This window comes from Bubalus bubalis, chromosome 13 (genome assembly GCF_019923935.1).
Source record: "Bubalus bubalis isolate 160015118507 breed Murrah chromosome 13, NDDB_SH_1, whole genome shotgun sequence".
In the NCBI taxonomy this organism is placed as follows: domain Eukaryota; kingdom Metazoa; phylum Chordata; class Mammalia; order Artiodactyla; family Bovidae; genus Bubalus; species Bubalus bubalis.
The window spans coordinates 9284000-9860715 of record NC_059169.1 but is presented as its reverse complement, the minus strand read 5'-3'; the positions used below and the strand labels follow the sequence as shown (position 1 = coordinate 9860715).

The 576716-nt window shown below is 42.9% G+C and overlaps 1 protein-coding gene and 3 long non-coding RNA genes across 9 annotated transcripts; 2 read left to right on the top strand and 2 right to left on the bottom strand.

The window, feature by feature from the left end:
• The first annotated feature begins 8031 nt into the window (after positions 1-8031).
• On the top strand, positions 8032-38766 carry LOC102410360. The gene is made up of 4 exons (XR_006543984.1): positions 8032-8929; positions 27568-27633; positions 38345-38460; positions 38563-38766. It is a non-coding gene; the product is annotated as an uncharacterized LOC102410360 (long non-coding RNA).
• Positions 38767-251230: 212464 nt separating this feature from the next.
• Positions 251231-261338, bottom strand: LOC123328897. Its single transcript, XR_006543898.2, has 2 exons — positions 261182-261338; positions 251231-251545 (listed from the first exon to the last, which is right to left on the bottom strand). It is a non-coding gene; the product is annotated as an uncharacterized LOC123328897 (long non-coding RNA).
• A 6487-nt stretch (positions 261339-267825) lies between these two features.
• NALCN (sodium leak channel, non-selective) lies at positions 267826-570876 on the bottom strand. 6 transcript variants are annotated; one of them, XM_045162542.1, is made up of 45 exons: positions 570766-570876; positions 549569-549715; positions 545310-545492; positions 534947-535030; positions 533563-533702; positions 533350-533478; positions 526468-526622; positions 481742-481884; positions 481511-481615; positions 472971-473057; positions 455250-455381; positions 437770-437937; positions 429425-429616; positions 401468-401605; positions 400306-400428; positions 385871-385945; positions 363183-363319; positions 361726-361867; positions 343990-344063; positions 326053-326154; positions 325561-325630; positions 320744-320835; positions 320517-320639; positions 317550-317606; positions 317201-317321; positions 316973-317104; positions 315696-315863; positions 313855-313959; positions 309739-309845; positions 300345-300465; positions 300159-300257; positions 295977-296070; positions 295354-295460; positions 295075-295149; positions 293497-293616; positions 289453-289521; positions 287944-288092; positions 286784-286877; positions 284602-284734; positions 283812-283927; positions 281492-281649; positions 277410-277560; positions 273114-273263; positions 271333-271450; positions 267826-269645 (listed from the first exon to the last, which is right to left on the bottom strand). In XM_045162542.1, the coding sequence occupies exons 2-45, from the start codon at positions 549674-549676 to the stop codon at positions 269452-269454; spliced, it is 5340 nt and encodes a 1779-aa protein (XP_045018477.1). In that variant the 5' UTR covers positions 549677-549715; positions 570766-570876; the 3' UTR covers positions 267826-269451. The 6 variants fall into 6 exon arrangements, 5 of the variants coding, with proteins under 5 accessions (XP_045018477.1, XP_045018476.1, XP_045018479.1 ...); XM_045162541.1 differs by lacking the exon at positions 570766-570876 and adding an exon at positions 560662-560797; XM_045162544.1 differs by lacking the exons at positions 533350-533478; positions 570766-570876 and adding an exon at positions 560662-560797.
• Positions 403834-407559, top strand: LOC123328954. The gene is made up of 3 exons (XR_006543983.1): positions 403834-403890; positions 406052-406123; positions 407424-407559. It is a non-coding gene; the product is annotated as an uncharacterized LOC123328954 (long non-coding RNA).
• Positions 570877-576716: the final 5840 nt, after the last annotated feature.

Here is a 576716-nt window from a genome sequence, read left to right as displayed (position 1 = left end):
GGAATGTGTGCAGGGAAGAAGCATAGCTCACTTTAACTGCAGAGAAGAAAGGTGAGTCAGGACCATGTTACAGATGGCTTTGAATGCCAGGCAAAGCAGGAAGGAGGCTGGAGGCAATAAGCTGGCTCCAAGGCTATTTTAATAATCCCGAGTTACTGAAGGCTTCAAATAATTTGTAGGGTGTGGCAGCAGGCGGTGAGGGACGGGGTGCACGTGAGGGGTTCCAGAAGCTGGATTGGTTGATATGGAAACCGACTCCCAGGATGAGAGAGAAGAAGGCATCAAAACTGATGCCAAGTCCTGAGTCTTAGCGTCTCTGGAGAGACGAGGCGCCAGGCACAGTGATGGGAAATGCAGAGAGAAGGGCTGATGTAGAAGGACATGGTGAATTCAGTCTCTGATTATGGCCTGCCACACTGAAGTCCCACATTTTAACCCGGAATTAATATTTCCTTCCCCTGCATGTTCTCAATTTATCTTTCAGGCGCAGACAGTCCTTTCCAGGTCATCATCTTTCCTAATTCTTAGATTGCTATGACTTAATTGGTGTTTGATTGTTTTTAGCCCTGGCTCTTCAACATCAAGGGAGAGTTTACAGGGGGAAAAAGAAAAGAAAGATCTCATTGCAGTGACAGTAAGTTAACACAGAGCTGTGCATTGCCTTCTTTTCTAGGTTCTTCAGTGGCAGGCACTGCGTTCAGATAACATGTAATGTCAATCCAGCAGTCCATTGCAGAGAATTGAGCTCTTGCGGCTGCTGCTGCTGCTAAGTCACTTCAGTCGTGTCCGACTCTGTGTGACCCCATAGACGGCAGCCCACCAGGCTCCCCTGTCCCTGGGATTCTCCAGGCAAGAACACTGGAGTGGGTTGCCATTTCCTGCTCCAATGCATGAAAGTGAAAGTGAAGTCACTCAGTCGTGTCTGACTCTTAGCGGCCCCATGGACTGCAGCCTACCAGGTTCCTCCATCCATGGGATTTTCCAGGCAAGAGTACTAGAGTGGGGTGCCATTGCCTCCTCCGACTGAGCTCTTAGATGGCTACATTTAACACTGGGGCTGAGTTTCCTGCATATTTAAAAGATGAACTGTGTCCTTCTTCATGCTCCTAGGAGACACTCATCAGTTTGCAGAAGCAGAATGGGTGAACTTGTAGACCCAGAAATTCTGATCGGTAACGATGCAATATAACCAGTGTACCACTGAAATCATTTTTCTCAGACACGATATTGTGCTTTAGTGTCAGTGTTAATCTCAGACTGTATTTTGCTTGGGATAATGAGGCCTGGAACTATGAAATGGGAAATACTCAACGGTGCTCACTTCCAACCTCCACACCAGTTAAGGGGGGACCATCCTAAACTGCAGGCATCACCATCGTTTTCAGGGCACCTGGGGTTTCTTTCTCTCCAAACGTACTTGTTCCTCCTGTGGGATGATAGTGCTAATGTCCTAGCAGCAGCTCTCTGACTCTCTTGTTTTAGAAAAGAAGGACAACACCGCAGAAGGAATGGATGCCTTAATTAAATTATTCATAAATTGATTTAAACTCGCTGACCCTTATGCGCTAGACACAGTGCTAAATGCTAAACACTCAGGTTACACAGATGAAGTGTGGCCCCCACTCAAGGGGAATTGTAGGCTAATCGAGGTTTCAGATGTGAAATAAATGATTTCAGTCCAGCTTGGTCTGGTACCTGGAGGTCTCACTCGGCTGCAAAGAGGAGGGAGCCCTCGGGGGGTTACTGGAAAGCCCATTCTAGGTCTCTCTTCCCACCTGTGTGTTTCAATCAGATTGAGCACACCTTACATTAGTCCCTTTTGAGAGAAGATTCACTAAAAAATCTGGATATAGTATAAGTCTATGATCCAGCAATTGCACTCCTAGATGTACATCAAAGAGAAATGAAAATGTGTTCACACAGAAACTTATTGCAACATCATTCATAAAAGCTAGAAGGTGGAACCAGCACAAATGCCTGTCACCTGATGAGTGCACTCGCGGATGTGGTCTATCCGTAAAGTGAGATCCGTAAAGTGAATAGGACTCAGCCAGACAAAGGAATGAAGCATGGACACAGGCAAGAATGTAGATGGATGAACCTTGAAAGCTTGAGGCTAAGGGGAGGAAACCAGGAGCAAGGGGCACGGATGGTATGCTTCCATTGATATGAAACATCCAGAATAGATAAATCCAAAGAGACAGAAGGTCGATTGTGGTTGCCTGGGACTGGGGAGCGGGGAATGGAGAGTGTCTGCTTTTTAAGGTACAGCATTGCCTTTTGGGGTCATGAAAACGTCTTGGGACAGGACAGAAGTGATGGTGAACACAAGTGCATTAAATGCCACTGAACTGTACTCTTCAAGATGGTGAATTTTAGGTACGTGAATTTTAGTTCAAATATGTATAGAGAGGGGCTTCCCTGGTGGCTCAGTGGTGAAGAATCCGCTTGCACTGTAGAAGCTGCAGGAGACACGGGTTTGATTCCTGGGTCAGGAGGATCCCCTGGAGGAGGGCATGGCAACCCACTCCAGTATTCTTGCCCGGAGAATTTCATGGACAGAGGAGCCTGGCAGGCTAAGCCCGTGAGATCACAAAGAGTTGGACACAACTGAAGCGAGTTAGCACACAGGCACATACTATGCTTGGTTTAATGCTCTCTTGCTGCTGTCTTGAAATTCGGAATCATGTTTAAACAAGCAACATTATATCTTAATTTTGTGCAGGGCCCTAGAAATTATGTAGCTGGTCCTGGGTGGAAGAATTTACAGTACAGAAACTGACAAATACCACGAATCAGGGGTTTCCCCTCTAGGAAAGGTGGAGTTTCCAAGGTGTGATTGGACGTGGAAGGGAAAGTTAAGGGTCAGAGGAAAAGGTCTTTTGAGTTTCTGGCCTAGATGATAGAATGACAGTGAGCCATGGATCCATTTATTACTGAATCAAAGAAATATGTGATGACTGCCTCTCCTGCCTCAGGGACTTTGCAAAGACTAGGAACTAAAAAACACACAGAACACAGACGTGGGGAAAGGGATTCAGGAAGACTAGTCATGAATCTGAACTATGAAGTTAAATAGAAGAGCTGGGCAAAGGCAAGTAAGCAAGAGACTCTGGGTCTTTTGTGGTGGTCTCCAACCTTTTTGCACCCGGGCCGGTTTCATGGAAGAAAAATTTCCCACAGACTGGGGGTGGGAGGGATGGTTTTGGGCGTATTACACTTATTGTGCACTTTGTTATTATTACATCAGCTCCTCCTCAGATCATCAGGCATTAGATCCCAGAAGCTGAGGACCCCTGTTTTAGAGAATAGCACTCAGTCCCATTGTGGCTGAAGTTGGGTGCTTCTGGGGGTGTGGAGAAGAGACCAAAGAGGTGGTGCTGGGTGGGTGCCAATCACCAAGATCATGGCTAAAATTTTGGTTTATTTGGCAAGCAGTGGGGAACCATTATAGGCTATAGGCAGAGTAATGCTATGCCTAGATTTTCATTGTAGAAAAATCCTCTTTGCGAGGGTGGGAAGTAGACTGGAGTCAGGGGACCAACCAGCATGCATTTAGGATAAATCTAGGATGGGGATTATTTAACTTATATGCAGAGTACATCATGAGAAATGCTGGGCTGGAAGAAGCACAAGCTGGAATCAAGATTGCCAGGAGAAATATCAATAACCTCAGATATGCAGATGACACCACCCTTATGGCAGAAAGTGAAGAGGAACTCAAAAGCCTCTTGATGAAAGTGAAAGAGGAGAGAGAAAAAGTTGGCTTAAAGCTCAACATTCAGAAAACGAAGATCATGGCATCTGGTCCCATCACTTCATGGGAAATAGATGGGGAAACAGTGGAAACAGTGTCAGACTTTATTTTTTGGGGCTCCAAAATCACTGCAGATGGTGACTGCAGCCATGAAATTAAAAGATGCTTACTCCTTGGAAGGAAAGTTATGACCAACCTAGATAGCATATTCAAAAGCAGAGACTCCGTCTAGTCAAGGCTATGGTTTTGCCAGTGGTCATGTATGGATGTGAGAGTTGGACCGTGAAGAAAGCTGAGCGCCGAAGAATTGATGCTTTTGAACTGTGGTGTTGGAGAAGACTCTTGAGAGTCCCTTGGACTGCAAGGAGATCCAACCAGTCCATCCTAAAGGAGATCAGTCCTGGGTGTTCATTGGAAGGACTGATGCTAAAGCTGAAATTCCAGTACTTTGGCCACCTCATACAAAGAGTTGACTCATTGGAAAGGACTCTGATGCTGGGAGGGATTGGGGGCAGGAGGAGAAGGGGACGACAGAGGATGAGATGGCTGAATGGCATCACTGACTTGATGGACGTGAGTCTGAGTGAACTCCGGGAGATGGTGATGGACAGGGAGGCCTGGTGTGCTGCAATTCATGGGGTCGCAAAGAGTCGGACATGACTGAGCGACTGAACTGAAGTGAACTGAACTGAGGATGGGGCTGAGGGTGGCTTGCCATGCTAATGTGGTGGCAGTGGAGAGAAAAAGAAGGAAACTGAAATATTTCGGTAAAAATGGCAGAATTTGATGCCTGGATGTGGGAAATGAGGGAGAGAGTCAAGGAGAGTCAGGTTTCTGGTATGGATATCTACATAGAAAAATACAGAGAAAAACAGTTCAAGCATCACTGAAACATCTCTTTTGTCCCTGAAACTGTCTTATCTTATTTTGCTTAGAGAGCGTGTGAAAGTCTCACATAGGCAATCAAAATCAAGACACAAAAATGTATAATTCAATGAAAATATGCTCCAGGAAAAAATTATACCCAGAAAATGTTGGTTCACTACAAGTGCATCTTGTTTTTAAGCCATTGTGGGAAATGTAGACAAAATTCAACTTCCTAACGACAATAAAATATGGATGGACAAACCCAACGTCTCATGGCCTGTTGCCTTAGGTTGGACATAACTCAGGCCTGGGAAGATATAGGAAGATGATGGAAGGACAGAGATGTAATTGAGGGCAGATTGGTCATAAGTGAAATTTGGAGGTTTAGCATGTGGAGGGGAGCCTTGCTTTAAATGGAAGTTTGTGTGATATCATCCATTTAGAATTTTGTGCTAAAGGGAAAAATAAACCCAATGACTGTACTAGGGAACATGAAGTGTATTCAGTTCACTTCCACAAATAGCTATGGATTCAATTTTATTTTTAAAATATGTTTGTCTTAGACCCTGTACATTGAAATACAAAGAGTTAGTGTCTGCCCTCAAGGAGCTTATTGTCATGAACTTAAACAGCCAGCTCCAGTACATGAGAGACAGTATACAAATGAACATTAGCCAGACCTATGGTGTAAAATTTACAAAAATAACATTCTGATCCCAAATCTTCAGCAATCAGCCCAGGAAACCTATCCACTATTTACAGTAACCAGTTCAGAAAGTCAGCCTGCTCTCTGTAAGTTAGACTTGTCCAAAGTAAGAAGGCTATTTCTAGGAACCAGTCCAGGAAGCCAGACAATAACAGCTATACAGAACAGCCCCAAATGGCCAGGACTTGATTCATACCTGACAGTTTTCTTTTCTTTTCTTTTTTTTTTTTTGGCTTCTACTTCCACCTTCTCACCAATCAGTTCAGTTCAGTCGCTCAGTAGTGTCCGACTCTTTGCAACCCCATGAATCGTAGCACACCAGGCCTCCCTGTCCATCACCAACTCATAGAGTTCACTCAAACTCTTGTCCATCGAGTTGGTGATGTCATCCAGCCATCTCATCCTCTGTCGTCCCCTTCTCCTCCTGCCCCCAATCCCTCCCAACATCAGGGTCTTTTCCAATGAGTCAACTCTTCACATGAGGTGGCCAAAGTACTGGAGTTTCAGCTTCAGCATCAGTCCTTCCAAAGAACATCCAGGACTGATTTCCTTTAGAATGGACTGGTTGGATCTCCTTACAGTCCAAGGGACTCTCAAGAGTCTTCTCCAACACCACAGTTCAAAAGCATCAACTCTTCGGTGCTCAGCCTTCTTCAAAGTCCAACTTTCACATCCATACATGACCACTGGAAAAACCATAGCCTTGACTAGATGGACCTTTGTTGGCAAAGTTATGTCTCTGCTTTTGAATATGCTGTCTAGGTTGGTCATAACTTTCCTTCCAAGGAGTAAGCGTCTTAATTTCATGGCTGCAGTCACCATCTGCAGTGATTTTGGAGCCCCAAAAAATAAAGTGTGACACTGTTTCCACTGTTTCCCCATCTATTTGCCATGAAGTGATGGGACCAGATGCCATGATCTTCGTTTTCAGAACGTTGAGCTTTAAGCCAACTTACCAATCAGAGAAAGCCAAATAGACACCCTAACCAATCACATGGGAACCCTGTTCCTCGTTGGCCCGCCCCCAGGTTCCCAGGCCAACAGCCTCCAATTAGGGAGGAGCCCTCCCTGTTCTCTCTGAGGCTCTCCCAGCCCCTGGCTGCTCTGAGTTTCTGCCAGAGGCAAGTGGTGGTGGCTGATTTTCTTGCTACAACAAGCACTGGATAAACAGTCTTTGCCTGTTCTCCTTTGGATGATCTTCATTTATTTCCCCAGAGAGAAGGCAGAATAAAGTCAGTGCCAAAAATACCTAAAAATTTCACACTATGGGGGAATAAAAGAAAGAGTAATTCACTGTGTTGGAGAAAACTGGGAATGGCAGAGTTGCAGCAATCAGCTAAAAAACACCCATACGCTCCTAAGTAACTTCTTCTTTTACGTTCTGGGACATTAATGCTAAAGTAAAGTGAAGTCGCTCAGTCGTGTCTGACTCTTTGCAACCACATGGACAATAGCCTGCCAGGCTCCTCTGTCTGTGGGATTTTCCAGGCAAGGATACTGGAATGGGTTGCCATTTCCTTCTCCAAATGCTAAAGTAACTTGTAGACTTTTCACGAAGGGCGAGACAACCTCTGAAGGGAAAGAGTAATCCTGGCACATACGGTTTAGATCTGCCCTCCTGTTCAGGACTCAAAGACAAACTTGAATCACGGCAACCGACGGGAGTTCATCTAAACTTCAGGGAGTCTGTTGGATGTGAGCATAAACTATGGTTTGGGTGAGAAAGGCTGTGTGTTTTTGTTACTATTGGCTAAACGCCATTTTGAGATATTTATGGGTTTTCAGCCCAGTTTCTCCCCTTTATTCTCCTTATTCAGACAGGCAGCAGAGGCTAATATTCCTTGTTCAGAGAAAGCTTGTGACCTACTGATTTGTTTCCAAAACATAAACCCATTGGGACTTCCCTGGTGGCTCAGATGGTACAGCATCTGCCTACAATGTGGGAGACCCAAGTTCGATTCCTGGGTTGGGAAGATCCCCTGGAGAAGGAAATGGCAACCAACTCCAGTACTCTTGCCTGGAAAATCCCATGGACGAAGGAGCATTGTAGGCTACAGTCCATGGGGTCACAAAGAGTCAGACACGACTAAGCAACTTCACTCACTCACTCAAACCCATTGAGGAGATAAGGCTGTCAATCCCTGAGGGGAACTTCCAATAAGAGGATTCTGCTTGAAGATCTGGTGAATCAGGCGAGAGAGGTGCGATAGAGGTCCCCCTGATCACCTGAGCCACTTCATACCATGGATTAGAAAGAGTTTGGTAAGAAGAGAGGAGAAGCTGGGGGTCTTTGAGGAGAGGGTCTTGCTTATGGCTTCCTGGAGGCACTGGAGGACCCCAGGTGGGAGTGGCAGTGGCCTCACAGCTCATGTGGGCAGGTGGAACCCTACATGTGGATGGCAGCAGCAGAGCTCCATGGCCATTCTGACATTGCAAAGAGAAGAGGCTGTCTCAGCCATAATCTGGGTGAACCACCTCTACCCGCCCCCACCAATGCTTGTCCAGAGGGCCAGTCGCAGAACCATGGAAAACCTCCATAGCTTTTCTGTTTTGTTTTTTTTTTTTAATTTAAATTTATTTATTTGGCCATGCTGGGTCTTAGTTGCAGCACGTGAGATCTTTAGTTGTGGCTTGTGAACTCTTAGTTGCAGCATGTGGCCCTAGTTCCCTGACTAGGGATCGAACTGTGACCCCACCCCCACCCCCTGCATTGGGAGCATGGAATCTTAGTCATTGGACCACCAGGGCAGTCCCTCCATAACCTTTCGATAGCTCCAGGGAACTGTCTGGAAACTCTGAAAGTGGTTGAGTTTACATTTTGCTACCAGCCTTACATCATTGGCATTGGAATCAGAAATCAGGCTGATTTATATAGAGATGGGGTGTTTCTTGCACCTGAGTCTGTGGACTGTAGCTCACGTATAAATGTGATACTTACAGGAAGTTAAGAAAAATGGAGAGACCTGAGAATCAATGCCTACAAGTAACCTCACGTTGTGTGTGTACAGGTTCAGGGTGGTCTGTGTGTATGGAAACACTCATATCTTGGGGAGAGAAAACCAAGCCGGGGAGATGGTTCTATTATCTAGCCACCCAGCTACTAGGTGATGTCCCGAAGCATGTCTGTTTCCGGTTGTGTGCCGATTTCTTTGCTCTTTTTGTCCCTCTTTCTTCTGACAGATTCTGCAGCTGCTCTTTGTGTCAGGATTCCATTTGTGAATTGGATAAGAAGTCAGACTCCCTTAGGGAAATGCACTGAGTAGGAGTTGAAAGCAGAGTAGGAATGACAAGGAGGTTGGGAAACATTAAATCTTTGTTACAGGAATTCTTGTGTTTCTGTTACCTGGGCTTAGAGAGAAAAGGGCTAGAACATATTTCTTTTGGGAGTCAAATGTTTTGAAACAAGCAAGATTTCAGGGAGCATATCTGCTATATCTATAAACAATGAAATGGGATTTCTTGAAAAATAACTAGACTGAATTTCAAACAGGAAAACTAACAGGTCCTAATTTGTGCCTTTACATAGGTGACCCCTGGGCCCTTCCGGTCACTGTCTGCTCCACCTCAAGGAACTGCTATCCTAACTTCTCATGCCACTGGTCAGTTTGTTTATTTCTGAATGTTTTACGAATGGAATATATAGTTTGGTTCCTTTTATTCAAAATCAGTTTTTGAGGCTCAGTGGTATCAACGTTTTAAGGCAAACCTATTAATCACACTTCAGAATGTTTCAATGGAACCTAAATGTCATATAATGATTTGATAAACACCATCATCCTTTACAAACACATACACACATCTTCCTTAAACATTGGGAAAACCCTTATTTTCTCTTTCTCCTCGACTTGCATTTCCATTTCATTTTCACACTGAATTTTCTCCTAATGTAATACAATTTTATGCTTTAGAATCTTTATTGTTCACCCTATTATACATGTTTGTAATAAAATTATGGGGCTTTCCAGGTGGCTCAGTGATAAAGAATCCACCTGCCAATACAGGAGATGTGGGTTCCATCCCTGGGTAAGGAAGGTCCCCTGGAGAAAAAAATGGCAACCCACTCCCGTATTCTTGCCTGGGAAATCCCATGGACAGAGGATCTTGCTGGGCTATAGTCCATGGGGTCTCAAAAGAGCTGACACACGACTTAGTGACTAAATAGCAACATCAACAAATAAAATTATGCCTACTGATTGAAAATCTTTTTCCTATGACTCTCAGGCTCTTAGGGATAAGAAGTTTATTCTATATTTAGTTATAATTTAAATGAGAATGTAATTGAGCAAAGCAATAGTATACTGCACATTTTGATAAATAATTGTTAATCATAAAAGTCCATTTTGTTGGGGTAGTTTTTTAGTACATGGATTGGCAGAATACTGGCTACCCATCAATGGCCACTCTTAATCTCCAGAACCTATGTGTATGCTAGGTTACATGGTGAAGGGGAGTTAAGGTTTCAGAAGGAATTAAATTTGTAATTGCCTGATTTTGAGATGATCCTGAATTATCCTGGTGGGTCGTGTAATCACAAAGCTTGTTATAAGTGGAAGGGGGGCAGAAGAGAGAGAAACCAGAGAGATGGCAGCCTCAGGACTCTACCCGATAATGCTGGCTTTGCAGATAAATGATTGGGCCGTGAGTCAAAGCACATGAACAGTCCTTAGAAGCTGAAATAGGCAAGGAAACCCATTCTTCCCCTAGAGCTACCAGAAGGAACTCAGTTCTGACGACACCTAGATTTTAATGCTGTGAGACCCGTTTTGGACTTCAGCACAAGATGATAAAGGGGCTTTCCAGATGGCGCTAGTGGTAAAGAACCCGGCTTCCCTGGTGACTCAGACGGTAAAGAGGGAGACCTGGGTTCGATCCCTGGGTTGGGAAGATCCCCTGGAGAAGGGAAAGGCTACCCACTCCAGTATTGTCTGGAGAATCACATGGACAGAGGAGCCTGGTGGGCTACAGTCCATGGGGTCCCAAAGAGCCAGACAGGACTGAAGCGACTTAGCACACATACACTCTAGATGATACAGATGATAAGATGATCAACCTGCCCTGTTTTAAGCCACTAAATTTATGTAAACTTGTTACAGCAGCAATAGGAAGTGAATCCGATAGTTGAAGATGTTGGCTAAATGAGACTGGGTGCAGCATCAATTTCATTGTTATTTCTTTTAATAGGAACTAGAGAACTTTAAAGAAAACTTCAACTATAAACTAGTCTGAGGCATGACTATAGTTGGAATAAAAATTTTGTAGTATGATTTCATGAAATTCTGTAACTGCCTCGATCTGCAAGAAATAATGTAAAACTTCATTTGTGAGTTTTGTCAGAAACATGCTGAAAAAAATGTATTTTCAGAAGAAATTCAGTTGCATAAAAAAAATCACAGCACTTGCAGTTTTCACTATTTGAATGTTTTTCTTTCTAGCTACTGGAATATCCTAGGGTACAACTATTGAGAGCAGCTGGAAAGAATTGCTTATACTTAAAAATAAGGAGAAAAAGCCCCCCCTTTTTTTGCATTCAATATTTCGTACAAAAGCTCTGCTTTGCTCTCCTGAGAACTCTTCTTCAAGACAATATATGCTTTGACAATGGTCTGGGGTATTAGAGGCAGCAGAGATAAGAAATGTTTTAGTCTCACTGTGCCTTTCCACTCCAGGTCTAAATTCAGTGTCTCAACAGGGCTCAAAATTCTTACTTTCTTACAAGAAAACAGTTAACAGAAGTGTGTACAATGCAGGAAAGCCAGGGAGCCCTATGGGACGTGTGTGTGTGTGTGTGTGTGTGTGTGTGTTCCTCTTTGATCTTTAGAGAAGTCTCTTCCATTTGGTACATGGAGGGTTTTTTACTTGGATACCCACTCACACGAGCAGCTACCATCAGCAGTTCCGCAGGGAAGGGAGGAGGCCTGAGAACCAACACTCACAGTAGGGGTGGATGCACCAGCCGGAAACGGACGTGGGTGGGTCCCCTTGGCGTCCATAGCCATTTCTTTTGTAAGCTGCAGACAGTTGATTATATGCTTGTCTGTATGTGTTTTAACACAAAACGGAATGCTCCTTGTCATATGCCCTGACCCTCCCCTCTTCAGTAGATTCTATCAGCAAGTCCTCTCGTCTTTCGCCTTCACCACCTCCACCCATACTTGCCATTGCTTCCACAAAACCCACGCTAATCGGGCTCCCGCCACATACTGCCTGGACCCATGAAGTGGCCTCCAAGGTGACCAACTTACATCACTCTCCAGTCCTCTACTCTGACTTACTTCCTTTTAAAATAGCACCTGTATCTGAGGTTATATTACATACATATTGGTTTACGGTTTGTTTCTTTAGTGGGACATAAGCTTCCGATCCCTGGGTTGGGAAGATCCCCTGGAGGAGGGCATGGCAACCCACTCCAGTATTCTTGCCTGGAGAATCCCATCCACAGGGGGGCCTGGTGGGCTACAGACCATAGGGTCACACAGAGTCAGACCCGACTGAAGCGGCTTAGCACGCATGCTTCAAGCTTCGTGAGAGCTGCTAATTGTGTTTCTAGAGTCTCTAGTAATGCCAGCACAAAGCATGCAGGTAATCAACAGGAAATTGAGCTAAAAGTAACTGAATCATAACCATTGATTTCACTGATATGTTTGAGGTTAGTCCTACTGTCTTAATTTGTGTGCCCTTAACTGAGCTAATTGATATATATATATTTTTCATTTTCCCCTTCTGTAAGTTTGTAAGTAGTAAGAGGTAAGTTCACCTTACCTCTAATCTTCTAATACTTACCCATTAGTATTTAACATTGCTTAAAATGAATAATCATCTATAAATAATCTAGAATGAATAAACTTTTTCTGGAATTATCTTTATCCTCAGGCCTCCTCACTCCCACCAAAAATGAAAGAACTTTATTGCCCTTTTTAGTTCTCCTACTTCCAATCTCCCCTGCCTCCATGGATTTCAACACTGTATGGACATTTTATTTAAAACTTTTACTTATTTAATACTATTTTTTTTTTCTTCTTTTCTTTTTCTGGCCTTGTTGCAAGGCATGTGGGATCTTAGTTCTCCAATTCAGTTCAGCTCAGTTCAGTCGCTCAGTCGTGTCCGACTCTTTTCGACCCCATGAATTGCCAGGCCTCCCTGTCCATCTGATAGATAGAGTGCCTGATGAACTATGGACGGAGGTTTGTGACATTGTACAGGAGACAGGGATCAAGAACATCCCCATGGAAAAGAACTGCAAAAAAGCAAAATGGCTGTCTGGGGAGGCCTTACAAATAGCTGTGAAAAGAAGAGAAGCAAAAAGCAAAGGAGAAAAGGAAAGATATAAGCATCTGAATGCAGAGTTCCAAAGAATAGCAAGAAGAGATAAGAAAGCCTTCCTCAGTGATCAGTGCAAAGAAATAGAGGAAAACAACAGAATGGGAAAGACTAGACATCTCTTCAAGAAAATTAGAGATACCAAGGGAACATTTCATGCAAAGACGGGCTCGATAAAGGACAGAAATGGTATGGACCTAACAGAAGCAGAAGATATTAATAAGAGGTGGCAGGAATACACAGAAGAGCTGTACATAGTTCCCCAACCGGGGATCAAATCCTTACGGAGTCCTAATCACTGGACTGCCGGAGAATTCCCAGTTATTTAATACTTTTTAAATGTAACAGTACATTTTACTTCTGTGTTTGATTTGTTTCTTTATAAATCTCACCTATTTCTCCTGGAGCCTCCCTCTCCCCACACCCCTAATTTTCATAATTCTTCCCAAAAAGGTCATTGGGTAGCAAACTTTGAGATCTTATACCTGTAAATGTCTTTATGCTAAAGAAGGTGTCAGCACTCTTTTTTTTTTTTAATGGTCCAAATAAGTGTTTTAAGTTTGCATAAGTTTTCAGTTACAACTACTCAACGCTGTCACTTTACGCAAAAGCAGGCCCCGACTGGTTTTGTATATAAACAGTCTTTCTATGCTTTGTCCTTATATGTCTATGTATATAAAGACAACGCATAACTGAATAGGTATGCCCATGTTCCAATAAAATTTTATTAATGAAAACAGGTGGCTGGTCCATTGGCCATTGTCTGCTGACCTCGGTTTTAAAGGATATAGAATCTGGATATAGAATTTTAGGTTCCAAGTTATTTTCCTTTACAAATTGGAGAGAACTGCTCCAGTGTCTCCCGGTGCCACTGCCGCGGTCATGAAGCCTGAGGTCACCCACATTCTTTTTCCTTGCAGAGGACCAGGGTACGCCTCTGTAGACGGTCTTAGGGTTCTCTTTTCATTTTAATGGTTTCCTCATGGATTTGCAACTGCCCCCTTGCTCCCCCAAATTGTCTATTGCAAGCAAGTTTTTGATAAAGCAGAGGTGTTTATTAAACTTATGCAGGGACCATTGGTTAAGACGCCATGCTTCCAAAGCAGGGGGCGTGGGTTTGATCTCTGGTTGGGGAGCTGGTGAGTGGTGTGGCCACAAAAACAAAACAAATTGAAAACAAACAAACAAAAAACCCTACAGCAGTAAGAGATCATCACTTTGAGAAGATTTTAGCAATGTCTCAGAAGGAGAAAATTTGGGCAAGATATTTACAGGATTTGTTGGGTGGGTGGGGGGGTGGTCAGGGCTCATGTGATTTAGGAATTTAGGACAGCTCTTTCAAGACCAGGGAACTGACTGGGACTGGGTGAAGCGCCTAACTAGTTGCTTAAGTTTAGTGGACACACCGACACGCAAAGCCAAAACTGATATGTAAACTGTCTGATAAATGAGCTGTTTGCTCAGGTGTAGACACGATTATCCGGAGAGGAAAATTGTTTGCCCAGACGTACAAACCGTTTGCCCAGACAATTTGGTTGTCAGGAACTTCCTGAGGTAAGCAACAATTATCTGCTGATTTACTGTCTTATCTTTCTGGGCAAGGATTTCCTGGAAAAAATAAATCCTGTTAGAACAGGTGGTCTTAATTCTTGGTCCCAGTAGTTAAGCTACATGGGTACAATGAACCTGTCTCTATTCTTAGTTGTGTCTGATTAATTAAAAATTTATCCTGCTGCGTAGTGAGTAGTTTTTTTTTTTTTTCCAGAGACCCCATGTCTTACTTTAGTTCTGTAAATTTCTAATTAATTATTTCTTTAAATTTTATTTTCTCTTGTTGTTGTTCAGTCTCTGGGCTCTTGTAATCCCTATTATATGGATGCTGGAACTAGATTTATTCCATTATTAAGCCTCTTAATTTTGTCTTTTGAGCAAATTCTGTGGCTCCATTTCCCAAATGATTTGCTCCTTAGCTGTGCCTGTTCTGTTTTTTCTTTTTTACCCGTCATATTAAGTTTTCAGCTCAATAACTATAATTTTAATGCCTCGTAGCTTTTATTGGTTCTGTCTCTTCATTCGCCCACATTGTTTCCTTAAAGCTTTGATATAGTTGTCTTTAAAAAAAAAAACATCCTTCTGTGATCACACTATTTAATCTGCTTGTTTAGTTTTCCTTGTTTCCTCCACATCCTATGATGTGGGCTCTCCCCAGATATTTGATTCTTAATTATGTTCCCTAATATTAAGATTCCTTGTTACAGCATCTGTAACAAATGATGCTTCCCTGGTGGCTCAGATGGTAAAGAATCTGCCTGCAATGTGGGAGACCCGGGTTTGATCCCTGGGTCAGGAAGATCCCCCTGGAGAAGGAAATGGCAACCAACTCCAGTATTCTTGCCTGGAGAAGCCCATGGATAGAGGAGCCTGGTGGGTTAGAGTCCATGGGGTCACAAAGAGTTGGACATGACCAAGCGACTAAAACAGATATATGACAAATTATGCAGACTGGCCAAGCAGTATGGGGACTGCCACTAAGGCTTGTACTTACTGTTGTTAGCAAGGGTGGCAGGGGCTTCTGTGATGTGTCAGGATAAGGTGGTCTTTAAGGCACCCCAGGACACTGCACATTTCTCGCTCCCAGAGTTCCTGTGCCCACTGCCTTGTGGGAAGTGGGGACCACACCACGGCTGCTGGCTCCCACACCCAGGGAGGAGGCCGGATGCTCGGACACCCAGCCAGCTCATCTCACCTTTCTGGTTCTGAGCTGCCCTCTCCTCCTGCTGGATTCCACCCCGTCTCAGTCTGGGGGACCCTCAGGCTTTTTAGCAGAACTCTCCAACCTTCATCCTGGGCTTTACTTTTTCCTCTTCAATCTATTCTTGCCTAAACTTTCTAACTTGAAGAAATTCTTCACAGTTTCTTGTTGATCCAGAGCTTCCTTTTTCTATCATCCCTGTGTATTTATTTGTTTACTTTTCAAGGTCTAATTTCCATGAATTTCACATTGGAAGTATTGACAATCTGCCACAAAACAAGTTCCTTATACCAAATTAAACTTAAAGCCCACCACCCTATCAGGTAGGCAAAAAAAACTCAGTCATGTTGGGGTACCTTAATTATAGAGCAATATATATATTGTCCTGGGGGTCTCATGTACAAAGATAGGTGTCCTGGGAGCTGATCTTTGGTCGGTCCCGGTCCCCTGAGAAGCCCATTCTTCCTTCTGCTACTTCATATGGCTGTGCATAGAGGTCTCATCAATGCTGTGCTCTGCGCCTGGGGTCCCATCTCTCCATGCACGGCATTGGCCTCCCTTATCGAGGTCTGACCCCTTCCGTGGCCATGAGGGGGTGCTTGGTGCTGGGCTGTAAGTTCTCACCTCTGCCCCTGCTCTAGTTTGCTAGTTTGGGGACTCTTAACTTTTTTCCATTCCTTCTACAAAACCACCTCCCCCACCCCAGACACTCTTTTTCCTTCCTTTCCATCCTTGGCATCTAATCTGCAAAAGAGTGATAGGGTTCTAGAAAAGTCTACTTCTATGAAAGGAGACACAGAGGCTTCCCTGGAGTGGGCAAGGGAAAATCCAGAGAATGAAATTTGTTGTTGTTGTTCAGACCCTAAGTCGTATGTGACTCTTTTTCGACCCCATGCACACCAGGCTCTCCTTTGTCTCCTGCTCAAACTCTTGTCCATTGAGTCAGTGATGCCATCCAACCATCTCATCCTGTGTCATCCCCTTTTCCTCCTGCCTTCAATCTTTCTCAGCATCAGGGGCTTTTCCCACGAGTCAGCTCTTTGCATCAGGTGGCCTAAGTATTGGAGCTTCAGCTTCAGCATCAGTCCTTCCAATGAATAGTCAGGGTTGATTTCCTTTAGGATTGACTGGTTTGATCTCTTTGCAGTCCAAAGGACTCTCAAGAGTCTCTTCCAGTGCCACAGTTCAAAAGCATCAGTTCCTCAGTGCTCAGCCTTCTTTATGGTCCAACTTTCACATCTGTATATGACTACTGGAGAAACCTCAGCTTTGACTATATGGACCTTTGTCAGCAAGGTGATGTCTCTGCTTTTTAATATGCCATCTAAGTTTGTCATAGCTTTCCTTCCAAGGAGCAAGCATGGACAGTATGAAGAGAGAATGGTTGCAATCTTATCTGTTTCAGTTACTATTGCCTTGTAACAAACCACAACACTCAGTGGTATAAAACAACCTTTCTATAGTGTTCACAAGTTCTGAGGGTCAGGAATTTGGACAGGAAAAACAGGGATGGCCTGTCTTTGCTGCATGATGTCTAGATGCTCAGCTGAGAAGATTGGAGGCTATAGAAAAGGTAACCTAAGGCCAGGGAACTGTTGTTTAATGGATACAGAATTTCAGTTTTGCAGGATGGAAAAGTTCTGGAAATTGGTTGCATAACTATATAAATATACTTTACTGAACTGTACACTTTGAATGGTTAAAGTGGTAATTTTATGTTTTATATATATATATATATGTATATACACACACACACACACACATATGTGTGTGTGTGTGTGTGCATGTGTGTGCTTAGTTGCTCAGTCATGTCTGATTCTTTGCAAACCCATGGACTGTAGCCCACCAGGCTCCTCTGTTCTTGAGATTCTCCAGGCAATAATACTGGAGCAGATTGCAATTTCCTCCTCAGGGGATCTTCCCAATCCAGGGATGGAACCCATGTCTCTTTGTATCTCCTACATTGGCAGGCAGATTCTTTACCACTGTACCACTTGGGAAGCTCTCTCACACACACACAATTAAATTAAAAATGTTTTTAATGTACTTCATTTCAAAACAAAAGGAGAGTGCTCCATGGTTATTACATCATGTTTAGAAAATCTAGGCATTATGTTTGTTTTTAGATTTACAGCACACAAGGCCCCTGAAAAGTCTCAAGAAAAACCCCAAATTTCTTCCCTGTAAAACCATTTTCCGGAATGAACTGACCAAGGAGAACACAGTTTTAGATGGAAGTGAAGCTATAATCTCAAGAGTCTGCTGCATTTCTACATCCCGATTCTTTCCTAAGTATGAAGAGTCCACCCCAGACACTATTCTTTCTGACATTTATTTGCCGCCTTTTCCTAAACTCAGAGACTGTCTCTGCTTCAGATGTGTCTGGACAGTGACAGATGGGACAGACTCTTCTTCAGTGACCAGATCTGTCTTGACAGCCTTGGGAGCCCCAAGTCAGCGGGCTCTATTTCCTTGGACTCCAAGTATCAGGTTAGGGGGTGGTTCCTCAAAATATTTGAGGATTGCTTGAATACATTTTGTGTGTGAATGGTTTTCAGTTGCTTTCTTTAATAATACTAATGTGGATCAAAACCCAGGGAAACATATTCCAAAGAACTGTTCAAATTCCCTGTGAAATTTTAGTGTGTTTATGGTATTTTGTTGGAATGTTCTATGGACTAGAGAATTTTTACAAGGGAGTTTTTTTTTTTTCCTTTGTAATGAGGTTTATTTACTATACCAGGAATCTGACTTGTGGTACTCTGATACAGACCTTGTACAGCCAAATTGTACATGAAAATTAGTCTTCCTAGATGTCCTTTAAAAAGTAATTATCTCATAATCAGGAAGAATCAGGTGGCGCTAGTGGTAAAGAACCCGCCTGCCAATGACGGAGATCTTTTGTTCGATCCCTGGGTTGGGAAGATCCCCTGGAGGAGGATATGGCAACCCACTCCAGTATTCTTGCCTGGAGAATCCCATGGACAGAGGAGCCCAGCAGGCTACAGCCCATAGGGTTGCACGGAGTCAAACACGACTGAACCGACTTAGCATGCGTGCATCATGAAATCATCTGTATTAAGAAGTTCATTGCTTCCTACCTATTTGACTACCTAACGCTTGTGATTACTGACATCTATTGGGTTTATATTATGCAATAATAGTATATGATCCCATCTACTGTGCTTCTCCTCCCATATCCGTGTTCTGTGTCTCTTTCATAGCTTTGAATCTGCCATGGAACTTGACAACTGCTACAAGTTAGGGCTTGACTTATTGGTTTAATGACTGTCTAGACTTGAGATGGGGAAAATATTAATAATGCAGAGTAAAACTTAAAATTGTCACATCCACGGCCATCACATTATGAATAGCACAAAAATTTGAGGAAATACTCTTCCAGCATTAGAAAATTATCTGATTCAGCAAAGAAGTTGATCGTGCTGATAATCAGGTGGCCCTTTGAGATACATCTTCATTGTTTCACCTGACTGGCGTAGACAAAAATATCAACCAATATTCTTTTCAAAACTACATCATGTTTTAGCTGCAAGCATGGATTGACTAGAGATGTGAGAATTTGGAAAAAGATCAGGGAAAGAGTTCTGAGAATCAGTTGAGTAAATGGAATTCACAGTGAAGAAAACTGTATACTTTATCATTTGTAAATTGTATATTACACATCTTTTTTTTTGCCATCTTATTTCACATTTTTACTTCCTGCTACCATTGACTTTTGTGAGTAGATCTATTTAAAAAAATTTTTTTATTGGAGGACCATCACTCTACAACACTGTGCTGGTCTCTGCCATCCATCAGCATGAATCAGCCACAGGTACACTAGGTCCCCTCCCTCCTGGACCTCCCTCCCATGTCCCACCCCATCCCACCCCTCTAGGTTGTCACAGAGCCCTGGGTTAAACTTCCTGTGTCACACAGCAAATCCCCACTGGCGATCTATTTTACACATGGCATTGTATATGTTTCCAGGCTCCTCTCTCAAGTTGTCCCACCCTTTCCTCCCCCCACTGTGCCCACAAGTCTGTTCCCTATGTCTGCATCTCCATTGCTGCCCTGCAGATAAGTTCATCAGTACCATCTCTTAAAACAAATACATTTTAGAGAGACAGTAAAGTTTAGTATATATATATTTGCATGTTTTTGGAGAGTAGTTGGACATTCACCAACATACAACTAGTTGAGTAGGATCAAAGGGGAAGTAAGGTAAGAAAACAAGAACCAGGGTGACTTCCAGACAGCCCAGCCCGAATCAGTTTGTAGGAGTGTTCTAGAATCCTTGTTCTTAGAAGCCCATACATGAAACCAGACTTTGACTCTAGCTGTGTGAGCAACTGTCCAGCCTGATCAGAGAAGTTAATCTTAACCCTGCTGATTTCTGAACACACCTAGATTGTCCCTCACGGGAAGAACTATGGAAACTAAGAGTCAGATAATTTTGATAGAGCATGTGATTTGGGTCATGGACCCGTCCATGACCCCAGTCAGTCAGAGCTGGTGACATGCTACAAGAGGCCTTTCTGACACTGAGAGTGTGGTGTGTCTTGCTGGCCATGCCCCAGCGTATAGTGGGCTCTCCCCCTCCCAGAGCAGCTAGCCTGTTGGGGATCAGAAAGTAAAGCAAAGCATAAAACAAAAACACATCGAGACGTCAAAAGATGTTCTGGGATTTCCTGGGTCAGATTCTTCTTTATGAACTGAGGTCTTCATTGACATGTTTTATCCATGTAATTATTTCTTTTTCCTTCCCCTTAAAGAAAAAAAGATGGAATGAACAAACTGTGATCACAAGGTTCTGTATGCCCTTCCTTGAAAAATAGCTATCTTGGCAAAGGAAGAATGTGTAATATCTGTGAAATTCCTTAGATGGATTTCTTCTTTGCTCAATAGTTTTGGTGACTGATGGCGAATAAAGCCATTGGAGAAGGGCTGTCCATTAGACCTTGTCAGGTGAGGTCAGAGAGGGTTGACCGGATTTACCAGGGCTCAGGTTACCACCATGGGGGGACACAAAGAGGTCTGACAACTTCCTAATGTGAAAGTGAAAAGTGAAGTCACTCAGTCATGACGGACTTTTTGCAACCCCACGGACTGTAGCCTACCAGGCTCCTCCATCCATGGGATTTTCCAGGCAAGAGTACTGGAGTGGGTTGCCAGTTCCTTCTCCATCCTTATGTGAAGCAGCTCCATAGAATCCTAGGGGAGGCCTTTTACTTGTCTGCCAAAGCTTCTTATTCCATTACCAACAGGAGCCCAGGCCTACTTGGATGTTTCCGAAAAGAGAAACGTATCTCACCAGCAGAGGGCTGAAACCAATGTGGATAATTTGTGAATGTTGCTATCATTGTCTTAGGTGGAGAATTTTTAAAAAGTATAATAATTGTTGGGGCTTCCCTCATAGCTCAGTCGGTAAAGAATCTGCCTGCAATGCAGGAAACCCAGGTTCAATTCCTGGGTCGGGAAGATCCCCTGGAGGAGGGCAGGGCAACCCACACTGCAGTATTCTTGCCTGGAGAATCCCATGGACAGAGGAGCCTGGCGGGCTACAGTCCATGGGGTCGCAAGAGTTGGACAAGACTTAGCAACTAAACAAACAAACCAACGTCATTGACTATTTTTAAATTTTTGGTGTATTGAAACTTTCATCTCATAACCTTTTGCCCTCCTCCCTATCATTTAATTAAAAAATCCTCTGTCTTTATTACAATTACCATGAATAAAGCATATTAATTGAATTTAGTCCTTCTTTATTACTGTAATATTTATTTCATATGTACCTAAGAAATTAAATATACTCCTTTATGACTGACATTAGAAACTCCTAGTTCAAAAAATAATTTTGGCTTATAGTGTTAGTACTAAGAGGATTCTCATCAGTGAAGTGTGTAAAATTGAAGGAGATGTGTCCTTTGGGACAATGTGAGTATACTTAGACCTGATCAAATGAAACATTTTGAGGTTAGAAACCTAGTAATAACCTTTCTCTCTTTTTTTCTAACTGGATCTTCACCCCTCAAAAATAAAAATTAAACCACACATTCGACATCAAAACTTGTGGTGGTTACAACTCAATTTTAAAAATATTAAGCAAAGGATTTAAGTGGACGTTTGTTGTTTATTGTGGGCCGAGTTGTACCCCCACATATTAATCTTCACCATTAATATATTGACGTGCTAACTCCCAGGACCTCAGACTGTGACAGTATTTGGATTTTTAAAGAGGTGATTAAGGTTAAATGAGGTCATAAGGTGCGCCCCAAAGCAATAGACTCGTGTCCTTGTAAGAAGAGAGGACTAGGACCCAGGCCTGCACAGAAGAACGACCACATGCAGGGGGTTGTCTACAAGCCACAGGGAGAGACCCCAGGAAAACCAAACCTGCTGACACCTTGACCTTGGACTTCTAGCCTTCAGAACTGTGACAGATAAAGTTCTATTGTTTGAGCCACCCTGTCTGTGCACTTGGTTATGGTTACGGCTGTCCTAGCAAACTAATACCACATTCTCCAAAAAAGCTATACAAATGGCCAATAAATACACAAAAAGATGGTCAACATCGCCATTCAGTTCAATTCAGTTCAGTTCAGTAGATCAGTCGTGTCTGACTCTTTGCGACCCCATGAATCGCAGCACGCCAGGCCTCCCTGTCCATCACCAACTCCGGGAGTTCACTCAGACTCACAGCCATCGAGTCAGTGATGCCATCCAGCCATCTCATCCTCTGTCGTCCCCTTCTCCTCCTGCCCCCAATCCCTCCCAGCATCAGAGTCTTTTCCAATGAGTGAACTCTTCGCATGAGGTGGCCAAAGTACTGGAGTTTCAGCTTTAGCATCATTCCTTCCAAAGAAATCCCAGGGCTGATCTCCTTCAGAATGGATTGGTTGGATCTCCTTGCAGTCCAAGGGACTCTCAAGAGTCTTCTCCAGCACCACAGTTCAAAAGCATCAATTCTTTGGCGCTCAGCCTTCTTCACAGTCCAACTTTCACATGCATACATGACCACTGGAAAAACCATAGCCTTGACTAAACGGACCTTTGTTGGCAAAGTAATGTCTCTGCTTTTGAATATGCTATCTAGGTTGGTCATAACTTTCCTTTCAAGGAGTAAGCATCTTTTAATTTCATGGCTGCAGTCACCATCTGCAGTGATTTTGGAGCCCCCAAAAATAAAGTCTGACACTGTTTCCCCATCTATTTCCCATGAACTGATGGGACCAGATGCCATGATCTTCGTTTTCTGAATGTTGAGTTTTAAGCCAACTTTTTCACTCTCCTCTTTCACTTTCATCAAGAGGCTTTTTAGTTCGTCTTCACTTTCTGCCATAAGAATGGTGTCATCTGTATATCTGAGGTTATTGATATTTCTCCCGGCAATCTTGATTCCAGCTTGTGCTTCTTGCAGCCCAGCGTTTCTCATGATGTACTCTGCATATAAGTTAAGCAAGCAGGGTGACAATATACAGCCTTGACGTACTCCTTTTCCTATTTGGAACCAGTCTGTTGTTCCATGTCCAGTTCTAACTGTTGCTTCCTGACCTGCATACAGATTTCTCAAGAGGCAGGTCAGGTGGTCTGGTATTTCCATCTCTTTCAGAATTTTCGACAGTTTATTGTGAGCCACACAGTCAAAGGCTTTGGCATAGTCAATAAGTCATTCAGATCAGATCAGATCAGTTGCTCAGTCGTGTCCGACTCTTTCCGACCCCATGAATCGCAGCACGCCAGGCCTCCCTATCCCTCACCAACTCCCGGAGTTCACTCAGACTCACGTCCATCGAGTCAGTGATGCCATCCAGCTGTCTCATCCTCTGTCGTCCCCTTCTCCTCCTGCCCCCAATCCCTCCCAGCATCAGAGTCTTTTCTAATGAGTCAACTCTTTGCATAAGGTGGCCAAAGTACTGGAGTTTCAGCTTTAGCATCATTCCTTCCAAAGAAATCCCAGGGCTGATCTCCTTCAGAATGGACTGGTTGGATCTCCTTGCAGTCCAAGGGACTCTCAAGAGTCTTCTCCAACACCACAGTTCAAAAGCATCAATTCTTTGGTGCTCAGCGTTCTTCACAGTCCAACTCTCACATCCATATATGACCATAGGAAAACCATAGCCTTGACTAGACGAACCTTTGTTGGCAAAGTAATGTCTGTGCTTTTGAATATGCTATCTAGGTTGGTCATAACTTTCCTTCCAAGGAGTAAGCATCTTTTAATTTCATGGCTGCAGTCACCAAACCACAAGAAATCACTTTATATCTACTGGGATAGCTATAATTAAAAAAAAAAACAACCCAGAAAATAAGAAGTGTATGGGAACCCTCATTCATGGCTGGTGGAAATGTAAAATGGTAGAGCTGCTATGGAGAAGAGATTGGTGGTTCCAGTGGTTAAGAATCTGCCTTGCAACGCAAGGGACACAGGTTCGATCCCTGGTCCAGGAAGATCCCACGTGCCAAGGAGCAACTAAGCTGGCGCACCACAGCTACTCAGCCAGTGCTCTAGAGCTCACAAGCCACAACCGCCCATGTGCCCTAGCGCCTGTGCTCCACAACAAAAGAAGCCAGTACAGCGAGAAGCCCGAGCATCGCAGTGGAGAGCAGAGCTTGCTCGCCGCAACTAGAGCAAGGCCACGTGCAGCAGTGGAGGCCCAGTGCAGCCAAAAATAAATCAATACAGCACCTCTGTTTTTTTTTTTTTTTTAAAAAAAAGCTAAACTAACATATGACCCATCAATACCACTTTTAGGTATATATCCAAAAGAACTCATAAGTGACTTGAATAGATACTCGCAGGGCAGTGTTCCTAGCAGCAATATTCATAGTAGGTAAAAGGTGGAAATAACGGAAGGATTCATCAACAAGTGAATGAATAGACAAAATGTAATACATACATATTTGGAATATTATTCAACCATAAAGAAGGATGGATTAAAAAAAATGAAATATAATTGATTTACACTGTTGTGTTAGCATACAGCAAAGTGATTTGGACACACACAGACACACATATATCCTTTTCCAGATTCTTTTCCATTATAGGTTATTACGAGATCTTGAATATAGTTCCTGGTGCTATGGAGTAGGTCCTTGTTGTCTATCTATTATATATGTATATAACATATATATATAAAAAAACCAAACACATATATATAACATATATATATATAAAACACACATATATAACATATATATATGTTACTCCCAAATTACTAATGTATTCCTCTCTCCCCCACCTTTCTCCTTTCGTGACCATATGTTTTCAATCCCTGTGAGTCTGTTCCTGTTTTGCAAATAAGTTCATTTGTATCATATTTTTTTAGATCCCTCATATAAGTGATATCATATGACATTTGTCTCTGTTTGACTTACTTCACCTAGTATGATAATCTCTAAGTCCATCTATGTTGCTGCAAATAGCATTTATTAGGAATGAAACTTTATTGATAATTCCTGCTATTAATACAGCATGGCAAACCTTGAAGATGTTATGCTAAGTCAAACAAGCAGACACAGAGGGACAAAGAGTGTCTGACCCCACTCACATGAAACTGCTAGACTAGGCTAATTCATAGAGACAGAAAATAGATTTGAGGTTTCTAGGGGCTAAGGGGAAATGGGGAGAATGTGGAGTTATTGCTGAACGAGTAGAGACTTTATGCCTTGGGTAATGAAAAGTTCTGGAGGCAGATGGTGGTGATAGTTAAACAATTTGAATGTACTTAATGACAGAACTGTACCCTTGAAAATGCTTAAAACAGCAAATTTTATGTATATTTTACCACAATAAAAATTATTCTACCCCAAATGATTAAGATGGCAGATTTTGTTGTATGTACATATTACAAATTTTACAAGGAAATGGCAGCCCGCTCCAGTATTCTTGCCTGGAGAATCCCATGGACAAAGGAGCATGGCAAGCTATAGTCCATGAGGTGCCAAAGAGTTGGACATAAGATTGAGTGACTGAGCACGCACTGGTGAAATATCATAAACCAAAAATGCATTCAATTACACACTTTAAATGAGTGAGTTGTCTGGGATGTGATTTATGTCACAATAAAGCTATTGGGAAAAAAAACCCTAAATCCATATAGTGGTTGAGAAATAGAAAGCAATAAACAGCAGACTAAATTGAGGAATTTTCCTGGAATTTTCCTCACTTTTTCTCCGAGATGCTCTAAGACCAGGAGGTGAGCTGACGCCATTAAACAGGCTTTCCTCTGCTCTGGCCCTTCTTGTGGAAGTCTGAACAATTTCGAGATTAGAAAGCTGCATGTCCAGGGCAGATCTTTCCGGGCTGATCTGAGAATGGCTCATCCACGTGTCTGAATCAGCCTCACGGATGGCCAGGTGGCACCTGCTTTATGTCGCCGCCACCCACTCTGCTAGACTCTATAAATATGGACTGAATATCAATAAAGAGCCCAGCTTAGTGCCCTCTGAGTGGGATCTGTATTTACTGTTATGTATGACAATTCTGCACCGCCAGCCTCGCCCCCCACTGCGCCGCCGCTCCCCCCCACTCCCCCGCCTCCCTGGGGCAGGAGGGCTGTAGATGCTTTGGGGCCCTGATTGAAAGGTAGTTCTTCATGATCACAAAAACCAGTTGAAACCATCTCCTGTGATCCAGCCTGCGGCTACCAGCTGCACTCTGCGCTTTTATATTATGCATGATTCTTGACTGCTCCTGCGGTAGAAAAAAGATGCACAGTTCCATTAGCGCTTCCCAGCGTCAGGCTCAGCATTTCCAGGCTACTGCTGCTAATTCATGCTAATATAGAACTGCTCACATATTTATGTCCTGATATGTGCGTCGTGAAGGTGGCTCAATGGTCCTCTCCTTGGGCGCTGACCAAGCCAATTTAGAGCTGGTTGGAAAGCTGCAAGATAGGCTATGCCATGAACAGCCTTGGAAGTGCAATTTCACGTGATGAAACAGGAGAGCACCCATGGAGGTGACTTTCTCTGCCAGGGTTTCTGCTGCATGCACACATGCGCCCAGGCTATTTTGCCCTGCTTCTGCCCTGTTCCTGCCCGATGGCTCAATGGCAAAGAATCTGCCTGTGACGCAGGAGACACAGGAGTCATGGGTTCAATCCCTGGGTCAGGAAGATCCCCTGGAGGAAGAAATGGCAACCCACTCCAGTATTCTTGCCTGAAGGATCCCTTGGACAGAGAAGCCCAGCAGATTACAGTCCGCGGGGTCACAAACTGAGCATGCCTGTACACACATCCCTCTTGCCACATTTACAGCATTTGATAACCAGTGTGGGTCTGGTACCTGCATCCATTTGTCCCACGATCTGTGTGACAAGCTTCACTCTGAATCATGCACATAATGGCAACAGACAGTGATGTCTCTCGTCCTTTGTCTTTCCAGCTTCCCTTTGTTCTGCCTTTCCTTCTGCTTAGAAGGTGCTCTCTCCTCTCTGTCTAAACCTGTTCATTTTTCAAAGTCAGAGAGTAGAAATGAGGGGCCAGGGAGAGAGAAAGAGGAAGGAGGAAAAGCCAGTAGGAGAGAGGCTTGTGGGAGTCGTCGCCGCTGTGGGCGACTGTATGAAGTCCCACTGGCCCTTCCGAGGAGCTGGAGCAGAATCTCTTCTGTGGCTCTTGTCCTGAGATGCCCTGATGTGTGTGTGTGTGCATGCGCATGTGTGCTCATGCTCAGTTGCTCAGTTGTGTCAACTCTTCTCGACCCCCCAGACTGTATGTAGCCCACCAGGCTCCTCTGTCCATGGGATTTTGCAGGGAAGAATACTGGAGTGGGTTAGCATGGCCTCCTGCGGGGGATCTTCCCACCCAGGGATTGAACTTGCATATCTTGCATTGGCAGGTAGGTTCTTGACCACTAGCGCCACTTGGAAAGCCCCCATAAGGAGATCATTAAGGTTAGATGAGGACATAAAAGAAGAACCCTGAAATGATTGGCCTGGCACCCTTATAAGAAAAGAAAGGGACTCCTCCGAGTTTGCTCTCTGCCAAGTGAGGACACAGGAGAAGGTGGCGATCTACACACCGGGGGAGGGCTCCCACCAGGAACCTTGATCTTGGACTTCTCACAGAACCATGGGAAGTAAATGCTTGTTGTGTAAGCCCCGGCACCTGTGGTATTGTGTTACAGCAGCTGGAGCAGACCAAGACACTACTGTTCTCTTGCAGGTCATCATGAGGGGCTGGGTGTCAGGGATCTGAATGGCTGAAGTTCCCCAGGTGACTCCAGCGCAGGTAAGTCGTGAGCCTGCCTTGTAAGTACAGACAGTTCAGCCCTCTCATTTGGCAGCTGAGAAAACTGATGTCACTTAGTCAAAGCTCTTGCATCATGACCGCCTTCCCTGTGGTCCTGCCCTCAATCCATTTGCCATGCCTCGACCACACAGATGTTTAAAAACCTAAACACTCCCTTAGTTAAACTCCATCAAGGGCCTGCCATTATACCTAGGAGGAAATTTAAAGCTTAACATTTTTTTCAATTTATTTTTTAACTTTTCATTTTGAAATAATTTCAGACTTTAGAAAATCATTGCAAAAATAGTACAAATAATTCCTATAAGCTCCCCTCCCAGCTCCCCTAAAGGTTAACATCTTACAAAACCATGGTCCAATGATCAAAACCAGAAAGTTAACATCAATGTAGTAGGATTCTCAAAGATGTAGACCTTTGTTAATCCTCAGCAATTGTCCCAACTTCATTTTTGGGGTCTAAGATCACACATTTAGTCACCTTGTCTCATTAATTTCCTTTCATCTAGAAATGATCTTCAATTTCTGTCTTTTGTGACCTTGACTGTTTTGGAAATTATGAGCCGCTTGTCTTGTAGAATGCTCTTCATTTTGAGTTTTCCTGATGTTTCTTCATAACTAATGCTGATTATGCAGGTTTTGGCAAGGAGACCAGAGAAATGACATTATGCCCTTCTCAGTGCATCTTACCAGGAGGCGTGGAATGACTCTTTATGCCACTGCTGGTGTTAACTTTTATTATTTGGTCAACATGGTATCTGCCCGATTTTTTTCACTGTGAAGCTACTATTTTCAAAATACACAAGTGGTGCCATGATAAACGTACACATCGCATAACGGACCTTATGCGATCTGGCCTCTGTCTACCTGCATCTCTATCTCCTTGTGTGCTTCCTTTCTCACAGTTCCTCAGATTCTCCAATCTCCTTCCTACCCCATGGCCTTTGCTCACGCTGTGCCCTCTGCCAGGACTTCCTGCCCTCTTTGGTTGGCTGGCTCCTAATTTTGGCCTCAGCCTTTCTGGGCCCCACAATCTAAATAAAGTCCTTCTACAACTCTTTCTCAAAGTGTCCTGCACTTTTTCATCACATTTATCCACATTAAAAAAATTTTTCTTACTACATCTAAAAATTTTGTTTTATTGAAGTATAGTTGAAATAGAATGTTGTGTTAGTTTCAGATGCACAGCACAGTAATTCAGCTTTTTAATATATATATGTTCTTTTTAAGATTCTTTTTATGCTGTTACAAAATATTGATTATAGCTCCCTGTGCTATACAGTAGGTCCTTGTTGTTTATTTTATATATAGTAATGTGTATATGTTAATCCCAAACTCCTAATTTATCCCTCCCTCTCCCTTTTCCCTTTGGAAACCATAAATTTGTTTTCTATGTCTGTGGGTCTATTTCTGTTTTGCAAATAAGTTCATCTGCATCTTAAAAACATTTTTTTTTGATTCCACATACAAGTGATATCATATATTTCTCTGTCTCTGTCTCCTTTCTTTCACTGCTCCTTTATTCTGGCTCCTGGTGTGCACAAGATTTGGTCTGTGCCCTCCAAGAGTCTGTTTCCCCAGTCCTGTGGAAGTTCTGTAATCAAGTCCCACTGGCCTCTATAGTCAAATTCCCTGGGCATTCTTGTCTGCTCAAGAATTAATGCCCTTGAGCTGTGATGTTGTAGAAGACTCTTGAGAGTCCCTTGGACAGCAAGGAGGTCAAACCAGTCAATCCTGAAGGAAATCAGTCCTGAGTATTCAATAGAAGGACTGATGCTGAAGCTGAAGCTCCAATACTTTGGCCACCTGATGCGAAGAGCTGACTCACTGGAAAAGATCCTGATGCTGGGAAAGATTAAGGCAGGAGGAGAAGGGGACGACAGAGGATGAGATGGTTGGATGGCATCACCGACTCAATGGACATGAGTTTGAGCAAGCTCTGGAAGTTAATGATGGACTGGGAAGCCTGGTGTGCTGCAGTCCATGGGGTCGCAGAGTCTGACATGACTGAGCAATTGAACTGAACTTTCTCTGTCTGGCTATCCACATTTAAATTCCATATTCATTTATATAATGTGTTTTTCCCCAGCTACATTCCAGGCTGCATGAGGGGAGGTGCCGGGGTCCAGCCCCGGCTGATCCAGGGTATTCGAAGCGGGGACGGCGTCGGCGACTTATTTAATTATTTATTCATCAAAGATATAAAGAGTAATAGAATAAGGATAGCTCAGTGAGGAAATTCAGTGGAGAAAAGAAGCTGAGTGGCTTGGTTTACGCGGAAAATCAATATAACCCGTGACACCAGGTTAGCTCTGACCACGGAGGCCGCAGGCGCCCTCTCGAATAGCGGAAGGTGCCCCACCTTAGACACCTTCTCGAGTGGGTCTTAGAAGCCCAGGCAAATAAATGGTCGCAGAGGACATCCGCGCTCCAGATGGACACTCAGCTGGAATTTGGGAGAGAGAGTGACATGGGGAGACCAAGTTTCAGTGAACAAGGCCCGCACTTTATTTTCCAAAGTAGTTTTTATACCTTAAGTTATGCATAGAGGATAATGGGGGAAGGGGTAGAGTCATGCAGCAAGCCAGGCTTTTTTCCTGTAAACTTATCATATGCAAAAGTTCAGGTGATAGACATCATCTTCTGGCCAGGAGGCCTGTTAACATTTTAAGAAACTTATCTTTCTCTAAAGGTGATTATTCCAAAGTCAGGCGCCAGCCTTCCAAAAAGCATTGGACAAAGCTGCATTTTACATTTCTATACACCCATTATATCAATCAATACACTGCCAAGGACACAGTAGGTAAGGAGTATGGAGACTTAGCAGCAAACATTGGCCCAACAAGTGAAAAACCCTTCACCAATACAATTTCTAATCAATCTTTTAACTACTCAAAGGAATCTGTGTTTAGGCAGTTTAGAACATCTCCTGCCTCTCACAGTTGGGAGGCTCTGAACAATCACATGTGGCCAGAAAAACCCATTCAGGCAGGCTAGAGGATTTCCAAAGGAGTTTGTAGGTTGAAACACTGTCACATCCAAGAATTATTAACTGGAGCTGTAAGCTAACTCTTTTTTCAGAGAGAGGTAGTGGGAGACAGCCCCCCGTAAAGTCAGAGGTGTAGGTGAAAGCACAAAGCAGAAAGTAGGCAGACTCTGGTTTTGGGGGTAGATGTTCGAGAATTTCCAGGGGGACTCCTGAGGCTCGATCCCGCCTTTGCGTATGCCGAGCCTCCTTCCTCATGACCTTTGTCATGGGCGGAGTGCCTCACGCTGGCTCCTGGCAGTGATAGAATTCCAGTTGAGCTATTACAGATCCTCACTCAATATGCAATATGCCGGCTCCCGGCAGGGAGGCACTTGGTTGCTCTTGTTTGCTATTGTGTATCTAGAACCTAGCACAGTGCAGAGTATAAATTTGAGAACCTTTCTAAACTTAAGCGAACAGACTATGTGAGGACCAGGAGTTTGGATTAATCACCCAATTTTTACAGTGGTTATGAATTGACCTGTGTACTTTATTAGGTTTATGCTTGTTTTTCTTAACAAAGTGCTGCCAGGGACTGAGTGGGCTGGGGTGGGAGCCAAGGGGTGCAATAGTCCTCATAGGTCACTGTCAATGACTTGATCAGATTGACCAGATCAAGGTAACAAAGCTTCCCTGGTGGCTCAGACAGTAAAGAATCTGCCTGCCAACGCAGTAGACCTAGGTTCAATCTCTGGGTTCAGAAGATCCCCTGGAGGAGGGCATGACAACCCACTCCAGGACTTTTGTCTCGAGAATCCCATGGACAGAGGAGCCTGATGTGCTACAGTCCATGGGGTTGCATTACTGAAGTGACTAAGCAGCAGATAACAAAGCTGCTGGCATTTCACAATGATGAAAGCAAGAAAATCACCTAAATGTGAACAATGATTCCTTTCTACCTGTGCAAAGAATATTTGAAAATTATCTTATTTAACACAAATAACATCCTGCCCCCGCTTACCTCCAGGGTACACATCCCCCCCACCCCCTGCCTCACCCCTGCCTGCACACACGCATATACACACACTCACACACAGCTGCCCAAAGACAGCCATCATGGTGGTTTGATTTCAGATCAGTGTGTTTCTCCTTCCCTGCCTCAGGCTCTTTGCTTTGAACAGAGATTTAGAAAACTTTTTTTTTTTTTTTTTTAAAGGCAAATCCTTTCTTCTGCTACTTTTTCAACTGTGAATCAACCATTCCTACTGGGTTTTGATGCAAAGGAGCAAGTCTGCAGTCCTCCACGTGAGCTTCCAGGCAGCTCCCCAGCTGAAACTTGGGCAAAAATAAATGACACCTACCATATTTTCTTCCTGGCCTTTGGCTCCCATAGTCCTGCCGCATCACCCGTCTCCCCTTTACGAACTGTCTGGAGGTCTAGAAAGGTGGGGTGCCCCCTCTTTTCAGCCTCCACCCCTCTCTCTGTTCTCCCCCTCCCACCCATCACCCGGGAACCCCCGGGAGCCCCACCCAACCTTCCGGGGTGTAGGGTGGGGGGCGCAGGGCTGCAGGGAAAGACTCTGATGACCTTCTGAGCACACCCAGCCCATATGACTTCTTCCAGAGCTTCCTCTGAAGGCTGCGAGGAGCTTGGACTGCCTCCAAGAGAGCGGACAGAGGTAGTGGACTGAGGTCAGAGAAACATCGTTTCTCGTTTTCCTCCAAGGTGCTTCCTGTCAGCACTGTGCCCTTTGCCTGCTCACTGGGTGCGCATCTCTTTGCTGCCTTTGCTGAGGCTCTCGAGCTGTAGTGGTCGCAGAACCTTTCACCAGGTGGCATGGGGGCCACATCTGTGTCCACCGAAAGGGGGTTGCCGGGCAGTGAGGCTGATGCTGCGGCTGGACTGCAGCTGTTCACAAGGCTGGTGGAAGCCCTGTAAAGGGACAGGACATGTGTCCCTCTGCCCTGGAGCCCCCCAGAGACCCCCAAAGGCAGTGGGGCTTCTTCACTTAGCAGAATGATGTGCCCTGAAGCCTGAGTATCTGCAGAACCTCCTCCAAAAAGACCCTGCCCCAGGCAGAAGTGTCCCCATGCCAGCCCATGACGGAGGAGGAAGGGGCTGGCAAATGGCAGGTCCCTGAAATTAGGGGCATGTGAAACAGGTGTGGACCGAGGACCACAAGCTCTTGTAACATCCATGACAGCTGCTGGCTGCTCTCCAGTACTGCAGGCTCCCGGCAGCAGCGGAGTTGACTGGTATGTGGAGAGAGGATGCCCTTTGCATTGCAATGGACTTGAATCTTTAGTGAGGTCACACATTGCTGATTGGATGGCATGGAAGTGAGCAACATGGAATAGAGAGTTAAGGACCTTGTTCACATTGTTCAACTCACAGAAGACACCTTGGTCTAGCCAAAGTGAAGTCACTCGGTCGTGTCCAACTCAAAGTGAAGTTGCTCAGTCGGGTCGCTCAGTCATGACCCCGTGGACTGTAGCCTACCAGGCTCCTCCCTCCATGGGATTTTCCAGGCAAGAATACTGGAGTGGGTTGCCATTCCCTTCTCCAGGGGATCTTCCCGATCCAGGGATTGAACCTGGGCTCCTGCGTTGGAGGCAGACACTTTAACCTCTGAGCCACCAGGGAAGCCCAATTGGTCTAGTCAGGGGGATATTAATTTACATCCTGTGATACAGGATGTGCACAAAGGGGCTTCTACTGGGGGAGGCGGGGCCAGGTCTGTACTAGTTGGAAGGAACCAGCAAGTGGTCAGAACATGGCTTCCCTGATGATCTCAGCTGGTAAAGAATCCTCCTGTGATGCAGGGGACCCTGGTTCGATTCCTGAGTTGGGAAGATTCGCTGGAGAAGGGATAGGCTACCCACTCCAGTATTCTTGGGCTTCCCTCATGGCTTAGATGGTAAAGAATCTGCCTGCATTGCAGGAGACCTGGGTTTGATCCCTGGTTTGGGAAGATCCCCTGGAGAAGGGAATGGCAACCCACTCCATTATTCTGGCCTGGAGAATTCCATGTACAGTCTATGGGGTCGCAAAGAGTTGGACACAACTGAGAGACTTCCACTTTCAAAGTATGTTGGTGGAGGGGAAAAGCAGGGGCTAAAATTCAGAGAGAAGAGTGGCTTTTGTAATTTATTCACTCAGAGGGTGCCGTTTTGTAGTTCTCACAAAAGTGACACCACGTTAGCAGTGACTCATAGCTGCAGCCTTGGAGAGAATTAGGTCATTGACCTACACTTCCTTCTGTAGAGCACACGGCAGTATGTAGGCAGAGTTACAGGATGAGATTTATGACCTGTTTGGGGGGGGCAGTCATGGACAAAGAGAAGGACGATAACCTTTGAGAAGGTAGCCTCTTGCCTTTGGCCAAGGCTGTAAGGCTTAATCAACACACCTAAAGAGTCTGATGCAAAGAGCTGACTCTTTGGAAAGGATCCTGATGCTGGGAAAGATTGAAGGCAAAATGAGAAAGGGGCGGCAGAGGATGAGATGGTTAGATAGCATCACCTATTCGGATAACCCCTTCCTTCCCCCTCCACATGAATTTGAGCAAACTCCCGGAGACAGTGAAGGACAGGGAAGCCTGGTGTGCTGCAGTTCACGGGGTCACAGAGAGTCAGACACAACTTAGTCACTGAACAACAACAAAAGTCCTAGTGTACAGATGACAATTATACTAGGTGCTTAGGTAACTCTTGAGAGTCCCTTGGACTGCAAGGAGATCCAAGCCGTCCATCCTAAGGAACTCCGTCCCGAATATTTACTGGAAGGATTGATGTTGAAGCTGAAACTCCAATACTTTGGCCACCTGATGTGAAGAGCTGACTCATTTGAAAAAACCCTGATGCTGGGAAAGATTGAAGTCAGGAGGAGAAGGGGATGACAGAGGATGAGATGGTTGGATGGCATTACCGCCTCAATGGACATGAGTTTGAGTAAACTCCTGGAGTTGGGGATGGACAGGGAGGCCTGGCGTGCTGTGGTCCCTGGGGTTGCAAAGAGTCGGACATGACTGAGCGACTAAACTGAGCTGAACTGAACTAGGTAACACTTATCAAATGCACACATGCACAAAGACATAAACGAGTGCCCCAAACATTCTGGGCTCTTTTTCTCTGGATTATTCAACTTGCTCTTGTCACCACTCACTCTTTTCACCTCATCTCAACTCCAAAGTGAAGTTATAGTGTCACTTCTCCCCTTGTGGTAGGCATCCAGGTAGTCCGGAAGACAAGAGCTGTGCTTAACAAGAGGACTCTGTTACAACAGTGGGCCATATGACTTTCATTACTGGGGGAGAATGGAAAATGTAAAATTCCCACTTTTGGTTAGGGATGAAAGGGTTAGACATTCAGTCGTGTCTGACTTTTTGCAACCCTATGGACTGTAGCCCACCAGGCTTCTCTGTCCATGGAATTCTCCAGGCAAGAATACTGGAGTGGGTTGCCATTCCCTTTTCCGGGGAATCTTCTTGACCCAGGGATGGAATCCAGATCTCCTGCACTGCAGGCAGATTCTTTACCTTCTGAGCCACCATTGGTTAGGGATATATATCCTGAATTTTATGTAAATAAATACAGTTTTAAAAAAGATAAATTGTGATTCAAGCGATGCTTCATGTCTTTCTGCAGTTTCCAAATTGTTCTGTAATCGAATTGGAGGAACTGCTGAGAACAGATGCGAATCCATATACCCTACACACGTCCTACAGTGAGAAAAATGACAGACTTCGCTCTACTCGCCCAAAAACCATTTAAATTTTAAATTGCCTTAATTATCACATATTTTTAATGCAATGTAGTGGAAGTTTACAGACAGATCCAATGGAAAACAGTGGGTTTTGTAAAAGGTTTCAGGGCTTTGGTGTGGGATAAACAGTAGTCACACCTATCACAGGTGACTTGTTAACAATGGGAATGTGTTTTGCATCACATTTTTTAATAGAAAAATGTTATCACCTATATGCCTCACTATTATCTACATTCTAATCACCCTCTAGTGATGAGTTCAGAAAGGAAGCATTTTTCATTAGGCGATTTGCCATGGCAACTTGAGTTGGGTGAGGCCCTCTGCTGGTTCCATCACTGGGCCAAGGAACTGAACTACTGGTTTTTTTTTTTTTTTTTTTTTTCCATTATCATTGACCTCCCACTAGGATGTTCATCTTCTGATGAGCTCTTGGTGGCAAATGGCACTAGAAAACTCTACAAATTCTCATTTGGAAAGAAGAAAAAATGGTTTGTCTGTAGTCATTGGAAGTACAATTAAATGTTGATAGACAACTCCAAGGCTGGAAAAAGCTGTAAAAACTTGTTTCATCCAACCCGAGACAGCTAAGTAGAGTATGTCACTGTGGATCCCGTTGAGCTTGCGTTAGCACGGCAATCCTTATTGTCACATTTCTGGATTTTGAAAAGGGTTCTAGGTTTTTAACCGGTTGGCAGGAATAACTGAAATCGTTGGTAAGAAAATCTAGCTTTGGTAAAGTAACTTTGTTGGCCGCTGTTAAAAAAACATGTTTTCAGGAATTACTGGGATTTGTATAACAATACATTTTATATACATTTTGGAGAAAAGACACAACTGTTGAAGAACAAATGAATATTGAAGCAGTTTTTACATGGGTCCAAGGGGTGGAGTGATTCTCTCATTACTCTATACACTCACTCCTTGTTTATTCAAAAGACTGTCTACCATGAACTGGGTTCTAGGGAATCTTAAAATAGGCATCTGTATCTCTGGATTGTAGAATATTTCATCTATTATCTGATATAAAATTTACATTAATCTTAAGATTTTTAATATAATCGAGAAGAGAGGAAAATAACAGAAAAAAATAGGAGAAATATATGCATGAATATATATATATATATATATATATATATATAGGGGCTTTCTTGGTGCCTCAGAGGCAAAGAATCTGCCTGCCAATGCAGTAGATGAGGATTTGATCCCTGGGAAGAGCGTCTGGAGGAGGAAATGGCAACCTACTCCAGTATTCTTGCCTGGGAAATCCCATGGACAGAAAAGCAAAAGAGTTGGACCCAACTCAGTGACTACGCAACAGCAACAACATATACATGTAAACAGTGGTAAAGATATCCAGCTGTCAAAAGCATTATAGAAGTGATGAGAGTGAGCAACGTTAGAAAGGGGCAATCTGATAACATTTCACAGAAGAGGTTGTCTTAGAAAAATTGGTCTTTAGAGATGACAGATGTGTAAATATATATGCAGTTTAAATATCATGAATTAAAGTGAAAATCTCCTGTATAACCATGCCTTACCATAGTGTTGTGCAATAGCCCTGCAACTTTTTGATACATACCTGACTGTCTATTGAAAAAAATTCGTTGCAAAGGTAAGAGCATAGTACACTCAACATTCTGCCATTTGCTATTCACAAAACAAAAATAGTATCGTGAAGTCCTGGAGGGCAATGACTTGCGTCCCTTGGGAGGTAGAAAGTGAAAGAACGTGAAGTCGCTCAGTCGTGTCTGACTCTTTGCGACCCCATGGACTGTAGCCTATCAGGCTGCTCCCTCCATGGGATTTTCCAGGCAAGAGTGCTGGAGTGGATTGCCATTTCCTTCTCCAGGGGATCTTCCCACCCCAGGAATCGAACCCAGGTCTCCTGCATTGCAGGCAGACGCTTTAGGATCAAATGGGTGTGGGGGAAGGAGGGGCGGGAAAGGACCTGTTGACAGGCGCCTGCTTGTTTTGCTAGAACCAGAAGAAATGCAGCAGCCAAAGAAGTAACTGGCTGGAGCTGGGGAAGTGCTTGCTCATTGGCCAGCCTCCATGGTTACTAATATGATAACTTACTAATAGGGCTTTCCTGGTGGTTCAGCAGTAAAGAATCTGCCTGCAATGCAGAAGTTGCAGAAACTACAGGAGACTTGAGTTCAATCCCTGGATTGGGGAGGTCCCCTGAAGGAGGAAATGGCAACCCACTCCAGTATTTCTAACTCGGATATCCCATGGACTAGAGGAGCCTGGCAGGCCACAGTCCATAGGGTCGCAAAGGGTCAGACACGACTGAGTGACTGAGCACATGTGCACTTATTAATAGGAGATCTGAGTTGATTTTGTGGATGGAAAAATTAATCTGTTCATCTAAGAGAGAGAGAGAAGGTTTTATTCGAGCTAAATTGAGGATTGTAACTTTGGAAGCAGCCTCTCAGAAAGCTCTGAGAACTGTTCTACCATTAGAGGTCTAAGCATAGCTACATAAGGTATTGAAACAGAGGGCTGTACACTCATTGATATATTACTGACAATTTGCACAGTATGGGTCTATGTGGTCATCGTGATGCCTTACAAGATTAATAAAACAGGAAAGTTATCTCCTAAGGTGTTATCTTATTGCTGCTAGAAGAATGTTTTTTTTTTCTTTTTTTGGTTGAGCAGGTATTTCTGCCAATGGGGAGGTGTGGTCCATACATAATGCATGAGAGAGGAGGTCAAAGGGCAGCGAAACATTTTTGTGTTCAAATTGTCCTTGACTTGTCTTAGAATACACGTTTTTATTTCATGAATTTACATTTCAAGTTGGTTAAAAAAAAAATCAAACGGTGTTGCAGGAGAATGAGGCATGAGGGAAAATGGGATCTAATAGGTTCTAACCAGTTTTTGTCTTATCTTCAACATCTGCGTCATTCTTGTGTGATTCTTTTAATGCTTGTGCCCTGCCTTCTCTCGCTGACCCCCAGTCTCAATGGGAAGAATTATGGTGTTTGAGGAGTATGGTCCTGTTTACAAACTGAATAACGGAAGAGAACCAGAGGCAGGAAAACTCCGAGATGGACCCCTTATGTACCATTCCAGTGTGAGTAATGAACAAAGAAAGGAACACTTTGTCTGAGCAAATTAAAATCTGGTAAAATTCTTCTTTTTAAACTATTTGCTTTTTGCCATTTCTTTTTCTTAGATTGCTGCGTCCTCCTGAATTCAGAGAAGATGACCCCTGATACACAGAAATGGTTCGGCTCCCTCTGGCACTTCATGTCCCCTCTTTCCTCTCTTGACACAAGCTTTGGGAGATGCAGAGCTCTCCTGGGGCTTCCCAGGTGGTGCTAGTGGTAAATAACCCACCTGCCACTGCAGGAGACATTAGAGACACAGGTTCAATCCCTGGGTCAGGAAGATCCCCTGGAGGAGGGCATGGCAACCCACTCCAATATTCTTGCCTGGAGAATCCCCATGGACAGAGGAGCCTGGTGGGCTACGGTCCATAGGATCGCAAAGAGTCAGACACAATTGAAGAGACTTAGCACCAACACATGAATGAGCTCTCTTTAGGAGCTTGTAGACAAAATCACATTGCAGGTTCGTGCATCCTTTGAAACAAATTCTTGACATACCTTTGCACGTTTTCTGTTGGATTTGTGGAAATGGCTTCTTCATGACACTCAGGCAATCATCCGTAGCCATGCAAAAAGCTTCCCATTCTGTTTTTCGAGCCTGATCCCTGATTCAGTTTTCTGTTTATCTTGATTGCAATTCAAAATGTACAGGCTACAAATATCAGAGGGTCCCGTTCTTAGGCAAACAATAAAAATCCAAGTTGCTTTTGACTTTATTTACATGGGCTCCATAACTGAGTTAGTGAGAGAAGCATTTGTTGAAGGCATCTAAAATAAAACAGGCACTGATAGTAGCATAAGGAAAGGCAATGGAAAATACCACTTGCACCAATTATGCTTGTGACAAGTGATTGAATGCTTGCTGTGGCATATTTGTCATATTTCTTGCAAGATTAACTTTCTTAAGTTTTCAAAGCAAAGGCTACACAATATAAAAAGATATGTATAAGATTTCCATTACTTAAGTACCAACTTGCAGAAGCGTTACCCTCCCAAACTGATCAGTTCCTGACTCTAACACTGTATTTTTTCACTATGGTAAAAAACAAAAAAAGCCCACAAAGTCAGGCCCTGCCGACACCTTGAGTTGGGCCTTGGAGCCTCCAGAACTCTGTGAAGGAATATTTCTATTGTTTTACAGTTTTGTTGTTTTGCAGTTTGGGTTCCTTTGTTACAGCAGCCCTAGAGAACAAACGCAGTCCTTGTGGAAGTTTTCACCAACCTGCCTCAAAGGCAGCTGCTCTGTCTTGTGCTTCTTACAGAGAAGATGGTTTTTGCCTTATGTGTGGTGACAAGTTTGACTTCAGCTGACATGCTAGCTGTAATATGATGAACGCTTGAAGAGTCATCAGTTCAGGCTGCAGCCTGACCATTTCAGGGAACAAAACTGCTCTTCTCTTTTCTTCTCTTCTATTTCCTGTCCTTTTATTTTTCGCTCGAAATTCCCTAATAGCAGAGTCTGATACAGAGGAAGCCGCAATAAGTGATTATTCTTTCTCCCATGCACGTACCGCTCAGTTCATTCACTCTCCTTCTTTCACTGACGCTTTTTTAAAAAAATTATTTTTGTTTTTGGCCATGCTGCGTGGCATGTGGGATCTTAGTTCCTTGACCAGGAATCAAACTTGCATCCTCTGCTTTGGAAGCACAGAGGCCCAACCTGGACCACCAGGGAAGTCCTCACTGGTGCTTTTGACCTTCATCTTCTATGCTCTCAGACACATTGGTTTTCATTGTTAACCACAACCTTCTGCTTTATTTTCTCTCCTAACAATCTTTACCACTTCCTCCCTTTCCTTCCTCCATTCTCTCTTGGTTTCCTGATGGTGATCTTGACTTTGTCACTCTCATGAAGTGAACCTCTCCAAGGTCACAGTGATTTCTTTGCATCTAACCTCACTTCCCTTGCCCTTTGCTCTCTCTACTGCCCTCTTCCATTTAAAATGGGTCTACTTCTGGTTAGTTATTTTCCCTCTTTTGTTTCTAATAAACTTTTTTTTTTTTTGAGGAGTAATATACCTGTCAAAAAGTACACAAATTCTAAGTGTATAACTTGAGGAAGTCTCATGGTGAAATTACCCTTGTAACTACCACCCAAATCAAGAAATTGAACATTCCTAGAACTGAAGTGACTTAGCAGCAGCAGAACTCTAGAAACCCTCTTCTCATCTACTCTCATCCTCTTTTCTAAGCATAATCAAAATCTTAATACCAGTACGACAAATTAGCTTTGCCTGTTTTACAATAAAGTTTTACATAAATGGAATCATACAAAATTATAGTTTTTTTGTATTTGCTTAGGCAACACTTCTATAATTAATTACTTTTTATTGTTAGATTTTAATTTCTCCCAAGGAAAGGAAAGCATTGATCTAAAAATAAAACAAAGTAAAATAACATTTAAAAAGCCACAGGGGCACTTCTCTGGCGGTCCAGTGGTTAAGACTCTGTGCTTCCGATGCCGGGGGCACAGGTTCGATCCTTGCTTGGGGAATTAAGATCCCACGTGCTGCAAGGTGCAACCAAAAAAAAAAAAAAAAGCCACAGGTAAGGACATTTTTCAGAGAAGGCAATGGCACCCCACTCCAGACACGACTGAGCGACTTCACTTTCACTTTTCACTTGCATGCACTGGAGAAGGAAATGGCAACCCACTCCAGTGTTCTTGCCTGGAGAATCCCAGGGACAGGGGAGCCTGGTGGGCTGCCGTCTCTGGGGTCGCACAGAGTCAGACACGACTGAAGCGACTTAGCAGCAGCAAGGACATTTTTCCAATGGAAGTTTAGCCTGCAGATTCCTATGTCTCTGTTTTTATAGCTTTTAATAGTTTTGGCTTTTCCTGGCTGACTGGAGAATCCTGGGACATAGCATAATGTGCATATTTAAGAAATAAAATATTTTTTCTACCTATTGCTGTCAGGATTATTGATGTTGTATTAATCTTTATAATAGAATTCTCCTTGGAAACCTAGGGGGAAAAAAAAGGTTCTTTACAACAGGATGGGAAAACTTTAAATCTTTCACAGACATCTTTGCTTTGGGCTCTCCAGTCAGGTAAATATCTCCATTAGCAGTAAAGGTAGAAATGCGATGCATTTTAGACTCATTCTAGTGAAAGCGAAGATTAAAATGACTGATAGACATGATAAATGCATCTGCATGCATTCGTGCTCAGCCGTGTCCGACTCTGTGTAATCCCATGAACTGTAGCCCGCCAGGCTCCTTTGTTGATGGAGTTTTCTAAGTGAGAATACTGGAGTGGGTTGCCATTTCCTACTCCAGGAATAACTGTGTCTGTTGATTCTCTAATATTGATCTCTATTAATTTTATTCTGAATACACACACTTGGTCTTCTGGATTGGAGAGATTTATTACCGCTCAGTAAATAATACATGTATGGACCCTTGTACCAGTGCTCACTCCTGAGTGACATGTGAAAGCCAATTGGAATTTTTCCTACATGAGTAGTGGGCACGCCTTAGATGAGGGGAGGAACAAATGAGTCATCTCTGCTTATAAGTGGGAAGGAGGCAGCTGTTCCTAATCATAACTCCAGGCTTCTGGGGTGTAAATAAAATCTCTGCTGGAGCCATGCAGCTGCATGTGACTCGACTTTATGCCCAGGAAGATACCACTCTGACCTCCCCCGGCATCTCTGGAGCTAACTCTGGTGCCTATGCCAGGATATCACGGTTTGGCCTTTAGGGCGTTAAGTTTTAGTAACTTTATTGACTAGAGTGGTTAAGTAGACCAGTGGTGGCAGATCCAGCCCTCCTGGTTTGTGGGGTCTCTGGGCCTTTCACAGGAGCGCAGGTTACTTCCGACTGGGTCTAGGATTCCCACTTGTAGAAAAAGCATCAGCCTGGGGATGGGACTGTTTTCTCTAAGTGTAGTGGTGACCACAGAATCACAACTACCAGGATGAGTGAGGAATATACGCTGCCTATTGGTACAGTAGGGGGCATTCCCCCCTCCTCTATGAAGTTGCTCAGTCGTGTTGGACTCTTTGAGACCCTGTGGACTGTAGCCTACCAGGCTCCTCCGTCCATGGGTTCTCCAGGCAAGAATACTGGAGTGGGTTGCCATATAGCAGAAGAGTGTCTTAAAAAAAATTTTTTTTTAATTAAGCTTCCTTTTTTAGAACCATTTCAGGTTCACAGCAAAACTGAACAGGAAGTATAGAGTTCCCATTTATCCCCTGACTCCTCCTTCCAGCCCATGTGCACAGCCTCCCCATTATCAACATTCCCCCAACGTAGTACACTTGTAACAACCAATCTGTTACAATCCCTGGGTGGGGAAGATCCCCTGGAAAAGGAAATGGCAACCCACTCCAGTATTCTTGCCTGGGAAAGCCCATGGAAGAGGAGGTTGGAGGGCTACAATCCATGGGGGTTGCAAAGAGTCCCTGGTATCATGGAAAAGCATCTTTTTTATGTGCACTTTGCCAGCTGTCAGTATGATAAGAACAAATAGGGTCAATGACTAATAATTATTATAAGCACTAGCTCTTATCACTCCTTTCATCTAATCTGTTTAGGTGAACAGCTTCTATTTTCCACTCTGGAAACGTGAATGCCGTAGCAGAGGGAAGTTTTCTTACATCTTTTTTCTATGATAGTCTAGCTCAGGGCTTGACAACCTTTTGTCTTGGCTGTTCATGTATGTTCTCCATCTCATGTTCTTTATTATCTTATAACTGGGGAAAAGCCATGCTTAGCTTGCAGGCTGTGCAAAAACAGACTGTGGTAGGGTTGGCCCTCCTTCCAGGGTTATACTTTGCCTAGAACCTCTTCCCACTGCGGCTGAGTGATCCTATTCAAGGGAAATATTTCTTTGCAATGTTTTCTGGAGGATGTGATTCCAATGCATATTTTATGTCATTCCGTCCTAGTTCACAGTGATGTAATCCTCAGAAGCCTGAAAGCAGGTGCTTTATTCCTCCCTTGTTACTGGATCACCGAAGTGGTAGCATATTCGTGAATATTTATTTCTTTGCAAATGCCATCTGACTGACGTGAAATCTACACAATGTAGCTTTGTATCCAGCTATGCAGACTAGGTAACTTGATATCAGTAGATACTAGAATGAAGGTGAATATCAAAGGCTGGAGTGTGTCTCTCTTTTCTTATCAGAATCCTGAGGAGTAAGATAGATTCAGTTCACTTCAGTCGCTCAGTCGTGTCTGACTCTTTGCGACCCCATGAACCGTAGCACGCCAGGCCTCCCTGTCCATCACCAACTCCCGGAGTTTACCCAAACTCATGTCCACTGAGTCAGTGATGCCATCCAACCATCTCATCCTCTGTTGTCCCCTTCTCCTCTTGCCCTCAATCTTTCCCAGCATCAGGGTCTTTTCCAATGAGTCAGCTCTTCCCATCAGATGGCCAAAGTCTTGGAGTTTCAGCTTCAACATCAGTCCTTCCAATGAACACCCAGGGCTGATCTCCTTTAGGATGGACTGCTTGGATCTCCTTGCAGTCCAAGGGACTCTCAAGAGTCTTCTCCAACACCACAGTTCAAAAGCATCAATTCTTTGGTGCTCTGCTTTCTTCACAGTCCAACTCTCACCTCCATACATGACCACTGGAAAAATCATAGCCTTGATGAGATGGACCTTTGTTGGCAAAGTAATGTCTCTGCTTTTGAATATGCTATCTAGGTTGGACATAACTTTCCTTCCAAGGAGTAAGCGTCTTTTAATTTCATGGCTGCAATCACCATCTGCAGTGATTTGGGAACCCCCCAAAATAAAGTCTGACACTGTTTCCACTGTTTCCCCATCTATTTCCCATGAGGTGATGGGACCGGATGCCATGATCTTCGTTTTCTGAATGTTGAGTTTTAAGCCAACTTTTTCACTCTCCTCTTTCACTTTCATCAAGAGGCTCTTTACTTCTTCTTCACTTTCTGCCATAAGGGTGGTATCATCTGCATATCTGAGGTTACTGATGTTTCTCCTGGCAATCTTGATTCCAGCTTGTGCTTCTTCCAGCCCAGCGATTCTCATGATGTACTCTGCATAGAAGTTAAATAAGCAGGGTAACGATATACAGCCTTGACATACTCCTTTTCCTATTTGGAACCAGTCTGTTGTTCCATGTCCAGTTCTAACTGTTGCTTCCTGACCTGCATATGGGTTTCTCAAGAGGCAGATCAGGTCGTCTGGTATTCCCATCTCTTTCAGAATTTTCGACAGTTTATTGTGATCCACACAGTCAAAGGCTGTGGCATAGTCAATAAAGCAGAAATAGATGTTTTTCTGGAGCTCTCTTGCTTTTGTAATGATCCAGCAGATGTTGGCAATTTGGTCTCTGGTTCCTCTGCCTTTTCTAAAACCAGCTTGAACATCTAGAAGTTCATGGTTCACATATTGCTGAAGCCTGGCTTGGAGAATTTTGAGCATTACTTACTAGCGTGTGAGATGAGTGCAATTGTGTGGTAGTTTGAGCATTCTTGGCATTGCCTTTCTCTGGGATTGGAATGAAAACTGACCTTTTCCAGTCCTGTGGCCACTGCTGAGTTTTCCAAATTTGCTGGCATATTTAGTGCAGCACTTTCACAGCATCATCTTTTAGGATTTAAAATAGCTAAACTGGAATTCCATCACCTCCACTAACTTTGTTCATAATGATGCTTCCTAAGGAGTTTGGGCTCCAAAATCACTGCAGATGGTGATTGCAGCCATGAAATTAAAAGACGCTTACTCCTTGGAAGGAAAGTTATGACCAACCTAGATAGCATATTCAAAAGCAGAGACATTACTTTGCCAACAAAGATCCGTCTAGTCAAGGCTATGCTTTTTCCTGTGGTCATGTACGGATGTGAGAGTTGGACTGTGAAGAACGCTGAGCACTGAAGAATTGATGCTTTTGAACTGTGGTGTTGGAGAAGACTCTTGAGAGTCCCTTGGACTGCAAGGAGATCCAACCAGTCCATTCTGAAGGAGATCAGTCCTGGGTGTTCTTTGGAAGCAATGATGCTAAAGCTGAAACTCCAGTACTTTGGCCACCTCATGCAAAGAATTGACTCATTGGAAAAGACTTTGATGCTGGGAGGGATTGAGGGCAGGAGGAGAAGGGGACGAGAGAGGATGAGATGGCTGGATGGCATCACTGACTCGATGGATGTGAGTCTGAGTGAACTCCGGGAGTTGGTGATGGACAGGGAGGCCTGGCGTGCTGCGATTCACGGAGTCGCAAAGACTCGGACACGACTGAGCGACTGAACTGAACTGAACTGAAGGCCCACTTGACTTCACATTCCAGGATGCGTGGCTCTAGGTGAGTGATCACACCATCGTGATTATCTTGGTTGTGAAGATCTTTTTTGTACAGTTCTTCTGTGTATCTTGCCACCCCTTCTTAATATCTTCTGCTTCTGTTAGGTCCATACCATTTCTGTCTTTTATTAAGCCCATCTTTGCATGAAATGATCCCTTGGTATCTCTAATTTTCTTGAAGAGATCTCTAGTCTTTCCCATTCTATTGTCTTCCTCTATTTCTTTGCACTGATCACTGAGGAAGGCTTTCTTATCTCTCCTGGCTATTCTTTGGAACTCTGCATTCAAATGGGTATATCTTTCCTCTTCTCCTTTGCTTTTCGCTTCTCTTCTTTTCACAGCTATTTTAAGGCCTCCTCAGACAATCATTTTACTTTTTTGCATTTCTTTTTCTTGGGGATGATCTTGATGCCTGTCTCCTGTACAATGTCATGAACCTCTGTCCATAGTTCATCAGGCACTCTGTCTATCAGGTCTAGTCCCTTAAATCTATTTCTAACTTCCACTGTATAATCATAAGGGATTTGATTTACGTCTGATTATTTCACGTTCCCTAGGTTGGGAATTTGCCACATGGGTAATGGAGACAGAGTAGGAAAGATGGAACCAGAGAAAGGCCTAGGGCACTTTTCCTTCCAGGGAGGAGATGAGCCTGAAAACAAATCATGACCCTAGAATAGCAATAACAGCAACAAGTGGCATAGGAAACAGCTGTTTAGGACGGGCTATGGATGCCGGTTATGAACTGGGTGATTTCTGAGCTCCTTTCCACAGCATGATTCTGCAACAAGTCTGTTTGGTTCACAATGTGTCAGAATTTCTGTCTCAACAATTCCCTGTTCAATAACTGGGCCAGGAAAGGTTATCAACAGCAAATAGCCAACGTTCCATCCATTCTCAGTTCTTATTTATTCATTTTCAATTGTAAGGGGTTTGTGTTCCTGTGACATTTCATTTTGGAAAAAAGAGGCCTTCATTCTCCTGCTGGCTTAGATCCATAACCCCTGTGTTGTGAAGGTTGTGGACAGTGCTGCTGGCCCTGAAGAGTAAAGCCCGCTGACATGAACAGAGCCAGTGGCCATTTGAAGGCTGAAGCTCCCCTCAATCAGGACCCAAAACTAAGGACACGGAGATGTCTACACCAGATGGCGCAGAGATAAAGAATCCAGTCTCCACCTGCCAGAGACTCAAGAGACATGGGTTTGATCCTTGGGTCAGAAAGATCCCCTGGAGGAAGAAATGGAAAGCCACTTCAGTATTCTTGCCTGGGAAATTCCTTGGACAGAGGAGCCTGGCAGCCTTCAATCCATGGGGTCACAGAGAGTGGGACATGACTGAGCACAAATGCTGAGGAAAGGGGATCAGGAGACAGAGGGCCAGACTTCTGTCTTGAAAGTTGGACATCATTTTTCTAAATCCTGTGGAAGATCCACAAAGACCTCCATGCTGCACCCACCTGCATTTAACTAAACTGCATCCCCTCAAACACTAGCAGTCAAGATAATTTAAGAATGGTTTCAATTTCCATTTATTTATTTCTTCTTTTGGTGACTGAAATAATCACACAAGCTGTGAATTTTTTAAATTCCAAATGTGTGTATATATGCATCTAGAAACACAGTAATTGAAACACCTTCTATAAGGAACCAGTCAATCCTCAAGGAAATCAACCCTGAATATTCATTAGAAGGACTGATCTTGAAGCTTCAATACTTTGGCCACCTGATGCGAAGAGCCAACTCATTGGAAAAGACCCTGATGCTGTGAAAGATTGAAGGCAGAAGAAGAAGGGGGCAAGAGAGGATGAGATGGTTGGATGGCATCACTGACTCAATGGACATGAGTGTGAGCAAACTCCAGGAAATGGTGAAGGACGGGAAACCTGGTGTGTTATAGTTCATGGGGTAGCAAAGAGTCAGACACAACTGAGCCACTGAACCACAACAGTAAGGAATCTGGGAGCTTGCTAGCGTGGTGGCCTCTTCTGTTGACAAGAGATCCATTCCTCTTAAGAAAGCCCATTCTCTGGCCGAATAATTCCGAAGTTAGAAGGTGCTTCTGTAACCACGTATCTTTCACTTGCGGGTTTACACTAATCCCTGTGAGGAGTTTCAGAAGACTGACTCCCAAAGCTTGAGAACCTAATCTGTTTACCTTTGAGACCTCCCACAGTTGAAAATGCCTTTTGCTGCAGTTTGAAGACTGTAAGCTGGAAATCAGCAACCATCGTAATTAAAGAGACATACCTCTCCCATAAGCATTTAGCAGACAGAACTCTGGCTGCACTCTGAATAAAGCTGGTCCTCAGTCTGTGATCTCAGCAAGGCTGAGTTGCCAAGTGGTGTGTTTGTCAGAGCCCTGGCAAGGGACTGGGAACTGAGGAAAACACACACACACACACACACACACACACAAACACACACACGGCCCCCACTCCCCAGGCCACAACAAGCAACCCCTTTGATCTGTAAACAACCCCAGAGCTGATTCAATAGACCAGCTGGGGCAGGATGAATGCAGAAAGGAGCCAGTCTCCTTCCAGAAGGTACTCGGAGAGACAGGAGCCGGCCTTGAGTGGCTCTGGCTGTCCGCCAGCTGGCAGCCTCCGCTCCTTGGCTCCCAGGCGGTGGTCACATGGTCAATCCAGTGTGGACGCGATAATGTGGCCTGTTACACGTGCAGCCTAGGGCCCCAGGAGAAAACCCTGATGACATGAAAGGAGAGAAATCGAGAGAACCCTCCCAGCATGGACACGTCTGGTGGTGGAAATCGCTGTCCAGAGACCTGCCTGCTGAGCCCAGAATCGGTACAAGCCGAGGAGGAGAATTCTATCATCTGCCTGAGGATTTCTTCCTCCACTTCATTAGAGAGCCACCTTCTTCATGTCCATCAGGCAGTGTTTTCCTTCCTGGGACTGTGTCACATAAATGCTGCCAAATTCTAAGCCCCAGCACACCTTAGGATAACTTTTCTTATGCATTAGAGAAACCTGCCTTTTCAGGGTCCCTCACTTTCCATGTGTCATAGTTGTGATGATACTTTAGTTTACTTTCCTTCCATTTTATGATGGCTACTTCTGGACACCCCATCAGTCAATTTTCTTCCCGTCACACCAGAGGATGGCTTGTTTCTGGGAATGTCCTAGGAGATGCCTAATTCTAGCCCTCATTTGCTGCTTCTAGCAATTTCTCTCTCCATTCTGGAAGAACGATTTAGCTTCCCAGCTTGTAGCATCTAACAATGGCCCACAGTCCTTCTTTCATTACTTGTGTGTGAGGTATGTTTGTATGTGTGTGTTCAGAGCAGAAGAAACATGGTCAGATGCTTATTTCTAACACATTTATTATTTTTACTTCCCTGCACTGATTCTCAAGGTTGAAGATACTTTTAATTTCACTGTGAATTCTTTGCACATGGTATTTATGTCTTCAATATAAAATGTGTTTATTATCATACACGAGTGGCTTAAATATTAAGCCTTTCAAAATAAAGAATCTCTTCCATTTTTAGCATTTGAGAAAACTGTGCTCTTTCTGGGGAATGATTTCTACAATAAATATGATTCATTTTAATTTTTGTAATAAACCATGCTTACAGTAGAGACCTCTGAGAGTAACAATAACAGTTAATTTATTTTTAGCTATTATTTGCAGAGAAGTGTTGTTTGCAAATCATATGTGATCTTAACTGATATTCGCAAAAACCTAACAAGACAGATGCCTTCATTCCTTCATTCTTGTACTCACTCAACAAATGCACATTAAATAACAGCAGGTTCTGGGCACAGTGGGGGGTGCTGTTGGTATAATGGTGAGCCAGGTTGATCTGGTCCTTACCTCGTGGAATTTATAACCAATTATGAAAGTGAATGTGAAAGTCGCTCAGTCCTGTCTGACTCTTTGCAACCTCATGGACTCTACAGTCCATGGAATTCTCCAGGCCAGAATATTGGAGTGGGTAGCCTTTCCCTTCTCCAGGGGATCTTCCCAACCCAGGGATTGAACCCAGGTCTCCCGAATTGCAGGTGGATTCTTTACCAGCTGAGCCACAAGGGAAGCCCAACAATTATGGTCAGGTTTTCCGTCAAACCAGAGTTCAGGTAGATTTGTATTCGTCTGTAACCCAGAGTCTCTGAGTCTCATTCATATCTAACTGCCCGAGGGCTGGAGGGGGAGCAGTACTCAAGAAGCCTCACGGGACATTTGTGGAAGGAGGAGCTGGGAAAGTGCTGGAAGTTGTGTTCAGCCTGTTGGGAAACATTCCTTTCTGGATGTGGATTCTTTATGAAAGGAGTTCAGGATAATTCTGATTTAGTTCTTCGCTGGGCGTCAGACTTTCAAGAATAAAAATTGATGTTCTGTGTATGTGTTTCTTGGTGTGTGTTAAGTTGTTCAGTCGTGTCTGCCTCTGCGACCCCATGGACGGTAGCCCGCCAGACTCCTCTGTCCATGGAATTCTCCAGGCAAGAATACTGGAGTGGGTTGCCATTCCCTTCTCCAAAGGATCCATCCTGATCCAGGGATTGAACCCTGAGTCTGCTACATTGCTGGCAGATTCTTTACTGTCTGAGTCACAAGAGAAGCCCCAGAGAAATCGAATTTCTTCATAACCAGCCCAGTGCTTATTCCACTCAGCTGAGGGGAGGTGAGCTTAGTTTCGGCCTCATGAACCAGGCAGTCCGGGGGCAGCTGGGGTCTCTTGGGGAGGAGACCCGCCTCCCCCAGGGCAGGGAAGGATGGAGGTGCCCATCTGAGGAGGTCCCTGTGATGTTAGTGGTGACGTGGGTGGCTTGGTTACACGAGACAGGATTTTTTTTTAACTGAAGTTTAGTTCCGTCTTTTTTCTTTTTCTTTTCTTTTTGGCTGCACCGAGTCTTCGTTGCTGCCTGTGGGCTTTCTCTAATTGCAGCGAGCGGGGCTATCTTAGTTGGAGTGCCTGGGCTTCTCACTGCAGTGGCGTCTCTTGTTGCGAAGCAAGGGCTTTAGGTGTGCGGGCTTTTTCATCTGTTTCAGCATACGAGCTCAGTAGTTCCCATGTGGGACTCTCGGGCTTCAGGGACTGCAGCTCGAGGGATCCAGAGCGCAGGCGCAATAGTTCCGGCACGCTGGCTTTGCTGCCCTGCGGCAGGTAGAATCTTCCTGGACCAGGGATCAAATCCGTGTCCCCTGCGTTGGAGGTGGATTCTTACCCATTGGACCACCAGGGGATTCCCCCATCTGGCTTTTGAAGTGCACATTAAGTCTGTAAAAAGTCACTGTGGCTGAAGGCACGTGGTCAGAGCAGCCACTGGCTGGATGCAAAATCCGGAGGAGGGAACATCGGGCAGAGAGCCGCTCCCGACCCCTCGCCCCACTCTCCGGGAAAGCTCGTGAGACAGGCGTGGTCAATCCCCTTGGCTCCGTCTCCCCGTGATGATTCTGGGGTGTCCTGATGGAGCTTAGGAAGCAACAGTTAGAACTGGACAAGAAACAACAGACTGGTTCCAAATAGTTAAAGGAGTACATCAAGGCTGTATATTGTCACCCTGCTTATTTAACTTATATGCAGAGCACATCATGAGAAACGCTCGGCTGGAAGAAGCACCAGCTGGAATCAAAATTGCCAGGAGAAATATCAATAACCTCAGATATGCAGATGACACCACCCTTATGGCAGAAAGTGAAGAGGAACTAAAAAGCCTCTTGATGAAGGTGAAAGAGGAGAGTGAAACAGTTGGCTTAAAGCTCAACATTCAGAAAATGAAGATCGTGGCATCTGGTCCCATCACTTCATGGGAAATAGATGGGGAAACAGTGGAAACAGTGTCAGACTTTATTTTTTTGGGCTCTAAAATCACTGCAGATGGTGATTGCAGCCATGAAATTAAAAGATGCTTACTCCTTGGAAGGAAAGTTATGACTAACCTAGATAGCATATTCAAAAGCAGAGACATTACTTTGCCAACAAGGCATAGTCAAGGCTATGGTTTTTCCAGTGGTCATGTATGGATGTGAGAGTTGGACTGTGAAGAAAGCTGAGCACTGAAGAATTGATGCTTTTGAACTGTGGTGGTGGAGAAGACTCTTGAGAGTCCCTTGGACTACAAGGAGATCCAACTAGTCCATTCTGAAGGAGATCAGCCCTGGGTGTTCTTTGGAAGGAATGATGCTAAAGCTGAAACTCCAGTACTTTGGCCACCTCATGCGACGAGTTGACTCATTGGAAAAGACTCTGATGCTGGGAGTGATTGGGGGCAGGAGGAAAAGGGGACGACAGAGAATGAGATGGCTGGATGGCAATACCGACTCAATGGACGTGAGTTTGAGTGAACTCCGGGGGTTGGTGATGGACAGGGAGGCCTGGAGTGCTGCGAGTCTTAGGGTCGCAAAGAGTCGGACACGACTGAGTGACTGAACTGAACTGATGGAGCTTAGGTGACAACTTGGCGTGCAAAACCTCAGTCCACGTCCCATTCGTTTCAGACTTAGGAGTGCAAAAGCATCAGATGTATGACACCAGTTATCTAAGGATTCGGCACCACAGAGGGTGCTCTTTGGAGTTTAAGGGTCCCCTGGATGGGCTTTAATAGCAGCGAAGGTGAGTGGAGGCACCAACAGACGCCTGTCACCCGTCCTGACTTCTTCACTCCCTGCACCAGTTTTTCCTGCCTGGCCCTCTCCCTGCCCCCTTCCCATTTCCTTTCTTTCTCTCCCCAATCTTGGCTCCTTTTCCAGGAAATATCACCTTCCCTTGACTGAGCCCACCTGTCCCTACCACAGAACCAAAGCCAGGCACGGAGGGGTATGGACTTCTGCGTGACCTTCCACGGTCAAGACAGCAGAAATTCCCAAGTGGGGGATTCTGTTGCCAGGGTAACTCAGGTCTCCATCACATAAGCTTGAGGGACACTCGCCAGCACAGTTCCTTGCCAGCTGACTCTCTCCTTGACCAAACTCAAGACAGGCTGCTCTGAGCCCTTTTTGTGACTCTGCCCCGTTGATGGGTGTTATCCTTCAGAGCCCAGATGTAGCAAGCATTTTGCTAAGTCAGTCTAGCGAGAATCCCCCACCCTTCCTACCTGATCACCCCAGGCATCTGACCAAATCTCATCCTCCATCATGCCGCAGGGCTCCTCTGATCACCCAGTCTGCCTACAACGAGTCCTGTTAGGTCTGTTTGACCAGAATCCCTTCTGTCCCTGCTCTTTTCTCAGTAATTTCCCATCTACTGACCCCCAGGTGGCGCTAGTGGTAAAGAACCCACCTACCGATATGCAGGAAAGGGTTGGATCCCTGGTTTGGGAAGATCCCCTGGAGGAGGAAATGACAACCCACTCCAGCATTCTTGCCTGGAGAACCCCATGGACAGAGGAGCCTGGTGGACTACTGTCCATAGGGTCACAAAGACTCCAACACAACTGAAGCGACTTAGCACACACGCATGGCCCCCACCCTGCTCTTTGGATGTAAACTCCCACTTAATCTTTGTCTTATTTGGAATGGAGCAAGTTCCACACTGAGGTCTCGTTCACATTATTGCAATATTTCCTGAGTAAAATCTGTTTTTATTGCTTTCCCATCAAACCTCGGTTTTCTTTAACCATTCCAATAAAGGCTGTGCAAACCATGATTTAGTTGTTATGGATGATGGCTGGGCAGTTACCTGGAACTCTTTTCATTCCTCCCACTCATTAAAAAAAATTGTTTTTCTAAAGAAATATATCCTCCCTCTCCCCAATACAAAATTCCACTCATATACTTTTTTTTTTTTATCACTTAGTCAAGCTTTCAGAGTCACTGGACTCCCAGAATAAAGAGAGAAGGCTATATTTATAGTTGAAATTATTATGTAGCAGTTGACAGCTCTGATTTGATTGAAAGTCTTGTCTCTGACAATAGGAAACAGGATCAGAGTTTATCTCTGTAAGGCTTTAGAATGGCCCTGTGATTCAAGGCTTATCTCAGGGAATGCATGGCTTTTAAAAATGTAAATCTTTCCTGCGCTGTGGTAGCTGCCATATTCTCCTATCAGATGAAGCTAAGCTAAGGATAAGAATGTCAGTTTCTTTTTTTTTTTTCATGTCCTCTTATGAGGACGGCATAAATTTGACCAAATATGTCTGCTCTAGATTTTCTGATGGAAGATCATTAACTTGATGTTTTGTTCTGTCTGGCTGGTTTAACTGACAGAGGTACAAAAAGCAGAGATGGTAGTTACAGTAAGACCTGCTTGTCTTACGCTTGGATGTTACGGTTTGTGAAATAAAATTCATATTTTATGGCCCGAGAAGAAAAATTTAAACATAAAAATTCTTCTCTGCGCTTTGGTCACCTCTCTCACCACACCATGCATTGTTCATCTGCGTTCTGCATCGACCAAAACTCCTCCACCCCTAGCAATACCTGCTCAACCATAAAGAGCAACACTCACCCAACATCAACAAGTGTGTGTGTGAGCTCAGTCGTGTACGACTCTTTGTGCCCTTATGGACGGTAGTCCGCCAGGCTTCTCTGTCCATGGGATTCTCCAGGCAAGAATACTGGAGTGGGTTGCGTCGCCTGCATGGACAACTCCTTGAAAGTAGCGTTCCTTCTTGATCTTGTAAGAGGTCTCAAGACCCACCAGTATGACATTTAGATCTGGATTATGTAAACTGTCAAGAATACATCATTTGATGTACAGCCATTTGTCTCAAAAAACTTATACAACTGTGCCTTCATTTCTAACTGGTAGAGCAGTTCTCAGAGATTTTTCAGGTGCTCTGCTCAGTTATAATGCTCAAATTTGGCTCAAATAAAATTTTCCAATTCTTTCCTACATCAACTGATTAATTTTTTTTTTTTTTAATCAGCAGGTTAAAGAGTCAATTTGTGTCCGTGATTCCTTTACAAAGCTCTTTGAGTCATATTTGTGGACACTTTCATTATGCCAGAAATATTCTGTATTGCTTTTATTGTTCATCGGTTTTCATTCTAAAAACCAAGAATGCCAAGCAGGTTTCTCCTGCAGCAACTGTTTATTTTCTTTCTTTTTCCCATGTGTCTTAGACCAGTGATCCCCAATCTTTCTTGGCATCAGGGACCTGTTTCACGGAAGACAACTTTTCCATGGTGGGGTGGGTGGTTTCAGGATGATTCAAGCCTTCTACATTTATTGTGCACATTATTTCAATTATATTACATCAGCTGTACCTCAGATCATCAGGCATTAGCTCCTCGAGGTTGGGGACTCCTATCTAGACTGTTCAGACTGCTGTAGTGAATACCATGAAAAGTGTGGCTTTAAGTAACAGAAATTTCTCACAGTTTGGAATCTGGGAACTCAACATCAATGTGCCTGCGTATTGGGTGTCTGGTGAGAGCCTGCTTCCTGGTTCATAGACTTATGTCTTCTCACTGTGTCTGCACATGGAGAGGGGAGTAAGGGAGCTCTCTGGGGTCCCTTTAAGAAGGGCACCAATCCTATTCACGAGGGCTCCACCTTCATGATCCAGTCACATCCCAAAGACCCCCACCCACTAACACCATCACACTGGAGATTAGAATTTCCACATATGAACTGGAAGACATAAACACTTCTAGCAGCAGGTTTGCCTGTCCCAGTGTGCCAGGAAGTACACACCTTGACTTCTATTAAGGCTGCTGCTGCTGCTGTTAAGTCACTTCAGTCGTGTCCGACTCTGTGAGACCCCATAGATGGCAGTCCACCGGGCTCCCCCGACCCTGGGATTCTCCAGGCAGGAACATTGGAGTGGGTTGCCATTTCCTTCTCCAGTGCATGAAAGTGAAAAGCGAAAGTGAAGTCGCTCAGTCGTGTCCAACTCTTTGCGACCCCATGGACTGCAGCCTACCAGGCTGCTCCATCCATGGGATTTTCCAGGCAAGAGTACTGGAGTCCATAAATCAGAGAGCAAGCATCAGACATGTTCCCTCAAGTTTTTGTAGGCATCGTTTCTACACGTGAAATAGAGTCCTTGTTCTTTAATAATGGGCCTTTTGTACTCAATTAAATGTGACTTAAATAAGACATTTTTGCAATGGTTATAAATTTGGTTTATATTACATCCTGACAAAGATAGATTTTAATTGAATCTGCGTAAATGACTACCCTGCCATGAGAAGTAAGGGACTCAGTGTAGGTACTCCAGACTCATCATCCTTATTCTCTTGTCAATTTATTAGCCTATAACTTATATAGAAATTTCTCATATAGTATTTCCTCTGAATTCCAAAAAGAGATTGGGAGCCAGGTACCATTCTATGAGTGTTTTCTTGCAGTTTGCATAGTTTGCTAAATACTAGAAAGAAAAGATAGATTGAAATGAAAGGAAAGAGTTTTTTTCCTATGGCTGTGTAAAAAGTTAATAAACAGACTTGTCTTTTAATTAATTAAAAAATTAATTAAACGGACTAGAATCGAGTGGCCAGAAGGGGGAGCTCTGACACCCTGCAAGGATACTGTCCAACCCCTACTCAAAGACAGGGAAGGCTGGCGTGCTGCAGTCCATGGGGTGGCAAAGAGTCGGACACAACTGAGCAACTGAACTGAACTACTCGAAGAAGGTAGACTCCTTTCCCTTGGCAAGATTTCAGCCAATGAAAAGCCAATCTTTGTTGATTACAACACTTCCAACTTCCCTTCCTCTCTATAAAAGTATTCTTCCCTTGCTATGAGGGGCCTTGAACATGGATCTTAGTGGTTGCAGACCCTGAATTGCAATTCTCTGGTGTTGTTGTTTAGTGCTTAAGTCTTGCCAGACTCTTTTGTGACCCCATGGCCTAAGGTCAGTTTTTATTCCAATCCCAAAGAAGGGCAATGCCAAAGAAAGTTCAAACTATTGTACAATTGTGCCCATTTCACATGCTAGCAAGGTAATGCTCAAACTCCTTCAAGCTAAGCTTCAACAATATGTGAACTGAGAACTTCCAGATGTACAAGCTGGATTTAGAAAAGGCTGAGGAACCAGAGATCAAATTACCAACAATCGTTGGATCATAGAGAAAGCAAGAGAATTCCAGAAAAACATGTACTTCTGTTTTATGAACTACATGAAAGCCTTTGACTGTGTGGATCACAATAAACTGAAGAAAATTCTTAAAAAGATGGGAATAACAGACCACCTTACCTGTCTCCTGAGAAAGCTGTATGCAGGTGAAGAAGCAACAGTTAGAACTGGACATGGAACACTAGATGGATTCAAACTTGGGAAAGGAGTATATCAAGGCTGTGTATTGTTACCCTGCTTATTTAACTTCTATGAAGAGTATGTTATGCAAAATGCTGGGCTGGAAAACTCACAGGCTGGAATCAAGATTGCCAGGAGAAATATCAACAACCTCAGATATGCAGATAATACCACTCTAATGGCAAGAAGCAGAGAGGAACTAAAGAGCCTCTTAATAAGGGTGAAAGAGGAGAGTGAAAAAAAAATGGCTTAAAACTCAACATTCAAAAAATGAAGATCACAGCATCTAGTCCTATCACTTCGTGGCAAATAGAAGGAAAAAAGTGGAAACAGTGACAGACTTTATTTTCTTGGGCTCCAAAATCACTGCAGATGGTGACTGCAGCCATGAAATTAAAAGATGCTTGCTTCTTGGATGAAAAACTTTGACAAACCCAGACAGTGTATTAAAAAGCAGAGACATCATTTTGCTGACAAAGGTGCATGTAGTCAAAGCTACGATTTTTTCAGTAGTCATATAGGGATGTGAGAGTTGGACCATAAAGAAGGCTGAGCACTGAAGAATTGATGCTTTCAAATTGTGGGACTAGAGGAGACTCTTAAGAGTCCCTTGGACAGCAAGGAGATCCAACCAGTCAATTCTAAAGGAAATCAACCCTGAATATTCATTGAAAGAACTAATGCTGAAGCAAAGAGCCAACTCATTGGAAAAGACCCAATGAGATGCTGAGAAAGACTGAGGGCAGGAGGAGAAGAGGGCAACAGAGGACGAGATGGTTGGATGGCATCACTGACTCAACAGACATGAGTTTGAGTAAGCTCCAGTAGATAGTGAGGGACAGAGAAGCCTGGCGTGCTGCTGTCCATGGGTTGCAAAGAGTCCGATGTGACCTAGTGACTGAACAACAACAACAAAAACAGCAGTAGCAACATGGCCTGCTGCCCACCAGGCTGTCTGTCTATGGGATTCTCCAGGCAAGAATACTGGAATTGGGTTGCCATTCCCTTCTCCAGAGGATCTTCCCAACCCAGGGATTGAACCCACATCTCCTTCATTGGCAGGCAGATTCTGTATCACTGAACCACCAGGGAAGCCCTGTAATTCTCTGCTGATCCCAAACAAACCCAAGTTTGCTAGAGAAACATCTGGCAGTCTATTTGTTTCTGGTCAATAGCTGTGAGAAAAAGGACATTAACCACAATTAAATTATGCTTTTCAGTTCCAGTTAGTGCTCCACAGTCGATTCCTGTTCTGCTGGGTCTTGGGCTGGCATCTGGCTGTCACAAAGTCACCTGCTACTGGGCTGTAGTTGTCCTGGGGATCCTAGCTCTGTCCCAGGGACAGTCTGCAGGTGATGACATCACCTCAGAGTGATGTCATGGCCTCACGAATGTCTGGAACACTGCTCTCTGGAAGCTATCTTTTGATTTTCTTTTGATTTTTCTGCCAGAAGGTTCAATCCCTGACCTAGAGCTTACACACATGGGAACATGAAGGAAACAGGGAGCCACCTTTTGGTGATAAGATTGAATGATTCTGGTTAATTGATTCTGCCAATGTCAGAGGAAACCAGTGCTGGATGCTGGTGGCAGGGTAGCCTTTATTCAGACGACTGCAGTAGGGAAGTAAGAGTCCGGGATCAATTGAGTTCAACTGCAATTAAGGCAAAGTGGCTGAGGTTTGTCAAGGGAGGAGGAACAAAAGGGAATTGTGGAGAAGTGAAGGCAGGAGAACAAAAGAGGGGCTGGGAGGGACATGGGGAAATGGAAGACTGCAGGCGAGTGAGCGGAAATTTCTGATAATGACTTAGCAAAGTGAGTTGGGACAATGTACATTTCTCAATTTGGCATGTGTGCATGCTCAGTTGCTCAGTCATGTCTGACTCTTTGCGGCCCCATGGATTGTAGCCTGCCAGGCTCCATGGACTATAGCCCGCCAGGCTCCTCTGTCCATGGGATTCTCCAGGAAAGAATACTGGAGTGGGGTGCCATTTTCTTCTCCAGGGGATTTTCCTGATCCAAGGATAGAACCCATGTCTCTTATGTCTCCTGCATTGGCAGGCAGGTTCTTCACCACCAGCGCCACTTGGGAAGCCCCTCAATTTGGTAGCATTGTGTTTTCTTGAAGAAACGTGCAGTGTGGACGGCTGGGGTCACCTGTGGGACACAGCACAGAACGGGTAGAAGCCAGGCTGAAGTTTCGTCGGGTCCCTTAGCACAGGGCTCTGAAAAGTCCTTTGTGCCCTGTGGGAGTTCCCTGTGACCAGCATGATTTTATAATGATTAATTATCCTGAGGGCAAACACATTTACGTCATCAAGGAGACTGACAATTCTCTGGGATTTTCCTATCCAAAGTAAAGAATCTTTTATATTTTTCCTACCTCCTTTCGAAGACAATGGGCTGCTTTTCTGGGTGCCTGATGTCCTCTGCCAGCATTCAGAAGTTGTTTTGTGGATTTTACTCAGTGTTTAAATGTTCTTTTGATGAATTTGTGGGGAAGAAAGTGATCTCCCCGTCCTATTCCTCCGCCATCTTAGGACCGCCAAAGAATCTTTTAAATATAAAGGAATTTTAAATCGAGGTGTGGAGAATCTTAAACATTAATTGGGTAATAGTTAATAGGCCAATCTTTATGTGTCAATTGCTCTGATCCATCTTGACAGGTCTATAGTCATGAAAACGTTCATATTAATAATCTGGGTTTCATTTTACCTGATGATATGGGCAATTGAGTTTCTCTTTTTGAGTCCATATTCCTCATATGATTGACTTGGTAAACGGGTCACCTCTCAAGTGACTGCCAAGGTATTTAAAAATTGGAGGATGCCAACCCTGATTGTTTGGGCATCTTTCCTTAGTCCCAAGGGTCCTGGGGTGGGTGTGGTCTCCTGTAAGTTTCCCTGTAGCCCAGAGAGTTATCAGAATAGGGCTGAAGTATGTAGTTTCCTGGTGGCTCAGATGGTAAAGAATCCGCCTGCAATGCAGGAGACACAGAACCCCTGGGTTGGGAAAATCCCCTGGAGAAGGCTTTAACAACCCACTCCAGTATTTTTGCCTGAAGAATTCCATGGATAGAGGAACCTGGTGGGCTACAGTCCATGGGGTCACAGAGTCGGAACAGACTGAGTGACTAACACTTTAATCTAGTTTCCAAAGATTCCAGCAGCCATGAAATTAAAAGATGCTTACTCCTTGGAAGGAAAGTTATGACCAACCTAGATAGCATATTCAAAAGCAGAGACATCACTTTGCCAACAAAGGTCCGTCTAGTCAAGGCTATGGTTTTTCCTGTGGTCATGTATGGATGTGAGAGTTGGACTGTGAAGAAAGCTGAGCGCTGAAGAATTGATGCTTTTGAACTGTGGTGTTGGAGAAGACTCTTGAGAGTCCCTTGGACTGCAAGGAGATCCAACCAGTCCATTCTAAAGGAGATCAGTCCTTGGTGTTCTTTGGAAGGACTGATGCTAAAGCTGAAACTCCAGTACTTTGGCCACCTCATGCGAAGAATTGACTCATTGGAAAAGACTCTGATGCTGGGAGGGATTGGGGGCAGGAGGAGAAGGGGACGACAGAGGATGAGATGGCTGGATAGCATCACCAACTCAATGGATGTGAGTTTGAGTGAACTCCAGGAGTTGGTGATGGACAGGGAGGCCTGGCATGCTGCAATTCATGGGGTTGCAAAGAGTCGGACACTACTGAGCGACTAAACTGAACTGAACTGAACTGAAAGATTCCAGACCCTTCCTTCTTTCCTGACTCAGTTGTCAACCCCACCCCTTCCCACTTCTCAGGGCCCTACCTTTCCGTTTTCAGGTCAGCTGACCAAACATTTCATCCCTGAGGGGCCATCAGCAAGGGCTTAGATGTTTTGTTGACAATTCTCCCAACTTAGTCCCCAGTAAGGGTCTTCCTACCTTGTGTCACGAGAGCCAACAGAATGAGCCTGAGTTTGGGTCAGAAGCAAAGGGAAACTTCTTTCTCTGATCAGAGAAACGGGAGGTGCGAGCTTGTGTTCTAGAGCAGCGGTCCCCAACCTTTTTGGCACCAGGAACTGATTTCATGGAAGACAATTTTCCACTCATGGGGAGTGGTGATGGTTTCAGGATGGTTCAAGTGCATTACATTTATTGTGCAAAGGCTTCCCTGGTGGCTCAGATGGTAAAGAATCTGCCGAAGTCCTGGGTTCAATCCCTAGGTTGGGAAGATCCCCTGGAGAAGGGAGTGGCTACATACTCCAGTATTCTGGCCTGGAGAAGCCCATGTACAGAGGAGCCTGGTGGACTACAGTCCATGGGGTTGCAAAGAGCCCATGGGGAAATGACTGAGCAAATTTCACTTCACTTTTTTTGATTATTATTATTATATCAATGAAGAAGGAGTGGAACTTTCACTTCATTTATTTCAATTACTATTATATCAGTGAAAGAGGAGAGTGAAAAAGTTGGCTTAAGACTGAAGATTCAGAAAACTAAGATCACGGCATCCAGTTCCATCACTTCATGGCAAATAGATGGGGTAACAATGGAAACAGTGAGAGACTTTATATTTGGGGGCTCTAAAATCACTGCAGTTGCTGACTGCAGCCATGAAATTAAAAGACACTTGCTTCTTAGAAGAAAGGCTATAACCAACCTAGACAGCATATTAAAAAACAGAGCTATTACTTTGCCAACAAAAGTCTGTCTAGTCAAAGCTATGGTTTTTCCAGTAGTCATGTATGGATGTGAGAGTTGGACTACAAAGAAAGCTGAGCACTGAAAAATTGATGATTTTGAACTGTGGTGCTGGAGAAGACTCTGAGAGTCCCTTGGACTGCAAGGAGATCCAACCAGTCCATCCTAAAGGAGGTCAGTCCTGAATATTCATTGGAAGGACTGATGCTAAAGCTGAAACTCCAATACTTTGGCCACCTGATGTGAAGAGCTGACTTGTTTGAAAAGACCCTGATGCTAGGAAAGATTGAAGGCAGGAGGAGAAGGGGCGACAGAGGATGAGATGGTTGGATGGCATCACTGACTCAATGGACATGAGTTTGGGTAAACTCTGGGAGTTGTTGATGGACAGGGAAGCCTGGCATGCTGAAGTCCATGGGGTCACAAAGGGTCAGTCATGACTGAGTGACTGAACCGAACCAAACTGAACTGAGCTTAGAATGGGGGTCAGTGTGCCCATCAGTTTATTTTTAGAATTGTTTGTCATTGTTGTTTAGTTGTTAAGTCGAGTCTGAATCTTTTGTGCCTGCCATGCACGGTAGCCCACCAGGTTCCTCTGTCAGGGGATTTCCCAGGCAAGAATACTGGAGTGGGTTGACATTTCCTTCTCCAGGGGATCTTCCTGACCCCAAGGATTGAACTCTTGGATCGGAAATTGGAAGGGAGACTTTTTAACCACTGAGCTACCATGGGAGATGTATTTTCAGAATTACTGGAAGCATTTGCAGTGTACACTAACTGAAGAGAGTTGTTTGGATTTTATTTTATGTCCTATGCTTATCCTTCACTTATTCCTAACGAGACGTATTTGCTACCGGTCCCCACATCGTTGTCCTGCCCACATTTTCCTTGGCCTCCCGTCCAACCCTAGTTCTTTCCTGAGCGATACTGCCCCATGGGGTGTGCTTCCTCCTCTTGGGTCCTGTAAGGACAACAAGCTGTCTCTTCAACGATACTCAGCTCCTGATCTGTTGGCCTAACCATATCTGGCTCCCTAGGAATTTTAGGATTGCTTGTTCTATTTCTGTGAATTGGTTTTTGCTTAAAAGGGCTTTGCAACCTCTCCACTGGACTCCCAGGTCCTCATAGAGATATATCTCTGGGTGTTTGTCAAAATGGATGTTTCTGTGGTGTATGAGGGTTGGAATCTCCTGTTTTGCTATCTTGCTGATGTCAGACTTCCCAAGTCCCCTCTTCATACTTGTTAGGAATCAGCATTTAACTTGGGGTTGGAGGACACTTGCCTATGTGGCTCTCTAGGTCTGTAAGCTTTATGAGACCCAACTCCTCGGGTCTTATTTTCTGCCCCCCCCCCCCATTTATAAGAATTTTGGATTATATTACCTAATTCCTCTGATTCTATTTCTTTGCATTTTAAAATTTTATCAAATTCTCACCTTTGTCTAATTTGTGAACATAAATAAAACAAATGCCCTATTTCTTTATCTTTGCTGATAGACAGCAATCACAATGACTCTCCAGTTTGACTTTCAGGGCGCTCTTAACTCAAGTGCTTGTTCTTGGCAACTTCTATTTGAATACCTGTTAAAGCAGAGTATTTTTTCTTGATGATTTAATGGGTGGAAATCCTCTTAGTCAATACATTTTCTATTCTCACTGCACATAAACACCTTGGCCCGGAACTTGGTGCCTCTCCTCTCACGCATGTATGCACGTGTGCTCAGTCGCTCAGTCGTGTTCAAGTCTTTGTGATCTCATGGACAGTAGCCAGGCTTCCCTGTCCATGGGATTTCCCAGGCAAGAATATTGGAGTGGGTTGCCGTTCCAGGGGATCTTCCCAACCCAGGGGTCGAACCCTCATCTCCTGCATTGACAGGCAGGTTCTTTACCCCCGAACCACCAGGAACGCCTGGGGAATGGGGACTTACTGTTTAGTGGGGACAGACTTTCAGCTTAGGAAAGTGAAAAATTTGTGAGATGGATGATGGTGAAAGTTGCACAACTATGTGAATGTACTTAGTGCCACTGAACTGTACAGTTAAATATGGTTAAAATAGTATGCTTTGTATTTTGTGACTTTTACCACAATAAAAAAAAAAAAAACATTAAAAAGCAAAGATCCAGATAGTCCTCTAGTCCTTGCTCCCTTTATTCATAGGTGAGTGACTTGGACAATGCTTGCTGTTGTTCAATCGCTAAGTCGTGTTCGATTCTTTGGGACCCCATGGTCTGTAGCATGCCAGGCTTCTCTGTCCTCCACTGTCTCTTGGAGTTTGCTCAGATTCATGTCCATTGAATCAGTGATGCTGTCCAAAGATCTCCTCCTCTGCTTCCCCCTTCTCCTCCCATCCTCACTCTTTCCCAGCATCAGGGTCTTTTCCAATGAGTTGGCTCTTTGCATCAGGTGGCCAAAGTATTGGAGCTTCAGCTTCATCATCAGTCCTTCCAATAAATATTCAGGGTTGATTCCCTTTAGGATGGACTGGTTGGATCTCCTTGCAGTCCAAGGAACTCTCAAGAGTCTTCTCCAGCACCACAGTTTGAAGGCATCAATTCTTCATGGCTCATAGTTTCATTGAGTTATGCAAGCCCCTTCACCATGTCAAAGCTGTGATCCATGAAGGGGTTGGACAATGTACTTAACCTCTTTATGCCTTGGATATGCCGTCTGTAGCACAGGAATGGGAGAAGGCAATGGCACCCCACTCCAGTACTCTTGCCTGGAAAATCCCATGGATGGAGGAGCCTGGTAACCTGCAGTCCTTGGGGTCACTAAGAGTCAGATGCGACTGAGCGACTTCACTTTCACTTTCCACTTTCATGCATTGGAGAAGAAAATGGCAACCCACTCCAGTGTTCTTGCCTGGAGAATCCCATGGATGGAGGAGCCTGGTAGGCTGCCGTCTATGGGGTCACACAGAGTTGGACACGACTGAAGCGACTTAGCAGCAGCAGCACAGGAATGGTCAGTCCCCACTTTGGGTGGTTGTGTACTAGGAGCACTTTGAGTGCCTGCCATATAGAAAGTGCTACAGAGACGTTGTTACAATAATAATCACGTAGCAGGTATGTGTTAGGACTCTTGGGTGCAAATGGCAGAACCAGCTTAGTCAAAAAATGGAACTGGTGAGTACTGTAAGGGCAGGGGATGAGCTAGAATCATGGTCCTTAAAGTTGTCTGAACGTTGGCTTCTCTGGATGCCTTGGGGCCTTTTTATAAAATTTTGTTGCCTGGTGAATGAAATGAGGTCGTTCCCAAATCTTTCTACTCCATCTCGGGCTGTGTCATAAGAACTTTTATCTTCTTCTCTGCACCCGTCTTCCTACTCTGCTAAGGAAAAAGGGTGAGGAGAAAGTGAACATCGCTCGGTTCACAAAAATGTGTACAGTAAAGCTAACTTTAATTATTGAGAGGTTTAACTTGAAGCTCACACAATAGGAAACTTCTGATTTATGTATATGATTCTCATTCCCCATCTGCCTAGTTTTCGCTTTCAGTAACCAATTTTTCGCTATGTTCTGGGGTGTTGTTTTGTCTCTTTTGTCATTCCCGTGGGCTCTGAAGTTGAAATCCAGCGGCTTTTCTGCTCTTGTTTCTTTGTTTACTTTACCACACAGGGCTTCGTTTTGGGTTATTAAAATAATGTATATGGTAGAATGTTTCTACTGGAAAGATGAGAAAAGAGAAACAATGCCAGAACATAATCTGTTTTCAATTTTGCTGTGACCTGTTTGCTTTTTCTCAATGTCATTTCTTGCTCTTGGTGAAAAATGGAGCTCCCAATAAATACAGACTCATGGAATATAATATCACATTATTAAACCCCAACCAGTGGACAGGGCCAACCTCCAGGTCACCATATGGAAGGTATTCTTAGTTTTGGTCTCCATTTCCTTTTGCTTTCACTTTTGGCTATTTTTGGAGGAGATGAAATAACTACTCCATTCTCATTAGTAGACTGGGGAAATTATGTGACTAATATAGCTATTTTGTTTCCTGAGACTATTTCTATGTATACTTGTGGAATAGAAAAATAAACAAAATTCACAGACATGTTCATGAAAGCAGAGACGAGGGAAAGTATAATAAGGAGCACTTTAGTAAGTAGCTTGTGTGTGTGCTTAGTTGCTCAGTCATGTCCGACTCTTTGCGACCCTTTGGACTGCAGCCTGCCAAGCTCCTCTGTCCCTGGAATTTTTCAGGCAAGAATACTAGAGTGGGTTACCATTTCCTCCTCCAGGGGATCTTCCCAACGCAGGGATTGAACCCACATCTTCTGTGTTTCCTGCATTGCAGGCAGATTCCTTACTGCTGAGCCTCTGGGAAACCTGGGGCCATAAAGAAATGATAGCTCTTGTAGCCGTCATTGTTCCTACATCTGCTTTGGAGCTTTGCCATATTAATACACAAAACACCACTGTGCGCATGTTCCTTCTGACAATTCAGGATTCATTCTTACTCTGATGGGATCTTTGGAAGGGCCTCGCTCCTTTTTAATTCTTTGCAGACTAGACCCAGGCCACTGTGAACAGAGACTGGTGGGATTGGTCAGCTGCTGTGTTTGCAGGTCAACAAAAATAATAAGCTTTTAAATCTGATTGTACCCCCCAAATATTGTTGTCGGTAGCAATTTCTGATAGCCTCAGCTCATTCTGTGGTTTAGTCCTCACAATTCACACAGAATAGAAGGAGATTTCTTTGCATAGAGTGGGGGCACTTAGACATCCCTGGCTATCGATGATGTCAAATAAAACACAAGTCTGTACTTAGTAGGGAGAGACATTATTTCAAAGGAGTGCAGGGCTGGGGGACCGTAAGGTCTGTGAGTGCCTCAAGAATTAGGCCAAAAGGGTTTTTCCTCTTGTAGAGAGGAGTTATCAAGACTAGAAGGATCGGGTTATGGGGAAATGATAAGATAAAGGATCACAGAATGTTTGAGCCAGAAGCCAGTCTGTTCTCTCTCACGAGGGATCATCTGCCGTTCAGGCCAAGAGTGGGTCCACATTCAGAGCCTGGAGGAAGGAGTGAAGCTTAACGAAAGTTTGGTTAAAAAGCATTTTTATCACTGGGCACAGGTGGTTCAGCTAGTCTCATGTGAGGCCAACAGGAGGAACTGGAGGGTCTGTGTCTGGCCTTGCCCTAGGTAAACGAGTGTTAGTCGCTCTGTCATGTCCGACTCTTTGCTACCCCATGGATTGTAGCCTACCAGGTTCCTCTGTCCATGGCATTTCCCAGACAAGAATACTGGAGTGGGTTGCTATCTTCTTATCTTCCTGACCCAGGGATCGAACCCGGGCCTCCCGCATTGCAGGCAGATTCTTTACTGTCTGAGCCACCAGGGAAGCCCTAGGTAAGCAAGGGAGGTGTGCATGTCTTATCTAAGCCTGTGAGGAAAGGGAGTGCTTTGCAGTAAGTCAGAGAGTGAGGGAAATTCTTAACCTTCACTGTCTCCCAGGATCTCTGGGCTCAGGTAAAAGGCAGCGTAGCCAGTGGCTGGGCTTCTAAGTGAGCTGGTGGGTTTATAAATGCTCGATTACTACGGCATGCTCTAACTCCCCCAGGAGATGGTGGCTCCCTCTCCGCTGGGGACAAAGTGCTAACATTATCATAAGGAAAGTAAACCACAAGAACGATTACACTCAAGACCGCCTTGTGTTTGCTTTGGAAAGAGAAAAACTCTCCTGAAACCCAACGAAGGAGCCAGCTAGGACCTTCTCTTCTCTGCAAAAGAGAAGCAAAGCTGTGCTCAATAAGACAATTTTAACAGAGACTCACGAGTGGGGCTTAGATGGGCGGGGGCGGGCAGTGATTCCAAAGCTGAGAACGGATATCATGGAAGACAGATTTTATTTGCATTTTCATTTGGGCTGTTTGTATTGCTGTTGATATTGTACAAACTGTTAACATTGCTTATTTGTGAAGCCCATGTCTGGTCTGCATTTGCTTGGATAATTGTAAAAATATACTCATATTTCTTTCACACATACAGTAAATAGAGTGGTCCCATATGTATTTGTTGTTCTGCCCTGGGTTTGATATATCACAGAAACTGGCAATAATTCATCTCACAGCTAACAAAATCAGAGGCCACCCCAGAAGAAGACAAAATCTCTTTTGGGCTTGCCCCATCTCTAACCAGTGACAAGAATAGCAAGTCAAGTGTCTATCAACTTTTATCATCTGTCCTTGGGTTTGAACCTTTAACAGCATAAGCTTCAAGTGATACATAAAACCATAAAGACAACCTGACGAAGTCTTCAATACATGTGTATTGCCTAAATTCTGTTTTATGCAATTAAAGAAGATAGTGATTTTATAAGGAAGTCTTTTAAAACTCCGGTGTGTGTGTTGATTACCAATCTTTCTGTGTCTTTGAGAACAAGCAGTAAAATTGTAACCCATCTTTTATATTTACATGCCACAGAGATCAATTTTAATATGCACGTTTTTGATAAAATTGTACGAGACCTTTATTCTGGAGTCTCCTTCCATGTCGCTATCAAAGCCATTTTCTCCTCTTTTCCTTTCTTTTTGTTTTTTTCCCTGCCTGGAACGTTTAATCTTTCATATCCCCTCAGCTTCAGTGTACATGAATTGATGATTGAATAAATTAAGGATAAGCATACTGTTCTGTTCTTCTAAAACCTGTATTTATTGCTGTGATTTATCTGACAATTTACATAAAGCGCTAGTTAGTGCAGCTGAAATTATTAAGTCTTCAGAGAATGAGATGCTCAACTGTTTCCACAGCCCCAGGCAATTTTTCCACATTGATATGCAGGACTCACACAGACCACAACTTGTTTTTTGAATTAAAAATGCATCATTGATGCTAATTTTAAGGAAGTCTCTCTATTGCACTCCTATTTAACCAAACATCACATTTCCTCATTAAAATATCAGCATCCATAATGAAGTACTTTGCTTTATAATTTAAAATGTCCCACCATGTTGAATGCACATTTGAACATTTAAATGTAATTCTGCTAATGTACTGATTAATTTATGTTATTCTCTTCCACTCACGTGGCAGATTTTAATTGCAATTAGTTAGCTGCTGTGGGGTCTCAGCATGCCGAAGGGCTAGGGGGAAGTCTGATCACTGCGGAACAATTACCGGGTCTCCTGAGCAGGGCTGGTATTAGAGGGAGCAAGAGGAACCATCAAAGTTGTGAATCTTAATTCTCCTGGTAAGAGCTGTGCTTGGGGGGCCAGCATTCACTTGGAGGAAAAAGCCAAACACGTGGGAATTACCCAAGCGCTGTAATACAATTAAGCTGTCACAACAACTTGGGGGATGAGCTTGTGCACTCTTTCCACGTCTGTCCCAGCTGCTGGGGGGTTGATGGGGCAGGGAGCGTGCTCACACCCGCGTCCTGGGCTTTTGATGTGTGTGATGTGATATACGCAGCTGTAACAAGGCATGGGGTACAACACACGCCTTCCACTTGGTGTTGTCAAGCTACGAATCCACGTAATTAATTTTAAAAAGCCATTACTTTGATCTTCATAAATATGCCCCGGAATCCGATGGAAAACCTCGAGGGGCATTTTCTCAGGATGATGATCGGGGCCAAAATGCAATTTCATTAGAGTCTATCGCTTGTTCCTAAATGAGCGCCCACCCCCACCCCCGACTCCCCACCTCCTCCTTTATCTCAGTGCCTGCTATTATCAGCTGCACAGTTGCATTATGCAGAAAATCTGCTTGCTTACCCTGCAAACAAGCGGCCTTGGTTCAATGAGGTCTTTGTAACGCTAGGCTAAGCTTTGTACTACATTGCTGTAATTTGGATTAAAGTACTTTTTAGTCCTTATGCTGGCTATATTGTCTTAACTATAAGGCATTGGTGTTTAGAAACGGGATGAAAACATAGTCTTGGCAGTGCTCCTAACTAGTGAGGTGCAGAGAGGGGAGCCCTTGGGCCCTTGAACTTGAACTTGGGTTCTAGTCCTACTTCTCTTATTTCCCGGTCTCTCTGGACCTCTGTGTTCTCAGATCTTGGATGTGGGTAATAAAAAAAGACCCTGATGCTGGGAAAGATTGAGGGCAAGAGGAGAAGGGGACGACAGAGGATGAGATAGTTGAATGGCATGGCTAACTCGATTGACGTGAGTTTGAGCAAACTCCGGGAGATGGTGAGGACTGGGAAGCCTGGAGTGCTGCAGTCCAGGGGATCACAAAGAGTTGGACCTGACTGAGCGACTGAACAACAGCAATAAGGGATGATTCCTAGCTCAGGGTTGTTTACAGGGAGCACGTTTCGAATGCAAGTAAAGGAGTTTTGTAAATATTACATTGCAAGTAGGTTTAAGCCTTGATGTTAGGGTAGCTTTACTTTTTGTTCTTGGAGGATTTTAAAATGTAACATAAATGCTATCAGAAAGTGTTGAAATAAAAAAACCGCTGTTCTTATTCTTAAATATGTTATTTGTAGTAATCCTAAAACATAGCAGAGTTAAACAGTAAATTTTTTTATGATTTTTTAAAATTGGAAGATAATTGCTTTACAACGCTGTGTTGGTTTCTGCCAAACAACTACACGGATCAGCCATGAGTATACATATGTCCCCTCCCTCTTGAACCCCCACTACCGAAGAGGAAAAGTTGAAATTTTACATAACCTCCTGCTCCTTCCGCCTCTGTAACTCAGCTTGCTCCTTGCGAAGTCTGGATCACGTAGGTCTCAGAAAGTGGGGAATCACAATACTAGGAACTGGAACTTATCTCACTCACCCTTGTCCTGCTCTTTGCAATCGCCCTAGCCCCTGCAAACCTGCAAACCCGCTTAATCATGTCTGTCCGTGTATAAAAACTCTGTAATCCCTTTACTGGGGGCTCAGAGCTTGGAGTGTGAACTCCTCTGGGCCGATCGGTGTAATAAACCGGAGTTCTCCAACTCTCCGAGTGTGGTGCTTGTTTTCTTGAGTACTGGTTTCTGCGACACTACCACCCCCCTGCAACCCTGCTCCTCCAGGCCGTCACAGAGCGCTGGGCTGAGCTCCCTGTGTCACAGGGCAGCTTCCCACCAGCCATCTATTTCACCATGGTGATACACAGGTTTCAATGCTGCCCTTTCAGTTCATTCCACTCTTTTCTTCTCCTGCTACATCTGCAAGCAAACAGTAAGAGTTTTAACTGTGGTTGAGTACTAGAGTTTTTGAGAGGAATCACAGAAGCTAAATCTACCCTGTGTTCAGTAAAATGAAGCACAATTGCAAGCAATCCCCAAATCTCAGTGTCTTAACAAACAGAAGGCTGTTTTTAGCTCCTGCTAACTATCCAGGGAGCTTTGCTGTTTGTCGTCTTACAGGGACCTACCTTGGCTTGTACTGTTTAAAATTGTGGCAAAATATACCTAAGATTGGAGAAGAAATGGCAACCCACACTCCAGTAATCTTGCCTGAAGAATCCTGTGGGCTGCTGTCCATAGGGTTGCACAGAGTTGGAAGCGACTTATCATGCATACATGCATTGGAGAAGGAAATGGCAACCCATTCCAGTATTCTTGCCTGGAGAATCCCAGGGATGGAGGAGCCTGGTGGTTTGCCGTCTATGGGGTCGCACACAGTTGGACACAACTGAAGCGACTTAGCAGCAGCAGCAGCATACCTAAGATGCAATTTATCATCTTAACCATTTAAAAACGTACAGTTCAGTAGCATTAAGTCCATTCACATTGTTGGGCTACCCGGAGACCCTTTCCATTTCTACATGTGTTTTCAAGGCCATCATGGTGGGAAGCAGAGGTATGGGGACATGTGACAGGCCCTTTCATACTTCCTCCTGGAAATGATGCAGGAAGCCTCTGCTCCCATTTCATTGGCCTGTCCACCCATGCGGTCATGCCTGACTTCTAAGAGAGCTGGAAAGTGATCCTCCAGGCCCCCGGAAGGGCACACAGTTAGAAATATTGGTGAGCTGTGTGGATGACCACCACATTCTTCCTCTGTTGAACTTTATTTTAATCATTTTCTGTTTTTGGCTACTTGGCATGTGGGCTCTTAGCTCCCCAACAAGGGATTGAAACTGTGTCCCCTGCAGTGGAAGAGTCTTAACCACTGGACCACCAGGGAAGTCCCCCTCTGCTGAATTAAAAAAAAAAAAATATATATATATATATATATATATATATATATCGGAGAAGGCAATGGCACCCCACTCCAGTACTCTTGCCTGGAAAATCCCATGGATGGAGGAGCTAGTAGGCTGCAGTCCATGGGATTGCAAAGAGTCGGACACAACTGAGCGATTTCACTTTCCCTTTTCACTTTCATGCATTGGAGAAGGAAATGGCAACCCACTCCAGTGTTCTTGCCTGGAGAATCCCAGGGACGGGGGAGCCTGATGGGCTGCCGTCTCTGGGGTCACACAGAGTCGGACACCACTGAAGCAACTTAGCAGTATATATATATATATATATATCTCAGCTGGCTAGCTCTTGACAGCCTGAGAAAGGGCATCAGGGCACAGTGAAAAGCTAGACAGAGAATAAACGTGGGTCCTAGAGCCAGAAGCGTTGAACTTTCACATGCCTCAGTTTTCTTCTCTGTGAAATGGGGATACTAACAGCATGCACCTTCTGGGATTGCTGTGAAGATGAAGATAAGACAGAGAGTGCTACCAGGACACTGGATAGGCAGGAGCTATGTCTGTTAAGAGGGTGGGATGCTGCCTTTGCCCGGTGGAGCCCGGAGCCTGGTGCTTACTGAGAAGTCAGCTGTATTTTCCTCCCCCCTTGTCCACAGGCAGCAGGCTCCTCAACCCCCAGCCTCAGGCAGGTACTGCTTATTCCAGCCTCCCATGGCTGTGGTTTTCAGGAAGACTCAGCTATGGGGTGATATCTGCTGTACCGATGCTTTTAAACTGTGGTGCTGGAGAAGACTCTTGAGAGTCCCTTGGACAGCAAGGAGATCAAACCCGTGAATCCTAAAGGAAATCAACCCTGAATATAAACTGGAATTACTGATGCTGAAGCTGAAACTCCAATACTGGCCAACTGATGCAAAGAGCTGACTCATCGGAAAAGACCCTGATGCTGGGAAAGACTGAGGGCAGGAGGAGAAGGGGACGACAGAGGATGAGATGGCTGGATGGCATCACCGACTCGATGGACATGAGTTTGAGCAAACTGCGGGAGGTGGTGAAGGACAGGGAAGCCTGACATGCTGCGGTCCATGGGGTCACAAAAGTTAGACATGACCCAGTGACTGAACAGCAACTGCTGCAAAGAGGAGGAGATACGTGGCAGTGAGGGGATTCCTCTAGAGAGAGAGGGCTGAGTTTCCATGGCCCCCTCACTCTCCAGCACCATGTGGGCCTGAGCAGTACCCTTCTGTGACCTCCTCAAATGCTCTCTTTTCTCCAAGACCCTAGGGGTCAGGGGATGAGAGAGTCTAATCATAAGTAGGGCAAAATTATCAGTTGCACAGAAGGGGACTCAGAGCCAGCCTTTACTTCATTTAAAGAAAATAGAAGCCAGGCCTTCCCTGGTGGTCCAGTGGTTAAGAATCCACCTTCCAATGGAGGGGATTCAGATTCGATCCCTGGCAGAGAGCCCCCACGTCGCAACTACTGAGGCTGTGTGCTCTAGAGCCCAGGCTCTGCAAGAGAAGCCAGTGCACCGTAATGATGACCCAGCACAGCCTGAAGGAAAATAAAATAGAGGCGGTGTCGCCCTCCACCCACACGGAGATCTGTGCAGCGAGAGTCATGCCGTTTTGCCAGCTAGCACCACCAGCTCTTCACAGATAGCTGGTTGATCAAAGAGATTTCTTTATGGTAGGGGGGTTTGGATGCGAGAAAGAAGGCAGTAATCTGAGCCAGTGGTATCCTTTTCCTTTTTAAACTTTTCCTTAAATTGTAGCCATCCTCAGAGTTCCAAATTTCCCTGCAGTCAGAGAGCAGATGCAGTGGTGGGGGGGCCCTCTGTGTGTACGCATGTGTGTGTGTACGTGTGTTCGTGTGTGTGTACACGTGTGTATTCATTTGTAACAAAGAGCCCCAAACTGGGTGGCTCAAGCCATAGAAAGATGTTGACTCATGGTTCCTGAGGCCAGGAGTCTGAGATCAAGGTGTGGTTTCTTGAGGGTCTGTCTCTGCCCCTCTCATTTACAGGGACACCAGTCACGTAGGATTGGGGCCTGCTCTGATGACCTCACTGTAACTTGGTTACTTCTGTAAAGACCCTAACTCTGAGTTGGGGCCCCTGCTGGGGTATTGGGGGTAAGGACTTCAATGCATGAATCTGGGGGGGGCACAGTTCGACCCACAACAGCATGCGCTCTGTGTGTGTGTGGGCTGGAGGATGGATTTTACTGAACAGTAACCATAATGCTAAAGCTGAAACTCCAGTACTTTGGCCACCTCATGCGAAGAGTTGACTCATTGGAAAAGACTCTGATGCTGGGAGGGATTGGGGGCAAGAGGAGAAGGGGACGACAGAGGATGAGATGGCTGGATGGCATCACTGACTCGATGGACGTGAGTCTGAGTGAACTCCGGGAGTTGGTGATGGACAGGGAGGCCTGGCATGCTGTGATTCATGGGGTCGCAGAGTCGGACATGACTGAGCGACTGATCTGATCTGTTCTGATCTGAACCTCTTCCGGGGCCTCCCAGGCTAGACCAGAGGGGAAGGGGCCAGGCCAGCTGGGCCTCCTGCAGGTAAACCGGGCCCTGCTTTTTCCAAAGGCCTTTAGCCTCTCAGCCACGTACACGGTGGGGACATCTCCTGTGCTCCCCACCTCTCCTGTTTATTTCCAATCCCATTTTATTCAAGTTATGGGGATAAGAGGCAATGCTGGTGTCTCCTGACCACTCAGTGGGTGACGGAAACACCCTGCAGTCTGGCTTTCAGCCTCTGCCTCCTGGCCACTCTTCACCACCTCCATGGCTTCCCAACAGTGGGACTGAGCTTTCAAGCCTCCAGGGCCAGGCAGGTGTACAGGTGGGGCAGGTGGGCCTGGTGTACAGGTGGGGGAGGTGGCCATGTGGGGCAGGTGTACAGGTGGACAGGTGGGGGAGGTGGACAGGTGGGGGAGGTGGGGCAGGTGGACAGATGGACAGGTGGGAAGGTGGACAGGTGGGCAGGTGGGCAGGTGGACAGGTGGGCAGGTGGGCAGGTGGACAGGTGGACAGGTGGGGCAGGTGGACAGGTGGACAGGTAGGCAGGTGGACAGGTGGGCAGGTGGGGCAGGTGGACAGATGGACAGGTGGGAAGGTGGACAGGTGGGCAGGTGGGCAGGTGGACAGGTGGACAGGTGGGGCAGGTGGACAGGTGGACAGGTAGGCAGGTGGGCAGGTGGGCAGGTGGGCAGGTGGACAGGTGGGGCAGGTGGGCAGGTGGAACAGGTGGACAGGTGGGCACCGAGTAAAAGTCTCTATAAAGGGGAGGCTCTGCTCTCCAGCTTGCTCTTGCTTTATGGAATGTGAGCCTGTGTTGACAGCTTTCCTGGAGTTTTACATGAACCATTCCAATTTTTAACTTTGGAAGCTAATGAGAAAAAAACGCCCCACTGTGTGGGCTGAATTGAATAGTACCTGCGACCCGCGGGCCAGTGGTGTGGCTGATAGATGCCGTCTTCCTAACTGGAGGGATGTCCTGATAACACGTACCTGCGCTGTTTGCTTACCTGCTTCCCCTGTATCCCCGGCGACGCACGCTGAGCCTGACCTGCTGGCCTGTCCAGACCTGTCTGAGGAAGAGTCCCTGGCCACTTACTCATGGGCCATTCATGCTCTCCTTCAACTCTCTGCCTCTCTTCCTCCTCCTCTCCTGGGAAGGACCCTTGGGCTTACACTGGGTTCCTCTGGTTAATGGAGGATTATCCAGGTCTGTCCCAAGGTCCTTAATTTGCTCATCCGCAAAGTCCCCTTTGCCATGTGACCCAACACAGCCACAGGCCCTGGGGGTCAGGCCAGGGGTCTTTGGGGATCATTGTTCTGCTCCGCATGAGGACTGACAGTGGGAACGCCTGCTTGGGACTAGAGGCTGCACCACGGCCTTTGTGCGTGTGCCCAGCACCGTGAGGCAGGCCCTGTACTGTCCTCACAGACAAGGGCGTCCAGGCTGAGAAAGGGACCCGCAGAAACAGGCAGTATTTGAACCTGCCCTGCACACTGGAAAGAACACGGGTTTGAAGCAGGACAGGCAAGCATGTGAGCTCAGGTTCACACCCTGCTTAGCTCTGTGACTCTTGGTAACTCTGAGCTTCGATTTCCTTACACATGTGTCTAATTTGCAAAATGGCATATGGCCCTGATTAGGAGAACCATGCTGATTAAACACAATTGAGACCATTCCCAATTTTTTAAAAAAACTGGAAAAATAAGAACAAAGCCCAGACTTTGAATCCCACCCCCCATCCCTCAGTGTACTAGATGCTGAAAAAAAACACAGGATTTGGAGCAAGACTGATTTGGGTTCTGGCAGGAGACCTGAGTTCGATCCCTGGGTTAGGGAGATCTCCTGGAGAAGGGAATGGCTACCCACTCCAGTATTCTTGCCTGGAGAATCCCATGGACTGAGGAGCCAGGTGGGGCTACAGTCCATGGGTTGACAGAGTCAGACAGGACTGAGGGACTAACACTTTCACTTGCTTATCATGGAGCAGGCTCACTGGTGCTGGACCAGTATGTTTCCATTAGCTGATAAATATAAAGTTCCTTTTTCTTCTGTTAGTCTATTAATCACCTATTCAGGAGCAAGCTGGGCCTGGTGCATATAGATATGGGCATGACGTTTGCCCTCATCATTCAGAGGAGTGGGTGCCTGTATTTCCTGCCAAGTCTGCACCCCCTCTGTTGTTTCAGGTTGGAGCGATGGACCAGAAAAGGCTGTGTCAGTCGCTTCCTTCCACTGTCTTCTAGAGCTTTTCGTGCTGCCTCTCATGCATGCTCCGTGTATCCTAGTTTGCAGGATCATTCCTCTCCCCTGCTCCTGGCATCTGGCCCATTTCACCATGCCCGGTCGAGTCTGCCTCCTGAGGGTCTCTTCTGCTTTCTCTCCATGCCTACTATCTGAGGTCATCATCACTTCTTAACTGGGTGTGGATCTTCCTGATGGAGTTTCCTGATTTCAGACTTACCCTCTGTCATCCATGGCTCCTACTTTGTAGACTCCTGAGCTCTCTCTCTCTCTTAATGTTTTTTTATGTTGTGGTGAAAGTCACATCACATAAAACACACTATTTTGGCCATGTTTAACTGTACACTTCAGTGGCACTAGCACATTTGCATTGCTGTGCAATTCTCACCATCATCCATCGCCTGCATTTTTCACCTTCCCAAACTGAAACTCTGTCCCATTAAACACTAACTCCCCATTCCTGCTCCTCACCACCCTACCCCATTGGCTCCTGGCATCTACCACTGCACTTTCTGACTCTATGAACTTGACTATTCTAGGGACCTCGTATAAGTGGAATCAAACAGTATATGTCTGCCCCTATCCCTGGGTCTTTTCATACCATTCCTGAGGTTCTCAAGGCAAGAATGCTGACGTGGTTTGCCATTCCCTTCTCCACCAGATCACCTTTTGTCAGAACTCTCCACCATGACCTGTCCATCTTGGGTGTCCCTACAGGGCATGGCTCATAATTTCATTAAGTAACATGAAACTGTGATCATTTTGGCTGGTTTTCTGTGATTGTGGTTTTCTCTCTGTCCTCTGATGGATGAGGATGAGGCTTGTTCAAGCTTCCTGATGGGAGGGACTGGCTGTGGGGAAAACTGGGTCTTGCACTGGTGGGCGAGGCCACGCTCAGTAAACCTTTAACCCAATGTATGACTCTCTATTTGCCTCACCCCGCCTCCCTCCCTCCCTCTGCCCATGAAGGCAGATGCTTTCTAAAACTTATTATTGTTGTTAATATTTTTACTTGCACGGGGGCTTCACATTAAAGAAGTAAAAGCCCAAAGAAGTAGTTAGACTCAGAAGCTTATATACCATCTTAGCAAAGGGCAATAAACTTTGAAATAACTGTACAAAGAGAGGAGGGATTTGGGCTTCTAGGGAGGGTAAATTGTGTGAAGGTACTTATACAGAGAAACTAATGGAAGACAGGAGTTATTTTAGTGAGGTGTGTGTGTGCAGACTTATCTCAGGGCTGATGTTCCAGTTTCTTTCTGGCAGTAAAAACTCCAGGGACAAGAGACTTATGGCAGTCCTCATTTCTCAGAAAATCCTGCTTTTATTCAGATAAGGGAAGTTCTGAGAAGGCTTCTTTCTACACCAGTTTATTCTCAAATGACTTCAACTCAAGATAATCCCTAGGCCAAAGTGACATATTTTGGGATGGCGTTTTCCAATTTCTTTCAGCTCTCTCATATGGCCAAGGCCACAGTATTTTGCTAATCTGCTTTATCTGTTTCCTCCTCTGGTGGAGGAGCTCATCTAAGTACAGCATAATGAATTATTTATCTTTGTACCCAAATGCTGATCACATCCACAGATCCCGAGGCAATTGGTCAGGGGTATTGCCTGGGCACTGGGGTGTTCAAAAACTGCCCCCATGATTCTAACCTGCAGACTGAGGACAACTGCCTCCAACAATATTTCAGATCCCAGTGTTTTCCCAGCAGTCTCACCAGTGCCTGAGAATTGATGTTGGAGATGGAGGGGCAGATGCTAAAACCAACCTCTGGCTTTGGTTTTGTTGTAAAGTCAGAGTGTATGTGGGGGACGAGGTGGATAAGCTAAATAGAGACCTAAGATCTGAAGGGTGACATATTGGGACCACCATTGCATTTCAGGCCTCACAACTAGAATTAATTTTGGGGTGTTCCCTAGACGTCCGTTCTCTCAGTATGAGGCTGAGAACTTTGGTGGGGGTCTTTCTATTGAAGACCAACTAGATCCTAATTAATACCTACTTTTTGAAGAATTGCTTAGCTTGAAGGATGGAGGGGATTTTTCCTCCTGCCTTCCCCAAAGGAGCAAACGGTGAGAGCCTCTGAGTAGTAAGTTAGCAGGAGGAAAAGGGTCATCAGGGGAGCAATTGCCAACAGCAGCATCTTGGTCTATGAGTGGGTACCAACTGAGGGCCAGCAGCTGGAGGGCAGTTGACCAGAAAACTTGGCATTGATTCATTGGTGATGATATTGTCCCATCAGTAAGTTGTGTCTGATTTTGTGACCCTGTGAAGTGCAGCACGCCAGGCTTCCCTGTCCCTCGCTATCTCTTTGAGTTTGCTCAAACTCATGTCCATTGAGTCAGTGATGCTATCCAACCATCTCACCCTCTGTTATCCGCTTCTCCTCCTGCCTTCAATCTTTCCCATCATCAGGGTCTTTTCCAATGAGTCGGCTCTTGGCATTGGGTGGCCAAGGTATTGGAACTTCATCTTCAGCATCAGTATTTCCAATGCATATTCAGGATTAATTTCCCTTAGGATTGACTGGTTTGATCTCCTTGCTGTCCAAGGGACTCTCAAGAGTCTTCTCCAGCACCACAGTTTGAAAGCATAAATTCTTCAGTGCTCAGCCTTCTTTATGGTCCACCTCTCACATCCATACATGACTACCGGAAAAACCATAGCTTTGACTATACCGACTTTTGTTGGCAAAGTGATATCTCAGCTTTTTAATACACTGTCTAGGTTTGTCATAGCTTTTCTTGTAAGGAGCAAGCGTTTTTTAATTTCATGACTGCAATCACCGTCCACAGTCATTTTGGAGCCCAAGAAAATGAAATCTGACACTGTTTCCACTTTTTTGCCATCTATTTGCCGTGAAGTGATGGGACCAGATGCCATGAGATCCATTTTTTTGAAGGTTGAATTTTAAGCCAGCTTTCTCACTCTTCCCTTTCACCTTCATCAAGAGGATCTTTAGTTCCTTTTCACTTTCTGTCATTAAAGTGGGATCATCTACGTATTGATTCATTGGAGTAGTGTCTATTGGGTAAAACACACAGATTAAGGGCAGTGCAGAGCCAAATCTCACAAGGAAGATCTTGCCGTTGTGCTGGGGGGCTTTGAGCCATGTGCTTTGGGAAGGGATACAATAGCAATATGATGTGGCAGAATTTTGGCTCCAGAGCTAGACTGTCAATTCAGTGTTCATGGATGAAGAAGTGTAGCCCACCCCCTGGCATGGTCAGAGGGCTGCAGGCCAAGCTTTGAGGTTGACTAGGATTGATTGCCTTAAGCACTGAGCTGGTGGCTGGCTTCCATGGTACTCTGCAGGCAGCCAAGTCCTTTTCTAGAATGCCAACTTTCAGAGAATCTGTTTTGGACAAGTTAACCCTTACCAGTCATGGCGAAAGCAATGGGAGACATCAAGAATATTCAAGGAGATTCAGGAAAAAACAAAATAGAACTTCTAGAAATGAAAACTTTAATTGTTGGAAATAAAAAGAAAACTTCAGGGGATACTTCCCTGATAGCTCAGTTGGTAAAGAATCCGCCTGCAATGCGGGAGACCCTGGTTTAATTCCTGGGTTGGAAAGATCCCCTGGAGAAGGGATAGGCTACCCACTCCAGTGTTCTTGGGCTTCACTTGTGGCTCAGTTGGTAAAAAAATCTGCCTGCAATGCTGAAGACTTGGGTACAACCCCTGGATTGGGAAGATTCCCTGGAGAAGGGAAAGGCTACCCACTCCAGTATTCTGGCCTAGAAGCCCATGGACAAGTCCACGGGGTCACAAAGAGTCGGACATGATTGAGGCCACTTTCACTTTCACTTTTTCACGGGATAAAGAAACAGTGAGTTTGACAAAGCTGAAGAGAAAATTACTGGTCGATATGTTTGAAGAAATTACTCAGAATACACAGAGAAAGGAGACAGAAAATATGGCAGGAAATTTAAGAGGATGAATAGAATGACAAGTAATATGACAAGTCTAAGGGATTCTAGGTGAAAGGGAAGCGTGGATAAAGAGAAACAATATTTGAAGAGATTATTGCCAAAAATTTTCCAAAATGCTGAAAGAGATGAAAATATAGATTCCATTTCTACATACAGCACAGTGAAACTTCAGATACTAAGGCCAAAGAGAAGATTTTAAAATTGGCAGAGTAAAGATAGATTACTAATAAAGACAGGCTGTTAGAGAGTAGATGTCACAATGGCCATGATAGAATAAATAGAGTAATATCTTTACGAGAGAAAATACATATCATCTTAGAATTCTTATACCTAGCAAAATTACCTTGTAAAAGTGAGAGAGAAGTAAAGAGATTTTCAGATAAAAAATGCATAAGGTTTACCACCACCAAGTTACCATTAAATAGCCCTCTGAAAAGTATACTTCAGGAAGAAGAAAAATAATTGAAGAATGAAGGTCCGAGAGGTAAACAGGAATTTTCAGCCAGTAAAATGGTAAACAAATACGTTTAAGCAAAGTGTTTCTAGATAAGTGAATAATGATTACTTTTTGTCCTTAAAAAAAACCCAGAAAGAAAGCACTTGTTAACTGTAAGCTTGTTAACAATATTAGGGACCGAACAGTAAATCTGCTCTGAAGTTCTTGTGTTTTTGGTAAAGAGCTTAAGATATAATCTATTACTAGAGTTTGTTAAGTTAAATGTACATAGTATAATTTCAAAAGAATCACTAAAAGAATAGGTTTAGGGTGCTTTACTTTCCAAGCTTGTAAAGGTAATAAATGGAAAAGTAGGATGAACACAAACATATCCTCAGTCAATTCAAAATGAAGACCAAAGGGAAAAAAGCACTGAAAGGTGAGGAAGGAGAATAAATGATGCATGGAAAAGGAGAGGCAAATAAAAATTAAAAAAATAAGATGGTAGAAGCAAGTTCAAGTTAATCTCAAAAACAAGAAATAAGCTAGATTTATAATCTAAAAGCAGAGAAGGCAATGGCACCCCACTCCAGTACTCTTGCCTGGAAAATCCCATGGACGGAGGAGCCTGGTGGGCTGTAGTCCATGGGGTCACTGAGTTGGACACGACTGAGCGACTTCACTTTCACTTTTCACTGTCATGCATTGGAGAAGGAAATGGCACCCCACTCCAGTGTTCTTGCCTGGAGAATCCCAGGGATGGGGGGAGCCTGGTGGGCTGCCATCTCTGGGGTCACACAGAGTCGGACACGACTGAAGCGACTTAGCAGCAGCAGCAGCAGCAGCACAATCTAAAAGAGATTTTCAGAAAAGCAGTCAGACGGGAAAAAATCAAAACAATTTTAGCACTATGATGTTTTCCCAAAACACATTTGTAAGAACAGTAAGGTTGAAAGAGGATAGAAATATACATTCTTGTCAAATACAATTAAAAAGACTGTTGGACAGCCAGATTATTATCAAACAAAAGTAGACTTTGAGACAAACGGCATTATTAGTGATTTATTAGTGTCATCGCTTCTTAATGACAAAGATTTAGTTCACTATAAAGATTTAATATTTTAAATATGCATGCACGTAATAAAATACCTTTCAAATATATAAAGCAAAACTGTTAGAACTAAATTGAAGAACTGACAATGCATCAGCACAGTGGGAGATTTCAACATATCTCTCTGAATTATTGATACATCAAGGAGACTAAAAGATGGTAAACAAGATCTGCATAATATAATTACTGTTCTTGATTTATTGAACACATGTAGAATTCTGTTCCGAGGCACATTCTTTGCAAACAAACGTGGAACATGTACAAAAACTGACCACATGGTAGACCTTCAGCAGATATCAGCCACTTTCAAAGAGTTGATATTATTCAGACCACATTCTCTTTTCTCAGTGTAGTTACGTTAGAAATCAGTAGTAAGAAGATGATGCTTCCCTGGTAGTTCAGACAGTACAGAATCTGCCTGCAATGCAGGAGGCCTGGGTTCAACCCCTGCGTTGGGAAGATCTCCTGGAGAAGGGAATGGCAACCCACTCCAGTATACTTGCCTGGAGAATCCCATGGACTGAGGAGCCTGGTGGATCACAGTCCATGAGGTCACAAAGAGTCGGATGTCACTGAGCACACATAGTAAGAAGACTAAGTTGAAAAAACAATCCCTGTACATTTAGAAATTAAACCACACATCTAAATAGCCCAACGGATCAAGGAAGAAATCATAATGCAAATGACAAAGGCGATCTATAGTTGGGAGTTATCCAACCTAGAGCTGTATGCTCTTGGCCCAGGGAACCTCACGGGAGAGATGACCTTGAGGTTCTGACAGTGGCTCTGGGAAGCTTCCTAGGATTGACACTGAAGCGAAGGAGGCAAAAGCAATGGAATTGCTGAGCTGTGATTTCTGTGTTCTTTATTGATAGGTCAAATGGTTTAAATTCCCTCGCTCGGGTTGCTTCTTCTCTAATTAAGGATAAAACATTTCTGAGTTGAACTGCAGAGCTCTGGGAAAACAGCACATTGAGCAGAACTTGGGGATGTTGGAAGGAGGCCCGACCTGGCTCTGGGCAGGCCTGCTGGCATGGGAACCCTCAGTAGGCATCCATAGCTTGTTTTGTGGCTACTAACATGCAGGCAGGGCCTAGAAGGCGCCACAGGAAAGGACACTTGATGCTGGAGGCCATTTGATGTCTGACTCTTTGCAACCCCGTGGACTAGACAGTCCATGGGATTCTCCAGGCCAGAATGCGGGAGTGGGTAGCCTTTCCCTTCTCCAGGGGATCTTCCCCACCCAGGGATCGAACCCAGGTCTCCCACATTGCAGGCGGGTTCTTTACCAGCTGGACCACAAGGGAAGCCCAATGCTGCAGGCAGCTAGCTGCAATTTAATTATCAAGAAGGTCCTCTCCTGCTCAAGTGCTCAGTCTCACCCATGAAATGACTTTGAACAGGTGAGCTACTGACTGCTATTTAGTCACTAGGTCAAGTCTGATTCTTTGCAACCCCATGGAGGGTATCCTGCCAGGTTCCTCTGTCCATGGGATTTCCCAGGTAAGAATACTGGAGTGGGTTGCATTTTCCTCCTCCAGGGGATCTTCCTGACCCAGGAATCGAACCCACATCTCCTGCTTGGCAGGTGGATTCTTTACAGCTGAGCCACCTGGGAAGCCCTAAGTGAGTATATCCTGGGCTTCTGTTTCTTTCCAGACTCCACATTCCTTCCTCCACTTTTGGCTCCTAGTTACTTTGGAGGAGGCCAGGATAGGAGAACCCCATATTTGTCTTCCTGCCTTAACAGACTGCAAGGAATGAGGAGGGGTGCGTCTGTGCCAAGCACGTGCAACCTGCATCCATGAGCCCCTGTCATTTCAACCCTAATCCTCTAGTCCATCGACTGGAGCCCTATGCTGCTTTCTGCGTCCAAAGGCCCATCTTGCCAAGGTAGGACCCACCAATCCAAGTTCTCTTTCAATGTATTCAAATTAGAACACATCTGAGGATGCTAGAGAATCTTTCCTCTATTCATCATTCACCAAGTCAAATTGCTTCATATCATTAATTGAAAAACTAATCCTAAATGATTAATCCTAAAATTATGATAGGGAGTGGAGTGTTAGTCGCTCAGGTGTGTCCGACTCTTTGCGACCTATGGTCTGGCCATGGGATTCTCTAGGCAGGAATACTGAAGGGGGTTGCCATTCCCTTCTGATCTTCCTGACCCAGGGATCCAACCTGGGTCTCCTGCATTGTAGGCAGATTCTTCACCATCTGAGCTACCAGGGCAGCAGGCAAAAAAAAAAAAAAAAAAAATATATATATATATATATATATACACACACACACATATATATATAAGAGACAATGTCAAAGAGCCCACTTTCCAAGTGCAAATGATTTAATGCACAAATTGCTACATGGGCCCAAATGCTGATTATTTCAACATTTTATGAAAGTTGCATCAATATAAACTCTTTTAAACTGAGTTTTTGTGCAGGTGGAATTGAATCTGTTAAAGAGTAAATCTGTTCTTCAACTGGAAAGCCCTGTTTGGCTTTCTAAATCTGAATTTTGAAGTATAGCCAAATTTCCTGGAAATTTAAGTGGTGCCTTTTCCAGGTGGTTAGTAGCTGATGTTTACTTCTCAAAATGGAATAAACTCACAAATTACATCTCTAACCAAATCCGGCAACCAAGTTAGGGTAAATATTCTCTCATTCTCCATTTTATACACAGTTCAAAATAGGCAGAGAAAAGAAACATCTCCCTGCCTTTAAAAGGCAATTTTCAAAAATGAATTGAGCAGAATAATAATGTGTCTGAATAACGACAGTAAAAAGAATGGTACAGCACATCCGACAAGAAAATGAAGACATAAGATTACTGTGTCTTACTCAAAACATATCTAGGTTCTAGAATAAGAAGGTGGAAAAATACAGATGGATTACTTGAGGCAAGAAAGGAATCCAAATGGAGTGTTCCTTTGTACTCCTGACAAAACTGAAATTATTTCCCTATTTTCCCACTTGCTCCTGGCCAATACTGTCATTAAAAGGCCTCCCTCCAAGGAGCTCAATGTGCTTTGCGGACATGGTCTAATTAATCCTCCTCGCTTAGTCTATAATGTCCACAAGCTCCAGGCCCTCCTCTGTCGAGAGAGGAGGCTGCCCGTTGTAGGTACGTGCGGCAACATCTTGGGACTGGTTTATGTAAAGTGACGGCAGCCGTTGAAAGCAGCCTCTATTTCCCAGGAGCTGTGAGTGCAACTTCTCTTCAGCGCCAGGGCCAGTGTATGCAAACCGAAGGGCCAAAACCCACCAGTTGGCAACTGGTGTAAGTGTTTTGCGAGGAGCAGCATCGACCTTGAGGTGTGCCAGTCACCTTCAACCTTAAAATCCCCAAAGGGCCAAGTGAGCCTGGAAGCATTCCCCAGACAAACAGAGGCTAAAATCCATACCCAGAAGAAAGATATTTTCCTATGGTATTGACTTCATATTGTGTCCGACGTGTCTGTTCTTCGTCATACGGTAAAGTTAGAGTGATTAAGGTTTGGAAATCAACCCATGCTTTTCGGAGAAGTAACTTTAAATCACTTTGCTTGAGGTCACATGAGTCAGATCAGCAAAGTCACAGTCTGAGGCTGCATTTTGCTGCCCAAACTTCACATCCCCCAACCCTGGCCTTGGTCACTGAGGTGCAACCAAGTCTTGAAGGAAAGACTTTTACATTTACACTTTTAATTGTAAAACTGGAAGATTCATTCTTTTGTATAATGCTGTGCTTTCTCTATTGTGGCTGGAGGCAGGCCTGTACCTAGATAGTAAGGTACATCAGAGATTTCCAGCCAATCCATCTTGCTGAATGAATCTTTTTCTGCCTTAGATGTTGCCCTTTTCTGCTTTTTTTCTAGTTTTATCTCTTGTGAGGCGGGACACATCATTACTAGGTTGACTGCATGGATGATGATTATGGGTTCTGTTTTCTGTGCAGTTCTGATCCTGATTGTATTAAACATTCTCTTGGCCATTTCAGTGCCAAAAACACATTGGGCTAACCGGTTCCAGCAGCTGTGTCCACTGCAATGGTAGATTTGCTTCAATCCTGGGTAATTTGAGTCCATCTTAGAACCCCCAGAATATCGTCTGTCTGGTTAACTTTCTCTTGTGTACTTTTTATTTTCCCATCTGTTATTTTCCCCCTCACCTATATCATTGTCTGAAGTCTATGAAGGTAATAAGACGCTGGGACAGGCTTCTAAGGAAGGGTCACTGGGCCAGTTCTTTCTGAAATCCTAAAGAATATTTTCTGGCCATATGTTCTTGTTGTTTAGTCAGTAAGTCGTGTCTGACTTTTTTGCAACCCCACAGACTGTATAGCCTGCCAGGCTCTTCTCTCCATATGATTTCCCAGGCAAGAATACTGGAGTGGGTTGCCATTTCCTTCTCCAGGGGATCTTCCTGACCCAGGGATCGAACCCTTGTCTCCTGCATTAGCAGGCAGATTCTTTACTGTTGAACCACCAGGGAAGCAGAACCAACAGAAAAAAAAAAAGAGCCTATTATATTTGACTCAGTAGTTCTGCTTCTGCAAATATATTTCAGGAAAATTTTCTCAAATAAAATGAATATTCCAGAGCAACGTGACTGTTTGGGTGATTAGTTTTTACTAGTAAGACAGTTGAAATACCCTAATATATTCAACAATTAGGTAATAGTTAAGCAGATAACATACTCTCATCCCTCAACAAAGCTGATGAAAGCATTCAAACATAATGAGCCCGTGGACAATTGCAGAATGTTTTGCTGCCTGACACCCACTTATGTCTACTTTAATCAAAGAGCCTTGCCTTCTGTCTTGCTCCAGGGGGTGGAACAGGGGACACAGATTAAACTAATCGGAGACTGGTTTGGTCTCAGAGACTGGTGATCATAAGACCTAACTCAGTCTAATCATAGTGAATCTCAAGAAATATTCTGGAAATGCTCAGACTAAGATGCACGTATTTCCTGCTGGATGCAGACAGTCATTTGTTATGTTGACAACAGAAGCCTGGCCTAAATCAAATGCAGATGCCAAGGTTAAAACAAGGTTTAACCAGATGCTAGGAATGGCAACATCTTACTGAAGAGTTAACCACAAGAATGTTTTGGAGGCTGTGATGAGACTTGACCTGTCTCTTTGAGGTTATTTTGGGTTGTGAAGAAATGTCAAATCAGCACTTCATTTATGAATTAAATGAGTAAATAGAGAAAAGATGATTTATTGGCGGGGGGTGGGGGTGGGTGGGTGGAAATTCTCCCCTAACTTTAAAATGTAGCTCTCCTATAGAACATACAACATTGAGAGTCTGGAACAAAATAATAACTGAAGGTTCAAAGTTAATCTGATCATCACCCTCCAGAGTAATCTTTGTTAACTGAGATGGAAAAAAGTCACTTTCCCTCCAGACTTGGTTGAGCCTCAGTGACCAAAGCCAGGACTAGGGGATGTGAAGCTTAGGCAGCAAAATGCAGCCTCAGACTGTGGGTCTGTTGATCTGACTTGTGTGACCTTAAAGTGACTCAAAGTTACTTCTAAAAGCATGGGTTGATTTCCAAAGCTTAACCACTCTAAGCTTACCATATGATGAAGAACGGACACGTCTGACACAATATGAAGTGACTATCATAGGAAAAAATATATATGTTTTTTCTGGGTATGGATTTTAGCCTCTATTTGTCTGGGGAATGCTTCCAGACTCATTCGCAGCTGTTTGGGGATTTTAAGGTTGAAGGTGACTGGCACACCTCAAGGTCAATGCTGTTCCTTGCAAAACATAATAAAAGCTTGTAGAAGGCTGAGGGCTGTGTGAGAAAATTAAGTATTGATTGAGGAGGAGATATGATGTTGTGCAATGTAGTTATTAGGCTCAATTCAGTGCTGTTAATTTGAGACCTCACACTTTCTCAGAAGATTACGCCGGTTAACAATACATTATTGAAGTCTGGGGAGCTTTTGTCCTCTGATCGCTGTCTCCTCTTTTCTCGGCTGTGGAAGACTGCTTTGCCAATCAATATGCTTTTATTGAACATGCTTCATAGGAGCACTCCGCTCAGATAGCATCACTTTCAGGAGTTTGTGACACTTGGCAAAGTCAACTCTCCTTCGGAGCACCCTCTTCCTATCAAGAAGTCAGTCATCCCCATTTCCTACTCCTACAAATTATAATGGGACCTCAGCAAAGGAGAAGAAAAAGAAATTCATTCTTTTTTTTTTTTTTTTTTTTTACTGACCCTCTCTCTGCCTAAAACTATTTTTTTTTTTTTAGGGCAGTATCATTTCCAAGGAAGTTGGAATGGACAAGATCCGTGAGCAAGGGGAAGAGATTGGCGGTATCTGTAACTTAGAACAGCACATGGAAACTTATCCTCCATAAAATCTTAGAACTTTCTAGAAAGGGCTTTAGAAACCACCTAGTCCAGTTACTTCATGTTACAGGTAAGTCCATGAGTAAGTCTCAAAGTTGCTGTGAGATGTTCAAACTTCTTAGCTAGTTAGTGGCAGGGCTGGGAAAGTACTCTGAGTGTCTTGACAGATTTTCTTCCTAAACAGTTGCCTTGACTGTGGGCAGGGAGAGGATCAGAGCCAACAATCCCTTTGTGAACATCTATGTTTATAAAAGTCCAAATTTACATTAGCTAACTTTCCTCCAACCTTCTTAACTTTATTTTTTTTTTACAAGTTTTAAAGTATATGTGCCAATGACAGTTATTATAAAATATTGGATATATTCCCCATGTGGTATAATACATCCTTGTAGCCTATCGTACCCTCGATAGTTTGTACCGCCCACTCTGCCACCCCTAAACTTGCCCCTGTCCCACCACTGGTAACCACTAGCTTGTTCTCTGTATCTGTGAGTCTGCTTCTTTTTTGTCATATTCACTAGTTCGTTGTACTTTTCAGATTCCACATGTAAGTGACTTCATACAGTATTCATCTTTGACTTATTTCACTTACTCTAATGACCTCCAACTCCCTTCAGGTTACTGCAAACGGCAACATTTTGTTCATTTCATTGGTTGAGTCATGTTCCATTGTAAACATACACCACGTCTTCTTTGCCCATTCATCTGTTGATGGACACTCAGGTTGCCTTCATTTCTTGGCTCTTGTGAATAGTGCTGCAATGAACATAGGGGTACTTTCCTCTAACCTTTAAATGTCCTATGCAGGTAATATATAGACTTCTGACAAACTTGGGCATGGTTTTATAGCATTTCCTCACAACTGTGTTTCATAGAGAGGTAAGCTTTTAACTGTACTCACTTCACCGAAGACAAAATTGAGAGCCAGAAAATATAAATGGCTGGTCTCAAAAGGCAAATCCATTTATGGTAGGCAGAGTGATGCTCAGGCCTAGGTCTTCATACTCTCAATTCAGTGCTCCTTCTACTGGTCTACGCAGGCTCTGTGCCTTACTCTAAAATCTGTCTTCCTATAAGACTGCAGGCATTTACTTCTCTTATTATTTCTCCTCCTTCCCCTAATCTGTATGCCCTGGCAGAGGCTAACATGTGCTTCATCTTTTAACATGAACTGTGACTTGACGCTCATGTTTAAAATTGAGGTGAGACCCATAATATCGTTCCTGGTGTCTCTGGGCATGGCGAATATTGTGCTGATGACTTTCCTCGGTGTTTGCAATCTGTTTCATTACAGCTAATGTGGACCTGACATACAATATATGAGTCATTTATTAATCCCTCCAAATTTACACTTGCTGAGGCTTCTGCAGCCTGCTCAGTGAACACATCCACTCTCACCTGTGATAGGAACCATGCTACCTTAGAGACAGTGATCCTACCCCCACCCTGGCCATCCTCCGTGACCAGCTTTCTTTCCCAATGAGAATCGCTCCGTTGACAAGGGCATCCAGTGTGGAGCTTCCCTCTGAAGTGATTGCAGTTTATCTTTCCAATCAAAATGGGAACAATTTGTGCTGTCTTAGGACTCCAGAGCTGCCGTAAATTCACGTAATAGATTTTTCAGTGCCTAGTAAGATAATTGCACTGGGGAGAGGACTGACGTGAATGCTGGGAGCTGTGAACGTGGGGCCCCTCTGTCCTCTCGTTCCATGCGGCTTCCAGGGCGACCTAGAAACCGGGGCTGGAGAAAGACAGCTTTGAATTCCTCATGCTAAATTAGTTCTGAGATGCTTCTGGGCAAAGACTGCCGGCTGAACTCTGTTTTGACAGTGGAAATATTTATAATGAAATGTAATGAAGTAAAATTTAAGTCCCAAATTGCCCCAAAACGGAAGCACTAAAATTGCAATTCTGGGTATAGTGACACCTCCAATTACCGAAATGTGAAGTTATTCTCTTTGGAAAATGACTTCACTTTGAAGAAATGAATACTGGCTAAGGGTTATGACACACACACGGGGAGCTTCAAATCCGCTCCCTTGGGTTATTGCTGACCTCAGACGAGCAAATTAGACTCACTGCGTCTCTCTCTCTAGAGGTAGTCACACTTAGCAACAAGCCTTGTTCTGGGGCTTATGCATTGGCTGTGAAACATAGTCAAACATTTCTAAAAATGTGAATACGAATATGTTTAAATTCAATGTAAACCACTGAATGTGGTTTGGGAGTGTTTGAAGCAGGGGTGACAATTAATGGGTTGCAATTTTAAAACCTCTGTGCTATCACCTTTATGTAAGGACACTCATTGCCGTTGTTTCAGAACTAATTCCCAAGAGCAAAGAAAATTTCTAACACAAGTTATTGGTTGATTTGATCTTTAGTGAATGAATTAATTTCTTCCTTTATTCAAAGAATACTTACTGTGTACTCACTGCCATATCAGGTGTCACTCTTGATAAGAAGGCCTCAACTGTGAGTGTGACTAATGTGGTCATTTCCCATCCAGATATTAACAAAATAAGCAGTTCTCAACATTCAGGGCAGTTTTGTTTTATGGTCACTGCCAACAGAGAGTTAGCGAATACTGTGCCCACAGTGCCTAGGGGAAATACAGGGCTAGGTTCCTGTGACCCACAGATAACAACACTTTTGTTAACCGATCAGCCATAACCTTGTTTTATGTGTATTTCTGTTTAAAGACTGTAACTCACACTTGAATGAACGTTGCATGCGTGCATGGTAAGTCGCTTCAGTCCTGTCTGACTGTATGTGACCATGGGCTGCAGCCAGCCAGGCTCCTCTGTCCATGGGATTCTCCAGGCAAGAATACTGCAGTGGGTTGCCATGCCCTCCTCCAGGGGGTCTTCCCGACCCAGAGAGTGAACCCTTGTCTCTTCTGTCTCCTGCACTGGCAGGTGGGTTCTTTACCACTAGTGCCACCTGGGAAGCCCCAGTTCAGTCAGTTCTTTGTGTCCGACTCTTTGAGACCCAATGGACTGCAGCATGTCAGGCTTCCCTGTCTATCACCAACTCCTGGAGCTTGCTCAAACTCATGTCCTTTGAGCTGGTGATGACATCCATCTTATCCTCTGTCATCCCCTTCTCCTGCCTTCAGTATTTCCCAGCATCAGGGTCTTTTCTAAGACTCAACTGAACACATATTTTCTCTGTAGGCAGTAAGTACTTTAGGGCTGGAGTTGGGGCCATTTTAAAGGTGAAGCCACCAAGAAATAACACAAGGGATGTGAAAAACAAGGCTTTGAATATACAGTGACAAGGACACCTGCTTACAGCCTGACCTGAAATAAGAAGGCAGAGCATCACCTTGTTATACCTCAACTGGGAATGTGCATGCCAGGCACCTTGAATTTCTGATGCTCTGAAGCATGTCCACAAATGATCGTGAAAGTGACTTGAGTATTGATTTGGGTCTTATAGATACATTTTAGGGGCTTCCCAGGTAGTGCAGTGATAAAGGAAGTGGGTCTTTAAACCAGGCTCAACTAATGTGATGCCAGCATCCTGTACAGAGATTCTGGGATCACAGAGCTTCCAATGTGGCAGCTTGTCCCAGTAGAAGCAGGATCAGTTTCTAGAGGTCACGATGGCTATATTGCATGTCCTGGGCTGCTTTGTGTTATAGAGGAAATGTGTCCTCTCTGCATTAGTTTTTAGGGAGGGATTTAGCTGTGCTGGCTACTGCCAACCCACCTTGGTTCCTGGTTTTGCAGCTGCATTGTCCAGTGTGATGGATACAAGTCATACAATGGCTGTATAAGTTCATTTAAAAACTCAGCAGTGGCCACAGGACTGGAAAAGGTCAGTTTTCATTCCAATCCCAAAGAAAGGCAATGCCAAAGAATGCTCAAACTATCGCACAATTGCACTCATCTCACATGCTAGTAAAGTAATGCTCAAAATTCTCCAAGCCAGGCTTCAGCAATACGTGAACCATGAACTTCCTGATGTTCAAGCTGGTTTTAGAAAAGGCAGAGGAACCAGAGATCAAATTGTCAACATCCGCTGGATCATGGAAAAAGCAAGACAGGTCCAGAAAAACATCTATTTCTGCTTTACTGACTATGCTAAAGCCTTTGACTGTGTGGATTACAATAAACTGTGGAAAATTCTGAAAGAGATGGAAATCCCAGACCACCTGACCTGCCTCTTGAGAAGCCTGTATGCAGGTCAGGAAGCAACAGTTAGAACTGGACATGGAACAACAGACTGATTCCAAATAGGAAAAGGAGTACGTCAAGGCTGTATATTGTCACCCTGTTTATTTAACTTACATGCAGAGTACATCATGAGAAGCGTTGGGCTGGAAGAAGCACAAGCTGGAATCAAGATTGCTGGGAGAAATATCAATAACCTCGGATATGCAGATGACACCACCCTAATGGCAGAAAGTGAAGAGGAACTAAAAAGCCTCTTGATGAAAGTGAAAGAGGAGAGTGAAAAAGTTGGCTTAAAGCTCAACATTCAGAAAACGAAGATCATGGCAACCGGTGCCATCACTTCATGGGAAACAGATGGGGAAACAGTGGAAACAGTGTCAGACTTTATTTTTCTGGGCTCCAAAATCACTGCAGATGGTGACTGCAGTGAAATTAAAAGACGCTTATTCCTTGGAAGGAAAGTTATGACCAACCTAGATAGTATATTCAAAAGCAGAGACATTACTTTGCCAACAAGGTCCATCTAGTCAAGGCTATGGTTTTTCCTGTGGTCATTATGGATGTGAGAGTTGGACTGTGAAGAAGGCTGAGCACCGAAGAATTGATGCTTTTGAACTGTGGTGTTGGAGAAGACTCTTGAGAGTCCCTTGGACTGCAAGGAGATCCAACCAGTCGATTCTGAAGGAGATCAGCCCTGGGATTTCTTTGGGAGGAATGATGCTAAAGCTGAAACTCCAGTACTTTGGCCACCTCATGTGAAGAGTTGACTCCTTGGAAAAGACTCTGATGCTGGGAGGGATTGGGGGCAGGAGGAGAAGGGGACGACAGAGGATGAGATGGCTGGATGGCATCACTGACTCGATGAACATGAGTCTGGGTGAACTCCGGGAGTTGGTGATGGACAGGGAGGCCTGGCGTGCTGCGATTCATGGGACATGACTGAGCGACTGAACTGAACTGAACTGAACTGAATGTTTGTTTAACGTGCACTAGCCAGACCTCAGGACTTCCCTTGTGACTCAGAAGGTAAAGATCCACCTGCAATGTAAGATACTCAGTTTCAATGCCTGGGTCAGGAAGATCCCCTGGAGAAGGGAATGGCAACCCACTCCAGTATTCTTGCCTGGAGAATTCTATGGACAGAGAAGCCTGGCAGGCTACAGTCCACCGGGTTGCAAAGAGTTGGACAAGACTGAGTGACTAACACACCTCACTTTCACAGCTACACTTTAAGTGCTCAGTTGCTCCATGCATGTTGGACGGTAAAGACAGAAAATATGTCTTATCATTGCAGAAAATTCTATTGGACAATGCCATGCTATAGCCTTCCAGTAATTTTGTGATTTTCTTAGTATTCTTTCAGTCATGATGTTCTTACTTAAATCAGAGATTATTTCTGCAGCAAAAATTTGCCTGCAGCATAATCTTGATTGATGCTGACAATATAGACATTATCAGCAGCAAAGTATTACTATGACTTACTGTTGGGGTAGGAAATCTTTTTAGGGTATGTGGCAAATGTACTTTCAGAGTTGAAATCAGAATGTGATGTGCACTCCTGAGAAATGGTCCCCTAATTTTGAGACTGATAATTTGGAGATGTACATCCAGGGACTTGAACCAATATATCTTATGTTGGAAACAAAATCCTCTCTGTGAAACTCAGATAAAGGTATATATCCATTGACTAGTAAGATGCTGCTTCTTCCAGGCCATTTATCGTTTCAGTGAAACATTTTGAATTGATTACTTGGAAAAAAAAAAAGGGTATGATGCTTTGTAAAGCATTTTATCATCAGTTTTATTAATCACTTTTATATCCATCTCTCTGACATTTAATACAATCAACCCTAACAGTACAATATTTTCAACACACGTTACGAACAAGAAAATGATGTTAAGCCAGTTGATAAAATGAAAACTATAGGGGGATGCGCATTGTTTTGGATCCCTGAAAAGTCAGACAGTGTTACCTAGGAGAATCTGATCTTATCTCCAATCATTTTTTCTTTGTTTTTAAATCACGGAAGCCAAGATTAGTCTTGTCTAGCTGCCAAAAGTCCTAGGTACCTTGACCTTGTTTTGCAAGAATTCAGCTTTGAGTAGAATTTGGATTTATTTGTGCAATATTTAAAGCAACATTTTAGTTTGTTATTCTTAGTAACATGCTCAAAAATATTTTTAAAGGAATGTATCCTAATTCGGCCTTACTATTTGCAAATATTTTCACACGTATTGACAACTGAGCCAAGTGGGTTTTTCATTTAAACTTTTTATTTTCTACTGGGGTATAGCTGATTAACAATGTTGTGATAGTTTTAGGTGGGCAGCAAAGGGACTCAGCTCTACATATGCACGTATCCATTCTCCCCCAAACTCGCCTCCCATCCAGGCTGCCACATGACATGGAGCAGAGTTCCCTGTGCAATACAGAAGTTCCTTGTTGGTGATCCATTTTAAATACAGCAGTGTGTACCTGTCCATCCCACACTCCCTAACTATCCCCTCCTCCCATCCTTCTCCCTGACAACCATAAGTTTGTTCTTTAAGTCTGTGAGTCTCTTTGTGTTTTGTAAATAACGAGCCTGGTGTTTTGATGCTGAGTAGCGTAAACCCATACCTTGCACGTGGTATGAGAAGGACTATATGAAAAGGGGAATACACGGGTACAGGCCATCTTTATTGTGGCTCAAGATATTTTCAAAGTCTAACTCAAGCAGGCATGAAGGATTGAACACTGTGGACTTTTTCTTTTCATATTGCATATCTAGTTTTCCCAAGGAAAGCTATACTTTCAAGTTAATTGTTCTACATGCTCTTTGCCAATGAAATATAAAACGGAACAATTTAGAAATACGTAGATCACCAGAACCACAATATTATGCATAATTCTGGGGGAAAAGCCCTGGTCAATGATGACAAGAGCTGGGGAGAGTGGTCACTATGGAGGTCCCTGGGCGCTGGGCACTAGCGGCTGAGTCAGGTGTGAAGGGAGGCCATGTCCTAGGGAAACACCTGAGCTGTGACCTCTGATAGATTTCTTTGGGGGCCATGACTAACTCTTTGATTCTCGTGCCACATCTCAAGAAAGCTCCTTCTTCCCACCCTTTGCAAATTGGCTGACTGACACTCAATTTCCATCCCACTGTAGCAGCTTATATCTGAATCATATATGATCTGTGTGTGCTGTGCTTAGTTACTTTACCACCCCATGGACTGTAGCCCACAGGCTCCTCTGTCCATGGGATTCTCCAGGCAGGAACACTGGAGTGGGTTGCCATGCCCTCCTCCAGGAGATCTTCCCAATCCAGGGATCGAACCCAGGTCTCCTGCATTACAGGCGGATTCTTTACCGTCTGAGCCACCAGGGAAGCCCAATATATGATCTAGTTTCCTAAATGAAAGATATTCTTTGCTATGCTTTGAATGTTATAAAGCAAAACCATATTACTAGCCTCCTAGTGAATTAAGCAGCCACCTTGGTTTTATATGTTCAGATGATTTTTTTTCGTAATTATAGAATTTATCTGCTATAGCACTTTTCCCTTTTTATCTCCTTTTGGCAGGGAAATAATTAGCCGTTAGTTTTTTATACACCTTTCAGTTACCTTAAGAGGAAAATTTCAGTTTGGTGAGAGTTTTATTGTAGCAAAACAGACACAGCATAAAGCTGTTCATTTTAACCATTTTTAAGTGTACAGTTCAGTGACATTAAGTACATTTGCAATGTTGTACAATCATCACCACTCTTCATTTCCAGAATTTTTATCATCCCCTAATGAAACTCCATACCCCACTAAACAGTCACTCCCCACTCCCTCTCACCCCTTCCACTTCCTGTCTCTATGAACTTAACTATTCTAATTACCTTATGTAAGTGGAGCCAGACGGTATTTATCTTTTTGTGCCTGGTTTATTTCACTTAGCATAATATTTTTAAGGTTCATCTGTATATACACTACTTTTTTTTTAAGGCATGCATATTACACTGTATTTTTTGTTGTTGTTGTTGTTATTCTAATTCTTCTCCAAATTATGAGTCCTTGGAGGGCAGAGATAATGTGTAGTATATCTTGTTTTCCCAACACCTGCGGAGTTGGAGGAAGAAAGGATAAATGGTTTTTATTGATAATTCAACTATATGAGTGTTTGCTCAGTTGTTCAGTCGTGTCCAATTCCTTGCAAGCCCCATGGACTGTAGCCTGCCAAGCTCCTCTGTCCATGAGATTTTCCAGGCAAGAATATTGCAGCGGGTTGCCATTCCCTTCTCCTGGTGATCTTCCCAACCCAGGGGTTGAACCTGGGTCTCTTGAGTCTCCTGCATTGGCAGGTAGATTCTCTACCACTAGCGCCTCCTGGGAAGCCGCAGTTTAGTGATAGGCAAGGCGTTATAGCTCATTCATCACTTGGCGGCACTTGAACTGGATCTATAGTCCTGAAAGGTGAAGCTGCTATTTTCAGCTGGGCCCCAATAGGGCAGCCCTCTGGAGGCCAGAAGTTTGCCTCATCCCTGTGTCTTGGGGGAAGATCAGAGCGTATACAGTTGCCATTGTTGTCTGGGGTTTTGGAGAGCTGAACACGAGGGAGGGGATGGGGGGAGACAGGATTCAGGCAGGGGAGCCTCTGACATACTGCTTTACAGTGTTGGACAGAATGGTAAGTGCAGAAATAGATTCTGAAGCGAAATTTAATTTTTGCCTTATCTTGAATTTTGCAGTACCCTCCTTTAGCTCAGATAATCAGATGTAGCCTTTGGAGCACGTTCAATATTGAATGGAATTAAATAAAAGTTGATTCTGTCGGGAGGAGCCAAGATGGCGGAGGAGTAGGACGGGGAGAACACTTTCTCCCCCACAAATTCATCAAAAGAGCATTTAAACGTCGAGTAAATTCCACAAAACAACTTCTGAATGCTGGCAGAGGACATCAGGCACCCAGAAAAGCAACCCAACTCTTCGAAAGGAGGTAGGAAAAAATATAAAAGACAAAAAAAGAGACAAAAGAGGGAGGGACGGAGTTCCATCCCGGGAAGGGAGTCTTAAAAAGAGAGAAGTTTCCAAACACCAGGAAACCTTCTCACTGCCGAATCTGTGCCGAGCTTTGGAAGCACAGAGGGCAACATAAAAGGGAGAAAAAAAAAAAAAAAAAACCCAATTAAAAATCGCAGATTGTGAGCCCTACGGTAACTCCCCCAGTGGAGAAGCAGCACAGACGCCTGCACACGGCATTAGCAAGCGGGGGCTGGGCAGGGAAGCGCGGCGCGGGCTGTGTCCCTTAGAGTAAGAATCGGCCGAATGTCCTGAGCGCTATCTGAGCGAAATAATTTGGGCTAGCAAACCAGACTGTGGGATATCTACCACGCGAAAAGCCAGCCCTAACCTAAGACACCGCCAGGCCCGCGCACAGAACAAAGGACTGAACAGAGATAGCCGGCTGCAGACCTTCCCCCTCCGGTGACAGGCAGCCAGAGCCGGAAGGGGGCAATCGCAGCCCCAGAGAGACACTATCTATAAAACTGTAAGCAGGCTTCTTTGCTAACTAAAACTTCTTGGGGGTCTGGACGGTCAACATCTGCCTGAGAAGGTGCGCCGGTTTTACACCCAGATAACCGAATGGCGGGGAGGCGATAAGTCGCAGCATTGGCGCCCGCCAAACACATCACCTGAGCTGCTCGGATCTGGGAAGAGCACAAAACGCAGGCCCAACCGAGTCTGCGCCTCTGAGGACTACCCAAGTGCCTGAACCTGAGCGGCTTGGACCTGGGAGCTCAGCCCAGGGCCGGCCTCTGATTGTTCCCGGCGGAACAACCTAGAGCCCGAGCAGTGTGGGCAAGGAGGCTACACGCGCCGTGAGCGGGGGCAGACCCAGTGTGGCTGAGGCACTGCGAGCGCACGCCAGTGTTATCTGTTTGCAGCATCCCTCCCTCCCTCCCCACAGCGCGGCTGAACAAGTGAGCCTAAATTAAAAAAAAAAAAAAAAAATAGTGTCCTCAACCATCCCCTTTGTGTCAGGGCGGGAACCAGACACTGAAGAGACCAGCAAACAGAAGAAGCTATAACAGAGGGAAACGCCTTGGAAGCTACAGGCCATAGATTAAAACCCTGTGGTTACTACGGACTACATAGGATCTTGAGAAATATAAGTCAGACCAAGGAACTAGCCAAAAATGAACTGAACCCACAATACTCACAACAAAACCAGAGAAAGACCTAGATATATTTTTACTATTTTTATGATCAATCTTTCTTTCTTTTTTTTTTAATTTAAAAAAAAATTTTAACTCCTCTATTGTCCTTTAATTTTCACTTTTATAACTATTACTTTGCAAAAAAAAAAAAAAGACTCTATTTTTTTTCTTCTTCAGCAAACTTCATATATATATTTTATAATTTTTTGACCGTGTTTTGTTTTGTTTTGTTTTTCTTTTTCTTCTTTTCTTTAACATTGTATTTTTGAAATTCCAAACTCTACTCTAGATTTTTAATTTTAGCCTTTTGGTATATGTTATCAATTTTGTACCTATAGTTTTTTGCATAATTTCTGTGACTTTTTTTTTTCTCTGTTTCTTTCTCTTCTTCTTTTGTATAACATCGTATATCTGCAATTCCAAACTCTACTCAAGATTTTTAATTTATGCTTTTTGGTATTTGATATCAATTTTGTACCTGTATTTTCTTTATAATTTTTGCGACATTGTTTTTGTTGGTTTGTTTGTTTTCTCTCTTTATTTTTCTTCTTCTTTTTTTTAACATTGTATTTTTGAAATTCCAAACTCTACTCTAGATTTTTAACTTTTGCTTTTTGGTATTAGTTATCAATTTTGTACCTGTAGTTTCTTTATAATTTTCACGACCTTGTTTGTTTTTCTTTGTTCGTTTTTTCTCTCTTTCTTTTCCTTCTTCTTTTCTTTAACATTGTATTTTTGAAATTCCAAACTCTACTCTAGATTTTTAATTTTTGCCTTTTGGTATATGTTATCAATTTTGTACATATAGTTTTTTTTTTTTATAATTTCTGTGACTTTTTTTTTCTTTCTTTCTTTTTTTTCCCCTCTGTTTCTTTCTCTTTTTCTTTTATATAAGATCGTACATCTGCAATTCCAAACTCTACTCAAGATTTTTAATTTATGCTTTTTGGTATTTGATATCAATTTTGTACCTGTATTTTCTTTATAATTTTTGCGACATTGTTTTTGTTGGTTTGTTTGTTTTCTCTCTTTATTTTTCTTCTTCTTTTTTTTTAACATTGCATTTTTGAAATTCCAAACTCTACTCTAGATTTTTAATTTTTGCTTTTTGGTATTAGTTATCAATTTTGTACCTGTAGTTTCTTTATAATTTTCGCAACCTTGTTTGTTTTTCTTTGTTCGTTTTTTCTCTCTTTCTTTTCCTTCTTCTTTTCATTAACATCACATTTTTGAAATTCCAAACTCTACTCTAGATTTTTAATTTTTGCATTTATGTATTTGTTACCAATTTTGTACCTTTAAGAACCCAATCTTCAGGACCCATTTTTCACTAGAGAACGAGATTACTGGCTTGACTGCTCTCTCTCCCTTTGGACTCTCCGTTTTCTCCACCAGGTCGCCTGTATCTCCTCCCTAACCCCTCTCTACTCTACCCAACTCTGTGAATTTCTGTGTGTTCCAGACGGTGGAGAACACTTAGGGAACTGATTACTGGCTGGATCTTTCTCCCTCCTTTTCATTTCCCCCTTTTATCCTTCTGGCCACCTCTGTCTCCTGTCTCCTTCTTCTCTTCTCTGTATAACTCCGTGAACATCTCTGAGCGGTCCAGTTGTGGAGTGCACATAAGGAAGTGACTACTGGCTAGCCCACCCTCTCCACTATTGATTCCACCTCATCTCATTTGGGTCACCTCTAACTCCCTCCTCCCACTTCTCTTCTCCACGTAACGCTGTGAACCTCTCTGAGTGACCCTCACAGTAGAGAAACTTTTCATCTTTAACGTAGATGTTTTATCAATGGTGCTGTATAGAAGGAGAAGTTTTGAAACTACTGTAAAAATAAGACCGATAACTGGAAGTAGGAGGCTTAAGTCCAAACCCTGACTCCGGGGAACTCCTGACTCCAAGGAACATTAATTGACAGGAGCTCATCAAACGCCTCCATACCGACACTGAAACCAAGCACCACACAAGGGCCAACAAGTTCCAGGGAAAGACATAACAAGCAAATTCTCCAGCAACAAAGGAACACAGCCTTGAGCTTCAAGATACAGGCTGCCCAAAGTCACCCCAAAACCATAGACATCTCATAACTCATTACTGGACATTTCATTACACTCCAGAGAGAAGAAATACAGCTCCATCCACCAGAACATCGACACAAGCTTCCCTAACCAGGAAACCTTGACAAGCCACCTGTACAAACCCACACACAGTGAGGAAACGCCACAATAAAGAGAACTCCATAAACTGCCAGAATACAGAAAGGACACCCCAAACTCAGCAATTTAAACAAGATGAAGAGACAGAGGAATAGCCAGCAGATAAAGGAACAGGATAAATGCCCACCAAACCAAACAAAAGAGGAAGAGATAGGGAATCTACCTGATAAAGAATTCCGAATAATGATAGTGAAATTGATCCAAAATCTTGAAATTAAAATGGAATCACAGATAAATAGCCTGGAGACAAGGATTGAGAAGATGCAAGAAAGGTTTAACAAGGACTTAGAAGAAATAAAAAAGAGTCAATATATACTGAATAATGCAATAAGTGAAATTAAAAACACTCTGGAGGCAACAAATAGTAGAATAACAGAGGCAGAAGATAGGATTAGTGAATTAGAAGATAGAATGGTAGAAATAAATGAATCAGAGAGGATAAAAGAAAAACGAATTAAAAGAAATGAGGACAATCTCAGAGACCTCCAGGACAATATTAAATGCTACAACATTCGAATCATAGGGGTCCCAGAAGAAGAAGACAAAAAGAAAGACCATGAGAAAATACTTGAGGAGATAATAGTTGAAAACTTCCCTAAAATGGGGAAGGAAATAATCACCCAAGTCCAAGAAACCCAGAGAGTCCCAAACAGGATAAACCCAAGGCGAAACACCCCAAGACACATATTAATCAAATTAACAAAGATCAAACACAAAGAACAAATATTAAAAGCAGCAAGGGAAAAACAACAAATAACACACAAGGGAATACCCATAAGGATAACAGCTGATCTTTCAATAGAAACTCTTCAAGCCAGGAGGGAATGGCAAGACATACTTAAAATGATGAAAGAAAATAACCTACAGCCCAGATTATTGTACCCAGCAAGGATCTCACTCAAGTATGAAGGAGAAATCAAAAGCTTTTCAGACAAGCAAAAGCTGAGAGAATTCTGCACCACCAAACCAGCTCTCCAACAAATACTAAAGGATATTCTCTAGACAGGAAACACAAAAACGGTGTATAAATTCAAACCCAAAACAATAAAGTAAATGGCAATGGGATCATACTTATCAGTAATTACCTTAAACGTAAATGGGTTGAATGCCCCAACCAAAAGACAAAGACTGGCTGAATGGATACAAAAACAAGACCCCTACATATGTTGTCTACAAGAGACCCACCTCAAAACAGGGGACACATACAGACTGAAAGTCAAGGGCTGGAAAAAGATTTTCCATGCAAATAGGGACCAAAAGAAAGCAGGAGTAGCAATACTCATATCAGATAAAATAGACTTGAAAACAAAGACTGTAAAAGAGACAAAGATGGTCACTACATAATGATCAAAGGATCGATCCAAGAAGAAGATATAACAATTATAAATATATATGCACCCAACACAGGAGCACCGCAGTATGTAAGACAAATGCTAACAAGTATGAAAGGAGAAATTAACAATAACACAATAATAGTGGGAGACTTTAATACCCCACTCACACCTATGGATAGATCAACTAAACAGAAAATTAACAAGGAAACACAAACTTTAAATGATACAATAGACCAGTTAGACTCAATTGACATCTATAGGACATTTCATCCCAAAACAATGAATTTCACCTTTTTCTCAAGCGCACATGGAACCTTCTCCAGGATAGATCACATCCTGGGCCATAAAGCTAGCCTTGGTAAATTCAAAAAAATAGAAATCATTCCAAGCATCTTTTCTGACCACAATGCAGTAAGATTAGATCTCAAATACAAGAGAAAAACTATTAAAAATTCCAACATATGGAGGCTTAACAACACGCTGCTGAATAACCAACAAATCACAGAAGAAATCAAAAAAGAAATCAAAATTTGCATAGAAACGAATGAAAATGAAAACACAACAACCCAAAACCTGTGGGACACGGTAAAAGCAGTCCTAAGGGGAAAGTTCATAGCAATACAGGCACACCTCAAGAAACAAGAAAAAAGTCAAATAAATAACCTAACTCTACACCTAAAGCAACTAGAAAAGGAAGAAATGAAGAACCCCAGGGTTAGTAGAAGGAAAGAAATCTTAAAACTTAGAGCAGAAATAAATGCAAAAGAAACAAAAGAGATCATAGCAAAAATCAACAAAACCAAAAGCTGGTTTTTTGAAAGGATAAATAAAATTGACAAACCATTAGCCAGACTCATCAAGAAACAAAGGGAGAAAAATCAAATCAATAAAATTAGAAATGAAAATGGAGAGATCACAACAGACAACACAGAAATACAAAAGATCATAAGAGAGTACTATCAACAATTATATGCCAATAAAATGGACAACGTGGAAGAAATGGACAAATTCTTAGAAAAGTACAACTTTCCAAAACTCGATCAGGAAGAAATAGAAAATCTTAACAGACCCATCACAAGCACAGAAATTGAAACTGTAATCAAAAATCTTCCAGCAAACAAAAGCCCAGGTCCAGACGGTTTCACAGCTGAATTCTACCAAAAATTTAGAGAAGAGCTAACACCTATCCTGCTCAAACTCTTCCAGAAAATTGCAGAGGATGGTAAACTTCCAAACTCATTCTATGAGGCCACCATCACCCTAATACCAAAACCTGACAAAGATCCCACAAAAAAAGAAAACTACAGGCCAATATCACTGATGAACATAGATGCAAAAATCCTTAACAAAATTCTAGCAATCAGAATCCAACAACACATGAAAAAGATCATACACCATGACCAAGTGGGCTTTATCCCAGGGATGCAAGGATTCTTCAATATCTGCAAATCAATCAATGTAATACACCACATTAACAAATTGAAAAATAAAAACCATATGATTATCTCAATAGATGCAGAGAAAGCCTTTGACAAAATTCAACATCTATTTATGATAAAAACTCTCCAGAAAGCAGGAATAGAAGGAACATACCTCAACATAATAAAAGCTATATATGACAAACCCACAGCAAACATTATCCTCAATGGTGAAAAATTGAAAGCATTTCCTCTAAAGTCAGGAACAAGACAAGGGTACCCACTTTCACCATTACTATTCAACATAGTTTTGGAAGTTTTGGCCACAGCAATCAGAGCAGAAAAAGAAATAAAAGGAATCCAAATTGGAAAAGAAGAAGTAAAGCTCTCACTGTTTGCAGATGACATGATCCTCTACATAGAAAACCCTAAAGACTCCACCAGAAAATTACTAGAACTAATCAATGACTATAGTAAAGTTGCAGGATATAAAATCAACACCCAGAAATCCCTTGCATTCCTATACACTAATAATGAGAAAACAGAAAGAGAAATTAAGGAAACAATTCCATTCACCATTGCAACAGAAAGAATAAAATACTTAGGAATATATCTACCTAAAGAAACTAAAGACCTATATATAGAAAACTATAAAACACTGGTGAAAGAAATCAAAGAGGACACTAACAGATGGAGAAATATACCATGTTCATGGATTGGAAGAATCAATATTGTGAAAATGAGTATACTACCCAAAGCAATCTATAGATTCAATGCAATCCCTGTCAAGCTACCAACAGCATTCTTCACTGAGCTAGAACAAATAATTTCACAATTTGTATGGAAATACAAAAAACCTCGAATAGCCAAAGCGATCTTGAGAAAGAAGAATGGAACTGGAGGAATCAACCTACCTGACTTCAGGCTCTACTACAAAGCCACAGTTATCAAGACAGTATGGTTCTGGCACAAAGACAGAAATATAGATCAATGGAACAAAATAGAAAGCCCAGAGATTAATCCACGCACATATGGACACCTTATCTTTGACAAAGGAGGCAAGAATATACAATGGATTAAAGACAATCTCTTTAACAAGTGGTGCTGGGAAATCTGGTCAACCACTTGTAAAAGAATGAAACTAGAACACTTTCTAACACCATACACAAAAATAAACTCAAAATGGATTAAAGATCTAAACGTAAGACCAGAAACTATAAAACTCCTAGAGGAGAACATAGGCAAAACACTCTCTGACATACACCACAGCAGGATCCTCTATGACCCACCTCCCAGAATACTGGAAATAAAAGCAAAAATAAACAAATGGGACCTAATTAACCTTAAAAGCTTCTGCACATCAAAGGAAACTATTAGCAAGGTGAAAAGACAGCCTTCAGAATGGGAGAAGATAATAGCAAATGAAGCAACTGACAAACAACTAATCTCGAGAATATACAAGCAACTCCTACAGCTCAACTCCAGAAAAATAAATGACCCAATCAAAAAATGGGCCAAAGAACTAAATAGACATTTCTCCAAAGAAGACATACAGATGGCTAACAAACACATGAAAAGATGCTCAACATCACTCATTATCAGAGAAATGCAAATCAAAACCACTATGAGGTACCATTTCACACCAGTCAGAATGGCTGCGATCCAAAAGTCTACAAGTAATAAATGCTGGAGAGGGTGTGGAGAAAAGGGAACCCTCTTACACTGTTGGTGGGAATGCAAACTAGTACAGCCACTATGGAGAACAGTGTGGAGATTCCTTAAAAAACTGGAAATAGAACTGCCTTATGATCCAGCAATCCCACTGCTGGGCATACACACTGAGGAAACCAGAAGGGAAAGAGACACATGTACCCCAATGTTCATTGCAGCACTGTTTATAATAGCCAGGACATGGAAGCAACCTAGATGTCCATCAGCAGATGAATGGATAAGAAAGCTGTGGTACATATACACAATGGAGTATTACTCAGCCATTAAAAAGAATACATTTGAATCAGTTCTAATGAGGTGGATGAAACTGGAGCCTATTATACAGAGTGAAGTAAGCCAGAAAGAAAAACACCAATACAGTATACTAACGCATATATATGGAATTTAGAAAGATGGTAACAATAACCCTGTGTACGAGATGGCAAAAAAGACACTGATGTATAGAACAGTCTTATGGACTCTGAGAGAGAGGGAGAGGGTGGGAAGATTTGGGAGAATGGCATTGAAACATGTAAAATACCATGTATGAAACGAGTTGCCAGTCCAGGTTCGATGCACGATACTGGATGCTTGGGGCTCGTGCACTGGGACGACCCAGAGGGATGGTATGGGGAGGGAGGAGGGAGGAGGGTTCAGGATGGGGAACACATGTATACCTGTGGCGGATTCATTTTGATATTTGGCAAAACTAATACAATTATGTAAAGTTTAAAAAAAAAAAAAAGTTGATTCTGTCAACTTAGTCAAAGACAGCCTAGTAAACGATACACCTCCGACTTTAAAAACAGAAATACAGAAGAAACTACCAATACAGGAATCTCTGAGCTACTGTGCTGTGTGACAGGGGAAGATATTTGCTCTGGTCTTGTAGTTGGGTGGGCTTCCCTTGTGGCTCAACTGGTAGAGAATCTGCGTGCAATGCTGGAGACCTGGGTTCGATCCCTGGCTTGGGAAGATCCCCTGGAAAAGGGATAGGCTACCCACTCCAATATTCTGGCCTGGAGAATTTCATGGGCTGTATAGTCCATGGGGTCGCAGAGAGTCGGACATGACTGAGCGACTTTCACTTTCACTACAGTTGGGTAGCCCTTTTCAACTTTTCCTGTCTGGGGCCCATGTATACATCTATTTCTGGTTTGATGACAGTCAGATACGATTTCATTAGGGCCAAAGAAAGCTCTGATGAAGAGAATTGAAGTGTATGGATGGCAAACCAAGGAAGCATATGAGGGAAAAGAAGCTGTGTTAGTGTCTGGAGGCAGATGGATGTAGGTTTGAACTCCTGCATTTCAGTAGCTGGATGACAAAAGACAAGATTCTTTCCAAGACTGCATTTCCTCCTTACAGGACTGCCTGGAAGGTTGCATGGAAAGAGTGCAGAAAAAGTAATTGCCATCCTGCAGCTTTTACAATTTCTGGCAACAATTATTATCATAGTTTTGGATCTGTACGATGTGGTTTTCTATTGGACTGCTGCTGCTGCTGCTGCTAAGTTGCTTCAGTCGTGTCTGACTCTATTGGACTGCTAAGTCACTTCAGTCATGTCCGACTCTGTGCGACCCCAGAGACGGCAGCCCACCAGGCTCCGCCATCCCTGGGATTCTCCAGGCAAGAATAGTGGAGTGGGTTGCCATCTCCCTCTCCAATGCAGGAAAGTGAAAAGTGAAAGTAAGTGAAGTCACTCAGTCGTGTCCGACTCTTAGCGACCCCATGGACTGCAGCTCACCAGGCTCCTCCATCTATGGAATTTTCCAGGCAAGAGTACTGGAGTGGGGTGCCATTGCCTTCTCCTAGTCAACAGCAAACACTGGAAATTGTGTCTGACCTTTGAAGAGAAGGAATATGGAGCTAAGATACTATCATTCGAAGAGGTTCAGATAGATGCGGTTGCTAGATTAAGCTAATAAAACTTCAGGGCACCCAGCTAAGTATCAATTTCAGATGAACAGCAAACAATTTTTTCTTAATTTAAGTAATTCCATCAAATATTTGAAACATTATTTAGTTGCTATGTCATGTCTGACTCTTGTGACCCCATGGGCTGTAGTCTGCCTGTCCATGGGATTTCCTCCCATAAGGACAGGCTCCTCTGTCCATGGGATTTGCCAGGCAAGAATACTGGAGTGGGTTGCTATTTCCTTCTCCAGGGGATCTCATCAAATATTTGTAACATACCTATACTAAAATTATGTGTTGTTAACCTGCATTCAAATTTAACTCAATGTTTTATATTGCCACCCTATAGGTAGGGTACCTTACCTAAAAGATCTCCTTTAGATTCATTCTTGAGGTTCTTAGAGAGTTTTTTTTTTTTTTTTCAACTTTTCTAGGTCTTTTCTTTATTCACATATTGGTTTGACCTTCATTAAAATAAATGCAAATAATGGCTTTAAATATGCCCAGCTGAGAGCAAGGCAGTGTGGGGATGAGGTCCTAATGAAGTGCTGGGACTGTTGGGGTGTGATGGCTCTGGGACCGGGCCAGGTAATCCTTGGATTGCTTTTAGTTTCCATACCTGATCTTCTTAAAGCAAGACAAATCGCTCATGTTCTCCTATCTGTGCTGGCCAAACTTGCTGAAAGTACCATTAAGACTGTGAAGGATTAAGGATTGTGGTAGGCAGAGTAATGACCCCAGAGATGTCTTCATTCCTCTGTGCGGAACCTGTTCTTCGACAAAGAGGAATTAAGGTTTCAGGTGGGATTAAGTGTGCTCATCAGCTGACCTTAAACTAGGGAGATTATTCTGGATTATTCAGGTGGGCTCAGGGTTTAGTTGTCAAGATTTAGTTGCTCATGGCTGTTGCTGGCGTGGAGGACAGAGCAAGAAGGACAGAAACCAAGGCATGTGGGCAGCTTCTAGAATTCTCACCTAGAGCCACCAGAAAGGGAGACAGCTCCATCAACACCTTGACCTCAGCCCAGTAGAATCCATTTCAACTTCTAAACTACAGAACTGTGAGATAATAAATGCAGTAAGGCACAGGGTGCATGCTAATTTACACCAGCTGTAGGAATCTAATACATGGTCCAGAGCGAGAAAAGACAAAGCGGCCAATGACACGGCTTAAAGAGTAACTGGAGTTGGAAGGCGAGGTGTATGTATGTGGGTGTCTTAGGAAACATAGTTAAGAGCACTGTCTAGACTCCGAAGGATGAGTGATTGAACACACATCCTGCTCACATTGAACCATGAAATAGAGATCAGAGAATGTTGGGGCTGGAGGGAATCCTAGGAATATCTAGGCCAGCCTCTTCATTTCTCATATGATGAGAAAGGAAGGCTCAAAAAGATATAATGGCCAGAGTTCACAGAGCAAAGGAGGGAGTGAGCTAGGATGCAAATTCCGTTCTTCTGACCCTTGCGCCAGCATTCCCTGCCCCATGGCATACTCAAAAAATCATTATTTCACAGGTGGAGAGATTATCTAGTTAAACTTCAAAGAAATCTTGAAGAATATTTTGAGCCCTCCAATGCTAATTAGTTAATTGACTCAGAGCAAGATGCAAGTTCTGCCGTGGGATCCCCTCTCCACTCTTTTATTTGGACCCAGAGCTTTCTGTCCTCAATGTCACCTGCTCAGGGAGGGAGACCATGACATTAAGAGAGCATGTGTAGCGTAGGCACTGGGTTCAGATAGAACTGAGTTCTCATCTTTTTTTTGGCCCTGACATGGTATTTTGTATCCCTTAGAGCAATGTGGGTAATCTCTCGGAGACTCAGTGTCCTTGTCTGTAAAATGGGCATAATAATTGAATTTAATAGGATTCAATAAGACAATTCATATAAAATTCAGCACAGCGTCTGGCATGTAGTGTTCTTATTGAATGGTACCACATGGGGCTGTAATATGTAATTTACTTGACTGTCTCCCTGCTCCAGACTGTAAGTAACACATGGTCAGTAATCATGACTTATGTTTGTACTTTTCAGCACCATGTGTAATACCTGACTCAAAATTTAAACCAAAAAGAAAAAAAAAAAAGAATAACACTGAGTGCTTACCACCTGCCACTGTTATATGTACCCCACATAAAATAATTCACTTTATCATCAGGGTACATCTAAAATAAAAATACTGACACTCCCATTTTATAGATGAAGACACCGAGAGCTCAGGTTTTCCAACCTTTTCTTTGATTTCCTCCTTCCACATTTTCCAAGCATTTGTCAAGTTGTCTTTCTCTTTCAGACACATCATCCTTCTGCTATGAGTTTCTAGAAAGAAATGTGGAGAGGTGGCCACTGAAGCTGGAGGGGCCAACTGCAAATGCTACTTATATGCAGGCATACAGAGGTTTTATTCTAGTTACTTAAAAATGTCTGTTGAATGCATTAATAAATGAAAAATACATATACTGAATAAAAACAAAGCAAACTAATCAGCCAGCCAAACAAAAAGCAAATAGCCTGATGCAGCTCCCTTTAATACTCTGAAAATAGCTCAGTCTTTAATGTGGCCTCATTTAGAATTAAAGCACCAGTGTGAAATCTCCCAGTGTTTCTTGTCTAAATCCTGGTTGGCCTTTCAAGCAGAGCAGACAGGTAATGCTTACTAATTAGTTAGCTATTGATTTTTCTGGTTTAGCTTTCCCAATGTGGGTAAATGACATTCTCAGTGAGGATGGAAAGGGGTGATGCTTGCTTTGATTTCCATAAGCTGTCTACCAAGATCTTCAGGATTCAGTTTTTATACTATAGATGGGTTTCATTAGAAATTCATTATCTTGCTACTACTTATATTCTATGCAGTATTAGATAGTTAGTGTGGAGAGACTTCTGAGAATTCATGACACTTGAGGGGTGTAACTGACAGTTCCTAATAGAATTTGGAGATTGTTATTGCTGCTGAGTTCTATCAGGCATGTACCATAGTCATCCAGGGAAGCTGCTGCTGCTGCTGCTGCTGCTGCTAAGTCGCTTCAGTCATGTCCGACTTTGTGCGACCCCAGAAATGGCAGCCCACCAGGCTCCCCCATCCCTGGGATTCTCCAGGCAAGAACACTGGAGTGGGTTGCCATGTCCTTCTCCAATGCATGAAAGTGAAAAGTGAAAGTGAAGTCGCTCAGTCGTGTCCGACTCAACGACCCCATGGACTGCAGCCTACCAGGCTCCTCCGTCCATGGGATTTACCAGGCAAGGGTACTGGAGTGGGGTGCCATTGCCTTCTCCGCCCAGAGAAGCTAGATATTCACATATTGTAGTTTGATGTGGAATTCTGTTTTCAAGCGAACTCTGAGATTTGGAGAATATACTGATTTTTCACGGACTAGAGAGAGTGAGATTTTTATAGTCTGGGGCATTGCAGAAAATTCTGAAAAGCACCTCCATTTCCAAGGATGAAAATTAGCAGATACCAACTAAGTTCTCTTGAGTTTTCTTTTAGCTGAAGGTTCTAAGGCTGATATATGAGGAGACTTTCAGTGCATCCTCATAGTGGCAGGAGCGGGCTGTTCAAGCTGCTGAACTTGGTTTTATGTGGAAGTACAGTGAGATAACCTCATTTCACTCTCACTATGCGTTTCTGCGCCTTCAGTTCCAGGAACTTCCTGTGAGAGTTTACCATCAGCCAGGAGTAATTAACGTGATGGAAGCCATTTAAAAACATCTGTCTACAAACCTGTGCAGAGAGAAAGTAGCTGGAAAGGGCTCAGAGAAGAGTCACAAAATGATTAAAATCTTGGAAGAGAGGGCATGTTAGTCAGGGTCTCTAATTATTCACAAGACAAGACCAAGAAGACACAACCATTCTCTGGAAGTCTACTGGTTTTGCATACCACATGGGTAAATGGGCAAAGGACAAGCTTATTTTCCTGAAAAGAACTAATGGGTATTCTTTATTAAGAGTCAACATCATGAGTAATAGAAGATGAAAATGAAGAGAAAATGCAGACTTATTTTTCACATACCATGTTGGCAAAGATTGAAAAGACCTGCTCTCAACCGGAAGGCTAGAGTGAGGGGAAGGGTTACCACAGGTTACAGAAGTAGGGGAGAGTCTGTCTTTCAGTCTTCTCAGGCTGACAGAACAAAATTCCATAGCCTGGGGCCTTAAATAGCTGAAATGTATTCTCTCACTGTTCTGGAGTCTGAGAATTCCAAGGTCAAGGTGTCAGCCAATTCACTCCCGTCCGGGCTTGCAAGTGTCTACCTTCCTGCTGTGTCCTCACATGCCAAGTTTTCTCTCTCTCTCTCCTGATAAGGGCATTAATCCCACCAGGCCACTCTCATGACCTAACCCTCTCCAAAGGCTCCACCTTCTAAAACCTTCACCTTGAGGTTGGGGCTTCAACATGTGAATCTTAGGGGGAAATAAACATTCAGTCCATTCAGTCCAACTTAAAGAGGCCAGCTTTTTGGAGAACAATTAGGCAATAAGTGTCAAAACTTTAACAAAGAGCTACTTTGCTCCAGCAATCCTACTAATAGGATTTTACCCTAAGGAAGAACTTGGACCAGTGTTCAAAAGTATACCTACAGGTGATCCACTACAGTGGTGCTTGCCTTAGAGAGATGCAGGACGTGCCAAGCACAGACATCAATCTGGGACGGACTGAGTGAATTATGATACACCTGAACCAGGGCTCAGCACTTTTTCTCAAAGGCCAGATAAAAATGTTTTAGGCTTTGGAGTCAACATTGAGGATATTATATAGGCATTAATATGATAATTTAAACTGTAACCATTTAAAACTATAAAAACCATCTTTGGCTTGTGGGCTGTATGAAAACAGGCAGTGGGCCAAACTTGACTCACTTCGCTCATCTTTTGTCTGTTCAGAAACAGAAGTCTGCCAATCTTTGATCTATACAGTGGGGTACTATGAAGCTATTGAAAATAATGGCATAGATCTATATTTATTGACATGGAAAGATATCCATAGTAAATTATTAAGGGGAAAAATGATATATAATATAACTATGCACGTACTATGTGTCTACATACAAAGCATGTATAACTCATAAAAATCAATTTTACAATGTACAATCAATATACAAAGTAATAAACAAAGTCTGCTGCTGCTGCTAAGTCACTTCAGTCACGTCCGACTCTGTGCGACCCCAGAGACAGCAGACCACCAGGCTCCCCCCGTCCCTGGGACTCTCCAGGCAAGAACACTGGAGTGGGTTGCCATTTCCTTCTCCAATGCATGAAAGTGAAAAGTGAAAGGGAAGTCGCTCAGTCGTGTCCGACTCTTAGCTACCCCATGGACTGCAGCCTACCAGGCTCCTCCGTCCATGGGATTTGCCAGGCAAGAGTACTGGAGTGGGGTGCCATTGCCTTCTCCATACAAAGTCTAAAAGGTTACAAACCAAAAGATTAACTGTGGTTAACTCTGGGTTGTGAGTTTGGGTGATTGTTATTTTCTTTCTTAAAAATTTTGTATTTTCTGATTTTAGGAAGGCCATGGGTTTATATCATTCCTATAAATTTAAGATAACGTAAAACTTAAAAAAAAAAATCCATAAACACCTCCAGGAAATAAACACAAATAAATAAAAAAAGAAAGTGTTATTGTACAGAAGATTGTTAGTTGCTAGTATTATGCCTGAATTTGAGGGGAGCAAACAAAGAGAACTCAATTTATTTATTTTTCAGGTGATAGACTTGGGATAGCATTCTGATACTGAAAGAGTGAGGAGGATATTTCCCCTTTCATTTCCTAGAAAGTTATAAGTGCAAATGTGAAGGCAGGATTAAACCCTCACTACCCTCTTCAAGTGTATACTCATTGCTATTAATTACGTATCAAGTTTTAGAATCCCCACTGTAACAAAAATCTTGTAGGACAACTTTGATGGAGATGGAAAATACATTGATATTTTCTGCCATAAAGAAAATGGAAAAATTTAAGTTTAATCTCAGCTTTCAATTTTTACATGAGAAAATGGCAAAGCTGGTAAAAAATACTGTCATGTAGCCAGAATGAGAATGTGACCAAGGAAAAAAATTTCTGAAACATGTCACTAAGCTATTCAGTGAAAATCAATAAAGAACTTATTTTTCATTTCAAATGAATTAGTTACCCAGGGCTTGTAAAATATTCCTCTTGGATACATTTTGAAAAATTAGCTATTTAAGTTTTCATCACTACTGGGGAAACTCCTATGAGTGGGTTCTCTGAATTGTTAGTTATCCCTAGTGATAGTGGTTCATTTCCTATGGAAAACGCAAGCATGCATGTATGTCCATAAGAATGTGCGGAATAAAGGAACTCCCTGGCAGTTCAGTAGTTAGGACTCCGAGCTTTCAATGCCAGGGCCAAGGGTTGATCCCTGATTGAGGAACTAAGATCCTGCAAGGTGCTAGGTGTGACCACAAAAGAAAAAAATTTCTCAGTTAAATTTTCCAGTAGTCATGTATGGATGTGAGAGTTGGACTATAAAGAAAGCTGAGCACCAAAGAATTGATGCTTTTGAACTGCGGTGTTGGAGAAGACTCTTGAGAGTGCCTTGGACTTCAAGGAGATCCAACCAGTCCATCCTAAAGGAAATCAGTCCTGAATATTCATTGGAAGGACTGATGTTGAAGCTGAAACTCCAATACTTTGGCCGCTTGATGTGAAGAACTGACTCACTGGAAAAGCCCCTGATTCTGGGAAAGATTGAAGGCAGGAGAAGAAGGAGATGACAGAGGATGAGATGGTTGGATGGCATCACCGACTCAATGGGCATGAGTTTGAGTAAACTCTGGGAGTTGGTGATGGACAGGGAGGCCTGGACTGCTGCATTCCATGGGGTCACAAAGAGTCAGACACGAGAGACTGAAATGAACTGAACTGATAATGGTCTTATCTAATAGTCTGTCCTCATCAGTCATTGGTACAGTCATTGGCACAAGTCATTGCCACAATTGATTGGCACAATGTCTTGGTCAGTTTGGGGACTCTATAGAATACCATACTAGACTTTATATAACACCTGCAGACTGCGTGTTAATGGGCTTAAACCACAGACATTTATTCCTCGAGTCTGGAGGCTGGAAGGCTGAGTTCAGGGTCCCAGTATGGTCAGGTGCATGGCGAGAGGGTCCTGGTTGTATCCCCTCCATGGTCTCTTGTTGGCATACTGTCTTTTTATAAGATGGTATTCGTGCCATTGAACTGTGGATAATAATTCACTATCATGGCTTGATCTAAACCTAGTTACTTCCCAAAGGCATCACCTCCAAATGCCATCATATTAGGGTTAGAATTTCAACATAGGAATGGTGGGGGGACACAGGGGTTCTGTCTATAGTGTAATATTAACTTGATTATTGCTACAGAACTGTATCTGAGAGGAATGTTATGAATCTTAGCAAACCATGATGAAACTGTTGCACTCAGAGGAACTCAGTCTTTGTTATCGTAAGACAGCAGCCATGTGAGAGAAATAGGTGAGGGAGATTAAGAGGTATTAATAAAAACTTCCTCTTAGGAAATGAATGAGTCACAGGTGTGGAAAGAAGCTGGCAGCCGTGTGCACTGCCTCAATGAACATTTGCTGTGATCACTCCTGTCCCTTCACAGAAGCCTGCTTCCAGCAGCCTACAGTCCTTGGTCACAGATAGCTGCTCTCAGTTTCTGGCCCTTGATTCCTTCCTGATGCGTGGTAAACGCTCAGCTCTTAGGAACACCCTCCATGCGTGCTAAGTCACTTCAGTCGTCTCTGACTCTTGGCGACCCAGTGGACTGTAGCCCATCAGGCTCCTCTGTCCATGAAATTCTCATGGAGTGCGTTGCCATTCTCTTCTCCAGGGGATCTTTCCGACCCAGGGATCAAATCTGGGTCTCCTGCATTGCAGGCAGATTCTTTACCCTCTGAGCCACCAGGAAAGCCCAAACAAACAATACCCATCTCTCTCCTTTGCACATTGACTCTAAAACACATGCCAATTTTTGCCATTAAATTTTCAAAACCGGAAGTACCATTCATCTCTCCTGTTTCCTTGATGGTTGTTTTCCTTTTACCCAAGGGCAGGATCCATTCGTTCACTTGTATTCATTTACTCCCTTGTTCCTCACTCAACCCCTCACTTCACCATTATTTTCAATATTTGGCACTGAGTAGTTTTGTTCAGTCATTTTGTGACAGTATGCTTGTGTGATATGAGTACCTTCAAAATTCTTTTCTGAAACAGCTACGTTGGCAGTCTTTTTTGTTGAATAAGAATGATGATGATTGCATCTCCAGCTGTTTCGCTTAGGAGGTGGAGCACATGTGGATGGATCGTAATAAGGCTGATGTCCCAGGTCCGATGCAGGGTAGCTGCTGTGTTACAGCCACAGACTCTCTCACAAGGTGCCCAGCTGACGTACAGGGTGAGGAGAGACCAGCAGATGCTCATTGTCACGACCGTGAAAGTCCCCCGAGAAGGATTCGGTGTATTTAGAACAACACCATCAGGTAATACTGTGGTGTAAGTCATCTGAATGCCCTGTAAGCAACTGTAGTGGAAGAAACACTGACAAATGTATCATCAGTGCATTTGCTGGAGAGAAAATTGGAATGATGCCTGTTACAGTTACTAGTAGGCAGCCCTTGGCTTATTATATTTCTCAGCTCATCCAGGTGGCCTGGGCTCCACCAGCGATGAGGAGGGAAGGATTGCCAGGTGGGAGATTAATATCTGTGGGGTTTTCCGTCAGGCAAGAGAGAGGGAAGCAAAACATATTGGGCCACCTTAGGGAAGGAAGAAAATTTATGGGAACAAGATAATTATAGCAACTGGAGGAGAAAATAAAAGAAGGTACAGCAATGAGCAAAGGCTAGATTGAAACTTGCCAAGATGGCTTTTATGGCCCCTGGGACTTACGGTTATATTCTCTGGGTTCCCTGAGTTTTATGAAATTTTACCATATTGGTATTTTCACTTCTATTTATTTGATGACAAGCTGAGCGACCTGCATGACTATCTTTTAATTGGGTACTGCCTAGAAATTGCAGGCTTGCACTTGCTTTCCTACTTACCATCATATTTGTACTAAACATGAGCCAAAAATGTGCTAGGATGCTGGATGAAAAAGTGATTTGGAAGTTGAATTAACACGTGGCTTATAGTTGCTCAACATGAAAGAACCAATATGTTAGAATATTGATTGATGTTGCTCTGATCCCGAATGTGTACATATATCTTTTCAATAATTTATTAGCAACGATTACAGTGTTGAATATGGAATTATGAATTATTTTCTTTAAATGACAATGTGAAAGGTTCCACTAGTATTTTGTTTCTATTTGAAAGTATGTGCTTTCAAACTGTGATGCTGGAGAAGACTCTTGAGAGTCCCTCGGACTGCAAGGAGGTCAAACCAGTCAGTCCTAAAGGAAATCAACCCTAAATATTCATTGGAAGGGCTGATGCTGAAGCTGAAGCTCCAATACTTTGGTCACCTGATGCGAAGAGCTGACTCAGTGGAAAAGCCCCTGATGCTGGGAAAGATTGAGGGCAGGAGGAGAAGGGGCGACAGAGGATGAGATGGCTGGATGGCATCACTGACTCAGGACATGAGTATGAGCAAACTCCAGGAGTGGTGAAGGACAGGGAAGCCTGGCCTGCTGCAGTCCACGGGGTTGCAGAGTCAAATACGACTGAGCAACTGAACGATGACAACAACAGCATTGTCAGACCCGTCAATGAAATGAATTAGGGTTACATTTAAGTTCAGTGCTGGAAAGGAAAAGTAGCGACAGGAGTAACAGTGAAATCTTCAATGAGGATCCATCTTTCTTAAGGTCAAGAGGTTCCAGAATAAGTGAAATCCAGAGGCATGTGTACATCTTTTCTCTATTAACCTCGAAGTTAGTGATTTGCTCTCAGTAAGCATCATCCATCACATTAATGACTTTTGAAAAATATTGGTGTTGTAGTTTTGCTTGTACTTGCTTTGTAAATTTATTTTGGTTGTAGAGTTGTCTCAGAGCTATAAGCACAAGGAGTTTATACTTCATTGTTTTTGTGTTTTAAAACCATTACAGTAAAAAAATTATTATTAATTCTTGGGGAATTACTGAGTTTTCCTGGATTTCTATTATGTATACGTGAGGTATACATGTTAATAAGCTTCAGTCTGCTTTACTCTTATCAATCTTTTCCAAGTGGCCTTCTCAGCCAAGAACTCAGAAGGGCAGAAGGAAAATCATTTCCCCTCCCCTATCGTTCTCATAAACTGTAGCAATATTGCTTTAGATTCTAGAGATAGGAGGAAAGCCCTACTGCTTTTGATGTTGTTGAATGAAATTATTAGCTACCAGTATACATTGAGAAGATTTCCCAGGTGACTCAGTGGTAAAGAATCCACCTGCAATGCATAAAATCTGAGTTCCATTCCCGAGTCGGGGAGAACCCCTGGAGGAGGACATGGCAACCCACTCCAGTATTCTTGCCTGGGAAATCCCATGGACAGAGGAGCCTGATGGGCTACAGTCCAAGCGGTTGCAAAGAGTTGGACATGACTGAACGACTAAACGTATGATGTATGTATACATTGATAACAAACGTTCTGGAACATTCTGGTAAAATTTTTAGACAAGGACAAGACTCTATATCCTGGAAGGTAGTGGCAGACTATTAGTAGAGGCAGATGTGGTATGAATTTAGTGCCCTCCAAGAGATGAGCCTTGTTCTCAAGCCTTTGGGTTGATCAGTTGACTTGGAGGAACTTTCTGCCCAACAGTGACTGGTTATGCGTTCCAGGGATCAAAGGTACAGAATTCTGTAAACAGTCTCTTGAAGCTTACATAGTCACATACACATTCACAACAACAGCCACCGTGTCCTAAGTTACTACACCAAGATGTTAGGCACTATTTCCTGTTTTCCTTCCCAGCAATTCTGCAAAGTCCATGTTATCACTCCCATTTCACAGAACAGGAAACTGAGCCTTGGTTACCAGAAAACTTTTTATGGCACTGGTGCACAGCAGAGCCAAAAGCAGACAGAAATCTGTGGTTCCAAAGCTCACACATCACCAAACTTAACTCTCCTCTCTGTCACTTCACTGGCAGGCACTGTATTTTAGGAGGGACAATTGCCTTCTTGGCTATGTTCATAAGGGAACTCTATTTCCTTCTGGAGATCTCTATCTGCAAGAAAGTTCTCACTCTTTCTGAAACTTAGAACTTCACACATAGAGGTATTTCCCCCAGCATCCTTTAAGTATATAAAACATTTTAAAGCAATCTCAATAGCCAACAGTTAGTGGTGATACAATAACAAAATGGACTGTTGTATAGTTACATAAATTGCATTTATGAAGATTTTAGTGATTTAGAAAATAGTTTTTTTATAACATAAATAAGCTATGATAGAAAATTATTTATTTAGCCCATGTGAATAGTACATAGAGAAAAGACTTGAAGGAACTACACCTTCTTAAAATATTAAGCAAGATTATTTCAGGACTCAGGGTAATTTTTCATTTCTTCTTTTGCTTTTCTATGCTTTCCAAATTTTCTACAATCAATATTAATTCTACTTATAATTTTAAAAGGTAGATGGAAAATATGTTATTTATCCTATAAATAATAGGTACCTACTATTCAACATTCAGAAAACGAAGATCATGGCATCTGGTCCCATCACTTCATGGGAAGTAGATGGGGAAACAGTGGAACAGTGTCAGACTTTATTTTTCTGGGCTCCAAAATCACTGCAGATGGTGACTGCAGCCATGAAATTAAAAGACGCTTACTCCTTGGAAGGAAAGTTATGACCAACCTAGATAGCATATTGAAAAGCAGAGATATTACTTTGCCAACAAAGGTTTGTCTAGTCAAGGCTATGTGCCGGGAGCCGGCATATTGCATATTGAGTGCAGCACTTTCCACAGCATCATCTTTCAGGATCTGGAATAGCTCAACTGGAATTCTTTCACTACCGGGAGCCAGCGTGAGGAACTCTGCCCATGACAAAGGTCATGAGGAAGGAGGCTCGGCATACGCAAAGGCGGGATCGAGCCTCAGGAGTCCCCCTGGAAATTCTCGAGCATCTACCCCCCAAACCAGAGTCTGCCTACTTTCTGCTTTGTGCTTTCACCTACACCTCTGACTTTATGGGGGGCTGTCCCCCACTACCTCTCTCTGAAAAAAGAATTAGCTTACAGCTCCAGTTAATTCCTGGGTGTGACAGTGTTTAACCTACAAACTCCTTTGGAAATCCTCTAGCCTGCCTGAATAGGTTTTTCCGGCCACATGTGATTGTTCAGAGCCTCCCAATTGTGAAAGGCAGGAGATGTTCTAAACTGCCTAAACACAGATTCCTTTGAGTAGTTGAAAGATTGATTAGAAATTGTATTGGTGAAGGGTTTTTCACTTGTTGGGCCAATGTTTGCTGCTAAGTCTCCATACTCCTTACCTACTGTGTCCTTGGCAGTGTATTGATTGATATAATGGGTGTATAGAAATGTAAAATGCAGCTTTGTCCAATGCTTTTTGGGAGGCTGGTGCCTGACTTTGGAATAATCACCTTTAGAGAAAAATAAGTTTCTTAAAATGTTAACAGGCCTCCGGGCCAGAAGATGATGTCAATCACCTGAACTTTTGCATATGATAAGTTTGAAAGCCTGGCTTCGATTAGAACCAGGAACTGCTGTCCTTGCATGACTCCACCCCTTCCCCCATTATCCTCTATGCATAACTTAAGGTATAAAAACTACTTTGGAAAATAAAGTGCGGGCCTTGTTCACTGAAACTTGGTCTCCCCATGTCACTCTCTCTCCCAAATTCTGGCTGAGTCTCCATCTGGAGCGCGGAACCCACCATGCTTGCTAATTATGCCTGGGCTTCTAAGATCCGACCGGGGAGGCCTCAGTGTCTCCTCTCCTTCGGGAGAACGGAAGGACACCTGCGGCCTACGTAAGTGGTGCAAACTTCTTGTCTTGAAGTTTTATTGGTCTCCCGCGTAAACCAAGCTACTCAGCCTCTTTTCTCCACTGAATTTTCCTACTGAGCTATCCTCATTCTATTACTCTTTGTATCCTTAATTAACGTGTAATTAAGCAGTTGTTTCCTGACCCTCGCCTATGCTGTCTCTCCTTCGAATACCCTGGATCAGCTGGGGCTGGACCCCAGCAGCTATGGTTTTTCCTGTGGTCATGTATGGATGTGAGAGTTGGACTGTGAAGAAGGGTGGGCGCCGAAGAATTGATGCCTTTGAACTGTGGTGTTGGAGAAGACTCTTGAGAGTCCCTTGGACTGCAAGGAGATCCAACCAGTCCATTCTGAAGGAGATCAGCCCTGGGATTTCTTTGGAAGGAATGATGCTAAAGCTGAAACTCCAGTACTTTGACCACCTCATGGGAAGAGTTGACTCATTGGAAAAGACTCTGATGCTGGGAGGGATTGAGGGCAGGAGGAGAAGGGGACGACAGAGGATGAGATGGCTGAATGGCACCACTGACTTGATGGACCTGAGTCTGGGTGAACTCTGGGAGTTGGTGATGGACAGGGAGGCCTGCTGTGCTGCGATTCATGGGGTCGCAAAGAGTCAGACATGACTGAGAGACTGAACTGAACTGAACTGATGTGCTAGTCACTATTCTTGGCACTGGCAGTGAGAAAGACCAAGGTCTTGCCCTCGTTTAGCTTATATAATTCTTATTTAATGAAATCTGCTATCATTTTTTATTCATCCATGGCAAGCTAACAGGCACTTTTGGATTCACAGGAAACTAAAACTTTTTTTTTTTCCAAATGAAGTAAGTCATTCTTGTTCCTTAAAAGCAATTTTTTTTTCATTAAATAGGCTCAGTCTCCTGAGATGTTTTTACTCCAGGAGTTTTAATTCTGACAAAGAATATATTAGTTGTCTCTTCCAGTACTGAGACATTTATACATCACACAAGCATATCTCCTCTGACTTTTGTGTTGTTGTTTAGTAGCTAAGTCATGTCTTAGGGATTGAACCCATGTCTCCTGCATTACAAGCAGATTCTTTACCACTGAGCCACCAAAGAATCCACCTGCAATGCAGGTTTGATCCCTAGGTGGGGAAGAACCCTTGGAGAAGGAAATGGCAACCAACTCCAATATTATTGCCTGGAAAATTCCTTGGACAGAGGAGCCTGGGGGGCTACAGTCCTTGGGAGCCTGGTGGACTACAGTCTATGGGGTTGCAAAGTGTCAGACATGACTGAGCACACAGCACAGGCAAGCATATTTTCTCTGACTTTTGTAGGGGAGGAAAAAAATCTCTCCCTCTTAGTTTCTTCAGCTGGGGCCCTCTAAATGAGACTTTCAGAATAAAAAAAGGAAAACCAACAGAGTTTTTTTTGACTTGTGCATGGTGCATGTAACATGGAGTACCCAGAGATGAGTAACTCAAAGGTTTGGTTAGAACTAGAGTTTATATAGCATCTTAGTGTAGGAATAGTAAGTTTTTAAAAATTAATTAATTAATTTTAATTGGAGGCTAATACTTGACAGTATTTTACAGTACAATACTTTACAGTATTGCAGTGGTTTTGTCATACATCGACATGAATCAGCCACGGGCGTGCATGTGTCCCCCCATTCTGAACCCCCCTCCCACCTCCCTCCCCACCCCCTCCATCTGGCTTGTCCCAGAGCACCAGCTATGAGTGCCCTGCTTCATGCATCCAACTTGCACTGGTCATGGAATAGTAAGGTTTTAGAGAAGTGAGAAGACAAAGCAAAAGGACCTTGTGGCCCTCAGGGCTACAGATGGAGGGACGTCAGATGCAGGGGATCACAGGGAACAAGGCCGGTTGGGGGTGTCTATTCTGCAGATTCCTCTAGCGCCATCTCCAGGTCGAGGAGGGTCTGCAGTTGTCTTCAGGGATTAACTCTGGTCCTTTCTGATAGAAAGGAGGCGGGACCCCTTTGCAAATCTATGTCCTATTTTTAGCACACAGGGGAGGGTAGGAAGCTTTTTCTATGAATGCTGCCCCTTAATTGCCTTCAGCTCAAAAATAATTCGTATGTCAGAGGCATAGGTTGGGGTGACATATTCTGGCTTCCTTCCCTTTATTCAGGATGACCCTGCAGGTAACGATAGACTGGTACCAAGCCTGAGGTCAGAGTTCACCTGTAGGTCCCACCTTGGAGTCCCCGGAAGCCCAAGAAAAACTGATGTGACTGTTCAAACAGCTGGTTCATCTTCTGATAACGTCTGCTAGGAAGTCACGAGAGAGTTTTCCCAGAACCTTATTCAGAGTGAGACAAACTTACGGCATGCTGCTGCCAAGCCGTGTTTGTAACTCTCTCAAAGAGGGACTTAAGGGCAGCTGGGCACGCCGTGTTCTGAGAGCCCACATTGCTTCCCAGTGTTTGCTGCTTGTGTGCAAATGATTTTCTACCTACCAACCATCTATTAAGTGGTTTGGTATAGAATTTCCCAGCGAATAACATTAGATTCGCTTTGGGAATTTGCTTTTTTTGTAAATCAGAACCGAATTTTCCCATAACAAAGTCCTTGATGGGATGAACGGAGAACCACAAATACCCTGATAGGTGGTCCTTGAGATGAAAAATAGTCTCTAATCCTGATTAGTCAGAAGACCGTGTGTGCGTGTCTTGGCCTTTTCTCTGTGGTCCTGAAGGCCTTCAGAGAGAGGTGTGCTCTGTTAATTAAACACTCCTCATCTAAAACAAAGCTTGCTGGCACAGGGAGATTTCAGAACCATAAATGTGAATTTTATTTTGCATTTTAAAAGCCATGTTTTATGCAATTGACATGTCGGAGAAAAGATTGATAGGGGAACTTCTTAAGAACACGAGAAGGACTGGTAATTTGCATATTAATTTATGTATCCAAAGTGAACGCAGACAGCCATAAAATGCACTTGTAATAATTATACTACCATTGAACTGTGGGCTTTTAATTAAATGGAATGTTTTTATCTTGTGTTTTGCACGTTAGCCACGTTGCTATGGGTGTCAAGCTGTTGTTGAAAATCAAAGCATCAGAGATGTCTGATTTGGGCTTCCATTGCTCTGCGGCCCGAGGTGGCCTGCATTCCAGGACAGTGGCAGCTGGGTCCGGTGCTCCGGGCAAGCTCTGGGCAGCTTGGCTTTATGCAGGCTTTCAAGAAGGGCACTGGAGACCCAGCTCAGACACACTGGCACGAGACAGGCATGACAAACCCTTTGGAAATGAGAAAGAAAGGATGCTTGCAACCCAAAAGCCTTTTAAATGAATCTGAAAACGAAACCCTGGGTGTTCTTCTTGAGACACTTCTGTGCTATTTGTTTGCCGGCGCTGTTTTGATCTCCATCTGCATTGTGGGCATCTCGGTGTTCAAGCCAGGAGCTGTGTTATACAAATGATCGTTTTCACACTTCTCAATGCGGCCACAAGAATGCTCTTTTCTCTCTCTTTCTTTTTTTTTTTTCCCCTCAAAAAGGCTGTTAAGTGGAGCCACTTGTGACTGATGTAAATGATTGCCTTTGTGTTTTGATGTTCTGGGCTGGACACTGCTGAGCCCCGTGTTTTTTATCTGAGACGCACTGTCTCCACCTATTATCTTAATGGAGATGCGAGTGACTGGGCCCATCCCAGCCAACAACAACCAGGAGGGGCTGGAGGTACTCGGGTTGGGGTTGGAGAATGTCTGTTGATAGAAAGTGAGAGGCAAGCAGGGGAGGTCACAAGGAGGGTGACGTGACACACAGGCAAGGCATTACTGTTGATGATGACGTTTGCTACAACTGACACGCCCAGGGACTTCTTACAACAGCTCTGCGCTGTACTGGTCTCTGGCTTTCAAGCAACAAAGCAACTTAAGTAAAAAAAAAAATAAAAAAGGAATTTATCATAAAGGTGTTAGGGGAAGCACGCTGACTGAAACCATCCACCCTGGCCAGGCACCATCTTAACCATTTGCATGAGTTGTTTTACAACAGGAGGTCCTGGTGAGGAACACGGAACTAATAAGCCACCACCAACCAGAAGAGTTCAGGAAAGGTTAAAAGGAGACACCGCATGTCTGACCACCTCCCAGAATCCTTCTTGCTGGCATCCATCTTGGCTGAACAAGCTGTGCACCACCAGGAAGGACTCTGAGTCAGAATGACTGGCTGAAGACAACCCGGAAACTAATCCCATCACCATGAAACCCGAGACTGTTCTCCTGGGTTCCCGTACCCTACTGCTCTCCACCCGGGCACCCTTTCCCAATAAAATCTCTTGCTTTGTTAGCACATGCATCTCCTTGGACAATTCATTTCCGAGTGTTAGACAAGTGCCCAGTTTTGGGCCCTGGAAGGGGTCCCCCTTCCTGCAACAAGAGCACAGGGTTAAACTAACTAAACAAGGAGGCCATAAGCCTGAGGCGGCTCTAATGCTGTGTGCGGTGGTCTAGTAAGCAAACCAAAATTGACAAAGCCTGTAAACGCCTCAACATTACAAACGCAAAACCTAAGGACAAACCGACATCACTGACTCGATGGACGTGAGTTTGAGCAAGCTCCAGGACTTGGTGATGGACAGGGAACTAAAGCCTAGTGCGCTTTAGTGGGGTGCTGGGACCCCATGGCATCCGGCAGTCCATGGGGTCGCAAAGAGTTGGACACGACTGGGTGACTGAACTGAACAACTGAAGGACAATCAGTCACAGACAGTTGTGTGTGCGTGCTCACGCAGCTCAGTTGTGTTGTCACTCAGTTGTGCCCACTCTTTGTAACCCTGTGGACTGCAGCCTGCCAGGCTCCTCTGTCCATAGGATTCTTCAGGCAAGAATACTGGAGTGGGTTACTGTTTCCTTCTTAGGAGATCTTCCCAACCCAGAGATCGAACCTGCCTCTCCTGTGTCTCCTGCATTGGCAGGCAGGTTCTTTACCACCAAGACACCTGGAAAGCCCCACAGACAGCCAAGTAGACTTTAAACTCCAGCCAATCAGTTATTTCCTTGCTTTGCTGCTGCCCCAGCTCCTGACAAGACCACTGGACCCTCCTAACCAGGTTGGTGCTGCCTGAAATGATTTTTGCTCATATAATCTCTTAAAAAATGTTAATATACATCAGTTTATCTTTTAACCACAGTCAGGGATGTGTCGTAGAACTTAAGGTCAGGGATTGGCTGGGATTCAGAGACGATCATAGCAGGAAGCAGGAATCCTGCTTTAATCCCAGGGGATGTTCTTATCCATCTCTTGGTCTGTGTTTCGCTGTGGTTTGTCTTCATTTTTTCCCCTGGGTTGATTGGCTCTCCCTGCTGCTCTGTCTATGGGGCAAACAGAGCCAAGGCCACTGAAATCTCCCAAGTACAGATCCAGCCTCAAAACTTCTGTCTCTATTGTTCCTTGGCCCCCTCGAATTGGAATTCTCAGAGAGGGGACCCTGGCCCTGCCTACCTGTAGTCCAACCATCTGTGGCCCTGGTTGAGGGGCTGTGAGAATGTATGTGCATGTGTGCCCATCTGTACGTGGGAGCAGGCCAGGCTGACAAGTACCCCCGTGGACCAGTGGGGACAGTTGATGACCCACACCAGGTGCCCTTGTCTCTCTGTTTCTGGCTCTTTTTGGGGTGACTCCACTGGGGATTTTCCTAAGCAGGAAGAGGATCGTGAGAAGCAGGACCATGATGGTGAGGTCTGGGTGACACATATGTTTTTAAAGCAAAGGGAACTCAAACTATTTTTTTCCAAACGAGTCACTTAGAAGGGTGTTAGTGTAACTGGTCTGGTACACAGAGTTGACAAGCTAGCAGGGATCAGAAAAAAGTTGTGATCTGTCAGACTGAGCCCAAGATGCTTCGGAGAGCTAGATCGAAGTCCGTTCAGCATTTCTGCATCTATAGAACAGAAGGATTTGGTCAGAGAGCCCTCTAGAATTAGACCCATCTTAGACTGAGTGGTCCACATAAGGCAGCCTTTATTACAGCAATAATGAAAAATGTGAAGGCAGGGCCACTGATTCTATCTGTGGCTCCTTGCAGTTTCCCAACGTTTAGCTTCTGCTTTGTCCTGTTATTTCAAACTTTCTTCTCCCTCTTTTTCTCCCAGTTTGTTGCAATGAAGCTGCCTGTTTTATGACTTCTGCACCATATTTTCTTGTTGTTCTCCAAAGCTGCAAACATTTTCTTAAAGCTGTGTGATCAAAAGCCGAGGAAGGAAAAAGCTGCAACTGAGAAGTTATAATTATTGCTACTATGACATGGATTATCAGAAAATAATCAAAACACAAATTTCTGTCTCAGCCAAGAAACAAGGTGAAATAAGAAACCACAATGGTGCCAGTGTTCATTTGGGAACATGGAGTTAATGTCATTTTCACTGTTCTAAATCCTGAGTGCCTTTGTCATGGAAGATGCCTAGAGGTTGCCAAGGAAATACAAACAAAAAGGGCCTGGCTGTTCATGGAATTTGGTTTCTGTGTAGATTTCATGTCTGGCTTTCTCTCTCATGTTCCTATAGCACTTTGTCTCTTTAGTGCCACGGTGTATTAAGCATTAAAGCCATGTGTAATCATGTCTTATTTTCCCTAATAGACTGTAAGGTCCTTGAAGGCAGGATATGTGCCAAAGTACACAATTTATGACCATATAATTAGGAGTTGGCTTACTTTTTTCCTCTCCTGTTTCCTCTATTCAGATGCTGTCAGTATCTTTGAGGGAATCTATCACACAACACCCTCTTCTCCATCTAAGTTTTGGATCCATTGGAACATAAGATACAAAGAGTTCCAGTGGGAAAATGGGAGCAGCACCTTCATCACCAAAGGAGGCTGGGATGTCGACTGGAGGGTGTAGGTTACTGTCTGTGCCCAGATGGGCGGGCACCTTCTTTTCCCTCAGTTGAGCCCTTGGACAGCCCTCTTGGGGGGGCAAGTCAGAGCCTTCAGGGTGTCTACACTTGACTAGAGGCTCTTTCTGTGAGCCACGTGGAGAAGAAAGAAGGCAAATCCCCCTCTGTGGGCAGATGTCCTCTGCCCACATCTTTGAGTTTAGCTTTGAGTTCAGCTCCACACAGTGGAGGCTTGAACCAAACCAACCAGGCAAGTCCTTCTGCCTATTCCATAGGGGTTAGTAATAGATTGGGCTTCCCTTGTGACTCAGCTGGTAGAAAATCTGCCTGCAATGTGGGAGACCTGGGTTCGATCCCTGGGTTGGGAAGATCCCCTGGAGAAGGGAAAGGCTACCCATTTCAGTATGCTGGCCTAGAGAATTCTGTGGACAGTATAGTCCCTGGGGTTGCAAAGAGTTGGACACGACTGAGCGGCTTTCACTTTCACTTTAGTAGTAGATGAGGAGGCCTGGAGAGCTTGTGGTTTCCTAGTGGAAAGCAGAGGGGAAAGCACAGTCTCCCCACCAGACTGTGAGCCCCACAAGTACAGTAGCCAAGGCGGCCCAGTCACCCCTGAAACGGAGACGCTTCCTTTGCCCAAGAGAATCCTTCCAAACCTCCGGGAGATGTTAAATCACCTCCTACGGTCTCATCCTGGGAGAATGCAGAGAAGACAATGAAATGCAGCCTGGGTTCAGTTCAAGCTGCCCCTGTCGCTGGTGATGGTGAATGCTCTTCCTATTTGTCCATGATGCTGGCCCTGTATGAGTCAGGAAATCCTGGCTGAGGGTTCCATGATGAGTGTGCTGCTGAGGGGGCAGTTTCTCTGTCTATCTCCTCATACTGGATGTGTTTGAAATAAGCTGCCCTGCGCTGATTTGTGTTCCCTAGAAAGACATGTTGAAGTCCTCATCTCCTGTGCCTCAGAATGGGAACTTCTTTGGAAGTAGCGTCATTGCAAATGTAACTAGCTGCATGAGATGGTGCTGGAGTAGTGTAGTAGTTAGTCAGGTCAGTCACTCAGTCGTGTCCGATTCTTTGTGACCCCGTGGACTGCAGCACTCCAGGCTTCCCTGTCCATCACCAACTCCTGGAGCTTACTCAAACTCATGTGCATCTAGTCGGTGATGCCATCCAACCATCTCATCCTCTGTCATCCCCTTCTCCTCCCGCCTTCAATCTTTCCCAGCCTTAGGGTCTTTTCTAATGAGTCAGTTCTTCACATCAGGTGGCCAAAGTATTGGAGTTTCAGCTTCAACATCAGTCCTTCCAATGAATATTCAGGACTGATTTCCTTTAGGATGGACTGGATGGATCTCCTTGCAGCCCAAGGGACTCTCAAGAGTCTTCTCCAACACCACAGTTCAAAAGCATCAATTCTTCGGCACTCAGCCTTCTTCACAGTCCACCTCTCACATCCATACAGGACTACTGGAAAAACCATGTGTAGTAGTAGCTGGTACTTAATCAGCTATTTAATCTACTTCTTAAACCGGTAGTAGATAGTACTTAATCTAATGCGACTGGTGTTCTTATAAAACGATGGAGTGAAGACACACAGGGAGAAGGCCATGTGATGTTGGAGGCAGAATTTAGAGGGGTACACCTGTGAGCCAGGGAATGCTAAGGGTTAACAGCTCCCATGAGAACCCGGCTGAGGCCAAGAAGGATTCTACCCAGAGCTTCAGAGGGACCTTGCATCTTAGACTTGACACATTGATTTTAGACTTCCAGCCTGTGAGATCATACATCTCTGTTGTTAGCCAATCAGCTTGCGGTACTTCGTTATGGCAGCTGTAGGAAATGAACACAGAAGTGTTCTCTTTTTTGAGATTCTTAAGGTCAACACTCTCCAGAGACTCTTAACGATCCCCTTTCACAAGTCAGGAGACTCAAGAGTCAGAGAGATTCAGTGTTCTTCTCAAGTATATTTGAACCTGAATTCGTCTGAACCACAGCCTGTGTGCCATCCACTCTCCGTGCCCCTGGGGAGCTTGACAACAAGTGGCTTTAGGCTCGCTTTGACAAGCTTCCATGGGGAAGGCAGTGCACACAGCCACAGTGGCTTCTCCTCTCATCCTCTCTTTAGTGGACACCTGAAACCCACGCATGTGTGATGATTTTCTCCCGAGGACGCCATTAGTGGATCCAGCCCTCAAACGTGCTTTTGTAGGGTTATTGTGGCGAGTGATGTCAAGCTATTCACTAGCCAGGCTAGGCATGCTCTGTGCTGCCATCTGCAATGGAGACGGGAGAGGCTGTTGGCAGAAGCCTCAGGCTCTGGGGCTGCTAAGATTTGGCCTTCTGTTCCGGAACTGAACCTACCTTGAAAAGAGCAACTCCATTCTCCACACAGACTTATGACACCAGCTGGGTAGTTACCCAGCACCTCTGGTTCCTGCTCCACAGAGGTGAAGGGGAAGGGTTGGGTTTGGCTGAGACCAGGAGCCCTTCCCTTGGTGCCTGTGGATGTTACAATGATGCTCTGGTGTTCTTGGCAAGGGCCATGCGGGAGAGAAGGCACAATTCCTTACTCAGTTTCTGGCCTTGCAAATCCAGCCAGAGTTGGAATGGAAGGAAAGGCTGGCTGTTTCTCATGTGCTTTTCCCTGTACGAGTTTGCCATGGCCGCGGTAACAAGGTACCACAGACGGGAGCTTCGACAAGGGAGATGTGAAGCCTTACCGTTCTGGAGGTGGGAGGCCTGAGGCCCAGGTGTCAGCAGGATCAGCTTCCTCTCTCCCTCTTCAGCCTGTGTTCTCACGTGGTCTTCCCCCTGGCAAGTCTGTGTCCTAATTTCCTCTTCTTATAAGGACACCTGTCATATTGGATCAGGGCCCAGCCCCATGCCCTCAATTTAATTTAATCACCTCTTTAAAAGCCCTATTTCCAAATAGATTCCGAGGCACTGGGGCTTAGGATTTCAACTTGGGGATTTTAGGGGGACTCAGTTCAGGCCCTAACACCTCCCATGACCTAGGAGAACTCCTTGAGGGCAAGGACTGCATGGCACACCCTGGGATACCTCCAGAGCCTAAGGTAGAGCCTGGTCCCAAGTCAATGCTCAGCCCTTTTGTTGAATGAATGTGCTTTGATTCCTATGTGCTCAGTCATATCCAACTCTTTGCAACCCCCTGGACTGTAGCCCATCAGGCTCCTCTGTCCGTGGGATTTCCCAGGCAAGAATACAGGAGTGGGTTGCCATTCCCTTCTCCATTGATTCCTATAGGGGAAAACAACAAAAAACCAGAAACAAATCTGGTGTTTGCTTCTGCGCTTGGTGTCCACCAGCAGCCCCCGGTCCCAAACTGAAACCTGGATCACGTGTTGAAAATGTACATACGGAAGCGGGGGGTAAACAGGGAAAAGAATCAGACCAGACGGGCCAGATGGGAAAGGTACTCGAGCGCGCATCAACAACAGTAATGGCATATGGCCTGTTGCTGTTCTCAGCCTAGTTCTCTTATCTCTGTGTTGTTGTTAAATGGGAATATGCCTATGGATGTGTGAGGAGTCTTGTTTCATAGTCAAGATCTTGAGGTGGTGGAAAACAAAGAGAGAAAGAAGACATATTCCCCACCTGGGGCTTGCTGTGTGCAAACAGCCCCAGGCGAGCTGAGCCGCTCTAGGCTTTAACTCATCTCTCTTGCTGCTTCTGCTTACCCCCTGGCTGGTTGTTCCAATCCAGCCAGCTCTACAGTGTTTCCAGGCCGACCTGTGGCTATCTCATTTTCAGAACAGCAAACTGCTTGCATGTTTGAATTAATTTTGCCCCAAATAGATTAGAAGTAGTTGCAGATATGTTCAACATTATTTTTGAAAATACACTGATGCCTACAAGAAAGAAAGGAGGCTTCTATTCATTTGAATTTCTTCCTTTATTTATTCATGCATGTATTTGATTTATCGAGAGCCTTATTGTCGTTTTTAGTTGCTCAGTCGTGTCTGACTCTTTGCGACCCCATGGACTGTAGCCCGCCAGGCTCTTCTGTCCATAGGATTCTCCAGGCAAGAATACTGGAGCAGGTTGCCATACCCTCCTCCAGGGGATCTTCCCATCCCAGGGGTTGAACCCAGGTCTCCCGAATTGCAGACAGATTCTTTACCATCGAAGCCTCCAGGGAAGCCCAATCAGAAGCCTACCCTGTGTCTAATACAGAGTTAGGCACCATATGTCTAGAAGATTTTTCCTCCTGGGAACGTGGTGTCCTCCCTTCCTTTCCTTGCTTTCCCTTCTGTCCAGAAGCAGAAGAGTTGACTTTGTAAACTCTAAGTCCGTGCTGCCTATACTTTTCTGTGGATGAGCTTCCCATGGGAGCTTATTACAAATGCAGAGATTCCTGAGACCCTGATTCAGTGGGTGCGGTGTAGCCCCTAGGAACCTGGGTTTCTGACAAATCCTGCAGAGGTTCCCATACAGGTGGTCCCTGTATGAAGCCCTCTGAGCAGCCCTGCTGCCAGGCTGGCAGTGCAGGTTGAGATGCCATCTGCATTGGCACATTGCTCTCCACACTGAAGGTGCAGCCTGGGATACAGTTGTGTTGGGTGGGACCTGCGGGGGGTTCCGGGGGGCTGGGGTGTCTGTGGGTTGGAGAAGGGGGTGGGTGGGGAAAAGGAAAGGAGCCTCCCTCAGCTGGGAGTTAGCTCCCTGTCCGTTTCCTCCCGGAAGCCTCAGGCTGCCAGGGCACAGCCATACATTCCTCTGTCAGCTTTACTTGACTCTAAGCACCTCGCCAGAGTCCAGAATTCCGTGGTTTTCCTTACTGTTGAAATCTGACTTTCAGCTTGTGAAAATATAATCAAACTGCACGGCCCTTTGACTTGGGCCTTAGAGCAGCTTCTTAGCGGTTGATACTAACTCATCGGTGATATGATCCGAGATGCACCTGGAATTCCCACTGAGGGGTTTTCTTCGCTGCTCTGAGAAGCAAGCATTTTCATACCCATTATTTCCAGCTTAATTTAAACTGTTTGTTGTGGAGGGAAACGGCCGTTGCTTATTATGCTGAGAGGTCTTTTGTTGAGATCTGAGGCTTCTGTGTTTATAGAATGAATATTCTAGCTCAGATGGACAGTGATTTTCGTCCTCTTCCTAGATTGAAAACTAAATAGGAAATAAATCCTTGATGACTAATGGGGAACCACACCACCTATGGCAACTCACTTTAGCATATAAATTTGTTTTCTTTTACCTTCGACATAAAAATCCTTTGTAAGTCTCCCTTGGGAGTATCCAAAATTGTGCGTCTGATCTTTTATGCGCCAATCACTCCTGAAAATACCCAAATACCCTGCAATTTCAGTGCTGTCTGGAGCAGTTACTGTCCATATTCTGTGTAAAGGTCTAATGGAGGAAGAGGAATAAATATTATGCCAATTATTTCTATGAGCTTTTATTTTAAGCAGCAAAGCCCAAGATTTCTATGGAGATGCAAATATATCAAACTGTATTTTTTATGGTTACATCTAAACTGGGCAATAAGAACATATCAATAAACTTCAACTACACTCAGGAAAATACTAAAAGGGAAGCTCTCGTGATACTCAATAAAGTCGACGGGCACATTAGAGATGTATAGAGTAGTGACATCCATCTGGTATTTTTCGGTGACTTCTAGTCAATTACTGCATTTCATCATGTGTAATCCTCTTTTATCTCCAGTTCCTGCTGGTGTGGCAATTCTCTCTCTGCTACATCTGTGGCTGTATTGTGAATTTTTATTGCAATTGGAGTCAGAGCATCCCTTCCTGCCCCCTGGATGTTGTTGAACTGTGTGTGTTAGGGATTTAATTGCAAAGTGGTCCAAAATATGTATCATGGGGTCGCAAAGAGTCAGACACGACTGAGCAACTGAACTGAACTGAGGAAATATGTAACGGAGAAGGCAATGGCAACCCACTCCAGTGCTCTTGCCTGGAAAATCCCATGGGCAGAGGAGCCTGGTAGGCTGCAGTCCAAAGAGTCAGACACGACTCAGCAAGTTCACTTTCCCTTTTCACTTTCATGCATTGGAGAAGGAATTGGCAACCCACTCCAGTGTTCTTGCCTGGAGAATCCCAGGCACCGGGGAGCCTGGTGGGCTGCAGTCTATGGGGTCGCACAGAGTCGGATGCGACTGAAGTGATTGAGCAGCAGCAGCAGCAGTAGCAGCAGGAAATATGTAAAATGATTGGCAGCATATTAAAAAAAGTGGGCATGCTTTGAAATAAAAGATTGCATTTCAGGCAAAGTATGAATTTCACCATAGCTTGTTTGCAGTGTTGTTTTTAAAGGGGAAAAAGTAAACATCAGAAAACAACAAAGAAGCAGAAACAACCCTGTCCAATGGTGATCTTTTGGAAAGGAGATTTTATATGTATGTTTTATGTATGTGTGTGAAATGTTTTATGTGTGTAAGAACATGTACATGTGTACAAATATTAAGTGTGTAAGTCCATTTGTATAAATGTGATAAAAGAGTTTATATTTTGGAAAGTTGATTGCATTTTTAACTGTTTTTTAGAGCAGTTTTACATTTACAGCGAAATGGAGAGGAAGATACAGCCTAGGATTCTGCATTGGATTTAATCATCACGTCCCCGAGCCTCCTCCATCTCTGACAATTTCTGACTTTCCTTTGTTTTTTCAGGATCTTGGCAGTTTGAGGGGTACTAGTTAGGTATTCGGAGAAGGCAATGGCACCCCACTCCAGTACTCTTGCCTGGAATATCCCATGGATGGAGGAGCCTGGTAGGCTGCATTCCATGGGGTCACACGGAGTTGGACACGACTGAGCGACTTCACTTTCACTTTTCACTTTCATGCATTGGAGAAGGAAATGGCAACCCACTCCAGTGTTATTGCCTGGAGAATCCCAGGGAAGGAGAAGCCTGGTGGGCTGCCGTCTATGGGGTCACACAGAGTGACTTAGCAGCAGCAGCATTTTGTAGATGGTCCCTCGTGTTGGCTTTGTCTGATGCTTTTTATCTCACAGTATAACTGGGGTTCTTTTGGTTTTGGGGAGGGGGACAGAAGAGGAGTGGTGTCCCTCTCACCACATCAGATCAAGGGGACATGTCACTTGCTACCAATGTGACTTATCACAGCGGGTGTCAACCTTCATCCCCTGGCTCAGGCGGTGTTTGCCAGGATTCTCCCCTGGACTTTCCCCCTCTTGCTTTTCTCTATTTCTTGGAAGCAGGTCGCTCAGTGCAGCCCACACTGAACTTCCTGGAGGGGGGAATATCTATATAAGTTATTTAGGATTCTTCTATGTGGCAAATCTGTCTCTTCTTCCCCATTTATTTAGTCGATTATTTCTATCAGTATGGATTCACGCATATATATTTTATACATGGAGTTGTAATCCAACATGAAATTATTTTTTTTGCTCAAATTCTTCCAGCTTTGGCCATTGGGAGCTCTTTCAGGTTGACTCTGGTGTTCCTTTTACATAAACTCATCTTTATTTATTTATTTATTTATTTTTAGCACTTCTTGACTTCTGGCATTACAAGATGCTCCAAGCTCATCCTACATAATCCCCTAATCAGCCAGTTTTTCAAGAAATCCTGGTTCCTTTCATTGATCGGTGGCATTAGAAGCTAATAGAGCTAATAGGTGTGCTCATTGCTCCTGGCATGTCACTGCTTCCAGGGCTTCCCAGCTGAGAGAGCAATAAAATATATGTGTGTATACTAATCCACGTGGGCTTCCCAGGTAGCTGAGTGCTAAAGAATCTGCCTGCCAGTGCAGGAGATGAGGGCTCCATCCCGAGTCGGGAAGATCCCCTGGAAGAGGAAATGGCAATGCCCTCTGGTATTCTTGCCTGGGAAATCTCCATGGACAGACAACCTTGGCAAGCTATAGTCCATGGGGTCACAAAGAGTGGGACACAACTTAGCAACCAAACAACAGCAACAACAACACTAACCCGTGAATATACATGCATCTAAAAACATTTCCATATGTATCTATCTGTAACTAAATAACCTAAACATGAGGTCATATTGAAATGCTATTTTTAAAAGAAGATTATTATTACAAAATTTTTAAGCACATGAAGTTCAGTTCAGTCGCTCAATCGTGTCTGACTCTTTGCGACCCCATGAATCACAGCATGCCAGGCCTCCCTGTCCATCACCAACTCCCGGAGTTCACTCAAACTCATGTCCATCAAGTCGGTGATGCCATCCAGCCATCTCATCCTCTGTCGTCCCCTTCTCCTCCTGCCCTCAATCCCTCCCAGCATCAGAGTCTTTTCCAATGAGTCAACTCTTCGCATGAGGTGGCCAAAGTATTGGAGTTTCAGCTTTAGCATCAGTCCTTCCAAAGAACATCCAGGACTGATCTCCTTTAGAATGGACTGGTTGGATCTCCTTGCAGTCCAAGGGACTCTTGAGAGTCTTCTCCAGTACCACAGTTCAAAAGCATCAGTTCTTTGGCGCTCAGCTTTCTTCACAGTCCAATTCTCACATCCATACATGACCACAGGAAAAACCATAGCCTTGACTAGACGGACCTTTGTTGGCAAAGTAATGTCTCTGCTTTTCAATATGCTATCTAGGTTGGTCATAACTTTCCTTCCAAGGAGTAAGCATCTTTTAATTTCATGGCTGCAATCACCATCGGCTGTGATTTTGGAGCCCCCCAAAATTAGGTCTGACACTGTTTCCACTGATTCTCCATCTATTTCCCACACAGTGATGGGACCAGATGTCATGATCTTTGTTTTCTGAATGTTTAGCTTTAAGCCAACTTTTTCACTCTCCTCTTTCACTTTCATCAAGAGGATTTTTAGTTCCTCTTCACTTTCTGCCATAAGGGTGGTGTCATCTGCATATCTGAGGTTATTGATATTTCTCCTGGCAATCTTGATTCCAGCTGGTGCTTCTTCTAGCCCAGCATTTCTCATGATGCATTCTGCATATAAGTTAAATAAGCAGGGTGACAATATACAGCCTTGACATACTCCTTTTCCTATTTGGAACCAGTCTTTTGCTCCATGTCCAGTTCTAACTGTTGCTTCCTGACCTGCATATAGGTTTCTCAAGAGGCAGATCAGGTCATCTGGTATTCCCATCTCTTTCAGAATTTTCCACAGTTTATTGTGATCCACACAGTCAAAGGCTTTGGCATAGTCAATAATGCAGAAACAGATGTTTTTCTGGAACTCTCTTGCTTTTTCGATGATACAGCGGATGGTGGCAATTTGATCTCTGATTCCTCTGCCTTTTCTAAAACCAGCTTGAACATCTGGAAGTTCACGGTTCACATATTGCTGAAGCCTGGCTTGGAGAATTTTGAGCATTACTTTACTAGTGTGTGAGATGAGTGCAATTGTGCGGTAGTTTGAGCATTCTTTAGCATTGCCTTTCTTTGGGATTGGAATGAAAACTGACCTTTTCCAGTCCTGTGGCCACTGCTGAGTTTTCCAAATTTGCTGGCATATTTTTCCCTTGGTATCTCTAATTTTCTTGAAGAGATCTCTAGTCTTTCCCATTCTGTTGTTTTCCTCTATTTCTTTGCACTGATCACTGAGGAAGGCTTTCTTATGTCTCCTTGCTATTCTTTGAAACTCTGCATTCAAATGGGTGTATCTTTCCTTTTCTCCTTTGCTTTTTGCTTCTCTTCTTTTCACAGCTATTTGTAAGGCCTCCTCAGACAGCCATTTTGCTTTTTTGCATTTCTTTTTCCTGGGGATGGTCTTGATCCCTGTCTCCTATACAATGTCACGAATGTCCATCTTTCATCAGGCACTCTGTCTATCAGATCTAATCCCTTGAATCTATTTGTCACTTCCACTGTATAATCATAAGGGATTTGATTTAGGTCATACCTGAATGGTCTAGTGGTTTTCCCTACTTTCTTCAATTTAAGTCTGAATTTGGCAATAAGGAGTTTATGATCTGAGCCACAGTCAGCCTGGTCTTGTTTTTGCTGACTGTATAGAGCTTCTCCATCTTTGGCTGAAAAGAATATAATCAATCTGGTTTTGGTGTTGGCCATCTGGTGATGCCCATGTGTAGAGTCTTCTCTTTTGTCATTGGAAGAGGGTGTTTGTTATGACCAGTGCATTCTCTTTGCAAAACTCTATTAGCCTTTGCCCTGCTTCATTCTGTACTCCAAGGCCAAATTTGCCTGTTACTCCAGGTGTTTCTTGACTTCCTACTTTTGCATTCTAGTCCCCTATAATGAAAAGAACATCTTTTTTGGGTGTTAGTTCTAAAAGGTCTTGTAGGTCTTCATAGAACCATTGAACTTCAGCTTCTTCAGCATTACTGGTCGGGGCATAGACTTGGATTACCGTGATATTGAATGGTTTGCCTTGGAAATGAACAGAGATCATTTTGTTGTTTTTGAGATTGCATCCAAGTACTGCATTTAGGACTGTTTTGTTGACTATTGATGGATACTCCATTTCTTTGAAGGGATTCCTGCCCACAGTAGTAGATATAATGGTCATCTGAGTTAAATTCACCCATTCCAGTCCATTTTAGTTCATTGATTCCTAGAATGTCAATGTTCACTCTTGCTATCTCCTGTTTGACCACTTCCAATTTGCCTTGATTCATGGACCTAACATTCCAGGTTCCTATGCAATATTGCTCTTTACAGCATCAGACCTTGCTTCTGTCACCAGTCACATCCACAGCTGGGTATTCTTTTTGCTTTGGCTCCATCCCTTCATTCTTTCTGGAGTTATTTCTCCACTGATCTCCAGTAGCATATTGTTCACCTACTGACTGGGGGAGTTTATCTTTCAGTATCCTATCTTTTTGCCTTTGCATACTGTTCATGGGGTTCTCAAGGCAAGAATACTGAAGTGGTTGTCATTCCCTTCTCTAGTGGACCACATTTTGTCAGAACTCTCCACCATGACCCGCCTGTCTTGGATGGCCCCACACAGCATGGCTTAGTTTCATTGAGTTAGACAAGGCTATGTTCCATGTGATTAGATTGGTTAGTTTTCTGGAATTGTGGTTTCAGTCTGCCTGCCCTCTGATGCCCTCTCTCAGCACTTACTGTCTTACTGGGGTTTCTCTTACCTTGGATGTGGGGTATCTCTTTATGGCTGCTCTAGCAAAGCGTAGCTGTTGCTCCTTGTCTTGGATGTGAGGTATCTCCTCATGGCCATGGCTACTGACCTTGGACATGGGGTATTGAGTGGTGGCTGCTTGGTGCTGATACATTTATCAAGGGTGAGAGCTTTTCACTAAACCAACCTAGCAGAATTCTTGCTAAAGCTAAGCTAAATGAGCCAAGGGCACAGCCCAAGACTGAGGTCTGAGTGTTGAGAGGAATCTGACTAGTTAGGTCACAGAGAGAATCTTTGTCTTCCTCTCTTTCACCCCTATGACAATCTGGTTTTCCAGCAAAGTTTATCTTTGGCCCTTACTTCCAAAATATATCCAGAATCTTTTCACCACTTGTCACCACCTTGGCCACTCCTCTGTTCCAAGCCACCATTATATTTCACCTGATTTTTGCAATAGCTTCCCGTTTCTGGTTTTGCTTTCCTTCATTAGACTTGTAGCTCAGCAGCCAGAGTGACCTTGTGTGAGCCCAAGTCAGAGGGCTTCTCTCCTCTGATCAGGACCCTCCAGTGGTTGTGAAGTCACAAAACGTGAAAGCCAAGGTCCTCACTCTGACCCATGTGGCTGCTTGTGATCTGGCCCCCATCACCTTCCTACTTCACCTCTCACGGCCCTCTTTTTCTCTGGTCTCTCTGCTGGCCTGTCACTACCCACAGACCATTTTATTGTCTGTTCACTCCCACTCAAATGTAAATTCCATGAGATTATTGTCCATGAAATACTTTTCAGAATCTCTCCTTCCAGGACTGTGTAAGCAGGCATTGGATATTTCTTAAATTAAAAGAATTAATATTCAGAAAGCTTTGGAAAATATGCTTCAAGGTACATGTTAAAAAGTTTAAGGTAACTATTTAAAGAGTAAGCAACAGCTGTAGTTTCCAAGTAATTAGAGGAGAAATAGAATAAAGGAAATTTTACCAATAAGAGACAGGAGAAAAATAAAAGTTAAAATGGTGCACACTAAACAGAAAACCAAAACAAGATAGCAGAAAGGGAAAAACAAGCCACATAGACTCTCAGAATTGAATTTTGAAATCACGTCATGAGCTGTTTACAAGTGGTAAATACAAAATCAAATGGTGCAGAAAGTCTGAAAATAAAGGGGAAGAAAATTATATGCCAGGCAAATGTTAATAAAAAAGAAAACAGGAGTAACAATATTAAAATGACAAAATACAACTCAAGGGGAAAAGCGTTGAGAATGAAAAAGGAAAGCTGCATTACATTAATAAAACACCTACCAAGAAAATAGAAGAATCATAAGCAATTTACAATTTTCATTATGGTTTTGAAATACAAATAAGGCAAAGAAATCAAGTGACAATCTAGATTCATAGTGAGAGATTTTAACACCTCTTTCTCAGCACCTGGCAGGTCAAGTAGACACAAATTGAGGGTACAGAGTATTTAAGTACCCCATTACAAGTTTTCTGGGGTACTGGGTAACATTTGTTATAAATATATATGTAGAGAATCATAAGGACTTAAAAAAACAAGGAGACACATGTTGGGCATGATTTTAAAAATCATATGTTGTATATACACAGTCTGGGCATGAGAGCTAAGTAAGTTCAGTCACATTTGACTCTTTGCGACCCCATGGACTGTAGGCCATTAGGCTCCTCCATCCATGGGATTCTCCAGGCAAGAATACTGGAGTGGATTGCCATGCCCTCCTCCAGGGGATCTTCCTGACCCAGGGATTGAACCCACATCTCTTATGTCTCCTGCATGGGCAGGTGGGTTCTTTACAACTACTGGCACTGGGAAGCCCTTATACACTGTCAAAACATATTCAGTTGAGAATCCTAGTCCTTCGTCTAATCTTTCAACACAGGGGGATCTTGACACAACAGGGGTTCTCAAAGTGAGAGGCCTGGTTCTGCACCATCAGCGTTTGTGAGAAATGCAGATTCCTTGCCTTAGCCCCAGAACCTCTGAGTCACCAACTCTGAAGATGAGCCCCAAATTAACACACCTTCTGGGGCTTCTGATGCCAACTCAACTGTGAGACCCACCGGCACACATCTTACCTCCAAAGCCTGCCTGCCCTCCTTGGTTTGAATGTCCTCAAGGCAATAGAAAATAGAAGCTTATACATGGTTCACATTTCTACTCCATTATCTCAGTGACGGTCTGTTTCATAATAAACGTCCAGTCTAAGATCATCCTGACAGTTTCCTGGGTGATTATGGCCTGAATCTTTATAATTGCATTTAAGTAAAAGGCAAAAATAAGTAGCTCTCATCCTGTAAATATATTAAAAAGTGTAAAAAATTTTTAAAAGAAGAATTCGATGGAATAAAATCAATCTGTTATGACAATATGTCATGCCTGAATTTTATGCATTAAGGGCAACATTTTCACCTATATCCACCTGTGGTTTTCCAGTGCTATGTCTATAGTGGTTGTGGTTTAGCCACTAAGTCGTGTCTGACTCTTGTGACCCCAGGGATTGTAGTCCACCAGGCTCCTCTGTCTATACTCACAGGCATACCTAGGAGGAAAGACAGTAAGGATCAGGCAAAACTGCCGATAGAGGGAAATTAATTCCACTGGACCCCTTCTCTTCTCCACTCCTGAGTGGCATTCTTTTTCTGCTTCACTTCAGATGCATTATGCCCAAATGAAATGGCTAAAACTGCTCCCCGAGTGCATTTGCAGCAGTAAGCGGGGCATGTTGTTTGGGGAATATTAGTTTAAAAAAAAGAGCAGTATTGTGTATGCAAATTTAATTTGCAAATGCTTATCCACTGGAGAAGGAAATGGCAATCCACTCTAGTATTCTTGCCCTGAAAATCCCACGGATGGAGGAGCCTGATGGGCTATGGTCCATGAGGTCACAAGAGTTGGACACGACTTAGCGACTAAGCCACCACCACATGGACCAACTGGGGGTTTCCCAGGTGGCTCACTGGTCAAGAATCTACCTGCCAATGCAGGAGACTCGGGTTTGATTCCTGGATCCAGACAATCCCCTGGAGGAGGAAATGGCAATCCGCTCCAGCATTCTTGCCTGAAAAATCCCAGAGGAGCCTGGTGGGCTACAGTCCAAAGGATCTGAAATAACTATTATAATACATCCTGAACAAAGAGGTATGATTAATTAAAAATCTATGTACTGAAGATCCTAAAGGGAAAATAAAAAGTAGTTAATGGATAACCTGGAGTGAATCCCTCCTCTTCTGGTCCTTCAGAGACCCCACCTGAATCTCATATCCTGATTTCACTGATAGGTTATGACCATTCCTGCCTGGAGGAAGCTGAGCCAATCCCCCTGCAAGCCCCAGTTCTCTCTATTTCTCTCTGCTTCTGTTGCCGAAACTCGGCCTCTGTTCACCAGCGCCAAATAGAAACACCGAGACAGAGTTTTGGATGAAGTAGAAAAGAACAGCTTCATTGCTTTGCCAGGTAGAGAGGGCCACAGCGGGCTAGTGCTCTTGGAACTGTGTGTCCTACCCTGGAGGGGATAGTGAGGAGTCTTTATAGTGTCCCAGGAGCAGGGCGTGATCAGCTCATGGATATTCTTCTGATTGGTTGGTGGTGAGGTCATCCAGAGTCAGCATCATCAACCTTCTGCTTCCAACTGGTCTGGGGTCCACGTGCTTGTGGGCAGCACAACAGTGAACGTCTTCCACTTGGTAGGGGTTTCAGTAACTGCAACACCGCTCAGAGGACAAGGGTCAGAATATTATCTATAGTCCTTGAAGAAGAACTAAAGATTCTTGACTTTGTTTAATGGCTTAAGTATTATTATTTTGTCTCACTTGACTGTTTTCCTTCCTTTCTACATTTTCTCACTTTTCTGTTTGAATTTATTCTTTAATTAACGTTTTTCCTAAAGACAAAAGGCAAGCAAACGACACGAATGAGGGTCTTTTCCGGGATGGCCTCATAGGGTCTTGCTCGTTACGTTTCTGCTGGAGGGTATTTTAAAAACCAGATAGAAGATAACTTTCCATCTGTGGTCTGACCTTCACTAGAATGATCTATTTAAGTGCTCGGATGATGAAAGCTAATGCATATCCATCACTGTATTACTGTCTCTCAGAAGATGCATGTTCACCATTGTTCTTACTGTCTCTTGGCAAGCACTCATTCCGCTTTTCTCATCGGAGGCCCTGCGTTTTCAGACATGCAATGTTTCCTGTTCTCTCCTCCTTTTACATCTACTTCTCATGGTGGGTGGACTCCAGAAATTGATTTATCTACTAATTTTGATGGCAGTTCTTGGGGTGATGGCAGTTCTTGGGGAGTTTAAAGTTCTTATTGCCCACTGCAAAACATTTGTATGTAAACACTCAAGTGTGTAGGGAACTTACATGGGCTGGAGAGTCTGAAAGATGAAATTGGATTATTCTTTATTAAAAGCCTAGGTCCACAAGCTGATAAAGTGCGGGGCAGGAAGTTTCTTTTAGAAATAATTCTAGTTTTTGAGAATGGAACTTATACAGGCGTAACTCATTTTATTACACTTTATTGTACTTTGAAGATACTGCATTTTTTGCAAATTGAAGGTTTCTGACAACCTGTGTCAAGCAAGCATGTTGGCACCATTTTCCCAACAGTATTTGCTCACTTGGTCACATTATGGTTATTTCCTGCAGTATTTCAAGCTTTTCCATCATTATATTTGTTATGGTGATTTGTGAGCAGTGATTTTTTATATTACTACTGTGATTCACTGAAGGCTTGGATTACGGCTAGCATTTTTTTTAGTGATAAAGTAATTTTTAGTTAAGGTATGTACATTTTTTAAGACATAATGCTTTTGCATTCTAAATGGGATATAGGATAGTATGAACATAACTTTCATTGGCACTGGGACATCAAAAAATTCAGGTAACTTGCTTTATTGTGACATTTAGTTTATTGCAGTGGTCTGGAACCAAACATGCATTCTCTCTGAGGTATACCTGTATAAATTTAGAGACTAATTATAGGTTGATGTGAGCTATGGGCCTGATACGATTTTAGGCTTGGAAAGGAAAATATAGCCCCGGGTTTGGCATAGGCAGCCATGGATTTGAATCTTAGCTAAGCCGCTTACTAGCTGTTTTACCACAGACTTGGTCCTTAGTCATTTTCAAATTCACTTTTGGCATCTAAAAACCAAGGATATGTCTCTCCATTTTACAGATTTGTTGCAAGAATTAAATGGGATATAAAGAAACTAGCAATGTGTTAGGTGCAGAGTAGGTGCTACGGCAAACCTGATTCTTTCCTCTTTAGTGGAGAGAAATAAGATTTTTACTAGACATAAAGCACAGCTTCCCAGGTGGCTCAGAGATAAAGAATCCACCTGCAGTGCAGGAGACCCAGGAGACTTGGGTTCAATCCCTGGGTTGGAAAGATCCCCTGGAGGAGGAAATAGCAACCCACTGCAATATTCTTGCCTGGGACATCCCATGGACAGAGGAGCCTGGTGGGTTACAGTCCATGAAGTCGCAAAGAGTCGGACATGACTGAGCGACTGAGCCCAAGGGTGGGATTCATGGCATCTTTCCTGCTTTTTCACAATGTGATAGCATTGCTTACAAGGGAAAGTGTGCATAGAAATGATAAAGTCATTGCGAATTGATTTATTTTATGGGAACCTAGCAAGCCTGAGACCTGTTTCCAGTGGTTCTTAAAGTTGTGGACCAGGATCTTTATCTCAGTTATGAAGGTAGGTGAGAGAGAAATGAGTCCCCCTCCTCCTCTCCTTGCTCAGTCCCCCTCCCCTCCCTTCCTTCACAGCATACACTTAGGGGGATCTGTGTTATCATATCTGTTAAAAGGAAGCCAGCCTCAGCATCTCTCACCACTCTGAATTGAGACTCTGAGTGAGTCCCTTAATTCTTTAAAAATGAAGAGTTTGACTTCCCAGGTGGTCCAGTGGTTAGGACTCTGTGCTCCCACTGCAGGGGGATGGGTTCAATCAATGGTCAGGGAACTAAGATTCTACAAGGCACCTGGCCCTGCACCCCACCTCCCCTCAAGAAGAGAGTATATTCTGGAAAATCTCTTAGGTCCCATCTCACTCTAGCATTTTTCAATTCTGCCTTTAAAGAGTAATACCCTCTATTAATCCTGTACCTAAAGACCATTCTTTGATCACGGAAAATGAATGTGCTACTTGGCTTTGCTACTCAGAGTGTGGCCCATGGGCCAGCTGCATTGCCATCACGTAGGAGCTAGTTAGAAAAGCAGAATCTCAAGTCTTACCTGGGCCTCCTGTATCAGAATTTTAACAGAGTCCCCAGGTGATGTGCACCCCCTTAAAGTTTGAGAAGCACTGCTTTAGAGAACCTCAACTCACTTTGGCTTGTTCATATGAAACTCACTGCCTTCACCTTTGAAGTATGTCCCCAGAAACCACATCATATCCCAGAAAATTCCCATGGAGGAAAATCCCATGGATGCTCACATTTTGGCCATGCTTATAAAGGGAGACTGAGTCGGAGAAAACAGAGGGCTTGGTGAGAGACCTGGAATGGTGACTGTCATGAGGGATGTGACCGTAATCATGCAGAGACCGCTGTCACTGCTTCCCAGCTTGCTGTAGTTGATGCTGGGATTTCCACTGGAGACACATCAGACTTTTGATACCTGAGCTAGTTAAACAGTTAGGATATACGTGTGTGTGTGTGCACGTGTGTGCACTCAATCAGTCATGTCCAACTCTTTGCGACCCCATGAATGGTAGCCCACCAGGCTCCTCTGTCCATGAAATTTTTCAGGCAAAAATACTGGAGTGGGTTTCCATTTCCTTCTCTAAGGGATCTTCCTGACCCAGGGATCAAACCTGCATCTCTTGCATCATCTGCATTGGCAGGTTCTTTACCAATGCGCCACCTGGGAAGCCCCGAACAGTCAGGCTACAGGGTATCATTTGCACAAGATGATACTGTTGGAAGCTGTCAAAGTTTCTTTGAGAGCCAAGAGATCGATTTGTCCCCTGGTATTTTTAAGCCTTGATTAATGTCGTTCTGTTTATTTTGGCCACCCCTGGACTTTAATTATAAAATCATGCAGTTTGGAATGAGAATGTTGGTCCCCCATTCTGTGCCAAGTTTAACTGAACACATTTCTTTCTGGTCTTTTGACATGCTGCGGGCTTCAAAGTAAAAAACAAACTGCCTTGCTCCTGACTCTTGACCTTCCCTTCCGTAGTTGGCAGTTATGATTCTTTTGAGCACAAATGCTGATTGCTGATGCTGTGGCCGCCTGCCTATCTATCCGCTTTCAAACAGGCTGCTGTGGAGACTAACTTCACTTGGCTGCGAGGGGAGTGGATGAACTTGACCTGCTTTCACACTGTTGACTCTGAATTTCTATTTTTCTTGGGGTGTGAATTCTCTTTCTATAAAAGGAATTATGGCTAGGCAATAAGAAGTGTATCCTAACTCACCAAGAAATGCATGGGAAAAATAGCAGTTTATGCAGATCTGATGACCAGATCTGGATGAACAGATCCAATACTTTGGCCACCTGATGTGAAGAACTGACTCACTAGAAAAGACCCTGATGCTGAGAAAGATTGAAAGCGGGAGGAGAAGGGGATGATAGAGGATGGGATGGTTGGATGGCATCACTGACTCAATGGACATGAGCTTGAGCAAGCTCTGGAAGTTGGTGATGGACAGGGAAGCCTGGTGTGCTGCAGTCCATGGGGTCAGAAAGAGTCAGACAAGACTGAGCGACTGAACTGAACTGAACTGATGAACAGATTGGGGATGTGATGGAGGTGTTTTCTCTGAAAATCCTTCCCCTTATTCTCCACGTCCTGTGTAGCTTTGCAAGCTGCCTTGTCATCAGTTGGAGCCTCTTAAAACTCAGTTTTAAAAAGGTGTCCCTGGCCCACCGTGCTTCCACTCTTCATTCCGGAGCAAACCAGAACAAGCTCTTGAGTAGAAGTCATGGGAAGTGATGTCGGAACAAAGTCCATTTCAAATGCTTCTGGAACCAGATGGTAGCGTTTAAAGACATATTTCCTAGACATGGTTATGTCAGATTTGGGGGTTTATTTGAAGTTACTATATTTCAGATTTCATCACTTTATTTATTTTTAAAATTTTTGGTTGCACCGCGTCTTCCTTGCTGCTCGGGCTTTCTCTAGTTGCGGTGAGCGGGTGGTTTTCACTGCAGTGGCTTCTCTTGTTGCTGAGCACAGGCTCTAAGCACACGAGCTTCAGCAGTTGTGGGCTCATGGGCTCTACAGTTTGGGCACTGTAGTTGGGCACACCAGCTTAGTTGCTCCGGGCATGTGGGGTTTTTCTGGATCAGTGATCAAACCTGTGTCCCCTGCATTGACAGGCAGACTCTTATCCACTGTATCACCAGGGAAGTCCAGGTTTTTATTAAAAAAAAAAGATAAATGGAGGCCAACTTTAAAATCTTCACTGTCTAGATGGTTTTGGTTTTCCATTCTTAAATTTTCTAAATAAAATTCTAGCATGCTTTTTAACACCTTGTCTCTAGTGAAAATGAAAATGTTGCTTAAAATCACACCATGGCACTTTTGTACAGAATATGAAGCTTTCACACTACTTGATGCTATTATAAATCATTCATATTCAGGGTGTCAAAAATGACTAGGGTTTAGTATCTTAAGAAATAAAATGCTCCCCCCCCCCCACTCTTACCCAGCGAATTCTAATGTAATTTGAAGATCTTGGGCGATGTGTTTATTCTGTGATGATGAACATGTTCTGTATTTGTGTTACTCCATATGGCAGCCACTGGCTGCATGTGGTCACTGAGGACCCGAAATGTGGCTTGAGTGGCTGGAATTGAGAAAAGGAATTTTAAATTGTACTAATTTAAATGTAAATGTCCACTTGTGGTTAGTGGCTACAATATTGGTTTTGACCAGGGGCTGATAAATCATGGCCCATGGGCCATATCCAGCCTCCTGCCTATTTTTGTAAAGAAAGTTATATTAGACTATAACTGCACTCATTTGTAAAATTTCAAAAAAAGAGTGAAGAGAGCGAAAGTACGTTTTCATGCATCAATAAGCATGTGTGCTGTAGAACAAATAATAATAATTTGTAGTGTCCTATCACTTCATGGGAAATAGATGGGGAAACAGTGGAAACTGTGTCAGACTTGATTTTTTTGGGCTCCAAATCACTGCAGATGGTGACTGCGGCCATGAAATTAAAAGACGCTTACTCCTTGGAAGATAAGTTATGACCAAACTAGATAGCATATTCAAAAGCAGAGACATTACTTTGCCAACAAAGGTTCGTCTAGTCAAGGCTATGGTTTTTCCTGTGGTCATTATGGATGTGAGAGTTGGACTGTGAAGAAGGCTGAGCACCGAAGAATTGATGCTTTTGAACTGTGGTGTTGGAGAAGACTCTTGAGAGTCCCTTGGACTGCAAGGAGATCCAACCAGTCCATTCTGAAGGAGATCAGCCCTGAGATTTCTTTGGAAGGAATGATGCTAAAGCTGAAACTCCAGTACTTTGGCCACCTCATGCGAAGAGCTGACTCATTGGAAAAGACTCTGATGCTGGGAGGGATTGGGGGCAGGAGGAGAAGGGGACGACAGAGGATGAGATGGCTGGATGGCATCACTGACTCGATGGATGTGAGTCTGGGTGAACTCCGGGAGTTGGTGATGGACAGGGAGGCCTGGCATGCTGCGATTCATGGGGTCTCAAAGAGTTGTACACGACTGAGCAACTGAACTGAACTGAACAAATTCATGTTACCTCCTTTAAATGGTGTATTTTAACATTTTAGAGACCTCAAACATTAATTTATCCCATGGCCAAGGTAAAAATATCACTTCAATGATCCTCTTTTTTTAAAATTTTTCATACTCTTTAAGTTTTGTAATATTTATGTATAAATGTAGAAATGAGAATTCCAAGCATTTAGTTATGTTTGAAGTCTCAAGTAAAGTTTTATACATGTATATATGTCTACTCCAAATTTCAAGCATAAGAGTTTTGATACTATTTCTTATTAGTAATAGTTAAATATGAGAGAAAATTTATTTTTATTTTTTATTAGAAAAATGTCCTTAATTATCTGGCCCAATGTTACATCTAAACATTTACAATAGCCAAGATGGGCACCTAAGTGCCCATCAAGAGGTAAATGGATAAATAAAATATGGCATATAAATACAATGAAATACTATTAAGCCATAAGAAGCTGAAATCTCGCCATTTGTGACTTCATGGATGGACCTTGCTGGTATTATGCGAGGTGAAATGAGTTGGTTGGACAAAGAGAAAAGTTAAACTTACTATTTACTCCTGCAGATCTCAGAACAAGCAAAGAAAGAAAATGGGCATGTGTGAGAACCTTAGAAAAACCACACAGGCTTCTTTTCCAAATACTGGGGACAGGGTATACTGTATAATAAAGAGATTGATTCAACCAAATTCTTTGGGCACTGACTCAGTGACAGCTATTAGGGCTGTAAGATAAAGGGACAGTATATATAACTTGCTTTGTGGTCTCTCTGGGTAAAATGCAAGACAGTATATAATTAGAACTCATCCAATGTCAAGGATCATCTATTGTTCTTGCTCACTTTAACCTGTGCTCTGACATAAACCTCGGCTAGGCACTTTGATGAGAAGCTCAAGAGCAAGAAATGAGTCCTGCCTCTGGAGTTAATATCCTTTTGGTACACGGGGAAGATGAGAGACCTGGTGAGCACAGTGGAGGATAACATGCAAGGGCAAGGAAGCAGTGAAAGGCTGAATGACAGAAATGCAGAGGAGGGTCAGATAGTAGTTATATAGTAACATATGGAGGCGGGCTTCCCTGGTAGCTCAGCTGGTAAAGAATCCACCTCCAGTGTAGGATGAAAGTAAAAGTGAAGTCGTCGCTCAGTTGTGTCCAACTCTTTGCGTCCCCATGGACACCAGGCTCCTCCATCCATGGGATTTTCTAGGCAAGAGTGTTGGAGTGTGTTGCCATTTCCTTCTCCAGGGAACTTCCCGGCCCAGGGATCGAACCCAGGTCTCCCACATTGTAGACAGATGCTTTACCATCTGAGCCAACAGGGAAGTCCACAGTTCAATTCCTGGGTCAGGAAGATGCTCTGGAGAAGGGATAGGCTACCCACTCCAGTATTCTTGGGCTTCCCTGGTGGCTCAGATGATAAAGAATCTTCCTGCAATGTGGGAGACCTGGGTTTGAACCCTGGCTAGGGAAGATCCCCAGGAGGAGGGCACGGCAACCCACTCCAGTCTTCTTGCCTGGAGAATCCCATGGACAGAGGAGCCTGGTGGGCTACAGTCCATGGAGTTACAAAGAGTCGGACATGACTGAGCAATTAAGCACAGCACAGCAGCAACATATGGAGACCATCCACTGATGGAAACATTGCAGATTTCCATTTTGTCCCGTAGTTATCCTTTGCCAAGAATGAACAATATTGACTTAAACTATATTGGAAGAACCGTCTGAGCTTGTATGAGATGCAACCATTTGGGAGAGGCTAAAGAACCTGCTTATGTGCAGTGTGAAAGCGAAAAGTAAACGTGTTAGTTGCTTGGTTGTGTCTGACTCTTTGCGACCCCATGGACTGTAGCCCATCCATGAACTGGTTTAGAGGGCCCTGGTGACAATTAGTCTGGTGCTTACCTTGTGCCAGAAGGAAGTCGTTTCAGCAAACACTGAAGTTGGTTTGTGAAGGTTGCTGTAAATAACACCTTCCTTTGGCTGGAAATGACTCAGCATTGTCCTTCTCCAATCCCACCGAGACATTAGGAGGTTGTGAAGGAAACGTATTCCAGACTCCCTGGGGACAAGGTGAGCCGGTAATGAGGGAAGAGAATGCCTTTTCTTGGAAACAGGAGGGCCTTATGAGCAAGTATGGGCTGACAATGTGAAGACAGCAGCGTCCTGTGTTTCTGCCTTGGGTGGTGCTGTGTTTTTGGGAAAGAAATAGAGAGCCTTGTTGGAAGCCTAGGCCCTGATTGTATGATCTTGAGGAAGCTATGCAACCTCTTTATAGATCAGTTTCCTCTCATTTCTCTGCCCCACACACCTCACATTCAACAAGAGGAATGAATAATAGTAAAGAATGCTTTAGGAATACAATTTATAAAAATACTGCATCACTAAGTAGTACACCTAAAAGTGAAAGTCACTCAGTCATGCCCAATTCTTTGTGACCTCCATAGACTATACAGTCCATGGAAGTTTCCAGGCCAGAATACTGGAGTGGGTAGCCTTTCCCTTCTCCAGAGGATCTTCCCAACCCAGGAATCGAACCAGGGTCTCAGGCATTGCAGGCAGATTCTTTACCAGCTGAATTACCAGGGAAGCCAGTACACCTGAAACTAACATAATATTGTCATTGGCTGTATTACAGTAAAAATTTAAAAAACCAAATGTTTTGAATAAGTAAAAACAACAACCACCACCACAACAAAAACAACAACAACAAACCTATCCATAGTTGAGAAATCACCATTGCCCTAGAGAGATGTCCAAAGTGGAAGGTCAGATTGATATGACCTCAGGGGAGGAGGGGGAAGGGGTGTCACTTAGGATTCTCATTTCAGATGTGATTTAGATCCTTACTCTGGGAATCACTTTGGGATTAGGATCTATTCCATAGATCCTGCTGTTGTATTGACCCACACACTGGTAGAGTCTACAGAAAGTTCTTTGGGTAAAGCCCCACCCTGGGCTAACTTGAAGAAGTATCATCTTCTTCATGTATCAGTATGAAAGTGTGAAGTGTTTTTGCTATTAGTGATATTCTTTGTGTTTTAAACTGTGAAGGGCAAGCTTGGGTTGATAGCTGTGGACATAAAGGAAGACTAGGCCAATGCCAAAAGCAAAGTCTGTTCAGAGCTTGTTATAGCGAGGGTCAGCCTCTGTCACTTGCACTTGTAGGGACTCAAGGGCTGGCAGGGGAGTGGGAGAGCTTCAGAGAGAAGAGGGCAGGCTCTCCATGTGCCCTGATTGGAGGTTGCTGGCCTGGAAAGCTGGAGGCAGGCCAATAGGAGCAGAGTCCCTATGTGATTGGTTGGGGGCCATGTTTGGCTTTCTCTGATTGGCCCAAGTTGGAAGTTAGGACAAAAATTAGAGAAACTGGCAGTTGCTAAGCAAGTCCTAGCTATTTGGGGCATACTGTTGCAGCAGTTATTCTTTAGTTACCTGGATTGTCACCAGAGATGGCAACCCGGCTTCTGCAAGTCTGACTGACAGCAGGCGGGCTTCCTGCGCTGTCTGTTGTAGACAGGAGTTTGGCTTTCCTGGCAGGCTGCTGCAGGTTGTGGGTCAGAGTTCTTCGTTATATATGATCTGATTATTGTCCATTTTATATTCATTCTGTCATAGTTGAGACTAAACACTAACTTTTCTTGTTTTGCTCCAACTTGTGTGACCTTGAGCAACTCACTCAGTTTCTTATATATAAATAGGATCATAATAACCCGCCCTGTCATGGCTCATAGGGTTGCCGGAAGTTAGATGAGTTAAACAAATCGCCAACATGGTAGCCTGATCTCTATGGTGGTGAATAAATCCTAATGATGGCAATGATGAAGACTAGTATGAAGTGATAGCTGTCCTCACTTTTCCCTTCCCTGCTCTAAAATGTGTGAAACCATATTGTCATTGGTTGGAAAAGGTTATTTAATATTAATTTAGCACCTCTGGCACTCATTGAATTTTGAACTACTTTCTTCATGAAATCTCTGCATTACTAAGTAAATAAGAGAAAATGCACTGTCTCATTATTATTCAACACTGTTGGGATAACAGACCTGTTTGAGAATTTTATGAAAGTTAGATAAGGATCCTCTTCCAGAAAAGTACACATATATCCAAATTTACACAAAACTTCAGAGTGTCCGTGCATGAGCATTCATAAATAAGTCCATTTGTGTGGACTTTTTGAGGTAGAGGTTCTCAATCTGGGTTGCATATTAAAAACATCGGGATAGTTTTAAAAAATCATGTGAATTTTTAAGCAGGCTGACTCTAAGCCAATTAAATCAGAATCACCTGGTATGAGACCCAGACATCAGTCATTTGAAAGTTCCTCAGATTTAAACCGTTGCTCTGAGGCAGTGGTTCTCAAGCTCTAATGAACATACAATAATCTGAATTGTGTGTGTGCTCAGTTGCTCAATCCTCTTTGATTCTTTGTGACCTCATGGGCTGTAGACTGCCAGGATGCTCTGACCATGGAATTTTCCAGGCAAGAATACTGGATTGGGTTGCCATTTCCTACTCCAGGGGATCTTCCCAACCCAAGGATTGAACCCAGGTCTCCTGCATTGGCAGGCAGGTTCTTTACCACTGAGCCACTGGGGAATCCCTGTAATAACCCGGAGAGTTTGTTACACCCAGACTGCCCAGCCTCATCCCCAGAGTTTGTGATTTGGTGGGTCTGGGGTGGGAAGTGGACATTTGCAGATTGAAAAAGCCTCTCAGGTGACTTTGATGCTCATCTCAAAGATTCATAGCCCTGGAGGATGGAAACTGGGGTCCAGCCCAAGACCTGGTATTAGGGTGACTCAGCTTCCCTGAATGGCTCAGACAGTAAAGAATCCACCTTTAAAATGCAGGAGACCTGGGTTTGATCCCTGAATGGGGAAGATCCCTTGGAGGAGGGAATGTCTACCTGCTCCAGTATTCTTACCTGGAGAATTCCATGGACAGAGGAGCCTGGCAGGCTGCAGTCCATGGGGTTGCAAAGAAGCGGACACAATTGAGTGACCAACACTTCACACTTCAGAGGTCAAACTACTGCAGCAAAACACCATTCTTAGCATCTGGGGTACAGGGCAGCAGTGACTGCATAGTCTTTGAGTGAGTAGTCACCAAATGCCTTCTCTCAGGCTCAGCAGCCCAGAGGGGAAATCGGAAGTTAGAAAACATCTCCAGAGCTCAGTCCTAACCATGAATTTGCTAGTACTGTATGCTACCCGGAGTCCTTCCATCCTACATCCTACATGTTGTCTCTCAGGCTGTAGAGAGGGCATCCAGAACTGAACTGTTGGGGAAATAGAATTAAGAACAGAGTCAAAGAAGGAAATGGAGACCCACACCAGTATTCTTGCCAGGGAATCTCATGGACAGAGGAGCCTGGTAGTCACAAAGAATCAGACACAACTTAGCAACTCAACAACAACACACAATCAGGCAGATTGTGATTGGGGGTAACACTTCTTGATGGAATTGTGGCATAAAAATGGAGAGTGAAGTGACCTAGCAATATAGAATATAGAGTTTTGTACGGAATTCTCTTGGACTGCAAGGAGATCCAACCAGTCCATCCTAAAGGAGATCAGTCCTGGGTGTTCATTGGAAGGACTGATGTTGAAGCTGAAACTCTAATACTTTGGCCACCTGATGCGAAGAGCTGACTCATTAGAAAAGACCCTGATGCTGTGAAAGATTGAGGGCAGGAGGAGAAGGGGAACGACAGAGGATGAGTTGGTTGGATGGCATCACCGACTCAATGGACATGGGTTTGGGTGGACTCAATTTGGACACTGGGAGTTGGTGATGGAAAAGGAGGCCTGGTGTGCTGCTCTTCATGGGGTCACAAAGAGTTAGACACGACTGAGGGACTGAACTGAACTGAATATTTGTGTATAGAATAATAGTTGCAAATATTCAAACAATAAACTCCGTGGCTAAAGGAAGAAAGAAGAGTCTTCTACCAGCCCAGAGATCCTCTCCACAAAGGCAGTAGAGAAAGAAACCAGCTTTATTATTGAATAAGGATTAAATCAGATCGTGATGTATGTCATGGACAACCTGCTAAGAGATTGCAAAGCAGAAAGCAATCTCACCTTTCATATAGCCGAGAAGATATAACTCATTACAGACATATTCTGAAGATAAAGAATAACTAGTTCTCAAGTAGGAGGACTTGACAGCAGCATTTGTCTCAAACTTTATCTGGTAATTGGGTAACTATCTGTGTTAGCTGTGGTGCCAGTGGAAAAGAATCCACCTGCCAATGCAGGAGACTCAAGCGATGTGGGTTTGATCCCTGGGTCAGGAAGATCCCCTGGAGTAGGAAATGGCAACATACTCCAGTATTCTTGCCTGGAAAATTCCATGGGCAGAGGTATCTGGCAGGCTATATAGCCTACGGGGTCTCAAACTGCTGGACACGACTGAGAACACGTGCACAGAGGGAAATCAATTTTATTGTTTCTTTATGATCAAAGGTAGCTATACAGCTTGGAGCCAGATGCCCACAGAAAATGGGAGATAGGGGTGCTATCTGTCTTGACATGTTCATTTTTAAAGAGATGGGCCCCAGTCTTTGAGAAAGGCATTTCTGAGTCATAAAGCTGACAAAAGATCTATCTTGTTCTCGAAAGGATTTACCTATGTTTCAAAGAGAGGAGAAATTACTTACAACTTTAGGGTTTCTAAAGTAAATGAAAAAAGAAGGGAGGGCAATCTTTTCCCTTATTTTCTGCAGGGAGAAATATACCTCCTATTTTAAATAAATTCCTTACACTTTTAGTCTGCTTGGGTTGCCTTTACAAAATTCCATAGACTAAGGGGCTTAAACAAGAAACATTTATTTCTCACAATCCCAGAAGCTAGGAACTTCAAGAATCAAGGTGTTGGCAGGTTCAGTGTCTGGTCAGGGTCCATGTATGAGTGATATCATAGATGTTTGTCTTTTCTAGAAGGTTGCAATACTGTTTATTTTGGGGATGGATGGTCCTTCGTTTGAATCCTTCTAACTGGAATTTCAGGAGCTGAGTCAGACTTTGAGCTATGCATCATCCTCTTTATGAATGAATCCTCTTGTCTTCATCCTCTTTAAGATTGCACTTGGAAGTGTCAACTGATAGCAATAGCTGTTGAGTGAAGACACAGCTGCCTTTGGCTTTAGCATGCAAAGGGCTACATGAAAAAGACAGGGTTAGGGTGTTTGGTTTATGAGTCACTGCTCCTTCCAATCTCAAAAGGCTACTTAGAGATTAATTGGATAAAAACATGACATAATCGAGTGGTTGGGAATCGGAGGCAGTGAATCATATTCCTCTGTCCATGGAATTTTCCAGGCAAGAATTCTGGATTGGGTTGCCATTTCCTACTCCAGGGGATCTTCCTGACCCAGGGATTGAACCCAGGTCTCCTCCATCTCCTGCATTGGCAGGCAGATTCTTTACCACTGAGCCACCTGGGAATCCCTGTAATGACCTGGAGAGTTTGTCACACCAAGACTGCCCAACCTCATCCCCAGAGTTTGTGATTTGGTGGGTCTGGGGTGGGAAGTGGACATTTGCAGATTGAAAAAGCCTCTTGGGGGACTCTGATGCTCATCTCAGAGATTTACAGCCATGGAGGAAGGAAACTGGGGTCCAGCCCAAGACCCGGTATTAGGGTGATTCAGCTTCCCTGATGGCTCAGACAGTAAAGAATCCACCTTTCAAAAGCAGGAGACCTGGGTTTGATCCCTGAGTGGGGAAGATCTCTTGGAGAAGGGAATGTCTACCTGCTCCAGTATTCTTACCTGGAGAATTCCATGGACAGAGGAGCCTGGCAGGCTGCAGTCCATGGGATTGCAAAGAAGCAGACACAACTGAGTGACCAACACTTCACACTTCAGAGGCCTTCTATCTGCGTCTTCACAAGGCAGGTAGGAGGGAGGGAAAGAGCATGAGCTGCTGGCAGTTCTTCCTATAAGGACCAGTCAATTCTAAAGGAAATCACTCCTGAAAATTCACTGGAAGGACTGATGCTGAAGCTCCAATACTTTGGCCACCTGATGTGAAGAACTGACTCATTGGAAAAGACCCTGATGCTGGGAAAGATTGAAGATGGGAGGAGAAGGGGAAGACAAAGGATGAGATGGTTGGATGGCATCACTGACTCGATGCACATGAGTTTGAGTAAACTCTGGGTGTTGGTGAAGGACAGGGAAGCCTGGTGTGCTGCAGTCCATGGGGTTGCAAAGAGTTGGATATAACTGAGTGACTGAACTGAATCTTATTGATCAGGGCCCCACCCTTCTGATATCATTGAACATTAATTACCTCCTTGTAGACCCTGTTTCAGTATCATCACACTGGGGAATAGGGCTTCAACATATGAACTTGGGACAGTGTTCAGGCCATAGCACCCATAGTCTGAGGACTGTGCTCAGCACAACGCCCTTGTTTGAAGTGTTTTAGCTCAGTCCCTCTGTGACATCAGCACCACTATGGAGCTGCCAGGCCAGATCAACCCACTGGAATGGTTCTCTCTTGCCTCTCACATCCCTGCTTCCTCCTCCTTAGAGGGTAGCAGTCTTTCCTGTCATTTCTTTTCCTCACCATCCGAGGATTTCCAAGGCCTTATGGGACCTAAGCCAGATATTGACAACCTCCCAGATGCGTTTGGAGAGTTCTTTTCCCTACAGTCTTCTTCCCCAGTTAAAGTACATTTTTTGTGAATTGTGCATGGACTTAGTTCCATCAACCCTACCCTTTGATCTGGTACCCAGGCTCCTTGAATTAAGGAAAAAGACAGACAGACAGAATACTGGGTTCTAAAGCCTCACTGGAAATGTAATATGTTTTGGAAATTGCTCCTTGCTGGAACTTCCCTCAGGGAACTGAGTACTCTCCTGGAGGTAAGACTGAGACACCCAAAGGGCACACCTTAGTCACAAAAGTAGGCTATGAACTTTCTTTAGAAGAGGTGGCTTGGGTTAGCTATGGGGATAATTGCTCTGCTAACCAGGGAGCCACTCACCAGAGCCACTATTCTCCTGCCCTCCCAATGGTGGTCCTCCAGGTAAGTGAAATGAAGTGAAAGTCACTCAGTCATGTCTGACTCTTTGCCACCCCATGGACTGTAGCCCATGGAATTCTCTAGGCCAGAGTACTGGAGTGGGTAGCCTTTCCCTTCTCCAGAGGATCTTCCCAACCCAGGGATCGAATCCAGGTCTCCCGCATTGCAGGTGGACTCTTTACCAGCTGAGTCACAAGGGAAGCCCAAGAATACTGCAGTGGGTAGCCTATCCCTTCTCCAGGGGATCTTCCCAACCCAGGGATCAAACCCAGGTCTTCCTCACTGCAGGCAGATTCTGTACTAGCTGAGCCACAAGGGAAGCCCCAAAATACTGGAGTGAGTAGCCTCTCCTTTCTCCAGGGGACCTTCCCAACCCAGGAATTGAACCGGAGTCTCCTGCATTGCAGGCAGATTCTTTACCAACTGAGATATCAGGGAAGCTCCAGGTAAGTGGTGGACAAATATTTAAAGTGTGCTGCTGGGGCTTCCCTGGTGGCTCAGTGGTAAAGAATCCACCTGCCAGTGCATGAGACATGGGTTTGATCCCTGGTCCTGGAAGATCTCCATGCCTTGGAGCAACTAAGCTTGTGCACCAGAACTGCTGAGACTGTGCTCTAGAGCCCAGGAGCCACAACTGCTGAAGCCCAGGTGCTGGAGCCCGCAGTCCACAACAAGAGAAGCCACTGCAGCGAAAAGCCCAGGTACCACAACTAGAGAGTAGCCGCTGCTTCCCACAACTAGAGAAAAGAGCCCACGTAGCACACCTAGCACAGCCAAACAATAAAATAAAACTAAAGAATAAATCAAGAAGCCAATTGTGCTGGTTTGGAAGCTTCCAAATTATGTTTATTCCAACTTATCCACGTATCTGTCTGGCCCTTGTCTTTAATTACAGTCCCCCTGCCCACACCCCAAGGCACACACTCCCTTCTCCAAGTAGCTATGATCTTCTCGAGTTGATGGAAATCCTGTGTTTTTCATTCAAACTTTTCTAAACTTAACAACAGTATTATCTTTAAGACTACCAAAATCAAGGTAGTTGATTGAGGTATGACATTTGGCAACATTTCCCAAATTACTCTTTGCATTCCTTTAGCAAGAGTCTCTCTTTCTATACTTCTGTTAACCTCTTGGTCATCTGGCTTGGTTCAAATTCCCATCCCAGTGGGACAATCCAGTGAGGCACAATGGTTGGATTAGGGTTTAGGAACTAAATAGTTTTGCATTAAAGATTGATGAGCTCTCAGATTTCAACACCTCTTGGAAAAGTTCTAAAAATTTATTGAATCCATTGTATCAGTTCATTACTGAAAGTATCATATTTAACTTATGAGGCTGTCAGCAGAACTATTCATAATTCATCCAAGATACCTTTAGCTTATGATGACTCATGTTCCTTTGATGTTGAAGAGCTTATAAAGTACAAAGGTTGACATTTTCAGCATCCAGCGAGATTATTTTCTTAATGTCATTGCTGTTTATATTCATGGTCTATCAAGGTCAAAGACTTGTGCAGCAATCAACACTGAGTCACTCTTATTGAACCCTTATCACGTTCCCAGAATCTCATGTGTGATATCTTTTTTAATCCTCACAACATTTTTTGAGCTCGATGTTATTAGCCACATTTCACAGAAGAAGAAACTTGTCTCAAAAAGGTAAAGCACCTTGCCCAAGTTCGACATAGTGAGGTGGTGGTGGTGTAACTCCAACCAAGCTTTGTCTGATTCCCAAAACAAGCTTCTTCCCTGGTGACTCAGACAGTAAAGAATCTGCCAGCAATGCAAGAGACCCAGGTTCAATCCCTGGGTCAGGAAGATCCCCTGGAGAAGGGAATGGCTACCCACTCTGGTATTCTTGCCTGGAGAATTCCAGGGACAGAGGAGCCTGGTGGGCTACATTCCAAAGAGTCGCAAAGAGCTGGACTTGTCTGAATTGACTGAGCACACACATAGTTGATTTACAATGTTATGTTAGTATCAAGTGTACCGCAAAGTGATTCCGTTATACATATGCATATACTCATTCTTTTTAGATTCTTTTCTCATATAGGTTATCACAGAATATTGGACAGAGTTCTTTGTGCTACACAGTAGGTCCTTGTTGGTTATCTTCCTTATATATAGTAGTGTGCATGTGTTCATCCCAAGCTCCTGATTTATCCCTCCTCACCCACCACGTTTTCCCTTTGGTAATCGTAAGTTTATTTTCAGTGTTTCTACGTCTGCTTCTATTTTGTAAATAAGTTTATTTGTATCTTAAAAAAATTAGATCCCATGTATGAATGATATATCATAGGATGTGTGTCTTTTCTAAAAGCTTGCAATAGGATGGTCCTTTGCTTAAATCCTTCTAATTGGAATTTCAGGAGCCGACTCAAACTTCAAGATATGCCTCATTTGTATTCATCCTCTTTAAGGTTGAACTTGGAAGTGTCAACTGATAGCAATAGCTGTCGAGTGAAGACACGGCTGCCTTTGGCTTTAGCATGCAAAGGGCTACATGAAAAAGATAGATTTAGGGTATTTGGTTTATCGGAAGTCACTGCTCCTTCCTGTCTCAAAGGGCTACTTAGAGATTAATTGGATAAAAATTGCAACATAATTGAGTGGTTGGGAATTGGAGGCAGTGACTCATTTTCTTCTCAGTGCATGAGTGCTCAGTCATGTCTGACTCTTTGGGACCCCATGGACTGTATGTAGCCTGCTAGGCTCCTCTGTTCATGGGCTTTTTCTAGGCAAGAATACTGGAGCAGGTTGCCATTTCCTATTCCAGGGGATCTTCCCGACCCAGGGATCACACCTGCGTCTCCTGCTTTGGCAGGCTGATTCTTTACCGCTGTGCCACCTGGGAAGCCCAGTCTTCTCAGTACCTGGCCTACATGATAAATGAAGTCTTGTCCATGGAGGCTTTTGTGTCACTAGCTATGGGGGAGGGGGCACATTTTATATGGATTGAGTTTGAATGGAAAGAATAAAGGATCTGGGACAGGCTTTGGGGTTTGTGTGTGTGAGTGGTGGGGGGGATGTGTTTAAGACAGGCAAGTCAAGGGCACAGAGGTAAAGAATGACCTAAGAGGAACAGCAAGCCTTAGGTGGAGGGAAGAGAACCCATGAAAGCAAGACCAAAGGCCATCTTTTTTGGTCCTTCTCACCTTGGTGGACACAGAAATCTGACTCTAAATCTCTGAGACCAGAGGATGGAGGTCCCAATTGGCTTCTTTCTACACTTTCCTAAGTATGAGACTGAAATATTCTGTGTCCTAGATTCTGTTCTTCCACTGCCTCTTTCCAGTCTCAGATCTTGCACAACCCTGTGACGAGGGGCTCATCTGCATCCATTTAGAAGTGGACACACATCCTAATGGTGCCGTCTCAGCCCTGCCCTGCCCTCTGGACAGGAGTTCTAGGAGTCAAGCTGAGTGCTATGAAGCTGACTTGGTCACACTTCCTGTTGTCAAGACACAAGCACATTGTATCTCTTAAAGATCATTTCATGACTGCAGTTTTTTGTTGGGGACATCATTGGCTTTGTCATCCCAAGGAGATGAAGTACAAGGGGAGGAAAATTCTGTCTTATACCATTTTTTGAGCCTTTGTGCTCTTGTTGTTGTTCAGTCCCTCAGTCATGTCCAACTCTTTGTGACCCCATGGACTGTAGCACACCAGGCCTCCCTGTCCATCACCAACTCCCAGAGTTCACCCAGACTCACGTCCATCGAGTCAGTGATGCCATCCAGCCATCTCATCCTCTGTCATCCCCTTCTCCTCTTGCCCCTAATCCCTCCCAGCATCAGAGTCTTTTCCAATGAGTCAACTCTTTGCATGAGGTGGCCAAAGTACTGGAGTTTCAGCTTTAGCATCATTCTTTCCAAAGAAATCCCAGGGCTGATCTCCTTCAGAATGGACTGGTTGGATCTCCTTGCAGTCTTTGTGCCTCTGTATAATTCTGCTCTTACCTAAGAGTATCAGAGCTGTACTCCTTGTGCTTTGCTGAAACGAAATCTTTGTTTTCTGACCTCTAACTAAGCAGGATGCTTAGGGTGAGATGAGATTTCAGCTTTTCCCTCTGTCATAGTCAGGCTTTTCAGAATGAAGCGTTAATGGATGCAGGCACACTTTAACATGCTTGGAGAACTGTTCTCGTAGGAGGAAGAAATGCAATGTTCCTTGTAGAAATCAGTCTAGTCTTTTGTGTGAAACCCCCCAGCACTGAAATTTCACTCCTTGTAAACACCTACACCTTCCAGTTTGTCCTCTTCTGGAGGGGCTGTCTCTTTGCTGTTCACAGTTTTCTCCTTGTTACAGATGCCCTTGGGCTTATTTTCCTATTTTTTAAAAAATAACATTAACTCCTGAATGGAAACAATGACATCTTTCTAACATATTTGGGTTTGCATTTACTATAGTACCATAGAAACATACAAGTGTCTCAACTGTTTATTCACCTTCATGAAAAAGGATAAAAAGCTGCTGGGAATTGAATTTGAAACTCTGCAGATATATCTTGATCTTGCAAGATAATTTTCCATCAGTCTGCTTTGTGTGTGTGTGTGTGTGTGTGTGTGTGTGAAAGTTTTTCAGTCATGTCTGACTCTTTGTGACCCCATCGACTGTAGCATGCCAGGCTCCTCTGTCTCTGGGATTTTCCCGGGCAAGAATACTGGAGTGGGTTGGCATGCCCTCCTCCAGGGGATCTTCCCAACCTAGGGATTGAACCCAAGTCTCCTGCATTGCAGGCAGATTCTTCTGAGCCACCAGGGAACCCTGTTCCAAGCTCAAGTACTGACTTTGGAAACCCCTTTACCTTGCTGCCTCTCCTTTTTCCTTTCCCTGTGAAATTTACAGGAAGTCACCTTTTCCTGGAATTAAAAGTAAACAGTTCATGTCCTAAAGATTCTAATGGGTTTCAAATATTTTGTAAATAAACATGTGGCAGAAATGACAACTTACCCTCAGCATCATCACAATATTTACAAAGAGACTTAGATTCTCATCTCAAAATCAGCACTTTTGGTCATTGAGAGCTGAGGGGTTGCTGTCCAGGCTAAGGGCCATATCTGTGCCAGAATTGCCCCCAATAAGGCAAAAACATCATGTGAGTTAATCCTCATAACTAGCTGAGACATAGGTAGTCATAATCTTAGTGTAGCTTGAAGGAGAAACCATTCTCAGATGACATAAAGAGTAGAGCCATTTGATTTTTATTGGCTAATGGCTTCTAGAATTTCCTGAAAGTATCTGAGGTTTAAATTGAGTGTATGTCTTATAAGTTGATGACCTCTTTCCCTTATCCTCAGCCAACTCACCTTAACTGGAGGGGAAATATCGGCATGTCCCCATTTTAGCCTTTTTTCTTCATCAAAGGTGTGCAATTATAAATTGTACTACTGATCTAAGTCCATTGATACTCCTTGGAAAAGTCCAACTTGTCTATAAAGTTGGAAGGAAAGATGGAAACCATGGAGAAAGACAATAGATTTTTATGGTATGGTCATGGATAAATGACAAATTTCACAGTTTATCTCACATAATGGAAAGAGACTGTTGAATAGAGAGAGTCTTCGATAGAGTAAATTTTTAACCCCAAATTATGCACAGATAGATAAATGGTACTTCTTTAATGAATAAGAGTAAGGGTAAACTTTAGGGTAATCTTTAACCCATAATGTTATGTTCAGTGCAGTTGATACAGAGGTGAAAACAATGGGCTGAAAAATGCAAAGCTTCCCTTGGAAGAAGTTCTGCCGAATCTGACCAATTTCTTTTGACATGCATCAGGAGTCATATTTCCATGGCAGGCTCAGAATTTCACAGCTTTTGTGGCATGTGACATTCTGATTTATTTGGAGATTAGAAAGGAACGACACACCAGGCCAGAAAAGCGTGATCACGGAGTGAATGTGCCACAGTTGAAATCAAGGATGCCTCTTTCTTTCTGAGGCTCCACAGAAATACCTGTCTTACACATTGTGTTTTTGTCTTGACACCACAGGGCTTCATCAGTGTTTTCCTGATGTGTGTGTGTGTGTGTATGCTAAGTCTCTTCAGTTGTGTCTGACTCTTTGTGACCCTAGGGACTGTAGCCCACCAGGCTCCTGTGTCCATGGGATTCTCCAGGCAAGAATGCAGGAGTGGGTTGCCATGCCCTCCTCCAGGGGATCTTCTTGACCCGAGGAGCAAACCTGTGTCTCCTGCATTGTAGGCGGATTCTTTACTGTCTGAGCTAAGGTACTCAATGTTTGTTAAAGTATTGATTAAACTCTAAGTGCATGAAAATCTGCTCAAATGGAGTCTCCCCAAGGCTGTTTCATGCCAGCTTCTTAAACTCTGCTTTATCCAGTAAGTGAAGGAGGTCTTTCTTCTAAGTTGTGATTTGAGGGGTGTTGGTGACTGCAGCCATGAAATTAAAAGATGCTTACTCCTTGGAAGATAAGTTATGACCAACCTAGATAGCATATTCAAAAGCAGAGACATTACTTTGCCAACAAAGGTCCGTCTAGTCAAGGCTATGGTTTTTCCGGTGGTCATGTATAGATGTAAGTGTTGGACTGTGAAGAAGGCTGAGCTCCAAAGAATTGATGCTTTGAACTGTGGTGTTGGAGAAGACTCTTGAGAGTCCCTTGGACTGCAAGAAGATCCAACCAGTCCATTCTGAAGGAGATCAGCCCTGGGATTTCTTTGGAGGGAATGATGCTGAAGCCGAAACTCCAGTACTTTGGCCACCTCATGCGAAGAGTTGACTCATTGGAAAAGACTCTGATGCTGGGAGGGATTGGGGGCAGGAGGAGAAGGGGGCGACAGAGAATGAGATGGCTGGATGGCATCACTGACTCGATGGACATGAGTCTGGGTGAACTCTGGGAGTTTGTAATGGACAGGGAGGGCTGGCGTGCTGCGATTCACAGGGTGGCAAAGACTCGGACACGACTGAGTGATTGAACTGAACTGAACTGTGGTTGTTAATTTCCTCATCCCCTGTGTCTTCAGTTTTCTTTAGAGGCTTTATTGGCTTGTTTGCGAGTTTGCCCTCTTTCTTCTGGTCTCTCTACAAGTGTCATAAACAGACTGAACCACGGTTCCCCATACTTTAGTGTAAGCAATTTTGGTAGCTTTTTCCTCAGCAGCATAGAACATTTCATGTTTGAGAGTAGGCAGGAGGGCAAGAGAAGAGTGCAGATGCTAAGACTGACTTGATTTGAGGCATGATTTCTTTTGGATGGCCCCACCTAGAAGCATTATTTCTCACTAGTGAAGTACTACACCCATTATTTTTATGGCTTCCATGATAGCTCAGCTGGTAAAGAATCTGCCTGCAATGCAGGAGACCCCAGTATGATTCCTGGGTCAGGAAATCCGCTGGAGAAGGGATAGGCTACCCACTCCAGTATTCTTGGGCTTTCCTTGTGGCTCAGCTGGTAAAGAAACCACCTGCGATGTGGGAGACCTGGGTTTGATCCCTGGGTTGGGAAGATCCTCTGGAGAAGGGAAAGGCTACCCAACTCCAGTATTCTGGCCTGGAGAATTCCATGGGCTGTATAGCCCATGGGGTTGCATAGAATTGGACATGATAAAAGCATTATTTCTCACTAGTAACTTACTACACCCATTATTATTATTATGGGCATCAGTGTTGAAGGATAGGTTTCAAAATGTGTCCTGCAGGGCTTCCTTGGTGGCTCAGTGGTGAAGAATCTGCCTGCCAATGCAGGAGACAAGGGTTCCATCCCTGATCCAGGAAGATCTCACATACTGTGGGGCAACTAAGCCCGGGAGCCACAACTCCTGAGCCTATGTGTTGAAACTACTGAAACCCATGTGCCCTAAAGCCCGTGCTCCATTTCAAGAGAAGCCACCGAAATGAGAAGGTCATGCACTGCAACTAGAGAGTAGCTCCACCTTGTCATAACTAGAGAAAAGCCTGCTCAGCAATGAAGACCCGCCACAGTCCAAAAAACCCCCAAAATGTGTCCTGTGAATTGATGATCCTGCAGCAGCCCCCGCCCCAGTGTGTCCTAACCCTAACCCTAACCCTAACCCAAAGAGTAAAGAGAGAATGGAGGCAAACCTGACCCCCCAAACTCCAGCCTCAGCGTCTTCCCGCAGAATATCTGGGGCCATTGTCTTGATGACGGGAGGCACAGATGTTGCTCTCTGGGGAAGTGGAGGTGAATTCTTGCTTCACTCCACGTGGTCCCTGTAGGATAAGAATTATGTGGGTGGCATTTTGAATGTTCTTGGCTTTAAAGCTGTATATTTTCTAATTTAGAATTTTAGTTGAGATTTCCCCCAACAGTTGGAAACTGGACTCGCAAGAGAACTGAGACCCTCACTCAGGCCAGTCGATGCCAACCTGCTCCTTCCTGAATCAAGGTCAGGTTTTAGAGGCTTGGGGGAAGTGAGACAGCCCTGGGACCAGGGGTGGGGGTGTCTCTGCTGTTCTGGCCATGGTTTCACTAGCCCGTGCTCTACCAGCCCCACCTACTATGCGGATGTGTTTTAAAGGTAAAATCCCTTCCAGCACTGTAGAGGCCATCTGTCTGTGATGGTCTTACTGACTTACAATGATCACAAAGAAGTATATTCATGGTGAATAAAAATAACGTGTGCCGTGGAGACTTAGCCTTCTGTAGAGGTGTTTCTGAGACTTCCATTCTCACTGAGTGGGGGTGGGCAGATGACCTGTGAGTAAGGTCCCAGGCCTCTTACTTCCACCCCAGTCAACCAGGATCCACACCTGGATGCACAACTGCCCCATCTGAGTCGGGAATCCACCATTCCATGTTTTATTCTCTCTTATTTTATAAACGTTTATCTCCTACCTGGGAGAGATGGGCTCTACTTTTCCTTTCAACTATTTGGCACGTAGACTTCACAGCTGATGTCAGCTCAGAGGTAATGGGAAATTCTAAGTCTTAATTCTCATGCCCAGTCCTCCCTATTAGGCTCCTGGTTTTGAAGATCTACAGGAGGGGCCTAATTCTATTCCCTAAGATGATGCTGTTGTTTAGTTGCTAAGTCCTGTCTGACTTTTTGCAACTCCATGGACTGTAGCCCACCAGACTCCTCTGTCCATGGGATTCTCCAGGCAAGAATACTGCAGTGGATTGCCATGCCCTCCTCCAAGGGATCTTCCTGATTCAGGGATCGAACCTGGGTCTCTTATGTCTCCTGCATTGGCAGACGGATTCTTTACCACTAGCACCACCTGGGAAGCCCTCTTTGAAGGCTATTTCACTTGAAAACAGAGTTCTGCTGCTAAAAGGAATTTGGACTCCGCTGGATGGGGAAATTAGTAAACTTGTTTCAGCTAAAAGGTGTCTGTGCTCTTATGAGACAATGACGAAGGGGCAGTTGCATATTTTCCATCATATGGAACATAAACTGTGGCTCACGAAGCACAGAGGGTGGAGCTCTGATGGCTTTGCCTTGGAACAGCAGTCTCTCCTGTTTGGAAAAAGAGGAAACTCAGTCACTTGGGAGTGCATGGTGTGCTCATCAAGGGTGCAGTTTAATGCCAGTATCAGGGCAAACTTCTGCCAGCTGTCTAAACATTTACAGAACCAAATAATAGCATGCAAGATATATGGGTTTCAGATATATGGCATCCTAAAACAAACTTAGTCATTAACTTAATCACAGCTGCTATATGCCAGCCAATGCATTTTGTTTGCAAACAATGTATCTGCTCCAGGCAGCTGACAGGAACTCTGCTGTGTGCTGTATAGCAGGCTGGTTATGCAGGGATGAGCGTCCAGAGCATTTGAAACAAGTGGGCCACATCTCAGATTCAGCCTGTTGATTTAAGTGGGGAAACAAAAACTTGAGATTTAGTCTACGTCAATGCTGCCGTGACAGACTTGATTTTCTTGGCCTCCAAAATCACTGTGGGCAGTGACTGCAGCCATGAAATTAAAAGTTGCTTGCTCCTTGGAAGAAAAGCTATGACCAACCTAGACAGCATATTAAAAAGCAGAGATACCACTTTGCCAACAACGGTCCATTCAGTCAAAACTACGGTTTTTCCAGTAGTCATGTATGGATGTGAGAGTTGGACCATAAAAAAGGCTGAACACCAAAGAAATGATGCTTTCAAATTGTGGTGCTGGAGAAGACTCTTGAGAGTCCCTTGGACAGCAAAAAGTCAAACCAGTAAATCCTCAAGTAAATCAACTCTGAATATTCACTGGAAGAACTGATGCTGAAGCTGAAGCTCCAATGCTTTGGTCACCTGATGCAAAGAACTGACTCATTGGAAAAGACCCTGATGCTGGGAAAGATTGAAGGCAGGAGGAGAAGGGGGTGACAGAGAATGAGATGGTTGGATGGCATCACTGACTCAATGGACAAGAGTTTGAGCCAACTCTGGGAGTGATTGACAGAGAAGCCTGGCGCGCTGCAATCCATGGGGTCACAAGGAGTCGGACACGACTGAGCGACTGAACAACAATGGTGCTGTTAGGATTTTTCTCTCAACAGAACGAGATGTTCAGTCTGGAGAAAGGTCCTGATTGATGGTCCATGGTCCTGTGTTCATTTGAAATGGGACATAGCCCCTAAATAGTTCACTATTTACCCTTTGCTATGGACTGAAGTTTTGTGTCCCCTGCCCAAACTCGCATGATGAGGCCTGAATCACCATGTGACTATACTTGGACACAGGCCCTGTGAGGAGGTGATAAAGGTTAAATGAGGTCACCTGTTTCTCCAGACCTGGTCTCTATTAGCACATGGACAGCTGACCTACAAGAACACCGTCGCGGCTTCCTTGTCCTCTGGCTTCCACTTGGGTTTGGCCAAGAGAGATGTTGGCAGGACATTGGAGGGAGCAGAAGAAAGAGGTCCTTCCTCCCTGTGAAGTCACATCAGGCTGGCTGTGACCGTGGAGCAAAGGTCATTTGACCCTTGATCAAAGGTCCATTGCTCATACCCAGTGGCTTTTCCACAGGTGTCTCATCTTCCCCGTGCAGATGTCTCGCCTTCTTCACTCATCCTTTAGGCCCAGGTGTGGTGCTAGGTCTGTTATCAACCCCAAGCTGCTGTGCTCTTGTGCACTGTGACTCCCTTCTTCCTGGCCCAGGCCTTTGTAAACAGACCTTTTCCCTACAAACCTCCTCAAATTATCTTGTTATGTGTGTGCCATCTTATTAACATTATGCTAGTCTATCACAGTATAAAATTGCATTCTATTATAAACCTGTGTGTTTAAAAAAGATGCAAATACATTCATCGTGGCTAACTTCTGGCATCATTCATTTCCTTTGACCCGTCTCCTATGTACTACCCTGAAATGGAACAACTGGAGGAGAGGCATGTTGATGGAGAATATTCCACACTGAGGAAGGATACAAGCTCTTAGATTTAAGGAATACCCAAGTCCAAAAGGAATGGAAAAATCATCCCAGATGCATCAGAATTAAACTGTGAAGGATCAAGGACAAGAAAGGACATGTTATGCTCTACGTGAGAGGGAAGCCAGGATGAATTAGAGAGACGTGGCACCTGGACCAACAGCTGCTTCCTCAAAGCAACAAGAGGTGCCTGAAGATCGTCTTCGAGAGGTCAGGGGAAGGGGCTTCGTTGTTGGTCCAATGGTCAAGAACCCATCTGCCAATGCGGGGGTCACAGGTTTGATCCCTGGTCTGGGAACTAAGACCCAAATGCCAAGGGGGCAACTAAGCCAGTGAGCTACAACTACCGAAGCCTGCACACCCCAACTACAGGGTAGCCCCTGTTCCCTGAAGCTAGAGAAAAGTCTGTAAGCAGCACAGACTGCTTACATTTATTTTTAAAATAAATATTAATTTTTAAAAAAGAGGTTGGGAGAGAACACGTATCATCCTGATCATCCAAGATCAGGTAAGAGTTAAGGCAAATCGAGACCTGCTCAGATCTACAAAACAAAGTGTATGGCCCCAGGCCTCTACTGAAGGAACAAGAAAGGATTCAACAACAGGGACATTAAAAAAATTCTAAATTATTACAATTGTTTTTTGGCTGCACTGCGTGGCATGCACGGAGAAGGCAATGGCAACCCACTCCAGTACTCTTGCCTGGAAAATCCCATGGATGGAGGAGCCTGATAGGCTCCTAAGAGCCTAAGAGCCATGGGGTCATTAAGAGTCAGACACGACTGAAGTGACTTAGCAGCAGCAGCAGCTTGGCATGCGGGATCTTAGTTCCCTGACCAGAGATCAAACCTGTGCTCCCTGCAGTGGAAGCACAGAGTCTTAACCACTGGACCATCAGGGAAGTCCCTGAAATGTTTTAAAGTACAACCTATCAATGCCTGTGGGTGAGCCGAAGCATTTACTTTTGAAGAAATTGGTGGCCTCATATGCACAAACTAGAAACCAAAAAAAAACTGGAAAAAAAAAAATGTGTCCAAATCAAGAAAATGGACAGAGAAAAACAGAGTAAACCAAAGTAGAAAGGAAAATATAATAAGGATATAATTAGAAATTAGTGAACAAGAAAACAAAATAATAGGGCTGTTTGGCAAAGTTATCTGAAGTTTACATAGCAGTCAAATGATTATTATGCAGAATATCTATCTATATAATCTACGTATTTCTATGTAGGAACTTCCGTGGTGGCTCAGACAGTAAAAAATGTGCCTATAATGTGGGAGACCCAGGTTCAATCCCTGGATTAGGAAGATCCCCTGGAGAAGGGAACAGCTACTGACTCCAGTGTTCTTGCCTGGAGAATTCCATGGACAGAGGAACCTGACAGATTGTATGAATGAATGTATCTATCCTCTCCAGAAATCAATAAAAAAATAATTTAAAGAGCAAATGCATTATGAGCGGACATTTCAAATGAAAAGAAACATGTCAGTCAGTTCAGTCTCTCCGTCGTGTCCGACTCTTCGTGACCCCATGGACTGCAGCACGCCAGGCTTCCCTGTCCATCACCAACTCCCGGAGTTTGCTCAAACTCATGTCCATTGAGTCGGTGATGCCGTCCAACCATCTCATCCTCTGTCGTCTCCTTCTCCTCTTGCCTTCAATCTTTCCCAGCATCAGATCTTTTCCAATGAGTCAGTTCTTCGCCTCACGTGGCCAAAGTATTTGAACTTCAGCATCAGTCCTTCCAATGAATATTCAGGACTGATTTCCTTTAGGATTGACTGGTTTGAGCTCTTAAGAAACATGTAAAATGGTTAATAAACATGAAAAGATGCTCAACTTCACTACTAATTAGGAAAATGGGAATTTTAAAAAATTGACATAACATTTCACACCCATCAGATTGCCAAAAATTAACTGAAAATCTGTCACTGCAAGGAAGGACTTGGGGAAGCAGGAACTCGGATCCAGTGTGGTAGGTTGTAAATTGGTTCAGTGACAACAGAGGCAACCTGGCAGCTCTCTAGTAACACTGAAATTACACCCACCTGCATTTCTTCCAGTGAATCACTCCTGTTCACTCCAACTTTGCTTTTGTTGCAGCAGAAAATTTAAAACCTAAATGTTCATCTATAGAGTTATGGCTAAATAATTGTCTCTAATACACTGGAATACTATATAGTATTTATCATTTTATAGCATAAAATATGTATATGGAACACTATACAATATTTAGCTTCCCTGGTGGCTCAGACAGTAAAGAATCTGCCTGCAATGCGGGAGACCTGGGTGTGACTCCTGGGTCAGGAAGATCCGCTGGAGGAGGACATGGCAACCCACTCCAGTATTCTTACCTGGAGAATCCCATGGACAGAGGAGCCTGGTGGGCTACAGTCCATGGAGTCACAGAGTCGGACATGACTGAGTGACTAAGCACACACATACAATATTTAAGACAAATGAGCTGGATCAGCATGTGTCAATGTGTTGACATAAACAGCATACTGTTGATGTTCAACACAACTAATTATTCAGTTCAGTTCAGTTCAGTTGCTCAGTCGTGTCCGACTCTTTGCCACCCCATGAATCGCAGCACGCCAGGCCCAACTCCCAGAGTTCACTCAGACTCATGTCCATCGAGTTGGTGATGCCATCCAGCCATCTCATCCTCTGTCATCCCCTTCTCCTCCTGCCCCCAATCCCTCCCAGCATCAGAGTCTTTTCCAGTGAGTCAACTCTTCACATGAGGTGGCCAAAGTATTGGAGTTTCAGCTTCAACATCAGTCCTTCCAATGAATACCCAGGACTGATCCCCTTTAGGATGGATTGGTTGGATCTCCTTGCAGTCCAAGGGACTCTCAAGAGTCTTCTCCAACACCACAGTTCAAAAGCATCAATTTTTGGCACTCAGCTTTCTTCACAGTCCAACTCTCACATCCATACATGACCACTGGAAAAACCATAGCCTTGACTAGACAGACCTTTGTTGGCAAAGTAATGTCTCTGTTTTTGAATATGCTATCTAGGTTGGTCATAACTTTCCTTCCAAGGAGTAAGCGTCTTTTAATTTCATGGCTGCAATCACCATCTGCAGTGATTTTGGAGCCCCCCAAAATAAAGTTTGACACTGTTTCCACTGTTTCCCCATCTATTTGCCATGAAGTGATGGGACCAGATGCCATGATCTTCGTTTTCTGAATGTTGAGCTTTAAGCCAACTTTTTCACTCTCCTCTTTCACTTTCATCAAGAGGCTTTTTAGTTCCTCTTCACTTTCTGCCATAAGGGTGGTGTCATCTGCATATCTGAGGTTATTGGTATTTCTCCTGGCAATCTTGATTCCAGCTTGTGCTTCCTCCAGCCCAGCGTTGAGAAATGCAAATCAAAACTACAATGTGATATCACCTCACATGAGCCAGAATGGCTATCATCAAAAGATCCACAAACAGTAAATGCTAGAGAGGATGTGGAGAGAAGGGAACCCTTTTACACTGTTGGTAGGAATGTAAATTGGTACAGCCACTATGAAAAACAGCATGGAGGTTCCTTAAAAAACTAAAAATGGAACTACCATATGACCCTGCAATCCCACTCCTGGGCATATATCTGGAGAAAAGCATGATCTGGAAATATACATGCACCCCAATATTTATTGCAGCACTGTTTATAATAGCCGAGACATGGAAGCAACCTGAACGTCCCTCAACAGAAGAATGGAGAAAGAAGACGTGATACATATGTACAATGGAATACTACTCAACCATTAAAAAGAATGAAATGATGCCATTTGCAGCAACATGGATGGACCTAGAGAGAGCCATACTGAGTGAAGTAAGTCAGACAGAGAAGGAGAAATATTGTATGACATCCTTTATACGTGGAATCTAAAAAGAAATGAATTGGAGAAGGAAATGGCAACCCACTCCAGTGTTCTTGCGTGGAGAATCCCAGGGACCGGGGAGCCTGGTGGGCTGCCGTCTATGGGGTCGCAAAGAGTCGGATACGACTGAAGTGCCTTAGCAGCAGCAGCAGATACTTGTTTTAATCCAATTTCCTGTGTCTGCGTGTTCTTTCCGCTCCTTTTACGTTATACCTCATCAGTTTCATCTCTCTGATTCTCAACAAAACCCCTTCTGTGTATTTATCACCCTTCACATGGCAAGTGCAGGCCCCCACGTCCCTGCACTTCCTGGTTGCGTCACCCAAACAGAAGTCTCTTCCTTAACTTCCTCCCTGTCGATTTACCGCCCCTATCTTCCCCAGCCCTCACTTAAAACCCAGAACTTCCAAGAATTCACTTTTTGGTTAATACACTGCTTTGTAATTGTTCTAATGTACTATTTTGTACTTGTTCTGATGTATTTTTCTTTCCTTCAACTATGCTAACTGCTCTTAAAGACGTTAAGAAGCCTTAATTACCCTCCAGACACGTGACACTGTGCTTTATTTCAAATATTTAGCAAATATTTTTCATTTGACCTGCTTTCTTAATTTATTTTTATCTACAGTGTATGAGGGGAGGGTCAGATTGGATTAAAACATTTATAACCTTATTTCGACTTCATTCCAGTTTTCTAACATTGTTGTCAAAACACTGAATATCTGTTTCAGGTTGCAAATAAAAGTGTCTATCTTCTTTATAAAAGAAAATAAAAAGAAATGATACAAATACCTTTACTTACAAAACAGAGTTCAAGAACAAGCTTGTGGTTCTGGGGGGAAGGATGAAGGAAAGGGATATTAGGGAGTTTGGAATGGACATGTACGCACGGCTGTATTTAAAATGGATAACCAACAGGGCCCTCCTGTAGAGCACAGGGATCTCTGCTCAGTGTTACGTGGCAGCCCGGATGGGAGGGGAGTTTGGGGGGAGAATGGATTACATATCCTTTTTCTGTTTGCCTAAAACTACAACAACATTGTTAATCGGCTATACCCCAATACAAAATAAAAAGCTTAAAAAATACTGTTGAGATAGAAATAAGCAAGGACTTAAGGATAAATACCTGATTCCCCTTACATAGGCTACCTAGAGCAGGCAAATTCATGGAGACAGAAAGTAGAATGGAGGTGGCCAGGGGCTAGGGGGAGGGGAAAATAGTGAATTATTGTTTAGTTAGTACAGGATTTCTCTTTGGGATAACGAAAAAGTTCTGGAAATAGCTAATAGCGATGGTCACAAAACATTGTGATTGTGATTAATGTCACTGCATTGCACAGGTAACATTGATTAAATGGTAAACTGCATGTATGTTTATGACAAAGAATCTAAAAATTATAATGTTGAATGAAGACTATTTGTAGAAAAATAGGTGTATATGTTATTTAAAGACTGGCGAACTTGTTATGATAAACACATGTGTTAAAACTATAACAACACGAATGGACAATTTTGAGATACCAATTTCCTTTGGAGAGGGCGGATACAAAATGAGAGACCCCAATGGTATCTGTGATAATTCTTAAAAAAGCAAAAATTCTGAAGGGAACATAACACGATGTTGACCCTTAATTCTCAGTGGTGATAGGTGTTCATTTGAAATACTGGGTTGGCCAAAAAGGTTTGTCTGAGTTTTCCATAACATCTTACAAAAAACCCTGAATGCACCTTTTGGCCAACCCAATATCAACATTTTAAAAATGCCCCAAGTCAGAGTTTTTGGAGAATGTTCTGATCATTTGAGTTGACTCCAAGATTTACAAAACAGGAGAGCCATGGGATGGAGACGAGGAGAGAAAATGTCAGAGTTCACGCACGATGCATCTCTCAAATTCCTGTTGGCATCTTTCTTACTCCAAAGAATTTAATTGCTAGACATTTCCACGTATTGTGGTGGACCAGGTGCGCCAAGAGTGGTCCCTATGTTTCAATAAGTAAAGGTGAGCCAGTCTTTTGTGGAAGTCCTTCCACACGAGGTCCTCGAGTGAGGAAAATCACTTCGTGCCTTCTGGCTGGCGGCATTGTACACAGATTCTAGCTAACTGTAAATAACCATGAACAAAGAATATCTCAGTAGCCAATATTTTTCTCTGCTGGTATCAAATGAAATTCATTTGGTATCAGCTGGAGTTTTTATCGTGCTAATGGAAGTTATTTTCAGTTATCATGTCAGTCCGTAAGTATACAAAGGCAGCAATTTCACTGGTAATCTGGGGATCAGTTTGTATGCAGGGGGTAAGTTTTAGACTGTGTCTGCAGTGTAAGCTTTTATCTTAAGAAATGTGTGTGTGTTGGGGGGGAATCATAAATAAAGAGGGGATGATGAAATAGAACATCCAACAAGAGCTAGGGTTCAGCTTGGCAACATTTCCTAGCGTGAACATCTGAACTCCAAGAGGTGGTGGCGACCGGGAGGCGCTGGGCGCGATGGGGAGGGTGTCCATCTGAGAACTCATTCCGCCAAGTGCTGGTTAGCTTCCCTCCTGATCCCAGTGACAGCCCTTTAAATACTGACAGCTCTTGCTTCTTGTTTCCTCTCATTCCACGGGGTAGAGGAACGGGAGCCGGAACCATCAATTTTTGCTTTTTTAATAAACTCGTGTAATTTTCCCATCCTCCCACCAGGTACAAGAAAGAGGATGGAGCCCTGTAGATAAAAAGCTGCTCCCTGCAGGATTTTAATTATTTATATTCTTCCAGTAAACGGAGCCCTCATCTGTTTTGTGAGGATAGGGTATGTGGAGACTAGGGGATCAAACTGCAGTTGCTGACACAGTTAGCCTGGTGAAGGGCGATTTAATTGATCCCCTCTGCACATGGACATGGTGAAGGCCTGAGATCGTTGTACCAAAAATCATAACTGGTAGCATGGCAGAAAGCTCATTTTGCAGTAAGAACTCCAGAGCTTAAGGGATTTTTTTTCCTCCAAAGGTCAAAGACAGGGTCATCTGACTCCTATTACCATGGCAAGTGTCAGCTCTTGGTAGAAGACAGCGCTGCTTTTAGAAGGGGTAAGCAAGACCTGGACACCTAAAAATGGTTAAAATGGTAAACGTTATGCTATATATATTTTACACAATAAAAAATATGTAGAAAAACTGAGTAGTCAAGTAAACAGGGGATATAAATGTCAGTTAGGTGTGAGCAGGCTTCCTTGATGGCTTGGATGGTAACGAATCCGCCTGCAATGCAGGAGACCTAGATTCGACCCCTGGGTTGGGAAGATCCCCTGAAGAAGGGAATGGCAAGCCACTCCAGTATTCTTGCCTGCAGAATCCCATGGACGGAGGAGCCTGGCAGGCTACAGTCCATGGAGTTGCAAAGAGTCTTTGGACAAGACTGAGCAACTAATGCTTTCATTTTTTTCTAGATGTGATCACTATGACAGATAGGGGAATAGTCTAGATTCCGTGAGACAGAGATGCTGCCTGGATTCCTTCTTATACCTGCTTTCCATTAGAATCCTTTCCTAACTCTGAGTAGAGTACCTGGCTAACCAGGGGCAGACAAATATTTATTGAATGAAATAAAAGATATACTTTTGATCTTGAAAAACAGGGCAGAAAGGGCACTATTTTATTTTAAAAAAATATTTTAAGAGGAATTATTTATCTATAGATATATATCCTGTGTTTGAGTGTGCCTGGAAGGCACAGGCTGGGTCTTATGTTTGCATTCTCAGCCCTTAGCTAAGTGGACACAACTGGGCCCCCACCTAGACCCCTTTACCAAGGCGGCATACACTTCCTCCAGCTCCTTGGAGACTTGGCATTTGCAGCTCGCCTCTGCCCTTGGCCAACCAAAAGCCACCCCCTAACCCCTTCAGAAGGGCATGATCTTGCCTGGTTCTTTTCTTCTGTCCTAGCTCACTATTCTCATTCTCCTGTGATTTATCATCCAATAGCAGAGCTTCTTGGTGGAAGATCAAGGGGTTTATAGAAGTGGTTTCAACTGGAATACATTTTTCAAGGGGTGTATCAGCCCTGGGATTTCTTTGGAAGGAATGGCGCTAAAGCTGAAACTCCAGTACTTTGGCCACCTCATGCAAAGAGCTGACTCATTGGAAAAGACTCTGATGCTGGGAGGGATTGGGGGCAGGAGGAGAAGGGGACGACAGAGGATGAGATGGCTGGATGGCATCACTGACTCAATGGACATGAGTCTCAGTGAACTCCGGGAGTTGGTGATGGACAGGGAGGCCTGGCTTGCTGCGATTCATGGGGTCGCAAAGAGTTGGACACGACTGAGCAACTGATCTGATCTGATGGCCAGAGAAAATTTTCAGGGAATCCTGAAATTCCATAGGTCCTCTCTGCTGTAACCCACTCTGGGAGAACTTGCCTGAATTTGCAGGAGTCTTTATTCCAGTTGATAAGCCAGAAGCAGGTGGCTCACCCATCCCAAATCTTATTCACGGGTTGAAAATGTGCAAACCTCTCAGGATTCCAACAAAGGGAGGGAAGTCCTCTTTAAAGATTAATCAATGTTCAATAAACTCATAAGGATTCCTGTTTTTCTCCATCCTGATGCTGTTCAGGGTACGGTTCGGTGTTTTAGACCAGGGTGGAATGTTCTGGTTCAGATATAGGAATACGGAGAGTTATGACAATTTGTTTAATGACTTCATTTCTTGCCTTCCTTCCCTTCTGCCAAAGAATGTAAGATTCTGTGAGAGCAGAAGCAGAGTGCACTGCAAGACATAATGAATGCTAAAAATGACCTTTTCCATGTACTTCACTGTAAGCAACTCTTTAGCTATTCTTAGGAATTTACCTTAGTCTGTTTTATTGGCTGGAAAGAAGAGAACTTTGAGCAGCTTGACAGTAAGTTAATGCTTCAGAATCTTTAAATATAAGTGGAATGCTTATAGAACTACCAAAAATTTTATAATACATTATGTGGAGCCCTTGGGTAAAACTTTTATGTCATTTCGTTTAGATTCAGGATGTGTTTTTCAATTAGGTGATTAAAAATCATTTTATCATACCATATTATAAAATATTTATTCTAGGCATAGTTAATGTTACTTCATGTTATAAAATGTTTAATATTTTCAACTTGTTAACATAAAATTATACATGGTAGCTTCTGAATGGATTGATTCAAATAGTATTGCATTAATAGATGGTTTATTTCCAATAAGTTTTTAATAATGATTATTAATTATTTATTCAAGATTTCCCAGGTGGCACTAGTGGTTAGCTAGTGTCTCTGCCAATGCAGGAGACATAAGAGATGTGGGTTTAATCCTTGGGTCAGGAAGATCCCCTGGAGGAGGTCATGGCAACCCACTTCAGTGTTTATTCAAAATTGAAATGCATTTATATATTGATCTGTTGTTCAGTAATAGTAATTTTAATGTAACACTTAGAACATTATAATCATAAGAAATGAAATTTTTAAAATGCAATTTCTGTAAACATATTTCTGTTGAACAAAGAGTGATAATGTGATCAATGAATTCCAAGCATTAAACTTTATTACATTAGGGTATAAATCTTAAGGAAAAGCAATGGAAATATGAATAAAAGAAAGGAAATGTAAATATTTCTGAAAGTTTAAAAAGTTCATTCATGTTCTTTTATTATTACTATTATTATTTTGGTCATGCATGTGGCATGGGGGATCTTTAATTGCTGCATGCAAACTCTGACTTGCAGCACATGGGATCTAGTTCCCTGACCAGGGATCGAACCCAGGACCCCTGCATTGGTCCACTGGACCACCAGGCAAGTCCCTCATTTGTGTACTGTTAAAATGATATGGTTTTTCCAGTGGTCATGTATGGATGTGAGAGTTGGACTGTGAAGAAAGCTGAGTGCCAAAGAATTGATGCTTTTGAACTGTGGTGTTGGAGAAGACTCTTGAGAGTCCCTTGGACTGCAAGGAGATCCAGCCAGTCCATTCTGAAGGAGATCAGCCCTGGGATTTCTTTGGCAGGAATGATGCTAAAGCTGAAACTCTAGTACTTTGGCCACCTCATGCGAAGAGTTGACTCATTGGAAAAGACCCTGATGCTGGGAGGGATTGGGGGCAGGAGGAGAAGGGGACAACAGAGGATGAGGTGGTTGGATGGCATCACCGATTCAATGGATATGAGTTAAGTGAACTCTGGGAGTTGGTGATGGACAGGGAGGCTGGCGTGCTGGGATTCATGGGGTTGCAAAGAGGAGGACATGACTGAGCGACTGAACTGACTGACTGAACTGAAAATGGTAACAGTAGTGTCAAGGGTCATAAAGGGTCGTATTACTTTCCCCACAAACTAGCGAGTCAGCCTGCCACAGCTTCATTCATGGATGCTGGCAGAAGACACAAGACTCCTGGGTTTAGGACAAAAGACTTCATTATTCAGGGCACAGTAGGCAGCATGTGCTCCAAGTCTGGGCTGGCTCCCTGGGCTTGGCAGGGGTTATGGTGTGGATGACTTTGTAAAGGGTCTGCTTGCTTAGGCTGGACTATGTCTCTCCGAATTTTCTTTCCTTTATGTTTCTGGTTAGGGTGGGAGAGTTGCAGGGCCCGAGGGGAGTGGCAGCTATTTTGTGATTCTTGCACGTTGTTCCTGATCTACTGATGCACCCTGTTGGTTTGAGGCCTTTAGGTATTCCAGCTCCCCCAGCACCCTCTCTTAGCTTCTGACTCCTGGGCCAGTTTGTGTGTTCACGTCTTGTGATGAAGGGCCCTGGTTCCTGCAGGATACACTTGTCACCAGGGTCAGAAGCAACAAGAAGAAGCAACTGTTTCCTGACAGGTGGCTTTCAAACTATATTGCAAATTAGATTTCATTACATATATTTAAAAGGAAGCCATAGCTTTAATTTCAAGATTTTAGCATTTACAACCTGTTAGAATTCACATTCTTTACAACTCTTTAAGCTTATGAAGAAAGAAGTATAAATGTCAATATGAAAGTGTGCAGATGGGACACATTCTTTTTCAAATTAATTTTCTGGGGTATTTGAACAATTGAGTTTGAGTCTCTTGGCTTATGGGATGGTCTGTGGGTGCCTGCTAAGTCGCTTCACTCGTGTCCGACTCCTTGGGACCCTATGGACTGCAGCCCTCCAGTCTCCTCTCTCCTTGGGCTTCTCCAGGCAAGAATACTAAGTGGTTGCCATGTCCATCTCCAGGGGATCTTCCCAACCCAGGGACTGAACCCACGTCTCCTGTGGTTCCTGCATTGCAGGCAGACTCTTTGCCTCTGAGTCCCCGGGTAAGCCCAAGATGTAGGACAGTCAAATGTAAGCATGTAGATCTCTTGTGTTTCTTCCCCTTTTTTTAAAAAAAAAATCTACTTACTTGGCAGTGTCAGGTCTTAGCTGCAGTACCTGGGATCTTCCTTGCATCACGTGGGATTTTTCACTGTGGCGCATGGACTCTCTAGTTGAGGCTCGTGGGCTTAGTTGCTGCTTGGCATGTGGGATCTTAATTCCCTGGCCAAGGATCAAACCTGAATCTGCTGCATTGCAAGGTGGATTCTTAGCCACTGGACCATCTGGGAAGTCAGTCCTCATGATCTCGTGTTTCTGATGTCCCAGGTGACATCTGGAATCATGGTAGGCCTGGGGCCATCCATAATCCCACTTCCCCTCTTCAGAAACAGTTCTGTCAGTTAATCCCTAGAGCTTCATTTTGAGAAGGAAGCAATTTAATATAAAGCTTTCTCGTGGGCTTCCCTGATGGTTCAGATGGTAAAGAGTTTACCTGCAATGTGGAAAACTGGGGTTTGATCCCCGGGTTGGGAAGATCCCCTGGAGAAAGAAATAGCAACCCACTCCAGTATTCTTGCCTGGAGAATCCCCTTGGACAGAGGAGCCTGGCGGGCTATAGTCCATGGGGTTGCAAAGAGTCAGACGTGATTGAGTGACTAACACTTCACTTTCTCATTTGAGCAAGGAAAAACACTGTTGATGATGGTGCTGATGGCATAAGTCCCCCGAAAAGGACATTATCAGAAGTAGTGACACAGAGCTTGTTACAGAGTGGTGAAATGTGGACATTCAGGGAGACTGGCATGCCTGGAGAGGGTATGGAAGGCCCATACCCCTTCCCATACCCATTGCCCTAAGCATCTCTTCCCTCTGGCTGTTTCTGAATTCCATTCTTTTATAATAAACCAGTGACAGGTGGTACTAGTGGTAAAGAATCCATCTGCCAATGCAGGAGACTTAAGAGATGCGGGTTCAATCCCTGGGCAGGGAAGATCCCCTGGAGGAGGGCATGGCAACCCATTCCAGTATTTTTGCCTGGAAAGTCCCATGGACAGAGGAGCCTGACAGGCTACATCCCATAGGCTCTCAGAGAGTCAGACATGGCTCAAATGACTTCACACACATCCCCAGTAAGTAAAAAAATAAATAAATAAAAGGTGATATTACAGTAATAGGACCCTAGAATAGTTTAAGAATAGCAGGTAAGCCTGTGCCTACAGAGTTTGCTACAGGCAACTGAATCACATTGGACTCTTTATCAACTTGGACAATGAGAAGCTCTGTCTTAGGAATTTGTATCAGGACATATGAACTGAAAGGCCTGATGTGAGTTACACTTTTTGTGTGGCCACAGGCAAGTCATTTAATTTTTCTGACTTCCTACATCTCTAAAATAGTGGGATTAGTAGAGCTGTTATAAATTAACCAAAAAATGTATGTAAAAATGCTCTGTAAAACAAAAAGTGCTATAGAATTGAATGACTCCTGCTAGCTTCTCACCAAGCCTCTGTTTATGTGCATTCTTATTTAGGATTGTGTTGGAATATGGATTTGTGCATTCAGCCCCTGTATACCCACTGAATACCCTGTATAGAAAAACATCTATGAATATCTATTGGAAGGTAAGTGGTATTGCCTCTTCATTGGGGTTCTCGAGGCAAGAATACTAGAGTGGTTTGCCATTCCTTCCTCCAGTGGACTGCTGATGGCATCACCGACTCTATGGGCATGATTTTGAGCAAAGTCCGGGAGATGGTATAGGACAGGGAAGCCTGGTGTGCTTCAGTCCATGGGGTCGCAAACAGTCTGACTAAGCGACTGAACAGTAAAACAGCAGGGAAAACAGTTTCCTCTCTCCAGTTTCCTGGAGAACTAAGGAAAGAAAGGTGGTTCCCAAGGTTTCCAGAACCCAAGACTCCTGTTTTGAATTTATTTTATTTTTTCAAGTTTTTGCCCATGCTGGGTCTTTTTGCCATTCACGGGCTATCTAGTTGCAGCTTATGGACTAGGCTGCCCTGTGGTGCCTGGGATCTTAGTTCCCCAACCAGGGATCGAACCCACAACCCCTGCACTGGGAGCCAGATTCATAACCATTGGAGCACCAGGGAAGTCCCTCTTGCTTGGATTTGTAAGAAAGCAAAAATGACGGTTAATGCAACGTGTAGGATGCGGATACAAGTTGAAATCTGCTAAGACGAGCTTCCAAGTTCCACACACATTTGTATTCATTTCCTAGGGCTGCCCTAACGAAGTCCCACAAACTGGGTGGCTTAATTACAGAAATTTATTCCCTCTGAAGCCCAGATGTCCGAAATCAACAGGCTTGCTTCCTTGTGGAGGAAGAATTCTGAAGGAGAATCTGTTTCTGCACTTCTCTCCTAGCTTCTGGTGGTGGCTGGCTGCCCCTGGCTGTCCTTGGCTTGTAGATTCCTCATTCAAGTCTCTGCTTCCGTTTCCACATGACCTTTTCCCCAGGTGTCTCTATGTCCGCGTTTCCTTCTCATAAAGACACCTGTCATACTAGATCAAGAGCCCACGTTAGTCAGTATGACCTTATCTTAATTTAACTGATTACACCTTAATTATCCTATTTCCAAATAAGGCCACATTCTGAGATTCCAGAGGTCACGACTTCCACTTGCTGTATCATTCTTGGGGGAGGAGACACAATCAAGCCACAAGAATATCCAAGCGCTGGCGATCCCCCACCTGAAATCCCTCCAAAGAGCCTAAGGTCCTAAGTCAAGTGTTAACTATTTCCAACATACACTTTTATATCCTGAAGTGCTTTCATTTTTGCAATTCCTTTATTGGAAAAAGTTAGGAAAGGATTTCTCAATAAAGATTTAATAACAGGCATTCAATTTGGTCATGGTTTTTACATACAGAAGAGAAAGTACTGATCTTGTAATAAAAGAACTTTTTTTTTTTTAATGGAATGATTTGGGGATTTAAAGCTCAATGATTATAGCCTGAGGAGATATGGTTGTCTCCTGTTAATTCCTTTAAGTTGGTGAGAAATCTCCTATACGACCTTAATTAGAACTTCAATGATTCATTTTACTTTTATTTCCTCTATAGATTATCTCTTAAAAGCAGTTTGAGCTGTGCATTTGCAAGCATCAGATTCTTGGATCTGATGCTGTGACTATTGATCACAATAGATATTTCATTTTCAAGACACATGGTCATTGAACTTTCATATTAGGAGATTGAGTTTCTGGTGAGAAACAATTTAAAGAAATGTTCTTTGTGTTTTTTTGTTAGTTTTCAGTATGAAATAGATGAACATTAACATAACCATTTGGCTATAATTATAAATACATCAAATGTGATGCAGTTTTAATTATACAAGACCAACTGAAAAAGTAAAACATGAATATGTGATTTTAATTAAGATACATGCATAATTACAAGGGTACTTCTCACAGGGAAAAACTTGGGGAAGTTCATTTTCGCTCCTCCTTCCCCCTCTTCCTTTAAATGCTATTCTTGTTCATTAAATCCCCTAATATCCTCAGAAATGTTCTGCTCCAGTTTTCCTTTATCGCTTGTAGACCTTAGGAGTTAAAGCTCAAATCCAGCTAAAAGCCCCTGTGAGAACAAGTCTGAGAGCTTTGTTGTGATTTTAGGAGAACGGCAAAATGGTCCACGCTGTTTCATCTGTACCACCAGCAAGCAAAATCTCAACAAAAACAGATTTTGGGCCCATCCGTTGTTTACTGAAGATATTTATTAAACACACAAATAGAAGGAACTATATTACACTATAAATTTGAGAGAGTTTTATAACATGGTTTAAAGATTAAAGGTTGTCCTTAACGTTTATCTTTTTACTTGTGTACATGGCTGTTCATATCTACTTATGTGCGTGCTAAATTGCTTCAGTCATGCCTGACTCTTTGCAACCCTATGGACTGTAGCCCGCCAGGCTCCTCTTGTTCATGGGATTCTCCAGGCAAGAATACTGGAGTGGGTTGCCATGCCTTTCTCTAGGGGATCTTCCCAACCCAGGGATGGAATCCGAATCTCCTGCATCTCCTGTGTTGGAAGGCAGGTTCTTTAACACTAGTGCCACTGAGAAGCCCATTCATATCTACATCCTTAAATAAACATATGAACTTTGCAGATAGATAGTGAAGAAAGACTTCACAAATGCTCATATACTGATAATACTTTAGAGTCACCTTTACTCCCCTTGAATTGGATATGATTATATAACTGTTTACTTTATTCAGTTCAGTCGCTCAGTCGTGTCCAACTCTTTGTGACCCCATGGACCACAGTACACCAGGCTTCCCTGTCCATCACCAACTCCCAGAGCTTGCTCAGACTCATGTCCATCAAGTCAGTGATGCCTTCCAACCATCTCATTTGTCATGCCCTTCTCCTCCTGCCTTCAATCTTTCCCAGCATCAGGGTCTTTTCCAATGAGTCAGTTCTTCTTATCAGGTGGCCAAAGTATTGGAGTTTCAGCTTCAGCATCAGTCCTTCCAATGAATATTCATCAGTCCTTCTTGAATATTCAGGACCAATTTCCTTTACCATGGACTGGTTTGATCTCCTTGCTGTCCAAGGGACTCTCAAGAGTCTTCTCCAACATCACAGTTCAAAAGCGTCAATTCTTCGGCACTCTGCTTTCTGTATGGTCCAACTCTCACATCCATACATGACTGCTGGAAAAACCATAGCTTTGACTAGATGGACCTTTGTCAGCAAAGTAATGTGTCTGCTTTTTAATATGCTGTCTAGGTTGGTCATAGCTTTTCTTCCAAGGAGCAAGTGTCTTTTAATTTCATGGCTGCGGTCACCATATGCAGTGATTTATAAGATTAACCTATAGCAGCTATATTAAAACCTACAATCCCATGGAATGTTGCCTCCTTCAATGTTCTCCTTGAAAACAGAGGCCAGTGCAATTTCTCAAGCCATGGAGACCCATGATTTGGCCCATGAATCTAGTAGGTCTTTTTGGAAACAGTTCAGAACTTCTTCCTATTCTTTCTGCTCCCAGGCTGATCCCAGAGTTACTTTTATCTGCAGTATTGACATAATGCCAAGTACAATCATTGCCTATGTTTCAGATCACTGATATTTGATTTCCATGCATTATAGCAACAATTATGCTTATCATTAAATATTAGTCAGTGTTGGGATAAGATTTGTTTATTGTTTCAGAAAATTTGGTTCCCATATGATCAGTTCATATATTTTATTGCTCAAGCAAAAACTGTGCTCTACTGAGAAAAACAAATTAAGGGGACACGCTGTCATTGGTCCGCTTGAAACTTGGTTTGAGATGATTCATGGGATTGCCTAGCAACAAACCACTCTCATTTTACAATACTGAGTGCAATTTGACTACTCGACGCACAATGAAAAGAAAATTTTCATATGTCTGCTTAAAGATTTTCCACTGTTGCTGCAAATGTTTAAGTGGATTTCTCGGAAACACGTTGGAATTAAAAACAATCTCCTTTGAATTAGTGCCTTTTTATCTTTTAAAGTGTTACAGGAGGGCGGTTTTGTTATTCAACACCATTTTAGCCAATAACACAATGATCACTATGAGGATTATTTACCAAAGCACTTATTAAAAGCTTTTTCCTGGATTGAAGAGGTCTGTCACCATGGAAAGGAAGTGCTTCATTACAGAGCAGCTTAACAATACGAAAGCATTTCTCCAACCTTCCTTGTTGCTTTCCCAAGGGTTTGGGGAGTCATTTTGACAAGCAATCAGCAGGAATTGGGGCAAGTGAAAAGTGGTTTGTAGTTTAAGTACCACCAAACTCGATTTCCCAACATCTACTTAATCATTAGCGTCTAAGATGATTCTCTTTCTTTGTTGGTTTGCCGTATGGAAGTTCCAGGTGTCTGACTGTGGGTGTGCATTGGCTACAGTCTATAGGGTCGCAAAGAGTTGGACTCAACTGAAGCAACTTTGCACGCATGCACGCATCGACTCAGAGAAGGGGACGAGGTGAACCACAGCAGCGCCCTCAGAGGACGGGTTTCTGGGGCATTTGAGAAGTCTGGCTTGTCACTGAATGCTTCGGCCCAGAGATGTCCCCACGCACCTGCTCTGATTACTGGTGTGAGATCCCGAGAGATACACCCTTTTTTTTTTTTTGGCAGCTCTGGGTTCTTAGTTGTGGCATATGGTTTCTTAGTGCAGCATGTGGGATCTAGTTCCCTGACCAGGGATTGAACCCTGACCCCTGCATTGGGAGCTTGGAGTCCTAGCCACTGAACCACCAGAGAAGTCCCAAGATACAAATTTTTAACCCGAATGTAACCTGAGCTTGTGTGAGTAGTAAGGATGGGGAGTGAGCAATCTGCTTAATCAATTTTTTTTTTCATTCACCCACCGAATATTACCGTAATTCAGACCTTGCCTTGTGTGCATGCTAAGTCACTTTAGTCGTGTCCAACTCTTTATGACCCATAGATGGCAGCCCACCAGACTCCTTCTGTCCATGGGATTCTCCAGGCAAGAAGACTGGAGTGGGTTGCCATACCCTCCTCCAGGGGATCATCCCAACCCAGGGATTGAACCTGGGTCTCCTGCATTGCAGACAGATTCTTTACCATCTGAGCCAACAGGGAAGCCCCGGCATTGACAGGCAGGGGATGCCACCTGGGAAGCCCCAAACCTTGCCTTCCTACCTGTCAATCACTAATTTTTCAAACAACTAGATAAACACTTTTCATATTGAAATGAAGTGGGCATCATTAGGGTCTGATCTCAAATCTTGCCTTCAGAAAAAGCCTTCCTGACTTTCCTGTGCAAAGTCACGCCCCTCTCCAGTTCCAGTCATGCTCTGTTTCCAGACCAGGCCGATGATAGGATGGCACGTGTGTGGGAGAAAAGGTGGACCTGTGATACGAGGGCCTTGGGTGTTGTTGAATCCTCACCTTACCACCTCATTCATTTCTTTAGCTTCATACTTTCCAGAGAACAGCTCAGGGCCATGTGACAAAACAGGAAGACAAGAGAAAGAAGAGCAACAATTCTGTTTGTCATCGGGTGACTTCTGTGACCTTCATACATCAGCAGCTTATCCATTCAATAACAAGATGTCTTTTTCTTTTTTCTTTGACAGCCTCTCCTATTTTGCCTTTCAATCACAAATGTTTTCTACTTAAGAACCAGTTTTGGGGACTTCCCTGGTGGTCCAGTGATTAAGAAACCACCTTCCAATGCAGGGGATGTGGGTTTGATCCCTGGTCAGGGAACTAAGATCTCACATGCCTTGGGGCAACTAAGCCCATTTGCTCTAGAGCCTGTGAGCTGCAATTAGGGAAACCTGTGTGCTGCAATGAAAATCAAGTGCTCTGAAACTAAGACCCAATGCAGCCAAGTAAATAAATAAAATTTTTTAAGTAAATAAATAAAAGAACCACTTTTTGATCTTATGTATATATTTTTTCCTGCAGACATTTGATAAATCTTTAAAATAAAATTTTTTGATTTCTTATGGGATTTTTGTTATTGTTGTTTACTTTTCTCAAGTATGCACTTGATATTGCATCCTTAACCAGTGTATTATTTTACATTAGTGCCTTTTCACAAAATTGAATAATCAAATGGCTTTTCTCCTCATGGCCACATCCTTCCAGATATTATCATGTTAAATTTGATCCTATTCTGAGAAAATATTAATGATCTATCTCAGTTACTCCCTATGTCAGTTTTTATCTCTCAGGGCCTAGTCTAATTTATTTCTTTTCCTCTGGTATACTAAAACAACTTATTCTATGGAATAGTAACTTATCAAAACAAAACCAAACCACAATTTAACCTTTTATATTTGGTCCTGGTGAATTTTTTTTTCACTATGTAGAAATCTAAAATATTCCTTACCAGTAAACAGTCTAGTTCTGCCTCTTCTTCAATCTAAGCAAACATTTCCTTCTCATCTCATTGCTGGTTAGGTGGTCTGTGTCTGAGGCTCCTGATTTGTGGACCATGAATTCCTCTGGGTCACAGAGTCACTTACTGAATTCACAAACGTCTGTTAGCTGAACAAGGGCATCCCCCGTGACTCAGCAGTAAAGAATCTGTCTGCAATGCAGCAGATGCAAGAGACTCGGGTTCGATCCCTGGGTCGGGAGGATCCCCTGGAGGAGGGCATGGCACCCTGCTCCAGTATTCTTGCCTGGAGAATCCCATGGACAGAGGAACCTGGCAGGCTAGGGTTCACGGGATCGCAGAGTCAGACATGACTGAAGCAACCGAGCACGCACGCAAGCTAAATAAAAAATGTCTTGGGTATGTATGGATGAGTATTTTTCAAATGTAGGTAGATATGTAAAATTAGTAAAATTCAATCATTTGAAAGTTTTGACAAATTTATAGCTTTTTGAAAAATGTGTTTTTCAATAAAGAGCTTATGAAAGTATAAATACTATCTTCTCTAAGAAAGGTTTTAATGTTGAAAGTTGTCCTCATTTTCAACCTAAGAGACTCCATGTTACTTTGGTCTATTATAGTACACATAACTCTGATCCTCATTTTCTCCTATTCCTCTCTTGGGTTTAGAATTTATATCCAACAGTGTACCAGATGGCTTTGAAAAGTATGGTACCCATTTACTTTAATAGCTTTTCTTCCATAGCTTTCTATGGAAGAAAAGTAATAATATTTGCTCATCCATTTTTCATACATTGAAAATGTGTATGGAGCTCACACTAAGTGGTTCTCATCCCTGGCTGAATGTAAGACCCACCTGCAAAGTTTGAAAGACTACAGACCAGATCTCCCTCCCATGCCCCCGGCACCCACTGGATGAGCTTCTCCTAGAAGGAGATGGTGGTTGGGCACCTCTCCTTTAAAGAGTTCCCTAGAAGAAAGCTATGGAAGAAAAGCTATGACGAACATCAGTTCAGTTCGGTTCAGTCGCTCAGTCATGTCTGACTCTTTGTGACCCCATGAACCGCAGCATGCCAGGCCTCCCTGTCCATCACCAACTCCCAGAGTTCACCCAAACCCATGTCCATTGAGTCAGTGGTGCCATCCAACCATCTCATCCTCTGTCGTCCCCTTCTCCTCCTGCCCTCAATCTTTCCCAGCATCAGGGTCTTTTCCAATGAGTGAGCTCTTCGCATCAGGTGGCCAAAGTATTGGAGTTTCACCTAGACAGAGTTTTAAAAAGCAGAGACATCATTTTGCCGACAAAGGTCCATATAGTCAAAGCTATGGTTTTTCCAGTAGTCATGTATGGATGTGTGAGAGTTGGACTATAAAGAAAGCTGAGTGCTGAAGAATTGATGCTTTAGAACTGTGGTATTGGAAAAGACTCTTGAGAGTCTCTTGGATTGCAAAGAGATCAAACCAGTCAATCCTAAAGAAATCAACCCTGAATATTCACTGGAAGGACTGATGTTGAAGATGAACTCCAATACTTTGGTCACCTGATGTGAAGAGCCAACTAACTTGAAAAGACCCTGATGTTGGGAAATTCCGAGGGCAGGAGGAGAAGGGGGTGACAGAGGATGAGATGGTTGGATGGCATCACTGACTAAATGGACACGAACTTGAGCAAACTCTGGGAGATGGTGAAGGACAGGGAAGCCTGGTGTGCTGCAGTCCACGGGGTCTTAAAGAGTCAGACACAGCTTAGTGACTGAACAGCTGGGAGTTTTCAAAGCATAGCAAGTGAGAGAAACAAGAGATGACTGAGGGCTCAGCGCTCAGCCTCACAGGAGTGGAAAAACTAGACTTGAGTATCATCTCCTCTTCAAGCCTGGTCTTGGGAGAATCTTCTGGCAGCTTCACTTGGAGGGCACTCAGCTTGTCACCAGTTGCACCAGGTGACAATACAGCTTGTCACCACTGTATTGCAATACCTCGAGCCCCTGTGCTCATCACATAAAAATGGTTTAATTAGAAAATGCCAGACAGAAGTGTCTGATTCTTGGCCTTCAAAACTCAGATACCAGACTGCCTGGCTCTCAACTGCATGCCTGGCAAAGTGAGTGCACAGGGCCTGGCACACGGACACTAATCGATAAAGCTCATGTTGAATGAACCAGCAAGGAAAAGAGCAGTGCTTGAATAAAGGGATTGTTTGCCAACTTCACAGTTCAGTTATGAGTAGTGGAGAAAAAGTGCCCAGAGGCAAAATTCCTGATTCACAGAAAGCAGTCACTTCCAAGCAAGGCTGTTTCTAATTAGTCAATACATCTCCCAAGTCTATTAAACTTCAAGCATATTATAATCCTTACTGCCAAATATTACAAATCATTCTTAATTCCGAGAAGAATAAATTAAGCTTGGGTTTCTTTCTATTGAAACAGTTAGCAGCTTTTTCCATTTTTCTGGAAGGGGGCATTATTGTTACTGGTTCCACTAATTTTTTTTTTTTTCTTTTTTTGGCAAGGCAAAGTTGACTTTTATTCTGCTGCTTGCTTGTTAGATGAGCTTTGCAAAAGCTCTGTGTCCCATATTTCCTCGTCTGTAAGATAGAAATAGCCACATGTACCACATCTTGTTTTAGGGCAATAGATATCATATAAAAACACATTTAACAGGATATGGAGAAACTGCTGTTGGTGGGTAGGTTAGTCGCTCAGCCGTATCTGACTCTTTTGACACCTCATGGACTGTAACCCTCCAGGCTCCTCTGTCCATGGGATTCTTGTTCAGGCAAGAATACTGGAATAGCTTGCCATTTCCTTCTCTAGGGGATCTTGCAGACCCAGGGATAGAACCGGCATCTCCTGCATTGGTAGGTGGATTCTTTACTGCTGAGCCACCAGGGAAGTCCATGAGTGTAAATTGGGTCCAAGGATCCTCCAGTATTCTCATTGTAAAGATGAGAAAAAGGAGACCCAGGTTGTCTAACCCATGTGCTCAAGGTCTGCAGCTGCAAAGGCTGGACACACGGTTGTAACTTGGTGGCAGAGACGGAGGCTGTGGAGAGGGGTGTACCTTGATTAATAGAAAGCATCTTTAATGATAGGAAGGCAGCACAGGTAGGACTCTATATCAAGGATTCATAAATCTATAACAAAATTACTGAGAATAGAAGTGAGGGTTCTGATTTTTAAACAGGTTATCCAGAGAGTGGCCTCAGGTAAGAGGCACACTGAGACTTGGGCTTTGAGGACGGCAAGTGGGAGACTAGGAGGAATGGTGTATTGGTTTTTTTGGGATTGTGCTGCTCAACACACAGCTCCAAAACTCAAGGTTTAACGTAGTAGGAACTTACTGCTCATGTGTCTGGGGTGGTTGACTAGCTGTCAGCTGATTGTGAACAAGTTCAGCTGGGATGACGGGTGGCTCCAGTCTGCTCCTTCATCTCTAACCTTCCATCAGACTAGCCCAGGCATCTTCTCATGGTCAATTCTTCAAATTGTGGGGTTTCTTTCTAAGTGGTTCCCCAGTCTGTTGTTCTCTCTAATGCTTATCTCTGTCCTTTGAGATGTCCTTAGTTTTACTTCTTGACCACTGCTGAAGAAAGATTGGAAGATGTACCCTTAGAACAACTTTCTCAGCCTGCTTCTTGTAGAAAGCTGGGTTTGCAGAAGCCTTAAACTTTTTTTTTTTTTTTTTCATTTTAAACACTCTCAGTTTCTTTTAGTCCAGGGTACACTGTGTGTCAAAAACTGAAACCCACAATCTTTGGAGACACACTTCTCTGACTGTTTAACTTCTGACTTTTTCTGCTCTTTATATTGCTGTAGGATGGTTTCCTTAAGAATCTTGATAGCCCTTTTGTCAAACCTAGTTGAACTTTTTGTTGAACCTAGGTCTGCATAAGTAGTAAGTGTAAGTGTTAGTCTCTGTCATGTCTGACTCTCTCGTGACCCCATGGACTGTAGCCTTCCAGACTCCTCTGTCCATGGAATTCTCCAGGCAAGAATACTGGAGTGGGCTGTCATTCCTTTCTTCACGGGGTCTTCCTGACCCAGGGATCAAACCTTGGTCTTCTGCATTGCAGGCAGATTCTTTTACCGAGGGTCTACATACATCTCCTTAATGATCCAAGAAGTGTTAACAAATGGTCTCATTGATTCATCCTTAATTTGATCTGTACCCGTGGCCATGTCTTAACTGGAGAATATTGTCCTGTCTGAAACGGCTGGAGATGAAAAGAGTTTTAGTTTACAAATTAGCAGAGTATGGCACCGTTGTGTTTTGCATGCAACTTGCAAGTTGTCCAGTTATTTTCTGACTTTCTCTTTTTCTTGTACTTCTTGGTTATATAGAGCCAGCTAGAGCCAGCTGATGCTTTCAAGCCAGCTGCCTTAAAATTTCTTTGCTGAAGCCCAGAGTTTCATCAGGAACATTTTCTATCTTACATTTCACACTTTGCCGCTACAATAACGTGAGTCACCAACATTCCACCCTCTTATAACAGTTTTATTGCCACTTCTTCCAGGTTTCTACAACAATTTTATTTCTGTTTTTTCTAGGCTGTATCTGCCACCTGGTCACAAAAACAATGCCACATGTTAGATTTTTGTAGAATGGGATGACAGAGGATGAGGTGGTTGGATGGCATCATGGACTCAATGGACAGGAGTTTGAGCAAGCTCCAGGAGATGGTGAAGGACAGGGAAGCCTGGTGTGCTGCAGTCCATGGGGTCACAAAGAGTCAGACACGACTTAGTGATTGAACAACAACATAATCTTGTTAAGACCTCACTCTGTGTATCAACTTGTGAATAGGTTATTTATCACTGTGGTAAGGCTACCTATTCACCAGCTCCAAATTCCATGGCTTAAAATAAAGTGTTTATTACTTGTGTTGAATTGTGTGTATTTGTGCTCAGTCATGTCCAACTCTCTGTAACCCTGTGAACTGTAGCCCGCCATGCAACTCCGTCCATGGGATTTTCTAGGCAAGAATACTGCAATAGGCTGCCATTCCTTTCTCCAAGGGATCTTCCCAACCTGGGGATTGAACCCATGTCTCTTGAATTGCAGACAGATTCTTTACTGTCTGAGCCACCAGAGAATGGCTACCCACTCCAGTATTCTTGCCTGGAGAATTCCATGGACAGAAGAGTCTGGTGGGCTACAGTCCATGGGGGTCTCAGAAGAGTCTGACATGACCAAGCAACTAACTGTGGCAGGTGAGTCTGCCACAATTACACATATAATAGGAAAACAAATATGAAGTCTGTGGATCAGACTGTCTATGATTCACAAAGCATTATAAACAGATTCCCAACCCCAGCTCCTACAGACCTGCACAGTAAGTTACCTAGAATGCTGTAGTTAAACCATTAGAGGCCAAAGAAAAGTACTCTTCTTTCTGAGTGCAGCCAATGTGACCTGCTCCCAGGAGTATCTGTAGGGTTAGGGGCTGGGAGGAGACAGATGTGACGTGGGGAGGGAAGGATAAACTGGGAACTGCAGGTTCTGGCTGCAATCTGTGGTCTCTGACAGCTTTCAAATCTCCTACTCTGGTGCTAGGGTGTCACCAGGGGCAGAGGCACCCTTTGTCAGCGAGCTGAATACTCTCCTGGCCTCAGAATCACAGGAGTTGGAGGAGGGGATTCAGCAGGAGATAGAGCTGCTTCAGGCTGACAAGGAAAGTCAGTGTCAATGTCAGGGCGGCAACAGGGCATCCTTACAGCCGTGCTCTGATCTTCAAATCCTGAACATCAGCTACTTCACTTCCATCTTCCTAATTACCAGCATCCCTCCCCCAAGCATATCTCTTTCTCTCTCTCACACACACATAGGCAAATGAATTCTGGGAGATGTAGTCTCAGCTTTGTTAGTTGACAGCCCTAAACCCCACACCTCAATCTTTAGCCAACTCAGAAGGCACCTTTGATTATTCCCTTCATAAGTGTCTTTCATATGGGCTTTCAGACTGTTCCTAAATCCTTTAGCCTTCTCTTCTCTACAAGTAGCCACCCTAAGACCTCTCTCTCTTCCTTCTATTTTTGCTTCTCTTGAATCAACCTCTTTGTCTTATTTGTATTCCCTGAGACTCTCCATCACTCTGTAGCTGATGTGGCTAAGTGCCAGGCAGTTCACTGGCAAAGGCTCAGTTGTTCTCAGCTTTGGGGAATTAGAACCTCATGGTTCCTCCAATTTGCCCTATTTTCCTATGAATTTTAAGCAGCATTTATGCTGAGTTAGGTTGTTGCATTTCTGCAGTCGATGGCACCTCATCAGGAAGCCTGTCTTACATACATATTTACTGAACCTGGTGCTGACTGCATCCCCTGATTGCAAGGAGGTCAGAGTGTTTTTCTGAACAAAGAAGAGCTGTATGCTTTGGCACAGCTGCTTGGTATTTTTCCTAGATTGCTAGAAGGAAGCAGATACTTGTTTGGTTTTCGCCAGTCTCTCTTTGTCTAAATTATCATATTTGGCTTGGCCTGTTGGTTTTAGTCTATTAGAACAGCGATGTAGGAAACGGTTCCTCTTGGTTTATGAGCTTGAACCCAAGTTCATCAACACGTGCCTTAGCAGGATAGAGATTTCTGTAAGTGTTTCTGGGCCATCAGATCTCTGTGAAGAGCATCTCCATGTTCCAGATGTAGGGTATGAATGTGCAAATCCCACGTGGAGATCACAGTTCACTAACTTGTGGATGGCCCCCCAGAGAAAAGAAGCGATTCAGTATAATGACTCTGCAGACTGTAGAAGAGAGACCCAGAAACCACTATTCTGTGTGTGCCATTTAAAATTTGGGCAAGGGGCCACATTTTTGAGGCAAGAAGAGCTACCTCTTCCTTTTCATAATAATAACAAAAATACTCCACATTTCAGAATAAGCAATATTCATCTCTCAATTAGTATTAACAGCTAATCAGGGTGCAGCAGGGGAGTGGAGCTCTCATCAAACAGCAGGCGGCTGGTTTTATTTTTTTCAATGCCGCTTAAAGATTATTTGAAAAATCTCCTTCAGAGACCCGTGTGTGGGGTGCCACATACTCCCAGTCAGAATTTAAAGTGATCCAAAATACAATATTAATGATTGATGCAGAAGCTCACAGTTTGGCGCTGGGGTTTAATTAGATAAGCATTGCAGCTGGGTTCAGGCAGAGGCGACCTGATGGGATGCATAAGCCGTTATGTGACTTCTCGTCTATGGGGTGTCTACTGAAGTGGAAACAGAAGCAAGCTACTAGGAATTATGATGATGACTTTTTTTTTTCCAGTGCTGAAATGAGTAAAAGTCTGATTGTCGGGAGGGAGAAGCATTTCGTAATTAAAAAGCTGGGCTTGGGTCTTGTATTTCATTTATTAATGAACTGAGCACTCGACAAAACCCAGCTAGAGCAGCCCCACCAAGTTCTGGCAAGTCAAGTATGAAGCGCTTACAACGTGAGGCTCTTTGGGTCTATACCCCTTTGCGCATACAAAATCCTCTCTTCTTAAAACCATCCTTCAACTTCCAAGCATCACAGTCGCATCAGGCTTTTAATATCTCACTCATGCAGAAAAATTCCTACAGTAGTTGCTTTGGTTCACTCTCTCTCCCTGAAAATTTGAGAATGTAAACTGGGGTCGATAGCATTTCAATTCATTAGGTCAAAGAGATTGTCCACATTTAGTTAAGAGTTGGGAGCCTTCTGGGTCGCATGCTGACAAGGACTGGAACACACACAAGGGTGTCTGTCTACAGTTCAGCTTCAGCCTGCGTGCCGACCTCTGTCGCATGAGACAAGCTAAGGAGAACAATTTATGGATTCTTATTGTAAATTAAATGGGCACCAGAATGAGGCTCAGAGCGTTGCACGTTTAAAGTGGTATTGTTAGATTGATCTGTAAAACATCACTGTGCAACAAAGAGGAAGTGTGTCTAGATGTTTTGTATTGTGGAATAATTACAACAACCATCTATGAAATTCTTAGTTGCTATTGTCAACATCTACAGAGTTTGAAGTCACACGTGAACACTGAGTAGTATTATTTTTGGTGTGTTTAATGAAAGTTTAATGAGCCTTCTCCTGATTGTTATAAATCAGTTTGTGAGGGTTTTGAATACACTTGATGCTTCAATATAAGCAAGGGATACATGAATCTTTTTGGAGGTACATTACCTTTCTCTGCGCTTCCCTGGTGGCTCTTATGATAAAGAATCTGCCTGCAGTGCAAGAGACCCAGGTTTGATCTCTGGATTGGAAAGATCCCCTGGAATGGCTACCCACTCCAGTATTCTTGCCTGGAGAATACCTTTCTCTGGCTATGAAATTGTCATTCCTTGCCCTGAGAAGGGATTCATGCATCTTTCTTGTTAAAGAAGGATGTGCACCCAGGAATCACAGAATTTGAAAGATTAAGTCCTGATTTGGCCATTTTCTAGCAGTGCTCTTGGTCAGGTTGCTACACCTTGAGCCTCTTTTGTCTTGTTTGCAAAATGGGAACAGTAGCCCCCTTACCTCCTTCTCTTCCAGGGAAATGCTGAGCATCTAATCAGGTGGAACGCATCTTCAAGTTTAGACCCGAAAGTACGTGTGTCACTTGCAATGCATTAGTTGTTGCTTTGTGAGGCAGTTTTGTGGCAATCCACCCCATAAAGCTATTGAGAACAGATGACTCAAAAATTTTCCAGTGAGCAAGGACAATGGCTTGGGTTTCCAAAGCTTTCCTAATAGTACTACTCTCACCACCTGCTTTTGGGGGGAGGTGAAGGAGAGTGTAGGCTTTTTCACACATACACACAGATGAGGACAATGAGATTCTGCGTGTGAATTACAAGTCAAAGCTTGGACCCAGGCCTCTGGTCCCAAAGTGAGCATTATCCCCTTTCTACTGGATTGTCTCTGCAGACAGTCTGCAAATAAATGGAAATAGAGGGAAGGGTTGTCAAGGAAATGTGGTTAACTTTGAAACTGAAGAGTGCAGATGTCAACAAAGTAGGTAATTCATTAGAGCAGATCAATAAGCTTAACAGCAGGATTGCCATGAGATTCATTGTAGATAACTGCCTTGTTTATAGATGAGAGTCGGCTACATTGTGGATTTTTAATAAGTAGAACATACCCTTTTTAGTTGCATGCAATAACGATTGCTGATCATTTGCAAGTGATGCTACTGTACTTGTTCCCTTGATAAAATAATTGATAAACACATGGCTCCTTTGTGTCTTTTCTAATTGATGCTGATGGAAAAGCTGACAACAGTAAGTAGTAGGATTATTGCAATACTCTATCAGAATCTCTGAGGATAGAGATGTATTTTAGTGCTTTAAACATCACCATACATCCTAAAGGCAATCAATAAAAATTACTGATGAAAGATTGAATTGATGAATCAAAGCCTGGTGGTATGGTGACTGAAAGGTAGGCATGAGTATTTTGGACAGAGGCAGTGGGTGCAATGTGGGAAATGCTAGTAAAAAGTTAATGCACAGGTAATGAACACAGACCTTGTATAGACAAGCACTTAACTTATAGAATAATAGTAATTGTGACAAATGATAATAGCAATTACTTTAAAAATGTAAATTTATTTATTTTTAATTGGAGGATAATTGCTTTGCAATATTGTGTTGATTTCTACCATATAGCAACATGAATCAGCTATAGGTATACATATGTCCCCTCCCTCTTGAACGTTCCTCACACCTCCTTATTTATAGGTACTTACCTGTTTGTCTTCCAACCCAACGAAGAATTCCAGCTTGGGTTCTCTTTTCTGACTTTACATATACTCTCCTTGGGCTTGCTGTCCACACAAGGCTACATTGATCATTTGGGCAACAATGACCCAACTCAAGCAACCTTGGTCTTGCCTTAGTCACACACGCCTTTAAGTACTCCTATAGCATTTTTAACTTTCCTCCAATTTATTAGTCAGTTGAAATCATGAATCTGAACAAGCTGGCCTGGAGAGAGTAGCTAAAGTAAGATAGGGAGAGGATTAAAGAACCACAGCATCCTAAAGGGTAAGTCAATGAGGACTGTAGAGACAGGGCTAGCGAGAGGCCAGAGGAGTAGGAACACAATCAAGAGAGGGCGGTGTCACTGTGGAAATCCAAAGGAAGAAAATGTTTCATGAGGAAGAGTGGGGTCCATAGAACTGAGATGCCAGGGAGGATGAAGACTTCAAAATGCCCACTGGATCAAGCCACGTGGAGGCCACTAGTAAACTTGGTCAGAGCTGTTTTGGTGAAAGGAAATAGGAGAAAATCAGATTTCAGGGGATTGAGGTGTGAGTGGGAGTTGAGTCAAGGGAAACAGAAAGTCCAACTATCTCACCTAGAGTTATTTTAGAATCCATGACGCGGTTCCCCATGGATTCCCTTGGAACCACAGTGAAGACAAGCTGTGCAAGAGCCCGTCCAGAAAGACCTGTCATCCATCTGGAGCTCAGGCTATTTCCAGCACCTGGTGAGGCTCCTGGGAACCAATCCTGTTGCCAGCCCACCTGGTCTTGGATTTCCAGGAGCAGCTGGCTTGTTCCAGAGATGTCCAAGTCCTTCGATCCATCAGAGACCTCAATCTGTCTGAGACTTCCAGGTCCAGTTCTTTAGAAATTTCTAGGCCACTTGTTTTCCCCATGACTCATCCACATTTTTCATCCAAACTGAAAAAATGCTCCTCCAGTTACTATCCTGTCTGAAGTCCCAACCTCTTGTGGCTCTGTGCTTCCTTCTCTGAACCACACATCATTGTTGCCCTCCTAACCTTCCCCACGATCCTTTTTGGAACCTCTGCTAGTGAAAGTGTAACTTGCTCAGTCATGTCCGATTCTTTACTACCCCATGGACTGTAGCCTACCAGGCTCCTCTGTCCATAGGATTCTCCAGGCAAGAATACTAGGGTGGGTTGCCATTCCCCTCTCCAGGGGAACTTCCTGACCCAGGGATCGAACATGGACCTCCTGCATTGCAGGCAGATTCTTGCCACCAGGGAACCCAGCTGCAAACAATTCCCCACACACTCTTAACCTTGTCAGAGAGGCAGCATCTATTTCCTGGCTCTCCTGGAAGCCTTTCACCTCAAGTAGATACTTTCATTTGGGTTGGCATCTTCCTCGATTTCAAAGTCACTTGCAGATCTTTATCTCCTGGTCATGTTCTTATGTCAGGGAGCTCTTGGACTCATTGTCAAGCTTTTCATCTCAGGTCTGTAGAAGCCACCCTTCATCTGAGGCTCTTAACTCCTTTTCTTCTTTGACAGACCAGGAGCCTAGGAGGACCAACTATCCAAACATATCCCAAGGCTAACTATTTGGTGACTTTTCTGCTTCCACCCAGACCAGGCTCTTATGGTCTTCCACCTGAGCTGCCATAACCTCATGAACCACATTCCTCTTTTTCCTCCTGTCCCCTAGTCAGTTTTCCACTCAACTACTGGAGGCGACTCCCCAAGATGTATCACGCCATGTCATGATTCTGCTCAAAACCCTCTAGGGGCTTTTCATCATACTTGACTGAAATCCAAGGCCTCTGAGGTCAGCCCCTGTCTATTTCCTTGCTTTGTCCCCACTGTGTCCCCTTTGCTGAGCTGCTCTTGTCCAACTGGAACTCCCCGACTCTGCCAATTTCACCCCACCTCCCTGGAGCCCTGGAGAGCTCCCTGGAGGAGGATGACCCACTCTCGCTCCTCACTCTTTCAGCGCCTTGCTTGAGGGGGCCCTCTCCCCAGAGCGCCCCCTGAGCACTTGTCTGGAATTGTTCCTTCCTCTCCTCACCCCAACATCACTCTCAACCGGGAGCTGGGCACACTGTGCAGCCGCGGGTATAATGTCCACACCCCCATCAGAACCTGAGCGCCCTGAAGGAAGACGTTTGCCCACCTGGTTCGTCTCTGTCTCCTCAGCGGGAACTGTATTCACCACACCATTGTTGTTGTTTTTCGTCACTAAGTCCTGTCTGACTCTTTGCGACCTCATGGACTGTAGTCCGCCAGGCTTCTCTGTCCATGGGATTCTCCAGGCAAGACTACTGGAGGGATAGCCATTTCCTCCTCCAGGGGATCTTCCCCACATCATATATTATAAATAAACATGTGCTGAAGGGATGAATAAAGAAGCCCTTCTTTAGTTGCCTTGTCTTAAGGCCAGAAAACAAGTTTGTGTGGAGTCACAACTCAGGGTATGAACATGAAACTCACGTTTTTCTCCTTAAAACATAATCATTGAAGAGCAGATTTTTCAGTGTGACTTCCTGCTCATGCTTAGATCTCCAGTTCAGTTCAGTTCAGTCGCTCAGTCATGTCTGACTCTTTGTGAACCCATGGACTGCAGCATGACAGGCTTCCCTGTCCATCACCAACTCCCGGAGCTTGTTCAAACTCACATCCATCGAGTTGGTGATGCCATCCAACCATCTCCTCCTCTGTCATCCCCTTCTCCTCCTGCCCTCAATCTTTCCCAGCATCAGGGTCTTTTCCAATGAGTCAGTTCTTTGCATCAGGTGGCCAAAGTATTAGAGTTTCAGCTTCAGCATCAGTCCTTCCAATGAATATTCAGGACTGATCTCCTTTAGGATGGACTGGTTGGATCTCCTTGCAGTCCAAGGGACTCTCAAGAGTCTTCTCCAACACCACAGTTCAAAAGAATCAATTCTTCAGCGCTCAGCTTTCTTTATAGTCCAACTCTCACATCCATGCATGACTACTGGAAAAATCATAACTTTTACTAGATGGACCTTTGTTGGCAAAGTAATGTCTCTGCTTTTTAACATGCTGTCTAGGTTTGTCATAACTTTTCTTCCAAGGAGCAGGCGTCTTTTAATTTCAGTCACTATGCTTAGGTCTTAGGGTGGGCTTATTCCAGTCCTGTCTTTTCTAATGTTTGTTCTATAATTTATGGGCCTCCTTCTTACCTAGTGCAGGCCAGCTGGGACTCTAATCCCAGTGCCTTAGTCCATTCAGACTGTTACAACAAATGACCATAGGCTGGGCTTATAAACAATGGAAATTAACTTCTCATGGTTCTGGAGGTTGGAGGTCCAAGATCAACAGGTTAGTTTCTGGTGATGATCTCCTCTGGGTTTCTGATTGCTAGCATCTTTTTTTTTTTTTTTTAATTGAGCTGTTTCTGATATGTTTCAGGATTAGTTATTATGATTTTTAAATGATAATTTATCATTATGATTTTAAAGCAATTTATTATGTTTTTAAATAATAATTTATTACAATTTAAAATAATAATTCATTATTATTATTATTTTATATCAGGTCCTTAGTTTTCCCCAACTAGGGATTGAATGCTTGCCCCCTGCAGTGGAAACGCAGAGTCCTAACCACTGGACCACCAGGGAAGTCTCGACTGCTGACATCTTGTACACATTTTATAGCCTGAAAGAATGATATCAGGGCCCCGTATTCTCAGATGATGGGGAGCAGAAAGGAAGTAGACTCTCTTGTGATTCTTAGGAGTCCCCTTTATGAGGCCCAGTCCCCTTTATGCGGGCTCCATCCTCAAGACCTCTTCTAACCCTGATTTTCTCCCAAGGCCTGTCTCCTAATACCTCAGCATGGGGTAGGGTTTCCACATGAGGGTTTGTGGGGACACAAGCTTTCAGTCTTTCACACCTGTGTGTTCCCTCCTCACTGCTGGCCAACAACTGAAGTTTCTCTGAACTTAAAACGTGGGGCTCTTTCTTAGCACTTTTGTTGTCAGCTCTGCATCCAAGTTACAATTCTGAGAAAGGCAGAAAAAAACTTCACTGAGCCCTGGTGTCAGCCTTTCAAGCTATAAAATGTTTACAAATGCTAATAACCGCCAGGACAATGGTGGTCTGTGCTGGGGATGACCCATTAAGAAGATCAGCTTTAGTTCATGCTCATCCAAAGTTCCAGACTCTTTTCTAAATGAGGACACCGAGGGACCACAGGTGGTGCCCTAGTGGCGGGCAGGTAGGAGCCAGCAGAGCAGCGGGAATTAGACAGCAGGGCCTGTCTGCACTCGGGCACCTGCTGGCAATTAGCAAGTAACATTGCCTAAATAGCTCTCGACTTTCATCTGAGGCCTACTGCTTTAGAAATGGACACTGACCAACTGATGTGCTTTGCTAAGACACAGGAATGTCCTGACAAGGTCACTGATGTGTTTGGGGCATGGCTCATGCTTTTGACTCTGGGTTTCTCGTTCTTGGTAGCATGTGGGTTGGCTTCCACCGCATACCATCCTGGAATGACTTTGAAGGATACCGCCGATTCCAAGGGACTGGCTGCCTGCCAAAACCACGTTCCAGGAAAAGAGATGGAAGGGAAGCAGAGAGGTACAACCTTAGGGATTAGAAAATTAGACAGACGTGGCCATCTGTTACCGCTCCCGCCTAGCTCATGGGCGGCTGTTATTGCAGGGCAATTTTTACAGGTGCATTTGTGTTCTGTTTGCCCTCCGCTTGTCTTTCCAGGTTTGTTGGGAAGCACTGGAGGCGATGCTGGAAGCCCTTTGGCTGTGCAGAACAGCAGGGTGGCCCAGAGCCCTGCTGGTGGGAGAAGGTCTGTCCTGACATTCTGGTGTGCTTCCACATCCAAGGATAGGAAGGGCCATTTGGTGGTGGAGGTGGGAGAGAGGACTCAACAGGCCTCCGATTTGGAAGGGTGAAAGATACCAAGAAGACACCTTGGGTTACCTGCAAGATCACTTCAGTCCCGCCGTAGGTGCCACACTGAAATATCGATATTTCTGGGTCCTGCTGAGCCCAATCAGAATAAAACAAGCCACATATGCATGGGCACGTGTTTCCACTTTTGTAATCTGACCTGCAAATGGTGGTACAGAACTCGCCAAGTCACCTGGACCTCAGTGAGACTTCTCTCCAGGATGTGGCTCCATCTGGCTTTTGGAAGCTTCCATTTAGAGGGATGCTCAGGTCATAAGATCCTGTGAGTTCCAAGCTTTCTCTCTGTTTGGCACACATTTTTATCATGTGTCTATGTTCTTCTCGTATTAAGTGCAACACAATTATTAAACATCCAGCAGACTGCAGGGGGACTCAGGGCTGGATGAAATGACCCAGAGCGGGAAACGGACAGCTTGGCCCACAGTCCAGAGAGTGTGACATGTGCTATCAATTAATGAAGGAGTGGGGTGTACCACTGAGAGAGAGAGAGACAGAGGGGGGTGGGGTTCTAAAATCAGCCTGAGCTGCCAGAGGAACCTCATGCAGATGGTTCTGCCTGTGCCTAGATTCCTGTCTCCAGGAATAAGTGAATATCAGGAGGATGAAGGACATGCAGAGAATAGAATGGAGATTTGAGAATATGGGGCAGCCCATGTGGAGACCTTGAGGTCTGAAACAGCCTGGCCTGTTTTAGAGACAGCAGGGAGTTTCATAAGGGTAGGGAACAAGTTTAGAAGGGACAAGGGTAGGCGAGCCCTGGGATGCAGGTAAGTACCAGGTCATAAAAGCTTTCTTACAGCAAGCTAAGGACTTTCTTACAAAAGTAATGGGAAGCTGGTAAAATAGTGTGCATGAATGGCAACATGGTCAGATTTGCATTTGAGAGCAATCAGCCTGGTGGCAACCTGCGATAAACTGAAGGGCATTTGAGGCAAGATGACCAAGAGACAAGCCTGAATTAACAGGATGTCGAGGAGGAGAGGATGATGAGAAATATTTAGAGAAGGGAGTACAGACAGGACTTAGTATCTGTATAGACGTTGAGTCCAGGGACAAGGAGAACTTAGGGATGACTCCCAAGTGTCTGTGTAGGGAGATTTGTGGGTGACGGTGTCACTAAGGGAGATACGAATTGAGCAGGAGAAGGTATGGAAGGAAGGGACAAGAAGAATTTCATTGTTGGAATTGTCCCAATGAATATTACTCAAATTTTGCTTTCAGCCTGATCATGCTCATCTCAGAAAGAACCCCACTGTCTGCAGAGTGAGGCTGGAATTTTGTATCTTTGAGAGCTGGCTCCTGACCTCCTCTCCTGTTCTCTATCCCCCAGCTGCTCTGCAAGGAGCCCCCTCGTCTTCCTGTGGCCCCCTGCCTCCTCTCTCTTGTCTGTGAGTCCTTTCCCTTGGAGCCCACTTGAAGCCTCACCATCCTTCCACAACTTTCCTTGAAAACCCACCTAATGGTCTTGTACCCTGAGCAGCCCTGTATGACACCACACATTTTTTTCTGTGCGTCTATGTTCTACCTTCTCTGCTGGAGGTGGGGACATCTGACATGATGGGGGTGGTCGTGTGTAGCTGAGGGACGTGAATGTGGTTGGCTGAAGGAAAGCGGTCCACCTCCAGGCCATGGGCACTGCAGGCTGCTGAATGTCTGTTTGCAACATGAGATCAAACTAGAGATTTGGCCTTTGGGCTGGGAACACTCATTCTTCACGTCGACCCTCAGGGCTCTGCATCTCAGCTTTTGCCAGGACTCCCTGTGGGTTTGGGATACGGCTTGTGTCTGCAAAGGGAGAACCTGCAGATGTCCTTTCTCTCTGGGTCAGCTGGCCATCCCAACCTCACCTGAGGATACTCTCTTCACTCTGCTCGTCCACCCCTTCCCTGCTTTCTGAAGTATGGTGAGTAGTCTGGGGAGCCCAGCTCTGAGTCTGGAGATCTAAGACACCTTGGTCATCAAGTCCTCCCTCCAGGAGGGGGCAGTGCTGCACCCACAGGCTGACCAGCACCTTGGCCTGGGTGTTGCGGTGGACGGTTACCAGGGTTCTTCAGTCTTCCATCCACTGGGATTGTCAGGCACTTGAGTTTCTTGATATTGTTATATGGGGCTCTGGAGATTTAATAAAGGACTATAGTAGGCTGTGTTTGCTTTTAAAGACAGAGACCCTGCCATATCCCTGTAGTACTTAGCATCTGGCATATAATAAATACTCAATAAATTTAAAGGCAAGTGGCTTGGTACATTCCCTAAAGTGATCATTAACCATAATATTTTATGTATACATATATACATAATGCATCCAAGTTTCACGATGCTGTTATTTTTTCAGTACTTATTATACATCAGGCATTATTACAGACACATAATTTATGTGTAACCTGCTCAATACTTTCATTAAGTATGTTCACCTTGTTTCAGACAGATATTTATTGAGAGGTCACGAGGCTACCTGTCTAAGGCTCAAAGAAGTCCTGAACTGGGGTTTAAAAGCAGGTTTACCTTCAGCCACCTTCAGGCTCATTCATGACCTTATTCTTTTTTAAAATTTTATTTTTCATTGAAGGATAATGGCTTTATCTTTTTTACAATTTTTATTTTATATTGGAGTATAGTTGATTCACAATGTTGTGTTAGTTTCAGATGTAGAAAGTGAAAGTTGCTCAGTCGTGTCCGACTCTTTGTGACCCCATGGACTCTACAGTCCATGGAATGCTCCAGGCCAGAATACTGGAGTGGGTAGCCTTTCCCTTCTCCAGGGGCTCTTCCCAACTCAGGGATTGAACCCAGGTCTCCCGCATTGCAGGTGGATTCTTTACCAGCTGAGCCACCAGGGAAGGCCTCAGGTGTCTATGTGTAACTGAATCATATCCTCATCCTTTCCAGCAAAGGTCTCTGACAATAAAGTCTACCAGTTAGTCAGCCCCATCACCTTGTCCTTGGGTCGCCTGGCTCTACCCTGTATTTCCCAGCAATCCTGCGTGCTTTATACATGTGCACACACACTCACCCCTTCCCCTTCCTCTGAATCACTCTGCACTCAGGGGGCATGGGGCCCTTATTGTGGCATCAAAGTTCAGTGCTTTCTCCTGTGCTTTTTGTGTATATGCTTTTCTCTCTCATTAGAGTTTTAAGAGGAAATGCTCTTCAGTGTCGGAGAAGGCAATGACACCCCACTCCAGTACTCTTGCCTGGAAAATCCCATGGACGGAGGAGCCTGGTAGGCTGCAGTCCATGGGGTCGCTAAGAGTCGGACACGACTGAGTAACTTCACATTCACTTTCTCACTTTCATGCATTGGAGAAGGAAATGGCAACCCACTCCAGTGTTCTTGCCTGGAGAGTCCCAGGGGCAGGAGAGCCTGGTGGGCTGACGTCTATGGGGTCACACAGAGGCAGACACGACTGAAGTGACTTAGCAGCAGCAGCAGCAGCAGCAGCTCTTCAGTGTATGAGATGCTCATCAATTGCCTTTTGCTAGTATTCAGCAATCCAGCTATTTTTAAAACATTTATTTTTAAATTGAAGGATAACTGCTTTACAATATTGTTTTGGTTTCTGCCATACATCAACATGAATCAGCAGTAGGTATATAGGTATATATATATATATGCCCTGCCTCTTGAACCTCCCTCCCATCTCCCACCCCATCCCACCCCTCTAGTTTGTCACAGAGCCCTGGTTTGAGCTCCTTAAGTCATACAGCAAATTCCCACTGGCTATCTAATTTACATATGGTAGTGTTTATGTTTCCATAGTCCAGCTATTTTTGAAGAAAGAATGCGAGTTCTCTACAAATCACTTGGTTTTGCAATTTCTTTCCCTGATATATTAGTCTTTATATTTCTTCATTTTTTATTTCTCTTTTGAGTGTCCCTTTCTTCAGTGTTTCCCTTTTACATTTGTCGGGACATGAATATTGGAGTTTCCTTGGAGAGTTCTTACTGTAAAATACTGAGCCATTTTATTATAGGGCTGCATAAGTACTGTGGCTATGGTAAGATCAGTTTAATGGCAAAGAAATGCTTCTGTTCCAAGACCAATAATTACACCCCATTCCTCATTGGCTTCCTTGGTTCCAGCCTGGTTCCCCTGCAGTCAGTCCTTCATGCAGCTGCCAAGTTCATTTTCTCACCTGCTGCTCTGACGGCGTCACCTCTCTCCCAACACCCAGAGTGACTCTCTGTTTACCCTTCATTTCCAGTCGTACCCAAAGTCGTCCGCTTGATTTCAAGACCCTCCCTGTCCAGGGTCTCTCACTTTCTAGACCCATTCAGTATTCTGATGCTATTGCACTCTCCAGGTCCTAGCACTCCTCCTCAAGATGTCAGGAGCCCATGGAGAGCATGCAGTGAATCCCAAGTGCATTTCTGAGTGCTGATCCCTTTGACTCTGAATGGGCTTCCCTGGTGGCTCAGATGGTAAAGAATCTGCCTGCAATGTGGAGACCTAGGTTTGATCCCTGGTTGGGGAAGATCTCCTGGAGAAGCGTATGGCTACCCACTCCAGTATTCTGGCCTGGAGAATTCCATGGACAGTCCATGGGGTCGCAAAGAGCTGGACAAGACTTAGAGACTGCACAGCACGATATATTTATATCTACTGGCTGTGCTAGGTCTTTGCTGCAGCTTGGCTTATTTGGTTGTGGTGCATGGGCTTAGTTGCCCTCCAGCATGTGGGATCTAAGTTCCCCAACCAGGGGTGGACCCTGCATCCCCTGCATTGGAAGACAGATTCTTTACCACTGGACTGCCAGGGAAGTTCCAATAAATGGATATTTCATAATGAACTGTGGAGCGCCATTTAATCGTTGACTGGTACAAACCACAGAAGGGCTTCCCAGGTGGCTCAGATGGTAAAGAATCTGCCTGCAATGCAGGAGACCTGTGTTGGGAAGATCCCAGGAGAAGGGTATGGCAACCCACTCCAGTATTCTTGCCTGGAGAATCCCATGGACAGAGGAGCCTGGTGGGCTACAGTCCATGGGGTCGTATAGAGTGGGCTCAACCGAATGATAAACACTTTCAATTTCACAAATCCCAGAAGCAGTGGGAAAGATGTTAATCCGAAAAATTATGGAGTGTGGTTAGCTGAGTAAATAACCTAAAGTTACTATATTTTAGGTTTTACACATCTTAGCTCTTAGTCTCCATTTTTATGGCATTTATTGTAGTTTGGTGATGTCAAAATAATATGTTTGTGGTAGAAAATATGGGAAACACAGAAATGCATGTGGGCAGCAGTTTGCTAGGTGAAAAGCACCACCCTCGTTATGGAGAGGGATCCCCTACGGAACTGGAGTGTGTCTCCCACAACGCTCATGAGCTGTTCTGGGCTGGCGTGCAGCAGGGGTATTTTAATCTCTCTGGTTTGGGACATCTGCTAGACATAACTCCTTTCCTCTCAGTTCACACCTGGCCTTCCCTTTGACTCTTAGGCCTCTTAGGAGCAAAGAGATGGGAAAGAGGACCCCAAGGCAAAGAACACCAAGGACAAAGACTGTGCTCTAAAATGGAGAGCAGGATGGTTGAAGCCCCTGCCCTTTTCCAGACAGGAGGCTGATTGAGGCCACGCCGCAGAACCAGAGACCTTTCTGCATGGAGACCAGGGTTTGGACGTCTTTTCTGGTCACAGTTAAGCCGCAGCACTGGCACCAGAGCTCTTCGTCCTTGACCTTGACCCCACTGCACAACCGCCTCCCAGGTGTGCCTGCACGTGGCCCTCATCTCCTCTCAGCTTGTGCCAATGCTTGTGCCCCGAAGGGCTTGTCCTTCTTCTCCAGTGAGGTTCGCCTTATACAACTCAGATTTTCCAAAACGTGAGCACTTAAGTCAGCAAGTATGTTGCAAGTTTGCACTTCGGTTTTCTATCTTCAATCCCCAAAGACAGATGCTAATATAAACCTAGTTCTTGAAACGACTTTGCTATGCAAGAGAAGATGAGTGCAAAACAAAACATTGAAGAAAAGTCAGGCAATTACTCACCCTACCCCCTCACTTGCTATTTTTTTTTTATATCTTCATCTGGCTCTGATGACAAATTCAATTGAAAAGGAGCTGATCTATGCACTTTCACTTCTAACAGCACCATGGAATTTCTCACACTAAAGCTGATCTGAAAAACCCAATCAATATTTGCTTAAAGAATACATGAGAGACATGGTTCTCATATGGAAGTTAAGGTCCCTATGGGATCAAATTGAAAAGCCAAGCTTCCCTCATTTTTGGCTCCCCTCGTTTTTCTTTCTCCAGGGTTTTATTCTTGCTGCCATCTCACCTTCCGCTTAATCCCTGACCTCCATATGCCATCCATTCTTTTTATTTGGGATCCAGGAATTGGAATTGGATCTCATCCTTACTATTACTCACAGCAGGTGGAAGAAAATGAAAGTAATAAAGGGATTTAAATTCCTTACAAGCCAGCAGTTTGCAGAACCGAACTCTTGTTTCTCCTTAATATGGGGCAAGATGTCTGCTGATAGAAGACTGGTGAGCAATCCTTTAGAAGGCTATTCATGCCCTTCGCTCCCCAAATTATCCAGGTACATTGTCACTACCAGATCTTGTTTTCTAACAGAGTTTCTTCCAGCGGCTTTTAACCCACAAGGCCGCAGCTTTTGATATAAACTCATGAATATGAATGAGGAGACCACAGGAAAGGGTCCCCACGTGACTGATGTCAGAGAGTGGACAGAAGAGAGAGGGCCTATGCGTGTCCTTTCAAGGCTCTCAGGTTTCGAAGCAAGAAGACCCCGCGAGGCACCTTAGCAGAAACACCCTGTGTGTGTGTGGGGGGATGGGTGGGAGCTGTCTGTACCAGAGGTCCCCAGACTTTTTGGTGCTAGGGACCTCTTTCATGGAAGACAGTTTTTCTATGGCTGGGGTGAGGGGATGACTTCAGGGTGATTCCAGCACCTTGCAGTTGCTGTGCACTTTATTTCTAATCTGAGGCTGTGGCCCTGAGGCTGGGGACCCCCGGTCTACACTACAGTGGTGTGTACCTTACTGAACACCGTCCATGTCACACTGGAGCCTCCCTAATACACCATGTGTAATAGAGTGAAATTAGAAGTAAGGGGGTTCCTTTCCCCAGCGGCTCAGTGGTAAAGAACCTGCGTGCCAATGCAGGAGACCCAGGTTTCATCCCTGGGTTGGAAAGATCCCCTGGAGGAAGAAATGGCAATACTCTAGTATTTTTTGCCTGGAAAATTCCATGGACAGAGGAGCCTGGTGGGTTACAGTCCATGGGATCTCAAAGAGTCGGACACAACTGAGAAATGCAGGGTAGACCTAAGCCAGGGTGTGTGTGTGTATGTGTGTACACATAAGTAAAATCTAGTTCAATTCTCACACCTAGAAAGTATCTATTGTTATGCCCCTTTTACAGATTTAAAAACTGGGGGTCAAAGACATGACGCAATTTGGTATCTCACTGAAGTATTGACAAAGCTATGATTTGCACTGGGGTCTTCACTTGCAAAGCTAATGCTCTTTCCTTCTCTATCATGCCACTCCTTTGTCTGTAAAAACAATGATTGTCTATCAATCCCTTACCCCATCATTTTCTCTCATATAATGTCTATTTGATAATGGTTGCCCAACAGTTGTTAATTCCATTTCTTCTTTTTCCTCCCTCTCCTTTCTGGCCAATTTTCTTTGCTGAAAGCAACCATAGACTATCAAAATTCCCCAAACAGTTCGAACCAGTTCTGTGTACAAGCAAAATATAGAATCTGTCATATTGTTGGCCACCCTGAAATTATGTTTTTATACACTGTGCTTTTCAAATTGGGGCCAATCAACTTGTCATTCATTGGAATGTTTTCAGCTGAGATTATGCTGACACACGCAGATGCATATGTCACATTTATAGGAAAAGTTTTAAAATACGATCATTCTGCTGGCATCGATTCATTGTTAACCAAAGACAAGGTTATTCAGATGCACTGAGCGTGGTGCTTTTGGACCACTCGGCTACTTGTGATTTTCCCCAGACTTTTAAGAAATTCTCCTACGAGAATATAAACCACAAAATTGCATCCTTCTGATCAAGTAGGAGAAATGGCTAAATACACTACAGATAGTAGAGACATGGCACCAAGTTCAATCTATTAGAATGTCACTTCATAAAATTTCACCTCATACTGTGTCTAAAGTTCTGGAATGGTGTTTCTGCCATATGAAGCTGGGCAACGAGCTCCTTGATTGAGGGCCCCCTGAGGTAAGATGAGGGTGACTGGTTATTTGTCTTGGAAATAAAGCCAGTGCAGATTTGAGGGTGGCAGAAGGGTGCTGAGGATTTAACATCACTGCCACATTTCTCATTCTGGAGGAGACCAAGCCATGGCTGTTGAAAGTCCATCAGGTGGGAATGAGCACAGGCCAGGAGTCCCTGGAGCAGCCAAAGGATGTTTGCGGGGGTCCACACTTGCACACCCTCCAGCCTTCTCGACATGTCCTCCTTGGCGGATGTCTTACACTCTGCTCATAACTGACCTCCTGTTAGGTCTAGAACTGACCTCCTGTGTCTTCTCTCCAGACCTGGCCACTTAGTTTTATCCCCTTCAGTTCAGTTCAGTCGGTCAGTTGTGTCTGACTCTCTGCGACCCCATGAACTGCAGCATGCCAGGCCTCCCTGTCCATCACCGACTCCCGGAGCTTGCTCGAACTCATGTCCATCGAGTCGGTGATGCCATCCAACCCTCTTACCTCTGTCGTCCCCTTCTCCTTCTGCCTTCAATCTTTCCCAGCATCAGGGTCTTTTCCAATGAGTCAGTTCTTTGCATCAGGTGGCCAAAGTATTGGAGTTTCAGCTTCAGCATCAGTCCTTCCAATAAGTATTCAGGACTAATTTCCTGATTTATCCCCTTAGCGCTTGACAATGCTGTGCTGAAGGTCACTTGGGTAAAAAACTTTAGGGCTATCCCTCATCACTAACTGGAAGAATTCAGGAAAGGTCAAAAGGAGACACTATATAACCTGCCGACCTCCCAGAATCCTCCTTGTTGGAATCCATCTTGGTTGAGAAATGCGTGCACCACCCAGAAGGACCCCCAAGTCAGAATGGTAGGCCAGAGACAACTCGGAAACTTAACCCATCACCATAAAACCTGAGACTGCGAGCCATGTGGAAGAGCCATTTACCTGGGTTCGCTTACCCTCCTGCTCTCCACTGGGGTGGCCTTTCCCAATAAAATCTCTTGCTTTATAAAAAAAGCAAGACGAAACTTTAGGGCTATCCTGACTGCCCTCTTCCTCTTACACCGCACACCCAGCCCCTCGGCATATTCTGTTGACTTTGTCTTCACAGTGCATCCGGATTCTGGTTAGTTCCTCTCACCACCAATGCCAGCACCATTGTCTAAGCCACCATCATCTCAAACCTCAATGACTGTAGCACCTCCATCTTTGTTCTGGACAGACTGTTGTTGGTCTAACAGCCTGTTCAAGCCAGGGGCAGATTCATGTTCCTGCCCTTTTAAAACTCTCTACTGGCTCCTCTTTCCCCTCAGAGTGAAAGCCACAGTCCTTCCAATGACCTGCAAGGCTCCACAGTCTCAATGCTTATTTCCCTTGCTCCCGGTACTCCATCTGCAATGGCTGGTACTCCTCTTCATCTCATCAAACCTGCTCAACGTGGGTCTCAGTCCAGACTTGTTACTCTTATTTCATCAAGCGTCCTCATCCAGTGTCTTTTGAGCCTGCTTCAAAATAATCTCAACACCTTCTGGAGAAAGTATAACCCAGCCAGTTATCCAATGAGACAAATCAGCTCTACTTCCAAAAAATGTGTCTAATGGTTCTCTTTTCATCAACTCATTACCAACATCATTACCAATGATCCCCCGGCCTCACTTGTGAGGACCACACATACAAAAAGTCCCTTATGTCTGCACTGATGTCTTCCAGCTCTGTGTTTTCTCTCTGCCTGGAAGCCTCGCCAAGAGATATTCGTATGACTAATTTCCTCACTTCTTTCAAGCCTGTACTCAAAGATTTCCTTCTCAAGGAGACCTATCTTGACAACCCCACTCAAAATTACAACCTTTTTATATTTTTCTACTAGAATGTGAACTTTGGGAAAGCAGACATCATTTTAAAAAACTGACATATACTTAAAACTTAGAACAATGTCTGGAAATAGCAGGTTCTTGGTGTGGATTAATGTAACGAGTGAATAAGCTGGAAAGTCCTAGTTCTAGACTTGGATGTGATATTGTGGGGCTTTGGGCAAGACAGTTCTATTTCCTGAAGTCCGTTTTTTTAATTTCCTTTCACATATGGAGAGTCTGGGGTCTGTAATTCCTACTTTATGACTTGAGGGTGTCTCTCAGATTTTCACGAAAACATTCCAAAAAATAGACATCACTATGCAAATATTACGCAGTGAAGAGGCAGCGGCTGCAGAGGTGTAGACACCCAGTGGACTCAAGCCCAGCACTGGAGCTGCCTGACTGTCTTGCAGAGGTGTAGACACCCAGTGGACTCAAGCCCAGCACTGGAGCTGCCTGACTGTCAGCTCTCACACTTAGCATTGTTCCTTTGAAAAATGATTGTTGTGATAAATTCTTGTCAAATTCCAGCTCAGGGCTAAGGTGTAGCTGCAGTCTGACTGAACCAAGAAAAATTTGGGCCTTTGGAAGAACGAGGCAGCAGTAATGTTTACATAATCTTGGTAAAAAGTCATTGCTATGGAAACTCTCTACTTCGCCTTACACGTATGGCATTCTGAGAGGGATTGGCCAGAATGCTATAGTTAGATCCTTGGAATATTGAAAATCACACTCCAGATTATTAATGTCTTTGTGCCTCAACCTTGCTTTAATGAAGTGACTGTGCTCTGAAATTTAAAAATATTGTTCAGTTCAGTTCAGTTGCTCAGTCGTGTCTGACTCTTTGTGACCCCATGGACTGCAGCATACCAGGTGTCCCTGTCCATCACTAACTCCCGGAGTCCACCCAAACTCATGTCCATTGTGTCTGTGATGCCATCCAACCATCTCATCCTCTGTCATCCCCTTCTTCTCTCGCCTTCAATATTTCCCAGCATCAGGGTCTTTTCAAATGAGTCAGCTCTTTGCATCAGTGGCCAAAGTATTGGAGTTTAAGCTTCAACATCAGTCCTTCCAATGAATATTCAGGACTGATTTCCTTTAGGATGGACTGGTTGGATCTCCTTGCAGACTCTCAAGAATCTTCTCCAACACCACAGTTCAAAAGCATCAATTCTTTGGTGCTCAGCTTTCTTTGTAGTCCAACTCTCACATCCATACACGGCTATGGGAAAACCATAGCTTTGACTAGATGGACCTTTGTTGGCAAAGTAATGTCTCTGCTTTTTAATATGCTGTCTAGGTTGGTCATAGCTTTTCTTCCAAGGAGCAAGCGTCTTTTAATTTCATGGCTGCAATCACCATGTGCACTGATTTTGAAGCCCAAAATATAAAATATAAACTCTGCCACTGTTTACCCATTTATTTCCCCATCTATTTCCCATGAAGTGATGGGACCAGATGCCATGATCTTAGTTTTCTGAATGTTGAGTTTTAAGCCAACTTTTTCACTCTCCTCTTTTACTTTCATCAAGAACCTCTTTAGTTCTTTGCTTTCTGCCATAAAGGTGGTGTCATCTGCATATCTGAGGTTATTGATATTTCTCCCAGCAATCTTGATTCCAGCTTGTGCTTCCTCCAGCCTAGTGTTTCTCATAATGTACTCTGCATATAAGTTAAATAAGCAGGGTGACAACATATAGCCTTGATGTACTCCTTTTCCTATTTGGAACCAGTCTGTTGTTCCATGTCCAGTTCTAACTGTTGCTTCCTGACCTGCACACAAATTTCTCAAGAGGCAGATCAGGTGGTCTGGTATTCCCATCTCTTTCAGAATTTTCCACAGTTTATTGTGATCCATACAGTCAAAGGCTTTGGCATAGTCAATAAAGCAGAAATAGATACTTTTCTGGAACTCTCTTGCTTTTTCCATGATCCAATGGATGTTGGCAATTTGATCTCTGGTTCCTCTGCCTTTTCTAAATCCAGCTTGAATATCTGGAAGTTCATGGTTAATATATTGCTGAAGCCTGGCTTGGAGAATTTTGAGCATTACTAGGTGTGAGATGAATGCAATTGTGTGGTAGTTTGAGCATTCTTGGCATTGCCTTTCTTTGGGATTGGAATGAAAACTGACCTTTTCCAGTCCTGTGGCCACTGCTGAGTTTTCCAAATTTGCTGGCATATTGAGTGCAGCACTTTCACAGCATCATCTTTCAGGATTTGAAAGAGCTCAACTGGAATTCCATCACCTCCAGTAGCTTTGTTCATAGTGATGCTTCCTAAGGCCCACTTGACTTCACATTCCAGGATATCTGGCTCTAGGTGAGAGATCACACCATCGTGATTATCTGGGTCGTGAAGCTCTTTTTGTACAATTCTTCTGTGTATTCTTGCCACCTCTTCTTAATAATCTTCTGCTTCTGTTAGGTCCATACCATTTCTGTCCTTTATTGAGCCCATCTTTGCACAAAATGTTCCCTTGGTATCTCTAATTTTCTTGAAGAGATCTCTAGTTTTTCCCATTCTATTGTTTTCCTCTATTTCTTTGCACTGATCACTGAGGAAGTCTTTTTTATCTCTCCTTGTTATTCCTTGGAACTCAGAATTCAAATGGGTTGTTACCTGGAGTTTAAAAAAATTTAAAGAAGCTCTTTATTCAAATACTTGCATCAGAATCCCTTGTCATTGCCTCAAACTGATGCTTTGTAATTAGGGCAGATTCACTGGTGGATGGGATTTTATTTTAAAGACTTCTTCATCTTTAACATTTCCTAGCTTTACCCATTGTGTGATATGCCTTCATTTGTCCTAAATAAGATTTCTAAGCAGCTTAAAAATAAAATTTTTGATGTCTGCTTGCAAAAGGAGTCACACACTCAGCCACAAATATGAGGTTTTTTTTCTAGAGGGAAGAGAAATGATTTTTAATCATTCATTTATTCATTCAACAGCTATGTATGGGGCATCTTTGTGGTTGCCCCATTGTTTAGTCAGTCAGTCATGTCTGACTCTTTGCGACCCCATGTAGCCTGCCAGGCTCCTCTGTCCATGGGATTTCCCAGGCAAGAATACCAGATTGGGCTGCATTTCCTTCTCCAGATGAATCTTCCCAACCCAAGGATCGAATCCCCATCTCCTACATCTCCTGCATTGACAGGTGGATTCTTTACCACTGAACCACCAGGGAAACCCTATGGGGCATGTACAATGCTCCAAACCTTGGGTTAAAGGATGAGGCAATGATAACCTGGAAATCCCTGTGGTCCCCAGCCTTATTCACAGAGTGGATAGGTGGGAGAGAAATCAAGCAGATAATGAGACATAACTTAGTTGTAATCCTGGTAAATGGCACCAAGGAAAAGCAGGAGATGAGACAGCAGGAGCCCTAAGCTGGTAAGGGGGGAGGCAGCAGGACCCTTGCTCAGCAGACTCTCTTTCACCCGAGACCTGAGGGAGTCAGCCAGTTAAGGATGCAGGTTGGGGCTTGCAAGAGGATGCACATTCAGGAGCTTGGGAGAGCATGTGTGAAGATCCTGGGGTGAATAGGAATGAAGACAAGACCAACACATCCCGAACCTCACAGCTCCAGAGGGGGTCAGACCTTGCAGAACCTTGTAAACTATGGGAAGAATTGTGAATGGTTTGAGGAGTCAGAGGAATTCAAGGAAAGGACTCAAGTGGAAGAGTGATGGGCCTGGATTTGATTCCTTTTAAAAGGTCATTTTGGTATATGCCAATACTCTGTAATGGTCTATATGGGAAAAGAGTCTAAAACAGAGTTGCTATTGTTCAGTCACTAAACTGGGTTCGACTCTTTGCTGCTAAGTCACTTCAGTCATGTCCGACTGTGCGACCCCATAGACGGCAGCCCACCAGGCTCCCCCTTCCCTGGGATTCTCCAGGCAAGAACACTGGAGTGGGTTGCCATTTCCTTCTCCAATGCATGAAGGTGAAAAGTGAAAGGGAGTGACCCCATGGACAGCAGCCTACCAGGCTCCTCCGTCCATGGGATTTTCCAGGCAAGAGTACTAGAGTGGGTTGCCACTACCTTCTCGACTCTTAGGGACCCCATGAACTGTAGCACGCCAGGCTTCCCAGTCCTTCACCATCTCCTGGAGTTTGCTCAAACTCATGTCCATTGAGTCGATGATGCCATCCAACCATTTCATCCTGTGTCACCCCCTTCTCCCACCCTCAATCTTTCTCAGCATCAGGGTCTTTTCCGATGAGACACCTCTTCCCATCAGGTGGCCAAAGTATTGTAGTTTCAGCTTCAGCATCAGTCCTTCCAAAGAATATTCAGGACTGATTTCCTTTAGGATCGACTAGTCTGAGCTCCTTGCTGTCCAAGGCACTCTCAAGAGTCTTCTCCTGCACCACAATTTGAAAGAAACAACTTTTTGGTGCTCAGCCTTCTTTATGGTCCAACTCTCACATCTCACATCCATACATGACTACTGGAAAAACCTACAACAGGATAACTTTGCTGTACACCTGAAACTAACAACATTGTAAATCGAAGATACCCCAATACAAATTTAGAAGGAAAGATCATTTTGGGTGGTTAGTGGAGGCTGAGCTGGAGGTGGGGTGGGTGTGGGTGGCAGCACTTAGGAGGCTTCTGCATTAGTCCAGGCATAATGGTTTTCATGGAGGTGGTGGTGGGGATGGCTGTTGGCACTGAAGACAGAGAAAAGAGAATCCAGTTTCCAAATTCAACTTTGGAAGTTGAACCGAGAGTCTTGTCAGCAGATGGTAGAGATGTGTGGTTTATGCTTTCTCCAGAGGGTGATGAGATGATTTCTGGAGCAAGTTCAAAGGACACTAAATGAGGCCATTCGAGGGAACATTAATCAGGACCCAGACTCAGACCAGTGATGATAGATTCAGCCTCTGGAGGTGGCTGGTGACAGAGGCCTCGAAAAGCTGATTCCATCAACTCCTTGATGTTCCATTCGGGGTGTGGTCTTTATGCAGCCCTGCTTCCAATCACCAACTTCAGATTTCACATCTGGGCTGGTGCCTGGAGAGTGCTTATTCTCCTATGCATGTCAAAAAGGGCTCATTCTCCTCTGTTCCCTAAGAACAGATCTCTAATCTGTTAAAACTTTCTATCTCTTCTTGAGCCAGTTTTGGTAATGTGTATGTTTCTAGGAATTTCTTTGTAGATTATCTTAATTTGTTGGCATTTAATTGTTCATGGTATTTTTTAAAAATAATTCTTTAAATTCCTTTAAGGTCTGTAACAATGTTCCCTCTTTCATAAATATTTTTAGTTATTTTCATCTTCTCTCCTTTTTTCTTAGTCTAGCTAAAGTTTTGTCAATTTTGTGGATTTTTTTCAAACAACTAACTTTTTATTTCCTTGAATCTCCCTGTTGTTTCTCTATGTTCTATTTTTTTTTTTTAAACCCCTAACCTTTATCATTTCCTTCCTTCTTAAGGCTTCAGGTTTGTTTTTCTTTCCCTGAGTTACTTAAGATGTAAAGCTAGATTGTTGACTTGAGATTTTCTTGTTTAATGTATGCCTTATAGAGTTATAAATTAATTCTGAGTTCTGCTTTCACTTCATCCCACAAGTCTTGGTATGTTGTGTTTTTATTTTCATTTGTCTCAAGGTATTTTCCATTTTTCCTAGCAATTTCTTTTCTAAACCCATTATTTGTCTAAGTGTGTTGTTTAATTCCGTATAGTTGTGCTTTTCCAGCTTTACTTCTTTTATTTATTTCCACCTTCATTCCATGTGGTTAGAGAGAAGGATATTTTGATGATTTAAATCTTTAAAATTCATTGTTTTAAGACAGAGCATATGGTACATCTTAGGGAATGTTCCGTGTGCACTTGAGAAGATTGTGTGTTCTGCTGTTGCTGGTTGGGTGTTCTGTATATGTCTGCTGAGTCTATGGCTTATAGTGTTATCTAAGTCTTCTAAGTCCATATTGATCTTCTGTCTATATGTTCTACCCATTATTAAAAGTGGAAAATACTGAAATCTTCATGTATTGTTGTAGAACTGTCCATTTGCCCCATTCAGCTCAGTCAATGTTTGCTTCAAATATTTTGGGGCTTTTTTGTCTGGTGCATATTTTTCAGGGAATCTATTTAAAACTTATTTTAAACAAATTTACTAGAGTCTATTCATGTTGCCAATTTAGAGATCTTGTTTTTGAGCCAGGTATAGCAGTGTAGCTGAATGCAATAACTTCTGTGGTCACCATTGCAGACTTGCCCTTTCTAGTCAACCTTTGAAACTTCTAACAAAATATCATGAAAGAGAAAAGGTAAATCAACCATTTCCTTCCTACTTGCATCTAAGGTTATTGGCAACATTTTTCTGTGTAAGAGCCCTTTAATCCTCTGTCAGCTTATTTTAGACAAGGCTTGAGGGTTGAAGAATGTGAGTTCCACTTTATGCCTAAGATTACCGTAGAAAAAATGGAGAATCAGTTCAGTTTAGTTGCTCAGTCATGTCAACTTTTTGCAACCCCATGGACTGCAGTATGACAGGCTTCCCTGTCCATCACCAACTCCCAGAGCTTGCTCAAACTCATGCCTGTTGAGTCAGTGATGCCATCCAACCATCTCATCCTCTGTTGTCCTGTTCTCCTCCTGTTGTCAGTCTTTCCCAGCATCAGGCTCTTTTCTAATGAGCCAGTTCTTCACATCAGGTGGCCAAAGTATTGGAGCCTCAGCTTTAGCATCAGTCCTTCCAATGAATATTCAGGACTGATTTCCTTTAGGATGGACTGGTTGGATCTCTTTGCAGTCCAAGGGACTCTCAAGCATCTTCTCCAACACCACAGTTCAAAAGCATCAATTCTTTGGCACTCAGATTTCTTTTTTTATGGTCCAGCTCTCACATCTCACATACATGACTACTGGAAAAACCATAGCTTTGACTAGATGGATCTTTGTTGGCAAAGCTTTTTAATATGCTGTCTAGGTTGGTCATAGCTTTTCCTCCAAGAAGCAAGGATCTTTCAATTTCATGGCTGCAATCACCATCTGCAGTGATTTTGGAGCCCAATAAAATAAAAGTTGTCACTGTTTCCATTGTTTCTCCATCTATTTGCCATGAAGTGATGGGACCAGATGCCATGATCTTCATATTTTGAATGTTGAGTTTTAAGCCATCTTTTTCACTCTCCACTTTCACTTTCATCAAGAGGCTCTTTAGTTCTTCACTTTCTGCCATAAGGGTGGTGTCATCTGCATATCTGAAGTTACTGATATTTCTGCTGGCAATCTTGGTTCCAGCATGTGCTTCATCCAGCCCGGCATTTTGCATGATGTACTCTGCATATAAGTTAAATAAGCAGAGTGACAATATACAACCTTGACGTATTCCTTTCTCAATCTGGAACTAGTCTGTTGTTCCATGTCTGGTTCTAACTGTTGCTTCTTGACCTGCATACAGATTTCTCAGGAAGCAGGTAAGACGGCCTGATGTTCCTATCTCTTGAAAAATTTTCCACAGTTTGTTGTGATCTACATAGTCAAAAGCTTTGGTGTAATCAACAAAGCAGAAGTAGATGTTTTTCTGGAATTCTTTTGTTTTTTCTATGATCCAATGGATGTTGGCAATTTGATCTCTGGTTCTTCCAAATTTTCGAAATCCAGGTTGAACATTTGGAATTTCACAGTTCATGTACTGTTGAAGCCTCGTTTGGAGAATTACTTTGCTAGCATGTGAGATGAGTGCAATTGTGCAGTAGTTTGAACATTCTTTCGCATTGCCCTTCTTTGAGATTGGAATGTAAACTGACCTTTTCTAGTCCTGTTGCCACTACTGAGTTTTCCAAATCTTGATGAAAGTGAAAGAGGAGAGTGAAAAAGATGGCTTAAAACTCAACATTCAAAATATGAAGATCATGGCATCTGGTCCCATCACTTCATGGCAAATAGATAGGAAAACAATAGAAACAGTGACAGACTTTATTTTATTGGACTCCAAAATCACTGCAGATGGTGATTGCAGCCATGAAATTGAAAGATCCTTGCTTCTTTGAGGAAAAGCTTTGACCAACCTAGACAGCATATTAAAAAACAGACACATTACTTTGCCAACAAAGGTCTATATAGTCAAAGCTATGGTTTTATAGTAATCATGTATGGATGTGAGAGTTGGATTACAAAGAAAGCTGAGCACCAAAGAATTGATGCATTTGAACTGTGGTGTTGGAGAAGACTCTTGGGAGTCCCTAGGACTGCAAGGAGATCCAACCAGTCCATCCTAAAGGAAATCAGTCCTGAATATTCATTGGAAGGACTGATGCTGTAGCTGAAACTCCAATACTTTGGCTGCCTGATGCAAAGAACTGACTCATTGGAAAAGACCCTGATGCTGGGAAAGATTGAAGGCAGGAGGAGAAGGGGATGACAGAGAATAAGATGGTTGGTTGGCTTCACTGACTCGATGGACATGAGTTTGAGTAAGCTCTGGGGATTGGTGATGGGTAGGGAAGCCTGGTGTGCTGCAGTCCATGGAATTGCAGAGTTGGACATGACTGAGCAGCTGAACTGAACTGTCCCAATCCCTTGTACTTAAACCAGAAATTAACAATCGTGCCTATATATTAAGGTTATTGTGACAATGTATTTAGATTGAAGCTAGCACACTAGCATAACTTAAAAAAATTAAGACTATTGGTACTGTGTTTAGAGAACAAATAAATGTACCAAAATCTCAATCATCTCTAGCTTCTATGATTTTATTTTTTAACTTAGGGTTTCCTGGAAGGTCAGGAAAAAATATGGATGCACTGAATTAGATAATTCCTGAAATCTTATGAAATGTGGCTTTTGCTGACTAATTGCCAGAGTGCAGTCCTAAGAATTTATGATGTTCCAAAAAGGAGTGAAATTCCCAAATAGCATTCTTATTAAAGACAAGTAGAAGCTGGGTGCAGGTAATGACTAAAATTTAATGACTGTTTGCTCAGTGATAAAAAATCCACTGGCCAACTCAGGTGACCCAGGTTCAATCCCTGGGTTAGGAAGATCTCTTGGAGAAGGAAATGGCGACCCACTCCAGTATTCTTGCCTGGGAAATCCCATGGACAGAGGAGCCCTGCAGGTTATAGTCCATGGGGGTGCAAGAGTCTGACACAACTTAGCGACTAAACAACAAGAACAAAATCTACTTTTTAGCGACATCTGTTGTAGGAAATGAGCATATTTGATTTCATTTAATACTCTAGATAATTCTATCAAATAGATATCATTTATCTCCCATTTATGGGTGAATAAAAAGTTTAAGAAATTTAAATTCACAGAGTCATTTAAACATTTAGGTCTAGAATTTGAATCCAGGTCTGTCTGATGCCCAAGCTCATGGTATTTCTTTGCCAACATCCACCTACCTTGTCTAACACCAATCTTTAAGAGTCAGGGATCAAAGAGCCTAAAAAATGTCTGCTGCTGCTGCTGCTGCTAAGTCGCTTCAGTCGTGTCTGACTCTGTGCAACCCCATAGATGGCAGCCCACCAGGGTCCCTCGTCCCTGGGATTCTCCAGGCAAGAACACTGGAGTGGGTTGCCATTTCTTTCTCCAGTGCATGAAAGTGAAAAGTGAAAGTGAAGTTGCCCATGCCTAAATCAGTATTTTTTAAAAAATGTTTTTGTCTTTGCTGACAGTGGCTGCGCGGGCGGGGAATTTCTTGGATTGGTTTCCCTTTGATCCCTGGTTTTGTGTCTTTCATCTTCCCTGAGGTCTTCATCTCACACATTTTCTCTGGCTTTTTCAGGATTCAGAGGAAGAATGAGAGTCAGCTGTTTACTCTGTTATCTAGAATATGCTGAAATCCACCAGCAGGACATGCATGATTTTAGCAGAAAAACAGAAAGCAGATTGCAACTCACTTATCCTTGTATTTGCATCCTTTGGTGTGTGTGTGTGTGTGTGTTTGTGTGTATGTGACTGGTGGCTTGATCTCCTCCTGCAACGATGGCTTTCTTTTCTGCTTGTTATTTTTCTTTCCTTTCTTTCTGGGAAGAGATAAATTTCTAGTTTATTTGCCTTTTGAAACCCTCCCCCTCACAAATCTATCAGCATATCCTCACCTTCCACTCATCACAGTTAGCTCTTCACAGTGTTCCCCCATGATGACAACAGCTGAGTCAAAACCATCCGCCAGTTTTCATGTCTACCCACACAGTCAACAGCATGACATTATCTGATAAAAAGGAGATATTACCAGAGCTGAATAGAAAATGTCTTTTCCAAGAGCACATCTCCTGAAACTCCAGAAAATGGTCTCCATAATGTTCATCTGTAAGAACATGAGAGATGCTACTTAAACCCGGAGCCACCTGGAGCTCCTTCCAAGTTTGGTAACACATCCCAGGTTTACTTTGCATTCTCCTAGGGAAGGCCAGCACTAGAAGACATGACCCCAGTAACAAAAATAAAAGAGGACTATGGTGGCCATAGGTACCAGTGACTGCAACTAAAGTGAGTCTTGGGGACTCCTAGAACTCTTTGTGAATATATTTTTAGGGTAGCTGGAATTCCTGCAATTGTGGGTGGAGGCAAAATATTCTGTTCATATCGCCTAATTTCTTCCCAAATATTCTACGTGGGAAACACATATTGTAAGCCTGAACAACAATCACAGTAAAACACACCATCATGAAGGCAACCAGCGATAAAATGTACAGTGAATAAGTACATAGGTTAAAATACCTATGCACATCATAGGTTAAAAACACCTTGCCATGCAGATATTTCATAGAGTAACAAAGCAATATTCTTGCTTTCATGAGTAGCAAGAAATTTTGTTATATCGCTAGGCAGCTCTGTTCATTCCTACCTCAAAATTTTCTGTATCATAACAATGCTATTAATAGCCTTTCTTTCCCCTTCATAGGCTTTTAAAAACCCCTTTTTAGAACTGTGTGAGAAGTGAAGTTGCTCAGTCATGTGCGACTGAGATCACACAGATCATGTGTGATCCCATGGTCTGTAGACTACCAGGCTCCTTTGTCCGTGGAACTTTCCTGGCAAAAGCACTGGAGTGGGTTGCCATTTCCTTCTCCAGGGGATCTTTCTGACCCGGGGATAGAACCCAGGTCTCCTGCATTTCAGGCAGATGCTTTACCCTCTGAGCCACCAGCGAAGCCCCCCCCCCCGCCCCCCCACTTAAAATTGTATCAGTTCAGTTCAGTCACTTAGTCGTGTCTGATTCTTTGCGACCCCATGAACTGCAGCATACCAGGCCTCCCTGTCCATCACCAACTCCCAGAGTTTACCCAAAGTCATGTCCATTGAGTTGGTGATGCCATCCAACCATCTCATCCTCTGTCGTCCCCTTCTCTTCCTGTCCTCAATCTTTCCCAGCATCAGCGTCTTTTCAAATGAATCAGCTCTTTGCATCAAGTGACCAAAGTATTGGAGTTTCAGTTTCAACTTCAGTCCTTCCAATGAACACCCAGGACTGATTTCCTTTAGGATGGGCTGGTTGGATCTCATGCAGTCCAAGGGACTCTCAAGAGTCTTCTCCAACACCACAGTTCAAAAGCCTCAGTTCTTCAGTGCTCAGCTTTCTTTATAGTCCAACTCTCATGTCCATACATGACTACTGGAAAAACCATAGCCTTGACTAGACAGACCTTTGTTGGCAAAGTAATGTCTCTGCTTTTGAATATGCTGTCTAGGTTGGTCATAACTTTCCTTCCAAGGAGTAAGCGTCTTTTAATTTCATGGCTGCAGTCGCCATCTGCAGTGATTTTGGAGCCCAAAAAATAAAGTCTGACACTGTTTCCACTGTTTCCCCATCTATTTGCCATGAAGTGATGGGACCGGATGCCATGATCTTAGTTTTCTGAATGTTGAACTTTAAGCCAACTCTTTCACTCTCCTCTTTCATCAAGAGGCTTTTTAGTTCCTCTTCACTTTCTTCCATAAGGGTGGTGTCATCTGCATATCTGAGGTTATTGATATTTCTACTGCCAATCTAGAATTATATACATAATATAAAATTTACTATATTAACCATTTTTAAGTGCATAGTTCAGTGGCATTAAGTACATTCGAAATCATCACCTTTATTCACCTCCACAGCTTTTTCATCATTCCAGACTGAAACTGTACCCATTAAACAATTCCCCATATTTCCCACCCTTCAACCCCTGATAACTACGATTCTACTTTCTGTCTCTATGAATTTGCCTCTTCTAATCACCTTATATAAGTGGAATCATGCAGTATCTGTCCTTTTGTGCCTGGCTTATTTCACTTAGCATAATGCTATTAAGATTCATCCATGCTGTAGCATGCATCAGAATTGTACTCTTTTTTAAAGGTTGGATGATATTCTATTGGAAGGATGGACCATGTTTTATTTACTCATTCATTGATGGACACCTGTGTTGCTTGCACCTTCTGACTATTGTGACTAATGCTGCCATGAACACTGGTGTACCAAGACCCGTTTGAATCGCTGCTTTCCATTCTTGTGGGTGTATTTGCCCACATACACCTAGAAGTGGAATTGCTAGAACCGCAATGGCACCCTACTCCAGTACTCTTGCCTGGAAAATCCCATGGATGGAGTACTCTGGTAGGCTGCAGTTCATGGGGTCGCTAAGAGTCGGACACGACTGAGTGACTTCACTTTGACTTTTCACTTTCATGCATTGGAGAAGGAAATGGCAACCCACTCCAGTATTCTTGCTTAGAGAATCCTAGGGATGGGGGAACCTGGTGGGCTGCCATCTAAGGGGTCGCACAGAGTCAGACACCACTGAAGCGACTTAGCAGCAGCATGGACCTTCTAGGCTTAATTTTTTGAGGAAATGCCGTACTGTCACTAGATTTTATTACTGCTTGCTCACCTTCTCCTCACCCTCCTAAGGAGTGTCTGACTCCTGCCTTCTTGATTCTCAAGCTGCTTGTGAAGTAGACGCAGGAGAATGAGTAGAGGGAAGAACCAAATGGTGGTAAGAAAATGGAATGGGTTCCAAGCCACCTGGGGATGCTCTAGGTGTTCTTTTGTGCTGGAGAAGAGTTCAGGGAGTGAGCAAGGGCAAGCAGAAACAAAGCCGAGAACTAGAAGGGTCTTTGTGAGAAAGAGAGAGGAGGTGAGTGGAGAGGTGCTGGGGCTGGAAGTGAGAAGCTGTGGAGGAGGAAGCTTTTAAGACATGTTCCTGCTCTGGGGTGTGACCCGGAACTGCCCATTGTTCTCAGATCCACGGAAAGCTGGGAATTCCTCTGAAAGTTTCTCCTGATTGTTGGATTGGGTTCCTGGCATTTGAGTCCCTGCAGAGACTGTGTCATAAGAAGCTCTGGGTAGGAATTCCCTGGCGGTCCAGTGGTTAAGACTCTGCTTTCAATGCAAGGGACTGGAGTTCAATCCCTGGTTGGGAAACTAAGGTCCCACATGTTACGTGATGTGGCCAAAAAGTATGTATAGAAAAGAAGCCCCTAGGTACATGGAAATTACAGCTAAGTTGGCTAAAGTTTCTGATATTCTAATAGCAAAAGTCCTACTACTTCAATAAACGAAAAAAGGGAGAAAACCCCCACAGAATGAGAGCCAGCGAAAGTGAAAGTCACTCAGTCATGTCCAACTCTTTTTGACCCCATGAACTGTAGTCCGCCAGGCTCCTCTGTCCATGAAATTCTCCCAGCAAGAATACTGGAGTGGGTTGCCATTCCCTTCTCCAGGGGATCTTCCTGACCCAGGAATCAAACCCAGGTCTCCCCCTTGGCAGCCAGATTCTTTACTGTCTGAGCCACCTGGAATGAGAGACAAGGTTATAATAAAACATTGATTCTTTTTTTCTCAGTTCTTCAGGCTGTTAATAAAATAAATGTAGCTGTGGGAGGATTATTTTCATTGCCTGCAGCCCAGGCTTGCTCAGCTCTGGCTTTAACTGGAGTTGTCTGCTTGAATATTCATAAGCAGGAATCGCCAACTCACAAATCAGGATTATTTTCTATACAGGATACCCACTAGAAGCAAAGTCACCATTTATTTGGAAAAAACAATATGGTGTGTGGGATGGAATGAGGTTATGGTAACACAGTTTCCCTAACCCCAAGTTGGGCTGTATTCTGATGCACCATCTGAAAAGGCAAAATATTTTTAAGCAGCAGAGCCTTGCAAAACCAGCACATATGGCTGCCTTAGTTTTTGGTGCTAAAATAGGATTCCTTATGTCAAGGATGGAGGAAATCTCTCCCTCCATCCTTCTTGAGTTCTTGTGGCTGGACTAATAATAAAATTGACAGGATGGAGCGATTAACAGGAGAAAAAAACAATTTCATTTTGAGCCCATAGGAGATCATAAAATAATGCTTGGTGGGTGACCAAAACAGGCAATTTTAATATCTTTTTAGACAAAGAAACAATAAATTTGTGAAGATTTGAGAGGATAAAGAAACTTTAGTTTGGGTGCTTAAATGAATGAATGAAGTCACTCAGTCGTGTCCAACTCTTTGTGACCCCATAGATTGCAGCCCATGGAATTTTCCAGGCAAGAATACTGGAGTGGGTTGCCATTTCCTTCTCCAGGGGATCTTCCTGACCCAGGGATCAAACTTGGGTCTCCCACATTGCAGGCAGAGGCTTTACCTCTGAGCCGACTTAATTAGTAAAAATTTAGGCAAGGTTTGGGCTTGTAAATTGGTGAAGAGGTAACAAGGTCTTTGTTCATAAGCATCTTGACCCTGAATTTTCATTTTTCTGATGACAAAAATGTTTTTCTACTTCCTGTCCAAGGAGAGCACCTTTCACAAGGGAGATTTATTTCCTGCTTTCAGGGACCGGAGAGGAGAGTCAGAGTGTTCCTCTTGCACTGGTTCTTTCTTAAATCATTTTGATTTTAAATAATGAACATGCCATTGAGGCATAGTTTGGGGTGGTCTGCCACGAGGCTCAGCACTTACTCTGGGATGATCTTTTCTGTAAATTGAACAGCATTACCCCAGAACATTCACAGGCTCCTTGATTTATCGATTCAGTTGCTTCCTAACAAGGTACAAAATCTCTTCAATATATGTTTCAGGTCTCCCCTTTTGAGTCCGTCCTCTCCCACCACCTACCTTGCACCCATTCTGAACTCCTTAGTTAACACAGTACGTGTCATGTTCTCCGTTCTTTGGCAGGTGTAGGTTCTTCTCTGAGGAATGCCCATCCCTGCCCTTGGCCCAGATGAACTCTGCTAATTCTTCTAGACTCTGCTGAGGCATCGTCTTCCAAGAGAAAGACCTCTGCTATCACTTCTCACCCTTGTGTATTTGTCATGGTGCTCTCTCTCTGCCTCTGGGTTATCCCTGTGCCCTTCTGTCATAACAAGGTATTTCACATCACGACTGTAAATGATTGTTTCCTTCATGTCTTCCCAGGAGAGAAAGCTGTTTGAGGTTGTATTAGCTCGCTAAGGCTGCCATAACAAAATACCAAATGGCTTAAATGACAAGAATTAGTTTCTCACACTTTTGGAAGCTGAAAGTCCAAGGTCCAGCTACCAGCAGGGTTGGTTTCCTCTGAGCCTTCTTTTTTCAGCTGGTAGGTGGCTGCCTCCTTGCCCCGTGCCATCACAGAGCCTTCCCTATGCACAAAAGCATCCTTGCTATCTCTTCCTTTTCTTATAAGGACACGGGTCATGTTGAAGCAGGGCTCCACCCTTATAACCTTGTTTAACTTCAATTACCTCTTCCTATGTCCTATCTCCAAATATTGTCACACTAGGGTTATGGCTCCAACACATTAATTTTGAGGGGGACACAATTCAGCTGGAGCTTCCCTGGTGCTCAGATGGTAAAGAATCTGCCTGCAATGCAGGAGACCAGGATTCGATCCCTGAGTCCAGAAGATCCCCTGGAGGAGGAAATGGCAGCCCACTCCAATATTCTTGCCTGGAGAATCCCATGGACAGAGGAGCCTTGGTGGACTACGGTCAGTGGGGTCTCAAACAGTCAGACACGACTGAGCAACTAACAGCTTCAGTTTCAATTCAGTTAATGACAGAGGACAAGGACCATTTATTACAATAATTCATATCTCTATGTCCTATCAAAGTGCTTGGTACTCAATAAACAATGAACAAATATGTATTAAGGAATCAAATAACAAATGGGAGAATAAATGAATAAAATTATAGAAAACTGCTCTCATTGTCAAAGTTTGAAGGTATCACAGGACTTAAGATACTCACTGTTGGCAAATGAAGCTGTAGTAAAGAATATGATCAGAGAGAAAGGGAGCCTGCAGAGAAATAAAAATAAAGGAAAAATACTGCAAAGTGGTTAGGAAACATTACCTGCCTTTTTTTTTCCTTTGGTTCTTACATAGAATATCTCCAAGCAAAATCTTTTAGAGCAAAATCTTTTTTTTTTTTTTTAAGAAAATATCCTTATAAAGAAAAGATAATTATTTGTTAAAAAGAAAGAAAAACATTAAGTCAGATGATGTTGATGATGGGCTGGTTATTATTCCTGAACAACCCAAACAAAAATTATTATTCTAATGAAGATCTATCCTGTCAACATATCTCTCTCTGTTAAAGCTTAGCATGGGACTTCCTTGGAGGTCTAGTGGTTGAGGCTCTGGGCTTCCAACACAGGGTGTGTGAGTTCGATCCCTGGTTGGGGAACTAACATTGCACACACCATGTGACACAGCTGAAAAAAAACCCCAAATACATAGATTTTAAAAAATCTAATTTAAAATTTGAGGAATAATAGAGGGATATGGTGTGATGGGAAAGATGATGAAGTTCAGGATGTACTGAACCTGAAAGAAATGAGTTTATGATATACAGAAGGGCATTTACAGTGTCAAATATTGAAAGGGAATGAGGCTGCTGGATTTATTCATAATACATTAAAAATCACTGATGCACATCCTCCAGAACTGCTAAAGTGAAAAAGATTTTTAAAATGATCAAATGATGATGAGGATAGGAGCAACAAGAATGTGTGCATACTGCTAGTAGGGGTGTGAATTGGTATGACCACTCTGTAAATGCTTTGGCCGTATCTATCACATTAACACTGCTGCTGCTGCTGCTAAGTCGCTTCAGTCGTGTCTGACTCTGTGTGGCCCCAAAGACGGCAGCCCACCAGGCTCTGCTGTCCCTGGGATTCTCCAGGCAAGAATACTGGAGTGGGTTGCCATTTCCTTCTCCAATATATGCACGTATGCTAAGTCACCTCAGTCGTGTCCAACTCTGTGCTACCCCATGGACAGCAGCCCACCAGGCTCCTCTGTCCATGGAATTCTCCAGGCAAGAATACTGGAGTGGGTTGCCATTTCCTTCTCCAATACATGCACGCATGCTAAGTTGCTTCAGTCATGTCCAACTCTGTGCTACCCCATAGACAGCAGCCCACCAGGCTCCTCTGTCCATGGAATTCTCCAGGCAAGAATACTAGAGTGGGTTGCCATTTCCTTCTCCAATACATGCACGCATGCTAAGTTGCTTCAGTCCTGTCCAACTCTGTGCTACCCCATGGACAGCAGCCCACCAGGCTCCTCTCTCCATGGAATTCTCCAGGCAAGAATACTGGAGTGGGTTGCCATTTCCTTCTCCACACATTAACACTAAAGATATGGATAGACAGCGGCCCCCCATTGCCACCTCTAGATATATATTCAATAGAAAGGTGTACACGTGTTTACTGAAAGATTCCACAGCAGTCGTCCTCATGGTTCCATAAATAGGAATTCACTTCTAGATCCCATCAACACCAAGAGGCCCACGACATTCGGTCCAACAATTTATTTATTTATTTATTTTTTGGTCCAACAATTTAGTGCAAAAAAATAATAATAACAATAATAAGGGATTTTAAAAAATGGATGATTCTAAGTGAAAGATCCCTATGCCCCTAGAGAGTTATATCCAGAATGGTTTTCTTAATCCAGAAGCCAGGTCCCTCATTTCTAAATAGACAGTCAGATATGTTCTTTTCATTTTTTAAAAGTAAATTTGAAAACATCACCTTTTTACTAATGGAACCATAGAATCGAGGCTCATTTTACCCCTTGGGTTATTAGCCCAACCAGCGTTTCACACAGAGCTGGGTTTTTATCCACACATAACCCTTCCATCACCATCACCATCATCATCGTCTGTTGCTTCTACCCCAATTTCTTACATTACACACTTTTAGCATCATTACCCCAAATTGGAGAATTTCAGGTAGAATCATCTGCGAAAATACCGGAGGTAAAAATACGCCATTACGGGCTGTTGATGTCACACTGAGGCCTTGCTTGCTACTTTTCTGCTCATTTTACTGCACTTAACCCACTCGAAAAGGAACTGAACTATAATCAACAGCAATTTATCCGTGCTAATGGAGGATGGGAGAGGCACTGGTAATATAAGGTGGCAAGTAATAAGAGAGACATAGAGGAAAAAGACAACATGTGCCCACATGCTTTTCAGATATAATACATACTATAAATACCTGCCATAATAACTTTGTATTCAGTTGGGGTAGCCTGTGGCCTGGGATGAGGAAGTGAGACTACCACCTTTTGTATTGTGGTCATTGGCCGAAGCAGGGAGAGCTGTACAACAAGCCAGAAAATTGAGAGCTGATTTTCAGCCAATGACCATGGACAACAGGTGGCTGTTTGTGAGCCAGGTTCATACATCATGTCCCATTTTTCCATTTGAAAAAAACTGCCAGACTAGTTTTATTCTGTAACTGTTTTTTCAATGAATCACCTCAAAGTGGACCTTACTTCCTGGTGAACTCCCGGGAAAATTCGAATTCAGTATGGCCCTCAAGTTTCACTCCTGTAGAAATGGACAGGAAGCTTGGCATGTGCCAGTCTGATGAAGGAACCTTGATCTTGGCTGCCCTTGAAGGATGCCCATGGGGCAGGCTGCGAGGCGGGCTTTGGCTGTCTGCGGATAGCACACAGCATTCTTTGCATCTGGACGTCCCATTTCCGTAGGAAGGCATAGATCATTTTGCTAGACTCTGTGGACAAGTCAAAATAAATCAAGATCTTCTTTAGAACCAAAATCTCAATTACTTTTTTCATCAGATTTGCTTGGGCTATACATATATAAATGGGAAAAAAGGCAGACACAGAATGTTAAACAAACTTTTTCTTCTTTTGTACTGTAACTGTAGCTCAAAAAAATCAGCTTTATAAGAGTGTATGGTCTTAATGACTCAGAAAGGGAGGCAGAGCTGATCATTTTTCACAGTTTTCACCTTTCTAAAATGTCATTTCCTCCCTTGTCCTTAACTGTCACATATGGTGTCATGTTGACCCATGACACACCCTTCACCCTTGAAAGCTCATTCTCCAGAGTCACAGTTTCTTAATATTTGTTAGGTTAGGTGCCACCTTCCAATACCCAGTTATTACCGCAGCCAATTAACTAGTTCACTGGCTCATGAAAGCTGCAACACTCCTAGAAGCAATAAAATTAAAGCACAGAGTTCTTTTTAAAGGCAGAGAGATTTGGCAGGACTTTTTGTTGTTGTTGTCATCGCTGTGAGCTGCCCTTCAAGTTTGAGAAGCCTTGAGCTGTAAAGAGTTGACTATATCCTTTGATGTATGAAGAATCCAATTTAGAGCTTAGCCTGTGCACATTTTCTAGAAACTAAGCCAGGTGTTTGGATAGGGGAGTGGTATTTCACAGCAGAGATGTTTGGCCCTAATAAATGAGGCAGAAACTGGTTAGCTCTTAATTAAACCCACTCTCTTTCCTCTGAGCTGAGAGTTAGTTCACAGTTTCCTTGAAGTGAGGTAGGTGTATTCACATGATTGAGATGTAGCTGATAGAATGTGCTAGAAATCATGTTCATACCTGTGCACCTGGCTCCACAGTCTTTCTCTTCTGACTTGATGCAGGCAAATGTGGTAACTGAGAACCTGGTGTTGAAAATGATGGATCCATAAGGTCCCTGAGTTACCTCTTGGTGGCAAAATGCCCACAGGTCAGGGATAAGCTTTACTGAGAAAAATAAACTTATGCTCTCTGGAGCCATAAGACTTAGGGTTTTATGTTATATCCTTAATTCTTCCTTAGCCAAAACTCTAAACCAGCATATGCCCAAGTTTAATGCGTATTAACATTTCAACTCACTGCGGCAGGCAAGTTTAGACTCACCTTTGTTAAAACAAATAAAAGCCTGTGCGTTTTCAGGACCTTGCAAAGACTTCAAATCCTTGCAAGACAATAGTTTCTTGACGGTCAATTATTATTGGTGATAAGAAGGCCTCTGTGAGCAAAGCTCTCTTGAAGGCATTGGGTAGGGACATTGGTCATAGACTAAACACAATGCCCAAGGAACATAGGAAAACAAAGATAAATTAAAAAAGCATATAGACCTTGGAGGCTGGCCACTAAAAAAATATACCCACAACCGAAAAAGTTGTAAGGTGAAGTGAAAGTCGCTCAGTCGTGTCCGACTCTTTGCAACCCCATCGACTATACAGTCCATTGAATTCTCTAGACCAGAATACTGGAGTGGGTAGCCTTTCCCTTCTCCAGGGGATCTTCCCAACCCAGGGATTAAGCCCAGATCTCCCACATTGTGGGCGGATTCTTTATTAGCTGAGCCACAAGGGAAGCCCCTAAAAAGTTGAGTTAGGCTTTATTTGGTGGGAATGTTAGGACTTGAGTCTGGGAGACAGTATCTCAGGGAACCTGGAGAGAGCTGACTCGAAGGAGGCAGGGGAGGAGCCAGACTATAAACAAGTATGCAGTGAGGGGCAGGTAATCTGAATATGAAAAGATCACTGTTAATTAAGAGAAAACTAAATCTCTCACATAAGGAGATTTAGCAATCTTCTATGTATGCAAAGCTGCAAGCATCTGGGCTTGCTGAAATTACTTCTTTCATATGCATCTAGCTATGCGGGGCCAATCCTGCTTTCTTTATTGTTCACATATTAATTCCTTGTTTAACATAAGAGATGGTGAATGTGGTGGATGGCTACCTCTCACATCCGCCCCCCCACCCCCTCCCCGCTCCTCAGTGTTTACTGGGGAGGAATTTACCTGATGGCTTCCAAATAGCAGACTTTGTTCCACCTGGGCTCAGAAATCTGTATTTGGATAAGGCTCGTTTACTGGTAGAGTGTAGAGCAGAAAACATTTTATTTCACAAGGCTAATCCTCAGAGCTCAAACAATTGTTACAGGAGGGTCTGGGGAATTTTGAGACTTGCCAAAGCCACACCGAGAAGTGAAGTGAAGTCATTCAGTCGTGTCCGACTCTTTGCGACCCCATGGACACCAGGCTCCTCCGTCCATGGGATTTTCTAGGCAAGAGTACTGGAGTGGGCTGCCATTTTCCTTCTCCAGGGAATCTTCCTGACCCAGGGATCAAACCAGGTCTCCCGCATTGTAGACAGACGCTTTACTGTCTGAGCCACCAGGGAAGTCCGAGAACCAGGAGCCAAATTGAGATGAGGAACCAGTGCTTGAATTCATAGAGCTGAACTGACTCAGGTTTCCTTCTGAGGCTGCCTCAGGCCCAGGGAACAAAGACGTGGGTTATGGTTACAGGCAAAGTGACAGAGTGTCCTCTGAGGTTTTTTCATTAAGCTCCTGAGATATACCTTAGACCTTTCAGTTTATTTTTGTGGAAATAAAAACCAACCACATGAGAAAAATGGGCTATTTGTTTTGAGCTTGCTGTAGCAAGGGAGGCAGCCACATCCCTTGCCTCTGGCAGAGACTTAAGGGCAGGCCGGGGAGTGGGAGAGCCTCAGAGAGGAAGCAGGGAAGGCCCCTCCCTGATTGGAGGCTGCTGGCCTGGGGGCGGGCCAACCAGGAGCGTGGCTCCTCTATGATTGGTCAGGGTGCATATTTGGCTTTCTCTGATTGGTACTAAGGTGGAGGTAAGGAGTGAAAATTAGGGAAACTATGAGCCATGAAATTAAAAGACGCTTACTCCTTGGAAGGAAAGTTATGACCAACCTAGACAGCATGTTCAAAAGCTGAGACATCACTTTGCCAACAAAGGTTCATCTAGTCAAGGCTATGGTTTTTCCTGTGGTCATGTATGGATGTGAGAGTTGGACTGTGAAGAAGGCTGAGTGCCGAAGAATTGATGCTTTTGAACTGTGGTGTTAGAGAAGACTCTTGAGAGTCCCTTGGACTGCAAGGAGATCCAACCAGTCCATTCTGAAGATCAGCCCTGGGATTTCTTTGGAAGGAATGATGTTAAAGCTGAAACTCCAGTACTTTGGCCACCTCATGCAAAGAGTTGACTCATTGGAAAAGACTCTGATGCTGGGAGGGATTTGGGGCATGAGGAGAAGGGGACGACAGAGGATGAGATGGCTGGATGGCATCACTGACTCGATGGACGTGAGTCTCAGTGAACTCCGGGAGTTGGTGATGGACAGGGAGGCCTGGCGTGCTGCGATTCATGGGGTCACAAAGAGTCGGACACGACTGAGCGACTGATCTGAACTGATGAGTTGTTAATCAAGAATTGGCCCTTCGGGCAGATTGTTACACGAATTATTCTAAGTCCCTGGATTGTCGGTAGAGATGGCAACCTGGATTCTGCAAGTCTGTGACAGCAGGCTGCCTTCCTGGATTATTTATTGTAGATAGGCAGTTGGCTTCCCATCAGGTTACTGCTTGTGGTGGGTCAGATTTCATCTGTATATATGGTTTGGTCATGATCCCTTTGTCTATTCAGTCTCTATTTTTACAATGACTTTTTCTAAACAGACCACTTTCTTGAGGTGGTCTTCCTTCCTTCTACTATCTTATTTAAAGGTCTCCATCTCTCCTCACCATAAACTTGTCCCTGGCAGTGGGGACCCTCCCTCAAAATCTTCCCTCCCTGGAAGCTAGACCCTTTGTCCCCTAGGACACCTTTTTGATTGAAACTTGGAGGTAAAATTTATCTTTGCAGTTTGGCCCCTTGAAAGTCTTAATCACATCAGTCCTCAAAATCTTTTTCTTATTTCTGTTTCTCTGAGGGGATGTAGCCTTCTTGGGCAAACTAGCCCAGTGGTGGCAACTTACTTTTGGCTGGCCAGGCAGACTAGGCCTCTCATTGTGTGTGTGCTAAGTTGCTTTTGGGCTCCCCTGAGAGCTCAATTGGTCCAGAATCCACCTGCAATGCAGGAGACCCCAGTTCAATTCCTGGGTCAGGAATATCTGCTGGAGAAGGGATAAGCTACCCACTCCGGTATTCTTGGGCTTTCCTTGTGGCTCAGCTGGTAAAGAATCCATCTGCAATGAAAGAGACCTGGGTTCTATCCCTGGATTGGGAAGATTCCTTGGAGAAGGGAAAGGCTACCCACTCCAGTATGCTGGCCTGGAGAATTCCATGAAATGTGTAGTCCATGGGGTCACAAAGAGTCAGACATGACTGACCAACTTTCACTTTCATTTTCTCTAAGTCGCTTCAGTTGTGTCTGACTCTTTGCAACCCCATGAACTGTAGCTCATCGGCTTCCTCTGTCCATGGGATTTTCCAGGCAAGAATACTGAAGTGGATTGCCATGTCCTCCTCCAGGGGACCTTCCCAACCCAGGGATCAAATCTCTTGGGTCTCCTGCATTGGCAGGTGGGTTCTTTACCATTAGTGACACCTGGGAAGCCCCAGGTCTCTCATTATATTGAATTAAAGAAAAGAATTAAGATTTAAAAGCTCTGCAAACAAATGAGGAAAAACTATTTGATATGTATATATTTGTGCATATTTTTCTTTTTGAGCTTATTGATTTATTCTGCTTTAAATCAGAAAAGAATCTGGTCAAAAGAAGAAAATAAAATACATTTCTTCTCATGCCCCACTTTCAGCTGTTTTAGGCTAATGGCAGACCCCACACACCCAATCTCAGTATTCTATGCATTTAAAAGAGCCTCAAGTATCAACTCTTTGGAAGCCCAGTGTCTTTAAATTTGAAAAAATAGGCAGGCAGGGCAGGATGCCATGATTTCAGCTCCCTGGACTCATTTCAGGAGCTTGATTAACTCTTCGGTTGGGCTCAACAAGGGGAAGCTGAAGTGTCTGCTTAGGGGAAGAGGTAGGGGGCATTCAAATGAGGGCTGTCGCCATTTGAAAACGTCTCATCGCAGGACCTTCATAGCTGCAGCACCAACTTGAAGCCTGTTTGCTCACAAATGGCCCCTCGAGCAGTCTTAGGGCTGTGTCTGAGCCAGGGAGTCTTTGTTTCAGAAAGTGCTTTCCACTGGGAGGTGGGAATGTGAAGTGAGGGAGCCCTCTTTTGGAGGAGGAAAGCTAAGGAGAAAAGTCAGAGCCTGGGGAAGACCGCAGACCAGAGATGGGAAAGAATAGGCAAGCTTAGGACTCTTAGGTCATCTTTATGGGCAGGTAGGTACTCAGGAGGGGTTTCCCTGGTGGCTCAGTGGGAAAGAATCCACCTGCCAATGCAGGAGACCTGGCTTTGATCTCTGGATCGGGACGATCCTCTGAAGGAGGGCATGGCAACCCTCTCCAGTATTCTTTGCTGGAGAATCTCATGGACAGAGTAACCTGGTGGGCTACAGCCCATAGGATCGTTAAGAGTCAGACATGACTGAAGTGACTTAGCCCCCACACAGACTTGGGTTTAAGTTTTGGCTCTGCTGCTTTGGATCTGGGTGGGTTTGGACAAGTGGCTTGATTCCCAGGAGGCTGAAATCTCCCCATGGTTAAATAGGACTGAAATAATCGAATTCCACCTTGTTTTCAGGATAAAATGAGGAAATGTAATGCCCTTGACATCTAGTAAGCATTCCAAAAATGTTTGACCTAGGATAATTCTTTTCATAGACTCATGATTGTTTTACTTAATATGTGTTTAAGTTCCTTTGGGTAATATACTTTGTACATAAACCTGTACCTAAGTTTCCACTCATTGGAAAAGACCCCGATGTTGGGAAAGATTGAAGGCAGGAGAAGGGGACGACAGAGGATGAGATGGTTGGATCACATCACTGACTTGATGGACATGAGTTTGAGGAAGCTCCGGGAGATAGTGAAGGACAGGGGAGCCTGGCGTGCTGCAGTCCCTGGGGTTGCAAAGAGTCAGATGCAACTGGGCGACTGAACTGAAGGGCCAGTCTCCACTCAGTGACGGCTCACTTTATTAGAAAAACCCAGTCAGCCTGGTGCTGTATTTTAGAATTCTCATTCTAAAGAATAGCTAACACTTATTGAGGGTTTGGGGCCTCCCTGGTGGCTCAGTGGTAAAGAACCTGCCTGCCAATGAAGGAGACACAGGAGATGAGATTTCAGTCCCTGGTTGCAGGAAGCTCCCCTGGAGAAGGAAGTGGCAACCCGCTCCAGTATTCTTGCCTGGGAAATCCCATGGACATAGGAGCCTGGCGGGCTACAGTCCATAGAGTCACAGAAGGGTCAGACACAACGCAATGACTGAACACACCAAGAACATTGAGCGTTGAAGAGCCAGGTGCAGGTTTAAGCACTTCCTATGCACTGGTTCATTAATCTTCACAATTAGCATGCAAAGAAAGGAGTATTATCTAGGAATCGGGAACTGAGGCACAGTGAGGTCATCTTGCCTGCAGTCATTTAGCTGGTAAGCGGTGGAATGGGAATTTGAAGCTCTTAGGCCAGTGGTTCTCCAGTGAGGGGTGATCCCCAACCCACCCTCCACAGGGAACATTTGGCCACATTATCAGCTGTCACACAGGGCAGGGGGAGGATGCTCCTGGTCCCTAGTGGATAGGAGGCCAGGGGTGCTGCCAACAAGTATTTATATAGCACAAATGTCAGTTGCGCCAACATTGAGCAATCTTTCCCAAGTTTATGTTCTCAACTATTTCTTTATCTGGTTCCCATGTATTTCCTACAGCTAACACAAAGATAATTTAAGACCACATAATAACTCTATGCTGGCTTCCCTGGTGGCTCAGAGGTTGAAACGTCTGCCTCTAATGCGAGAGACCTGGGTTTGATCCCTGAGTCAGGAAGATCCCCTGGAGAAGGAAATGGCAACCCACTCCAGTATTCTTGCCTGGGGAATCCCATGGACGGAGGAGCCTGGTGGGCTACAGTCCACGGAGTCACAAAGAGTCGGACATGACTGAGAGACTTAACTAACTTTCAATAACTCTATGGATTCCCTCAGGTCTTGCCTGCTGTGCTGTGCTTAGTCATTCTGTTGTGTCCGACTCTGCGACCCCATTGACTGTAGCCCACCAGGCTCCCCTGTCTATGGGGATTCTCCAGGCAGGAATACTGCAGGGGGTTGCCATGCCCTCCTCCAGGGGATCTTTCTGACTCAGGGATCGAACCCAGATCTCCTGCATTCCAAGCAAATTCTTTCCAGCTGAGCTATCAGGGAAGCCCCAGGTCTTGCATGCCATTCTGCAAAACTTTAGGATAAGTAATTAATCTGAGAATTCGTTGCTGTTTAGGGCTTCCCTGGTGGCTCAGCTGGTGAAGAATCTGCCTGCAATGCGAGAGACCTGGGTTAGATCCCTGGGTTGGGAAGATCCCCTGGAGAAGGGAATGGCTACTCACTCCAGTATTCTTGCCTGGAGAATTCTATGTATAGTCCTTGGGGTTGCAAAGAGTCGGACACGACTGAGCAACTTTCCCTTTCACTAGTTTTTCAAAGAATTGTGGAATAAACACTTTAAAAAAATCCAAATGTAACATAGTACCAGAAAAAAAAAAAAAAGCCCCCTCCTTTAATTCAGAAACAGCGAGTTTCTGGGAGTACATGGTGAACCTGAAAGGGAATGCTTAAGTGATGTTTCAGTGAAAAGTGCAAAACACTGGTGGAGATGGGCTCCGCAGGTGGTGGCAGGGCCACGAAGGAGCAGAGACTCGAAGCGGGTGCTCGCCTGCTTTCTCCCCAAAGCCAAAGAACCAGGCGACAGAGAACAGAAGGACCTGGGTTCGATCCCTGGGTTGGGATGAACCCCTGGAGAAGGAAATGGCCACCCACACCAGTATTCTGGCCTGGGGAATCCCCATGGACAGAGGCGCCTGGGGGGCTACAGTGCATGAGGTCGCAAAGAGTTGGACACAACTGAGCGACTAACGCTTTGACTTTTTTTTCCTGGAAAACAAAACACCTCTGCGGCAGAGGTGTAAGACCAGAGAAGCATCCTTAAATTTCCCTGGCTGGAAGGCTGCTTATTCATCCCTCCACCATCCATCTGTTGACTGTTCTGGGACAGACAGAGATGAAGGAGAAAAAAAAGCTCTTGCCCTTGGGGCTTATGCTTTTGGCTGAGACAGAAAATTTAAAAATGAACAAAAAATATATATACTTTGATATTTGAGGGTGACAGTCCTAGGAAGAGAAACAGCAGAGGCAGGTGTCACAGGAGGCAAGGCTGCTGTCATTCAGGTAGGGTCTCTGGGACGACCTTCCTGCGAAGATGGCATTGGAGTAAAAACCCAAACGAAGTGTTACGCAAAGACATAGGGGCAGGTGTTCCAGAAAGCGATATAGGCATTTTTTTTTTTTCTTCCCAGAAGAGCAAGAAGCCCAGTGTGGGAAAAGGAGGGGTGAGCACTGAGAGTGGATGTATGTATATGTGTAACTTCCATTTTCCTGTACAGAAGAAACTAACATAACATTGTGAATCAACTATATTCCGGTAAACATGTTTTAAAAATTCCCATGTTGAAATGTGGACTCCCAAGGTGACGGCATTCGGAGGTGCAGCCTCTGGGAGGTGATCATAAGGGTGGACTCCTCAGGACTGGGCCAGTGCTATTGTAAGAGACCCTCAAGAGTCCTCTCGCCCCTCTTCCACCATGGGAGGACAGAGGGAGAAGACATCTGTCCCTGAACCAGGAAGCAGTTCCTCTCCAGACCCCGAATCTGCCTTGATCTTGGACTTCCCAGCCTCTGGGAATGGTTAGAAATAAATGTTTTCTGTTTAAGCCATCCAGTCTATGGTATTTGTATTATGCCATCTTCCCAGGTGGCGCTAGTGGTAAAGAACCTGCCTGCTAATGTGGGAGACCTAAGAGATGTGGGTTCCATCGCTGGGTCGGGAAGACCCCCTGGAGGAAGAAGTGGCAACCCACTCTGGTATTCTTGCCTGGAGACTTCCAGGGACAGAGGAGCCTGTCAGACTACAGTCCGTGGGGCTGCAAAGAGTCCGCACAAATGGGAGTCATTTTGATCAGAGAGGGCATTGACCGCCACCACGTATGAAATGGCAATGGTCCCCCAACACCAGGCACCCGAAAGCCCCCTCACGCTATGTCTCCCTCAGCTCCATCAGGGGTGCGAGTGCTGTGAAGGCAAGGACGTGCTTTCTTGGGCTCTGCTAATCCTACCGCTTGCTGTGGCATTTGACCTAAATACTTATGTTTCAGCTGATTTCTGATGAACAAACCCTTTTGAAAATGAATGCCTTTGTTTGAGGATTTATTAAAATTGCGGCCTTGGATTTGAATGCTTGGAAGTTCCAAATATTGAGCACAATGAAATCTTCAACTGCCATCTAGCTAGTGGTCAGGGCTGACTTGGTGACTATGCTTAGTTCAGCAAGAGGCTGCCTTACTTATTCATTTCCTAATGATATCCTTCCCAAGTCTGAATGGGCCAGTGGGGTGGATTATCTTGCCTGCATATTATTCTTCAAACTAGAACGGACAAGAAAATTTGCTCTGTTTTGAGGATCTGAAAATCCTTTAAAGACATATTTGTGGATGAGGGGGAAAAAAAAAAAACCAAAAAACACCCCTGCATCTTTCATTGTCTAGTATGTGAATTTGGGCTCAGAAATTGATCATCACAAGCAATTCCTCCTAAACAGCCTGACAAGAGAAAGTTCAGGAAAAGATAGACATATAAGAATATAATGGAAGTGAGATTTGTAAAAGACTTTATTACTTAAAGTCTCTCAGGATACCCCAATCCTCTGATAGTGATAGAAATTTATCCCCAATAAAATCACATTGACCTGAATAAAAAATAGGATATTAATGACCCTGAAGGACTGAGGTTATTACATGGTTGATGATGTTCTTGTTTTCCTCCTATCTTCCTTGATAGGTCATCTTTGCCATTAGCAACTGGAACAAAAGTTAAAATGCGTGTGGCATTTCTAAAATGCCATCCCTTGCGGAAAGGTTAGTACCATAATGAAGTTTCAGGGAAAATACAAGGCCATCTTTTTTGTTTTCTGTAAGAATGTGTCGTCCATAGGCTGTCTTCAGCCGAGCTGAAGATTGCAAGCCAGTGAAAGCTTGGTTTCTAAACATTCAGTGACCTGATACTAGGAATGTTTGGGGTGTTTGAAGGATGAATTAGGAATCTGGACTGTAGGAGCCTCGAATATAAGATATATGTAGAGGTGTTTCATGGTGATTGAAATAATTCCCTTTGAATGTCATGTCATAAATATCATGTCATAAAGTCCAACATTCAAGTTATATGATAAAAATTAAGTCATTTGCATGAGAATAATTTTACATGGAATGTGCCTCTGTGCTCAGTTGCATCTGACTCTTTGCAACCCTATGGACTGTAGCCCACCAGGCTCCTCTGTCCATGGGATTTCCCAGGCAAGAATACTGGAGTGGGTTGCCATTCCCTTCTCTTGGGGACCTTCCAGACCAAGGGTCCGAACCCACATCTCCTGCATTGGCAGATGGATTCTTTACCACTGGGCCACCTGGGAAGCCCTTACATAGAATAAGGTAGTCCTTTAAAATGTTTCCTTTGACTATGAAGAATTCATGATAGAAAATATGTTAAAACTGGAAGATGATGAAATTGGATTTGAAGCAACACAAAGTGACTGATGGGCACAGCCACCTGTCCTACACAAATCAAAGTTCAAGGTAATTGCTATTTTATTTATTTTTTTAAAAATTTGATTTTTGGCCATGTTGGGTCTTCTTTCCTGCCCATGGACTGTCTCTAGTTGCAGTGAGCAGGGGCTACTCTCTTGCTTCTCACTGTGGTGGTTTCTCTTGTTGCAAAACAGGGGTTCTAGGGCACATGGCGGGCTACAGTCCATAGGGTTGCAAAGAGTCAGACACGACTGAAGGAACTTAGCATGCACAGCAACAGTTATTATCAAAGATCATGGAAGAGTGAAATGTATAGAATTTATGAAACGTTATGCAATGTAGTATGATCGGTGGCACGTGAAACATTAACTATATAAACATCAATATTAAGCACTTTTTCCTAGACGAAGTGTTTCACATCTATTAGGGTACTGAACACTGAAATCTGACATTTATCTCCTGTCCAACTCGCAGGTGCTCAGGGAGCCTAAGGGAGGCACATTCCTCTTAAGCGGCAGAGCCTGGAATCCCTGGGTTTTCTTTTTCCCATGTTATGCTGCATATTCAAGTCTGGCAAGCTCCTTGCTTTCACCTGAGGTCAGATGTTTAATACTAGGAATTGCAGGTGTGCAAATGAAGAGGCCAGAAAACACTCACTTTACCTGCAAGGAGATGATAAACGTTTTAAAATCACCCGGAAAGCCACTCTAGAGAATGAGTCATGCCCCAAATACTGAAAAAAGAGCAATTTGGATCTAATCGTGTGACATTTACTTGAGCTACTTTCTAGACTGAAGTGGGCATATTTAACCTAAATTTAAATATCTGTTTTTTTTTTTTAATTTAAAAAACAGATTAAAAAAATCTGTTATTCATGAAGGCAGATGAAAAACAGGAGAGTACAAAAGGGCTTGTAGGGAGAAGCAGTGGGCCCTGATCACGGTTTTCTCTGCATTCTCCTCCCTCCGCCACCTCCTGACTTCGTGGGCACTGCATTTAATTTAATACTGCTTTTTTGCTGATGTTTACAATCTGGGTGAAGTCTCTGGTGCTTTTCGTATAGATGAATGATAAATAAATGTGTACAGATAAAACAACAAACCCCAACTTCCTAACTGGTCTCTGCTTCCACCGTTGTCCATTGTAGTCTGTTATTAATGTTGCAGGCTGCATGATCTTGTTCAAATCATCACTCCTCCAGTCCCATTCCCTGCAAAGGCCCTCATTCACTCAGGCTAAAAACCAAAGTCCTTCTAAGGCTTACAGAGCTTCAGACACGAGCCCCGCCACCCCCCCAACCCCCGCCACTTCCCCATCCCTGCACTCCGCTCTCCTCTTGCATTTAAACCAGGAGAATGCAGCTCAGGAGAGGAAGGCGCATTATTCATTCTGTTTCTTATCTTGTTTACTGATCTAGCCCAGGTGCCTTGACAATGCCTGGCACAGAGCCGATACTCGGCAGACATTTGTTGAATGAATAAGTATGATTTCCATTCTCTCCATGATATCAGATCAGATCAGTCGCTCAGTCGTCTCTGACTCTTCTCGACCCCATGAATCACAGCACACCAGGCCTCCCTGTCCATCACCAACTCCCGGAGTTCACTCAGACTCACGTCCATCGAGTCAGTGATGCCATCCAGCCATCTCATCCTCTGTCGTCCCCTTCTCCTCTTGCCCCCAATCCCTCCCAGCATCAGAGTCTTTTCCAATGAGTCAACTCTTCGCATGAGGTGGCCAAAGTACTGGAGTATAAACGCTGCTTATTGAGAGCTAAGAATCAAGTAGCTTTTGATCACACTGCTCCCCTAAGATTCCAATGTCCTGACCCCTATATGCAACTTAAGAAAAAATGTTCAGATTGATCCATTGAACATTTCTCTCCTAGATGTGAGAGCTGGACTATTAGAAAGGCTGAGAGCTGAAGATTGATGCTTTCAAATTGGGTGTTGGAGAAGACTCTTGAGAGTCCCTTGGACTACAATCCTAAATTGTACAAACCAGTCAATCCTAAAGTAAATCAGTCCTGAATATTCACTGGAAAGACTGATGCTGAAGCTGAAGCTCCAATACTTTGGCCACCTGATGAGAAGAACTGACTCATTGGTACAGACCCTGATGCTGGGAAAGATTGAAGGCAGGAGGAGAAGGGGACGACAGAGGACAAGATGGTTGGATGGCATCACTGACTCAATGAACATGGGTTTGAGCAACTCTGGGAGACAGTGAAGGACAGGGAAACCAGGTGTGATACAGTCCATGGGGTCACAAAGAGTAGGACATGACTGAAAAAAAAAATCCTAGTGTGTTCCAAAGCAAACAAATTAAGTAGAAGAAGGCATGGCACCAGTATGAAGCAACTAAAAAGTGGCATGATTGTTAAGCAGTTGTTCTTGCTTCATAGCATCTACCCCCATCCTCCTCCTTTCTTGGATGTAATGGATTCTCATATTAATTCTCATATTGAAACCGATTGGTGTCATTTCTGGGGGCTCTACAGAGCTCTGGTACCATAATCCTTTGTCTCAGGGCAGAGAAGAATTCAGTGAGAGCAAAGTGGTAGATAAGCAATGATTTATTAGGACAGGATGCTTATGAGGCTTGTAAGCAGGTGAATGAGGAGCACTGCACCCCAAGAACTTACTGGGCTACAGTTTCATAATCAAAGCAAAGTGGAGAGGGGGAAAAGTCCTTCTCTGTCTTTCTTGAGTAGACGTCATGCTTCCAACATCAGCTCCTCCTCCAGGCTGAGCAGGGGAGTTTTCTTGTCCCAGCATGGTCAAGGTAGGTCCACACATTATTGTTTTTCATGTCTGCAGAGAGCATGTCGTAGGGAGCATTAACTTACTGAGCTCACTGGACAGGATGTGTGTCTCATGCCACCATTGTTTTCCTGTTTTGGGGTACCTCCCATGCTTCTGTTTCATGGGTTTGTTGCCAAGCAAGCCTGCTTGGTTTCATGGTTAAGCAAACCTGTTTTCTTGCATTATCATTAATTTACAAGGGATTCTCATATTTTTCTATTTACAATCCCCTAGTGGGATTAACTATATAATCAGCTATTTTGTCTCTAGCAATATTAATATCAATTTTCATGTGAATTAGGAATGTGCATAAGCTCACCTCCTTTTCTTCTGGGATTATCTTTTCTACATGATTTGTCAGGGTGGTTTTTTTTCTTTTTTTTTCTTGCCATGCTTCAGGCTTCCTTTAGCTTTCTGGTCATTCCTGCAATTTCATTGGCCTTATGGAAACACTGACTAGTGCTCTGTTTTCTTGGTGGGATTTGTCAATTGGTAGAAATGTGTTTTTTGGGGTGGAGACCTAGTGATGAAACGGTGGGTTACCCTAACACTGGAATGTGGAAGGACTTCACCCTGGGATTACAGAGCCCACATTAATTGTTTTGATTATCCCTTGGTAGTTTTCTGTTTCTTTAGGTAAAAACACTTGCTGTTTTCTTTATGAGTGAGTATCTGGAGGCTCAGACAGTAAAGGATCTGCCTGCAGTGCAGGAGATCTGAGTTCGAGCTCTGAGCTGGGAAGATCCCCTGGAGGAGGTCATGGCAACCCACTCCAGTATGCTTGCCTGGGAAATCCCATGGACAGAGGAGGCTGGCGGGCTACAGTCCACGGGGTCACAAAGAGTTGTACACGACTGAGCAACTAACGCACACAATTCTGCCTGCCAGACATTCTACCTGGGATTGGGGGTTTTTGACCATCGCAGACACAGATGTTTAATTAGCCCCCTTACCCCCTGCCGCTGTCCATCACCGCTGCCCCTGACTATGGAACTGCTCTCAGTGTCCCCAGAAAGGTTGGCTCCCTTAGCTGCAGCCACCTCTGCGTATATTTCTACTTTCTTCTAGAAATTCCTTCAATCTCTTGTTTTATGCTGTCTCCCTTTCCTGTTGTTATTTACTTTGTGGGTTTATACTTTTAAAAATGAAACCACTGCTTTCTTAACCTTTTAATGGACCTTGGGAGAAAGAAGACAGGACAGCTATTTACATGCAGAATGTTGTTTTGAACAAAAGTATATTTAACCATGAAGTGGCTTCAAGTCCTGCAGGCTGAGCATGCAAGTCTGGATTATGGCTCTTTGATGAAAGAACAGGAGGGTTGATGCTGTGTAAGCTCGATTCTCTTTATTCCCATCACATTCCACTTCTTTTGCACGAAGTACATTCCTCCTGTGTCTCCCTACCAGAAAGTCTGTGTCTGCCTCCATTCCTCATTAGTGTCTGGAGGATGGAGACTATGTTTTATTCATTTCTAAGTTCTTATGCTTACCCTGATGGCTCAGAGGCAAAGTCGCCTGCTAATGTAGGAGACATGGGTTTGATCCCTGGGTGGGGGAGATCCCCTGGAGGAGGAAATGGCAACCTACTCCAGTATTCTTGCCTGGAGAATCCCATGAACAGAAGAACCTGTTGGCTACAGTCCCTGGGGTCGCAAAGAATCGAACATGACTGAGTGAATAAATGAACGGATGAATGCTTACCCTAGCTGCAAAGATTTCCAGGAAATAATTGTTGAATGAAACAGAGCAAAGTCTAAGTAATAGTCCAATACTTTTTTATTCTAAACTTTTATCAATTACTGCTTTTCTACACATAGAAGTTTGCATCCTAGATATATACTCTTCACAAGAATAAGCATCAACATGCTACATCAATATTGTACAAGTTATAAGCACAACATTATCTAATCATGTGTTCAGTCACTCAGTCATGTGTGACCCCGTGGACTGTAGCCCACCAGGCTCCTCCGTCCATGGGATTCTCCAGGCAAGAATACTGGAGAGGGTTGCCATTTCCTTCTCCAGGGGATCTTCCTGACCCAGGGATTGAATCCACGTCTCCTGCATTGGCAGGTGGAGTCTTTACCTCTAGCGCCACCTGGGAAGCCCAGTTATCTAGCCATACTTACTTGGCTTGGTCCTTCCATTGGTTTCCCTGGAAACCTCTCATTGCCTTTGCTGTATTGTAGAGCTCGTCTAAATACAGTTGAGTGTGCCCATCAGAATTGCCCCAAATATATTCCTCTCACATTTTGCATGCTGTGTAGAATTCATCTCTTAAACACCGCGTGGTATATTGTATGAATTCCTGCTCATCCTGCATCAATGGCCTTGTCTCATTTAATGAACTTTTTTTTTTTACTCTGTAACACTGAACAATAAACCGTGAGTGGAGTAGGGGATATGAGTTGGCCTGGATAAAATTTTTATAATTTAATAAACTTACTAAAAACCTGAATTTTCTGCTCTTGGCTGATGTGTCAAATTTCCTTCCTGGCAGTTTCACATTGCAAAAGGTATCAGATGTTTCATTTGACACCCGCATCCTTGCTCTCAGAGAAGAACTAGCAAGAAAAACAAGTCACAGAGCAGCATCTCTATGGTGACATGCAATTTGCCACGAGCCTGACGGTTTGTTGGTGAGTCTCCCTCTGAAACTCATTCCTGTCTCTACTTGAATTTTCCTCATTAACAAAACCCTCCACACTTTTCTTGAGAGTCGTTGTTCTTGCACAAATGTCTTATTTTTCAGACCGTACTTTTCCTTAGTTAGGATATCATGTCTGTATTATAAGATGTCTTTAATTCAAGCTATTTTGTGATGGAGCTGTTGCAGGAAGGGGGACCCCTTCCAGGGCCCAAAACTGGGTTCTTGTCTAACAGTCGGAAATGAATTGTCTGAGGAGACAATTTTATTTTATTGGGAAAGGGCACCCAGGTGGAGAGCAGTAGGGTAAGGGAACCCAGGAGAACTGCTCTGCAGCGTGGCTCGCAGTCTCGGGTTTTATGGTGATGAGATTAGTTTCTGGGTGGTCTTTGGCCAATCATTCTAATTCAGAGTCTTTCCTGGTGGCGCACGCATGGCTCAGCCAACATGGATGCTAGCGAGAGGGATTCTGGGAAGTGGACGGACACGCGGGGTCTCCTTTCGACCTTTCCCGAACTCTTCTGGTTGGTGGTGGCTTGCTGCTGCTAAGTCATGTCAGTCGTGTTTGACTCTGTGCGACCCCATGGACAGCAGCCCACCAGTCTCCTCCGTCCATGGGATTCTCCAGGCAAGAACACTGGAGTGGGTTGCCATTTCCTTCTCCAATGCATGAAAGTGAAAAGTGAAAGTGAAGTTGCTCAGTCATGTCCGACTCTAGCGACCCCATGGACTGAAGTCTACCAGGCTCCTCCATCCATGGGATTTTCCAGGCAAGAGTACTGGAGTGGGGTGCCATTGCCTTCTCCTGGTGGTGGCTTATTAGTTCCCTATTCCTTATCAGGATCTCCTGTCATAAAACAACTCATGCAAATGGTTACTATGGTGCCTGGCCAGGGTGGGCGGTTTCAATCAGTGTGCTTCCCCTAACAGAGCTAGTATAGATTCCTATAGACTGTTCCACTTCCAACAGTTTTTGGAAAGCTGTCATGACGTTCTTATGGTATGAACTGAAGGATCAGAACTGTAGCCTCCTTCTGTTGATTACCTACTCTCTGCAAGGCTCTTTACACACGTAAGCCTGGTGTTCTGACCCCTTCCGTCTACCGTGTGAAGGTCAAGTGTAACCCCTGTCCCTCCTGATTGTTTCTGCGTAAGATATAAATGAAATCATGCAGTTTGCAATTTTCTGCATGTCTATGTCTACTTTAGTTTTTGAGATCATTAGTGTGGTTAAATGCTGTATGTTTTCATTGCTGTATATATTGTATATAAACTGCAACTTAAATTTATATGAATAAAGCATAATTTAAAAATTAATTCTAATACATACACTCTCAGATTAATAGACATTCCCTAAGAGTTTTCATAGACCCCACCAGCATGAAGTAACAATTCCAATCACTCTATATTCTTGCCAATAATTGCGGTTCTTAGTCTTTTAAGATTTTACTCATTCTAACAAGTGCGCAGAGGTATCTCATTTGTAGTTTTAATTTTCATTTCCTTGATGACTAATGAGATTGAGCACCTTTTCTTTTTTGTTCTCAATTTGTATGTGTGCTAAACTGCTTCAGTCGTGTCTGACTCTCTGCGACCATGTGGGCCATAACCTGCTAGGCTCCTCTGACCATGAGATTTTCCAGGCAAGAATACTGGAGTGGGTTGCTATGCCCTCCTGCAAAGACTCTTCCTGACCCAGGGATCAAACCTGAGTATCTTATGTCTCCTGCGTTGGCAGGCTGGTTCTTCACCACTTGCACCACCTGGGAAGTCTGACTATTGTCAATTTGGATACCCTCTTTTATGAAGTGCTGCCCATTTAAGTCTTCTGTGCAATTTTCTATTATTTATTTTTTGTAAGAAAACTTTAAATAGTCAGGATTTAAATCTTTTGAGTTATACTTTGCAAATATATTCTCCCACTTGTACTTTGGCATTTTATTAACTTATTGTCAATTTTTTATATAACAAAGTTCTTAATTTTAATATAGTCAAAATTTACAAATATTTTTCTTTAGGGTTAGTGGTTTAAGCACCTATTCAAGGGATCTTGGCTACCTCAAAAGAGAAGAAATATATTTTTCTATGATAGCTCCTAGGACTTTGAAATTTTACCTTTCACACTTGATCTATAACCTAATAGGAATTGATTTTTGCTTATGGTGTGAGGTAGGGGTCAAGATTAGTGTTTTCTTCCATGTGGATATCAAATTGATCCTGTACTTATCCTGTGAATTGATAATGCTGGTGGTAATGATAATTTTTCAGGACAATATTTGGGAAAATATATCACAATAAAATGAACAAAACTAAAATAGTATCTAATAAACAGTAAAGACCGAGTGGTTGGCTATGAATGGAGGCCAGTTGGGGGCAAATATGAACATACCTCCAAAATTATACCGTAGGTGGCTGGGAAAGGACATAGGTACCCTTTTTGAAGAATAACCTGACTGTTTATTTCATCACACTTGGTATCCCTGTGAGCATAACATTACACAGGTGTTCAGAATTTGTAACCATACGTAGTCTCATTCTTTCTCTGCAATATGCTCTTTTTGTATCATAGAATATCTTTTATGTTAATCTAAGGTTACTGCAAGGAGATTCAACCAGTCCATTCTGAAGGAAATCAGTCCTGGGATTTCTTTGGAAGGAATGATGCTAAAGCTGAAACTCCAGTACTTTGGCCACCTCATGTGAAGAGTTGACTCTTTGGAAAAGACCCTGATGCTGGGAGGGACTTGGGGGCAGGAGGAGAAGGGGACGACAGAGGATCAGATGGCTGGATGGCATCACTGACTCGATGGACATGAGTCTGAGTGAACTCTGGGAGTTGGTGATGGACAGGGAGGCCTGGTGTGCTGCGATTCATGGGGTCGCAAAGAGTTGGACACGACTGAGCGACTGAACTGAACTGAACTGAAGGTTAATACTCTATTTACAAGCTTTATGCAGAATCAAATAATTTATCACTCTTTGTGCCCTATTGTGGGAGATGAAGGGGAAAAAAAAAACCTCTTGTCCAAAAATGCACAAAGAAAAGAATTTTAAATTCTGTTTTGCTTATTAGTTCAAGAGAGTGTATCCACTTTTCTTTTTTTATTGAATTTGGAATTGCTATTGTGTAATACATTTAAATTCCCCCGTGTATTATTAGAACGTAGATTAAATTATGTGTTTCTAAAAGAAGTACCCATCTCTTTGCATATGAATATTATGTAAAACGATGGTTACACATTTCATTTGCTCACTACAGTGTGACTTGCGGGGGTACAGTTTGTCTCTGAGCATTTAAAAACTGGATACAGGCTAGTGGATCAGATCCAAGAACAAAAGAGCTGAGAGCTGATGAAGTGCTGCTTTTTATTAAGGATAATAAATGTGAATGTATGTTTTGAATATCTTCCTGACTCCTGCATATCAAGGGGCTAGAGGGAGATTACATAGAATTTAGAGTGAGAAATTTTGGTTGTTCACAGTGGGGTTTGTTAGGGGTGGGGGTGGGGAATCCTTCAAGAATGTCTTTTTTTTTTTTTTTAATAGATGTGTTTATTTTTATTTTTCGGTTGTGGTGGGTCTTTGTTGCTACCCATGGGTGCTCTCCAGTTGCGGTGAGCGGGGGCTACTCTCCGTTGCAGCTCGCTGGCTTCTCACTGAGGTGGCTTGTCCTGGTGCTGAGCACAGACTCTAGGCACCGGGGCTTCAGTAGGCTTCAGTAGTTGTCCATGGTCTTAGGTTCCCCGCAGCATGTGGGATCTTCCCGTGTCCACTGCACTGGCAAGCAGACTCTTAACCACTGTGCCACCAGGGAAGCCCCCTTCAGGAAAGAGTTGACCTGTGGGTGTGTGGTGCTTTGTGAGATGGCTGGATGGCATCACTGACTCGATGGATGTGAGTCTCAGTGAACTCCGGGAGTTGGTGATGGACAGGGAGGCCTGCCATGCTTCGATTCATGGGGTTGCAAAGAGTCGGACACGACTGAGCTACTGATCTGATCTGAGAGGCTCTGGGAAACCCGAATGGAGGGGCATGACACTGTGGCCTTCCTTTTATGTCAAGCTCATCGACGGGTGACAAGAAAAATGATCTGCAGCTTTTCCCATCAAAAAGGATCTTTAATGACTTCAAGAAATCTATCCATTTGGTCAGAATTTGGGCATTATTTAATAGAAAGACTGAAAAGGAACTTGGAAAGGAAGTGAGAGCATTCAAAAGGTGGGGGATTCTTCTTCCTCAAGCGGTTTGAGGAGCCATGTCTCTCTTGAATGGCATGTGTTGAATTTAACTCAGCATTTTTGCTGTCTTTGCTGGAGCCGACATCAACATGCAGTGTAAAATTAAGGGTGACATTGATCTTGGACTTCATGGATATATCAGCCACAACCTTTATGACCCACTACAAACAGCTCCTGAATGAAAAAAAAAAAACAAAATTACCTCTATTCAACAAAACATCTCTAAAACTTGTGATCTGTACTTTAATCTGACCAATGAAAAATTCAACTATTTGTTTTTTTTTAAAGTCATATTCTGTGTTTGAGCTTTCTCTTACCTTCTAAAGTTATTTCCTTGATCACATTTCTCTTCATATCTGTGGCTCATTCCAATTCATTAAAAACCAACAAACAAAAGCCTCAAGTGTTCTGTATATTTCCCAAATGTGTCTTTGCCAACCCCCTTTTTTACTTCATTTAAATTTATCTTATTTTCCAACATGACATACAACTCTAAGTGCAGCTGTTTTCATACAGATTTGTGATCTGCCGTTTACCGTAGGATTAAGTTATGTGATTGTTCTTTGACTGTGTCATTGGTTTATTGTACCTTGATGTGCAGGCTTCCCAGGTGGCGCTAGTGGTAAAGAACCCTCCTGCCAATGCAGGAGATGTAAGAGATGTGGGTTCAATCCCTGGGTCTGGAAGATCCCCTGGAGAAGGAAATGGCAACCTAATCCAGTATTCTAGCCCGGAGAATCCCATGGACGGAGGAGCATGGCAGGTTACAGACAGGGTTGCAAAGAGTCAGACACAACTGAAGAAACTTAACACACACACACACACGCATGCACACACACACACACACACCCCTTGATGTACAACCCTGAATTATTCTTCTAGCATTTCATGGGTAATTATTTCAGTTGTTACTGAAATATTATGCCTGAAGTGAACATCCCTTAGCCTCCTGGAATACATATATTATATATGTTGTTGTTGTTCAGTCGCTAAGTCATGTCTGACTCTTTGCAACCCCATGAACTGTAGCACGTCAGGCTTCCCTGTCCTTCATTCCCCAAGTTGGCTCAAACTCATGTCTGTTGAGTCAGTGATGTCGTCCAACCATGTCGTCCTCTGTCACCCACTTCTCCTGCCCTCAATCTTTTCTAGCATCAGGGACTTTTCCAATGAATCAGCTGTTCCCATCAGGTGGCCAAAGTATTGGAGCTTCAGCTTCAGCATCAGTCCTTCCAATGAATATTCAGGATTGATTTCCTTTAGGATTGACTGGTTTGATCTCCTTGCTGTCCAAGGAACTCTCAGGAGTCTTCTCCAGCACCACAGTTCAAAGGATCAATTCTTTGGCACTCAGCCTTCTTTTTGATCCAGCTCTCACATCTGTATATAACTACTGGGAAAAAAAACATAGTTTTGACTATGTGGGCCTTTGTCAGCATAGTGATGTGTCTGCTTTTTAATACACTGTCTAGGTTTCTCAAAGCTTTTCTTCCTAGGAGGAAGAGTCTTTTAATTTCACGGCTGCAGTGATGGTCTGCAGGTGCTGGGCTTGTGGCTCTGAATTCCACCAAGAGGAAGAAGTGGCACTTGGTGATTTCCAGGAAGCTGTCGGGGGTCAGGGTTTGAGCTGAGAAGGGAGGTCTTCCCTGGAGCACGGAGTTGGAAGGCAGCCACATTCAGATGCTTCTGGATCTTGCTCCCACCCTCAAGCGTGTGGAGTCCACCTCAGGGAAGTGGATTACTTCTGGCTTGCTCCACGGCCTCTCCTCAGCAGCCAGAAACATTGCACTGAGTGGGGACCCATTGCCTGTCAATTAGCATCATCTTGAAATAACAAGCTAGGGCTTCCAGTATGTCATCCATCTCCCTTCACTCAGAGATGCTGCCTGAAGGGTCTAAATTCACAACCGTTAATTAATTCCTTCCCAGCGTCCAGAGCACAAGGAGATCAAGCCCTCTCCTCCCGTTTCCCCTCATCGCTGCTGGCAGGGTAACGCCATGCAGGTTTCTTTCTTAGCTTAGCAATGTCTTGTTTGACAAGTGTCTAGATCACCCTCACTTGCTCTTGTTTTCTTGAGCAGAAGAGAGAAAACAAGAGATCAAGGCATTGATGCTTCAGCCCTGTGGAAAAGTGGCAAAGATCACAATAGGTTATATTTAGATCCACAATTTGCCTCAGGAAGATAATTGGCAAATTGGGTTTCCTGGTCAGGCAGTCAGTCCTGTTTCTGTCGGGTCGTGTGCTGTCTCAGACATGTTCAAGGCTTCTATATCTTCAGGCACTTGTAATTAATTAAAAAAATGGGAAGATGCTGTGTGTAAACTGCCTGTAATTTAATGAGATAAGTCAAAAGGGGAAGGAAAGAGGGAATTTCTTGCAGTAATTGGTTGATACATTTTCCACATGGTCTTTCTAATCTGCTATGAACTGATGAGAGTTAGGTTTTCAGATCCTGGAAGTCCATGGCAATGAGTGGTACTGAAGATAAAGAGACAGAATAAGTTTTAGCTGCCCCCAGGGAGACTTGCAGGAGGTCAGCAGCCTCCCAGCCTGCCCTGCTGTGGCCGGGGGAGAGGGTTGGACTTCCCAGAGGAGGTAAGACTTCACCACAGTACACCTCAAATTGTAGTTGAAATTTTTCAGGATTAGATTTTCTGAGAACCCCATTCAGCCAATCCTTCAACAAAGGGAATAAATCCTTTCTATATGGAAACAAGCCAGAAAAGAAATGTCCTCTCAAGTAAGGTCATCTCTGAAAATGAGGAAGAGACTGTAATAGAACAAGGCAGAGAGAAGACCACTCCAGAATTGTACCGGACAAGATGTAGACCAGGACACTAGCAATTCTCCCCAAATAACTAACCATTCCACTCTTCCCACTAACATGAAAGACTATCACTTCTTACTGGCAATCTCTCCTACATCCAAAACCCCTGCCTCCTTATTAAAAGTGACCAAGGTGACTGGTCATTGAGTTGGGTATGCATCCTGATGACGTTCAGTCTTGAACTGGTCTTGCCTCCTTAAACTCTGTGGAATCACCCAGCCCAGGGGCAAATACTGCAAGACAGCCCTCTCAATTCCCCATGACTAAGATATCCCATAGGACTTCCCCGATGGCTCAGCAGTAAAGAATCTGCCTGCAATGCAGGAGACGTGGGTTCAATCCCTGGGTTGGGAAGATCCCCTGGAGGAGGAAATGGCAACCCACTCCGGTATTCTTGCCTGGGAAATCTCATGAAGAGGAGCTTGGTGGGCTACAGTCCAAAAGGTCTCAAAGAGTCAAACATGACTGATTGACTGAGCACCCACGAAGACATCCCATGGGTCTTTGGAAATGAACAAGACCACCCAACCGAGAACAAGAGAAGGCTGTCTGCCCAGAGTTTGCTATGGGACGGAGTCAGCCACCATCACTGGCAGACTCGGTGGGAAGCAGGCTTTGTTGAGAATAAGAAGAGAAAGCTTTGAGGGTGCTCTGATGAGCATCTGGGGAAGCTGGAGGTGGAACAACTAGAAACGTGATTGCGTAGGGGAGCATATTTAGCTTTCTCTGCTTGGTCCTGATTTGGAGGTGGGGGCAAAAGGTAAGGAAGCTGCTAGCTATTAATCAGTTCCTGGATGTTCTGCTTCAGAGTTTGTGGTTTGGCTTCCTGGGCTGGTGGTTGCAGGGTGTGGGTCAGTTCTGCTGTGGTATGTGGTCTGGCCGGCATCCGTCCATCTCTTCAGCTTAGTTCTCTGCTCTGAATCCCCCTTGCTGCCATCAGCTAAATGATCTTGGATGTGGGTTTTCCCTGGAGCCTCCAGTTCTGCCAGCACCTTGATTTGGACCTGTGAGAGCCAGCAGAGAACCCAGCTGAGACCACCCAGACTTCTGACCCACAGGGCTAGAAGATGATCAGTGGGTATTGTTTTAAGCTGCTAGTGTTTAGTTGCTCACTCAAGTCCGACTGTGACCCCATGGACTGTAGTCCACCAGGCTCCTCTGTCCATGGGATTCTCCAGGCAAGAATACTGGAGTGGGTTGCCATTTCCTTCTCCAGGGGATCTTCCCAACCCGGGGATATAACCCAGGTCTCCTGCATTACAAGCAGATTCTTTACCGTCTGAGCCACAAGGGAAGCCCCATTTTAAGCTGCTAAGTTTAAGTTAATTTGTTTGACTGCAGGTGATTCCTGGTGGGTTTTGGTGACTGGACTTTCATTTTTAACTTTGTTTTTCTGTGTTGGGGTATAGTTGATTAACAATACTGTGATAATTTCAAGTGCATAGCGGAGGGACTCAGCCGTACATATGCATGTATCCATTCTCCCCTAAATGCCCCTCCCATCCAGGCTCACACATAACATCGAGCAGAGTTCCCTGTGCTCTTCAGTAGGTCCTTGTTGGTTATCCATTTTAAATATAGCAGTGTGTACAGGGGCTGGTGGCTAGACTTTGACAACTGTGTGAGGGGAATGACAACTCTAAGAATCACACAGTCAGCTGGGTTCAACATCACTGAAGCCTTAATAAAAGAAAATGATACCCTCAGATCAGCCAGCTGTCAACTCGGGGCTCTCTGTGAAAGCTGGAGGCCTCTAGGGAGGATTTAGGGAACCCACAGTCTCCGACAGCCAAGGGCAGGCTGGAGATTCGTGAAGACCTGGCCTGGGGCCAGTCCTCCTCAGGATGATGCCCCTCCTTCCCCCAGAGGCCACCTGGATCACCTCCGGACCAGTGACCAGGATCAGGACCCAGAATCCTGCTGCCCTGCAGACACTGGGATGGAGCCGATTCAGGTCACCATTCAGCCGAGGGTTCTGTTCCTCTTAAGTCTGAATCAGCTACTGCTGCAAAACAGCTGGATTCTGCGTTTTCCTTCTCTAACTTAAAATGTATTCTCAGAGCAGGGAGCAAGCAGCATTTTTTTTTTTTTTTTCTGGTAGAAGCCCACAAAGTACATATTTTCATCTTTGTAGGATATTCGGGCTTGGTTGCCTCACCTCAACTCTACCGCTGCAGCAGCTCCTTCGGTACATAGTGAAGAGGTGTGGCCGCGCACCAAGAAAACTTGATTTACAAAAGCAGGCAGTGGCCAGACTTTTCCCACAGGCTGTGGTTTGTCAACCTCTGTAGCTTATCATTCCGTCTCTCTGGATTTCTGAACTGTCCTTCTATAGGTGTGAAATAGCCACACCTATAGAAGGAGGGTACTGATCTGAGGCAATGCTTCTTAGACTTACACTGAAAGTCTTAGTCACTTATTTCTGTCCGACTCATTGGGACCACCATCAGGCATCTCTGTCCATGGGATTTCCCAGGCAAGAGTACAGGAGTGGGTTGCCATTCCCTCTTCCAGGGGATCTTCCCCACCCAGGGATCGATCCATGTCTCTTGCTTGGCTGCTGCTGCTGCTAAGTCACTTCAGTCATGTCCGACTCTGTGCGACCCCACCAGGCTCCCCCGTCCCTGGGATTCTCCAGGCAAGGACAGTGGAGTGGCTTGCCATTTCCTTCTTCAATGCATGCAAGTGAAAAGTGAAAGTGAAGTCACTCAGTTGTGTCTGGCCCTCAGCAACTCCATGGACTGCAGCCTTCCAGGCTCTTCTGTCCATGGGATTTTCCAGGCAAGAGTACAGGAGTGGGTTGCCATTCCCTCCTCCAGGGGATCTTCTGGACCCAGGGATCGAATCCATGTCTCTTGCATGGCAGGCAGAGACTTAACCAGCATTAGAATCATCTGGAAAGCCAGTGCGAACACAGATGCCTGTACCTGCATGTGGAGACTCTGATTCAGTGAGCCTGGAGGGGCCTGGGGATTTGAATTTTAACCCTCTCCCATGTGAAGCTGCTGTTGCTGGTCCAGGAACCACGCCCTTGAGAGTAAAGTCTGAAGCCATATACTTCTCATCCCTGGCTGCAGAGAGGAGATTCCTTATAAGAACTGATGTCTCTGCTCCAACTGAGACCAGTTAAATTAGAACTGGACCCTGCTTCTGGGCATTTTAGGGTTCCCCCAGGAGATTCTGATGTGTAGGCAGGATTGGGATCCATTGGAGGAAGTGAGTTCCAAAGCCCTGCACCCCGCAACCCCCCACCCCCTAGCCCGTGAGCCCCAGAGCAGCGGCACCAGCATCACCTGGGAGCTTGTTAAAAATGCAGAATCTTAGGCTCCACCTTGACCTACTGAATCAGAACCTGCGTTTTAACAAGATCCTCTGGAAATCGATGTGTACATTAAAATTTGAGAAACACGGCTCTAAAGGAAGCAATGAGTTTCATATTTTCAAGTTCTTTTTCTACTATGCACCAGCAGGCTACTTAACTCACTTTATCTGCAACTTGCCTGTGCTATTTTCCTTCTGCTGCCTGAGCAAATTAACATGAACTTAGAAGCTTGAAACAACACCCCTTTATTGTCTCACAGTAGCCGGACAGATTCAACTGGGTCCTCCTCTGAGGGTGTCACAGACCCAAATCAAGATGTTGGCTGGGCTCTTTCCTGGAGGCTTTGGGGAAGAAACCACTTTTCAGCTGATTTCAGCTGTTGGCAGAATCTGTTCCTGTCATTGCAGGACCAAGGCCCCTGTTTCCTTGTGGATTAATGGCTAGGGGTTGTTCTCAACTTTGAGAGACTATTCTGAGTTTCTTCCTCTTCCATGATAACAACCATGCATCAAATCCTTCTCTTGTTTCCAGTTTCTCTGATTTCCCCTCTGGTGCCAGGTAGAGGGAACTCCCCACTTTAAAGAGCGGGCATGATTAGATTAAGCTCAGCTGCATAATCTCCAATTCTACCCACTCACAGCCATCCGATGAGCAACCTTACAATCCCTTTTGCCATGAGTGTAATATCTCATCAAGGTCATAGTCCTGGGGATTGGGGCTGAAGATCTGGGGGCCACTTAAGGCTTCTTCCTGCCACACAGCCCAGACCACACAGTTTACAAGTAAGGCTTAGAGCAAGATTTTGAATCTAGGTTTATCTGAATCCAAACCTCATAGTGACTATTTTATTAACTTGCCTCTCAGTGGTAAAAATAAATGTGTTATAAAGAACTTTATTGTTATCCACGTGTGTTCACATTTATTGTACTGCTTAGCCTCATTAGAAATTCCTTATGAGGTATTTCTATTTCCTTTCATGGAGGATCCTGGGGATTGGGGGTGTTTAACTATTTGTTCAAGATGTTATAGACAGAAAATAGCAAATTAAGAACCGGAGACCAGCTCTCCTGAGTTCAAATCCCATGCTTTCCCCTTTACATCATCCCAATTTCCTAATTGTTTGTTTAGATCATCCTTGTTCTCTATTTGGGAAATCCATCTGCAGGGATGCTGGATGCAAATATTTGAAGGCTGCAGCAGGCGTGTGCAGAAACATGGGCCCACCTGTTATGTTAATTGGAAGACGAATTCTGCCCAAATGCAGAGAAATACTCTACTCAAGTCTTAAAATTTACTGTCCATAAAGCAGATAGTCAATGAATTTTAAAATGTAATCTAGAGAACAACAAGTTTGTGAAGTGAAACTTTTTATGGAAATTGCCAGTCAATCAAGTAATTATTTTTGAGAAATGACAGGCTTTTGGCAAACAGGGTGGGTTTGTCTCAACTTTGTGATTCGGAATTAGTCCCTCCTCAGAGAAAGCTTAAGAAGAGATCATAGAAACAGCCTCCTACCAGTGACTATCCTTCCGTTTATTTCCTTGTTTCTAATGCAAAAAACCCCCAAACTCCCAACCAAAAAAACATGTGGCCTGAACGAATGTCCCTCCAAGTAGAAAGCGTCAAGATTCTTTTAGAAACCAGAACGATGGCTTCTGGTTAGGGTTTTCCTGGTCTGGCCAAGCAGGTTGCTGACATATGGGATGGTTCTCACCTGATTCCCCAAATAATTTAATCATTTTGCCCCCTTTCCTCTTGGGGCAAAACTTCTAATTACTGAGAAATTATCCTTATACTGACAATCACTTTATGTTTAAAGAATAACCAGGACTTTCCCTGGCGGTCCAGTGTTTAAGACTCTGTGCTTCCACCGCAGGGGACATGGGTTCAATCCCTGGTTGGGGAAACTAAGATTCCATGTGCCACACAGTAAAGCTGAAAAATTAAAATAAAATAAAAAGAATGGCCAATTGTTTATTCAGATGGAAATAGGCTAAAAATTCAATAATATCTTGGGCCTGTTTCCTTGTCATTATTTATAGATGCAAGGAAATCTGTTACAATCTGGGATGCAGTCTAAGGGTTAAATGACAGATTATAAAAAGAATTAGGCCTTGGTCAGGTCAATTCTACTAAAAGCCTTTAGGTCTTGGAGGATCAGTGAAGGCAAGAGAAAGGTTAACCCCAAGGGCTCCTGTTTGGTGAGCAAATACATCAAAGAGAAATTACATTTTTCCTTTGGCCAACTTTTGACATTGCTTTTGACATTATACAGATAATTTGAAGAGATGTGGAATGATAAACACACACAGGTTATAAACAAGGAGCTCTTTCATTGCTTCTGTTTAGTAGGGGGTTTAACCCTTAGTTTTTCATGAGACGGGCTTATTTTAATAGCAAATGTTGGTAGCAGCAATCAACATGCAATCTGTCATTTTCAATGCAGTCTTTCCTAAGAGAATATTTCTAGCATATTTGACAGAAAGCATTATCTGTGTATCATTTCCTCAGTCCACTGTGGTCTCATAAGCAGAAAAACAAGGAGAACGTAAAGAAGGGCTGGAGAAGTTAAGTCCATTATTTTGAACTCTTCATATTGGTTTGAGAGGATCTGGTCTTTTCCAGTCATGTATTCGAGGGAGAAGCAGGTATAAAAAGAATGCTGATGTTGATGGAAAAATAGAAGGTGGGCCATGGTGCTAAGTAACCCATGAGACAAGTAGTGATGCTGATGTCACTATCTCAAAGTGCTTGTATCCATGCCTAGCAATTAACACATGCTAAGCTAATGAAGAGATGGTCCACTCCGTCAATAACAAGATTAAGGTGGATTATTAGTCTAAACTTAATATTCTAGACTTGATCACTGAGGGAAGGTATTTTGTGTCTCCATCACAGTCATTTAAACAAATGCATAGGGACTTCCCTGGTGGTCCAGTGGTTAAGAATGTGCCTGCCAATGCAGGGGACACAGGTTCCATCCTTGATGTAGGAATTAAGATCCCACTTGAGGTGGAGCAACTAAGCCCATGTGCTGTAACTACTGAGTCCTCAGGCCATGACTAGAGAGCCCATGCACCCCAAGGAAAGATCCCGCACGAGGCAACTGAGACCCATCGCAGCCAAATAAATAAATATTTAAAGATCCCCAAGTGCATAAAATGGATCTTCTCCCTAGAATATTTCTAATGAAACTGCTTCTGAGGCTTACAAATTGGGGCTCAGGAATCTGTTGGAAAACAGTTGGGGTATTCATTCATGAAATCGAATGCAAAACCTGTCATATTTATTTGGGCTTTCTTCATAGCAGGGAGAAGTATTAATAAACCAATATCACACTCGTTCTGAATCTAAACTTGATATTCCATGCGGAGGAAAATTCAAGTGAGCTCTACTCTCATAAATCGAAAAAAAAAAAAAAAAAAAAAAAAAAAACCCAAACCAGAAACAAACAAAAAACAGGCCCAGATAGCAGCAGCGGGCTGTGAGCCCTGGCCAGTCGATACAAGAACCAGCTGGTGCCCTCGCTCAGACTTTGCCTTTCTAACCAGATGTTGTTAGGTTTCACCCTCTATCGAGTCAATTGCTTGAGGGGGAAAATGTTCAAATTGCCTTGCATATCACTCATTTCCCTTTCCTATAGATTCTCCCCCTCCCTACCTCTCTTCCGAGGACATCGATTTTTCTTCCTTGGGTTTTAGAGAAAGCTTTGCTCCCCAGGGATCTCCATCTGGCCTGCTGACCGCAGCGTTATTCACACTTTCCAGACAGCTGTGTGTGGCACCTGCCGCTGGGGCTCAGCCTGGCTCCTGCCTCTGGAGGACGACGTCCCAACTTCTGATGGGAGAGACCGGAAACCTTCAGAGGAAAGAGATTTAAGGTCTCTGATCTCAGAGAATGGCTCACAGTGCTTGCTTCATCTATCACTGCACGTCAGATGCCGCCTTCTGTGAGATGGCTTACAGGCTGGGAATGGGCTGGGGGGAACCTGTGCATCTTGAGGTTTCTTGCGGGGCTCAGGGTATGCCCCCCCACCCGCCACGCCACCCACACAGCCAGCTCGTACTTCTGGTCCTGAAGAAAGGAGATTTTGTGAAGAAGGGAGGTTTGATGTCAGTGAGGGTGATTTCTGAAACCTATTGTGAACAGAGCTGCTGGACCTTTACCAGAGCTGGTAAGAGCCCACACTGTTCACGTGTGCTCCTTGCTCTTATTCAGTCGCTCAGTCGTGTCTGACTCTTTGCGACCCCATGGACCGCAGCATGCCAGGCTTCCCTGTCCATCACCAACTCCCAGAGCTTACTCAAACTCAGGTCCATCAAGTCGGTGATGCCATCCAAGCATTCTTGTCCTCTGTCGTCTTGTCTCCTCCTGCCCTCAACCTTTCCCAGCATCAGGGTCTTTTCTAATGAAAAGGTCAGCATCAGGGTCTTTTCATGCGTGCTTACAGGCTCACAAACATCTCCCATGACTCTCACAGTCTTAGGCAGAGGCAGGTGAAGGAGGTATCAATTAAAAAAAATTTTTTTTTTTTTTACTGTGGTAGAAGTCACTTAATACAAAACATAACTATTTTCAATCGTACTTTACTGTACAGTTCAGTGGCCCCAGGTTCTTTCACATGGTCGTGCAACTCTGAGGATCATCCATACAGGATACATATTAACATCAGGTGTCACTGGGATCTCATTTTACAGAAGAGAAAGGAGAGGGTGTGAGAGGTGGGGTGACTCGTGGGGAGTCTGCCCTGTGCTCCAGGGAAACAGGATGCCAGGACACCCCCCACCCCCCACCTCTCCCCGCCTCTACAGTACACCCCCCACCCCTTGCTCTGGAAAATTGCTTCCTGTGGAGAACCATCCTTCCCCACAACTTGGATAGGACAGACTTCCCTGGTGCCTCCGTGGTAAGGAATCCACCTGCCAAGGCAGGAGATGCAAGAGACGAGGGTTTGATCCCTGGGTCAGGAAGATCCCCTGGAGAAGGAAATGGCAACCCACTCCAGTATTCTTGCCTGGAGAATCCCATGGACAGAGGAGCCTGGTGGGCTACGGTCCATGGGGTCATGAAGAGTGGGACAGGACTTAGTGACTAAATAACAACTCCAACGTGTTTTGTTTCCTGTGACCACGTCAGACCATCCAACTTGCCTCATAAGTGGTTAGCTATTTGACTGTTTAAGACAAATTATCTGCTATCTTGACTAGTCAAACTTTCCTCTGACCTGCTTACCCCAGACCCTTGAACTTTGACTTACCCTAAGCCTGAGCCAAATGAGAATGTGGAAAATGCTCCTTAAAGCTGACCTCAGGGGAAAGACTCCTCCTGCTCAAATATCCTGTTATCCACTCCTCACCTCTCTTCTCCACTCCCCTCTCAGTCCCACCCCCAGCCACACCTGGTGCTAGCATTGCTTACTCCTCCCTGCCGCTTGACCTTGGAGAACTTAGTGAAACCCTTCTTCCTACTCCGATGGTCTTTTCGAATACAGTCCCTCTTTGCCTACATCAGGATTTGGGTTTTATCTGATGGGTCACAGGCTAAGATGAACGGTGGCCTCCTGTCATCCAGCCTCAGTCACCCACGTGGTGTGACTGTCACACCGGCCAGGGGTGGGTGTTGAATGGTGGCCCTGAACCCAGATCCCACTTATTCCAGGCTTGGGTCCCATGGGTCACTCTCTGTACTCCTGCAACCCTGCACCCTGCTGGAGTCTCCGGAATAAAGCTCTTTTACAAGAATGGAAGCGCCATCTCAAACATCTGGGTGGGGGCCAGGGCAGGTTTATGCTACTTTGTCCCACTGGTGTTTAACCTTAACCTGAGAACAAGCTGTCTGTGTTCTACCAAAGAGTGAGTTAAAGGGAGGAATGGAACAGGGATGAAGGATGGGAAAATGAGAACTCTTAACAGGGGTTGATGTTCTGGGATAAATGCCAGGGATATGAGACATTCTTATTTGCTTGCTTAGTCGCTCAGTTGTGTCTGACTCTTTTGTGATACCATGGACTGTAGCCCACCAGGCTCTTCTGTTCATGAAATTTTCCAGGCAAGAATATGGAATGGGTTGCCATTTCCTACTCCAGGGAATCTTCCTGACCCAGGGATCGAACCCTCATCTCTAGGATCTTCTGCATTGCAGGCGGGTTCTTTACCACTAACACCACCTGGGAAGCCTCATTCTTATTTGTAGGTGGGTTACAAAATTTCCAAAGAAATTCCATTTTTTGGAATGGAAGAACCACAGATGTGCCAACAGGCTCTTTAGAGATGCTAGAGCTACAAAGATGGATGGGTCAACCAGTCTTGCCCATCTGGTCTCATGGAAGATTCAGATTCATTATCAACACTGGAGAAGCAGGTTCCAGGTTACCTGCACAGCGGTCCATGGTAACTTTAGTGCTTGGGTAGTGGTCTCAGTAATGGTGTAATTTGTTGGCCCATGTCATATATTTTTCTTTTCTGCAATACCAAGAATAGAGGAAAAGGCCTTTATGTAGAAATTCTGAGCTTCATTTTATGTTGCTTTGTCCTGATGATAATCTATGAACTCTGCAGCCGATATTTCTGTAGCTTGTTGGTCACCACATACCGTATATTCTCAAGCTTACCCTGGAGAAACCTTCTCAATGAGCCACCTGCAACATTACCGGCTTTTGTGGCTGGATTCCTTAAAATCCAATATGTTCTGAAGGATGTGATCAATAAGCAGATGGCTCAAACCTGTACCCGGGCCAAGAAACGAGGCATCTAATTAGCAGTTCGCCCAGGGTGTGAGGCAACTGCAGAGAGGCATGGGGACCCTGCCTGGGCTGGGAGGCTCCTGGCTAGGACACTCAAGGCTGGCAGTGTGACATGTCAGTACGAGGTGGCTGTTGGAAGTGAGAACACAGCCAGGACCTTCCGGCTGTGCTCATTAGGGCTTCGCAGAACTCCCAATTATCTCTTGACCTGGCCCAGAGCAAGGGCCCCTTTTCACTGCCCTGCAAAAGGAGTCAGTAGATCGGAAAGGACATGGGATTTGAAGTTCTCCACTGGGGCTTCCCTGGTGGCTCAGATGGTAAGGAATCTGCCTGCAGTGTGGGAGAATCAGGTTTGATCCTTGGGTCGGAAAGATCCCATGGAGAAGGAAATGGCAACCCACTCCAGTATTCTTGCCTGGAGAATCCCAGGGACAGAGGAGCCTGACACTGGGCTGCAGTCCATGGGGTCTCAAAGAGTTGTACATGGCTGATGGATGGACACTTTCACTTTCATGGGTTTGGCTCTGCAGTTGAGCTGGTAGAACACAGAGATGCAGTGTTCGCTGGGATGAGAGTGTGGAGGAGCAAAGGTAGGCTCTGGAGCAGGATGGTTTGGAGCCCTGCACGGGACTCAGGTAGAGATAACTTGTGAGAAGAGCCCAAGGAAGTCCTGGGGATGTTTCAGGGAGTCTGTGGGTCCCACCCGAGGCAGCAGGAGAGCCCAGTCTCCTTCCTGACCCTTGACTCTTGGCCCAGACAGGAGCAGAAGGAGGCCTTTCTCCCCTCCGTGCCTGGCGGGGGTTGGGGGATGGGGTGGCAGGCTGCTGTGGAGGGTCCCTGGAACCAGAGGAGAGAGCTGAGTTCTCTGTGGTACCACCCCTAGGGCCGCCAGCCTAGTGCTGCTTAGCCTTGTTGTTGCCCTTTCTGTGTTCCCCAGGGTAGGGGTCTTCCTTGCTGTTCCCAAAATGAAAGGCAGACGCTGATAAAGAAGAAGAGTCTGATACACCCCAAGACAGCTGTCCTGATGCTCCTGGGACCCATGAAGACCCAGGAGGTCCAGCCTGTGCCTGTGGCAAGTGACTTGTTTCTCAAGTCCTTTGACGTAGCCTTGTGAATCAGGATGAGCGCCTTGACAACAAGCAAACGCGCTAATTCAGGCGATGGTGATGAGACGCCCTCATACAGCTTTTGGAGACTGTGCTGAAGAAAGATGAATGACAACTCTTCCTGGTATTTCTGGCAGCTATTTTTTACCAAACTGTGTCCCAAGAATTCTGTGGAATATACTTTGCTTCCTGTGCGAATAACCAAAAAAATCATTAAAAAAATCATTTCCACCTCATTAGTGGGACCTTCATTTTATTGGCAAAGTTTTTCAGAAAGCTTTTAAAATGTGTTTAAACCATTTAAATCTGTCAGTCTAGTCCTGAATCTGTCATTCTCTAATGACATCTCCAATTGAGTTATTTTGATAGTTATATACGGTATTGTTTAGACTGTTAATAGCCACATGTAAAGCCATAACACAAATAAATAATCAATGCTTCTTTAAAAAAAAACAAAACCCTCTAACGTTCAAATGGGACTTGAATATTTACTCAGCACAGTACAGGAAGATTTTAAATTTTGAATGAGTGACACATAGTATGGGGGAAAAGAGTAGACTATTCAATTTAAACCAGATATACTGGTCAAATGCAGAAAGCAAGCAGACGTGGAAGCATAATTTAAGTGTGGCTTTGGAACTGTTTTGCTATTTCAATTTGGCTCCTAGGTTTTGGGATAAGATGGTGTACGGCATATGAAAAATGAGAAAAATGTTTCATTTTGATAAAATGCATATAACAAAATTTACCATTTTAATAATTTCAAGTGTACAGTTTAGTAGTGTCACGTGCATTCACATTGTTGTGCAACCAATCGCACATTATTATGCAAAACTGAAACTATATCCACTGAATGGCAAGTCCCCTTTCCCCAGCCCCTGGCAACCATCATTCTACTGTTACTATGAATTTTACTACTCTTGATACCTCTTATAAATGGAATCAGTATTTGTCTTTACGTGGCAGGCTTATTTCAGTTAGTATAATGTCCTCAAGGTTCATCCATGCAGAATTTCCTTACTTTTTAAGTAAGCTCTCTCTTGTCTTCTTATAAGGACACCAGTCATACTGGATTAAGGGCCCACCCTACTCTGGAATGACCTCACCATAACCTAACTCCTTGCATCTGTAAAGACCCTGTTCCCAAAAGGTTGCATCCGCAGGGACCAGGAGCTAGAATTCCAACACATCTTTTTTTTTGGCGGGGGTGGTGGGGTGGGTGGCGGGGTGACACAATCAGTCCGTAACAAGGGAGAGATGGGGCCACGTGAGTGGGGTTCTCATCTTCACCTGAATTTCAACTAGGGCTGCCTTACTTTGCCAGCTTAATACCTGGGGATCCTTCGAAGGACTATGAGGAAGGGTGCCATTGGTGGCAGCGTACTGAAAAGCGCCTGAGTGTGGTGCGTGCCACTTCCTACAGAGAGACAAACACATCATTCAGCTGGCCTAGAAATGGCTTTATTCTTAAGGCTTTAGAGTCCAGTTTCTCTTCTGCGTGCCCCATCCTATTCGGCATGAGCTGGGCACAGACGGCCAGTCCCCACTGATGGCTGTTGTTGTTGACCCACCACTGAGATTAGAGTGAATAGCCTCAGTCTGGCCATTCTCTCCATCCTCCTTCCGAGTCCCCTGAATCACCATATGTGTGATGCATGGGTGGTCTGGCCCCTGGGGGTCCCTGCGTCAAGCATTCTGTCCCTGACACTTTCTGATATCCCCAGAACCCACAGCGTCCCTTAATTAGAGGCAGTGGGTGGCATGATGGCAGGATTAGTGTCAGCGCCTGGCCTCCCTCAGGACCAGGGGATGCTGTGGTCCACGTTTTCCCATCTGCATAACCAGCCTGTTTATAAGTTGATGAAAAATCTCAAAGCAGGGTGGGGCATGTTATCTTCTGGCTTACTGTCCACACTGCTGGCTTCAGGAAGAGGCTGGCCCTGAGTTCCATGGGGGTCATGTAGCTGTTTCCCTTCACTGCAAATGGAGGGTGCTATAGCTTTAAGTGCATTGCTATTCTGCTCTCGCTGCAGAATGAACAACAATGATGTTCTGCTGAGCATCAAACATTGTAGGAAAGGCTCAGCCGTTTTGGACGAAGAGGCTGTATCACTCAAGCAATGAGCCAAGAGGAGAAACACGGTGTTTGCATGCGGCGCTATCACAGACCCGTGCCCTGGCCGCCTGAGTTCCTTTTCTGCTCTGTTGTGAATTTGGAAGGTACAGAGTGTTCGTTCAGCCTTACAAGCACTAACGTGAAAGGAACATTCTGGCTTAGGGACTCAGCTGAAATGAATACCAGGGACAGTGCTTTTGCCAACTAATTATCGACAGAATATTCAGAATTTGCAAAATGCCAGCTCCTTGGCGGCCCCACCTCCAAGCCCCGCGCCTACCCTCCCCGCAAGCCTACACACAAGAAAAGGGTTTAGAAATGATCATCAACTCGGAGTAAATTCTTTTACAAATCCAATATTTATTTTCTTATGTACAAAAAGGAAACTCCAAGTGAACATAAAAATGAAATAAAATCCTTTTGGCCGCACTGACTTTAATTGTCCATTATCTTGTCACAATTAATCATAGAAACGCTGTATGGACTGTCACCACCGCGTCACATATGTTACACAGAGGGAATGTGATATTTGGCTAGTTTAAGAATGTTAAATAGAGAGAAACAGAAAGAGGTCACACAGAACCTGGGGACTGGGGTGGTGGTCAAAGGATTCTGAGATCATCACTCTATTGAAGTCATCTAAACAGCAAATCTCCAATCACAAATAGTCTAGTCACAGGCCCCGGTGCACCTCCACTTGGCTGACACAACGTGAGAGAACCAAGGTTCCATCAGAGGACGTGGAGCGCTGATGTGTGAAACAAATACAGCTCAGCTGTCAGATACCTAAACTGTGAGCTGAGAGTGAGATTTTGGACAGCACCATTATTTCTACAGGAGAATCTGGTAGCAAGGACATCATTAAAAAAAAAAATTTTTTTTTACTTGGCTCCATCAGGTCTTAGTTGCAATGCACAAGCATGTGTCAATTCCCAGGGATCAAACCCACGTCCCCTGCATTGCAAGCCGGATTCTTAACCATCGGACCACCAAGGAAGTTTCAGCAAGGCCATCATTTTGAATTGAACACGGCAATGGTGTGTTGCGGCCAACTTATAATGTCTTTGCTGATTTATGGCCAAAGGGACCAACCTTGGGTAAGAGATGAAGCCAAGGATAACATCACACATGTGAAGATTTTTAAATTAAGCAGAATCATGTAGTTTTACTTTTTTTTTTTTTTTTTTGGCTAAACTGTGATTAAAGGGCTTTTAAAGAAACTCAACATCCTCATGTAACCATGCTCCCCCTGAGTGATCTATGTACAGCTTTGTTTTAAATCAGTCAGCTCTTCAGGCCAATTCTTTGCTTGATACCTGTACACAGAGTTCTCTTGGGAGCAGGCCACAGTTCCACTGAGTGACCGGGGACAGACACTGACTTGTTCTGATCTCTAAATAGCTTGTGCAGATTTTAAAAAATAACATGAGAAAAAGAACAGACTTTTTAAAGTTCAGAATCTGTAGTTTGTAAAACTACTATCATTTTAGCATGAGCTCGGTGCTGACCTTTGCAGATCAATCATAAATAATAAATTCTCCCAGGAAAAGTATTTCTAGAAGAAGTGGGAAAAACACAAACACCATAAATATCAGCTACTTTGGGCTAAGCACTCTTTCAGGGGGTGGTGATAATGCATAGGAGTATACATGAATATATACCTTAGTTTACATAGACAATGTGGAATTTTGAATGATCTACATCTGGCATTAGTATAGTGTCTAATATTATGGATACTGTCATCATGCTGATTCTCCTGAATTTGTGGCAATAACTCATCACAAATACAGCTTTGATGGACCCAATTTTATGCCTTCCTATGGCAGGATCCAGAAATTAGTTCTAAAAAATCTTGTTACAAGTCGGACTTAAATTATACATCAACCACAGATCGCTCACTGGACAATGAAAGCACACATCAGAAGTCAGTTTTGGCCAGTGGACTTTCATCCACGCTGGCTTCCACCTAAATGTCCAGAAGGTCATCTCCGCTTTCATCACTCTCCACGGTCAGCTGCCGGGTCCACCACTTCTTAACCTCAGAGCCACAGGAAGCGGTGTCCGTCATGGGGTTCATTTTGCACACGACAGATTTCATTGTGGTCCGCCCTCCAAACCGTAAGTTGACCGAAGACACTGAGTGGCTTATTGGTTTTGGTGCTGTGGAATCAATAAAAGCCCCATGAGCACCATGGTGTGGTTCCCCATCCCCTTGCCCCCAACCCTGGCCCCATCGTGAGCTATTCTTGAAACACCCTGATGGTCCCATCAGTCATGCCTTCCATGAGCAAGTCCCATCCATAGATGTCATGTATGAAACCTTTCCAAGCACTGGATTCTGCGTATTCATAATGGGGGCTTCCCAGGCGGTGCTAGCGGTAGAGAACCCATCTGCCATGCAGGAGACATAAGAGATGTGGGTTCCATCCTTGGGTGGGGAAGATCCCCTGGAGGAGGGCATGGCAACCCACTCCAGTATTCTTGCCTGGAGAATCCCAAGGACAGAGGAGCCTGGCAGGCTACAGTCCATGGGGTCGCAAAGAGTCAGATGTGATTTAACAACTAAACAACAACAACAGGAGGAAAGACTTCCCTCTCTGCTGTTAAGCAGCATTGGACAAATGTAAGAAGCCCCCACGTCCCTGTGGGCTCAGTTATCCACAGAGAAAACACTGAACTGGGATGATCACTGCTCTCCCTCCCACTCTGAGTGCCCCGAATGGGATTACCCTGGTTTTCCATGCCACTCTAGAAGAAAACTCCCTCACTGAATCAGTAAAACGTGGAAAATAATAGGGTTGTGAGGATCAAATGAAGGAGCAGATGGGAGGCAGTTAGGATAGCAATTGGCGTACAGTAAGTACTGAAACATATTCTACTGCACTAAATAGGTTTTGTTGCTCCTTCTTTGAGAACCCTATGTCATTTTCTGAGTGACATGGACCCACCTACGCCCTCTTAGAGTAAACGAATGTTACCGAAGTTAGGGGATGTCTGGAATGTGCACTGGAAGCCTGTGGTGATAATCTCTTGATTTTTCTGTGTTGTGGTTATAATATCTTTGTTAATAGGGGCTGCTGAGACTTCCTTGGTGGTCCAGTGGTTAAGAATCTGCTTTCCAATGCAGGAGATGAGGGTTCGATCCCTGGCCTGAGAGATAAGATCCCACAGGCCACAGGGCAACTAAGCCCACGTGCCACAACTAGAGAAGTTTATGCACTGCAAGGAAGACCCATCTCAGCTTAATAAATAAAGAAATAAAACTATTTTTTTTTTTTAAAAATAGGAGCTGCCTTCTCTATTAGCTGAAAACAAGGGCTAACATTGTTCTACTTAGAGAAGCCATTTTGAGGAAAATGTTTCTGATGAGGGAAGTACATTTTTCATCATTTCACTGTCTATATATTCTTTTTTGTTGTTTTTGGCCGCACTGCATGACTTTCTGGGATCTTACTTTCAAACTAGGGATCGAACCCAGGCCCCCTACAATGAAACTTGAAATCCTAGCCACTGGACCACCAGGGAAGTCGCTATAAATAACTTTAGATGCGGACCTGAATTTTGAAATTCAAGACCCCAAACACACAATCAGCACTGATACCCTTCAGACCCTGATGCTGGGAAAGACTGAGGGCATGAGGAAAAGGGGATGACACAGGATGAGATGGTTGGATGGCATCACTGACTCAATGGACATGAGTTTGAACAAACTCCAGGAGACGGTGAAGGACAGGGAAGCCTGGCATGCTGCAGTCCATGGGGTCGCAAAGAGTCAGACACGACTGAGTGACTGAACAATAACCTTTCAGATGAGCCAATTGCTGGAGAAAGGACTTGCTATACGTACCGGAGGGCAGGCGCCACTGCCCGAACTTCCTCTGGGGCTTCCCAGCCTCTGTTGCGTCCTGGCGACCCCCTCCCCGGTCCGAGAGGGTGGGGCTCAGGAGCTGCTGCTGGCTGCTCGACTGTAGGGATGGGGGTGGGCGGAGAGTCAGGCGGTTATCGCTCACCACGTGGTCTCCTCCACCCTCCTCTGTGCGCTGGCTTGGCCCCTCATTTCGGTTTAAGAAACGAAGAAAGCCCCATGGGAAAGTCAAGTGGGAAAAAACAGTATGGACCCATCGTGTCCACCAGGAGGACTGGAAGGGTGAACGGGCAAAAGAGTCAAGGAAAATTTGACAAAGTCACTACTGCACATGGTGAGGGTGAAAAGCTGACTTTCCAGGTGGCCCCTTTTGTTGGGCGTCCTTCCTGGATTCCTCCACGTTCACAGCCCCATACCGCTCACTCCTGGGGGCGCTGCCATGCACCAGGACAGCAGGGAAGGGCTTCCAGGAAGAATTGGGGGCAGCAGGGATGGCCTGCTTTGGGGCAGCCCATGCTTGCCAACCTGGGGGTCAGCGCCTAGAGTTTCCAGATGAATCCTCAGCAGACGAAGCTCTGGGATGAGCCCCAGAGGAGAACGAGACTTCCATCAACTAAGACTGAGGTCAAGGAGAAGTGCTCGGATCTCCTCCATGCATCTCACCCAGTCTCTGCTTTACCAGCATCTTTTCCTTCCCTATCAGTACTGTGGTCCTCACCTCTCCTCTGAGTTCCCTCTTGAGTTTTTTAACCCCAAACCAGAGTGCTTGGCCAGCATCACCTCCCTGCTTTGCCAGCCCCACACTGCTGGCCACCCTCGAGGCAGACAGGTGGCAGGGCCATTGTAGATGCCCCTCGTTGTCCCCTGTGTTGACTGTCCTAGCCCAAGTCTCAGTAACCCATGATGCCTACTGGCTGGGGGTCGGGGGGAGCCAATGACATGTGAATCCACCCAAAACAGGGCTGTGGCACAAGAGGCCCCTCGGCAGGTCCTGCTCAGCCACGGAGCCCCAGGCTTCAGTGTCTGTCGCTGGCCCTGACTGTGTCACTACACATCAGGATGCTGGACCAGCTCCACTTGATTCACATCGAAAGCCTCACAAGGCCCGGGCCTCCTGCCAGCTGCTTCTCACTCACACGCTCTCCAGGAGGCTGGTGACGCTGAGCTGTTTTATGGATGTGCAGATGGAGGCTGGAAATGAAGCTAGGCTGAGCCCCAGTACACAGAAGGTCCTTAAGCTAAGCCTCCCTGATTTCCATATGCTCTTCTGATGCCCAAGAAAAGGAGGACTAATCCTCGATGAGTCTGTTTAAGGAGGCTGAAGGCCAACTGCAAACCTCTTGCTCACTTGACTGCAAGTTTCTAGGACTTGGTGAGGAGGAGAAAACATTGAGGGCAGATCTAGGCAAACCATAGTCTCCTAAGTCACGGGCCGTGGCTGGACTCAAACCCTTAGAGACGTGATATTAACTCTTTAGACAAATATCAACAGGATTATTAAATTTAGGGCGCTCCTGTTTTGTTTTTTTTTTTGTATCCATACAAATCAGAATCCTTGGAAATAAGTTCCACAAATTCAGGGATGACAAGGACATAAACATAAACTGGATCAACATGTTGCAGTTGTTGTTGCTGTTTTTTTTTTTTTTTAATCAACTTAACTTCCTATTAGAAATAGCACCACTTGTGTGAAATGACTATGTGAACGGCACCAGCTCCTGTTTTGTGAACATCCGTGGGTGACAGACACCCCCTGCCCATACCTCGGGTTGCACACTGTTGTCCTGACTGTTGGTCTTCAGGTCTTCACTGGGCTGCGTGGTCTCAATGCTGGGTGGGTTGAGGATCCGCTTCAACTCCTGCTGTTGGCTCTGCTTCAGGCTGATGATGATGCTACAGGACTGCTGCTGTTTCTATGGAGACAGGATCCTTCTTTCAGGACTGGGAAAGTCAGCCCAACATCCCCTGCCCCCAGCATTCAAGTTGCTCTCTCCTCTCTCCAAAGGACCTGCCTGCAGGGTGACCACTTGAAAGAAAAATAGAAAGAAAGAAAGAAGGAAAGAAAGAAAGGGAAGTCGCTCAGTCGTGTCCGACTCTTTGAGACCCCATGGGCTGTAGCCTACCTACCAGGCTCCTCCGTCCGTGGCATTTTCCAGGCAAGAGTACTGCAGTGGGTTGCCATTTCCTTCTCCAGGGGATCTTCCGGACCCACAGATCGAACCCGGGTCTCCCGCATTGCAGGCAGACGCTTTACCATCTGAGCCACCAGGGAAGCCTGGTGACCACTTAAGAGCTTCCAAATAAGGGGTTTTCCCTGATGGGTATCAGACAGCTTTAGAGGAGGGCTTGGAGTGTTCATTTGCATAACAATCCTTATGTTCACTGATACTACCATGTAAGTTTTATTTTAAACAGAATTGTTTTTCCTTCTTTTTAAACAAGTTTTAATTGAAATATAGTCAATTTATAATATCATCTAAGTTTCAGGTGTACAGCCCAGCCATATCCCTGGTGGCTCAGATGGTAAAGAATCTGCCTGCAATGCGGGAGAGGTGGGTTTGATTCCTGGGTCAGGAAGATCCCCTAGAGGAGAAAACGGCAACCCACTCCAGTATTCTTGCCTGGGAAATCCCAAGGACAGAGGAGCCTGGATAGCTACAGTCCATGGGGTCACAAAGAGCAGGACACAACTGAAGCGACTTAGCACGTAGCAGCATACACACACACACACACACACACACACACACACACTCTTTTTCAGGTATTTGCCCCTTATGGGTTATTACATAATATTGAATACAGTTCCCTATCAGATCAGATCAGATCAGTCGCTTAGCTGTGTCCGACTCTTTGCAACCCCATGAATTGCAGCACGCCAGGCCACCCTGTCCATCACCAACTCCCGGAGTTCACTGAGACTCACGTCCATCGAGTCAGTGATGCCAGCCAGCCATCTCATCCTCTGTCGTCCCCTTCTCCTCCTGTCCCAAATCCCTCCCAGCATCAGAGTTTTCCAATGAGTCAGCTCTTCCCATGAGGTGGCCCAAAGTACTGGAGTTTCAGCTTTATCATCATTCCTTCCAAAGAAATCCCAGGGCTGATCTCCTTCAGAATGGACTGGTTGGATCTCCTTGCAGTCCAAGGGACTCTCAAGAGTCTTCTCCAACACCACAGTTCAAAAGCATCAATTCTTCGGCACTCAGCCTTCTTCACAGTCCAACTCTCACATCCATACATGACCACAGGAAAAACCATAGCCTTGACTAGACAAACCTTTGTTGGCAATGTCTCTGCTTTTCAATATGCTATCTAGGTTGGTCATAACTTTCCTTCCAAGGAGTAAGCGTCTTTTAATTTCATGGCTGCAATCACCATCTGCAGTGATTTTGGAGCCCCCAAAAATAAAGTCTGACACTGTTTCCACTGTTTCCCCATCTATTTGCCATGAAGTGATGGGACCAGATGCCATGATCTTCGTTTTCTGAATGTTGAGCTTTAAGCCAACTTTTTCACTCTCCACTTTCACTTTTATCAAGAGGCTTTTGAGTTCCTCTTCACTTTCTGCCATAAGGGTGGTGTCATCTGCATATCTGAGGTTATTGATATTTCTCCCGGCAATCTTGATTCTAGCTTGTGTTTCTTCCAGTCCAGCATTTCTCATAATGTACTCTGCATATAAGTTAAATAAACAGGGTGACAATATACAGCCTTGACGTACTCCTTTTCCTATTTGGAACCAGTCTGTTGTTCCATGTCCAGTTCTAACTGTTGCTTCCTGACCTGCATACAAATTTCTCAAGAGGCAGATCAGGCGGTCTGGTATTCCCATCTCTTTCAGAATTTTCCACAGTTTATTGTGATCCACACAGTCAAAGGCTTTGGCATAGTCAATAAAGCAGAAATAGATGCTTTTCTGGAACTCTCTTGCTTTTTCCATGATACAGCGGATGTTGGCAATTTGATCTCTGGTTCCTCTGCCTTTTCTAAAACCAGCTTGAACATCAGGAAGTTCAAGGTTCACATATTGCTGAAGCCTGGCTTGGAGAATTTTGAGCATTACTTTACTAGTGTGTGAGATGAGTGCAATTGTGCAGTAGTTTGAGCATTCTTTGGCATTGCCTTTCTTTGGGATTGGAATGAAAATTGACCTTCTCCAGTCCTGTGGCCAGTGCTGAGTTTTCCAAATTTGCTGCCCTATTGAGTGCAGCACTTTCACAGCATCATCTTTCAGGATTTGGAATAGTTCAACTGGAATTCCATCACCTCCATTAGCTTTGTTCGTAGTGATGCTTTCTAAGGCCCACTTGACTTCACATTCCAGGATGTCTGGCTCTAGGTCAGTGATCACACCATCGTGATTATCTGGGTTGTGAAGATCTTTTTTGTACAGTTCTTCTGTGTATTCTTGCCATGTCTTCTTAATATCTTCTGCTTCTGTTAGGTCCATACCATTTCTGTCCTTTATCGAGTTCATCTTTGTATAAGAGGATTTTTAGATCATTAACATGAGTTTCTATTTTTTTCCCCTTCTTTTCTTATTCTATGCTTACTAAGCCAATGTAGCTCGCTCCTTTCCTCTAAGTTGTAAGAAGCAGGACACCTGGGTGGTTGAGAGAAACCCTTGCTGTGTTCTAGTTGCTCTGGTTGCAGCGGGCCAACCTGTCCTGGCACACATTGAGCCCAGGACGGTCTGGGAGACAGTCAGCAATGCCCGTGCCCTAACAGGGTCTGCGGGGGGCAGACGTGGTCCCTGACGTAGCAGGACTGACGCGGCGTGGGGTGGGGAACACTGAGCGGACTTAGAAGTGGGGGGGGGGGCATCTATCACAGCTGCCTTGCTATACGAGGCTGGACTGGTCCATTTCTCTGGGGACCTTTTCTCCTCCAATAGATACACTTTGCAGTTGATGTTCTTAGAAATAAGATAAAAATTTGTTCTGTATAAATGTTTACTGCTTCATTTGATTTTTTCCACCCCTTGTGTGTGAAAGTGAAAGTGAAGTCACTCAGTCATGTCTGACTCTTTGCGACCCCATGGACTGTAGCCTGCCAGGCTCCTCCATCCGTGGGATTTTCCAGGCAAAAGTACTGGAGTGGGTTGCCATTTCCAAGCATAGGTCAAAAGACCAAATAGAAGAGCTGACTGCAAACACACTCAACACAGTATACATGCATTGATTTATGAATTAGAGAATCTTAAAGCTTATAGTTCAGGAAGCAGATCATAACTTTTGGGGAGAGGTGGTCTTTAACTAAAGATCAAACAACACTGTCAACAATACATTGGGCTTTTTAGGGGCAATTTAAAAGTAGCTTTGTCAATTCAATTGCCGTTCAGACACGTAGAGATTGTCAGCATTGTGAACACCTGCGTTTCGTAAAAGGCGATCGTAAATATTTTAATATCCATAAACTGCTTTTTAAATATTCATCCTGTGTTATAAAGATATGATTCAATGGAAACTTCTTACGGACTCTGCTCAAGAGGGGATGGCTGACTCTGGGCCAGAATTAGGGTTTCAATCACTGTGAATGGATCCGGGTGACCTGGTTGAAGGTCCATAAGGTGATCACAGAAGGATCTAATCCAGGTACTGTGGGAGCCCTTTCCTTTGGACACTCTGCATCCCTCCTCCCTTCCTCCTCCCCTCCCCCTCCCCCTCCTCTTTCCAAAGTTCTTTCCTTTGAATCCTCCCCCTCCTCCCCTGGCCCCTCCTCCCCTGGCCCCTCCTCCCCTTCTTCCTTCTCCTACCCCAACTCCTCCTCCCCTTCTTTCTCCTCCTCTTCCTCCCCCTCCCCTCTCCCCTCCTCCTCCCTTCCCCCCTCCCCCTCCTCTTTCCAAAGTTCTTTCCTTTGAATCCTCCCCCTCCTCTCCTCCCCCCTCCTCTCCCCTACCCCTCCTCCTCTCCCAACCCCTCCTTCTCCCCCTCCTCCTCCCCCAACCCCTCCTCCCCTCCGTGCCCCCTCCTCCCCTTCTTTCGCCTCCTCTTCCTCCCCCCTCCGGGCTGCCTCCTCCTCCAAGAGGAGGAGGTGAAGGCCTGCAGGTCTGGCTCACTCACGGCTCGGATGCGCTTCAGGCACTTCTTCAGCCACATGCGGATGGTCTGCTTGGCCACCTCCTCCTCGATGGTGTACTCCAGCTGCTCCCTGGCCAGCAGCTCTTCCAGCTGCAAACTCTTGCGGATGTCCACCGACCGGTAGGAGAGCATGCTGGGCAGAGGGGTGCATAGTGGTAAGCTCTGATGACCCTGGGGGCCAGGCTTGTGGCCATCACAGAAGCCAGAGAGGACGCAACTCCATCCAGCCCGTGTAAGTTTCAGACGCCACCCCTGACCATCTGATTGTGTCACCTCCCTGTCTCCACCGTCATCTATCAGCCAGGGAGAGTCATGGACCTCCCTTTCCACAGGATAAAGTGCGCTGCTATCTGCAAGGTGCTTACCACACCATCAGCATTCGTTAAACGAAAGATCCAGGCTAGGCTATGACCTTCATTATCAGCTGCTTAAGAGTCTGTAGAAGGAAGACTGTTTTTGCTTAAGAGTCTCCAGACTCTTAAGAGTCTGTAGAAGGAAGACTGTTTTTGCTTAAGAGTCTCCAGACTCTTAAGAGTCTGTAGAAGGAAGACTGTTTTTGCTATACTTCCTTCACATTCAGGTCAATTCGGCGATGGTCCTTGTGCTTACAGTAGATGCTTGCTGGTTATCCATTTTAAATAAAGCATTATGTACTTGTCCATTCCAAACTCCCTAATGGTATGCAGCAGCCTGGATGGGAGGGGAGTCTGGGGGAGAAGGGATACACATGGATATGCCCGAGTCCCTTTGCTATTCACCTGAAACTATCACACCATTGTTAATTGGCTACACTTCAATATAAAACAAAAAGTTTAATTAAAAAAAGTCATGTTTATATACAGAAAAATTTGGTGAGGGTCAATATGCTTGGCTGTGGGTCACATATCCCGTTCCCCTGGCCCCCACCGTTTCCCTCTCAGTTGATCTCATGTGCTGCCCTAGATCTTCCTCATTTGTTATATTTTTAAACATCTATTTTTATTTACTTATTTGACCGTGCCTGGTCTTAGGTGCAGCACTTGGGATCTTCCATCTTGGTCATGGCATGTGGGATCTTTAGTTGCAGCGTGAAGTGAAGTGAAAGTCACTCAGTTGTGTCTGACTCTTTGCGACCCCATGGACTACTGGAGTGGGTAGCCTTTCCCTTCTCCAGGGGATCTTCTCAGCCCAGGGATCAAACCCAGGTCTCCCACATTGCAGGCAGATTCTTCACCAGCTGAGCCACCAGGGAAGGCCAAGAATACTGGAGTGGGTAGCCTGTCCCTTCTCTAGCGGATCTTCCCAACCCAGGAATCGAACCAGGGTCTACTGCACTGCAAGCGGATTCTTTACCAACTGAGCTACCAGGGAATCCCAGCATGGAAACTCTTAACTGCAGCATTGAGGGGCTAGTTCCCCAACCAGGAACCAAACCTGCACCCCCACAACCCCCGAAAGGAGTCTTGCCACTGGGCCACCAGGGAAGTCCCTTCCTCATTCATTTCAGATGGGCTCAAAGCCAGGGTGCAATGTTCACTCCCATTTGGCCCTTAGCGCAATAGGCCCAGACAACGGCTGATGACAGAGACTCAGCCGACGTGCTGTGTGGAGGCACCTGGGCAACGAGGCGGTGCCCAGGCTGAGGGGCTCGCAGCCAAAGTGGGATACAGTGCCCTCTGGCAGTTGGGTGCTGTCCTGCGTAGTCACAGCCCCCAGCTGTGAGCTCACATCCATCTACACAGCCCAGATCACAGCCTGCAGGTGCCTGAGGGGCCCTCCCCATTCAGCCTTGGTATCAGTTCCATGACCTACTCTCGATTTCTAAGCCTCTTCCCACCACTGGGGAAGAACATGCTCTCCCCTGCCTTGTCAAGAATCTCATCTTTGTGGACCACTTGCGATCACATCCAGGGTGAGAAGGATAAGGAGGAGCAAAGGATGCCTCCATCAGCTTCATCCGGGTCCATTTGATCAGACACACAATGTCATCCAAAGAGGCTGGATGCTAATTAGTGGGGACAGTGATGTGTCTATCCACCTCACTTTCAGCCTGAAACTGTCACTATGAGGAAGATGAGGTGACATTCTGAGAGAGATGGCACTCTTTGCTCTTGTCTGTGTTTTCTGCCTCATCTTGTCCTTCCTTTTCGCTTGCTCCCAGAAGAAGTGAAGAGAGGGAGGTAGAATCAGTAACTTGAGACAATTTCTCCCAGATCCTTCCTCTGTTCTGGTCATTTTTCAGATTCCAGTTACAACGTATTTCTGGACGCATGGATGCTCCTGAAATTTGTGACTCAATACCCAGCACTTAATTGGCTGGGTATTTGCAACACGATGAACATAGCTACTGGTGGTAGAGGGTTTTCTTGACTTTTTCTGGGGCATGGATCCTTTGGCAGTGCAGCTGACGCGAGATATTTCTTAGCATCAGGTTTTGAATGCATTACGAAATCTACATTACACAGGAAACAGATTATATAGAAATTGAGTCTTTAGATTTCTTTGAAAAGGTGGTGATACAGTAAAATAAGAACTTCTCTACTATTATATTGAATAGTAACATCTAGCTGAGGTGAAATGACTACTATGTCTCAGAACTGGGAAGCATAACAGGTATTTTAAGATATTAGACATGCAGTAATGTCTGAGATTTTTACTGGTGACAAAGATACAGCCACTGTATTGTTAACACTACTGTGGTTTGTCGCCTGCATTCATCACTGAAGGAGATGCTGCATTGCAGCCAATGACTAGTGAAAATAAAGATGGAACTGTTTCTCTTTCCAAGACCACGGACCTCTGAAGTTTATCCACTGACTCCCATTTAAGAAGCTGTTGAGCTGAATTGTTTTCCCTCAACAAAAGTTATGCTGGGGTCCTCACTCCGGGCCCTCAGAGTGTGATCTTATTTGGGAACAGGTCACTGCAGATTGGGCTTCCCTGGTGGCTCAGACAGTAAAGAATCTGCCTGCAACGCAGGAGACCCAGGTTTGATCCCTCGGTGGGGAAGATCCCCTGGAGGATGGCATGGCAATCCACTCTAGTACTCTTTCCTAGAGAATCCCATGGACAGAGGGGCTGGTGAACTGCAGTCCATGGGGTCCTAAAGAGTCAGACACGAAGCAACTGAGCATGCACTCGCAGGCACTGCAGATGTAATCAGTCGGGAGGAGGTCGTGCTGGAGTAGGGTGGGGCTTTAATCCGATATGATCTTGTGTCCTTACAAAAGGGGACACCTGGACAGACACACACACACAGAGCACATCCTGTGAAGATGAAGGCAGAGATCAGGGTGATGCTTCCACAAGCCAAGAAGCACCAACGATGACCAGCAAACCACCAGCAGCCCCGGGCAAGACCTGGATCTGATCCTCCTCCCAGCCTCAGAGAGAACCCCGTCTGCTGACTCCTGGAATTCACTTCCAGCCTCTAGACAATCCACTTGACTGCTTAGACTGCTCAGAGAGTGGGAGTTTGTTAAAGCAATCCTAGCAAGAAGGCGATGGCACCCCACTCCAGTACTCTTGCCTGCAGAATCCCATGGATGGAGGAGCCTGGTGGGCTGCAGTCCATGGGGTCACTGAGGGTCTGGCACGACTGAGCGACTTCACTTTCATGCATTGGAGAAGGAAATGGCAACCCACTCCAGTGTTCTTGCCTGGAGAATCCCAGGGATGGGGGAGCCTGGTGGGCTGCTGTCTATGGGGTCACACTGAGTCGGACACGACTGAAGTGATGCAGCAGCAGCAGCAAATAATGCAGAAGCCGCTCAGAGAGAAGAAAGGGCTGAGCCTCCGTCTGCCCTTTTGTCCTATCTGGGGTCCTCAGGAAATGTCTGGAAATGGGATGTGTCAACCAAGCAGGGGCGTCTGTGTCTGGGTGAGCCAGGCCAACTCTGGTCAGACCCACGGGTGAGAAGACTGATTGGATTGTAGCCCCAGCTTGGCCCCAGGAACTGAGCAGGTTCCCAGCCCTCTGGATGTCTTCCTTCCTGTTAACGAAGGGGTAGGGTGCTCATCGCCCCTGCAGCTGAGACTCAGAGCTGGGAACCGACCCCCCCAAGCCCCCCGCCCCCACCCCGTACCTGAGCACGTCGTGGAAGGTGACGTCACCGCCGTTGTGCAGCCGCTCCATCTCGTAGCACATGTGCTTGAACAGAAGCTTGTCCTTGTCCAGGTCCACCTCCAGCCTGCCCCGCAGCAGCCGCAGTAGGAACTTCACGCGGAAGGTCGGGATCACCCCCTGGCGACAGAGCATGTTGATGGTTGTCAAGTCGCGTCGGACTCTTTGTGACCCCATGGACTGTAGCCTGCCTGGCTCCTCTGTCCATGGGATTCTCCAGGCAAGAAGACTGGAGTGGGTTGCCATTTCCTCCTGCAGGGGATCTTCCCGACCTCCAGGGGATCGAACCCTCGTTTCCCGCATTGGCAGGCGGGTTCTTTACCACTGAGCCACTGAGGAAGCCGGGTAACAGAGCACTGTCATTTTTGCTTGGTGTTCTGTTTTCACAGCCAAAGAGCCCACAGCTAGTCCTCAGAAGCTGCCATAAACCAGCAGAGCAAGGAAGCTGCTGGGCTCTGGAGGCAGGGTGGGTCTGCACATCCGGAGGAGACCGGGATGAAGAGCTGGCTCCTGGGAGCTTCTGCAGGGGCTTCTCTGGTTCTGGGGGTGGAAGGGGGGAAGGTAGGGACATCCCCGCCACAGCGGGACAGCCCAGGAACCAGGAGGGGCAGAGGTCACCCTCCGTCTCCCCTAGCACGGCTCCCACTTTATGGTCTCTCCCTGGTGCCTGTCGCACAGACTCAGCCTGTGCCCATATTTGTCTAACATGTGAGCCGAGAGGAGAGTGATGCACTGAGTAGAGGACACGGGGCCCATGTGGGCATGATCGTCCTCTTCACTTAGTCCAGATGCTGGGCATGGCTAATTATGGATTCTGAGTTGCTCTGCAGCCGAAAGACCACTCCTTTCCGGGTCCTCTCCAGCAAGAGGACAATCCCATCCAGGAAGACTGGCTCCCAGCAGATCCAGACTCCAAGCCCCTAACACGGGTCACTCCCTTCGGGGCAACAAAACCTGCAGTGCCAGCCTGGCTCTGACTTTGAATGGAGGAACTGGGCGAGAGGGAGGGAGGCTGGCAGCCCGAGAATTCCTGCCAGTTATTAACGTCCACACGTGTGAGCGGTGTGCCGACTTGCGTGTGTGTCCACGGAGGACAGGTCCCTGCATGCGGCAGTGATGGAGAGCTCAGCAGATCAGGTGAGATGGAGAGGGGGCCAGACACCTGCTCAGCCAGGTCACTGTCTTGGAAGGAACCCCCCAGACCAGTGCCTGGGGCGGTAGGGGCACCAAGGGGAGAGAGAGCACAGGCCCTGGGGAAAGCTGTGCGCCGCTCTGCAGACCCCAGCTCTGGTCCAGGAAACCCCGTCCGCTCTGCTTCTGGCTCCTTGGCCTCTGTGTCTGCAGTCGATTCTTCCAGAAGCCATTTCCAGATCTTCCCCCAGGTCTGCCCGTGGCTGAACTTCCCTCGTTCCTCAGATGTGAAGTCAAATAACACCTGCTCAGCCAGGCTTTCACGACCACCCTGCTAAAACATCTGCCGCCAACTCCAGCCACTCTCTACCATGTCACGTCTTCTTCAAAGTGTTTATCGTTTCTTGAAATAAAAATAATCTTTACAATCATTACTGTCTCACTTTTTATAGTTTGTCTCCCTGTAGGCTCTGTGAGCACGGGGACCTTGCCATCTTGTTCACAGTCACATCCCTGGTGCCTAGAACTGTGCCTGAGGGTTTGCGAGGATGAAGGAGGAAGAGGAGGAAGGGGAGCAAGGAGGAGGATGGGTAGGAGGTGAGGAAGGAAGAAGGGGGGAGAAGAGGGGAAGGGGATCGGGGGGAGGGGAGGGGAGGGGGCAAGAGCAGCTGCTGCTCTGACAAAGTGTAGGAAATCTTGGGTAAGATTTACGATGAAACCATCCAAATGGTAAAGTCCAAAATGGTAACTTTCAGAAACCACTTTAAATAACTCCTTTGCACTTCTAATCAGAATTGCTGTTTGAATCTGCCTTACAGATCACTATGGTGATGTAAACCTCACCCCATCCTGCCCTGAGCCCAGGTTGGCCTCTTTAGAGCTCCCGTAGTTTCTTCTCCTTGCTGACCTTCCCAATGTCGGAAGGAGAGGACACTTATGGTTGGAAAGAACAGGACGGGGAGCTCTTTTGTCTCTCTCCCCTCCTAGCGCATCCTTCTAAATTGTCAATGACAGCTTTCTGCAATTCAGCAATGGCCGTTCAATCCAAATTCAATACATGTCAACTGTCAACCACAAAACCACTGAAAAGTTTGCAATAAGGCAGTAAGTGTCTTTGGGGTAGGGCATGAGACAATAATCGATTCTCTCACCTCTCTTTTATCATCCACCATGTTCCATATGATTTGAAAGTGGCGAAGATCATTGTAACTTAAAAGCTGGTCCTCCTCAGTGGAATAAAACAAGGAGAAATTCTCCACAATTATGGCTAAAGAAAAAAAAAGAAAAGAAAAGAAAAATGAGGATGTTAGGCAATTATGCTAATCTGTCATTTTTCCCAAAAAATAAAACATCGATTATAAATAATGAATTTTATCACCTACATTATAAGCCAAATTTTTAAAGGGCTTTTAGTACGGTTTCCAAGTTGGCATGGTTTACACTTGGATCAGGCTATTCATCCAGCTCCTGCCTTTCCAAAACATGAGGGTCATGAGCATAAACATGCATTCTGTGTCTATAGCTGCTCACGCCAGCTGGCTTCAACTCTTCGTTAAGAGTTCCAGGGCACTTTTTAAAGGTCAGATTGAGTTCTGGTGGCCCCACAGCTGGGTGGACAACGTATATCTTTTGAAAACATAATTGTGATATTTCAAGGCGGCAAAGGTAGCCTTTTCTGATATTTGTTCAACTGAACCCATGAGAAGAGCTTTTGAAATTAATGGACATAATAAATAGGACAACGCTTGAAATTACAATCAACTGTCATTTATGTGCCTTTCAAAGGTCTTTTCAGTTTCTGGACCAAGAGGCAACAGTTTATAATTAATGCCATAAAACACCCACCCCAAGCAACCCAGATAATTACTTGGAAATTGTATATAATTATCTAACAACCTGAGTTTAAAGAGATTGAGAAAATATTCAACGAGCATTACTTACCTACAAGTAGATTTAGCATGATGTAGGCAATGATGACATAAAATGAACAGAAATACATAAGTGCCCCGGCATAATTTCCACAGTCTGTTGCCCAGTATGTAAATTCATCGGGAGTACAAAAGGGGGGCTGGACCTGTGGGGCCACGGCAGGGAAGAGGGGGGGCCAGGGTGAGAACAGAGGAGAATATAAATTCCCCTTATCTACCTGTAATTGTGAACATATTCCTAACAATATAAAATATAATTAACTTCAAAGTCATCTCTCAGAGCCCCATACACTGGGTACACCATCTGCGGTCAAAATCAAAAAGAATATTTCATGTATGCCACGCTTTTGGTCTTGCAGAATCCCAAGTTCATTGCCATTTGAGAAGCACAACAAAAATGAAGTCGTTTCTCCCAAGAGACACTTTCTGCCACCTCCAATAGTTCCGAAGGGCCAGTAGTCGCTGTGATGCAAACACAGAGAGTCCGACCAAAAGGCGCTTTAGAAAATTCTCTGAGTTCAGTAATGGCTGAAGATTTAGGAAGATTCGTGCTACACAGCAAATTCACATTCAGATTATGTAAGAAAAAGCCAGAATCCTAATACTTGGAGCATCACTATGAGACGTCATTAAATGGCACAAGATTTCAGGTTATCAAAAGCCTTCTTTTTTTTTTTTTGATGTGGACCATTTTTAAAGTCTTTATTGAATCTGTTACAATATTGCTTCTGTTTTATGTTTTGGTTTTTTTTTTTTTTTTTTTTTTGGCCTCAGGGCCTGTGGGATCTTAGCTCTCTGACCAGGGATCAAATCCGAACCTCCTGCACCAGAAGCCGATGTCTCAACCACTGGACCACCAGGGGAATTCCTAAGCTTGCCCATTCTCCACTGGCCCAATAAAACTCACACCCCTCTGAGAAACTTCCAGGTTTCTTTCGGTCAGAGAGACCTAGGTCTTCTATGTTTCCGCAGCCTTATGCTTGTTTATTTTTTTTATCTAGAATTTAATCAATTCTGCCTTGTATTATTTTTGCTTTGGTAAATTCTCACTCATACATAAAGTTCCCGAGCTCCTTCCTCCTCTGTGCCTGGTTTATCCCCAGGCCCCTCCCCTCCTCCCTGCTGCTGACAGTCTAGAGTCCTGCGGTCCACCTGGTAGCCGCCAACTCCACATCAGTGACAGTCAAAGTGTTAGTCGCTCAGTCGAGCTGGACTCTTTTGTGACCCCATGGACTGTAGCCCTCAGGGCTCCTCGGTCCAAGGGATTCTCCAGGCAAGAATACTAGACGGGGTTGCCATCGTCTCCTTCAGGCTATCTCCCCGACCCAGGGATCGAACTTGGGTCTCCTGCATTGAGAGGCAGATTCTTTACTATCTGAGCCACCAGGGAAGCCCGCTCCATGGGGCTATCTAATTTCAAAGTTATGTTCATTAACAGTCAATACAATTAAAATATGATTGAAAATTCAATTCCTCGGTTGCACCAATCGCACCTCAGGGGCTCAATAACCACACAGGAGTGGTGGCCACTGAACTGCCATGTTTGCAGAAATTTCTTTTTTCAGTTGGTTTGCAGGGTGAGAGGGAGATGAAGTGAACCAATCAAGCTGATAACTCACTATGGTTGTGCAACACACAGCCAAGAAGAAATACAGAACACCTGGAGAACACAGAACCGCAGTCTTAGTGTTGGGCAGGGTTCCCGAAGGAACTGGCTTTGAACTGAGACCTGAGGATGGTGAAGACTTAGCCCCTAGAAGCGAGGATACCTGGGGAAGAGTATGGCTCGGAACCCCTGATATAAGCTGCTCGAGAATGCCTTGGACTCGCTGAAGCCCTAGCACCTAGTACAGGGGCCAGCACAAAAACAGGGGTCTAGTGAGTATCTGTTGAAGAAATTAAATCAAAGAATAGGAACTCTCTTCTTTGAACTTGACTGCCAGAATGTCAAAGATGGAGGGACAGAACAGTGCTCAAATGATGCAAATTTGTTGAATGGAACTACAATAGCTTGAGTTGGGTTCACTGGATATCTTTCTTGTATGTGTATATACTGTAATTTAAGAGGATTAAAGAGCCAGGATATGTGTTTTGTATACAGTCTTGACACTACAAGAATGATGGTGCCATTACATCACCAAAGAGTTTCATCTGCTTCTAAGTCTAGGCTTTGTTAGTAATGAAGAGACATTTACCATACAGTCGTGCATGATCTTATTCCAGTCTTCTCCTGTGACAATTCGGAACAGTACAGTAATTGCTTTGCCAGCTGAAGAAAAGTTTGCATGCCTAATTTGAGGAAAAGCAAACAAACAATATGAGTGATATGGTTTGTCAGGAAGTAGGAAAGGTTGTCACCATCAAAACAGGTGGATTTTGGAGCAAATTTGGTTGCTAAGCTACCATTTCCAAAGGTTACAGCCTCTTATTTGTTTGTTATTTATACTTGCCTCCAAGTAGAGCTATCTCAATAGCTCAACCCTAGCACAGCGCCAACAATTTATTGCCATTCATCTTGAATGACTGGGAAAGCAAGCTTTGACAATTAAAACTGATTCCTTCTTTTACAAGGATTATGCTATAAAAGATGTAACCACCATAATCTGAATTTTAAAACTGCTGCTTATGTGAGAATTAGGCCCTTGATGAACCATTGAGTGTTTAAAATATCTTTGCATCATAGTACAGAAATTTATAAAAATATGTTGACTGCTAACAGGTATTTTCACAGGTTTGACTTGTTTCTTGATAAAGTTATTAAGACGTTAAAGAAAGGTTGAAATAAACAACTAAATGAGAAAAAAAAAAAAAAGATGTAACCACCATGTATCAAATAAGTAGTCTCTGCAACATGATACATTTAATTTTTTTTCTGTTAGGACGTCAAAAAAAAAAATACTCCGATACAGTTCCACGAAATTTAAGACAATCTTTGAAAAATGCTTTTCATGTATAATAATCATTTGTGGGTTCTAAATTACAATGCTTGTCTTAAAAAAAGGAAAAATCCCAGAGCCATCTCAAAATTGTTCAATTAAAAAAAATAATATATCACTTCTGGCAGTATGTGATAGAAAAATTTCTGGAATTTACCAGGCATTAGACGTGGTTATTTCTGCATGGGGATGGAATTATGGGTTCTTTTTGTTTTCTTGTATTTCTGAATTTTCTAAAGTTTCTAAAGTAAGCATGCATACTGTTTTCGATGAGAAAAACATTATTTAAAATTTGGTCATTTTACTTTAATTTTCAAATAATTGCTTCCCCATCTTTGTTTAAAACATGTACATATTTACTCATGATTTCATTACTAGAAAAGTTTACTATTTGAATACAAAGATAAATATACACCAACCTGTTAATGTTTTCTCCATATTTCACAGTACCAAATAAGACAACTCCAGCGAAAGCATAACACAGCAGCAATAGGAACATGCCCACTATGATAAAGAAGCTTTTATACATGCTGACGACCACCGTCAGGAGAAGCATCTTCAGGGTTACCTGAATGCAGAGGAAGGATTTGGGGGTAGGGGTGGGAAAAGAGAGAAAAAGAAAGAGAGAGATACAGGGAATATTCAATTCACAAGCCATCTTGGGAAGGACATACCGTTTAAGCAGTCTGACACAAAAGTGATTTACAAGGATATCATTTGAAAGTTGCTTGCTCAGTGGTAAATAAACCGGGAAGATCCCCTGGAGAAGGAAACCCACTCCAGTATTCTTGCCTGGGAAATCCCATGGACAGAAGGGCCTGGTGGGCCACAGTCCATGGGGTTACAAAGAGTCAGACACAACTCAGCGACTGAACAACAACATTTGGAAGTTGTTTGCTATTTGGTATTAAATTTGAATATTATTAAAATCATTTGACATAGAGAAATTCTACTTGTATCTCAAACTTCAGCCTCTTTGCCGAATTAATGAAAGTTCCACCTCAATATTTTTAGCCTCCCATTTTTCTCTTCTCTTGCTCACTGATTCTCTGTGATGCCTCTGTATATTTTTGGCTGAAAGCAAGTAGACTCAGGATTCTTACACAAATAAACATTCACAAAAACAAAACCTTAACAATGATAAAATACCAAATAACCATCAAATACAAAATATATTGATTATGTGGAAATATGGACTATATATGAAATAAAGTGAGTAACAAAAAAGGAAACCATGCCTTAAACATGAAAAATACACGTGTAATGTGTTGAGCATTAACAAGGATATCAAGAAATATGGAATCACAGGATCATGAATGTTTGTTGAAGATTCTCCTTCTTTGCATTGAAAATGACTTGTGTGTGTGTGTGCTAAGTCACTTCAGTCATGTCTGACTCTTTGTGACGCTATGGGCTGTAGCCCACTAGGCTCCTCTGTCCGTGGGATTCTTCAGGCAAGAATACTGGAGTGGGTTGCCATACCCTCCTCCTGGGGATCTTCCCGACCCAGGGATTGAACCCGCATCTCTCATGTCTCCTGCATGGGCAGGTGTGTTCTTCACCACCAGCCCCACCTGGAAAGACCCCCCCAGACGACTTACCTCTATGAAAAATAAAAACAATAAAAATAAAGAAGCATTGAGAAAGACCATTAGTTTTTGCTTTCATGCTTGATATGTTATCTTTAAATGATGACTGAGTTCACTTAGCAAATGAGAAGAATCAATAAAACAACACAAATGTCAGGAAACATATCACAAGATAACTAAGCAACCGATTCATTTCATTATTTGCTCATTTTGACTTATGGTGTCTAGGAATTTGTTAGCTGCAGCCCTGGAGACCCAGAAGGGCAGCCGCAGCAGCTAGTCATCCTCCTTCCTTCGGTGCACACGTGACCTCTGACAGCATCTTCACAAGGTACTCACATGCTTCCCGCAGATGGAGAAAAACCGGAAGACAATCACACACGCTCCCATCATGTAGGTGTACGCGTTCTGCAATTTAAATGGAGAGCCCCTCGTAATTCGCATGAAAGATCTTGTTACTGTCCCATCTTTCATTTTAAGCCTTCTGTGAAGTCTACCGAATAATGAGCTTAATAAAATGTGAAAATTCCTCTTAAGAAATTTATCTTAAAAAGGTGCTGAAAAGGTCACCGTCAAAACTCATGAATAAGTATTAGCTATAAAATCAAACCTTAAATAGAACTTTCATCTCTGTGTTGCTCAGCTGAACTCTGTATTTTAAAACTTACTTTACATATTGATAAAATAGTGACCAGATCCTTGGAGGGGCGGGAAGTCCCTAGGATAGCAATGCAACAGGAAGAAGTTGAGGGAGGCAGCAGATAAAGGGATCCCGGCTTCTTCTTCCAACAGATGGGGTGCTGATGCAGAAAGAGACTGTGGGGTCAGCTCCAGCTTCCTTCTCTGTGAAGGTCTCTGGATCGCAGCCGGCCGCATCCATGTTAGTCTAAGCTGATTTCAGATAAGTTCCCTCCCTCTCAGAAACACACCCAGCTCTTCCTTCAAGTGTGTGATTGGCAGCAAGAGATGAGTCTGTGTGGTCCATGATGAAGAGAGCTTCATCTGAGAACAAAGCCCACCAGCTACAACCGCAATGACAACGGAGGCATTAAGCTGATGTCCAAGCTTGATTATTCCCCAGGGAACTTTGCTTAGTCAAATGACGCCCATCACAGGTGGGTCCCCGGCAAGGGAAGCTCCTTGGTGAGGGGCAAGGAAATGAAATTGAAACTCCAATACTTTGGCCACTTGACGCAACAGTCAACTCATTAGAAAAGACCCTGATGATGGGAAAGACTGAAGGCAGAAGGAGAAGAGGGCGACAGAGGATGAGACGGTTGGATGGATCACTGATGCAATGGACGTGAACTTCAAGAAACTCCGAGAGATGTGAGGGACAGGGAAGCCTGGCGAGCTGCAGTCCATGGGGTCACAGAGTCGGACATGACTTAACGACTGAACAACAACAACAACAAGGAAATGAATGAGTCTGCACAGGAGCGTCTCGGAATGGGAACAAGGACTGCACCTTCCTTCACAACAGTCTGCTGCAGAACAGAGCGGAGAAGGAACATTCTTCAAGGACCACAGGTTCCCAGAGAAGGGCAGGAGCAGTCAGGCAGAAGGGCGAGCTGGTCTTGCAGGTATGAGATATTCTCTTTGGGGACATCCAGAATTAGGACGCTTACTCACCATCCTGCTTGGACTGAGTTTCTCTGGAGAAAGAGACAAGCATGGACTTTGCTGCTCCTTCTTGCTGTGTGAGCCCAAAGCCTAGTGTAGATATCTTCTTTCTTTGCATTCTGGAAGTGATGACACCCCATGCTTCCAGGATGAGGACTTAATCCTTTACCTGAACTACAAGGTCCAAGAGGTCTGACACATTTTTTTTTCATTTTATTTTTTTTTAAACTAGCTTTATTTATTGGAGTATAATTGTTTTACAATGTTGCATTAGTTTCTGATGTACAATAACCTTAATCAGCTATATGTATACATATATCCCCTGCCTCGTGGGTACCCCTCCCTCTTCCCCATCCCATCGCTCTAGGGCACCACAGAGCACCACGCTGAGCTCCCTGTGCTCCTCTCCCACATGCCTTCCCTCTAGGGCACCACAGAGCACCACACTGAGCTCCCTCTGAGCCTCTCCCCCATGCCATTCCTTGAGGGCATCAGAGAGCACCATGCTGAGCTCCCTGTGTGCCTCTCCCCCATGCCACTCCTTGAGGGCATCAGAGAGCACCACGCTGAGCTCCCTGTGTGCCTCTCCCCCATGCCATCCCTCTGGGGCATCACAGAGCGCCACGCTGAGCTCCCTGTGCTCCTCTCCCCCATGCCATCCCTCTAGGGCACCACAGAGCACCACATTGAGCTCCCTATGTGCCTCTCCCCCATGCCATCCCTCTAGGGCACCACAGAGCGCCACGCTGAGCTCCCTGTGCTCCTCTCCCCCATGCCATCCCTCTAGGGCACCACAGAGCACCACATTGAGCTCCCTATGTGCCTCTCCCCCATGCCATCCCTCTAGGGCACCACAGAGCGCCACGCTGAGCTCCCTGTGCTCCTCTCCCCCATGCCATCCCTCTGGGGCATCACAGAGTGCCATGCTGAGCTGTGCTCCTCTCCCCTATGCCATCCCTCTAGGGCATCACAGAGTGCCACACTGAGCTCCCTGTGCTCCTCTCCCCCATGCCATCCTTCTAGGGCACCACAGAGTGCCATGCTGAGCTCCCTGTGCACCTCTCCCCCATGCCATCCCTCTAGGGCACCACAGAGCACCACACTGAGCTCCCTGTGTGCCTCTCCCCCATGCCATCCCTCTAGGGCACCACAGAGTGCCATGCTGAGCTCCCTGTGCACCTCTCCCCCATGCCATCCCTCTAGGGCACCACAGAGCACCATGCTGAGCTCCCTGTGCGCCTCTCCCCCATGCCATCCTTCTAGGCATCACAGAGCACCACGCTGAGCTCCCTATGCACCTCTCCCCCATGCCATCCCTCTAGGGCACCACAGAATGCCCCTCTGAGCTCCCGGTGCTGTGCAGTAGCTTCCCACCAGCTGTGTCACACGTGGCAGTGGATTTATGTCAGTGCTTCTCTCTCAGTTCATCCCCCTCTCCCTTTCCCACCTTGTGTCCATAAATCCATTCTCTGCATCTCTATTCCTGCCCTGAAAGTAGGTTTATCAGTAGCATCTGTCTAGATTTCATATATATCAGTTCAGTTCAGTTCAATCGCTCAGTCATGTCCAACTCTTTGTGACCCTATGGACTACAGCACGCCAGGCCTCCCTGTCCATCACCAAATCCCGGAGTTTACTCAAACTTATGCCCATTGAGTCAGTGATGCCATCCAACCATCTCATCTTCTGTCGTCCTCTTCTCCTCCTGCCCTCAATCTTTCCCAGCATCAGGGTCTTTCCCAATGAGTCAGCTCTTTGCATCAGGTGGCCAAAGTATTGGAGTTTCAGCTTTAGCATCAGTCCTTCCAATGAACACCCAGGACTGATCTCCTTTAGGATGTACTGGTTGGATCTCCTTGCAGTCCAAGGGACTCTCAAGAGTCTTCTCCAACACCACAGTTCAAAAGCATCAATTCTTTGGTGCTCAGCTTTCTTTATTGTCCAACTCTTACATCCGTACATGACTACGGGAAAAACCATAGCCTTGACTGGATGGACCTTTGTTGGCAAAGTAATGTCTCTGCTTTTTAATATGCTCTCTAGGTTGGCCATAACTTTCACAACACACACACACACACACACACACACACATATATAAAACAATGTTTGCTTTTCTCTTTCTGACTTACTTCACTCTGTATGACAAGTCTGATGCCTTCTCCCCCAACCAGATCTGGTGCCACATTCCCCTGGCCACTTTGAGTCCGTCACATTGTCTAAACTGCTGAACTCTCCCATCATAGGGGAAGCTCCCTGGAATGTTCTACCTTCACCATACAGGCTGAACCCAGTCATCACTCCCTGGGGGGATGCCTTCTAGAATCTCTCTGACGAAGCTGCCACACACTGCCCTGCGTCATCACAGGGACACAGGTCTCCCCATCACCCTCACTGTAGCTGTGATTCTCATTGACCGGTAGCATTTCATGAATACAGGTCTGAAGCTCCAGGCTGTGAGGTTCTTGACAGCGGTACTGTCTTTGTCTTGCCCACGACCTTCTTCTCAATTCCTGGCATAGTGACTTGCAGCTCTTTAACGCTCTGAACCATCTGTCATGTACATGAGTCTGGGTGACTCAGAGCCCACCTGGGCTTGGCACAGCCCCTGACGCTGAAGGTAACAACTGTTTTGAGGACACCCAGTATCTTTCTGAGCACAGAAATCCCGTCTTAAAGCAAGGTCTGGACAGAAATGGGACTGGAAACAGAATTACCTGAACTGAAATTACCGACTAAAATGAACTTCAGTGATGCGCTTACCAGGAGGGCAAAGTGAAGGACCACCCAGACAACACCCAGTGACGTCACCAGCAGATCGTACCGATTTCTTCTGCTTTGCCAGAAACCGGCAGGAGACATTGCTATGATCTTCATCGTTACCTGGGGAAAAGCGATGAAGATGGTGAGCTGAAGCTGAGTGTTCAACAGCACACATTCAGATGTCCTAACTTGAAGCACATTATATTTTAAAGGATGTAGAAACCAAAGAGAAGTCTTTATTACTGATGCGTTAATGGCTTCCCTGGTGGCTCAGGAGCCTGTAGGCTCCTGCCTACAATGTGGAAGACCTGGGTTCAATCCCTGGGTCGGGAAGATCCTCTAGAGAAGAAAATGGCACCCCACTCCAGTACTCTTGCCTGGAAAATCCCATGGACGGAGGAGCCTGGTGGACTACAGTCTATGGGGTCGCAAAGAGTCGGACACGACTGAGTGACTTCACTTTCTTTCTTTCTGGGTATATACGTGTATGTGTTTATATATAAACAGGTTCCCCTGGTGGCTCAGTGGTAAAGTATCCACTTGCCAAGTTTTCATCCCTGAGTCAGGAAGATCCCCAGGAGAAGGAAGACGCAACCCACTTCTGAATTCTTGTCTGGGAAATTCCATGGACAGAAGAGCCTGGCAGGCTACAGGGCATGGGATTGCAAAGACTTGGACACAACTTAGCAGTTAAATAACAGCAGCAAATATATATATATAAATACACACTGCTGCTGCTGCTGCTGCTAAGTCGCTTCAGTCGTGTCCTACTCTGTGCGACCCCATAGATGGCAGCCCACCAGGCTCCCCCATCCCTGGGATTCTCTAGGCAAGAACACTGGAGTGGGTTGCCATTTCCTTCTCCAATGCATGAAAGTGAAAAGTGAAAGTGAAGTCGCTCAGTTGTGTCTGACTCCTAGCGACCCCATGGACCGCAGCCTACCAGGCTCCTCCATCCATAGGATTTTCCAGGCAAGAGTACTGGAGTGGGTTGCCATTACCTTCTCCAATAAATACACACATATACATGCAAATCTATATTCGCCACACTCTTTTCTCCTTCTTTTATGACTAGTTCTGATAGCAGGACATTTTTCTTCCTCAAGTAAAAGTCCATAGATTTTGGGAAACATCAATCGGTACAGGGTAAAAAAAAAATCTGCTTGTTTTTCAAAGAGGACTGCACTGGAAACTGATGTGATATGGGCCATATATTCAAATAATCTTGCCTGGGCCAACTCCCTTTGCCACCACATTGCAATTTGAGTCCCTGAATGATGGTGGTTTGTGCCGTTCACTATAAGTATTAGAACTCACCTAACTAGACAGGCTGATGTTCAGATACAACAATCAACAGCAGTCAGCAATTCTTGTAGTTAGAAAAAAATGGAAATATAAAGTGAAGTGTTTGGTCAAGCTAGAACAGCCTGTAAAGGAAATATTCTAAGAGCATGCCATTCCCTTCCCTCTAAGAGGACTTCAAAAGCCAGGGAACACACAGCAAAAAGGAAGTGCCCCTGAAGGAGGAGATTGTTGAGAAGGTGCGCTGTGGACCCCGGCTCCAGCTGACCCATGTACCTCCAGAACAAAGATGAACGTGAAGACGACCGACATGGTGGCCAGAGGGACAGTCACCGGGTCCTCGACGTCCCACTGGAACAGAAACAGCATGCAGGTCTCTGTCCGCATCCATCAACACCGGAACACTCGCCCCTCCTCCTCCCATCTGAACACAATTGCGAATTTTAATTTGTATAAATGCAGACTGTAACTGGACATGGCTGCATGAAATGTTCTCGGACCCACCGATGAGTAAACAATTTCACTCCCAGGGTCTTTAGGGGTGTAATAAAGTACCTTGACGGACAGCAACACCGACTGAGCCAGGACCAGCAATGCGATTGTCCTCTTAAAAAATGGATGCTGGGTTATGTCGTACATCTTAGCTCTAAAACCATCATTATCTGAAACAGAAAGGTTTAGGCAAGGGCCTTTTAGACATAGGTCACATTTACATTCTTGCCTTTCATTTTTCTTTAATGCTTATCTTAAAACCCATTACATTTTTTTTTTTTTCTCCTACAGTTCAATCTCTTGTAAAGTGTTTTTCAGGAATGGCTGGGTCTGAATATTTAAAACGACGGTGCATGAAGCCGTCTGTATTGGAAGGAGAAGCGCATCATTCAATTTCTGTCAGTTTAATACATTTCACTCACGTGTTTAAAAGGCAAGCACAAATATATTTTATTTAAAAATTCATTTTTTCATTAAGGCTTATCCTGAGAGCACTGAAGCATGGCCTTTGGGTGGTTGATTTTAATAGCCTACGGAGAGATCTGTAGTTTGGAGCCTGTTTCTATGTTAACTTATGCAGAACCGCCTAGTGGCCTCTTGATTATTATTTTAATTGAAATCTTAGACTCCTGGGGAATCAGGAACAGTAGTGCCCAACATGAATAAAATCAGAGCATCTTTGATACCCGGGCGAGGTGGCAGATGAAGAGGCTGTGCTATCTTCAGTCGACTCTTCAAATCTTCCCATCTTCTCTGATCTACAGTCAGCAGAGCCGTCCCCTTAATAAACAAAGGAAAGCAGAGAGAGACCCTTTGTCGTGTGCTCTACGCCAAGGACACTGCAAACGGGCTGCTGCTACTCACAGAATGGACGTGGGTTTAAGACAAAGACATTCTTCCAGTACCGTGGCGGCTGGATAAACATGGTCAGAATTCTCACACTTGTTCTTGAGAGGAATTCCAGAAAGGAAGGGCCGTGAGATTAGAGAACATTCAGCAGCCTTCAGCTGGCATCTTTGAACATGTATGAGACTCAGGTTTGGGAAAAATCTAAGGAAGGTTTTCAATATGATTATACTTCCAAAAAGGGGTACTTACTCTAACAGTGGTTAGTTCCCTTCCCTTTCGTTGGAGAAAATGCTGCAGCGACATGACAGCTCGTCAAAGCTTCTGCTTCTGGTTAAGGCTATTGTGTCTTTTGAGAAATCATTCTGATATATGCCATCGTGAGACTTTATTTTCAAGTGGTTTGAGGTCAGAGAATTTAGCTCTTTAAGAAATTAGCCCTGCGACAACCGATTAATGAGATCGGATATTGTTATGTAACAGAGCACTTTATTACAATGCACATGAATTTATTATGTCACATTTCATTACATTATATTATAAAGACAGAAGTATAATTTAAGAACCTCTGGAGGAGGGCATGGCAACCCACTCCAGTATTCTTGCCTAGAGAATCCCACGGAGAAAGGAGCCTGGCCCGCTGCAGTCTATAGGGGGGCAAAGAATCGGACACGACTGAAGCGACTGAGCGCTCATGCATAATTTAAGAAACTGGGAAAAACACCTCCCCGCTCCCAGCGTGCCTTACCTGACACCAAGCTAACTGTGCCTGAGGGGCACCCTTCTCACTGCATTTTCAGACTTTTGACACTTATGTATGCATACATAAAAATGTGTTTGTTTTGAATTTTAAAAATTATGTAATGGTATTCTACGTGCGGTAACTTATGTAGTTTTGTTTTTATCTTCATTGAACATTATGTTTTCCATACAACTAGATACTAGATCTGATTAGTTTATGTTAACCGCTCACATCGTATCCCACTGTACACATCTGTCAGAAGTTATCATTTTAGGCTTACAGACTATAAACAATGCTGCCATGAACACATGTGTACTGTTTCATGGGAAACGTCTTGTTCTGTGCTCAATCTCTAAGAGAGGAACTGCTGGGGTCTAGAAGTTTTCATATTTCCACATTTACCAGAAATTTCCAAAAGAGCAATAATCAACAACGTTGGTTTCAATCTACAAGTGTTCCCATTTCCTTATATTCTGGCCCGTACTTGACTTTATCAGATATTTTAATTTGGAAATTTGATGAGTGTGAAATGTATCTGATATAGCTTTAATATTAATGAGATGAAATATTTTAATATGTATAAATGGTGATTCCCATGTGTTCCTTTGAGAATTGCCTGTTCATATTCTTTGCTCATTTTTGTATTTGGATATTACTTTTGATGTTTTGTAGAAATTCTTAATATATCCTGGATACTAATCTTTGGTCAGGTATGTGAATTATAAATATTTTCTCAGCTTTATTTTTTAAAATTTTGCTTAATATGTCCTTTATCATTCAGAAACTTTTCCTTTTAATATAATCTGACTTGTAAATTTTTTTTTCTATATGGATTTCACTTTGTGGTTAATGTCCAGAACTCTACAACTATTCCAGGGTCAAAAGCAGATTCTCCATGGTTTAAAAATGGTTTAAATTTTGTTTTTCATAGTTGGGTCTTTCATTGATCTGGAATTCATTTTTGAGTATGCTGTAAGGCAGGAATCTCAGTTTCTGAGACCGAGACAGTCAGTCAGTTACCGCAGCATCACTATGGGTAGTCTTATCTTGGCCACTGACCTGTGCTACTTCTGTTCCATATACACATGGGTCTCTCCTAGGGCTCTGTGTTCTATTCTGAAAGCCTAACTTTCATCCCTGTAACAGTGACACTATTTTACTTACCATGGCTTGCTTTTCCACATTTTTGTTCATGCTTACCTCTGCCCGAGGCTTATCAATCTAATTTAGTGTAACAAACCAGTTTTTACCATTCTTGGGCTTTTCTATAAGTTACTTTGGGTTCAATACCATTAATTTCTGTTCATGTGTTTGTTATTTTCTTCCTCTCATTTTCTTCTATCTCACTTTGTTACTCTGGTTATAATTTATTGATTTGTATATTTGGCACATTAATATTTGATATTTCTCTAATATGTACATGTAAGTACATTTCCATCTAATTACTAATTTATATATACCTTGTGAGTTTTTATGTTATTTTTATAAACAATTTATCTAAAGGTTTTGAGATATTCTATCACAAAAAACAATCTTTCCTAAAAGGTTCACATAATTGAGAAATTTACATCTCTAATGAACTGATCATGTTTTTTATGTCTGTTATACAGTTTCTTCCATTTTTCCCTTTTCCTAAGAGCCCATCTGAGCTGACATCCACTCTCTGTTCTCTCAGGCCAAGAGGTTTCTTTATTTCTTCCTTCCAAACATCAATACAGCCAAGACCTCTGGTTATTCTGATTATTTCAGCCATTCCTCTAAGTTTAAGGGCTGCAATTAATTATGCACCTGCCTTCACTTACTGGATATTTTATGTTGTTTCATTTATGTCACTGAATTGAACCGAATTCATCTGCAATCAGATCTGCTCAGAAGGCCTGGGAAGGTGTTCTGGGCAAGCAGTCCCTAATCTCTGTCAACTGACTCATTAACTTCAGCCTGGGTTTTGGAATTCTCAGTGTCTGCTCCCTGGCATGGCTCAAAGGCATCTAAAAAGATCCATTGTCCTCTTCCCATGTGATATTAAATGGAACACACGGTAGGGCTTAAAGAAACTCATTTATGAATGTGGGAACGTAAAACAGGGGGCTGGGCCAAATGATCTCTATTTTTCTCTCTCTCTAAATTCCATGTTTCCATGAGCTGGAGTATCATTGGAGGCCAGAGAGGAGATTTTCAAGTGGTACCCTTTGAAAAGCAGAACGAAATGACATCCTCATTAGGCAGACATCAAAGGTAGCAATTGGCTGAGTCGCTGGTACCACACACGTGGAGAGCCTGGGGGGACGTGAATGAGACAGTCCCACGTGCAGCGATGCAAACCAAAGGGCCCTGAAGTGAAGGCATGCAAACCGGTCCCGGCTATGAGTGATGAGGAACGGCCTGGTGCGAGGCAGGTAAGTCTAGCTTTAATTCAATGCAGAGCAACAGGCGACATTTTCACTCCCTTGAACGACCTGTCGGTAATGGGCTGACATGTGATGGGCCCCACTGCTGAATACTGGCCCCATCGTCTACTCTTTCCAAACCCCTACACAATGATTTCACCCCTCTAGTCTGCATTTTAAAAGTTGTGAGACTCGAGACATGCCCGTGGAAAACCTAAGTGATTCCGGAGGAAGATCCACCCTAATCGAACAGAGGGCATAGCAGCCACGTCCAGAAGAACGACAGGCAACGTTTCTCCCAAACTCTTTTTGCCATGAAATTACACTTGCTGTTTTCCCTTTGTGAGCTCTTGTAGTGCTCATTAGAGCTGCTAGGAACTCAGCATGCATCCTGAACTCATAAAGGATGCAAAGTTTTCTGTGAAATCAGACAAATCTTACTTTTATCCTAGGAATTAGGATTTCAAAACTTCTACTGAAAGTCCCCACCCACACCCATCAAAATTCTGAGATCACCTACTGACTCACCAAGAAGCATCCAATTTACATTTTGTGAAAGTAATATTACCTGCAATCAATGCATTGGTTTCAGCTATTGTATTTTAATAACTCACCTCGCAGCCTTTCAATTTGGACAACAGGAGATGAGCTTACTCAGTCCCAGGCAAATTAATGACACCCTTACCAAAAGAGAAGATTTAGCAAGAGAATCCTGCTCTTAAATACTGTCCCTGAAAGGCAGCAATGAGGTAGCTTGTAAAATAGTTACGGAGATTATTTACACCAGTCACATCACAGTTTAAGGCGACTTCATGCCGGGTATGAAAAACAGGACTCAAAGTGAGCTGCTAGGAAAGAATAAACCCTGCGGAATTCAAACCAAGAATTCTTACCTTGTTTTCATTGAAATTAGCGATAACCACTCCAACAAAAAGGGTCAGTCCAATCATGCAACCCAGGAATACAAAAACATGAATATAGATTCCATGCATCTGTATAAATGAAAAAAACTATGGTTATCCATCAAAGCCAACGAAAGCAGCTGTGGTCTCGTTCAAAGGATTCCAGTGCGTGCTTACCGGCCCCACACGATGAATAATAACGTCCCTGACTTCCACCCAGCCTTTCAAGGACAGAACTTCAAACAATGCCAGCATTGCATTGCCCACGTTGTCAAAGTTAAAGTTCCGAGGATTTGCCCTGTGGGTCAGAAAGAGGAATATTCCCTTGATAGTCTGCTGAGAAGCACCCTGAGGCAGTATCTATAACTCTCTCTACTCTTGGGTGCAAAGTGTACCTGGCATTTGGAAGGGAGGGTAGGTGATGTTCGATTACTAACTCATAACAATGCACCAGCATGTTAGAATTTATTATGTACTTAATTGTTAGGTAATGGGGAGGTGTTCTCAACCCAAAAGGACAAAACACTCTGTGATTACAAGCTCCAGAGGGTCTGCAATGTTTTGGGCTAGTCCTGATTATACTGGGGACTGGTTAGAACTTGTGCAGGAAAGCCTTACAAAGGGGCGCTGGAGTCTGGATGTGAATTTTGGAATAGTTTTACATTAGAAAACCTTTCTAAAGGCATAGATTACAAATTCTGCTGTTAGTACAGAAAGTGTAAAATGAGTTGAATTTGGCACTTGATTTTATTCTTAGTCATCACGGGAGCAGCAAGCTGTGACCTAGTGGTGCTTTGGGGGTCCTGGGGGTGGTATGGAGCCTGTGGACTTTATCTCTCATTAACTCCGAGAGACTCAACGGACACTACTTATAGACCCCAGTGTTGTTTATACCCGCAGTTAAAGTCTGATTTCTAAAACTATTTGGCCCCTCTATTCTGGGTGTGTGTGTGGGGCGGGCGGTTCTGGGCAATGTCTCATTTCCTGTTTTTCTGACACATTTATACTTTTCTCACTAATATCTCTACTACACTGCATCTCCGCCCCCCCGCCCCCCCTTCATTATAGGTCTTAGCCAACAGTTTCATTAACAGAAGAAAATTTTAGTGTTTTTTTCCCTTTCCTGAGGTTATTTTAAATAATTAAAATATTTAGACAACTACACGCTGGAAAATCCTGACTACCATCACATTTCCTGGCTTTGATGAATTGAGCTCAGGATGACTGAATTGAGTAGACCTACTGAAGCCTAGCTAGACTATATTTTGATAATTTTTCTTTTTTGCTAGCACATTTATCAAAAGTTAACCTTCATAGGAGGCCAACACTCTTGGGGGAATCTGGTTTAGTATTTTTATACCAGAGACAGTCATGAGATATACTTTTATAAGTTTATTTTTTTAATGCTAAATATGTGGGAATCTAAAAAGAAAACAAAGCTGAGACTGACTTGTTTTTAAAGGTTTAGAGCTGATTGCTATATCAGCTTTTCTTCTATGTAATAAAAAAAAAGCCCCACTCAGAAATACACATTTTGGGATTCTGATTTGTACTTTTTAAGTATGAAAGTACAGGCATATTCTCTTAGATTTTTCCAACACTCTTTTCTTTTGGTGTTTCAATTAAATTTAATATATTTTATAGCAGACAGGAGCAGTAAGGATTCTACAGATGCCAGAATTTTCTTGAATAAGGATTTGGAAAAAAACACACAACAAAATGAGTCAGCTCTCAGATCTGATGTCAAACTTTCTTACCCATCCATTTTCTTTATGTAAGAAGTGCTTTCTAAGCTGAATTTGCAGCAACCCAAGCTACTTCTATATTCTAAATCTTTTAGAAGTTAGAATATGTTAAAATATACTTTTAGGTTAAAACAAGAAAAATAAAATGCAAGATCATAGATTTAAATCACTGGAAGACTAAATAACATTTAAAAAGTCTCAGTTTCAATCATATAAGCTATCTGTTTATGCTGTGTTCCTGATAAAAAATTGGGAAGTTTGAGACCTCACCAACAGCGGACTTCAACAAATCCCAAGCATAATCCATTATTGTCAGTTTTTCTGTGGTCCTTTTGTTTTCTGGTTAATTTCTAAAAGCTTATAATCCCCTGATGCTGGGAAAGATTGAGGGCAAGAGGAGAAGTCAACAGAGGATGAGATGGTTGGATGGCATCATGGACTTAACAGACATGAGTTTGAGCAAACTCCAGTAGATAGTGAAGGACAGGGAAGCCTGGAGTGCTGCAGTCCCCGGGGTTACAAGGAATCGGACACGACTTAGCGACTGAACAACAGCAAAATCTTGTCCATCCAATTCAGGAAATGAAGAATCAGTTCTGACTCACAATCTGGTCAGTTTTGTACCCCCTGGTGACAAATGCTCCAAGGATCCCAGGTCATGATAAGGAGAGTTGTTCTCCCCTGGGAACATGGAGATGGAGAGGAATTTAGCCTCTGCCTTGGGATGTGAAGATGCTGCGAATGGTGCTGTCCCGAATGGTACCTGGATATCTGACACATCTCTGCCTTTTACTCTAAAGACATCTGAAACTTGCACTTCTTGGAATGCAGGTTTCCGTTTTTGCCTTGCTCTTTGGTAACAACCATTTGAATTCACTCAGCCAGCAACCTTCTAACCTCTGCCTCGCCCCTCCCTCCCATCTGCCCATGGCTCCTCCCCCTTCCACCCGCCTAATTCCTATCCACCCTTCAGGAGTCTACTGAGTGTCTTCTCTTTTCGGTCCTTCTCCTTGGTCCAGTCATAGTCTGGGTTAGATACTTCTCCTGCCACTGCACCCTTCGCCTCTCCTTACCTTAGAATCAAAGGCTGATACACTAGCCTTTTATTATCTTTAGCCTGATAATCAGTTTCTTTAGAACTGAAAACTTAAGCCTTGGGACCTCCCTGGTGGTCCCGTGGTTAAGAATCCGCCTGCCAGTGCGGGGGACACTGGTTCGATCTCTGATCCAGGAAGATCCCACACGCCGCGGTGTAACTGAGACCCTGAGCCACAACTACGGAACCCACTTGCCTAGAGCCGGTGCTCTGCAACAAGAGAAGTCCATGCAGCACAACTCGAGAAAGCGCCCGTGCGGCAAGGAAGACCCAGCACAGCCCAAAAGAACTAAATAAACAATGAAAAAAACAAGAAACTTAAGCCTCAAGACCCCTCCTTGGCCAAGGCCCCTTCTAAGATTCAGGAAGGGCCAGGAAGTGAGTTTGCATACTCAAACGTTTCTGTTAAACTTAACAAAGCAACGCCGTTTTACACTCTTTTTCTTAGAAAGTGAAAGTGAAGTTGCTCAGTCGTGTCCGACTCTTGGCGATCTCATGGACTGCAGCCCACCAGGCTCCTCCGTCCATGGGATTTTCCAGGCAATAGTACTGGAGTGGGTTGTCATTGCCTTCTCCGAGAGCATACCCAAATTGTTGGAGGCTTAGACTCCACAGACATCTGATCTCTTTCTCCTAGAATATATCACCGTGTGATCTGAAATTGCCTAGAAGTAAACTTCTGGTGAACTTCAGGTGAACTTAGGGGCTTATTTATGCAGCATTAAAACCTCAGCATATTGTATTAAACCATTTTGATTTTATTTCCTGTTCTCCACCAGACTTCAAGGTTTTAAGGGTCTGAGATCATAGCCTGTCCCCAGTGACAGCGTAATACCTGGAGAAGAGTAAACAGTAAATATATTTATTGCAAAACTGAGCACTTTGTTGACTTCTCTTTCATGCATTTCATTTTCCTAAGTCCCAGATCTCTGCTTAAAACAAAATATACAATATTTATAATATATATGTTTAATCCTTTTTACCAAGGTAATTTTTATCTCATCAAGTCTAAGTGATTCAGAAGAAGATGAATGTATTCATCTGAAGAGAGAATGCAGAAACCAGACTGCCTCCTGAATTAGCTACTGCATATTTATATCCTAATTATAATTATCAAAACATTCCTCTAGCCCAATTCTGAGATATGTTATTTTCTTAATCATAAATTAGCCAATATAAAATTAGAAAAATGTCAGCTGCTAACTCTTGATGAGATTATTAGAGAAAGAAAATATGTGAAAACTTTAACGGTTACAAGTTGACATTTATTTGATGAAAGATTTATATTTCGCTAAAACTCACCCAAGTTATTATATTCTGAACAAATGTGAAATAACTATTGTGATAATGTCAAGAGATGTCTCTCTGTTTATGCTTTTAAAATGCCATTAAACTTGAAGTCCTTAATAGTAACTTGCATGCTGCTGCTGCTGCTGCTGCTAAGTCACTTCAGTCGTGTCCGACTCTGTGCGACCCCATAGACAGCAGCCCACCAGGCTCCCCCATCCCTGGGATTCTCCAGGCAAGAACACTGGAGTGGGTTGCCATTTCCTTCTCCAATGCATGAAAGTGAAAAGTGAAAGTGAAGTCGCTCAGTTGTGTTAGACTCTTAACGACCCCATGGACTGCAGCCTACCAGGCTCCTCTGCCCATGGGATTTTCCAGGCAAGAGTACTGGAGTGGGGTGCCGTTGCCTTCTCCATAAAACATTATATTTCAATTAGCTGATTTTAAAATCATAGAGAGCTGGTTTTATGGAACAGGGTGAACACCATAGGGTACTACCAGAAATGGCTTACTCTCCTCCCAACACTATCTTCCAATGTATTCTATTCCCTTCCTGACATCTTACATGCGTGCTTGTTAAGTCACTTCAGTCATGTCTGACTCTGAGACCCCATGGACTGTAGCCCATCAGGCTCGTCTGTCCGTGGGACTTTTCAGGGAAGAACACTGGAGTGGGTTGCCATTTCCTACTCCAGGAGGTCTTCCTGACCCAGGGATTGGATCCACGACTCCTGCATTTGCAGGCAGGTTCTTTACCACTTGGGGAGATTCTAAAAATTTTTGGCCACTTTTCACTATATGATGAGCCTCAGTCTAAAATTTCTACTCCATTCAAATCTGTTCCAGGATCCTACTCTCAGCAGCTCAAGCCTGACATGTGGTCTGAGGAAAGAAAAAGAAGGTCGGCCACTCTGGTCCACTCCTCCCATATGGTGACCACCTGGTTCTTACAAGATGGGGTGGGATTAGCTGGACTTAGAGACATGGGCTCCCGTCTTGTGTATCTGACTCTGCTGGCCTCTGTCCCTGGACCCTTTCTTCTCAGCAGTCACTGTTCTTTCATGAAGCTCAATTTTGTGTTCCCAAGAAATATTCCATGTTTTAATCGTAAACCTGGTCCTTTAACACCTGTCCTACGTACAGATGCTGAACGCATGTTGTTCTGGACAACCGGATAAAATGTCTGAGTCACCCTTCTGGCCTCCTGTCTCCCTGATCACCATCCCCCAACTCAGGAAGATTCCTTTTCAAGGCTTTTATTTTTTCCCCAAATACAAACCAACCACCCCAGAGTCCACACCCCAACCACCTCCTGTATCCAGCTTTTATACTCAGGGCCACCATCCGCCTGCCCTCATCACCCCATTGCCAGGGACCAGAGCACTCTGGACGCATCTATGCTCCAGACCCAGGTGTCACTAGTGGTAAAGAACCTGCCTGCCAACATGGGAGACTCAAGAGACAGGGGTTCGATCTCTGGGTTGGGAGGAGGAAATGGCAACCCACTCCAGTATTCTTGCCTGGAGAATCTCATGGACAGAGGAGCCTACAGTCCACGGAGTGGCAAAGAGTCAGAGATGACTAAAGCAACTTAGCATGCAAGCATGCATGCCCCAGAGCCCCTGAGACTATTCAAACCGGCCGTCCCTCAGCCTGCTCGCCCTGCCTCACATGTCCCTTCCCAGGGAAGCCACAATAAACGCTCCCTGCCCCAGCTCTCCCCATCTCTCTGCCTGCCAATTCACCTGGTGCTTCCCCACGTGGCCCGCTGTGATGTCCTATGCCCCCCCACCCCGCCACCCCACCAGGAACTACGAGTAGCAAAGTATCTTTCCTTTTTCTTTTTGATGTACATCATTTTCAAAGTCGTTATTGAATTCATTACCATATTGTTTCTGCTTTATGTTTTAGTTTTTTTTGGCCCCGAGGCAGGTGGGATTTTAGCTCCCCAATTAGGGATCGAGTCTGCACCCCTGCACTGGCAGGCAGAGAGCCAACCCCTGGACCACCAGGGAAGTCCTCAAACTATCTTTTCAGGGGTAATTCTCTCTTGATCTGTTGGCTTTACTAATATCTCATATATTCTTTTTTTTAACTAATGCGTTTATTATTATGATTTTATTTTGGCTGTGCTAGGTCTTCCTTGCTGTGCAGGCTTTTCTCCAGTTGCGGCAAGCAGGGTTACTCTCTGGTTGCAGTGCACAGGCTCCTCACTGCAGTGGCTTCTCTTGCAGCAGAGCAGGGGCTCTAGGGCACACGGGCTTCCCTGGGTGCAGCGTGTGGGCTCAGCAGTTGTGACGCACAGGCACATGGCCCTGTGCAGCCGGCTTCCACCAAGAAGGCTCAGGTCAGGTGGCCCTCCTGTAGGGATGACATGGACCTCCACAAACACCAGACTACCTTGTCCTGCCAGCTGGCGAGAAGCAGCTTGCCCACAAGAGCCTCTCTTCTTGCCGTGCCAATCTCTGATAGCAGCTGGTCCTCCCGGGAGTGCTCACTTGACCTGGGTGGGGAGCACCCACCACCTTTCCCCACAGTGATGGGAGCTGAAGCCACAGCACTCTCTGCTCTTGACTTCATTCACTACCATGACATAATCTTTGAGTGCAGTGGTTTCCTTTACAGAAGCTGGGGGATGGACGTGGATAATGTTTTAATAAGTTCTCCTGGGATTGAGCTAGTTGGTCTTTTTTAAAATGTCAGAATATTTTATCTTCTAGTGACCTCAGCCTTGAGACTTAAGCCAAAATTCCAAAACAGCAGGGGAAAAAACAAAAACAAAAACTGATGTTCTGATATAAATAAATTATTTAAGGTATAATAATGAGATTTAATCTCACAACAAAATAAACGTTTTTGTGCTTCTTTAATTTTTTATGGTAATGTAAATTAGACGGCTTTTCCAGTTAACACTGGGATAAAGATATTCCCATGTGCTATATACGTCTCTACCCATGCTCAAGCCTTATATCCGAAATTAATCTCTTTTCCCATAGTTCTTTGGTATTAGAAAAAACCAATATAAATTGTATTGAATTGTTTATGAAGGTGAATTTCATGTTATAGGAATGCCAAAGCAGGTAATGATGAGTCCTAAGGGTGCAACTGGGTGAAACGCTATTCCTTTTAAAGGGTTTTGACATTTAGTAAAGAACATCAATTGGACAAAACAGAGCAGTTGCTGTGGTTCACGCATTATTCTAAGAGGTAAAAATGAAATAAAGAGAAAACAGATAAGGATTTAAAAGGACAAATGAAGTTGACAGAGCCCTCAGTGTATCAGTGAAGCAGACTGAGAGATTCCATTCACAGTTGTTAGGAAAATGGATGAGAACGAAGGTACCAGGCACTTCCGGCTTTGATGTAAATGCTTTGAAAACTTATTTAAAAAAAAAATATTTTTTTAGAGAGATACAATCGTGTTACTGATTATTCCCTTCCAGGGTTTCAATAACAAAATCCTTCAAAAGAAATGGGTTTTTAAAATTGAATTAGCTTTATGATTCAGGCTTCTGTACAACTGCTATGAGAACATCATATGAGAACATCTTCCTTAAAGATATGAAGTCAGGATGAGCTTAGTTTTGATTTGATTAACATTATTAAAATTTTAAAAACTGGTTTAATTAACAATTAATATCTGAACAAGTTTGATGGAAAATCTTTCTTCTTTGAAGCCTCACTAATTAAAAAAATTTTTTTATTTATTTTTATAGAAGTAAAGTTGCTTTACAACATTGTGTTAGTTTCAGGTGTACAGCCAAGTGATTTATATATATACAGCATATATATTCTCTATATTTTACATATAATTCTATATAAAATGTTCATATATATTCTTTATATAATTCTCTCTATAATATATTCTATATGTAATTCTGTCTATATAGAACATACGTATTCTTTTTCAGATTTTTTTCTATTACAGCTATTATAAGATATTGAATATAGTTTCTGGTGCTCTACAGCACGTCCTTGTTATTTATCTATTTTATATACAGTAGTGTGTATCTGTTAATTCCAAACTTCTAATTTATCCCTCCCTCCCTTTTCGCCTTTGGTAACCATAAGCTGGTTTTCTATGCCTGTGAGTTTATTCCTGGTTTGTAAATAAGTTAATTTGTATCATTCATTTAGATTCTACAGTTAAGGGATATTACATGTTCCTTGTCTTTCTCTGACTTATTTTGCTTAGTACAATAATCTCTAGGTCCATCCACATTGCTGCAGATGGCATTATTTCCTTCTTTTCTATAAGTCTCACTGATTTTTAAAGTGTGAATTCAGACACACACTTTAAGCTATTGGAAAGATTTTGCAGTGATTTCATTAGTTTCACGAAACGATCTGGGACTTAAGTGTATGACTTGCTCTCTTACTTATTTTATTGTAGATTTGCATCCTACTGTAATCCAGTGCTTTGCCTTGCATTACTTTTAAGTAACTCTTTAGTTTCATGCCATATTATGCTGCTTTAAAACCTTATACTATAGATACCTACATATAACATGGATAGACCAAGAAGGCATTATGCTAAGTGAACGTATCAGACAGAGAAAGACAAATACTGCATACTAGCACTTAAATGTCGCAGGAGGCAATGGCACCCCACTCCAGTGTTCTTGCCTGGAGAATCCCAGGGACGGGGGAGCCTGGTGGGCTGCCGTTTATGGGGTCGCACAGAGTCGGACACGACTGATGCGATGCAGCAGCAGCAGCAGCAGCAGCAGCATGTATATATGGACTCCAAAGGAGCAAAACGAAACCACTGACCCCCAACGAAAGTCATAGAAAAAAGAGATCAGACTCATGACTACCAGAGGCAGGGATGGCTGGGCAGGGCAGGGAGTGGAGGAAGGTGGGCAGAGGTACAAACTTCCTGTTTTAAGGTAAATAAATCCTAGGGATGTAATGTACAATATGGGGACTATAGTTAACACTGCTGTATGATACACAGGGAAGCTGATAAGAGACTAGATCCTGAGTTCTCATCACAAAGAGAATTGTTTTTTTCTTTCTACTGGGTCTATATGAGATGAAAAGTGAAAGTGAAAGTTGCTCAGTCATGTCCGACCCTGTGCAACCCCATGGACTATACAGTCCATGGACTTCTCCAGGCCAGAATACTGGAGTGGGTAGCCTTTCCCTTCTACAGGCGGTCTTCCCAACCCAGGTATCAAACCCAGGTCTCCCTTATTGCAGGTGGATTCTTTACTAGCTGAGCCACAAGGGAAGCCCATAAGAGATGATGGCTGTTAATTAAACCTATTGTGGTAATCGTTTTACAATACATGTAAATCAAACCATCATACTGTATGCCTTAAGCTTATATAGTGACATGTGGCAATTATTTCTCAATAAAACTGGCGGGGGGAGGGCAGGGCTGGAAACCCTGATGCTGACAAATATAGCATTTTTCAGGATATTTTTCTGATATGCTTACCAAACACGGGGCACCCAAAATCCAGGTTTTTTCTCTCCAGGTCTTAATTTTAAATTTAAGTTCTTGGACACACTCACATTAATTCTGAATATTCCATTACAATCTTCCTAAAACAGGAGAAAAAAAATAAAAGGATGAAGAGAGGAATCTGGTTAGAAAATGAATTCAGAAAAGATAAAAGATAAGCAACACTTAAAAAAAATTTTTTTTATTATTTTATTTTATAAGTTTACAATATTGTATTGGTTTTGCCATATATCAAAATGAATCTGCCACAGGTATACATGTGTTCCCCATCCTGAACCCTCCTCCCTCCTCCCTCCCCATACCATCCCTCTGGGTTGTCCCAGTGCACCAGCCCCAAGCATCCCGTACACTTTTTATACAGAACAACAGAGGTCTTCTATCTAACAACACAGATGTGCACAGCGACTCAGCTAGTAATGATAAAGACTTCAGAGATAAGCAGGTGAAAGTTGATGCTAAGACTGTTCAGTAAGTGGCCAGTATTAATAAGTGAACTGACATTCTTCCAAGGAGAGATACAAATAGCCAACGAGCACATGAAAGAGGCTCTGCAGCATTAGTCATGAAAGTGTAAGTTGCTCAGTCGTGTCTGACTCTTTGCAACCCCATGGACTATACAGTCCATGGAATTTTCCAGGCCAGAATACTGGAGTGGGTAGCCTTTTCCTTCTCCAGGCAATCTTCCCAACCCAGGGGCTGAACCAGGGTCTCCTGCATTGCAGGTGGATTCTTTACCATCTGAGCTATGAGGGAAGCCCCCATTAGTCATGAGGGAAATTCAAATCAAAACCACAATGGAAAACCATTTCCTACTCACAAAGAAGGCTGTAATCAGGAAGTCAAACAATGACAGGCTTTGATGAGGACGTGCAGAAATTCTAATCCTTATACTAGAATTCTCAAACACTGCTGGTGGGGATGGGAACTGGTGAAGCCACTTTGCAAAATAGTGTGGCAGGTCCTTTAAATGATTAAACTGAGAGCTACCGTATGAACCAGAAACTCTTCTCCTAGGTATCTACCCAAGAGAAATGAAACATATATCCACATGCAAAGTTGTACACGAGTGTTTATATCATTATCATCATAAATAGCATTATTTATAGTTGCCCAATGGTGCAAACAATTCATGTGTCCATCACTGAACAAATACCTAAACACATGGGGTATAGCCACACAATGGAATATGACTCAGCCATAACAATGATGCAGTACTGATTGATGCTACACGATGGATGAACCCTGAAGACACGATGCCAAGTGGAAGAACCCAGCCATCAAACATCACATGTTACATGATTCCAGCTGGAAACACGGCATCAACAGCACAAGCGTCGTGACCTTTAAATGAGAGTTTATGATCCAAATGTTGGGGGTATGTAGTTTCCTCTTTTCCTTGAGTTTGTCTCTTCTTTTATAAAAGTGAACGGAAGATCCAAGGCAGAACTTGGATATCCCCTTCAACCACATGGCTCACTTGACCTTGGCGTCTTATGTGAGGACGAGAAAAGAACTCGTTCTGTTACAAAGACCCAGACGGTGTCTCGCTACACCCATTTCTTTTCAATTGTTCTGCTTGCTCTCAAAGGCCTTTGTAAAGGCCAAGTTTTCTTAGACTTTCCTTATGAGCTTTCCACAGAGGCCTCTTTGTTCTGGGAAAAAGGATACATGCCTCGTGGTATCTGTGTGTCTGTCCGTCCACTGTGCATCCTAGACCCCTATACAAGTCACCACCTTTTGGGCTGGTGATAAGTAGACAGTGTAAAATCACGAGGCTCTTAGGCCATTATTACTCTATTGAGTCATCCAAGATTTCTACAGGATTCATCCTGAAATGTAGTTATTATCTTTCTGGCCTCTATTCAGGGTGGACTTAAAATAACCCTGCCTTCCTTACATGAGCTCGTGGACTAATGCATCAGCTCATTATTACTACCTTCATTTAGCCTGTTTGGTACACCATGACCTTTTTACCATGTTTCTTTTAGGTCTTCTCATGTTCATCAAAGTTCCTGGAACCTCTGGGGAGCGGATTTAAAGGAAGCAGCAACCTTGTGAAACAACTTAAGGTCTGCCTGACCTAAGCTTGTCTCTTCTGCTACGCCTCTTCCTGAAAATCTCATGTTAACATGACTGATAACGTATCTGGACAAAGATGTTACCTTTATCTTATAACGATTTGAGAGCTATTAAGCTTTATGATTGCTGTTCAGTTGCTGTTCAGTTGTGTCTGAACTCTTTGCAACCCCTTGGACTGCATCAAGCCAGGCTTCCCTGTCCTGCACTATCTCCCAGAGTTTGCTCAAACTCATGTCCATTGAGTCGGTGATGCCATCCAACCATCTCATCCTCTGCTGTCCTCTTCTCCTTCTGCCCTCAATCCTTCCCAGAATCAGGGTCTTTTTCAATAAGTCATCTCTTCAAAACAGGTGGCCAATGTATTGGAGCTTCAGCTTCAGCATCAGTCCTTCCAATGAATATTCAGGGTTGATTTCCTTTAGGATTGACTGGCTTGATCTCCTTGCTGTCCAAGGGACTCTAAGAGTCTTCTCCAACACCACAGTTCGAAGGCATCAATTCAGTGCTCAGCCTTGTTTATTGTCCAGCTCTCACATTCGTACATGACTACTGGAAAAACCGTAGCTTTGACCATATGGACCTTTGTCGGCAAAGTGATATCTCTGCTTTTTAAGCTGCTGTTTAGGTTTGTCATAAGTTTTCTTCCAAGGAGCAAGTGTCTTTTAATTTCATTGCTGAGAGTTAGTAAACTTTATAATCAGAAGTCTCAAAATGTAACAGTGGTTACAGTAATATAAAATCTATGTTAGATAGCCATATTTGCTGGCAATACAGAAATAAGTAGTACAGTCAGCTCTGGTAGCACATTTTAATGGACTTAAGGCATTATTTTACCTGGATGGAAGAGGAAATACTCTTGCTAGTTTATACATAAGCAGAACTGGGTTCACTCCATTAACCTACTTGTAATAGCTGGCAGGATTCTAAAACAATGGGACAGAGGGCTGTGCAGCAGAGATTGGCTAATTATTAACCAAACTCTACCCTCTTGTCTACAGAATACACCACTCAACTACACACCATAGGTTCCCTTCAGCCCAGGGAGGGTACACCTTTTCCAGTGGGACATGGGGAGCGGGGAAGTCAGAGGTGCTACTCCCAGGCTCAGCCCATTGTCCTCCAAGAGATGGTTTTCTGTTCCTAACTGCCAGCTACACAGAGAAGTCTTTGAAGACAGCAAGGGTGGGGACACAGGACAGAAGAAACGTGAGACCTCGCACTGTCATTCGGAGGGCAGCTGTCTGAATTATTCAACATGCAACATATTCATTTCATTATGTTCAGCTACTGATATACGGGGGCTGTTCCAGCTTTCTCTCAGAACATCGGCCAAGGAAAGAGAAAGAAATGAGTAGAGGGAATTTCCTGGCAGTCCAGCGGTTAAGACCCTGTGCTCCCACTGCTAGGGGCCCGGGTTCAATCCCTGGTTGGTGAACTAGGGCTCCACAAGCCTTGTGGCATGGCCAAAAAAGAAAAGAGTAGAATCAAGAGCATTCGAGCTTGGGTCTTAGTTGTTTTCATGGGGGAGACTATGGGAAGCAAAGAGATAATATGGGGTCCTGACTTCCTAATGGAGGAATGTGGAATGGATAAGTCATAAGAAGGCGCCTGGAAGTCAAACTTTGCCTTTTATATTGGCGGGGGCGGGGGGGGGGGATGCTGTTTGCTAATATGAGTGTCAGGTCACTGCAGAGGCAGGATTCAGTTAGGGAAGAACTAAAGGAAAGTTTTCACATGGAATCTGGGGTGTCTACACCGAAGACGTCAATAGTGGCTGGACTCTGCAATAGGTGAGGAGAGTAGGATTGAGAGTCGGTTTGAGGAGGACGCATCTGAGATGCGTTTTCATCTTATAAACCTTCACCCGCCGGAAGAGACACATCTCTGCAAAGGGAGTCCACGGAAAGAGTATCCCTAGAGTTCTGTTCTCATGGGAGCCTCTGCACATGGTTACCCAGGGATGGTAAACGTCCTGGATTTTCATCCCCAAAGACAGAAAGGACATCTTACCCTTCTAATAATGTTGGGATCATTGCATTTGGCCAGTTTTCCAGCAAAAAGTTGAACTCCAAAACTTGCAAAAACGAGCATTAAGGTCAGCAAGAGAATGGAGACCTGGAAGAAATGGGTGAGATAGCAAATCTCTTTGTAATACGTTTATAATACGATAGGTTTGGTTTGAGCAGTGATATGAACAGGACTTTTCAGAAAACATGGGACAATATTCACAGTCTTTGGATATTATCTTTTAATGTCTCTCCCACAGGTCATTCAATTAACCTGACTGTAACGTTAAAAAGAGGAAATTAACAGATTTGGCATTTTTAGGATAAAAACACACGACTTTCACATAAGAACACAGGCTAAGGTATTTTTGATATAAGTTGGACCTTTCTGATTTTGAAATCAACACCTTGCTTTATTTTATTGAATGGAACAAAGGAAAAACGGTGAAAAAATTCTGTTTCCCCCATTTCCTCAAAATGGATTCATATGTCTGCTAGCAGAGCCTAAGTAAGAGGGACTGTGGCTTCGCTTTCTTGGGGTCTCCAGAGCTCAGGGCGTGTGAAGGTCCCGCACACAGAGGGTGTGAGATCTCACATTCCTGAACAGCAAACCTGGTGGGTGGCTGCCGCGCCCTCTGCTGGATGACTGTTTTGGTCTTAGCAGAGAAAGATGCAAACACGCTGAACACACCACTCATCTGTGCTGGTTGAATCATCTAAACAGGTCTCTTAGAGACACCAAAATTACACAGAGCTGTTCTCTGGATCAAGACTCAGACAGACCATTTGCTAAACCCTATCAGGGTTGAAAGATGCACGCACGTTTGCTGTCAGGAAAATTCACTGTGCTTCTGTTTTCCCTCAGTTCCAGCTGTGGGAAAAGCCCCTGTGTTATGGTTGTAGTGCAAACAACAAAACAAAATTGAATTTTAAACACAGCTTTTGAAAAAATATTAGCATCTATGAATGTCTGCCTGTAGGAACATAATAGCCTGTCTTTAAAATACCTTAGAATCAACCCCAACTACAGCTGTTCTCTCACTATAGATGTGTCTCTAGCAAGCAAGATACAAAACAAGCTTATGTAAATCAATTCATGTTTTCCATGCACACGCAGAACTCAGCTTTAATGAAAAGAATCCTGTGTTCCGTCCCCTATAAGGCAAAGCTTCTTCTTTAATAGACTGTGAGCAAAGTTCCTCGTTGTTTTATCCGCGGTTCTACTCTTAAAAGACCCTAAATCAATTATTTGCTCAATTAAGAATTATATTTTCTCCTCAATCCTATTTCTAAGTATTCATTACTGTGTATTGAGGTTACTGAAAGTAAGGCACACCTGCGTGTTACAGTTTTGAAGAGTTGTTTTATGTTAACACTCCAAAGATCAAGGTGAAATTTTGTGCTATATGAGTTTGGGGACACAGAAAATGAGATTATGAGCCCAGACCTGTGAACTCCTATTATCATTTGTGAAGTTGATGGTGTTGAATTTTCTTCTTAATTTCCAGATTTAGCAACTAAAGCCCAGCGTAGAATTTAGGGTCAAGAGTTAGGAGTGGAAGTGTGAACAGTACTAGCTCTTTGGATTCTCCTTCCATTGTACTTTCCAGAGGGCTTCCCTTTAATCTACTATAAATGTTGGCAGAATTAAATACACTAATAAGCCGGAAGCATCCAGGGGTCAAGTCTTTGAATATGTGTTGTGTTTTTCTAGTACCTTTATAATCTTCTGGGAGTAAACAAAACGGTGACTGAACCTTGATGAGCAAGACTCACTTCATCCCTTCATTTGCTACAGTAAGAGCTAGACCATGTGACCAGAAGCAAAGGATGACTGTAACATACCAGAAAAATTTCCTTAAAGCCACTGAAAAGTTCTCGAACAACCTTCCTCATCTGAGGCACCAGCTTGAATATGCGCAGTGGTCGCAGGCAGCGGAGAACCAGTAAGAGCTGAGCTCCAGACTCCGCAGGCACGTTTTGGGGCATCCAACAAAGAAATATCAAGCTCACCTGGAGGGAAAAAAATAACCTCCAGAATTTATGCAATTTATCCTCTACTATCTATGTTTACTGTGAGCTAACTGGCTACAAGTTTCCTTTAGCAGAGATTTCATGTGTCATATAAGACAAGTGTTCACTGGACTTATTAAGACATGTAACTCAGCTCTATGGACTCGATCCAGACCTGCGAGCAGCCCCCAAAGAAGTCATCAGGTGTTTGCAGGAATGAAATAGGGGTCCCCACACCCCAGTGTGGGGACATAGGTACATCCTGCCCCCATCTTTTAACACATACACTGGAGGCTCTATAGACATCAGCAGGATAGAAATTCCTTTGATCAAGCATACTAAACCTTACACTTGACTGAATACTTACTATTTCATTAATGATCTAAACGTGCTACATGCTAACAGTCATAATTTTGCTTGTTGTGTTGGAAAAGACATTGATTTCATGCCTTCTTGGACAGACAGAAAGATAGAAATTTCTTAGAGTCCTCTACTGCGGTTTTCCCATTTAGCTTTTTTGGGAAGTGGCTCCAGTGCAGGGCATGTGGGATCTTAGCTCCTTGGCCAGGGATGGAACCCGTGCCCCCTGGAGTGGAAGTGCTGAGTCTTAAGCAACTGGACTGCCAGGGAATTCCGCCCCACCTCATTTTGTTTAAACAGACAGTTGAATGGTTACCCTCTCTGGCCTGGTATTTTATTTTATTCCTGGTGTTGGAATTGGAAGAGTGGTCCAACCATACTCTATTTATTTTCAGTGATAAGCGACTCATTGATCAACTATATGATGTAGTTATTTTTTAGTATAGGTGCCATAAGAATTGTGGCGTGCAAACTAGATTTGATATCTTAGACATCATTAATGCATGTCTTTTGTACACATGAATGTAGTTGATGTATCTGAACCATATCCATGAATATTTTTAATGCTTTTTATTTAGATTTTTACATGCAAGCCATTTATCTGCCTATAATAGACTGTGACTCTACTTAAGAACTCAGTTATGGCAGCAGAACCTCTGTGACTCACGTATCTCACTCTTGTACCAAGAAATGCAGGCAATTTGACAAAATCTTTCCATTTTGTATTTAGGAACTAACCAAAGACTTACAAGATATATAAATATGTCCATTACGCCACCAAAGTCCCTGATGACAGCGGTCGGAGTGAAAAATAGGCCATCTGCCATAATCTTCAGATTAAGCTCAATGCTCATGAATATCACAAACACATACTCGGCAATCTGAAATGGTCAGAAGGCAGTCTGGTCACCATGTATGCAAAAATCGCAGGTCAGCATTTCTCTGCTGAGCTGAGAGGTGAGATACGGCAGCAGTACCTGCAAAGTAGGTGTGTGCATCACTCTTCGAAAGGGGGATTCGAACATCATGGAGATGCAGGAGCAGATGGTTACGATAATCATGACCCAGTCCAGGTAAGTCACCAAGCCCAGTAAGTCACTGCCGAAGACCAAACAAAAGTTAGAAATGCAAATCCTCTGAGAAAAGTTGCTAAAAGTCATAGATGATGCTTCTGTGAGTCTAGAAACGTTGACTGGCATTTACAAAATGAACCTCCAACTGTATATTTCATATCATGATATAGAAACAAAACTAAAAAATTTTTAATTGTTTATGCAGTTAGTGGAACTTCAAATGTGCATGGAAAACAGAGTTTGTAATGCTTACTAAAGTTGATGGTACTTTGTATTTTTCACAGCTCCTGTGACCGGATCTGTTTTAGATCTGTAAGAGAGAACAAACACAGAAATTCTGCCAATAGCATGAGTGTTACACCTTGGCTTGTAGTATGCATAAACATCTCATCTACCTAAACTCTCTTTCAAATCCTCTACAAAATGTCTCTTACATATATGTTAACTGTATGTGACTTTGGAAGGCAGAGAACACTAGATGGAAGAAAAATCAGAAGTTTCAGTGGATGGCTTGCTGTTCAGTCACTAGGTTGTGTCTGACTTTTTGCAACCTCACGGACGGCAGCACACCAGGCTTCCCTGTCCTGCACTATCTCCTGGAGTTTGCTCAAACTCATGTCCATGGAGTCGGTGATGCCATCCAACGAGCTCATCCTCTGTCGACCCTTCTCCTTTTGCCTTCAGTCTTTCCCAGCATCAGGGTCTTTCCCAGTGAGTCAGCTTTTCACATCAGGTGGCCAAAGTATCGGAGCTTCAGCTTCAGCATCAATCCTTCCAATGAATATTCAGGGTTGATCTCCTTTAGGATTGACTGGCTTGATTTCCTTGCTGTCCAAGGGATTCTCAAGAATTTTCTCTAGCACCACGGTTTGAAAGCATCAAATCTTTGGTGTTCAGCATTGAAGATGCTTTATGGTCAAATCTTTATGGTCCAACTCAAGTTTACACTTTTTAGAATGCTTGATTTTAGGATTCATGACTCCATTCAACAATGTCTGACTAGGATATTACAAAATCAAATTTTGACTTCCATTTAAAAGTATGAAAACTCTTTGCCTTAGCAGATCAAGGATGTTCCTCATAATTATTTAATTAACTAGAAGTAGATTAATTAATTAAGTAGAACTCTTCACTCTGTATTTCACTGTGATCTTGCTGAGTAATTTATATAGAATTTCTTGGGGGTGTGATTTATAACTTTTACTTGCAGGAAGCCCATGAGCAGTCTTCGGTGAAACTCCTCATCCTCTGTGTGTGTGTGTGTGTTTCCAGTTACAGTAAAATCTTTCTGGGGCCACTGGAGGTGCATTGCTGACATAAGAGAATTAGAGCACAGGATACAAAGTGGAGAATCCCCAATTAGACGTAAACATGGAAGCAACCAATGGGATAATTCCAGATGAAAAGCCCACTTTAGGAACAGATCAAATCAACCCTACACTGTCAGTCTCTTTCTACTTGTGAAAACGCAGAGTTTTCAATCATTACTAAGGTGCTTTTAACGGTGAAGGTCTTTCTAGAACAGCAGGAAGAACATAGACTGGCGGTCAGAGAGGGTCATGCCATAGCTAATGTTCCTGGGCAAAGCCCTCACCCTCAGCTACATGCCCTCCTCTGCTGGGAGGGGGCACAAATGGGCCCCAGTGGCTCCTGAGGTCTCCTCCAGCTCTGAGGGCTTTAGTTTCCTGTTGCTGTCGTTCAGTCACTCAGTCATGTCCGACTCTTGTGCCTCCATGGACTGCAGCCCGCCAGGCTTCTCTGTCCACGGGATTCTCCAGGTGAGAATACTGGAGTGGATTGCCACGCCCTCCTCCGGGAGATCTTCCCAACCCAGGGATCGAACCCAGATCTCCTGCACTGCAGATGATTCTTTACCACTGAGCCACCAGGAAAGCCCTTCATGAGTTTCCTAGGGCCGCTGGGACAAAGCACTGCAGGCTGAGCGGCTTAGACAGCAGAAACTTCTCCCAGTTCTGGAGGCGCACACCTGGGTTGAAGGTATTGGTGGGTCGGTTCCTTTGGAGGCCATGAGGGAAGAATCTGCTCCAGCCTCGCTCCTTGGCCTGAAGACGGCTGTCCCCTCCCTGTGTCTTCACGTTGCCCCTCCTCTACAGCAATCTGTGTCCCGATTTCCTCATCTTATAAGGATGGCAAGTCTTATTGGATTAGGGCCACCTGAATGACCTCATTTTAATCTAATTACCTCTGTAAAGTCCTTCTCTCCAAGTAAGGTCACATTCTGAGGGCTTCAACGTTTGAATTTCTTCGGACGAGGGTGACACAGTTTAGTCCAATATGCTACTAATAACGGCATCAGGGAAGGTCCAGCTACTGAACGGAAAGTTTTCACACTTTCTCGCACTTCCCTGGTGGTCCAGTGGTTAAGACTTCGCCTTCCAGTGCAGGCGGTGCAGGTTCCATCCCTGGTCGAGAAGTCAAGATCCCATGTGCCTCATGCTCAAAACACCAAAGCATAAAACAGAAGTAATGTTGTAACAAGTTCAAAAAAGACTTTTAAAAGATCTGCATTGAAAACATTAAAAAAATTTTTTAACACTTTTTCCAGGATTCATAATGTCCTCTGGATGCTTACTTAAATTACACACGACAAGAGTCTCACTTCCTCCATTGGCTGCTTGCTAAACTTGGCTCAGCTTGTCCCAAAAGCACTGTCTTGTGGGCTGACCACCCTGACAGCCTCTCACACAACTTCTTCCACAAAGGGAGGTCCAGGGACCCCGGCCAGTGGGTTTTCTCGTAACAGTCGGTAATGGAAGCCCTAGTCAGCTTGATCTCTATTTTGTTGTGCATAGCATCTCTATTATTCTAGAATGAAAGTGTTTTGACCACAAAGAAACAAGTCTAAAAGAAGACACGGGCAGTGACCTTCGCTATGGCATTCCGTCTCCCCTTGTTTGAGTGCTTCCAAAATAAAATATGGAGCTAACCACCAGGATACAAACATTTTGGGAGTCCCTGGAACAAGTAACGGTGGGTGTGAAGTGCTTTGTAACCGTGCGTTTTGTATAAATGTTAACTACGTGCAACCATCACCCGGTCGGCGGCTCAGCCCGGAGGAGCAGCGTGATTAATTAGCCCACAGATTGTCTGGTGACCCCATTAGGACGACACAATTCTTCTTCCTGAGATGACAACTCCCCCCCACACTGCTGTTTGCCTGACTCGGGGCCAAACCCCTGGCTGCCATGGAGTCACTTACACGTTGAAGCGAGCCCGGACCACCACACGGCAGAAGTTCCTGAATCTGTGCTCTCGCCCCACGATGAACAGGGGCTTGTCGAAATAGGGGTGGTTCTCTCTCAGCTCCTCTTCCTGCACCTTCCTGTTCAGGGAAATGCACAGTTTGGGGGTGGGGTGGGTGTCAGGCTAGGGCAGGTCTGCCCTCCCTGAACGGGAGCCAGGAGACACCATCCCATCCCGCTGTACCTTTTCATTTCTGCTTGCTCCTTTTTCTCCTGGATCATCTTTATCTCACTGTCTTCTCTTTGTGCATTTCTGTATCTCACCGTGTTGGAATGCTAGAAAGAAAATAAAATGGGGCACATCGATGTGGGACAGTTTTCTGAGGGTCCCTCCCAAATATGATCATTTTTTTAAAGAAATGGAAAGGAGTATAGCTCTGTTGATTTTAATGGGCTTCCCTGGTGGCTCAGATGGTAAAGAATCGGCCTGCAATGCAGGAGACCTGGGGTCAATCCCTGGGTTGGGAAGATCCCCTGGAGAAGGGAATGGCTACCCACTTTGTAGATTTTAATGGCCAGAGTCATCTTAGCAGGGGTATTTTATTTTTTTCACAAAAGGGCATATTTTTCTAATAAGAACATTTATTGAGAACCTGTTATTTGCCAGGCACTGGTGCAGTGCTGTATGCCAAAGTGGGGAGGGGAACGACACAATCCCTGTTCTTATGGGGTTACTGTTTTTGTGGGGGGGAGAGATTAATAATTAAAATAAGTAAGAATATTAGAAAATGTTTAATGCTAAAGAGAAAAACAAATATTGTATATTAACACATGTATACTGGATCTGAAAAAATGGTACTGCTGCTGCTAAGTCGCTTCAGTCATGTCTGACTCTGTGCGACCCCATAGACCCCATTAGGCTCCCCCGTCCCTGGGATTCTTCAGGCAAGAACACTGGAGTGGGTTGCCATTTCCTTCTCCAATGCAGGAAAGTGAAAAGTGAAAGGGAAGTCGCTCAGTCGTGTCTGACTCTTTGGGACCCCATGGACTGCAGCCCACCAGGCTTCTCTGTCCATGGGATTTTCCAGGCAAGAGTGCTGGAGTGGGGTGCCATTGCCTTCTCCAGGAAAAATGGTACAGAGGAACCTATTTCTAGAGCAGGAATAGACAGGCAGACGTAGAGAAGGGATGGCTGGGCACGGGGGTGGGGGTGGGATGAATTAGGAGATTAGAACTGACATGTATACACCCCCACGTGTAAAATGGATAGTGGGAAGCTGCCGTATAGCACAGGGAGCTGAGCTCAGTGGTCTGTGGGGACCCAGACGGGTAGGACGGGGGCTGGGGGTGGGAAGGAGCTCCGAGAGGGGGATCCACATGTTTGTACAGCTGATTCATGTTGTTGCACAGCAGAAACTAACACAACATTGTAAAGTAACTATACCCCAACTTAAAAAATTAAAATAAAAAACAAAAGAAACAAAGGGGGATTAGGAGCACGAGAAGGTCGTAGCAGACCTTGGTAAGGAGCTGGTGTTATGTGAGCAAAAACGAGGAGGAGGCAGGGCACCGGACATCTTCCAAGATGTGCACTTTTGGGGAGAGGCGGGTCTGCATGTTCACACATGGATCTGACGGGATGCAGTGTTGGTCGAGGAAACAGAATAGGAAGAGCTGAGGCCATCAGGACAGCAGAGGCTGGGTTATTAGGATCCTGACCTTGGTTTTTACTCCGTAGAAGATGGAGAACCAGTGTTCATCTAACTGGATTGACTGTATAGAAAAGTATTCCTTGGACTTAACTTCTGTATCCCTTATCATTCGGAATAAGTGACAGATAAAACTCTCTTGTTTTAAATGGGTTCTATTCTGGAGGAAAAGACACTGGGAGAGATTTGTAGAACCCAGCAACTTTTTGCTATAAAGATGGGGCATAGATTTTTGTTATCTGTCTATGTAGAAAATACAATAAAAAAAATCTCTGAAGAGGAAATAAGCCTCTGGAATGGAGACTATTCAAATAGGGACTTCTGTTGTGTGTTTTTCTAAACACACCTCTTCAAAGGCATGTTCTAATTTGATGCTTAAGTAGACCACTGATTTCCATTGCGTCTCACCGAAGGAAAGTGCTTTGAATTAGTGTTTCCTTTCAACTCTCTCCACGTAACAGGTCTGACCTCCAAATTAAAAGGCCATGTGTTGGATCTTATCATAATTCAACATTGAGAATATGGTGGATCACATCAGAGCTGGAGCTGAAAAACCATGGTGTCAACAGATGTTGGCGCCAATTAGAACCATGCACATGGGCTAGTGGCAACATCATGGGTTCTCAGCATCAGCGTCCTGCATCCTCAGCGTTGACTGGAACACTTAACCAGGAGAGTGTACTCAACTAATACAGCAGATGGACTGTGCTGAAAACTCTAGACACTCTTCAGAAGTAAGAGGTAAAGTGGTTAAAAAAAAATAGGCAAAAAATCCAAAGTCTTGCTAAGCTTCTCTCGCTTTTCAGATGCTCTCCTTGACTCTGAACATTCAAGACTCTGCCTTCTTAGCCAAGCTATCCAGACTCAATACCTATGCCTTAATCAGGGCTTCACTAATGACCAGTATTTAATCAGTCCTTTCCAGCCCTCTCATGGCAATCTCAGTATGGTCCAGCTGCTGTTGACTCTAACCCATAGGTTAGACTTCCGCCTCCTCGGGTCTCCTTGGGCTGCCACGTGGCTTGTTCCTTCACCTCCTCTGGGCCCCTGGGCTAATGCAGTGGAACCCACCTCTCTAATGTTCCCTGCCCCCAAATCTCCACCTTTGATTTCTTTATACTGTTTTACTCTTCTTTGTAACACAGAGCAAATCTGTCACAGCAGTGATGATGGAAACTAGATAAAAAGTCACTCCCAGAATGGATTATATATTTGTTTGTTCACTGATTGTTTGTCTCTTTTACTAGGATGTAAGCTTCTGCAGGGCAGGAATTCTTTTTTTTTTTAATTGTTTAATTGTAGGATGATTGCTTTATGGTGTGGTGTTGCTCTTTCCTATGTGAATTGGCTGTAAGTATACGTACATCCCCTCCCTCTTGAACCTCCATCTCACCCACCCCATCTTACCCCTGTAGGTTATCACAGGGCAGCGAGCTAAACTCCCTCTGCTATAAAGCAACTTTCCACTAGCTCTCTCTTTTACACATGGTCCAAAGAGTCAAAGCTATGATTTTCCAGTAGTCATGCACAGATGTGAGAGTGGGACCATAAAGAAGGCTGAGCGCCGAAGAACTGATGCTTTTGAACTGTGGTGTGGGAGAAGACTCTCGAGAGTCCCTTGGACTGCAAGGAGATCCAACCAGTCCATCCTAAAGGAAATCAGTCCTGAATATTCACTGGAAGGACTGATGCTGAAACTCCAATACTTTGGCCACCTGATGCGAAGAGCCGACTCACTGAAAAAGACTTTGATGCTGGGAGAGATTGAAGGTGAAAGGAGAAGAGGGGGACAGAGGATGAGATGGTTAGACAGCATCACTGACTCAACGGACATGAATTTGAGCAAACTTCGGGAGATAGTGAAGGACAGAAGAGCTTGGCATGATGCAGTCTATGGAGTCACAAGGAGCTGGAGGCGACTTAGTGATTCAACAACAATAGGTGTATATATGTCAATGCGACTTTCTGAACTCGCCCCACCCTCGCCTTTCCCTGCTGTGTGCCCTGGTCCATTCTCTATGTCTGCATCTCCATTCCTAGTGCAGAGATTCTGTCTTGTTTCCCTGCTACTTCTTCTCCCTAGAGCCAGAACTGACAAATCATAAATACTTGATAAATATTGATATTTATTGAGTCAGTTAATAAATAAATGAGTGACCTAGAAAAGCAAAGAAATTCCTGGGAAAGTCTTATGAAGCCTTTGATAGAAAAATTCACCTAGAAACAAAATTTTCTTTCCTAGTATGTTAACCCTGGAATGACAGACACTGGGTCTAGATTTTAGGATATTTGGAAATCAGCAAAATATTTAAAGTTAATGATGTGACTCATTCCCATAAAATGCTTTAAATGTCTTTAATTTCAGTCAAACGCAAATGATATTTCACTTTTGCATTATACTATCTAAACAAAAGGACTTCTCTGGTGGCTCAGCAGCAGATAATTCACCTGCCAATGCAGGAGACACAGGTTTTAAGCCTAGGTCAGGAAGATCCCTTGGAGAAGGAAACAGCAGCCTACTCCAGTCTTCTTGTTTGGGAAATCGCATGGACAGAGGAGCTGGTGGGTTACAGTCCATGGGGTCGCAACGAGTCAGACACAACTCGGGGACTAGACAACAAAACAATCTAACAAAGATATGTGTATTGTAGGATGTCTGGACTTTTCTACAGTTCAGTCAGTCAGTTCAGTTGCTCAGTCGTGTCAGACTCTTTGTGACCCCATGAACTGCAGCACGCCAGGCTTCCCTGTCCATCACCAACTCTTGGAGTTGCTAAAACTCATGTCCATTGCATTGGTTGATACCATCCAACCCTCTCATCCTCTGTCATCCCCTTCTCCTTCTGCCTTCAATCTTTCTCAGCATCAGGGTCTTTTCAAATGAGTCAGTTCTTTGCATCAGGTAGTCAAAATATTGTACAGTTAGTGGTCACTTTTCTGTACCTGGCCATTTAATTTGCTGGCTGAATTTCCTGATTCCTTCTAGTATGAAGTCTTTTTTTTTTTTTTTTTTTTTAAACATAGTATGATTATATTTTAATACACAACCAAAATATAGACCACCACAGTAAATTGACAGCAATAAAATATGGTATTTCATTTGCACTACACTAAGACATTGATATACCAAGGAAACTGAAAGGAAAAAAAAAACAGAGCAAAATGAAATAATGCAAGAGACTGTAAGGATTAAGCATATATGAAGATGACAGACTGAACAGTAACAGAAGAAAGGCAATTCTTAAGGAGATATGACAGTGTGACAGAAGGAACCAAATGCTGGAATTGTCTAAGCAATCATTAAAGATAGTTTCACAGTCAAGCTTTCCAAATTCAAAGTGTTAGAACTTACATCTTGAGTCAGAGTTTCAAGAGATTTCCCCCTGCTGATCCTTTGGCTGTTTGATCCGTGTCTTAATGACCTAAAACAATCACAACAAACTGATCAATACATCTTGAGACCAAATTCGGACTTTTAAGCAATGAATATTATAAAAAAAAAAAAAAGCCCTGATAGCATCATGCATGCTTATTATTTATCTTTAGAGCAAAAGCTTTAGGTCTAACCACCTGCCTTTGATCCCATTGAACAAAATTCAGAATTTTTCCTTCTGATCTTAAAAGTGAGAGTGTGGTCATCATCAAGGAAAAGGTTTTTGAAATATTTTTTGAAATATTTTTTGATTTTTTGAATCTGACTGTGAGTTTCATGACTATTGTCGTCAACAAACAGAATTCAGTTCTTCACCCGTGCCTGCCTCCTGACCAGGGTTATGCACAGGAGATGCTTCCCCTAGAACTCTGGTCCTTGGCTTCTCTGCAGCCTCGTCTCCCTGTTATTTACCTGCGCTCTTGGCGGATGTGGTGTTGCACGCTAAGAATTGACCTTTCCTTCGCCGGCTGCCCCTCAAATGATCCGCTCAGCATGCGCTGTCGAGTGCAAGCTCTAGAGAAAAAAAAGGAGCCCCAGATAAATGCCTGATTCATACACTTGGGATGAATAATGCATAACTGCTCATTACCCTTCTTATTTTTAAGGAAACACCAATGATAAGACAAAATACGGCACATGACACATCGTCAAAAAGGTAAATGAGCTTTAGGTTCTGTGTCAAGAGCACTTTCAAAACAGAATGGTCATAACCACAAGAAAGTGCTGAAAAAGAAATAGACCCCTCAGCCCCCGCCACTAAATAGGAGAGCCTCTATTGAGATTCTATAAGCAGTAGGGCCAGCCTTCCCCTGGGTACCCTGGATGTTGGTTTTCAATTTAGACAGGGAGGTTTCTAATGAAAGCCCTTAGGGAAAGACTTGTCCAACCCAGGTTCCTGGACTGATGGAATATATGTTTCGAGGAGATTTGCAGAATGCTAGGAAAAGAAGAAAGTGAAAAGTTAGAGGTAAAAAAGTAATGGAAAGGACAAGTAATTAAAACTGGAATAAATGCCTAGAGAAACATCAGCTTTAAAGCCTGTGGCTTATAAGGGACCACTTGCTTTGCAGTCATAAAACTCTGAAGGCTTTTAAAAACATGTTCTCTTTAAACCATAACCAGGCCTGTGTTAACTTCAGATTTGCTAATAAGTGAAGACAACTGGGGGATAACACCTGTGAGGCAATGATTCTGAGAGAAAACATTGCTTCTCCAGGAAGCTCTGTCCAACTGGAAAAGACAGGAAGTCCCTTGACATAGTAGTAGAGTGGAAAAAAAATAATTCCAGGGTGAAGAGACCTGGTTCCAGGGTGACACTGTCATTAATGAGTTGAGGGACCTTTGGGCTTAATTTCATCACCCCAGAAGTGAGGAAAATACCTTGATGTTGAAGAAAACTCATAGACTTAAAATGCAGCGATTTTGTAACAGGCAAATCTTATGACACCACAGGTATTCAAACCAGAACCCATGGACTTCTGGCACTGCTTTCCAGAACACGGTCCGATTTATGGTTTCTAAAGTGCATTTCCAGAGAGGCTTTGAATCACATCATTACCGTCAGTCTTGGAGTTAAGATCTTTGAGAAAAAGACCTATGTCTATTCAGCATACCTAAAACAGCATTTTTTATGATACCATGTGTATTTTCAAGTACTTAAAAAACACTTTTGATGCCAGTGAAGATCATTGTGATGAATACCTATGAAAAGCAATACACATGTAATGAATGTAAATGCATTACAGGAAATAAGGCCCCCAAATCACTCTTCTTAGCTAATCAATTACATAGGCCACTTTGAGATAGAATTAAAATTTTATTGAACAGCAAAGAAATATAGAGACGATGCTTATTTCTGGGTTTCCCAGGTGGTACTGGTGGTAAAGAACCCATCTGCCAGTGTGGGAGACATAGGGACTTGGGTTCGATTCCTAGGTTGGGAAGATCCCCTGGAGGAGGGCATGGCAACCCACTCAAGTATTCTTTCCTGGAGAATCCCATGGACAGAGGAGCCTGGTGGGCTACAGTCCATGGGGTTGCAAACAGTCAGACATGACTGAAACAACTTAGCACACACATATGGTTATTTCCAGGACTGGAATGAGGTCAAGAGGAAGATACATTTGTAAGTTCAGCTGAGTTGACAAAGGTATAGGATGATTTCATATTATGTATATTAAGAATTATTTTTTGGACAAAGGCCTGAAAATCATGACGGCATTCTGAAAAATATCTACTTGGAGAACGGTGTTATTCCGGCATATACAGAACCCTGTCATTTGTATAAACCATCAAGACTTAACCTTCAGCCACTTTCTTAGTTAACTTTTATTTTTCATCCCAAGACTCTCCTCTAAGTGGCTGAGACCTATAGGTCTTAAATATGCAACACATACAACTTGATTATAAAATACCCTTCTGCGTTGGGTGTCCTTGATGTTTGAAATATATAGAATGTAACTGGTTTTAAGACGCCTGTGATTAAAAAAAAAGAAAACTGCTGGTACCTGCCCAGTAGCCCAGTCTGAAGATGCCTGGGCATCTTTGCTGGAGAAGAGTCAGGACCACAGCAGAGACCCCCTCCTCTGATTGAACAGGACAGGCAGGTCTCCATGGAGACAATCCCTCCCCCCAGGACATCTCCTCCTCCATCCCCTCCAGCAGCATGGCTGAAGTGGTGGGGAGAAAGCGACTCCCCTTTTCCTCTCTGGCTGATGACCAGCTAGCTCCCTCTTTCCTGCTGGATCTAGAGAATTCAGAAAAGAATACTTAAAAGGCTGGTGTTTCAGCCGTGCATGTGACATGCAGCTTTGCAGTCCATGGGTGAATCTTTCAATTCTCTGTGATTCACTCATCCAGGGTGGGGGTCACGGGGCTGGTTTTTTGCTCTATCATGCAATCAGAAAACCCGTGCTTAATCAGACTAAGATGGAGACTTAAATGTAACATATGAAACCATTTGCTTTAACATTTGCCAAACCTGATCCTACCGCTTCCTTCTATGTTATAAACACTGTTAGCCGGAAGAATTTCAAACTAGATACTGATGAAAAAAAGAAGAAGAGAATGCTCTGTAACTCTGGATCAGTTAAAACATGTAACAAGGGACTTCAGAGCATCAGCCTCTGTGGTTCCCGGTTGCTGGGCAAGAGGCCTCTGCCAGTCTTCTTGCTCTCTGAGCACAGGCTGTTGATGTTCCTCCTCCTTCCCTGGGGCTACAAGGTGCCCACAAGATCCAAGGAGAGTGAAATCAGGCAGATGGGGCCCTTGTGTCTTCACAATAATGGTCCCCTTTGGCATTTCAGGCCATCATCTGCCAGCCTCACACTCCAGCATCCCACCCCCACCTCTAGTACCAAGACGAAGCTCAACAGCATCCACCTCCATCCAGCAGTCAGTCCTCTAGTGGAGTCTTTTCTTAGACCAAATGTTCTGAAATCTCGTTCTTTCCCTTGAGGAGGTCCAGCATCTTTTGAACTAGGAAACTCTAGAGAGAAAGTATAGGGTTTCTTTACTGAAAACTGAGGGCCATATTCATGGCAAATTCAGTTCAGTTCTGTTGCTCAGTCATGTCTGACTCTTTGTGACCCCATGGATGCAGCACGCCAGGCTTCCCTGTCCATCACCAACTTCCAGAGCCTGCTCAAACTCATGTTCAATGAGTCAGTGACGCCATCCAACCATCTGTCGCCCCCTTCTCCTCCTGCCTTCATTCTTTCCCAGCCTTCATTTCTCCTGCCTTCATTCTTTCCCAGCATCAGGGTCTTTTCCAATGAGTCAGTTTTTTGCATCAGGTGGCCAAAGTAAATTGGGTGAAGACAAATTTTTTTGGACTTCCCAGGTGGCACAGCGGTAAAGAATCTGCCTGACAATGCAAGAGATGCAGGAGACATGGGTCCGATCCCTGGATAAGGAAGATCCCCGGGAGAAGGAACTGGCAACCCAGTCCATTATTCTTGCCTGGAGAATCCCATGGGCAGACAAAGCATGCTTGTCTCAGCCCCAGTGGTCACTGTCTGCCCGTGGGCCCCATGAGGGCAGTTACAGTCACAACTACTGAGCCTTCATCCTCGAGCCTGAGAGCTGCAATTACTGTAGTCTGTGCCCTAGAGCCTGTGCTTTGAAACAAGAGAAGCCACTCCAGTGAGAAGCCTGCAAACGACAATGAAGAGTAGCCCTGCTCGCTGCAACTAGAGAAAGCCCATGCAGCAAGAAGACCCAGCTCAGTCAAAAATAAGTAAATAAAAAGTATATAAAAGAAGAAAATATATGGGAAAAATCTTATACTGAGTTGGCCAAAAACCTCATTTGAATTTTTCCACAAAACGGAATGAACTTTTTGGACAACCCAATACAAGGTGACTAGATGCCCAAACCGATCCCTATGCATGATGCAAGAAACTCAGAGAGGAGGCTATGGATTTGGGGGAGAGGGGGGCTGCTGGAAGCAAGGGCGTGGGGAAGGATGCCCTGAGAACACCTGGGCTTTGAGGCCGGTGCAGCAAAGATGCAGCATTAGGATGTTTCTGTATAAAGACAACAGCTTCACACATAAGCCAATGTCACCATCTTTGATACATGTAAAATATTTTGTTAGTCAAGAAAACAATAAGCTTGGTAGAAAAGTCACTGCTGTCTGGTGTAATCAGCTGCTACTAAGAGGTTACAGAGTTTCTAATGCAATGGGCCAAGGTTCGCCCAAAAGTATGGTAAAAGCTTGCTTTACTGTCTTTAAAAAGAAATATAGTTTTATTATGTGCAAGCGTGGACTGTCACCCAAACTATGAACTACCAAATTGAGTTTCGACATGTGTCATATAATTACAAACTCTGATATACATGGGTTCTGATAAGTAACATCAAGTGAGAAATAAACATTTCACCGAGGGGAAAGTATGAAAGGATGATGTTCCACGTTCCTGTAGCCATGTTATTAACCAAGCTTGTTTAATGCTTACGGCATTTGGTCATTTAATGCTTACGGCATTAGTTACTTCCCTTACTAGACTGTGCATTTTTCACAGCCCATTTTATCACTCAAACTCATATTCCTAGAAGCAAAGTTCCTGGCACATGAAGGGACTGATGGAAGACAGGGGGATGTGAGGGTGTACAGAGAGTAGAGATGAATATGTGTGTGCGTGTGTGCACGTGTGTGTGTAGCAGGGCAGGCAGGACCTAGAACTTACTAGTCTCAGGTTCAGAGTGGCAAATCCACCCAGCAGTACAGAGGAGCTTCAAAGTTCTGCCTTTGCCTGGAGACTTAACGGAGAAGATGATTTGCAAAAACACACAGTTTAGAATCAAACACTTCTGACCTCAGCTTTTATAAGCTACAGGACCTCAGGCAAGGGATATGTCTTCTCTGAGCCTCGGTGCCATAAGCGTAAAATGTGGGGACGAAAATACTGACTTCATAGGGAGTGGGAAGGACCAAGCAGGGTTATGAATGTGCATGTGCTTTGGGAACACTGATGCTCGATTTAAATTTCAGTTTCCGTTAGCGACTCTTCTGTCTTGTCCTAAGTCACAGTTGATGCTGAAACTTAGAGGGTGGAGGCAGAGGACAAGTCTGATGGACATCTGCATTGGACGGTAAGTCTTTTCTGTTCTGACTGTGAACGGAGATGTACTCTCTGGACCAGCGTTGCAGCCTCTTAACTGGTCTCCACAAACGTATTATTATCCCAGGCAAAGTGATGTCTGAAGTGACCATCCGTGGTGTGATGGTGGTCCCCTCCCCCTGGTGATACGGGGCAGGACCCTGTGGCCCTCCCCGCTGCCCATCCTCCACCTGTCTGTTGTCTGCGGAAAAACCTTAGCCAAGGAAGAAGGTTAATCAGATATGTGAGAACATGCAGAAACAAAGGAAAACAGTCCAAGGAGACCAAATAGGAATAGTCATTAAGCATAGTCAAGGACCTTTAGTTCCTTCTCAATGGCTGTAGATAATATTCTGAGCCATGTCCTGTGAGTTGTCTTACAGATACTGAAACCCCCACCAGGCGGAGAAGTGAACGACAGGATGACCTGACTGTAGCTGTGATGTGAGTGCCTGTGTTCTCAGTTGCTAAGTCGTGTTCAAAAGCTGCCACAGTTCTGAGAACCGGCCTTAAGAAATGCAAACAAACCGACCCTAGAACTGAAGATTAACTACTTAAACCAATCAACATGACGCTGCTCAGACCACTGATGACCAATTTCAAGATGCCCGTCAGGGCTGACCGTGCTGTCGATGTATAGAGCCCCCTCCCTCTCTCTATAGAAGCTCGTGCCCCCTGACTGTTGGGGTTGGGGAGGAGTCAGCCTTTGGACAGAATCCACACCCACCCTCTACCCAGCTGCTGGCATCCAAAATAAAACAAACTTTCCTTTCCACCAACCTGCCCTCTATATTTCCCTCCCAGGTGGCTCAGTGATAAAGAACCTGTCTGCCAATTCAGAGACTCAGGAGACGCAGTTTTGATCCCTGGGTTGGGAAGATTCCCTGGAGAAGATGGCAATCCACTCCAGTATTCTTCCTGGGAAAGTCCAAAGTGAGACACGACTGAGCACACATGCACACCGTCTGAATTGGCTTTTGAGTGGGAGCAGCCCAACTGCATTGTTGGTTACGCTGGTTCCCTGATTTTTGTAGCCCCTTGAGTGTAGGCAGGACTTAAGAGACTTGCTTTTAACGAACAGAAGGCAGAAGGGATGGAAGAGGTCAACAGACACTGTGGTTCCACCTGCTGCAGTCTCTCACTTGCTCGAGGAAGAAGGCGGCATGCTGGGAGCTGCTCTAAGGAGAGACCCCCTTCCTAAGAGATGGGGGGCTCCCACCAACAGCCCAGTAGGCACACAAGCTTCTTAACAACTGTGCAAGCGAGCTAGGAAGGGGATGCTTCCCATTCCCCTCAAAACGTCTGCAACTTTGTGAGAGACCCAGAGCCAGAGACCCTGCGAAGCCATGCCTACCTTTTTTATTTTTATTTATTTTTCATTGAAGGATGATTGCTTTACTATACTGTATTGGTTTCAAGAGGAAGGAGACACACGTATACCTGTGGCTGACTCATGTTGATACATGGCAGAAAGCAACACATGCCCAGCTTCTTGACCAAAGTTGTGAGTTCATCCATGTGCTGTTTAAATCCCTAATTGTGGAGTAGTTTGCAACACAGCAATAGGTAATGAATACCATTATCATCACTGCCTTAAAATCCTCAACATCCTATTGCTCCTCAGAAAAAGATGAAGACCCAAAGCTCAGCTTGACTTGCAAGGTCCTGTAGGGTCTGCCCCTGACAGCCCCTCCAGGTCCCATCTTCCACCAGCAGGGACCTTGCTTTCCACATCGCTCTCCGTGGTCCTGCCGATCCTCACATGTGCCAGGCTCCAAAGAGCTCCAAGACACCCCGGCTGGTCACCGATGACTCCACCTTGTACACAGTAGGTGCTCAACAAACATTTGTTAAATGAACGAACCTTGACATCTGCAAAGATCAAATATTTTCATTTCTTTTTTGATCCTTTTATGCTTACGAAGCATGGAAATAATCACAAACAAAACAGCATGTGCTTGAACTGTGCTTTTGAAAGGGGACGTTAAATAATCTTAATTTGATCTCAAGTTAGAATACTACTAACTTTTTATTTATTTTTTATTCATTTACTTTTACTTTTTTTTTATTCATTGGGCTTCCTTGGTAGCTGAGACGGTAAAGCATCTGCCTGCAATGCAGGAGATCCGGGTTCAATTCCTGGGTTGGGAAGATCTCCTGGAGAAGGAAATGGCAACCCACTCCAGTACTCTTGCCTGGAAAATCCCATGGACGGAGAAGCCTCATAGTCAACAGTCCATGGGGTCGCAAAGAGTTGGACATGACTGAGTGACTTCACTTTCACTTGAACACTACACCATGCAAGAAACACGCTGCATGTCTATGATAGAGGAGACCCTGAGACGGGAATAAAAAATCAGACAGTGTTCCTTGCAAGTACAAAGCTTATAAATCTTTATCTGTATTCTCTGAGAAAGTTATTAAGAGAAACTTGCAAACCATCACTGGGAACAAGGTCACCGTATACCATGTCTTACAGCAATCTATGGCCAAACCAAAATAGTAAATAAGGGAGGAATCTGAGACTGTTACTCTTTACCAACAAGAAATAAGATGCATCTGTTGTTAAAGTTGTTAAAGTCAGGAAAAAACCTAGTCCGAAGGAAAAGTACTCGAAGATTCAATTCTATTTTGCCGCTTTACATTTTTCATAAGGATTTAGATGCCTTCTGGTCTCATGGAAGCAAGACAATGCTCAGGTGTTGAAGAGACACACTGTGATCTCCAGGGACGGTCTGGCTCATCCGGGCAGGGGGGAGACCCTAAGAGTTGTGATGTGAAGGTCTTCAATATCTTTCCTTTATCCCTTCATAATGGCAAGTCCTTGAAGCCTGGGTTCTTAGAAACTCCATTTTGTGGGCTTAAAATTAAAAACAAAACAAAACACTTGGTCAGCTTGCCTGGCTTCTGGAACTGGAAAGCACAAAGCTTCAAGGGTCTGGTGAAAAATAATGAAGCCTTTTGTCTTGTCTGAGTGAGGAAATTCTCTATTATGCAGGCATCTGTAATCCCTTTATCCCTGCTCCCTGGAGGAGAAGGACAGTGGGGCATGCTCCTTCTCCCAGCTGGGGTTAACGTTCCGCCCTCTCTACCTTTGAAAGTAAAACAAGACTAGGACCCCTGATGATGACTCAAACGTGGGAATATTCTTCAGCAAATACGTACTCCCAGTTGCAAAAATATTACCCCTGGTTTCTTGCCAAGCCTTTGAAAAAAAAATATGAAAGATTGACTTTTTCCCCCCCTTCTCTGCCTTGCCTTTGTGTTGTGGAATTTCAATTACCCCTTATATGACAGCCATATATTTATATAAAATCTTCTATGGAGGTCGAGGGGAGAGAATTGTGTCTTAAGAAATTGTCTCTATTTTTCTTGACATGTTTCCATCTAAAATATTTTAAGACTGGCCCAAAGATGATGTTTCTAAGAGAGATCTTAGGGTTTTATTAGCCTTTAAACACCATGAGTTGTTTATAGAAACAGTAGCAGGGGGTCCTTGGTTTCTTTCTTAGCTGTCTCCACATCTTCTTTCTTAATGTTCCCAGACACGGGATGGGCAAAGTCTGTACGTTCTATAATGAAAGACAGAGGCCTGTGAGTCTTCAAATTACTTTCATACATTATAGAGAAGTTAAATTACATGGTATTAAGTGTCTGGTATTAAATGTCATTACCATCTAAAGGCATGGTAATATGACTTCACAGAACGTTGAATTTGAGGGTCCCCTTGTAAAGTATTATCAGATGTGGTTAATGTAAGATAGTCACTTCAAGAGACTTATTGGAAAAGACCCCGATGGTGGGAAAGATTGAGGGCAGGAGGAGAAGGGGGCGGCAGAGGATGAGATGGTTGGATGGCACCACTGACTCAGTGGAGATGAGTTTGAACAAACTCTGGGAGACATTGGAGGACATCGCAAGGAAGCTTGGCGTGCTGTAGTCCATGGGGTCACAAACAGGAGGACATGATTGAGTGGCTGAACAACATCAAGAGAGAATAGAGAGATAGTCCTTCAGGGGTAATGACGTAAAACCATGGCTTCAGAACCTGGGAAGAGAACAGGTGAGTGCTTCCTAGGAAGGACTCTCACCTGCCTCCACAACGCTAAAGCTAACGGTGAGTTCCTCGCTCCTGGCCTCCGGCAATGAGAGAAGAGCTGCGTTTGTTTATAGGTTTATAGTTTATATCGTACTGAAGATCCAGCTCCTTTGTGAGTCAGCCCAGTCCTGAGGACGGCTCTTCAATAGCCACAGAGAATCAGTTCCTTCCGATCTTGTGTTTTTCAAGAAAATGTTTTCATACGTAGACATGTAAATACACCGACAACCAGACCTTACTGTTTTAGATCGAAAAACGAAAGAAGCCTTAAGTCTTATCGTACACAGGTACCATACGTGAGAAGGAAAATGACCTCTTGAGAAATCCATGCCTTTAGTGCATCTATCGAAATTCAGCAAATAAAATATCTGAAACCCCGTACCATTCACTGGGTGGTAAACCTTGCTGAGGATTCCAAAAAATGCCAACTGCTATGCAAAGGCTGAGCTTTTTAATACCAAAAACAAAATCTGCCAAATGCTGCATAAACCATTCAAACTGATTTTTCTAGAGATATGCATCTTCCTCTATTACTTACTGCTTTACCCATCAGTGATAAAATAGTAAAAGAAAAACCTAGTCAAAATATCTTCCCACATCTGTTAGGTAAAATTTAATAGCAGCTCTCCTAATCCATAGTATTAATACAATCACTTTGGGGGCTTATCTGAAAGTAATCTACAAATCATATACTATGTCAATGAAATATATTTTGATTACTACAAATCAGGTACTACCTAGAAAAAGAGAATATATTATTTTACTATGTAAGGTGATGGACGTTACCTAGACTTCTTTGTGGTGATCATTTCACAGTATATACAAAACGCCTAGAATCACTATGCTGTACACCTGACACTAATACATATGTTAATTATATCTCAATAGAACATTTTTCAAAGTTCAAGGAAAGGGAAGAAGGCAATGGCACCCCACTCCAGTACTCTTGCCTGGAAAATCCCATGGACGGAGGAGCCTGGTAGGCTGCAGTCTATGGGATTGCGAAGAGTTGGACACGACTGAGCGACTTCACTTTCACTTTTCACTTTCATGCATTGGAGAAGGAAATGGCAACCCACTCCAGTGTTCTTGCCTGGAGAATCCCAGGGACGGTGGAGCCTGGTGGGCTGCCGTCTCTGGGGTCGCACAGAGTCGGACACGACTGAAGCGACGTAGCAGCAGCAGCAGCAGCAAGCAAAGAAAGTTTAGTTGGTAAAAGCAAACAAAACAAGAATATATTGTTTCAATTAAGTTATATTTTGCCTCCTTGAAATTTTCACTATTTTATGTTTTATTCAAATGCATGCACCCACAGATTCTTTTTTTAAAATTAACTAATTATTTTTTCTGGCGCCACCATATGGTATGCAGAAATTCCTCCACCAGGGGTTGAACCCAAGCCCCTGAAGTGGAAGCATGGAGTCTTAACTACTGGACCACCAAGGAAGTCTCCCACATATCGTACTGCCTTAGTTTATTGTTCTCTGAATACAGCTAATTTCTACCCATTTACTTAGTCTCTATATCTCCAAATGGTCTTCCAACCAGTCTACAAGTTTTTTAAGTACCAGGAAAATCTTCATAAAGAAAGCCAATAGTTAGGCAGACTTAACAAACTCACAGATAAATATTTACAATAGTATTTAATATTTACATGAAATATTTGATTACTGTGTAATGGCAATACTAATAGAGTCATACTAAAAGTCTATGTATTTCTAAACATAGTCAATATATTAATACATCTATTTATTAAATCAGATAGTAATAATTTAATTTAATTAATAAAGGGTACAGTAATGCCCCATACTCTCTTTCCTTAAAACTTCAGGTTATTCTTGCTAATGATGGTTATAAACATTTGCTGTGGTGTCTGCAGGCTGACCAGTCTCAGCTTGCTTCCTCTCATCTGCGGGGTCTCCCTGGTGCACCACAGCCCCCAGGGGCTGAAGCAGGTCTCACTGAGCTCTGGCAAGTCTGGCCCCGGGTTCTGGGACGTGCACGGTCCTCGCATCCTCTCGGGGATGCTGTGCATGCCCTGTGAGCCGTGCCCAGGGCACGGAGCTGCACAGAACTCCCGTGACCTTACCCAGAAGTTGCTGAACTCCTGGGCTAACAGATGAAACAATAATTTGAAAAGGAGAACGTGTTCCATGGGAAAAAGCCAAGGGGATAAGAAATTGTGCTCTGCATTGCAAAGCGCTCTTAGACTCCCCGAGAATCTGCTCAGAGAACTGGCAGCTCCAGTCTAGACAAGACAAGGCAGAGTAGGATGAAGAGGCTCTTTGTCCTCTCCTCAAACTCCCCTGCTCTCACAGCTAGCGAAGTGCACAAGGACAGGTGGACTTTGGAGGGAATCTTTGAGATTTAATTTGAATTTCTTCCTCTAGAAAGTTCTATGTTCTTCTCCATGGTTCAAAATCAGGTTTGCCACCCCTTCCAGGGGAAGAAGACTTAGATGCTTACATCCTAGGGAAGAGTCCAGATGTCAGTTCATCTCCCTTGGGGAGAGAGAGCTGGGAGAATAAGACCCTCAGAGATGCCAGCGGATCAAGAGAAATACCTCACCGAGCCCATGGCCCAGGAAGGACCTACCCCAGCTAAGCCCTCAACCATCCTGAAGTTATGGAGCACCAATGCTATGTGCACACGGAAGGTTCCAGGCAGGAATTACAACCCCTGCAGAAGAGGATGCCATGCGTGTCCCAGCCCCAGTGGTCCCTGGTCTGCCCATGGTGCCCATGTTGGCAGTCACACCTTCTGTCCAGCTGCTCCCTTGCCCTGGGCACCAGCCCCTCTGAACCAACGATCTCAATTAAATTCTGCTCACCGTCACTGTTCCGGCTGCCAAGCCCATCGGGCTCCACTTTACCTACACCTGCAGCCACCCCCAAACCTCTCTGTGGGATGCTGGTCTCTACCTGTTTGACTAGGCTTCCTGCCAATGCCTCTGTAGGTTCTGAGACAGGACTATTTTATTTCCTGGCCCATCCAAGCAGAATGGAGACTTTCACAGCCTCCCTTTAGGCATTACAAAGATCACAGTTCTCCATGTCCAGGAGTTTCCATCGGCTACTGGGGATGCTAACCTGGGCTGAGAAATCTGTTGTTAGTTTACAACTATATCCGACAATAAGCATCCAGCAAATGAACTAAACAAATGATCTGATGATACCCTGAAGATGTTAGCCAGTCTAGCAAAGCTTGGTGGTGGCAGTGGTTTGGTCACTAAATCATGTATGACTCTTGAGACCCCATGGACTGTGGCCTGCCAGACTCCTCTGTCCATAGGATTTCCCAGGCAAGAATACGGGAGTAGGTTGCCATTCCCTTCTCCAGAGGATCTTCCTGACCCAGGGATTGAACCCAGATCTCCTGCACTGCAGGTGGATTCTCTACCGACTGAGCCACCAGGGAAGTTTCTCAGCTGAGCTGCAGCAGTACAGTGCTTCTAGCTGGGTGAGCAAGAACTTTGGGATCAACCTGGAAAAAGAGTACACTGATGTGTCAAAAGCATTTTATGCTCCTCAGATCTGGCCTCTGCTGGACAACAGTGGACATTCTGCAGCAAGCCCTGGAGGATCAGCTTTGAAAGGTAGCTGTCAGTTGCTTGTCCCTCGGGGCAACCGTGGGTCTCCCCTAACTTGTTCCCAATAATGGAAAATCAACTACAGATACCAACTTGTGTAACCCTCTCCTATAAGTCAGGGGCTATAAATTTACAGACCTCATTTAAGAGATGAGAAAACAGAGGTGCAGAGACATAAGCAACTTGCCTAATGTCAGACATCCAGAAGGCATGGAGCCAGGATTCTTACTTATCTGGGCTACAGGGCTGCTGAGTAAGCACTTGATACACATGCTCTGGTAATCCTATGAGGTCAAAATGCAGAGGGTGCAGGTTTGATCCCCGGTCAGGGAACTTAGACCCCATACGCTGTGTGGTGTGGCCAAAAGATTGAAAAAAAAAAAAAATATATATATATATATACACACACACACATACACACATAGAAAGAGAGAGAGAGAGAGAGATACTACTCGGTTTTGGTATATTGTTTTGTTATATTAAAATGTCCATTTCTTCAGTGTAGGAACAATTTAAGGAATAAACTTTGAAAAAAGTGATGAGAAAAACTGACCTAGTAAGTCATTAAATATATTTAGTTTCTAAACAGTAAGTAGCATTCAATTATATTTTAAACATATTAATTCAGTGTATGGAAAAGACAATTATATCACAGATCCAAATATCACATTACAAAAATCATACCAGACTGAGCACTCAGAGAGGTTATAAGATTCCGTCCCTATCTAAAGAGATACTGATTGTGAACGGCAAAAGGATGGAACTTTCTGAAATAATGGAACGTGTTTAATTATATTCTTCTGACATTTCTCGATGCATTCAGCCTCACAGGAATGATAATGCGTTTTTGCTCAATTTCAGGGCTCGAATTAGAGAAATCTCAGGAGAGGGGGCGATGCTTTCGAAAGCTCAGTGCTTGGTGTTTTGATTTCATCTGATGTGGTATAAAGGTCACTGCCTTTTGAAGAAAGCTTTCTCTAGTGGAGCTGAACAGTGTAGACAAAGTCAAAACAAGAGTGAATTTAATAGCGACCTTGGATTTTATAATTTAGGGCCATCCTCTTTCTCAAAAGACTCTCCAGGTAAGCCTGGCCCATCAGTGCCAAGTGAATCAGCTGCATTTAAGCTTTTGACAGTGTTCTCAAGTTCTGTTAAAATGCCCTACTTTTGTTTCTCATCGAAGTGTTTCTATACATACCCAGAATTTCATTTCAATTTTCAAAGCACACATTAATTTCAAAAAAAATAATAAGTAGAAAAATACAACCGAAAGATGATTATATTATGTAGAATTATATTCAGATTATAATATGTAGAAATCACTGGTGACCCCACCACTGATTGAACACTCTAGCCTCTCTCTGAAAGTCTTTTTTCTTTGTGGACTTGAATTTCCTGTTCATAGGGAGGTATACAGCATGTTCTTTGCTAGAATAACTCAGATCCTGTTTCAAACAGAAGATGGATATTTGAAAATGTGGGTCCCCTGAGAAGTGAGAACCCTGGTAATTCCACAGCTTCAATATCAGCACTAAGAACCAAGACCCCTCCATTAATAGGACTTGAATATTCATTCCAGGAAAATGAATGTCCAGGAATTTAAGGCCATAACAAATAAGTAATTTCATTGTTAGCTTCAAGAACTTTCCGAAAATCCACTCATCTGAACTATAGACTAAAGGACTGTTTTCTCTCTCTAGAAAACAGGTCAACCACTGCACACACCAGTCCAGATTGGTTCTCATTGGTTCTCATTAAGACTCCGGCCGAGACCCTGCCTAGCTGGGTCCACCAACCCTAAACATTTTAAGAATGCTGTTACTCAAAATCAGTTATATTTATTTTTGAAATGTAATACATGAAAATGAAGGTGTTAGTTGCTCAGTTGTGTCCAGCTCTTTGTGACCCCATGGACTGCAGCCCGTCAGGCTCCTCTGTCCGTGGAAATGCCCAGGCAAGAATACCGGAGTGGGTAGCCATTCCCTTCTCCAAGGGGAGCTTCTTGATCCAGGGGATTTGAGCTCAGGTCTCCTGCATCCCAGGCAGATTCTTTACTATCTGAGCCACCAGGGAGGTTAAGAATTCAAGACATAGACTAGAATAGATTTCTGCAGCAAAGATGGCAGCTCAGAGTCACCATTTATTTTCCCTCTTCTCAAAATCACTCCCAAATCAAGAAGGTAAGTGAAATAACAGAAATGCAAACTCCATCTCAATAGCTGATAACTGAACTATTGAGCCATAGAGAGTGGAAAGGGCATTAAAGGCAGTGGACACCTAAACGTGTGTTACCTCTTCTTCATTCCCGACCCGGAGTGTTGCCCTCCTCCAAATAGTAATGGAGTAATAGTATTTGTTACCTGTATATCCTGAAGAGTACTAAACTCTTTTTTTTTTTTTAATTGAGGTGTACCTGATGTATAGAGCTTCCCTGGTGGCTCAGTGGTAAAGAATCCACCTGCCAATGCAAAAGACTTGGGTTTGACTTGGCAACCCACTCCAGTATTCTTGCCTGGGAAATCCCATGGACAGAGGAGCCTGGCAGACTACAGTCCATGGGATCAAAAAGAGTTGGACATGACTTAGTGACTAAAACAACAACTAATGTAAAACATTATATTAGTTTTGGGGTACAACATAATGATTCAATACTTGTACACACTGCAAAATAATCTAGACCCTTACTTATATCAAGAATTTTGCCTAATCTCAACCAGACTTCCCCACTAAAAACACTGAAACCTAAGCCCCAAAACTTATGAATATTCACCCTTGACCTACCCCTTCTGAGTCATTATTAAGACTGCTGAACTGGGCATTTTCCTCATAGTAAATATTACATTTCACTTGGCTTCATCAGCTGATTACTCAGATAACCTTTTTGGGCAGTCTATACCTCAAAGGCAGATGAGAAAACAGGGGTCAGATAAGCGAATTGCTCAAAGTTATAGAGTCCCCTAACACTAAGTCCAGTATCCTGTGTACAGACTTTGGGGAGCCCAAAGATCACCTTCTCCAAACTTTAAACAGGGAACTAAAATCCCATATGCCCAGCAATGTGGCCCCCAAACTCCACTATTCTTAATAATGCAGGTGGAGTGGAAGAGAAACAGACTCCTTCTCTTTAGCACCATTTATAGAGAGCTTCCTTGGAGAAGGCAATGGCACCCCACTCCAGCGCTCTTGCCTGGAAAATCCCATGGACAGAGGAGCCTGGTAGGCTGCGGTCCACGGGGTCGCTAAGAGTCAGACACGACTGAGTGACTTCACTTTCACTTTTCACTTTCATGCATCGGAGAAGGAAATGGCAACCCACTCCAGTGCTCTTGCCTGGAGAATCCCAGGGACGGGGAGCCTGGTGGGCTGCCGTCTATGGGGTCGCACAGAGTTGGACACGACTGAAGCGACGTAGCAGCAGCAGCAGCAGCAGCAGAGAGGGCTTCCGTTTATGGACTGATCTGTTCCCCCAGTCAGCCATTCCACCTCCAGGCTCCAGTGTTTAGGTATACACGCATGTGTGCTTAGTTGCTCAGTCGTGTCCGACTCTGCGACCCCACGGACTGTAGCCCACCAGGCTCCTCTGTCTATGGAATTTCCCGGCAAGAACACTGGACTGGGTTGCCACTTCCTCCTCCAGGGGATCTTCCCCACCCAGGGATTGAATCTGTGTCTCCTGCATTGGCAGGCAGATTCTTTACCACTGAGCCACCTGGGAAGTCCATTTCTTACTCACATCTGTGTAATACACACACCAATAAATTATATTCCAAATGCTTATGCATTTTTATAGTGATCATGCTACTTTATAACATGGTCTTGGAAAATATGCTTAAGTAGCTCACTCAATTTTCTTTCCTGATACTTTAAGGCAGATTTCAATTAAAATTACATGTTTGTATAAGCATTCTAAAATGGATATGCTGTTGATTCTTATAGACTTTAAATATACATTGATTTTAAATAAATCAATAAATTACAATCACTTTATTTGTGGTATTAATTCTTTTAAATTTATTAACATTGATACATAATTATAAAAATTTAAAAAATTCATATTCTTCTTAATCATCTCTTTACCCCCAACTTGACTACACTTTAGAAATAACTGACCTGTTATATGTCATATTTATCTATTTAATATTTTAGATTCAAGCTTCTATAATATTTAGGTTCAAGCTTCTATGAACCCACCTGACAGAATATCTAGTTTTATGAATTATGATCTAATTTTGTGATTTGTGTTCATATATGGAGAAGGCGATGGCACCCCACTCCAGTACTCTTGCCTGGAAAATCCATGGACGGAGGAGCCTGGTAGGCTGCAGTCCATGGGGTCGCTGAGTCGGACACGACTGAGCGACTTCCCTTTCACTTTTCACTTTCATGCATTGGAGAAGGAAATGGCAGCACACTCCAGTGTTCTTGCCTGGAGAATCCCAGGGACGGCGGAGCCTGGTGGGCTGCCATCTATGGGGTCGCACAGAGTCGGACATGACTGAAGCGACTTAGCAGCAGCAGCAGCACATGAGTGAAATAGAGAGGTAGCTACAGTTTCTTTAGATCATAACCTTGTTCCCAGAGCTGTTAAGTAACAACAACAGCAGAAGTCCGCCATTCATTTCACACTTTGGTCAGAGTTCTTCTCGAATGACAAAGAATACAAATTTTGGGTTTTGTGACTCAAATTAAAAATACAGAAAGCTTTCCCTTTTACCATTTTCCCCTTAGATTGTGATTTGTCCTTTAGACATCACAAAAGACATAATACTTGTAAGGAGAAGTTATTTCCATCTTTCTGCCATTGTCCGTACTTAAAATTTATGTTTAAGTGCATGAAAGAGAAAATGACCAATTGAGTTAGTAAAATATTACTTTTTCAAGACATCAGTGATGTGTTTGACATTATTTCTAAGCACGCAGTTACTCAAACCTACTTTATAGCAGGAAGTATATATGAATACTCAGAAAATTAGTTCATTACTTTAAAAAAATCAGCTTCTTTTGTTTCATATAATCCTACTTGGGTTTAATTGTGTATCAATGTTCAATGGCATTACCTTAAGATTTTCGTGACTGCGGTCTCCTTTTCTAGAAGATTCCTTGCCCTGATGCTGAAGACAGACTTGCGAAGCTGTAAAATTATGAGTGTGACTTTAGTTTCAGAAGGTAAAGGGGAAGCATATCAACAGATCATTACATACATGAAACAGCTACACTATTAAAACATTAGGCATGTATGTTCTTACTAAAGTATCATCATATGATTGATTCTATCATTTAATTTTAATTTCTACCCCTACTTTAATTGAACATAACTGCAAACAAGCTTTATCAGCCACATGTCACAGCTATGGGGGCAACACACTAGCTGTGCTCATTGGTAATAAAATGTCCTTACATCTGGCTTCCCGGATAGTTCAATGATAAAGAAACCCTCTGAAATGCAGGAGATGTGGGTTCAATCCCTGTGTCAGGAAGATCCCCTTGAGGAGGAAGGGGCAACTCACTTCAGTATGCTTGCTTGGAAAACTCCATAGACAGAGGAGCCCGGTGGGCTACAGCCACAGGATCTCAAGGAGTCAGACATGACTGAGCACTCCTTCCAACCACACGGGCTTTTCAGTTTTCAAAGAATTCAAGGTTGCAATGACTACTGGCCCCCTATCGCCATCTTTCAGTAAAATGTTCCCTAATCCACATCACGTCTGATTCAGGTTCCGGGCCTGTGACCCAATCCTAATCTGAATGATGAGTTTAGGAGCTTTTTTTTGCCTACAGACATAAAGACAAAAATGAGATGAACTTTAAAGGTTTCTTCCTTGTTGCAATGATGAAATTATTGCAGAGGGAAGGACGAGAAAAACAATCCTGGAGGTTGGCTACAAACTGGAAGACACACTCCCCAAACTCAGCTTCCTAGTTGCAAGAAGGTGATTGGTGACACGTATAGAGGAACCAGAGCGGGCGGGAAAGGGGTAGAGGCAGAGGACAGAAGCACAGCAGCCTGGAAAGATTCAGGAACAAGGAGGGGTAGTGCAGACTACAGACAGTGCTCAGACAAAGGCCTATTCATTTTGATCAACAGATTAGATTTACTGAGTCCTTAGTATGATTTTAGTGACTACTGGAGATAAAGAGTTCCTCAGAACCTGAGGTCTTGCTTACCAGACTCCAAAAGCCTAGTTATACAATAAGTCTTCTATATACAAATGAGTTCTGTTCTGAGAGTGCGTTTATAAGTCCAGTTTGTTCATAAGTCCACAAATTTGGACTATGTCCAAAGTCAAAGCTGTGGTTTTTCCAGTTGTCATGTATGCATGTGAGAGTTGGACCATAAAGAAGGCTGAGCACCAAAGAATTGATGCTTTTGAACTGTGGTGTTGGAGAAGACTCTTGAGAGTCCCTTGGATTGCAAGGAGACCAAACCAGTCAATCCTAAAGGAAATCAGTCCTGAATATTCATTGGAAGGACTGATGCTGAGGCTGAAGCTCCAGTCCTTTGGCCACCTGATGCAAAGATCCAACTCATTGGAAAAGACCCCGATTCTGAGAAAGATTGAAGGCAGGAGGAGAATAGGGTGACAGAGGATAAAGTGGCTGAATGGCATCACTGACTCAATGGACATGAGTTTGAGCAAGCTCTGGGAGATGGTGAAAGACAGGGAGGCCTGGCGTGCTGCAGTCCATGGGGTCACAAAGAGCTGGCTGTGACACATGAGATTATCAGAAAAAAGCAGGACACAGTAGTTACTAAAGTGTTAGGTGATATGCAGGAAAGATGTAGGAAAGATGAGAAGGGGTGGTAAGGTTCTGGGTGGGGGAGAGCTAGGCGTATCTGAAATAGTTAGCAAAGACTCGACTGAAGAAGTAGAAGTCGTACTAAGCCTGGAGGCTGGTTAAGATTTCTACAGGCAAAGGAAGCAGTGGGTAAAGGACTCAAGTTGGAAATGTGTGCACAGGGCAGATTAATTTGGTGCAAACTATCCGTTTAAGTGCTGAGTGAGGTGGTCCTTCCAGCAAGGCGAGTGGAGGAAATACTATAAGGCACAATGTGTTCCAAACAAAGTTGAGGGAAGACGATCAAGCAGGAGACTGAACAACTCTGTATTCAGAGAAAGACAGACCATCCAGGGTCTGCTGAACAAAAGATGAGTAACTTGAGGTACAAAGTCACAGGGCCCCAGGCTGCAGACAAAGCTAGAAACAGATGTGGTCATGTCAACCCGCACGGCCATATGGCCAGAGCTGGGGAAGAACTGGCCATCCCAGCACAAGTGATAACCTGCAGGACATGACCATAAGCAACAGAACTTTCCTATATCATGGCAGACCCGTCATGAAGGGAAGGACCATTGAACACACCGGCAGTTTCTCTCATGTGAGGACAGCCAGTATACTCATCTGTTCTCAATAATGAAAAATGGAGCTGGTTTCATTATTCACCAGAACTCTTGGGAGAATAAATTAACATATAGACAAGGAAACAAGAGTGGAAGTCATTTTGTTGAAAAATTACATTTTCAGGGTAACACACAAAAGCCTGCTTGCCGTGATCAAATCATAAAGCTTCCTTACATTTTATCCCCTCGACTGACAAGTGACTTTGGGCATTGATTTAACAGCACATCTCCTTAGGAACATTGAGTGGAGTCCCTTTGGAGGCAGCAGACTCAGTGGAAGGTGTTCACACAGTCACGAAAGGGCCCAGGCCGTGGAGGTCCTGAGGAGGCGAGTTTCAGGAGAGGACGGTGGACTCCACAACTCGCGTTTCATCTTCAAACAACAAAGACAGGCTGTGGCTGTGTCCTTCCCTTAGTGTAAGATGATGGTCTGAAGGCAATCACCCAGCTACAGGCCCTGTAACAGGGCAGCTGACACTTAACACAGTGCTCTTCATGTTGGGAGACATCTTCGCAGAAACTGGGGACAGTATCTGTTCTATTGTTTATAAAATTATTTCTGCACTGCCTGTAATTTCTAAAGAAAAGTGAAAGTGCTAGTCACTCAGTCGTGTCCGACTCTTTGTGACCCCATGGACTGTAGCCCGCCAGGCTCCTCAGTCCATGGGACTTTCCAGGCAAGCATACTGGAGTGGGTTGCCACTTCCTTCTCCAGGCAATCTTCCCAACCCAGGGGTCGAACCCGGGTCTCTGCATTGCAGGCAGATTCTTTACTCAGATTCTGAGTCACCAGGGAAGCCCAAAGATTTCTAAATGATTTCTAAAGAGCCTCCAAATCTCCTTTGTCCTAACCTTGAACTGAACAAAACAGAATTATTTTTTTTTTATTGGAGTACAGTTGCTTTACAATGTTGTGTTAGTTTCTGCTGTACAGCAAAGTAAATCAGCTGTATGTATACATATATCCCCTCTTCCTTGGATTTCTTTCCCATTTAGGTCAACACAGGGCATGGAGTGGAGTTCCCTGGGCTATACAGTAGGTCCTTATTACTTATCTATTCTATACATAAAAGTGTCAGAATACATTTCTAATTCATACCAAGGAGTCCCTGAACACTGATTTTATAACTAACAGCAGAATAAACCAGAAGAATAAATACTGTAATAGAATAACTTCAATTCAACTTTGGGAGATTCTTGACAGAAGAAAGATACCTAGATCTTCTATAGATACAGATGTAGAGAATTACATAGATCTATGTAGGTATCTATATCTGTTAGCCTTGACATGTATTTAGAAACTGTTTTTTCTTTCTGCAAATAAAGAAGGCCTATATAGGGATGATCTAGTTATTTGATTTCTTTATTAAAGCCTTGCACAGTTCTTTCAGCCAAGGACAGGCTCTAAGCATCAGGAACTCAGAGCCACGCTGCTCTGCAGTGCCCTCTTCTGGCTGCAGAAGATACTGACAGGCACCTGAAATAATGAAAACCAGCCTAGTGTTTTTGGAGTAATGCTTGTCTGCAGTATGTTTTTTAGAGGGTCTCTCAGGAAAGGCTCATGGGCACAATATTACTTACATCATACATTACTTACATTCTTACATCTTGAAAGTCAGTTTTCTTAGTTATTAAAAGACCTAGATCACATACACTCTCTCTGAGCATCCTATATGTCACTCTATTTTCTTCTGACACAAAGCATTGCTACCGAAAAGGCTGATGGGAATCTAAATGTTCTTTTCTTTTTAAATCACTTGTTTACTTGGAGCTAGATTTTTTTTTTTAAGATCCTGTAATTTTTCCGGAATAGGTCTTGTTTTTGGATAAATGATGTATGCTTTCAACACATACTTTCAAATCTTTGTGTATTTCAGAAAATGTGAGTACTTCTTCTATTCTGCTGCTTTGGCTTTCCTCTTTTGGGACTCCTAAAATACAGAAGCAGGACATGTTTTACTTTCTTCAGTCTGGCATTTTCTTTTAAATCATTTCAATCTCTTCATTTTTTCCTGATTTCTTACAATTGCCACTCCTTCACTTTCTTTTTCTCTTAAAGCATCAACTGATGTATGCAATCAGGTCATGTTCCTTCTAATTTAGTATTCATTGCTTTTATTTACAGGTCTTTCCTGAGTCCTAGCACCTTACGTATGAAGTTTTCTAATTCTTACTTAGGTTTCTCTCCTAACCTTATGTGATATGTAACATCTTTTCACTTATTTTACAATAGTTAGCACAGTGTAAGCTCATTTTGAGTGTCTTTATGGCAGCTTTCGTGGTCCACAGGACAGACTTCTCTTCCTTATAATCTTATACTTGTAACTTTTAACTTGTAATCTTTTACTTGTAACTTTTTTATGGAACTTGACTTTGATGATTTTTGGTTGCTCATTTTCAGGCAAAACTTGTTTTCCTATATTTCCAATATTTCTCTCCTAATTTCAGGGCTTCCTCTTCTGTGTGTAAATAGGGATAAAACGAGGCAGCTTTATTTCTGGGATTTCCTGGTTGTTTCCACTCCCTCCTGCCAGCACCAACTTTTTCTGGGTCTGCATTCTCCTTGACCACTCTTGTTATTTTTGAGCCCACTCCTGGATGTTTTCCTTCAGTGTGGAAGGAAGAGGGTATCTGCCTGTTCCCAGAAGCACCTGATGCCCTGTAACTAACCTTGGCTTCCTCCCTACAGACACCAATATCTCGCGTTACTAACTGAATGTTTGTGTCTCCCAAATTCTTACGCTGAAGTCCTCACCCCAGTGTGACGCTATTAGAAGAGAAGCCTTTGGAAGGCAATTAGGTTTAGATTAGGTCATGAAGATAGAGCACCTAAGAGGGGATGAGTGTCCTTATGAGACCAGGAAAAGATGTCCTTCACTCTTCTACTAGGCGAAGACACAGCAAGAAAGCAAACACCCGTGACTCAGGAAAAGGAGCAAACGCTGACTTTGCCGACACCTTGATCTTGGTCTTCCCAGCCTCTAGAGCTGTGAGAAATAAATGTTTGCTGTTTAAGCCCCCCAGTTTGTGGTATTTTGTTATAGCAGCTCAAACAGACTAAGGCACCATTCAAAACATGTGGCTCTCAGTTTGTGAACCTGCTTTTACCTAGAGTTCGTGGCTTACCTTGGTTTGTTGTAAATATTGTTTATAGACTTTTGGTGTATTATATAGGCATTCTGTTTATTTTCATGTGGGAATTATAGGAGATTAAGAAACTATGCCAATGTCTCTGTCATTTTCCCAGAAGGCTCCTTAATTTTCTCTTGTTGAATTTTGCAGATTTATCACTTCTATTAGTCTTTTTAAAGAACACAGTTCTATTGACACTTTTATTGATTCTTTTTCTCCTTTTCAATTAGTGTCTGCCTTTAGCTTTATTATCTCTCCCCTGCTGCCTTACTGTGTTGCGGGTTGATTCTTTTCTAAACACTTGAGTTAAATACTTGGAAGGTTAATGTCGGCACTTATTCCTTTACTTACTTTATTCAAGGCCATGATTTTTCCTCTAAAAATGCCTTTAGTTACTTCTCACAAGTTTGATATATACAACATGCATTATTTTTCAGTTCTATAAGCTTTTTTTTCCATTGTGGTTTCCTCCATACTCCCTCAGTTATTTGGAAGTGGTTTTAAAATTTCTAAATGTGTGCGTGTTTTTTTTTTTTTTGTAGTCGTTATTTAGTTTCTAACTTTATTATATGTTGGTCAATGATGCCTAACATACTGATTTGGTTTCTCTTCAGAATTCCTTCACAGTGTAGTAAATGGTCATGTTCTGCAAATCATTCATGTGTTCTTGAATCAGAATGCACATTCTTTAGTCACTGAATGAAGAATTGTATAAATGGTCATAACATGAAACTGGTAAACTGTATATTTCAAATCCATCAAATCCTTATTCATTTCTTCGGCTCTTTGATCATGTGGTGAGGTACTATATAACATATTTTAAACTTCATCTTCAAATTAATCCTCATAGGTAGGTATTATTATCTCTCTTTCTCTATCTCTCTCTTTTTTTTTTTTAACAGATGAGAGATTTGAGGTTCACAGAAATTAGGTTCTCTAAGGTTACTCAGATAAAAGATTGCAGAATTATGAATAGAGTTCTGGATTGGACAGTTTTTTACTATATCATGATGTCTATGCAAAATATCATTATTTTAAAAGTATTTAAAAAGCAGTATTAAATAAAAGAAAAATTAAAAAGCATTTTGAAAACTCTACTGTAATAAAACATTGTTTGCTTGAGTTGAAAGATTTCGTTTACACGTACAACATGCTCTTAACTTGTCCCAACGCCTAATGCAAAATCTTAACGAGCCAAATTTTTCCTTTGTTCTATGTAAGCATAATTGATCTTTCAGAATAACAACCATGAAGCATTAAAAGAGATCAATGACCTTTCTAACCCATTAGAGTCAGGATGGTTTACCGGATTTATATTTCACATTTACTGAATCTTAAAATCAGGGATCCGTCACAACTTTTAGCTAATTGGAACATTAATTCAATTTATTTAATCAACTGGAAGTAAACACAGGCCTATCAGGGAATATTAGATTCCTTTGGGGTGCTCCTTGCTTATATCTGAAGAACCATCTTCCACTGTAGTACCCTTCAAAATGGAGCCACTCATATTTATTTGAGAAAGAAACCCACAAATATTATAACATTCAACTAACTTTTCAGTTTTGGAGTTGTCAACAATACATTTCTGTTGCTAAGTGGGAAAAAGTTTGAGAGGCCTTAGTTTTCTTTTCTCACTTTGAAAATGTTGACAGATTGATATTAAGTGGGAAAGCATTTATAAAAACACATCCATTAGCCCCAAACCATGGTCCAATGAGCAAGCCTTGATGAATGTCATTTTGTGGGAAGAGTGTAGTATAATTATTGTAATGAACCACTTTATTGAACAAGTCTCCTACATAAAATATAGTAATTGGAAATAAGCAATTACTTAAAATTATAAGGTTGAAGGTGGTATCTCATTTATCTGTATTTGAATTTTTCATGCACCTGTGAACTGAAAATTAATCCCAAAGTGCATATGACAGATCCTGTGCACGGCAAGATGTTTCTTTCCATAAAATAAACTTTTTTGTAGAATCGACATTATGCTTAGAAAGGAAAAAATAAAATTAAATGTGACTAGTGTCAGTGGTAGCAATGTTAAAAGAGACCTATTATAATGTATATAAAGGTGAATATCATAGTACTAGCAATCAGGAAGGTTTGAAAAATGTCTTAAATGTGACTTTTGTAAAAAGGAGGCTTTAGATGATGGATCAAGATTTCTGATCTTAAGTTATTTCAATAATGTAAATTCTGAATCTCAAGAAAACAACAGGCATGAAAGTTAGAATATACACATAGATGTATGTGGACAGAATTGGGCTTCCCTGGTGGCTCAGTGGTGAAGAATTCAGCCGGTAATGCTGGGGACTTGGGTTTGATCCCTGGGTTGGGAAGATCCCCTGGAGAAAGAAATGGCAACCCCCTCCAGCATTCTTGCCTGGAGAATTCCATGGACAGAGGAGTCTGGTGGGCTACAGTCTATAGGTTCGCAAAGAGTTGAACACGACTGAAGTGACTTAGCACACCTGCATGCACAATATATAGTGCTAACTAGTAATAAAACACGGAGAAGGCAATGGCACCCCACTCCAGTACTCTTGCCTGGAAAATCCCATGGATGGGGCAGCCTGGTGGGCTGCAGTCCATGGGGTCGCTAAGAGTCGGACACAACTGAGCGACTTCACTTTCACTTTTCACTTTCCTGCATTGGAGAAGGAAATGGCAACCCACTCCAGTGTTCTTGCCTGGAGAATCCCAGGGACCGGGGAGCCTGGTGGGCTGCTGTCTCTGGGGTCGCACAGAGTCAGACACAACTGAAGCGACTTAGCAGCAGCAGCAGTAATAAAACACAGTATATGCTGGGTAGATTTAGATTATATAGGTAAAAGCAAAATGATTTCATGGCTATTTTATATGTATATATATATATATGTATATGAACTCCGGGAGTTGGTGATGGACAGGGAGGCCTGGCGTGCTGCGATTCATAGGGTCGCAAAGAGTCGTACACGACTGAGCGACTGAACTGAACTGATGCACACACTCATATAAACAGAAAGACAAAGACTGAAAACCTGTAGAGATTTAAAAAGATGAGTGGATTTATGATTCTGGGAGAAAATGCCAGATGCTTTTACCCAAACAGCTGTTTGTGAATTTAAAACCCACGGCACTCTGATAGTACAAGGAACAGCCCTTGGTCTCCTCTTACAATTCAACTGTATTTGAACTTCAGAGCCAAAGAACAAGAACGTCAGCAGGAGCACCAACTATAACACATTGAGACTTCAAGGAAAATAAAATTTGTAAGGACAACGGTACTCAAAAGGGAAGAATATTTTAAAAGTACAGCAAAATGTAGATTTCAAAGGTAGGTTTAGTTTCAGTGTCAACTCTCTCAAACCTGTTGTGGAGACTGTACTGAAAACACTTGATCAAAATCTTTCTATATTATGTATAATATAGATTGATGAACTTTTTAAAAAGTTTTTTATTTATTTACTGACCTTTAGTTGGAGCATGTGGGATCTCACCTCCTGACCAGGGATCAGACCCGGGCCCCCTGCATTGGGGGTGCAGGCTTAGTCACTGCACCACCAGGGAAGTCCTTTTAGGCTGATTTACATTTGATCCCAAATAAATATGCAGGAAGGGCTTCCAAGGTGGCTGAGTGGTAAAGAATCTGCCTGCCAAAGCAGGAGACGCAGGTTTGATCATGGGTCAGGAAGATCCCCTGAGAAGGAAATGGCAACCCACTCCAGTATTCTTGCCAGAGAAATCCCATGGACAAGGGAGAGTGGTGGACTACAGTCCACGGGGTCTCAAAGACTTGGCCACGACCGACTGACTAATGCACACACAGGTGGATTACGGTCCATGGGCTTGCAAAAGAGTCTGACACGACTTAGCGACAACACAACAAGGAATGCAAACAAATCACATGTAATTCCAAACCAAACGTGATCACACAATTATTCTGCAAAAAAAGAAAATCAATGATAGGGAATCCCTACTCTCATGTTAGCTGAAAGCAGGAACATGTGTTTTTGGTCCAGGAGGACTGAGCACACTGCATATAAAAGTCCCTAAGAAATAACTGTCAAGTAAATATCATGCATACAAATGCAACTGCATTTTAATTTGAGTTCAAAAACGCACTGCAAAGATCAATAAAAATGGGGAAAAAAGTTTCCATTTAATTGGTGCATTTTTTTGTTTTGTTTCCTTTCCATTACTATTGTGAATACGTGGGCAATCAATTATCTACTAAAGCCTTCATATGCTACAGAGAGAACTGGCAGGGTTTTCATATTGGCTTTGATGAACACGCTTCTTCCCTCCCCGGGACCACACTACTTTGTATCTTTGTGATAAGGCCCCTGGTTAGTGGTAGCATCATGCTCTGTCCCAGTCTTCTCCCAGAGAGATGTTTGAATGGCACTACAGAGTTGCTAAGCTATTATTTTAGAAAATTCTTTCAGAGTAAAAGCCGGAAAGATGAAAACAGGCTATTCTCTCTTTTTTTAAAGTGAGTTAACGTTCACCGTGGAAATTATAGATCAGGCCGAGTATGTGCGGAGTTACTGGAACAAATCATTGAACGCTCTATAATCATGTAGAAAATTATAAAATGCAGGATGGCAATCAACCAGTCTTTGTGAACAGTAAACCTTTCCAGAACAACCAAATTTACTTCTCGAGAGGCAAAGGCACTGGGTAGGCAATGCGGGTAGCAAATGAAATATCATAAAAAATCAGACTTAAAAAAAATCAGATTCATGGACAATGAGAAAAATAAATCAGTAACTAATATCTTGTGCTAACTAGATTGCTGCCTCTTAAGGTTAATTTAAGTAAAAGTAAATTTTCTTGGTTGATGATTGTAAGTGCACTTGCTGAATCTGACTTCATGACATGGTTTAATTACAGTAACTTTTTTCTCTTGTTTCTTTTTAGGCCACTCTGTGTGGCTTGTGAGAGCTTAGTTCCCCAACCAGGGATGGAACCTGGGCCCTAGCAATGCCAGCACTGAGTTCTAACCAGTGGATCACCAAGGAATTCCCTAAAGTAGCCTTTCTTATCCAATGTGATAGGCATATCATATACTATGCCAGGTATGATGCTAAGCCTTTAACATATAATTATTTAATTCTTGTAACAAACCTTAAAAATAACAACAATCTCTGTTTTATAGATAAAAGTTGTCACCTACATCACATAATCAGTATTACTGGTCTTAATGACTGTTCTATTTTGCTTCTCACCATCAGTTACAATCAGCAGATATACTATCCATTATCTTTTCAAATACTTCCTTCTGCCTGGAGCACCTCAATCTTCCTTCTCTGGTAGGAAGGATTATATACCTTCATCCTGGAAAAGGACACGGCAACCCACTCCAGTATTCTTGCCTAGAGAACCCTGTGGAGAGAGGAGCCTGCGTCTATGGGTTCGCAGAGTAGGACACGACTGAAGCGACTTAGCATACATGCACGCATTGGAGAAGGAAATGGCAACCCACTCCAGTATTCTTGCCTGGAGAATCCCAGGGACAGAGCAGCCTGGTGCGCTGCCGTATGGGGTTGCACAGAGTCAGACATGACTGAGGCGACTTAGCAGCAGCAGCAGCATACCTTCATCCATTCACACGTGTTTCTCCCCATTAGACTAAAAGATTCTAAAGGGCATAGTTCAAGGGCGTAGTTCACATCCCTCTCCCTGTTGAATTCCCATAGCCCATAGGAGTGCCATACGAGTAACAGGTTTTCCATAAATGCTTGTTGAAAGACTGAGTGAATCTTGAAGACTTATGGAAATGAAAATGGTAAACGAAATACAGTAATTACTTTTTTTCACTTTCCTCCCCATTTGTACATGTGTTAGCTATTGATTACGAAGGCTTATTGTGGAAATTTCTATGCATTTAGCAGAAGACAGCAGACGTTATCTGCTGTTGGAGAAATAAATCCTCGCTGTCTTTATCACACGGGTTCCAGTGACTGTTCTGGGAAGTGCAGAGCCACAAGGTGACCGGGACAGCCCTCATCTCTCCGTCTGTCGTATGCTGATGTGACTCTGGGATGTGCCCTCGTGTTCCCCAGACACGAGGTTCTGACCCCAGAAGAGGCGCCCCAGCAGAGGCTGAAGTCAGAAAGATCAGAGAGGCCCATCAAAGACAGTATCTCAGATCCAGCCCTGGTGGAGACCTTGACTTTGATGAGATGATTCACTTCTGAGCACTGAGCGGGTTGCTCTTACTAACAGGTCTCCCCGAAAGCCAAGTTCACGTCTCAGTTTATTGCTATTATTATTAACAAACACTCTACTTAGGAAATAGAGGGTTTAATTTCAATAATTTGTTGTTGTTCAGTCAGTAAGTTGTGTCCAACTCTTTATGACCCCATGGACTGCATCACACCAGGCTTCCCTCTCCTTCTCTATCTCCTGAAGTTTGCTCAGATTTATGTCCATTGAGTTGGTAATGCTATCTAATTATCTCATCCTCTGTCGTCCCCTTCTCCTCCTGCCTTCAATCTTTTCCCAGCATCAAGGTCTTTCCCAACTAATCAGCCATTCCCATCAGGTGGCCTAAGTATTGGAGCTTCAGCATCTGTCTTGCCAATGAATATTCAGGGTTGATTTCCTTAGAATTTCAATAATACAGAGGGGAAAAATGAGTAGAAAACTGCTACCTGATTTTCTACTGCTTGCAAACTAGAAAGAATCCTTCAAGATCTGCAGGTTTATCCTTTAATTAGGAAGAAAGGGAACCCCTTGAAGATTCCCATGGGGGTGTAGGGGAAAGGGAAGGGTAAGAGATGTGGGGATTGGCACTTGGGAACCCATTTCTATGGGGTTCAGAAGGACATTCACCCCAAGGGAAAAGTGGGACCATACTGATGTCTTTTTCCTTTAGGATTTGATTAAGCCACACAACATTTAAAGCCATCACACATTTAAAGATGTTAGATTTTTGTTTGCTCGTTGCTTATGGAGAAGGACAGGTATTTTTAAATGAGGTGATAAAGGTAATCAAACAAGGCTATTTTAAAAAACATGGTCTCTGCAAAGTGAGGTTGCCATGGGAATTTCTTACAGTTGTTCAAAGCCAGGGTAATTACTTGAGAAAATCTTGCTTAACATGTGCTTTTGCTTTCTTGCACTGTCTAATCAAACACAAACCCACCCTCACCCCTCCTGGCTTTTGTTGTCAGGTCTTCCCCTTAACTTGTGATTTCTAGGTTCCTGGGGACTCAGTGTTCTTCTTTGGCAAGAAAAAAGGAAGCTGCTCTAGTGCAGAGGGAGTCAGAAGTTTCTCCTGACAGGTAATTGTTAGGAGAAAAGTTTTATTATTACTCTACTGTTCCTTGGTTCACCGTATGAGAATCACTGAAAGCCAGCCTCTCATTTTCTCCTGATTTCTTACTTGTTTTGGGGAAAACAACCTGGGAGAGTTTCTTCACACAGAGCCAAGGGCCTTGCTCTCCACTGGACACTGACCGATGTTTCCAAAGGCAGCTGGAATGTAATAGAAATTTACAAGCGCTTGCTGAGAAACGCTCTGTTCAGGAATTTTGCTGTGTGTATATTTTTGTTTTTAAGTGGCTTTTAGAGGTTTCTTAAGAAAACTGAAAAAGGTTTGCCATATTTAAAAAAACAGATACCAAGGACTTCCCTGGTGTTCCAGTGATTAAGAGTCTGTGCTTCCAATGCAGGGCACGCAGGTTCGATCCCTGGCAGGGGAACTAAGATCATAGAAGCTGCAAAGTACAGCCAAAAGACAAACAAAAAACCCTAAAAATACAGATTCCAGACTACTTTCTCCTTGATTTCTAAATACTTCCCTTAATTTGTTATCACTGCAATTCATTAAGTGGGATTTTCTCTCTTGGGCTTCCCTGGCCCAAAGCCCTCAAGGATGACAGATCCTAAGTATTTATGAAGAGCACCAGGAACGTGAGCTGGAAACAGCGAGTCTTCAAAGAATTAAGTCTGCTTTCCTAGAAGCCTAAGGAAAGTCAAAGCTTTGAGAATGGGTGGCCACCCAGGGAAGTCTTTTTTTCTTCTGTCACAACAGCATAGCCAGCTACCGCTGAGATGAACAGATGAACTATGGTTCCTATGTGCCCCTTTCCAGATGTTGAAGGCTGTGAAAAGATGAATGACATTGTTCTAACTGTAGTTTATCTACATTTGGCCAATGAGGGATGAAGGGCAACTTAAGCACCGCTGATGGTTTTCCGTGTATAAGACCATGTACTGTGTGAATCAACCGAACTTCTAGATGGGGACCGCCTGCAGTCTCCCAAAGGTTCCAGTCCCTTTAGAGCTGAGGGACTTGGATCCCCTGAGGATCAGGCTCTTTGCTAGTTCATTATATATTAGGGGATTATGAGAGGACTCAGGTTACAGAATAAGGCTATAATTATTTTCTTACTTGTAAGATAGTTAAAAGTAACAGTTAAGCAAGAATATAAAAAGAAGCCACAACACATAAGGACATTAAACAGATCAGAGATGGCATTTGAAATTCCTCGACCTAACCCAAGGTGGAGATCACCAGGGAGGCAGGGATGATGATGAACTCACAGATGTTTCAAATTCCCTTCAGATGCCCCTTCTCCCTCCACCCTCCAGCCTACCCCTACATTGATCTTTCATTTTTTCTCACCTATTTCGAAATAGTCTGTTCAGGAAACGTGAGAGACATCATGTTTGCTTGTAGACAGAAAATACATTTTCAGAGAATAAGAGTTCAATTTTGTGTTGATATTTCCAATGGATATCATTAGTAGGGATTTAAAAATATGCAAGCTGTGGATTTGTCAAGTTTGGCATTTAATTATATCAGCTTTCAGCATCCTCCCTGGAAAGGGCAGGTTATAACCATAGCCCAGACTGGGGCTTCACAGCACATTCTCTGGCTTAAAGTCCACTTCCGAAATAAATTTAGAAAATAAGGCAATCTGTGTTTTTGTATGTAAAGTGCAATTTTAGACCGATCAGCTGAAACCAGGCCATTATCCTTTCACTGGCTTATCCATCAACATAGAAATGTTTCTGCTTCTATGCCATGTACACAATATTGAGTAAACATAACTATGGGGAAAGAGACATGACAAGTTTAATAAGAACTTTTTAAAAAAGAGTATAAGTCTTTGTGTATGTGCGTGCAAAGTCACTTCAGTCATGTCCGACTCTTTGCAACCCCGTGTACATAGTCTGCCAGGCTCCTCTGTCCATGGATTCTCCAGGCAAGAATACTGGAGTGGGTTGCCATGCCTTCCTCCAGGGGATCTTCCTAACCCAGGGATTGAACCTGTATCTCTTTTCGTCTCCTGTATTTGCAGGCGGGTTCTTTACCACTAGTACCACCTGGGAAGCCTGGAGAAGAAACACACTACAAAATAAATGAACATGAGCATCATGTGTGTGTGAGTCGCTCAGACGTGTCTGACTCTTTGTGACCCCATGGACTGTAGCCCGCCAAGCTCCTCTGTTCATGGGATTCTCCAGGCAAGAATACCAGAGTGGGTTGCCATTCCTTTCTCCAGGGGATCTTCCTGGCCCAGGGACTGAAGCCAGGTCTCCTGCACTGCAGGCAGATTCTTTACTGTCTGAGCCACCAGGGGAGCCCCATCATCATCATCATTGAGAATAAATTCACTAAACTACAGCAGAGAATGGGGGAACTGGGGGACTGATAAAGGGCAGAAGTTTGTTTCATTCTGGGAGGGGATGGGAGAAAAGGAGAAGACAAATAAGTAAACATCCTCTGAAGTGTAACCTTTGGAGAATGGGGAGAAACAGAATCTTGGAGTGTGAAGGAACTGGTATTTTATGTCCATATATTAATAGAGAAATATAAACCGTAAGTCCCCTATAAATGAACCTTCAGGTTGAGAACGTTAGAAGATTCCAGCACGTGTTTCATCAGCATCGGGCATGAGTGTCATGCAGCTCACATCACATCCCACTCTGTCTCCCATCCCTGATGACCTCCAGCTGTACCATCTCCCACCCTTCTCCTTCCTCCAGTCAGGAGCTCTTCCTGCCTGTGTGCTCGATGCCAGCCCCTGTGTGCCAGCTGCTCTATGCGCTACTGTACTTTTCAAGGTGCTGACGGTAAGATTAAAAGCGTTTTTTTGTGTGTGTGTGTTTGTTTCTTATGTATTGTGTGTGACGTGTCATAAAGCTATTATAATACAGTACAATACAGCCGACTGTGTTAGTTGGGCGCCAAGGCTAATTTTGTTGGCTTAAGAACAAACCAGACCTTTGAGTGCACTCTTGGAACAGAACTTGTTCGTATGTAGACTGGAAGACGCACAAGCTGGAATCAAGATTGCTGGGAGAAATGTCAATAACCTCAGATATGCAGATGACACCACCCTTATGGCGGAAAGTGAAGAGGAACTAAAAAGCCTCTTGATGAAAGAGGAGAGTGAAACAGTTGGCTTAAAGCTCAACATTCAGAAAACTAAGATCACGGCATCTGGTCCCATCACTTCATGGCAGATAGATGGGGAAACAGTGGAAACAGTGTCAGACTTTATTTTTTTGGGCTCCAAAATCATTGCAGATGGTGATGGCAGCCATGAAATTAAAAGATGCTTACTCCTTGGAAGCAAAATCATGACCAACCTAGATAGCATATTGAAAAGCAGAGATATTATCTTGCCAACAAAGGTCTGTCTAGTCAAGGCTTGGTTTTTTCAGTGGTCATGTATGGATGTGAGAGTTGGACTGTGAAGAAAGCTGAGCGCCAAAGAATGGATGCTTTTGAAGTGTGGTGTTGGAGAAGACTCTTGAGAGTCCCTTGGACTGCAAGGAGATCCAACCATTCCATCCTAAAGGAGGTCAGTCCTGGGTGTTCATTGGAAGGACTGATTCTGAAGCTGAAACTCCAATACTTTGGCTAATTGTTGAATACTTCGGTGAATAGTTGACTAATTGGAAAAGATCCTGATGCTGGGAGGGATTGGGGGCAGGAGGAAAGGGGACAACAGAGGATGAGATGGCTGGATGGCGTCACTGACTCAATGGACGAGAGTCTGAGTGAACTCCGGGAGTTGGTGATGGACAGGGAGGCCTGGTGTGCTGCAATTCATGGGGTCGCAAAGGGTCAGACACGACTGAGCGACTGAACTGAACTGAACTGGACTGAGAGGACTTACTCTATTTGATGATAAGCCGCAGAAAAATGGTGGCAACAATTTAAAGGTTTAAAAGAGAAGCTAGGAGTTCCAAAAGAGAAATACGTGCAATTAGATGCTTTTGCAAACAATCACAAACTCTGTGATCCATCTTTCATTTTCCAACTGTGGAATTTGGGGAAAAATTCCCTATCTATTTTTCAAATGATAAGTGAAAGTCACTCAGTTGTGTCCAACTCTTTGCAATCCCATGGGCCATAGTCCACCAGGCTTCTCTGTCCATGGGATTTTCCAGGCAAGAATACTGGAGTGGGTTGCCGTTCCCTTCTCCAAGGGATCTTCCTGACCCAGCGATCGAACCCAGGTCTCCTGCATTGCAGGCAGACTCTTTACCACCTGATCCACCAGGGAAACCCAAGTGATAAAGACATAGGTAAATCAGAACATGAATAAGATAATGTGCCAAGAGATCATACCTGCCACAGGCCTTAGTAAACTCAATAAAGGTGGTTATTGGGACTAATTTTAGAGAAGCTTGCTCTGGTTAGTCTCCTTGGTATAATAACTGGAATAAGTATGGTCTCTTGCAGAAAACAATGTACAGGCCACCGTTAAACCTGGGCTGAACTTGAGAGCTCAGAGCCCTTCCTTCTGCACATGAAAAACTGCAGGTTTGGGGAGACTGTCAACCTCCCAGAAGTCACCCAGCTGTCACACGTCATGGCTCAAAAGCTGACTTGTAGAAATGCGAATTTTAAATTCCCAAATTTACAAATGTTAGGTTTAATGATCTCTTCAAAAGCTAAAATTATTTTCTTCATTATTCTCCTGAGACATTGGGGTTTCAGCACCCAGTTCTGTGCCATGGTTCTTTTCTCTAATGCCCCCCATCCCTCGTTTGCTCAGTCGCCTCTGACTCTTTGCAACCTCCTAGACTGTAGCCCGCCAGGCTCCTTTGTCCATGGAATTTACTAGGCAAGAATACTGGAGTGGGTTGCCATTTCTTCCTCCAGAGCACCTTCCCTACTCAGGGAGCGAACTGGTGTGCCTTACATCCCCTGCCTTGACAGGCAGATTCTGAGCCGCCTGGGAAGCCCTTTCCTCTAACAAAGGCTTAAGGAAAAATCTGGTTGTTTGAGACAGTGGTTCTTACTTTTTGGTCAATGTATTTGTTGTCCTCAATCGCAGACCGTTTGGAGTGATCGCAGGATGAGGAAGACGTGGACGGAAGGCTTCGTAAGAGGCAGCAGGTGTCCTGTTGCTGGCGATCAATAAACTGCTTCATGAAACTTTCCCTTTGCAAAAGAAGCACACATACATCAAGCATTATTAACGACATGGAGCAAGGGCTGGGATGGCATTTTGCAAGGATGCACTTGCCTGAGCCAAGTTAAAGCAGTGACAAAAGTTCATAGAAAATAAGACATGTTCATAGACAAGTTCATAGAAAATAAGACCAAGAGGTGTCTAGATTTAATTGAAAATATTATTTGCAAAGTGTTTAATTTAGAGAGAAATTCCTGCATCTTCAGTCATTCCTGTTTTTAAAAAGTCATGTCCCTAAAATTACTTTTATGCAACAATATTCAGTAATTAATGGTATCTTTTGAACCTTATTGTGGTAATAAGATCTTAGTTCATCTCTCTGAATTTTCACTTATCCTAAGAATCCTTGAGAGATAATTTTACACTTGAAGACTCAAAATAACTCAAATGAAACTTCATCTGATCTCCAAAGCATGGGGAGAATTCAAATAACATCTTTTCAAAATAACTGCTAATCTTGAATCTAATTTATGACTCTTTTATATACTTTGTATTTTCAGGTTTTAAATTTTGTTTTTTTTTTTTTAAATCAGAAGTGATTTGAATTTTAAATTTATGGCATGACCTTCAGTCTCATACTTTTATAACCTTCCCATACAGTTTTTTTAAAAGTAGTTACATAAAAATGTCATATCTGACATTATTCTAGTTATATTTGTAATTTTTGAGCTAGAACTGGAAGACTTTCCTTTAAACATTAAAAATAAGCGTTTTAAAGCATCTGCAGTATAAGTGTTTAACTTGACGGCAAAGGTGGTATAAAATCTTATTAGTATGGGTTTAAAATGCCATGGTTCCTCTTTTAAAAAAACTGGGAGACAAAGTACATTGTACCCAGACACGGCATTCCAAACGAATGCTGTCAACAGTCGCCCAGAAACCTGGCCGGTGGTCATTTCTCCATTTAGTGGAACTCAGAAGGGTCTCACAGGCAATTTTATCCTGACATGGTTGACGGTCAGAGGCCAGTGTCTGCCTACACACCATCTTTGCAAGTTGGACCACCGGCACCAGTTCCCTGGGACATCAAATTCCCGAGAAGCGGTCTCAGGGAGAAGCAGGGGCTGGTCGGCAGTCTTCCTGCCCGGGCTAACACAGGTGACTCTGCTGTGGATGCATTGTTTAAAGGGATCAATGATGTTTAAGAAAGGAAGACAGAGTAGTAGCATGGATAAAAACTTAGAAAGAAGCCACGCCCACACGAGTTTGAAAGGGATGAATCAGACTTAAGATGAATGCTTTACAGTGTATTTGAGATAGACAAGGAAGGAAATACTTTAATACCTGATTTTAGGAACTGTAAAATCTGAAGGAAGCTTTGAGATCTTCACCATTTGCGGTCTGTTCGGAAATTTTTCAAAGATGCGAAGTCGCAAAGGGAGCTTTTCTTTGGTGTCTGCGTTTGCTTCACTTTGCTTTAACTAAGGAAAAAATAAGAGGAAGGGGGGGAATCTCTATGTCACAGTCTATCAGAATATTTGAATCAAAGGAACAATGAGTTATTACATGAAGAAACAGCAGGTGGCAGTAAAGCCCCATCAAGTATTCAAAGTCTGAGCACTGAGAAAACAAAAACTGAACCAAAACTAAATCAGAAAAAATAAAATTAGAAGAAAAATTTTTATTTTACCCTGAAACATAATCCCCTTTCCGTACCAAATATGATTTTTTTTATTGTTGACTGGCATTATCACTAACATATTTAAATAGCAAAATGTTTCATAAATATGTGTGCTGGAACTAGATAAATCAAAAGAATTAAAAAAATAGAAATGAAAATCTCAAGGGGTAATGTTTGAAAGAGGGAAAATGTGAAGGAAATTGATCATTTTTAGTTTAGCAGATTAATGAAAGAAAAACTCAAACTGGAAACCACACATTTGGTGCATAAAGCCAGAGTTTTCTATGCAGTTATAAAGATGCTTGGGAATTATTCAGTTACATGCCATGAGCTATCTTGGGATTAACAAGCAAATGGTTTTATTATTTGCTTATTTCTACTTCTATTAGTTTGTTTTTATATTTCTACAGATTAGGTTTCACGGAAAATGAGGATTTACATTACACACGCTGAGCTGAGAGGTCAAAAAGTACTTTAAATCAGGCAGTCTTTCTTGGTGGGGTTAGAGAAATAAGTTTCAAAAGCTACTTCTTATCCCTTGTGGGGTGTATGCTTTTACTTTATAATGACAGTCTGTTCTGGGTTTGTGGAAAGATGAATGTGAGAGGCCAAGGAAGCCTTTATAAAGTCAACAAAGGTGTCAGCTCTTCCTTCCTACCATCTGCAGAAAACCAAACTGGCCAGAGAGACCGTGAGCGTTATGAGGGAACATCCCAAGTTCAATGCCATATATGGCTCAGTTGTCCAACTGCTTGTGAGCCCATAGGGAGATTCTATGTCCTGATTCCTAGTTTGGGAAACTTGCCATTTTTTTCTTCAAGAGTCCCTTGGACAGCAAGAAGTCAAACCAGTCAATCCTAAAGGAAATCAACCCTGAACATTCATTGGAAGGACTGATGCTGAAGCTGAAGCTCCAATATTTTGGGCACCTGATGCAAAGGGCCAACTCACTGGGGAAGACCCTGATGCTGGGAAGGATTGAGGGCAAGAGGAGAAGCGGGCAGCAGAGGATGAGATGGTTGAATGGCATCACTGACTCAATGGACATGAGTATAAGCAAACTCTGGGAGATAGTGAAGGACAGGGAAGCCTGGTGTGCTGCAGTCCATGGGGCTGCAAAGAGTTGGACATGACTTATTGATTGAATAACCACTAAAGGAACTGTTCTTGCATTTTGGTTTTATATAATATGAATATTTCCCTTAGCCATTTGTATATCTTCTATAGCTTTGTGAGTCATCTTTGACTCTCTGTCTTTGGCGGTGGATCATTTAGGGAAGAGGCCACCATTGTTCACCGCCTTCTCCCTCCCTGAGCGGGACACTGAACACATCACGGTCTCAGTAATCTGATGGTCATGACAACCACAGTGATGAAGAATGAGCTCCCAAAGGTGCAGAACAAACCCTGTGAGCATTTCCGGGAGATGCAGGCAACCAGGAAAACGGCTCCACATATAAACAGAGATGCATGAGCAAGAGATGTGCTTTCCAAAAGTTTATTGGCACAACTCATAGAAAAATATTTGTAGTGGTAAGTAGAGCACCCAGGGGGAAAGAAAAACAGCTAATATGTTAACTCAGACCAGAGAGGAAGGCAATTCTAAAGGGCCAAAGACAGGCTGAGAAGACAGAGCAGAAATGAAGTGTTTAATTCATGCGACTGCTGACTCATTTATTTACACATTGATGCAGTCACTTACAAATCAAATCCCATAGGCCAGGTTCCATGCTAAGCTCTGGAGACAGAAAGATAACTAAGATACAGTATGTGCTCTCACGGAGCCTGCATTATAATGGACAGTTATAGAGATAGATAATGGCAATAAAATACAATAGCCCTTCCAGCTGAGTCATACACAAAGTGTTGTGAACACAAGGTGAGGAACAAAGGGAGAAATTAGAATAAATAAAGCAGTAATTAGAGCAATAAAGCAGGTCCTGCTTTTCCTTCTAGAGACTTCTTGGTGGCAGAATTGCTACACGTGATCACATTAGTCAACACTGGAGCTGTGGGCCTGCCCGGACTGGGATGCATCTTTGATGAGTCTTCAAAGAGACACAAGGGCAGATGGTATATTAATCAGGATACGCCATCAGAACAAAAACATGGAGCTCTTTTCCTAAACACCTGTCAGCTGGCCCATTCTCTGGGTCCCCACTAGTGATCCCCTGGTCAGAAGCACCCCCTGGCTCCCGCCCACCCTCCCACCGTCACAGTCATCTTCTCCTTTTCCGGCTCAAACCCTTCGACGGTGGTCCGCTGCTCTCAAACAAAACTGTCAGCCTCTAGGCTTCAGCAGCCGACTTGCTGTGACCTGTCCTTACCTGTCCCCACCTGTCCCGGCCTCACCTGGCCCTGGCCCACACGCCTGCCTCTCTCGGCTCCTCAAAAGTGTCCTGGCCTCTGACCCAGAGCCTTTGTCGCCCTGGGAGCGCCTCTCCTCCCTTTCCTCTCTTGTTCTTCATGAACTTGTACTTGCTTTTCTAATTTCAGTTCCATCAGCAATTCCCCAAGAAGCTTTCTCTTGTCACCAAAATTTTCCCCTCAGGAGCCCAGGGCACAGCGGGTGGGACCATATGGAGTCGCCGTGTTGGTATAGGTCAAAGCAGACGACGAAATCGGTCATTTCTTATGCTTCACCCTAACACACACTGTTCCAGGTTCCTAGGCCTGTGGTAACAAGTTGCTGTGAGATCAAATTGGTTAAAACAACAAAACTGATCCTCTCCGTGCTCTGTAGGCTGGAAGTCCGGAGTCAGGGGAGCAGCAAGGCCGTGCCCTCTCTGAAGACGCCGGGGAAGCCCTCTTCCTTCACTCTCAGCTTCTTGGCGGCCCCTGGTGTCTCCTGGCCTGAAGCTGCGTCAGTCACTTCAGCCTCTCCCCCTGTCCCGCCTGGCCTGTGTGATTCCCTGTCTCTCTACCAGATTCTCCCTCTCTTCTCTCTTACGAAGGCATGATTCACTGAAATCAGGGTTCACCTTAAACCAGGATGATCTTAACTGATTACACCTGCAAAAATCTAATTTCCCAATAAGGTCCCCTTCTGAGGCTCCTGGTGGACATCACTTTACGGGGGGCACCGTGAAAACCACTACACGGAGCATCATTTGAACTTAGGGTGTCTGACCTGAACGCTCTCTCTGTCTTTCCTGAGACTGGAAACTCTCGGAGGACAAGGATCGTATGGGGATCTTCCATTATTCCGTATCTGGGGTTGGCCACAGTATTTGACACAGAGGAAGCTAAACAGGCATTTGTTGAATAAATAATTACACAGATCAGAGGGTGGAACTATACTCTCCAGCAGATAACTGGGAAATAGAAAAGAAGGATTTTAGGTATAGTCTGAAGAATGGAGAGATAAGCAGAAAATTTACTACTTGAATAAATTTGTTGGTGTGAAATTCAGGTGTCCCTGGATTTACAAAAGAGAATAAAATTAGACTGTGGCATTTCACCTGAACGTATGTCTGCCACTGATGAACAGAGGAAGGTTTAGAATAAATTTACATGTAATATTTTGTAACATTTAATCAAATATCCTAGAATACAATGTTTAATATAGGTATGTTACCAGTATTAAAAAATAATCCCATGCCAATGTTTTTAAAATGGATCTCATCTCATTCTAACTTGTATTAGAATTATTTATACTCCCTAAACCTTGTAAGCTCCTTAAGGGTAAGATTCCACTTTTAATTTACTTTTACAGCACCTTCTAGAGAGTAGAAATAGAACAACTGTTTGTGACTAAACGGGTTTGAACTCAGCGTGAGTTGACCATTGCACTCTAAAACTGAAAAAAAGCAGATGAGAAAATCTTTTGATGACTCAGAAGGCTCTTCAGGATCCTGCAAACTCTCCTTTTGACTATTGGGCATTGCTGCCCAATTGATGTGCCTAAAGGGGCAATTAAAACAGACAAAGAGGGACTTCCCTGGTGGTCCAGTGGCTAAGATCCTGTGCTCCCAGTGTGGGGGCCCAGGTTTGATCCCTGGTTAGGGAACTGGATCCCACATGCCACAACTGAAAAGATCCCATGTGCTGCAACTAAGACCCACTGCAGCCAAATAAATAAATTTAAAATAATAAATAAGATAGAGAAAGACGAGCAGCTGCTGGAACAGTGGGCATGTCTGCTTTCATGCTGAGGCACTAATGAGAATCTTCCACCCGTGAGAAGGGGCCTCTTTCTGAGCACCAGGGACCACGTGCTCCTTCTCTTGTTTCCAGGTAAGCAGCATCAACAAGGATGAAGATACGGCCATCCGGCAACCCGGCAAATCCTCTCCTGGGCGTACACCTCCCAGACCTGTGTGCACGCCCAGCACAGCTACACCCTCCCAAACCCACAGCAGTGTCGTCTGTAAGAGTCGCAAGCTTACACTCTCATGTGCCCATCAGCCTCTGAAGAGAAGAGCCAATACCGATCCACTGAAACATCTGAGCCAACGAACAATATCCAAGCACAAAACCGGGGTGAATTTCACAGTACAATGTTGAGCGAAAGAAGCCAGATAAAACAAACAAGCACATACTGAATGATCCCATGAATATAAACACCAGGCAGCACCAGTCTGTCCACTTGGTACCCAGAGAGCATTGATCCTGGGGTGAGGGAGAAGCTTGGTGACTGGATTGGTTACAGGGAGGGGCTTTGAAGCTACGGTCAATACTTCAAGAGCTGGGTGCTGGGAGGCTTCAATTTGTAAAAACTCAGCAAAATGCCTACTTCGCTTCTCAGGTGGCACTAGTGATAAAGAACCCACCTCCGAATGCAGGAGATGCTGGAGACAAGGGTTAGATCCCTGGTGGGGTTGGGGAGATCCCTTGAAGGAGGGCATGGCAATCGACTCTTGTATTCTTGCCCGGAGCATCCCATGGATAAAGGAGTCTGGTAGGCTACAGTCCACAGGCTTGCCAAGAGTTGGACATGAATGAAGTGACTTAGCACACATGCATGCATAAGTATATTATAGTAAAGTAAAAAGTTTTTTTTTTTTAAAGACCAGATAATGCATTTGCGCACAGACATTTAATTCTTACTTCACTGCTATTAACCTCCATTACCTTGACCATTTCTTCTTCCCTAGCCCATGATTAGGACTGAACTACAAAAAAATAAAAAGAAGAAGAAAGTGGAAGATGGGTTTAGAGGGTGTATGTATGTGGAAGGAATGGGCAGTGGAGGGGGATGAGGCAGCCAGGATAAAGGGATGTGTTTCATAGTATTTTGAAGCCACTGTAAAGTTTCTTTAATATGTGATAAAATGGTATTATAGCTTTTATCCAACTTCTTTCCCCTTCTGCATGTAAGCACAGATTTTCCAAGATTAAATTTACCTTGATGCAAATGAGTGAATAATATGGATTATGTTGGATATACTGGGTAATAATCTAAGATCATTATACTATATCATAAAAGACCTCAACATACAGTGTTTGCAATTGTAAATTTCCACTTAAAAATTATTTCAAAGATTATGATTCTTGAACGGAAGAAACATAGCGCAAAAAATCCCAGGATTTTTTTTTTCTCTATATTGAAAAACCTAATGCAGAGAACAGTCCAAAGGAAGGAGGTTATAATGGTTTCAACTGAGCATGAAGTCTGGCTGGAGCAGATAGACTACACGATAGCTTTGCAATAGACTCACATGATTTGAAAAAAAAAAAAAGACATTTTGCAAAAAGGAAATTAGAATCAAAGGAAAAAAATTTCAAACCTTGAGCTTTAAAAAAAAATATAAATCATCTCAGCTCAGTGCTATTCTATGGCTCGGCATCTGTCTTGCTGAGATATCATTGCACACTGGGCGGCTGAAAGCCTTTTCCTTTACTTGTGCTTCTCAAGAGAGTTGGGAGTGATTGGTCTGCATAACACATACCCTGTTCTGCCTCATCGCTTAAATCTTCCATATTTCAGCCTGGGCTTTCTTCTGTTAAAATATTCAAGCATTATTCGATTTCAGTGCCTGTCTGAATGCAGCAACAAATAACTGAATTGAAGGATTACGTTAAATAAAAAAAAATTTTTTTTCTAACTTTTGGTGTGATTTTCTAAAAGAAAACAATTTAAAAAGTGTTCAGGCTTGGGGAAGCTTCTCATTTGAAAATCTAGTTCATGCTGGCTTGAAAAATGTGGATAGATCTGAGGGTTAACGTAACTGAAGAGTATTTTGTGGCTCTTCCAGATATGAACAAGGACCAGATTTTGCTCAGTCTGGAGGAAGGCTCCTCTGTGTCACCTGAGTAAATCAAAGTGGAATTCTCTTTGCTTCTTTCCATGACAGCTTTTGTTGGCTTTTCTGGATTGATACATGACTCAGTAATTCAGAATGGAGACTCTTCCTAAAGCAAAACTACTAGTCTTCAAGGAAGTTTCTCTCACTATTTTGTTTTTGTGATTTTACAACCCAAACTTCAGATGCTCTATCGGCAGTATTGATCAAACATGTTGGTTTTTTATTAATATCTCTATCAGTCAATCATAAAGAAAATCAACCCTGAATATTCATTGGAAGGACTGATGCTGAAGCTCCAATTCTTTGACCACCTGATGCGAAGAGCCTACTTGTTGGAAAAGACCCTGATGAAGATTGAAGCAAAAAGAAGAAGGGGGTGGCTGAGCATGAGGTGGTTGGAGGCATCACCGACTCAACGGACATGAGTTTGAGCTAACTCCAGGAGACAGTGAAGGACAAAGGAGCCTGGCTTGCTGCAGTCCACGGGCTCACAAAGAGTCAGACACGACTTAGTGACTGAACAACAACAGCAATGACATCCCTAAGCTGCACCGTGGACTTTTAATTCACTTTCATGCTCTTGAAAGAACTTGCTCTGAACCTAAGAACTTACAGGCTTTAAACATCCTGCAGAAAGTTCTTCGTGCAGAAATAGAGGTACTATTTCCAACAAGACTAAGCTCACAGGAAATGTTAGCAACTTACTAACAGAAAGAAAACTATTAAAAAGCTGGAAAACCAAATTATGCTGAACAGATGTTTTCCTTATATTAATATTATTGTCCCTTAAAATCCTAATAATGGAATGAGAGGTTTCCTTGAGACAGCAGTAATGAACAGAGTTTGCTTTTGTGCGTTTTTTCCTCTAGGTCCCAAACAACTCTCTCTTACTTTTTAATCTGTCTTGTGTTATTCAACCAGGACACAGTTGTTTCCACTAGGGAATTTACTGAGTCACAGAAACAGGTTTATTATGATCAAAAATGCAGGATTTTTTTTTCTCTGCTTCAAATGAAATTATATCAGAGTTCCATGTCAACTAGATGCTTGGTTCTTGTTACAAGATGAAGAGGGAAAAAAAAAAAAATACAGACCCAAGGGAATTCAGAAGATATATTTTTGTGCGCAACTGTCTTCCCCGTTTTGCTTTAAGAAAATGTTGGAGATAGCATAGTCAAAAAAGTAAAAAAGTAAGAAGATGTAGATTTAAATTTTGGTTTTGTTCTATAATCCCTTAGCTGCTTTGGATTTCAATGTGCTCAAATGAAAAATGAGGATTTCATTCTTTTACATAAATGCCAGATATATAAGTGAGATAGCATATTGCCTGTAATTTGAATTACTCAAGGGAAATGTGGTATAAAAACTAAAGTTATCACCAAGCCCCAGCAACTGCCGGCTCGACATGAAAGTGGTCTCATCTCAGTGAGGGGGCTAAGTGAAGAGGGGGCAACATGCATGCTGCAGACCCCCTCCTCCTTCCAGGCAGGGACCACCTCACCCATTCCCACTCGCTCCAATTTCCTCCCCTTCACTGTGTGGACTGATTTATTTTCTCAAGAATCTTGGCTTAAAAAATGAAAATAGAATTTCCTGGTGGTCCAGCAGTTAGGATTCCATGCTTCCAATGCAGTGGGCATGGATTTGATCCCTGGTAGGAGAATTAAGGAGAAGGCAATGGCACCCTACTCCAGCACTCTTGCCTGGAGAATCCCATGGACGGAGGAGCGTGGTGGGCTGTAGTCCATGGGGTCGCTGGGAGTCGGACACGACTGAGCGACTTCACTTTCACTTTTCACTTTCATGCATTGGAGAAGGAAATGGCAACCCACTCCAGTGTTCTTGCCTGGAGAATCCCAGAGACGGGGGAGCCTCATGGGCTGCCATCTATGGGGTCGCACAGAGTCGGACATGACTGAAGCGACTTAGCAGCAGCAGCAGCAGCAGGGGAATTGAAATCCCACATGCTGAAAGGTGTAGCTAAAAAAAAAAAATAGAGAGAAAAGCAAACATTTTTCCTGAGCTTGTGTTCTCTCTTCTCCCTTCTTTTTCAAACTTGCTTCTTGAAACTTGCTTACCATCTGCTCGGCTCCTCTGCAATAACTTCCCTGCATCCTCTCTTGAGTCCCGGGTCTCTCCCACCCTCAGTGGGTCTGCTCCTGATGGAGCCACCAACAGTTCCAGGTTGGAGAGTCAAGTGGTCACTTGGTTGACCAGGTTACAACTGCTCACGGTCACCCCTTCTGCCCTCCTAGCTGGGTTTCCATCTTCATCCTGTCCCTTTAAATCGATCTTACAGAACAGCTAAGGAAGAAACACCATCTTGTTCTAGATCTTCAAGTAATTCAAGGATCATCAATTACGTTGCTCTTTGTTGTTCAGTTGCTCAGTCGTGTCAGATGCTTTGTGACCCCATGGACAGCAGCACACCAGGCTTCCCTGTCTTTCACCATCTCCTGGAGCCTACTCAAACTCATGTCCATTGAGTCAGTGATGCCATCCAACCATCTCATCCTCTGTCACCCTCTCCTCCTGCCCTCAATCTTTCCCAGCATCAGGGTCTTTTCCAATGAGTTGGCTCTTGGCATCAGGTGGCCAAAGTATTGGACCTTCAGCTTCAGCATCAGTCCTTCCAATGAATATTCAGGGTTGATTTCCTTTAGGATGGACTGGTTATGTAGAGGAGAAATTCTGATCTCAGCATGGCTTAAAGCATCCCCTCACACCTTGCCCTTACTCTCTAACAATACTGGTTTGTATATCTGCCCCCCACCCCTCAGTTTTATTTCTGGTTCCTGCCTTAGCGTACACCTTCCCAACACCTGCAATACATGTTCCTTCCACACTTGGTTCATTATAACACAGCTTTCCAAAACCATCTCCTCTAGGATGATTTCTCAGAATAACAATGGCTACTTGAAGTAGTAAACATGTGCAGATACTCGGCTGAACACTTTGCTCATCGCCTCATTTGCTAACATGCTTTAGTCCTCAATGTAAGTGCTTTAGCCCCCTGATGTAAGTACCATAATTAGTTCTGTTATGTTATAGGTGAGGACCCCTAGGACCAAGGAGCTCAAATCTGTTCCTGAAGGTCACATAGCTAGAAGGGGTGCTCACTGGGGTTTGACCACAATCTTTGAGGTTCCAGAACTTCAGCTTCTTTTTGGGTAGGGGGGAAGCTATGCCAGTCTTCATCATAGCATGTGGGCTTAGTTGCCCTGTGGCAGGTGGGATCTTAGTTCCCTGACAAGGAGTCAAACCATGTCCCCTGCCTTGGAAGGCGGATTCTTAACCACTGGACTGCCAGCGAAGTCCCCAGAACTTCAGCTTCTAAACATTATTTTAGACTGTCTCATCAAAATAACATTTTCAAGCAATAGATGCGTTTTTATTTCTGCAGTATGGTACCTGCTATTTCTTTTATATGAAATGTGTTTCCCCACTTTCTTAATAAAATCAGATTCATTATTTTTAGACACATCTTTCCGACCTGGCTCCAACCTGAGGGAGGCACGTCTTCCTCCTTTGGGTCTTCCCCTAGTGCTCAGGGCTTCACACTAAGGCTCCCTAATTCTGTGTATCTCTCCTCTATTAAGCTGACAAGTTTTAATTAAGGGCAGGACTCTTTGTGGCCCCGCGGCCTAGTACTGGACGCCTGTACACAAATGATAAGGATAACACAACAGTGATGAGACGAGGAACAAAAAAGGCAGCAAAGTGTGGCCCACAGACAAGCTGAAGGGCCCCATTTGTGATATTTCTCACCACTCGGTTACCCTTTCCTTAGGTTCTTTACAATACAGAATCAGTCATGCTAACCAGCACAGATGACTTCTGATTTCAGATAAGCCACGTTATTAAGACGAAGAGGAGAAATGACAAGCCACATCAGATTTTCCATCAGATACAAACTCATAAAAAGTATTTTGTTCCTGATGAAGACTATGCTTCCAACTTTGTAAGATTAAAAAAATTATAATTGACTATAAATTCTATACAACATATCTGTGATATAAAGCTTTACAGACGTATGGATTCTTGAACAGGACAACACACCAGTCAATTTATGACTCTATGTTGTGTTTTTAGAGCTTTCCATAGAAAATTCTAATCTCTTTTAAAAACTTCTTTGAAATAATTTTAAACTTACATAATAGTTACAAAGATAATACAGAGTTCCTGTACACCCTTGACCCAGTTTTTTCTCATGTTAGCATCTTACATAACCACAGGATATTGATCAAAACCAAAAAATTAACCTTGGTTGACTACTTTGAACCAAAATGCAGAATTTCTTTGGAACTTCCCAGATTTTGCATGAATGCCATTTTTTTTTTTTTCTGTTTCAGAATCCCATCCAGGATTTCACATTATATTTCACTGTCACGTCTTGACACACTTTTTGTGCGTGTGTGTGTGTGTGCATGTGTGTATTTAAGCTCTTCCTTACTTTCTGGCTCCACAAAAAATTTATTTAGTCTTATCTTGTGTTTTCCCTGCCTCAGCTTGAGACTCAGCCACTTCTCCAAAGAATATTGATTTCTTTTACTGGAGAATGGTTTTTAGAAACAAGAATCTTAGGACTGGGTTTTCTTGATATTACTGGCATGTCACCGCTTCTATGCTCACCCAGAGGAAAGAGCTAGGAAATATATGTATGTATATGAGCCCTTGTGTACACACACATCTGTATTTAGTATCTACTTATTTATGTATATATCCATGATTATGTCTATGTATCTGTCTACATAGCTATGTGTCTATATGTCTATTGATGTATCTATGTTTCCATCTATGCACCTATGTATTTACGTCTCATCTTGCAATAAACTGAGTTCATGCTGACACTCCTACTCTAATTTTGTGCCAGAGAAGTCATCTGGCATTTTCCTTTTGTTTATCTGTAACTTCTTTCTCAGGCTTCCCTGGTGGCTCAGTGGTAAAGAATCCACCTGCCAATGCAGGAGACTTGGGTTCAATCCCTGGGTCTAGTAGATCCCCTGGAGAAGGAAATGTCACCTCACTCCAGGATATTTGCCTGGAGAATCCCATGGACAGAGGAGTTACATGGACAGTGGGTTACAGTCCATGGGGTCACAGAAGAGTCGGAAACAACTTAGCAACCAAATAACTTCTTCCTCTGACTGTGTGAAATCTGGCTCTCATTATCTCTGTAAACCTTTTTATGTGTTCCGCCTTAGTTGACGGGTCGCTAGTAGCAGTAATGACAGTTACCATAGAATAACCCCACACTTACACTGGCGCTTTGGAAGACACACATTTTGTCCTGGAGTCTCTACACTGGGGTCTTGAACTCAACTCACACACTGTCCCCATAAGGAATTTCTTTTCAGACAACCACCGTGCCTTTTGCAACTGCTACTCACGAGTACGCCTGTGGTTGATTGCAGAGTCGTTCAATTTTGCATCCTTTGATTAAAAGGGCTTATTAGATGCACTATGAAAACACATTAGCACATTTCATGTAAAACAACACGGAAATAGGGGTAACATCAAATAAAATAGCACACGTATACATTTCTCATTTCTTAATAATAATCTAAGTCATTCTTTTAATATCAGAGTAAAAAATACTCAATAGTCATATGGCTGTGAGGATGCCAGCCATGTCCTGCCTCCACTGTGTGCTGAACAAGGGAAGCGGGTAGAATGTAAGGAAAGGCCTACAATAAAACCACTAACCCCCTGGCATGAATGAAGAAGAAGACTGACCACTGTTCTTAGGTAAATGCCATGGCTTCCTGGCCACTTTTGGTTGTGAAAAATCAGTCCAAGCAGTCCAGACTCATACATGAATCAAGCCTCACTCCCAGTGTCCCATCTCCAGGCCCCCCATCTCTGAGCTGCAAGGGTGACTTCAGTTCTAGAGCTGGGAAGGGGACAAGGTCTCTTCATTCATTCATTCATTTGTCTCCTTCTTTGGGTTCATTCAGCTCCTCCAGAGCAGAGGCCAGGATGGAGAGTTAGGAGGACAAAGCATTGTCTAAGGAACCTGGCCACATTTCAGGGTGGCCCTCTTTGTGGTCTGGTCTGGATCTAACCCTGTTCAAAGCTGATGGCCTTCTGTAAGGCTGACCAGTGTTAAGAGGCGGAGACACAAAATTCCTGCCTGCAAGGAATGATGTTGACTAGACCAAGGCTGGACTGATCAGACCTTCTCCCCTAAGGAGGCTGAACTTGAGACAGAGAAAGTGTTATTTGTAACAGAACAAAAAGTCAAAATTTATGTGAGACAAAAATAAAGATGGATTATTTATGTTTCCCTAAGGGCTTCCCAGGTGGCGCTAATGGTAAAGAACCTGCCTGCCAGTGCAGGAGACGTAAGAGACATGGGTTCGGTCCTTGGGTCGGGAAGATCCCCTGAAGGAGGGCATAGCAACCTACCCCAGTATTCTTGCTGGGAAACCCTATGAACAGAGGATCCTGGTGGGCTATGGTCCATAGGGCTGCCCTTCCTAGGACTCGAAGGGCAAAGCACCAGTACCATTAAACCTTGTTTTCCTTTATGTGTTAGTTACTCAGTCATGTAGGACTCTTTGCAAGCCCACAGACTGTAGCCTGCCAGGCTCCTCTGTCCATGGAGTTCTCCAGGCAAGAATACTGGAGTGGGTTGCATTTCCTTCTCCAGGGAATCTTCCCAATCCAGGGATCGAACCAGGGTCTCCTGCATTGCAGGCAGATTCTTTACCATATAAGCCACCAGGGAAGCTCTGTTTTTCCCTTAAGGCTGCAGTATCTCTTTCCCCCTCAACGCTATACAATCGCATCCAGATTGACACCTTCCACTATCATGCCAATACAGAGAAGGTCTAGGATTGAAGTGTCAAAGAGGTCAGGGATTTCTGTCTGGTTTGTCTGCTGACATATCCCTTGTGCCCAGAACACACACATGGCCCATGGCAGGCTCTGGATAAACAGTTGAGAATGATCAGGAACATCCCTATTTGTAACTCCAGCCAGCCAGCCAGCCAGCCCTCACTCCTAAACTCTAGACTGATACATGCAACCAACCATTAGGTCTCTCTACTCAGAGTCTCACTCACACCAGCCCAAGACGGAGTAATGATCTTCTCTGTGCTAATGTTTCCTGGTTCAGTGAATGGGACTGTCATCCATCCAAGGAGATGAACCTGAAACCAGGAGTCATCCTTGAGATGCTCATATATGTCCTTCCACCCACAAACTCACTAAGGCCCTGCTGATTCTGCTTCCCAAATAGCTCTCCAGTTCACACTGTCTCCCATCCAAAAAGCCTCCAGGGGCTCCCTATTGTTCTAAGGGCAGAGGGAAAAGTTCTTGGCCTTTTTCTCCAGACTCTGCATGGTCTAAGCCCCACTTACTTTTCTACACTCACTTTACACCACTTTTTTCTGCGGTCATGCTGAACATGTTTCCTTCTCTCTGGAATGTTCTTTCCTCCCCTCTGATAGCTACATCTCCATGAAGTTCACCGCTGCTCCTTCTTCATAGCTCAACCCAAGTGTCTCTTTCTGCTTCCCCACCTCCCTGTCCCCCATCTGGGTCCAAGTCTTCTAGGAATTCCTCACTCAAATGCTGTTCTTCTCTGCAGAAATGTCATCTCACATTATAAATATCTATCCACTGCTTTGATTATTTGATTTATGTCCAATTCCTCCACTAGACCCTCAGCTCCATGAGAGGAGAGAATTACCTGTTTATTCTTGTCTCCTTCATGCCTGGTGCAGTGCTGTGCACGTAGTAGGGACTTGAAGATGAAAGGAATTGAATGAACACACAGAGAACAGAAATGCTCTGGGTAGAATGGACAAATAGATGGACTTCTTAGAACAAAGAACAGAAGGGCTGTGTGAAACTTGAGTCCTGAAGACATCAAGGCAATGATACCTCGTGTCCCGTGATTAGGCACCCAGAGAACAACACGTACTACCTCATTCCTCAAACAAGTCTGAAAGCAGCTACCAAAAGCCTTTCTGCAGTTCAGTGACAGCCAGACACTGCAGAAAACTGAAACCAATTGTCACTTTTTTTCCGTAGAACCATAATAATCCTCTTTCCCATTGCCTGTGAAAGGATCAGATGAGAAAAAGTGCTGTTGGCATTTAAAATTTTTGTTCTCTTAATTAAAGAAAGCAAAGTGAGAGAGCATCTCCATGGCTGGGCAGAGAGCCGGGCACCGGGCATGCTGAAGAGTAAGCCTCCTGCCTGGTTGGTATACATTATCCTTCCAAATCTCACTTAAAAAATTGAGAGATTATCTTGCAGAGTGCTGTGATAAACTATAAGAAAAGTGATTCTGAACTAGTACAACCACAGCCTGGTACAACCAACAAGTCATCAATGTAAACTGGGACTGTAGCCTGCCAGGCTCCTCTGTCCATGGGATTTTCCAGGCAAGAATACTGGACTGAGTCGCCAGGAGATCTTCCCAATCCGGGAAGATTGGGAATTGAACCTGGGACTCCTGTACTGCAGGCAGATTCTTTACCAGCTGAGTTACCAGGGAACCCCAAACAGGCTTAGGCATGTAATTTATGTTTGTTCAATGTCAAAAGAGACTGGAGCTATCTTATTAAACGTCCTGAGTGCCGGGGATGAGGCAAAGAACAAAGCTTCCTTCTTTCATTTCTTTTTTTTTTTTTAAAGCTGCCTCATCATCTTAGATGCAGTGTATGGGTTTATTGCTTAGTGGCATGTGGGATCTTAGTTCCCTAATCGGAGGCTGAACCTACATTCTCTGCACTGCAAGGCAGATTCTTAACCACTGGGCCACCAGGGAAGCCCCAGAACAAGGTTTCTGAAAACAACAGCCTCTAAAAGTGATCTGGTTTGGCTCAACCCCACATGGAATGAAATTTTGGAAGGGCTAAGTGAAACCCTTCTTCCAGGAACGTCTCACATTTATAAACTTCACTCTTGCGGGAGCTGTTTGGTTAGGGGCAGAAGAAAATGAGTCCAGCTGTTGAGAAAGCTGCTCTTGGTTGGTGAAAGCTGCCTGACATTCCGAGAGGACCCATTGTCGCTCAGCTCTGTCACCTCCTGGAGACAGAAAGAGGTCCTTTATTCTCGGAAGGTGTTTTTAGTTTTCAAGGTCTGCCATACCGAGTACCAAAAACTGGTGGCTTGGAACAGCAGACATGTACAGTCTCAGTTCTGGAGGCTGGAAACCCCAAATCCACATGTCTACAGACTTGGTTCCTTCTGAAGGTTCTAAGGGAAGGTCTGTTCCAAGACTCTTAGCTTCTGGAGATGGGCCGCACCCCAGGTACTCCTTGGCTCGTACATGCACCACTCCAGTCCCTCTCTGTGTGTCTCCCTCTTCTCCTCTTTGTAGGGACACCAGTCATAGTGGACTAGCGCTGCTGGTCACTCAGTCATGCCCGACTCTGCAACCCACCCCGTGGACTGCAGGACCCCAGGCTCCTCTGTCCATGGGATTCTCCAGGCAAGAATACTGGAGTAGGTTGCCATTTCCTTCTCCAGGGGATCTTCCTGACCCAGGGATTGAACCCAGGTCTCCAGCACTGCTGGCAGATTCTTTACCATCTAAGCCACCTTAATGACCTCAACTTAACCTGATTTCAACTCAAATGCCCTATTTCCAAATCAGGTCACATTAACAGGTCCTGGGAGTTACAGCTTCAGTGTATCTTTTTAGGGGACATAATTCAACTCACACTAGGAGGACACCAATTTTCACAGGTACCTTGTCTGTTTTGTTTTGACTTCCTGAATCCCAATTACCTGTTTAACTCCAAAACTCCATTTGGGATTTTGGCTGTTTCCCCATTTTTGCATTGACTTCTTGATTTCTATGCTGTTATCTTTTCTTTTTTAAATTGAGGTATAGTTGATTTATAATATTATATATGTTTAAGTTATACAACACAATGATTCATAATTTTTAAAGGTTATATTTCTTTTTTATAGTTATTATAAAATCTTGGCCACATTCCCTTTGCTGTAAAATAGATTGTCCTAGCTTATTTATTTTATACATTAGTTTGTATTTCTTAATCTCCTGTGTGCTTAGACACTCAGTCGTGTCCGACTCTTTGCAACACCGTGTCCTGTATGTAGCCCACCAGGCAACTCCGTCCACGGAATTCTCTAGGCAAGAATACTGGAGAGGGTAGCCGTTCCTTTCTTCAGAAGATCTGCCCAACCCAGGGATCAAACCCAGGTCTCCTGCATTACAGGCAGATTCTTTACCGTCTGAGTCACCAGGGAAGCCCATGAAAGAGTCATCTTTGACCAAAAGTTTGAGCGTGACTTCATGCGGAGTTGGGTTACATTGAAGACTTTGAGTAAAATTCTGAGTTTACCAACTCTCGACCACGGACAGTTTACAGCTTCTTCGCAATATTCATCCTTTGGCCCTGGGCGGTTGAGCAGCAAGGATCCTAGATATCGGATGCCTCCAGTCTCATGTAATTTCCAACTGTCATACAAATATTCAGTGGAAAAAAAATCTGCAGGGTGGCACCATAGTAAATGATGTTCAGATAGCTAAAAAAATTAAGAATTGGTCAGTAACCCAGTGATCTGTCTAGAAACTTGGGAGTATGAGAAGTCCAAGAGGAAAAAGTTAGCAATTTGTCTTTACTTTCTTAACTGTCATCACTCAGCTCATGTTTTTTTTTTTTTTTTTTGATGTGGACTATTTGTGAAAGAGGAGAGTGAAAAAGTTGGCTTAAAGCTCAACATCCAGAAAACTAAGATCATGGCATCTGGTCCCATCACTTCATGGCAAATAGATGGGGAAACAGTGGAAACAGTGTCAGACTTTATTTTTCTGGGCTCCAAAATCACTGAAGATGGTGACTGCAGCCACGAAATTAAAAGACACTTACTCCTTGGAAGCAAAGTTATGACCAACCTAGATAGCATATTGAAAAGCAGAGACATTACTTTGCCAACAAAGGTCGGTCTAGTCAAGGCTATGGTTTTTCCAGTGGTCATGTATGGATGTGAGAGTTGGACTGTGAAGAAAGCTGAGCACCGAAGAATTGATGCTTTTGAACTGTGGTGTTGGAGAAGACTCTTGAGAGTCCCTTGGACTGCAAGGAGATCCAACCAGTCCATTCTGAAGAAGATCAGCCCTGGGACTTCTTCTTTGGAAGGAATGATGCTAAAGCTGAAACTGCAGTACTTTGGCCACCTCATGTGAAGAGTTAACTCATTGGAAAAGACTCTGATGCTGGGAGGGATTGGGGGCAGGAGGAGAAGGGGACGAAAGAGGATGAGATGGCTAGATGGCATCACTGACTCGATGGACATAAGTCTGAGTGAGCTCCGGGAGTTGGTGATGGACAGGGAGGCCTGGAGTGCTATGATTCATGGGGTTGCAAAGAGTGGGACACGACTGAGCGCCTGAACTGAACTGAACTGATTTTTAAAGTCTTTACTGAATTTGTTACAAAACTGCTTTTTTATGTTCTTTTTTTTTTGACCATGAGGCATGTGGGATCTTAGCCCCCTGATCAGGGATCAAACCTGCATTCCCTGCATTGGAAGGTGAGGTCTTAACCCCTGGACTGCCAGGCAAGTCCCACTCATCTTCTTTAACCCAACTTCTGCACCATCAGAATCCCTGAGTGTGCTCTCACCACCTTACCAGTATGGTGACCAATTTTTTATTAAAATTTAAAAAAAAACTGTGGTCAGGAACACATAACATAACATTCACCATCTAAGCCATTCTTTAAGGGTACAGCTCAGTAGTGTTAAGTACATTCACACTGTGTACCAAAGGTCTCTAGAATTTTTTCATCTTTGAGAACTAAAAACCCTGTAGCCACTGAAGCACAACAAGAAGTTCTCTTTGCCCCCTGCAACTGCCACTTTACTTTCTGCTTCTGGGAAGCCAGAAGACAGCAATCAGGGTTTAGCTGAGTGGATCCTCTGGCCACGACTTGTCTCCCTAAATCCTGAAGGACTTTAATACAGGAGACAAGACAGAGATGCAAACGAAAGCCCCGGATAAGACTGCAGAGAAACATTAACTTGGAGCTCACATTTTAAATAGCATTAAGATTTCTGTTGTTTTTGTTAAAAGGATAATCAATAAGACAGAGAAGCTTCTTAACATGTCTACCCTCAACTATGTTTCGGATGCGAAGCCATCAAAGACAATCGAGCTTGAGCTCACATGGGACTTAATACAGAGTTGGGGAAACAGTTTTAATTTCAGAGCTTTGAATTTAATCTAGACAGACTATCTATACTTCCTTTTTCAATGAATCTTTCCCTGAGGCTTCTCTATGGGTTTTGTTTTTTTTTTCCCTCATAGTTTAATGAATTTTCTACTGCTTAAAAGAGAACCCTTTATATCTGTCTTGCACTGAATTTGCAAAAATCATTAAAGCTGCAAGAACTCTCTTCATTTTCAAAGTTTGCAAAACTCCACCCACGTTCTCCAGAGTTTTTGCTACATCACTGAGCACCAAGGTCACTGTCTCCTACAGCTTGCTCTTTAGAGGGCAGTGGTAGGTCAAGGGGATTTTTTAGCCTCTATACAAACTGACTTGGCTTCTCAGCTGCCAAATTATACATTTGCAATCTCATTTCTAGTCAATTTTCTGATCTTATGTAAAAAATATTATATATTTCTCTATTTCTATCTGTCTCCAGGTCCTGTATTGGGTTTTGGGAATGCTAAAAAGAGAATCATGGTCTCTATTTAATTAGAAACAGGGTCACATAAATTATGGCAGCCAGGAAATGATTGCTCCAGTGATACTGCTGCTAGGAAAGCAATAGATAAATTTTATGCAGATGCATAACTGGCATGAGTTTTCAGAACATTATTTATTTTGAAGAGTGACAAAGGAAGAGCTATATGAGCAGCTATAAAGGCACAACATTGGTAATGTCACAGAGAAGGGTGGCCTGGGGATGAGCATTTATATCAGAACCCATCAAAACTCATCCCCAAGGAGCCTTTTTATTATTGCCCTCGGAATCCCATCTTTAAAAAAAATATTCTTCTATCAAAATGCCTTTATGAAGCAATAAATAATTCAATGTTGCTTCTTTTTCCTTGAAGAAGAGCATATAGGAAGAGGCTTCCGAGCACCAGGATGCAGTGTTGCTGCCTAGCAAATTTCCAGCGAAAAGTATTTTAAAGTTGGCATTTTGGTAGGGTAAATGCACACAATTCCATTTAGGTTTCCCGAAGTGTCAAGGAAAGCTTTGGTTCCGTCATTTGCCCTGAAGAGCCCCACGGCTTAGCATCTCTGGCTGGAAACCACTGACTTAAAGGGCAAGGAGGAGACTTCAGAAAATAAGGAGGAAAGGTAAGAACTACGTTTCTACGTAAGAAGAATCCAATTCCACCACAATGGATCCTGTGGATTGTTCCTGCTCCTCGGGGAGCTTCTCCCTGCAGGGAGCTCTGGTGTCCTTGGCTAGAGGGCAGCCTGACTTAGGATTCAGCCACGTTTCTCCCCCTTTATCACAGGCTGGGAGTCACAGTCCGTGCTTTCCTTCAGTTTCACCTCTTGGATGCTTTCCTCGTTCACGTCGTCACTTCTTTCTTCTTCTCTCCCATCCTAGTTTCTTCACTGCACTGTCCAGCTTTCTACCCTTGTCTCCCAAACTGTCCACCCCGGGGACATAATCCCTTCCCCAAGCACAAGGACCAACTTTGTCTCTCGTGGCCCCGTTCGATATTTCATATTTAACTTCTCCATTTTAAAGGTGAGTCACACTGGCTTCTATGACTCGTGAAAAATGTCCATGAGTCAACATATATTTTAACACAATTGTTTTTACCACGATCATAATAAAATACAGTAACAGTCTCTAGCAGCCTTTCTAAACTCTTAATATGTTGCAAGCACATTATATCTGTGTCTAAAGGGTCACTGTTCCAGAAGGTTCCTGAGGCTGGAGGAGCTCTGGATAGTGTCTGCCATCAGTGGAATGAAGGGTAAATGTCGTAGCTCTTACCTTCTGCCAACGTGCCAACTCCAGTGCCTCTGATTAGATCATCTGCTTTTTGAGGGGAAACAAACAACTACTTTGTATATAGCTTTAATGATTGGGTTGTTTAATTCACCTCCGTTCCTCAGGAAACCATCCATCACATCAACAATTATTTCATGGCTATAATGATGTCTGTGTCATCTAAAACACCATTGTTTATCAACAAGTTATTAACAGTCCTATGAACAAGCCTCCAGCACACCATGACTCATGGTTGGCATTTATAGAGCTTTATTGTGACTCAGTACAGTGTAGAGGCTAAGTCTGGGCTTTTGGTCCAAACTGCCCGGGTTCAAATCCTAACTCTGCTACTTATTAGCTGTGTGACCTTAGGCAACTTGTTTAACTTCTCTGTGCCTTAGTTTCCTCACCTATCCGATGAAACTGAGAATAGTACCTGCATCACAATGCTGTGAAATTTAAAAAGGTGAAAATGCCAAGTACATGCGCTGAGCCGGCGCTAAGAACTGTGACTGTGGCTGGTTGCTGTCCGGGCCTAAGTCATGTATGGCTCTGCAACGCCATGCATGCAGCACAGCAGGCTTCCTCCTCCCTCACTGCCTCCTGGGGTTTGCATCTCGACACTATACTGAGCTCGTGTTCATGTCCATGTAGCTATAAGAAGCTGTATATACACTAACTGGTGGAAAGGGTCAAAGATTGAAAAAAAAAAGTTTAAGCTGAATAAAGATCGATTTTGGAATATAGAGTGCTTTCTGGAACTTGAAGCATTAAGAAAATCAAATAGTTTTTCACACTTTCCCCATCCTCTTCTTTGGGAATAACAGAGTAAAGTCATTTAAATCCTTAATACCAGATTTGTAAAGCAAGGATGAAAGTGGTTATACAGCAGTACATATTTATTGGTGTTTAATTATACTATTGGTCAATTCTGAACTTGGTACATATTTATTCTACAACTAGAAGCCAGGAGAAGTATTTACATCAATGCCACAAAGAACTTGCCAACTCTCATACGAAAAGCCTATTGCTGTTGCCACAAATTTAAAAGATCTGGAAGAAAGGTCCACCACACTCAGACAAGCATTTGCTTGTGTAGCCTCAGAACAGGAAAATTCAAATCCTTCTTTGATAGGCTCACAGTGAGCATCTTTACATCCAAAAAAAAAATTTTTTTTTTTACATGATTGACTATCCTTAGTTAAAAGCGTGGGCTTTGGAGATAAACAAGAGGAAAAAGGTGAAATGCTAAAAGTGATTTTGAGATTATAAATAACAACAAGACATTTAAATAGGCCATGTCTTTGCTTTGTAAAAAATAGACAACTTGATCCAATTTGAAAATTCTGAATATGTGGGGCCTTTCGAAAGTTCCAGATGGGATATTCTTTATTAACATCCCAACTATTGCAGTGCCGAGGTGGGTGATCCAAGAATATTTATCCAGGTGCTCCCTTGCTTCACAAATTCTGCTTCTCAAAGGGTCTCTTCTCTTTGACACGTCAAATATTCAAGCCAAGTATCCTCCATGGAACAAAAACTATGAGAATACTGACTCACATCTGTAATCTTTTGGCCATCAATAACATAATCTTCACATATTTACATTGAGATTTTTGGAAATGATTATCGATGCCATAACACCCAGTCTGTTTTCATATACAGCTGGGCACACAGTTGATCAGTTATTCTATCCCATTTCTTATACCTATTTTGAGCACCAGGACTAAATTCTCTTTTAGTGCCCAGTGGTCAGGCAAATTTATGCCTAATAGTTTTATGATGATGATCGAAAGTATTACACATAGCTATGCCAAATGGCAAGCTGGCCCTGAGGCATTTCATTTCCAAACAACCTTCATTTAATGGCTGAAGGAGAATCTAAATTCAATTTACTATACCATGCCCGTCTTAATTTTACTCAAAATAATGATATAAAAATACCCCTAGCATAATTACAGAGCAATAAAAATTTCCTTTGTTGATATTAGAGAAGGTTAAACTTAAAAGAAAAATATTTGCCAACTCAGTGTGTTAATTTATTAAAATATTTGCTTTGAAGCTTGAACAGATTTAACATTACCTGGAAGCACATGCTTTGCCCTTATTTTTTTAATGCCGATTTAAAGAATCCCCCATACATTACTTACTTGTTTAAGCTTCTTTAGATCTTCATCAAGCTCTAAGTTGTCCAAAATAACAGCAACAAACAAACTCAGGAGGATCTATAAAATGGTTAAATAATAATGAAAAAACCCACACACCATAAGTATCAAAATATTACCTATATGATCTAGAATATCTACCTAAAGTATATGCTATATAGAATGCATTAAAAACAGATAGTTGTGAGTACTGCATAGGTATTTAAAGATATTCATAACAAATACATTCAAGGAAATGCATCTGTTAACTGAAATAGACAATATAAAATATTAATTTGCTTTATAAAGCTGATTGTAAATGAAATTTAGGAAAATTTTAAGATAATTCAACAATCTTACTTCTAAAAGTATATCCAAAGAAAATGATCTGAAGTACTGATGAAAATCTTTATACCCGAAAGTACCTGAAAGAGTTATTTATAATGATGGAATACTGGAAATAAAACCTAACTGTAGGTAAATAGCTAATACAGCTATAGAGATTTCTATGTAACATTCTTGCAGCTACTACAAATGTCTATTTCGCTAGCTAGTCTCCAGGATGTTGAGTTTGCAGTTCACAGTCTTGAGAGTCCCCTTCCACGCTGAATACGGTTGGTCTGTGTAGCCAATGGATTACAGAAATGATTGTCTGTGACTTACAAGGCTAGGTGGTAAGGGGCACTGTGGCCTTCACCTTGCTCTCTCTTGGCTCACCCACTCTGCTGGAAGCCAGGTGCCAGCTCCCGAGGACACTCAAGTGGCCCTATGGAGAGGCCCCTGTGGCAACCAGCAGAGACCTCCGGCCAACAGGCACGGGACTGACCCATCTCAGAAGCAGATCCCCCAGCCTGAGTAAAGCCTTCTGATGACTGTAGCCACAGCCAGAATCTTGACTGCAAACTCATGGACTGCTCTGAGCTAGAAACACCCAGCTAAGCCTGTCCTAGATTCCCGACCTGTAGAAACCACACGAGATAACAAATGTTTATGGTTGTAATCCCCTAAATTGTTCATAATTTGTCATATAGAAATAGATAACTATTACACTCATGAATTCTATCAGTATTGAAAACTGCTTACAATATTAAGTTAGTATATATATGTTAGAAGTGCGGGCTTCCCTGGTAGCTCAGTTGGTAAAGAATCTGCCTGCAATGCAGGAGACCCCAGTTCAATTTCTGGGTTGGGAAGATCTCCTGGAGGAGGGATAGGCTACCCACTCCAGTATTTTTGGGCTTCCCTGGGGGCTCAGACAGTAAAGAATCTGCAAGCAATGCAGGAGACCTGGGTTCAGTCCTTGAGTTGGGAAGATCCCCTGGAGGAGAGCATGGCAAGCCACTCCAGTCTTCTTGCCTGGAGAATCCCCATGGACAGAGGAGCCTGGTGGGCTACAGTCCATGAGGGTGCAAAGAGTCTGACACGACTGAGCAGCTAAGCACAGCATGGCACGTGGCAGAAGTACAAGTACATACAAAATGAAACACTAGAGAAAAGGTTAAGAGCAGGTACTTTAGAAATGTTAATGGTGCCTGCCTCTGTGAAAAAATAGATTTCCACCCCTTTTGTTGTATTTGCCAAATTAAAAAAAAAAAGGCATATGCTCTGTTTGGAATGGGTAAATAAGGTAAAAGAGAGAAAACAACAAAAAAGTAGAATTTTAAAAATGTTTTAATTTCAATTCCCTTTTCAACTTTGAATTCTCTAAAGTCTCACATTCATTTGCTAATCTTTTCATTCCTTATTTATATTCTTCCTTTTAATTTCCCTCTTAGCAAATTATTCCCATTTGTTAATATTAGACTGCTAAGCACAAAGGTAAGAAAATCGAGGCAATTTAGTCATGATTTTCAAGCACTAGAGAGATTGTTATGCAGAAGTTAATGCCTTTTCCAAGTTGACTGAGCACAGAACAAGGGGGAAGAAGCCTTCAACTACTATAAAATTTTGACAGAATGTTTGGCTGAGGACAAGTGCCAGCACCCTTCATTTTAACAGTCATATCATTTGGGATCCGACCAGAACTTAAAGAGGACACAGAATGGTCTAGACCACAGATTTAATTTAGTTTTTAAAAAATTGAAGTATAGCTGACTGATAACGATGTGTTAATTTCTGCTGTATAGCCAAGTGATTCAGTTACACATTTATATTAATATATATGGGTGCTGTGCTTGATCACACAGTCACATTCGACTCTTTGAGACCCCATGGACTGTAGCCCGCCAGGCTCCTCTGTCCATGGGATTACCCAGGCAAGAATACCGGGCTGGGTTGTCATTTCCTCCTCCAGGGGATCTTCCCAACCCAGGGATCGAATCCGTCTTTCCTGTGTTTCCTAGACTGTAGGCAGATTCTTTACCCACTGAACCATATATATCATTCTGCTTTATATTCTTTCCCATTGTGGTTTATTACAGGATATTGAATATAGGTCCCTGTGATACAGTAACAACAGTAGGACCCTGGTTTTTTTTTTTTTTTAAATCCATTCTATATTTAACAGTTTGTATCTACTAACCTAAAACTCCCACTCCAGCCCCACCCCCCACCTCCCTCTTCCTTGAAAACCACATCTGTTCTCTATTAGACCATAGATTAAAAAAAAAATTTTTATTGATGTCACCACATCCACCACATCATGAATATCTGGGCCCAGATGTATTTAGGCTTATTCTAAACCACTTTGTGCTATACAGGACATTTCACAGTTCACGCCAAGTCTAGCCCTCTTCCTGTGACCTTGAGGCTGACCTTGACGTTATCACCAAAGCGCTCTCAGAGGAGAATTTTCCTTTCTCCTCTTCCTTGCCCAGATACAGAAAGGCCACCTGGAGGGCTCGGCTGTGAGTCTGAGCCGTCTCCCACCACTTCTGTCCCTGCTGGGCACTCGAGCAGGCCCTGCTCTGTGTCCTAACCTAATAAATTTTCTCCCCAGTGAAAGGGCAAACACAAATCTAAAAAGAAAAAAAAAAAATTTCTTGATTGAAAAAGGGAAAGCCACAGTTCCCCCTCCCTTTTCTCAGAGCATTTCCTCCAGAAAACTTGTGCTTATAAATTCTTCCTCTGCCCCTTTGAGATGTATATAAATCTTTTTAAAAGTCAAATAAGTCACATCATTGTACAGTGCAGGAATAGGGCCATCTCCCCTTCTTCGTGGGAAGGTGGGAATATAACTTCGCCACCCGGATCCACGTTGCACAACTTCCTATTTATCATGGAGAGATGAAGAGTTTGATCTTCCTTTGGATAATGGCAATTCGCTATCACAGAGGGCCACCCCCAGGTGCCAGGTGAATTCAGGGGGAGCTGCATTTAACAGATGGTGCCGTCTAGTCTTCGTGCTTGAGGACTGGTTGCTTTCGTCCTGAGAGCACGGCTGTCTCTGTCCTTGCCGTTGTTTTGGCAGACTGCGTGCGATGCCCGTCGTGGTCTGGTTTACGGCTTATCCAACAATAAAACTGTTGCTTTCCTGTCTACCTTGGCAGAGGTTTTCTGGGTTGTCGGAAGATTTTATTTTAATTATTTCCCCAACACCAGACAGATGGCAGGCTACTTCACCACAGTGAGGTTATGCTATTTGATTAAATTGGACTCTGTGTCAGACAGTGCCTTCAGTTCAGTCGCCCAGTCGTGTCCGACTCTTTGCGACCCCAGACAGGGCCCAGTCAGGAACACAAATGCAATAGTGTGCTCACTGCTATGAAGTTCACAATTGCATTAAGCAGACATGGGCTGGCAGCCTGGTGGAAAAGAGCACTGTGGTCGGAGACCTTGACTGGCAAAAAGGCTCTGCCAGCCATGAGTTATGCAGCCTTCTGTGAGTTTCATCGCTCTCATTTGCATGATATAACGGCTATGATAATGGCTCAACAAATTGCAGCTATATGGTTGTTTCATTTAAGCCTCCCCCAGGAACCCTGGTGTACGGTATGTTGCTGTTGTTTAGCCGAGCAACCATGCCCAATTCTTTTGAGACCCCATGGACTGTAGCCCACCAGGTTCCTCTGTCCATGGGATTCTCCAGGCAAGAAGACTGGAGTGGGTAGCCATGCCCTTCTCCAGGGGATCTTCCTGATCCAGGATTCCCTGTTGGCTCAGACAGTCAAGAATCCGCCTCCAATGCAGGAGACCTGGGTTCAATCTCTTATAGTCATCTGAATTTAGGGATTATCCAGATAATCCAGGATAATCACATCTCAAAATCCTTAATTTAATTGCATCTGAAAGGGCCTCCAAATAAGGTCACATTCAGAGGCTTGGGAGTTAGAACATGGATATATCTTTTGGGGGTCCCTATACAACTCCCAAGTGGCTCAAATGGTAAGGAATCTGCCTGCAATGTGGGAGATGCAGGTTCAATCCCTGTGTTGGGAAAATCCCCTGGGAAAGAGAATGGCTATCCACTCCAGTATTCTTAAGGCTTCCCTGGTGGCTCAGACAAGTAAAGAATCTGCTGCAGTGTGAGAGACCAGGTTCAATCCTTGGGTTGGGAACATCCCCTGGAGAAGGGAATGGCTTACTCACTCCAGTATTCTTGCCTGGAGAATTCCATGGACAGAGAAGCCTGGTGGGCTAAGTGTGTGGGGTCGCCAAGAGTCAGACAGACTGAGTGACTAACACTTTCACTTTCCTATAACCCCTGCTACTGTCAACTTCATTTCTGGCTCGGGCCGTTGTTCCCACACACAGGCTGTCAAGTCTCAGGGAAGGTTGGAAGTTCTGCTATTCCAGCTGGGGATTCAGGAAGACGGGGTTTTTTTTTGGGTGGGGAAGGGGTCTTTCAGACTCTCTATCTAGACCTCTCAGCTCCCCAGCTCTGTGCAGGTGGCCCCGTGTCCATGTGGGGCCCCTAGCAAGGCCATCTCCCCGTCAAGTTCAGACAAGAAGTGGTTACGAGACAAGCCTTGGATGTCAACACCCCCAGGTTGGTAGCAATACTGCTGCTGCCCTGGGTGTGGCATGCCACCTTATCATCAAAGCACTTCACTCCCGGTCTCTCTCTAGACCCTTCTGCCTCCTTCATGTTTCATCCCAGAGAACATTACTATTTCTTCTCAGAAAGCAGGGATGTGAAGGGAAATGGGGACTTAGGGGGACACACGAGTGTGAAGACTGTCAGCCAACCGGAACTAAACCCCATCGGAATCTCCCAGCTTCAGTTCTGTGCCAGCCAAGCCATTTTGCTTTCTGAGAGCTGATCTAGGCAGATGAGTCTGGGGGTGGGGGGCTCTTCTGAAGGCTGCTGATGTAAGATTGCGAGGAGCTGGTAGAGAGTCTGGCACAGTGCTACCAAGATGCCAAGGAGAAGGGAGATGCTGTCAGGAAGAGAGCTGTGAGAAAGGCTTTCCAGGTGGCATGAGCAAAGATGGGGCCTTGGGGGCGTGGGGCTAGGTGGGGGCCTGGTGGGCAGCTGAGCCCGGTCTGGGCATCGCTGCCTGGAGGAGGCTGGGCGAGACCGAGAGGTGGGCTGAGGGTATGGGCAGTGTGCCCAAATGTCACCAAGGGAGGCTGGGAGGGGTGACAGCAAGGCTGTAATAATCAGGAGGGGATGACATTTTTCTCTTCTCCGTTAAAATTTCCCTTTCAGAAGTTTTCTCTCTCTTTCTTTTTTAAAATGCATGCAATGCAGTTATTTTAAACTGGATCACTGAATAGTAACTAGACAGTGTTAAGCGCAATTTGACAAAAGTTATTAAATATGTAAAGTTTTGTTACTTTATTTAAAAAATGGTAGATATGATACCTCTTTTTTGGAGGAAAGAGAAAATAAAGCTACCCCGAGGGCAGAGGCACAGAGAGAAAGCTGAGGGATTCTAGCCGTACTTGATCATCTTCGTGGAGGTAAGAGTTTGGTTTTCACAGAAGAGAGAATGCAAGACTCAAAAAGGAGACGCTTTGGCTTTGCTAGAAAACATGCTGAAGGGGCTTTGCAGGCAGAAACCTCTTGGCAGGTTCTGGTCTGGAATTTAAGAACAGTGTATGAGAGTGTTTCAAGTGTGCTTTAAACTGTCATGAGCTAAACCTTTAAACTCTCATTAAACTGATTCAATGGACATGAATTTGAGTGAACTCTGGGAGATAGTAGAGGACAGAGGAGCCTGGCAGGCTACAGTCCACGGGGTCACAAAGAGTTGGCCACAACTGAGTGACTGAACAACAACATCGTTAAACCTAAGTTCGTTTAATGTCTTTGAATGTTAAGGCTTTCCTGCTTAGTTAACACGACGTGATGTCACAATGCTTAGTTAACATGAAGATGCAAAAACAGAAACCGTATTTAAAAATGTGTGTGGAGCTCAAGTTTTCTCCTGAAGCTCTGTTTGGACACAGACATTTATAGATGCTTGTCGCATGTTCCTGACGGGAAGGGCGTGGTGCTAACATGACAGCTGGACACTCGGGGTCTGGCTTGGACTGTCTCTCTGGAGTGGGAATAGGAGACGCAAGGGAGGCTGAGTCTGGAGCTGAGCACGAGGAGGTGAGAATTACTTTGTAGTTCTTTTCTCAGACTCTAAAAAGGTGGCAATAACCACTGCAGTAAAGAAACAGACGTGAAGGGAGGTGGCAGCTTGGTTCTCGTCGTATTTAATTTACATTGTCAGGGAGACATCTTTTTCCTGCAAATCCAGAGCTCTGCAGGGCGCAGGCTGACTCAGGCCTGACTTGGCCATTTCTCTTTCCCCCAGCGTTAATCGGAGTGGGGGACAGAGCTTCATTCTGAAAGCAAGAACCTTTCCTCAATCCTCTCAGCCTGCTTTTTGTTTTTGTTTGTTCTGTTTTCATAGGAAGCTGAGGTAAGGCTCGTTAATAATCTGAGGGCACTACACTGACATCTGAATCTTATTTTCAGCCAATATCTATCTGCTACCAGTGCCACCTGCGTGGTGATGAAAGGCTCTCCACAACCATTAAATGGGACGTCCCGGGTGGCTCAGTGGTAAAGAGCCCCCCTCCCATTGCAGGAGACAGAAGAGACGCAGGTTATAGGCTGGGGCAGGCAGATCCCCTGGAGAAGGGCATGGCAACCCACTCCAGTCTTCTTGGCTGGAGAATCCCATGGACAGAGGAGCCGGGCGGGCTACAGTCCATGGGGTCACAAAGAGTCAGACACGACTAAAGCGACTTAGCACACAACCGTTAAATGAGATTCACAGGTTTATATTCAATGCTACTGATATAATAAAGAATTTTTAGGGGGATCTGTCACACTGAATTACAAGAGGATCATCATTTGCAGTGAAACCCTTTTCCCTTTTTGCCTTGCCAGTTCTAAACTACTCAACCTGTTGTGTGTGTTATGTATTTTTTATAACTTATATAATATTTAAACTTAAAATGGGGCATGGAAATCTAAATCACTATTTTTTCTTCAAGATGCAATTTCGGGGGGGGGAAACGCTCATGATATATCCCTTCATTTCCTCTTGTGCTTTGTTAAATAAAGCACATATATACTCTCAACACAATGGTATTCAGTATGTGCAGTGCTTTAAAACAAGAAATTCAAATTCACATCTATATTTTCACGCATTGGCTACTCACTACTTGCAACAGATTTGTAATATCACATGATATTAATATGCAACACATGTATTTGTCCCACCATGTAGTATACAATGACTGTATTAATAATATATCTACTTTCTTATTTTATGATCAATATTGATACATTATGAATCACTGATGTTAATGAAAAAGTAGAGAATAACTATTTGTCCAGGTATCTAATTCTTTACTTTTTCTCAGATTTTCTCAGATTATAATACCTATGCTTAAGGTATTTTTAGCATTGACCATGCATTCAGTGTGGGAAATGACACAGATCTCTGCAACCCTGGCAAGTCTCCTTCCTAGAATTTTTATGAATGATGTAGCCACCTCTTGGTGGGGCACTGACCCTCCAGCTCAGCAGGCTTCCAAAGAAAAGGCTGCCGTCCTCATGTGGCAGCAAAGTGTTCAGTTACTGTGATTCCTTGAAAGTGAAGTGAAAGTCTCTCAGTCGTGTCCGACTCTTTGCAATCCCATGGACTATACAGTCCATGGAATTCTCCAGGCCAGAATACTGGAGTGGGTAGCCGTTCCCTTCTCCCGGGGATCTTCCCAACCCAGGGATTGAACCCAGGTCTCCTGCATTTTGGGCAGATTCTTCACCAGCTGAGCCACAAGGGAAGCCCAAGAATACTGGAGTGGGTAGTCTATCCCTTCTCCGGCAGCTCTTCCTGATCCAGGAATCGAACCAGGGTCTCCTGCATTGCAGGCAGATTCTTTACCAACTGAGCTATCAGGGAAGCCCACGATTTCTTAGGACCTCTCTTCTATAACTCCTCTCACTACTAAAAAAGCCAGGTGCACCTGAGCTGAGGCATTTGCTAGGTTTAGGTGTGAATCTTTGAACCACAGAGTATTAGCTTGGTTTTCTTCCATTTACCCACAATGCATTTAGTGAAATTCAACCAGGGAAGCAGTGTGCTCTTTAGTGTCCTATGTCCCCCAGTTTTGCTGTGACATGACCACCCTGCACAGCACACGAGGGTTCTTGTTCTCTCCGCTGCAGGGAGAGGCTAGGTTAGCCTGACTCAGGCTGCTCCAGGTTACACTGTATTTTCTCAAAAGAGTGGCTTCACCATCTTAGAATGGCTTTTCATGACTGAGAATTTCCATCTCTGTCGCTTCGTATCCTATTTTGAATTCTCTCCACCTGCATATAGTTCCACACGTACCCTATCTTTCTTTCTCATTTCCAGCTCTTTTCTAAAGTTTCCTCTTATGATTTTCTTTTTCTGTTTATATAGCTTAAAGACAACCCTTTAGCTGAAATGTCACCTTTAATCTTATTTCCTTTTCTATGGTGAACTTCATTAGTAATTTTTTTAAAAATTATTTTCAAGGATACAGTAGAAACACAGCAGGAATCTGGGCAATACCCCATCATCTTGCAGTTTTCTTTTCCCTTTTCTTTTCTTTTTTTTTTTTTTTTTACCATTTCTTTTCCTCATTACCTTTTTACCATAATCACACTATCCTAAGCTGCATTGCAGACTGTAGTTGGAAACTATTTCATTTTTCATATAGGTCAATGAAAAGTCAAATGTAATCAGAGCAATGCAAAATGAGAAATATTCAACACAGATGCACCTTTAAATGAATTCTATAAAATCAAGTTATTTAATTTACACTTTGAAAGGCCCGTTTTTGTCAGCAAAACATGACTATTCTCTGAAAGCTGCCACTACAGAAGCAAAATCAAGAGATTGCTGTGTTAATGTAAGCACTTCAAAGGTAACAAAAAGACTATCCACAATGAGCGCTTAATTACATTTTCTCTCTTTCAGTATTCACATCACAGGGCTTTCCTTTGAAACAATAATAAAGTGAAAAACACTGAAAAATAAGGAGTCTTTCAACTGCTTAAGTCTTTCATCATTCTTATCCCCAAATCATTGACAAAAGTGGGGAGGAAAGATGGATTTCATAAGCACTGGGCAAATTGCAATCAGTCACGGACAGAAATTCAGAATACATACCTGGTGGATGAGAGAGACATTTTACAGAACAGTAGATAATGGTTATAAATATGCGTCTGCTGTACACTTAAGCCTGATTTTCACTGTGGGCTGACAAATTGGTGCCCCCAGGGGGCGATGGAAGAGCCTGCTGTTTCCTACTCCAGAAACTGCAGCCAAACCTTTTTTCTTTGTCTGCTTGGCACATGCTTGTTTGTCCCTGAGAAGACTAAATCAGGCTGTGTGGCTCCACAGGCCAGTGTGGATAAAAATTAAGTCAGAGGATGTATATGTATGTAGACCTTTTTTTTTTTTTCTTTTTTGCAATTTGGGTTAAAATGCTTTGTAGTATTTTACAAAAACAAAAAACTCATAAAACTTAGCAAAAATGTTCTTTTTCAGCTAAATTCACGCCTAGAGGCTTATGAAATCGAGATTTTAACTTACAAATGTTGTTTGGAAGGGTAGTGATGCACATATAACACACACTATCATCTCCATGCACATATTTGTGTGTTTGTCCAAAAACAATCTCTAGCTGTTTTACTGCCAATATTTTAAAAATTTCAGATCAAGTTGATCTGGAATGATCAGGAAGCAAATATCTATCATGTGTATCAAAAACACAGCATGGCTGAGTGTTTCTATAATAGCTTTTATCTGTGGTTGGTTTGTGTTTACTAGTACAACTTCTCTACCAGTTGTAGGCTCAGAGAGCACAGATAAGCCTTCCCAACGAAGGCCAGAATGTAGGCTAGTACTTATACAGAGTGGCTGAGATTCAGGAAAACTGTGCTGAATCAAACTGGGCTGACTTGACAGACCTCATGAAAATAACTGTCAGTTTGAGGACATATAAGAGAAAAAAGCAATTGTCGATAATGCTTAAGGGAATCTCCAGTGACCTGGGGAAGTGATTTCAGTCTCTAGACTTTTTGGGTAGTATAAAATTAACACATGTAATTTTGAAAATTTAGTTTTAGAGTGTGCTATGGAGTCATTTAGAGGCTTCCCTGATAGCTCAGTTGGTAAAGAATCTGCCTGCAATGCAGGAGACCCCAGTTCAATTCCTGGGTCAGGAAGATCCACTGGAGAAGGGATAGGCTACCCACTCCAGTATTCTTGGGTTTCCTGGTGGCTCAGCTGGTAAAGAATCCACCTGTAATGCGGGAGACTTGGGTTCAATCCCTGGGGTGGGAAGATCTCCTGGAGAAGGGAAAGGCTACCTACTCCAGTCTTCTGGCCTAGAGACTTCCGTGGACTGGATAGACCACGGGATCGCAAAGAGTTGAACACAACTGAGCGACTTTTACTTTCATGCAGCCATCTGGGCAGCAACCAGGATCCCAGATTCAACCTTCTGGTATATACTCTAAAGGGCTTCCTTTGTGGCTCAGCAATAAAGAATCTTCCCGAAAGGCAGGAGATTCAGGTTCAATCCCTAGATGGGGGAAGTTCCCCTGGAGAAGGAAATGGCAACCCACTCCAGTATTCTTGCCTGGAACATACCATGGACAGAGGAACCTGGTGAGTCCATGGGATTGCAAGAGTTGAATACGACTTAGTGACTAAAACAAATACCCTAAAGAAACTCTTGCACAACTGGACACAAAGTACAGATGTATTTGTTGCAACAGGTAAGAGCAAAATATTGGAAAACCACTAAGTTGTGTCTCCAGGAAGGAAACTGAGAAGCAAATATGGCATGTTCAGCCAATGGACTGCTACTATATGACTATATATATTATATATATCAATGCCTGAATTAACTTTATGTGCATTAAGATTTCAAAAACAATATTTGGTTAAAAACTAAACTGAGCATATATATTCCATTTATTTTGAAAATTGCTGCTCCTAATCATGTGTAAGGAAGGAAAAGTGAAAGTGTTAGTCGCTCAGTTGTGTCCGATTCTTTGTGACCCCATGGACTGTAGCCCACCAGGCTCCTCTGTCCATGGAATTCTCCAGGCAAGAGGCCTGGAGTGGGTTGCCATTCCCTTCTCCAGGGGATCTTCCTGACCCAGGGATCAAAGCCAGGTGTCCTGCATGGCAGGTAGATTCTTTACTATCTGAACCACCAGGAAAGCCCTTGTAAGGAGGGAAACCCATGATCAAACATAACTTGGCCTCAGCAGGGGGTGGAGTTATAGCAGTGAGAGGAGTGTGCGGGCATTCCTTCCAGACAGGGCCAGCCATGCGCTGGAGCAGTGCTCCTCAAACTGAAAATATCATACTGATCTTAAAAACCAAGGGTATAAAAATGTCTGTAGATGGTTTACAACACTATATATTCTAATGAGTATGTATAAACGTGGAAACCCACTGCAGTCCATTGATTTTAAGATGCACATTGGTTTTCACATTTTAACAGTCTGAAATTGGGATGTATCTTGCAATCTATGTGTGTACTTTAACTGTACTTTGTTTATTAATATTACACCAAATATGAGTCTTTTTAAAGTTGATAGATTGAAGATAAAAGGGGAATGGTGGCAGAGGGTGAGATGGTTAGATAGCATCACTGACTCAAGAGACATGATTTTGAGCAAACTCCGGGAGATAGTGGAGGACAGAGGAGCCTGGTGTGCTGCAGTCTATGGGGTTGAAAAGAACTGGACATGAATTAGTGACTGAACAATAACAACAACAAAGTTGATAGTATGCTAAATTTAGTAAACTATGATTTAAAAACTGGAAGATGGGTTCATACAAATTCATCAAAGTCATTGGGAGAATGGGTGTGGGGAAGACCAAAAGAGAGACAAACTTGGGCATAAATGATGCTTTAAACTGATCAATAATACTTTACTTTTACAAATTAAAAACATCTGAAATGACATTTTAGCATTTATTAAGATATAGCTTGAAATGTACATACCATCTTACTTAAGCTTGAAGAAACTCAGGGTTGGTGATCGTTACGATTGTTCTCTTAGACCATGGCTAAAGCACCCTCAAAATACAAGCTCACCTCACATGTACTTGGCAGCCTTGGAAGCTAGATGTACCAGGGTCTTATTACTCTCACTTTCAGATATAACACAACAAACAGATCGGGGAAGTTATCTGATTCTTCTACAGTCATACATCTAGACACTGGCAGAGACAGATACTGAATCTAGAATTTTGGACCTCAAGTCTGCAGTCTTGAACTCCACCATATTTAACAGATCGCCCTCACTGACCTGTGTGTATGTGTGTGTGTGTGTGTGTGTGTGTGTTTGTGCTCAGTCATGTCCGGCTCTTTGTGACCCTATGGATTGCAGTCCACCAGGTTCCTCTGTCCATGGGATTCTCCAGGGGTGTGTGTGTGTGTTCGCACTCAGTCATGTCCGGCTCTTTGTGACCCTATGGACTGCAGTCCACCAGGCTCCTCTGTCCATGGGATTCTCCAGGCAACAACATTGGAGCCAGTTGCCATGCCCTCCTCCAGGCCATCTTCCCGATCCAGGGATGGAATCTGTGTCTCCTGCACTGGCTGGCAGATTCTTTACCACTGTGCTACCTGCTAGACTTTTAAATTTTCAACTTTTTAGAGATTCGAAAAAATTATGAACAAAAGAACAAACACTTTCAATTTTCAGTTTTAAAATTTTTGAAAAATTACAATGAGTGTTTTGGGCAGACACTTAAATCCGTAGAATGAAGGTGTAGAATTAGATACAGGTTTTCAAGCTACGTTCTGTGGATTCCTAAAGGCTTCAGTGAATCTCAGGAGTCCCTGGAAGTCCTTCAGGGTTCCACAATCAAAATCACGTTTTTGGCACAATAAGGAAAATTCAGACTGTCCAAGAAATCTGTTACCAGATTTAATATTTTATTTCACTATATTAGTGATTCCTGTAGAAATCCACTTGAAAAAATTTACTTTGCTAACTAATTTACTAGGCTAGATCATTTTTCTTCCTGCTTACATATTACTGTGTTAGACTCTGACTTAAGAATCAAATCTCTGCATGGCTGACAGCATGAGATTATATTGTTTTAACAGAATAACAATTAGATTATTCCCATACATAGATGATTTCAACCATCTATCCTGAATTTAACCAATAATTAATAGTCTCGAAGGTATTCCATAGTTTTAAAGGAACTTAAACACATTCGTGCATGCTAAGTTGCTTCAATCATGTCCGATTCTTTGCGACCCCATGGACAGGTAGTCCGCCAGGCTCCTCTGTCCATGGGATTCTCCAGGTAAGAATACTGGAGTGGGTTGCCATTTCGTCCTCCAGGGGATCTTCCCAGGGATCCAAACTGTCTTACGTCTCCTGCATTGGCAGGGGGGTTCTTTACCACTAGCGCCACCTGGGAAACCCATTGAAACACACAGTAACTGCTTAACAAAAACTAGCTGAGTGTGTAATTGAATGAATGAATAAATGAATGACACAGGTCCTGAGAAGGAGGATGCAAAGACCTCAGGGCCAAGGGTCTGCCAACACAGGTGCAGCCAGATTTGTCTCTAGAAGCCTGACATCCATTCCTACCACTCAGTGTTCTTTGTGCGTATGTGTGAGAGTATTTTTAAAGTCACCCCAAGTCAAAAAATGCCAATATTATTTCTATGTGATTCCACTCTTTGAGCCCAGGACCTTTCTCCACATCACAATGAATCCTCATACACCTGTGGACGGACATGTCCGTGTTTTTGTTTGTTTGTTTTAAAGATTATTTTTTTGATGTGGACCATTTTTAAAGTCTTTATTGAATTTGTTACAATACTGCTTCTGCTTTATGTTTTTGGTATTTTGGCTCTAAGGCATGCAGGATCTTAGCTCCCCGACCAGGGATTGAACCTGACCCTCTGCATTGGAAGGCAAAATCTCTACCACCGGACCACCAGGGAAGTCCCCAGTCTTTGACTGGGAGGCCTTTGCATATAGCAAATGTGGTGTCTAGTTTAATGTATGTAGTTTGTCCAGCACTTACTTGATTCATAGATTTTAGAATTGGAAGGGGCCTTAGGGATCGCTTGTATCTTATTTTAGTGGCTCTTGGGCAGAGGTCTGATTTGCTGCAGACGTGTTCAGTGACAATGCCAAGTTTCATAATCTAGGGAAGAAGCAATAAATAGTTGCAAGATCATGGGCTTTGAGACCAGGCTGGCCTGGGAATGTTCTGGCTCTAGTGTTTATACTCTTTGAGACACTGGGCAAATTAACTCCTCAGTTTCATCATCTGTAAAGTGGGACTATTATGTAACCTGACTGTCCCAAATATGAGGAATAAAATTATTATAAAGCTTTTGGCCACTCAATAAAGAGTAGCAGTTATTTTTATTTTATATGTTCCTAATGAATGGTAACATTCTGTATCTTTCCCTTGGAACTTTTAGCACAATATGAGAGCTTAAATTTGATTCTTAAATATATACAAATGTATTGTGTGGAGATGTATATCTGGCATTAGAAAGACCTAAGGATTATATCCTTTTAGGATGCAGGCCACATTTCATAATTTTTTTTTCTTTTCTTTTTAATAGACATACATGGAAGAGAAAAATCTGCTTGTGTGACAGGAAAATTTTTCCTGAATTTTGGTATTTAGTTTTTATCATGCCGTTTACAATATTCACAGCCATGTGTTTTATTTTTCCCCATGTGTTTCTTTTAGTCACACAAAGTGCAGTAACACTGAGCTGGTTTCTAATTAACTGACTGCACCCTGAGGTCTCCAGCTTCTGTTTTCAGTTTAATTACAGCTGTGAAGAGGCTGCAACAAAACCAAAGAGAGTGTCTCTACAAGATAAAGAAAAAATAATAATGTAGTTCTGGTTTGATTCTTAGATCACGGAGGGTGTGGATGTTTAGAAATGGGTAAGTCAGTACACGGACTTGGGACTTCCATTTGTTTTGTCTCATTTTCCCTCATGCAAGCCACTTGACTTTGGTGGAGACAGCTTCTGACTTAAATCTGAAATCCAGTTCCTCAAGTAGTTCCTGGATTCATAGACAGTTAGAATGGAAGGGACTCTTCAACAGGACTACTCTACCTTGGTTCTCTGGTTCTGAAACTGACAACAGACCAGGAACCTGTTGATGCTCACCCCATTATGAATTGTCAGACAACTGAAAAGAAATCTGAAACTCACCAGAGTGGCGAAGAGGTGATAGAGGATAAAGTAGATGGCAACCACAGGCGCCCACATGTGTCCCACGGCATTTAGTGTTTGGTCCATGACATCAACCCATCCTTCCTGGGTAAGAATCTGGAACATGGACATGAATGCCTACAGAGGGAAAGAATGGAGGGATTAAACACCAGCCTCGCACTTGCACGCAACTTAAAATTAGGACTTTGACCTCAGTATTATTAATTCAGGAGGGAAAGAAGAGCCTTCATTCAACAGATGAGAAAGAAATAAGAACAAGGATCTTAAAAGTCTGATATCTACCTATTCAATGTGGAAAACTAAAATAATTACCTTGAATTAAAATTAGCCTTGTTGGTGGTAAATACTGCTGAGCAAATTAGAAAAAAACCAGGAAACTTAGCTTGTTGCCTCTATTGCTTTTACCTTTTAGCAAGCTAACTATTTCACGTTTCCAAGGGATTAGTGTAATTTATTTTATTTTTTGCTGTCAAGCACAACTTATTTTTATAGCAAATTACATTCGATTGTCTAAAGGCAAATAAGAATAATAATCTTAATTTTATTTTTATAGAATTCATCTATCAAATCATTTCAGTTATGTTAACACAAGACTCTGAAAAAGAAATATTTCTAAAATGATATAATACTAAGCAACTTCATAAAAATGATCACATTTTTTCATAATTTAAAACATTTTTTTTTCAAAGCAGAGTCAAGATCATGGAAGAAACCCCAAGACCAAAAATAAAGTAAAAGATAAAGTAAAATTGAATTAAATTAAAAAGAGCACTCAACAAAAGCCAACCAAGTTCAAAGACTCATTCTTTCTCTGCAAAGATCTTTGGTTAGTGTCATTCCTATACATTTTTTTCTTATTAAATATATGCTTTTATATCCACCTTTGGTTTATGTTCTCTGTACAATAAACAAGAACTTCTCGAGAACTTATGATGCCGTCTGGGAAAGCTGACAATTGGAATTGAATGGCTCTGAAAGAAACTGCTAGAAGAAAGAGACTTCAAGACAATGCAAGACATAAATCAAATTCTCAAGTATTGGGATTTCAAGAAATAAAGTCCAGGATAATAGACAGATGGACAGAGCCAGATAAGAGTTCTGTTACACTGATAGTATCTTAGAGGCAAAATGGACTCGAAAGATAATCTAACCTGATTCATTCTTTTTGAAGATAAAGAAAGAGAGGCTTAAATCGGGCAATTAGCCCAATGTCACTCTAGCAGTAACAGAAGTAGCACCAGGCATCATGATTTCAAAGCAAGTACTCTTTCCAAATACTGCTTCCTGCCTTCAGTGAAGTCTTGAATCTACTACTTCCCAGACCTAATCACACAGTAAGCTCTTTTGGCAGTTTTCTTTATTAGGGATAATAAACTTTTTTGCAAGTGCAATGTTCAATGCCCAGCACATAGTGGGTCTGTATGAAGAAAGGAACAATGAATTGTTCAATGAATCTCAAACTAGGAGACACGTTTTTCCTCTGAGCCTTAGTCCATGTGTGAAACATTTAACTTCTTGACTTAATTTTTCTATAATCGCATCACCCTACAAAGTGTTCTGTTTATGAAAGCAAGAAGTATGTTGTTACTGGTACTTGAGCACAGCATCAACAAGGACAGTTTAATACTTTCCTTGCCGGGGGTGCCTAAGTGAGTATTAGCTTTAATTCATCTTAAAAATGCTTCAGAGAATTTTTCAACACGTGGTTTAATGTCATAAGTGTGCCAGACCTATCATTGAGGGCAATTCTTTTCCCCCTGTATTTTTTCCTATTGAATATTTATTACATCTGAAGGTAAGGAAAACAAGTTCTGAAGATGATTCACATAAAAATATCAGATTGTAGACTTCTCTGGCAGTCCAGTGGTTAAGATGCCATGCTTCCACTGCAGGGGCACAGGTTCAATCCCTGATTAGAGAACTAAGATCTCACACACAGGAAAAAAAACCAAACAGATTGTTGTTATCTTCTTCAACAGAGATGTCACCAGTGCGAAAGTGTGTGGACATCCAAACAGCTCAACAATGAAAGGGGGGAAAAGTCAAAACATGTACCAAGGCAAAAAGAATTTTCCTGGACATGGATTTCTTTCCCTAAAAATGACAGGGAAACTTGTGATTAAGTCCAGTAGATTCATCCTTGGTACCTAGAGGCCAGAAATTCAGGTGTACCTTTAAGTTTCTTGGGCAGAAACCTACCTAATTTGTTTTCATCTACAGCATGAGCTTTCATGGACACTCAGCCATCGTACATTCAGTGAAGGTTTGGGAACACGGAGTTATGGGTTTATAAATGTTGCTGTGAGATAAGCAATGTGAGCAAGAACATTGGGTTACCCTCTAGTCTTTACAGAGTTCCAGAAGGAGAAAGTCTCATTTCTGCACAGCTCAGCCACCTGCAAGTATGTATTGTGAGATGCTGTGAATTATTATTTCTATACTCTGTTCAACCATATTTACATTTTGCTGTTCAGTCCTCCATGCTTGTTGTACAGTGACAATCAATAGATGGATAGTCAATGAGTTGCCTATGAAAATATTGCTAAGTAATAATGTTATCCTGGTAATGTCCTAGGGTAATACTTCCTTCTCCAGGGCTCCAAATATTATGACACATTTGGTATTAGAAGGTAGATGTTCAAGCATTAGGTGGAGGCCCCTTACTTTTCACTAAGGTTTTAGAATCTGGCCCAGTTTAATTCACTTTATTGGAATCGCGGTGTTCTTATACAATTTTTAGTTTCGTTTTGTTTTGGTTGAGAGTTTCTGATTGTTTTTCACAAGTTCCTTGGGGAAAGAAATATAGACTTTCTTCCTTCTACTTCAAATTGCTTCCAGATTCTCACAGATTTTTACAGATTGTCTGGCATAAATTCCACTTCTCTTCTCTTACAGATGTTCTTACTGGAGGCCTCGATTACCCAGAAACCTTTTTATTCTTTCCTTGGAGTCCTCTTACTACTGTTTTAATTTGGATTAATTACCTCCACAACTGTCAAAGCCTTCTTTTTTCATTTTATTTTATGGAAGTATAGTTGATTTGCAGTGTGTGTTTAAGTTTTGCTGTACAGCAAAGTGATTCAGTTATACATATATATATATATCCTTTCCCATTATGGTATCACAGGATACTGAATATAGTTCCCTGTGCTCTACAGTAGGACCTTGTGTATCCATTCTGTATGTAAGAGTTTGCACCTGCTCATCCCAAGCTCCCAAGCTTCCCCTTGCCCTCCCCTCTACCCCCTGGTTGGAAACGACATGTCTATTCTCCATTTGTGAGTTGGCTTTTGTTTCATAGAAATTGTCGTTTGTGTCGTATTTCAGATTCCGCATAAGTGATATCTTATGGTATTTGTCTTTCTCTTTCTGACTTACTTTGCTTAGTAGGATAATCTCTAGGTCCATCCATGTTGCTGCAAGTGCAAAGCCTTCATTTTAAACTTCCTTATCTAGATCGTTTATTCCCTCCAATACAATGTCAGAAAGGGATCCCAGAAGCTCATGCCCATCATTGGTGGTGGCTTAGGCTCTCAGTTGTGTCTGACTCTTGCAACCCCATGGACTGCAGCCTGCCTGGCATCTCTGGCCATGAGATTTCCCAGGCAAGAATCCTAGAGTCTTCCCAACCCAGGAGCTGGACTCACATCTTGTCTCTTGCATTGGCAGGCGGGTTCTTTACTGCTGAGCCACTTGGGATTCCCATGTCCATCATTAGAATCCTGTTTCAATTTGTCAACTACATTTTCGTCTATGTTTTGTGGTCCCAGTACGAGGAGAATGGTTCGCAGGGAGAGAAGTACTGGCTGAGGCCATGGACAGTTAAGCTTGAAATATTAGGACTCAGATATTTCCCCACTGTGGGTAGATTCTGGAAATTTTTAGTGCTGCCAAAGCCCATCGGCTTCCTTCCACATCACTTGCACCCCACTGACTCCAGGTGAGAACAAAGACAAGTTGATTCTGTTGGTCCTAGTCCTCTGGGTACCAGGAGAGGACAGCTGGTCTCCCCCACGCCTTTCTCCCCAGCTCCTGCTCCCTCCTGATTTCAATTTTATTCTTTTCTCTTCTTCCTTTCACTCTGCTGAACTTTTGTTTATTATGGAAGAGCCTTAGTTTTTAGAAATTATGACCGTTTTGCTTTTACTCACAAGCCTTCTTCCCAACTGGGAAAAATGAAAAATAAAAACATCCAGCATTTTATCTTGCCTTTGGTAAAATGGGGTGAATCAATCACTTCTACACTTGTGGGAGATTCTTGATGTCTTTTCCAGGGCTCCGAGCCTGGAGCCTGAGGCTCCTCAAATTGAGGGAGATGAGCACATATTTTAGGATTTGCTTTTCCAATTTAATTTCTTTTCAACTTCTGGAAAACAGGCTTCGGGCATGAACCTAGAGTGTACTTTCTCTTTCTCTGATCCTTTCTCTCTTTCTCCCTCTCTCTTTCCTAGTAGCTGCTATTCAAAGATAATGGTATGAAATTGTGGTCTTTTCTTTGTGGGGTGACTGCTAGTATCATTTTTTTTCCAGGCTGGTAATGAACTGTTTTATTCATTTCTGCAGGTTTTCGGGACAGAAGATCTGTGATTTTTGCTATTTTACCCCTCACGTCCAATCTTACAGATGTAAATAGGGGTAAGCACTTTGTTTACAATTGCCTCTTCTTTTCTGTGTCTAATGACATAATCACATATTAACCATCCCTGTGCAGGTCAGGCCCTGTTCACTCTGCAGGTGTCTGACTGCAGCTAATTGAATCAGAGATGAGCAGTTAACCTGAGAATGGGCCAGATGCACAGGATGTGATCTGGAACAAACAACCCTGCCGGTCAGGGAAGAGCAAAATCAATCAAAAACATCTCTAATGAATTTCAAGTGGAAGTTACAGGGGAAACTCACACTGTTAGCAGTAGGATCTGGAGGCACATGAATGAAAGGGGATTGGCTCTGCAGTTCGGCAGGAGCAACTTAGGGGTCATGACAAAGTTAGTTGTTGTTCAGTCCCTGAGTCGTGTCTGACTCTTTGCGGCCGCATACACGGTAGGACGCCAGGCCTCCCTGTCCATCACCATCTCCCGGAGCTTACTCAAACTCATGTCCATTGAATCAGTGATGCCATCCAGCCATCTCATCCTCTGTTGTCCCCTTCTCCTCCTGCCTTCAAGCTTTCCCAGCATCAGGGTCTTTTCCAATGAGTTGGCTCTTTCCATGAGGTGGCCAAAGGACTGGAGCTTCAGCTTCAGCATCAGTCTTTCCAATAAATATTCAGGGTTGATTTCCTTTAGGATTGACTGGTTTGAGGGACTAGGGAAGGTGCTAATACTCTTTTTTCAGACTTTTAAAAGTAACAGCTTTGTTGAGATATAGTTCAAATACCATAAAATTCACCTTTTGAAGTAGACAATTAAGGGGTTTCATTTCCTCACAACTAAGGCAAGACTCTCTTCATCATTCCCCCAAAACTATGTACTCATAACAGTCACTCCCCATCACTCCCTTCAGCAGCCTTCACCAACCAGCAGTACCCTTTCTGCCCCCATGGATCTGCCTATTGTGAACCCTTGCTACAAATGGAATAATGCAGTATGAGGTCAGGGTTCTGTATCAGCACTTCGTTACCTTTTATTGCCAAATGATGTTTCATTTGATGGACAGACCACATTTTATCTACTCATCAGTTGATGGGCATTTTGGTTGTTTTCACTTTTTGGCTACTATGTTGCTATGAACATTCATGTAAAGATTTTTGCTGGACATAAAAATTACCTTATACTTAATATAGTTTTACTGCATATTGAAATATATGCAAAACAGGTATTTACTTTAAAAAATCTTGACATTAAAAAATTTAAATGTGGTGAGGAATACAACTCAGGTTATTGACATTCAATTTTCCTTTTACAATATAATTTGCATGTATCTTATCTATCTTTAGCAGGTTTCCAGGACTCTTTCTTTGCAGAAGATGAGCCTTCAAAATGAAATCGGTTTGACAACTTACATAGTAGCGCAACCTTTTTACGGAGGGTGTCCCTGCTGTGTCTTACTACCAGTTAGCCATAAAATAGAAGATCTGCCGTGACAGTATTCATGGAGTGTAAAAGTGATGCCTCCTTTGTTTTAATTGCCTTCATTATTCACCTACTCAGTCTCCTTGTTTCTTTTTTCCCACTGAAATAAAATGCAGAGGAGTTGTATCTTCTGAAAAACCTACCAATCAAGACGGAGGAGTGGGTGGACTTGGATTTGTGTCTCCTGACAACTAAGGCATCTGCCGGACATGGGGTGGGAGGACCTCAACACCCAAGGGGACCCAAGGAATCCTCGAAGGACCAGCAATTGTTTAATTAAATGAGAAATCGTGTTTACAGTGAAAAAACCCACTGATTGCATGATTTAATATTTTGTTGTGTAGTTTCTTTCATTTAAAACTTCTCAACGATTCAAAGTTTCAACAATATTTAAAACGACATCAATATATAGTAAGTGTTGGACCTACCTAATGTTGGAGTTAAATTTCCAAAATGCACACTGGTTGGAAAAATCATGACTGACAAGATCAAGGTCTTACTGAGAGTTAAGGGTTGGGGAAAACCAAGAAAAACGACATTACATGTATTTAAAAGTTGCCCAATGGCTCAATGGTAAAGAATCCACCTGCCAATGCAGGAGACATAAGAGACGTGGGTTTGATCCCTGACTCAGGAAGATCCCCTGGAGGAGGAAATAGCTATCCACTCCAGTATTCTTGCCTGAAATATCCATGGACAGAGGAGCTTGGTGGGCTCCAGTTCATGGGTTGCAAAGAGTCAGACACAACTGATAGACTGCTACAGTACAGCACAATATTTAAAAACCTACAGGAAATGAAAACTCTTTAATTAAGAGTCACCACTTACTGCAACTAAACTAAGTTATCCATAAACATAAATACTATGGATTTGAAATCTGGAGTAAAATCATAGTGGTGGTGGTGATTTAGTTGCTAAGGCATGTCCAATTCTTGCAACCCCACGGACTGTAGCCTTCCAGGCTCCTCTCTCCATGGGATTCTCCACGCAAGAATACTGGAGTGGGTTACCATTAATGCTAAAGCCATTGGAAGTAGCCATTTCTTTATTTCAATTTCACCTTGTCTCATTTATATGGAACTTCATGGCCTATCAATTCAAATACACTTTTTCCAGTCCTGCAAACTCCATCTCCCCTTTTGCCAAACTCTCAGGAAGCATGCTAACTCCTAGGTGAATCTAACTCTCCAGGTCTGCACCACTCCAGCTCCCACACTGGCTCCATATGGAAACAGGCTCCCTTCCACCTTGGCCTGCAAAGAGGCCCCCACACTGCCTAGCCTTGGGCTTTGCAAAACTTCTCATCTGAGCTAAACTTGTCCACCTCATCTCTGTCCTCACTTTTAAGAGACGCCCTCCCCAGAAGGGACAGTCAAATGAGAGCCTCTGTTTAAAACAGAGGCTGAAGAACTTTCCATGGTGGTAGTGGTTGAGAATCTGTCTTACAAAATGTAGGGGACACGGGTTCGATTCCTGGTTGGGGAACGAAGTCCCCACCTGCTGCGGGGCAACTAAGCCCTGGCACCACAACTACAGACAGGGTGCTCTGCAAGGAAAGAGCCCACGAGCTGCAACTAAGACTGGACACAGGCACAATTAAATAAATAAATATTTAAAAATAAAATATAAAATAGAGGCTGAATGGGCAGAGGATAAAGACCTTGGCGCTCCGTGAGTTTCAGGGTAGGGAGGCAAAGTACCAAGTGTTAAGCTCTGCCGTCACAGAGGCTGAGTTTGGATTACATTTTTAAGAAGATATTTCCTTTAGATACATGAAAGTGTGACAGTGATATGACAGCATCATTTTATTTCATCTCGGAGCTAAGTGACTCCAAAGATAACTTCTACCTGTAAGTGTCTACTATTCTGTGTGTGAGTGCGTGTGTGTGTATGCGTGTGTGTGCCTGTGTATGTCTGCCTGTGAGTGTGTGCACTTAGTAGGGTCTGACTTTTTGCAACCCCATGGACTGTAGCCCACCAGGCTCCTCTGTCAATGGAATTTTCCAGGCAAGAATACTGGAGTGGGTTGCTAGTTCCTTCTCCAGGAGGTCTTCCCAATCCAGGGATTGAACCGGCGTCTCTTCCATCTCCTGCATTGGCAGGTGGATTCTTTACCACTAGGGCCATCTGGGAAGCCCATGTCTACTAGTCTACTTTGTCTTAGTTGGTACTGGCAGTAAACTGGAAAACTTTGATTTTATACAATATGCTTTCTAGTCTATTTACTCAGACTATACCTTGACTATAAAAACTATAGAATAAGGTTACGCTAAATGTTTCGACACTATATTTACTATAAGTTGACTTTTAGTGCTGTTGGGACAAGAGAATTTATTGAATAAAAAGTAAAAATCACAGTGCTGCTAAGTGGACTGAAAGTAGGGAGCTAAATAAAATAAGAGCTGGGTGAGCTCTAAGCCATCACATATACTAGAATCTTAAATCGAATATTGGTTGAGTTTTGTTGTAGGGCTTGGAGAGTTTTGAAGAGTTATTAGTGACTTTCAGGTTATAAAACTTTTGAAGTTCTCTCTCTTTATGTACGGACTTCCCTGGTGGCTCAGATAGTAAAGAATCTTCCCCACGATGTGGGAGACCCGGGTTTGATCCCTGGGTCAGGAAGATCTCCTGGAGAAGGCAATGGTTACCCATTCCAGTGTTCCTGCCTGGAGAATTCCATGGACAGAGGAGCCTGGCGGGATAACTGCACAAAGAACTGGACACAACTGAACGACTTTCACTCACTCTCTCTATGCATGAATTCTCTTGGAATTTGAGATCTGTTGACATCAACTACCCTTGCTGTTAATAGAAGCAAAACATTAAAAATGTTAATTTTTTGTGTAAAATGATTATGCCTTATTGCTTGTGACTTAGAAGGAAATAAAGTTGAAACTGGTGGTTTCAATTAATTCTGACTCTCTTTTATGTTGGTAAGAAAGACCAAGCAGTTCTTTTCCTTTTATTTCAAAATGAACCCACATTATTTATTTGGCTTTTACTATTTCTAAAATATGCCTGTTGCCAAGCATTCCATTTAAATGAATTAAAAGGGGGGGGGGGGAGTCTGTTCATTGGTCAAATTTTAGACTACTAGGGAAAAGTCTCGCTGAATCTAGACTAATGTAATTGGCTTTAAATGTCAAAATGAGCTTGAATGTAATTAGAAGCAAAGCAGAAATCAAAATGTTATGCTTATTCCAGCAGCAAATTACTCTAAGTAGAGTCTACACTTAAATATAATTTCAAGAGTGAAAGGAAAGATGGGAGAAACTCATTTGCAAAAACCAGAGCATCTTTTTCTAGTTATGAAAGTGGATCAGGTATACCTGATCATCACTTTTCTTGCAAATGTCCATGCTTGGGTTGACTTCTAATGTATAACAGTGTAACTGACCATGTGGACAAAACCATGGATTTGTACAGCAAGTACAAATTTTTTTCAGGGCAATATTTAAAAACATGAGAAGAGACACTGAACCATGACCAGCATTGATATGGTGCTCAGCAGCCCCCAAGGTCGTTCATTGTCCATTATTTAGAGTGATTTTAACAATGATCTTGTGTTACTCGCTGTACATTTTACAGATGAGGAACTGAAGTATGCAGGCCTTAAATGATTGACTCAGGCTTGCAGGCAGCAAGCGGTGTTGCTGGGTCTTTAGGCTGGAATCTGTGGATTTCAAACTCCTTCTGTGTTTTTGGACATTACAGGTAACAAGACATCTTTAAGATCTAGTCATTGCTGATCTCCTTTCCTTATCTAAGTTGCTAAAACAAACAATATGCTAGACTAAATCATATTTAAAATTATTAGCCTTTGTCAAGTACAGTACTGAGTGTGTATCTGAAACTCTATATTATGCTCAGCTCATTAATGAAAATTAGACATCTCCAGTATTTTTCCTTTTTTGCTAAAATAAGCTTCACTCATTACCATTTTTTCCAAATGAAAAGGACACAACCTTTTCATTTTCGTGAGGATCTAAAATTACAAACTGTCTTTTAATAATAAAAATATTTCAATAATTTCAGACTTAAATGTTAAAGTTTCTATATTAGAAACATTCATCTTAAAGAAAAAAGATGGAGATGAACTGAATGAACTTATATTTTCCCCCTAACAATCTTTTTTGCAGAGTATGATATTTTTAGTTGAAAGGTATATATTTCCCAGCGATTATGTTAAAATAATTCGGAAATGCAACCATCTAGCTGTGAAACAAACAGCTGTGAAAATGAGACCTGGAGATTTATGCAAATAGGAGACTTCTGAATTAATTTCCTTCATAGTACACACTGTCAAGTTTCTTGGAGTATTTATGCCCTATTTCTTAATTAGTGATTTTGCTAATGTCAGTCATATTAAATTTTCATAATGTAAATGATGCATTTCAATGGCAAATACATGCTATAAAATTGCAGATGAAAGTTGATATTTTACTTTGGGTGCAATAGGGATTTAGTAACATACAGAATAGACAGTATTCCTAAGAACAGACGTATGTCTTATTGTGAAATAAAATTGAGGGTTTATTAAGAAAACTGTAACCATGATACCACTGAGTTTACACAGGAATTCCTCAGTGTTTTCCTACTATCTATTTGTATACCTATGCTCAAGAAGAAGGGTTTTCTATTTGGCTTCAAATAGAAAGCAGCATCAATCAGAAAGTACTTATATTTTTGCATACTAAAAAACCCTACATTTTAGAAATGGAGTTTGTCTATTTTTTGCTCTGTTTTAATGGGCTTTGATTTCTTGTTTGTCTTCACTCCAAGTTCACAAATAGAAAGCTTTACTGCAAATTATATTGTCTGCTCTTTTCTATTGCAAACATAAATTTCAAAGTCTTGCTTCTATCTTTTTTTTTTTTTTCTTTTTATTTGGGCATTCCATGTACTATGTGGGATCTTAGTTCCCTGAGCAGGGATCAAACCCATGCCCCCTTCGTTGGAAGTGCAGAGTCTTAACCACTGGATAACCAGAGAAATCCCTTTGCTTCTGTTTGGATAGTGCTTATTTAATACTCTTGGAGAAGGAAATGGCCACTCACTCCAATATTCTTGCCTGGAAAATCCCATGGACAGAGGATCCTGGCAGGTTCCAGTCTATGAGGTCACAAAGAGTCAGACACGACTGACTGACTATTTAACACTCTAATGCCTTGAAAATAAAGTTGATGGATGCTTACCAATAAATATTTAATTGTAAAAAAAATTTAATTGTAATGGCTTGACTTCAATAAAGCTGATTTTATAAGTCATAAACTAAAATTTGTCTTATTATATAACTGAGTCTTATACAATTTGCATATCCCTTATATCTATATCCATATTTTTCTTCAGTTACAATTTACCAGCTATGTTCTTGTCATTTAAAAAAAATGAGATTTTTTTTTTTTTTTACTGATGCATAATTATATGAACACCAAAGAACTGATGCTTTTGAACTGTGGTGTTGGAGAAGACTCTTGCGAGTCCCTTGGACTGCAAAGAGATCCAACCAGTCCATTCTAAAGGAGATCAGTCCTGGGTGTTCTTTGGAAGGAATGATGCTAAAGCTGAAACTGCAGTACTTTGGCCACCTCATGAAAAGAGTTGACTCATTAGAAAAGACTCTGATGCTGGGAGGGATTGGGGGCAGGAGGAGAAGGGGACGACAGAGGATGAGATAGCTGGATGGCATCACCGACTCAATGGATGTGAGTTTGAATGAACTCTGGGAGTTGGTGATGGACAGGGAGGCCTAGCATGCTGCAATTCATGGGGTCGCAAAGAGTCGGACATGACTGAGCGAGTGAACTGAACTGAACTGAATTATAAATTAAGCTTTTGTATCTACCTACCTACCTGTCTCCAAAATCACTGCAGATAATGATTGCAGCTATGAAATTAAAAGATGCTTACTCCTTGGAAGGAAAGTTTTGACCAACCTAGACAGCATATTAAAAAGCAGAGACATGACTTTGTCAACAAAGGTCCGTCTAGTCAAGGCTATGGTTTTTCCAGTGGGCATGTATGGATGTGAGAGAGTTGGACTATAAAGAAAGCTGAGTGCCAAAGAATTGAGGCTTTTGAACTGTGGTGTTGGAGAAGACTCTTGAGAGTCCCTTGGACTGCAAGGAGATCCAACCAGTCCATCCTAAAGGAGATCAGTCCTGGGTGTTCATTGGAGGGATTGATGTTGAAGCTGAAACTCCAATATTTTGGCCACCTCATGCAAAGAGCTGACTCATTGGAAAAGACTCTGATGCTGGGAGGGATTGGGGGCAGGAGGAGAAGGGGATGACAGAGGATGAGATGTTTGGATGGCATCACCGACTCAATGGACATGGGTGTGGGTGGACTCCGGGAGTTGGTGATGGACAGGGAGGCCTGGCATGCTGTGATTCATGGGGTCGCAAAGAGTTGGACACGACTGAGCGACTGAACTGAATCTGCCTCCATTGTTTTAAACCAAGAAACCATTCATTGTACAAAATTTGAAAATACCATAACGTATGAAGAATAAAATAAATTACTTTCAATTAAAATAAAAGGTTGTATATATTTTTTAGAATTTGTTGTCAAACTTGAAAATTCTAACAGTTTTTTCCCCCAGGGATATATATATATATACTGGCAATAAAACTGAATCCAGCTGTAAATATAGTATTGTATTAGGCTTCTTTACTTAATTTTTAGTTATCATCATTTATATCATGCATGACTAACCTCATTAATTATTCTGTAAAAATTGAGCTTTGATAACTATAATATGCCATTATTTCCAAAGTCTACTTAGACATTCTATTATGACATGACTTTAAATTTGCTTTAAAATTTTCACAATGGTGAATAATGCTACAAAGGGCTTTTTTCTTTTTTTTACCTTATCTTATCATGTTTCCTGGACATTAACCTTTTAACACTGATGCATAGAGAAGATGTTGGGAAGGCTGGACAGAGTCCTCTGCAGAAGTAGGCAGTTATACCCAAGAGGTAGGCAGTGGGGCAAGAACGAATCTACACATCATTCATTAAATGGTCCTGTGTTTAGTCCCAGATGTGGAATAGTGAATGGGAAGCTATTACTATTTCAGATTCTGGCAGTAATCTTCTCTGTAATAGAATTTCTTACTTTTTGCATTTTTGTTGAAAGTTGCAAAGGACTGACTAAAAAGAACAGTATAAACCAGAATAGGAACTGATATTCAAACTTTCAGTCTAAAATACAGAAAACTGAATATTTAGTGTCCAGCTAATGCCCCAACCTTTTACTGAGGGACCCTTTTATGTTGGGAGGAGAATGGGACAACAGAAGATGAGATGGTTGGATGGCATCACCAACTCAATGGACATGAGTTTGAGCAAACTCCAGGAGATACTGAAGGACAGGGGAGTCTGGTGGGCTGCAATCCATGGGGTCGCAAAGGGTTGGACACGACTTAGTGACAGAACAACAACAACTGTGATTACTGCTAGGAATTTAGTATTTCATGCTAAGAAGTTAGATTTCCATGCCACTTAAGAACACTAACTGCTATTGCTTGCTGATGCCCTTTTTCATTGTCAGTACGATGTTAACTAGTCTGATACTATTATATCCTTTGACCTTCTCAATAATCCTCTAAAATACTTACTACTGTTCTTTTTTCATTGATGGGAAATTGTACATTTCCACGAGAGAATAGTTGAAATGTCTGACTATAGATTGTATATTTTGTAGGCAAGACTCAACAAAGTATTAAAATATAATCAGCTTTTCATTAGTAAAAACATATGCCCACAGAAGCTCATCTTAACTGGAGGAGACACAGAATATTCCTCATTTATGACTCTCACTGATTTTTGAAAATGGTACAATAGAGTAGGCTGATTATTAAAATAATATTAATGGAACATGGCAACTGCAAGGAAAACTGCAAATAAGACAATTGGTAGAAAACTACCAAAATATGATGAGGAGCAAAAAAAAAAGTTCACCCCAATGAGTATGCTTCTGGGATCAGGGTAGGAACTGAGGATGCTTTATCCAAGGAATGTAATAATTCCTTGTATTGCAGCTCGGCAGTCAGTGATACCAACACATAGCCCCAGGAAAAGGCCATTTCTGTGTGATTCACCCTTTATTTATTTATTATTTTATCACTATGCCACTGATGAATCACCAAAAAATAAATTCAAATAGAAGCCAAAGAAGCTTGTATGCTATAGCAGTATGGAAATAGAGTTAATTTTTCAGTTTTTTTGAGCTATATATTGCATTCAGTTCAGTTCAGTCGCTCAGTCCTGTCCGACTCTTTGTGACCCCATGAATCGCAGCACGCCAGGCCTCCCTGTCAATTTAAACCAAATTGCCAGTCTCTATTGCAGGGCCATGTCCAGATATGGATGACAATTTGGCTTAAAGCCTCAGAAGAGACTGACTTTATGAGATAGTGGAAGATTTGACACAATAATGACCACACAGATAAAATTAAAAAAAAAAAAATCACCTGCCTTACCGCCCTGAAGATGCCAGAAATTCCTCAAGTGATTGTAAATTTTTGTCTTTGGTCAATATAAGTGAGTTTTGTTCAATGAAAAACCTCCTCAGAGAAACAACATTTCTTCCAGTGTAAACTCCCTCAAAATAGCTCTTCCACCATTCTCCAGGAAAAATAAAGAAAGAGTAAACATCTTCAGTGGCTCCCCTGTGTCACCATCTGGACCTCGGAAGGCACCCAATGGTCCGGCTCCAGCCCAACCCTGTAGTTCCTTTCACCCGTCCATCCCCGCCCCGTGATTCTCCACGCCTTGGACTGACTCATGCTGCTTTCCTTACATGGAAAACTTTCATCTAACACCATCACCCAAATCCTCTAGGGGAATCAGATTTACCCCTGATGACAACTCTTCAGAAAGCTTTGCAGTCTTCCTTCCCTGGAAGCAATCTCCCCCTCTCTTATTAAAACAAAATGATATTTGGAAGCACGACCCATAGCCCATAATAATGTTCCTAGGATTTTTAAATACACTCTAGGGTATCTCTGATATTACGTTACAGCCGACTCCATCTGCTTGGGCACATTTCACCTTCTGGCTTGAGTTCTTTCCTGTGTGTCTACTGTGGGGTGAGTTGAGTTCCTTCATAAATCTCATCTCTGCTGTAAGTGAAAGTTAGTACCTTTGGGCATGCGTGGGCAAGGCATAGCTCCATCCCATGGAGGATGCTGTCTGAATTATAAACCACAACAAAAGAGGCACATGATCTCTTTAGTCTTCATTGTGGGTGGGTGGATGCCTGCAATATTTGCGGGAAACTTTTGGTATGCAGCAGATGAAAGTGAAAGTGTTAGTCGCTCAGTCATGTCCGACTCTTTGCAACCCCACGGACTGTAGCCTGCCAGGCTCCTCAGTCCATGGAATTCTCCAGGCAAGTATACTGGAGTGGGTTGCTATTTTCTACTCCAGGGGATCTTCCTGACCCAGGGATCAAACCCAGGCGTCCTGCATTGTGGGCAGATTCTTCACCATCTGGGCCACTAGGGAAGCTGACGCAGCAGATGAGGGGAGTATAAATATGAGGATATAAGAATCAAAGTGGACATAATAGCTGTAATGCAAACAAATGCAAAGAGATGTATAAATAGGAGGATATAAGAATCAGATGGAGGTAATATCTGTAATGCAGACAAATGCAAAGACACGTGAGGCTGCAGATGGGGAAGACAGGCCTGAGGAAGCCTGGCCTCAGGCCGTGCCTAGAAAAAAAAAGTTACAGCTGTCTGTCGAAAGACAGTCCAAAAACTGGCTCTCTTTTTTTTCCTGGTCTCAAAAATTTATTACTGAAATTCCGTCTCTGATCACACATGTGAAAAAGTGATGTAAAAACCACAGGGAATTCTAGATGACACACAGCAAACATCCTATAAAAGGCTTAGTTAGGACCCCAGGGGGACTTCCCTGGGGGTCCAGAGGCTGAGACTCCACATTCTCAATGCAGGGGGACTGGGTTCAATCCCCAGTTGGGGAACTAGATTCCACATGCTGCAACTAAAGATCTTGCTGTCTGCAATTAACACCCGGCACAGTCAAATTAATTAAGTTGAAAAAACGCCTCCAGGAATATAATGGAAATCCCAGGACCAAGAAGTAACAGGTAGCTGGAGTCTAGAAAAGGCACCTTCCCTATGGGGTTTATAAGCTCTGCTAGGCTTTGGTTTTTAACATCTTGTCAGGCACAAGGGGGGCAAAGTCACAGACTCCTGAAAGGTGAAGACTGCTGAGCTTAATATTTATTCGGCTTCACTGGAAGTTGACCAGAAGAAAATTCAATGCCAAAAGGAGGTGAAAAGGGAGCACGTGTGACCTTGACCTGGGCGAGGAATTGTATGACGATACAGCTGGCACTACAAACCACGGGGAATGGACAGACCAGCCAAGAAACAATTCTGTGACGATGCGTCAGACAAACAGAAATGAGATCGCTCCCTATCTCACAGCAGCCACACAAATCAATTCAGATTAAAGGAAGAGCTAAGTGTTTAAATGTCCTGAATAGTCATTGGAAGGACTGATGCTGAAGCTAAAGCTCCAATACTTTGGCCACCTGATGCAAAAAACTGACTCACTGGAAAAGACCCTGATGCTGGGAAAGATTGAGGACAGGAGGAGAAGGGGACGACAGAGGATGAGATGGTTGGATGGTATCATCGACTGGATGGGCATGAGTTTAAGCAAGTTCCAGGAGTTGGTGATGGACAGGGAAGCCGGGTGTGCTGCAGTCCATGGGGTCACAAAGAGTCAAACACGACTGAGCGACTGAACTGACTGAAATGTTTAAAGCAAAACAAAGCCTGACAAGACCAACTGCTGATGAACTGTGAAGTTGAGAACATTCCCAGATATTGCTGATGCCAGATAAATTGGTGAAAGTACTCTGGAATGCAAGTTTGTCACTATTAAAGTGGATGATACCTTTGTTCTAAGACCCAGAAATTCTATTCTTAGCTACTGCTGCTGCTGCTTAGTCGCTTCAGTTGTGTTCGATTCTGTGCAACCCTATGGACTGCAGCCTGCCAGGCTCCTCTGTCCATGCGGATTCTCTAGGCAAGAGTACTAGAGTGGGTTGCCATGCCCTCCTCCAGGGGAATCTTCATGACCCAGGGATCAAACCCAGGTCTCCTGCACTGTAGGCAGATTCTTTACTGCCGAGCCACCAGGGAAGCCCCATTCTTCACTACATACCCTTAAAATATTTTCACATGTGCAGAGTTCACGTGGGTATGAGCTAACATGCAACGTGCAGAGCAGCAGCACTATTTGGAGTCACAAAATACCAGAAACAAACATCTCAAACCTGCAAGCATGAGTTTTCTATTTCTCTGTAATAAATGACCACAAATTTAGTGGCTCACTCAACACTCACTGATTATCTCACAGTTTCCGTAGGTCAGAGGTGTGGTGCTGAGTAATGTAATGTGTGTGTGCTCAGTCGAATCCGAATCTTTGTGGCCCCATGGACTGTAGCACACCAGGCTCCTCTGTCCATGGGATGCTCCAGGCAAGAATACTGGAGCAGGTTGCCATTTCCTGCTGTAGGGGATCTTCCTGATCCTGGGATTAAACCCGAGTCTCCTGCATTGGCAGGTAGGTTCTTTACTACTAGTGCTACCTGGGAAGCCCCTCAAGACTCTCTAGTTGTGGAACATGGGCTTAGTTGCTCTGCAGCATGTGGGATCTTAGTTCCCTTACCAGGGATTGAACCCACATCCCCTGAGTTGCAAGGCAGATTCTTAACCACTGGACCACCAGGGAAATCCCAAGAAGTGTGGGCAGGATTTAATTGGGTTCTCTGCTCAGAGTCTCAGAGGCTGAAATCAGGGTGTAAGTTGGGCTGTGCTCATCTGGAACTTGGGGGTCTTCTGCCCTCGCTCAGGTTGTTATCAGAATTCCTTTCCTGTGGATGTAGGCTTGAGGATCCTGCTTTCTTGCTCAGAGCCTCTAGAAGCCACTCTCAGGTTCCAGCCACACGGCCCTTCACAACATGGGAGTTTACTTCTCCAAAGCCAGCTGGAGACCCTCTCCTGCTTTGAATCACCCTCTTCAGGAAGGACCCAGTGCCTGGGATGAGGTCAGGCCCACCCAAGATAACCTCCTTTTTGACTAACTTCAGTTCAGTCCCTAGTAACTTGTTCACAGGGGCGAAAGCCTGTCATATTCACAAGTCCTGCCCAAACCCAATGAGAAGAGATTATGAAGAGAGTCAGGTCTCTTGATGGACCATTTTAGAATTCACCTGCCACACAAAAGAATGGGGAAATTAACTGTGCACAGCCTCTATGAATATTACACTATATATGTGTGTGTGTGTGTGTGTGTGTGTGTATACATGTGTCTACACATACATATATGTTTTTGTTGTTGTCATTGTTCAGTCACTAAGCCATCCGACTGTTGCCTGACTCTTTGTGAGCCCGTGGATTGCAGCATGCCAGTCCTCCTCTGTCCTTCACTGTCTCCCAGAGTTTGCTCAATTTCACATCCATTGAGTCAGTGATGCTATCTAAACATCTCATCCTCTGTTGTCCCCTTCTCCTTTTGCCTTCCATCTTTCCCAGCATCATATGATGCAATGTAGAGTTGCATATTATACCCCAAGAGAAATACATAAAATATAGCTACATTGTGTACTCATTCGTATTGGTAAATCTCACAGAGTGCTGAGCCAAAAAAGCAATTAGCAGGAGAAACGGTCCAGTATTAGGACACATAAGGCAGATTTAAATCACACGAAAAGGCAGGTGAGTCTCAGTTGATGCCTATACGTGCGTTAAAAGTGTACAGGGATGAACAAACATCAAGTTCAGAAAAGTGGTTCACTATGGGAAAGGGGGGACAGAGATGAGGGGATGGGGCTCCAGGACTTCAGATCCATTGCTAACCTGCTTTTTTTTAATAAGATGATTTATTGATTTATTTTTGTGGTCACTCCACGAAGCATGTGGGATCTTAGTTCCCCAACCAGGGATCGAACACACACGCCCTGGACTGGAAGCTTGGAGGTCTTACCCACTGGACCATCAGTGAAGTCCCATTAATCTGCTTTTTAAACTGCATATGGCCACAGAAGAATACATCTTATTATTCTCTATATACCTTTGCATGCCTCTAATAGATCATGAAAAAAATGAAACAATACATGGAAGACTGTAAAACAATAGAAACAAAAATTAATAAAGATTTCAGCAATATCAGTTGAACTAATTATCCCTTTGAACATAAACCCCAAATGTATGAAAAATGTAGTCAAATCCTACATCTTGCAAATGTTGAAAAAAAATAAAGGGACAAGTTCTTTCTTAAAATTTCTCAAAAATTCTTTCAATGCAACTAAAAGCATGATTAGCCATTCTGGTGGTGAAAGGAAACAGGAAAATTAATTTGTAATTAAGTGTTTAAGAGTAGTTACTTTTTATATTGTATAACTCCTTTGGACATGATTTTATAAGTGAAAATTCAATAGAGCAAGTAATTAGCATTTAGAGAATGTGAATTAAGAAAACTTATATCAAATAAATAATATTAAAATTCAAGTTCCTGGGGAGAATGGATACACACACATATACATATATATGGCTAAGTCCCTTTGCTATTCATCTGAAACTATCACAACATTGTTAATCAGCTATACTCCAATACAAAATAAAGTGTTAAAAAAAAGAAAGCTGGATGATTATTCTCATTCAAATGTAATTTGCAATTGAATTAAATTTGGGGTCTGACTTAGAAAAAAAATTCAATTACCTGTGTTATGGAGGGTAGTGTATTATTATTTATGAATAAAAACTAGGCCTACTTACTATTATTTTAGTAGGAAATTAAAAGGAATAAAGATATCGATCTGGTTAAAGATCTACAGTGGATGTTTATTCCAAGTATTTATTATTATTTTGATTTTGATTTTTTGTTCATCATGGGGTTTCTTTGCATCGATTTTGACTTTTACTTATTTTTTTGGCCACGCCCTGTAGCATTCGAGATCTTAGCTCCCCAACCAGGGATCGAACCCATGCTTCCTACAGTGGAAGTGTGGAGTCTCAACCACGGGGCTGCCAGTGAAGTCCCTATTGCAAGTATTTTAGCAACATACTAAAGTTGCTTTGTATACTAAGTGGAAGGATAAACAGAACAAAACCGTAGTCACTCCATTGCTGCTCTGCAAATAGGTTCATCAGTACCATCTCTCTAGATTCCACATGTACACATTCATATACAATAACTTTGCTTTTCTGTTTTTGAGTTATTTCACTTTGTATAATAGGCTCTCGGCAGGCACAGGGAGGGAAGGAGAGGGTGGGCTGAATGAAGAGTGGCGTGGAAACATATACATTACCGTATGTAAAAGAGGTAGCCAGTGGGATTTGCTGTATGCCCCAGGGAGCTCAAGGGAGGGCTCTGTGGTGACCTAGAGGGGTGGGATGGGGTGGGAGGTGGCAGGGAAGTTCAGGAGGGAGGGCACCTATGTATATCTATGGTTGATTCATGTTGATGTACGGCAGAAACACAATATTGTAAAGAAATTATCTTCCAATTAAAAACAAATAAAATTTTTTAAAAAAGAAAAAAAAAACTGTAGTGAAACTGTGCACAGAAGCTTCGGTCAGGCAACCACAAGAAAACGCCAATTCTTTTTGTCTTTGCTACAGAAAGATGGGTGGCAACCTGCCTAGAGCAAGCTGTCTCCTGACCTGTATGGGTTGTTCCTTCGTGAAAAGCTAATCTAATCGTTCTTATAATATAACCTATTAGTCCCAACAAAGGAGGAACAGCGGGATACTGCCTCACAGCAGGACTTAATCTCGTTATTTCTACTTAGCAAAGTGTCTGCTCGGTCCAAATTAGAAGAGAAAGTTATTGGCTTGAGATGACAAAGTTGTTTTATTAAATTGCATCAATATGTCATTCTCTCTTTTCTCACTGGAATCATTTAGGCTCCTCTCCATATCCAGGGTTTCTGCTGAGGCTCCACCGGCTGTTTCCCCTCTCTCTGCTTTCCAATGCTACACATCCCATGACACAGTGGTTTTTGTTTTTTAAGACTTCTCTATTTATTTGTCTGTGCCAGGTCTGAGTTGCAGCATGCGGGATCTTCAGTTGCGGCATGTGCAATTCTTAGCGGGGGTATGTGGGATTTAGTTCCCTGACCAGGTATCAAACCCGGGCTCCCTACTTGAGGAGCATGGAGTCTTAGCCACTGGACCCAACACAGTGTTAATAAGTGCTCTGGGAGGTGTCAGGAGGGAAGATCACAGTGCTGTCAAGATACTTGTAATATAAGTAGAGGAAAAGAGACTTCGCATGCGTTTTGACAGCATGCGACAGAAGGAACCATAAAAAGAGGGAAAGCGAGAGTCCAGTATGTGCCAGGCCCTATGCTGGCTTCCTGGCAGGTCCCATTTGAGCATCTTGGAAAGAAGCTTGGGCCCAGCTGCTGCTAGGAGAGAAAATAGACACCAGACCCCATCCTTCCCTGCATCTATCTACATCCCCTATTTGCACAAGACATACAGGAGCTTTGGAGGCAGAGAGGAAAGAGAGAAATCTTCTTCAGGTTTTGGGGCTGAGCATTATCGTAGTTTCTGTGGCTGTCCCCCAGTATCCATTTCTTCCCCCTATGATGAATCCAAGACAATCACTTAGACTCCAGCCATCATGCAGTGATTTGTTCAGTAGTGACCAAGTGACCCAATCCTGCTGATGAGAGATAAGAGCTTGTTTGTAGGGTAGGGCATGGAGGTTGTGGGGGAGAAGGTACTGGAAAAGGTGACCTTGCTTCTAAGGAGGAGGCCTGAGCGGAGACGATGTCCTTCTTCTTAGAGATTTTATCATGAAGCCCAGAAATGGTGCATCCATTTTGTTCACACAAAGATATCACACAGAGAAGGAAACTACATTGGTTTGCTAGGGTTGCTGGTACCTACAACTAGGTGGTTTCAAACAATGGGAATGTATTCTCATAGTTCTGGAGGCTATGGCAGTCAGAAATCAAGCTGTTGGCAAGACCACACTTCCTCTGAAGCCTCCCTCGGAAGGGTTTCCCTTGCCTCTTCTGCTTTGGGCTCTTGCTAGCAATCCTTGGGGCTCCCTGGCTTGTAGATGCCCTGCCAGTCACATGGCCACCTTCCCCATGTGCTTCTTCACATCGTCTTCTCTCCGTGTGTGTCTGTGTGGGTGTCAAATGCTCCCCTTTGTATGGAATGTCGGCCATATTGGATCAGAGTTCACCCTAAGGATCTTGTTTTAACCTGATCACTTCTATTTCCAGATAAGGCCACATTTTTTGGATCCTGGGGGGTTAGAACTTCAGCATGTCTTTAGGGGCACGTAAGTCAACTCATGACAACACCTGAGAGAATTTCCGTGGAAGATTCAGAGTCCTGGCTTCCTAAAGTCTACCTAATCTCTTGAATTTTGTGACATGAATTTCCTAATTGTTTAAGTCAGTTGGAGTCAATTTTCTACTACTGGCAGCCAAAGCATTCTGAAAGAATCATGCTAACACTGCTGATGGGAGAAGGGTGAGGGGCATGATGGAGGCTAAGGGGGTTCCCAGACCTGTGGACAACAGTGAAGAAGGAATCTGACCTGCTGAGCTAATAAGGCATGGGAGGATCAGAAAGGTTTGCTTTGGTCCAGCATCATTATTCATTCTTCATTCAAACATCTATTCACCAGCTACCCTGTGGCAATGGTTGTGCTGAACATGGAGGATTTAAATGAGCAAGATGGACACCATCAGGATGGACTTCCCTGGTGGTCCACCGGTTAAAACTCTGAGCTTCCACCGCAGGGACTATGGGTTCGATTTCTGGTTGGAGAACTAAGATTTCACATGCCTCACAGCATTAAAAAAAAAAAAAAAAAAAAAAGACAGACACATCTCTGCCTTTGAAAGTGATGCTGGAGGAAATCCTGAAATCTGAGTCCAAAGAGGTAAGTGGGGCCAGAGATGAAAAGATACTGAAAACCCTATTACAATGTTTGCTATCTTGAGTTGAAAGGAGGATCTTGAAGCATTTTAAATGGGAGAAGGGCATGAGACAATTCATACCTAAGAATGTGCAAATTTGCAGTTTTAATGCAAATGGAGAATGAGCTGCAGTGTTAGGCAAGGAGACCGATGGGGAACTGGTGGAATAATGCTAATCCCTTTGGCATCCTTTCAGTTCAGGAAGCACTGGGTTTTCCACGTGGGTGGAACTGCATCAGAGGTTCAAGGCACTGAGTTTGCCCAGGTTGCTGTTGTCTCACTGTCCCTCTGTCCCTCCAGGGCTCTCTTCCTGGGATTTGGACGGGAAATCAGCTTTTGTGTCTATGTCAGCTCCTCCTAGAGGCATCTCACGGCAGGTTGCTGAGCCCAAGATACAATCAGGTCCAGCCAAATCAGAGTTTGGTTTTACATCTAGTCCTGTTTCCCTGGGGAGACTATACCTGCCCTGGATGGTTGCGTCAAGGTCAACTTCCAGAAAACAGCCCAAATAATGATCCTTCAGGCACAAATGCTGGGCTTCCCTGGTAGCTTGGTCTGTAAAGAAACCATCTGCAATGCAGAAGACTGGGGTTCGATCCCTGGATGGGGAAGGTCCCCTGGAGAAAGAAATGGCAACCCACTCCATTATTCTTGCCTGGAGAGTTCCATGGACAGAGGAACCTGGTGGGCTACAGTCCATGGGATCGCCAAGAGTTGGACGCGACTGAAGTGACTTAGCACACACCTCAACACCCAACCATTGAGTACAGAGAGACACATCTCATGACCAGGAAAGAAAGCAAGACCACAGAAATCAAGCATAGCTGGCTTGTGTTTATAACCATCTTTCTTGATCCCTTCCTATCAGGCAAGTGTCACCAGTGGATGGTGCTTTGACTTAGAATGATAATGACTGCTTTTTGTAATTGTAATACTGTTAACATTTCTTGTAAAATTTGATTATGTTTCGGGGATTTAACTCTTAACTGCATCCATATGCAAGGAGAAAGCCTTCCTGTTTCAACACTGTCAGCTGCTGGATAACTGATTAGGGGGCTCCCTAGTCACTGGCTGCTTTCATTAAGATGGTCACAGTAATCAGGCAGAGAAGCAGAAGCACAGTTGAGTAATTGGGAGATCTGAAAACGCAATGTTCCTTGATTACTATTATAGCTAGAGAAATAGAGCAAATCCCAAAGCAGCCTTGTCTTTAATATTGAGTAGCCTCTGTATTATGCCAATTTCAAATATATTATACAGGATGTCACTTTTTTTTTCCTAATGCTTTCTAAGCTCAGGGTTGGATTGTTTATATATTATTCAACACACACAATACGATGAGGAAAATACCATTTTTGCCTGTATTTTAAGATTTTTTGATGTGGACCATTTTTTAAGTTATTGAATTTGGTACAATACTGCTTCTGTTTTAGTTTTCCACCATGTGGCATGTGGGATCTTAGCTGCTTGACCAAGGATCCAACCTACACCCTCTACATTGAAAGGCAAAGTCTTAGCCACTGGACCACCAGGGAAGTCCCATTTTTGCCTATATTTTGGATGCAAAAAAAAAGTTTAAAGTATAATTTGTTTGGTGTCTTATGGGAACCCACTCCAGTATTCTTCCCTGGAAAGTCCTGTGGACATAGGAGCCTAGAGGGCTATAGTCCATGGGGTCACAAAGAGTCGGATACAACAGAGTGACTGATCGCAACTAAAAAGTAATGGAGTGGGAAGTATAGATTCTTGTCCAGGATGATTTCGTATGCAGGCCCACAGCTCTTATTTTCAATTTCAACATTCAAAACACTTTGAAAATATCCAAAGGTGTTGTGTTGTGTTTTGCTGGTAGCTCATTTAGTGGCAAAAGTCTGACCTGACCTATGACTTATTTATTGTATTATTTATAAAAGATGCTTACTCCTTGGAAGGAAAGTTATGACCAACCTAGACAGCATATTAAAAAGCAGACATTACTTTGTCAACAAAGGTCCATCTAGTCAAGGCTATGGTTTTTCCAGTGGGCATGTATGGATGTGAGAGTTGGACTATAAAGAAAGCTGAGCACCGAACAATTGATGCTTTTGAACTGTGGTGCTGGAGAATACTCTTGAGAGTCCCTTGGACTGCAAGGAGATCCAACCAGTCCATCCTAAAGGCGATCAGTCCTGAGTGTTCATTGGAAGGACTGATGCTGAAGTTGAAACTCCAGTACTTTGGCCACCTGATGCGAAGGGCTGACTCATTGGAAAAGACCCTGATGCTGGGGAAGATTGAAGGCAGGAGGAGAAGGGGACGACAGAGGATGAGATGGCTGGATGGCACCACTGCCTCAATGGACATGAGTTTGGGTAAACTCTGGGAGTTGGTGATGGACAGGGAGGCCTAGTGTGCTGCGGTTCATGGGGTTGCAAAGAGTTGGACACGATTGAGCAACTGAACTGAACTGATCCTTCTTTGTCTGAAGGTTGATGTTCTGCTATAGAAATATTAACACTTTGGTTACGAGGGCTGATTCAGACAACTCTGGAGTGAGATATCACCCTTAAAATATCTGGAATATTGGGGTAAAGGATATAAAATCGGTTGTGTGAAATGGGAGGAAAGGGTGAAAAGTGAGGATAAATTATGAAATTAAGACAGGTCTGTGCAATAAATAAATACAGGCTGTTTCCACTTAGTACCCCCTCGCCCAGAACAATGGCTGACCCTTAGTGAGGCCTGAGGGATAGACGGTGAAGACAGATAACAAATATGCTCTTTGTATTTACCCAATGAGGGAGCAGCGAGGGGGCAGCCTAGAACAAGCTGGCCTTGATGATGACACTGTCATCTTTGCTTGTATCTCTCTGTCCCTGGAGGAAGAGCAGGCCTTTCTGTAGGGAAGTCTGGTTCCAGGCCAATCCTAAGCGGCCCGGCCATGAGCAACAACCAGGCTTTGCCTGGAAGGTCCCTGCGGGAGGGAAGCTGCACCGCCCCTCGGTCTCGGGCACAGCCCTGCACCTCAGTCTCTGGAGGGAGTTTCAGGGAATGAGACAGGCCCTCAGGCTGCCTGCTCAGGTCTCTGGCTTCCTGGACTCTCCTCTGAGGGGCTTCTCATTGCGGTGTTCAGCACTTTTCCCCACCTTGACTCAGCACATTTTTACTCCCAGCCCTTCCTCTAGGCACGCCCCCAACCCTCACCCTCACTCCCTGGCCCATAAGAGGGCAGGAACTTTGTTCAGGACTTCCAGGGAATGCCCAGACCCCTCTCTCCCCTCCACACCAGGGCCGATCCACCAGCCCCTCACCCTGCCCTGCCCAGTGGGCAGAAGGGGACCCGGGCAGCCACACCTGCTCCTACCTGCTGCCTGCACTGGGGCAGTAAGTGAACCAAGGCTCGCCGTGACTTTGGGCTCACTGTCCTACAAGACCACCTCGACACCTGACAGCTCAACTCCTGCCTAAGGGCAGTCCCAGTGCCGGCCCTGCAGCCGCCTCTGGAAACCGCCTGCCGCCCTTCTCCTGACCTTGTGCCATCTTTGTTGCCCCCTCCTTGCACTCTCTTATCAACATTTAATCACGATCATGCTTTCATCCACTTACAAGTTCCTTGGCTTTATGTCCTCCTGTTTGCCATCAACTGTTCTTTCTCCTTTAAGTTCTCGAACAAGATATGGCTCACTTCAGACCTTCAACACAAGACCCGGAAGGAACACTGCTCTCTGCATTTCATCCAGCTTCATCCTGCTCTTCTTCACTAACCTCCTGTTCCACAGAGTCTTTCTGGATTTTTCCACCCCTGGTTGTGCACCTTCCCTTTGGGTTCCCAGTGTTTGCCTTTACCAAAGCTCATCATGCTTGATATTTGCTTAGTGATTACCTGCCTCTCAACTGGAATTCCTGAAGACTGGGAACTGAATTGCATTTATATCTCAGGATCACCAAGACTGCCTGGTTATTGATAGACACTCAATAGATGCTTGGCGATGAGTAACACATTTAGCACAAGATTAAAAAAAACAAACAAACAATAACCCAGAGTTTATTAGCCTATCTGTTAAGATTAAAAAAAAAAAAAACAAAACCCAGGCTATATTAGTCTATCCATTATGATACAGGTAACTTTACCCTTAAAGCTTTTTTTTTTTTTTTTTGGATGTATTATTTGTTGTTCTTACCCCAAGACAATTCTTCTCATATAACAGACCTTACTATTTCAGTTTACGGTGATAAACTTTGTCTTGGTCATTATATTTTTTTCATATTTCTAAATCTTCAAAGAGTTAAATTTCAGGGTCCTTCTGATTAGAAACTGATTAGTTTTTTATTGATTGATTGGTTTTTAACTTTTTTTTCAACCTAAGTGAATCTTAATGAGAATACAGAGATATGAAGTAGATGATCTTTTAAAGACAGTTCAAATCTGAAGAGTTTATGAAACTTATATATCGAAAATCAAAATTCTCTTCTAGATTATGCCTGACATAAAATATACATGAACTGTAAAACAGATTTAAAATGTTATCTCTCACAAACACATAAAAGCAAACTTCAAACATCTTAAAATTAATAATTTAAAAATTCTGCTATATTTTCATTTATAGGTACTAAGAACCCTATCATCCATTTTTATTGGTTTCTGCATCTCATTCTATTAGATTGTTTCCAGAATTTTAGAATTGACACATAATCTGACAATGCTGAAAATGTGCTCAGACACCTGTATTCTGTAGAAGAGACCACTGTGAATATTAAAATTGAATTACTCCAAGTTATAAAAAAAAGTCAGTATTTTTTAAACCTCTGCTAAAGTGAAATGACTTTGACATTAAGCATTATTACTAAAATAAAAAATAACTGCATAACTGCATTTTTTGTTCTTACCCTTGGAAATGTCGTGAATCTATCCAGCTCTTCGACAAAGCAGAACATCTGCAGACTAATTGCCGACATAACAATCAAGAGGCTGGCAGTAAATACAACCAAACTCCCCAGCTTTTTTCCAGGACCAAAGATCTTGTACACAAAGTCTTCTAATGCAGGTGAGATTTTAATAAGCCGAACTACCCGAAGAACCTGTTGTAGGAGAGAAAAATACACACACTCTACCGTTAACACTGAATCTTAAATAAGTTCATACTAAAATCTCATTTTTTGTAGCACTTTATAAGATCGCATTTTCCATCTGAGTATTAGTGATGAAACACTTTAAGAGCTAAGATATTAGCCTAGTTCAGTGCCTGCTGTACAATAAGAACTCAACAAATCCCAAAGGAATGAAGGCAGGAAAATGGTGACAAGTCTGTTTTAACATATGCTGTGATAATTCAAAGTGGCATTAATTAACACTATCGTTGAAATAAAGTGGACAATTTTTCCTAATGTTCAAATATCAAAGAAAACATTAGTTCAATATTAGCTATATTCATTGTCATAAAACAGCCCTTCCTAGGGATTATGGTACATTCATAAAGCAATTTAAAAAATCTTTCCATCAGGGAGTCTTTATTCATGGCTAGACTGTTACCATAAGACCCATTCTATCCTTCCTTTAATTAATAGAACTTTCTGAATTTTAGCCTAGCAATTAGTTACCCAGGGGTATATGCTGCATTTTCTAGCCCCACTTACAAGTGTGGCTGGTGGACTAGGTTCAGACCTATGGAATGTGAAAGGAAGTAATTTTTACACCTTATTTTTTCTTTAATATTTCAAGTGTTTTTATTCTGAGCAGTTGGTACAAAATATAATGATGTGTCTTATTCTGTATAGTTCACTCTGTACAAGCTCTCAACCTCTGATCTGTCTACTTTTATGGATTTAACAGACCCTTACATTCAATTTACTCTCCTATATACTTCCTTCTTGCTCTCACTGGCAATTGAGTTTTGGCATGTGCATTTTTAGAACTCTTTAAGGAACTCCAGATTCAGACATGCTGGGATGTAGACTGAGTCCATGGTCAGACAAGGTAGATTAAATGGGAACAAAACAGGAACCATGAAATTAAATAAATTTGGCCTGGACACTTGTTATATCCTCCTCTAGCTGGGCAATGAGAACAACTGGAGTTGCCCATTTGGATCAGAAATAAAAGCTTCATATAAAAGGTGACAGCTTCAAACCAACCCAATAGGCTGGCTTTATGGATGACCACAGGGAACAGGGGGCTTCCCTGGGGGCTCAGATGGTAAAGAATTCGCCTGCAATATGGGAGACTTGGTTTTGATCCCCAGGTCAGAAAGATCCCCTCAGAGAAGGAAATGGTAGCCCATTCCATTATTCTTGCCTGGAGAATTCCATGGACAGAGGAGTTGAGTTGGGGGGGTGGTTTCAGTCCATTGGGTCACAAAGAGAAGGACACAACTGAATGACTTTCACTCACTCACCAAGTGGAGAAAACGTATATCAATCTTATCCAAGCCCTGTATTTTTAGAACTTTGTAGAACCTTGTGCTTAGCTGGTTATCTAAACACACATGTTTACATGTTTTGAATATATATGCAAAAACTCCCACACATAAGTAATTTTCTCATTCACTTAAAAAATACTATTATGTGCCAAACACAGTGTTGGACAAATAAGATTCAATGGCTATTCCTATTACACACTGAGTGTTAATATAATACAAAGGCACAGCTCTTAAGGGTATATCTATAAGATTAAAAGCATAAAGTAGAATATAATTAAAAGTTGAAGTATAAATTACAGAAAAGTAACATTTTTCAACAAGTCTAAGATGCCATTGATTTTTTTTTATGTGCTGTTAAGAAATTGAAAATGCTGCTGATTAAAGTATAACACATCACTGATTATAAGGCAGATCCCAGTTTGAAAGTGTTAGTCATTCTGACCCTTTGAGACCCCATGGACTGTAGCAGCCTGCCAGGCTCTTCTGTCCATGGAATTCTCCAGCCAACAATACTGGATTGGGTTACTGTTTCCTTCTCCAACTGATCTTCCCTACTCGGGGATCGAACCGGGGTCTTCTGGGTTACAGGCAGAATCTTTACCGTCTGAGTCACCAGGGAAGACAGATTCCAGTTTAGAGATTTTAAAATAGAAAAATTGTGGTCTTGGCATAAATGTAAGATGATAATTGAAACAGTAGTTCAAGATGGTTCAGTATCGATAAGAACTTAAGGTATCTTTGAAGGCTTCTCAGAAGAAAACAGAATATGGTAAGGAAAAGGAAATGCTTTAAAAGCTTATATTAAAATTTTTACACAAATAAAAACATGAGTTTGGATTTTTTCCAGCAATCCTACCTTGCTAATCCTTCTGATTTTCCTTTGGCAAATCATTTCTACTCTGCTCTTAATCTATGAGGCCCAGAAGGGACTCCCTGACCTCCACGATCCAGGCCTGGCCAGAGTATTCACAATGACCTCAGTCATCAGAACTTCTGTGGGGCCTAGAAGAAGTATCCTATATTTAATCCCCAACTGGAATTACTATAAGAGCCACATAAGTCCTGAGCTTCTAGGGACCTTCTTTGCCACCACATGGAGAAAGATAGCTTAAGCATTATACCAACACAGAAGAAAGGTGAGTGGAGAAACGGACTGAGTCCCAGAGATACCATATTAACCTGTGAATTTGCCATCTCTGAAGTCACATGTATCTCCTACCACCAGATTCTGAACTAATAGGAACTACTGGTGGGCTATAGTCCATAGGATATCAGAGAGTCGAACACGACTGAAGTGAGTTACCCTGCACACTTACTGATAGTGAATCTGATTCCTGTTGTCTGCAGAACATTGTAGCTGCATGTCTAATCAACTAATGGACAAATGTTTAAAGAAGTTGACAAAATGTAGATTTTATTCATGTTCATTTAAAATACTTCCCAGGTGGCTTGGTGGTAAAGAATCTAACTCCTGCCAGTGCAGGGGACACAGGAGAAGTGGGTTCGATCCCTAGGTTGGGAAGATTCCCCTGGAGAAGGAAATGGCAACCCACTCCACTATTCTTGCCTGGGAAGTCCCATGGACAGAGGAACCTGGTGGGCTACAGTCTGTGGGGTCACAAAGAGTCAGACTTGACTGAGCGACTGAACACCCACCCACCACAATACACACAAAAAGAAGAAAATTTATGTGAGAAATAATATTGTTCAAATTAAACATTTATACCACAGGCAAGTTTAAGCTACCAATTTTTCCCACTATAATTTTTAACAAGGACTTTCAAACCAGAGCATATTACACTTGGGTCATTTTTGCAAATAACAAACAGCTTTATCATAAGAACTGTTAAAACAGTAACACTCATTAACATCCAGAATAATAATATGAAAAGATTTTACATATATATCAGACTTATTTATTCTCAGACATAAATGATTCACTATCTAATCGTTAAACAGCTGAGTCCAGGAAAGTTCACAGGAACAATTTAGCTGATCTATCGCTCACAGTACCCTGTGTTTTCTCCACTTGAATTAAAATCACATTGAAAAGACTGCCTAAGCAATTCTGAATCGTGTCCCAAATTCTAATGAAAACAGCCTATGTACATCTGTGCGATTTTGATAAATTAATATTTCACTAGCTGGAAGAAATAGAACTTAACACAATTCCCGCACTGGTGATTTGATCAGCGTTTTCAGAGGGGGTGAGCCTGCATCGTGGCAAGGCAGAATCCTTATCGGTGACTCTAATTACGCCTTTCGTTTATTTGAGGATAAGTGTGCTTTTCACTCTGCCTACCCAATAAAGCCTTTGGATTCTGTATTAAAACAGATACAAAATAAAGTACACCAGACATTCAAAGATAAGCATGGTAGGACATTCTGTGGTTGTTCTTAAAGCATATTTTCTTGGTCACATTTCTAAGTCTGTCACTAAAAGTCACTCTGCTGATTAATAGTGAGATACTGTAAAAGTTGGGCTTCTCAGGTGGCAAAGAATCCGCCTGCCAATGTAGCAGCCTGGCCGGCTACAGCCCATGTGGTTGTACAGAGCCGGACATGACTGAATGCACAGCCATGGCACGACTGTAAAAATTGCGTGGTTAAGAACATGAACTACTAGGGGGAGTTCTTTGATGTTCCAGTGGTTAAAATTTCCCTTCCAATGCTGGTTTGATCCTTGGTCGGGGAGCAAAGATCCCATGAGCCCCACAGCCATAAAACAGAAACAATATAGGAACCAATTCAATAATAACTTTAAAAATGGTCCACTTCAAAGAAAAAAAAAAGTCTTTAAAATAGAAGAATGTGAACTATGAGATTAAACTTCTTGGGAATGAGTTTGCACCATTTGCTGGTTATGTGGTCTTTGGTGAGTTACTCAATCTCTAGGGACAGCAGTTTACACATATATTCTCTATCTACCAAGAAACAAATGGAACCATGAACTCGGCAGGGTGTCTGCACACCCTAGGTGCGCAAAAAATACCAGCCAGTGTCCTCATCCTGCTATGTTAGAACCAGAAATGAAAGTGAAAGTGTTAGTCGCTCAGTCGTGTCCGAGTCTTTGCAACTCATGAGCTACGGCCCGTCAGGCTCCTCTGTCCATGGAATTCTCCAGGCAAGAATGCTGGAGTGGGTTGCCATTCACTTCTCCAGAGGATCTTCCCGACCCAAGGATGGAACATTCTGTGACTTTCAGTGGGACAGTGCTGCCTCTGTTCACTCCATCAAGCACACGTTCCCCTCAAGACAGGGGTCACGTGGTTCTCTCTACCTGGAACGCGTCCCCCACAGACCTTCTTAAGATTCGCTCTTTCTCTGCCCAAATGTCCCCTCTTCAAAGAGGGCTTCCTTGGACAAACTTAGCCAAAATAGCACCCTCACCCCACAGCTTCTCCTTTTCACCCTGCTTGCTCCTTCTGAATAGCATTTCCAGCACTCCTATTCCTTTCGTGTACTTGTATGTGAAATGCTTGCCGTCTAGAATACAAGTTTCCCAAGGTGGGGATTTTCTCTGTCTTGTTCACCTCTCTCCCTCAAGGTCTGGAACTGTGCCTGACACATAGGAGGTGCTTCAGAAATACCACCTGGATAAATAGATGGGTGATACCGACTCTCAGAGATAAGTGATATAAGGGAGACGTTTTTTGTACACAAATATTGAAGGCAGGAGGAAAAGGGGATGACAGAGGCTGAGATGGCTGGATGGCATCACTGACTTGATGGACATGAGTTTGAGCCAGCTGTGGGAGTTGGTGATAGACAGGGAAGCCTGGTGTGCTGCAGTCCGTGGGGTCATAAAGAGTTGGACGCAACTGAGCAACTCAACTGAATATCAACTCTCAGGGATGACGGATAAAAAGGGAGACATTTTGTACTCAAATGTTGACTTAGTTTAAATATGAAAAATGTGACATCCACTCCGGGAAGAACTGCTGCCAACATGATGAAGCGAGGTCAAGCGAGATGAGAAACAAGCGTGCGGACCAACCAGGGAGATCCAAGTCAGCCCATGAAGAGCCAGTCTGTTCAGGACAGTGGGTTCCCCATCTGTCAATCTGCAAAAATCCTGAGACATCTAAGCTTCTTGAGAGACTTATCTCTTAGGCACAAAATAAATGAGGCAGTGTCTAATGATCTCATTAGAAAAATATAAACTTGGCCATGGACACAGAGAGATGAATGAAAATCACTCAACTACTAACAAAAAACTAAACTATTATAAATTATATAGGCATTAACATTGTTAACTTTGGGAAGTTCCTGGCGGTCCACTGGTTAGGACTCTGTGCACTCACTGCTGTGGGCCTCGGTTCAATCCCTAGTTGGGGAACTAAGATCCCACAAGCTGCATGGTATGGCCAGAAAAAAAAACGCAAACTTCACTGACCAGGCATTACTTGACCATATCTATAGCTATATGTCTATATATATATACAATGATTAGAGCCATGCATACCGATTTTAGATATTTTGTGTAAAATAGACTAGAAGAAAAGAACCTAGAGATGGTGACTATTAACAATTTGTAATAATTTGGGTTATTTCTTTCCAGCCATTTTTTCATTTATAGGTATTTTATAAACATATATAAACTACATACGTTATTTATAGGCTGGATTTGTAGCTATACCTGTTATATACTTTTATACTGTTTTTATGTAAATAAAACAATCATATCTTTAAGTTACTATGTGAGCTCAGTCGCTTTAGTCGTGTCCGACTCTTTGTGACCCCATGGACTGTAGCCCACCAGGCTCCTCTGTCCATGGGATTCTCCAGGCAAGAATACTGGAGTGGGTTGCCATGCTCTTTTCCACGGGATCTTCCTGACTGAGGGGTCGAACCCACGTCTCTTATGTCTCCTGCATTGGAAGGTGGGTTCTTTACCACTATTCATCATAATCATTTTTATGGTCAAATTTCCACATGACTTACCAAGCTATTCCTCACATTTATCACTTAAACAGTTCCCATTTTTTTCTCTCATCAATAATCCTAGACTAAATATCTTTGTTTGCAAAACTTTGACCTATGTGTAACTTTGCAATGAAAAATTATCTGAAAGAAATGCTAACAATTTTAAAGCAAGCCCTGAATATATTTTATCTGGTATCCTTGCTGAAAGAGGCATCAATGCCTTTCTTAATTTGGTTAATTTAATAGGTTTATAAAAAAGATATGTTGTAGTTTTAACTATGAGGCATATTTTCTGCAATTATGTACAATGATTCTCTAACATTAGGTACTAAATGTGCATGTTGATTCTGTGAATCTAGACAGCAGTGCCCAAGAGCATATAATGACATATGCTTGGAAAGCATATTTTGTATCAAGAGTTTTAAATGTGTATGTCTCCTGCCCCAGCCATCTCACTTATGATAACCAAGCCTGAGGATATAACCCAACAAGTGACAAGGGATTTTCGTTCAAAGACGTTGACGGTACTGAAAGCTCGAACCATGATGCCCTCTGTGAGTGCAATATGCTTGGCTGTGATTACTGGAGACTCAGCTTTTTATGTGTGTTTGTGGAGTATGTTTTTCGTTTTTGTGAACTGTATTTTCATGTCCTTTCTTCTAGGTATCCGAAGTATTCAGTTTCAGGTTGCAATCTGGCAGTTGAAGTTAATATTGCTCTGAATATGACAGCTTCGGTATCACCAATAAATAAGTTCGTGAGTGAAGTTCGAATGTATTTTCTTTCATCTAAGGAATTAGAATCTTCTTTCTCTGCATAGTTTTTAAAAATTATACTGCCATTTAATTCTCCAAGTCTTTAAAATATCTATTAAGAAAACAATGCAACTTCTGACATTTACATGACAAATTGTATAAATAACCAAATTTCGACTCAGAAAATGACTATGAGATTTTTAAAATTAGGATATCCCATATACATATATTTTGACCAAGTATTTAAAATATCACTCAGCACATGGCTATTGCTAACAAAGAACATAACATTAATACTCACTTTTGTTTACTGAACAATTATAAAGTAATATGATTCAATATAATGCACTTAAAACAAAGATACCCAGTTATTACAAAGTAAAAATTACAGATATTATAATTTAATCATCACAAAGAAATTTATAGGCATTTTTAAATAATAAAGTATGACTATATTCTGTAAAGGTAAGTTTAATTTTTTATTGTTTCAATTTTAAGTACTGTTGAGCAAACAAATTTAGGCTTATTATGAAGGGAGATCTACTCTTGGAATTAAAGTCATATATAAAGTCATATATCAATTTCAAAATTTAATATGAATGCTCAGATTATAATACCCATGTGAATATAAAATATGTATGTCTATTGCACTGTGCTAACTTTTTATGAACTGTATGAAAAACACCTCCATTTATTACTATGAATTTTTAGGAGTTTATAAACAGTAATTTTTTATCTTTTGCCATGCCATGAGACATGTAGGATCTTAGTTTCCTGACCAGGGATTGAACCTGTGCTCCCTGCAGTGGAAGTACAGAGTCCTAATCACTAGTCTGCAGGGAAGTCCATTTTATCTGATTTACTTCATTTATTTTTGGTTATACCAGCACACGTGAGATCTTAGTTCCCTGACCAGGAATTAAACCAGTGTCCCCTGTATTGGAAGCTCAAGTGTTAATCTCTGGGCCACAAGGAAGTCCCTAGATTTATGAATGTGCTATTTTTGGTATTTAAGAACTGAGGCCATCTCAAGTTTGTAGTTAGTAAGGTTGTTGCAATATCTAGTTGTTAGAATGTATGTATGTTCTCTGGAAAGAAAACAATTCTAAAGAAAAACAGGCATTATGTGTATTACCTGAAAGTATGTGAACTGGGAATGATAAAGGTCTGGATATGCATGAAGAGTGGTTCCAATTACGAGTAGCAGCTCGAATTTGTGGAGAGATGAGCTAATATATCCAGTGAATCCCAAACACCATATCTTCAGAAGTGCTTCCAAATCAAAAAGTACTGTAAAAGCCACCTAGAGGAAAAAAGAGTGAAATTAAAATCAACCCACAATTTATTTCAAAATATGTCATGTGTTTGTTAGTGCATGAATTTTCACCACTAGCATAAAAAAAGAGAAGATATGTTATATAAAAATATAGAATGAAATTTTAGTAAAAAGATGGTTTTAAAACACACCAACTAGAACATCACAGACCAAATGTATCTTCAGTGATCAGAGAAGCACGTAAAAGTATTAACTGTTTCTGAGAGGTATTATTTCATTAATTTCCTCTAAATTTGCAAAACCTGTACTTAGAGTACTTCTTTTTTTTTTCCCCAGAAAGAACTCGTTGACCAGGCGACATGAGGTATCTTATAAATTTGCTGCTGCTGCTGCTGTGTCGCTTTAGACGTGTCCGACTCTGTGCGACCCCACAGACGGCAGCCCACCAGGCTTCCCGTCCCTGGGATTCTCCAGGCAAGAACACTGGAGTGGGTTGCCATTTCCTTCTCCAATGCGTGAAAGTGAAAAGTGAAAGTGAAGTCGTCAGTCGTGTCTGACTCTAGCAACCCCATGGACTGCAGCCTACCAGGCTCCTCCGCCCATGGGATTTTCTAGGCAAAAGTACTGGAGCAGGGTGCCATATTTGGTGCCCCTTTAAATCAACTTCTGGTGGACATTTTCAAGACCTGAAAGTAAAGTGATTTTGAATTTCAATCCCACATGGGCAGGCACGTGCTGTCTGATTTTCAGTAAAGCGTACTCTTTTTCTATTCTTCTGGAGTCAGGATCATGACTCACAATTTCCTTTTGAGAGAGGGACAGTTTCCTTCTCTCACAGAGGTAAAGACCTCGTGTGTCCTGATGCTATACAGCCCCGCCTCCTGTCCAGGTTACAGCTCTTTGTAAGGCACCTTCTAGGTGATAAGAACATGCAAACACCCTCAGGGCAGCTACTGGCCCTGGTGCCCCCTGGGAGTTCTGCATTCGCGTCAAAACACTTTCTTGACTTTGAGAATGTTCCTCTAATTTTTGCATGCTCTGCTAAGCATTTTAAATGTTTTACTATTCTAGGTGTCACTCTTAATAATTTCATAGATGATTTTCAGCTACTTCTGGGGACCACGTTCTATGTGTTTCCCAGAATCAATAAGCTATTTATTTTGTGTTTAAACATGATCATATTTTCTATGATTTAAAAAAAAAATCTTGAACCTTCTTTGCCCCAGTCTGTAATCAACCACTTCTGTAAGGGCATATTTTGTATGATTTTTGATAGGAAAATTCAGCCTTCTCACATTTAGTATGCCAAAGTTATACCAAGGCTTATGTTTTTAGTTCATTGTGTGTCATTGATGTTTATCTTTTAACTTTTTCTTGTCTTTTCTGGCTTGGGCAAATCGTTGTTAACGTCTTTTTTCTTCCTTCTTTATTTAGACTCTATTTTTCTAATCTCCCAGCTTAAGGCTCAACTGTCTTGTATTAATCTATACCTTTTTATTATTGCTTCCAAATTAAATAATTGCAAACTCCTCTCCTGCTCACTCTTCCCTCACACCCTTACCAACCTATAAACTGCATAGTATCATCCATCTTTCACCCCCACTCCTAGTGATACCACACCTCTTCCTAAATTTTGCTTTTTCTGAGATCATCCACCAAAGTTTTTTTTTTTGGCCACACTGTATGGTTTACATGACCTTAATTCTACAACCAGGGATTGAACTGTGCCCTCTGCAGTGGAAGCTCGCAGTCTTAACCACTGGACTGCCAGGAAAGTCCCAATTCTAGCTTCTTGAATAGTAATTATTGCTTTTTTATCAAGCCCCAGGTGGAGCCAGTGGTAAAGAACATGCCTGTCCATATAGGAGATGCAGGAGACATGGATTCGATCACTGGGTCGGAACCCTGGAGGAGGGCATGGCAACCCACTCCAGTATTCTTGCCTGGAGAATCCCATGGACAGAGGAGCCTCGAAGGCTACAGTCCATGGAATTGCAAAGAGTGGGACAGAAACGCCTCAGTTTAGGAACATTTTGTTCTCTCATTTATTATTACTTTTCCGTTCCCTTTGTCCTTCAGGGACTCCTATTATTCCAAAATCAAGTTTAGACTCTTGATTTTCCCTCTTGATTTCTACCATTTCTTTATTTTTACCCACGTGTTCTCTCATATAATTAGCTCTCATCAATGACCATGCCCTTTTCAGCTCATTTTTTTGAAAATGTTAGTCAAAGTTCAGAAGGTCTGTTTTTTGCCTTAATTAACTATCTTTGAGATACTGGGCGGAGTGGGGGGGACCCTCTTCTCTGGCCCATCCATTCTACCAGATTGGGAAATTTCTGTACATATTCATCTTGGATTTCAAGTTCTATCTTCAGTTTCTGAGTCCCTTTGTGTGTGAATATTTTTCTTTGCTTGCTCACTGCTGTATGTTTTGTTTATTTGTCTTTAATGCTCTCAACAGTGGTGAGATTATTTTTGGTGATAAATGACCTAAAACCCTACAGCCGCTTGGCTGGGCAGCAGGGGGAAGGCAAAAGGAGAAGGGGGCCGCCAAGGATGAGATGGTTGGATAACATCACCTACTCAATGGACATGAACTTGAGCACACTCTGGGAGACAGTGAAGGACAGAGAAGCCTGGTGTGCTGCAGTCCATGGGGTCGCAGAATTGGACACAACTTAGTGACTGAACAACAAGAAGGAAGAAGCTGCTTTGTGTCAGGATTCCATCCCAGGCAGGTGGAATCCATTCCTGGGAGTAATTCAGCTCTTCGGGAGATTCTTTGCCTGGATCTCAGAGATCAACAGGATTCTTCTGGGTCTCCCAGGACCACAGTTCCTCTGCAGGGTCGGCCTCAGGCGCCCAGAGGACCCAGATCCTGGCCACAAGTCCCAACAAGAGGCAATTAATCTCCAGCCCTGGCTTCTCAGCCGGGGCCCTGCAGCACAAGGAGGAAGTCCAGCAGCTGTCCCCCTCCCCCAGGCATCTTGGCAGAGTCTTGGAGAAACTGAAACTCCATGGGTCCATCTGAAGGCTTCCCTGCAGCCTGGCTCGGCAGCTGTATTAACAGAGGCAGCAGCGGCCAGTACCCAGGGTCCACCTCTCCCTCACCTGTATTTTCAGACTTTCATTCCAAGGGAAGGAACGAAAATCATATCAAAGTGGCCTTTTCTTTTTTCTTTTTTTAAATCAGGGAACTACCAATAAATGCCGGAAATACATTCGAATAGATTGCCTAATTACATATAAATATAATCACTTTACTAACTTTACATTTGCTATCAAAAGACAGATGGAACAATCTGTTTAAATGATCATAATTTATAATAAATATGCAGTTGGATCCCTGTGCATTATTATTCGCCTGGTGGGAAAACCATGTGCTTTTCAAAGCCACTAAAAGGCACTAAAAAAGATTTAGCAAAGTATTATGTGATTATGTATAAACACCGATATTCCTACTGATTTTCCTACTAGAATTCCTGATTCCAATTCTCCTGGGAGGAAATGCCTTGGTTACATTGTCTGTGAATGTTAACATTCACATGCTAACATGAACATTGTTAACATTGTCTGTGAATTGTTACAGGCCAACATTCCATTCTCCAAGAAATAGTATTAGTCCCAAAGTCCTAAAATTTCATGGAACAATATGATACATAAAAATATGTCTAACTTACTCATCAGTTCAGTTCAGTCACTCAGTTGTGTCCGACTCTTTGCGACCCCATGAATGGCAGCACGCCAGGCCTCCCTGTCCATCACCAACTCCCGGAGTTCACTCAGACTCACGTCCATTGAGTCAGTGATGCCAGCCAGCCATCTCATCCTCCGTCGTCCCCTTCTCCTCTTGCCCCCAATCCCTCCCAGCATTAGTCTTTTCCAATGAGTCAACTCTTCACATGAGGTAGCCAAAGTACTGGAGTTTCAGTTTAGCATCAGTCCTTCCAAAGAACACGCAGGACTGATCTTAAGAATGGACTGGTCGGATGTCCTTGCAGTCCAAGGGACTCTCAAGAGTCTTCTCCAACACCACAGTTCAAAAGCATCAATTCTTTGGCACTCACCTTTCTTCAACCACATCAATTCTTCAGCGCTGAGCTTTCTTCACAGTCCAACTCTCACATCCATACATGACCACTGGAAAAACCATAGCCTTGACTAGACGGACCTTTGTTGGCAAAGTAATGTCTCTCTGCTTTTGAATATGCTATCTAGGTTGGTCATAACTTTCCTTCCAAGGAGTAAGCATCTTTTAATTTCATGGCTGCAATCACCATCTCCAGTGATTTTGGAGCCCAAAAAATAAAGTCTGACACTGTTTCCACTGTTTTCCCATCTATTTCCCATGAAGTGATGGGGCCAGATGCCATGATGTTAGTTTTCTGAATGTTGAGCTTTAAGTCAACTTTTTCACCCTCAGCAAATTTGGAAAACTCAGCAGTGGCCACAGGATTGGAAAAGGTCAGCTTTCATTCCAATCCCAAAGAAAGGCAATGCCAAAGAATGCTTAAACTACTGCACAATTGCACTCATCTCACACGCTAGTGAAGTAATGTTCAAAATTCTCCAAGCCAGGCTTCAGCAATACGTGAACTTACTCATAATTATGGTTATTCTGGCAAAGGGGAGAACTATGTCAGGAATTACAGAAGGGATGTAGGAAAATTAAGTTGCCAGTGTCGGTTAGAGGGTTTAGCGCAGGATTTCAATTCAGCAGAAGGTAACAGTTTGGAACAATCAGGGCAGAAGCAGTGAGGAGGTAATTTTAGTAAGCTCCTTTCAATGGATGGCTCTAGCCTGAGTCAATGAACTCAATATTGACAGTTGCTGGACAGTGAGGAACTTACCAGTCATAGTGCTGGCCATACAAAAGGAAGGAGGCTGGCAAGTTTATCTGCAGAATCCAGTTACATGGAAGTGCTTCCGCAAAGCATCATCTAAGCATGTGCCCAATTTAGAGGTTTACTGCAAATCTTTTTTGTTTTTAATTTATTGGAGTATAGTTGATTTACAATGTTGTGTTAGTTTCAGGTATACAGCAAAGGGAGTCAGTTTTACATATACATGTATCCATTCTTTTTAGATTCTTTTCCCATACAGGTCATTACAGAGTATTGAGTACAGTTCCCTGTGCTATACAGTAGATCCTTCAGTTCAGTTCAGTTCAGTCGCTCAGTCGTGTCCAACTCTTTGCGACCCCATGAATTGCCGCACGCCAGGCCTCCCTGTCCATCACCAACTCCCGGAGTTCACTCAGACTCACGTCCATTGAGTCAGTGATGCCATCCAGCCATCTCATCCTCTGTCGTCCCCTTCTCCTCCTGCTCCCAATCCCTCCCAGCATCAGAGTCTTTTCCAATGAGTCAACTCTTCGCATGAGGTGGCCAAAGTACTGGAGTTTCAGCTTTAGCATCACTCCTTCCAAAGAAATCCCAGGGCTGATCTCCTTCAGAACGGACTGGTTGGATCTCCTTGCAGTCCAAGGGGCTCTCAAGAGTCTTCGTCCTTATTAGCTATCTATTTTATATATAGTAGTGTGCATATGTCAATCTCAGTCTCTCAGTTTTTTTGTGTGTGTGCCGTGCCATGCAGCACTTGGGATCTCAGTTCTGCGACCAAGGATTGAATCCACACCCTCTGCAGTGAAAGTGTGGAGTCTTAACCACTGGACCGCCAGGGAAGTTCCCAATCTCCCAATTCATCCCTCCCTCACTTCCCCCTTGGCAACCATAAATTTGTTTTCTACATCTGTGATTCCATTTCTGTTTTGCAAATATGCTCACTGTACCATTTTTTAGATTCCATGTATAAGTGATATCCTATGACATCTGTCTTTCTCTGACTCACTTCACTCAGTATGACAATCTCCAGGTCCTCTGCAATTCCTTAGCAGTCAGCATTGCAACCTTTGGGAGTCTCCCTTTCATTAACCCTAGTCTAGGAGCACCCATGACCTTCGCCCCCAACTCAGCAGGCCCCATCCTGAGAAGGTCACAGTAGGACCTGTCCTCTGTCTCGAATCCTCAGAGGACATTATACCATCAGTGGGTGCTTAAAGTTGAAACTTGTCTTTTTAAGAGGGAAGGCAAGATTTGCGAGAGGGGGATACTAAAATTTTTCCTACACATTGTTGCCATGTTACTTGAAGAAACCTGAAAACAATACATGAAAACACCAAAATATTTCTTTCTTCTTACAATTTTTCCTAAATCAGGGATTTGCACTCTTTTTTTAACCACCCCCCTGAGCCTTTTCTAGATATTTTGTTTCTAATCACTACATCATATGGAATTTTTATTAGTATATATATGTTATAAATATAAACATATCTAACTTTGCTTTATATATGGAAAGAGTAGGGTTTTTTTTTTGCCTCTCCAATAAGTTTTTATCCCCTTAGGGGTTTTTCCAACCCCCTCTTGAGAATTTATGCTACACAGATAAATCAGGTTTGATGTCATCATAGCAGAGTTTAACATTTTCAGGAATGCAAGTTGTATGAGTTTTTAAAATACTACATTTTATTATTTATTTTCCAAATTTTCATCTTATACTAATAAATATGCTATCTAATATCTACTATAACAAGCCCTCTTGTCCTCAAGGAAATTATCAATAATGGAATGCAAATTTAATTAAAATGAAATAAAATGAAATAAATTTAATTAAACAAATAAAAATGACAGGAGTTACTGTTCTAAGAAACATTATTATACTTGTTCTTACAATGGCAGCACATAACTTGTGAAAAGATTTTTTTTTAGAATGAAGAATACAAGAAATTAGTTTAAAATGCTTGTTTTCCAAAAGAACTTGTAATTGGATTTGTGAGGCTAGCAGGTAAGACAACAAGTTGATGGCCAAGTTTCTGAAGCTCAGGAGAAAAATAACTGAATGGAAAATGACATGCTTAATATAAATGGAACAATGGAAACTGTTCTGCCCTTTTAACTCCATGAATAATTTATGAACATTGATCAGTGACAAATTATAAATGAGCTGATTGTGATACACAGGTCTGAGAAGATAAAAGAGCAGAAATACTGCCCATATGTGCAAAGATATTTGAAATATATTATCCAAGATTTGTGTTGCAAATTCTATTTCATAATTTCAGAGAAACATGATGGATATTCATTAGAAAATGAATGCACATTTATCACAGAAGAAGACTTCAGCATAAAACTCACAAGAAACACAATACAGGCACCCCTATTCTCCTAAATGAAATTCAAGTTAAATAACGCTGAAATAAATGATGACCCACATCATTTCTGTGGTGTCGGTAAATCATCTACTCTTAGTATATGGCATACCTTCAATTCTCTAGACAGTTAAAGAGCAGACTTTGGAGATGGATCATTGAATAGTCAAAAATGTCATTATTGTATTATTTTTTGCCTAACAATATACTACTCAAATCTTTTAGAAACACATGAAGAAGCTATAGTCAAAAGAAACTTATTTAATTAAAGTTTCCCAGAAGATGAAATTAAACCCAATGATAATATGAAAGACTGCTGGTAGAATAAGATGAGTTATTTTCATAATTCAGTCATTTCTTATGATTAATGAGCTGAAACATGGGTGTCAGATTCTGTTGGAACTAAAATAAATGGCTCTTTCACATAATTTCATTTTAACAAATATCTTAAAGCCAAATGTCTTCAGAGGAACATAGAAACCACTTTGCTAGAAAAGATAACTTTCTATAAGACGGCAAAATGAGTCCATGTTGATGAAAGGCCTTCTGCTTCAAAACACAGAAAACCGGAAACCGAAAAACAGGAAACCGAAGAGACACCTTGGAGTTCAAAATGAGGTAAACCTGTCCCTTGACCAGAAATGAAACAGCGGCATGCTTCTAGAGCTTCACTGTTCTCTCTCGCTCTCAGCAATTGACAAGTTTCTTAAAAGAGGGACTAGGTTAAAATTTTTAATCTGTGCATAAGGCTGTGCTGATAAACTTCTGTTAAATGTGCAATCTGCTGGATATACAGATATATTTACATATTGTTATATAATGAAGAGTAAAAGTCTTAGTCACTTAATTGTGTCCAACTCTTTGAGATCCCATCAACTGTAGCCCATCAGGCTCCTCTGTCCCTGGAATTCTCCAGGCAAGAATACTGAAGTCGGTTGCCATTTCATTCTCCAGGAGATCTTCCTGACTCAGGGACTGAACTTGGGTCTCCTGCACTGCAGGTGGATTCCTTACCATCTGAGCCTCCAGGCAAAAGCATTGTTTAAGTACTGTTCAAGTTTTATTATTTATTAATAAAATTAATAAATATAAATTATTAAAGTGTGTTAATAAATTTAATAAATACAAATACATTTATACATTGTAAAATATAATTATGTTCATTATATTAATGTATAATAATGTGATTTTATGTATAACAGTAATGATAATAGATTATTTTAGATCAAAATGAAAAATGAAAACTTCCAAAAGAAAGTAAATCTTTACATTGTTATGTTTATGCAGAGCCTCAAAAACAAAGAAAAGTTTTCCCTGTTTCTCAACTAATTCTAAATTTAGGTTAATTAAACCAAAGTAACTAAACAAGGCCCCAGCCTTTCAACAGAAGCTAAGCAACTGAATTTATGCTTAAAGACTGTTTTCTAGACTGCAAGTTGACTCTTAATGATTTATTTTGGATTTTCAAAATAATTTATTCTGGAATATGTGGGAACTCAAGAAATTACTTCTCTGAAAGCTCATGGCCTCTGGTGATCTATTTTAAAAATAAACTTTATAAAATATTACATAAAGCCATTTCCTTAAATACTGTATCATTATAGTCCATAAACTTGAATTGCTGTTATTATAGCCATTTTGAGGATTAACAGACATAATAAATTCCTTTAAAGCACATGGCAACATAATGCAACTTCTAAAAAAAAATAGCAGCTATTATGTTGTTAGTCTTACTATATTTGAATTCAATACAAAGGGATGTTCGTTGACATGCTCTGTGTCTCTAGAGGCTTCCCTGGCGGATCAGATGGTGTTTCTACAGCTTAAACCAAGATCAAACTCATTGCTTATTTTTGTAAAGAAAGTTTTGCTGGCACACAACCACTCTGAGGCCACATTCCCTTCTGCATAACAACAGCAGAGTTGAGTAGCTGAAGCAGAGGACACATGGTCTGAAAAATTTGAAATGTTTACTGTCTGGCTCTGCAAGAAAAAAGTCTGTTGACTCTTGGCTTAAGCCCAAACCACCTTTATCAATTTTTTTCAAAAGAGAGTATTTTATAAAAAAAAATCAAGTGTGATTAAAATGACTTATCCACATTCATTTGAAACTCGCCACTTTGACTTGTGTAGAAGTTTCTGATACAAAGAAAAGAGATAATGTGATTGGAATAAAGATCAAACACACTTTGGGAAACTCAGATACACCTCATCAATTAAGAGATGTTAAACAAATTCTGAATGTTTCAGTAGTTCAAGAATAAAGTGATACCTATCTTTTTTTTTAAGTGAACTAAATCTCTACTATGTTGTTGATAAAAATCAAATTTACTTTCAGTGGTTTTGGAAGTGGGCAACAATTAATAGAAAGATAGCATGTGCCATATTTTACCATGCAATCCCACCTGATGCAAAGAGCCAACTCATTGGGAAAGACCCTGCCTGATGCTGGAACAGACGGAAGTCAGGAGGAGAAGAAGATGACAGAGGATGAGATGGTTGAATGGCATCACTGACTCAATGGACATGAGTTAAGTCTGGTGTGCTGCAGTCCATGGGGTTGCAAAGAGTCAGACACAATTTAGTGACTGAACAACAACCTCTCTTGTTGATTTTTTAAATTAAAAAAATAGTACTATTGGAATTTCTTGGGGGCACAGTGGTTAAGAATCCATTTACCAATGCAGAGGACACAGGTTTGATCCCTGGTCTGGGAAGATCCCACATGCCTCGGGGCAACTAAGCTAGCGCGTCACAACTTCTGAGCTGCAACTACTGAAGTCTGTGTGCCTAGAGCCTGTGCTCTGCAACAAGAGAAGCCTCTGCAATGGGAAGACCCACCTTGCCGCAACTAGAGAAAGCCTGCACAGAGCAACGAAAACCCAGTGCAGCCAAAATAAATAAAAAAATAAATTTATTTTAAAAAATAGTACTATATACAAAAAAGAACAGCAAGGATTTTTCATCTACCATTGGATGCTACCTATACCTTAAATAGTATCAGTGAACTCTACACTACTAGAACATTTGAAATTTTGTTGGAATTTCTTATAGTATGATCATCAATTGGGTCATGTGTAGTGGATTTGAGGTGAATAAACCTAGAGTCTGTCAAACAGAGTGAAGTAAGTCAGAAATAAGTCAGAAAGAGAAAAACAAATTTCATATATTAACAAGAATAACAGGCAAGTTTGACCTTAAAGTACAAAATGAAGGAGGGCAAAGACTAACAGAGTTTTGCCAAAAGAACGCACTGGCCATAGCAAACACCTTCTTCCAACAACACAAGAGAAGACTCTACACGTGGACATCACCACATGGTCAATACTGAAATCAGATTGACTATATTCTTTGCAGCCAAAGATGGATAAGCTCTATACAGTCAGCAAAAACAAGACGGGGAGCTGACTGTGGCTCAGATCATGAACTTATTGCAAATCAAATAAATTGAAGAAAGTAGGGAAAAACACTAGAACATTCAGGTATGACCTAAATCAAATCCCTTATGATTACACAGTGGAAGAGACAAATAGATTCGAGGGATTAGATTTGATTGACAGAGTGCCTGAAGAACTATGGATCGAGGTTTGTGACGTTGTACAGGAGACAGGGATCAAGACCATCCCCATGGAAAAGAAATGCAAAAAGACAAAATGGTTGTCTGAGGAGGCCTTAAAATGGCTGAGAAAAGAAGAGAAGCTAAAGGCAAGGAGAAAAGGAAAGATATACCCATTTGGATGCAGAGTTCCAAAGAATAGCAAGGGGAGATAAGAAAGCCTTCCTCAATGATCAATGTAAAGAAATAGATGAAAACAACAGAATGGGAAAGACTAGAGATCTCTTCAAGAAAATTAGAGATACCAAGGAAACATTTCATGCAAAGATGGGCACAATAAAGGACAGAAATGGTATGGACCTAACAGAAGCAGAAGATATTAAGAAGAGGTGGCAAGAATGCTCAGAAGAACTATACAAAAAAGATATTCATGACCCAGATAACCACGATGGTGTGATCACTCAGCTACTGTCAGATATCCTGGAGTCCGAAGTCAAGTGGGCCTTAGGAAGCATCACTATGAACAAAGCTGGTGGAGGTGACAGAATTCCAGCTAAGCTATTTCAAGTCCTAAAGAATGATGCTGTTAAAGTGATGCACTCAATTTGCCAGTAAATTGGGAAAACTCAGCAGTGGCCACAGGACTGGAAAAGGTCAGTTTTCATTCCAATCCCAAAGAAAGGCAATGCCAAAGAATGTTCAAACTACCTTACAATAGCATTCATCTCACACTAGCAAAGTAATGTTCAAAATTCTCCAAGTGAGGCTTCAACAGTACATGAACCAAGGACTTCCAGATGGAGGTCAAGCTGGATTTAGAAAAGGTAGAGGAAGCAGAGATCAAATTGCCAACATCCGTTGAATCTGAAAAAGCAAGGGAGTTCCAGAAAAACATTTACTTCTGCTTTATTGACTATGCCAAAGCCTTTGACTGTGTGAATCACAACAAACTGTGAAAAATTCTTAAAGATATGGAAATACCAGACCACTTTACCTCCCTCCTGAGAAATCTGTATGCAGGTCAGGAAGCAAGTTAGAACTGGACATGGAATAATGGTGACTGGTTCCAAATTGGGAAAGGAGTACGTCAAGGCTGCATATTGTCACCCTGGTTATTTAACTTCTATGCAGAGTACATTATGAGAAACACTGGGCTGGATGAAGCACAAGATGGAATCAAGATTGCGGGAGAAATATCAATAACCTCAGACATGCACATGACACCACCCTTATGGCAGAAAGTGAAGAACTAAAGAGCCTCTTGATAAAAGTGAGAGAGTGAAAAAGCTGGTTTAAAATTCAACGTTCAAAAAATGAAAATCATGGCTTCCAGTTGCATCTCTTCATGGCAAATAGATGGGAAAACAATGGAAACAGTGACAGATTTAATTTTCTTGGGCTCCAAAATCACTGCAGATGGTGACTGCAGCCATGAAATTAAAAGTCGCTTGCTCTTTAGAAGAAATGTTATGACCAACCTAGACAACTTGTTAAAAAGCAGAGACATTACTTTGCTGACAAAGGTCCATCTAGTCAAAGCTATGGGTTTTCTAGTAGTCATGTATGGATGTAAGAGTTGGACCATAAAGAAGGCTGAGTGCCAAAGAATTGATGCTTTTGAACTGTGGTGTTGGAGACGACTCTTGAGAGTCCCTTGGACTACAAGGAGATCAAACCAGTCCATCCTAAAGGAGATCAGTCCTGAATATTCATTGCAAGGACTGATATTGAAGCTGAACCTCTAATACTTTGGCCACCTGATGCGAAGAACAGACTTTGGAACATTGGAAAAGACCCTGATGCTGGGAAAGATTGAAGGCAGGAGGAGAAGCAGACAACAGAGGATGAGATGGTTGGATGGCATGATGGACATGAGTTTGAGTAAGCTCCAGGAGTTGGTGATGGACAGGGAGGCCTGGCCTGGTACTTTCCATGGGGTTGCAAAGAGTCAGACACAACTGACTGAGTGACTGAACTGAACTGATACATATAGAATCTAGAAAAGCAGTACTGATGAATCTATTTGCAGGGCAGGAATAGAGAAGCAGACATAGAAAACAGACTTCTGGACACAGCAGGGGTAGGACAGGTTGGGGTGAACTGAGAGAGTAGCATTGAAATATACACTTATCAGTGTAAGATAGATAGCTGGTGTCAAGCTTCTGTATAGCAAGGGAGCTCAGCTGGTGCTCTGTGATGACCTAGGGGGTGGGATGGAGGAGCAGAAGGGAGGCTCAAGAGGGAGGGGACATATGTGTATTGATAGCTGGTTCATGCTGTTGTACAGCAGAAACTAATACAATTATCCCCCCTCTGCTTTTAATAACGATCTATACTTTCTGTGCTGGATTTGCAGCAAAATTATGTCCATTTTTCAGGTGTTTGGTTGGACATAATTTCTTTGTGAGCCTATGTCATTGATTCTCCATAGCATAAAAACTTGTTACTATTTACTGTCTATATTTCTTGCTTAACTGTAAGCTCCATACACCACAATTCTAAATGGCTCAGTGGTAAAGAAGCAGCCTGCCAAGCAAGAGATTAGGTTCAATCCTTGATCCAGGAAGATCCCCTAGAGAAGGAAAAGGCAACCCACTACAGTATTCTTGTCTGGGAAACCCCAAGAACAGAGGATCCTGGCTGGCTACAGTCCATGAGATAGAAAGTCAGACATGACTTAGCAACTGAACAACAACAAAAAAAGTTCCATATATGACACAGCTATTAGGCAACATCACGTCACGGAGACTATTTCAGAGAAAGTTTAATACTAATGATATTTTCTTACAGGAAACACATCTCCACCAAGGGAGGAATTCATAAGTGACTCCTTAAAAGTTTCCGCGTACCCACATAGAAGTTTGTATTCAATAGCTGTATACCATCAATTCTTTTTCTGAAAAATTGATGTGTGGGTGGATTGACTTTTTGTTAACCAAATCCATTTTTAAATGCACTGGGAGAATTCCGGATATAGAAGAGAACCCAACTCTGAGGCAAATTGATTTTGTATGTGGAAAGTGCTTTTTTAATAAAAATAATCACATTGTGATGCTTCTGCTTTTTAAGTTTTATTTTTCATATTGGATTTCTCCAAGTGTAGCACAGCTAGATATGTATTCCTCACTTACATGATGAATGGGTTTCTAAAGAGTTGTCCGTCAATCAATTTTTCCATAAATACAGAACCCCTGAATTCTAAGATCTATTATAGACATAATTCTTCACAATAAAAAAGGCAGGGGTCTCTGGAAATCATTAAGAAATATTTAAGCAACAAATGTTAACAAGGTTATCCCAGCAGTAAGAAGCACTACTACAAAACTTTAGTATGCGCTGTAGGAAGCAAGAAGATTTGTTATTTTAATCACTTCAGTTCAGTTCAGTCGCTCAGTCGTGTCTGACTCTTTGCAACCCCATGAATCGCAGCACAACAGGCCTCCCTGCCCATCATAAACTCCTGGGGTTCACTCAAACTCATGTCCATCGAGTCGATGATGCCATCCAGCCATCTCATCCTCTGTCATCCCCTTCTCCTCCTGCCCTCAATCCCTCCCAGCATCAGGCTCTTTTCCAATGAGTCAACTCTTTGCATAAGGTGGCCAAAGTATTGGAGTTTCAGCTTTAGCATCAGTCCTTCCAATGAACACCCAGGACTGATCTCCTTTAGAATGGACTAGCTGGATCTCCTTGAAGTCCAAGGGACTCTCAAGAGTCTTCTCCAACACCACAGTTCAAAAGCATCAATTCTTCGGCACTCAGCTTTCTTCACAGCATCAATTCTTCGGCGCTCAGCTTTCTTAACAGTCCAACTCTCACATCCATACGTGACTACTGGAAAAACCATAGCCTTGACCAGAAGGACCTTTGTTGCCAAAGTAATGTCTCTGCTTTTGAATATGCTATCTAGGTTGGACATAACTTTCCTTCCAAGGAGTAAGCATCTTTTCATTTCATGGCTGCAGTCACTATCTGCAGTGATTTTGGAGCCCCCCAAAATAAAGTCTGACACTGTTTCCATTGTTTTTCCATTTATTTCCCATGAAGTGATGGGACCAGATGCCATGATCTTCATTTTCTGAAGGTTGAGCTTTAAGCCAACTTTTTCACTCTCCTCCTTCATTTTCATCAAGAGGCTTTTTAGTTCCTCTTCGCTTTCTGCCATAAGGGTGGTGTCATCTGCATATCTGAGGTTATTGGTATTTCTCCTGGCAATCTTGATTCCAGCTTGTGCTTCTTCCAGCCCAGCATTTCTCATGATGTACTCTGCATATAAGTTAAATAAGTAGGGTGACAATATACAGCCTTGACGTACTCCTTTTCCTATTTGGCACCAGTCTGTTGTTCCATGTCCAGTTCTAACTGTTGCTTCCTGACCTGCATATAGGTTTCTCAAGAGGCAGGTCAGGTGGTATGGTATTCCCATCTCTTTCAGAATTTTCCACAGTTTATTGTGATCCACACAGTCAAAGGCTTTGGCATAGTCAAGAAAGCAGAAATAGATGTTTTTCTGGCACTCTCTTGCTTTTTCCATGATCCAGCGGATGTTGGCAATTTGATCTCTAGCTCCTCTGCTTTTTCTAAAACCAGCTTGAGCATCTGGAAGTTCATGGTTCACATATTGCTGAAGCCTGGCTTGGAGAATTTTGAGCATTACTTTACTAGCATGTGAGATAAGTGCAATTGTGCGGTAGTTTGAGCATTCTTTGGCATTGCCTTTCTTTGGGACTGGAATGAAAACTGACCTTTTCCAGTCCTGTGGCCACTGCTGAGTTTTCCCAATTTGCTGGCATATTGAGTGCAGCACTTTCACAGCATCATCTTTCAGGATTTGGAATAGCTCAACTGGAATTCCATCACCTCCACTAGCTTTGTTCATAGTGATGCTTTCTAAGGCCCACTTGACTTCACATTCCAGGATGTCTGGCTCTAGGTCAGTGATCACACCATCGTGATTATCTGGGTCATGAAGATCTTTTTTGTATAGTTCTTCTGTGTATTCTTGCCACCTCTTCTTAATGTCTTCTGCTTCTGTTAGGTCCATACCATTTCTGTCCTTTATCGAGTCCATCTTTGCATGAAATGTTCCCTTGGTATCTCTAGTTTTCTTGAAGAGATCTCTAGTCTTTCCTATTCTGTTGTTTTCCTCTATTTCTTTGCATTGATTGCTGAGGAAGGCTTTTTTATCTCTTCTTGCTATTCTTTGGAACTCTGCATTCAGATGCTTATATCTTTCCTTTTCTCCTTTGCTTTTCACTTATCTTCTTATCACAGCTATTTGTAAGGCCTCCCAGACAGCCATTTTGCTTTTTGCATTTCTTTCCCATGGGGATGGTCTTGATCCCTGTCTCCTGTACAATGTCACGAACCTCAGTCCATAGTTCATCAGGCACTCTATCAGATCTAGGCCCTTAAATCTATTTCTCACTTCCACTGTATAATCATAAGGGATTTGATTTAGGTCATACCTGAATGGTCTAGTGGTTTTCCCCACTTTCTTCGATTTAAGTCTGAGTTTGGCAATAAGGAGTTCATGATCTGAGCCACAGTCAGCTCCTGGTCTTGTGTTTGTTGACTGTATAGAGCTTCTCCATCTTTGGCTGCAAAGAATATAATCAATCTGATTTCGGTGTTGACCATCTGGTGATGTCCATGTGTAGAGTCTTCTCTTGTGTTGTTGGAAGAGGGTGTTTGCTATGACCAGTGTGTTCTCTTGGCAAAACTCTATTAGCCTTTGCCCTGCTTCATTCCGTATTCCAAGGCCAAATTTGCCTGTTACCCCAGGTGTTTCTTGACTTCCTACTTTTGCATTTCAGTCCCCTATAATGAAAAGGACATCTTTTTGGGGTGTCAGTTCTAAAACCTACCTATTTCTAACTACATCTTTAGTGCAGGCTGTCACACCTCAGATTTTTAGAAAAGAAATCTCTTTTCCTCCAATCTCGTCCTTGGTGCTGTTGAGCTGAGTTCATCTACAATATTCTGAATCTGTGTTTGCCTACACTTTGGAGGAAACAGACACACAATATGGCAATGGAGAGAAAACACAGAGGTGGGTATAGAAACACCTATAGATGGCCAGGGTAACACCCGGGGCAAGTGTTGCCTTGGCAACGTGACTCGCGCACGTGACATACAACGTGGGGAAGATCATTCAGGCCTAGGGGCCAGGAAACAAATCAGGCAACACGGGACAAAGGGAAACACCTTGCAAGTAGACAATGAATCAGCTCTGTGCATGCTCAGTCGCTTCAGTCGAGTCTGAGTCTTTGCAACCCCATGGACTGTAGCTCGCCAGACTCCTCTGTCCATGGGATTCTCCAGGCAAGAATACAGGAGTGAGTTTCCATGCCCTCTTCCAGGAGATCTTCCCGACCCAGGGATCAAACCTGCATCTCCTGCACTGAAAGCAGATTCTATACCCACTGAGCTATCAGGGAAGCCCTGAATCAGCTTTGGTTGAAGTTAAATGATGACTGAGCTGAAATGAACTTTCACGTTTCTAAAAGCTGCTGCCATGAGCCAAGGTTCTTGGGTGCTTTGAAAAGTGACCTGTGCCCATGAGCTGCTTACCTCTGCCAGGTAGAACTCGTCGTACTGTCTCTTGAAGCTTTCTCCTTTGTGATAGTTGCTGGCGGCCACGATCACGTCCACGGTCACCATGCTCAGGATGAACATGTGGAAGACGGATGACCGCATCATTTGCTGAGGAGGCAAAATGGAAGAACTCTTAATAAAGAGACAAACCCACGATTCAACATACCTATGTGCTCAGACTTTGCTGGATCTGCAACATCTTTGTTATATGCTACTGTGAACAGTCTTTCTTTTTAAGAAAATTATATTTTATTGACGCAAAGTTGATTTACAGTGTTGTGTAAATTTCAGCTGTCCAGCAAAGTGATTCAGTTATACATATACACAATATACACAGTCTTTTTTCAGATTCTTTTCCATTGCAGTTTATCATGGGATATTGATTATTAGTTCCCTGTGCCATATAGGAATACCTTGCTGTTTATCCACTCTATATATAATAGTTTGTGTGTGCTTAACCCAAACCTCCAATCCCTCTCTCCCCCAGAACCTCCCTCGCTTGGCAAACACATGTCCAGAACAACTTTTCTAAGATAACTTGATGATTGTCACTACATATTGTGAGAAAAGCAATCTTTTATCTGCAGGCAGCTAAAAAGTACCTGGGGAGATAGTTTCAGAGACTTTTGGTTAAAAGCTGAAAATACATTTCACTGAACTTGTGTATAACCTATATCTTAATTTTCACTGGCCAGTTAGGAAGCTCTTATCCTTACTGCTGACTGTATAGAGAAATTATTTTTGGAAAGCTGATACCACATAACAAGTAGTGCTTTATTCTACCAAGAGAAAAAGCTACTGTTGATAAAAGCATTTTAGAGATAAACCACAGAACTGGAAAAGCAGAAGAAACCTAAGATATATTTATTTTTTAATGTATTGCTTCTGTGGATTATTCATTTCTTTAAATTACTATTTTTAACAATTTATTTTCTATGTTTTAAACCACTTTATTAAAGTATGGTTGATATTTAAAAATGTGGTTCATATTGAACATGTATAACTCAATGAGATTGGGGATAAATATATACCCATGAAAGTATGACCATCAAAGCCATATACATATCCATCACCTCCCAAAGCTTCCTCTTGCCTCCTCTATTAATATTATTATTATTACTTGTGGTAAGAACACAACATAAGATCTATCCTCCTAGTAAATTTTAAATATACAATAGAGTACATAGCTACAGGTACTATGCCATAGACGTTCATAATTTACTTACCTCATATAACCAGAACTTTATACTCTCTGCATAAATGTTATTGAAAATTATACTACAGTTAATAATAGCTGATGTCTATATTTATAATTATTATGTGCTCAAAGCCGTCGTAAGTGCTTTACATAAACGAAGCCATTTAATGTCCTAACAGTTCTAGGAAGTTATGCTAATTTTATAGAGAAGGAAACTGAGGCTCAGAGAAATTAAATAACTTTCTCACTGTCACATACATACTGAAGATGAAACCACAGTTTGGATCCATATCTGGTCCAAGCCTGCTGCCTAACTTGAGGTAAAATAATTAGGTATTTGAAAAATAATGGCTATTATTATATTAGCTATCATGTTTTGAATACTGTATGTTATTTCTTTCACTTCTTTCATCTCCACCATAACCTTACATAGTGGGATATATTACCCACTTCTTCCACAGAGTTCAGACAGGTTAAGTCACTTGTCCAAGGTCACACAGCAAGTACACAGCAGTGCCAGACTCTGTACCCACGTCTGTTTAAAGTCCATTTTAGGAGCTCCTGCCCCACTGTGGGGCAGGAAATACATAAAAGGAGGGGGTAGAAGCTGAAGACCCTGGGCAGAAGAAGGAGGAGAGGGAAGCTGACCACACAATGAATCACTGAGTCACACCCCGTGGCACCAACTGCCCGGGGTACAGAGCCACGATGAGCCCCGTTTCAGGGCTTCACTGGTTCTTACAGACACATGTGGACACCACTTGATCTTGATGTGAGAATTCTTCAATCTTTGCAACTGAAAGAACCTAACGAAAGCAGAACCCGCGAAGAGGAAAAGGGAGAAAAGGACACCTCTGAGCTTGCCGTCGGCTCTCTGCATCCAGATGGGTGCCTTCTTGTGGGTTCATGACCCTGCAGTCAGCCACAGCATGGGCTCTGAGCCGAAGTGCATGGACCTGAAACTCTACCACACACGAGCTCTGTGGCCCTGAGCAAGGTTCTTCAACCTCTCTGTGCCTCAGTTTTCCCATTGGGAAAATGGAGACAAGTACCGGCTACTCCAAAAGTTGTTATCATAAATGTATAAATATCTGTCAGCTCTCACATTGGCACTTGTGTATTATAAATGTTCTATTAAGACGTGCAGTTTAAAAAAAAAATGTGACCGAGGTATTTTTCTGTTCAGCAATGAAAAATAAATTGCCCAAGGTCAAAGAATTAATTACGCTGTATATTTGACTGAGCCCAGAACCAAGCGAGATAAATAAAAGCGATAAAGTCTAATAATGTGAGAGATATCACAGCCACTGGAAAAGCAGGTATTTAGTGAGGTTGTGTGTCACCATGGCTACCGATGGGTTCTTACATCCATTTATTTGCCCTTGACTTTATTTCATGGATAATGCAAAATCAAATTCCAGGGCTGTCAGTCAACATGTTTAAATGCACGTCAACTTGCTTGCAGGAACTACTGACCTTCATAACATTGATAAGCATATCAGCTGGCAAGTTTCTATCCTCATTAGAATTTTTATTTAGTCTTTCTTGCATTGAGAGAGTTAAAATTCCATAACTATTATTCCTTTTCTAGACTTTTTTCAAGGTAACGTTCTATTAAAAACATTTCAACTGCTTTCCACTTCATCTGCATGACAGAAAAGCCACAACTTTCTCTTTCTATTTTCCTTGGCTGTGGATTTATGTCTTAAGTAAACTGTTATTACCGAAAGGTCTAAACAAAGCTTTTAGCCATGGCTGTCAAAAAACTTTTAAATTGGTTTTGTAACTGTCACTGCTTCACTACGGTGCTGTCGTTATAATTAGGTTGTTTTTTGTCTGAATGTCTACGTTTCCCTGTTGGTACAGAGTCATTAAAATAATCCCTTACAATGGATTTTGATACGCTATAATCACCATCGTTCAGCTGACTTCTTCCACAGTAATAACTTTCAAATATTAAATAAGAATTAAGGTGATCAGTATGTATGGTAGCCAAATTTAAATAATAAAACCAGGAACTCTAGCTTCAAAGGTAGAGCTAGTTTACATGGGCCACTTCAACTCGGTCCAACTCAACCAATGTCTGAACGTGGCTATGGGCTTCCTCAATGTAGAATGGCTGGCAACATTGCACTTAGGCTCACACTTACATCTACAGGACAGTCCAAATTTATACCCATCAATTTTTCACTTTGTTATAAAAATTTTAACGTAAAGGAAAATGTTAAAGTTGTCAGTGCCACGAAATATCATTTAACTTGGGATTTCACAGTTGTATGATTTAGTATGGATGCAGGATATATAGATGGATAGATATAAACATACACATACATATGGATGTATATATGTATGTGTGTATATATATTTATACATATGTGTGTGCGTATATATATATTTATATATGTGTGTGTGTAGGAAATGACAACACACAACAGAAGCGACTTAGCATGCATGCGTATATATACATGCTCAGTTGCTCAGTCGTGTCCAACTCTTTGCAATCCCATAGACTGTAGTCTGCCAGGCTTCTCTGTCCATGAGATTCTTCAGGCAAGAATAGTGGAGTGGGTTGCCAGGTCCTCCTCCAGGGAATCTTCCCGACCCAGGACTGAATCTGCATCTCTTACCTCTCCTGCATTGGCAGGCAGGTTCTCTACCACTAGCACCACCTGGAAAGTACATATATATATATATATATATATATACACACACACACATATATATATACATAAACATATATTTAAAATCTCTCTCTCTCTCTATATATATATATATAGAGAGAGAGAGATGCTTAATATAAGACTCTTCAGATCCTACATACACATCCTATTTTTTAAAATTCCCTTCAACTGAGATGTCATTTTGACTTATATTTTTAAAACATCAGAAAAGTTTTGCATCTATTTTGAGTCTGGCTTTGATCCAAGAACTTCTGATTTCATATGTGACAGTTGGAATCACCAAAATACGAAGAAGAGACTATAACAGAATCATCCCCAAGGCAGCTATGTCAGGAATTCTCAGAAGCCTTGCTACTCAAAGTGTGGTCCCTGGACCAGCAGCTTCCTGGGAGTGTATTATAAATGCAGTGTCTCAGGCCCCATCCCAGATCTACTGAATCAGAATCTGCATCTTTAGCCATGATTACTGTAGATCCTAAAGTTTGAGAAGGTCTGTTGCAGAGGATACTCCTTGAGTTGCAGATAAAAACCTAGGTGACCTATAAAATTTTTTACAAATTCACAATTTCATGATTCTTAAAAGTAATCATCCAATAAAATATATAGCAAATACTGACTATAATATTGTGATCTCATTAATAAATATTAATATATTACCTCATCACAAAAATGTATGCCTACTTCCCCTATCCCCTTCAATTCTAAGATCAAAATCAACCAAACCAGTTTGGCTTCATGAAGACAAAAGTGTGAGCCATGTTTTCAGCCATTGGAGAGGATTATGAAGAGTCAGACACGCTTAGTGACTAAACCACCACAGGAGAGAAGGAAATGGTAACCCGCTCCAGTTCTTGCCTGGAAAATTCCATGGACGGAGGAGCCTGGCAGGCTACAGTCCACGGGGTCACAAAGAATCAGACGCAGTGAAGCAATTGCCACTTTCAGTTTCATGAAGGTACCAGCACAGACTTACTGTAGGAATGCAGGTGGCTTCTAGAATCTGGAAAAGGCAAAGCAATAGTTTTTGTTTTTCCCCCTAAAATTTAAGTACTAAGCCTTGTTCATACCTTGATCTTAGCCTAGGGAAACCATTTTGGACTTCAGACCTATAGAACCATAAATAATAAATCTATGTTGTTTGAATATCACTAAGTTTGTGGAAATTTGTCACGGTAAGAACTAGGAAACTAAACCAAGCCCTGTTTTTGATTCTGACACACACTGGCTCAAATCACCTCCTACGAAATAGGACTGCGGGCGTCTGCCCAGTGCTCCAAAATTTCTACCTGATCGAAGGATTTCACCCAAGGCCACTTGCCAGTCAAGGCCTCTGCAAAATGTATTACTGCAAATATAAACTCATGATGCCAAGCAAGGCTTTCATCCTGCTTTGTTTCAGGATGTGGAATGAGACGCTGGCTCTGAAACAATGACACTGAGTCCAGCCTCATCCAGGAGAAGAGGGAAGGTCACTTTTCTTCATATTAGTTCTGAGTCCTACCGTGAAGGGAATGCTTTCAAATACAGAAGTCTATGCCAAACCTGGCGAGAGATCCTCACTTAATTCAAGCTGATGCCGACAAAATGGATTCTCAAAATAAGAGCTCATATTTAAGGGCTCGGTTTGTGCCAAGCCTCATTCCAAGCGTAACACGTGCTGGGGTGAAAATTTCATTTAATCCTCAACAACTCTGTGAAAAATGGTGCATTTGCTATCCCCTCATCTATGGAGAAACAGGTAAGGATGCGTCCATTTCCAAGTTCACAGAGTCAGAAACTAGTCCCAGGTGAGTCCAAAGCCAACGCTCTCCTGCCGCCTATCAGGCAGTCAACACGCAGTGGACTCTGATTCACATATTAAAGAAGAGTGACAAGTTGCTCTCGTGTCTAGTGTTCGTGATTTAATAGAGGATGTAAGCTTGTGAATCCTGCATCTGAAAGCCGAAGGAAAGCTGTTCCCCACTGGAGGGTCTAAGATCTCCACGGAGGAAAAGAATATCAAGTTTGAAGACAGTCTGAGCTGAGTTCAAATCTTGATTCTGTGCTGATTTAACTTCTCTGTGACTCAGTTTTCTTACATGGGAAATGGGTGTGATAACATCTACATCTCTAGGTTGGAACGTGAATATAAACGAGACTATTTAGCATAGAGTCTACACAGGATGGAGTCTAAACGGTGTAGATGTCGGGGCAGGCATCTTACACTCCACAATGTTTATTATTATTGCTGTATTTGAAAACACTCTAGGTACTTAAAGGTAGAGATACAGGCAGTTGCTTATGGGGGAGGTGCATGTGAGCTTAGTCGCTCAGTAGTGTCTGACTCTTTGCAACCCCATGGACTGTAGTCTGTCAAGTTCCTCTGTCCATGAGATTCTCCAGGCAAGAATACTGGAGTGGGTTTCCAGGCCCTCCTCCAGGGGATCTTCCCAACCCAGGGATTGAACCTGAGTCTCTCATGTACTCTGCATTGGCAGGTGGGTGCTCTACCATGAGCACCACTGGAGAAGCCCTATGGGAAAGGTAAGAAGATATAAGAGGAGAAATCAAGTCAAAGAGATAACTGATCTTGAGAGGGATCAGGGAAATTTATAGATTTTCAAAAAGGTCTTAAGTTGTCTCATTTTTAGTGGCATGAATGCTTAAGGACTCCATAAGAGTTCTTCCTATTCATTTGTTCAGTAAGCTTTCCGATAGAATAGTGCCTTAAACATTCTGAAGACTCTGTAGGCAGACATCTAACAAATCCAAACAGTGGCCTAGGAGGTCACAATAGTACAGCTCAGAACTCAAATCTTTCTTTTGTTTTTAAAGATTCCAAGTTTTTTAAAAACATAATTTTACTTATTTATTTATGGCTGTGCTGGGTCTTCACTGTTGCTTGGGCTTTTCCCTAGCTGCAGCGAGCAGTTCCTCTCGAGCTGTGATGCTGTGGCTTCTCACTGCAGTGGGAGAAGTACTCTTATTGTAGAGCACAGGCTCAATAATTGTGGAACACGGCCTTAGTTGCTCTATAGCATGTGGGTTCTTCCCTGATCAGGGATTGAACCTGTGCCTCCTGCCTGACAGGAGGATTCTTTACCACTGAGCCACCAGGAAAGTCCTCAAATCTTTCTTTAAATCGCTGCTTGAATGAATAAAATATCCTACTCTGGTAAACAAATTTTATGCACTGAACACTGTATTGGCCAGCTACTAAAAGTTGTGTTTTAGTTAGATTTCAAAATAAACATATTTGGAAAACAATGCATTTACAAGGTGAAATTCTCAGAAACCATCCTGCATATGAGCCATGAGCCTAAGAACAAGATCATAATGCAAAAGAGCAAATGCAGAAAGCCTAAAATAATCTCCTGTTTGCAAGTGCTATGTCTTCCCCTCCTCTTAGAAGACACCTGAATAGTTGCTACTTTTATAATCAAGATACAGAATAATTCTGCCCAATACAAAGGATTTGTGTGAAACAGGAAATATCTTTATGCAATGGGCTTCCCAGGTGGCGCAGTGGTAAAGCATGCAGGAGACGCAAGTTCAATCCCTGGGTCAGGCAGATCCCCTGGAGAAGGAAATGGCAACCTACCCAGTATTCTTGCCTGGAGAGTTCCATGGGAAGAGGAGCCTGGTGGGCTATACAGTTCATGGGGTTGCAAAGAATTGGATGCAACTGAGCATATACCCATTTTGTATAGCAATACTAGAAACAGAACCAATAGCTATCCTTAGAAACTCTGCCTTTCCCTTCTGCCTGCCCCGGCATGTCCTTGGAGAATGAGAGGGCAGAAGGAAATCCACAGGTGGCCTCCCACGAAGGCAGCGAGCATCTCTGGGCCATGCGGGAGCACTCACAGTGCAGAAATGAGCCTCTGTCGGTGTATTTGTTACCTGGGCCTCCCCTCTTCAGGGCCCTCTGTTTCTGACTTGCAGTCAAGGAGAAGTGCAATGCCAGAGTGCAGGCGCTAACACTGTCTACGTTTCCCACGACAGCTCCACCGGCCAAACAGTTACTGAGTGGACTGTGACAAAAGGTGCTTAGTTCAGAATTATGGGGCGTTTCTGCTTGTCCTCATGAATACTTCAGTGAAAAGTTGAGGGTCTTAAACAGACACTAGACGGGACACTTAAAACCATGATGGTTTTAAGATCTTCAAAGACACTTTAGTTGACATTCCAGTTCAGTTCCAGTTCAGGCTCTCGGTCGTGTCTGACTCCGCGACCCCATGAATCACAGCACGCCAGGCCTCCCTGTCCATATTAAACTCCTGGAGTTCACTCAAACTCATGTCCATCAAATCGGTGATGCCATCCAGCCATCTCATCCTCTGTCGTCCCCTTCTCCTCCTGCCCCCAATCCCTCCCAGCATCAGAGTCTTTTCCAATGAGTCAACTCTTCAAATGAGGTGGCCAAAGTATTGGAGTTTCAGCTTCAACATCAGTCCTTCCAATGAACACCCAGGACTGATCTCCTTTAGAATGGACTGGTTGGGTCTACTTGCAGTCCAAGGGACTCTCAAGAGTCTTCTCCAACACCACAGTTCAAAAGCATAAATTCTTCAGCGCTCAGCTTTCTTCACAGTCCAACTCTCACATCCATACATGACCACTGGAAAAACCATAGCCTTGACTAGACAGACCTTTGTTGGCAAAGTAACGTCTCTGCTTTTCAATATGCTATCTAGGTTGGTCATAACTTTCCTACCAAAGAGTAAGCGTCTTTTAATTTCATGGCTGCAGTCACCATCTGCAGTGATTTTGGAGCCCCCCAAAATTAGGTCTGACACTGTTTCCACTGTTTCCCCATCTATTTCCCATGAAGTGATGGGATCGGATGCCATGATCTTCATTTTCTGAATGTTGAGCTTTAAGCCAACTTTTTCACTCTCCTCTTTCACTTTCATCAAGAGGCTTTTTAGTTCCTCTCCACTTTCTGCCATAAGGGTGGTGTCATCTGCACATCTGAGGTTATTGGTATCTCTCCCGTCAATCTTGATTCCAGCTTGTGCTTCTTCCAGCCCAGCGTTTCTCATGATGTACTCTGCATAGAAGTTAAATAAGCAGGGTGACGATATACAGCCTTGACGTACTCCTTTTCCTATTTGGAACCCGTCTGTTGTTCCATGTCCAGTTCTAACTGTTGCTTCCTGACCTGCATATAGGTTTCTCAAGAGGCAGGTCAGGTGGTCAGGTATTCCCATCTCTTTCAGAATTTTCCACAGTTTATTGTGATCCACACAGTCAAAGGCTTTGGCATAGTCAAGAAAGCAGAAATAGATGTTTTTCTGGAACTCTCTTGCTTTTTCTATGATCCAGTGGATGTTGGCAATTTGATCTCTGGTTCCTCTGCCTTTTCTAAAACCAGCTTGAACATCAGGAAGTTCATGGTTCACGTATTGCTGAAGCCTGGCTTGGAGAATTTTGAACATTACTTTACTAGCGTGTGAGATGAGTGCAATTGTGCGGTAGTTTGAGCATTCTTTGGCATTGCCTTTCTTTGGGACTGGAATGAAAACTGACCTTTTCCAGTCCTGTGGCCACTGCTGAATCTTCCAAATTTGCTGGCATATTGAGTGCAGCACTTCCACAGCATCATCTTTCAGTATTTGAAATAACTCAACTGTAGTTCCATCACCTCCACGAGCTTTGTTTCATAGTGATGGTTTCTAAGGCCCATTTGACTTCACATTCCAGGATGTCTGGCTCTAGGTGAGTGATCACACCATCGTGATTATCGGGTCATGAAGCTCTTTTTTGTATAGCTCTTCTGTGTATTCTTGCCACCTCTTCTTAATGTCTTCTGCTTCTGTTAGGTCCATACCATTTCTGTCCTTTATCGAGCCCATCTTTGCATGAGATGCTCCCTTGGTATCCCTACCAATTGACATTCCAAAGCTAATTAAAATGTCTACATACAGAATCCCTTGAAATTTATTTTTATATGTTTCCTTTTATTTTTAGTTTTCAATAGTGGGCAGGTGAACATAAAACCTTTGTTTTAAATTCAAGAGGGAAATCATAAACTCAAAAATGAAGTTAATTAGGTGTTTTTCTCAAATAACTCTATACCCAATGTCATAAAAGACTTAGGTTGTTACATTTGATGAATGCAGAAATCAATAAAAAAATTGATTTAAGCTATATAGTATCTTGAAGTGGAAGACTCACTTTGAAAACCTTCAAGTATTTAAGAAATTTGCAGGTTTGTAAAAAACATACCAGAAATACTGCAAGTACAAAATGACTGTTTTTCACATTGTCCAAAGTTTTTTACATCGTCCAAAGCTGTCATCAGCCTTAGGGCAGGGAGAGAGTCATGCTGCTTTTCCAGACTCTAGGATGGTAGCAATTGTGTTGAACACTGAGAAAATACATGGCAATTTCAAGCCCTGGATGACAGTTTAAAGAAGCTGCATATTTAACCCCAGAAATCAAGACCTGCAAGAACAAAGTACCCCTCATTTTTCTGAAGGTGACAATGCCACAGATATTTGCTGGAAATTTGTCTTCCAAGACTGTTAGACATTCATATAGGACTTACTTGAACGAGAAGATGAACATATACAATGATACAGGAATTTAGTTTGTGATCATCTGAAACAAATAATTTCAAGACGATCTGAATATTTCTCTCTTCCAATGAGGCTCAAAAATCAAAGACAATAAAACCATTTAAACACAGTAAGATAGGAGAAGAAATTAAAAAAATAGCACTAATAATTTCATTTTATTTTTTGTTAGTCTGCTGGTATCTATTCTGAGTATAATTACTATTTAAAATGCATATATATTGAACATATAGAGAATGTAATATATATTTAAATATCTATGCATGGAATGTTTACAACTGAGGTTGTACACAGTAGAGCCCTCTCCTTAGTTTATTTGGCCACACTGGTTTCAAGACCATACAGGTGACTACCCATGTAGGTCTTTTTCGATTAAACTCTTAGGTACCTTCTTGTGCTGTATTGCCTTTAGCTATTTTATTCTCCCTGTTCTTCATTCTCATTCTGTGCTTTTATAGAATAACTATTTTCTTCCATTCACCCCCCCTACCCCGACAAGAGATTTCTCCAAGCCAGCTGTTTTATGCTCCGAAAGTGAACGTTGTTCAGTCACGTCTGACTCTTTGCGACGCCATGGACTCTATAGTCCATGGACTTCTCCAGGCCAGAATACTGAAGCGGGTAGCCTTTCCCTTCTGCAGGGGATCTTCTCAACCCAGGGATCAAACCCAGGTCTCCCTCATTGCAGGCAGATTCTTCACCAGCTGAGCCACCAGGGAAGCCCATTTTCTGCTCTACTGTTAGAGAAATGAGGGTGAGAGACTTCCCTGGTGGTCCAGTGAGTAAGACTTCACCTTCCAATGGATGGAGTGTAGGTTCGATCCCCGGTCGGGGAACTAAGATCTGACATATCGAGTGGAGCAGACAGAAAATAAAACAATGATAATAAAAAAAGAAAATAAAGATGAGGGTGTGTGTGGGTACATTGTTTTGGGGAGGGATTGCTGACAGCTGCGTAAGGGGAGAATAAGAATTTGTGTCCGCTGTGTGTGAGAGTGTGTGCTTTTCTACATGAAAGCACGCTCATGGGCACATCCACATATAACCCCCCTCGCAATATTTGCTCGCTGATTATCATGTGAAAGCTACAGTGGAAACAGCTGGAAGCAGAGAGAGACCGACCAAATATAATCAAGGAGTCAGAGGTCACTGTACCAAGGAAGCTATGATCTGATTTTCAGGGCAAGGACCTTAGCATGGGATGGAAGGAATGATTCGGAGAAATGCAAAAGACTGAATTAACGACAGACTTGCAAACCGGTCAGATTTGGGGAGGACCATGAGCAGTGCATTACAGGTTGGTGTAGAGGTTTCTGGAGTTGCAGGAAAAGCCTGGTTTCCATATGGGGAGGGGTTGGGGGGTGGGTGGTGATGTGTCCATGAGAACACCTGGGCACGTGTCTGCTGGACACTGAGATTTACACTTCTAACAGTCGGAGGGCAGGGCAAGTGAGAAGGGAAGGCTGTGACGCACTGGACTACCAGGGTGCACCAGAGCTGACTTCCTGGAACTGAATAGAACACTTGAAGTGAAAGAGTTAGGGGAGAACTGTATACTAATGATAACAACAACCATCTCTATGGACTGAGCGACCCACTGCAACCCACACACTGTGGTAGGTATTTTATGTGCGTCAGTTTTCATTCTTATAAGCTGCTGAGAGACATCACCCATTTTTTCAGGTGAGGAAGCTGAGTCTCTGGGAGATTTAGCCAACAGTCCAAGCTTCTCCTGGGCCATGCTGTTGCGGCTGGACCATTCCATCTTCCCACATGGGATTGTAAGGTGGAAGAGGTCTGCTTGCAGATGGAACCTACATTCTCCTGGGCTCAGTCAGTTCTTGGAATTATCTGCCAATTCATGGGAAGGTTCATTAAGAAGATAGATATTTAAGGAGCACCTAAGGGGTCTTCTAAGGGGATCAAACCTGTCCATCCTAAAGGAAATCAGTCCTGAATATTCACTGGAAGGATTGACGCTGAAGCTGAAGCTCCAATATTTTGGCCACATGATGTAAAGGGCCAACTCATTGGAAAAGACCCTGATGCTGGGCAAGATTGAAGGCAGGGAGAGAAGGGGATGACAAAGGATAAGATGGTTGGATGGCATCACTGACTTGATGGACACGAGTTTGAGTAAGCTGTGGAAGTTGGGGATGGACAGGGAATCCTGGCATACTGCAGTCCATGGGGTCCTGAAGAATCGGACATGATTGAGTGACTGAACTGAATGGAAAGGGTCTTCCCTGGTGATCCAGTAGTTAGGACTCTGGGCTTCCACTGCCAGGGGCACAGGTTCGATCCCTGGCTGGGGAACTAAGATCCTGCATGCCTTGTGGCAAGGCCAAAAAAAGAAAAAAAGCAAAGCACTAGGATGTCTCTTTCTCTCTCTAAATACACATATCATACAATCTACCCCTCCTCCAATCTTCACCTTCAATGGAAATTTCCTCAAAAAGCATTAAAACATCATTGTAACAATTTTGCCGCAATTTGACCTACTTATGGTAAAAGCCTATCATCTCTGTTCTTTATAGAAGGAGGCACACGAGGGGGTGTTACCGGAGAGAAACTGAGCTGGGGCACTCTAGGTCTCAGGCATACTTTCATTTTCTTGTCACTGACTTTCTTCAAGATAACAGATCACTGGGTGTGTGTTGCAAGAAGACTCACAGAGGTGCAGCCGCATCTGTCAAACTGTCAGGAGGTGAAAACTCCCACCTGAGAGGTGGGAGAAAGATGGCTAGTCACAGCAGCCGCCTAGGAACGAGGTTCCAGTGTAGCCGTGTTCTATTTATCATGCATGAGGGTTACCTCGTCAGGGCGGCCGTCGCTGATGCTAAAATTGAACAGCTAAGTGATTGTTTGATATGCAAAGAGTCCATTACAACTTTTCACTTTTCTGAGACTCACACTGAAAGACACCCTTAGAGAAAATTTCTAAATGGTTTTGGCCACATTGCATAGAATTATTACATTATTGCCTCAATGCACGCAGGCATGCTAAGTCACTTCTGTTGTGTCCGACTCTTTGTGACCCTATGGACTGTAGACTTCCAGGCTCTTCTGTCCGTGGGATTCTCCAGGCAATAATACTAGAGTGGGTTGCCATGCCCTCCTCCAGGGGAGCTTCCGACCCAGGGATTGAACTTACGCCTACCACTGAGCCACCTAGGAAGCCCCAGGAAAGCCCTGTGCTTTGCTTAAATGAACCTGCTGCTTGCATTCAATTCCCATGACCTCCTACATCTGGCCAATCTCCCTGTTTGGATAAAATTTCTCCCAGCTTCCGACTCCCCTTTGGATGTTTTCTGGTGCGTCTCTATTGTTTTGTTTTGTTTTGTTTTTTAAAGATTTATTATTTATTTGACTGCACCGGGTCTAAGTTGTGGCATGTTGGATCTAGTTCCCTGACCAGGGATTGAACCTGGGCCCCCCGCATTGGAAGCACAGAGTTTCAGTCACTGGATCCCCTGGGAAGTCCCCAGGTGAGTCTTTGAAACCCTTAAACAGGAGGTTACTAAACTCAGTCATAATCTGCCATATTGGAGCAATAAACATGAAAAAAAAAAAAAAGGAAGCTAGTCTTTGTGGTGAGAAAATAGAGACGAATGCACTGACAGAAACAAAGATGAGAAATCATGTAAGCATAGTCCCCCGGCAGGCCTGGTTATACTCACAATAAATGCTCCCTGAGACCATACGGTCTGATCCTTGCAACCAAACAATTCTTGACTAGAACACACATACTCACTGAATTTTTCACCAGCCAAGGAGGACGTATTATCCCCCATGTACAGAAATATGCTCAAGGTTATACGCTAAATAGCATAGTTGAAATAGCTCCACCTTCAAAACCTATTCTCTAAGAGGCTACAATGGGGTGGTTTGTTCACCCTCAGGAAAGGTGCTGTCCTGAGTATCACATCATAGGGAAGATGCTGTCTTGGGTATTACGTCATAGAACAAAGTAAGGACGTCTGCAGCTGGGAGGCAGGCTGAGAGGGTATGTGAGCGGTCCTGTGCTGGAGACCGTCGCAGCACAAACAGAAACAGATTCGCAAATATTTTCTCTCATCATTTGAGGGCTACTTTTACTTTTTTGTTAGTGTCATGAGTTTTACAGTTTTATTCTTACATTTAGATCTGTGATCCACTCTGAATTGATTTTTTGTGTATCAGACAGGGGTCCAAATTCATTCCTCTGCATGTGGATATTCAGTTGTCCTAGTACTATTAGTTGAAAAAACTATTTTTTCCCCTCTTGAATAGTTTTGGTACCCTGTCAAAAATCAACTGACGTATATATGGTTACACAACTCTTTGAATGTACTAAAGGTCACTGAATCATGCATTTTAAATTGGTGAATTTTATAGCTATCCAAATCATATCTCAATTTAAAAAAAAAGGTCAGTTGCAAAAATAATTTCTATTCAACATTAATAAAAACTAAAAGAGAAAAAAAAAAAATGAAAGGAAATCAGGAATGGGGTTTGGCTTATTCACATTCCCCATCACTTCCAGCCATCTTGTTCCCATAACCAGGACCTAAGGCAGGAAAAGAAAACCTGACCCCAGACAACGAGCCTCTCAGCAGAGCACAGGGAAGTGGGGAAAGACAGACAGAAGGACATTCCAGGCAGGATGGAGAGGGGGCAGGGCAGTGAGTGAGTGGGTGGTTCAGATGAAAAATTTCCTGTTTCCTAGTTTTAGATGACATTAATCATTAGTAAAAGCCAAGTGAGTACTTCACGACCATTGTACCTTCAATACTTATTCTTGACTTATTTTTCTTTCTCTTTAATAAGTGAATTAAGAATTCATTCATTTTTCACCCCGAAGTAGAAGTGTGCTCTTTCTATTTGGTCACAGTCTTGTCATGCCTGATACAAACAGGTGACCCCTGGGCCATCACGCTTTTCATCCATATTCTTTCAAACTGGCTCCTCCTGGACCAAACATGGGACCTGATTAGGACCCCATGTGGGATGCTGAGCTGAAGGGAGCCTCATCCCGAAGTATCTGCCTTCTTTCTCTGTTGTCTCAACGTTGTCACACGTATCATCGTTCATACAATTTACCAGGTGTGCCGCAACACCCACTCAGGGCTGTCTCCTGTCTCTCCGATGTCACACCCACGCCTGGCTAGTTTGAGGTCCGTCCCCTCCTCCACCGACCTTCCTGCTCAGTGCCGTAACCCCCACCACGCCTCTGCTAACTCCTGCCAGCTCAAATCTTGCAGTGCAGAGGCTGGGCTTCCCGATTCCAGACGGCAGCCTTGAGGCATCCATTAACACACAGCGACTAAGACTTTTAAGCGATGCCCCTGGGGCACAGAAGACGCTGATTGGGCACTCCCAGCAGGCTGATCATTTATTTCTGCTACAAATTAGTGTTTTCCTTGGCACCTTTTTCTCTGCTGGAGAGAGCATGGGACAGAGAATGAGAAGGCCAGGCACGAGACCTGGCGTCTCCGTGTTGGTTGAGGTCAGGGGACTCGGGCAGCCATCTGGGTCTCCACTTCCTCGTCTATGGAGGCCAGCAGGCGATGCCAATCTTTCCACAGCACAGGGCTGTACTGGCCTCACTGTGAGTCATTACCTGCCCCATTCCCTTGGTCTTGGTTTAAATATTGCGGCATCCACTGAGTCCGAGCAGCAAGGACTGCAAATGACCTAGGCCCACAGCACGCCCTGCTACTTCTTTAGCACACCCATCATTCCTGGGATTGCTAGTTCAATGCTGTGCCTTCCCAGGTGGTCCTAATGGCAAAAACTCTGTCAATACAGGACATAAGAGACGTGAGTTCGATGCCTGGGTTGGGAAGACCCCTTGGAGAAAGGCATGGCTACCCATTATAGTATTCTTGCCTGGAAAATTCCATGGACAGAGAAGTCTGGAGGGCTAGAGTCCGTGGGGCCCCAAAGAGTGGGACATGACTGAGCATAATTCAATGCTGGTTTTTCTCCTTACTCCCTATAGGACCCTGTAAGCTCCATGAAGAAAGGCGCTGTGCTTGTCAGGATTATCTTTGTGTCCGTAAATACCAGCTGGTGGATTAATGCATCTTGTAAGTGAAAGTAGTCTTTAGGCAAGAAGCTGCTGTTACTAGAGTGGTTGCTATTATTGTTATTACTGTAGTAACAGCAGTAGTAGAGGTAGTTATGGTGGTTTAGAAGCTAAGTCGTGGCTGACTCTTGAGACCCCATGGACTGTAGCCCGCCAGGCTCCTCTGTCCATGGGATTTTCCAGGCAAGAGTACCAAAGTGGGTTGCCATTTCCTTCTCCAGGGGATCTTCCCGACCCAGGGATTGAACCCAGGTCTCCTGCATTGCAGGCAGATTCTTTACCAACTGAGGTACAGGGGAATAGAAACTGAATTATTTGCAACATTGTCACCATCAAATATACGACAGAAAGAGAAGCACAGGATGGTATGTAATAGTATCGATATTCATCATAAACTCTTCCTCTCTTTCTGATCCATCCTTTAAATGGATTGAAACAAATAAATATATGATTAAACTGCCATATAAGTACAGCCTACAGTGATGGTTCAGAGGACAGTATTTTGCTTCTTAATTGCCAATCCTTGAAAGGTACCCCACCTGGAGAAAGACCCAGAGGAAAGACAGAAGGTGTGTTCTCATCATGGAGCAGGTAATAAACCCTTCCCAATATTACGGGTAAAAGCACATTAGTCGCTCAGTCATGTCCAACTCTTTGCGACTCCATGGACTGTAGCCTGCCAGGCTCCTCTGTCCGTGGAATTCTCCAAGGAAGAATACTGGAGTGGGTTGCCATGCCCTTCTCCAGGGGATCTTTCTGACCCACCCTTCTTACATCACGTTGCTTAGAAAGCTTAGAGACAAAGAACAGCAGACTGTGTGTTACACATAGTTCCTTCCCAGGAACACGGCGAGGCACCCACGTAAGCGAAGTATGATCTTGACTGCCCCTCCCCCCAGATAACTCAGGCCTTTGGAGAAGAAAAGTTTTATAAGATTCAATGAGACAACAAAATTCCTCATTGATTCAGTACCACTGGTCTATTACCTGTGTGCATTTGTTCACTGGAAAGTCACCAAATCCCTAGTGTGTATCTAAAAAGATGCTAGGTCCTGGGGATACAGGATGGAGCAAAATACTGCCCACAAATTTGGGCAGATCTAGAGCTTGGAGCGCTATGTGTTTCCCTGCATAAAATAAGTCAAAGACTTTTGTGGGGTGAGTTTTAGAAATGGCATTGTTCCGCACCTGGAGGCAGGCTGGGGCGCGTCCCTGGGGCTTGTTGACATCCACGGCTACCAGCTGCCACCCACCAGCAGCGTCTTCATGAAACATCTTCAAGACAAAGAGAGAGATGAGTCAGAAACACTTCCAAGGGAACATCGAGAACTCTAACTTTGACTCCAGCTTTTTACATTTTTATGTTATCAAAGATTTGTCTTCTTACACTTCTATATTTACAGCATGAGTCTGTAATGAACATCCAGTGATGTTCATTTTAACACTGCAAACTTAAGTGCATAATAATAATAAGGATAATGGCTTGCATTAATTGAGCACTTGCTATGTATCCAGTCCTTTCTGCCTTGAATATGCTCTGCATAGAATTACTCAAATATTCTTCTCTGTAAGACTTTACAGTAGGTATCTATTCCCATTATGTTGATTATTATATATTAGATCTCAGAGAAAATGATAATTAGAATACCAAAGCACGACATGCTTTAACAAAAAGTGGCAAATTTTTATCTTTATTTAATGGACAATTATCACTGAACCAAAATAAAAACATTCTCAGGATAAATAAGAAATGTGCATGTAGCCTAGAGGAAGAGGGGAGTGCTGTTTTAATGGTAGGAGAATGACAAAGCACTTAGAAGTCTTTGTGAAATCAGTTTACATAGGCCACAATTAATCTGCTCAGCAAAAACTTTATGTACACATTTATGAAGGGAAGAAGTTGTTTTTTTTTTTTTTAATCTTAAAAGACATGCATGATGAAATTCAGGATTGTACAGGATACTAAAATCTGACAGTCATTGAACTGGACAACCAACTTGCTGGATGTGTAGGTTACCTAACTTACACTGCACTACCTCAAAATTTAGTTATCTATCAATAATGCACTAAGCTGGAAGGCATTTACCACTTACAAGTATTTTCCACCTAATGTATATTTTCTTTTCAATTCCTTAGGTGTGCATGTGCGAGTGTGGTGGAATAGGCTGGCTCTTTATTTTTTAAGAAAAGTCACAGCTACAAGCACGCACTGTTTTATTCCTGTCCGAGTTCACTATTTCACACACGTAAACACTTTCTTTGCCATCTTTATGTCTTCCTGTTACGCTGACCCTGTGATCATTAGGGTAATTATTGATGGAAATATGAGATGATGCCAAGATCCCATTACCTAGGATTTATAACTTCAAACCCCTGGTAACAGAGGTAGTAGATTATTTTTTTTTTCCCATGAGGAATGCAGGATTGTAGATCCCCCACCAGGGATCAAACCCAGGCCCTCTGCAGTGGAAGCACTGAGCCTTAACCACTGAACTGCCATGAAAGTCCTCATATAGGTATTTTAAAAATGACAAAGTGGAGGTGCACCTTTACACAAAGGTTCTCTGATTCAAGGTCCCAATTACAAATGATTTTTTTTCAGCTGTCCATTTACAGGACTTTGATTCCCTTTAGAATGAATCTTAAAAGGTATGCTTAGTGGCAGAATCAAGCACAGGCATCACAAATAGGCTCATTCTCAGAATACGTATGTTGGGTGACACGCAAACACGTGTAAGAGCCTTTTAAATACCTGTCAAATGTCTGGAAGTCTCCTTTTAAGGAGAAAAGACAAAAGTGATCCTGCCAGTCACTAGGTAGGAACCCTCTGTATAAGCATTCTCTTCTCTTATCAGGGGGCAAAAAATCCCTGGGGCACACATTTGCTTTCATCAGCAGCAGACTAATTTTCTGTGTTAAATTATTTTTTTTCCAGTCAACCAAAATCAAATGAATCAATTTAATTTTTAGTGAAAGTGTTCTCTCAAGGTCACTTCTTTGTATGACATAAAGTGAAGAAAATGCAAATATGGTCAATTTCTCACTGGTTCTCTGAATACACAACATCTAGCTTGGTTAATATAACAGTAGCTACATGAGGTACACATGTAACAGTGTGTTATCCAGAGCCTTAAATCCTATGGAACTGAAGCTCCCAGGGGAGTATGGCAGGGACTGCCAGTTGTCGCTCCATATGTGTTCTCCTTGTCTTCCAAAGCAAGAAAAATTTTATGACCATCAAAAAAAAAAACCTATTTTTTTTTTCATTTTTGAAGCTCATCTTGAATCATGTAATTATACACTGTCCATGAAATGCAAGCAGAAACTTTCTGTTTTTTTCCTTCCTGCTCGCTGGAATATTGATGTAAGGGTTAGCACTACAGCAGCCATTTTAGACTAGGAGGCAATTTTGGAAATGGAAGTTTTGAAAGGTGGAGCAAAAAGGCGGAAAGGATTCTGTATCTGTAGAACACAGACAACCATAACAACCCTTGAATGACATACTCCAACTTTACATGAGAGAAAAAGGAACTCTTTTCCACGAGCCACTTTTTGAGGCTTTTTGTCCCGTGGCTGAAACTAACAACACGAGTGGCTTCAGTTTGAATGTTCAGTGAGTTGGTTCATTTTAAAGACATAAAATGTTCCCCTCAAATTATATTATTAATACAGGCTTACTATTAAATCTTCAAAATATGTATGAGCTGTAAAAAAACTGTAAATGCATTCTCCAGAGACAACCACCCCTAACATTCTCGAGTTAACCTTCCTGGTATTATGCCCACACACATGTACATACAAACACGAGACCTTTCTATTGCATTAATATGTTATTTGAATATTTCCATATCAATAAAGTTCAATCATGACTTAGTGGTGTTCATTTATTCTAATTTTATAATTTAAAATCAATAATTTATTGCTAGAGTTAATCTTCTTTCTCTCTGTCTCTCTCTCTTTTTTTTTTTACCAAAATGCTTCCATAAACATTCTCAAATGTATATCTTTGAGCATTGTCCAGAATTTTTTTAGGATAAATTACTAGAAGTGCAATCTCTTTGTCAAATACTTTATATGTTTTTAAGGCTTCTGATACATACTGCCAAACTGTTTTGTAAAAAGCATGCTCCAATGTACAGTCTTAGTAATAATGTATGAAAGTTGCCTTTTCTCCACCTTTCATCCAAAAAGAAAACTTTTTGTTTTTTAAGAGAAGAGATGCCAGAAAAAAAGATAGTTCATTGACAGCAGGGTCTGTAATGACTAAATTAAAAGGAGGTAGGATCTCAGTGGGCAAGACTGAGTGGGGGAAAAAAAAGACCCTTAAGGCCAAGGAAGCTGGTTTTGAGTGCCAGTTCCACCATTTGCCAGGTACATAATACTGGATCAAATAATTAACTTTCCAATTCTTATCTTTTTTAATCTGCAAAGCAGAGACAATAATGGTACCCACTTCACAACATAATCATGAAAATTAAATAAGATGGCTTTAAAGTCAATAGGGCAGACTGTGCTGTGATTTGCTGTGGCAGTGTATGAATTAATGGAATATTACCAGTGAGCACTCCGCTCTTGGTACAATCACATGGGGATCCACGGAGACTTCAATCTTGAGAATCATCTCATGCTTATCTGTTTGCAACTGTTTGCTAGGGTCTTATAAAGCATCACTTGATTTAGCTAAGAAATGTGCTTTGGGGAGTGTTCTAGTTTAGGCAGAATATCATCAGCAGCAACAACAATAACAGATTACTTAATGGTAGGTGGAAGAGAATGAATCTTGGTAACAGGAACAATCACTAGCAACGGAATTAAAATTCCAAACCTAAGACATATATACACATTTGTTAATGAAAAGAAAATTCAAAATTTATTTTGAAATTCACAGGCTCTTTGGGTTCTTTCAAAATCAATCATTTAAAAAAACAAGGGGGGAATAGTCATTATCACACAAAATAATAAGGGTAGATACTTGACTTGATTTTGTTATTAAATAATATATTCCATGACTCAGGGTTACAAAACACAATTCTCATTTACGGCTTCCTGTGATGAATGTGTTATTCCATTACTATAGTTTCTTATTAGAAGGAGCTCACGATTGTACCTCCTACAATAGCCCTTCCCAGAAACTGCTTTCACTAAATTGCTTTCTCACATATTTTAATGATGTATATTCATGTGGAAACCAATGGTCTTAGAATGCAGTAAACACATTTTTACTAAAGTGTTGTCTTGGAACATAATGTGGGACACAGTCTTTTTATAGAGGAGAAGTTCTTTTCATTTTTAATCACATGCCTTTTCATCTATGCCTTTCAGCCTTTTAATCTGAGCTACATATTTACACAGAAGTTGTTCAGGTCTTGGAGGAACCCATATTCTGAGAATGCTCACGGACCTACAAAGGAGGAAGAGTCCCTGTGTCCTTGAACCAACTCCACCCTTGTCAGTCTTCCACCTTCTTCAGAAGACATGAACCAGCAAGTCAGAGACAATGACAGACCCAGGAATGATTGCTGTCTTTAGACAGTCAGAAGATTTATTCACGTGACCTTGTGGCTTCCTTGGTGGCTCAGACGGCAAAGCGTCTGCCTGCAATATGGGAGACCCAGGTTTGATCCCTGGGTCGGTAAGATCCTCTGGAGAAGGAAATGGCAACCCACTCCAGTACCCTTGCCAGGAAAATCCCATGGACAGAGGAGACTGGTATGCTACAGTCCACGGGGTTACAAAGAGTCAGACATGACTGAGCGACTTCACTTTTCCAATATGACCTTACTGGGCCATGCTTTGTATATAAAAGTTGGGTGTGTTTTGATGGGCAGAGGCTGTCGTTGTGTCTCTCATCACATAAAACACAGCCTTTCGGGGCCCTACAGTTTGGTCGTTCTTTCAGTTCTAAGCTCATCCCTATCATGAACCAGCCTAGATCAGAGGACCCTGAGACTGGCCACAGATATCCAAGGTGAAGTGTCTAAGGATGGGCATGCAACTCTGGACTGGGGATACGTGGTGCTCAGGACATGGTCCACTAGCACATCAGCCCAACCCAACATCCAATTCTGGGCCAATACCCGCTATGGACCTGTAGCATGGCGTCAGACCCGCTTCTGTGGGCTGACACAGGGGACAATGGCATCCTGGATGTATGAATCTCTAGCACTTTAACCCAACACATAACTGAGCAAGTAGCAACAGTGACCAGTGTCTAATAACTACAGGCACCAGAGACACCCTCCCCATCGGAGTTCAGGCAAACTACTGATTACTAATCCGAAAATTTCCACATCATTTTCCTTTTGTTTTTCTGCGTCCTGCTCTATTATAGTCTCCACAAGAGCTCTGGCATTAATTTTTCTGTAATTTGTTTCTGTGCTGTGACTTGGAGGGAAGTTGCTTTGTTATTTTAAAGAAAACATTCTCATCGCTGATTCTCATTTGCCTCTGAACAGCCTGTATCAGAGCCAATTCCTATCAAACCTCCTAAGATGTTGGAAAGCCCCTACTTTATCCTGTTAATGTGTATAATTTCCCTTTCTACAAACACAGACCTGGGAAAGTCCAGGGACTTAGAAGCATCACTGAGTCCACCAAGCCTGGGACCCTCTTCGGCCTTCTATGAGGATGCCTTACAGAGAACAACTGCAGACGACCTACATACTAGAGGAAGGTGAGAACCGGCTTCATTTCAGAAAGGCTGTGTGCTTCACAATACACAACCATTTGCATTTTATTTCCTGAAAGCCCATCTGCCTTATTAGAATTAGAAACTTCCTATTCAGTGTTTTAAACCAGCTAACGAGAGGTCCTTAGGCACAAAGTTGTGTCAGATTTCACAAATGTAAAAGAATCATGGCAGATGACATCTCTCCCTTCCACACACAAAAAAGCATCTGGATCGCTTGCTGAGGGGCTGGGGAGAGGCTGGGCGGGGCCTGCGGCCTGTTGCCAGGCACCCCAAGTGGTGGTTTACCAGAGAGGCTGCTGCAGGAGCTTTCGGTTGCCTAGCAACCGGGTCCTCAGCCACAGCGTTTTTCTTAATGAAGGTTTTTCACAATTCTCTGTGTGATTACCTCTGTCGAATACCTAGACGCATTACCTCTGAATTACTGGCCTATTCCTCCTGATTAAGGGCAATTTTGCATCCAAGCAATTTTGTACAACTGTGTTCACAGCCTCTCCACATTTCACTTCCTGGGAAAACTACTGGCTGATTTGGTGGCATTTCCAAACACCACTTTTCCAGCTGTGGTTTGACAAGTAAGAGTTACTTAATGAGCATTATGTGGTTTGAAGGACGTTTTAGGTCCTCTCTCGGGAATATCAAATGTGGATTCTGTGTGGAGTTCATAGCTGTATATTACACTCCATTCTCAATGTCTATTCTGGAAAACACACCTTCATGAGGGTGTCACTCTACTTAAAAGACAAGCCAGCAATGCACTTGGTACTGTATAATTTTTCATAGTTCATTTGAAAAAATGAGAGCAGAAATATGTGGTGAACTCACTGAAGGTTTTCCTATATGCCATCTGTGATATAGCCTAGATGACACCTAAAAAAATCTTTCATGGAAGTTTGAATAGCAGTTTGACAAAACTGAAAAATATTAATATTAATACTATTTCATCTATAAGGAATTGGTTAGATTATTCGAACTTTCACAACATTATGAAGATGCTGCATAAGGCTTTTCCAAAGATGAGCATTTTTAACAGCATTTTCGCTGTTAGCTGTTAAACACAATTATTATTTTTGTTACTTCTGCACGTCTCCTTAATTTTATTCCTCTTCTTTCCCATCTCTACCCCAGTGAGTCACTATCCTGAATTCTCTTCTTTAAAATGTTAATACATAGTCATAAATATAATTATTTAAAAAAATAAAATATTAAAGTAATAATTATATAGTTATTAAAAGTTCAATTTGGAGATTTTCAAAGTAAAATTTTTACCTTGAATCCTTAAAAGAAATTTTTGTCTTAGTAGACCTGTATATATATTCACAAATTTAAACTTATCTTCAAATTTAATGTTAAGTTAATAGTTATGAGGCATAAAAGCATTTCATTCTCAATTTAGGAATTTTTATTTTCTTTCTTTTTTATAAAGATTCAAAAAAAGCCTCTTGATGAAAGTGAAAGAGGAGAGTGAAAAAGTTGGCTTAAAGCTCAACATTCAGAAAATGAAGATCATGGCATCTGGTCCCATCACTTCATGGGAAATAGATGGGGAAACAGTGTCAGACTTTATTTTTCTGGGCTCCAAAATCACTGCAGATGGTGACTGCAGCCATGAAATTAAAAGATGCTTACTCCTTGGAAGGAAAGTTATAACTAACCTAGATAGCATATTAAAAAGCAGAAACATTACTTTGCCAACAAAGGTCCGTCTATTCAAGGCTATGGTTTTTCCAGTAGTCATGTATGGATGTGAGAGTTCGACTGTGAAGAAAGCTGAGCACCAAAGAATTGATGCTTTTGAACTGTGGTGTTAGAGAAGACTCTTGAGAGTCCCTTGGACTGCAGGAGATCTGACCAGTCCATTCTAAAGGAGATCAGCCCTGGGATTTCTTTGGAAGGAATGATGTTAAAGCTGAAACGGCAGTACTTTGGCCACCTCATGTGAAGAGTTGACTCACTGGAAAAGACTCTGATGCTGGGAGGGATTGGGGGCAGGAGGAGAAGGGGACGACAGAGGATGAGATGGGTGGATGGCATCACCAACTCCAGGGACATGAGTTTGAGTGAACTCTGGGAGTTGGTGATGGACAGGGAGGCCTGGCGTGCTGCAGTTCATGGGGTTGCAAAGAGTCAGACATGACTGAGTGACTGAACTGAATACCAGAAAAAGATATTTATAAATCTATTCTTCCTTTCTAATCAAATAAACAAATACGCAAAACAAAGCCAAAAAATAAAAACAAAGAATTTTATCTGAATTACCCTTTTATGTAATAAATGCCATGCTATTTTTATATAGCATGGTCACTTCCAATTTCGTAGAAGCATAGGGGAAACCTTCTGAACATTCAGTAATTCCTCAAAATTCACAGGCAAGCATTTGGAATTGAGGGGTCTTTTTAATAATTTATTCTATTATGATTGCTTTGTTCTGAATGAAATAAATTTTCTAGTGAACAATTCTAATCCTTTACATATGGGCCATTATATTGGCTTGCAAATATATGGGTATTTATAAAAATGGGAAATTCTACAGTTGCCACACACATATTTTTTTCTTTGGCTGTGCCAAGTCTTCGTTGCAGCATGCAAATTCTTTGATGCAACATGTTCTAGTTCTCTGACCAGGGAATAAACCTGGATCCCCTGCATTTGGAGTATTAAATCCTAGCCACTGGACCACCAGGGAAGTCCGTCCAGTTGCTATATTTTATCTGCAAGCCCTTTGAGGACATGTGAAGGCAGAATCAAATCAAAAGTACCTAATAAATGTGATGATAAGCCTGGTTGTGTATCAAACGTACCCCTGGAACTGTTAAAAGAATAGGTGCCATCACCCCCAGGGTCTGATTTGGTTCTTCTGGGTGTGGGCCTTTGCATCTGTAAGTTTAAGCAGCTCCCTCAGTGAGTCTGGCCGCCAAAGCCCATGATAAGAGGGGTTTCTCAAGTTCCATCAATTCCCAAGGGTGGTGCAGAGGGACGCGCCCAGTTCGAGAGAATGACGTCATCGTCTGCGGGTGACGCCATCATCCCCAGTAGGTACCTGCGTGGTGGCCGTGGAAGTAGTGCTGCTTCTCGACCCCCACATCTGTTGAAACTGCACCCTGATTTCTGCAAATGTTTCTATAATGACAGCGATGAACACGTTCTGCAAGAAAACGAGAGACCACATTTACCAAAGGCTGGGCAAGAGAGAGGGAAGACCATCAAAACCAAAAGATCTGCAGAAACTGCCGGAAAACATAGACCTGATGAGGAGGAACTGCACGAGTACCTTAACAAGCCAGGCCAGGAAGAAGATCAGGGTGATGAAGTAGAAGTAGGAACGCCAGCGGGGAAAGCTGTCGATGGCTCGGTACATGAGGAACACCCAGCCTTCCTGGGAAGCAGCCTCGTACACAGTGAAGATGCTGGTTCCTGCCCAGACAGAGTGAGGGGGAGGCAGGCTGAGTTGGGGTGGACTTTTGAAATGAGAAGACATTTTTCAGAAAAACAATATTTATCCATGATCATTTTCTCAATGATAAAAGCACTTCTAAAGGGACTCAAATCACATGCAATGTTTATTGTTCTTGTTCCTCGGGATTTCTCTTTTTACTTGAAGTAACACTGCTTTACAATGTTGTGTTATTAACAGTTTCTACTGTTCAGCAAAGTGAATCAGCTATTCCTATACATATATCTCCTCTTTCTCTTTGGATTTCCTTCCCAGGTAGGTCACCATAGAGTCTTGAATAGAGTTTCCTGTGCTACACAGTAGGTTCTCATTCAGTTCAGTTCAGTCGCTCAGTCATGTCCGACTCTTTGCAACCCCATGAACCGCAACATGCCAGGCCTCCCTGTCTATCACCAACTCCCAGAGTCCACCCAAACCCATGTCCATCGAGTCGATGATGCCATCCAACCATCTCATTCTCTGTTGTCCCCTTCTCCTCCTGCCCTCAATCTTTCCCAGCATCAGGGTCTTTTCCAATGAGTCAGCTCTTTGCATGAGGTGGCCAAAGTATTGGAGTTTCAGCTTCAACATCAGTCCTCCCAATGAACACCCAGGACTGATTTCCTTTAGGATGGACTGGTGGATCTCCTTGCAGTCCAAGGGACTCTCAAGAGTCTTCTCCAACACCACAGTTCAAAAGCCTCAATTCTTCAGCGCTCAGCTTTCTTTATAGTCCAACTCTCACATCCATACATGACTACTGGAAAAACCATAGCCTTGACTAGATGGACCTTTGTTGGCAAAGTAATATCTCTGCTTTTTAATATGCTGTCTAGGTTGGTCATAACTTTCCTTCCAAGGAGTTAGCATCTTTTAATTTCATGGCTGCAATCACCATCTGCAGTGATTTTGAAGCCCAGAAAAATAAAGTCAGCCACTGTTTCCACTGTTTCCCCATCTATCTGCCATGAAGTGCTGGGATTGGATGCCACAAAGCTAGTGGAGGTGATGGAATTCCAGTTGAGCTATTTCAAATCCTGAAAGATGATGCTGTGAAAGTGCTGCACTCAATATGCCAGCAAAGTTGGAGAATTCAGCAGTGGCCACAGGACTGGAAAAGGTCAATTTTCATTCCAATCCCAAAGAAAGGCAATGCCAAAGAATTCTCAAAGTGAAAATTGAAGTCGCTCAGTCGTGTCTGACTCTTAGTGACCCCATGGACTGCAGCCCACCAGGCTCCTCCATCCATGGGATTTTCCAGACAAGAGTACTGGAGTGGGTTGCCATTGCCTTCTCCAGAAAAACAGCTGCTGCTGCTGCTAAGTTGCTTCAGTCGCTTCTGACTCTGTGTGACCCCATAGACAGCAGCCCACCAGGCTCTCCCATCCCTGGGATTCTCCAGGCAAGAACACTGGAGTGGGTTGCCATTTCCTTCTCCAATGCATGAAAGTGAAAAGTGAAAGTGAAGTCGCTCAGTTGCGTCCGACCCTCAGCGACCCGGTGGACTGCAGCCCTCCAGGCTCCTCCGTCCATGGGATTCTCCAGGCAAGAGTACTGGAGTGGGGTGCCATAAACTACCACACAATTGCACTCATCTCACACGCTAGTAAAGTAATGCTTAACATTCTCCAAGCCAGGTTTCAGAAATATGTGAACCGTGAACTTCCAGATGTTCAAGTTGGTTTTAGAAAAGGCAGAGGAACCAGAGATCAAATTGCCAATATCCGCTGGATCATGGAAAAAGCAAGAGAGTTCCAGAAAAACATCTATTTCTGCTTTATTGACTATGCCAAAGCCTTTGACTGTGCGGATCACAATAAACTGTGGAAAATTCTGAAAGAGATGGGCATACCAGACCACCTGACCTGCCTCTTGAGAAATCTGTATGCAGGTCAGGAAGCAACAGTTGGAACTGGACATGGAACAACAGACTGGTTCCAAATAGGAAAAGGAGTGCGTCAAGGCTGTATATTGTCACCCTGCTTATTTAACTTATATACAGAGTACATCATGAGAAACACTGGGCTGGAGCAAGCACAAGCTGGAATCAAGATTGCCGGGAGAAATATCAATAACCTCAGATATGCAGATGACACCACCCTTATGGCAGAAAGTAAAGAAGAACTAAAGAGCCTCTTGATGAAAGTGAAAGAGGAGAGTGAAAAAGTTGGCTTAAAGCTCAACATTCAGAAAACTAAGGTTCTCATTAGTTATCTATTTTATACGTAGTACCGATAGTGTTATTCTTGGGATTTTGATAAAGTTGTTTCTGAGTTCAAGCCAGGGCAATTTTAATATCTTTAGCAGTAAAATAATTTTAGGCTATAGCATTTGCTGTAACAATGTGGAAAATAAAACTAGCATTCAAGTCAAGTAAAGATATAATAAAGAAAGGATGTGTACAATATACACTTGGGGTTTAACACTTTTAGGTGCTATCGTTTTAACTGAAATGAAGTAAATTGGAGAACTGGGTTTCATTTGCAATCACGTTCTCATACGACAAACTAAAGTAACCAAAAATTCATGTAATGGAGCCCATCTTTGGTTTCCATGGTGTTTACTGAACACCAAAACATAAGGTAGTAAATCACTAAATAGGGCTTTGTATTTTCAGGGAGAATTCTCTCATTGAAAATACTCCTAACAATGCAAAGAAGGGCAAGGGAACAATATGTGGGCAGATTTTTGGAGGTATGATTAAGAGGAAAGTCAGTATTTAACCCTCATGGCATTATGAGTGTGTGTCATTATGTCCCTCTTTTGAAGATGGGAGAGAGAAAGCACATCAAGTATAGGGAATCTGTCTAAGGCACAGAGAATAAGTAGGGGAACTAGAACTAACCCCGTCGTTCTGGAACAGGGAACTGCATGTTTGTGAGGCAATTAATTCTGTCTCCTGCTACCCTTCCTGTACCCTGGTTTTCCCATCTATAAAACCGAAAGATAATGAGACAAATACAATATAGGGAAACATTTTCACCTCAACAAATTCCACTGCTATCAATGAATTAAATTATTAAAGGACATATAACCAATATCCACCCATACATGGGCTCATCACCCAGAAATTGAAAACTAGAAGGCGCGTACAACCAAAGGTCCAAACTAAGACAGAGGTCACTAACGTTGGCTGACTCCTGACAGCCTCTCTGGGTCTGTGCGTGCAGGAAGAAGAATCAGAGCATCAGCGAATTCCAAAGCACCCAGAACAGCAGAAAAGTGTAGCAGCAAATGGGGACAAATGAGAAGTAACAAGGATTAAAAGAAAAAAAGTACTCATTTGGTACAACCTTGCCTCACCAGTAAAACCACTTTATCAGTTACCTCACCATTCGCAGCACTGAAGCTTTGAGATGAGATCAAAGGCCATATAGGGAAAAAAAAAAGCATCTGTATATTTACATATATTTTGTAAGTTAAACTTTGTTAGAAGTCATAAAGATTCGTACTTGAAATGTATTTCTTCAGAGAGAGAATTTCTAAACGCCCAAGTGCTAAATATAGAATACTCCTAGAAAAGGGGAGTTGAAAGCTTTAACTACAGGATTCATAAATGGAAAAGAAGTGTTGACAAGACTGACGCTGACACGGGCAGGAAAGTTTAGGCGTTAAGGAGAGCAGTTCCAAGGATGCTGAGCCCACAGGCCAACTAAAACACTCCCTGCCTCTGGAGCTGGGCACTTTCCACGGAGGCTAGAGCTTAGAGCAGCAGAGCAGAGGTCACGATTGTCACGCCCTTGCCTTTGAAGAGCAGAGATTTTAGATCAAAAGAGCTCGGGGGAAATTTATTTTCCATTAGTTGATTAAAAAACAGAAGAAAACTGTGCTGAGCCACAGTGAGCATGCAGCGACCTTCCTTAGCATTCAAATCGTCCGCTCTTCTAGCCCGTGTCACCTTCCTGGGCCTCAGGCTCTGCCCGTGAAGATTCTGTGGGTCACCACCAACACACGGAATAAACGTTACTTAGTAGCTTTTGCAATTTTCTCCAAAAGCAAGCAAAACATATCATGCGAGAAATGTGGTTTCTTCCAGAGTGTTTGAACTTCATCACCCACTTTTGAAAGATCTATTGGAAAGTACATTCAAAAGAAATCAAGGCCAAAAGGGCAAGACTTGATGTAATTCTTAGGGAGTTGATAGTTATGACATTAGAATTTCACAACAGTCCAAAATTAGAACCAAGTATTTGGAGGAAGTACTGAGGCTTTCTTGTCTTCGCATTTGGGGGCACTTATTGTTCACATTTCTGCATTATCATGCATAAGCAAGGGAAATGAGAATTAACTTTAAGGTAAGGTTGGTCCGTCTACCTCAGAAGAGCCACAATAGTTAGAATTTCTTTCTTTTTTTTAATTTGAAAAATATTATTTGTTTTATCTTTATTTTTTGGCCATGCCACGGAGCTTGCAAAATCTCAGTTCTCCAACCAGGGACTGAACCTGAGCCATAGCAGTGAGTATTTATTGGAAGGACTGATGCTGAAGCTCCAATACTTTGGCCACTTGTTGTGAAGAGCTGACTTACTGGAAAAGACCCTGATGCTGGGAAAGACTGAAGGCAGGAGGAGAAGGCAGTGGCAGAGGATGAGGCAGATGGCATCACAGACTCAACTGACATGAATGTGAGCAAACTCTGGGATATAGTGGAGGACAGAAGAGCCTGGTGTGCTGTAGACCATGGAGTCGCAGAGTCAGACACAACTTAGCATCTGAACAACACCCACACAGCAGTGAAAATGCTGAATCCTAACCACTAGACCACCAGGGAACTCCCTGTTTTATTTTTGAATAAAACTGAACTAGTAAATAAACACAAGTACAAAAGATCAACCAAGACTGGAATGAAATCATTGGACTTTCTTTTTTTTTGCAGTGGCATATTAAAATCTGATTCAGGTCTAAGTGGGATGGAAGAAAGATATCTGAGTGATATTGACAAAATATAATTTACAATAAATGTGATAAATTTAAATAACATGATTTTCACTAAAAATAGTTATTTGTGTTATGATAAACATAAAGTTTCTATAACTTACAATGAAAGACCTAAGCAGGGTGAAAATAGACAGCCTTGATGTACTCCTTTCCCAATTTCAAACCAATCTGTTGTGTAGATGATAGTAACTGAAGTAGGTAGGCCTTTAGTATCAGGCTTTATGATAACCTGGCAAGAATTTAGGCTGTGCTCTGTCAAAGCCTTCAATTTCCTTTAGTGTCTTGGTTTCTGTCTCTCCTGCTGTCTTTAGATTTCCCCCTAAATTTCTTCTAAACGGACTCTGTGTCTTGCAGCTAGGTTGTAACCCAGTTATTAATACTATTTTGGACCCGTTACTGTGATGATACAGTGTTGGCGAGGGAAAACGTCCTATAATCTTATGATTAAATCTCAGGGGTTCTGACCTTCAGAAGAATTTCTTAGCCTTTTTGTTCTCGGTTTGTGTGATACAAAGAGGCTGAAGGGGGCTCTGGTCATCTGCCTGCCCTCCTCTGAGGACAGATGAGGCTCTGAGGAAGCAGACGTCCTCTAGGACATGACTTTCTCATGAAGAACAGAGGGCTGTGGGTTTATTTCAAAATGGTCACTGTTCCTCTCCCCTGAAGGAACTGTATGGGAATTTTTCTCTGATCATCACCTTAAGAACCAGGTATGTCTTCTGCAGGTAAAACTCACAAAAGCCTTGGGTCCCCGTAAAATGGGGGGATTTTTCAACTCCTAATCTAGTCCATGTTCAGCCTCCAGCAATTACTCAATTTTAGTTTAAGTATCTCTGGCACCATGGCTTCTGCCCCTGGGAAGCAATGATTCTCCGTATTTGCTGTCTCTCCAGATTGCAAGGCATGAATGTGCCCTGCAAACTCAACTCTCCGTTAGATCTAAGAGCATAGCTGACTTTCAGAATTGCTGGTGTTCAGTTTGTTTAGCTTTTCTCTTCTTATGAGCGGAGGATTGATAACTGCTAAGCTCTTCACATGTTAAAGCAGAAACCAGAAGCCATTAAATAACTTCTTTTTGGTTTAAGGTATGGGTCAGAAATAGCATGGACAAATGAGCATGTCTGGTTAAAATGAGAATTCTAAATTAATGTGCAAATGCATGATTCTCTGTTGACATGTAGCCTGTTAGTCACTCAGTCATGTCCAATTCTTTGTGACCCCATGGACTGCAGCCCGCCAGGGTTCTCTGTCCATAGGATTTTCCAGCAAGAAAACTGGACTGGGTTGCTATTTTATTCTCCTGTGGATCTTCCTGACCCAGGGATAGAACCCAGGTCTCCTGCATGGCAGGCAGATTCTTTACTGTCTGAGCCACCAGGAAAGCCCACATATAGCCTGCTTGGTCACAATTTGGCTTCTGCACTAGTAACAGCATAGGGGTGAAAAGATGGTCCCACGCCAGGTCAGAATATTTCTGCGCCATCTGTGTGTCTCCCCTGTTAACACCTTTTCCTCCTTACACCTTAATTGCTGCCTGTTCTTCTGCTTGATTTTAACAACACACTCTAAGGCACCATTCAACACAGACCACAGAGGGACAACAGGACAGTGGAGAAGGAAGGAAAAAAAAAAACAAAACAGTTCTTCATGGGATATGGTCCCAGTATCCATTATATAACAGCACAACAAACTTAACCAAAGCCAAGGAGCTCTGGGCAGCTGTGATCTGGGCGGCTCACGCCTGGAATGAAGTGGCTCTCCACGCTGGCCAGACTGCCGCATGGGCCAGAGCTCCTCTGGCCAGAGAGCTGACCTTTCGAGCAAGTACTGGACTCATTGACATTAAGAGCAATCAGGCATTTGCAGTGTGGCAGATGGCGTGATGCTCACTTTTTCACCCCTGGTCAGGAGAAAGACAAGAAAATCAGTCCTGGAAATACCACCTAGCCTCCAATGTACGTAGAAATATGTCTGGAATATGGAGTGATTATTCAGAGCTTTACTAATCTTTTGTTTAATTATTATTCAGCAGGTATATACTCCTACTCATTCTTCCTCATCAATAATAAGAAAGATTATAATTATTTGATAATATAGTTATTATTGAAAGTGAAAGTGAAAAAGTGAAAGTGTTAGTTGCTGAGTTGTGTCGGACTCTTTGAGACTCCAAGGACTGTAGCCCGACAGGCTCCTCTGTCCATGGAATTCTCCAGGCAAGAATACTGGAGTGGGTTGCTGGGTCCTTCTCCAAGGGATGTTCCCAACCCAAGGATCAAACCCGGGTCTCCTGCACTGCAGGCAGATTCTTTACTGTCTGAGCCACCAGAGAGGCCCCATATTTATTATATTTATTATTATATTTATATAATTTAATTTATAATATAATAATTGTCATTAGCTGATGTACCTCAAAAATTATAGTCTTGACAGACGGTTTTCATGAACCTCCATAACAGGTTCACTCAACAACTCTGCAGATTAGGAATAAGAAAGATAGGGCAGGAATTGCCTCTTTTTGAGAGATGAGGAAGTAGAACTGAATGTCTTACTCTAATCTCTTATTTGATTGACACCACCACTCTTTGACTTCTCATCAGTGGTGCTAACTTAGGAATCGGGAATAAGTACCCACTATATTAGCTGCATTTTATAATTTTCTTCAACTTGAATAAACCTATTACTTTGACAGACGTATATCACATTGCCAGCAGTAACTGCTGACGCTTAAAGGGGGCACCATCCACATAGCTACTTGAGTAAAAAGGTTCTTTCCTTTGGCCCATTTAAGTTTGCCAGCCTTTTAATCCTTCTGTTTTGACCTCAGAGTCTTGGATCTCTCTCCTTTTAAAAAGAGACAACAAGAGACCATCAAGAGCCTGACCTTATTTGCATGACAGATTCTCAATGTCTCTTGCTTCCTTTTCCCCAAAAGCTTGATTTTAAGGGCTGCATGAATAGGACTAACACACCATTATGTATCTTATTCTATCAGCCGGGTGGAGCAGTTCAAAAAGTTTGTCCAAATTTTCAAGTGTACAGTTTCTTTCTTTACCTCCCACCAAGATGGTCAACACCACAAGAACAGCCCAGCCTACGAACATAAAAGTTTTTCGGGACAAAACGCAGTGAAGAAGCTGAATGTGCCAGTGAAAGAAACAAAGCAGAGAGCAGGTCAGGGAGAGGGTCTTCTGGAAGTTTTCAGAGAGAAAACGTGTGTCAAAGGAAGGAAGGATGCCTCAGACAATGAGCTGAGAAGCGGACTCTGAAAGCTGGCCAGGAGGTTCCACTGCCTTCTCGGAGGAGTTCCAGACCTGGACTGTCTGCCTTGATTTCTAAGAAGAGATGGTGGCTGGGGCCAGCTGGTCACCCACAGCAGCTGCCAGGGCTCCTGGTGCAGGGAGAGCAGGCCAGCTTTGCTTGCGAAAGGATGCTCCATAGCCCTCACTGGCAGTCAGAGATGCTGGCTGCCCTTTGCCAGCTCCCTCTCCAGGGCATCACTCTACTTCCTTCCCAGCCCACCCCCGCCCGCCTTCCTTCTGCTGCCTCAGGGGACCCTTCTCCCATACGTGTCCTCAGCAAGGCAAACAGATCCACAGTTTTATTCTCAACCGTCAGCACTGGGTGCTCACAGATCCTAATATCACTCTGCTCACTGAAGCAGCCGCCCTAGTGTTTTAAGCCCATTTACAGAGGAAGAAAGGGCTTCCCAGGTGGCCCTAGTAGTAAAGAATCCACCTGCCAGTGCAGGAGACGCTGGAGATGCGGGTTCAGTCCCTGGGTGGGGAAGATCTTCTGGAGGAGGAAACGGCAATCTGTTCGAGTATTCTTGCCCGGGAAATTCCACGGACAGAGGAGCTTGGCGGGCTACAGTCCGTGGGGTGGCAAAGAGTCAGACATGACTGAGCACAGCTCAGCGAAGAAGCAGCACAGAGGAAGAGACTGGGGTGGGGCAAGCGGAGTCTTTTGTCCAAGACGGGATTTGAACACACGTTCCTTGGAGCCCATCCTCCACACCATTGCGCTGCTGTCTGGAAATCTCACGGGGCAATGAGCAGGCAAGAGCAGCAGATTCTGGGATGTCCCTGGCATGGACTCCTCAGCCAGAACAGGGCTTGTCACCATTAAACAGGTCTCTGGGTGCTTGGGCTTCCCTGGCAGCTCAGCAGTAAAGAATCTGCCTACAGTGCAGGAGACAGAGGTTCGATCCCTGGGTCGGGAAGCTTCCCTGGAGGAGGGAATGGCAACCCACTGCAGTATTCTTGAATGGAATATCCCATGGACAGAGGAGCCTGGTGGGCTGCAGTCCACAGGGGTCACAAAGAGTTGGACATGACTTAGCAACCAACCAACAAATGGGGCACTTAGCTCCCACTTCGTCTTGTGGATAAAAGCCTAGACCTAAGGACAGTCAGGCTCTGGGCAGAGTGACGGCAGCCTGGACTGTACTGGGGCAGCTCCCGCCAAGACAACTGCAGCCTCCGGGACACAGAGCCGGAGGAGCAACGAGACGGGCTCCCTGGAGCTGTCAGAGATCACACAGGTGGAGAGAACCACCCGGGGACCTGCAGGGCCCTTTTCAGAGGCTTTGGTTCTCTACTGACACCCTGGCAGGTTCATCCTTCTCTCTCTCATTTCCTAAATGAGGAGCCAGTGGCTCAGCAAGGCTGCGACGCTTGCCTGAGGTCACCCAGCAGTGACTGTCTGGAGCCGTGTTCCCAGGCATCCATGCCTGCCTCCAAAAACTGTTCTTTCCACTCGGCCACGCACGTCTGAATTTTCTGAAACTTTTTTCTTGGCTTGGTTTGGAGGAATTTGAACAAATTCCTGTCTGGTGTACTTTGCGAAAGCAAAATTCTGCTTTTAAAATTAAAAGCCCCAAGGAAAGGGAGGGGAGAGGCGGGGAAAATTCCTCCAGTGTTTTTGGATTTGCAAAGGTTCTTCTGGGTTTCTGTTCACGGTGGGGAGAGGACAAGGATGGGCCTCCTCTCCACGCCCTCGGTATTCCTCAGATTATTGTCTCCCATGACTAGATGGAGATAGTTTCAACTCCAGAGTATAAAACCTTAAAATATAGCAAAACTGTACTTACTTTCACTGATGAGGAGGATCTATGATGAAAATTAGAACCACCTAAAATTCAAAAGTGACTCTAGTTTTGGTGTGTACCTTCTGGTCATTTAGCGATATGATCTGAAATTCTATGACTTTGTTCCATGATACAAATATAACCATTTGAGAAGTAGAACATATCACTGACACAGAGAATTTTTATATAAAATACATTTGTTTTGACTTTAATATAAGTGGGGATTCCCAGGTGGCTCAGTGGTAAAGAATCCTCCTGCCAATGCAGGAGATGCAAGAGATGAGGGTTCGATCCCTGAGTTGAGAAGACCCCCTGAAGTAGGAAATGGCAATCCACTCCAGTATTCTTGAATGGACAATTCCATGGACAGGGGAGCCTGGCGGGCTACAGTCCACAGGGTCACAAAGAGTTGGACATGACTGAGCAACTGAACACATACACACATGTAAATGGCTAGTTTTTAGAAGGCAGCTATAATTGGCTGGGCGTTTTGTCCTTTGCTTATCGATACCATGCAGGGCCCTGTGGGGCTCCTGGGCTCCAAGCCTTTCTTTGTCTCCCGTTTCTTTGATTATAGGAAACAGCCACCTTTCCACCTCCATGACCTTCCCTGAGCCCCAATGGGCAGATTCAAGCAGTTGCTCATTAGGGAAGGGAGGGGATGCGAGACCAGGGAGAAACAAATAGTGGAGAGCAGCCCTGGACAAAGTCCTGCTTCCCCATCAATGGATACACACAACAACATCTTTGAACTGTTTTTCAGAGACTGAAACCCCCTCCAGGTGAAAGAAGTTAATGATTAATAATGGTAGGTTGCCCACAAACATGTAGACCCCAGACCAGTTGGACTTGAGGGTTGATGATGCTGACACCTCCTTACCCCACCACCACCCATCAGAAGAACATCCACAAGCTGCTCACGCCCTCTTTGAACCCGTGCTATAAAACTACTCACCATCTTCTTTGGGGGAGGGAGTGTGCCGTGCTCAGTTGCTCAGTTGTGTCGGACTCTTTGTGACCCCATTGACTGTAGCCCACCAGGCTCCTCTGTCCATGGGATTTCCCAGGCAAAAATACTAGAGTGGGGTGCCACTCCAGGGCAAGGCAGGGTAGTAGAAACACAGTTTTTCCCTGTCCTCCCAAGAGCCTCCCTCTGTAGCTCCCTTTGCCTGGCGAAGTAATGAAACGATTAGGGCTGCCATATGCCTGTCCTTCAGAATGACTTCAAGGGACAGAGGTCACCCACCAGCCACATGGGAGGCTGACTTCAGGAAGAGAGAAACGCATACTTTGCTTGCACTTGCCCATTTTGGGGTTTTCTCTTATAAGCTTGTGTGTGCTATGGCTGAGTCATTTCAGTCGTGTCCGACTCTTTGCGACCCTACGGATGGTAACCCACCAGGCTCCTCTGTCCATGGGATTTTTCAGGCAAAGAATACTGGAGTGGGTTGCCATGCCCTCCTCAAGGGTACCTGCCTGAGCCAGGGATTGAACCCACGTCTCTTGCAGCTTCTGCATTGCAGGCGGATTCTTTACCGCTGAGCCATCATGGAAGACCTCTCTTACAAGCATACTTTATCTTGACTATTACATTGAAGAATAGTAGCTTCTGTTCGATGGGCACTGTTCTCAGAAATGGCTGGCATCCAGGGAAATGTCAGTCCGAAAAAATATACTAGTAAAAATTTTTGTTTAAACATGTTAGAGTTTCATACAAATACCTGAGGCAGATTTGGTAATTCAGGAAAACAAAATAAGGCAAAGTTCAAAAAGGCTCCCTATAAAACAGCTCTTTTTTCCTCACAAAGATCCCACTCTACTAACCTTGCCCTGAATTACTGGCATGCTGAACCACAGGAATTCATACTCTACACATACTCTTAGCTGAAAGAATGAGGTCTAACCATAGATCTAAAATAACAAGGTAAAATTAAGAATTTAACGTCCCATAAAGACTTAAGATTCTTGGAAATGTTCAAAGGAGATGTTTTAAACATGAGATTGTTACTTTTTAAATATAGGGTTTGGATTTCATGACTAAATCATTATGATTTAACAATATGAATCACTGAATTATTTCTGAAGAATAAAAAAAAGTATAGCTCTTAAAAATAAGAGGTATACTTTATCTCATTTCAATGCTCTTAAAAACTTGCCAAAGGAGTGTTATTGCTGAAAAATGTTAACACGTAGGTAAAACCCTAAGCATAACAGACACATACTCACACATACATATTTCTAAACTCAGCCACACCCATAGAAAGTCACATACTAGAAAGGACTATCAGTCTAAAACCTGTTTTTCTAGGCAAAGAAATATGAGAAATTTTTAGTGCTGGAACAGGAAATATTTTGGCAAACCCCCAAAACTACTTTGAACTCACAATGATGTTACTGATGATCGTAACAATGGCCATCTCAGGGAAATAGAAATCTAACCCTATAGAGTTTGGTGAAATGTAGGGTGTATTTTTCCTTAACTGTCCATCAAACCATACGCATTGGAAGCTTCAGCATGTCATTTATCTATTAGCAGAGAATTCCTGAAGCAGGGTGTTTGATGATTTTTGGCAAGATTCTAGAATAATGTCACATGGCTTCAGTGAAATTGACACTGTGTAATATTTTACAAATCTGATCATTTTATTTCATAGAGAATATGCTCATCTGAGCCACTGGTGACTTTGCCTTTTTGACCAAAACTAAACAAGTCTCACTGATCCATTGTAGAGTCAAGAATGCAAGTGTTCTTAATTTAATCATGTACACTTTTCATTTGTCAATCTGGTTTTCTATTTTAAAATAAAAAGGTAAGAGGTTCCATTAGCTGTAGCATTTTCAGTCTAATCGAATCCCTTAAACTTAACCTGTGATAAAGCTGAGTTGCTCATCTTCTTGCCCTTCCCCAAACATGCTCTTCTGGAAGTTAACAATGATTCCATTTGACTCAAGTCAAAAACCTTGGAGTGATCTTTCTCTTTTAATACTTAGCAAATCTATCAGAAAACCCATTAACTTAGAAGCACTGTGTATCTAGAATCTTCTTCCCACCTCCACCACTACCACCCTGGTCCAGGGCACCAGCAACTCTCTCATGGGTTATTACAGCCTAATGGTTCCCCCTCCTCTGTTGCTGCTTCTCCTCAGTCTGTTCCCAAGCCAGCAAGCATGGCGTTTCTGATCAGTCTTGTTTATAATGCCCCCCAGTCTCCCATCTCACTTAAGAGTAAAAGCCAAAGTCATTGTATTGCCACATAAGGCTCTCCACTATCTGTCCCTGGTTGCCTTTCTGCCTACGTCCCCTTCTGCTCTCAAGATGAGCGCTTCCACATATCAAGGGAGAGGGTATTGGGCACACTATCCCCCAGGGCCTTTGCACCGGGTGATCTCTTTGCTTTGCACACACTTACCCTGGGAGCCACAGGGCTCACTCCCTTGCACTAATCATGTTTTTATTTAAAGGAAGACTTCACAGCTACCCCACCCCAGATCGCAATTCCTGCTCACACATCCCTGCTCTCCCTCACCTGTTTTCCTTCTTCACATTTATCACCACATTACACACGGTATGCACGCTCACTCAGTCACGTGCGACTGATTGTTTGCGACCCCCATGGACCCTCTGTCCATGGGGATTCTCCAGGTGAGAATACTGGAATGGGTTGCCATTTCCTTCTCCAGGGGATCTTCCCAACCCAGTGATTGAACCCGTGTGTCTTACATCTCCTGCATTAGCAGGTGGGTTCTTTACCAACTGTACCACCCAGGAAGTCAATACACAGTTTATTTTACTTGTTTATCCAGATTATCTCCTATCTCCTCCAATAGAATGTGGAAGCCTCAGGAAGGCAAGGACTTTTTGTCTGTTTGGCTCGCTATATCCTAGTAGGTCCTAGATAAACAATTGTTAAATTAATAAAAATATGTTCTCAAAATAACTGATTGTCCAGGAAAGGAACTGAGAGGAAAACAGTCAAGGAACACATACATATACACTAGAAAGAAAAGAAAATCAAACCTGAGTCAGATAATAGGATATGCATGTTTGGAATGTATAAAAATCCCATTAGTCATTTGCTAGCTACATGACTTGGAGAAAGAGCAAATAAAACACAAGAAGACATGTGAAATTTTGAGACCAGGGCCAGACTAATGTAGGAACAGGTGGCATTTTCCTAATGTGTTCCCTCTACGGCAGATGGTGTCTGTAATTTACAGCCTGCACAGTTCCATTGCTATGATTTCTCGAGATTCTAGTAAAATACAACCATGCCCAGGGGGCACCTTCCCTATGGCACATCCCACACAAACCCAGGAACCACTCAGCTCTCTCTCCTCTCTATTTGAACAAAGGGACAGAAGAATTTCTCAACTGAATACAGATCACAAATTATACTGGTTGAATGAATTTCCTAAGTCACAGGTCCACTTAACATGCACAAACCCATCACTGTTTAAGTTCCATGAACAGCCAGCAGCAGCTGGGTCCCGAGCAAAGGCGGGTGAGTAGACTTTGCCTCTAATGTGTCATCTGGAAGCTGTAAGATGTGTTAAACTGTGTGCACTTGATTTCTTACCCGAGGGTGACTGCCTATTAGTCACTCACATTTCTTGCTGGTGGGTGGAGGACAATGCTGGGAAATGCAAGGGCATTGCTCCCTAGAAACTAACTGCCTCCAATGAAAACCTAAGGAAGAACTTTCCAAATGGAAAGAAAAGCTTTTCAAATAAGAACAGCACTTGGTGGAAGCTTGGAGAGGCCTCAAGGAGGAACACTTAGTCAATACAAAAATAAATAATCTGATAAAGACAAAGAAGAAATTCCTAGAGAAACCAAGATGCCTACCTAGGGACTCTGTACACGTGTGCTCAGTCGCTTAGTTGTGTCCAACTCTTTGTGACCTCATGGACTGTAGTCCGCCAGGCTCCTCTGTCCATGGGATTCTCCAGGCAAGAATCCTGGAGTGGGTTGACATTTCGTACTCCAGGGGATCTTCCTGACCCATGGATCGAACCCACATCTCTTGCATCTCCTGCACTGGCAGGTGGATGCTTTACCACTGCGCCACCTGGGAAGTCTACAGACTGTCTTTGGAGCTCAAATTTCATAAAATGACATTAAAAAAAGGCAAAAGGTTGGATATGTAACTCCAAAAAAATAAATACATCAGGTTGGCCGATCTTCATATATAATGTGTCCAGAAGGTCAGGGTTAAAAAAGGTTGAAGTTTGCAAAATAATAATGATTCCTGGCAATGTGGAGCATGAGGATAAACAACAGAGGGATCTAATACCTTGAGGAAGAGAATCATTAAACTGGATAGGACACAATCAAGAGTTTAACAAGGAAAGGCATGTTCAGGGATGTGAGGGAAAGAAAAGGTGGGTGAGGTACCCTTAGCACACTACCTAAGAGGCATCAGATAAATTGTTAGTAAGTCAATAAGCTGTCATCCCTGAGAAAAACTGGTAAAAATGAGAACAATTATAAAACCAGAAAAAAAGTCAATGTAACCTTGACTTTGAGAAAAAATTTGTCAATAATATAAATGCACTTAGTCGCTCAGTCATGTCCGACTCTTTGCAACTCTGTGGACTGTAGCCCGCAAGGCTCCTCTGTCCATGGGGATTCTCCAGGCAAGAACACTGGAATGGGTTGCCATGCCCTCCTCCAGGGGATCTTCCCAAGCCAGGGATCGAATCCAGGTCTTCCGCATTGCTGGCAGATTCTTTACTATCTGAGCCACCAGGGAAGTCCCAATAATACAAAAAACAACCATTAATTTTAGAAAGTCTAGATCCTCTGAAGACCTTTAGGAAAGAAAGTAGAAACTACCAAGAGCCAGCATAGCTCACTATGAAGGCACTGGTTCCAATCTGGCTTAGTTTCCTTTTTAAAAATTTTATTTAGATATTGCTTGCTTGCTTGATTGATAGGATAACTAGAAAAGTAGATGTGGTTGTATTAAATCTCAAGACATTTCACATTCTACCCTTCAGAAAACTTGGAGCAATCTTCCTAACTGATACTAGGGTGAGATGAATTTGCAGCTGAGTGAACATCTTTTCTATACTAAGTTTCTATGTAGAAATTAAAGGGGAAATTCTATGCTAATTTAAGATATAACCAAAGAAAACTGTCCTCTTAAGAATCTGCATGTGGGTGTTGTGCTTAGTTGCTCAGTTGTGTTTGACTTTTTGCTGACTGTAGCCCGCCAGGCTCCTCTGTCCATGGGATTCTCTAGGCAAGAATACTGGAGTGGGTTGCCATTTCCTTCTCCAGGGGATCTTCCCAACTCAGGGATCGAACCCAGGTCTCCTGCATTGCAGGCGAATTCTTTACCATCTGAGCCACCAGGGAAGCCTTAAGAATCTGCATACCACCCCATAAACATACAATCTCTCGAAAAAAGTCATTAAGAAAATTAATTCACTGATTTATAATGGTGAATCAATTATCATGATTAATATCAAGTAATCACTACTATTCATTCATCTGATGAATATGTTTCTTAAATATAATTAGGGGCTTCCCTGGTGGCCTGTCCTGGGACAGACTATATCTGGGTTTATACACAGACTGTCTCCAAGAGTGCTTAAGAAAGTATCCGGGCATTTCCTGTGAATCACTCAGAGAGACACTTGGGTTAGAGGCCTCCAAGGAGCCTAGATTTGTTCTCCATCCACACAAAATTCTGGCATTGCCAACCATCTAATTGAACCAATACATCTTGGTGATTTCTCAAAATTACCTATTTATGTTGTATTTTCAAGAAATATCTTATTTCCACATTTGTCTTTCCTGACTTGCAGTAGGCACTGAAAATATTATGCGGTCCAGCAAAGAAATTTTCCATTTCCGTAAGTTCAAACACTAGATTTTTCTTGGATGAAAATTTTAGCCATCTGTCAGCACTGTGCTTTCTTGTAAAGAATAGACCTTTTATACCTGTACCCTGGAAAATTCTTGCTTTAATTTCTTGCCTCTATTGCAAGAGAAAAAATAAACAACACTGAGTTTATATGTTTCCTTTCTAAATGCCTCACAGGACTGGGATTACTGTAGCTCTAATTTTTAAATTTACTTATTTTCATTCTGTAGATGACCACAGAATAGATTTATGATAAAAACTGCTTCACTGACTGATGCAAAAAAATAATTTTAGGATGCTAAGTATAAATATTTTTAGATTGCTAAATGCTTTTTCATCTTAAAAATAAATTGTTATAACTGCCAAACATAATTAACCTAAATGTTTCTAGTTTTTCTTAAACATTTAATTGAAATGCATAATATTCAATGTATTTTCCTCTTTTTATCCTCACTTTAGGGCTGTCTATAAATTATCATTCCCTTCTCCAGGGGATCTTCCTAACCCAGGGATAGAAAGTGGGTCTCCTGCATTGTATTGCAGGCAGATTCTTTACCATCTGAGCCACCAGGGAAGACCCACAAATTAATCAAAGTGAAATGCAATTTAGCAGAACTTAAAGAGCTTTCCATTCTGAAGGAGATCAGCCCTGGGATTTCTTTGGAGGGAATGATGCTGAAGCTGAAACTCCAGTACTTTGGCCACCTTATGCGAAGAGTTGACTCACGCTGGGAGGGATTGGGGGCAGGAGGAAAAGGGGACGACAGAGGATGAGATGGCTGGATGGCATCACTGACTCGATGGATGTGAGTCTGAGTGAACTCCAGGAGTTGGTGATGGACAGGGAGGCCTGGCGTGCTGCGATTCATGGGGTCGCAAAAAGTCAGACACCACTGAGCGACTGAACTGAACTGAAAGAGCTTTCTCTTACCTCCTGAAACTATTTAGTCAAATAATCAGAAAGGTTGTTCCAGTCTTACAACTTTGTTCCCACTTATCTTGGTTGTTCAGTCACTAAGTTGTGTCCAACTCTTTGTGACCTCGTGGACTGCAGCAAGCCAGGCTTCTTTGTTCTTCACTACCTCCCGGAGCTTGCTCAAATTCACATCCATTGAGCCCGTGGCACTATCTAACCATCTCACCCTCTGCCACCCCCTTCTCCTTTTGCCTTCAATCTTTCCCAGCATCAGGGTCTTTTCCAATGAGTTGGCTCTTCACATGAGATGGCCGAAGTATTGGACTTACATAGCATCCATTAAAGAATGTGTAATTACTGATACAAACAACATGCTTGATATAGAACATCTTTATAATAAGGATGCACTAGGGATGATTTTATGAGATGATGGAAAGAAATTTTGGTCACAAACTAGGTATTCTCTGGAGATGTTACTGAACCACTGACATTAAGAATTTTGATCGGATTCACTTTTGTTAGGTATTGGCTCTCAAACATCTACATGTGAAAACTGAGCACCACAGATCTCTACTGTCCAGAGAATCTGACTTCTCCTCTGTGAATGTCATCAAATGAAACCCACACAATGTGGTCTAGTTAGCTCCAGGAACCAGTGACTGCTCCCTGATTAAATTTCTACATCACTGTTCAGCCTGACCCTCCACATCTGCCTCAGCCCATTTATTACATGCTCCTGTGTCACTCGGGCTTCCCTGAGATAAAACCAATCAAATGAATCATCTAGGGAGTCCTGTATTGGAGAAGAAAATGGCAACCCACTTCAGTGTTCTTGCCTGGAGAATCCCAGGGATGGGGGAGCCTGGTGGGCTGCCGTCTATGGGGTCGCACAGAGTCGGACACGACTGAAGCGACTTAGCAGCAGCAGCAGCAGGGAGTCCTGTATTTTGTTTTTTACTTTGGTTGTGTGATTCCTAAAACCTAAAGATGGCTTTCTTACCTGTCTTTCACACCCTTTTCTGGAGTGGTTATCTCTACAGGGCTCATAGACTACACTGAGAGCCTCAGGTTTTAGGAAGGTTGAGTTTTAAGTTGATTGGTGGGCTAACCAGAGTTCATTTTGTTATTGTTATGCTTACATAACTCACAGAAATATTATTCATGTGTATATATATACACACACACACATATAGATGTGTATGTGTGCTCAGTCGTGTCCCACTCTTTGCGACCCCAAGGACTGTAGCCCACTAGGCTCCTCTGTCCATTGACTTTTCTAAACAGGAATACTGGAGTGCATTGCCATTCTCTTTTCAAGGGGATATTCCTGACTCACAGATCAAACCCAAATCTCTTATATCCACTACATTGGCAGGCGGATTTTTTATCATCACACCACCTGGGAACCCCATGTGTGTGTGGACAGGGAAGCCTGGAGTGCTGTGCAGTCCATGGGGTCGCAAATAGTTGGACACAATTGAGTGACTGAACTAAACTGATGTATGCATATATATATATATATATATATATATATATATATGTATGTATATGAAGTATCCCATTATTTTTTTAAAAAGCTAAAAAATTCCATACTCTCTTTTTTGGCATTCATCGAAATGTCAATTCTTCTGGAATGACCCATTGAAAATTGAGGGGGAAAAATGCTCCTTTTTTTGTACTTTGTGGTATACTACTTTTGTATATATACTGTAGTATACTTTTGAAGTATACATGAAAAGCAAGATAAGTTTATGTTGGCATCAACAATAGAAAATGGTAACACTATTTGCGTACACTATTTCTGAAAAAGTTCAGCACTCCCCAAGCATGAGCATTGTTGGAACACAGTGAAGATGGAACATTTGGCATTTTCCACTGTCACCAGAAAATAATACTTCCGATTAGCAGAATTTAGCTATATGCACAGGCATCTAGGACTTTAGCTAGTGGGATCTACCTGACATCAATTTTTTATAAAGACTTGGCTCTTGAGCAGAAAATGCAATTAAATTCAAGCTGTGCGCTTCATGTCCCTTTTATCCTTAGTCAGATAAAGAGACAAGAATTATGCACAACCAAGTCCATGCTAGAGAAGTCTTCAAGAAAACACCATGGTTTAAATAAGTCACCAAGAAGAGATCCCTAAGATTCCAAACAATGCTTACATTTTAGAAAAGCTTCATGGATACAATTACACATAATGCATATGGAGAGTGACCATGGAACCAGGCAAGACTGTTTTCACATGTAGAGGATTCATCAAAGCTGACAAATGACCCACAGAGACAGAATCCCTGACTACCCTACAAACTTAATAAACATGGACCAAAGGAAAGGGAAACAAGCCCATCAGAGCCTTGATGTTGGTCAGTCCCTCAGTCGTGTCCGACTCTTTGTGGCCTGATGGACTGCAGCACACAAGGCTTCCCTGTCCTTCACTATCTCCCGGAGTCTACTCAAATTCATGTCCATTATAATGTCGATGATGCCATCCAACTGTCTCACCCCTTGTCGCCCCCTTCTCCTCCCGCCCTCAGTCTTTCCCAGCATCAGGGTCTTTTCTAATGAGTTGGCTCTTTCCATCAGGTGGCCTAAGTATTGGAGCTTCAGATTCAGCATCAGTCCTTCCAATAAATATTCAGGGTTGATTGCTTTTAGGATTGAGGGGTTTGGTCTTCTTGCAGTCAAGAGTCTTCTCTACTTCCTTTGATACTCAAACGGGCACCTCTTGCATTTCCTGCCTTGGCAGGCAAATTCTTTACCACTAGCACCACTGGGAAGTCCAAGTACATAATCCCTAAAATCAAATTCTATTCCTCGTGATAGACGTGGCTGCTGTTCTCTCTGTCCGGCATCCAGATGATTCTGTTTTCCATCTCTTTCTGCCTGGTAGTACTGAGAGTGCCCTAAGTTATTCAGTATTCTAAATCTACCTTCAACTCTTCAACTTAAAACAACAAAGCAAGTCTTACAGATATGCATGACAACGTCTCAGCTATGAAGAATTAATTGTACAAGATTTTCTTAATTTCCTCAGATTACAACAAACTAGCATTAATAAAAAGTGAGGACATTATGAATTTTGCAATACTCTTAAATAAAATACATGTTAGAGAAGCTCTGGTTACCATTTTAGGTTTGATTACAGATTAAGGTTTTTTCCACCCCCTGACTTTCTGTTTTAAAAGTAAAATCACACATTCTGGGACATTTTGCATGCTGAAGTCATTTGGGTTTTAGCTTTGTACCTTTGAGACACTCGAGACGCTCAATGAAGCCACAAAGTATGGTTCTTGCTGTGTACTATTATTTCCAGGGGCATATAAAATTGTTTTTTTTTTTTTTCAGGAGAATGTTAGGATGTGGAAGGAAAAAGTCTCCATTTTTGTATCCCATTAGACAGTTTTCTGCCTTTTAAGACGTTGATCATACGGAATGGCCCATTATCCATCTTTAATGTTCTTAGAATCTGTCTCAAAGGCTTTTTGTTAACAACTGCAGTCAGCCTTAAGAGCTGTATCCTTGCTCCTGACACATGTCCATGATGACTTACCCACTATTATTTTTATTTTTATGTTCTTGGAGTGGAGGCAGCGATTAAATCTGCCTTCTTGCTATATCTATACCTCCTTATATTTAATTCTAATACCCTTTTACTACAGTCCCTTGGCACCCATCTTTTTCCACTCTAGAAAAACTTCCCCAGGGTTAGAAGAAAGGGTCATGAGATTTGCCAGGCTACAGAGCAGCCCTGTGAATTTCTCCATCATGATACAGGTGACAATATCTTTTCTATGGTGCCCATACTGTGACCAAGACATTCCTGATTCTGCACTTCCCATTCGTGCAAAGTCCTTCATCCATGATACGCCACTCTTTTCTCTCTTCCCACAAGCCAAATCCTTACTTAGAACAAGGCTTCTGTCCCCTTGTACATTTCTTGAGTGTTAGGCGTCCAGCATACATACTTTCATTCACTCTGAAATACTACAGGCTGAAAACAAGTATCAGACAAAAGTCGAGTGTCCAGAACATATATAAGAATAAAGTAGACAAGCCAAGAGAAAAATGGGCACAATATATAAACCCGTAATTTACAGAAGAAAAGAAATCTGACCAATAAACACTTGTTGTTGTTGTTTAGTCACTAAGTCAAGTCTGACTCTTTGCGACCCCACGGACTGTAGCCCGCCAGGCTCCTCTGTCCACAGGATTTCCAAGGCAAGAATACTGGAGGAGGTTGCAATTTCCTTTTCCAGGGGATCTTCCTGACTCAGGGATTGAGCCCACATCTCCTGCACTGGCAGGTGGATTCCTCACCACTGAGCCACCAAGGAAGTCTAATAAACATGTGAGAAGAAGCCTAACTTGACTAAAAGCTCACTAATTATTAATACTAGAAGCACACAGAAACACCTTTTCACACCCATTTGGTTGGCTAAAATTTAAAAGTTTGATAGTATCGAATACTGCCACGCTGAATGGAAAACAGATACACTCAACTCACAATGCTAGTTTATAGGAGCAATTCGGAAATGTCTATTAAATCAAAAATATGCATACCCAGCACTTCTATTTACAGGTATCTATTATAGAGAACTATGCCCACTGCGCATCGAGACACTCACACAAGGATATTTAATACTTCACTGACAGCAATTACACACAAAGAGGAAAAAGTGTCCATCAGTTGCAGAACGAACGTATAAAATATTTGACAGTCATAGACTTGAAGATTACCTAGCTGCTAAACTAAGTGTAGCTGATGCATATATATTCATGAGAATAATATGAAAACATTGCTACACATATTTTATATACACATACATATGCAGAGCCATAGGCTGGTAGGTTTAAAGTCTGAAAGGATACAGACTGAACTCAGAATAGTGTTATCTTAGAGATACTAGAGAGGAGGCCAAAATCGGACCTAGTCATCAAAAAAGACTCTGCTATTTTAACAGTTTTTAAAAGAATAAAATTATTTCTGATGTAACCGACATTTTCTAAATTTAAGAAGCATTCAGATCGTGAGTCAGATGATCTTTATTACTAAAGTTTTATAGAAGCCCCTCACTTTACGAGTGAAACACATAGAAAAAATTTCAACATCTAGTCATAGATGATAATTCACTATCAGGGCATGTTATATGCTTATAGGATTTTTTTCCAACTAATTTATCTTTTATATGACCTTACCTTTGTATCCATTCCCTGGTTCTAGTTTCAGGGGGTATGTCTGTGGATGTCTATGCGTGCATGTGGAATACAAGGAATCCATACAAATAGATTTTAAGTCTGTACTTTGAAACTCTCTAATATGCAAATCAATCAGCAATGCACAAATATGATTATACAAGTTAAAATGGGGCAAGTGATAAAAATGTATGAACTGCAGAGTATAAATTATTTGTACAATGTGCACTTTATAATATGTAATATATTTACAAATGTTAGGCTAGATAGAATATGATTTCATCAGTATCAGTATGAGATTCCTCATTTTTTAAAGTATGGTTTTATATCATCCCAAAAGAATAGTAATTTAAAAAATATTTTCAGTCCATTAATTCAGTATCTTTAAATAGACTGTCAAAGAAATCATCTGTTTAACATTTGATGTGCCTTTTATTTGAAGTCTAATGTCTTGGCAAAAGGATAGAATTGATGATCTAATAAATTTAGTTTCAACCTTAATTTCTATCATTTATGATTTATGTAGGAACCATTTGCTTATACTACTATATGATTATTGAGAACAATTTAGCTAAGCTCTCTAAGTGTACATATTTTAAAAGATAAGTCTGTTATGTTAATAAAACTTTAAAAATTCTAAAAATGTATTCCAACAAAACAGCAATCATGATTCACCACTTTTATTAACAGTTTCTTATAATTCAATAATATTGTGATTTCATTTCATATATATTTACTTAACATAAAACAGCCTACAACTAACTGTATCAGTATACCAAACATCAGTTAACTCATAATTAATTTGGGATAATACATCAAGAATTATAAATAATGAACTTGCCAAATTTCTTAGCAGATGACAAGGCTTAAACAACTCATAATTACAGACCTCAGCCATTTGTCTTAACTAGGATAAATGTCTCTGCGTTAATATTTGCCAAACAAATTTCAAACTTAATGGAGTAATCTGTTAATATCACCAACTAATTGGTTCTTAACAATGTGAACAACGCAATGTAACTTTACTAATTCAGCAAAAGTACATGTCCTTGGATTCTGTTTCCATAGGCCCCCATTGTTATGTCATCTTTTTAAAAATTTATTTTTAAGACTGCTCTTCCTTAATGCTTGATGGCATTTTAAAGCTTGATGGCATTTTAAAGTCAATAATTAAAAAAAATAACACCCATAACTAACCTTGGGTGGTAGTCATTTCACAATATACACAAGTAACAAGTCATCACACTGTAAACTTAAACAATGTTCTTTGTCAATTATCTCTCAATAAACCTGAAGGAAAAAGTAAAAAACAGCACCTAAAAATACTGGCCTACTTCAGGGCTAGAACATAAAAATCCCACATGTAAATCCTCTGCCTACACCCTGCCCTCTCAATAATTCTCAGTCCAGTTATTAGTGAGAATTCACATTACATAAAAGCAGAGCATTTATGATGGGAAGGAAAAATATGTCCCATGATTTTCCATGAGCTCAGTGAGTGAAAGTCACTCAATCATGTCCAACTGTTTGCGACTCCATGAACTGTAGCCCACCAGGTTCCTCTGTCCATGGGATTCTCCAGGCAAGAATATTGGAGTGGGTTGCCATTCCCTTCTCCAGGGGATCTTCCATACCCAGGGAGCAAGCCTGGGTCTTCTGCTCTGCAGGCAGATTCTTTACAGTCTGAGCCACCAGGGAAGCCCTCCATGAGCTCAGGGGGATACAAAAGAGTAATAGTCCCATGTACTAATGTGCAAATAATATATCTGTTTTCTCATAACTCTTTTTCCTAGGGTGCTGACTTTGCCGATGTCTATCTGTAAACTGTCTGAAGACTTGTGTTTGGTAAAATACTGTGTTTCCCCAAATCCCTAAGTGTGTGCTCTGCCATTTCACTGTAGGTGGTGAAGGAGTTCCTGAGATGGGCTCCATCGTCATAGGGAGGCATTCATCTGCACCGAATAAACAGGACAAGGGTCGAGTTCATCAAAATGCACATCACCCAGTAAACCAAGAGGAGTGAAACTTAGCTTCTTAAAACTTCATATGATATTAACATTCAGGAAACATACATTATCAATATGACTGTATTCAATCGGGCAACCAAAGGGTCAAAATGTTACTACCAGGGATAAGATGGCTTACGTACATCATCACTCTATAACTTTTGGTCACCATCCAGTTAAATAATTTGAGAACTCATAGTACCTCTCAAGCAGTTCATAGAGGAGCATATAATAAATACAGAACTCATACGCCTGCATGACAAATATTCAACTCTGATGAAAGTAAACAAAAAGAATGTCAATGGGTAATATTTTAGCAGGCTTCTCTTTTGTAAAAAGAGAGAAAGAACCACTGAAACTAACACCAGACTTTAAAATATCAAAGTGAAAGGGAAAGTTCCTCAGTCATATCCAACTCTTTGGGACCCCATGGACTATACCATGGAATTAGTCCATGGAATTCTCCAAGCCAGAATACTGGAGTGGGTAGCCTTTCCCTTCTCCAGAGAATATTCCCAACCCAGAGATCAAACCCAGGTCTCCCACATTGCAGGTGGATTCTTTACCAGCTGAGCCATAAGGGAAGCCCAAAAATACTGGAGTGGGTAGCCTATCCCTTCTTCAGCGGATCTTTGCAACCCAGGAATCAAACCGGGGTCTCCTGCATTGCAGGTGGATTCTTTACCAACTGAGCTATCAGGGAAGCCCTTAAAATATCACGCTACGCAGTAAATACATTTAAAATATATTTCGTTCTCTAGCAGCATTTTTCTCTTTTGATTTGGTTCTTTTGTTTATTTGTTTTGGACAACTGCCATTGGGTTTGCTATCCTTTTCCTCAAAGGATTAAACCTCTGCACAAGCCAGTCCCTGCCAATATCACCATCTCACCCGTCTGTCCACAGCTTCATGGAGACTGAAATCTATACAGTATTGATCAATTTGGAATACTATGGAAAGGCATGCATCTTCCACATGAAACAGTATAGACTACAGATAAGAAATGAACAAGTAGGTTGATTTCAGGAAATCTCATAAACATATGTATAAATAGAGATGACCATTGGCGCTTACACTTGCCGAACTACATATGACCTGTAGGGTAACTGTTACACTGAAGAGGTGCCCTGGATGTTAGGCTAGCTGACTTGGGTGAAAAGTACCACTCACAGTGCTTGGCCCAATGCAGGTACTACATAAATGCTAAGTTCTCTTTCCTTACTAACAAGCCTAACAGTCCCTGTCCAACAACACAACAATTCTTAAGTCCTCTTGAATCATGACCTTGCTCTGCTTTGAGCTGTTTTGCCATCTGCTGCCTTTGATTCCAGGCTGTCTGCCTTCAAGACTTTCTCCAGGTTCCATTTCCAGTGGCCCAGGACCCTCTTGACCCCTGTGTAGATGTCTCAGCGGAATATGCTTTCCCCACCAGCTGCCTCTCTCCTTTGTCCATTTTCCAGGCCACTGCTGGCTGCTTTCTGGGGCTTTCTTTTAAGCCATTGCAAACTAATCTCAGACAGCTGCGAGCTAATGAACCCTGAGCCTTCAGGACTCTCCCCTTAGGGTAAAAGTGGGTGTGGTCAGAACAAGAGCCTAAGAAGATGTCAGATGTGTTATCCATTATTTTGACTCAACTTCTGTTCACTCTGGCTTCATTTTACAGAGCTTGTAGAATTTAGTTCACCACCAACACAAATGAGCGCAAGGCCTTCCTATTAAACTGATGAAGAGAAGTAAACACCTTTGTTTGAGAAACTTCTTTGAAATTTGAGCATTTGATCAAAATCTGTTGATGCCTAAATGATTTTTTCTGATGAGTTGACATAGTTTATGCTGTATTTTGGTCTACACATTTCCTTTTTTAAAAACTCAATGGAAAATCCTGTTTGGCAATCTATTTCTTGAAATATAGGACTACTATATTTCTATAGTAGGCTAACCAAAAATAATTAAGTACAGAATTGGGAGTTCTAGCACCTAAAACAAGTCAGCTCTTATTAAGGAAATCAATTTATAAGCAAAAGTGAATTTTCAAAAAATACAATGCTATCCATCTCTGGTTCTGTGTTGGCTGTCGATGCTAACACAATGCCTAATGCATTTTGTTTTGTTTTAGGAATAGATTTGTTTTTTATTGCAGAACACACATATCAGTGCAAGGTGCTGCACATACAACAACAAATCATTTTGAGGGGAAAAGCTATATAAAAAAAAACAAAACTGTAACTGTTTTAGCTACGCATTCCCAACTTGAGGCATGCTGGCAAAGGATAGTAGGTACTTGATAAATATTTGCTGAATCAATGACTGAGTGAATAAATGCATGCCAGATCTTTTCACCTTCTCTCACTCATTTTTAGTGTTTTCTGGCTAAAACAAGTCACTGCAGAATAGCTGTTAAGTGTTTTGATTCTGATTTTCTAAGCAATTTCTTTAATCCTTGAAACTCTTACCCCCATACTAAGGAATTGACATTTAATTAAATCTAATCAAGATTCATTTGATTCTATGTCTAGCCTGTCACCCATTCTCCAAAAAATTTTTTTTAATTTTATTTTATTTTTTAACTTTACAATATTGTATTGGTTTAGTCATATATCAACATGAATCCACCACAGGTATACTCGTGCTCCCCATCCTGAACCCTCAAAGTCAATGACAGTTTCAAGAAACAGTCTGTGTGCTTAAGAGATCACAGAAAGGGGGTGGCTTTCGGGGGCATACACATCCAGGATAACTTGTCTTTGCAAATTTCATGTTCAGAGTTTAAGGGGCTTTGACTCAGAGAAGAAGAATCTAGATTTTATCACAAATCTACATAAAACTAAAAGATGCCCTGTATCCTTTGAGTTTCCCAAGTCCAAGGGATGTAAGAAGTGAATACAAGGATTGTCAAGCACTCCAGGCAGCTGTGGGAAGACATAGTAATAAAAGAAGCATCGGCTGAATAGTTTTGCCTACTGTTAGTCTAGGGTGAGTGCTAAGTCTCTTCAGTTGTGTCCAAGGTTTTGCGACCCTATGGACTGTAGCCCACCAGGCTTCTCTATCCATGGGATTCTCTAGACAAGAACACTGGAGTGGGCTTCTATCTTCCCCACCCAGGGACAGAACCTGGGTCTCCTGCTTTGCTGGCAGATTCTTTACCGTCTGAGCCACCAAGGAAGCCTTAGTGTGGCGGTTGGCAAACTTTTTATGTCAAAAATCAGGTGGCATGTTTTGTCTCTATGGAGCATGGTGTCTCCGCTGGAACTACAGAAATTCTGCTGTATTGTCAATGAGCAGCCACAGACCATAGGTAAACAAATGGATGTAGAGTTGCAATAAAACTTTATTTGCAAAAACAGGCAGGAAGCAGGATGTGGCTCACAGGCCAGTGGTTTACTGAGCCTTGCTCTGGTCAACTCAGCACTGCTTTAACTCTTTACAAGGCCTGCGAGCACAAAGCATCTCAGCTTAAGATGGGTTTGCTGGCAGCATCTAGACGCAGTGCAGAGAATCAGAAAATATTTTTCAAAATTGCATTTCCAATTCAAGTGTACATGGAGGAGACAAAACAGAAGTAAAGAGAACATACACTAGCATAGTAAAATATGAGGATATTGTTAGATTATGTTGTATGATCATGAATGTTTTGCCAGGACTCAAAGGAGGTAAGCTGATGCACAGTTACTTTCTAACTTTGTGATTTAAAAATAGTTTGCTCTATAATTCATTCATTCATTTAACTGATGACTATATATCTGGTAAAAGTGATAATTATAATCATAGTTAAATTCTATTGAGAACTCATTAGGCATGAGAATGAGAATAATTTAATCTTCCTACTACCCTCTGAGATATATATATATATATATATATATATGATACTTATACTGATTTTTAAGAAGGATTTCCTGGTGGCCCAGTGGCTATGATTCCATGCTCCCAATGCAGGGGGCCCACATTCAATTCCTGGTCAGGGAACTAGACCCCAAAAGCTGCAACTAAAGATTCCACAGGCCTGCTGCAATGAAGACCTGGTGAAGCCAAATAAATAAGACAAAATAAATAAATATTAAAGAAAAAAGCACAGAGAGGTAAGTAAATGTCCTATGTCACCCACTAAGGAGATGCAAAGTCCAATTTGAAACACAGTCCTTCCCTTATCTGGACTTGAACGCTCATAGAATCCTCAAAAAATGCATAAGAAGTGGAAGCATTGGACCAAGAAAAAAAAACAAAAGGTATCACACTTAATCTGCATCACTATATGCTTTATTTAACAAAAGCTACAGTAAAAATATAACTCTTAAGATCGCATTTTCTATGATCAGATCTTATCCCCTATCCCCCTATTCTTCTCCCTGGCAACCATATTTTTGTTTCAACAGTGGCAGCCAACATTTATAGGTATTTATGACTTATTTTAGTATATTTAAGTTCATTTGGTATATTTGTCTGAGTATCTTTAGTATGCTTTAGCATCTTTAGTACATTTTGCTCTTATGATTCCTGCATTCCAAGCCCTAAGGGTTTTGGAGCTGAGGGGTTGGGGAGAAAAAGGGAGTGAGCAGGAAGGGAGGATTTGTCTCCAAGTCCAGGGCCCACTAAGTGGGGATGCATTTTCCTTCCCACAGTCCAGCGTGGCTCAGGCTAGCAACAAGTCTTCAAGGGCCAGAGAGCTTTCTCCTGGAGGAGGACACCTTAGCCCCACCTGCCTGGCACCGTTTTAATAAGCAGGACTCCTGCTATTAAATCTTGCAGCCCCAGGAGAGGTGAAAGTCAGCCCTTTCCTGGCCCATTGGTCTTGAGGGAAGAGCGGTGTTAGGGCTTTCCTAGGTACATGGTTCTTTTTCGCGCCAACTGATTAGCTGGTGGAATTAACTGAATTGCAGAAAGAGTCAAGGGAATGATGCTCCACGGCTGCCATCGCCAGCAAGGAACATCTCCTTAACTGTTGACACAAGGCTCCTCTCACGGTCTGTTCATTTCTGTTTCACAGGGATATGCAGTTTCACGTGGAAGTAACTTCATTTCAATGAACCTGTACTTAAAGGCTAGAGCCATATTTGCATCATATTTCCATTTTCAATCACAAAGTTTCCACGGAATGTTGGTTGACAAAGGCAATGTGTCTAATACAAAATTGTGAACGTGATCAACCCATCCTCAAAGGCTATGATGAGCTTACGGAGAGTTAGGGCATCACAGGAAGAGGAAGCTTTGCTTTCGCTGGAGGCGCTTAGGATCTCCTGAGCTAGCTAACTGGGAAGACAAGAGTCACACACATACACACACACCCCCTAGTGAGAAACAGTTCAAAGTAAACGCTGACTTCATGCACAAACCTTGGTGTCACAGTTCAGACAGAAGGGAGATGAATACTGCTAGGGCAGCAGAGAAGTTACTGGAAAGGAGGGCTGGAGGGTGACTCTTAGACCGACAGGACCCTAGGAAGGAGGCATTCCAAGGAGAGTGGAATGAAGAATTCAAAGAAAAGAGAATGAACTGCTGGTGTTCAGAAGAGTACAGGATACAATACGGCCTATGTTATTTTTTTTTTTTAACTTTGGTAACTATGCATATCAGAAAGGAATACCTTATAATTTTAAAAACTTACTCTTGCACAATAAAGGCAGAACTATGAATTTATTTTGATAAATAAAGCATGAGTTACCTATTATGTTAAAACTGTGCATACCCTTTGACCCAGAAATTGTTTCAGGAATCTGTTTTAAGAATACTAACATATGCACAAAACACGTGTATGTGTTTGTGCATAACTGTGTGTGTATTCAACACAGACTTACTGTAGTGAAACACTGAAAATCACTTAGATGTCTACTGGTAGGAAAATGGTTGAAAGCATTTTATTAAATATCATGAAACATGAAGATGAAAGAGGAAAAAAGACAGGAAAGAGAGGAAGGGAGGGAATTACATATGGAAGAATTTATTGCTTTTGTTAAATCTCATACTTTTTTCAGCATTATTTTTATAATTTACAAATACTTAAAATGTATCTATAAACATGCCAATTTCTTGGAAACCACTAGATATTTCCGATGGGTACTGTTTTGTATTAGTATGAATAATATGAACAAAATCATCATTTCAATGCTCCCAGAAATTCACTTTCAAAATTCCTTCTTTAATTGTCCAGTGAAAAATAACTCTAGCAGTGGCCTTTCCTAATACATTCAACAAGAACTTATCTGAACACCTATCTTCTAGATACTAGAAGATATATCTATATATCTTCCAAAAAATTTATTGGAGTATGTTCACTTCACAATGCAATGCCAGCTTCTGCTCTACATCAAAGTGAATCACCTGTACATATGCACATATCCCCTCCTTTCTGGATTTCCTTCCCATTTAGGTCACTATGGAGCACTGAGTAGGTTCCCTGTGCTGCACAGTAGGTTCTCATTAGTTATCTATACATAGAGTCAATAGTGCATATTACTATATTTCAATCAAATCTCCCAATTCATCCATTTCCCCACTTGGTGTCTGTATGTTTGTTCTCTATGTCTGTCTCTATTTTTTTCCTTTGTAAATAGGTTCCTCTGTACCAATCATGGCTGAAATTCTATCTTTGCACCCCCTTTCTTACTAATATTCTGAATAGTCCCTGCATATCTAATTTGAGCTTAAATAAGCCTGTAACCCTATCAGAATCTAATGATACCCTAAGACCTTGTTCCTTTAGAAAACATCAAGCACACAGTTTGCAACCTCAGGACGTTTTTGTAACCCGAGGGCATTTATGATGCCTGAACCCAGGGATAACCCTGGTATCTGACCAAAGACTCTCAGAACTATTCCTCTATTGAAGCTTCTTGACTTTATCCTCTATTTAACAAAAATATGTCAAGTTTTCCTTATCCCATAATAAAGGAATGCCTTCAGAGAGCAAGTGCAGAACTATCACAGATCAAAGTAAACACTTTCGGTTGAATTCCATCACCCTAATTTTCTCTTCTACATGTGTTTTCATAAAAATCAATAAGTAATTCCAGTAGTACCACTAAACATAAAGATTAATGCAGGGCAAACAACCCTTTGGTGCTTTTTCACAAAGGATTATAAATCTCAATTGCATATTTTATAGATTAATCTTTACCGTCTTTTCTGCAGCTGTGATAAAAATGCACATTCTGTAATAAATCATAGTTATAGATACATTATAATTTCTATTTTCTATTCATTTGTAAAGTTTTCATCTAATATCACATAGGGCCACATGAAATGTGGTTTAACAACATTTAAATCTGATGAATCAATTTTTAGCAGCAGCATTAAAAAAGTTCAATTTACATTCTATTATGATCTGAATAAAAGTAATCTCCCTTCACTACATTTTATGACCCTATTTAACATCAGATGTAATAAGAGACAAATTATAAAAATAAGAGCTGGCCAGTAGAGAAAAACATAGGAAGGAATTTCAAAGTAAAGCAAATTCTGAATTAAAACTGGAATACTGGACTGTGTAGGTGGATTCAATTCACTGTCAATCCTCTTGCAGCACAATACGGGGTAGTTCCAGGCACAGACCCCTACCAGGGATGAAAATAACCACTGATGTTGTTTCTCATCAATTCTGAATAAAATTGATTTATGACTCACATTAAGAGCTAAGTCTGTATCTCATAGCCAATGCTACCCAAAGTCAAATGAGGAAGAAAATGCCACAAAAGTTAGTAACAGCTAAAATATATCTCCCCTTGGAGAAAATCACCAATCCCAATTTTCAATGGCCATAACAGCTTTCTTCAGAAGTGACTTAGGGGCATCTGTATGAGAATCTGGTAGGCTGCAGTTCACTCTCATTGCTTCATTTTCTTGAAAGGCTCAATTAATTTATCATTGCCAGAAAAAAATTTACATAGATTATAAGTCATCACTTTAATTCTTTATTCACATCCAAGACTCACATTTGACTTCTGTGATGCTAGTAATCTGTGGTTTTTGTACCTAATATTTTAAGGAGGGCTTTTTTATTTGAAGAAAATCTTTACGGCTTTATTTTTTTTTTATGAAGAGGATGAATAAATTAAACATTCTTTATGTCATATCTCTAATAAAGAAATTAATACGCATTTTCAAAGTCAAGTTAAATAAAACTGTTGGTTAATTTGTGGTATTTAGAAAACAAACTTAATAGCTGCAAAATAACTGAGTCATGGATGTGAAACGTATAGCGTGGGGAATATAGTCCATGTGCTAAGCCGCTCAGTCGTGTCGACTCTTTGCGACCCCATGGGCTGTAGCCCACCAGCTCCTCTGTCCATGGGATTCTCTAGGCAGGAATATTGGAGTGGGTTGCCATGCCCTCCTCCAGAGGATCTTCCCAGCCCTGGGATCGAATCCAGGTCTCCTGCATTGCAGGCAGATTCTTCACCGCCTGAGCCACCAGGGAAGCCCAATAGTCAATGACTATGTGATATCTTTGTATGGTGACAAACCATACCCCCCGGTAACCATAAATTCTCTAGGTCTGTAAGTCTATTTCTGTTTTGTAAGTTCATTCATAGCATTTTTTTTTTTTAGATTCCGCATAGGATATTTGCCTTTCTCTTCTGACTCACTTCACTTAGTATATAATCTCTAGGCATATTCTTCTTTTGCTTAGATTTGTACACACAGTGAACACAGATCAGGCACCAAGTCCCTTACAAGAGGCTGGATTCAAAGGCAGAGACCAGCCCTGAGTGGCCCTCAGTTTGCAGTGGACATTATCCTTTTTCAGACTCACCCCTCTGTCCTCAAGACTTCAGGATGAGAGAAGGCAGGACATCTGGTGGATTATTATGGTGTAGGACACACCTCCTTTTCCATCATCATGAGACTCTACAATGGACCAGCTGTCCTGACAAGCCACAGGGAACCCCGGTCACTCGTGGCCAACCTCAAAGATAAGGCAGCCAGAAAACACAGGCTTTGACCTTGGCTCACAGGGCACCAGGGCCTGGCTCCCAACTGTGGTCTGTGTGTGACTCTGGAGAAATCAATTCTTTCTCATCTCATTCTTGTCACTTATCAATTGGAGATAATGACAGCCTATGGGTTTATTTTGAGAATGAAAAACACAACGGATGGAAAAACCTTTCACCCCATGCCAGATACATAATAAGCAATCAATAAATGGTAGCAGTAGTTGTCAAAGGTAATGACAGTAATTAGAATAATGAAGACCGTCTGGTGGACAATTAGACGCCTTAAGAACATGGAGTTTGTTATTTCCTGGCTTTATCTTTGTATACAAAGAGTAAGAAAAATAGTCCACTATATATACAGTCCATGTAGCATTAAAAGCATGTATAATTTAAATGCCTTTTCTATTAGCTATTTTCCAAATGCCTTGTTTATAGGTTGACCTCACTTATGGGCTTCCTTTATAAATTGTTAGAATCATGGTTTCGTCCATTCTGAATTTTTAAAAATTGAACTTTTCTCTTTTGTTCTCATGAGTCTAAGACGAATAACCAAAAAATGCCTGATAGCTACTTATTTCCTAAGTGACCTCCTAGGGTGAATTTTTATCATTAAGTGACATTCATTGTTCCATCAAAGGAAAGGTGTTTTGTTTTGTTTTTTACCTGGCTTGCACAATGAACTGAGAGTTAAACACCACCGGCTGAATAGCTTTGTATTCATCTCCTGTACCCACTTTCTTACTTTCTTTTGAACGATCATGACAAGTAAATTGCCGGTTTCATGGCTTTGGCTGTGATTTCCTTCCCACATGCTATGGATCTGTTGTTGGTTTTTGCTCTAACTGGTTTACCGCATCTATAAATGGAGATGTCCTCTCCACCAGCACCTTACTGAAGGTAAATGATGCTAAGCTCCTACCACAAAATTAAAAATACAACTAAGCTTTACAAGATACTTTTTGAGTTTCCTTCTGAATGAAACACTGGTCTCTGAAGTGTAGAAAGGTCTGGGGGAGACTAAGTTATAAGGCTAGTCTGTGAATCATGACAAGGGAGCTGGCCTTGCCCAGCGTGGAATTCTCTGGAACTCTTATGCTCTGGCTCTGAGGCTCTGTCTCGGCACCTGGAAACTGTGTCAGTGAACCACAGGGCTGCCTCATCTCTTTCCAGCTCGAAACTCCTCTAATTTCACGTTCAGTGCTATTATGGAAAATTGCACTGTCTCGGGTTGTATGCCCTGCATGTTGATGAGCATGTGGTAACACAGAGGAAGGGTGAAGTTGAAAGGCGGGTAAGTACTCAGCAAATGGAAGTAGACACATTTTCTAAATAGACTAAACGGATGTGACCGATCCGTTTCACCTCTATAGTGTGGGGGTGTTTGGGTGTGTTCTGTTCCCAGACTTTTACACTGTGTGCCTACACCCACTTCCGCACACACTGACTTCAATCATGGAATCTGAGCGTCTGCTAAATAGACTTTGTGATCTTCAAATAAGTCCTTTCAATAACGTCTGCTCCTGGACTGTGGGGGGCACTGGATGTCTCAGATGCAGAGGCTAACGTCTTAGACAGGATATGTGTTGGTGTCCTTAAGAATGAGCCGCAGGAAAGGTCCCTTGAAGCAATGATGCAGCAGTCTGTAAATGAAGAGCAGGATGGAGGAGCAGCTAGCGTGTCAGCCACCATCGACGCGGTGATTTAGGGGAGGAGAGATAACAAGCGTCTGGGTGTGGGAGGTGGGGCCGGAAGCAGCGTGGCCGTGGCTTCTGCTCAGGGCCCCCACCCCAGTGGGGACTCTGCTTAGTGCTGTGGAAGGTGCACCTGCTGAAAGGCTGCTGAAGACATGGGTGGCTGGAGTCTGGCGGCCACAAGTTCAAATGCATAGGGTTAAATAAAACTCTATGTGTGAGGCTTACTGAAGCTGAAAATTCAATGGCACAGGTGAAAGAAAATTCTAAAGAGACAGTTAAGCCCAAGTGAGGACACTTTTGAGAGTGGTAAGAGAGGAAAAATGGATTAATGAAGACTAAGCACCACCAGGCTTCCCTCATAGCTCAGTTGGGAAAGACTCTGCCTGCAATGCTGGAGACCCAGGTTCGATTCTTGGGTTGGGAAGATCCCCTGGAGAAGGGATAGGCTACCCACTCCAGTATTCTTGCCTGGAAAATCCCATGGACAGAGGAGCCTGGTGAGCTACATTCCATGCAGTCGCAGGAGTTGGACACGACTTAGCGACTAAACCACCACCACCAGGCACCACCAGAATGTAAACTGGCGCAGCCGCTATGGAGAACAGCACGGAGGCTCCTCAGAAACTAAAAACAGAGTCGCCATATGACCCAGCAATCCTACTCCTGGACATACATTCAGAGAAAACCCTAATTTGAAAAGATACAGGCACCCTAATGTTCACTGCAGCGTTATTTACAATAGCCAAGACATGGAAGCAACCTAACTGTCCATCAACAGATGAACAGACAAAGAAGATGTGGTGTGTATATACATACAAACATAATGGAATATTACTTGGCCATAAAAAGAATGAAGTAATGCTATTTGCAGCAACATGGATGGACCTAGAGATTATCATATGAGTGAAGTAAGGCAGAGAAAGACAAATACTGTACGGTCTCACTTATGTGGAATCTAAACTATGACACAAATGAGCCTATCCACCAAATAGAAACAGACATAGACACAGAGAACAGACTTGCAGTTGTCAAGGCGGAGGGGGCGTAGGGGAGGGATGGATTGGGAGTTTGGGATTAGCAGATGCCAACTATTATACACAGAATGGATAAACAACAAGGTCCCACTGTAGAGCACAGAGACCTCTATTCAGTGTCCTGTGCTAAAGCATAATGGAAGAGAATTTTGAAAAAAGAGTGTGTGTGTGTGTGTGTGTGTGTATATATATATATATATATATGCACATATGACTGAGTTATTTTGATGTACAACACAGATTAGCACAACATTGCAAATAAACTATACTCCAACAAAATAAAATAAAAAGGACCAAATATTGGCCCTCTGCACACCGATTAGAAATGAAGTGAAATTTGAGATATTAGTTAATAGGGGCATAATGCAAGGTTAAGGAGACCTTGTCCATGTACATGCTACTCCCCTCTTTTGTTGTAAAATCCTGAACAAGCTGAGGGGAAAGCTGGTGCAGAGAAAAGGGAATAACATCAGACACCAAGGTGCTAATCTGAAAGCATCAGTATCTCACCCTTCTTTGTTAAACTGGTTACTTATTCTGAAATAACAGTGATACATTCTTATTTTGCCACCATACCTCTAATTTCTAGCTCTTCATGTATCTTCATGGTGCCAGATACTATCCTAAGTGTAGCTTGCTAGCCACTTCTCACAACAACCCTGTAAGTCATGTCAATCACTCACCCATTGCACAGATGAGGAAATCGAAGCAAGAGAGGTTGATTCCTGTCCAAAGGTCACCATACTACTATATACAACATCCACAACCCAAACCCCAAAGCCATTGAGTTCTGAATTTTTTTCTAAAGTCATTTTAACTTTGCAATGCATTTTCAAGGTGAGTATCCACCTGCTTCCATTACTGGATTCACATATTGTAATAAAATGATACTTGTTTTTCACTGCTATGTATAAATATCCACACCATCACCCCACCACGCCCACCAGTCTTGTCGTCTCTTCTACACAATCACAGTTTGCAACATTTACACCACAGTCTGTAAATTCTGCAGTTGTATTGATACGACTCTTATAGAATAGATACTAGAGACCTGGCGCATGAGCAGTTGTTCTTGATTGGCTCAATGACTTCAAGAAGACTTCATCAAAGATGAAGTCTCTGAGTTCTTGCCTCTTCAAAAATAATCACAAAGAGTTTGACACATTATTTCCCTAAGGACTCTGTAAGCATTGTGACATTATATTCGAGAGCTGAACAGTGACATGAAGTTTCAGGCTCCTCTCAAGGTACCCCTTAGAGCTGACTTGATTTTTTTTTTTTTCCTGGATACCCAAAGGATGCTTTCTTTAGCATCTTCACCAAGACAGGTCTCAGCACCAATTGTTCTATGTCAATTTACTGAATCAAACTGTACCCATTTAATGTACATATCTGTCTTTTTCTGCAATTCTTTTGAGATAGATATATACATCTTGTGTATTTTTTTTTCAGTTTAAAATGCACTGAGAGGTACATTTTTATAGAAATGGTCCTGATTGGTTTTGATTATCTCTCATCTTTGACCGTGATTTTGAGAGCACTAGGCATTTGTCTTGCTCCATGCAGAGAAGCGTGAGGGAATGCTGTGGGGTAGAAACGAGGATCTGCACAGGTTGGTGGGTATGTGAGTATCAGTGTTGCTTCAGCCCAGTGGTTCATACTCTGCATGCGCACTTGAATCACCTGGAGAACTTTTTAGATTATTCTGTGCCTTCAATCACTCTAGGGTTTTGATTGAATTGGCCTCGGGATGATGCTTGGGAATCAAGTTTTAAAAGGCCCTCAGGTCATCCTGGGCTTTCCTGGTGGCTCAGTGGTAAAGAATCTGCCAGCAATGAAGGAGACATGGGTTTGATCCTGGGTCAGAAAGATCCCCTGCAGGAGGGCATGGCAACCCACTCCAGTATTCCTGCCTGGAGAATCCCATAGACAGAAGAGCCTGGCAGGCTACAGTCCATGGGGTTGCAAAAGAGTTGGACGTGACTAAGGATTAAACAACAACAAAGGCAGAGCCAGATTTGCAAATTTGGAGTCTTTCCCTCGTTCTATTCAATGCGGATCAGCCACGTCAGGGCACTCACAACTGACTGGCTGTCCTCTCTCTCTCCCAGAGTTCTGCAGAACAAGGACCTCTCGTCCATGATGTCACATGGAATACCAGAAAATTCCTACCGTCAGCCACACACTGATGCCCTGACCCAAAGACAGGAGTCTTCTGCTCCTCTGGGAATTTTATTTTGTTTTATTCTATTGCTAATTTTTATAATTAAATTTTTATTGTTGAATTTCTAAATTGAATGTACAGTGAACACCGGTTGTTTAGAACATCCATAACCTGCTGGCTCTGAGATTCTCAGTATCCAGAGTCCTTCCAGGAAGTTTCCTGTTCGACCGTGGTCCTCTCAGGTTGGGATTCAGAGTTCCAGGTTTTTCTGAGTCCTTAAATATGGAAATTGCATTTCTGTTTCTCAGGCTCCTTAATGCTTGGATGGTTTTAGAGACAAAAATGTGTCTTTACTCTGCAGTCTTACAGTAGGGGCTCTTTGTAATTTTTTTTCTACTTAATGACTCTGGCTTTGAATATATTTTAAAAATTGAGTTTTTCAACATCAGTATTAAATTTTAATAAGACATAATGCGACTTACAAATAAAAATTTATACATGATTGAAATCCAGTGTATTGCATGATAATTTGGATTAGTAAGAAAAGGAAACATGTTCCTTTTAAATTAATCATGATTACTTACCTATAGAGTAAACTGGCCAAATTGAAATGCACAATTAGGCACCTAATTGCATTTTAAATTTGGCTGCATGCAGGAAGAGATGATCGCATGTGCCTAATAAAATTAATTTCCTCATTTTTGGATGAAACATTATCTTTTTGGTCCCATAAGGACTTGCCAAATAATCTAAAATACTAGTTTGTGTATCTACATAGGTACATCCTATCAGGAAGTAGTTATCAGTTTCAATCTAAACTATAGTGACCATGTTAACATTTTTTTATCATAGTTCAAAGTCAACATTTCATTATCTAACCATTGGTTTTACAACAACGCAGAATTCAATCATCATTGAGAAAAAGAACCAAACAGACCAGATTAAGCTTGTATAGAAACGGAAGTCATGAGAAAGAACAAGCACTGCCAACAACAGCAGATGCAATCAGGGAAGAGAACAAGAAAACAACTTAATGCTCTATTATGGCTCCATATCCTAACACAAATATGACAGATCACCAATGAATTCAAGAGATCACATACTTTGTTCAGTCCCTTGGTAAATATTCATAAAGGGTTCCCTACGAGGCAGACATTGGTCTAGGCCCTGGAGGCATGAAGATGAAAAGACATGCTTCCTGTTTTCCAGCAACTTAAATCCTTGGGAGATAAACGTGCAAATAAACAGTTGAGCTACAGTAAGACTCCTGCCTCAGTGGGGGCCTATCCAGCGGTTGTTGGCAATTTGATCTCTGGTTCCTCTGCCTTTTCTAAAACCAGCTTGAACATTTGGAAGTTCATGGTTCATACATTGCTGAAGCCTGGCTTGGAGAATTTTGAGCATTACTTTACTTGTGTGTGAGATGAGTGCAAATGTGTGGTAGTTCGAGCATTCTTTGGCATTGCCTTTCTTTGGGATTGGAATGAAAACTGACCTTTTCCAGTCCTGTGGCCACTGCTGAGTTTTCCAAATTTGCTGGCATATTGAGTGCAGCACTTTCACAGCATCTTTTAGGATCTGAAATAGCTCAACTGGAATTCTATCATCTCCACTAGCTTTCTTCATAGTGATGCTTTCTAAGTAAGGCCCACTTGACTTCACATTCCAGGATGCCTGGCTCTAGGTGAGTGATCACACCATTGTGATTATCTGGGTCATGAAGATCTTTTTTGTATAGTTCTTCTGCGTATTCTTGCCATCTCTTCTTAATATCTTCTGCTTCTGTTAGGTCCATACCATTTCTGTCCTATATCTAGCCCATCTTTGCATGAAATGTTCCTCGGTATCTCTAATTTTCTTGAAGAGATCTTTAGTCTTTCCCATTCTGTTGTTTTCCTATATTTTATAAAAGGCAGAGGAACCAGAGATCAAATTGCGGACATCTGCTGGACCATGGAAAAAGCAAGAGTTCCAGAAAAACTGCTTTATTGACTATTGACTATTGCTATTTCTGCTTTATTGACTATGACAAAGCCTTTGACTGTGTGGATCACAATAAACTGTGGGAAATTCTTAAAGAGATGGGAATACCAGACCATCTGACCTGTCTCTTGAGAAACCTGTATGCAGGTCAGGAAGCAATAGTTAGAACTGGACATGGAACAACAGACTGGTTCCAAATAGGAAAAGGAGTACGTCAAGGCTGTATATTGTCACCCTGCTTATTTAACTTATATGCAGAATACATCATGAGAAATGCTGAGCTGGAAGAAGCACAAGCTGGAATAAAGGTTGCCGGGAGAAATATCAATAACCTCAGATATGCAGATGACACCACCCTTATGGCAGAAAGTGAAGAGGAACTAAAAAGCCTCTTGATGAAAGTGAAGGAGGAGAGTGAAAAAGTTGGCTTAAAGCTCAACATTCAGAAAACTAAGATCATGGCATCTGGTCCCATCACTTCATGGGAAATAGATGGGGAAACAGTGGAAACAGTGTCAGACTTTATTTTTGGGGGCTCCAAAATCACTGCAGATGGTGACTTGCAGCCATGAAATTAAAAGACGCTTACTCCTTGAAAGGAAAGTTATGACCAACCTAGATAGCATATTCAAAAGCAGAGATATTACTTTGGCAACAAAGGTCCATCTAGTCATGTATGGATGTGAGAGTTGGACTGTGAAGAAAGCTGAGCGCCAAAGAATTGATGCTTTTGAACTGTAGTGTTGGAGAAGACTCTTGAGAGTCCCTTGGACTGCAAGGAGATCCAACCAGTCCATCCTAAAGGAAACCAGTCCTGGGTGTTCATGGAAGGACTGATGCTAAAGCTGAAACTCCAATACTTTGGCTACCTCATGCAAAGAGCTGACTAATTGGAAGAGACCCTAATGCTGGGAAGGATTAGAGGCAGGAGAAGAAGGGGACGACAGAGGATGAGATGGCTGGATGGCATCACTGACTCGATGGACGTGAGTCTGAGTGAGCTCCAGGAGTTGGTGATGGACAGGGAGGCCTGGCATACTGCGATTCATGGGGTCGCAAAGAGTCGGACACGACTGAGCGACTGAACTGAACTGAACTGATTACGCCCAAGGGTGATTCTTTCCTAGAAATGAACTTCTTAAGTCCACACATTTTAGAAGTCGACTTTCTGGCTCAAAGAGGTATTGTTCCTCTACATTAGTTGAAGCCCTGTAAGTAACAGTGAAGAAAGATGGATCTAGTTGAATATAATGCAGCAATTGGAGTATAAACACAACTGCTGCATTTAAAATGATCAGGGTGAGATTTGATTTAGCAACATTATTTTAAAGGCCTGGAGGTTTCCACTGCCTCCTTCGGTTCCACTGCCCTTCAAGGGCAGCCTAACCTTGAATGCTGGCTGCTCTCCATTCCAGACATGGGCAAACTCAGCCCCTAAAAGAAAGAGCAACAGGATCTAACCAGTCATGCATTCCAGTCCTGCCTCAGTTGTTAGGACTTCTGGAGCTTGCTCAGAGCAGCTTACTAAATCTGTATATCTCATCTCCCAAACCACACCTGTGGTTTCCTACTCATGCCTGAAAGTCACTGGCATAATCCATAAAAGTGTTTGCACTTCTGAGACAGGGGGAAGGATGTAAGATCGGTTCCAAAACCAGATAAGAGAGGACGGAAAATTAGAACGTTTCACATCTATTGCCTTCTAAATTTTTGTGAATTAGAAAACTACATCATTGGCCAAATGAAGAGTATCCATCTAACCATTATGCTGGAAATTTACTATGTAGCTGTACTAAAATATAAGAGTAAAAATTTATGTGCTGTTTGCAAAATTCACCCTTTAGAAATATCAACTATTTGGTTTTTTCAGCCCAAGTTCAAGTATTACATTCTCTCCAAAGGCTGAAGCCTTGTGGGTTTAATTCATATATCTGGAAAGTATTCCTCAATCAATGCAAGAGCTTCACATGTCCTTTCTGAAATTCAAACAGTCATCCCAGAGTTCATTATGCCATCCTGCATAACACTCTGTAGGAGCTGTGATGACTGAAGCCATAGGGTAGGAATTGGATTCATCAGCCACTGTTCCTGATGTGTGAAGGTGGACAGGCTGTGTTTGAAGCAGTTACCCTCCAGGGTGGACAGAGATGCTGTTCTCTTTTTGGGTGATGCAATCCCCATTGTACAGCTGGTCCATTGGGAAATGAAACCACACCACAGGATGGATTAAAAATACCTAGATTTGGCTTCCAAAAGAGTGCAACCACCACCCTGTTACACACCAAAAGATTTTCCTCTTATGTCCTGGGTAAGAGTCCAGAACGTTTTTAAGTGTACCTGGGCCTTGAAACTTTAAAATAAAAGTAATTCATTTTCAAATGACTCCAACAGTTGTGCCATGGACTGAATGTCTGAGTCTACTCAGCCCCTGCCATTCATATATTCAAGCCCTAATTCCCAATGTGATGGTATTAGGAGGTGGGGACTCCAGAGGGTGATGTGGTTTAGACCAGGTCATGAGGGGTGGGGTTCCCATGATGGGATTAGTGCCCTTATAAGAAGAGAGCAGAGGACTTTCTCTCCCTCTCTCTCCCCATCTCTTTCTCTGCCCCCACTCAACCCCTCACATAAGGACACAGAGAGAAGACTGCAAGCCAAGGAAAGGGGCCTCATCAAAGCTGACCATGCTGCACCCTGATCCAGACTTACAGCCTTCAGAATGGGGAGAAGTACGTTTCTGTTGTCTATGCCACCCAGTCTATGATATTTTGCTGTGGTTGCCTAAACCGACTAGGACAAATTTTCAGAGCATAACATATGTGTTTAGAATTCCATGGTTTTTTGTTTCAATAAAGAAATATGCACAACATGCATGGAATTGTAACAAATGCAATGATACCAACTGAATGCCAGATGCCAAGTCTGCGTGTGATGGCACATGTCAGGACTTAACAGCACAAGCCACGAATAAATGCACACATTTGAGCACATTGTACTCGCATGCAAGCATTCCTCGTACTTCCATTACATAGCTGATGCGCATTCACTAAGTACTTCATCAGCTGTCTTCTGTTCCCAGAATTCCTTTTCAGCTCTCACGTACCCATCAATGTCTGCTGCTGCTAAGTCGCTTCAGTTGTGTCTGACTCTGTGCGACCCCATAGACGGCAGCCCACCAGGCTCCCCCGTCCCTGGGATTCTCCAGGCAAGAACACTGGAGTGGGTTGCCATGTCCTTCTCCAATGCATGAAAGTGAAAAGTGAAAGTGAAGTCGTTCAGTCGTGTCTGACCCTCAGCAACCCCATGGACTGCAGCCTTCCAGGCTCCTCCATCCATGGGATTTTCCAGGCAAGAGTACTGGAGTGGGGTGCCATTGCCTTCTGCCATCAATGTCTAGTATTCCAATTATTTAAGACTTACCTTGCCTACTAGTTAAATGTGGACGGGAACCAAGTCCTGTTGATTCAAGGGGTTCTTTGAGCCAAGAACCCTGAACTGTGATCAACAAATATTTTTAAATCCTATAATTAATAATTGAAGAGATATTTAACTCTATATAGATATTGTTGCATATCTATATGGAAACAGGCTGTATGTTATAGACTGGAGGGTAGAATATATTAAAATTTGCAATTGCGTTTCTTAAATCCTATACAGTCTGAACATAAACTATTAATTATGTAACTATTGTCTCCATTTCATAAACATTGTAAAACAGAAACAGAAAAGGTGTTTAATCAGAAAGACAGACCTATCTCGTTAAAGCCACTGTAGCCCAGCTCTTGCCTGCTAAGTCCCAGATCTTCCAGGTCCATGCATTTAAATCCTGGGGGGCACTGGTAGCCTTCTTCCAGTTCTGGGGAGCAGTGTGTATCTGGGATGGCTAAACTGTTCCAGGTTACATTTCTGCAAACAACACAAAAAAGGATTTGACATTTTCAACAAGTGTGTTGATTACAATGCATAATGTAATCACTCTTCATTAATACTTGCTGTATGTGGACACAGATTTAAGATGCCTGATTCATGAATGGTATTCATCACATTAAGGCCATATTGAACATCCTCAAATGACATGAGATTCACCCACACAGAAGCTCTTTTATGTTATTTTTAAACTTTTTATTTTATAGTGGAAGTAGAGCCAATTAACAATGTTGTAATGGTTTCAGGTGGACAGCAAAGGGGTTCAGTCACGCATATACATGTGTCCATTCTCCCCCAAACTCCCCTCCCATCCAGGCTGCTGCATGACATTAAACAGTTTCCTGTGCTATACAGTAGGACATTGTTGATTATCCATTTAAAATATGTTGATAGCAGTGTGCATATACCCATCCCAAACTCCCTAATATCCGTTCCGTGCATCCTTCTCCAGTAACCACAAGTTCTCTAAGCCCACACAAAGCTCTTTATAAGAGCATTATTGCCACGATGGTTTTTGTCATAAAAGACCAAGACCCAGAAAAGTAAAGGAAGGAGTTTTCCTGCAGATTTGCAAGGCATGTAAACTTGTCTGGGGATTCTGTGTTATTCACAAATCCTTCTCCTACTGTGGCCACAAATGTTACTTCTCTGCTTCTAAGCAACAGCTAATGATGACAGTCATTTTCCATATGGTACAAAAGTACTGTATGTGAGCCTCAGAAATGACACTCAGCCTTCTGTGTTGTCAGATGCGCAGCTTAGACAGAAAACCAGATAAGCAAGGCATGACTGAAGGAACTAAAGGTATCACCCTGGAAGGACAGAGGTTATGCAGTGATTTAGCTCTGGAAATAATATGAGGTTATTTTAGATGACTGGTGATATAACTCCTTTTCATCTTTTTGGAGGATAAACTGGAATTTAAGTTGATGTGAAGGATTTAGATATGCAATGCTTTTCTTGGTAGTGAATACAGATAACCACTGGAATGGTGAATATGGAATTCCATTGTGGGCTGGCCTTAAAATGAGCCCCAAGTAGCTGCTATCTGAGACAAGTGACAGGGCTCATATAGGGGGCCCAAGTTTAGCCTAGAGAATTCACAAGTCTTATAAACCCTTGATTTTAGTATAGTCATTTCCCACTACATCAATGTTTCTAAATGGGGACCAGCCTGAGGACTGTCTCAGTCTCCTCTGCTTACAGCCACATTGAGACAGATGTGTTGGGTCACATTTCTTTTCTTCAATATCTTCTTAAATTCATTTTGCTGCTTCCTGCCCCTTATATAGCATGTTTTCTCTAAAGTCTGATGCCTAACTACATGATCCTTTAGCTGCTTGAGGCCACCAGGCACACGCACGAGCATATACACAAATTCCTATAAACACATACACAATTTTACTCACACACAAACATACCACACACACACCATGCCTGGTTCAGTTGTGTCTCAGTCAGAACAAAACTCTATGCTTATTCCTTCAGGATTCTGCTCTTCATTAGTGGCAACCGAGAGAATTTACACATCTCAGGGAATGTTTAAATCACTGCCACATTTTAAGCTGGTCCTTTGGACACCCACAAGCAAGCCCCAAGGAAAAGGCTCTAACTGTGGAGATCACCCCACTTGGTAGTGTCAGAAAGATACGACCTTAAACACACATGTCGGTTAATTCCCTTTCTTTCAAATTCTTGCATAGATGGGTGCTAAGTTGCTTCAGTCACTTCATTCCTGTTCAACTCTTGTGATCCCCATGGACTGTAGCCCACGAGGTTCCTCTGTCCATGGGATTCTCCAGGCAAGAATACTGGAGTGGGTAGCCATGCCCTCCTTGAGGAGATCTCCCCGACCCAGGGATAGAACCCGCATCTCTTACATCTCCTGTATTGGCAGCAGATGTAAGATTTGTTCTAAAAAACCAGTTACATAAGCAAAATATCTGCAATATAATAGGTGCTCCATAACCATTGCTATTAATTTAGTTAGAAATCTATTGTACATATATCATCAGAGTACTTTTATTTCTTAAACATTACAAAGAAAATATTTCCAATATCCCAACTTGTTCTTATACCTCCCACTTGGCAGATACCTCAGCATGAATCCTATAAGTTAAACAGAGTAGTCTTTCCTCATCTTTTCAAAAAATGTTTAAATATAAGTCAAGAAGACTTCACAGTCCTTTGCATGAACCTGAGGCACTTATGATATTACATATTGTACAAAATTCTCTCTTTATAAAGTCCATGGAAATTAAAAATTAATATTCTTAAGTTTCACCATTTTCTATCTTTAATTCTCCTGACCTTTCCATTTTTAAAAAATCTCATTGTTTTGTGAACAGAGTTGATAAAACAACCATTCACTTATTTTCTAAGTACTCCAAAAGGAATACTTAAATTTTATTTGGGCTAGTATAGAAAACTACCCCCAAATCCAACTTTATATCATCTCTGGTCTTAGTGATATTTTATAAAATACCACCAAGTCCTAAAAGCTGCCACTGGATCGAAAATGAAAGTGAAGTCGCTCAGTCGTGTCCAACTCTTTTTGACCCCATGGACTGTAGCCTGCCAGGCTCCTCTGCCCATGCGATTCTCCAGGCAAGAATACTGGAGTGGGTTGCCATTTCCTTTTCCAGGGGATCTTCCCAAACCAGGGACCAAACCTGGGTCTCCCACATTGTGGGCAGATGCTTTACCATCTGAGCCACCAGGGAAGACCAAAAGTATCCAATAGAATGGATGTGTTTGAGTCACTCAGTTGTGTTCAACTCTTTGTGACCCCATGGGCTGTAGCCCTGTCAGGCTCCTCTGCCCATGGAATTCTCTAGGCAAAAATACTGGATTGGGCTGCCATTCCCTTCTCCAGGGGCATCTTCCCAACCCAAGGATCAAACCCAGGTTTCCTGCATTGAAGACAGATTCTTTACAGTCTGAGCCACCAGGAAAGCCCACTGGATGGGGGAACCATGAAATGAACTGTCCATAACTGAGATTCTCCTTAAGTCCCAAAGGAAGTAATCCATAATTACTCTGCAGCAGCAGGGAAGAACCAGAACAGTCCAGGGTGCCCGTGATGTGTGGTCCCCCAGCTTCTGGTCTCAAAGCAGATGGTTCAGTCATTACAAACATTAACCTGAGCTCCTGGTTGAATCTTGCTCTCTGCACAGTAAACTTTTATATGCTTAACATTTACATTTCCTTACCTTTTCTAAGTATCTCATTCTTGGGGATGAGATGTCATTATTTGATACCAAGCCATGAATAAATTTCTCTCCTTTCTCAGGAATGATAATAAGGTGTCAGGAAAATCTTCATCTGTTCTATTCCACCTAGCCGCTCCTTCTTACATGTTCCTCTTTTACCTTCAGGGGGATTTCTGCCATCACATTTGGCAGTTTGCAATACCTGTTTCTGCCACAGGCCACTGGTCTTCTCAACTCTCTTTAACTGTCTTGCTTAGTCAAATCCCATTATTTGTTCCGTAACTGCCTTAGGTCACCATTCATTACTGGAGAAGAAGCTAAAGCTTTACTAGTAATGCTATAAATGAAGCGGTACTCAACCGTTCCAGCACCAGGGACCAGTTTTGTGGAGGATAATTTTCCCATGGACCGGGGGGTGGGGGGCATAGTTTGGGGATGATTCAAGCGCATTACCTTTATCGTGTCCACTTTATTTATATTATTACTGCATCAGCTCTGCGTCAGATCATCAGGCATTAGATCCAGGAGGTTGAGGACCCCTGCTATAAAGGACACAGCTGAGATGCTCATCTATCTGCTTTACAAGAAACTGGGTCCATTCAAAAGCAAAACTTTAGGTGCTGACTGAGTCCCTGCTTTATTTGCCCTGTCTGCTTCACAGATTAACATAATCAATTCCAGAGGTCAGCCTTGAAACCCAGGACATACAGGTCTCTGAACAGACATATCTCTGCCTGAAAGCTGTCCTCTTATTTGGCTACCATGTGTGCAAATCAATTAAGCAGAGATTGGAACAATTGTTAAAAGACAACGCCGAAGAGAAATGAGGTCGTGACAGCACCTGGCAACCGTGATCTCTGGAAGCAGAGCATCATACCGTAGAGCTTAGTGTCTGTGACTCAGAGATGTTTATGAGAAATTCCTAGTTAAGAGGCAACAAAAGGATACAAAAAGTTGGAAAATTCTTTTCAATTGGGATTTGTATGTGTTTCATTCTGACTCTGGATATGCTTTGAGTCTCTAAAAATAAAGCAAATTAAATGTCGGCTGGAGATGGTAAAATGGTATGGACAAATTTTCTTCTTGAGAGTGAGACTTTTAAAACTCAATTAATACTGAACTGAAAATACAAAAGAAAAAAATGGCATAAATGGTTGGTCCTTGAAATAAGTCATCCAACTTCTGGAAACTGTTTTTATGAGTAACACTGCTCATAAAACTGTGTGGCCAGTTACATATCTTCTTCTCAAACAGTAAGTGAAGAATCACGGAAAGAGAAGGCAAAATGCATGGGTGTGTGCACTATGCGACTGCACAGATTTGATAATACAAATCCCAGAAAGAGAAAAATGCAGACATCACCCCATCACTGTTATGTCTCGAGTAGCTGAAAAGTCTGCCAACACATATGAGATTTTTCACAGTACACTCTTTTTTTTTTTAAGGATAATGTAATGAGCTGGAGCTAAGAGTCAGCATATGAGAGGTTTTTTAATTTTTTTTTTTTTCAGACATTTGTCTCTGAGTCCTGAGTACAGTGTGGAGCTGGCTGAGAGGACTTACTGAATGATTCAGGGGCCGTGAGTTCAGATAATACTCTCACCCATCTTCCCTATTTGTAGTCTATTCTCTGAATCAAAGTTAAGTTTGCAGTATGATGCCTAATCTCCTAGTTGGGTTAACACGTTTGAGAAGCCTTACCTTTCAACTTGAACAAAAATGGGACCTTAAACCAGGCTCCTGAATTCACCGCTGTTAGCAAACAGCCGCTTCCTCACCCAGAAGCTTTCCTTCCCCTCACTTCTCTATTGTCTCCTGCCCACACGATATCTTTTTCTACCTTCATATTCATTCATGGAACAATCTAGACACATTCTGCAGCCCACATGCACTTAAAAAGAAGCCTACCTACAGGTTTCCCTCTGTGCATCTCTTCGCTCACCCACACAAGTCAAGCATTCCTCACCACTTCCTTCAACTTTCCTATCCTGGGTTTGTACTAATTCCTTGCTTTTCTCCACTTTTAACGTGGCTTGTCTATTTTTTTTAACCATTTCTCCTTTGTTGCTTTAATTTAGCAGCTTGCTTTTCTTCCTCTGTCCTTTTCTTCATTTCTGCTTCTTTGACAACCTGACATAATGTTTTTATCCATCTAAATATATCATTAACCATGACTTCAGTAGAGCGACTGAGCACACACACACACCTGGGCTTGTAAGAAAGAAAACAGAGATTCCAAAATGGCAACATGTAAGAGGAAAGCAAAAACTAGAACAAGAGAAACACAGGAGTTGATTAAACGATGGTATCAACGAGGACTAAGGACTCAGGAGCCAAGAGCTTGGGTTTCCATGCCTATAAGAAGTAGAAAACAGAGTCCTGAGCCCTTGTGAGGCTGGGGTCGGGAAAGGTGACCTCAGGCATACAGACACATTAGTATTTAAATGGGTCCAGAGTGTGATACTGAGGGGATCATTAGATAGGTCAATCAAGCATAAAAGAGACCATAGCTACAGATCCAAATATAGACAGGAACTAGTAAATGAGAAAGGCAGGAATAAGTACTGTGAGTGATTACACACAATAAGTAGTGTGGGGATAAGCGCCCAACTACATGAAGAAAATCAGATTTCTACTTCACGCTGTAACATTTCTAAATAGTTGCAGTAACTACAACAATAACAAATTTGACATACAATAAACTGCACATGTTAAAAAGAACAGCCTGAGAAATCGTGATGTTCTTCACAGAACCACAATCAACATAATGAACATATTGACCAATCCCCAGGGTTTTCTAGGGCCCTTTCATCATCTCTCATTCCTGCCCCAGCCCTTATGCCCAGGCAAGCAATGATTTCCTTTCATTGTCATAGATAAATCTGCATTTTCTAGAATTTTACACACATGAAATCAGAGAATATGTACTTTTTCATCTAGGTTCTTCACTCAACATAATTATCTTGAGATTCACCCAAGATATTGTGAATATCAATATCTCATACTTTTTACTGCCAAACAGTAGTTACTATAAGTGGGCTTCCCTAGTGGCTCAGACAGTAAAGAATCTGCCTGCAACATAGGAGACCTGTGTTTGATTTCTGGATCAGGAAGATCCCCTGGGAAAGGGAATGACTACCCATTTCGATACTCTTGCCTGGAGAATTCCATGGACAGAGGAGCCTTGTGGGGCACAGTCCATGGGGTTGCAAAGAGTTGGACATGACTGAGCAATTAACATTTTCATAGTCATCGTATAGATATACTTGTTAATCCATTTACCTGTTGATGGAGGCCTGGAGTATTACCAAATTGGGCTTTTACAAATAAAGGCTTTGTATGTATGTGCGTGTATTAGTCGCTCAGTTGTAACACAGACCATGGAGAGCACACAAATACTTTTAAAACAACTGAAATACAGGTTTTTCACATGAAAACTGCAGAAACATCCTTGTAAATCACTAGGTTAAAATACAGTTAGTAGATAAACTTACCCTGGTTTTGTGTCATTTACTACACAGTGATAGGTAAATGTCCCAAACATTTGAACTCCTAAAATGCCATAAAGAAGCAGAAAGAAAAGGAGGAAAATGGAAACACTCCATATTTGTTCTCCTGATCGCCTAGGAGGAAAAAATAAAGTAGGTAAAGCTTACCAAAAGATGTTATAAACATTTCCCCTTAATTTATGTAAAAGCAGTGCTTACTTTAAAATATTTGTAATTCTGGTCCTTGGTAGCTCAAATCGGAAATAAATCCGGAATGCCCGGATCATAATTAGTGGCCGTGGGATCCGCAACATGCCCCAAGGAGACATCTGATCAACTATGTCAGCGATTTCAAACACCTGCAAATTCAGAGGTGAACAGACAACTCAGACTTTCGCTCAGCATTGCGTGTAGTCAGGACATATACAAACAGCATTACATAGCAAAGCACATGGCAAAAACAGTGTCACACAGCGTCATAGCATGGCTTGTAGTGAAGATTCACACAGACAGCATCACACGGCGTCATACATGAACCCCATTATCATCCCCCCAAAAAAACTTTCTTTGGAGTATATTTTGAAGCTATAGCTCTCTTAAGAGAAACAAATACATGAATGAATCAAAGTGTCATTAATCTTGTTCATTTCCTGAATGATTCATCAAGGCACAGTTTTTATTACAAAAATAGAGTAAGTATGCCAAGTTTTCCTCACTACTAACAGTCTTTGGTGGAATTTTTCGAGTATCTAGAACATAGATTAATGGAGAAAGAGTTAATAAAAATATTATGAAAAAGAATTCCATTTACCAGCAGAGGCAAGAGGATAATTAGAAAATGTTTTTCAATCATACAATAGTTACTAAATGGAAAAGAACACATTTAATATGCAGGATGAAATTAATTGTTAGAGACGTGAGCTTTATAAAAATAAGAACAGCTTATCAATATGAACCATGATGAGTTTCTGGGCTGGATGATGAATTTATTTTATTCTGAATTTTTTAAATGAAGAATATAATAAGTTCAGTTGAATTAAATACAAAATCAAGCCTGAATGAGTGCCTGGGAATGAATTATACTGTTTTTAATAAAATCTCTCCTTCAGGCCTTTTAAATATATGTTCCCTATTTCTCAAAGTAAGGAATTTTCCATTTGCAATACACTATTTATGCTAATCAATATATATCCCAATGTATTTATATTATTTTAGCTATTTTTAGTGAGAATTTAGTCATTTAAAAGACTGGACTTTTGATTTTTAAATACAAATTTTTATTCTACAAATACAGAAACCTCACTCCATGTTCTTTCCCTTTATTTCAATGAATATATTTCTAATGTCTGTTTAATGAGAAATAATCTTGTATGGTACTGATTTTTATTTCTGATTGAAAAATAATTCAAACATCTGACTGATGATGATTAAAATGTCAGGCTTTTAAAAATTAATAAACATTAAAAGTGTTTCTAGACAATTACCCAATCACATTATATATATATATATATATATATTCTTTAATATATCAATTTAGATTTTCAATGAAAAATAATGCCCATTTTGGAAAATATACCCTTGTAAGTTAAAAGTATTTAATTACCTGTAACACCAATGAAACCCAAAGGCAAAAGACCATAAATCCATCAAAAACACACCAGCGATCTTTCACGTAGGAACTATCCCCCTAAAAATAAATTTCACATGGCGTTATCAGACAAAATGAATAATTTCCAAAAAAATCTGTGAAGGGAATAATCAAGTGTTAATTTAATATAAGCTATCTACAATTTTTGTATCATAACTGAACAGACTTTCAAAAGGAAAGTCTTCCAGCATTTTAAATGACATTATATATGAGGAAAATAATTTCTAAAACACAAGTAACTGCAAAACTGTGCATGTAAAATTTTAAATTCATGCAAAGAGAAAACATCACTATTTTTGCTCTTAGCCACATAGATTCAACCACATAAGAAGCTGGAGGTCATCCTACTTAATGAGCAGCTCTGGTTCTTAAACCAACTCTTCCTATAAGAACCAAAAGGATACAGTGGTCAATGAAGGACTTTGAATCTCTGGGAACAACCATCATCAGCAGAGAATTAACCAGTAATTCACCTTGAACTGAATAAGAGGTGAAGATGAAGAAATGTGCCTTCATTTTCGAAATAAACATATATTGACTTTAACTGGGATTATAAATATAAAAGAAAGATAAAGAAGGCATGCTACTTTCCTTTTTTAACAGTGAGTCTATTCTGACACTGGAATGCATTATTTTTATAAAATGGGACTTTTAGGAAAAAACTTTCCTTTCAAATAACAAAACAGTACACCTTATGAGGTTGAAATTGGAAACCTTTAACTAAAGAAAGACTTCAATAGCTCGCTCAGGACTGCACAATTAAGTCACTGCTGCTGCTGCTGCTGCTGCTGCTAAGTCGCTTCAGTCGTGTCCGACTCTGTGCGACCCCATAGACGGCAGCCCACCAGGCGCCCCCATCCCTGGGATTCTCCAGGCAAGAACACTGGAATGGGTTGCCATTTCCTTCTCCAATGCATGAAAGTGAAAAGTGAAAGTGAAGTCACTCAGTCATGTCCAATTCTTAACGACCCCATGGACTGCAGCCCACCAGGCTCCTCCATCCATGGGATTTTCCAAGCAAGAGTACAGGCAATTAAGTCACTAGTTCTGTAGCAATCTGTGAAACTCAGTTCTGAATCCAGTCACATGGTTACCAGCTCTGAGTGAATCTGTTTAGAAAATAAAAATAGGAACAGAAGACCAAGACTTTCAATAAAATGGTAAAATATGTTGCAGGATATTTAGGAAAATAACGTAATTCTGAGAACCTTGTGCCAGGAATAACAAAGAGATTGTCAGAAAGTTTCCTTCAGAGGTTTCCAGAAATAATTTTTTGTTTGCAAATATAAAGCTAATGAATGATAATTCACTTAATGAAAGTTATATGACTCAGATATGAAGTTTAAGCCCAGCTTAGTTAGCACTGGGTAAGCATTTACTTTATTTTTTGGGGCTCCAAAATCACTGCAGATGCTGACTGCAGCCATGAAATTAAAAAATGCTTAGTCCTTGGAAGGAAAGTTATGACCAACCTAGATAGCATATTCAAAAGCAGAGACATTACTTTGCCAACAAAAGTCTGTCTAGTCAAGGCTATGGTTTTTCCTGTGGTCATGTATGGATGTGAGAGTTGGACTGTGAAGAAGGCTGAGCACCGAAGAATTGATGCTTTTGAAGTGTGGTGTTGGAGAAGACTCTTGAGAGTCCCTTGGACTGCAAGGAGATCCAACCAGTCCATTCTGAAGGAGATCGGCCCTGGGATTTCTTTGGAAGGAATGATGCTAAAGCTGAAACTCCAGTACTTTGGCCACCTCATTCGAAAGTTGACTCATTGGAAAAGACTCTGATGCTGGGAGGGATTGGGGGCAGCAGGAGAAGGGGACGACAGAGGATGAGATGGCTGGATGGCATCACTGACTTGATGGACGTGAGTCTGAGTGAACTCTGGGAGTTGGTGATGGACAGGGAGGCCTGGCGTGCTGCAATTCATGGGGTTGCAAAGAGTCAGATACGACTGAGCGACTGAACTGAACTGAACTGAAGCATGTACTTTACATGAGGATGTAATGCCAAGTGAAACACACACACACCCATACACACCAACTACACATACACATCTTGTGTAGATATACAGCTATGTACATACCCAGTTAATACTATACATAAGGCCAACTAATTTATAATAAAGTGGTGGGAAAATTAATCCTGTGGAGAGTTAAGAGAAAACAATGCTAGTTCTCAAATGAATGCACAAATAATTTTACCACTGGCACAAAAATCAACCAGACTTGGTGTGTATTCAAGATCCACAAAAGAGTTATAAAAGCAAATTTGGGGTTTGGGTGACTAACAGGACAATGACCTATTAAATTAGCGTTATGATCATCATATGATCATATCTTAAGAAGATAAAAACTATATCATAAAATGCTACAGGTTATGTATTCACATATGTGCATGTTAAGTATAGAGCAAATAATTAAGGGATAATATAGCTGTCTTCAATATCCCATGAGGAATCTTCTACCATAAGCATTAAATTTGTTTTGTACACTGCACAACTTAAAATATTAATTCATTGTAAAACTAAATATAGACAATATAACCAATATAAAATGAGTCTAATTTTGACTACCATCCTAAAAGATAATAAAATACAAATGTTTAAGCTGCACTTTTAAATTTCCCTTAAGTTTTTTTTGATATATTGAACAAATCTGTTAATTCATTCACTCGGTAAATAGAACATTTCTATGCTCTAGGCGGCATTCAGGCACTAGTGATACAGAAGTGAATAAAACAACACCTGCCCTTATGTAACTTATATTCTCAGTTACTTTTTAAAAAATGTAATATGCACACATTTTCTATTTCGATAAGTGTTATCAGAAAAATGGGCTTCCCAGGTGGCGCTAGTGGTAAAGAACCCATCTCCTAATGCAGGAGACATAAAAGATACAGGTTCGATTCCTGACTTAGGAAGATCTCCTGGAGGAGGGCATTGCAATCCACTCCAGTATTCTTGCCTGGAGAATCCCAGGACAGAGGAGCCTGGCGGGCTATGGTCCATAGAGTTGCAACAAAATGGACACAACTGAAGCAATTTAGCATGTATGCATGCATACAGAAAAATTAAAGTATATATTTTCAAATCAACTTTTATTAAACAAATATGTTCTTTACTTATATGCTGAGCAAAAAAGTGAAAAATATCACTTGATCTTTATTTTAAGAACTAGGCATAATTGTGATTGTTTTAAAAATGTAAAATAATTCCAAAATGAACACAGAAATTTTATGAGGCTCAGCAGAGAACTATTTTAAAATAGGAACGATTAAACATAAATGCTAGCCAAGAAAGAGAATATTAATAATTACAGATTATTGGGTACACAAGCACTCAAATAAGTTTATAGAAGATTTTTCCCAAATAGTATTATTTTTTTCCTGTTTTAAAATTTAAAAATGTTTCACGTAGTATCACTACAGTTAACCTCCTGTTGTTCATAATTTGCCTTAGTAACAAATTATATTCAATTAGATACAAGTTGAGAGCGTCTCATTATATTGAGGGTTATTTAAAATATAAAAAATGAGGATAAATAATGGTATTTCCCAGGGAGGGGAACAGAGTGGCAAGGAGCCAAAGGTGGAAAAGAGACATAATTTTTCCCAGAATATCCATACATATGCCTTTTGACTAATGGTCATGTGTTACATTTTTAAAATAGATCTTTCAAAGCTAACTTTTTTAAAAGGTGAAAATTCTAGCATTAACAAAAATCACTCAGTTGGTGTTAATAAAGTCAAATTTGAAAAATATGAGCCTCACAAATTTACAATGTAAAGTCATCAGGAACAGAGTTGGCTGAATTTTATTTACTATATAGATTTATAGGTTAAGGAAATTGATGTTGAAAAGCTGACTTAAGAGTATATTTTGAACTCTATCAAAGGATGGATTATTTTAAGTCATTTTAGAAGTTCCAGTTGGATTCCAAATAAAACAAAAGCATGCAAACACACAACTGACTCAATGGACATGTATTTGAGCAAACTCTGGGAGACAGTGAAGGACAGGGAAGCCTGGAGTGCTGCAGCCCATGAGGTCACAGAGACTCCAACATGACTTAGCGACTGAACAGCAACAATGCAAGCACATTCTAATTTCTAATGACCTCATGAAAAGTGGTTTAGCAAAAAAAGTTCTACTGTATAATACAGAAAGCTATTTCTGAATTATGAAGTCATTTGAGTTGAATTATCTGGAATGTTCTCTGTGGTGGATGTTCCAGCAATTCAGAGTGGTATCTGCCTGTCCCAACAAGACCACCACACTCTAGATTGCATGGAATGGTCAATTAAAACTAGCTTCTTTTAACTTGCCTGGTATAAAACATGGAATAATCCACCGAGCAGAAGTTTTACATAGTATTTTTTGGTTTCAGTTTCCAGGAGTCCTTCAATATTTATAAAAACCTTTGAGCTGTGTAATAGTGATCCGAGATACAAAGGCCAATAACACTCAGATTTTTCCCATCTCTTTTTTTTTAACCTTTTGCCCTTTAGCATTCATTGTCCTTCATGCTGTTCTGTCTTCCTGAAAAATTCCCTGCAGTCTATGCCAGTTTTTTCCTCCAGACTTTGGTCTGACCACAGCCCACTCTAATCAGTGCTTTTGCTCATATATCATGCAACCAGCAGCAACTCAGCTCTTGTATATAAATAAGGTTCATACCGTGTAACAGACAGAATAGTCCTTTGTAACTCCCATCTAGCTGTTTAATTAACTTATATTTTAGTTCCTGTAGTTTGGGTTTCCTACTTAAATCTTCTCTAAACATATTCTCCAGTGCTGTATTTTTTAAAAAAGGTCTATCTTCCATTCCACTGTCAATGTTTGAGTTTGCTCTGAAGATTAATAGTATCTTGAAACTTGAGACAATTTCAAGCGGTATTCCCACTACCGTGCACCATGATATTAAATGAATGAGATAAGCATATGAACCATGTCTTTTGAGCCTCTGTAGATTACAATGCAGACAGTAAGAAGTCAATGCTGATGCTTCATGAATGCATCCGTGCATCCATCCGTTCACTGAAGCCACTACTACTGTCCCTTTAAAGGAATGCTTCTTTGTAGCAAAAAGAGGAAGATGTAGTACATTGAAAGGTACTACCTTAAAGTTAAGACTCTTTTCCCGAATAATCATGAAAGATCACAGATGAAATTATGAGATAATTTTTGCGTATTTCTCAGATTAGTGTAGTTTGAATCAGCAAAGCTGACATGCCATGCAAATAGGAATTGGGTCAAAGTTTAATATGGGCTTCCCAGGTGGCACCGTGGTAAAGAATTCGAGTGCCAATACAGGAGATGCAAGACACAGAGGTTCAGTCCCTGGATGGAGAAGATCCCCTGGAGGAGGAAATAGCATTGCCTGGAGAATTCCATGGATAGAGGAGCCTGAGGGGCTACAGTCCACGGGGTCACAAACAGTCAGACATGACTAAGCACAGCGGCACAAGGTTTATATAATTTTTGCATTATAATGAGATTGCAAATATGACTGAATTGAAATTGAAATCATATCAATCATTATCAATACTCACTAAGGCTCCGTAAGGACAAAATACCTTTTCATGAACAGAACACAGGCTCTGAATCCTGGCACTTTGAAGTATAACTGAAGATAAGTGGGACCCTGCTGCGTCCCCCACATTTTGTTTGTACAAAAGCTCTAGCCTCCTAGGCCTTCCTGGAGTTCTAAAGAGCAAACTCAATCAGGAAAGTGAGAAAATATGGAAACATAGAAAAACAGATTAATAAGGCCAAATAATAGCTGAACCATAAAACAAAGTCAAGGAGCTGTAATTCCTCTTCCTGGGCTGTAGATAAAATTCTGAGCCATATCCTCGAGTTGTTATGCAGTTACTAAAATCCCACAAGGTGGAAGACGTTAACAGCATGCTGAAAACCAGCACCTAGACCCAGACTAGCTGGAATCAGAAGGTAGTTACCACACCACCAGCTCCATGAGCTGGTCATGCACTCCTTGACCTTTTCCTCATCTGGCCTTTAAAATCCCTTCCCTGAAACCCTTCTGGGAGTTTAGGTCCTTTTAGCATTAGCTGCCCATACTCCTTGCTGGGCTCTGAAATAAACACTGTACTTGCCTTGACCACATCCCCGTGTCAGTAGATTGGCTTTACTGGGCGAAGGTGAACAGACCCAAGTTTGGTTCAGTAACATCATCTCATGTTGCACTTTGCGTCTGATACGTTTAACTCATTGTCTCTTTTTCAGTTTGTATTTTCAAAGACTCTTCACCATAACTGGTTAAACGGTGCTACGATTCAATGTATCAGTATGTCCAGATCCTTTTAAAATCCTACTGTATTCATGTTCAAGTTATAATACTTGCAAATAATAAACTGTCCCTCCCCCCTGCTTCCAAAATATGGAAACAGAACCTAACACACATGAAGGCCCATTGGTACTTGAGAAACTGTAATGTCTCCCAATATGGAAGAAAGGTTTTTAATTTGCTTGTTGCATCAACAAGAAATGAAGAGGAGAGAGTGCTTGAGTTATGGGCAGAAATCAGCAGGCTGGTGCCTGAGGAGATGAGTTATTCAAGAGCTGTCTATCAATCTTTATAAAGGTAAACACTTGGAGGCTGCCAATCAATTATACTGTATAAGAGAGGAACTTAAATTGCTATGCAAGGATTTAACAAGCAGAGAAAACAAACACATTTACCTGAAGACATTCACAGGGATATAGTTTGCAGTCACAAAACAATATGCATGGGTGTAGTTTCATAAGCACATGATTTATTGTTCTGCATTCCCAGGACCCATCTGTCACTGTGTCTTAGCATTATTATTTATTACTTCAACAATGCTCAGAGGACGCATGCTACTTTTTAGCCAGGTCTGTTGCCAGATGAAAAATAGACAACTGAGAATTGTCTGAAGACTTCACAGTCTGCACTACATGGAATGTTTCACAAAAACACAAACATATATCACCCCAATGCTTTATTTTTGCCCATAGGAATTTGGTTGAGCTACAGTGCTTCTCAGAACAGGAATTCGTGGGAGAGGCAATTAGAAACAAATGATCAGGGAGTGAAAATTAATTGGCAGATATAGTCAAGCTTGGGAAATGTTATAAAAGATGTGAAATCCTTCAAGCAGATACATGCCTCTAATGAAACTTTCGAAGGACATTTTTTGCCGGAAGGACTCTGTGCTTCAATTTCTCTCTCCTGCAGTGCATGGAGCGTGTGATCTCCACCGTGAACTTCTCAAATACAAATCAAACTATGTCACTCATATTCCGATCCCCCATGCCTCTTAACTGACCACAGAAGGAAGACTGAGCTCCTCACAAGGCTGCAAGGTCCTCCGAGATGCAGCTGGTCTTCCTTCCAAGGGTCCTCCCCAGCTGTTCCCTGGGCATACCATCTGCTACTCCTGACTATGACTACGCAGAGCACCCTAAGGTTCCAGTCTGTTCCAAGGCCGTGTGTCTCAGAACATTGCTTTATTCTTTCCATGAAATCCTTTACTTCCCTCCCCATGACCCCTGCCATAGCCCACACCTCCTTATCCTTCAAGATAAGACCTCAACATTCTCTTTCTTCAAGACTTTTCTGGGCAGCCCCAAACAGATTTTGTCACTATTTTTTTGGTGCCCCCTTCCCCCTATAATTTTTTCAGACCACTATTACAGCATTTTCCACAAAATACTGATCTCTCACTATCTGAGTTCTCACCATACAAATGTTCACTATGCACGTTTGCAAAAATACTTGCCCCAGTCACGGTGTAACTAGAAGAACCACTATTGTGTATCTGCATGTGTGCAATGGAAACACTGCCATTGTCCACAAATCCTGCAAAAGGTAGGGTGTGCATATGGCTCCACAGCTCTTGGGGGCTAAATCTGGTGCTGGCATTCTTTATCTCCTTAACAACTGGTAAGTGTTAAGTGCATCACTACCTTCTCTTCCCTATTTTCTCTCTGAAGATTAGCCTTTCCAGGGACATGGGATTTGAGTCTGTCGACCCAAATAAAGTATATGTGTAAATCATGTTCTATTTTAAGCATCAGGTTACACTTTTCTTCACAAATTTTCACTTTTGAAAAAAGCTGTACAAATATTTTAGTTGGAAATCAGTACATTGTAAACATTCACTATTAATAAGTTAAACTTAATAGTGGACAATTTCTTTAAAAAAATTTATTTCATCAAGTAAAGACCAAGCAAGTCTAAACAAACCAGTTTAAAGAAAGGGAGTCCCATCAAAAAGGTACTAGGATCAAATGGTTTCACAGGAGATTTCTACCAAAAGTTTCAAGCTAAAACAGTTTCAAGATTACTCAGATTATTTTAGAGCACAGAAATACATATACACAGCATATATATTCACTGAATAGCTAATATCAAGCCTGATAGAGATTAAACAAAATTTAAATAAGAAAAGTAATAACAAATAGAATGAAATAGTACATTAAAACAGAACAAAACTGTGTTATGACCCAGCCAGGTGTTTTCTGGGAATGTAAGGATGATTTGATTACTAGGAAAGCCACACTATTATGAGTCCAGGGGAAAAATAATCCTTCAACAAAATGTAAAAGCTGTTCATGATACAACTCTCAGAAGTTGAAATTTATGTTTAATCCCTTAACGTGATAAAATATTCGACTTCAAACCCCAAAACATACACCTTGTGCAGCTTTTTTGAGTCATGACTCAAAGAAGCTAACTCTAGAAGAAAATACTTGTGACAAGTGGGGCATCATGAATATGGATTGTGTATTGGCCTACAGTAAGAAATTATTGCTACCTGTGCCCAATGCAATATTTAGAAAGAAGATTTTATCAGCTGGCAATGCGTAAGTTGTTTCTAAAATAATCTGATTTCTCAGAGTTGTCTTAAAAAGAAATAGAACTGGACAAGTATTGATAACCACTGATGTTGAGTTATAGGTATTCGTTCCAACTATAATCTCTACTTTCATGTAAATTTTAAAATGTCCTTAATAAAATGTTTTAAAAAGTTAAAAATGAAGAGAGTAATGCATTGATTGTGATTCCTCTCTTTTAAAGACAGCATACAACGTATTATGTGTAAAAAGAAGCAATGAAGTTGACCCAATAAATACATCTTAAGCATCGGCTCATTAAATTCTCAAAAATGTTATACAAAATAAGGCTCTTCTCCATCACAATTACTTCCCTTGAGATGTTTATGCAGCCAGTAAATGAAAAGACTCAAATCCTAATTTGAGTCAAAACTTTCATTTGTCAAACACTAATACACATTCTGCTGTTTTATTATACTACTGTCTCTCTAAATAGCACAGTTTAAAATACTTTTTGGAGGTGGAAACAGCAACACACTCCAGTATTCTTGCCTGGAGAATCCCATGGACACTCCACGGGGTCACAAGAGTCAGACATGACTTAGCAACTAAACCATCAAAATACTTCAGAGACAGCATCATCTATAATACTGAGATGAGATTATTGGGCTGGCCAAAAAGTTCATTTGGGATTTCCATTTAACCTCTATAAAGGTTAGTGTCACAAGAGGAAGAGATACCCCAGGATAGAAATTTCCCTCCTTTTCTTATTTTTTTTTCTTTTATCTTTTCTTTTCTTTCTTTATTGTCTCTCAATGGCACCAATTTCATGCTACACATTTTTGTCTTACAGTCTTGGAATTCCTTTCCATTTCAAGTCTCTCTTTTTACCTCTTTACATTTTTAGTATGCCTCAGGCAAATGAGATCCTCCTGATTATCATTGCCTGGCAAATTTATCACATAATGCTTATTCTGCATTCCATAAATCAACAGGTGCCTCCTTGGGTTAAGTGGCATGATCACCCTGTAGGCGGCATGAAAGACCCTCCTCCGGCCTTCAGGAAGCTGGAGGTGGGGCCACGTAGCTGCTTCTCAGATATTCCAAGACTTTATGCCTTATACGATTGACTTCACTTTTATAATACTCTTAAATGTATCATGTTTTCACCAATATCTGGAATTATACCCTCTTAAAAGGACTTCATGGAGAAGGAAATGGCAACCCACTCCAGTGTTCTTGCCTGGAGAATCCCAGGGAGGGGGGAGCCTGGAGGGCTGTCTGTCCTCTCTGGGGTCGCACAGAGTCAGACACGACTGAAGCGACTTAACAGCAGTAGCAAAAGGACTTCAATATCAGTATTTTATTATATTAATATTTAACATATCAAATACTGATAAAATAAAGAGATGTTTTATTTGACTGAAATTAACATGAAAACATTAAATGAATTCAGTGTGCTTTGGTTTTGAGCTTAAATAACACGGAAACACTCACCTTGACAATCCCCCGGATGTGCATTTTGGCGATCATCTCTGCTGTGTAGAGAAACATCAACAGAGTGTCCAGGGTAAAGGTCACATACTGCAGAGGAGGGTAGTGTTCGAAGGTCATGGGCGTGTTCATACAGACTGAGATGACGCTGATGATGGCACAGATGCGCAGCAGAGAGTGAACCCACTGTGGAGATGGCCCAGAGTTACTATCCGATGCCATGAAACACCTGAAACCTGTGTTACGAACCACACTATTTGGAAAACGTAATACTGAGTTGGAAATACTGGGCTGGCCAAGAAGTTCATTTGGGTGTTCTGTAACATCTTATAGAAAACTCTGAACAAACTTCTTGGCCAACCCAACATTTCACCACTAGGGAGAAAAGGGGGCCTTCTCTGGGGGCTCAGATGGTAAAGAAATGCTTGCAGTGCGGAAGACCTGGGTTCAATCCCTGGGTTGGGAAGATCCCTTAGAGAAGGGAACGGCTACCCACTCCAGTATTCTTGCCTGGAGAATTCCATGGACAGAGGAGCCTGGCAGGCTATAGTCCATGAGGTTGCAAAGAGTTGGACATGACTAAGCAACTAACACTTGGGTTAGGGAGAAAAGGAAGAACAAAACTAACATATTAAATACTGATAATGTGCTAAATATTTTCAATATATTTTACATCATTTAATTCTCAAAGCAGCCTAATTTCCACATGGAAGCACTAAGACTCAGCAAGGTTAAGGAGCTTGTCTGTGGTCCTGCATTAAAAAAACCTCACCTCAATGTGAACCAGGTCACACAACCCCAAAGCCCCTGATACTTACTGGGACATAAGGACACAATAGAGCCTCATTCAATGAAAATACGTAGAAAACCGATATGCTATTACTTTCATACTTTTTATGTACTGTGAGCACCTGGACTCTGAGGCCATATTTATTCTATCTTCCCTGGAATCTAGCACACGGGCTCATCCAGCAGACTCCAGATACTTCTTAAAGTTAACTGATATATAACACTTCCTGTATGTGGGGCTTTCATTCTATTATCTCATGCTAACATGTGTGTATGAAAATATATTTTAAAATCTGCTCTCATCCTATATTTTCAAAAGTTAATAATAAATGAACCTTTTTATTTTTGAGAACATGTTTCATATAAATTTAGCCCAGATATCTCTCCCAAAAATGCCAAAAAACACATTTTTGTGCAATGCTGGCAGTGGACTTGCTGTCTGAGGTCTTTCCTTAATCCGAACACAAAGAAGGGATTAGAAAGTTAAAGATGCTTCCGTGTGTGTATACATGTGTATAAGCGTAGGACATAAATCATCCATATAATATCTTCTTATGAAAACTAATAGCTAGGATAAAAAATATTAATGCATTTGCATGTTAAACCCACACAATTAATATTACTAACAAATCAGTACACAATTCCTAAACATAATTTCAATGTGTTATCTATTGAATAGCCTATATATATATACACACACATAATATATGCAGTCATATTAATCCTTTAATATACTCTCTGTGGAAAAAAAAAGCTGTTACAGTTTCATGGTCGATGGTTTCTGAAGCCATACAAGTGAACAACCACCTGAGATGAAAAACAGAAAAGGCTGTGAGATCTTTGAGGAGACTCAGACACCTGTAGGCTGGTGAGTGGGTTATAATAGTAACCTGACAGTTGTAATATTTCCATGAAGACGTAATGCCACTGATTTCCATACCATATAAATCACTGATGATTAACTTTAAAAGTTGATGTACTTTTCATGCCAATTAAGAAGCACTTCAATAAACACCACGTGTAAATTTAGACCCATCTGGGCCTCCAATACAAAGGATCTAATTACACAAAAGAGCCTCAAAAGATGAGTTCTCCCACAAAACCATCATGAATTTACAGAATGAATTATCATTAAGCATTAATCATTCTAGTTAGTCTTCTGAGCCTACATCTGTAAAACTACCTTCTTCAGAAGGTCTCAGAAAGCTCTGTACTGGTGGATGCTAAGAAAAAAATGACTGCTTTATTTTCTATTTCGTTCAAAATTCCCTAAACATGAATGGGAAAGACCTATTATGTGTTGGAAATTACACTGGGCTCTGAAGACACACCAATGGAAACAGCACAGTTCTAACTCATCACTAATGAGTGATATTATGCCTATTTCAGTCTAAGATGCATTACATATATATTTATACAGAAATAATTTTTTACTTACATCTACATTGGAGAAGACTCTTGAGAGTCCCTTGGACTGCAAGGAGATCCAACCAGTCCATTCTAAAGGAGATCAGCCCTGGGTATTCTTTGGAAGGAATTATGCTAAAGCTGAAACTCCAGTACTTTGGCCACCTCAGGCGAAGAGTTGACTCATTGGAAAAGCTGGGAGGGATTGGGGGCAGGAGGAAAAGGGGACAGCAGAGGATGAGATGGCTGGATGGCATCACCGACTCGATGGACATGAGTCTGAGTGAACTCCGGGAGATGGTGATGGACAGGGAGGCCTGGCGTGCTGCAATTCATGGGGTTTCAAAGAGTTGGACACGACTGAGCGACTGAACTGAACTGAACATATAAAGTACGATAAGTGGAAAGAGAAGAGGTTCATTTCATGGGTGGTTCGGGAGGGTCAAAGCAGGAGACTTTCAGAGTGGATGGGGGCGGGGGTGACACGGGTAAGGAGGACTGGACTCGTCTGTTTGTGAGTGCTAAATCGCTTCAGTTGTATCCGACTCTTTGCAACCCTATGGACTCTAGCCCGGCAGGCTCCTCTGTCCATGGGATTCTCCAGGCAAGAATACTGGAGTGGGTTGCCATGGCCTCCTCCAGGGGAACTTCCCAACCCAGGGATCACACCTGCATCACCTGGGACTCTTGCACTGCAGGTGGATTCTTTACCACTGAGCCACCCGGGTAGCCCGTCGCTGGGAAAGCATCTCAGGACAAAGGAAACAATGCGAACTGGCTGGACACCTCGGAGGAGCAGGAAGCCACCGATTAGTGGGCAGTGTGCAGATGCAGAAAGGGTAGCTGCTGCACAAGTTACAGCCACAGTATAAAGGGCCTTGCATGTGATACAAACTACTGTTTAAAATTTTCAGTGTAGGTAATAGGGATGTTTCGATGATTGTTAAGCAGAGGGCGATGTGAACAGACACAGAAATGTGGAAAAGAAATGTAAGCAGCTGAGAAGTGGTCTGGAGAACAGATAAGAAGGGAGAGGACAGAGGGGACCGAGGCTGATCATCTTTATTACGGTCAAGGTCAAGGGAAAGACAAGCAGCTCAAGAGTGGCAGTTCATTTCCTGATTTCAGCTCCTGCTGTTGAGTTTGATAAGAGAGTGGATCCTGTGTGGGAGATCAAACCAGTCCATCCTAAAGGAAATCAACCCTGAATATTCACTGGAGGGACTGATGCTGAAGCTGAAGCTCCAATGCTTTGGCCACCTGATGTGAAGATCTGACTCACTGGTAAAGACCCTGATGCTGGAAAGACTGAGGGCAGGAGGAGAAGGGGGTGGGTGATAGAGGATGAAATGGTTGGATGGCATCACCAACTCGATGGACATGAGTTTGAGCAAACTCCGGAAGATGGTGAAGGGAAGCCTGGCGTGCTGCAGTCCATGGGGTCACAAAGAGTCAGACACGACTGAGCGACTGAACAACAGGACTGCTGTTGGAAACTGAGCTTCCCAGTTCTGCAACAATGCCTTCAGCCCCAGCTCTGGCTGCTAGACTATCTCCTCGTGTGCAATGATACTAGGTGTAGCTGGGCTTCACCTCAAGTTCTCATCAGCTTAATTAGGCGGAGAAGGTGACAAGTTCTTCACAGACACTACCCACTATCTCATTAACCTTTACTTGCAACTCAAAAGGAGACCTTTAATTCCTAACATCTGATTGTCTCCTTGGACTCCTGCGTGGTGAGGATAAGTGAAGAGATCCCTCATCTCGGTCTCCAGCTTCAGGTCGGCCAGAGAAGTGGCATTAACTCCACATTCTGTGACTCCGAGGAGGACTTGCACAGAAGGCAGGTCGGGGAGCCACCTCTGATGCCTCCTCTGTGAGTAACTCACACGGCATCTCATTGTGTCATCAGAATCGTTTTCATCTCCCAGACTCCAAGACTCACCCACATTCTACTGCAGCTCAAACGTTTCAAATCACAGGGACAGGAGCTTCTGAATTAAATGAATCAAAGCAGCTTCATATCAGCATGTGCCTCTCTATTCTTTTTTTAAAAAGAAACTTACTGGCTTGTTAATCCAGAGGATGTCTGCGTTGTCTGACAGAGATTCATCGGGACCAAAGTCGGTAACCGGCTGGGCCTCCACCCTGGAGCTCTGCTTCCGTTTGAGCATGCTGAAGTTAGCTCTGGGAAGCAAGTTCAAAACCACAATCTAAGAGAAGAAAGATAGAGTGAGTTAGTCCCCAAACCATCCTTACCCTGATCACAAAAACGAAGTCCCCGTGCAAGCCTGCATATGTGCGTGCTGAGTTGCTCAGTCATGTCCGACTCTTTGCAATCCCGTGGACTGCAGCCCACCAGGCTTCACTTTCTATGGGATTCTCCAGGCAAGAATAATGGAGTGGGTTTCCATGCCCCACTCCAAGGGATCTTCCTGACCCAGGGATCAAACCCATGTCTCTTATATCTCCTGCATTGACAGGTGGATTCTTTACCACTAGCGCTACCTGGCAAGTTTGTTAATTACACTCAAGTTCCATTTACTGAATATAATAAATACATGCAACTAGAAAGGTTAAAGGGGCTTCCCTGGTGGCTCAGCAGGTAAGGAATCTGCCTTCAATGCAGGAGACCTGGGTTTGATCCCTGAGTCAGGAAGATCCACTGAAGGAGGAAATGGCAACCCACTCCAGTATTCTTGCCTGGAAAATTCCATGGACAGAGGAGCCTGGTGGGCTACTTGGAGTTGCAAAGAGTCAGACATGACTGAGCGCACACACACACACACACACACACACACACACACATATGTGGGATCTTAGTCCCCCAACCAGGGATCAAACCCACATCTCCTACATTGGAAGACAGAATTTTTACCACTGGACCATCAGGGAAGTCCCACCTCTTGTCTTTTTTATGCAAGCATGAGAAAGTCCAGTCTTGAGGCAGCAACCCAGGCCATCCAAGCAAATCTGAGGTTTAAAAGAAGTTCTAAACTATAGAGTCTAAGGTGTTCATAATGGACCAAGTTGGTGCTGAACTACAATTAGGAGAACTTCTAAAGGCAGATAAGGGAGGGTCAAGGTCCTTCCAGCAGTGCTCACCCATGAGGATGCCTAGTCAGGAGAAACACAGCAGTTTTATCACCAGGAATATGCACTGGCACACTCTCTGCTCTCCCTGGGGTTGGAGAAAGAATCCTCACCAAGGAGAGTGAGTGCCACGCAATGCTCATGGGAACTCGAGAAGAACAAGGCAGTATTTGCAGTATATGTAAATACATGCAGTTTTCACTGGGAAAGAGAACACAGAAGCTCAGGACCAACTGCCTGGGATCTGATTCCCTGTGTTCAAACATCTACCTCTGTGTCTGTTCCCCTTGATGCACCAAGGTAGGTGCATCTGCCTGACCCTCCTATTCCCAGAAGAAATCAAGCTAATTGCCTTCAAGGTGTGGTAGGTATTTCCAGGCTGCCTTGTCCTGGATATTGGATTTGAATATGGGTTTTATTGGAGGCTGCACTAATTAATTTTATTTTACATAATTGGAGTTAGGGACTCTTGACATCGATATGTAAATATATGCAGGATATTCAAATTATGTTTGTTCTCTGATTTGTGGAGTGGGGGGGCATTTGGTGGCCTCAATTTCGGATGCTTCTTGAATGACAGTCTCCTATGCACCAAAAAACTGGATACCGAATCTTTTAGAAATCCTTAAAAATAACACAACACAAAGGAGGAAACAAAGAGTGATTTTACAATGTTGTTCCAAGATGATATAAGAAAAAATTTATCATAATACCTTTCCACTGGGCCGGTGGAAGGCCATTTATTTCTCTTCTGATCTGGCCATAGTTAAGGCCTGAAAATTACTTGATGTATAAATGTGACATCTTCACACATTAATTCTATGTACCTTGTCTTAGCAATATCCCATCAGGAGCCAAACAGACTTTTGACTAAGGATTTGTTATCGTGGAGAAGGAGACATCCAGAATCTCATTTTTTCAAAAATCTCCATGACAGGTATATTTGAGCCGCCAAAACAATGCACCATTGATGAACGACAGTAGTTATCAAACCACTTTCACCTTTGCTTTGCAAATACCAAAGTGCCACCAAATCAAAGAGTGCCCAAGAAATCCTAGGGAATCCACACATACATTAAAATGCAACAAAATGTATTTACATCCAGAGTCATAATACTTTTCATAGGGTCTACGTGGGGGCTCATTGTTAAGATGGCTCATTATGTTGCCCTCAAAAACAAAGAATAAAATCACAGTGATCCTTGAGACTGACCAAACTGCCCAAACAAGATTCTGTTTTCTCACTGGCATCTACCTTCTCAAAGCTATGAGACCACCAGATTCTAGACCTTCGGCTATGTGACCACAGGACTCAACTACAGGCTAAAAATTAACCACACCTTCAGAGAACTTTTCACTGGCAGGGTATAAGAAAGACCCTGTCAGAAAGGGAAGATGCTGGTTCTCCTTAAGGGCCAGTCACCCTCTCGTTTTCCTCTAATAAATTTCCCTTTTCTTGCCTGACTGCCCAACTCACTCTCTTTGTCTCTGCACTCGCCCTACAATTTTAATCAACAATCATGCAGTGAAAAAACCCCTCAACAACCAGCCCCGGAATCACTGAAATCGTAACTTATTTCTTATAAAATATCATCAAGTGGTAAAATAAGTTCAATTTACAAACACTGCTGTTGTTCAGTCACTCAGTTGTGTCCTACTCTTTGTGACCCAGGGGACTGCAGCATGCCAGGCTTCCCTGTCCTTCATTGTCTCAATTTACAAATGTGAAGAATCCAAAATTAAGTTGAGGCAATTCATTGAGGCAATAATTTTATTTTATATATAGAAATACTGTCGTACACATTCATCCTGTTGAATCAATATAATTGAGGACAGCAGGCCTATTATTCTCCTGATAAAGACCAGAAGGAATATTTAAGTATCCTAGGTACACATTATTTTGATAGGAAATTGCTTCTGTGTATCTTAGCCTTATCACTCTCATGTGTCTATAACCCAATGTATTTTTGGTCTCTGTTTACAGAAGTGCCCTTCATAAGGCAGTGCAGGAAGTTTGACAAGCATGATTTCCAGTAGCTTTATCAAAAGCAGTTGGTATTCAAATAGCTCAATAGTGGGCGGAGGCTGCACACTTACAATATGTTCATTGATGAATCTTTTCCTTAGAAACAGCTAGTGGCAACTCAGGGAGAAAAAAACACTTGGGTTCATTGCTCTCTTTGAAATGGTTAAAATCCAGTTTTGTATTCTGTGACAGCAACATTTTTACTTCTACTGGCATATACCTTCCTCAGATCATCCTAGCTCTCTTTGGACCAAAATAAAATATATTCTTCTTCTTTTATTATTTTTTTTAGCTATGAGGTACTTGCAACCCTGTGGGTCACTTCTTCTCCTTGTAACTCCCTTAGGTTTGCATTAGTCTTTTGAATCTTCCAAATTATGGTTTCCAGCACATCGTTTACCTGCTGTCCATGTGCCTAGCCTCTGTACTTAACCCCTTAAATGAGCATCTGTTCTCACAGTTTCCATCACCATCTGTTGGTGTCCCGCAGCTTCTATTATGAGTCAGGTACCTACATGGCTTCTCCCTCAACTGTAGCCATGCCAACACCATCATCACTTGAAAACCAACAGGACAGGGGTTACTGGTCAGACATCCTTCTGCTTCACTTCTTCTTCCCTGTTCCCAGATCCTATTGCCCTGAAATCAACCCTGAATACACACTGGAAGGACTGATGCTGAAGCTGAAGCTCCAATACTTTGGCTGCCTGATGTGAAGAACTGACTCATTGGAAAAGACCCTGATGCTGGGAAAGACTGAAGGCGGGAGAAGGAGACGGCAGAGGATGAGATGGTTGGATGGCATCACGGACTCAATGGACATGAATCTGAGCAGCCTCTGGGAGACAGAGAAGGACAGGCCTGGAGTGCTGCAGTTCATGGGGTCGCAAAGAGTTGCACATGACTGAGCAACTGAACCATAACAACCCTGCCCTGAACGTTTCTGGTCCCCGCAGGCAGGCCTCACACGTGCACAGACTGTCGTGCCACAGATTCTCACTGGTGACTTCTTTCCTCCTTCCTCACTCCACATATGTCTAAGGTCCCTTTCCCCTGATCCGTGTTACTAGAGCCCCTTCCAGGCCATGGGGCCTCAGGTCTCTGGATGGCCATAAATATCACCCTTTTTTCTCTCCAGGCCATGTCACGCAGCTTGCAAGATCTTAGTTCCCCAACCAGGGATTAAATCCAGGCCCACAGCAATAAAGCACAGAGTCTTAAACCACTGGACCACCAGGGATTCCTGACATCACCCTTTCTAATATGGCCTGTCTCTTTTTTATTTTATTTTTTTAATATTTATTTGACTGCACCAAGTCTTAGTTGAGGCACACAGGCTCTTTTAGCTGCGGCATATGAACTTTTAGTTTCAACATGTGGGCTCTAGTTCCCTGACCAGGGATCAAACCCAGGTCCCTGTACTTTGGGAGCACAGAGTCTTAGCAACTGGACCACCAGGGAAGTCCCTGTTTTGTCTTTTATCAGAATCACTGAGATGGTCTCTCCTGTAAATCCAGACAACCTCTGCTCATCCTCTAGTTTCCCACTCATTCATTCATACAGAAAATGCTACGAATCCACTAGGCCACCAGGCACCATGACACAGGCTGGGTATAGAGCAGGGAACCACAAGGCATTTCCGGAGCTCATTTAACCTCATGTTTCAAGGACACTGAGACCCGGGGATTTCCGCTTGTGCTTCTTTCACGCTCATATCCACACGCTTCACTTGAGTTGGCCAAACATCTGATGACCCGCCATCCTCCAACCGTTCTCAACTGCTTCAGCACCTTTTCACAGCTGTGTCCTCTGTTGTCTGCAGCCAAATCCCCATCAGTGATTCTGATTTCCTAACTTAACTCACAAAGGGTTTCTGTCTCTACACATGATTCGTCTGTTACAATGAGAAGATGTGATGTTTGGGAATAAAAGTGCAGAAGAGAGAAACGTACCACCCCAGCAGACTTACCACATCTCTTTTATTCTAAAAAGCCCCCAAAGAAGACAGCAGTCACTGATCTATCTCTGGTCATCAGGCGTCATTACAACTGGTGATGCAGCAAAATCAACAACTCGTCTTCTGGTTATTTGTGTGCTCAATCTCTGGGGCCTTTACAAGTTCAAGTGGAATCATTTAGCTACAGTCCTGTTCATGATAAGTTCAAAGTTCAGTTGTTCAGTTGTGTCCAACTCTTTGTGACCCCATAAATCACAGCACACCAGGCCTCCCTGTCCATCACCAACTCCCAGAGTTTACCCAAATTCATGTCCATCGAGTCGGTGATGCCATCCAGCCATCTCATCCTCTGTCATCCCCTTCTCCTCGTGCCCTCAATCCCTCCCAGCATCAGAGTCTTTTCCAGTGAGTCAACTCTTTGCATGAGGTGGCCAAAGTATTGGAGTTTCAGCTTTAGCATCAGTCCTTCCAAAGAACACCCAGGACTGATCTCCTTTAGAATGAACTGGTTGGATCTTCTTGCAGTCCAAGGGACTCTCAAGAGTCTTCTCCAACACCACAGTTCAAAAGCATCAATTCTTCGGCACTCAGCTTTCTTCACAGTCCAACTCTCACATCCATACATGACCACTGGAAAAACCATAGCCTTGGCTAGACGGACTTTGTTGACAAAGTAATATCTCTGCTTTTCAATATGCTGTCTAGGTTGGTCATAACTTTCCTTCCAAGGAGTAGTTCAGTTCAGTTCAGTTCAGTCGCTCAGTCTGTTCATGATACACACACATTTAACAGTAGACTTTAATCTCATTGGGCTCCCTAGACAGCACAGTGGTAAAGAATTGCCTGCCAATGCAGGAGACACAAGAGATGTGGGTTCAATCCCTGGGTCAGGAAGATTCCCTAGAGGAGGAAATGGCAACCCACTCCAGTATTCTTGTCTAGAGAATCCCATGAACAGAGGAGCCTGGCGGGCTACAGTCCATGGGTTGCAAAGAGTCGGACACGACTGAGCACACACTCTGTTGTTGTGTTGTTTAATCTCATTGCCATCACAGTTTGAGAGGGAAATTCAGAAAACTAAATTTCAGTAGTATCCCTCTGACTTCTCTCCCCTCATTTCTTTGCCTTCACTGCCACCAGAGGTTTTTCATTCATTCATTCTTGTATAAATGCATTCATTAAAAAAAAAAAAATCAATCATCCAAACCATTGTGTTAGGTGAGGTGGATTTAGCTCTCACAAAACATGCCTGGTTTCTTTCCTCCTGGAATTTCCGAATGCCCCATGATCCTGACATAGCAGACATGTTTCATTGAAAAGTAGGGACCTGATTAATTTAAGGGGCACCTCAGACCACTACACACTCATTCTACAGCCTCCACCAGCGAGTTTTCTTACTCTTGTCAGGCGAGAGTAATCTCCTCAGTTCTGTCTCATCTCAACAAAAATTTGAAATGACAGACACGAAAGCCCTTGGCGCGTCACAGCTCTTGGACAAACCGTGTTATAGCTCTTAGACAGACCAGTGTTACAGCTCCGTGGTACAGCTCAGTTTTATTTAGAAAATAGCAGGAAAATACATCCTCCAGGAGTGAGGGCATGCCGACCCAACAACAAGAAGAGCGACCCCTGGCCCTCTGGCTCCTCTTTTTACATGTTTTTTTCCTCCCCCTGGGCCTCCCCTATGTAAATTGGGCTAGCCAGGAGTGCTGTTTGTTCTGCCCGAGGTCCTCAGTCCAGTCCCCGGACCTTCCTTTGACCTTCCTTTGTTCTATTTTCACAGGCTTTTCCCTTCCTTGTCTTCTAGCCACCACCATTTTGGACTCCTGTTTCCTATTCTAACTATCTAACACTCTCACTGTCTTGTTGTTAGCTCTGCACCACCTTCTACTGAACACTTGATCCCCAGTGTGTGCCTCTGTTATCTGTGCCACCAGACCTAACTAGGTTCACACTCCTCCTGAAACTTCCTTTAGCTGGAGTGCTTACTCTCCAATGGGATACAGAGTGTGTTTCCTTCAGTATTTTCTTTTCCTTATGTTTTCCCTGCATATTTTATTTTTAAAGATTTGTGTTTAAACACTGTTTTGTAACCACCTTTTTTTTTTTTTTTTGTATCTAGCAGTATCCTATGAAATCTTTCTCTGTCCATAAATTTGTAGGCACAGAAAACATTAACTGTCAGTAAATACCATTTTCAAACATCCGCCCTTCCTTGTCTTTGTCTCCTAAGCTCATTTACAACTTTATATGAATGAGGCCTTGCCAGGTAAACAGATATAAACACATTATCTAGACCAGGCACCAATGTTGAATTTGTTGTTAAGAAAAATATCAATGTGTACTTTGGGAAACAACTGAATTTGATGTCACTGATTTTTTTTTTTTTTTGATTTGGGTGTTACAAACAATTCTTATTTCAATATTTCTATTGCTCCCTCTTTTTTTAAAAAAAATGGCTGCAATTTGTCTGCAGAACCCAAAACAACAAACCACTCTATGTATCTATATTGCAACAAGAGTTTCCTGCCTTTCCCCATATGCCTATTGTGCGCATACTGAAATCTTCCAGGGTACTTCAGCTCATCAGAATAACAATGGGAAGAGCAACGGGGATGCTTATTCCTGAAGCTGGAGCTGCCAATGTCCTGGTTTCTTAAAGTTAGACTGTTCCTCTGGCCTAATCTTCTCCCAGGCAGAAAGAAAGAAAGAAAAGTGAAGTCGTTCAGTCATGTCCGAATCTTGGTGACCCCATGGACTGTAGCCTGTCAGGCTCCTCCATCCATGAGATTTTCCAGGCTAGAATACTGGCGTGGGTTGCCATTCCCTCCTCCAGGGGATCGTCCCAACCCAGGGTTCAAACCCGGGTCTCCTGCACTGCAGGCAGACTCTTCACCGTCTGCACCACCAGGGAAGCCCCTTCCAGGCAGAGGACATGTCCATTCAGAACAAATGAATACACAGTCATACATTTCATGCCATGGTTTTAAATCAGCGGGAAAGCCCTACTATTTCTGTCCTGTTCTCCGTCACCCCAAATCCTTCTCTCCTGCCTCACACTTTCCTAGGACCGACTGACCCTTCCTGGAGCCTTGGGTGACCGCACCTGTCTCTGCTCAGCTGAGTGTCCTGTTACTCCATCTCCAAGGGCTGAAATTCCTCGCCTCATTCCTCAAGCCCAGATCATCTTGATGCTCAGCTCTGGGTACCAGTGATGGGTGTCCTGTGCTTTCTGGATACCCTGCACCCTCCTCTTACAGCCTTGACAGCCCAGCACGTGGCGCTTCCCCTCGCTGGATGCCGGCAGCCCTGGGATTTCCTGTTCAGTGACGCTCTGCCTCTCAATCTTACCAACCAACAGCACTTATGGGAAAGTGTTAAAGATAGAATCAGATGGAAAGCTGAATAGATACTTCCTAGTCTAAATGCTTTGAAGAAAATAAAACAGTCCTCAAACACACACATACACACACACACACACACACACACACACACACACACACAAACCTGCTGAAAAACCCATGAAAAAATGATGAAATGCTTTGAAAGTATAATAAAGTACAGAGCTCATCAGTTGATTTCCTCCCCGGTTATGCTGACCACAATGTAGAAACACACACCCTCCAACAAAGCTGTTTTCTGAGGGCTTTGATTATTGTGTAGGCCAGGCCTGGTTCTAAGCACGTCACATATAACATTCAGTTCTTACGAGAACCATTTCACAGATCAAGGAACTTAGGGACAGAGCTGAACCAAGATATAAACCAAGACAAGGTGACTTACAGAACTATTAAAAATTAAGTACATTATAAAATAAGTAAGAAAAAGAAAACTACCTTTCAATATGTTCTAATCACACGGCCTGATTATTTCTAAACCCTCTTGGTATTGAGTATTGTTTGTGAAAATACTACAGACATTTTCATTTCTTAAAATTGAATCCATTGGTATTATATGGTTCATGTTATAGTTATTCCAGCCACACATTTATAAAAATGTATCAATTTTTTTTCCAGCAAGAAATCATCAGACGCCTCATCAAATTCATCTAAATGTCACTTTTAGGTTTCTGAAGTCATTATTCATTTATCCAGCCTTTTTCCTTGAAGATGAATCCTAGAAATAGTATATTATGATTTTATTACCTTTTCTATAAATTGTGAAAACAATTTGAGAAAAAAAAGCATCTACTAACTCCTACCTGATAATCTTACATCATGCAGTAAAGAGACAGCTGTCTTCACTTCCTAAAAATGACAGATTTCTTCATTTCCTAGAGTTAGTTCCAGTCTCATAAATTCTGAACAGAATGTGCTGAGAATGTGAAGACTAGAAAATAGATCCGACTTATGATATATAGGTAAAAGAGTGTACGTTTTTCTGCAGAGACTGTCTTACAGCAGAAAGGAGAGATTTAGTGAGAGAAATTCTTCTGTTATCCAAAAATCCAAAACGCAAAGTACCGCAAGGATGTAATTCCATTCTGCAATGTTCTTTGTCCTTCCAGTAAGGAAACTCCAGACTAAACAAGCTACCAGAGCTAGCAAGTGGTGTTCTTTATTCAATAACAATAGAAAACTGTTTAATCTAAAAGTTTCCAATACTAATGTGTTGGATCATCCCAATAATGGGAGATTTCTTCTTTCTGGATATTCTCAGGGACAATGACTACACACATATCATAGACTGTGTAGAAAAGAATTCTGCTCTGTCTGGAAGTTTGCAACAGATTACATTCCAAGAGGCTTCCAATGATAAAATTAGCACATTCTTGAAGTTGTTCATAAGTTTATGCATTTCATCAACTCTTAGGGTAGGAAGGTGGTCTATAAACTACTGTACATAATTTTAGCAGAGAATCAAGCTTAAGTTTTACCCATTCTTTTTTTTTTTTACTTGAAAAATGAGAGCAAACATTTATTGAAAGCTGGCTCTGTGCCAGGCACTATTCCAAGCTCACGATACCTCTGCAGAGTAGTTTTTAGTATTATCCCCACTGTACAGATTAAAAGTCTTGCCAAGACCTACATGAACTGGAAGCAAGTCTAGAACCCAGGGACTCTGTTTTGTTGGGAGAGCAGAGGTAGGGGCAGAGAATCTGACTTACTTTTTAACTTCAAAGAACTTTTGTACAATTCGAAGGTTTTGCAACCATGATGCATTTCATCACTTCATGGCAACTAGATGGGGAAACAGTGGAAACAGTGGCTGACTTTGTTTTTCTGGGCTCCAAAATCACTGCAGATGGTGATTGCAGCCATGAAATTAAAAGATGCTTATTCTTTGGAAGGAAAGTTATGACCAACATAGATAGCATAGTCAAAAAGCAGAGACATTACTTTGCCAACAAAGGTCCGTCTAGTCAAGGCTATAGTTTTTCCAGTGGTCATGTATGGATGTGAGAGTTGGACTATAAAGAAAGCGGAGCACCAAAGAATTGATGCTTTTGAACTGTGGTGTTGGAGAAGACTCTTGAGAGTCCCTTGGACTGCAAGGAGATCCAACCAGTCCATTCTAAAGGAGATCAGTCCTGGGTGTTCACTGGAAGGACTGATGCTAAAGCTGAAACTCCAATACTTTGGCCACCTGATATGAAGAGCTGATTCATTGGAAAAGACCCTGATACTGGGAAAGATTGAGGGCAGGAGGAGAAGGGGACGACAGAGGATGAGATGGTTGGATGGCATCACCAACTCAATGGACATGGGTTTGGGTGGACTCCAGGAGTTGGTAATGGACAGGGAGATGTGGCATGCTGCAGTTCATGGGGTTGCAAAGAGTTGGACATGACTGAAGGACTGAACTGAACTGAACTGAATTTCATCATAATTTAAGACAAGTCAAATATGAAAACCATCAGTTTTTAAACATAAACAAATGACACTTGAAATTTGCTGAGGATTCATTATGTGTGAAGATAAGAGCTTGGAGTGGATTATATCATCGACTGCTCCCCACATCACAGTGAAGCAGCTGTCTTTGTTATTCCCATTTTACAGATGACCCTGAGCTTTAGAGAAGGTAAGTGTCTTACCCAAGGTCACTTTCTGACCTTTATCCCCATAACATTCAGCTGTGCATACCTTTCAGTCTGACCTTTCGAGGGCTTTGTGAATAGAATCTTCTCTTTTTCAGAGAACAATGATGGGGAGTCTCCAAGTTCTAGCCTTTCCCAAATCTGGGGAATGAAACCAAGTTAGATAGAGCAAGGCAGTATCTCACTTCCCTGGTGGCTCAGATAGTATAGAATCCACCTGCAAATGTAGAAGACACAGGTTCAATCCCTGGGTTGGAAAGATGCCCTGGAGAAGGAAATGGCAACCCACTCCAGTATTCTTGCTTAGAGAAATCCCACGGACAGAGGAGCCTGGCGGGCTACAGTCTCTGGGCTCCCAAAAGAGCTGGACACGACTGAGAGACTAAACGACAAAGGCAGACTGCAACGCCTGGAGCAAGCGTCTCCTGTTCCCTGAGCATCCTTCACTTTTGAAAGTTAATTGGCCCAATGCAATGCATCTTTTCTTTTAATGGGTTACTAGTGGTTGGAGGAAAGACGGGCAGCTGCCTGAGTCCTAGGTCTGCCTTCGCGACAAGCAAAGCGCTGCACCTGAGCAGACAAACTAAGATAGCGCTAAAATTTGGCCCCAGATCACAGCAGCAACCCCTGTTTCTGTATTCTCTGCCTCCTTCTCTCCAAATGACTTCTCATTTGGGTATTTACTCATCGATGCCTTGGCCTGGCTACATTGGGATCCAGCCCTGCAAACACAGTTACACATATGGTCTGGTCTCAGCAGGACCGCAAGGGCCACCCAAGATGGGTCACCGAACAGCAGAAGCCAAACCTTTCAAAGGGCATCTCCAACTGCAGGCTCTTTGTCTCTCGCTTCCTTTTGTCAACACACTGATGGAAAACAGAAAACAGATCCCCACCTTTTATATTGAGTCTACTTCCTAAATCCCAAAGAAAAGCAGCATTTTTTTTTTCCTGGTTCTTTCTACAAATACTTAAAAACAGTGTCATGACTTCCTCAAGGATTCTGGGCTGTTTCATTTTGAATTGTGAAAACGGAATTTTCTTTGACCTTTAAAAATCACTGGATTTGGTAAAGGAATTCAGGATAGAGTATGAGGACCCAAAACTCTTTAATACTGCACTCCGCATGCCAAACTACAACAGCCCAGCAGTAGGAGAGGGTCTCCGTTGTATCTGTGTCGCCTGAGTCACTGTATTGATTACAAATTGGGGCGATCAGCTCACGCATGTAGGCTGAACAGCCTCTTTCCGACTTCTCTGCTCAGGAAATTCAGTCAATCCTTTTAACAAGCCCCAGCCTTTCACTCCACATTTAGAAAGGATAGGCATTTTAAATTTTGTGATTTGTTTTGGGCACAAGGTAGGTGTAAGAAATTTTTAAGAAAAGAATATCAGAACTAAAAATCACCACGGGCTTATGATAAGAATTTTTAAGAAAGGTCCAGTTTCCTCCAAGTCATGGCAGAGTTTTTAAGGATTTTCATCATCCAATAGGGGCTTCCCAGGTGGGGCAGTGGGTAAAGGATCCTCCTACCAAAGCAGGAGATTCAGGTTCGATCCCTGGGTCAGGAAGATCCCCTAGAGGAGGAAATAGCAACCCACTCCAGTATTCTTGCCTGGAAAATTCCATGGAGATAGGAGCCTAGTGGACTGCAGCCCATGGGGTCGCAAAGAGCTGGACAGGACTGAGCACTCACACATCATCCAACAGTCAAGGACAGGCATTTCATTCTAAGAAACCGCTGCTGCTGCTGCTGCTAAGTCGCTTCAGTCGTGTCCGACTCTGTGGGACCCCATAGACGGCAGCCCACCAGGCTCCCCCATCCCTGGGATTCTCCAGGCAAGAACACTGGAGTGGGTTGCCATTTCCTTCTCCAATGCATGAAAGTAAAAAGTGAAAGTGAAGTTGCTCAGTCATATCTGACCCTCAGTGACCCCATGGATTGCAGCCTACCAGGCTCCTCCGTCCATGGGATTTTCTGGGCAAGAGCACTGGAGTGGGGTGCCATTGCCTTCTCCAAAGAAACCGCTACTATCATTTAAATATTACGAAAGACGAGAAAAGGAGATCATCTCTTTTTATTGTGGCTGCTTAATCTTGCAATGAACCTGCAAAGGTTGATCAAAGAAGATGGATGGCGAAAACAGTGGTTTTCAAAACTTTTCCATAAATAGTATGCAAAGTCAAAAGAAGCTTTCTATTTATTTGTGTACGTGCAGTTGTTCCATTTTGTGATATGAATCTCCAAAACCTGGACAAAGAAGGTGAATGTTTTAAAACAGTCGTTTCCAAAGATTGTTAACATTCATCATTCAGGGAGGTTTGTAAACATTCTCAACCATCCTTCACCTCAGACATACAAAATCAGAACCCTGTGAGCCAAGTATGCAAAGTGCTTTTAAAAAAAAAACATTCCCCAGGTGATTCTTAACACTCTCCCCCAGCACTGATCCCAAGAGTGATGGATGGAATCATCGGTCTAGATGCTCAGAGGAGCATTCAGGTGACGACAGTCAAGACTTTATTTGGGGGAAAAATCAGAGAGACTGGTATAAACAAGAAAGGCAAAATAGAAATCTGAAGCAAAGAATCTGATTTATAATCGAATGTATATATGCTTGGTGCTCAATCACTCAGTCATGGCAGACCCTTTGTGACCCCATGGACTGTAGCCCACCAGGCTCTTATGTCCATGGGATTTTTCAGGCAAGAATACTGGAGTGGGTTACCTTTTCCTACTCCAGGGGATCTTCCCAAACCAGGGATTGAACCCAGGTCTCCTGAGTCTCCTGCACTGTCAGGTAGATTCTTTACCACTGAGCCACCTTGGAAATCCAAATGTGTATATATATGTACACCAATAGTATATTCTAAGTTTTCCTCAGAGAATTTCTGAATTATCTCAAAAATATTTGATGTATTTAAACATATTTGATATACAAGGATACATTTTTGCCTGATGAGAATATAACTAAAAATTTGATTTTCCTTGACTTTTGTACTATAATTTTCTACTTGAGAATATACTCTGAAATGGCTATTCATTTCATGAAAGGAACAAAGCAAAAATAATTTGTCTAGTTTAACTAGCTAGCTTTTAATATCATTTTCAACATTATCTAATGAAAAGTAGAAAATTATTTTTAGGTTCCTCAGAGTTTAAAATTTCTTTTCTCCTGAAAGTACTGACATACCGAATTAAGAGAAAAGGAAAGAATAATTCAACAAGCTCTAGTTCTGAAAATTTAAATGCCTTATTTGCAATATTTATCTTAATCTCTGTGCTTCAGCTCCTGGGAGGAAAAGTTAAGAAAGTTTTCATACTTGAATTGTATACATATATTTTTTACCCCAGGCAAATCTTATGATACATTCTCAACTGTATTTTAAGCCATCACTGTCTTGTATCTCCTCTGATACAAATTTGTATCTTGTCTGACACAGGCCTCCATAATTTGTACTTTCCAGAAATAATAGGCAATTTTAAAAAATCCTTCCTCTACTTCAAAAGTGATACATGAAGCTGTATCACCTATGAATTTCATAACGATAAAGAACAGACATAGAAACAGTGAGGCAAAAGATTTAACCTATAGCTACTGCTAACTGAAAGATAAAGAAGAAACTAGTTGTTTTACCGAGGCAGTACAAATAGTGACAAAAACACGGACAATCACCCAAGCTTGAGGTCCTGGCTTTGTTCCTCACCCATCCCTTCCTTTCATTCTGTTGGTTCTGCCACCAAGACCTGCTGGCATTTGTTCTATTGATAAACCACCATCCTCCTCTGCATTTCCGTTCCTATAGTCCCATGTCAGTTACCCATCTGTAGAATTTCATGTCCTGTTTCTCCAACACCTTTCCTCACAGGCCCCCATTCTCACCCTTCTCATTCTTGACCTCATTTTTAGTTCTTGGCACACTGATACTTTCTACAGATAGCTATATGCATTCAGTTCAGTTCAGTCGCTCAGTCGTGTCCAACTCTTTTCGACCCCATGAATTGCAGCACGCCAGGCCTCCCTGTCCATCACCAACTCCTGGAGTTTACTCAAACTCACATCCATCGAGTTGGTGATGCCATCCAGCCATCTCATCCTCTGTCGTCCCCTTCTCCTCCTGCCCCCAATCCCTCCCAGCATCAGAGTCTTTTCCAATGAGTCAACTCTTCGCATGAGGTGGCCAAAGTACTGGAGTTTCAGCTTTAGCATCATTCCTTCCAAAGAAATCCCAGGGCCGATCTCCTTCAGAATGGACTGGTTGGATCTCCTTGCAGTCCAAGGGACTCTCAAGAGTCTTCTCCAACACCACAGTTCAAAAGCATCAATTCTTCGGCGCTCAGCTATATACATTAGTAGGACTTAAAGACTGGACTACTGGGTTTTATTTTATTTTTTTTCTATCAGATCCAGAATTTTTCTATTTTATCATGAATTCATTCATGTTTTTAAACATCATCTTCTTTCTTCTCCTCTCCAGTCTGTTTCATTGTTTTCTTTATTTCCTAAGCTAAAATGCTGCTTCCTTATCCCATTGTAGGTCACAGATGCCTTTGAGGAAATACGTCACCTAAGGACCATGTTGCCTCCAAAACTAAAACACACAAGAATACGCTTGACTATCCAGAGTACAATGCTATAATAATCAGTATATGTATATAGAAAGCTTGTAAGTATAACTTTATTAAAGTTATTAAAGTTTATAAAGTGTTACTGCTCAGTCGTGTACAATTCTTTGTGACCCCATGGGCTGTAGCCCGTCAGGCTCCTCTGTCCATGGGGATTCTCCTGGGAGGAATACTGGAGTGGGTTGCTACTCCCTTCTTTAGGGGATCTTCCCGACCCAGGGATAGAACCTGGGTCTTCTGCATTGCAGGCAGATTCTTTACCATCTGAGCCACTAAGGAAGCTCTCATTAAAAATAGTAACCAATACAATATTGTAAAGTAATTAGCCTCCAGTTAAAATAAATAAACTTAAAAAATAAAATAAAATAAAAATATAGTAACTTTTATTATTTTAAGGTCCTTTTTCCCCCTCATTTAATTATCTTTTTAAACTATTGTTCTGTTTTTATATACTTAACCTCACTGGGATTTTTGTTTTTGTTTCTGGGTTTGTCTTTGTTTGGTAGCACACGCCTAATATGTATTTCTTCATCTCTTTTATATTTCATTTTGAGCCATACCAGTATCTTAAGAGAATCATAGTCTGCTTTTTTGCAGAATTAATGCATTTTCAGTATATTATTTAACAGCTGCTTTAATTTTGCAAAGGTTCAAGAATGAAGTCAATCTTAATTTTCCTTTGTGAATACTTTTCTTTAAGAAACTTCATCAAAATACTGAGAGGATAGTTTTCTTTTTCTTATTTTTCAAATTCAAAGCATTCAGCAGGCTAGATCTAGATGCTGGTGGTGGTTTAGTCGCTAAGTTGTGTCCGACTCTTTGCGACCCCATGGACTGTAGCCCGCCAGGCTCCTCTGTCCATGGGATTTCCCAGGCAAGAATACTGGAGTGGGTTGCCATTCTCTCCTCCAGGGGATCTTCCCAACCCAGGGATTGAACCTGGGTCTCCTGCATTGCAGGTGTATTCTTTACCAAATGAGCCACCAGGGAAGCCCAGATCTAAATGCTGGCTATCTTTAATGTTTCTGGTCCAGAATACCCTATCTTCATATGCATGTTTGTTTTTCCCTCTAAAAGAAAATAATTACTATATTTTACTTAGAATTAGGGCTGTGTTCCATGTGCTCTGATCTCCTGGAAGGAAGAGCACTGATGTGTGTGTTGGTGCTGGCTGTCTTCCACACAACATCCCTACCCCAGACAAAGCCTTCTTTTCATCTCCTTCCTTTGCATAATTGGAGATAAGTCTCACTCTTGATCCCTGCATAAATGACTCCCTTGGCAGCAGCATTCTGAATTTTCATACTCCTAATGCTCCTGGAGCCCCTTCCAAAGAACCCCCAGTCCTGCCCCACCCTCTGGGGGTCCGTCCCTGTCCACCAAGCACATTCTGTTTGGCGTGTCTGCCCTGGCCCTGGGGTCTCGTGAAGAAATTGCTTCAGAAGTCAGGTAATTCCGTCGCACCAACAGAATGCTCTAACTTGAGCCTTCACCTCTCATATCAAGGGCTTCAGCAGCAGCTCTGTTCCTCATTTTTTGTACAAATCTCTGAGAAAGAGAGTTGTGGTCTGAACCTTAGTTTCGCCCATCAGTCACAAAGTGTCTGCCTGCAATGCGGGAGACCCGGGTTCGATCCCAGGGTTGGGAAGATCCCCTGGAGAAGGAAATGGCAACCCACTCCAGTACTCTTGCCTGGAAAATTCCATGGACTGAGGAGCCTGGTGGGCTACAGTCCATGGGGTTGCAAAGAGTCGGACACGACTGAGTGAATTCACTTTTCACTTTCACATGGGCCCAGTCCCATCCATACAGTATCTACAAGATATGCCTTAGGGTCAACAGCCAATGAACAAACGGTCTCTCCATACCTGTAGGGGTGCATGTTTCTCACTATAACAAATTTCTTTGCTCATTTATCTGAACTCTGAGTAGGAAGGCAAAGAACAGAGTGAGATACCTGAGCTCAAAAATCATTTTTTCCTAAAAGACTTTGCATTTAGTTACTCTTTTTATTCAGCATACACCTTTTATAGCATTCCTATTCTTATTTTACACTGTGAGGTGTATTTTATCAGCTGGATTTCAGCTGAATTTGTTAAAGGTTAAGTCTTTATATACTGCAAAGGTCATCAATCCAAGCTACTATTTTATCTTCTTTTGCTCCTGTAAAAGAGGGAAGATGAGCCACAAATACTAAAAAGAAGGCAGATTTACCTCAGAAAGCATATAACTCATCTTATTCAAAATTACAATTTTAGGAAACCAACTTGAAGTTATGTCTATCCATAACATATAACATATATCTATAAATTTATATAATATATATAATTATATATAATATGTATATATATCTACTTAGAAATTTAGATAATCATTTTTTCCAGGAATATAACTGCTTGGAATTTATCATGAAAAAAAATATCCAGTAGAAATAAATCCTTATACTCTCATTATCAGGGCATTATTTACAATGATGAAAAGCTAAAAACAGCAAAAATCCAATGATAGAGGTATGGTCATAATGAGACTATATTCAAAGAGGACAGTCTTAAATAGCCATGTATAAATTTTAAGAATGAAAGCTGTATAGAAACATGATGAATGCTTATAATAAATAATAAATGGATAAACTAAGATAAATGCACAATACATGACCACAACTATACAAAAGTCATATAGTCTTAAAGATACACAGATAGTACAATCTTCAGTACTAGGTTGTTGGGACTATGGTTGTTTATTTTCTTTTCACTACCATTTCTGTCATTTCTCTCAAATCTAATTATTTCTTTAATTGAACGGATGAATTTTTAAATGTTTGCACACAAAAAGTTTTGAAGGTGTAACAAATTCTTGGACAAATCCTTGAGACAAGAAAGAATCATAAAACATGAGAGTCAAGCTCCAAAATGTTGATATAATTGGGGCTGCTGCTGCTGCTGCTAAGTCACTTCAGTCGTGTCCGACTCTGTGTGACCCCAGAGACGGCAGCCCACCAGGCTCCCCCGTCCCTGGGATTCTCCAGGCAAGAACACTGGAGTGGGTTGCCATTTCCTTCTCCAATGCATGAAAGTGAAAAGTGAAAGTGAAGTCGCTCAGTCGTGTCAGACTCTTAGCGACCCCATGGACTGCAGCCTTCCAGGCTCCTCCATCCATGGGATTTTCCAGAGTACTGGAGTGGGGTGCCATTGCCTTCTCCAATAATTGGGGAGGGGGACACAATTATAATTTCTTTAGACTGAAGGTCATAGTTTCCAAACCAAAACTAGAAAATAGGCTATCTCACTGTGTCTCCTCTTGACTGCATATTTATCTTTGTTGACAGATTCGTAAGGCCTGGTCTATCTCTTTTCCTCACTGAAATCTCAGTTCCTAGCGCAATGCAGTCCATGGGGTCGCACAGAGTTGGACACAACTGAGAGACTTCACTTTCACTTTTCACTTTCATGCACTGGAGAAGGAAATGGCAACCCACTCCAGTGTTCTTGCCTGGAGAATCCCAGGGACAGGGGAGCCTGGTGGGCTGCCGTCTATGGGGTCACACAGAGTCAGACACAACTGAAGCGACTTAGCAGCAGCAGCAGTGCGATACCTGGCTTACACTGGGATACAATACAACTGGGAGATGTTATTTTTTTTTCCCCTTCACAAACTTATGACTCTTCCCCTTGGATAAATTTAAATAGCCATGAAAAATTTTAAAGGATCACCGCGTCACTGATAAAAGATGAAACAAACACATATAGGCCGGCCCAGTGTGTGCACACATCTACACAGTCACAAAGGATGCAGGAAAGAGCAGAGCGGCGAATGGTTTCAAAGAAATACCACGTGGAAGAAGAAGAAAAAAATGCTAGTCAAAACCTCAATTCTCTAAACAAGCAACATAGAAGATAAACAAGAAGCAAGAAGAAGATAAAGAGATACTTTTTTCTTTTACAAGGATAATATTTTTCTTCTGACTACCTTGCAATTTCTAGCCAGTTTTGCTACCATTCCACATGGCTTGTCTTCAAGGTTCTAGGGCTCTTAGTATCCTCACTATCTACTCCGCCAAAATGTCACGTCTTCTAGGAACTCCAGGAGGGTCCAATCAGCCTGTTTGTGTTTTGATTTTTTTCCCACATCTGATTTTTCTTTCATTCTGTCTGGCTTTAGCAATAGCTGAGTCAAATATAATACGGTGTTTGCATGCTCATTCATGTCCCACTCTTTGTGACCTCACAGCCCACCAGGCTCCGCTGTCCATGAAATTTTCTAGACAAGAATACTGGAATGGTTTGCCATTTCCTACCAGAGATCAAACCCTCATCTCTTGTGTCTCCTGCATTGGAAGGCAGATTCTTTACCACTGAGCTACCTGGCAAGCCCCCAAATATGCTACAGATGAACACAATATCCACATCAAAGGCCCAGAGAAGGAAAGCCCACCAATTAGGCAATACATTTTTGTTGTAGAGGACTGAGAAGCCATGATTTTGATCCAGAACTGTTGAAACTTAATCTTTGAATGTTAAAAAAAAAAATCTTGCTGCATATCTGCCTAAGGGATAACCGTCATAAACCAACCTCTGCTGCTTAATTTCAAGCCACAGCTGTAGTTATGAAAATATGAATCATATATCTTTTTTAAATAGCCACCTGTTACTTTCTCATCCCTATTCAAGGTCTTTGCCAACCTCGACCTTCTCCTACACAGTCAAGGGTTCTGCATCTGTCTGGCCACCGGGGAAATCCAGGCCTAGGTGATGACCATACAGACATGAGATTAAAAACACATCCTTCTCAGGCCTGAACCTGAGTGCGTCTGAACACTCATCCTTGATAATACATTCCCTGAACAATTATGCCGAAAATCGAAACATGTATCCTGTGATATTTCAAGCATTTATCAGGACCTGAGTTTAGAGTTATCAGGCTAGCCTGAAAAAGGAAAATTCGAGTCAGAGAGACAAGACCCCGCTCAGGGTTCCGGGCCGCCAGCCAGGCCAGGCGGGCCTGCACCAAATCTCTTCAAGGGCTCAGTGACAAAACGGTGTGGCTTTGGCAGGTCACTGCTTCGCTAGCCCTGTGGCCACCCTAATGACAGCCTCTCAGAAAGGCCAAATGATGAAAGGAGGGGTGAGAAGCGGGCGGAGGCAGCCGCAGGAGACCGGGGCCGGGGTGGGCGAGGCCCCCGCGGAAACCTGCGGGCGCGGAGGGCCCCACACCTGCGCGGTGACCCCGAGGCGCGCCGCGCATCCTCCGCCTCCCCGGCCACCTGTCTCCCAGGTGCCCGCGGGGCAGGCCGAGGTCTGGCGGCCGCGAGGCATCCAGCGCCCACCGAGGCCGGGAAGGTGCCCCCCACGCTGGGGCCCGGGAGGCGGCGGCGGCCCGCGCCGGGTCCCCGTGGAGACGGGGGTGCCCCCCTTCCCCTCCAATTCCCTCTCGCGGGCCGCGCCCTCGCCCCCCGCCCGCCTGGGCCGGGCCTTGGCCAGGACGACCCGCGCGGCCCCCGCCCGGGCCTGGTGGCCGAGACCAACCTGTAACCCCAGCGCTCGGAGCGGTCATGGTGCGGCGTTGGCGGCGGCGGCGGCGGCGGCGGCGGGCGGGGCGCGCACCCACCGCGGGGACGCGGCCCCTCGCCTCCCGCGGCTCCGGCGGCGCGCGCCACCCGGTTGATGCGGCTGCCACCCGGGCGGCCGGGCCTGCTAGGGCGGCGCGGGGGCTGGGGGCGGGGGCGGGGGGTTAGGGCCTTTTTTCTTTTTGCCTTTTCTGGTTTTTTTTTTTTTTTTTTTTTTTAATCAGAGTTGTCTTTGCCGCAGGGGCTGGGAGGCTGGATGCAGCCCGAGAGGAGATGGCCGAGGAGGCGGCACTGCTGTTGGCGGCGAACGGGGAGCGTGGGTACCAGCAGGTTCCTTCTCCCTGGCTGCCACCGGCTCAGCCTCCCAGCGGCAACAGCTGGCTCTCCTCTGCCAGCTCCTCCTGGGGCTCCTGGCGAGCTCACCAAGCACGCCTTGTGCGCTCGGGACGGGCACACGCGGGGCCACCGCGGACACGCGAGCCGGGCCCATGCACGCGCGTGTGCATACGGTCTGGTCTTACTGGACAGGGTATCTGAGGGTGCCGGCTAGTCACACCCTGGCGTGTGAAGTTGCTACATCATGAGGACCTTGGTGGCATTTATAGCTTCTAAGCATGTTAACATTTTCTCTTAACGTTAAAACATGTCATTATGTGGAATGGGCTGCTTGCCCATTGGAAAACTGGTCACCTCCAGGCACTGTAAAGGCTTTCCTAATGGCTTAGCGAGTAAAGAATCCGCCTGCAAGTGCAGGAGACACAGAAGACTAGGGTTCGATCCCTGGGTCCGGAAGATCCCCTGGGGGAGGAAATTGGCAACCCACTCCAGTATCCTTGCCTGGGAAAACAATGGATGGAGGAGCCTGGCAGGCTACAGTCCAGGGGGTCGCAGAGTCGGACCCAATTGAGTGTGCTCACTGGCTGATTAGGGTCTATAAAGGTACCTGGCCCGGACTCCACCTGTGATATTTCCTGGGGCTCCCAGAGGAGTAGGTTTGGTGAAATCAGGGAAACTTGAACACCCTGATCAGGGCCAGGGGACATCTATTCTCTCAGTGGCACTTGTTGAAAAGTTTACTCAGGGCCTAACATCTTGCCTTGGAGTTGGATATTAAACCCGGCCAAGAATCCTTGACAGTGATTTAGTGCTTGTGTGTGGTCCTGTCTGCACACATACCATAGAAATAGAAACTTGTAAATACAGGGAGAGAGGGAACAGAATGAGACCTCCTCTAGAAGAGAAATCAGAACCCCAAACCAAAGGATGAGTCCCTGTGAAAAACTAAAGCCCAAGGGATGAATGTTGAGTAACATACACACATTTTAAAAATAAAATCTCTTTATTTTTAAAATAAAATTTGATTAACTTATCATATTAAAAAAACCTTTGCACGATCCATTCACATTGGGCCAATATTAGTGTCTTTTTAAAATTATTTAAAGGAAATTTTTAAAATAATTGGCATTTTATGAAATACAGAACCATGTAGAATATTTTTGCAAATTTATGAAAATATTAAAAGACCAACTATATAAAAAGCTATGTTTTAAACAAATGAAACCATATAGAAATATCTTTCATAACACAAAATGGAAGATAATATAAACAATGATATATCTGTAAACCATTCATTTAGAAACGTCTAATCATTTTAAGTCACTGCTCCTAACTGTTTTATCTAAATGTTAGTTTATTTCTCTTTGCATATTAAATATATGTAGCTATGAGCATTCTTTGGAATTCATCAAGTTAGAATCATCAGTTAGAAAAATCATATTAACAAAACAAAGACCAAGATATTCATAAATTTCTTGGATGAAATGATATAAAGGCAGCAATTTTACTAATCTCAGCACCACTCCTCACCCATCAGGCATTTTAGACTCCACTCTGGCCATGATCTACTGCTGTGTAAGTAGCCATAATTCATACTTAGGAGCCAAACAATCCCGTGGATGATGAGACGATGAGAAAGTCTTGGGAAATCCATGAAGAAGTGATAGCTTATGGTGAACGATGTTCAATTCGTGATCTCTGAAGAAGAAAATCTAACTTCGGGACCAGGGACCAGGCTTGATCACTCAAAAGCTTTTGTGTAGCAGAGTTTTATTAACTGAAAAGGGAGAGAGAAAGCTTCTGACACAGACATCAGAAAGGGGATGGAGAATGCCCCCCTAGCTACTGTTAGCAAGGGAGTTATATACTTTTTAAAATAGTTATTACGGTAAATCAAAAGAATGTCTCAAGGTTGTAAAGATCTTATTAGACCCACTCCCATAATCTACATTTTAAGATAACAGGATTAGCCAGAAGGTTTTCAGGAAGGAGAAACTGTCCTCAAGCAGGATACATTGTTGTTATATAATCTTTACTAAAGAATGTAGAAAAAAAGTTTGTCCTTTCCTCCTCCTTGAGAATTCCAGACCCCTATCTCCTCCTTGAGAGCCTCAGGGACCCTGAACTTCTTATCAACCTGCCCAGGAATTGACTCTCTCAGCTTAGTACATGCATCCAGGAATCTGTAGAAACTCGTCATGTATTGAAATAGGCAATCATCCTAAAGGCAGATACTTATGTCCCAAATATCACATCATTCATTCCACCTGCTCATTATCCTTGGCGTTTCTTATCGTAAAATTAAGAAGGATGGGCAATCATCTTGTCCAGGTCTAATGGGCCCTGTAACTACACCCATCGCCATCATCCAATGAAAACAAATTGCTGCCCCATGGGTTCAAAATAATTCACAGATGTGTCTTGTGAGATATTTTTGAGAAATAAGAGCAATTACCAACATTTGAAAATCATGAGATATTTGGTTTATTATAAAAGAGAAGATCTGGCCAAGTCCGATGTGCATTTCCACAAGGTAAAGGCTGCTAGAGTTTAGTCGGACAAGGATTTCCTATTTGCTCCTGTTCCTCAGCCTGCTTCAATGCTCAACTTCCAGAAGGCAGCAAGGGTGAGTATGCTCGTGATTGGTCATTTCAGTCATGGCTGACTCTTCTGTGAGTCAGACTCCTCTGTCCGTGGGATTCTCCAGGCAAGAATAGTGGAGCAAGTTGTCACGCCTTCCAGGGGATCTTTCTGACCCTGGGATCGAACCTGCGTCTCCTGCAGATCCTGCATTGCAGGTGGATTCTTCACCACTGAGCCACCAGGGAAGCCATCTCAACTGTCTGTCCTTCCACAGGGCAGAACTCCAAGACTGAGGGAGGGTGTGTGGTTGCCCTGGGTTGACTTCATTAAAGTAACTCCCTGTACCGGGCAGCTGGCCCCTGGCCCCATCCAGTTACTAGCCCTGACCCCAGCCCTCTCTCTCCACCCCTGGGACGGTTCCACACCTCTTTCTGCCTTTCCATTTCTCCTCTATTCAACGCTATGAGATCAGACAGGGAGTACTGTCAGAAAGAAAAGAGGCAAATACAGGAATTTTTGATATAGTTCATCCTCTGTATCTGCAGGTTCCACATCCATGGATTTAACCAATCACAGATTGAAAACATTTTAAAAGAAATTGCAAAAAATTCCAAAAAGCAGGGGTAAAGTGTATGAATTTGCTACAGGCTGGCAACTATTTACCTAGTATCTATATTATATTTGCAACTATGTGCATAGCATCTACATTGTATTAGTTATCCGCCTGCAATGGGGGAGACCTGGGTTGGATCCCTGTGTTGGGAAGATCCCTGGAGGAGGGCATGGCAACCCTTTCCAATATTCTTGCCTGAATCCCCATGGACAGAGGAGCCTGGTGGGCTATGGTCCATGGGGTCGCAAAGAGTCGGACATGACTGATGGACTAAGCACTGCACAGCAGTTACTATAAGTAATCTAGAGATGATTTAAAGTATCTGGGAGGATGGAGGTTATATGCAAATACTATGCCTTTTAATATAAGGGATTTGAGCGCTTACAGTGTAGAGGATGAAACCAGGCCAGTGTACAGCCAAGACAGTAAACTGTGATTTAGAGAAAATGGTTTTCGGGATCCAGCAGGTGCTTTGAAACAGAAGTAACTATGAAACGCAGGACAGCAAAAATTTGATTAAAATGGGATATTTGTTTCTCATGACTCATCTGCCCCTACCATTTACTTCCACCAAAAATTAGTATCTCATCTGACACCACAGTGAGTAGCTGAAAAAACAATATCAATGCTGAGAAAGAAATTTAAAAATCCATGGTGGGGACACGAAATGCCATGTGCTCTGTGGAAATAGAGGATTCGATTCAACTCTGAAAGGAATCTGCTCTATTAGATTTATGGGTAGATTTAAAAAAAATAATTTTATTTACTTATTTATTTCTGTCTGTGCTGGGTCTTCATTGCTGCTCAGGCTCCTCTCTAGTTGTGGTGTGCGGGCTTCTCATTGCCATGATGTCTCTTGTCGCAGAGCACAGGCTCTAGACCACTGGCTCAGTAGTCAGTGGGCACGGATACCCTCTTCCAACAACACAAGAGAAGACTCTATACATGGACATCACCAGATGGTCAACACCGAAATCAGACTGATGATATTCTTTGCAGCCAAAGATGGAGAAGCTCTATACAGTCAGCAAAACAAGACCAGGAGCTGACTGTGGCTCAGATCATGAACTCCTTATTGCCAAATTCAGACTTAAATTGAAGAAAGTAGGGAAAACCACTAGACCATTCAGGTATGACCTAAATCAAATCCCTTATGATTATACAGTGGAAGTGAGAAATAGATTTAAGGGCCTAGATCTGATGGATAGAGTGCCTGATGAGCTATGGAATGAGGTTCGTGACATTGTACAGGAGACAGGGATCAAGACCATCCCCATGGAAAAGAAATGCAAAAAGGCAAAATGGCTGTCTGGGGAGGCCTTACAAATAGCTGTGAAAGAAGAGAAGTGAAAAGCAAAGGAGAAAAGGAAAGATATAAGCATCTGAATGCAGAGTTCCAAAGAATAGCAAGAGATAAGAAAGCATTCTTCAGCGATCAATGCAAAGAAATAGAGGAAAACAACAGAATGGGAAAGACTAGAGATCTCTTCAAGAAAATCAGAGATACCAAAGGAACATTTCATGCAAAGATGGGCTCGATAAAGGACAGAAATGGTATGGACCTAACACAAGCAGAAGATATTAAGAAGAGATGGCAAGAATACACAGAAGAAGTGTACAAAAAAGATCTTCACGACCCAGATAATCACGATGGTGTGATCACTGACCTAGAGCCAGACATCCTGGAATGTGAAGTCAGGTGGGCCTTAGAAAGCATCACTACGAACAAAACTAGTGGAGGTGATAGAATTCCAGTTGAGCTATTCCAAATCCTGAAAGATGATGCTGTGAAAGTGCTGCACTCAATATGCCAGCAAATTGGGAAAACTCAGCAGTGGCCACAGGACTGGAAAAGGTCAGTTTTCATTCCAATCCCAAAGAAAGGCAATGCCAAAGAATGCTCAAACTATCGCACAATTGCACTCATCTCACACACTAGTAAAGTAATGCTCAAAATTCTCCAAGCCAGGCTTCAGCAATATGTGAACCGTGAACTTCCTGATATTCAAGCTGGTTTTAGAAAAGGCAGAGGAACCAGAGATCAAATTGCCAACATCTGCTGGATCATGGAAAAAGCAAGAGAGTTCCAGAAAAACATCTATTTATGCTTTCTTGACTATGCCAAAGCCTTTGACTGTGTGGATCACAATAAACTGTGGAAATTCTGAAAGAGATGGGAATACCAGACCACCTGATCTGCTTCTTGAGAAACCTGTATGCAGGTCAGGAAGCAACAGTTAGAACTGGACATGGAACAACAGACTGGTTCCAAATAGGAAAAGGAGTTCGTCAAGACTGTATATAGTCACCCTGTTTATTTAACTTCTATGCAGAGTACATCATGAGAAATGCTGGGCTGGAAGAAGCACAAGCTGGAA

What these genes read in the sequence shown, in the direction of transcription:
- NALCN (XM_045162542.1), bottom strand. Translation starts at nt 549,676, where the DNA reads ATGCTCAAACGGAAGCAGAGCTCCAGGGTGGAGGCCCAGCCGGTTACC. An exon ending in GGGTTTCATTGGTGTTACAG is followed by an intron (nt 533,703 to 534,946) that starts GTAATTAAATAC and finishes CTGAATTTGCAG; the next exon opens with GTGTTTGAAATCGCTGACAT. An exon ending in TTATTCATCGTGTGGGGCCG is followed by an intron (nt 300,258 to 300,344) that starts GTAAGCACGCAC and finishes TCATTTATACAG; the next exon opens with ATGCATGGAATCTATATTCA.